Source organism: Panthera onca, chromosome B3 (genome assembly GCF_046562875.1).
Source record: "Panthera onca isolate mPanOnc1 chromosome B3, mPanOnc1 haplotype 2, whole genome shotgun sequence".
NCBI classification, from domain to species: domain Eukaryota; kingdom Metazoa; phylum Chordata; class Mammalia; order Carnivora; family Felidae; genus Panthera; species Panthera onca.
Genome location: NC_138344.1, coordinates 119,686,461 through 120,263,176, shown reverse-complemented (window position 1 = coordinate 120,263,176; position 576,716 = coordinate 119,686,461). Strand labels below are relative to the sequence as shown.

At 44.8% G+C, this 576,716-nt stretch overlaps 6 protein-coding genes, 2 long non-coding RNA genes and 1 pseudogene across 35 annotated transcripts; 5 read left to right on the top strand and 4 right to left on the bottom strand.

The window, feature by feature from the left end:
• Window positions 1-11,339: 11,339 nt before the first annotated feature.
• Window positions 11,340-93,598, bottom strand: IFT43 (intraflagellar transport 43). The gene is made up of 9 exons (XM_078447983.2): window positions 93,516-93,598; window positions 92,318-92,410; window positions 64,362-64,426; window positions 34,793-34,825; window positions 34,091-34,137; window positions 12,744-12,816; window positions 12,391-12,466; window positions 11,823-11,885; window positions 11,340-11,655 (listed from the first exon to the last, which is right to left on the bottom strand). The coding sequence occupies exons 1-9, from the start codon at window positions 93,567-93,569 to the stop codon at window positions 11,536-11,538; spliced, it is 624 nt and encodes a 207-aa protein (XP_078304109.1). The 5' UTR covers window positions 93,570-93,598; the 3' UTR covers window positions 11,340-11,535.
• Window positions 93,599-97,872: 4,274 nt separating this feature from the next.
• Window positions 97,873-120,415, top strand: TGFB3 (transforming growth factor beta 3). Its single transcript, XM_060620334.3, has 7 exons — window positions 97,873-99,382; window positions 106,923-107,086; window positions 107,392-107,521; window positions 112,998-113,105; window positions 115,714-115,885; window positions 118,215-118,368; window positions 119,247-120,415. The coding sequence occupies exons 1-7, from the start codon at window positions 99,031-99,033 to the stop codon at window positions 119,403-119,405; spliced, it is 1,239 nt and encodes a 412-aa protein (XP_060476317.1). The 5' UTR covers window positions 97,873-99,030; the 3' UTR covers window positions 119,406-120,415.
• A 1,433-nt stretch (window positions 120,416-121,848) lies between these two features.
• On the bottom strand, window positions 121,849-408,737 carry TTLL5 (tubulin tyrosine ligase like 5). 19 transcript variants are annotated; one of them, XR_013556016.2, is made up of 35 exons: window positions 408,400-408,732; window positions 406,887-407,056; window positions 401,031-401,137; window positions 389,437-389,519; window positions 387,524-387,630; window positions 379,809-379,939; window positions 374,992-375,074; window positions 366,985-367,054; window positions 366,400-366,484; window positions 353,673-353,774; window positions 351,782-351,873; window positions 350,595-350,702; window positions 340,119-340,200; window positions 338,490-338,551; window positions 337,249-337,343; window positions 334,729-334,770; window positions 326,727-326,840; window positions 326,357-326,448; window positions 318,855-318,917; window positions 313,683-313,721; window positions 306,134-306,301; window positions 304,894-305,226; window positions 300,262-300,382; window positions 297,340-297,486; window positions 295,896-295,999; window positions 292,893-293,020; window positions 290,279-290,359; window positions 289,283-289,684; window positions 279,666-279,853; window positions 259,877-260,031; window positions 213,510-213,705; window positions 191,752-191,969; window positions 173,313-173,392; window positions 123,731-123,834; window positions 121,849-123,018 (listed from the first exon to the last, which is right to left on the bottom strand). XR_013556016.2 is itself a non-coding variant. In XM_078447992.2 (35 exons), the coding sequence occupies exons 2-34, from the start codon at window positions 406,958-406,960 to the stop codon at window positions 169,085-169,087; spliced, it is 4,074 nt and encodes a 1,357-aa protein (XP_078304118.2). In that variant the 5' UTR covers window positions 406,961-407,056; window positions 408,400-408,733; the 3' UTR covers window positions 123,184-123,834; window position 169,084. The 19 variants fall into 19 exon arrangements, 17 of the variants coding, with proteins under 17 accessions (XP_078304118.2, XP_078304122.2, XP_078304120.2 ...); XM_078447992.2 differs by lacking the exon at window positions 121,849-123,018 and adding an exon at window positions 169,084-169,206 and having other exon boundaries at window positions 123,184-123,834; window positions 408,400-408,733; XR_013556017.2 differs by lacking the exon at window positions 173,313-173,392.
• LOC144616489 (small ribosomal subunit protein uS5 pseudogene) lies at window positions 242,398-243,289 on the top strand (annotated as a pseudogene).
• Window positions 408,738-408,909: 172 nt separating the features above from the next.
• On the top strand, window positions 408,910-421,047 carry ERG28 (ergosterol biosynthesis 28 homolog). 8 transcript variants are annotated; one of them, XM_078448003.2, is made up of 7 exons: window positions 408,925-409,040; window positions 410,978-411,114; window positions 411,873-412,036; window positions 414,604-414,698; window positions 417,134-417,277; window positions 417,631-417,749; window positions 417,878-418,632. In XM_078448003.2, exons 3-7 carry the CDS (start codon window positions 411,904-411,906, stop codon window positions 418,320-418,322), a joined length of 936 nt encoding a protein of 311 aa, XP_078304129.1. In that variant the 5' UTR covers window positions 408,925-409,040; window positions 410,978-411,114; window positions 411,873-411,903; the 3' UTR covers window positions 418,323-418,632. The 8 variants fall into 8 exon arrangements, with proteins under 8 accessions (XP_078304130.1, XP_078304132.1, XP_078304128.1 ...); XM_078448004.2 differs by lacking the exons at window positions 410,978-411,114; window positions 417,878-418,632 and adding an exon at window positions 420,374-421,047 and having other exon boundaries at window positions 408,910-409,040; XM_078448006.2 differs by lacking the exons at window positions 410,978-411,114; window positions 417,878-418,632 and adding an exon at window positions 419,973-420,362 and having other exon boundaries at window positions 408,912-409,040.
• A 324-nt stretch (window positions 421,048-421,371) lies between these two features.
• Window positions 421,372-476,878, bottom strand: FLVCR2 (FLVCR choline and putative heme transporter 2). 3 transcript variants are annotated; one of them, XM_060620323.3, is made up of 10 exons: window positions 475,565-476,878; window positions 447,018-447,159; window positions 443,738-443,878; window positions 433,449-433,516; window positions 432,133-432,236; window positions 428,677-428,787; window positions 427,434-427,539; window positions 427,172-427,283; window positions 426,528-426,583; window positions 421,372-422,678 (listed from the first exon to the last, which is right to left on the bottom strand). In XM_060620323.3, the coding sequence occupies exons 1-10, from the start codon at window positions 476,267-476,269 to the stop codon at window positions 422,610-422,612; spliced, it is 1,614 nt and encodes a 537-aa protein (XP_060476306.1). In that variant the 5' UTR covers window positions 476,270-476,878; the 3' UTR covers window positions 421,372-422,609. The 3 variants fall into 3 exon arrangements, with proteins under 3 accessions (XP_060476306.1, XP_060476305.1, XP_081652098.1); XM_060620322.3 differs by having other exon boundaries at window positions 421,372-422,690; window positions 475,565-476,876; XM_081795972.1 differs by lacking the exon at window positions 421,372-422,678 and adding an exon at window positions 426,158-426,274.
• Window positions 475,947-484,851, top strand: LOC145715574 (uncharacterized). Its single transcript, XR_014137841.1, has 3 exons — window positions 475,947-476,035; window positions 479,159-479,269; window positions 480,672-484,851. It is a non-coding gene; the product is annotated as an uncharacterized LOC145715574 (long non-coding RNA).
• A 22,668-nt stretch (window positions 484,852-507,519) lies between these two features.
• BATF (basic leucine zipper ATF-like transcription factor) lies at window positions 507,520-530,757 on the bottom strand. Its single transcript, XM_060620331.3, has 3 exons — window positions 530,451-530,757; window positions 527,441-527,545; window positions 507,520-508,075 (listed from the first exon to the last, which is right to left on the bottom strand). The coding sequence occupies exons 1-3, from the start codon at window positions 530,511-530,513 to the stop codon at window positions 507,866-507,868; spliced, it is 378 nt and encodes a 125-aa protein (XP_060476314.1). The 5' UTR covers window positions 530,514-530,757; the 3' UTR covers window positions 507,520-507,865.
• On the top strand, window positions 508,085-511,598 carry LOC132670114 (uncharacterized). The gene is made up of 3 exons (XR_009606435.3): window positions 508,085-508,961; window positions 509,530-509,568; window positions 509,919-511,598. It is a non-coding gene; the product is annotated as an uncharacterized LOC132670114 (long non-coding RNA).
• Window positions 530,758-576,716: the final 45,959 nt, after the last annotated feature.

Here is a 576,716-nt window from a genome sequence, read left to right as displayed (position 1 = left end):
GAGGAGGCAGCGACAGAACGCTGATGAGGCACAACATAGGAATGGACACTACTGCCCTCATTGGGTGCCTCATGAGCACAGAATGAGAAAGGCCTGGGTTCAAGCCTCAGTTTCTCTTACTACTGAAGTGGGCAGGATTTAGTACCCACCTCCTGGGAGTTGAGAAGATTGAGGGAGATGATGTACGCAAAGCATCTGGTACACTGCCTGAGATCTGGTAAGGGCATCCTAACCATTAGATATTACTATTACTGGAGGCAGGGTGACAGGAACAAGGGCACACGGGTGACATGGACAATGCAGGGACTTAGCTCTTATTGAAACCAGGTACGAACTGTCACGGTGACAGGCACTGATACCATGTCTGGCCACAGAGCACTCACCAGTGTTTTAAAAACAAATGAGGGGCGCCTGGGTGGCTCAGTCGGTGAGGCATCGGACTCTTGATTTGGGCTCAGGTCATGATCTCACGGTTCTGGAGATCGAGCCCTGTGTCAGGCTCTGAGCTGACGGCGTGAAGCCTGCTTGGGATTGTGTCTCTCCTTCTCCCTTTGCCTCTCCCCTGCGTGCTCTCTCGGTCTCTCTCAAAAGTGTGTATTATGCTAAGCAAAATAAGTCAGTCAGAGAAAGATAAATATCATATGGTTTCACTCACATGTGGAATTTAAGGAACAAAACAGATGGGCATAGGGGAAGGGAAGAAAAAATAAGATAAAAACCGAGAGGGAGGCAAACCATAAGAGACTCTTAAAGACAGAGAACAAACTGAGGGTTGCTGGAGGGGTGTTGGGTGTGGGGGGGGGGATGGGCTGGATGGGCGACGGGCATTGAGGAGGGCACTTGTTGGGATGAGCACTGGGTGTTGTCTGTAAGTGATGAATCACTAAATTCTACTCCTGAAACCGTTACTACACTGGATATTAACTAGCTTGGATTTAAATAAAATAAAAAAAAAAAAAAACCAACAAAACAAAACAAAAGGAATGAGGAAGAGAGAGGGAAGTTCTGCAATAGGTATTCTTAAGTAGAAGAAGCAAAATGTAGGCCATACTTGCAGAATGGTCCCAGTTACATAAATAAAACCAGGGTCTAGGTCTCTGTACATCCACGTGGAGATAAACACACCGAGACATTTGGCAGAATACCCCTTCGGCACCTGGGGGGAGGTCCGCGGAATGGATGGGGCAGGGCAGAGTGAAAAGGAATATTCGCTATATTTAGCTATATAGTTTTTAATTTCGTGAACGTATCTTCATTGTAGAAGATAATATTCTAAAATCGTGTTGGTAAACTTTTAAAGGAAAAAACACTTTTTTTTTTTAAAGACCTGGCATCAAAGTTTTTCTATCCCTGCTCATCTCCCAGGTCAAAAGAACTACTGAATGCAGAAGAGGGCACGGCCTGCTCTCCCTGGGGTCAGATCTCCTTTAAACCATCTTGGGTTTTCAAGATTCTCTGTGTCCTTCCTTAGTCTGGGCTCAGCAAACCCACGCTTCTGTTAGACTGTCAAAACTGATTCCCGGATGCCTGTGTTTTCCTTCAAATTGGACCATCTGCTGTCCCCAGTAGTCAAATTTACTGGGTTTTCCTTTCATGGAAAATCAAAGTGCAGATAGGACGTAAAAGCTCGCTCTGGACTCTGAACAGTCCCCTGGTCGGGGGGCTCAGGGGCTAAGGTGGTCTCTCCTTCCTGGCCTGGTTCTCAGGGACGACCACAGCCCAGGGGTCGCTGCAAAAATCCGTCAGATGCTGTGGGACAAACAGAAACTCTGCCAACTCGTGTTCTTAGATGGTGTGGAGTGACAGGGAGAATTTTTAAAGTCACGCTTACTGAGGTATAACTTATATACAATAAAAACCACCCTTTTCAGAGTGGATAGTTGATGAGTTCTACAAACACAAACAGACATGTAACCACCACCACAGTCAAGCTAGGGAACATTTCCAGCAGCCCCAGAAGTTCCCTCCTGTCCTCTGCCACCAAACCCCACCCGCCCTGCCCCACCCAGGTTTTGGTTTTGAGTTTGTTTTAGTCTGTTCCCTATTCAAAGAGCTAACCTATTTTTTTTTTCTCTTTACTTAGCCTTCCCTACTAAGTATTATCGCTGTCGTCTATGCCCTGTGAGGCATCTTTTCCGTCAGGTCTTTGTTTCATTGTCTTTGTCCTTGAAACTGCAAGAACACCTCGGCCGGCCCTGCGCCACCCACTCGGCTTCCAGAGTGACAGCCTGGCCCTTCGCAAGCCCGCAGCAGCCTCCCCTCTGCCAGCAGAGAACGCGTCACCCGTACCGCCATACGGCAGAGGGGGCTTGGCCACCCGGCCCCGCGCTGTCGAGGTCTGGGGTACAGTTGCCCAAACTCCATCTCTTTTCCCACCTTCAGCGGGGATGCCGCCAGATCCCGACGGGCGACATGTAGTTCTCTAGAGGGCACAGCCTCGTCTCCTAGGAGGCCTGGTATGCCATGACATCCCTGTTCTCTGCCTCTAAAGCCACCAACAGAGGCCCTTCCTGCCTGCCCTCAGCAAAACAAAAAGGGGTGGGGGGAGCTGTTTCCTTTCCCTGCTGCAAGGAAACCGAATTCTTTTGGCCAAGTGCCTGCCAGGCTTACCCAGGTGGATTAGTTTCCAAGTTGGCACTTGCACGAGTGACAGAGGACCCTACCTCTGGCCAACCTTCTATCCCTCTGCGGGATCCCATCCTCCAGCTGACCCGCTGGGGCCCATGAGGCATGTGGCTTTGGAGGAGAAGCCATACTCCTTAGGAGCTGCCACCTCTCCGCCCTGCCCAGGAGTCTGCCCGCCCCGTCTAGCGGGACCACCCCAGGCCCACTGTTTGGATCCTCAAGGAAGCAGGCGCCAGGTCATTAATGCCTGTGAGAGATACAGGGTGGGGGAGGAGGAGCAGGAGGAATAAGAAAACCTACAGTGGGTGGTGAAGGTGTGTCACCAGTGGGATGAGAGGCGGAAGGAAGGAGGGCCGGGTAGTGAGAGTCGCAGACCATGGTGCAGCTCTGAGAAAGTCCTAGCCAGCCCCAGGGAGAGTTCTGGAGGAAGGACGGCCCGAGAGGAGTGTTCTGCCGGCCAGGAATGGCTTTGCCGCCACGGGCTTTAGTAACTGGCTGGGTGCTGCCTGGACACTGGGGCAGACCCTGAAGGCTGCATCGCTGGAGGCTGTCCGCCACGTCCTCTCTCTTGAAGGGTGAGCTGAAGGGTGTGCCCTCGGGGTTGTCCCCCCTCCCGAGCACCGCACGGAGACCCTCCTGGCTGACTGATGTGGGCGCCCTCCTGCCCGACACGCGATCTGCGCCCTCAGCTGCCCACGTCCTCCTAACGCCTCAGCGGGGTGCTTGAGGCGCTGGTGGCTGCTATAGAAAGAAGGCACACACCTTCTCCCTTTCTTGACTGCCGAGCTGGACCCTCTTCTGGAGCAGACACCATTAGCTCCAGGGCAGAGTTGAACCGGTTCAGGAGAGGGCAAATGGCTAACCAGGTACTGGCCCAGGAAATATCCCAGGACTCTGCTCAAACTCGAGTCAGAGCCATGCTGGACACAGGGTCAGGATTCCTGCTCAGAGGGGAATAAGCTCACGACAGGCAAACTGGGTCTTCTCTGGAACGTACGTGATTTTAGGTCACACGTCAGCCAGAGGGTCCTGGTTACCGACAAAGGACACGGCCTGCAAGTCAGGACTCAGGTTCCAGTCTTAGAACATGACCTTGTGCAAGGGCTCTTGAGGAACAGAATTCTCATTGGTGAGGGGGAGGGTCGGGCAGGGGTCTTCACAGTCAATGCCTGTAGCGGCCGGTTCGAAATGTCAGTGGGGGGCCATGCTGAACAGCCCCAACCTAGAGGAGCTGTCGTCTCTTTGCTCAAGCCAATCACCCCCATAGGAGCCGTGGCTCCAGATCCCCTAATTTCCTCAGAGAAGCCGGAAATCTGGGTATAATGTGAAACCAACCTTCCTCCTTCCTTCCTTCCTTCCTTCCTTCCTTTTTTTTTTTTTAATGTTTATTTTTGAGAGAGAGAGAGAGAGTCAGAGTGCAAACAGGGGAGGGGCAGACAGAGAGGGAGACACAGAATCTGAAACAGGCTCCAGGCTCTGAGCTGTCAGCACAGAGCCCGAAGCGGGCTCGAACGCACAAACCGTGAGGTCACGACCTGAGCCGAAGTCAGACGCTTAACCGGCTGAGCCACCCAGGCGCCCGAAACCTTTCCATTTTTAATGCTGATAATTAACTAAACAATTTAAGAAGTGTGTAGGCCAAATCAAATGTCCTACGGCTCAAGGTCAGCCGAGAGGCCTCCAGTTCATGACTTTGGGGGAGATGCCCGCGTAGGTCCTCTCAGTGACTTCCTGTCAGGGACAACAAGTCACCACTGACTGTCCCTAGGTGTGATCAGAACTAACCTTCATTGAGTGCTCATTTCTTGCCAGACACCTGACGTGTAGCAGGTCGTTTGCTCAGCCCAGCCGATGAGGCTGTAGTCACTTTCTACCTCACTCTACAGATGAGGAAACCATCGCACAGAGAGGTGTGGGAATGTGCAGGTACAGCATGGGAGAGCAGAAATGCGAACGCGGCATCGTCTGCATTCTTAGCCCCCGTGTCCTCTGCCCTGCTTCCTCTCGGGTGATCACGGACTCCCGAGGGACACTTTGCAGGCAGCAGCCCCAACAGCATCCAGGGGGATTCCGCGACTGGTACTTAGGAGGGTGTCCCAAGATCTCTGCCTTGTGTCCACCCAGGGCTGTGGCTCCCCCTGGCCCTGCTTCACCAGATGTGCTCCCTTACATCGGACCTCCATCCGGCTGGCAGGTGGAATCTGCCGCAGCCAAGGTCTGGAAGAGATGGTTTTGCAGGACTCTCACTGGTCTTTTCTCAGCCCCTTCGCAGCCAGGTGCTTTCTTGCGGAGGGGACCCCCTCCTCCCCAGGGCAGTGCTGCCTGCTGCAGCTGTAGCAGATGTTTCTGGGCGTGCTGGCCAGCCACCGTTCTGCGGGAGCCAAGAGCCCCAGCAGCCTGGGAATTCTGGGCTAATGCTCAGCCCTGGCATGGTCCCCTCTCTCGCTGACCCCTCCGGTCCAGGCCACCACGACAGATGCCGGGAACATATGCCGGGAATTAATTCACTGCGTCACAGCCGCAAGAGGGACGGCCACTTCCTCCGTCTGGTTCCACCACCCCTGCTTTCTGATTTCTACCTCGCCAGAAGAAAAGTCCGACTTTTCTGCCCTCGCTTGCTCCTAAGTCCCCTCCACCAGGCTTTCTCTTCAGTACTCTGAGCCCACTGCCAAAGGTATTCGACTCCTGGAGAAGCCCCTCCTTGCCCGCATCTCAAAGAGCATCAGAGGACCGAGAAGAAGCCCAGAGTCCCTCTTTCCAGCTTTTTGTCTCCAGATAGCTTATGTCTCAGCTGTGCTGGAACTGATGAGTGCCGTCTTCCCCTTTTCTGAAGGGAGGTTCGTCTCTCTCTTTCAGGAGCCAGAATCTCGCCACCCGACCGGTCTTCCCTTACATCTAACTCAAATCACTGTTACTACAATTGGTTTTCTGCATAGCACCACGCAGCTGAACTTTGGGAGCATGTGGGTGTTGTTATTTGTCGTGTTCATTCTGTCCTCTAAGGAGGGGTTGGCAGGCTTTTTCTGTAAAGAGCCAGACAGTAAATATTTCAGGCTCTGTGGGCCACATGGTGTCTGTCGCAACTAAGTTCTGCGATCGTGGCACAGAGGCAGCCATGGACAATATGTAAACGAAAGAGCATGGCTGTGCTCCAGGAAAACTTTTATAGGAACAGTGGCAGCTGGATTTGGCCCGTGGGCTGCGGTTTGCGGACCCTGCTCTAAGCAAACCAACCCCACCTCTGTACTTCTCGGTGGACATACGAAGCTCCCTCTGTCCCCATTTTCATCTGCGCTTTGCAATGGATGGCTTGGGGTTCTTCCACTCTTCTGGAGAGCCTCTGTGGTTTTCAGAGGCAGTGCTTTGAAAACACAGATGCAACCTATCTATTTCTCTACTAGTTTGTGAGCCCCTCGGGTCGGGACCACGTCTTATTTGACGTGGAACTCTTGGAATGCGCGAGGGGCTCTATAGAAACTCAAACAACACCCCTTCTTATCCTGAAGAAGCTTACAGGCTGGTGGGGGAAACAGACAGATGAGCTCTTCACTCTCAAAACCGAGATAAGTTCAATGACAGGAAGGAAGGAAGGAAGGAAGGAAGGAAGGAAGGATGGAAGGAGCAGATTGCACCTCCTATAAACTGAACTACCACCTTTGAAAAACTTAAGGGGTCCCTGGGTGGCTCAGCCAGCTAAGTGTCCCACTTTGGCTCAGGTCATGAACTCATGGTTTGTGAATTCGAGTCCCATGTCAGGCTCTGTGCTGACAGTTCAGAGCCTGGAGCCTGCTTTGAATTCTGTGTCTCCCTCTCTCTCTGCCCCTCCCTTGCTCACACTCTGTCTCTCTCACTCAAAAATAAAAACACACTAAAAAAATTTTTTTTTAAAAACTTAAGGAAAAATTACAAGAAAAAAATTGAGTACTTTATTAATCCTGATACCCTAAAGCACTGAAAAACAAACAAAACAAAACTGTTGCCCTGAAATCCAGTTTGGCAGTTTCTTAAAAAGTTAAACGTAAATAATTCTGAAACTATTTTGTTTGCCCTTTCACATTTTTTGAAATTTTACATAAAGTATGTAAAGAAACAGAAAAAAAAAAAAAAGTTAAACACAGCATAGACCCCGTAATTTTGCTCCTAGGAATCTACCTAAGAGAAATGAAACCAGGGGTCCACACAAAGACATGTACTTGGATGTCCACAGGGGCATCATTGATCATAGCCCCAAACTGGAAACAGGACAAAAGCCCATCAACTGCTGAATGGATAAGAACAGTGTGGTGTGAACCTGTCCAATGGGACACTGTTCAACAATCAAAAGAACAAACCAGTGACACGTGCTATGACGTGGATAGACCGTGAAAACCTGTGAAGTGAAAGCAGCGCCATCATATCCATTTAAATGCAATTTCCAGAAACGACAAATTGACAGGGTCAGAAAGCAGACGAGTGGTTGCCTTAGGGCTGGGAGCGGGAGCAGGGATGTACCATAAACAGACAGGAGGGAACGTTGTAGGGGGATGAACGTCAGGACGATGGTGATGGCAGCACCGCTTTGTAAATTTACTAAAATCAATGGGTTGTGTGCTTTCAGTGGGTGACTTTTAAGGCGTGCATATTGTACCTTAATAAAGTTGCTACAAAAACAAAAGACCCTGGTGGCAAACCATTCTGGTAGCAGGAGAGGAAATGAAGGTGATATCCCCTAGCAAAATGCACTGTCGTTGCAATAAAACATCCAATGCGACTTAACCTATGTTCATGAACCATGAGATCATGACCTGAACCGAGATCAAGAGTCAGATGGTCAACTATGCTCCCAAGCGCCCCTACCTATGTTCACTCTTTGAGCCCGTCCAGTTCTAAACTCGAAGAGTAGTCAGCTTTAACTGGGCAATCACAATCCTAGGAGGACAGTGCTAGCATCACGCCCATTTTACAGATGAGAAAACAGGATCAGGATAGGAAAGCACCTCACTCAAGGACCCACAGCCACCAGTGGGAGAGCTGGGACTGGAACCCAGGCTGATTCCGGAAGCTGTGTCCTTTGCTCCTGTGCCCTATCCCTTCCCCCACCCCGCCCCCGCCCCTCCCCAGCTAGTCACACCCCCAATGGCTCTTTGGCCCTAGGAGAGAAGCACAGCACTGCTTGGACAAGCCGAGCCAGGATGCTCACCTTCCTCAGCTCACTGTAGCAAACACTACCTTTCATTCAGGTCTGCAGGGTCAACGCTGCGAGGAGCCGCCCTCACCACTAAGCAAGAAAGGCCCTGATTTACGGAAGCCACACATTTCGGTCAGGCAACACTGAGCAGGCACCAGCATCAGTTTCTGTCTGCAGCACATGGTTCCTAAAGCCTGTCTGGAGTGCGTTGGGGTTCAGCAAATGCGAGCCAACAATCAGGGACAGAGATGACCTCAGGTTCAGCGACAGGCCTGCCCACGTGGATTTCTTGCTTGGACTTTTCATCGGCACTGCAAGTTTCCAGGGCGTGTTCCACGCAGGGGTCCGTGCCGTGGGGTCCACTCCCTCCAGTGACACGAGCATTCCCAGGCCTCCTCGGCCTCGGTCCATGGCAGCAGGGCTCATGGTTTCCCTCTCTCTCAATGTAGCAAGAACTGTCCTGCTTTTTCCAGGCAGAGGCACCAACAGGCCACACAGCAGCTTGAGTTTCCCAAAGGCTGCCCGGCGAGGCCGAGGAGACCTGGAAATGCTCGTGTCACTGGAGGGAGTGGACCCCACGCCCCCTGATGCCCTCTCTGCAATACGCCCAGGCTCCCGGTGCAGCCAGACAGAACATCTGCTCTCCCCTTACCCCCCCCCACCCCATGCACGCTGACCTGCCAGCGTCTGGTCTGCACGTACTGTCCTCTCTGCTCAGAACGCTGTGCAGTCTTGTCATCCACTTACCAGTCTTGTCATCCCTTCGCCTTCTTCAGGTCTTTGTTCAAAATGTCACCTTCTCAGTGAGGCTTCCCCTAACTACTCCATTTAAAATGTATAACTCCTGGGGCACCTGGGTGGCTCAGTCGGTTGAGCATCCGACCCGACTTCAGCGCCGGTCATGATCTCACGGCTCGTGAGCTCGAGACCCACATCAGGCTCTGTGCTGAGAGCTCAGAGCCTGGAGCCTGCTTCAGATTCTGTGTCTCCCTCTCTCTCTCCCTCCTCTGCTCGCACTCTGTCTCCCTCTCTCTCTCTCTCAAAAGTAAACATTAAAAAATTAAAAAAAAAAATCGTAACTCCTGATTCCAGCTTTAATTTTCTGCATCTATCACCATCTGACATGCCATGTGTTTGACTTATTTGTCCATCCCCCCCCCCCCCCCCAGCAGAGGGAAGGGAGTGTGGCTTACCTAGTTCTCTGGCTGGAGCACCTACGACAGAGCCTGGCTAAACAGCAATCCAGATCTCACGAAGGAACAAACTCCCCCACCAGGGCCCGGCCCACGAATAGCATCTCTGCAGCTACCACCCAATGCCAAAGATGCCACGGGAGATTTTGTCAGAGACCAGCTGGCGCTTCTCAGCAGCTCGGGGGGTGACGGGAGCCCGCCGAGGTGCCCCATGAAGGAGGCAGCGTCCCTAGGACCCGTTCCGCGCCTCCCCGACGCGCATGCAGAAAACCACACCGTGGGTACCTGTAGACGCTTGTCCGTTCTGTCACACCTGTCGAGCCCTCTTCTAGGGAGGCTGGGCTGGGCGACACTGCTGGTTGGAACATAAGGAAGATATCTCAGAAGTCAGGTAAGAACTAGGTCGTTTCCCAGGACCCCTGAAATGCTGTGTAAAGGACGAAGCCGACAGGTGACAGGAGACTTGGCCACGTGTGGCCTGACCGTGACTCTCAGCCGGGCTCAGCTCATATGACTTAGAGCTGTTCCCCACCCAGGTCATCTGTACCTTCCTGGGGCCGGGACTCTGCAGCTCAGCCGTGTTGAGAGGCTTCGCCCCCCCCAGGCCGGACAGAAGCCCTCTGCCCTGTGCTCACTCCACCGAAAGAAGGGATGCCTGGCGTGGGGGGCGGGGCTTGGTCAGCACGCTGCGAATTCGGCCTGCTGGAAATTCGAGGACGTTCCCAAGCTGGAGGCGGCAGAAGATTCGTTTTAACACAAGTGTTAAAAGTACAGAGGTGTCAGAGAACTTGGTTTTGAGTTCCAGCACCGCCACTAAGTAGCTGGATTATCTTGGGCAATCAATCTCTTTACCTCTCTGAGCCTCGGTTTCCTTATCTGTAAAATGGGATAACAAACATTCTGTGCTTCACTGGGTGGTTGTCGGGATTAAGCTAGATGATTCGTACGTGCTGAACCCCGTGCCTGGCACGTGGTGAGGGCTCATGACGCGTTAGACCTTGCTGCCACTGCAATCGTAAAATAAAGGGAGGAAGGATGTCGACCCCTAGCCACTTGCTCAGGCTGGCCACAGACCTCCAAGGTTATCAGAGTCCCGAGGCGGCTGAATTTGCTAGTAATTAAGGTACTAGAAAGACCTTTCTCCTTTGGGTTTCAGAATGGTGCTCAAGAAAAACAAGCTTGGACACAAAGTTCTCAGTGACCATGGGAATTATTCCAAAGAGGGGCTGGCCGGGCTAACCGTGTGACTCTGGAAGAGGAGGAAAAGGGGCCCCAAAGCCACTAAATCCCTGAGTTTATAATTAACAGCCACACAGTCTCTTTGCTGGCTCTGGAGCCCTCATGGCTCACTGGGGAAGGGCACTAGTAGTCATACAAAAATAACCCCCCAGTGGGTTTTTGAAGTGTTGAGCCTCTTTGTTTTACTGAATTTTAATGAAGGGCTTTCCAGGCTGGATGAGAGCAGCACTCGAGCTCCCCGTGGCCGTGGCCGAGGAGCGGGGCTTAGTCAGCAGCTGCCAGCCTGCATGGGCCTGATCCAAGGTGGCATCTAGGGGAGGCGGGCAGGGAGACGTCCCTGTCCTCAGATGAGAGGTCTTGGGGGAGAAAGAGAGAAAAACAAAAACAAAAGAGGTCTCTGTTTAGAAAGAGGGCTGGGCTCTGCTCCAGACGTCGGCATGGTTTGCAAACAGGCAGCGATGATGCTTCGGGGGGCAGTGGAGACGAGCGGCTAGTATCTGAAAGGTCAGAGGGGGTCCCAGGCTCCCCGAGAGAGAGCATTCTGTGGGATGCTCGGAGCGGGCAAGCCGGCCGCTTCTAATGAGAGCTAGCATCGAGGCTCTGGGAGCCCGTGGCGGAAAGGAAGGGCATGCCTGGGGAGCCCTGGTCATGGGCTGCAAGAAGAAAGGAGAAAGGGGGTGCTGTGAGAATAGCTCCCAAGTCCCGCTGTGAGGAATGGGTCGCCTTAGCGCGCCCACTTTTTGCCGTCTCCTCAGCTAAGCTGCCCGACAGCATGAAGGAGACAGTAAAATTTCACTAACGTAACTGAACGTCCGCAGTAAGAAAGGCGTCCTGCCAGGCCCCCCCCACCCCGGATCCCGGCAGGTAGCGGCTTGCAGCCTCCCATACCCCTGCTTCCAGGTGCTTCCAAGTAGACAGGTGCTCCCGGGAAATGCTGTGGCCTCTGTGAACCGAACACTTTCTAGAAGGGGCGCCATTCCTCTCCCCCTGAGTCTAGCTTTCCCTCATGCTCTTCAACAGCGGGGAGCAAACCCGTCAGACTGTTTAAAAGCTGCCCTCCTTCACTCTTGACGAATCTTTCCAAGAGGCTGCTGGAAAGAAAAGGAAGAGATGGCCACAGCATAAAGCAATTTATTACACCTGAATGATCCAACATGGTCTACTGAAAATAAGCATTTTTATTACAAAATATTCCATACAAAAATGCTAAGCTACCGGCAAGCTTCTTCAGCTGTAGGCTTATCGCGTTTTTTCAAGTCCGAAGCAGAAATTACTCTGTACGGGGACAGGAGTCTGCCGACCGCCAAGGGCTCAGGTGTGCGTGGGCTGTCCCACGGGGTCCTCCTTCTCCGCCTGCAGCAGGTCCCATTCGGTGAGGAGCTCTGAGGACACCTCGGTGTACAGACGGTCCCAGTCCCAGCTGACGTCATCCTGCCCGGAGAGGCGGCGCTGGATAAGATGAAGGCAGAAGGCCTTTCCCCGCGGTCACAGCCGACCTCCCCCACCCTTCGGCCTCGGGGAGGCAGAGCTCACGCTGGGGAGCCGGCTGGTCGCGGGGATGACGCAGCCCACCGGAAGGAGCTTCTGCTGCTACTGACCTCTCGGACTTCGTGCTCTGGCGCCAGGACTTTGGTGAGGAGCTTCAGGTCAATCTCTCCATCCTGTGGATGCAAGGATGCAAACAAATGAGCAAGCAAACAAACCAGCTTGTGTTTCCCCGGGGTGGGGGTGGGGGGGTGCTCTGGACACCTATGTCTTGCAAAGTGAGGAGGGTCAGGTTGTGTGTGGTGGAACTTCCCAAACCGAGACCTGCAGAAATGCCTTAAAAAGAGGAAAACTGTGAGTGGACCTCGTAGCCACTGAGGAATGAGGGCATGCCACAGCATCCTACAGGTTGGACATTCTTTGCAGGAAGGTCAGCACCAAGTGGGCAGGGCGTGACAGCGCCGGATCTATAGGGCTATGGTACCTCCTGAGGCCGGGGGGCCCCATGGAAGCAGGTGGGAGCCTGGCCCCGGGACACACTGGGACAGGTGGGGCCCAGGGATGCCGTAATACCCGAGGGGAATGCCTCCGGCAAAGGGACTGTCGCCAGGAGGCCCCAGAGACCCGCGGAGGAGATGAGGCCCGGAGCCCCCCCCTCTGCACAAGAGCTGCCGCACTCACCAAGGTCTGAAAGGCTGAGTACTTCATGAGGTCATTGTCCAGGTCACGGTAGGTCATCACCCGGTTGACCTGGATGCTGCAGGAAAGAGAGAAGGTGAGGAGGAATCCCAGGCAGGACGGGTTCCAGGCGGGCTGCCGGGCCACCATCCCCAGAGCCTCCTGGGCAGCGAGGAAGGACCAAAGTGGGAAGAATATGCCTAGTAACACGGGAACCCGGGCAGGAACCCATCACCAGCAACTTCCCGTCTCCACTGGGGGGGTGGGGGGAGCAGCCCCGCTGTACGCGGTATTCGGCATGTGTTCAATTCACATGCTCTCCGCCTCCCGCCAACTCCACACCTAATGTAACGTACCTGGGGGGGGCTGCCACCTGCAAAGCGAAGTCTTCTTCCTGTACTTCTTCCAGATCCGGAATAACAGGAATATCTGCAACGAGAGGAGGAGAAAGCACTGTCGGCAGCGTGAGTAGGGAGGGATCTCGCCCGCTTCTCCGTGTATTTACCACCTTCAACGTGCCAGCGGGGGGGTAGGACAGATACTCAGACACAGTCTCTGGCCTCCGGGGTCCCCATCTAGGGCTGCGGTACTGAACTAGAGGTGTGCCTGAAACCAAAGGTGGGCTGCAACCGTTTCCGAATCCCAGGCGTTACCCCAGCCACCTGCTGGATTAGAACCTCCTGGGCGGGGCTCAGGATTCTGTACTTTTTCCTAAGATTTCTTTGGTGATCCAAAGAAACCTGTATGCTCCAGGTTAGGAGCCCTTGGAGTGGCCCTCCCAATGAGAAATGTAAAGAAATGGGAAGAGAGTCCCCGACTGTACTTGGGGAAGTTTACATTGGAGGAGCCGGTGAACGAGCCACCTCATGACCGAGGTCCACCCGTGCATTAGCTCGTCGTAATCCCTGCAATCATCACGGCCGTCATGGCCCTGAGCCTGACTCTGAAGGACATTTCACACCTAATGAGATGAAGTGGTTCCCCAGCGGTGTCCCTGGGCTCAGTCTTGCCAGGTCTGATATAATAAAGAATGCCGATTTTAAAGATGACACGTCTCTTGCTGGGTCATGGAGATTTCCCTTCTTCAAACTGTACATGTGAGACAGACATCCAGACACAGGAGGGGACATCTCGTTCATTAGTCCAACAGAGTCACGTGAGCAGAGAGGCCGAGAGAAGCAGAGAAGCAAGTGGTGACTTCCCCAAAACAGCCCCTCTTGTCACGGGGACAACCTAACGCCCTAAAGAAGTATTTCCTTTTCCAAATGAGCATCACTGACTGGTTGAGGGGTTTTCTTTGTTTCAACCGGTCAGAGTAAAAAAAGAGAGGGGGCAGAAAAAAAGGCCAAGTGGAGAGAAAGCATCCTAGAATTCCCAATCCAACCACAAACATCAGGAGGAAAAGCCCAGTGAAGACTGAATAGTGAAGAAACTCTTTGTTTTTGCTTCCATGGACTAAATTCAATTTTATTTCGTTAAAAAAATTTTTTTTAATGTTTATTTATTGTTGAGAGAGACAGAGCATGAGTTGGGAAGGGGCAGAGAGAGAGGGAGACACAGAATCCGAAGCAGGCTCCAGGCTCCGAGCTGTCAGAGCAGAGCCCGACGAGGGGCTCGAACCCACGATCTGTGAGATCACGACCTGAGCTGAAGTCGGACACTTACCGACCGAGCCACCCAGGCGCCCCCAATTTAATCTTTAAAAGACATGCAGAGTCATTCCAAGAACAGCTGGGAAGACCCTTCTGCCACTTTCAGACTATTCATTATTCAGACTTTGCAACTGCTCTGGTCCAGCTAAGCCTCAGTATATAAATGTCAACTCCGAGCCTGGTGTCTTTATTACGGCCTCCGACCGCAGAGCTACAGATGCCGTACCTGGAAAGAGAGGGAGGAGGTAGGCAAGGGAGAGACGGAGACACAGAAAATGAGACCGAGAGTTAAAGGCAGTGATTAAAAGAATCAAAAGGGCTTAAGAAAAGGAATGGCTGAGAGGGGAAATAAAGAACACTCGCACACCACCCCCAAAATAACGATCCACATCCGGCAAGTCCTCTGTCCAGAAAGCAGCTGTGGAGGGCTTAGATTCTGTCTCTCCGTCCTGCTGAAGAATTAGACGTGGAGTCCTCTAAGATTCTACCTCTTATGCTAATAGGAATTTTGCCTTCTTGTTCACTCTCGCTCTGCGTGATTAATGCCGTCCACGGTGAGAGCCGCTGACAGCACCGTCCCTGAGCCCGGGCCGAGCGGCGGGGCAGGGAGGAAGCTGGCTGTGCCACGCGCCATCAGCACTGTGACAGTGTTGGAGCGAGCCAGTTAGCTGCCCCCGGCTCGCCTCGGTGTGGAGTCCAGCCTGAGATGAATATTCAGAAGGTGGCAAGAGAAGGCCCCACGCTGGGCTTAGGGCTCAGGACGGGGTCTTCCCCGAGTCCCCTCTCCCTCCACAGCGTTAGCATTTGGGTCCTGTCAACTCCGCCCCGCTCCTCCCGGCTCTGAGGAACTGCACTTCTGCCCAATGTCCACTCCGACTCCTCACGGGCTTCCCTCCTCGTCCCCGCCCCCCTCCTCCAAATGCGCACAAAGGAGTGTGGGGCTGGCCCATCTGTGACAGATCAGAGGTCAGCCCGGGCCTTGGCAAAGGGGCCTCTCAGAGTGGCACTGGTGAGGCCGGCCACACAGTGGGATTTCTCTCTAATTGGAAGCCCGGTGCCCAACAGAACCCGGTGAACCGCCTGAGTGGGACAGAGCCAGCGATGACAGCCAGGCTGAGGCAAGCTGGACCATTCCGGTGCGGTGACAGCTTGAGCCATCGCAGCAGAGTCGGGCCGTCCAACTCCCGGCCCCCGTGGAACAGGTGGCCGTGGAGCCGGTTTGGGGCAAACTTCAAAGAACTTCACAGTTTTACAGTTCCTGATTTACTCTCACAGACAAGCTTTCATGTATACGTAACTTGTTCGGCCTTGCTCCTTCCCACCTCGTCTTCCCCTAGAAGGTTTCAGAAAACGGACTTGTGAAATCCGCTTCATCACAAAAGTATATACCGGGAATGCTCGGTTATGGCCGCTTGGCCTGCACGTCTGGACCGGTGACCCAGTCTGGTTCAGGACCCCAAGCGTGACTCTCGGAACGTTACTAATGTAACATTGTATGTCAACTGTGCTCAAATAGAAAACAAATTTTTTTTTTTAATTTTTTTTTTTAATTTTTTTTTTTTCAACGTTTTTTATTTATTTTTGGGACAGAGAGAGACAGAGCATGAACGGGGGAGGGGCAGAGAGAGAGGGAGACACAGAATCGGAAACAGGCTCCAGGCTCCGAGCCATCAGCCCAGAGCCTGACGTGGGGCTCGAACTCACGGACCGCGAGATCGTGACCTGGCTGAAGTCAGACGCTTAACCGACTGCGCCACCCAGGCGCCCCAGAAAACAAATTTCTAATAAAATGAAATAGAAAGCGCGTGATTTTTAACAGAGACGGTAAGAGGAATACAGGGGGTCTGCTCTAGCGCTGCTGAAAAGCTACCGCTATTTTGAAAAAATGTAATGGTTCTATTGACTTTATTCTCCTGTTCTTCTGCGCTGCTAAAAGCAAGAAGAACGTGAACAGAAACAGTGAGTGGGTTAAGTATATGGGCAGGACGTCCATCCCGTGGTTAAGACGCAGGCTCCGGAGGCAGGATGGGTGGCTTCCAATCCTGGCTTCCCCACCTACCAGCTGTGTGACTATCCTCTCCGTGCCTCAGTGGTTTCATCTGTAAAAGGGGGAATTTCACCTACCGCATACGGTTGTTACAAGCATTAAATGGCATCATCTTTACAAAATACTAACCATACAAAATGCCAAACTCTGCTCCGTGCATAATAAAGATTCTAGAGCTATTCTTATTCACTTAACAGATAAAGTGTTGAGCCTGCAGAGAAACTATATGCTCTACCTTCAGCATCTCATTTGCTCTTGCCCATTTTGCAGGCGAGAACAGTGAGGCTCAGCAAGATTCAGCAGCTGGCGTGAGCTGAGATCATCAACAACGGACAGCGCCAGGTTTCCGGCTCTGTCCGACTGCAACCCATGAGCTCATCCTCGCCCACTCGTGCTCTCTTTGCAAATGAACAGTGCCCTCAAAGGCACTCGTAGAGCGGAGTCTGGACAGCTTTTACTCTAAAGATTCAACGACCTCTGTTCTGGTATTTCTCCTGATTCCCATCACCACAAATAAGCTAAGTCTCTCCCTCGCCATATGCCCCAACTCACCACTGCCTCAGCAAGGCCAAATGGAACAGAATGGAAAGAGCGCAGTGACACCGGAGGCCTGGGGACTCCTCCCTGTGGCCCGTGTCTTACTAAACTGGCCCCATGGAGGCGACTGAGCACCTCAAACAGTCTCAGAAAAGGGGAGCAAGGCAGGAGGGCTATGACCTCACACGGACCGCCACCCGGACACAGGCCACCATCATGTGCTTCTCTTTCCCAGCTCCGACTCCTTCGACCGAACGGGTTCTCTTTGCTCTTTGCCCTTGCTCCCCACCTCTTCTGTTAGCCATCTCTCCTGCCTGTTCAACCTGCTGGTCTCCCTACGTGTCACCTGGTTAGCCGCACGTGGGGAAACTGCATTTGCTTGTTTATTCGTTCATTCATCCAAGGAACACTGAGCATCTGAAAGGTGCAATGCCACGCGGTGCCAGTAACAACAGCAAATAAAAGACAGTCCTTGTCTTCGTGGAGCGCCGGAAAGTACCAGGGCCGAAACAACGAATTGTCTTATTCTTCGAATGTAAAATATCACATGTGGTAACAATTCAAATGCTCCAGAAAAGGTTAAAATGAAAAACTTCCTATTCTTATGTGAGCCCCAGTCTGTCTCCCTAGAGGTGCTATTAACAATTTCTTGTATTTACTGAAAAGAATGTGTACCTACCGCAACACGTATGTCCTTTAAAAAATGTTTGTGAACGGGATCACTTTACACATGCATGGTTCTGCAATTTGCTTTCTCTCCCCTTGTCAATAAATGTACTGTAAATCTTATTCTTTTAAATGGCCACCTAGGATTCTATTGAATGGGTGCTCCATAATGCATTTAATCTGGTTCAGAGATCTCATTTAGAACTTTGGAAGGTGGGGTGGGGAGTTGGGGAAGGTCTCTAAATGAGGGACGACGCAGCTCAAAGCCGAAGGACAGACAGGATTAAAGCAGGCAGGGACGGCAGGTGCAAAGGCGCTGTGAGGTGAGAAGTATCTCCCAGCACTGAAGAAACTGGAAAAAGGCCAATGTCGGCGGCCCAGGGGCCAGGGGAGAGTGATGGGGCGGGGGTGGGGGGGGTGGGGGAGGAGAGAGGGTGCCTGGTGGCAGGTGAGGAAGGACCTGCATCGGCCAGCCAGGAAACATGGACTGGGTGTCTGCTATACACAAGACCTTCTAGGGCACATGACAGGAAAACCAAGATTGATGAAGCATGGCAAAGTGGCAGAGGGAGGGACCACACCTTAAAAAAAATAGTAATACAAGCAGAATCAGGAAAATGTAAAATCCTTTCTTTTGTGACTCACCTTGGAATCCAACAGGTAGCGGCCACTGTGTGGGCAGAGTACAGGAAATTTGCCCTGGGTCTGCCCCCTAGATGCCCCGCTAGCAGAGGGCAGAGAGCAGTTCCCAGTCACTTCTGCATTCCCAAGGACTAGCAAACCAAGTGACAACCGAACAGAACCCAATCAATAGATTCTCCTCCCATCTGAAAGTCACACACAGGGACGAGCCACGTTGATCTGTTTCGTTCCAATTATGCTATAAGTGCTACCGAGTCCATAGTTGTCTATACACAACACGGACACAATCCTTGGATACTTCCTGGATTCGATAACATCCTAGCAAAGGTTCTGCCTCACTTGACAGCTGCAAGGCCTGCCTGGGAAGGACCTGTGTCTGCACAGGAAACAACGGATAAGTGGGCACAAAGTTACAGAGGAAGACTCACTCATATTTTGGCAGTATGGACCACAGGGCTCCCATCCCGAGGCTGGGTCACACTGCTCTTCACTAACCCGTGTTTCTTTCTGTTTGGACTTCTGGAGTGCTCCCCTGTATCGCTCCACCTTCTGGAAGCCCCCAGTAAAGGTCTGTCAGTGCATAGCAACAATCGTAAGAAGTTACTTCAAAGAGACAGACTGCCAAATGGGCAACTCATTACGATCCAGAACACCCGTCTGCCAACAGATCTACCCAACAAACCAACTACCGGATGAAACCACAGAAACGAGGGGTGCTTAAATAAATAATAGAAACATGTAGGAACACCAGCAGGATCGATTGCAACTGGTTTCAAAGATGTGAGAAGCTGCCATTTGCCCCGAAATACATTCGTTATGGGTAATATCATCACACGCACACACTAAAAAGCTAACTACCCAGTGAAGTCCCAGAGGGCTCCTTTTCAGCCCCTGTGGCCTGACAGTAAGAAGGCAGCCTGCCTCGTCCAATAAAGCTGGCTCCAGATCTCTGCGATGCATTGTGTGCGAGATGGCCCGCGTTCAAACCCCGGTGTCGTTGGCCTGTTTTGGTACTAGAACAGAAAGTGATTTTCGAAGACTGGACTCAGCACGCAGCATACACCCTGAGCGTGACTCCGACTCTTAACCTGGGATATAAAGCTAAGTCCTGCAAGAAGAAGAGAACAAAGGGGGCCCCCTAATCCAGACCCTGGGTCCCACCCTGGAGCCCCTGTTCTCTGTATCCCTTGAGGTTTTTGCCGATTTCCTTGTTTGGAGATTTCCGAATGGGATTTCCTGGTCGCATCCACAGGCGTTTCTGGAGAGCTCCATTAAAGTCTCTTCTACACTCTAGCACCTTCTCATCTTGACATCTTAGTAAATGATATAAGTGGTTGGCCTACCTTGCCAGGTTCCGCCGGGTGCCTTCTGATGACATCCGTCCCTCTCGGCCATCCACTAACTGAGCTCCCTCTGGCAAAGGCCCTGCTTGGTTACGTGCAATCTCTTCCCCGAGCTGCTCTCCCACTCGGCGCACTGGCCACCACAGAGCACCCAAAGGCTCTTCATGGCTCACGTCCACCGTCCATAGCCAACCTCAATATCTAATCCACACGAGGGGGATCTGGACATAATGCTTAAGGACACCGCAGAGACAGTGGTCCACACAGCCCCTAATTCTGTGCCCAAAGTCAAAAGACCTCAGCAGAGCTCTTAAGTGAAACAATGCCCATGTTTTCGGGAGATGGCAACTTGAAGCCAGAGATCATTATAATTTTTCTCTGCAGCTGCAAAACTTTGTTTTACTGAATGCTGTTACCTTCTGCATCACGTATGGGGAATTTTAAACAGGCAAATGGAAGAAGGTCTGATTGAAGATGAAGTTAAGTGAAAGAAATTGGTCTCATTTAGCACATGACAGGATTCATCTGTGTTCCCAAGTCCACTGAGGTGGCATCATGGGCGTTCCATATTCATGAGCTGCTGCGACACTGTGTCCCCTCATTTACAAAGAGCCGTGTTCAGCAAATTCTGTCCCTGTGGACACTCTGTGCATTTCATGGTCTTGTCAGAGAGACATCAAACGCTCCAGTAACCAAATACCAGAAAATGGCTTTAATTAGTGGATCTCAATCGTATAAATAATTTTTTTCTAAGTGAAAAAATGGGGAATTTTTTAAAAGGGAGAAGAAAAGGGGAAAGCAGTAGGCAACAGGCTTCAAACACCAGAAGGAACAAGAGAAAGAGACGGTCTCAGAGGAGCTCCTGAGCGAGCCTGGGCCCTGCAACCGTCGGTGCCCCGCACTCCCCAACTCAGGGTTCGAGGGACAAAAACAGGTCTGCGGGTCCCCACAGGTCCGCTTTATGAAGACCTTTCCCCTGTGACTTCATCTGATCGAAGCTGGCCCGGCCCGGACTCGTTACTGGCAGGGGAGGAGAGAGGCAATGGACACGGCAGACAAGAGTCGGGAGACTGGGACGTTCGCTAGAGACCCACACCTAAAACGCCGAGAAATACACGGCAGAGCCAATGTCTACTCTGGCGCTGTGCACGAGCAGGTCCCCGGGGAAGCGTGTGATGGAGCCTGAGGTCCTGAGGTGCTGAGGTCCTGAAATGCCTCCACGTTCCTGCCAAACCGCATCTCTCTTCATGTCGCCGGGCAAGGAGATCACAGACCTCACGAAGATCAAAATAGCCGATTGTTCCTCACGGCCCCCCAAGCTGTGGTGGCTCTCCCGGCGGACGACGGTTTGACGACGAAGGCTGGGACTGACTTTAGTTTCCAAGAGAAACCGGGCCCCAGCTTGCCGTGGTGCTGGCCGGATCGCGGGCAGAGGGGGCGCTTCGCTAAGAGTGGCAACGCGGCTCGTGGTACGTCGTGGTGTGTGAGGGCCGGACCTCTGGAGCTGTGTTCCGGTACCCACAGCGGGATGGTTGCACATTTCGCAAGGAGCCATGAACGCAACACCCCAGAATGAGATTGGCCGCATCCCCCCACCCAAGTCCATGGTGTGCTTACAAGATCGAGTCTTCCCAGCAATTCAAAGGTAGCGCTCGTGAGCACAAGAGTTCTCTAGGGAGAAAGATACCATTCAGCCCAGGAGCCCGACACGGGGAGGACCCCGCTGCCACCTGCCGAGGTGGCCTCCAGGGAACATCACACCCACCGGTCACTGACAGTTGAAGGAAACGGAGGACGATGAACAGGAACGCTCCCTGCCACTCTGTTAGCTTTCGGAGGTCGCTGGCGCTTCCAGCTTTGATCTGTAGAGATGTGCTAAGGACAAGGAGGGGTAAAGGACTTTAAAAGCGACGAGGAAAAAGTGGCTGGAAGGAATGGAAACTGAGGAACTTTCCACTCTCTTCAGTAAGGCCCAAGATGAGTGATACAGTGTTAACGTGACACAGAGCGCCTTCTCAGAGCCGCCCGTGGAAGTAGGGACGTTAGAAACCAGGCATATCTGATTCTATTTCATCCTCTTCGTGTTACATTGAAAAAAACAAGACAAACTACACTGCTTTTATTCTAAATCCTTAGGTTTTGTGTTTTTCCTTATATATATTTATTAAAAAAATGCCACTTTGATCGGTGCCACCCGTGACACTCCCACATACGGAACGCTTCTGAGCGGTTCCCTCCGCGCGAGGCCACTGCTGGTGACAGCCAGCTGGTTTTGATCACAGCCATTCCGAATCGGATTTTCATAAGATAGATGAGGAGTCTTAGTGCTGCTCTCTCTCTTATCAGATGAGAAACAGAGGGGGAGGGGGAGAACGGGTCCTGAGGGAACAGCGCAACAATCAAGGGCTGCGTGGTTCTTTCTCTGTCCCTCCGCTGCTGCAATTTTCAAAGGCGTTTGCCTCGGGCACTTTTAAATGATGGTGTCTCAATTCTGTAATCATCTTTCAAGAGCTTTCTCTTAAAGGGTCTTTTAGGTAAACCTAGTCCGTCAACCACACTTATGGACTCAGGAATCACATTCCCAGTGTGTGTCCTCCTGTGTGTGTATATATAGACGAATAGACACACACACACACACACACACACACACACACACCCCAACATCTGTGAACTTTGAGAAAACTGGCAGAACATAAAGCTACAGAGTAAGATCTACCATTTGGCCATATCAGGTTCATCTCTTACTGGGGTAAGAGAGTCAGGCCCCCGTTACCTTTCCCCTAGATTTCTACTATACCTAATCCTTCTATTTTTTTTTTAGTTTTTTTTTTAACATTTATTTATTTTTGAGACAGAGAGCATGAACAGGGGAGGGTCAGAGAAAGAGGGAGACACAGAATCTGAAACAGGCTCCAGGCTCTGAGCCGTCAGCACAGAGCCCGACGCGGGGCTCGAACTCACAGACCGCGAGATCATGACCTGAGCCGAAGTCGGACGCCCAACTGACTGAGCCACCCAGGTGCCCCTACCTAATCCTTCTTTAGAAACACATTTCCATGTGTGATACGTCAGAAAGAAAAGACTTCTCCAGCTGAGGGCTAAGAGGGGAGCTAAGTCCAACCTCCGAGCATAAACATGCCTGTCCCTTCCCATCTCCCCTAAGCAACACCTGGCTGTCAGGTCTGCACCCTGGCCATCTCTCTGGGAGAACAGTCTACAGCTATCCCAGGGCGCAACTTGCTGTGTTTGGGTCACAAAGACGGTCTGGAACAACTCCACGACTCTACCTGTCTTTGTACATGCAGGGAACATGATGCCTATGTATACAGTCCCATCTTTTGAGACAGACCTCCTAGAAAACTGAGCCTCTATTTCTTTCTAGTCAAATAAAAATCTGAGCTGTCTACAAGCTCCCTCCGGCAGTAGTTCTCAGCAACACGGCCTGTCTGCTGCATTCGGGCCCTTTGATTCCTTATTTGTCCGCTCCCCTCACAATTGCGTGAAGTCCCCATGCCCCTCCCCGAAAGCTGGAACACTGCTTGCCGACACTTCTCCCACGGTCTCACAAAACTAAATGCGATTAGTTTTGTCCTATCCCGATCCTGTCTCCTGTATTCAACCGGGACAGAATCCAAGGAGCTACAGAATAAATACCTTGATCTCTATAATGATTTCAGGGAGATTTAGCTCTCTTTTACTTTTGTCAGTGGTTGACGTTGGATGATTTATTATTAATCACATTCCCCTAAACTGACTATAGCATGACAGAGTGCTGACGGAGCTTTCTCTCCGTGGGTGTTCCTGGAGGAAGGTTAATACAATGCGCCTCATATAAAGCACGTGTGCACGCATGGCACCAGGCTTTCGCTTCCATTCTCCTATTCTGCCTCTTCAGATGGGCACATGGAAGCAGGCTGTGCACAGGAACAGAGGAAATAGAACCCAGAAAAGTCACTGTCAGCCACGTTTCAGGTAAAGACATCCGTGACTGTAAGTCTGGAAAGTCTGGTGAGACCTAGAGATTTTAGGGCACCACGCGTGGCGTAAAGCACCCGGTCCCAGCTCTGCCAACAGAGCAAGAGGTCCGGTCAAGACACTGGGCTCTGCTTTGCAGCTGGATGGGGGGTAAGGTATTACGTAACCGAGCTGACAAACAGAACTAAGATCTGCGGAAAGCTCAACTTGGTTCTCACAGACGCCCCTGCCTTTTGGGGATGCCAGAAGAATATAGCCAAACCAGTCTCTCCCATGTTTGTGGAGTCAATTTGTAGACGCCTACTCTATGGTAGTGCATACTTTGCTTAGGGTAGGGTCATGGGACCTTGAATCACCTCCTGCAAATAAATAAATAAGTAAGTAAGTAAGTAAGTAAAAGCAACTTCTCTGGCTACATTGAAGAAATTTCTGGCAAGTTCCATGTGACCCCCTCTGGTGTCTCACTCACTCTGAGGACCAGCACTGGCCATACCCACATTGGAGAATACAGAAGTTAACCCTGTGGCCTCTAGAGTCTGTATCTACTAATGCCCCTTTTTCTTTTGCTGCCAAGAACGTGACTTTAACTGCCTATCAAGGAAGAACTGAATTCCCAGATTTCTGGTCCGCAGAGTTGTACTGCAGGGTGTGCCCGATTAGAAACCAGGAAACATGGGTCCCAGATCTGCCCCAATTTGCTGAACTCAGGCAATTACTTATCAACTCTGGTCCTAGGTTTCCTTATCAACGAAGAAGGACTATTCTATCTCTAAGACAATCTTATTCTGGGGTGTCCATTACGATGTATCTCATGGGGGCACCTGGGTGGCTCAGTTGGTGACGCATCCAACTTCAGCTCAGGTCATGATTTCACCGTTCGTGAGTTTGAGCCCCATGTCGGGCTCTGTGCTGACAGCTTAGAGTCTGGAACCTGCTTCGGATTCTGTGTCTCCCTTTCCGTCCCTCCCCCACTCATGCTCTGTCTCTGTCTCTCAAAAATAAATAAATGTTAAAAAAAAAAAAGAAACAAAATAAGTAAATGTTAGAAAAGGAAAAAAGGAATATATCTCACGATATGTATACATGTATATGTATATGTATATGTATATGTATATGTACATATATGTATATATATTGCCCAACCAACTCTTTCTGTCACATTTGGTTACAGAGGAGTCTTTTCAAATGTTCCAGCCATAGTTGTGGCCTACTGGTAGAGCACAGCAAATCTTTTGTTTAGAATCACTGTAATAAAATTCATTTTCCATAATGCAATTAACCTGCACAGATTCCACCTGCAGCCCCATTATGCCCTCAGCCCACACCATGATTCAGCACCCTTGGCTGGGGCTCCCCCACGTCCCATGCAGTCTTTCAAGTGTCCATGTCTCTGAGGTGTCAGTCTGTCTCCTCTGCTATACCTCAAAGGGGCAGGTTGGTGTGAAAACTACAAACATGGCCCTTCAGCCCCAGGAGGAGCCCTGTGGAGCCTTGGTTCTCACAAACGTCCCAAACACCCGATACACCTGCTGCCACCCACCGAAGCCCGGGGAAACCTCCAAAGCAGGTTCTCCTCTCTGGAAGACTCAGCACGGGCACAAGAAATCATCATCTAAAAGTGATTTCCACGGATTTGATAAAAAACGAAGCATAACAAGAGAGGAACAGTCAAACCTAAAGATTCTGTTTCATGTCACGGAGCTGCACGAGCCTGGTCTCTTCGGCTTATGCCTGTCAGCCGGGCCACTCCTGTAGGCGAAACCTGAGGGTGGGAGGGTCGGCAGAGCCGAGGACACAGGCCGGCAGGCTAGTCTGAGAACCGGGGTGGGAAGGGATCTGCAACAGGGGGCTAGAAAAATGAGTGGAGACTAGCTTCCTCAATAAGCAGGGTTGAGACACCAACCCGATGCTTCAACAAGGACGAGGACGGCTGTGACAGCAGAGTGCTCGGGAGTCCCGAAGACCACGTCTGCAATCCAGCTCCACTGCCTACGAGCTAGCGGGGGTGTGCCGGAGCAGCTCATACTGGCCTGTAAGAGCCAAGAGCTAAATTATTAGGAATACTGCCTGCAAGCTGTTACACGTAAACATCATTAAGGACTAAGCTATACACCCTCATAACCAGATAAATTATATTAAAAACAAAGGCAATCAACAGTCAAAACTCAGCACTTCCTAAATTTTACATTTCACTTTATCCATGCTCCTGTGATAATTTCTCCCTTCTCTACCTGTAGGGTAGAACTAGGATCTACTCGTGTGCTCCTGCCCATGTCTTCCCAGCTCTGTGGTCAGTGATGTCCTTCTGGGAGCCCGAGACCAGTCACGGTGGGGATACTGACGCCACAGAAATCGGCAAACACTAACCCGCGAGGACTTTGCTCCCCTGGACAGCCAGTGGTCAAAACAGTAACCAGCACATCGCTGCGAAACAGCCATGTGACTTCTCTGAACGGCTTCACGTGCCAAGGCTTCCATTTCCTCCTCTGTACAGGGGTGATAATCAGTGTCTCCTCCGAGAGCCGCTGTGAGGGCCACGGCAGGTAAAACCACAGGGCCTGGCTCGCAGTGAGCGCAAACACGAATTACCAATGCCGTTTCCCACGAGAATGACTTTTCTCTTGGGGTGCCGGGGGGGCTCCATTGGTTGAGCATCCCATTGTCGATTTTGGTTCAGGTCATGACCCTGAGGTTGTGGGATCAAGCCCTGCACTGGGCTCTGTGTTGAGCATGGAGCCTGCTTAAGGCTCTCTCTCTTTCTCTCTCAAAAATACAAAAAAATTTAAAGAGGAGGCTCTTGGGTGGCTCAGTTGGTAAAGCGTCCAACTCTTAATCTGGTTCAGGTCATGATCTCGTCGTTCGTGAGGTTGAGCCCTGCACTGGGCTCTGTGAGGAGCCTGCTTGGGATTCTCACCCTCTCCCTGTCTTTCTGCCTCTCCCCCACTTGCTTGTGTGTGCTCTCTCTCTCTCTCTCAAAATAAATAAACTTAAAAAAAAAAAAAAAAAGAATGGCTCCTTTTCCAAATTTGTTACCTCATATACAGAGACCAAAGCGGAGACACAACAGACATGACAGCCAGCCCTTGCACCAGCGAGTATCCCCCCCCCCCCCACTCCCCCCACAGGCCCCACCCCTGTGATGCAAATGTTCAGCTAAAGGAGTCCTTGCTTGGGTGTCAGGGAAGGGTGGGCAGGCGTGAGTTCAGGAAAACCTTAGCGCCCACTTCTACTGACTCTGAACTTAGAAAAAACAAATAGATTTTAAGGAACGTTATTTAATCAAAAAATTAGTGCTGACTGTAATAGTTTAAAAAGATTAGGGAGGCAAAGGAAGTAGGTTTGGGAACCAACTAAGAAGTCCCGTATGCTGAACGCTGCCCTAATGGAACGTTCTTACTAAGCAAGGGAAAGGAATTGAGATGTCAGGGTTCTAATTTATCTGTACTTAATTCTTTCCACTTTCTCTTTCTCCACATTGAAGCTGTGCAGGCTCATAGCGGCTCTGCTGTTTGCAGAAGGGACACAGAGTAGGCGGGGAAGATTAAGCAAGGAGCGAGAAGCAGCCCAAAAGAGAGATGGGAAGCCCAGGGTAGGCGATGAATGGGGAGAGGGGAAGACAGGGGTGAGGGCGCGCCAGCCCCCTACAGATGGCATTTTTCTAATTCCACTGACAGTCTAGCATCTCACATCTCATCCAGCCTCATTGCTTGGCTGTGTTCAGCCACTTTTACCTATTTTCCCTGTTGACATGGCCAGAAAATTGAGCAATTACCCTTAAACTCAGAGCTCTCAGATCATCCAGATTGCTACACTTACAGAATTAAGTCCCCAATTGCCCCTGGCTAGAAGTGGCTCAACCCGGCTGGTCCTTTAGGAATTAAACACTTTTTGGTCGGCCATAAGGATTTATTATTCCCAAGGTTTGGAGGTATTCGATTCTGTCAAAACTGAATCCGAGTTGCAAAGAGCACAGCCCTCTCCAGTGGGGATGAGATGGTGGGAAGAGGCAGTGAGAATTCTGCCCACGGTCCTGGATCATGCCAAGTTGCAGTGGTGAAATGTGAGAAAGAGCTAATCCTTTCTTTTAAAGCTCCTGTTTTTAGAGACTTTCTACTTGTGAAAGACATCTTTGGGGGCTCACAGGTTCCTTCCTAACTTGACCTTAACTCTGAGACAAACTATTTGAAATTTGAGTCTGTGTCTAATTGTACTTTCAGAAGTCGTTTCACCCTGAATATTATCCATCTTTTAAGGACAAGAAAATGCTCTTCCCCATCTCTGTGCTTCTCAAAGTTCGTCTTCAAAGCTTCACACTCTATCCAGAGTTCCCTTTCTGAGAGCTGTGTTTTGGAGCTGGAAACCCTTCTGGAGTTGGGAGAGGTGACAAGACTTTGCACCTGCAGTCTCCTCTACCAGGGTCCCCCCAGCCCCCCGCTCGCACCCTCCCTCCTGGAAACTTCACTCTTCCTTCTGGTTGAAGTGTAAAAACCACTGCTTCAGGGTGGCCTTCCCTCATCACCCAATCCAAGTCAGGTTTTTGCACTTTTCTCTCTCATGGCGCTCTGAGCTCTGCCTTTAGTGAGCTCAATCATCACTTGTCCTTACTTATCTAGTTGTGTGACCATTTGCGTAGTTCCCGTTTCCCTGACCAAGCTCTAAACAGTAGGAGGCCAAGGACCGCACGTTTTCTTCAACACCATAGCCCCAGAGCCCAGCCCTGAGTACCGCAGAGTAGGTACTCAACAAATGGTGGTTGAATGAATGACTCACCCAAAGTCACTTGTAGAGCCTGGGTTCGATCCTATTCCAGATCTGATGTTCTTTCTTCTAACACCACACAACCTTCCATGACAGAAGAAGTCCGAACGCCTTAGTGTAAACCAGAAACTTGATTCCAAGGATCGGGATGGATAATCGTGCCACTAAAGGATGGCCATCTAAATAAGAAAGGTAAGTGTGGCCATCCTACAATTTGGGGACCCTGGGGTCATTTGGGGGCTCTGGCTGTCCATCATTCTCAGCTATTCTCATACTCATGACTCCCAACTTCCCTGAAACATTGTGTCAACTCTTGTGAGTGATTCCACTTGGAATCAGCAAATTAGATGAATGGCAATCTCCGAACTTCATTAAAGGCAGTTTATATGGGACACTGAAAATCTGTAGCTGAGAACGGACCAGAATCAGGGCTTTGCTCTGTAGAACCAGCTCATCTTGCCAGGCCTCACCAGGAAGGCCCTTCGCACTCTTCTCCTCCTTCAAATCCTGCCTGGCCTTCAGGACCTACTGCTCATTCTTCCTTCCTCCTGAAGCATCCTCAGCCCACAGGGATTTCTTTGTCGCCTGAACTGTGGCCCTAATGGAAATCACGAACACAGCAACCACCACTGGCTGCCTCTGCCATCCAGTATACTGCTGCTGTCTTAGTTCCATAACGCTTCTCATCTCTTCTGTTTCGTCTTCCCAACAAAGTTCTGTGTTCCCGTTGAGCACAGCCATACAAAGTCTGATGATACGTTCGCAGATCACTTGCCAAAGGCCTAATCCAACTTGCAGGTGCATTTTGTTCTGTTAATGAAGTGATTTCGAAAATTCTTTGTCATTTTCTGAAATATGAATTTGAACTTTCAGGCTATGCCATCTCCTCTCTAGGTTTACCACAGGCCCCCCTATCCTTTACTGTCTCACATGTGTGCTGTTTCATGTGTGTATGGTATCTGTCTGGCCCCTCAGGGTATGCAAGCTTGTGGTCCACCATGGCCTTGCAAACAGTCCTGTGCAGGACATTCTAGCTAACCAGCAGACTCTAAACCACCTCCAAACGTCACTCACTCCTGTTTCTCATTCTAAAAACAAATCTTATCCTAAAAGCCCCTTTCTTCTTCTATTTTCCTGCTCTCTTCCTTGGAAGTCTGACACATCGATGGAAGAAGCATTTCTCTTCCCTCCCTGGGCATCTTCCCCAGGGAAGAAGGAGAACACGTGCCCAGAGCTTGGGAGGCTAAATGCTGAGACACAGATCTCAGAAACATGGCTCCTGGAAATTTCCTAGACAAGACAGGGAGGGAACGGAGGGGGCATTTCTCACTACATCAGAATCTCTCGGAGGGCAAGGGCTGCCTTACTCGCCACTATCTCTGGCATCAGGGCAGTCCTGGCCACAGGAGGCATTGTACGAACACCTGCTGCCTTTCTTCAATAAAGTCTAACCTCTAAGACTGGTAGTGGAATGAGACCGCCTGCTTGGATCGAAGACCTTGGATCCTTGTATCTACTCCCTAAGATTCAGTCTCCTTTGGGATTGCTGGCCAATTGTCACCCCTACCAAGTACAAGGAAACTAGCAGCCTCTTCCCAGGTGACAAAGCTCCTCGCACCAATGACCTTGAAGAACCTGGGTGTGATTTTATTATGGGGACCAGTAGGTTCCCTCATAAGGCACCCAAAGATCTGCTTAATGGCATTGCTGAATGAGCATCCATGGATGGTTCAGGGCAATCATTCATGGAGTGTCCCCACCCACTGGCTATTCTAAGTTCAAAGGAACAGCCTTCACTAGCCAACCAAGTAATTCTCTGAGCAAAGATAATTCTAAAAACTAGTTATAGGTAACATATGATTCCTACTGCAAAATGGATTCTAAACATTCACATACAGTCAAATAGACGAAGTCGAGTGTGAAGTGTAACATATGAACTGATTTTCCATTAAAGGACTCAGGCATAACTGCATGGAAAACAGATTTATGCCGGGGAAGAGGCATCCCTCCTAGAAGGTAAAATCAAGTACACTGTGACAAGGAAGGGGGTTTTACGTGTTAAACCTCCAGAGCCAAAATAAAGGCCAAATCACTAATTTCACACTTCAAGTTTATGAAAGGGAAAAAGAAATACTAGGAGTATTCTCTGAAAATAGATTTCTTTCTTCTCTCCTTCCTTCATGGAATTGTATTAAGCATCCTATCAGTCACGCTAGGCACTCTACATTACAAACGTGGGAGCTGACATGAATACAACCCACCTGTGGAAGGAGACACCAACATAGCTGAGGGTCACACCATCTGTGACAGCCCAGAGGCCAGGAGCAAGGACTCTGGGGTCAAGATCTGTATTCAAATCCTGGTGCTGGGCTGTGTAGTGTTGGTGGTATAGAGGTGAGCACAGCCGCCTTCCAAGTGTCATCACTTACTAGTTGTGTGACCTTTGGCAAGGATGTTTCTCTTTGCCTTAGTCAGCTCATCTTTAATATGGAGATTGCAAGCAATCCAAAATGTCCACTGCCAGGTGAACAGATAACCAAAATGTGGTATGTCCATACACCGGAATAGTACTCATCAATAAACGTAACAGGCTAACGATATATACAACAACCTGGATAAACTCAAAATCGTCGCAATGAGCGAAAAAAGCCAGACACAACAGCATATGTACTTATGATTCAACTTACATAAAACTCCAGAAAATGCGAACCGCCCTAGAGTGACAAAAAACGAATCAGTAGTCGCCTGGAGACAGGGGCAGAGGAAGGATGGACTGGAAAGGGGCATGAGAAATTCTGGAGGGGCAAATGTTCCATATTTGATTACGGAAGCGGTTTCATGGGGTGTATACACCTGTCACAACTCAACTGGTGCATTTTAAGTGGATTCAGTTTCTTGTATGTACATTAGACCTCAATGAAGGTGATTTTTAAAGACTTTCTCATAGATTTGTCTTGAGAATTAAAGGAGTTTGGTGATGAGTGGTGATGGCAGTGATACTGGTGGATAAGCGCTAGGAGAGCGAGCGTTCTTTTGTGAGTCAGAAGACCAGAGTCCCTCTCAGAACCCTATTTTGTATGATGATCTCTAAGCTTTGGTGCTGTCACATGTGAAATGACAGGCTGGGACGAGATGGCCTGCAGAGGTGCTCAAAGCTGAAATCCTTTACTTCCAATGTGACGACGTCACAACGGCAGCCAGCACAACCTTCTAATAACACACGTTTATGATGTGTGTTAACTTCAGCATTCAGAGGTAATGAGTGCTGTAATGTTGAACAGTTATTCCTTGAAATGTAGCATTTTCACACATCGCAAAAAATGGAGAAAGAAGGATTTCAGAAGTCCTTTGAAGGGAGTTAGAAAGAGGTTTAAGGTTTAGGGTAGGAGGAGGCCGGGAAAAGATACCAGTTGAGTAAACCTTCTGTAGACCATGAGTTTAATGAGCACCTCAGAGTTAGCAGCATCGTAATGTCCACACTCACTGCTGCTTAACCACCTAACAGCCTTGTCAATGTCCAGGAGGGCCCCTGTCTCCCTGAGTTCTTTGGCCCATCGTCCTGGATGATCACCCTGCCATCCTGTGCAATCAACGTCCGGAGAGACAATCTGTGAGGACAGGCAGATCAAAAGTGTGGCCAGCAGCCACCAATCACGGAGCCACCACATCTGGCACTGACACGAGACAACCCAGGTACACGTGTTGGGAAAGAGACTTGGGAACAGAAACGCGGGATCCCTCATTTAACAGGGGCTCATTTAACTGGGAATCATTAGTGGGTGGACGAGTTTGCCAGCGACAAGGAGTTGAGTGAGTAGAGCTAAGGAAGAAGATCTGGTGAAAAAAAAATGACCTTGTCGATAAGAGATAATAGAAAAAGAAGAGTCAAATACTTAAGAACGATGAAGCCGTGCTCAGGAGCTCTCTCTAAATCTCAGAGCGGAAGCTGAATTCCTGACCTCCTATGACTACGTTTTTACCTTAAAACCCCTTTGGCGTGAAATAAGGCAGAAGTACCTTTTCATACTTCCTGTCCATTCCTGTCCTCAATCCTGACTTTTGAGGCATTACAGCAGGCCTGACACACTTCGGTGTGCAAAATATTCGTCCAGGGAGTGTATTTACATTAATACAGATCTCTGGGCCCCAACTCCAGCTTCTGATTGCTGGGCCTGGGAATCTATATTTCGACCATTATCCCAGTATGGTTCACACGTCTCACATGTCCCCAGTCCTGTGAGGCAGCCGAAACACAGGTAATCTAAGCTTTCTAGATTTAATGCTCCATTTCACTTTGTGGTCACATGCAAAGGTTAGTTACTGAAAGCTTTGGGGCTCCACCTGCAGCCATGACAGAGTAACCAGCACCGGGAATACCTTCCTGCAGGGGACACTTAGGAACCTGGAAATAACACAGACACAACTGTGTGCAGACTGCAGGCAGTAGGAAGTGCAGGACAGTGATCCCTGAGAGAAGGGAAATGAGTGAGACCTTACCATCCGCCCTGGCTTCCTGCCTGGGTGTACACCTCCTGGACTCTGGCCCAGGGAGGGGGAACGCCAAGTGGATCATGGAGATCTCGTGGAGTTGAGGAGACAGAGGTCAAAATTTAGGTAGGCGACGGTGGCTGGAACCAGAGAAGCAGAGGATGAGAGAGAGGACCTATGTAGCAGACGGGCCGCAGAAATCTAGACTGATTGCACTCTAAGCTGTGTGTGTATAGGGTCAAGTTCCACATGGATGGACGACGAATTACTACCAAGAAAGAACAATCCCCACAGCTTACAGAGAACTGGAAGATGCTCAGCTCCACCCAGGCAGAGTGGAGAGTCCTGTGAACCACCAGGCAGGGATGCCTGGGGATCTTAATGTTTAAAGTTAACTCTATGGGAAAAAAGAGGGGGGGGGGGGGAAGGGGGAGAGGGAGGGAATATTCTGGTTCTTTTTCTTCTCCATGTAAACCTTAGAATTAGTTTGTCAATATCCAGAAACTTGCTGGGAGTCTGATTAGGATTATACTGCATCTATAGTTGTTAAGAACTGACATTTTGCTAATACTGTCTCTAATAAACTTTTTAAAGTATGAAAACAATAAAGTTAGCTCTAGACTTGCCCTAATAAAGCTTAAAAACAAAATGACCAAGTTGACTAACAAATTCGTTAACTGTCCCCTAAAACAGATATAATTGCCTACTAAAACAGAAACAAGGTCCAGACACTCAACAGAGCAGCTTTCACAATGACCAGCATCCAATAAAAAACTACCAATCGCGCGAAGAGGCAGAAAAATATGTCTTGTAACCAGAAGAAAAATCAGTCAGTAGAAGAAAACACAGAGATGATAGAATTAGCAGGAAAGGACTTTAAAACAGCTACTATAAAGGCTACCGTCAACGATGAAGCAAAACATAATCAAATTATGGAAGACACAAAACTGAATGGAGCTTCTAGAGGTGAAAAATACAATTATCTGAAAGAACAAATTCACCGAATGGCCTTAATGGCAGATTAGACACCATAGAAGAAAAGAGTAGCTACGTAGCAGTGGAAACCATCCTCACTGGACCACAGAGTTTAAAACGAACTGGAAAGAAGACTTACTTAATGTCTCTGTATGTTAGTTTCCTCATCTGTAAAATGGGGAGAATAGCGCCATCTCATGGGGTCGTTGTGATGACTAAACGCTTTAACACATATAAACTGGTAGAATAGCGCCCGGCAGAATAAACACCCAATAAACATTAGCTATTATAACTCAAGTTTGCCCAGCACGCTGCGGGAGCACAGGGGAGAAACTTCTGAGTCAGAGAGGCAGTGGTGTGGTGACGGGGGGGACACGTGAGAGCAGGTGATGCTTCCGCAGAGTTGCGAAGGACAAGTAGGGCTGGAGGATAACCCCGGAGGCGAGGTGCTCCAGGCAGAGGAAGCAGCGCTCCCCCGAGGCACGGAGACATGACAGGATGCGGCCACTGCAGCCCGGTAAGGCTGTGGCAAACAGTGCCTTCGCTGCAACCCAGGAAATGCTCTGGGGGCCGTGGAGCCTCTCTGGAAGCTTTTTTGATTTCCTCCAAAGGTATCTTACCTCCTCCGTCATCTGATCCATCCAAGCTCTGCTGTCTGAGGCGGTGACTGCCCCCAAAAAGAAGGAAAGGAAAGAGGAAAATCAACTTCAGACACAGAAAGAAACCGCCCAAATTGTCACTGTGGGTATCCTTTCTCCTAGATGAAACTGTCTCTGGACCCACTTTCCTCCATCAGCTTGGTCAGACCTAATTAGGCAACCAGGTCTGCCATATACGGTGGCACAAGCTGTGCGGGGGACCGTTCCACAGACTATGACACGGATGCTCCTCTCACCCCCAGGGGGACTGGCGTCCAGTGGCTCTGCCTTTACACTCTATCTTTGCCTAGAAACCTTCTTTCTCTCTCTTTGATGTAAGTCTTAGGAGAAGGCTGGGTTTAGAAAGCCGGTGCTGCTTCTTCCCATCTGTACCAATAAGCAGAACCCATGGGTCAGCACTCTGATACCTGGACGTCCAATTCTAAAAACCACAGGGTGGGAGAGGGACGGGGACATCAGTGCCAGGGTCCAGACCGCCGGCTGAGGAAGCAGCATTAACTGAACTCTTGATTCAACGTGCATAACTAAAGGGACAGATTGCGGTCAGATGTGTTCCATTTTCTAATGTTAAGTCCAACAGAGGCTGAACGGATGATGCCCGCGAAGCCTGCACGGCTAGCAAAGGTCCCCAGAGGATGCCATAAGAATATGCTGGGAACATACTCTTCTATTTCTTCAGAAGCCCTCCTTCCTGACCTGAAAAACAGAAAAACAGGGTTTGTGAGAACCCACTAGACTCATGTCTATGGAGGAGAGGGGGTTTCAAAAGTGAGGGCAAATTAGCATATTCCAAGTGCTTTATTTATCTGTATTTCTCTTTCTAGACCAAGGCCCATAACCCACATGAGAGAATTACAGACGCTGCCGTGTTTCTCTATTTTATTTTATTTTATTTGTATTTATTTTTGAAAGAGAGAGAGCGTGCAAGCAAGCACGGGGGAGGGGCAGAGAGAGAGGGAAAGAGAGAGAATCCTAAGCAGGCTCCGCACTGTCAGCGCAGAGTCCGACATGGGGTTCGAACCCACAAACCACAAGACTGACCGAGCCAAAATCAAGAGGCAGACGCTCAACTGAGCCACACAGGTGCCCCTGTAATGCCTAGGCTTATTTCAGTATAACTCCCAACTGAAATCGTTGAGTTTAAGGGCAGACTAGGAAGTTCAAAACGCAAAAGGATAGAGACGATACGGTGCCCTCCTTTCAACGATTAACAGACTAATTTATAGAACACTTTCTTAGGATTGAGGCCTTGAGTCTTAGTTGGAGCTTTAGTTGTTAGCATGTGTAGCTTCCCAGGAGCAAAAATGGATGAACCAGCCATACAGATCGAGCTGCAGGTTCTGGGCCTTTCTGTAGCCTCCACCTGAAGAATCAGAAGACCCTGTGAGTGATGTTGGGCAAGTAGTGCCCTTAAGACATTCCATGAGAACAGGAAGCCTAATTATACAGACATTTATCTAAGGCTGTGGTTCTCAAACTTCAACGTGCATAAGAACCATCTCAAGGGACGCCTGGGTGGTTCAGTCAGTTAAGCACCTGACTCTTGATTTTGGCTCAGGTCATGATTTCACAGTTCATGGGATTGAGCCCCGCGTCGGACTCTGTGCTGACAGTTCGGAGCCTGCTTGGGATTCTCTCTCTCTCTGCCCCTCCCTTGCGTGCACACTCTCTCTCCAAATAAAGAAATAAACTTTTTTTTTATTTTTTTTTTATTTTTTTTTTTGATTTGTTTATTCTTTTTTTTTTTTTTTTTTTTTAATATATGAAATTTACTGTCAAATTGGTTTCCATACAACACCCAGTGCTCATCCCAAAAGGTGCCCTCCTCAATACCCATCACCCACCCTGCCCTCCCTCCCACCCCCCATCAACCCTCAGTTTGTTCTCAGTTTTTAACAGTCTCTAATGCTTTGGCTCTCTCCCACTCTAACCTCTTTTTTTTTTTTTTTTTCCTTCCCCTCCCCCATGGGTTTCTGTTATGTTTCTCAGGATCCACATAAGAGTGAAACCATATGGTATCTGTCTTTCTCTGTATGGCTTATTTCACTTAGCATCACACTCTCCAGTTCCATCCATGTTGCTACAAAAGGCCATATTTCATTTTTTCTCATTGCCACGTAGTATTCCATTGTGTATATAAACCACAATTTCTTTATCCATTCATCAGTTGATGGACATTTAGGCTCTTTCCATAATTTGGCTATTGTTGAGAGTGCCGCTATAAACATTGGGGTACAGGTGCCCCTATGCATCAGTACTCCTGTATCCCTTGGATAAATTCCTAGCAGTGCTATTGCTGGGTCATAGGGTAGGTCTATTTTTAATTTTCTGAGGAACCTCCACACTGCTTTCCAGAGCGGCTGCACCAATTTGCATTCCCACCAACAGTGCAAGAGGGTTCCTGTTTCTCCACATCCTCTCCAGCATCTATAGTCTCCTGATTTCTTCATTTTGGCCACTCTGACTGGCGTGAGGTGGTATCTGAGTGTGGTTTTGATTTGTATTTCCCTGATAAGGAGCGACGTTGAACATCTTTTCATGTGCCTGTTGGCCATCCGGATGTCTTCTTTAGAGAAGTGTCTATTCATGTTTTCTGCCCATTTCTTCACTGGGTTATTTGTTTTTCGGGTGTGGAGTTTGATGAGCTCTTTATAGATTTTGGATACTAGCCCTTTGTCCGATGTGTCATTTGCAAATATCTTTTCCCATTCCGTTGGTTGCCTTTTAGTTTTGTTGGTTGTTTCCTTTGCTGTGCAGAAGCTTTTTATCTTCATAAGGTCCCAGTAATTCACTTTTGCTTTTAATTCCCTTGCCTTTGGGGATGTGCCGAGTAAGAGATTGCTACGGCTGAGGTCAGAGAGGTCTTTTCCTGCTTTCTCCTCTAAGGTTTTGATGGTTTCCTGTCTCACATTCAGGTCCTTTATCCATTTTGAGTTTATTTTTGTGAATGGTGTGAGAAAGTGGTCTAGTTTCAACCTTCTGCATGTTGCTGTCCAGTTCTCCCAGCACCATTTGTTAAAGAGACTGTCTTTTTTCCATTGGATGTTCTTTCCTGCTTTGTCAAAGATGAGTTGGCCATACGTTTGTGGGTCTAGTTCTGGGGTTTCTAGTCTATTCCATTGGTCTATGTGTCTGTTTTTATGCCAATACCATGCTGTCTTGATGATGACAGCTTTGTAGTAGAGGCTAAAGTCTGGGATTGTGATGCCTCCTGCTTTGGTCTTCTTCTTCAAAGAACTATCTGGGAAGCTTATTAGACATGCAGATCACTGGACCTGGCAGAGAGAACTTTCTGGATCAGTTGCTCTGGGAAAAGGGGAGCTCGAGGATATGCATTTTAAACAAATCCCCAGATAATCCTAATGTAAGTTGATCACTACTGACACTGTGAGAAACACTGATCTAAAGTCTTCTAAATGAGACTGACAAAATGTTGACAATTATTAAAGCTGGGTATTGGGTACATGTTGATTACTTTTCTGTATGTCCGAAAATTTCCACAGTAACAAAGGTTTTGTGTGTGTGTGTGTGTGTGTGTGTGTGTGTGTGTGTGTGTATGTGTGTGTGTGTGTGTGGTGTGTGTTTTAATGAATTCTTGCAAGTCAGAAATCAACCACCATGATGAACATGGGCACAGGGTGGTGGCAATGTCATAATGGCCAAGAGCCAGGATGCATGAGAAGGCCTTCGACAGTGCTGGGCCCACTAGCCTTGCCAGTGGAGCTACATGGGAACCAACCCACAATTCCCTTAGAATCCAAACAACCCCCACCCCCATCCTGAGTGTAATTAGAAATTAAGCCCAACTTTAAATAGGTTAGTTTCCATGAAATTCGGACCACATCAACTGCGCTGTTAAGGAAGAGGGGGAGGGGGGGAGAGTTTTGGCTGCTGCTGGGAAGAAGAGAATGGGTAAGAACTGGATGGAACAACTCTAAGCGGATCTCTCAGGCTGTAGTTTTTGACTCTTAAAGAGAAAGTAAAGAGACTAAGCAAGCAGGGAGGGCCAGGAGGGCACGGGGGACAGAAAACGTGGAAGGGAGGTACCACAGGTAAACTGCAGACGGGTGCCCAAGGCATCACCACCATGTTGTTGCTGGAGGATATTTGTTTTCAATACTCATCTGAGTCAAGAAAATCCTAAACATAGAGCACCTAGCAGCCACCAAAGCCACCTGTTTGTGTGGGAGGATAGAAGGCTCTACTCTCAGCTCATGTACGTTCCCCAGGACCACTGCCTCTAATTGTCCTGGTGAAATTGAACTTTACAACCCACCATCCAAATGCCTCAGGAATACATCACCGACAACAGAAGGGCTTGGCTGAATACAGGGTCAGAGAAGAACAACGTGATTAAAGAGGCCAGGCGGGCCGGACAGCACCTGCATTTTGTACATCAAGACATAGCATCTGTGATTACCCCGAAGAGTTGTGATTATATCGTTCCTTCCTAAGCAACGTGCCATGGCCAAAGTAGCAGTGATTTTGTCTGAAGGAAGCAATAATGGTACCACTAATCTTCAGGGGAAGGCTGATTAGCTGCCATTTATCCACTCCACATCCAAACGGGAAGGAGTTTCACATTCAGCATAACTGCTGCTGAGTTCACATCCTACTCTCACTCCAGGGTGGCCCAAGGACTCCTTCAAAATTTCATTTCACCCCATGAGGAGGAACAAGATCAAAATGGAGCCCTTGGGGTGCCTGGGTGGCTCAGTCGGTTAAGCGTCCGACTTCGGCTCAGGTCATGATCTCATGGCTCGTGGGTTCGAGCCCCGCATCGAGCTCAGTGCTGACAGCTCAGAGCCTGGAGCCTGCTTCGGATTCTGTGTCTCCCTCTCTCTCTGCTCCGTACCCCTAGTGCTCTGTCTTTCAAAAATAAATAAACCTTTAAAAAAAATAATAAAAATAAGAATGGAGCCCTCAAGAACAGAGAGTGGGGATGCCCTCGGGTGGCATGTTCTCTCGTTCTCTCTCATTTTGTTTTTTTCCCTCTCTCTCTCTCACTCTCTCTGCCTGAAATAGCAGATTCTGGGCAAGCCTTCTGCTCAGGATAGATGGAAAGGCCAGTGGGAACTTGGGCAAGGCCCTGGAGAACGGACCAGGGAGTGCCTTGCCTTTGATAAAGCTGAGCGCTTTCTGGCCTTACCTAGGAGCGTGTCAGTTTGTCTGGACCACACTGGTGTTCATTTTTGTGTTGGTTTCAACATGAATTTGTTGCCCAAACTGGGAGATTTTGCACAAAAATCCAGATTTCTGAGTTCTTCAGAGACAAAGCCTGCGAGGCCGGGCCTGCATTCCCTTACGGAAAACTCAAGTGAAGTGTGGCTGTGACGAGCCTGAACCCCCAGCCCTTCCCAGCACAGGGTTGGGGCGGGTGGTCAGGAGGAGTGTCTTTGTCATTCAGTCCGCACTGCTGGCTCTCTTAGAGTAGGAATTAAGAAGCAAGAGAAGCATTTCCCGGAGCTTCGCAGCTACCAAAAGCCAGAAAGCAAAAGGAAGGCTAAGTGGGAAGAACGTCTCAGAAGTGACAGCGTACGTGTCTTTACGGAAATGCGAACACGCAACTAATCCGTACGTGCACCTCAGTAACAGAATTTAAGGTGCCGTTTTGATATACGACCCTACCCACTTCACAGATCTACTTTACCTGCCTGGTCCCCAAAGGCACCTCCAGTCACACACTGACAGAGTCCCGCACAAGGACACAGATTCAAGCACAGTGATCTTCCAACTACAGGTCATGACCCACCGTGAGTCATAAAATCAATTTAGTGGATCATCACCAGCCTTTCTGGTCTTTTCCTTTTTCTTTTTTAACAGCATAGAGTAGAACAGAAAAGAGAGTAGCCTGCAAATAGTAAGGGAATGTATTACATAAACATCCCCCCCCCAGTTTTATAAACAGACAAACCCAGTCATGACGTAAAGTGTATTTTTAAGTTGTCGGTAACAGGTTAAAGAGAAAAAAACCCAACAAAACCCAAACACCGTGGTTTATCCCAGCGCCATAGGGTGGGGTAACTAGAGAAGGATCTGGGCTCCCACAGACTGTGGGGAGGTGGAGGCTGAGGTAGGGGACGGAGGGTTCCGGGGCATCTCCTCCTTACAGACGTACTTCTGAGGAAACAGCGTGACCGGGCCCAGCCTCAGCGTAGACCGTCCACAGGGCTGTAGTCGGCTGTGCCCTGGGCATCTGGTCTCTTGCTGCACCCCCGGCCCACGAGCCTTCTGTCCCAGAAGTGGCTCCTGAGGGGGAGGCCGGGGGGGGGGGGGGTGGGAGCCCGACCACCTTCCACAGGAGGAGTGTCCCTCGGTGTTCTTCACCTCGCGCTCTGCCAACACTAATGCCAGCTCAGCCCGGCTCTGGGGATGAGCTCGAGCGAGTTTCAGAGACGCTATGTGACAGAGGCGTGCGCTCCGTCCAAGTCATGGGGCGAGTCAGTCACGAGGCTGACGCAAGAAACCCCATCTCCTGACTTGCACCCTAGATTCCAAACACTCCGGCCCGGGCCTTTTCAAAAGCGGGTACCCGCTGGCTTTCAGACGCCCCTCGGGCCCCCGGACACCTGTGTGCGTTTACCGTGCAGACCATCCATTCCTGACTTGCCACACTTGCGGGAGGCATAGGAGGATACAGAGAACTAGAAAGAATCCTTTACCACGACAGCTCTCAACCAGCGGTGCACAAGAGAATCACTGAGTTTTTTTTGTTGTTTTCCCCAGTGTCTATGTGCTGGGCCTCACCCCAGGCCCCCCGAGGAAGTAATTTCCAGAGACGGGACCCGGTCACACGTATGAGAATCAGTGCCCTGAAGCTCACTTCAGCTAGTGTGCTGAACGACAGGTACCGAGCAGCAAAACGGAAACCCTGTCGCCTTATGCTGTTGGGTTGCCCGCTGTCTTCTAACACCAGTGTCAATGAACTCTGCCTTGACCTGAAGGCTGAGGGGAGGCAGGAAAAGCCTTCATAGCTGAAGCCTCTGCTCCTGAGGGATCCTGAGCTAGCTCTCCCGAAATTCAGACAAGATTCCATGGTGCCCGTGAAACCTGAGCAGGCACTCTTCGTCCCGGCAGGCCCAGAAGCGGTTCAGATCCGATTAGAGATGCTTGTTCAATATTCAAAATGTAGAACACAGAGGTTGCTGAACCAGCGCTTTGAAAAGTTAATTAAATGCCAGGTTTCTTTTGAAGAGCTACTCCATCACTTGCTGATTGCTTTGGCCATTTTGCAGAATGAAGCTTTAGCTCTGGACAATGACAGGAATGTTCTCCTTCACCTCCCACCTTGTGAAGACAGGGCGACAGGAGTAAGGGCACTCTGGCTTCCTGCTCTCCCGCGAGTGACACAGACATACCTGGTCGGTATCCCTACCTACATTTAAAGCCTCGTCTTCAGCCCGACCCTCAACCAATCCCTCCTGGTTACTGCCCTGCTTCCCTCGGACTCACACCAGGTTTCCTCTCCTCGGCTCCACACAGAGACCTTCACCCCTCACGAGGAGGCCCATTCCCAGGCCCCGCTCCCGCGAGCCTGTCACAGGAAGGCTGGCCAGACTGATGATATCAACAGTTAACATTTCCTGAGCTTGTTGGGTGCTGCACACTGCTATTATACTATCCTTACATATATTACTTTCCTAGAATACTATATATTCTCTCTATGTAGTACGATACAACATTATTGAACTATCACATTATCTCTTTTGATTTGCTCCATTTTACAAATGAGACAAGTCCAGAGAAGTAAAGCAGCTCGCCTAAGGCCACCCAGCTAGAAAGCTGTTGGGCCGGGATACAAGCTCTGGGGCAGCTGGCACCGAAGCCCAGTTCTGAGCCCCCCCACGATAGAAACACGCGGGTAGTTCTACACGACAATGGGAACACGCAGGTAGTTCTACACGACAATGGGGACACGCAGGTAGTTCTACACGATGGGGAATGCTTGTCCCATAGACTGTGCTTCAAATCCAGTGACTATGTCCCACCACAAGGACACACTTGCAACCACAGCAGGACCGCATTTTGGCCTGACGATCTGGTAGTTAACGCCGCCTTAACTCTTCTGTGAGACTTATCGTGTATGTTTTCTTTACAACAGGACAGCCTCCACGTGCCAAAAAAGGAGACCCCACGCAGCTAAGTCACCTTTCCCTCCACACACGCTCCTTTCCTGAGTTCTTTTGCTCAAATACGGTTCTTTTCTCTCGGCATTCACAGACCACGCTGCCATTCGATGGGCGTGACTCGGGCAGCTGAGGACCGGCTGGATGGCACTGCCCGTCCTGTGACCGCGGCCACGCGGGACCACTACTGAACCCTGGGGCCTTAGTTTCCTTCTGGGGCTCCGTGGTGAGGAAACGCTGCCACGTAAAAAGCCTCCTGCCTGCAGTCCGTCTCCTCTGTCCTCCCCGCTGCGGCAGAGAGAAGGCCTCAGCTGCTGCTTACACAGGTTACGTGCTGAAGGGTGAAAGGCAGCCCTAATGTAGACATCATCTCAGTTAAAATGTTTCTCTCGAGTTTAATGGAATACTGCAGAGATCTAAATGGAGATAAAGTACCACGGCTCAGAGAACAGCCCGGATGCTATCTTTATGCAGCATGACAATGTTCAGTGGTTAATTAGACACCGTTAACCTATTTTAGCAGGGGACATAACTGGGATAAATGGGGGGAAGTGTCCTTGAAGTCTCTTAATAACCACAGCACACATTGGACCCTAGACTCACCTTCCTGCTGCAAGACAGAACAGGCTTAAAATAGACCAAAGTGCCAGGAATCTGGAGGCCCGACTGTCCCAGGGAAAGGCCCTCTGCTAGCCTAGTCCCCGAGGGCCGCGGCCTCTGATCCGGATGTGAAGGCTTCGGACAAATGGTTCACTAGTGCAACTTGTTGCCTGGGAGAAAAAAGTTAAAGCCACGGTGTGTAGCCCACAGGGTTCCCATGACGAAAAGAAGAAAGTCTGTAGCCAGGGGCTAAATTCATAAACGCTTGGCAAGGGGAAGAGCAAGAATGAGACACCAGCTGAAATGGAGCCAAAGCTACCTTACATTTTCAAAAAGTATCACTCTTCCGGAGGAAAAGAAGCCAAAGTACCATTTTCTTGTGAGGTTTTCTGTTTTCATAATTTTTAAATTTTTAAAAATTTATTTCTGAAAGAGAGAGAGCACGAGTCGGGGAGGGACAGAGAAAGAGGGGGGCAGAAGATCTGAGGTGGGCTCGGTGCTGAGAGCAGTGAGCCCGATGAGGGGCTCAAACTCGCAAACCACGAGATCACAACCCGAGCCAAAGTCAGGCACTCGACCGACTGAGCCTCCCGGGCGCCCCTCTACTTTCATAATTTTTCACTGTCCAGTAGAAATCTCACAATGCCTCCAAACTTCACTGAGGTCAATTCCACCAAGGCATGAGAAAAGGGAGGTAATTTGTCCCAGATCACATACATCACTAGCACATCAGAAACTGAGGCTCTATTTTATGAACCCCGTGACCCACAAAAAGAGCCTTCACAGGGGAAACCCAAATCTGGGCACAGGAGACATTGCCACTGTAATCACGGCCACCGTGTCTGTTCAGTATCAGGCTGTCGACTGGCCAGCTGGGGTTCCTCTGCTCTAAGATGTCCCTGGCACCTATAACACTTACTGGAAGTCAGATATCTGTCATGCAATTTTGCTTCGCCACAAGGTTTTTCCTCATCAAAATCACTCCTGAAAGTTAAAGCCCCCACTGTTTTTCCCCTCGGTTCCTAGTTCTTGCCATTCGTGTGTCTGGAGTCCGGCATATATTTGTAGGTATTGTATTTCGCCCTTGTTTTAAAGACAAGCAAGAATTCCTCAGCACTCAAATGTTGGCACTCTGGGGCTTTAGGTCATATTATATCATATTTAGCTTCTGCTGGTATAGTCCACAAGGTGTTCAGTAGAAAGATGAAAACGGATGTCCATGGACTACCAAGCCTTATCAAATTGAACGCATAGTGAATTACAAGGCAATTCCTGGGTGAAGTTTGCCCCCTGCTGGTCAGATTCAAAATAACATCTTTGTTCTGATTCAAATTCTAAAGGAGCATTTATCAGGAGGGAAAAAGGTTGAAAGTTGTAATAGCGAAAAATAATTGTGGGAACATACAAAATGTATGTAAATGCCTGATATCAATATGTTAAAGAATGGAAGAATTGAGAACTCCGTATCTTTGGTGTCTCAAACAAACATTATTTTATTGGGACACTTTACCAGGTAACTTTTGGCATGACTAGGTGTTGAGATTTGGGGATCTTTTGCTCAGGATTTGACAATCTGGCTGGAGAAAAGAACATTCTAGAAATAACAGTAATACCTCCAGAAGACACATGCGGCAGGGCCTGAAAAACTACCACCGCCCTCCCTGTGCACCTCCTACGGGAGGAAACGGAGACAAGGAGTTAGTTATTAGAGCAACCGAAGTTCCAGCCCTGGGACTAGCCGGACACAGAGCTGGCGCCAGAAACCAAAGTTCCCACTCCTCATCAACTGCCGGTCCCAGTTTACTGGGACAAGTGAGGTAGACGGAAGCAAAATGTCACGGTGGCACCAGTGATGGAACTAGCCACGCCAGTTCCAAGAGTCAGGGGAGACTTTCCAGAGGGCTTGCCCGCTGAAAGATGAGCAGGCTTGCGGCAGGTGGAAAAGCCCCAGGCAGGCTTCTCCTGCCGGAGGACACAATTCGAATAGAGGAAGGAGGGAGGAGGGAGGAGGGAGGAGGGAGGAGGGAGGAGGGAGGAGGGGGGAGGGAGGAAAGGGCCAGGTGTGTTCGGGAGACAGCAGGGGATCTGGGGTGGCCAACATGCAGACGTGTTGGTACTGACGCTATAAATATGTGCACGGGCACCAGTCAGGCATCAGGAGGGAATCATGGGCCCGGACATATGCATTTTTGCCGGGTTCCTTTTGTCCCTCCAAGTTATCCAAGCCCAGAATTTAAAGAGAGGGGAGGTGGCAATGAAGTGCGGCTCACCTCACACCCTGCGTGGCACGGGGGCACACGAAGGGGTTAGGGGCGTGAGGCTGTGTTCGCCCTCCGGCTACGGCAGCAGGTCGCGGAGAAGTGTGGCTGCACAGGCTTCCCAACAGGCTGTCATTTCCAAATGCCACCTTCGTGGGTTGTGCGACAGCCGTGCGTTTTCTGTGCCTGCTTCATATTTTAAGTTGGCTCCTTACTTTTACTTTCATAAACTTATTTTTGAAAAAGCTTTCCATCCTCAATGGAAAGCTACCATTACCAGCCAGACAGAAGGCTAGCCGCGAAAAACAAGAGTTTTTTTAACATCGCAGAGTTTATTTTATCGTAGCTGGGTATCGCCGTCTGCCAAAAGTCTGACCTACAGCGCATTCTTTCTCTGTTAGGTGGGCAGATTAGCAGGGTTAGAAAGGTGCTAACGATATAAGAGCTGCAAACAGGGACTTTCACTGACCTGACCGGAGGGACCGGAGGCTAGTGGCAAAGAGTGACTGTGCAGCCGCACGCAGTGCCTGGGAGGTGGGACTGGGAGGGCGGAGAGCAAAACGGCACAGGGCGCGGGGGGCTGAAACAAGAGGCAATCATGGGTCCACAAGTCGAGGGCAAAATTTACCGGTGTTTCTGGAAATCTGGATTTCAGCCCATTTTAAATCACTGAATGGGCTGCGTCTTTTGCTTCTCCTGGAGAGAATTTTCCGCTCTGTAATGGAGCGACCTTTAAACATTCCCTTCCAGCCACTTACCCACTGTTTTCTCTGCCCCTCTGTTATATCCCGTGATCCCCAAAGCCCCATGAATACATTCAGACTCAGCCAAGTGATGAGGTGCTCCAAGAGAAGGTGACACGTGCCATTACAGGGGACCCTCTTCCAGCTGGCCATCGGTATGCCAGGCCATCGAGGCAGTGCAGGGCCACCGTGTGGGGCGGCTTCCGGGAAGGCTCAGCACCCACCCTGGTGCCCTCCTGTTATAGGTGAGCCAAGAACACCCTGGCGCTTCTAAACATGGCCTCTCCAACGAAACCAGGAGAGCCCAGTATGGCCACTGGTGACCAGCTGTGGTGAGAGAAGAATGGGTCAGAAAGCAAAATCCCTGGCACACACAACAGACCAGGAAAAAACTAGATTGTGTGAGGGGGTTGTACTCCGTGCATATATTCATACCCACGGATGCCCAAGCTGCTGCTTCTGTACCAAGACTGTTCTTGGTTGTTTCTCCACAAAGAACTGAAAAGAAAAGGGAAGGGCTACGTATGACATTCACACATGCACTTCATTTTTGAGAGACTGAATCCATGACAGGGAGGACAAGGAGATCACTTCATTGATGTCAGGGGAATTTTAACCAGTGCCTGGCGTCCCTAGTCACCTCCTCCTGGCGTTTCCCTGCTCGAGCTGCAGAGCTGCGGGTGCCCCTCAGGGGACTGGCTGGCTTGGGGTCCATAACTTTTTTCTCTGAAAGTTTTTCTGTTCAATCGGATTGTTTCATACAATCAACACTGCATTTTTGTAAGGGTCCCAGAGGATTGCGGCAAAGGCAATTTCATGCTAACAGAGTTATTGCACAAATACTATAGTGCATGGCCTTTTCGTGAACTTGATAAATGCATGCACGGGAGCTTTGTGGACGGGCATGGCTGTAGAATGAGAGGCACCTCCTATTACACTAATTAGCTGTATGACCTTGGGCAGCAGGCCAAGGTGACATGTAAGGGCTTCTCTAACTCTGAGATTTTACACCTGAGTCGCTTCACCAACCCCAGGCCTCACTGTCTCCATCTGTAACGTGAAGGGGCCATGACTTCTCAGGTCCCTCCCTGGCTCTGTGAATGACACTGACCCTGCCTCTCCCCGTCCTGGCCCCACCCTCCCTGTTCCCCATTTACATCATTCGTTCCCTAGTCTGACCACCTTCCCTGGAACTGGCTTATCGGGTCCCCAAATTTCAATTACTGGGATGTGCTGGTGTGCAGATCCCAATGTCAACATGGCAAGAAAAAAATAAAACAGGAAGGAAGGAAGGAAGGAAGGAAGGAAGGAAGGAAGGAAGGGAGGGAGGAAGGAAGGAAGAAAGGGAGGGAGGGAGGGAGAAAGGGATGAAAGAAGGGAAAATCTCTTTCTTTTAGTCAATCATTTTCAGGGACAATAGACACAAGCTCCCTTCCTACTTCAGAACTTAGTACATTTCCCACTGCAGTCTTCCCTTAGGGGTTGTCAAAGCAGCCACTACTTTTCCAATCACACAGGGCAGTTTTACTTTCCCTTTACCCCCCTCTTCTGAACAGTTAACCCCCTCTTAACATTCCCGTTGGTTTCTTCCTGCTCACTGACTCCTTTCTACTTCCTTTCCCTCCAAGCAGCTGGAAAGAGGTATCTGCCGGCTCGGCTCATATTGAACTCTCCAAACCTCCAAATCGGGCTTCTCAGAAAGTAGCCCTTTGTTCTCCGGGTCCCAGGGGACTCGCAGCCCTGGGCTCAACCACCTGGGACCCAGCCAGCCAGCCTACGTGTGGGTGCAGAGCTCTGATCTGGGGCCCTGATTTGAACACTGGCTTAAAGCCAGTGGCTGAGCAGGGCTCTGGAGTCCGGGGGCTCAAAGCAGAGTTTTACCATTCACTAGGTGTGTGCCCTTACGCCAGCCACTAAAAACCCACAAAATTGGTAACACCACATTCTGCTTCACAGGGTTGTTCTTAAGAATCAAATGAGCTTATAATCCATGCCAAGCATTTAGTGTAGCACATGGCACACGGGAAGTACTCTCAACAGTGGCTGCTGCCCCCATTACTATCGTGACTACTGTTATTATGACTGTTATTATTCTGACCCCAGTCTCTACTCCCTATGCTGCCCATGCTCGACATGTTGTCCTTCTCCTCCTTGGTCCTACCCGCTGAACCCCAGCCCCGAGGTGGGTGCTGGCTGGCTGCCCAGCTGAGTTGCTTCAGGCTTTTTGCTTCTAGATCCCTTGTTGCCCCTGCACCTGCTACCCCTTGCTGACTCGCCTGGAGCCCTAAGCGGACACACCCAGCGGCCCTCCCTCACTGCCTGGCCTGGTACCTCCCACCTCCACACGGGAAACATTTTGCCTGGCTCCCAGGCCTGTCCGCCAGCTGGACACTGCCCGCTACAACGACATTAACTTCGCCTCCAGTGTCAGCCTCCAGGCTTTTCAGCAGGCACCCTTCTCATGTTTCCTGTTTCTTGCTTTACTTTCTCTGCGTCTTGGTTCCCTTCCTTCATTATCCCTGTCTAAAATGCAACTTTTGCTGGCTTTCAAATCCTTTTGAAGGGATTCTCCACTGCTGGGGAGCTTCTAGAATTAGGTGAAATTGTTTCTATGCTCCTTAGCACACTTGACCCTCTATATCCCACAGTACATTCTTAGGGCTCCTGGGTGGCTCAGTTGGTTAAGTGGCTGACTTCGGCTCAGATCACGATCTTGTGGTTAATGAGTTCAAGCCCCACACTGGGCTTTGTGCTGACAGTTCAGAGTCCGGAGCCTCCTTCAGATTCTGTGTCTCCCTTTCTCTCTGCCCCTACCCTGCTCATGCTCTGTCTGTCTCTCTCTCTCTCTCAAAAATAAATAAACATTAAAAAAATTCATATCGCACAATACATTCCTTATGGTAGGACAGTCTCACCCAGTGACTTCTGTAGCTCCATTTGATGGGGTTGACCACAGAAAATAAGTCCTTTCCTCTGGATTCAAACCCCAATTTTGTTTGGGGCAGCAATGAGCCCAACTAAAGACATTCAATTCCCTAGCCTACTCCACACTGAGGGGTGGGCATACACCACATTTCTGACCAATGAGAAAGATGAGGCCATCCCTGGAAAGCAGGTCCTATTTCCTTTCCTCCAAAAGACAAATTCCCACTAAGAAAGAGCCCTCACCTCCTTCACCCTTCACCAGCCTTCACCCTCACCTCCATGTCATTCTCTCCTCTTCCTACCTGGAAAACAGACGTGAGGGCTGGAGATACAGCAGCCATCATACAACCATGAGGCATGAACACAATGACGAAGGCCCACGTGTGAAGGATGGTGGGCAGGACGATGGAAAGGGTTCCGTCCATGTCGTTACCACCGAACTGCCACACCAGCCCAGGACTGTGAAGCCTGGACCTCTTGTTTTCTGAGACAAACTGCTTTCTGTTTAAGCCTCTGCTAGTGGGGTTCCCTGTGGCTTGCAGATAAAAATGCAGCCTCAACAAACACAGCACATCCAGTGGCAAATGAGAAGTCATCCTAATTGAGAAGGAACACAGATCCGGTGGAAAAACCAACCTCACACAATCAGATTTAGTTAAGTTCTCTTAAGAGAAAGCAAGCATTTGAGTCAGATACAAGAATAATGCACTCTCAGAATAGGAAGGAGCAATGTCCCCAAAGTCTGCTGGGGAAAAAAAGCCATCAAACTTGGGGAGAAAAGGTGAGTAGACTCTCTCTACAGCTTTGTCTGGTCTAAAAAGACAACATTCTGCCATCGAGAATGGAGCTAAGACAACCTTTAAGAAGATGACTCCGCATAGGGAGAAATGGGTGTCTTTTTACCCCTGCAAATACCCCAAGCTCATACCACATCAAAAAGGCATTCAGAAGAGGTGTGATGTGTCCCTCGCACCACTGGTCACATACCTGTCAACACTTCAGCGGCTCCCTGTTCTCCCATGTGCTGGAGCTCAAGGTCCTGTGCTCCAGCCCATTTTCTACCTCACCGTCTGCTGCCATCTCCTCTAGGCAAACCCTGGGCTGTCGCCAGCCAGTTCTGTTCACTCCAGACCGATTGTGGACATTCAGTCCCCTTACACCCGGCCCCTGTGCCTGGAAGGCCTGCCCCCGCCTCCGTGCTTGTTAGCGGTTTCATTTCAAGGCAATGATTCCCAAACTAAAAGGTTTCAAGTAGCCATCTAGAAAGCAGATTTCAGAAGTTTAAACATACTTTCTGAGTTCTGGAGGGCCCGGGAGACCACTCTGTTTTAATGCTGAAGAGACAGGGCCCCAGCGTGCTGAGCTAGTGGGACAGGCTTACGCTAGCCCTCTCCTCCTTGCTCTCAGCTCAGGGCTCAGTGAGGAGAAATCTCGTACATGCCAAGGCTTATCTATTTGGGATTTCCTAGAATCAAACTCCAGTGCTGAAAAGGGAATTCTGGGATCATGTAGTTCAAACCCCTCAGGGGAGCCTCCGCCCCAAGAGTCCACACGACTGGCCTTAGGCTGACATGGCGAGTGGGTGGCAGAAGGGGACCAGGACACAGGCAGAGGTCCCGACTCCTAACAGGCGCACGGCGAAAGGGTGGCCCTAAGAAAGGAGGGTGACCAGAATGAGCTCAGGAAATGGCCACCAAGGCAGACACCTGACCGTATTTGACGTGTCCTTGGAGCACCCTGCTCTGGGCTGAAGGCCTCCTAGATTACTCTGCCCTCAGCCTCGAAGGGGAGTCACAGGCCCGACACCAGGGGCGGGGCTGCTGGGCGCACCGGTAACTAGAGCCGGCTCTCGAGCTGGCTGCCTGGGAATGGATCCAGTTCTTGGAGGGCACTGCAGGGTTAGAAGGAACGATCATTTCCAATGCCTAATTGAACTTAATGACCAGCCTAATTAGGCCTTTTAATGGCAGGACTGGCACGGCCTTGGCTCGTGCCCCTAAGTGCAGGCTGCATCCTCCGTACTCACCTTCCCAGGGCCAGGCGGCTGGCTGGAGCTCCGCTCTGCACACAGGTAGGCCAGAGGAGGTTAAGGGCAAGCATTCGCTCCCTGCCATTCTTCCCACGGGCTGAACATGCTGGAGCTATGTCCAAACAGCCCTCGGGGAACGTCTGCTGGGGGTCTACCACATGCAAAGGCACGGTATCAGGAGCCAAGGGCATAAAAATGGAAGGAAGCGAGACACAGAGAACAAGAGCATGACCCCGCAGTCAGACTCACCTGGGTTCAAGTCCTGGCTGGTTCCTTACGAGCCATGTGACTTTGAGCAAGTTATTTAACTTTTCTGAACTTCTATTTCCTCATCTGTAAGCTAGGATAATAATAGTACCAGCTCCTGAGGTTGTTTTGAAGATAAAGCAAAACAACTATGCTTAGGACAGTGCCCAGGACAAAAGCCACAATAAATAGTGTGTGTGTATCTCATCCATTCAACAAGGAGGATGGGCAAGATATGTGGGCTACCCATACACGGGTTCTGCAGTGGGGTCCCGGAAGGCAGAATCCGGATCACAGGGTGAGGCTACAAATTTCCTAAAGACAAGTTGTTGACAAGAAATCAGGGGGTTGGAGCGCCTGGGTGGCTCAGTCGGTTGAGCATCCAACTTCAGTTCAGGTCATGATCTCACGGTTTGTGAGTTCGAGCCTCGAGCTGGGCTCTGTGCTGACAGGTCAGAGCCTGGAGCCTGCTTCGGATTCTGGGTCTCCCTCTCTCTCTGCCCCCCCCCCACCCCCGTGCTCTGTCTCTGTCTCTCAAAAATAAATAAATGTTAAAAATAAATTAAAAAAAAAGAAATCAGGGGGTTGATAATGGCATATAAATTAGAAACAACCTAAATGCCCACCAACAGAGGAATAGTGCGTCCATACCACAGGATAGTAATGTAGCAGTTAGAAAAATAAAGAAAATCTACCTGGACTAAAAGATTTCCAGATGTGCTGTTAGGTGAAAAATGAAAAAAATTTAGGAGCAGAACACCCTTAGCATGATCCTACTTATGTTAAAAAAAATACACACACACACACACACACACACACACACACACAAGCATATCTATTGTATACAATTATATATTGAATATCTGTTATTGGTAAAAAATAACCAAGGAACTGTTACCAGTAGCTACTTCCAGAGAGACGACTAGGCTTGGACAAGATAGCGGCTTCAGGCAAATTTAGCTTTATCTGTCTTGTTTGACTTTTTACGTCATTAAAGTGCTTTTGGCTTGCTCGCACGATTTAAAAAGTCTTTGTAAAAACATATGTTTCCATTGAGTTCCCCACCAATGGAGGGGTTCACACAGACCCTGCACCAACACTGCTAGAGATGCTAGAATTTGGGGCACCTGGGTAGCTCGGTCGGTTGAGCGTCCAACTTCAGCTCAGGTCATGATCTCCCAGTTCCTGAGTTCGAGCCCCACGTTGGGCTTTGCACAGACACCACGGAGCCTGCTTCAGATCCTCTGTCCCCTTCTCTCTCCGCCCCTCCCTGGCTTGTGCTCTCTCAACAAATAAATTAAAAAAAAGAAGAGGCACTAGAATTTGACAGGAGATGGGATGAAACTGGCTCTAACCTTCTAGCTTCAAACCTCTGCACTAGGTGATAATCCAGAGAGACAAAGGAATACTCCACAGGACGCTGTGGGTGTTTGGGCTGTTGTTATCTAAGGGATACTCCTGTGGGCCTATCATTTCTTTCGTGACCGTCAGAGACCCTTCTGCTTTACAATCCTATCCCCAGCTCTACGAAATGAACAGCTCTAGTCACAGGAGAACTTGTACTTCTGGAAAATGAGAAATGACAAAGAGCCACAAGTCAAAGCCTTCACTCACAGGACATGTGAAGAACCCACTCTAGAACCACTCCTGGTTTTCAGTTACGAAAATAAAATTCAGCAGTAGCTGGACTTGTTAAGAAAAGCTGAGGGCTTGAAAGGAAGCTGAGAGCAGCTTCAGGGGAGGTGGGGGTCAGGGCCTGGACTTTGTAGTCTTTTGGGAGGGCTCCCTACAGGCCACCACACCACACAAGCCTCCCTAGAGGTCGCCACACAGGCCGCCACACAGGCCTCCCTACAGGCCGTCACACAGGCAACTGGGAAGCAGTTCCGTTGACCCAAGCCCTTGGAAACAGCCATTGGATGCTGTCTCTCCCCTGGTGCACAAACGTGGGCAACAGGTTTACCTCAAGTCACCGCACGTGCTCCTCCCCTCCTCCCTGGGTGCCAGGTACTCACTTCTGCTCCAGGGAGAGGACGGACTAGGGCCACGTGTCAGGGAGACTGCTCCACTTTTCACAGTGGGGAGTGAGGTGGCCAAATGCTACTCCACGTGGGGCTTACAGGAACAGACTGCTATCACCTTCGATTGGGAGGCACTTGACAGAATTGCAAGATTCCAATTATTTCATATTTAGTCATTTGCATAAGTAAATTGGTTTTGCGACACCAGACGAGCCATCCAGGGCTCTAACCTTTAGCGACTATCACTCAGAACATCTCTGCTTGCTCTGAACGGAACATCACTGGATCAGCCTAAGTGGAAGTGCACGAAAATGCGCCCCCCCCAGAACCTCAAAGAGGAAAAGGCTGATCCATGCTTCGTATCTCTTCCTTAGCCCACGGGGTCTATACGAACCTTGCCTCCAGGCTTTATGAGACTTTCCAAAGGGTCATGTGATGGCTAGTACATGAATCAACGTCGGAAGTCTGCTTTCCACCTGGGAAAATATCACCCTATTGGCGGCTTATGATTGCTTTTACTGAGATAGGAAACTTTGGAGTACTACGTAGCCCTTAAAAGTGAGGCAGTTCTATTCTGTATTGAGATTCTTAAGGTCACCAAGAAATACTGTCATATGATAAGAGAAAAACGCAGAGGAGATAGGTTACCATTTATGTGAGGGGATAAGAAGATATATTAATCTATATTTTTCGTAAATGCACAGAGTATCTTTGGGAGGATACTGGGGAACAGTCAGTGGCTGCCTCCAGGAAGGGAAACTGAGTGCCTGGGGGCAGGGAAAGTGAGATGTAGCTTCCTACCATTCTTCCTTACCCTTCTGTGCTAGGCATGTCTCTAATGTATTTAAAATAAATATAATTAAGACTCACTAGGAGTTCTAATGTCTCAAAAGATGACACGGGGTTATATAAGGAACTCAGACGCAGGAATGTGTGAAGGGGGACGTTAGTAAGGACCTCACTGCTGTGTGCTGCAGGGCCGAGTGGGAAAGAGCAGCTCTGCTAAGTCCTGTCATATCTGCCCATTATTCTTGCTCCTTTCCACCTATCGGCCACCAAGGCAAATGCAATCTACCAAAACGGTACAAGTGTGTGAAGACAGGAAAGGCCTAAGGATAGAATGAGCTCGGCACAGTCCACACTTTCCACTACTTCAGGGAGGAGACTTCTTTTTGGTGAGTTATTTCAACGAACACGGTCCAGGTGTTCTTTCCTCTTCAGATCCTACTGAACATACTGGATTTCTAGCAACAAACAATGCAATTAAATTCTAATTAAAAAAAAAAACAAAAACAGGGGCGCCCGAGTGGCTTGGTCGGTTAAGCAGCCAACTTCGGCTCGGGTCATGATCTCGCGGTTTGTGGGTTCGAGCCCCGCGTCGGGCTCTGTGCTGACAGCTCAGAGCCTGGAGCCTGTTTCGGATTCTGTGTCTCCCTCTCTCTCTCTGCCCCTCCCCTGCTCATGCTCTGTCTTTCAAAAAATGAAAAAAATGCTAAAAACATTAAAACAAACAAACAACAACAACTGTGAATACTCCAAGTTCAGTTACAATGGAAATGTATGCAGACCTTCCTTTATCAGCTCTCTGTCCAGGCTCTGAATGTAAGTGGAGAGCAAAGCCAGCAATGACTCTTCGGGGAGCCTACACAGAACAAGCAAATGTGCGGTGTACATTTAAGCCATCTGTTGTTGCTGAGCCCCGAGGCTAACTTTTCCGAATCTGCTGTATCTTGCAGGCCCTACAGAGGAGACGTGTAAATGTAGAAGAAAGCACGTGATAGAAAGTTGTGACAACTATGCAGGGGGCTCTTGTGGGCATCTCCAGGGACAAGGCACCTGAGCCCTGGATACAGCCGCTGGAAATGGGTGCACGATTCGCTACTGAGGACTTTCCCTTCTTACCACCTCACATGCGACGGCCTCATCCGATTTCACCCAATCGTAGACATTCTTCTCTAATGGCTGACCTCACTGAGAACCAAGTAACTGTTCACCCACGGTGCCCAGGACCCCTGGTCCAGCCATACCGATTCTGGGTTTGCTGTGACTGAGGACCGCAGGTGGAAAATAAATTCTCCGTACTTCTAATCCGTTTTATTTGTCTTGAAAAACTAAATAAACAATATTATGTTTACTGATGAAATCTGAAGGTCAAGGATTAAGATCTTTTACTTCGGTGGACCGAGGGATACTTGGTCTCTTTTTAATTACTGTCTAAAACTCACTCACCGATCAACTGCGTACTGAGCACCTGAATGTGCCAGGCACTACAGACTCAGAAGCAAAAAATATGGGCAAAAGTCTCTTGTAAAGTAACTGTTTACTAGTTACTACTAATGCGAAGGCAGAGGCAGCTGCAGCTCTCTCACAGTTCAGGAAAAGAGAAAAACTCAAAATAAACAGAGAATGAGAAAGAGCCATGGGGGGTAAAACATTACCCGGCAAGGTGTTTGATGTACTACCCTTCCAACTTTCCTACAGGTTTCAAACTTTTTGAAATAAAGATTGGAGGGAGCAAGGAGGCAGGATTATAAACTGTATTTCAGGCAGCCAGATAATCGGCAAGAGAAAGTTCTTTATACAAGAAGTTTTGTTAAGGGGAAATTGGAGAATCACCACTTGACATCCTTCAATTGAAATCATGGCTCTAGGCAACGATCCCCAATGGACACTGTGGCCTCTAGGTAGGAGTCTGGTGGGCAATGTGAAATGGGGGGCACGCCCCTGACCCCGCTGATCAATTGCAGCCTCGTGTCACGTGGACCGCCCGCACACCTGCTCCTCTCATGCCTGCCCGTGCCTTCGGATGTGATGTCGCAGTGTGGGCACAGCACCACTTGCCAAGTATTCCTGCCAAAACAGTGAGCCTGGATGTAACCTGCAGTTAATCTAGATCTAACTATCAGCTTCACAAGGAACATGAAGGACAGAGGAGCAAGCTAAACACCATGAGCAGGAAGCAATGAGCCAAATCCTGAAGGTGGGACATTCTATGAGACAAGTCTCCCCCCACCCCCACAAAAAAAAAAAAAAAATCAATGGCATGGGGGATAAAAGGGAGGTGGGGGGCATGTTGCAGAATGCAAGGAAGACTAAAGACATCTGGTAACTAGATATAAGGTGTAGACCTTGATTTGCCTTCTTACAATCCAACTGTAAAACAACATCTTTGAGACAATGGAAATATCTGAGTATATGAGATGGCATTAAGGAATCATTTTTAATTTCGGAAAATATGATAATGGGATGGCAGTTAATAAACAAAAACAGTCCTTATCAGTTAATAAAAATTACCTGCAGCCGGAGAGGAAGGAGGGAGGGGAAACAATGACATTCTTTCTATGTTGTCAAGCTTCTCTAATCATCCTTGACCTCGTAGACGATAAAAGATTTTTCACACCCATATGTGTACCTTCTTAAGACTAAATAACTACATCATATATACATCCATGTACGTATATCGACATAAAACCCAGTACTATATATATATGTGTGTGTGTGTGTGTGTACGTAGATATACATACATATATATATATTTCCTTCATCTTTCTCAAAACTTAAAATACTTAAAACTCGGGGTGCCTGGGTGGCTCAGTCCGTTAAGCATCTGACTTTGGCTCAGGTCATGATCTCATGGTTTGTGGGTTCCAGCCCTGCATCAGGCTCGCTGCTGTCAGCACAGAGCCTGCTTTGGATCCTCTGTCCCCCGCCCCTCCCTCCCTCTCAAAAATAAACATTAAAAAAAAAAACCACTTAAAACTGTCATTTTAGTGGAAACCTGAGGTGACAGACAAGACTGCTCATGGTTACACGCGACCAGCCTCGAGGCCCTGGCAACTCTGGGTCTGGCCCAGAGGCAGAGCACAAGCATCTGGGCACACCTGTGCTCCCAGTGCAGCCCAGGGCACACCAGTGGTGAAATTCCAGCTAACCTACCCTCCAGGCTAAGAAACTGACTTCTGTGGGACTAGAAAGCCTGTTACGATGCTGGTGTGAGAGGACAAAACGTGTTTGCAACTGTGCTTATAGACCTAGGTGCCCGGCAGCTCTGAGTTTTTGCCTTTCACACTTTTGTAGCCTAATAAGAATGAACTATTCCCTGCTAACACCAAGGTAGAGAGACTCCGGTATGGCAATGACACAGAGAGAGAGAGGACAGAAGCCCTTTAGTATTCTTGGAACATCTATGCCATTAAAAAGAGAGAGAGAGAGAGAGAGAGAGGGAGAGAGGGAGGGAGAGAGAGAGAGAGAGGGAGGGAGGGAAGGAGGAGGGAAGGGGGCAACCTCAGGACCAGCACTCGGCTGTTCTCCCGCCATCTTGATGTCCTTGACGCGTGCAGATGGTGTGGAAGGGCTGGCACCAGAACAGCCCAGGAGAAGGAATGAGCGGCCAATGGAGATTTATGTGAGGAGAGTGAGATGGACAAGGTAAAATTGTCAGGAGGAGTTGTTAGAAAGTAAAATATATTGTGACAATTCCACTCCTGCCGTTCATCAATAAACTGACAGATCATTTAGTGTCAATTAGGAGTGATAGATGGACAAGTCCCCATGATCCTGGGCCAAAATTAATGGCTGGGAGGGAGAGGGTGATTGAAAATGACGGCTGACATTGAGAGCAAAGTCCTGAAAGTCCCTGAGGGGCCATTACTTGCCTCATTCCCTTGCAGATCAATGCAGGGACAAACCCAAAAACAGACACTTTGAGACAAAACTTAATCACTCTACCTTTCCTTCCTCTCTTTACCAAGTCCAGTTGCCTCTCGTTCAGCTCTGTTCTTCATGGCCAAGTCAGCGACCCACAGGCCATGAGGGCCCCACCTCAGGCAACTTCAGAGCCCAGGACAGCCTGGCTCCAAGATGGAATCTTCGGCACGGCTGTGACTGTGGTGCCGGGAGAAGGGAAAGGTAGTGATCCCAGGTCCCGTGGAATTCCTGAATACAGCCCTTTCCTGTGGCTCAGGAGTGAGCACATGAGTTCCGGCACCAACATCTCTAGCCAGTGTGGTGGTTGACGCACGCTCTGCTCTCTACCTTGGGCGGTGTTGACGTAAATAAAATAATCCCAGAAATTCGTATCCCTTGACTATGAGCTCCCGGATCGTATCTGGAAATAGGTCTTCTACTTCCCACTGGCAACAACAGAGCTGTAGACCTCTGTCAGCCTCACTTTCCACCTCCTTCCCTTGTAGAGGGATATCTACCTTAGAGAATGGAACCTACCCAAGAGAGTTGGTGTAATGCACATATGAGGGGCAGCTATGGACTGAATGTTTGTGTCCCCCCACAAATTCACATGTTGAAACCCTAATCTCTATTGTGACAGTGTTTGAAGGTGGGGCTTTTGGGAGCTAATCAGAGTCAGATGAAGTCATGAGGGTAGAGCCCCCAGGATGGGATTGGTACTCTTATAAAATGAGGAGAAACACAAGACCTGCCTCTCTCTGTGTGCACACAGCGAGGAAGGCCACGTAAGGATATATCCAGAAACAGGGCCCTCAGTGAGGACCAGACCATGCTGGCAACTTGATCTCAGACTTCTAGCCTCCAGAACTAGAAATAAACGTGAGAAATAAACGTGTGCTGTTTAAGCCACCCGGTCAAGGGCATTCTGTTCTAGCAGCCTGAACTGAATCCATGCCATTATTATTATCCTTTCAGAAGAACTTAAGTCGAGTATTTCCAGTGTGAATTTTCTACTCTAAGCAGACTGACAGTAAGGTTACTGCCCCCCCAACACTTCTGCCTACATGTCCTTGAACTACAGTGCTCTCCTCCTGATCCTCTTTGTGCGTGAGAATCCACCCAGTGAGACCCCCATCTCCTCTGCAAGGGACCCTAACCACTGTGATTACTCTCTTCTCTGAGGTCACATCACCAGTGTTAGCCAGTCTGTTTCTCACTTGCGATGTGCTCCTTTCACCATTTTTGTGAATGAAAATGCCTGACCCTGCAATTTGAACGGAAACTCTTGCAGGGCAGGGGGCACTCTATACTGTGCCCTGTAGGAGCAGGAGCCCCTGTTTTCCGACCCGAACAGGCAGCTCCTCAATGTAGCCCAAGAACGGCCTCTCTCACCCTTAGTCAGTGCCCATCCTCTTCCTGCCTCACATCTACTCCGCCTGCCTCCTGAGACCAGCTCTCCTTTGCTCCAGTGAACTCAACAGTGTACCTTTCTACTTTGAAAAAAGAAGAAAACCAAGAGGCCAATCCAAAATGAACTTCCCCCAATTCCCTACTCCCTGAATTCTTCTTGATCACTTACCCAACTTGTCCAAGCTCCCTATCTTGGAGGAAAAACGTCCTCGCCTCCTTCTGTCCAAGGTTAATTAATCTCTCTTGGAAGGTCCTATCCTTCCAAGGATCTGCTTGGTCAAATCCCTATTTCACCTGCAGTCACTCTTTCCCCACGTATTACACACATCGTTCTCAACACAAACCACTCCCAAATACCGTCCCATTATCTCCTTTCTTTCTCAGGGAAGGAGACCAGATCACCATTTCCCGCCTCCATTCCTTTTCAGCCCATCATCTGGCTTCTGCCCCAGTGCAAATCACAGTACCACTTTTTCAAAGGTCCCTAGTAACCTCCAAATAGCCAAATCCAAGGCTCCATCCTTGACTTCTATTTGCGTAGATGATCCAAGTTGCACCTCTCCTTTGACGTCCCTTCCAGCCTCCCAAACTGTGGAAATTATCTATGTGGACCACCACCAGCCTACGAATCAGGTTTCTCCTGCATTCCCTATCTGACGGCACCACTACCCAACCAGCCATCAAAGCGAGGCGCCTTGTGGTGACCCTCCCCTCCTCCCTCCTTTGCCCTACCTCCGACCAATGGCACGTCCGTGAACTCTATCTCCGAAACGTCTCCAAAGCTCCTCTCCTCTCCGTGCTCACACCAGTGCCCTAGTTCAGCTCTTATCTTCCTTCATACAGACTAGTACCTTCCCCAAAGTGGCTCCAACCTTTCAGACCTCCACTTTCCACACTGATAGCAGAGTGGCTCGATCTGATAGCAAAAACACTGATGCGATCACTCATATGTTCAATAAACAGTCACTGAGCACTTACTATGGACCAGCACTATTCGAGGTACTGGGCATAGGTAAATCAGAGTATGTCTCCTCTCAAGAAGTTTATATCACAGTAGAGAGAAAAAGGTAACATATCCACGTGTACACAAACACACACACGCACATGTATGCATATATGTCACATGCTGGCACATAAAGCAAGAGATGGGAACACAGAGTGACCAGGGTGCTACTTTATATAAAGTGAGGTCAGGTAGAGCCTTGTAAGCCATGGTAAAAGCTTTGTGATGTACTTTGACTATGGGGAATACCACTGGAGAGTTCTCAACAGACGTGAAATGATCTCACTTATGCTTTAAAAAAGTCACTCTGCCTCCGTAGAGATAAGACGGAGGGAGGCAAGGATGAAGGGAGGAGACCAGTCAGGACGTTCTCACTTGAGTCAATGCTAAAAATGACGGTGACTGTAGCCAAGCACTGGCAGGACACACAGCAGATGTATTTCATCTGTAGACCTGAGCCAGTTTGCTGACAGACTGAACATGAGTTGAGACCAAGAGAAGGGTCCAAGAGGATTCCAAAGTTTATGGCCTGGGAAATGGGGAAGAGAAGAGTCACCATTTACGGAGATGTGAGGGAAACTCTGGGAGGTACAGGTTAGGGGATGGGATGGAAGGGGCGGCACTGAAGAGGACTGATTCAGACGTGCTATGACCGAGTTGTGTCTTCAAGTAGAAACATCACGTGGATAACTGGATGTTCAGGGAAAGGCCTGGAGGGATATATATTTTGAAGTCGTCACTGTGAAGGTGATAGTAAAACTCCCGAGACTGGGTTGAGATCGTGCAAGAGTGAGGGTTGACGCCGAAGAGAGGAGGTTCGAGGAGGAGGCCTGGGCCCCCCAGCAGCTTCAGGACTAGGCCACAGACCAAGGAGCCACGCAAGACAATACACTGAGAAGTAACATACGAAATGGAAAAGCATCTTTTTCCAAGAGCAAGCTGATCTGATCTGGAACAATCTTTAATACGTACACTGATACATTCACTTAATAGATCCATTTTTGAGATTCTCTTTTGTTCTCTAAGGAGCAGATACAGGATTTGTCTCATCTCCATACTTCAAAATAAATTCCAGCTATTACAAGCACTAAAATCCCCTAATAGCTTAGAAAAATGGGGCTACTCTCTAAGACTCTCACTAATACTGCAGCGTTACCTTCTTGTTCTCGGTTAGCACTGAAAAGTAGTGCTGTGTTCCATAACGCAAAGAGCGTGGCATCTACTGGCGTACGGACAGACAGAAAGTCCACCGGAACAGAGTAACAGGTCCAAAAGGAGACTCAGGTACAAAGACGGAGACTATGATAAAGATGGGTTCTAAATTCCCTGGAGAAAGATGCATTTTTAAATAAACGGCGGGCGTGGGCAATAGCCACTTCAAAAAAGATTAAAACTGAATCCATGCTTTATATGGTAGGCTAGAATTAATTCCAAACAGATAAGAGATCTGAATTTTTAAAATGAAAGGGTGTGGCTGTGTTCTGATAAGACATGATCTATGAAAACTGGCAGCTAGCCTGTGGGTCAAAGTTTGCTGAATCCTAATGTATAGAAACAAAGAAGAATAAATTAAAATTGCATATGTATGTGTTTAATTCTGCAAAAGCAAGAAAAAGACAAGATAGGAAGGACAGACCAGAAACTAATACAGAGGTTACTGGATGGGATGGATGGGAATGAGGAGGAGGGAATAAGGATGGGAGTGAGGCATCTCTGAGTACGTGTTTCTATGCCACTTTGATATGATAAGAAGTATACAAAATCACCTGTTCTTGCCCGAAACCTACAATTTGAACCTAAGCATGAGGAACCAATCAGAGAAAACCAGAATGTATGACATTCTGTAAGACAACTGGCCTGGACTCCTCAAAAAAGTCTGGGAGAGCGGGGGAGGAATTGGAATTATTTCAGATCAAGAGAGAGATTTTAGAGAAGATAAATTTATCTTTAACTGCACTTATCCGGATAGATTTAAATAAAAATGATTTTAGATAAAGAGGTAGAACGACTCAACACAATGTGTGAACTCTGACAGGATCCTGGAGCCATAAAAGACATTTGGGGACAACTGGGTAAATTTAAATATAAACTATATACTAACTGTTAATTCATTATGAAATTACTTGGATATGATAATCATACTGTGATTATCTGGAGAATGTCCTTAATCTTGAGAGATGCATGCTGAAGTATTTAGAGGTGAAATGTCATGATGTCTGCAACTTGTTTTCAAATGATTCAGAGGGGGAAACGTGTGTGTGTGTGTGTGTGTGTGTGTGTGTGTGTGTGTGTGTAAATGAAGGGAGGAAAAGAATTAGAAAAATATATACTTTGAAGGCAATAAGTGCTGAAGGAAATTTCTCAACAAGAGTAACATCTGGGGGGCCTGGGGTGCTCAGTCAGTTAAGCAACTGGCTCTTGATTTTGGTTCTGGTCACGATCTTACAGTTTGTGACATCCAGCCCCACATTGGGCTCTGTGCTGACGGCACAGAGCCTGCTTGGGATTCTCTGTCTCCCTCTCTCTCTGCCCCTCCTGCGTTCTCTCTCTCTCCCTCTCAAAAATAAATAAATAACCTTAAAAAAAAAAAAAGAGTCATGTCTGTGTTTCAAGAAAAAGAAATTCCTTTTCCAAGTATAAATCAAATAGTTAAACTTGAAAGCTGGCCATCCTGCTGGTGTAGTAAATATTTTTTTTCTGGTTTACTTCCCATCAAAGACTTAGTGCAAGGAATTAGAGACCAAAGTAGTTTGTAATCCTGCAATTACTAACCAGCCATTCCATTCTGTTTAGAAAGTTACTTTAAGAACACAGAACGAGGGTCAAAAGGTACAAACTTCCAGTTATATAATGACTTAAGTCATGAAGATGGAATGTAAGCGTGGTGACTACAGTTAATAACACTGTATTGCAGGGGGCGCCTGGGTAGTTAAACGTCCAACTTCGGCTCAGGTCATGATCTCACAGTCTATGGGTTCGAGCCCCGCGTGGGGCTCTGTGCTGATGGCTCAGAGCCTGGAGCCCGCTTCGGATTCTGTGTCTCGCTCTCTCTGTGCCCCTCCCCTGCTCACATGGTGTGTGTGTCTCTCTCTCTCAAAAGTAAATAAACATTAAAATATATATACTGTATTGTATATTTGAAAGTTGCCAAGAGAGTGGATCTTAAAAGTTTTCAGCACGAGAAAAAAAATTTTTGTAACTACGTGTGGTGACGAATGTTAACTTGTACATTGTGGTGATCATGTAGCAATAGATACAAATATCGAATCATTATGTTGTTTACATGAAACCAATATAATGTGTGTCGATTATACCTCCATTTAAAAAAATTTTTTTTTAATGTTTTATCTATTTTTGAGAGACAGCGTAAGCAGGGGAAGGACAGCAAGAGAGGGAGACGGAGGATCTGAGGCCGGCTCTGTGCTGATAGCAGCTAGCAACTCACGAACTGCGAGATCGTGACCTGAGCTGAACTCAGATGCTCAACCGACTGAGCCGCCCAGGCGCCCCCCTCCATTTTTTAAGAAAAGAACACAGAGGGGCGCCTGGGCGGCTCAGTCGGTTGAGCATCCGACTTCGGCTCGGGTCATGCTCTTGCGGCTCGTGAGTTCGAGCCCCGCGTCGGGCTCTGTGCTACCGGCTCAGAGCCTGGAGCCTGCTTCAGATTCTGTCTCCCTCTCTCTCTGTCCCTCCCCCGCTCTCTCACTCTCTCAAAAATAAATAAACATTTAAAACAAAACAAATGAAATAAAACAAAAAGAACACAGAATGCCACATATGGATGAACTTTGAAAACGTCAAGCCAAGTGAAAAGTCAGTCACAGAGGACCACATGAGGTACGATTCCATTTATGCAAAATGTCCAGAACAGGCAAGTCACAGAGATAGAAAGCAGAATGGTGGCTGCCTAGGGTTGGGGATGTTGGGGGGCGGAGGGCATGGGAAATAACTCTAATGGGTACCAGGTTTCTTTAAAGGGGTAGGTGATGAAAATGTTCTAAAACTGACAGAGGTGCTGGTAGCACAACTCTGTTAAAGGCACCAGGAAGGACTGAACTGTCCATTTTAAATGGCGAATTACACGGAATTGGAATTACACCTCAATCAAGTTGTTATAAAAACTGAAAGAAAAAAACCCACAAGAGCAAAATGCCCACCTCCACCCTCACGAGCTGCCGCACTTACTTTGAAGCCTTCGTGGAATCATCGGCCCAGCCTCCTTGCCTGCGCGGCGGCTTGGGAGGGGGAGCCTAAAAGGGAAGGAGAAGCCACAATAACAGTCGCTCACCATTGACATTCAAGCATGCAGTGGATGAGGTTAAGGCCACCTAAACCAATATTCTGCCTATCGAAATCTTTCAAATAAAAATACAGTAGCCTTTCTAATTTACTTTCAAAATCTGGGTGCTTTCATGCCCTTCTGTGGGTATATAAAAAAGCAAGATCTATAGGGCAATTTGGCAAAGCTTACTGAAAGCCTTAGAAATACTTCATACTTTTTAAGCCAGTGATTCTAATCCAAGGAATTTATCCCAAAGAAAGAATCAGAGAGAGAGAGAGAGAGAGAGAGAGAGAGAGAGAGAGAGACCTAGTGTCATTTCTGAATCGTAAAAAATTCAAAACCAAAACAGACAGTAATAAGAAATGAAGTAAATCATGGAATACACACATGAAGATACTATGTAATAATGAAGAACATGGTAAAAAAAGGATACTTCATGATATGACAATATTCAGTATATATTAACTTTTAAAAAACATGTTGCAGGGGCGCTTGGGTGGCTCAGTCGGTTAAGTGTCCGATTTTGGCTCAGGTCATGATCTCACGGTTGGTGGGTTCGAGCCTTGCGTCGGGCTCTGTGCTGACAGCTCGGAGCCTGGAACCTGCTTCGGATTCTGTGCCTCCCTCTCTCTCTGCCCCTCCCCTGCTAGAACTCTGTCTCTCTCTCAAAAAGAAATAAACCTTAAAAAAATTAAAAACAAACAAACAAACATGTTGCAGAACAGTACATATATGCTTTCAATTTGGTGAAAAAACTGTTAATACGTAATATCAAGTGTCTAATGAGCTATATAATACACGAGTGAGAGAGGACCCCAGTGACAGAATTATGGACAATTTTTAATTTCCTTCTTTGTGTTGTTGTCCATTTTCTAACTTTTTTTTTCTTTACAATCACTTTATCTTTTATAAATTGAAAGGTAATAAAAAAAGATGTAAAACAGGTTTGCTTAAAAAACATAAACTAAACTGGCAGGATAAAAATCTACTCAGCTTATTTGGGGAAGAAGGATTAACCTGCAAAGGATGCATTCAGGAACCCAAGTGTGGGCATTCTGGTTCAGTACATCTCAACTGGAAACACCAAGGGAACATCAAGCAATCCACTGAGTCAATCAAGGTGGATAAAACAGCAATGAGAACATTTCCTATTTTCAATTGCCCAGCATTCTCCTAGGATTGTGTTTTGAAATATCAACTTCCTTTTTCTAAGAACTGCATATACTTATAACGGTTGCTCTCAGTCTAAGGAGATACTTTGATGAATGACTAAAAACACAGGTTGGCCAACTTTTTCAATATTTCTCATTCTGCGGGCCACACGGTCTCTGTTGCAGCTATTCGATTCTGGCACTGTAGGGCAATAAACAGCCACAGACAATAAGTAAGCAAACAGGTGTCACTGTGTTCCAATAAAACTTTATAAAAACAAGCAGCAGTCAAATTTAGCAGGAAGGATGTGGTTTGTAGAACCTCAGACTAAAATGTGCCATTGCAACATCCTTTAAATTTATCACTTAAAGCCTAGCTTGTAACTTAAAAAAATTTCTTTTTAATGTTTGTTTATTTTTGAGAGAGAGGGGCAGAGCACGATCAGGAGAGGGGCAGAGAGAGGGAGACAGAATCTGAAGCAGGCTATAGGCTCTGAGCTGTCAGCACAGAGCCCGACATGGGGCTTGAGCTGAAATCAGATGGTCAACTGACTGAGCCACCCAGGCTCCCCCTAACTTGTAACTTTTTAAGAAAACATCTCTCAATGTGCCAAAATACCTTTATACTTTTGATGTTTTATTTTGCACCAAGATATACTTTCTTTCTGGCTTTTCTAGTAGCACCCCAGCCTGCCAAGGACATGCTCCATCTAGATACCAGGGTGAGCCAGAACCTTCCGGAAATGACTGAGAAGAAACCAAGCCCTAAAATGCCTCTATCCAACTCAGCTCCCAGGACATACTAGGTGCCACGTTAGAGAAAACGAACTTGACTTTTCTAAGCTAGAGGCAGGTAATGGAGCTATCTGGGGGACTCTGTTACAAATGACCAAAATGCAGAAGTGGAAAACAAGCTACTGTCTGTCTCTATCAGGGGGGAAATCCCAATCCAAAGAAGATGTACCAAGGAGACGCCCACCGCTGCTCCCCAGTCCACACATCCTTGTCTGGTGTCCCTGCCACCCACACCCACCCACCCGTGGGCCAGAAGGGGAAGCCTCTACTCCACAACCCTACTTCCCTCAGACACTGGATGAACCAGGGGACCAATCGATTCCTCTGTCCCAGGAATCCAGAACTGAAGCTCAGAGGTTAAGTTGTTTCGAAAGCAGGAGCTGTCGAAGGACCAGCTACTTGGAAGCGGAATAGCCCCAAACTACCACAAACCAAACTTGCATATAAGCAGAAACCAACAACCCTGTCTGGCTGAGCTTCTACTGTGTGTAAGGCACTGTGCTGGGGACACTTGAAATGTTAAAGAGAACCAGACTGAACCACAGGGGGCCCCCTTGAGGATGTTTTAAACGAGTCTGGCCTACAGGCCGTCTTCCCTGTACTTCTGCAGGTAACATTCCCTACTTCCTTACCCAAGGACAGGACCATCTTGTGAGAATGAACATTCCTGAATTTGGAGGTGACAGACCCATAGCCACATGTTGTGTTTTGCCAGACAGTGGGTTTTTTTGTGTGTTTTGGTTTGTAAATTTAAATTAATATTTAAAAAACTGGAAGATCTGCACACACAATCCGGCTTCTCCTGAAAAACTCGAAGATCCAGTAGCTCTGGGGCTGAGATAATAGTTGCCCCTGTGGACAAGACCGGCGCATTCCAGTTGGCCACAGTCCCCACCCGCCCTCTCTGTCTCCTTCCTGCTAAAGTCAAGTGCAGCTGCCCTCTGGTACTACTGCTCTTGTGCTGTTGTTCCTCTTGCAGTGCAGAATCCTCTCTCTGTTCCTACGTCTAATGGAAAATGAAAGCCAGGTCAGGTGTTTTGAGAAAGACGGGCCTGAGCGTATCTCTCGGCTGGAAGTGTGAGCTTATCTTACAAGTTCCGGATGCGCACCGAAGGAGTGCCCGTATCTTACCCCTAGCCCCACTTCACTCAGCGAGAACACCTGCCCGGCCCACGCTGTCACGAGTGCAAGTGACCCCGGAGCTACGGCCTCAGAGCTGGCAACCTCTGCTCTCTTCTCTTCGCTCTAGATGTTGGGAAGCACAGAATGAACCAAGTCAGATCCAGGGCGCCACAAGGTCGGGGTGCCTGAGTCCCCCTGGCACTCTCCCAGTGCCATGAGATGCTGAGAGTGGGCGAGAAGGGAGAGAACTTGGGTCGCACTGGCAGGGTTCCGCCACTTGTCTCCTGGTCCCGGCGGTTTTCCACTGTGGGGTGACAACGGTGACAGAGGGAGCAGAGACTGAACTGGGAAGGGGCTCTGGGAGATCAGACGGCTCGGAAAAGGGGCACCAGCAGCCTATACTTCCGTCAAAATGCGCTCCTTTGAGTAACTGCTGAACGGCCAGACTAAATCAGGGGCTGCACGGTCAGCGCTTAGAGCAGTGCCCGCCACGCCAGCACTCTGTCTTCCCCTGTGATCATCACTGGCGGCGTTACTAATGTCAGTATGTGAAAGGTTAGACCGCGGGCAGTAAAATATACCACCATTAGGGGAAAAAAAAAAAAAAAAAAAAAGAGAAAAAAATTGAGCCCGGCCTGAGCCGTCACTTTGACTACTAAGGGACATTGTGTGGTTAATAAAGTTCCCTAAGATTCTGAAAACCAAAACGACCTGCTTTATCTCCTTTAACCACAAATCCCAGGAAGCCACGGCTGTCAGGAGGCTGATGCGAGCCCTTTCCAGCCGGCCAGCGGTAGCACAAAGACGCATTTTCTCTCACGCTCCTCCCGTTAGGAAAGCGTACCAGCTGCTACATTAGGACCGCAGCATCAAAACAAAAAGATCACCACGTAAGAGTCATACCTCCGCATCCAACAGACTGAAAACCTAGTTCCAAAATCGAAGGGTTTTTTTTCACAAGTGACTAAAGACTTCAAGAGTTGACATAAGGCTGTAAAAACTGTGTAAGCTACCTTCCCCTTAGATGCACAGGGTGGGGCAGAGGCTGCGACTGTCCTCCCCACTCCCCACCAGGAGCCTCGCAGACCTCGACCTTGGGAGAGAGTGCAGAGGAAGAGGGGAGACCAGAAGGGCAGGCAGAACCCGCTCCCCACAAGCTGGGGCTTGGCACGAAGCGGGAGCTGTCTCCCTCCTCATGGAAAATCCTTAGTTTCGGTCTCATACCCTGGGTCCCAGGGTATGAAAAAAAACTTTTTTGTAATACTCCCTACTGTAAGTCTTGTTATGGCCACACACAAATATCCTGTCTAGATGAAACAGACTTAATTAACCCCTATTAAGTTACAAAGGCAGTACCCCCAGAATCCAACTTGGTTCCCTCTGTGGGGAGCTGGGCACTGTCCTATGTGCACTGGGTAAGATTAAAAAACAACAACAAAAAACAGATGGCACCTTTGTCCTCAAATGTTACCCCTGTTCAGTGAGGTAGAGAAGAGGCCAAATTCAGAGTGTTATCAGGTCTGTATGAAATCTACGTGATGGGACATCTGGCTTACTCTGAAACTGAAGAGGCCACACTGGAGGTGGGAAGCAGGCATCAGGGGTGGAGGGAAAGGGTTATTCCAGGGACAGGCTGCATCCATGGTCCCAAGGCGAAGCTGAGGAGGGATCCCCTCCGCCATGGGATAGTTCCACCGAATTCTGCAGTTTTCTTGCCACCTCCGGTGGTTTTACTGGAACCACTTTCCCCTGGCGCATCGTTAAGACAGAACTGTGACAGGAGTGCATAAGCTGGTAGTACACAACTGAAGATTCAACAGAACTGTGCAAGCCAGGAAGTGCTGTGGACAAGGAGGGGGCGAGGAAGCTTCATGGGGAAAGTGGAGCTTGCCCTGGAGTTGAAATATACATGGAGATGAAAAGGAAAAGTGTTCCTGAAGCAACCAGATGCAAGGGACAGGGATTCCAGGAGAGCACATAAATAACACTTGGGCTGCAGCAAACGCTATTCATTGATCAGTCGGCATATTGGTAGGAGTCCCTGGGAGAACTCTCTGGGGGGTCTGAGCAGCTTGGCACCTGTTACTTTCCAATGCAGGCTGTTAAGTGGAAGCTGCTGCAACTTGTCCATGAGGCAGCGGTTTGACATTAAGTGCAAGCGATCTGTCTGAAATGTAAGTGGCTCACTGGCTTTTAGCAATATAATTTAAAAGGTCTGGCGGGTCCTTTGAATGGACAGTCCAGCCCGTGAGGGTCTGGCTTCGCTTCCTACGAGCTATGAAGACACCTAGATACCTGATAGGCCCTGTTTCAAAAAGAGTGTCGCAGCTTTCTCACAGAGTGATCTCATAGGAAACACACTTACAGGCCACACCCTTCCTGTTGTCCTTTTAGGACCAGCTGCCGGGAACGCAGCTTCCAGTTTCCCTGGGTGACAGATGAAATGCTGGGGGGCGGGGGGGGGGGGGGTGCTTTAGAGACATGCACGTGCTCCCAAGCTTGACTTCCAGAGCTCCAGTCCCTGCCTGGTGTGGTGAGAAGTTGTAACCCTTTGGTTACAAACCTTTCGATTGGGGCCAGGGGTCCTTCCCTCTCCTGCCCATCAGGTCTGGGCAGGACAAGAGCACATGAACATGTGATTTATCTGCTCTCAAATATTATGGGTCTGAGTTCTCTGTATAATGGCCCGGGTATTTAAAGGAAAAGGAATTAGCTCTTGCTCCATCCTGTAAACTAGAAACTTACTCTAATAAGGCTAGACAGGCTAAGACAGTCAGCTGGGGCCCTTGTTTCTTTTTTTTTCCATGGAGCCCACCAAGTCCAGAATCCTCCCTAGTCAAGCACTCAGGAAGACATCACCAATCTGTTTGAATCAAGACTTTGGAAGAAGTCTGTTTGCTACCCCTGTGTTAGGAGAAGGGAAAACAAACAAAACAAACAAACAAACAAACAAAACCCTGGAGGGGAAAAGAGGGGAAAACTCAAGTGATCTTAAAAGCGAAAAAGAAGACCTGATTCTAGAATTCAAAAGGTCCTGGTTTCTTCTTTTCATTGTTCTGCCTCTGAAATTCAGAAGCACAGCCTCAAAACATCTGCTGGGAAAACCATTTCCAATTTGGGCAGATTTACTGCCAGGTAACATTATCCAAATGTGCTTTAAGAAGGAGAGTCTTAAAACATGCAACAGCACGAGGGCCAGAAATAGGATCGGGCGACGGGAGCCCTTAGGCGGCGCATCCCTCGTGTTCTCTCTTGAAAGCTGGAGTCACGTCTCTGAGTGTGGGAAATGAGCACAGCCTGCTGGGGCTGCCGCCTGATGGACGGAGGGGGCAGGACCCCGCATAGCTCCTGGAGAGAAGCAAAAATGTGCTCTCTCCAAAAATAAACAGGGGGCAGGAAAGACTGAGAGTGAAGAGTTGAAAGCACATGACTGGCGGTTGCGGTCCTGAAATACCAGCTTTCTACAAAAAGGAGCCTGTGAGAGACAGAGAGCGGGAAATTCAGGAAGCGGCCTCTTTATATGGTCTCATCCGAATGGGCCAAGATTCAACTAACTGGAATTACTATGTCACAGGGAGCCTTTAGGGCCAGACTTGTTTCTGATCTTTATATGGTTCCCCCAGATTCTTAAGATGCCGAAATAGAAAAGATGCTGCAGTGCCAAAAAAGGAGCCTTTTGAGTTTAGAAACTTCTCACACACTCTCGAAAGTCCCAGAGAAACCCCACAATGTGAGTCACTCCCAAATCCAAACTGCAACCTGTTTCAAAAATGCAGTCCAAACACACGCATGGATTCCCAACAGAAGAGACATTGGTTAAGCAAGATCCCTCGCAAACTTCACACCCACCCATCTCCCAGCTTCTAGGGGCAACACAGCTCTGGTGTTCAACGCGATTATGGGCTGAGAGCAAATTTCCCCACCTTTCTCTAAGAACCGGACAGAAGATCCAAGACAGGTGTTCTTACATGCTTGATGAGAGAGAAGACTAACACTGATAAAGATGTGAATTCAACACAGGGGCTGGTGTGTGCTCCTTAAACCTGTGTCCAGTTCCATCTCTGTCCCCTTCTTCCTCCAGCCTCGGCCCTGGGTGTGACAACTAATTCACCACAGACCTCAGTTTCTCCCTCACGGAATTAAGGTCATGAAGGTAATGGACCATCCAAACTTGTAAATCGACCCCTGTGAGTACGCATAGCTCTTTCAAGACGGAAATGGACATAACAAAATGCAAAATCTGCTTTAAGTGTAGGAATAAAACTTGATGGTCACTAGATGTTAAAGCTCTTAGGTGAAAGACTGACTGACGGGGAACCAGACATTCTCACGGTGCCAAGGAATCGCCCCATATATCACATGCAGGCACAAGGGAGAAAATGTTCCTTCACAACAGAGATACTACCCTGACCCTAACTCAGTGGTCAGACTTAGCAGCACTATCAGTGGGAGGTAAGGTGCTTCACCTGAAGCACGCACCATCACCCAGGAAAAACTCCTGTTGCCAATGTCCATCGAGCCCTCCAAGATGTTTCCAGCTTGTTGCAAGAGTAAGAGTGAGAGCAGGAAGGAAGGCTCAGACAAATCCGGTGTGGGGGAATCTCTATAGGACAACTGGCCCAAAAAGTCAACACCATTAAAAAGGTAGACCATTCTAAATTCAGAGAGACTTAAGAGGAATGTAATGGATTGGTTCTGGATTGGATCCTGCTGTGAAAAAATAGCCATAAAATGCATTTGGATGATAACGGGGGGCAATGCATATGGACCAAGTATGGATGATGTCAGGGAACTGCTAATACTGTGAGGTGTGGAATTGTGGATTTCTAGGAAAACATCCCCATTTTTCTAGAGATACACGCTGAAGTATTAAAGTGACACGTCATTAGGTCTGCTTTGAGATAATTGAGCAAAATGTATAAATATGAAACACTTATGCATAGAATTAACAGATAGTTTACAAATTATCATTTAAGGAAAGACAAATTATCATTGATGTTGATAACAGTTGAAGCTAGGTGGTGGGCATATGCTATTCATTGGACTACTGTGTTTATTGTGTCTACTTTTCTGGATGTTTCTGATTTTAATGTGAAGTTAAGAAATGAAAGAAACCAGACGCATAAAGTTCAGGTTAACAAAGGAGGCCAAAGGCAGGGTTGATGAAGAGGAGGGGCACCAACATGGGGGTTGTTCATGGATCTATCTGCTCAGTGAAGAACTGGGCTGGATGTGACAATCACTTTCCACCTGGCGGCTGGGAATTCCTGACACCGATGCCCTGAGGACCAGAAAACAACTCTTCACCCAAAACCTCCAGTCTTGACATCCCCGCCACAATTACAAGTGACAGGAGAGAGCCTTTTACACAAGGTGCCTCCTCACACCCTCACCCACTTCAATTGACCGTGGATTCTATTGTAGTTGTGTGTACATATGGGTATGTGAAAGGTGGGTAAGGAAAAAACATGGCGGAAAGAACATTAGACTGGACACCAGGTAATCCAGGCTCTCGTCCTGATTCTACCACTGACTGGCTCCATGATTCTGGATTTTCAGTCAAGCCAGAGGGGATTCCCTTTGGTTCTACAATTTTGTGATTCTAAGAGTCTATGAATTATAGTATTTTCAATTCTGGGAGAGGGTATCTGGGCAAGGAGATGTAAACGATGATATGTGACACTCATCATCAGTTTGAGCCGGTATGAAGGAGATGGAGACAGAGAGAGAAGAAAAGGTACAGAGAAAAATGAGAATAAGCAAAAAAGACTTCACCCATGGTGAATAAGCCAATCTACACAATGACAAAGAATATCCTCGCTAATTCCTAACGAATGATAATAGTATTAGCCATCATCCCTTGAGGATTTGCTATACGCCAAAGCTTTAGCAGAATCGCTATGCAGAATCCTCGTGCCCCAGTGAAGGACAATACCACCCGCCAAGTTTACCAACAAGGAAACTGAAACTTAGAGGCTAACTCCCCTAAAATCATCCTGTTCTAAGTCACAGAGCAAGGATTCCAGTCCAAGTCTCTGACGCCAAAGCTTTGCACTGAACCAGGTGATAGGTGAGTTCCTAGACACTAGATGCATGCCAGCTGGAACAGGTTTGAAACGACAGAGAAACTACAAAAAGAACATGTCTAGGCTAAAAAAAAAACAAAAAAAAAAACAAAAAAAAAAATTGCCCAATAACAAGAGAGACTAGAATGACAAGGGAAAGATTTGGGAAGGCCAAACCAAAGGACCATTTCCTTCCTTCACTTTCTAGGCACAGAGTAAATACATCTGCTCAAGAGACAGGTGTGTTCAATACGATGGGAGGACCAAAAAAGAACTCAGCCTAACCCTTAACCTCTGTAGTGCGGTCAGCCAACGGATGGGTTAAGGGTCAAGTCAGGGTCAAAAAGTGATGCCAACAATATACCGTTAGTGAGCATTGTGCCAAAGCATATTAAGAGGAATTCAACATAAGTCTCTGGCCTTGGAAAGTGGCTGTCTTTGCCTCATGTCACAAGATGTGCTCTTCATACCGACAGAACAGCAGTTTGAAGAAGGGGTGACTAAATGCGGGGAGAAGAGCATCTGCCATAAAGAAGGAAAGGGGAAAAGCCATGATTTTAAAGGAGGGATGGAGGGACAGATTGAAGGAGAGGAGAGAGAGTCCTGGGTTCAAATCCTAGGACCGCCACTTTCCAGCTGTGTAGCCTTGGGCTAGTCGTGTCTTCGCTAAGCTCCTTTTCCTCGTGGGAAGAACAACAGTGGTCCCAAGTCTCTTGCAGATCCACTGTGAACACTGGAGACCATCTCTGGCACAGAGCACACAGTAAACAGTGGTGACGGTGGCGGTTATACTATTTACCAGAAATCACGATAGTACTAAACCACACACCCTGGCGGCAAGACCTGGAATGCCTAGGGCTGCAACAATAGGAAGTTTCCGGCAGGCGAACACTGCAGGGACCTGTATGTGGGGCTGCCTCGCCCAAGTGTCGTTCCAGGGGGCCAACTCTTACCTATTCCTGCTGCCCCGAAGATACACAAATCCTTTAAAGTTGCCTTAACCAAGAAGAGGAAACCACAGTTCCGCTGCTCACTGACAACTAACCGTGATGCTCAGGATGACCACAGTGTCTGCCAGTTACTCTGGCGGGGTCACACTTCCCCAAATATTCCCACGTACCCCATAATAAAAGACCCATATCCTGTATCTCAATGTGCGGCCATCAAACTGCCCACTTCAAAGGACTCATGGGATGAGGCTGCCGGCAGTTTGCTGAAGTAGCTGATCCAAAGAGAACAGATTTCAGCCTCAAAAGTCATTCTTAAAATTTGTCCTGGATTTTTCCACCCTGGATGGCATCCTCTGAATCTCAGCTCTACCCCTCTGGGTCCTGCTAAATCAGCTCTCCCCTCTCCTTAGGTCTATACCTCCCAGACATTTACAAAGAAATGCCCTGTTCCCCCATACTTTTTGCAGTTCAGCTAAAATAAACATTCCTTCCAACTTTCATCATAAATTAAAACCGATACATTTCTGTCATTCTCTTAACTCCTTTCAGTTTGCTAAAAATCCACCCGGCACATGTGGAGCCAGAAACGTGTACAACACTGAGGGTGTAAATTCCCAGAACTCCGAGAGGCTAGCCCTTCCTGGCACCTGTGAGTTTGTATAAGCACGGTCTAGACTTGCTCCCTCAACCAAATCCAGAGCGGGATAAGTTGGAGGAAGCTGAGAGCAGAGGAGTGAGCTGTGACCTTGATGCTTTAAGAAGCCTGATCTCTCACAAGACTCCTCAAGGGTGATGACGGAAAAGAAATGGAGGGAGCCCGAAGGAAGTATTCAACCATGGGCTGGCGGCCCCTGTCACGTGACCTAGAGAGCGCGATGGCGGGCTCCACTCCTCTCTTCGCTGCGGTGAGATGCCACACACCACAGGTCTCCCGCTGCAGCCCGACTTTGTCCTGACTCACTTGTGGAAGCAAGGGGAGAAGGTGCTAGCACACCACAAGGTCATGGCTGGCGGGCTAGCACCCACTCCACTTTGCCCCCCAACGTTTCAAGGAACTCAGTAATCCCAAAATCTAAAAAAATTCTACAACCGTGTTTACCAAGCTTCTAAATTTCATGGACTGTTAATATTTCAAAAAACTGATTTGTGGGGAGTAGGAAGTGGTTGGCAGTTCAGAGTTCACAATTTTTAATTTTGTTAGGGCTCTTTTTTTAAAAAAACACCATTTCTGGGGTACCTGGGTGGCTCAGTTGGTTAAGCCTTGGACTCTTGATTTAGGCTCAGGTCATGATCTCACAGTTTGTGGGTTTGAGCCCCATGTTGGGCTCTGCATGGTCAGCATGGGGCCTGCTTGGGATTCTCTCTCTCCTTCTCTCTCTGCCCCTTCCCTGCTTGCCTTCTCTCTTGCTCTCAAAATAAATAAACTTAAACACACACACACACACACACACACACACACACACACACACACACACACCCCATTTCCTCTCATGATCATTTCACTAAAGAAGGGACCTTTTCAATCTCCCCAGATTAGGAAGGACACAAATCAGGATAAAGAATGTTCCTTTTTTTTGTTTTTAATTTTTAAAAATGTTTATTTTTGAAAGAAAGACAGAGACAGAGGGTGAGCAGGGGAGGGGCAGAGAGAGAGGGAGACCCAGAACTCAAAGCAGGCTCCGGGCTCCAGAGCCTGAGCTGTCAGCACAGAGCCCGATGCAGTGCTTGAACTCACATGCTGTGAGATCATGACCTGGGCCCAAGTCGGATACGTAACCCACTGAGCCACCCAGGCACCCCAAGAATGTTCCTTTAATTTGAACCGCTTATGAAAAACTTACTACACTGTTCTTGGTTTTCTCGTGTTGGTAAAAACTTCCTCCTAGACCAGGGTTAAAACACGCTACGTTCTCTGTCTTTTCTCAGCCTCTCAGTCCAAGCCCAAGGTTGATTTCTCAGGCTCTCATCCCACCCTTCCTCGAACAAGAACGGCAGAAGGCCAGCCACTCTACTCCTCCCAGGTGACGATGCTCTGACACGAAAGGCATGACCTAGGTGCAGTCCCTTAATCTAGAAATTCTGCTACTCAGTTTAAAGTTGTACGGGAAGACCTCCCACCCTTCAAATCATCCACTGCCAACTTCTCCAACTCTAGAGGCCTTTCTAGATTAACTTTTCAGAGTGCTCAGCACAGCGTGTGCCTGAATGGGTACTGACATCCTAGTGTCTGCATCACAGGTCTCTGGGTCTCTTTCGTGCCCGTGTTTCTGATCATTACTTCCGAGGGCACCACTGATGTCAGAACGCTTCCTGCCTGAATAGCTAATGTACCTGTACACCCCGACAGTTACCCTGAGAGAAAATCGACACACTCTGTCTCTGAAACAACCACTCTCATTCTTTTCTTGGCAACAGTATCACTTGAAAAAAACCACAGTGACTCTGAAACAATCCAAAAGCAACTGGCAGGTTCTGGATTCAGTAATGGGCGAGTAGTTTGTATTCGGCTAACCTCCACACAGATAACAACTATCAACTCTGGATGAAATACGTAAAACAACTATTCGAAGGCACCGGAGGGCAAACAAAAGCAGGCAGAAACTGGAAGGGACTTGACCCTTGAAAGAAAAAAGAAAAACTGTACTGGCCAAAAATCCATGTTAAAATGGATTTTCCCCTTGAGTGCACTCTCCAGTCTGGGCAGCAACTGAGCAGCACAGAACTAAAGCAGAAAGCTGCAGTTGTATTGGCTTGAGGACAAATTTGGGGGCTGCCAGAGTCACTAAACATAGAAAGGGAGAAATTCTGGGGCGCCTGGATGGCTCAGTTGGTTGAGCGTCCGACTTTGGCTCAGGTCATGATCTCACGGTTCGTGGGTTCGAGCCCCGCGTCGGGCTCTGTGCTGAGAGCTCAGAGCCTGGAGCCTGCTTCAGAGTCTTTGTCTCCCTCTCTCTCTGCCCCTCCCCCGCTCATGCTCTGTCTTTCTCTCTCTGTCAAAAATAAATAAACATTTTAAAAAATTAAAAAAAAAAAAAAAAAAAAAGGGAGAAATCCTGGGAAGAAAGGAGCCCCAGATCTGCATTTGAACTCCCCTAAAATCCTTTAGGCTTACCTGAGCTGCATCATGAAACCCAGTGAAAAGCAACTGCTGAAGAGATAAAAAGAAAAAAACAAAAACATAAACAACAACAAAAAAACATCCCCGAACCACTGAGTGGAGATGAGATTTCAGCTGCTGCTCCCTGCAGGGGAAAGACATTGGTTTGAGTTCCAGCAACTTAGAGGTACTTGGTACATTCCTTGAGTGTGCCAGTGAAATCCCAAGTGAATCACACATTAGGAGTGAAGTTCATGTCCCAGGACTATGGGATTCGCTCTACGACTAAAGGGAAAACCAAAATAGACCTGACCTAACAGAGCCTCAAACCAAGTCTTGATAAATTCAAGGTGCTCTGCAAAGAATGAAACTGCCTACTAAAACAGAAACAACACTTTTCAGAAGAGAGTGACATAATCCAGAGTTTCCACAATGTACTGTCCACAAGGTCCTGTGTATAAATAAAGATGACTGGACATGTGAAGAAACATGAAAATGTGACCCAAAGGCAAAAGAAAAAAAAACAACAAAAACTGACCCCAAGATGACCCAAATAACGGAATTAACAGATAAGGGTTTTAAAGCAGCTACTATAAATATGTTCAAGGACTTTAAAAGAAAAGATGGTCGTAATAAATGCACAAACGGGGAATCTAACAGAAGCGACGTAAAAAGGAAAGAAAAACAAATGGAAATTTAGAACTTAAAAGTTCAGTAGCTGCAGTGAAAAGTGTAGCTGGAAGACAGCAGAAGAAATTATCAGTGAAAATAGAAAATATCCAGTTTGAAGGGGGAAAAAAAGATAAAAGATAGGAAAAAATTACCAATGTTTTAGGACCAAAAAACACATGACAAACTAATGGGACAATATGAAACAGTTTAACACATATTGCAATTGGAGTCCGAGGGATAAGGAGAGAGAAAATGGAGCAAAGAGAATTGAAGAAATAATGGCCTAAAGTTTCCCAAATTCGGCTATAAATACTGACTTACTGATCTCAGAACCTCGGCGAATACAAAGAAAATCACAGCTAGCCAGTCATAGTCACACTGCTGAAAACCAAAGAAGATAAAAAGGAAATCTTTAAAGCAGCAAAGAGAGGAAAAAAGATTTATATATAAAACCCATCCTCAGAAACAATGAAGGCGAGAGGTCAAAGGAAAGAGGATCTTTAGAGCGCTGAAAAGAAAAAAATTCTCAGCCCAGAACTCTAGGTGGACAGAACATATCCTTCATAAATGAGGGTAAAATAAAACTATCTTCAGATCAAGCAAGCAAGTAGGGAGCAGTTCTCTGCAAATCCGTACTATGAGACATGCTAAGGAAAGTTCTTCACGGTAAAGAGAAATGATGCCCAATGGAAACCTGGACCTACAGGGAGAAAGGAAGAACAGAAATGGTAAACATGTGGGTGAAATACAAGAGTCTCTTTTTCTCTTGATTTCTCCAAATGACAACTATTTAAAGTGAAATGACAAATGGTACCGTGGAGTTTCTGAAGTAGGTTGTTTTAAAGTATGTGACGTCACCAGCACAAAGGAGAGAGGGGGTCAGATGCACTCACGCTGCTGCAAGGCTCTCGCATGTTACGTGAAGGGGTATTATAGTCACTCCACATAGCCAGGGAGGAGTTAAAGATGTATATTCTAATCCCTGGGACCAAAAAAAAAAAAAAAAAAAATGTATAAAAAAAACTATACCTGAGGGGCCCCTGGGTGGCTCAGTCGGTTGAGCGTCCGACTTCAGCTCAGGTCATGGTCTTGCGGTTCGTGAGTTCGAGCCCTGCATCAGGCTCTGGGCTAACAAACAGCTCAGAGCCTGGAGCCTGTTTCAGATTCTGTATCTCTCTCTCTCCCCCTCCCCTGCTCATGCTCTGCCTTTCTCTGTCTCTCAAAAATAAATAAATGTTAAAAAAAAATTAGCAAAAAAACCCTATACCTGAAAAGCCAATGGAGGGATTAGAATGGAATATAAAAAGCAATCAGCTAGTAACTGACATAATTCTGTTATATGGGGTAAAGGCACGTGACCAGAAATGTTTCCGTCTATCACCAGTGACATTCAACACCAGTCAGTACCCTTTTCCTGTAAAATATCATTCTGAAAAGAATATTTTACTATCATTCCGCTCCTTCTCAGTAATTATCGCCATGCTACATAATGAGAAGAAATCTAGCCTGGCTAATGACTTCAATGAGGCTCTCTGATCAGTCTCCTGGTTCCTAACCGACTAGATATTCTCTGTTCACAGCACACCCTCTCCCGAATCCTGGCGTTCCCCCGTGGACGCCATTTCTCTGGCAGTTCTTTCAAATAGAGCCTGTTCGTTGTTTAAAACTGCACAAAACAGGGTCCCAAGTGAGGCTCACTCCCCCAAAGTTCCTTGAGACGATTATTCTTCTAAATTATCATGGAACACTTCTCTTGAAACTTGTACTGTTCAGCTACATCGCCTCTCCTTCCTTCTTCATGTCTGTCACTAACAATGCATGAGCACAGACTGATGAGACGCTAGGGCATGACTGCTCCCCAACCTGCCCCACCATTCTGAGCAAAGTCCATTCTCACATCAACAGTTCATCTAATGCTTAGCTAAGAGGTCCCTGACTCTTTAAATACCAATGACCTTGCTACTTTTTCCAACATGTCATAACCTGGAACTGCTCCATCCCTGAAATATCTAATCCCCTCCCTCCTTCCTTATCTAAGAACTTCTTCCTTGGTTTCACTTCCTTCTCCATCAACCCAGCTCACCCCCAAGGTCCATCACGCTATGCCTCCCTCCCTTGCCTCTTTAGCACATTTCCCCGAAAACTACCCCAAAACTGGATCAAGGCACCCATATACCTCCACTCTGTCAATACCCACCTGCTGAGGGCTGTTGGGAACCTGCACAATCATGCAAAGTAAGGCCTACCAGGCTCGTGTTCTGCCTTCTTTTGGCTGGATCCTACCTGGTCTCCCTGCATCGGCCTTACTTTCCTTCAACCTGTACTCCTTACCTGGATGGGCCCCTGGGAATTACGGAGAGTTCTACACAGGAAAGGGATGCTAGGTCTCAATCAGGAGGCATTTTCGGCGTAAGCATTGCTGGTACACTGCCTAACAAGCTCTCTGAAGAAAGGCATCTGAATACCCAGGGCTCTTGTAACTATGAGCTATGATTTCTTTCCTCATTATAAATAGGTATTCACTTTCATAGCTCATTTTGAACACATAACTTTGAATTATTTTTCCTAAAGAAGGCCTCCAAACTGTGTAAGCTTGGGGCCCACAAAACCTGGAAGTATCCCTGACCACTGACTGCCAAAGCGCTCCTTCTAAAACGCAAATTTGATCATAGCTCTTCTCTGCTTAAAACTCACACACTGGCACCTGGAGATCATGAATGGTCTGTAAGCTACCCAAAGGAATCAGAAGTTTTTCTTATATGTTCCTCTTAGAAACCCCAGAATATATAATGATGACTCCTACATCTGTTATCACTAGTTTTCAACTTTCCCTCTTAAGCTCCAGACCAAAACTTTCAACCGTTTACCTGACATACCTCTTTGAAAATCCTGAGGGTAACTCAAATTCAACATGCCCCAAACTGAAATAATGATCTCTTCTTGCTCCCCTCAGCTGAGGCTCTGAAATCCTCAGTCTCGGGGGCGCCTGAGTGGCTCAGTCGGTTAAGCGGCTGACTCTTGGTTTTAGCTCAGGTCATGATCTCACGGTCCGTGGGTTCGAGCCCCGTGTCGGGCTCTACGCTGACAGCTGCAGATACTGCTTGAGATTCTGTCTCCCTCTCTCTGTGCCCCTCCGCCCTCCTCTTTCTCAAAATAAAGAAACATTAAAAAAAGAGAAATGAGTCTCTTCTAAATTCCTAAAAACTGTAAATAAAATGAATTGAATTTAAAAAAATCATCAGTCTCAAAAATATCAATATTTATTCAGTCATGTTAGCTACACGTGGGATAAACTCCAGACTGTCCTTCTTCCTACCTCCAACAGCCAGTCTGCTACCACATCTTATCTATCTTTCCTTCAAAATGTCTATGGGTTGGGGCGGCACCTGGGTGGCAGTGGGTTAAGCATCTCACTCTTGGTTCCGGCTCAGGTCATAATCTCACAGTCATAAGACTGAGCCCCACAACAGGGTCCATGCTGAGTGAGAAGCCTGCTTAAGATGTTCTCTCTCTCTCCCTCTCTCCTACTGAGGTGTGCACTCTCTCTCTAACATAAAAGTTTAAAAAAAAAAATGCCTATGGGCACTGACCTCTCTTCTTCACCCCCTTAGCCAGGCTTTAGTCTGCTGTTCCCCACAGTAAGGTACATATGCCACCATAAGCAAGACAACTAGAGGTGGTCTGCTGATATGCCTTCTAAAAACAGTCGTGCATTTTAATGTGAAACCTCAGACACCCCCGTACCGCTAAATCCAACAGACCCTGCTCCCGCCCTCCTAGTGGCATCAAGCACTCTCGACCCCTCCCTCTTTCTTGACACTCTCTTGCCTTGGCTTCTGGATGCCACATGCCTGTGTTTCCCCTCCCTTCACTGGCCCGTCCTCAATTTCCTTTTGCGAGACATTCTTCGGCTGTGTGTTCCTTCCACATGGATGTTCCCCAGGTTCTGTCCAAGGGCCTCTTCTCTTATTACACAGACTCTCCCTTACAGAGCTAGGCTTCCATTTACCACCTCAATACTAATGACTTCCAAATCTCCAGTTCCAGCTCAGGGCCCCGTCCCGAGCAGGTGTACCACACAACAAAGCTTCCTGGATGTGTCCAGCTAGGGGTGTCAGAGGCATCTCAAGCTAACCTGCCCCTAAAGTGAATGCATCATCCCTCCCACACCCACTTCACCTTCACTGGACAAGTGACTTACTGAGGACCTACAAAGTGACAGGCTCAGGCACTACTTCTGGAGCTTGCAATTAGTGAGGGACAAGGACCTAAATAATGACACAGTTACAAACTGTGGATAAGATGAAAGAAAAAGTTAAAAAAAAAAAAAAAAGCTAAAGACAATGTAATAAAGGGAGGTAATTTAAATAAAAGGGTAATATTCTCATTTAAGAAGGAGTGATAGGGGCACCTGGGTGGCTCAGTCGGTTGAGCATCTGACTCCGGCTCAGGTCATGATTCTCACAGTCTATGGGTTCAAGCCCCGGGTAGGGCTCCATGCGGACAACTCAGAGCCTGGAGCCTGCTTCGGATTATGTGTCTCCCTCTGTCTCTGCCCTTCCTCTACTTATGCTCTCTCTCTCTGCCTCTCAAAAATGAATAAATGTTAAAAAAAAAAAAATTTAAAAAGGAGTGATATTCACATTGAACACAGTGGAAAAGAGAAGTCGGAGTCAGCCCAGCAAAGAGGAGGCATGAACATTCTAGGGATCCACTCCAGTCCAGTCCATTCTGTAGTATTCTAGGAAACTAGAATAAGTAGGGGACTTCTAAGCAAAGTGAAGCTCGTTCCATATGGGACAACAACCAGGTGGCAGGCGTGAAATGAATCTGCGGATGCAGGCAGGCACCAAATCACACAGGTTCAAGGTAAGGACTTAGGGTTTCTTTTAGCCTAAGTGCAAGGGGTGTCTAGTAAAGGGTCCCGAGTACGAAGTGAACGAGGCACCTCTGTATAAGCCCACTCTAGCTGAACTGCAGGAGGGCAGAAGTACAAAAGATGAGTCCAGGGATAAGGTGGCTGCCACAGTTCAGGTAAGTTAACAGTGGCTTAAGCCATTTCGCCAATTCTTGATAATTTTTTTTTCCTAACAGAATGGCATTGATGGTCATAGATTTTGCTTAGTCTTTGCTCTGGGAACCTTGCCTGAATATGAGTCAATTCTCATTACGACAAAAGTATCATGATCGTGAAAATTTTCACATACAAAAAAAAAAAGATTTCCGAGCACATGCCAGTATTCTACTTATTTCAAACAGGAGTCACGTCAAATTCTAATGTTACAACAGAATCTGAAGTCTTTTGAATTGGGTCGTAAGCAGATATGACCTGGGTTGTTAAATTACATGTATGTTCTTTAATGCAAATTAGGGATGCTGAGCTGAGGGTTGTCTTCCCTGAGGCTATGCAACAGTCATGCGTCACGGACACCAACTTGACTTGTGTCACCGATTCCTGTACACATATTTTTATTAAGCATCTAGCATATTCTTGTCATAGCAGAGTTCTGAATACTTAGTCTCTTATTTTGTGAAATTAAAGGACATTTTCTAAATCCTAGCAGATGGCGACTAATTCGGTGTTACGTCCATTATGGACAGATTTCTCTCCAGGGTCACCAGGATCTATGCTCAGAGGAATCCACAGAGAAAGCTAAGAACTTTCAGGACATAAATGAAGGGTGAACGCTGTAAACCGCTGGACTACGAGGCGCCCCCTCATAAAGGATGAGCCCGGAGAGTGACAAGGCAGGGGTACTGCACTTGAGCACATCTCTGAGATTTTCCTGACCGGCCAACACAAACGCCTGCAGTGAAGTGTAATGGCTGCACGGAAGATGCATCAGTGAAATGCTAGAAAAACGTGGAAAGGTCAGTCTTACCTTCACAATATTACCAGTTACTTCAGGGTCATATAAGAAACACTGGCCTCATGTGGTTCTTTGTTAAAAAAGACGACGGGACGGGTTTGGGATGATCTGAAAACCATCTCTTTGCTGGCAAAAGTCCCTCCCAACCATTACTCCCTCGCTGGTAGGGTCAATGGCCGCACTAACAAAGCCAGCAGGCCACGCTCTCTCCCTCACCTCCAGGACTGGCACATGCTCATCCCTCTGCTTGGGAGTATTTTCTCCTCCGCCCCTTCCCTGGGCTAACATCTACTCACTCTTCCAAGTCTCAGCTCAGATGTGATTTTTCCCTAGACAACCGTTCTGGATGTCCTCAGGGCTCAAAGGGGCGCAACGTAGGTATTCCTGTATTTTGCTGTGTTCACCCCTGCCTGGCACTTAATTCTCTGCAGCCCCCGGATCAAAGTTCTGAGAGGACAGGGAGCATGTCCGGTTTCTCACTGGGTTGCCAGCTCTAAGCACAATGCCTGGCACGTAGAAAATCCTCAGTTTAGTTTCACAAGTGAATGAATGAATAAATGAATAGATATTACCTTCTACTCCAAGGTCACTGGGGGTCACCAAGGTCACTCTTGCCCTCCGCACTTTCTACCCACATTTCTCCAGAATGACAGAATGATATATGTCAGCAATTAAAGATGATTCTTTGGGGCGCCTGGGTGGCTCAGTCGGTTAAGCAGCCGACTTCGGCTCAGGTCATCATCTCGCGGTTCGTGAGTTCAAGCCCCGCGTCGGGCTCTGTGCTGACAGCTCAGAGCCTGGAGCCAGTTTCAGATTCTGTGTCTCCCTCTCTCTCTGACCCTCCCCCATTCATGCTCTGTCTCTCTCTGTCTCAAAAATAAATAAAAAAAATAAAAAATAAAAAATAAAAAATAAAGATGATTCTTTGGAAAGACCACCAACCTCTAGACAGAGGGTTGGGTTTTGAGAAGGAGATGGAAAGAGACTAGCGGATAACTGGTCTGTGGCACAGGCAGAAAGGCCACTAAAGGAGACCAATAAAATAGCTCTCAAGTGGCACCAAGAATTCTCATCAAAAGGCTCCTTCCTCATCCACATGTTTCTGGTCCTAAGGGCCAGTTAGTACTGTGAAATATAAATATCTCCGTATCTTAACCAGAAATGCAATTGAAGATATATGGACAATACCTCCTAATTCTCATCTAACGTGGATGACAATAACGGCTGGCGTGTGCCAGGCACTAGGCCAAGAGCTTTGTATGTGCTCGTATTTAATCCTCCAACAACTGCTAACAGAGAACTACTACTGTTATCTCCATATGATCTATTGAGATGAGAAGCCAGGCTTAGGGCATTAAGGAACTTTCCCAGGATATTCACCTCATAATTGGCAGAGCGGGGATTAAAGACGAAATGATAATCCTGTCCACTTGTCAGGTTGTGCAGATCACGAGAACGACAGCTAACTTAGTGGGGCCCTGGGCTAAACTCTTTACACTTATTTCGCATTTAGCCCTGCCCACAGGTGCCTAAGAGAACCTTCGAGTGGCATTCAAGCACTATCTTTCACCCCGAGAGCCGCAGGAAGTCAGCGAGAGCGGTTCCCTCTGGCTTTCCAGATAGCAAAATGAGTCACGAGTTATTAAAGTGTGTCGTGCGGGGACAATGAAAGAGCCTGAGCCGGCGCTGGAGGAGAATCTCAAGATGCTATTTCTAATGGCGGCCTCTACCCTCAGTTGACATTCCCTCCCACACAGTGGTGGCCCCAGGGATGGTGAGCGACGGGCATCGCCCACCCTGAAGGAGAGTTCAAAACTGAAGCATGCGAAGCATGACACAAACATGAAGTGTGGAAAACGCATTCCTCGCGAACGGTTCCCCGTCAAATTCCCCGCATCCCTCTTCGACGACGTTATCAGGAGCATCGTTCAACCCGGCCCATTGGAGCGCGCCTACGAAAAAGGCTGAAAAATGTGACCAATCAGGAAAGTTATTTTTGTGAGAAAGAAGAAAAATGTCACCAAAAAGGGTCAGGAGATAACCCTCCTGGGCCGAAAATAACTGCCCGGCTGGCAGAGCCGTCAGGGAACAGGCGGAGGACGAGAGACGTAATGCAGAGCGCTGAGGGAGCTCCAGTGGAGTGAAGCGGCCGAGGGATGAGGAAATTGGCCTAATTTGGGAACATGAGCCCAACGGCATTGCTCAGATTCCTGCGAGAGAATCTGGCTAACTTTCAGTTCTGCGTCCTAGGAGGAACACTGAAGGGATGGGGGGGTGGAGAGAAAGGGAACAGCTGTGACTCAAACATTTCTCCAGACAAGTGGATGAATAAGGGTCGTCAAGTGAGAACCAACCCCCGCTCCAGAAGGATTCCCGGGGAGTAACCCAAAAGCCACTCTCTGCTGGGAGCTCTGTGCGCCGACCTGTCCGGCAGGTAGAAGAGGTCAGGTGGTGGAGAAGCACCTGGCTGGAGTCACAGAGACGAGACTAGAGTCGGAGATGAACTGAATGACTCTGGACCAGTCACCCAACCTCTCAAAGTCTCAGTGTCTTCAAAGTAAGATGAGGTCAGTGGAGCACCCAGTTCAAGAGCTCCCGTGAGGCTTACGTAGGACATTGTGTGCAATTAACAGAGAGGAGGCAGCTGTTCCAATGCAAACCAAACTTATTATTAAAAGGACAATCTGCAAGCCAAAAGTTAAGCCGCAAAGAGGTCTAGACTCAAGTGAGAAGTGTTCATCCAAAAGACAGGCCAGCCCTGGGCAGGTTTTGCCCAAGATTACTTTCCGCCAACAGCATCGTCCGGTAATGTAACATCATGGTAGAGAGCGCCCTGGTCTTTTCTTGAAGGAGCTGCGTAAGAGCAGAATCATTTGAATCAACAGAAGGTGAAAGGTCAAACAGAGAAATCCAGTTCAATTCTCAGAGCTGCCCTGACAGGAGGAAGTTAGACACTGCAGGCAGGAAGACACTCACCATGGAATCATCTTCCAGTACAATTCTCAGCAACCGTAATTGTTCAGCACCCATACCAAATACCAAACCAATAGCAAACTGCCAGCTGAACTAGGCATCTATGATCCACACCTGATTTGTGACAGGTGGCCCCATAACCCCCAAAAAGAGAAGAGTGCAGTCATAAACTTTCTTGGTGCTTACTGTTTTTTGAGAGATTCCCGTGCGTCGGGTACTGGGCTAAGCACGTTATGTTCGTTACCTAATTTCGTCTAAAGCAGGAACTAGAACTCTAACCAACTCCGAGCTAGTAAAACTTCACCAAGAGCTCATCCTTCAGGTGACTCAGTACAACTAGACAGTTGACGTTCTTTGAAATTATCTGAAATTTCCAGAATGACTAAGCAAATAAAGAGACATTCCCTCTCGTCTCAGAGAGGGAGGAAGCATTTAACAACCTGGACTGCGCCGCCGGGATCCTAGAGGCAGAAAGGCCCAAATGGTTACAGAGAAAATGGGCAGAAGGAAAAGATCCACAAGAGCTGACAAAGGCAACTCAGGCAGGTATCCTGGGATTTCAGGGCATCTAATCTTCCACCGAACTCTACACAACTTTAAATTAGAAATCTGGAGAGGAATGTGGATTTGTTGTTGTTATTACTAAAAATAATTTTTTCCTGTCATACCCAAATCTCTGAATAAAACCTTTGTATGAATTGTTTTTTGAAAGAATGATGACACATTGGTTGCAAATGGCCCACTCAACAGCCCTTCTCCTCTTCTCCCTAACTCCAAACCCCAGTGTTATGGCTGTGGCAACATGCCTGGTTGAAAAGTCCCTTGAAATTTACGGTGGTTTTTAAGAGCCAGTTCTGACCAATGAAACGTAACTAGAAGTCTACTTGGTGAGGTCTGTGGCTACTGTTTTCCTCATAAGAAGGAACAAACTTAGCTGGCATGCACCTTGAACTCTTCTACTATGGCCCCTCCTCCTACCTAGAATGCAGATCTGATGCCCGGGGAACCACCAGCCAGCTCACAACCATAACAGTGAGAACAAGCCTCGAGCCACAGGTGGCAGAGTCAGAAGCCAGGAGGCCCCGGGGTAATGCAGGATATTGCCCAGTCACTGCACCTGCCCTGTTCTGCCCTCCACTGGACTTCCTGCTATTAGAAGACTCATGCCTGCTTGATTCAAAAACTGGGGTCAAGTTTCTGATCCATGTAGCCGAATTCAATACTGAGAGATACACAAGGGTACCTGAAAATCAATCCGTCCTGAAAGACCAGGAGTTTTAAACTTCAATGGAAGTAGCACACGGCAGACGAAACGTGAGTAAATCTGAGCAGGTGTATGAAAGGAAGGAGTGGCAAACTGGACAAGGGAGGCCGCATGTAAGCAAGCACCGGTATCGGTGCCAGCCAGCTCCGGCCAGCTGTCGCCATGGGGGGACGCCGGCCCAGCACTCCCACTGTGCCAGAACTTCTGATTTTAAAGAGAAGCCCAGAATCTGGATTTTCACGTGAAGTTTCCTAATTCATAAACAACCCAATGAAAACATTTTAAACGCTGTGCGGATCAAACAAGACCTGACCGTATGCCACATTCAACCCAAAGGTTCCCAGGTTTTAATCTTAATAGAAGGGGTTAAGGCAAAATAAAAAGAACATCTAAGTTGCAGAGAGATAATAATGATTAGTAACAAACTGCGAGCCATGTGCCAGATTGTGTGAAGGGCTTGCATCTATTATCTCATGTTTTCTTTTCAGCCGCCCTGTGGAGGATGTGAAATGATTATCCCCGGCTTATCGATGAGGGAACTGAGGCTGAAAGAGGTTAAATAACTTGCCCGGAGTCCTAGGCTTCATGGGTGGCCGAGCCAGGATTTCAACCCAGGCCCGTATGACCCTGAGGCCGGCGCTCTTCCTCACTCTTCCTAAGGCATGCCCGCACACCCAGGAAGCACAAACACTGCTTTGGATCACTACTAGTTTACCTGTGGATAAATCAGTCAGAGCCCTCGAAGGGACTTCCAAGTCAGTTTGACAAGAGACCCAGGCTCACATCCTCCTACGTCGCTGTCCTTTAATAGAAATGGCAAAGCATTGGCCAGTGCCCGTCTATTTGCTAGTTTACCGAGCGAACGCACATGTGTGTAGTGCTGTTCAGTTTACCAAAGCACGGTCGAATGCATCCCTCTCGTAATCCCCGCAGCAACCTGGTGGTATTGTTACCACCACCTGCCAGATAATGAAATGGGAGATTAGAGAGAGGAGTGGACTTGTTCAAGATCCAGGCCATTAGCAGAGCCGGGTCTCAGGCTCTGGTCTGTCCAAGCCGTGTGTTCTCTCTACTCTGGTAGGATGCGCCTCTTCTTCCTCCACCAGAGCGTCCAACTCCACCACCCTGCTTCAAAATCATCATTCCTACTTAACTCTACAGGAACTGCAGCTGTCTGACCGCCCCCAGGTACCATTAAGTACGTTTTCATGGATAGCTTCATCCTAGAATATAGTCAGCGAGAGGGCAAAGAAAAATATATCAAGTCATACACTCTGAATCGGAATGTAAATGGGCACACACACAAGTCTCAGGATCTAATTTTAGAAAGAAACAGCCAAAATGTCCCACACAGCACAGTGAGCATCTGGCCCTGAGGGAGGCTGCCCACACAGCCCAGGGAGACCAGGAATGCTGCATTTCTGATGTGCATGTCACAGCCAGGCATCGGTTGGGTGAAGAACAGGATGACTTTTCATCACGTTCTCCCAGAAAAATGCTAAGGCCCAGAGGTAGGTATCCCTGGGGAAATCAGTAGGTATTCCAGAGAGGCTGAAACCCTGAAAAGTTCATCCCAGTCTGCAACTTTGAAGTTAGGTACTCACAGGACTGACTCTCAGCTGGGAGCCAAGGGGAAGGCGATGGGCGGCTGAACGATGCCTACCGACCCCAGCCTAGAAGCTGATTTGGTGTGGGGGTGACACAGAGCCTCAAGGCCGTCAGGTCATTCCAGGACATCCTTCCTGGCCCACCACCTAACCATGACGGGCGGCTAGAATCTCCTTCACAGTTAAGTAGTTAAGCAGACGTGTGATTAGTCCTTCTGGCTGCCAGTGATCATGGGAATAGAAGTTCCATGATGGCAGGAGATTCTGTCCCTTTTTATCACTGAGATATGAGAACCCTGTAAAATGGTACCTGGCACACAGTAAACTTCAATAAATATTTGTTGGACAAAGGAATAAATGATTTGCTGTTGAGATGCATCCTTGTAGACCCACAGTCTAAAGCGGCCAGAGGCCAAGAGGAGACTTCCATTAACCTAGTCACGTGCTTGCCCAGTTCTCTTTAAAGACATCCACGACTGCTGTTCGAGTCGCAGTATGGACCGCAGTTCCATACCCAGTGTTGGGTATATGTGTTCTCTCACCGTCTTCCTAGATTCTACCACGGCTCCCCTGAGCTGTGCTTCCAGTGCGCCACCCCAACCCCCACCCTGCAACACTCCTTCTCAGCTTCTAAGGGCCCCATCGCACACGGTGTACTTCACCCCGAGTCTTTGCACTGTCAACGGCATGCCTGTTCCACGCTGGGCACTGTGATCAACAAAGGGGTACAATGGTAAAGCACAAACTGACTTCCAAAAGCTCACATCTTGTGAGGGAGCCAGGCAGGTAAACAATTAGAATACAACATAAGAAGCGCCATAATGTAGGTGCCGTGGCCAAAATCACAAACTGACAACCCTCAGGCCCAATCTGGTCCATATGACGAGTTGTCATAATTGGTTGCTAACCTGTAAAAATGTGTTGCTTTCTCACCACATTTTAGATGGCCAGCATCTCTTGGAAAATCAGAGGATCCGGCAATACCGGGTATTCTCCAGTATCACTAGCTTTCGCTAGGCAGTGATACAGGGGACATGTGCCACAAACAGCCACCACCCCCCCCTTCCCACAACCTTCCCACAACCCCTTTCTATAGTAAGTGAGAAAGGGAATGATAAACTGAAAGGGCCATGTACAGAAATGCTGGAGAACTTGCTTCCTAGAAGGGTGAAGAACATCCCAACACATGTGATATGTAAGTAGCTGTGTCTGTGTCTTGTCCCCAGCATGCTTTGCTCATACACCTGCCGAGCCCATTATAACGGCTTTGCCGCGTAGATCCCTTCATCTATCTTATACCTGCTAGGGCCAACGAGCTGGATAACTGAGAAGCCAGGTTTCCTGCTGCTTGGGAACTGTCTCGTGGGGCAAACAGATCCATAAAAAGAAAATGAGCACACGACGTGAGAACATATACGCGTTCTATAATAGGTACCACGGGCACCAAGAAGAAGGAGCCCTAAGATGGCCTGGAGGAGTTAGGAAGAACTGACGGAGGGATTACCCTGAAACTGACTCTTGAAAAGGGCAAAGTTTGCTCAAATGAACAGAGGAAAGTGCAAAGGGGCTCTGCGTAAACTTCCAAAAATAGCACCCTGGCATTAAAAGTGTTGCTCATCAGGATTACCCACCCTCCACAGAGCAGCTGGATAAATTCCCACAATTCCAGGGCACTCGGAGAAGTTTCCAGGAAAGTAAGGCCAGTACTAATCCCCTTCCTGCCTGAAAACTGTAGAAAGTGCAGGTCACCGCTGAGAGCAAACGTCCAGTTGTGTAATCCAACCTTACGTCATCAGCATGCCTCACTGGCATTTATTCGGTAGAAATAAAAACCTGGATTTCTCCGGGATTTTCAGACTTCCCAGTTACCCCTGTCTCAGCAAGCTGAAGAACATTCTCCACTGAGAATATAAAGCAATGCAGAAACTACTCTGGCATCAAAGAAAAACGTTCTTCTGTCATTTCCTGCAAATAGGACAAATGCCAAGGAAGGGAATCCCCAAATCAAGACAGGAGGAAGGGCTGGTGTCAACGAGAAGCCATATGGAATACCAAATCCTTGCTGATTAAGTAATTACTAACTCTGGGGCACCTGGTGGCTCAATCAGTTAAGCGACCGACTCTTGATTTCAGCTCAGGTCATGATCTCACGGTTTGTGCTGTTAGCACGGAGCCTGCTTGGGATTCTCTCTTTCTCTCTCTCTTTCTCTCTCTCTCTCTCAAAATAAATAAACTTGCAAAAAAAAAAAAAAAAAGCAATTACTAACTCTTAGCATTTTTTTGTAACACCCACCTCTCCAGTCAGAATCGAAGAGGAGTTCTTGTTACTGAGATGATTGTCCACTTGAGCTGACTCCTGCTGAGCTCGGCGACCCATCTTGGGCCCCTGTAAGGAGAGATGGGGAGCGCTGCTGACCCAAACATCTTTGAGCCACTATGAGGACAAGAATTCTGGGAAGGTAAGCAAGGACAAGATGTATGAAGACGTGGTGGAGGATGGGATTTGAGTAACTTGAATATATTTCTCAAAAATGCTCCAAACCCTGAAAACAAAGCACCTGACATCATTTCTATTTAATAGGAAAATATGAAATTCCTGGATTAACGATCACAAGTTTCTCTCTTAACTACCAGAGATCTTTCCTACCCACAGAAATGCAGCTAGACTTTCCTCTAGAAGGAACAGAGATCTCATGTCAGGCACTGGATTAAATGCTTCCCATGCGTTATTCCATTTCATTTTCACTGCAGCACTTTGAAGTAGATATCAACGTCTCCATTCTAGAGACAAGGAAACCGAGGTTCGGGAGGGTTCACTTGTTTTAATTAAAAAAAAATTTTATTATAATTGACACACAATGTTAGCTTTTTTTTTTTTTTTTTTAACCCAGTAAGCAGCTTCATACTCCATTTGACCTCAGCTCCTAGCCATTCCTCCGTGTTAGAAATCCGAGTCTTGATTTCCTAAATCATAAAACTGAAGTAACGCCCACCTCCTCGTGGGAACTCCGGTCAAGAAAAGGCCACTCCAGCCTGCCTGCCTTCTTTTCAGGCGTTAAAACACTGCGGTTTTTACCATGAACTTCTGGCAGGTGAAGTCCCACGGAAAAAGCCCTAGGGTAGGTGCAAGTGCGACCCTGACCAGGATCTCCCCCCCACCTCGCCCCAATCACCCTTCAGATATGTCCTTTCTAGGGGAGTTAGCACTCGGGGCTCCAGAAAGCGCAGACTGGCTGGGAAATTTCCCACCGGTTCCGGAGGCCTGCAGGCGCAGGATCTGTTTTCTGCTTTTGGAGAATTTTAAAGAAAGCACACCCCAGGCCGGGGGCGGGGCAGCTGAGGCCGCCTCTTCCTCGGCCTCACCCCTGCGCGGCTCTGGGCCCGGCCGCTGGGGACAGGCCAGGCCGAGGCGCCTCAGGGACGCCGAGCCGGCTAGGTCGCTCCTCCCCACCCGCCAAATCCTAGCCCCAAATCCCCAAGTCAATCCTCACGGAGGTGGCCGAGCCGCGGCGTCGCTCCTCGCCTAAGTCCAGCACGTCCTCCATCTCCGCGGCCGCCTGACGTCACTTCCTGGAAACCAAGTGGCCCAGTCGCGTCCCTGACAATGGCTCCGCCCCTTCATCTCAATATTTAAAGGATCCGTGGCATCATTCCTGGATTCCGTGTGCCACCTTTGAATTTAAACCAAAACTTCCCTAAACTTCCTCGCTTGACAGTTCTGGAAGAAACCTCCAGATATTAAATCCCGCTAAGGCTGGTCCTGTGGGACAGTGAAAAAATGTTAGTCTTTAGGAACTGTCTACACTTGTAGATCTGTTTAAATATTATTCAGTGCAGGGTTGTCTCGGTGGCTTAGTCGGTTGAGCGTCCAACTTTGGCTCAGGCCCTTTTTCTCACAGTTTGTGAGTTCGAGGTCTGCATGGGGCTCTGTGCTGACAGCCTGGAGCCTGCTTTGGATTTTGTGTCTCCCTCTCCCTCTGCCCCTCCCCCACTTGTGCTCTGTCTCAAAAATAAACATTAAAAAAAATTTTAATTTAAATATTAAGTGCAAAGCATTAGCTAATAGTAGTAATTAAATTGATCCTTCCTATTTAGCTTCCTATATAGCCCTTGCAATGTACAAACGACCTTCACAGTTATTAGCTCACATGAAGGGCATAATAACCGTATGTGGAAAAACAAGATGAGTTGTATTGTTTCCATTGGACAGTAAAGAAAACAGGCTTACAGGTGGGGGAGTGGGGGGGGGGGTGTCAGGTGCAAATAGTTTCTAATAGAAAATGCAATATATACAATCTCTGCCTTCAAGAACTTTACGAAGAGGCTGAACAAAGATGTCAAATACCTTAGTAGTAATAACATTCAAAAGCATAAGTAATCTCTCCAACAGCCCCACAAAGTGAGCACCAGTGATATCTGCATTCAACAATTGAGGATATACGAAGGTGCAAAGATGTGGCTTGAGGGAAATCATCTGAGTGCTAAGCAGCAGAGCCAGTTCCTTTTTTTTTTTTTTTTAAGTTTATTTACTTATTTTGAGACAGTGACAAAGAATGCACATGTGGGAGGGGCAGAGAGAGGGAGAGACAGAATCCCAAGCAGGCCACATGCTGTCAGCACAAAGCCCAACGATGTGGGGTCAAACTCACAAACCATGAGATATCAAGAGTCCAAGAGTCGGAGGCTTAACCAACTGAGCCACCCAGGTGCCCCTGCCAGGTGCCTTTGTGATACCAGATCTTACAAGATACTTTTCTCCTGCACATATTACTGGGTACCAGCCATTCTCCTAGGCTAACCGAGGAAGATATCCCTCCAATTCCCAGCCTAATGGGGCAAGCAAGTTGAGTCTTCATTGATTCTTCATGTAAGATCCCCAGGTCAACACCACTGGCCAGGTCCCTGGTCCTGATCAGCTGGAACCCCCAGAGAGATGGTCTCATGGTCCTGAAAGTGAGCAAGATATCACTGGGCATAAGGTCAAAAAAGTGAGCAAGATATCATGCTGGGCATAAGGTCAAGATGACCACTGCTAAAACGTGAGGACTTGAGAGTGGAAGTGGCACCCCTTAAAAGTGGATTGCAAGCATTTCTTCAATACCCAATAAATTACTCAATTCAACTGGGCATCCACACATGTTTACTGGTTAGGGCCGTGTGTTCACATGCCTTGTGACAGCAACAGCACTGCTTGGATGTCAGAAGATTTGAGGTCTTATCCTGGCTCTGCTGATAACTACCTGTGTGGCCAGGCAGAGCCCTCTGGACCTGTCTCCTCCCTTGTAATTGCTCTTAGAGATTACCCTAAGATCTGATTCTCAATGAAAATACCCTGTTAGATTTTAACCTGAAGAAACATCCATTGCCAAAATCTGAGACAGATGAAATATAGGCTCCGATGAATCCTTTGTTTTCTTCTTCCTTGGTACCAGATGAGGAAGAAGGGCTTACTCTTTGGATTTTTCCAAAATCCATAACCTACTTCCCTGCTTTGTGTGAGCTCATAGCTACACTGCCACCACCTTAAAGCCAGTTTTCAAACCTTTACTCTCATTTCTTCCCTGCCTTGCTGAAAGCGAAAGGTGCCTGGTGCTCACTCTGGGCAGAAAGAAAAGCTCTGGAATGGTGGCTTCCAGACCTTGCTGAGCACCTGAATCACCTGTGAGGTTTATTATACTACTCTTTTTTTTTTTTTTTTTTTTTAGTTTATTTATTTTGAGAGAGAGAGAGAGAGAGAGCAGAGGAGGGGCAGAGAGAGAGGGAGAGCGAGAAAATCCCAAGCAGGTCCTGAGCTGTCAGCAGAGCAGGACGCGGGGCTCGAACCCATGAACCCATGAGATCATGACCTTAGCCGAAACCAAGAGTCGGATGCTCCACCTACTGAGCCACCCAGGCGCCCCACCTGTGAGGTTTATTAAAAACACATGTGCCAGGGCCCCACCCCTGGAGGGTGATTTGGTAGAGGTGGAGTCCAGAAGGATATAATTTTAATTTTCCTCCCATCTTGCAAGTGTTTGCTTAAATGCCTCAGTAACACAGCAACAAGCTGTGTTGCTGTCACCCTATTTCAAGTTTCAGCAGTCCCAACCCAGGCACTCCATATTCTACCTCCCTGCTTTATTTTCTGCCATGGCACTTCTCTTTTATCATAATACATAAATTACTTGGTTTATGGCCTTTCCCATGCACCTACCCACCCCCTGTGTAAGTTCCGTTAAGGGCAAGGGCTTTGTTTATTAGTTTGTTTTGTTCACTGCTGCGTCCACAGAGCCTAGAACAGGGCCCGGCACACAGTGAATGTCATAAATATTTCTCGAATGATGGCTGAATTTCAGAGGCAGTATTGCATGGGACGTGCATAGACTCTGGCAAGAGACTTCCTGCCTCCAGATCTCAAGGTTGGCACCTACTGGCTATATACTGTAGGTAAATTACTTTTAAGCTTTCTACACCTAGATTTCCTCTCATTACTCAAATGACAACAATGCCTACCCAAACTAGAGGGGCTGAGTGAACTATCACCTCCGCCACCCATAAGCGTGTGGCCTTTAAAAAAAAAAAAAATTGCTCTGTGCCTCAGTTTCCTCAACAGTAGCCTGTCCAGTTTCCTCAACAGTAGACTGCCTCAGTTTCCTCAACAGTAGACTGGAATTCTGTGAACATCCCAGCGGCCTAGGAGCCAGGAGCAGGGAACTGACCTCACAGGAAGGGTCCAGGAAGGCTGGGTGAGGTGGGGTGGGGTGGCTGGAAGCAGCACTGATTCCCAGGAGTGATCGGGAGGCTGTGTTGCTGGGAAGCAACGCGCCTTGCCTTCTCTGAGCTTCTCGTGGGAAAAGACCCAGAAGCTTAGTTGGAGAAGAGGAACGAGAGCGAGCGGAGGGAAAACTTCCCCTCACCCATCTGGGAAATGGGCCGGGGCCAACTGCTGACTTTGCGCTCGCTGGCGCGGCTCCCTGCGGAACCCTCGGCGGGGAGGGAGGCTGCGAACATCTGGAGGACATTTCTGCGAGAGCGGCTGCCGAACGGGGCCGGGAGAAGAGAGAGGTGCACTTGTGCGCACGTCGGGCGGAGAGGGAGGCCGTCCCCGCAGGCTCCGGTCCCGCGGCCCTCGCCCTCCCCCGCGGCCCCTTTTCTCCAGCGCCCCCCCCCTCCAGTCCCTCCCCCACCCCGCCCCAGCCCTGCCCGCCGTCCGGGCCCCGGCCCGCCGCGCTCCTTCACTGGCGGCCTCGCCTCGCCAGAGGGCACCCTCGATCTGCCGGAAAACGCCACCATTTTCAATGGCCCTGGAGCATCTCCAAGCTTCAGCCCGCCGCCCGACTCCAGGCTTGTCAGTGAAGAATCGGGGCCAGGATCGCCGCGGAGCTGAGCCCATCTCCAACCCCGCTCCCCGGCCGGGCGTCGCCCCCCACCCTCGAGGGTGGGCACGGCCGCCCCAGAGCGGGCCCCGCGCGCGCCCCTGCCCCAGTCCCTGCCCCTGCCCCTTGTCCCGCCGGGCGCGGGGGCGGCCTGGGGGCCTGGGGGCCAGGGCCGGAGCGAGAGACGGGCCCCGAGGCGAGAGGACGGACTGACAGCTGGCGAGAGGGCGAAGGAGCTGGGGGAGAAGGAGGGAAGGGATTCGTCGGAGTAACTTTCCAGAAAAACAGTCAACGTGTAGCAGGAGTGACTCCAAGAGGGGAAAAAAAGTTCAGTTACCACGTCGAGCGAGAGGACTCGCAAAGTATTTTTCAAATGGGCTCGGCTTTTCCTGTGCCTGTTTAAAACATTAAAATCGTGCTGCAAAAGAGGCTGCGTGCGCTGGTCCCTCCCTCCCCCACCCGGGCCAGAGACGTCATGGGAGGGAGGTATAAAATTTCAGCAGAGAGAAATAGAGAAAGCAGTGTGTGTGCATGTGTGTGTGAGAGAGGGAGAGGGAGAGGAGCGAGAGGGAGCGAGGGAGAGGGAGAGAGAGAGAGGGAGAAGGAGAGGGAGAAGCAGCAGGGAGAGGAAGGGAGGGAAGCAGAAAGCCAAGGCCAAGGGAATGAGCAAGCGAGGGGAGAGATAGGGGAAGAAGCCTGAGAAAGAAGGAATAACAGCTTTCCGGAGCAGGCGTGCAGTGAACTGGCTTCTATTTTCTCTTTCTTTGCCTTTTTATTTTTTAAAGAGAAGCAGGGAACAGAAGCAATGGCCGAGGGAGAAGACAAGCCGAGGTGCTGGTGACCCTGGGCGTCCAAGTGGATTATTGTTCCTGGGGCCTGTTCTCCCTGCCTTCCAATTGCACATACCCCCACTTCCCAGCCAATGAAGAGGAGAGGCAGCGTGAACAAAGTCATTTAGAAAGCCCCCGAGGAAGTGTAAACAAAAGAGAAAGCATGAATGGTGTGCCCGAGAGACAAGTGTGTCGGGCTGCCCCCACCTTGAGCTGGGCCAGCGCGGCCCAGCCCTGCCTCTCCCCACCTACTCACTGGTGATCTGACTTTTTTTTTTTTTAAACAATTTTTTTTTTCCTTTTCTTTTCCATTCTCTTTTCTTACCCTCCTTCAGGGCAAGGCAAGGATTTTGATTTTGGGACCCAGCCACGGTCCTTCTGCTCCTTCTTTAAAATACCCACTTTCTCCCCATCGCCAAGCGGCATTTGGCAATATCAGATATCCGCTCTATTTATTTTTACCTAAGGAAAAACTCCAGCTCCCTTCCCACTCCCAGCTGCCTCGCCACCCCTCCCAGCCCTCTGCTTGCCCTCCACCTGGCCTGCTGGGAGTCAGAGCCCAGCAGAACCTGTTTAGACACATGGAGAAGAAACCCAGAGCTACAAGGCACACAGTCGGCTTCTTCGCGCTCAGGGTTGCCAGCGCTTCCTGGAAGTCCTGAAGCTCTCGCAGTGCAGTGAGTTCATGCACCTTCTTGCCAAGCCTCAGTCTTCGGGATCTAGGGAGGCCGCCTGGTTTTCCTCCCTCCTTCTGCACGACTGCTGGGGTCTCCTCCTCGCCAGGCCTCGCAGCCCCCCTGGCCTCTCTCCCCAGCTTGCGCATGAAGATGCACTTGCACAGGGCTCTGGTGGTCCTGGCCCTGCTGAACTTTGCCACGGTCAGCCTCTCTCTGTCCACTTGCACCACCTTGGACTTTGGCCACATCAAGAAGAAGAGGGTGGAAGCCATTAGGGGACAGATCTTGAGCAAGCTCAGGCTCACCAGTCCCCCCGAGCCATCGGTGATGACCCACGTCCCCTACCAGGTCCTGGCCCTTTACAACAGCACCCGGGAGCTGCTGGAGGAGATGCAGGGGGAGAGGGAGGACAGCTGCACTCAGGAAAACACCGAGTCGGAGTACTATGCCAAAGAAATCCATAAATTCGACATGATCCAGGGGCTGGCGGAGCACAGTAAGTCCACGTTCTCGCTGGGGTGTCTGCTCTAGAGGGTCTGAGCAGGAGTGGGGAGTTCCTGGGGGGGGGGCCTAGCGGGGGGCCTCACAGCAGGGTGCCCCGGGATCACCCACACCAAGGCTCAGGAGGCGTGATGCACAGTTGGGGCCGGGTGGGTGGCTGGGGAGGGAGACCGGGCCATTGTGGGAAGAGCCGGGGGCTTCTGGGAGGCCAGGCGCCCTGGAGTTGAGTGGCTTGCTGAACTCACATCACATCCTCGACTGATTTTACTTTGGAATTACACCGTGCCGTCCTGTTCACATCTGTGCTCTGGCCCATGTGATGGGATAGGCGACTGCGAGCATACAGATGCCATAGAGGGACAGGGCTGGGTCTCTTGAAAGCCCTTATAGCTCCCTGAGTCTGGAGACCTCGGTCTTCTCCCTTGTTTTCGCCACTCATTGTGACGCGTCTTTGGTTTAGTTTTTCCAGTCCTTGGGAAGAAGGGTACACTTGCCCTAGATTAATGTCTGTCAAGCTTTTTGAAGCCCAGGCAAGATCCAGCTGCTTGCTGTCTAGGCCCTTCGGTCTATGCCACACACATGACCCACGTGAGCTGTGAGCGTGGTTGAAAGGTACGCACCCACGTTCACACGTACAAGTGCTTCAGGGTGATGTGTAGTCTGGCTTTGTACAGTAGACAGATTCATGTGCTCAAAATGGGCGTCTTCCAGGCCTGTGGACACGGGGAGAGCAGGGTTGTGGCTCTGGACGTGTACATGATTGCTGGCCGCCCTTTTGTGTCTGCGTGTCACGGGAAGAGTGGGTGGGAGGTGTGGCCGTGGGTGCAGAGAGGACATATGTCTGGGAGTGTGTCCTCCCAGGAGGCTCCCGTCTGTGCTGAGAGGCTGGGAGGCTTCTGGGTGAGACGTCTGCGTGTGTGTGTTTGTACACGTGTGGAAGTCATGTGTGTTTACTGAACGGACCTTTAAAAAACCTCAATACAAGAGAGAGAGATTTGGCAGATGTTGAGAAACTGACAGCCCGAGAAGGAGGAATGTGAGCCGCGCTGGGCCAGGGACCCTGGGAGTAGCTCTGTTTGCTTTTCCTACCAGCAGGTGTCCTCACCACCCGGACTACCTCTTCCAGGCCCACCTGGCAGTGGGGAGTGGGAGTGGGAGGGAGCAGGCAGGGTGAGGGGGGTCAGTGGGGGAACTTGGGAAGTTGAAAGGAACCTGGCTGCAGAGGAGGACGAGGAGTAGGTGGCTGGTGGGTGGAGCAGCTCCAGCTGAAGGTGCAAAAGGCCCTACTGGGAGCCGGCCCATGCCAGGTCCAGGAGCCTGTGGTTACTGGCGAGGGGTTCCCGCTCCCGTTTCCTGTGGCCGCCTGGAGCGCCTTGCCTTAGGATGTGGCTACTGTGCGGGGCGGAAGCCGAAGTAAGAGGCAGGGCTAGTGCATCCTGCCCAGGGTCCTCCCGTGGGTCTGGCTCAGCCTCTGCCAGGGGCCCACGGTTCCCAGAGGCACCAGCACCTGGATGGCTGAACCCCCAACCCCCTGGGCAACCACCAAGTCCGGAGATAGTGGCCACGAGGGTGGAAAACTGAGGCCTGCAGGAGAGGTCTGAAGAGAGCCCAGGGTGAGAGAGAAGGGCTCGGACCTTACGATCCGGGTCAGGAGGTGGAGTCCCAGGGAGGAGGGATTCTGAGTCACAAGGGCGCATCCAGCCTGGAATCCAGAGCCGAGAATGAATGGGCCAGATGCATGCGAGGGCATATGGGTGCCAGTGGATGTGGATTTTGTACAGAGACTCAGGACACAGGTAGCGAGCAGTCTTGGGGAGAACCAGGGCAAGGGCCCACGGACGCTGGGCAGCTTGGCCTGCAGCAGCAGAACCCTAGCAGGTAGGGGCGACCTTCGGGCCACAGAGCCTGGTCAGGCTGGGAGCAAGCCCGGCACAGGGAGCAAGATACTATTTGGGATATTGTGGAGGGGCCAGGGCACAGCGGGACACGGGCGATGCCGTGGAGGCTTGCAGGTGCAAACAGGAAGCAGGCCCAGACTCTCTGCAGCTGTTGGAGGTGACACAGAGGCTGAGCAGACGCGGCTTGGGCCCGCCCTGCAGCTGGTCAGGTGCCGAGCCAGCCCCAGAGAGGCAGGCGCAGAAGGCACACTAATTATAAAGGAGGCAGCGGGGCAGATGCTGAGAAGAAGCAGAAGGCCATCCTCAGAGGCTTGGGGTGAGGGAAGCCCGTCCTGAGCTCACGAGGGCTGTGTCCTAGAGTGGCACTGGGTCCGTGGCGGGACCCTAGCAGGGTCTGGGTGCCAGAGCTTCTGGGGGGAAGTGATGAGATCGCATTCGCTTCCACGTTTCATCATTCCCAGCCTGCTCCTGTACCCAGTGGAGGGGCACTTAGAGGGAAGTGACAGCAGGAGCTGGCGTAAGGACATAGGGGAGGCTGGAGAGCAAAGTATGGCAAGGAATCGTTTCCCGTGTGCAGGAGAAAGGGCACCACGGTGAGCACAGAGGAGAGGGCCCATCTTCTGGCTCTGCCCTGTCAGAGAGGAACCCCGATTCTCTGCCTTACGGATGAGGACACAGAAACGTGCATCAGTTAAGTAATGTGCCTCAAAGAGCAGGGGCTCTAACCTAGACGTTGTTCTGCCTGCAGAATGCATGCTGTTAGGCACTAACCCAAGTGTGTAAAATAAACATTTTAAGCCCCACCTTTAACCTCAAGGCTCCAATAGCACTTTGATTTACAACATGAGCAAATCACCTATCGGACCAAGCAGGAGCGGGTAGGAGCTATTTGTAACCCTGGTGGCAGACCGCACAGGGACCATTGGGTGTGTTCTTTCTTAGCTCTGCCTATCGTTATCGCCAGGAGATTGATATCGTCACAGACGTTCTCCCAGATTCAACGGAAGGGCGTTCTTTAACGAAGAGCCTCAAGCTGGTTAAGCAACCACACCAGATGGCATTAGTCAGGTCACCTCTCTGAGCCTCAGTTTTCTCATCTGTAAAGTCAGAGATCATCTCTAAGCTCTCTCGCAGCTGAAGCAATTTTATGCATACATCTGGGATGATTCAACAGCCTCAGCAGTGAAGGCAAGACTCTGGAAATCCTTTTATAATTCACCAGGAGTTGGCTCTGTGGAGGCTGTCTCTGCCCCACGTGGTGGGGAAAGACACAGGCTTTTCCATTCCTTTGTCATCCTTGTTATCAAGATATCACCAGTGTAGGTGTTGTTTTAACTTCTGGCTTGTAATTATCTGTGTCTGGCGGGAGACCCTTGTTTTCATCCAGCAGTGGCTCTTAGACAGCCGGCAAACCCGGAGTTCCTGAGCAAAGAGAAAACTTGATATTTTAGCCTTTCTTTCCTGGATGCTACTTTTGGATTTGGATTTTTCATTCTGAAAATTAAAAGATATTTTGTATCACAAGAACTCATTTGTGTTAAGGGCCAGTGCCCTCTGCACGCTGGGTCAGTGTTTCTCCTAGAAGGGCTAGGTAAATGTAAAAAATGTGGATTCCCAGGCCCAAGCCCACCCTTACAGAATCAGAAGCTGGGCGTGGGGTCCTGGGGAATCTGTATTTCCGAAAAGCAATCTGTATTGATCCTTAAGCTCACTGAGGCTTAAGACTCAGTGAACTGTAGGGCAAAACCTCTCCTTAAGGAGCTGAAAACACAAGTGCCCAGCTGATATGAAGGATCTGGAAGAAAAGCCAACACCATGACGGCGGACCCAGGACACTTGGCCTCAGGGTCGAGGAGAGAATAGGGTGTGCAAGGGGCTGAAGGGGCGGGGGGAGCTGGAAGCGCCCACGCCCTGTTAAAAGAGGGTACCCGCTGCTCAGTCCCTGCTGATTTCTGCTTTTAGGAATGTGGGTCCAGCTTGCCTCGACCTTGCCGTTAACCCAGAAGAGCAGAAAATCTGGATCTTTTTGTGAAATTTGCCAACTTGTAACAGGGGCTTAACATGTTGATGGGCTTCTGATTCAAAAATTTTTCAAATGATGCATTGGTCCAACTGCATGTCTAATACGTTTAAAGGTTAACCCGTTTAATGGTGAAATCATTGGAGTGTGGTTTCTCATACTTCTAGAACATCTGGAAGCCATGGTACCCTTTGCAGAGCACTATAAACTGTGGCCCTCAACTCTGGCTACACATCAGAATCATCTGGAGATCTTTAAGAAAGAGAAAGAGAAAGAAAGAAAGAAAGAAAGAAAGAAAGAAAGAAAGAAAGAGAAAGAAAGGAAAAGAAAAGAAAAAAAGAAAAGAAAAGAAAAGAAAAGAAAAGAAAAGAAAAAAGAAAAGGAAAACAACTCCGGACCCACCCACTCCAAGGTAGTCAGCATGTCAGCATCTCTGGCGAGTGGGGCCAGGCATCGTGTATTTTCAAGGCTTTCCAGGTGATCCTAACGTGTAGCCAGAAGAAGCTTGGCCACACTGAAATATGCATGCTGTCATTGGAACCCGCAGGGTTTTACATGCAGAAATGATGTATATAAGCAAAGGCACATCTAGGAGCCCCGGTGTCTGAAAACATTTTAAAAGGCATGGTCGAAACACGGTCAGCTGTTTCCACGTTTTTGTGTGAAAACTCTACATGAATATTCTTTGCTTATTTTTCTCTCCTCATAGGAAAAAAGGGGGGGAAAGGGCCTCCACCAATATATGTATTTCTCGCGCAGTGGAAAAAGTTGGTCATACTGTAGTTTGAAAGGTGGATCCTCTAGTCCAGCTCCCAATAATACCAGCATCCTGCAGAAGCACGGCTTACCCACAGAACTGAGCGGGGCTTGGCTGTTGCTTAGGCCTAAGTTGGCACTCTGGGCCCACTTCAGGGAAGCCTTCATTTTGTTGGTGAAACTGTGCCTCCACTAGATCTCTCTGGGCCCCCCAACTTCCAGATTCCCCACTTCAATAAAAGAGGTATGGTCCAAAGACCTGGGTTCAAATGCCACCTGTGCTACCCGCTAAATTTCCTGACACTCAATTTTCTCATTTGCAATTTTAAAAATTTGATTTGAAAGAGAGAGAGAGAGAGGGAGACAGGAGGATCCAAAGCGGGCTCTGCTCCGACAGCAGGGAGCCCGACGTGGGGCTCGAACTCATGAACATGAGATCGTGACCCGAACCGAGGTCAGGCGCTCCACCGACCGAGCCACCCGGGCGCCGCTCTCATTTGTAACATGGCCAATTTGACTTCTCGTTCTCCTCGAGGATTGTTCGAGGGTCAGATATCACAGTTGATTTACAGTCTCATTCCACAAATTACTTAAAACGGCATCATTCTTCAGTGGGTTTAATTGCCAAGATTATATTTACGTTTTCTTTTCTCTCCTAGGCAGTTCTTTTGTAATCCCCAACGGTTCTGTCTGAGCTTTACTGATAGGGTCAATTTCCTTGTGTCAACCAAGGAACCGCCCCCCCCCCCCCCCCCGCCCCGCCCCAGCGTCTGTTCTACTTCTGCTAGAAACCTGTAGATCCCAGTGATAAAAAATGACCCTTCCACCTCCTTCTCGAAATCTCCTTGAAGTTCCCACCAAGAGGAGTCCGTCGTAGGGAACAGATATCTGATTGATGGGCTGGAAGAAGCAAAGGAGGGATGGTTACAAGGGTGTGCTAAAGACCCTCTTAGCTCATCGCTGCCCGCGTGTCCTGGCTTCCTGCTGTCTTGACCCGCCTCTGACTCTCCTCACTGGCATGCGCCATCTTCTGTTCCATCTTCTTTTCCACAGCAGTGTGCACGTCGTGTGGACATACGCTTTATGCCCCCTTTCAGCAGCTGCTGGAGGTGCTATTATAACTGAAGCCACACTGATGACAGGTCCTTCAGGAGCCAAGCGTGCGAGTACTTGAGAGGGTGGCCAGTCTGAGGAACCTACCCACGTCCAGAGGGTTTCAAACGGGCAAACTTAAAAATTAAACTGCTCACGCTGGTGCCTCTTTCTGGTTCTATCTGCAATAATTTAGGGAATAGTTGGCAATATTTGTTCTCTCGAAGCCAGTTATTAAGCAGGGCTTCATTAGCCGGCATTCACACATTTGTTTTCCTAACATCTGTTCCATTAATTTTCTAAGAACCAGTGTCAGGCCCACCAGATGGCAATTTCCAGAAACACTCGCTCATCCTTTCCTCAAGATCAGTAGCGCATTTGCTTGTTTCCAAGCCTCTGATCCTTCCCGCCTTGTCCGTGACTTCCTACACCACCCCTCGGGGTGATTATGAGCTCATTCCAGCCATGTCCATTATGTGTGGAATCTGGGTCTATGAGCTTGAATTTCAAGTTCTGGCTATTATTACCGTTTGGGTAGAAAGTTTTTCTCTGGGTGTTAATGCTGCTCCGACCTTGAGGTTGTAAAGCGTGCAGAAGAGACAGGATCTTTCTCTTCTCTTCATCTGGCTCCGAGGTGTGGGGAAAGAGCATCTGCTGCCTCGTGTCTTCTGGACAGGGACGGAGAGGCCAGCACGGTGACAGAGGCTGGCAGAGCACGTGCTGTCAAAGTCAGAAATCCTTAGAAAGGAGTCAGTGGGGATGGCCCAGCTCTGTCTGAAGAAACATCTGTGGGTCTGCCAGACTTGAGATGTGGGCTCTTTGCCATACCGATGCTGCCTCATTGGGTCTAAAACACAGTGTTAATTAAGTCACTGCACTGCTCTTCTAACACCTTCCATGGCTCCCTACTGCTAACGCGATAAAATGCAGCCTCTCGGGCTGATACTTCAGCCTCCCTAGCCTGCCGTGCTGACCTTGTCTCGCGGGCCCTCCCCTGGCTGCTTCCTCTTACTCACATCTCCTCCTGTCCCTGCTTTGTTTCCAGCAGTCCTTCATGGAAAATCCCTTCCTCTCCATCCTCAAACCCTTTCCTCCTGCAGGACCCAGATCACATGGTACCTCTTCCATCAGGTGCTCCCTGCTGTCTCCCTACTCTGGTCCCTCCCAACTCCTGGGCTTCTCCAAAGGCCCTCAACACTTTTCCGCTCGTCCCATTATGTGGGCCCTTGTATTAAGATCCTCCCCCCCACCCCGACATGACTCTCCTTGAAGGCAGGGGCACGTCTGTTCATTTTTGCTTCCCAGTGTCAGCGCTGCGCTTGGCACATAGTATGTGCTCAGTGCACGAGTAATACATGAATGAACGCCCAAAGGAACGAATACATGCATGGGGCAGGTAGCTGTGAGATGGTTAAACCGCCAGGGGGTTTGCTGAGATCTTTTGAGGACGTGTGTTTTCTAAAAGAGTAGCCAAGCAGGCTGGAGAGCCTGCCACAGTTGGGATATCGAGGCTGTGGGAGGAGTGGCGATTGCCTTTGACCGGCCAGTCATTAGTGCCGGTCCCGGGACTCACGGGGCTCCTTGCTCCTGACTCGGGCCTTCACCAAGATCTTCCTCCCATCTCCGCCTTCAGGCCTGGGGCCTCACGCCTCTAGGGAGGTCATGGGTGGGACCCTGGCCACCTGGCGGGTGTCTGTGGGCCGCACACTGCTCCTGCGGGGTCTCACTCACACACTTACTGCACCTCTCCTGCTTGCTTGATCTCCTAGATGAGCTGGCCGTCTGCCCCAAAGGGATCACCTCCAAGGTCTTCCGCTTCAACGTGTCCTCAGTGGAGAAAAATGGAACCAACCTGTTCCGAGCGGAATTCCGGGTCTTGCGGGTGCCCAACCCCAGCTCTAAGCGCAGTGAGCAGAGGATCGAGCTCTTCCAGGTGAGCCCCTCCCAGAACAGAAGCCACACGGACAGGGACGGATGGGGAAAGCCGGCTCCCCTGCCCCTGCAGGCCTCTGCTCTGTGCGCAGTTCAGAAGGCCTGGGTGTGAATCCTACCTTCTTGGAGTCTTGCTTTCTGTACGTGCGTCTGTCGCTGAGAGGATTAAGCATTAGCTAAGCGTTTGAAGGAGCGTTCGGGAATTTTCAGTTTCCTGTTGCTCGCCTCACGTGCCCCTCTGCATTGTGACATGTGCTGCCGTCCTTGTCCCGGCCTGGGCCGCTTACTCCTTTCTCCGCCCTCTAGATACTCCGGCCCGATGAGCACATCGCCAAACAGCGCTATATCGGTGGCAAAAATCTGCCCACACGGGGCACCGCCGAATGGCTGTCTTTCGACGTCACTGACACCGTGCGGGAATGGCTCTTGCGAAGAGGTAGGTTGACTCTTAGCCTGAGCATTTGGGAAGGATCCCTCAGGTCCCTTGGTCATTTCCGAAACAGAAGGAAGAGGACAAAACCAGAAGAGTCGCAGATCTGGGTTCGAATGCTAGCTCTGCCATTGATTCGCTGTGTTCTTCATCTGTTCACGCAACCGATACTTACGAAGAAAATTAAGTATGGCTTACTGTGGATGCAGCCGGGAACAAGGCCGGTGAGGTCCCTATCCCATCGGGCTTCTTTCCTCGTGGGAGAGACACACACTATACAAGGCAACATATCGATGAATAGGAATCTCAGTGATGAGTGCCATGAAACATAGAGGGCACTGTGATGATGACAGGGCGCAGTCTGACATGAGATGCTCAGGGAGGGTCTCTGTGACAAGGAGTGTGTGCACCGAGGCCTGAGTGATGAAAAGGTTTCAATAGGGATATGCTGGGCGAAGGAGGTAGTGAGGCCCAGGCCCCCGAGCAGGAGCAGGCTTGGTTTGTTCTGGCAGCACACGGACCGATGTGGCTGGAACGGAGTGAGCTGGGGGGCCAGAGGTCGCCGGAGCCATTTAATTTGGGACCTGTGAGGCCATGGTCAGGTTTTAGGACTCATTCCACATGTGGTGAGAAGCCCTGGAGTATTCCAAGCAGGGCTGGGATGTGGACTGAGGTGATTTTATATCTTTTCCATCTTTAAAAGGTCCCTCTGGTTGCCATGAAGTCAAAGGAAGGAGTAGGAAAACCAGTTTGGGGGGTGCCTGGGTGGCTCGGTCAGTTAAGCGGCTGACTTCGGCTCAGGTTGTGATCTCACGATTTGTGAGTTTGAGCCCCGCATCGGGCTCGCTGCTGTCAGTGCAGAGCCTGCTTCAGATCCTCTGTCTCCCTCTCTCTGCCCCTCCCCTCCGCGCATGCTCTCTCTCAAAAATAATAAACAAAACGACCATGTAGGGGCCCCTGCAGCAGCCCGGATGAGGGCAAAAGGGGCTTTGGCTAGGGTGGTGGCCATGGGCGTGGAGAGGATACAGATTTGTCGTATATTTTGGGCCGGCTGGTGAGGCATGGGGTGTGAAGACAGTAGAACGCCTTCTCTGATTGTGGACGGAACCCCCCGGGTGGCTAACACTTACTGACACGGGGAAGGCGGGGAGAAGAGCAGATACGGGGGCAGGTTCTGCTGGGGCCAACTAAGCTCGAAAAGCGTGGTAGTCATCCAAGGAGAGCTGTCCTATCACCGTATCAAACTTCACCCATCCCAAATTTCTCACCCACTTGCTCTGTTCCCTCACCTGGAAAATCAGGTACTGGTCCCTTCCCTGCATGCCTCACGGGCTGTGTTAAGGATACAGTGTATGTGAGAGAACCTCACGGCTTTCAGCCTGTTACACAAGAGTGAGTTTTCATTAGGTCAGACGAGGACACTGGGGCCCAGAGAGGTTAAGTGACTTGACCAGGGTTATCCAGCCTGGATCAGAACCAGAGTGTCCTGACTGGCAGTTGTGGTGCCTCGTAACATCACGCTGTGCTGTTTCTCCCCTTCTTTACCTGGTGGTACTGTCTGGATGATGCTCAGTGGGGAGCAGGTGCCTACGGCGGGCTCGTCTGTTCCTTCTCCCCCTCTTGCCAAGAGTTTCCTTCCATCATCACTGCCACAGAGGCACAGTCCATCCACGTCCTGATGTCCAGCGTCCCTGGAGCTGGTGGGTCCTTCCCTGTACTTGATGTTTTGGGAAACCAGGGGTTAACGCCCTAAGGCTCGGCCTACGTAATGTTGTAAATTAAATAATGGCCCGCAGTTTTGTTTTGTTTTGTTTTGTTTTTTAAGTCAGGAGATTTCACATAAAACCTGGACTTCTGGATTTTCTAGAAAAGTGGGAAGATTTCCTGGTAACGATCCATGGGAGAGGAGTAGTGGCCACCTCTTGAGGTGGGGCACACATTCTTCACACCCCTGTAGGCCCTCCCGGTCCCCACTGTTCCCCCCCGCCCCCCGAGTGAGGCCGGCAGTCCCCATTAAGCATGATACGCTGGCTATCTTCGCACACTTATGTCACCTGCCTGGGCTCCGTACGCGTCCGAATTTGTAGGTCCTCATCGAAGGGGCATCACCTGATGGCTGAGCTGGCTGATCGCGGGCTGGAGGTCCTGCCTCACCCCCAGGGGTACCTGGGAGCTCCATCCTATCTCCCCTACTGAGCACAAAGCCAGAAGCCTAGGAGCACCCACGGGACAGGGATCTGCCCTGGGCAGCACAGTTGGGAATTCTGACTCAGACGGCACTCCACCTAGAGCCTGACATGGCTGCAGAAAGGAGAGGCCGGGGAAATTAATCTCTTAGCTTCCCTGTCTGATTTTGATCAGCTCCACCTGGATTTCTTTGAAGCCCTGGGCACTTGAAGGAGTTCTTATTTTCCCAGCTGCAGAGCTCAATGAGAAGTTTGCGCGGAGAATGATTTCCATCCTCCTTGAGACATCAAAAAGATAATTTCGTAATAAAACCTGTGGGTCCCCCACCCACCATCCCCACTGCTGCCAATTCTGAGGTTAGGCCTTCATTGGAACCTTCAGTTCCCACTTAGGCAGATGCTTCCCGCCCCTCGTACAGGGGAATCACACACAGACCTTTACTTATGCAGAGCTCAGGAGTCTTTTCAGAGTTCGTGGCCCCAAACAAGGCAGCAGATGGGCTCCAAATGGAACAACTGGTGGTGCGGACTGATGAGGAAGCCGAGTCACATATAGGGTCTTGTATTCACTCAGCCAACATCCAAGAGCCTACCGTGCGCTAGGTTCCCAGGCTGCCTTCTAGGTCCCGGAGCCGGCTGGAGCCCTATCCAGAGTTAGGGGCCTGGGTCCTCAGACCCTTGGGCTATTTATTGCTCTACAAGGTCTGCAGTTTCTCCAGGTGCAGAGTCAGGCATCCCCCAGCAGCCCTGTCGGGGAGCACAGCCAGCCTCATAGCTTAGGATGGGGGCAGGTGGGGGGCGGATGCTGGAAAAACACAGGCATCTTCCTTTGGTAGTCTCTATTGCCCCACTTTTTATCCCTCCTTGTCTCAAACAATTAGGATGGTTCCAGCATCAGGTGATGGCATCTTGGCTCTACTGCTTACTGCTTGGGCATCTTGGGCAAGCCATTTAATTTCTCTAAGCCTCAGGGTCCTCATCTATGTAATGGGGGGTAGTAGTAGTCTCTACTTTGTAGGATTATTTTAAATTTTTTTTTTCAACGTTTTTTATTTATTTTTGGGACAGAGAGAGACAGAGCATGAACGGGGGAGGGGCAGAGAGAGAGGGAGACACACAGAATTGGAAACAGGCTCCAGGCTCCGAGCCATCAGCCCAGAGCCTGACGCGGGGCTCGAACTCACAGACCGCGAGATCGTGACCTGGCTGAAGTCGGACGCTTAACCGACTGCGCCACCCAGGCGCCCCTGTAGGATTATTTTAAAGATTGAATGAATTAACGCATGTAAAGTCTTAAAGCGGCGTTTGACATAGAATGCCCAACAAATGTTGGTAATTGTTATCATCACGGTGAGTTTTCTACACAGACAGAGCCTGTTGGCCAAGCCAGGCCACCATCTCTGACACTAAGGCCTAACTATCCCCACACATCTGTCTGCACCTTGACTTTCTAATTCACAGAATCACAGAACTCGTCCACTCCAGGTCTCTCTTGGCCTTGGCCCCTTCTGAGTACTAGGAAATACACTCTGTATCCCATTTCAACCTCCCTAGCTCCTTCCCTCAATGGCCTTAAACCAGGAAGAAAACACAGCTACGGCTCCGTCTCTGTTCACTCCCTGTTCTCTGGCTGGGCCTCAGCTTCCTTGTTATATTAGTCCCATCCCTCCCACCAGAGCTAACCTTCTGGAATAGAAGTCTTCAAGCTCAGCAAGGGTCAGTATGTCCTAGAGGCTGCCCTGGCTTGGAGCAGGACAGATGAGACTGGGTTCTGGAGTTTATGGAAAAAGGGATCCAGGCCTGCCTAACAGTGACCAGAACCTCTGAAGTTGGGCCATTCTGTGCATGAGAAGGGTGCTGAGCTGGTTTGGGCTCTGGGGTTTTCCCTGGTGACACCAGATATCGGGAAGACCACAGGTTGGTCCCAAGGCTGGATGCTCACACAGAACTGCTGCCCCCCTACAGCTCGGGATGCAGTAAATCAATCAGCTTGCTGAGATGCTGACCCTGAATGCAGAAGGGTCCATTCCTCATGACCTTTCCTACACCACAGCTTGCTGCTGTCTCCGGGTTAACAGAACTTCCCTAGTTGAGTCTTACCCTGCAGAACTGATATGACACCGATCCTTCCTGGTTTCCCTGCACAGAATTCCTGGATCCAGTTCAAATGTTTTGAACTCTTTTTATTCTTCCTTTTTTTCCCCCCTCCACTTTACCCAACCCCTTTTACTAATTTCCTCGATTCCCCAATTTTAGTAACCAAAACACCTCGATCCCACAACTAATAGGAGTAAGGGCTACAGCTGGTAGTCTTACACCGAGTTTCAGTCCACAAACCCTGGCACCTCCAGATTTCCTCCTGCTGGTTCTCTCTGAGCTCATATCATCTGGGCCGTTGGCCTTGGCCATTGGCCATCTTCTGTGGCCTGTGCTCTGATTTCACAATTGTCTTCCTGAGCTGTTCGTTTTCCCTCAGCAGCCATCCACATCTCCAGCTTCGCTGTTAAGCGAACAAGGATTCCCAGAGAAGAAACTTCCAAGTAACTTTGACCCAGTTATGTCCTTATCCCTTCAAGAAAATATGGCCAAGGGTAACTGTGATTTTCATCTTATCTCCTCTGGAATCTACCAGTCCATTTACACCCACAATCATGGCCCTGGTAGAAAGGCTGGCGTCTTCTACCTAGACTGATACCGCTGCTTGTGTGCAGGTGACCTTGCCTCTAGCGTTGCTTCCTGACTTAATCCTATGGCCCAGACTGTCCCATCTTCCTCCCGTCTGGTGGACTTTGTGGCCTTTTGAATCACTGCCTCTCTGCTCTAAAGTTCTTCAGCGAGCCTCTTTCCCTGGCCTCTCCTAGTCCCCCTGCCTCTTACTTTATCTTTCCTCAGTAGGTTGGCTCGAATATCCCCTCTTGCAACAAACACCTAGGGGGTGTGATGGCTGTTTTTCTTCCTCTTATGTCCTCATTCTTCCCCCCCAAGGAGGTGGGTGACAGTTTTTCCCACTACCATCCTTTGAAAATAGATGACCTTGAAAATTCTCCTTCCCATTAATTTCCCTTTATGCCTTTATTTGGTTGTTCCTGACATAACAGAAACACGTGCAGTGCGGCAACGCATGTGTGGAGGTCCACTGTAGCTTTCGCAGCACTTTCTGTCCTCGGGGACCCTCGGTATTACTCAGCTCCCGTGACTGCCTGTGGGAGCAGAGCCCTGGCCCACAGGCACGGTGATGGGCACACTTCCGCATCACATAAAGAATTTTCTCACTGACTCCATGTCTTATTTTGCAGAGTCCAACTTAGGTCTGGAAATCAGCATTCACTGTCCGTGTCACACATTTCAGCCCAATGGAGACATCTTGGAAAACATTCATGAGGTGATGGAAATCAAATTCAAAGGTAACAAAATGGATGTGTATAGTGGGGGTGGGGGCAGTTGATGAGATGGGATAGAACAGGAGACGCCTACCAGACCCCAAGAGAAGCAACCAAGCTCCCTCACAGAGATGGCCAACTGTTTTTGCCCCAAAGACAACGGGCGTGACTTTCAGTTTATAGATAGAAGATGTTAACATCTGGAAGACAGTATTACATTGGGAAGAGGGGTATAGTCATGGATGCCAACGGGTCCGCCTCTCTGAGTTCAGTCAGTAAAATGGAGCTGAGAATGCTTCTTTCATAGGGTTATCACACAAATTAAACGAGATAACAAATGTCAAACCCAGTACCGCAAACACTCAACAAATCGCTGTTGTCTTTCCCTTCCCTAAAAGAAATGAACTGTGGTGATCTGACTACTGAACTTTCCAGATGTTACAGAGACACCCTGATTCCCACCCAGAAGTCATCTGGGTGTGAATGATCGCTTTGGGGCTCAGGGTGTTTGTATTGAGATAGAGAAATAGTTAAGAGTCTTCTGTGGACTTCCAATATGTTTCTAAGGCGTGCAATCTGTGGACAATCTCTGGATGTCAGCGAAGTTCTCTTTTCCTTTCATAGTCCCATTTTGGATAATTGAGGCTTGCCTGAAGCCAGGTGGTTCCTCAAGGTCAAACCAACCAAGCCAGAGCCTGAGATCAGAGTCTTGTCTGGGAAAAGGTGCAGGCCTCTCTTGGCTCCCAGCCCTGGGCTTTTACCCTTCATGGGCTCTATTTCAGAGCCTACTTTTATTATTTTTTATTTTTTACAGTTTATTTTGAGGGGGGGGGGGACAGAGAGAGAGGGGGAGAGAGAGAATCCCAAGCAGGCTCCGTGCTCTGCATGGAGTCTGATGCAGGGTTGGATCTCATGACCGGGAGATCATGACCTGAGCTTCTGAAACAAGAGTTGGACTTTTAATCGACTGAGCCGCCCATGTGCCGCAGAAAAGGGAATTTTATTTTTTACTAAAAAAATTTTTTTTTATAATTTATTGTCAAGTTAGCTAACGTACAGTGCATAAAGTGCTCTTGGCTTCGGGAGTAGATTCCCATGATTCATCGCTTACATACAACAACCCAGTGCCCATCCCAACAAGCACCCTCCTCAAGGCCCATCACCCATTTTCCCCTCTCCCCCATCCCCCTATCCACCTTCAATTTGTTCTCTGTATTTAAGAGTCTCTTGTGGTTTTCCTCCCTCCCTGTTTGAAACTACTTTCTCCCCTTCCCTTCCCCTATGGTCTTCTGTTAAGTTTCTGAAGTTCCACATATGAGTGAAAAGATCCGATCTCTGTCTTTCTCTGACTGACTTACTTCACTTAGCACAATACCCTCCAGTTCCGTCCACGTTGTTGCAAATGGCAGGATTTCATTCTTTCTCGTCGCCAAGTAGTATTCCATTGTACAGATATACCACATCTTCTTTATCCATTCATCACTTGATGGACATTTGGGTCCTTCCATAACTTTGGCTATTGTTGAAAGTGCTGCTATAAACACTGGGGTCCATGTGCCCCTATGGATCAGCACTCCTGTGTCCTTTGGATAAATTCCTAGTAGTGCTATTGCTGGGTCTTAGGGTAGTTCCATTTTTAATTTTTTGAGGAACCTTCACACTGTTTTCCAGAGCGGCTGCAACCAGTTTGCATTCCCACCAACAGTGCAAGAGGGTTCCCACTTCTCCACATCCTCGCCAGCATCTGTTGTTTCCTGAGTCATTAATTTTAGCCACTCTGACCGGTGTGAGGTGGTTTCTCAATGTGGACAAAAGGGAATTTTAGATCCAGGCCTCCCATTCTTCTTATGGTCCTAGTGCCCCTTTGTGGGGTCCAGGGTCCCTTCCGTCACCGTGTAAATTAAGCTCCTCGTGTTCCTGTCCTTGGTGGAGATGAACAGCTGGCAGCTGCCTGTCACAAAATGGATCTCCTTTTAGTTGAGACTAATTCAGTCCTCAGTCTTCTCCTTTTTAGATGAAATAGCAGGTCCCCCCAGCCTGAGAGTTTATTTGCTAATCTGTGTGTCATATACTTCATTATCTCACCTGAGCGTGATAGTGAGAACTCTGTGAAGCAACTAGTGCACGTGCAAGTTTAATGATGATTCAGTCTCATTCCTCTGGCTCCCGTTAAAGCTACCTTCAACGGAGACACCTTACCTTATGGGTAGGACTTCTGTGCGGTCTTGACCGATTCAGATGATAAGAGGAAACTCACACCCCAAGATTCTAAGTCTCAGAATCTACACCGACAGCACAAAGCAATGTGTCTGGGATTCTCTACGGAAGCTTCATGGATCCCTGAGATACCAGGAAGCCTCTTGGAAGGGCTGTCTGCATTCTGAAAGATTTACACACAGGAGTCATGAGGGGATCCGACCACGGGTGTCTTGGGAGTTCCTGTGCGACCAGCCCCTCCACCCGGTCCTCCCCTTCCTGCAGCTGGATGTTAGCATGAAGCCGTGCTTCTCCCGACACCTTCCGCAGAGATTGCACTGCCCCTCCTCCGGGGCGGAGATGGGATGGGGTGAGAACACAGCCTCCACTCTGCCTTCCTTAGACAGGAGACTGTCATCCTGTTTCCCTTCTGCAGGTGTGGACAGCGAGGATGATCATGGCCGTGGGGATCTCGGGCGCCTCAAGAAGCAGAAGGACCACCACAACCCTCACCTCATCCTCATGATGATTCCCCCGCACCGGCTGGACAACCCGGGCCAGGGCGGGCAGAGGAAGAAGCGGGCCCTGGACACCAACTACTGCTTCCGGTGAGCTGGGGCCCTCTCACGACCCGGGACTCCTGAGACGTTTACGGTGCACCTGCTGTGGCTCAGTCCCTAGGCTTAAGCGGTGCTAACCCGGGGGTCCTGGATGCGATTCACAAACCCTCTTACAGAGGTGTTCTTGTTTTTCTGGGAGCCCTACTGTTTCTCCACAGCCCAGCTCTGTGAGGGCCCAGGTGAAGGAAATGAGGAGTGTGGTTCAGACAGTTTGGATCGGAGATACCTGGCCAAAGCATCCCCGCAGTTTTTGTGTTTTAAAGGACTTGTAGGGGGTGTTTGTGCATGGGGGAGATGAGTGGAGAACTTCCCACGAAAGAAGTGCTCTGTTCCCTATGAGCTGCTCAAGGATGCTCCTGGGTGAGGGGAGTAGGGCAGCCTCCCCTTTCCGGGGGAATTTGAGCTGGAGAAATTAATGAACTAACTCAGAAGGACTACGTAGCCCCTGGGAAGAGAGGAAAAGAAAGAGCTTCTTCTCTGATCTAGTTTAGCTCTTCATTCATAAGGGAGGGGATGATAAAGCACACACAGCAATTACTGAAAGGTAGAAAATGCCCACATCCATGAGAAGGTCTGAAAGATCGAGTGCCTGAAGAATTTGGAGCAAGAAGTTGTGGATGCAGGAAAGGCTTCGGAAGGGTGTGGAATTTGAGCCTCCGTGGGTGAGTGAGGCTTGGACCTGTAGGGATATGGGCGGAGGAAGGAAGGAGCACGCATGGGTCAGTCTGGCTGGAGAGGGGGATGCCTGAATGGAGCTGGGGGAGAATGAATTAGGAAATTTTTCAGATCTACGACCACGTCTTACGAGGAACAACTGAGTGAACTCAGGCTGTTGAGCTTGAAGGTGTAACAGAAGCAGTGACGTTGCGCCGACTGTCTGAAGGCTGGCGTGTAGATTTGTTCTGTGTGGCTCTTAATCAGTTAGGAATGGATGCTCTTGGCTGCAAGTAACAGTGGCCTAAACCCCAAAGGATTTCTTGTTCACAATAGGCCCACAGCAGCAGGCTCAGGGCTGGGCTGGCTGCCTAATTATGCCATCGGGAATATGGGCTTTCTCTCTCTGCAGGCCACCATGATTACTATGTTGGTTTGCTTTTCATCTTCTTGTTTATGGTTGCAGGGAGTGCTAAAGCTCCAGGTATCTTGTCCAGGCTCAAGACAAGAAAGAAGGGGGAAGAGGCAGAGCCAGAAGCTCTCCTCTCCCATCTGTGACTTTTATAAAGAATCAAAATGTTTTTGCCAGAATTTGCCCTTACCCTCTGCATACTTCTCCTTATGTCTGATTGGTCATTGCAGGGTCACATGACCACCCCTACCTGCAAGAGAGGCCAGGAAAATGGTGCTCTCGACTCTTGTGATGGGAGGAGGCAAGGGAGAAGGGAGGTAGGGATGGCTACTGAATAGATAACCAAGAGTGTCTGCCATGGTTCACCCTCGGAACCCACAAGAAGCCAGATTTTGGAAGTGGTAAGTCTTAAGTCTCAGCAGACATTGAAGAACAGGCTAGATGCCCACTTGGCAAGAGTTACTGCCAAATGGATTTCTGCAGGGAACAGAATTGAAATGGCCTGATAATCGCACTTGGGGTGAATCATGAGTCTAATGGAAGGATACCCTTCATTTTTTTTTTTTAATTTTTTTTCAACGTTTTTTATTGATTTTTGGGACAGAGAGAGACAGAGCATGAATGGGGGAGGGGCAGAGAGAGAGGGAGACACAGAATCGGAAACAGGCTCCAGGCTCCGAGCCATCAGCCCAGAGCCCGACGTGGGGCTCGAACTCACGGACCGCGAGATCGTGACCTGGCTGAAGTCGGACACTTAACCGACTGCGCCACCCAGGCGCCCCTACCCTTCATTTTTTATGTGATGGCCCCTGGGTTTAGTCTGAGCAGTCTCAGGTTGTATGTGAGCGGCATGAGCTTAGAGTTCACGTCTGGTTGGGTGCACATTAGGAAGGGAACAATGACACCAACCTCAAGAAAACTGAGCTGGCTAAGAGCATTCAGTGCTTGGTTCTATGTGAAGCAGTTTAAGGCTCTGCTTTGATCCATCGTGAAAAAGGGCGCAGGTCCACTTTTGCCTTTTTTCTCTTCCTCATGCATCATCTGTATCTGCCTGTTGTGTCCTTGGGACCAAGAAAATGCCTTTATGGTATATACTGCTCAATGCACTTGAACCTGGGATTCCATCGATTAGGACCACCTCTTAGGATGACCTGGAAGGACTCCAGGTACAAATACGAGGGCCGTTGGTGAAGTTCTTTCATATGGGTGGTTTCCTTTAGGTTGATTGTCTCTAAATGTTTTTCGTTGTAGCAATTTGGAGGAGAACTGCTGTGTGCGCCCTCTCTACATTGACTTCCGACAAGATCTGGGCTGGAAATGGGTCCACGAACCTAAGGGCTACTATGCCAACTTCTGCTCAGGCCCCTGCCCCTACCTCCGCAGTGCGGACACAACCCACAGCACGGTACGGGGCGGGGCTCATGCCAGGCGGGGCGCTGGGGCGGAGCCGCCCGGCCACTGGTTCAACTGAATGCGTGAAGGACTGAATGTGGAATGAGCGAATGATGATCCAGGGCGAGTAAAATCCCTTTGTGAAGGTTCTGATCTTGGCACCCTGGCCCGACTCTACTTCGTCACATTGTGCCCTTTAAAATTTCTTCCATGGTTTCCACCAGACTTTAAAATTAGTTCTAAAGCTCTTGTACCATTCTGGAAATTAACGGTCACACCCCACCCTGTATGTCAAAGATGTCTGCACACAGCTAGCGGGGAGTGTGGGGGAAAAGAGGCTTCTACCATCCGTTCAAACACTCTGATAATTCCAGCCTCTTGGATGCAGAAAAGTTACTTTGAAAGATAATGCAAAGCACACAGAAGAAGCTAATATGCAACAGTGGGAAGAGAAAGGGAGAAACTAGCTGCTGGCCTTTCTTTCCCTCAAGGGGAATCAAAGCTAGGGCAGTAATTTGTGGAACGTGTTTCCCGATAGCTCATGATTACTGCATCCGGTCTGGGGCCCCACACTCTGGTGCTTACTGAATGGCCCAACGCGGCGTTTAGTGAGATCACTTCTCACCAAAGTGGCCAGTCGCAGCTAGGAACACCGATATAGGAGCGTTTCTTAACAGCAAAGAAAATCTCATTATCCCGTCAAAGTCGCCCGATAATTGTTACAAGCTTAACCTGATAATGCTCAAACCGGTACAGATGTTCCCCCAAACCGAAATAGCCTGGCTGGCCAGTCTACCGCTCGCCCCGTCTCTGGAGCGGCCCCCAGAACTGGCGGAGGGCTCTCGGCCCGGGGCCTGGCTTGCCAACCTCTAAATGACGTGTCCTCCCCAGGTGCTGGGACTGTACAACACCCTGAATCCCGAAGCCTCTGCCTCACCTTGCTGTGTGCCCCAGGACTTGGAGCCCCTGACCATCCTGTACTATGTCGGGAGGACCCCCAAGGTGGAACAGCTCTCTAACATGGTGGTCAAGTCCTGTAAGTGTAGCTGAGAGCCCGCCTGCGACAGAGAGAGAGGAAAGAGAACCGCCACTGCCTGACTGCCTGCTCCTCGGGAAACACAAAAGCAACACTCCTCACCTAGAGGCCTGGAGCCCGCAACCTTCAGCTCCAGGCAAATGGCTGAGACGGATGTTCCCTTTTGGGACATTTCTCCTTCTTGCTGGCTCTGAGAATCACTGTGGTAAAGAAAGTGTGGGTTTGGTTAGGGGAAGGCCCAACTCTTCAGAATACACAGATTTTCTGTGACCTAGACAGACGTGGTGGGGACGGAGGAAGAGGGATGGCGAGTCGGCACCTGACACATGGTGTGGCAATGGATCTGGGAAACCCTAGGGAGGAGGAAGGGCAGAGAACGGCCGGGACAGGGCCAGGCTGGAAGACGCTTCTGAGGTCAGATTGGCTCATCGCTGCCCCACATCTGCTCTAGGGAGCCTGGATCACTTTAGACAAGGCAAGCATTTTCCTTCAGGCAGGTTACCTAGACAGTGTCCCAGATTTGTAGCTCATACTCCCTGGGATTAAGGATGAATCTGCTTTTTGCAAATGGTCCTCTCGACATCAGTCAGCACCGAGGGTCATTACAGGGAGAAAATCCAGGTAATGTCGTTCCCGGGCCATCAACTGGATTGGGCCGTATGGACACGCCGAACTCAGAAGCGGAGGGTGGGATGAACGCTCTCCTGCCCGCCCTCTGGGCCCCTCCTCTCGCCTTCTTCCTCGACCGTATTTCCCCTTGGACATCTGGCTAGACACCGTCCAGGTCAGGGTGCACGTATCTGGATTATGGTCTGTGCAGTCTTGGGGCATTATGGGTTCCCCTCTATCCCCCAAGACCCTGTGTTCATCTGGTGTTCCTGGAAGCAGGTGCTAGAACGGGTGAGGCATGCGGGGAAGCAGCAAATGTGCCACACGACTTGGCCCCAGACACATAGACTGAGGTATAAAGACAAATACAAATATTACTCTCAAAATCTTTGTATAAATAAATATTTTTGGGGAATCTTGGATCATTTCCATCTTCTGGAAGATTGTTTCTAGAACAGTAAAAAGCCTTTTCTAAGGTGGAAGTCTGACTGGATGAATATCCTTAATCACTCTTTTCTTAATTCCCTGTTCATATCCACTAACTAGAGGGAACGGGAGCCCGGGGCAGGGAATCTCGAGCACACTGCTTAGTGTGAGTCCCCTGGACACCGGTAAACTGCACTGCCTCTGCCATCGGAGGGAGAAGACTCAACTGTCATTGGTGTTCCTTCCTTTCCTTCTGGTGAAGTAGTTTGCTCTCAGACACACACAGAGGCAGTGGCAGTGGCTCAGATGGGCAGAAAGTGTAACTGTGGGCCAAAATCACTTGGGGTGAGCCCTTGTACGCGGAAGTGTGTCGGTTTGTACATCCACTATCCACGAAGGACATCATTTTTGAAAATCTGATCTCACCCGCCACATCAGTGGAGAATGAGAGAACCTGTCTGGCAAATGGCCTAAGAAGACGAGGCTAATTCTGTTATCAGGCTAAGCTCGCCAGGAAACCCTTTACAGACAGAGGGCCTCTTGTCAATGATTTAGGGATGGGAGAGGGCGGGGAAAGAACAATCCCACAGTTCTGTTTCGAGGTCCCAGATCCCAGAGCAATGCAGAATTCCACTGTGGCGTTGACGTCCACCTGAAGCAACCATCTGCAATGAGTGAGGAACCACCTAGCAGCTCCCCAAAAACATGTTCCGCTATTGAAATCACCGTGCCATTGGTGAAAAAGTCTATCTGAAGCTAAAATTTGCAGGTCGAAGGGTCTGTGTGGTATGTGTGTGTGTACGGAGATGTATCTTGCTCCTTCTGGAGTTCTCCCGGATTGAACTCCCGACTTTGGTCACTAAGTCTTTCTTTCTCGCTTTGTCCATGCTCAACCAGTCCTAAGAGCTTCTCTAAGGCTTTGTCCCCTGCGGTCTTGATCCCGTTGTACTTTGGGGGCTGTGTCCCTGCCCTAAATTCATGGCTCCTGGGATTGTGGTCCATCCTACCCAGGGAAGCCAGTGGGCCTAGAGAGGGGCCAGCCCCGTGGCCATGGGCCATTGCTATCCCAAGCTTCAGAGTCTACTCACTCGTGGCAGCTGTTCTCAAGTTTCAGCGGGCAGGAGAAGCACCCAAGGGTTTACTAAAAATGTGCAACTTCAGGCTGCAGCTCTGGAGGTGTCTTTAGGCCTGGGGGAAGGTCCAGGCTGCCTAAAAGCTCCATTTTGAGCAGCTTATACCTGACATCATTGGTCCTTACTTAAGGCTTAAGGAAGAAAGGAGTACTCTTTCTGACCCCGGAATAAACCTTCCTTCTTATCCAACCTCATAGGACATCACAAAAATGTTGGCCTGTGGCTCATCCTAATGAACCGAGGCAATGAGATATGTTTCTTGAAGTATCCCAAAGAAAACAGAACACACTGTGATTCCAAATGTTCTTTTTATATTAGAGCTCTATTCTTATCTTTACCAGCAGATACAAATATGGACGGGGGTCTGAAGTCCAGTCTCTGCATTCCACATGCCACTTATAGGCACTGCAGAAACTTGAACCATTGTCTGTCTGTCTTAAAAAAAAATACACGCTTGTTTTGGGGGAGGGGAGGTAGGGACACTGGAAATGACACGGTTGTTGGAGGTGGGGGGGCGGATCGTATGATCTGTTTTGTTTATTACCAAGACTTGGACTTGCCACGAGAAGTCCGGTACAGGAGAGATGATGTGAAAAGTACTTGGTTAAATGAAGGAGAGATCTGGAGTCCGGTCTCACACCGGATAAGCAAGTGGTGAGTGCAGTAAGAAATCAGGTTGAGGGCTCAATTCTGACCGTTACCTAGGGCAATTCCAAGCGGTCTAGTAGGTCTCAAAGGTTTTTTGTTTTTTTGGTTTTTAAACTGGGCTCATACCCTCTTATCCTCTCCCACAAGATCCATATGCTGAGTCTCCCCAAACATCTCATTTCCTGGTTCTACACATCACTTAGGGAATCATGAAGGAACTCCGATTTGTCTCCCGTTAACCAATTCACAACCAAATTAGCAAACGGTTAAGATGGACCTCAAGCTACTAACCAGAAATCCCATGAATACGTTCTCTCTTCTCCCGCAAAGTGACGGTCTTCATCCCTCACACGCAAACAAGACGCTTCAATGTGCTCAAACCTGTTTTCGTTTGCTAAGAAGTCAATAAAGTCCCTTTTCTCTCTTCCTTGTTGGGTGTCATTCTTCCTTTGGGGTTTCCATGCTGAGTCTACAGCACCCTGTTGTAGAAACCCCAGACTCTGGATCCTCGCCCAGTACTCCCCAGGGCAGCTAAGTCAGTCCTTCGGTGGGCTCTGTAGCCCACCTTTCAACCTCTTCTTCAGCAGAAGCCAGAGAGAGGGCCGGGGAAAGGTGAGGGGGCAAGGGAGCAGAGGTCAAGTGGAAAGCCATCAGGGGCTGTGCGGCCTCCTTCTGACGAACTGTTTACGGGTGCAGATCCACTGGCCACTAGAGGACCTGTCTGCTGTGGGCTGACAACGGACACATTTGCACATACGAGCTTCCCAGGTACAGGAGCTGCCCGCGGGGAGCGGCCTGGGCCCGCCATCTGCTGAAACCAAATGGAAGAATAAAACCTCTCTTTCCGAGTTCGCATTTCTAAAACAGAGTTTCAAAACTTGCCCAGCAAGGGCATAAAACACCAAGTTGGCCCCATTTCAGGCTTGTGTGTGAGTACTGATTGTTGGGGGAAATTAGTAAATGGAAAAAAAGAAAATAAAAATAGAATTACTTTATTAATTTTAGAAATCAGTAATTCCAAAGGGTGCCCTTACCATGGCTCATGTGGTCAGCAGCACACCGACTTTTCTCCGCTCTCTGGGAAACTTGTGATGTATGCTTCCCCCTTCCCCCAAACCCTCAGAAAAGGGAAGAACAACTTTGGTAGATACTGTTGTTGGGGTTTTAGGCTTGTAGGAAGTAAAGCTTAATACTGCAATCTGGAAAAGAAGAGGAAGCAAAATGCAAATAGCCAAAGAGCCTCTTTTATATCATCTCTGTGTGGTAGCAGGAGAGGGACAGAGAAGACCTAAGCAGGTTGGGGGAGGAGGTAAAAGGGGTAAAAGATACATGTGTGCTCTGATGGGGTACATAACGTATCAGTGGAACGTCCCCACTGCCAAGTTCAATCAAAACCCAGCCGATGTGTTTTCCTGTTGTCTCAGTAAAAGTCTGGAGTGGCTGAATGGCAACGATCTACTGCCACCACCGCTTGAAGGCTCTGGGGACTGAGGCAGCAAGAAAAAAAAAAAAAAAAAAAATACCATGGACCCCTTGCAGCGCCTCCGACACACCCATGGCAGTAGTGGGACAGCAAATAGGTTCTTCCTCAGTGCGGTTGTGGCTCATCGTTTAGCGTGAGCAGGATCTGAAACAAAGAACCAACCGCTAAGTGACCTAAATGAGGACATGGGGTTTCACTTCCTTACAATAACGTCTGGTTTAGTCAGCATTACGGAAGACTAAGGAAGTTGTGGCCAAATAAATGAAGTTCACCTTGAACCTGAAGACCTGTCATTTTAACCACTTTTGTTGGAAACCTTTCTAACACACTCCGGTTCTGCTGCTGCTTTTTTTGTGTGCTGCTTAGTTTCTTCCCCCTTCTCCCCCCCCCCCCCCCCCCACCGCCCCGTAAGAACATTTTATCCCTTTTGCTTCTTAAACAGAAGATGCTAAAATATGTGAATCCTTGCGAGAAGTGTAGGGCCAGCACAATTAGCATTCAGTATCGAACTGCGTGGAAACACTGCTCTATGCACACCTCTGAGCGTGTTTAAAACTCTGCCGAACAGCAGGTTGTCAGAATACACTCTGCCTTGTACCCCTGTCCCTATCCCCCATATATGCACCTACATCCTGTCACCAGGTTTAAGACAAAGACATTACCATTACCCCGAGTCCCCTGTGAGGCCCTCCCATTGCCTGCCCATTTCCACCATCCTCAATTTTGTGTTTATCCTTCCCGTTTGTTTTTTAAAAACAGGTTTATTCACCACATATACTCATATCCCTAAATATATGTCGTTTCGTTTTATGTGGTTTTCAATTTCCCAGTGCTGCTATAACTATTATTACATGTGATCTCAGCACACAGCTGGGAGAATTTCTTCAGTTATATACTTAGGAGCGTAACCGCTGGGTCATCGACACTTGCCTCTTCAACTCTCTAAAAAACGAAGCCGTATTACATTCCAGAGCGGTTGCGCCAGTTCACCCCCTACCCCCACAGCACTGGATGGGCTTCTCCTGCTTCTCTGCCTCACCTACCGGTGGAGAAGGGGTGTTGCCTGAGTTTAAAATATTTGCCAGTCAAGTGTCCTACTGTGGTTCTAATTAGCATTTTCCCTAATTAGGAATGAGGTTGAGGGACGCCTGGGTGGCTCAGTCAGGTTAAGCCTCTGTTGGTTTCTGCTCAGGTCAAGATCTCTCCAGACTTGTGAGATGAGACCCTCCCCGATGCGCGTTCTCTTTCTCTCAAAATAAATAAGCTTAACAAACCAAAAAAAAGGAATGAAGTTGAGCCTCTTTTCAAGTATCTATGGCGTATACATGTTTTTTCTTCTGTGAAATGTCTGGACGTGGCTTTTGCTTATTTTCTTACTGAGTTTACTGTTTATTGATTTAAAAAAAAAACAGCTTCAATGAGCTATAAGCCACATACCACACAATTCACCCATTTAATGTGTATAATCCGGTGGCTTTAGTATATTCAGAGTTGTGCATCTCCCACCACAATCACTTCCAGAACATTTTCATTGAAAGAAGGTGAAACCCCATGCCTCTTAGCCATCACTCTCACACATCTCATCCTCCAGCCCCAGGCAACCACTAATCTTTCCAGTCTCTATAGATCTGCCGATTCGTGACATTTCATATGAGTGGAATCACACAATATGTGGTCTTTTGTGTCTTGGCTCCTTTCACTTAGCGTGATGTTTTCAAGGATCATCATGTTGTAGCATGTAGCAGTACTCTATTCCTTTTTCTTTTTTAAGTTTATTTATTTATTTTGAGAGAAAGCGAGAGTGAGTGAGTGGGGGAGGGGCAGAGAGAGAAGGAGAGAAAGAATCCCAAGCAGGCTCTGCACTGTCAGCAGAGTTCGACGCAGGGCTTGAACTCATGAGATGTGAGATCATGACCTGAGCCGAAGTTGAACGCTTAACCGACTGAGCCACCCAGGCATCCCAAGATGGATAGTTTGTTTAAAAAAATTTTTTTGTTAAATAAAAAAATGTTAGATATACACACATAATAGCATAGTGTAAGACACCTCCACGTTCCATGTTCCCAGCATCTCACTTTGATAATTATCAACATTCTACCATTCTTTTTCTCTCTCCCTCCCCCAGTTTCCTCCCCCTGGAGTACTTCAAAGCAAACCCAAGGTAACACATCATTTCACCTATAAAAACTTCACAATGTATCTCTAATGATATTAAGGGCTTAAAAAAAAAAAAGAAATACAAAATAAAACAAAAAACCTACAATGTCTTTATGGTGTCTTACAAGTTCTCAATTTGAACAAAGTCAAATTTATCAATCTCCATCTTCACAGTCTGCACTTTTTGGGGCTAATGTAAGAAATCTTTTCCCTTACCCCATGGTCATAATGGTATCCTCCTATGATGCTTTATATAAGATGGGACACTTTTTTTTTTTTTTTGCCTGTCATTTTTAAGTCTTTAATCCAACCTAAAATTATCTACAGTGTGAAGCACAGATCTAATTTCATTTTCCCCACACAATAACTAACTATTCTAGTTATTATTGATGGAAAAGTCCATCCTTACCTTCTTTAATGGCAACACCTCTCTGTTATAAACTGTTTTCACATAGGAGACCAGTTTTAGGTTTTCTCTATTCTGTGCCAACACCATGCTCTCTTATTTTATTAAAAAAAAATTTTTTTTTTCTTTTTTAAAAAAAAAATTTTTTTTTAACGTTTATTTATTTTTGAGACAGAGAGAGACAGAGCATGAACAGGGGAGGGGCAGAGAGAGAGGGAGACACAGAATCCGAAACAGGCTCCAGGCTCTGAGCTGTCAGCACAGAGCCCGACGCGGGGCTTGAACTCACAGACCGTGAGATCATGACCTGAGCCGAAGTCGGACGCTTAACCGATCAAGCCACCCAGGCGCCCCTATTAAAAAAAATTTTTTTAAATGTAATCTCTGCCAACGTGGGTCTTGAACTCTCGGCCCCTAGATCAAGAGTCACACGTTCCACCGACTGAGCCAGCCAGGTGCCCCTACGCCATGCTCTCTTAATTACTTTAGTTTGGTAATCATTCTTGGTGTCTAGTAAGACAAGTGACACATGGCCTCTATCTTTCACTCTCATTCTTTTTTTTTTTTAACGTGTATGTATGTATGTATGTATGTATGTATTTAGAGAGAAATGCGTGCACCAGCTGGGGGAGGGGCAGAGAGAGAGGGAGAGAGAGAATTCCAAGCAGACTCCACGATGTCAATGCAGAGTCTGATGTGGGCCTGATACCGCAAACTGTGAGATATGTTTCAAGAGTCAGATGCTCAACTGAATAAGCCACCCAGATGCCCCTCACTCTCATTCTTTAGTAGTACAAGGGTTATTCTTGGCCCTTTTCCCTTCCATGTAAATTTTAAAATCAGCTTGTCAAATTAAAAAAACAACAACTAATACCCTCTTAAATCTATCGATCAATTTTGGGACGAACCGACATCTTTACCAAACTGACTTTTAATCTTGGAACATGTACATCTCTCCATTATTTTGGTTTTTAAAGTGATTTTCACTATGTTTTTATAATTTTTAAAATAATAGGTATCATATTTTTTGTTAAGATTTTTCCCTAGGTACATTATACGTCTTCGTGATTATACTTTTGATACAGAGGGTATCTTTTCCTATAATCACACACTCTATTGCTGATGTACAGAAAGATCATTAAATTCTCTTATAAAGGTAATAATTTATTTGAATACTCTTTTTGGGTATCTGATGAGACAAATATATTATCTGAGAATATGGACAGATTTGCATTTTCCTTTCTGATTCCTGTGTCATTTCCTTTCCTTATTTTACTTTACTGACTAGGACTTCCAGTACAACACTCAGGAGAAGGGATGGGCTTCCCTTGTCTTGCTTCTCATCTTAAAGGGAATCTTTAAAAGTTTTCCAATGAATAGTATGATGGCTATTGCTGTCTATTTGTAGAGATACTTTATAATTAGGCTCCCTTCTATTCTTAGTGACCTGGGAATTTTTTTTTAAAGCGATGAGTATGCTGAATTTTATCAACTGCTTATTCTGTATCCATTGAGAGGAGCATATGATTCTTTTCCCTTTAATCTGTTACTGTAGTAACTACATTAGTCAATTTTTAGACGTTAAATAATCCTTGAATCTCTGGAATAAACCTAACTTGATCATGATTTTTTTTTTTTTTTACATTGCTGGACTCAGTTTGCTAATGTTTTATTCGTAATTTTTTCACATTTATAGCCACAATTAAGAAGATGTTGTGATTTTAGAATTTTTGTGGGAGGGCTGTCCTGGTTAGGTTTTGCTATTAAGATTGTAAGAGCTGGGAAGTGTTCCCTGTTTTCCTCTATTCTGGAATAGTTTGTAGAAGGTTGGTATATCTGATCCTTGGATGTCCAGTAAAACCATAAAAACCGGCTGTTGTATTTGTGGAATCATTTTTGTTCTTGGTTAAATTTCCTAATAATTAAAGAATATTAGGGCTTCATATTTCTTTTTGAGCAAATTCTTCTAAGTTAAATACTAAATGTGTATCCATCTCACCAAAGTTTTAAAAAGGTATCAGTACGAAGTTATTCATAATGTTGTCCCTCTGTTTAACCTCTGAGGCATAAATAATAATGTCCCCATTCATTCCTCTCAATGGTGCTCATTTTCTATTTCATTATTTTCTTCCTTTATCTTTATTATTATGTATTTGTCTTTACTTTTTACTTTCTTTGGACTTATTTTGTTGTGAAATTCTTAGGCCAGGTTCTTAGTACATTAACTTTGAGCCTCTACCCTCTCCCTACTATAAATATAAGTTTTCCTTGAATATTGCTTAGCTACATTCCTCAGGGTTTTGGTGAACGGTATTTTCTAATTATATTATGCTTTTTTTTTTTTTTTTTGGTGAGTTAATTCTTAATTTAATCCAACATGTGAGGATTTTCCAGTTATCTGTTTGTTCCTGCGTTGTGACCAGGAAAGATGGCCTTCGAAATGTGATTCAAAGCCATATCTGCTAGATCAAGCCTCTCAACTGTGTGGTTCAAATTTCCTAAAATATAACTGATTTTCAGACTGCTTGATCTACCAATTATTGAGTTATATTAAATCATTCCAATATGAATGTGGGTTTGTCTATTTCTCTCTGTGGTTCTGTTAATTTTTTTGTCCAATATAGTCTTTACAAATATGCATTTTATTTAATTAAAAAAATCAGTAGATAAGCTAGTGAAACTAAATCAACAAAAAAAGGTTAAATACTTTCTGGTGAATCTTTAGAACTTTTAGCCATAATGTAGTGACCGTCTTTATTTCTTGATATGTTTTTTTTTTTGGTCTTAAAATCTATTTTTCTGATAAATATAGCTATATCCCCTGGCATATCTTTTGCCAAACTTTTTCTTTGATTCTTTTTTATATACTTATGTTTTAGATAGGTCTCTTTCAAGCAGCCTAAAAGTGCAGTTTTGAAAATCTAGGCCAACAATATATCCATCTCTGGTTGACCATTTCCTGCACCCCTCTACTGCTACTACCTTGCCCCTGCCTGGTGCAGTAGCCACAGAGATGCTGTTAAATCCCAAATCAGCTCATGCATGACTCTGCCCAGAACCCCAACTCCCACTTCACTCAGAACGAAGGTGCAAGTCCTTCCGTTGGCCCGCTGGGTCCTTTGTGGTCCGGCCCTCTTCGTCTCCCCAGTCTCATCTACACCCACTCTCCTCTCACCCTACACCGTGGCCCACTGGCCTGCCTGTACTTGCCAAACACGGCAGCCGTGATCCCTCTTCAAGGCACATGCTCATGCTGTTCCCTCAGCCTGGAATTCCCTTCCTTACATCTCCACCGGCTCATTCCCTCACCTCCTTCAGGGCTTTATTCAAATGCTACTCTTCCTGACTGATCGATTTAGAATAGTCACTTTCCCCATTCTCTATCTTTCATGTTTTGTTTTGTTTTGTTTTTTTCACTCTAGAACCCTCACCACTGTCTAATGTACTATTTGGGTTACTGATTTGGTTTGTTGTCTCTCTCTCCAATTAAGGATTTGGGGCTGTTTTGTTCACCGCTCTGTGCTATATGCCTAGTAGTGTTTAGCATATAGTAGATACTCAGTAAATACTGTTGAATGAATCAATCTTCCACTTGCACTGGGACATTAGTGCACTCACACTTCTGTAGTTACAAATACTTTGTTATTTCTACTGTCTTAAGTTGTGCTTCCTATTTGTCCCTACTCTTCTTTGTTTTCTTTTCCTCCTTGAAGTTTTATAATCTCTATTCTTTTAGTTGTTACTCTATTTTTGCATTTGTATATACTGATTATGTAAAGCTGAAAATTAATCATTATCTTCAGCTTTTCACTGTGCAAGATCAAGTTAGACTACTCCAACTCTCATCATACCGCCTGCCTTGATTAACAAGACTGGTGTTGAATATTTTCATCCCCTCGTTTTTAGCCTCCCAAGAACATTATTATTTTATTATTATATCTGCCCATATTTGTAAACATTCTTTGCTTGTAGTTCCTCTTTGCATTTCAGACCTTCGAAATGTGTATTTTCGTGTACCACGAAATGTGGTATTACCTTCCTCTGTTTGAAATATCCATTCTTTATTTTATTTGTTTTTAAATGTAAAGTAAATAAAATAATTTATTTTATGCATTCGATAGTGTATACATTTAGTCAGTTTTTATCTTTTCTAACTCAACATCACAAATTTAATATCAATGACATATTTCAAAAGGAAGTTTCAAGATTAAAATGTTAGCTTCTCTAAACAACAGATGTTTCACAATAAACATAGATTATTCTGAATTTATATAAAATTAGTATTTATTTAGTTTACCAGATACTCAAATCTTTACCTTGTACACTTAAAAAACAGAATTACTACCTCAGATAGTCTAAGATTATTTTAGCCTTTAAGCAACTGATTCTGGTCCCCATGCAGCGCTCTGGTGGATACACAGGGTCCTTTCTATACTCAGTACCTCTACAGGAGCTCCCAAGTAGCCAACATCTCACAATTCAAGTTTAAATACATGATTGTAATGGACATTATTCTCCATCCACACAGAGTTCAACTAATTTCTTTACTACAGGATTGGATTCTGTATTTCTTTGACACTTTGCTTGGTTGCTTAACCACAGTCTGTGACATTTTAATGCTTTTGGATTTTTTGACCAAGTTTTTGGCCATACCCTTGCTCTCACTTTTCTTTGATTACTTTTTTTCATCATTATAAGTGGATTATTTAAGCCCCATCACCTACCTCACCCATCCCTCCGTCCACCTCCTCTCTGGTAACCATCAGTTTATTCTCCATAGTGGAGTCTATTTCTTGATTTGTCTATTTCTCTCTCTTCTTTAATTTTCCTTTGCTCATGAAATATCCATTCTTTAGAATCTTTGCTTTCCTTTTGTGAATTCTTCTGGGTTTTAAATGTTGAAAAATGTCTTCATTTCATTCACATCTTTGAAAGATATTTTTGCTTACACTGTTTTTCTGACTGGCTACTTATTTTCTCTCATCAGTGGCCATAACACTGTAGTTCGGCTTCCACTCTTGCTGTTGAAAAGTATGCTGTCAGTCAAACTGGCATTCCTCTGGAAAGCCTTCTTTTGTCTCCAGGTGCTTTGAACATCTTTTCGTTGTCTTTAGTATTCCAAAGTTTCAGTATGGTGTGTCGAGATGTGGATTTGTTGTGATTCACTGCAACTGGTGTATCTTTTCATTAGTTTTGGAATATTTTTAATTATTACAGGCTCTAAGAGGACACCTCCTCTTTGCCAAAACCTGGGATTGGACCAGTCTAATGCTCTCCCACCTGAGATATTTTGGCTCCAGTTTTGGTATATTTTTAGCCATTATCCCTTCAACTATTGTCCCGGTCCCATTCTTTTTCTTTCTAGAACTCCAATTATCTGGATATCTATCAGGCCTTCTCATGTGATTTTTCATCATTCTGTCCTGCAGTTCACATAATTTCTTTAAATAAATATATCTTTGAGTTCACTAAATATCTTTTCAGCTGGGTCTAACCTGCAGTTAAGCCCAGCCATTGATTTGAAAACTTTAATTACTTATATCTTTGTAATTCTGAAAGTCTACATAGTTCTTTTTCAAATCTGTTTAGTTATAAGTTTAATCTTTTGATTTTACTCATACTTTCTACTCCTTCTTTTAATTTCTCTAAACACATGAGAAAATTTATTTTTTATTGTATATCTGATAATTTCAGTATCTTTGTCTTTGTAGGTCTGATAGTGTCATCTGTTATTTTTGCTGACTTTTGCTTATGGTGCCATGTTTCCTTATTTGTTTTGTGATTTTTAACTGTGATCACAGTTCTTCGGAATTTATTTGAGGGGTGCTTGGGTGGCTCAGTTGGTTGAGCGTCTGACTTCGGCTCAGGTAGTGATCTCACAGCTTATGAGTTTGAGACCCACGTTGGGCTCTGTGCTGACAGCTCGGAGACTGGAGCCTGTTTCAGATTCTGTGTCTCCCTCTCTCTCTGCCCCTCCCCCACTCACCCTCTGTCTCTCTCAAAAATAAACATTAAAAAAAAAAAAAAAAAGAATTTATTTGAGATTTGAATTGAAGGAAGATCCCTCCAGAAAAAACTATGCATTTGATTATATTAGGTGCCTGGGGCCACTATTAGCTTAGGACCACCTTGGATTAAATTCTCAGTTTCAAGTTTTTCAGGGTACCTAGGGAATGTCAACTCACGCCCAAGCTTACATGAGGGCCAGTTTGTGGTTATAAATTTTCACGGAAGAGTCCCCTACTCCATCTCACTCAGCACCAAGGTCCAAGACAGGCAGTTTTCTTCCAGTGCCTGAGATGGTAAAGGTAAAGTGGGAAGGGAGGGTTTATTTCTGGTTGAACTTTACATGGAGAATACAGCCCTTTGGGCTTCCATCTTTAGGTAAAGCGTCTCCAATTAGACTCTCCACCTGTTTTCCCTGACACCTGCCATGATTCTAGTCCAGAGCTGCTGGGATCTCCACTCCTGCCTGCTGACTCGGTTCTGGGCTGATAAGGGCAGGGACAATACCTAGGACAACCATGTTACTGCCCTCCCCCCCACCCCCTCACGTCCTTTGTGGCCACGATCACAGCCGTGCTCTTTTATGGTAGAATTCTGAAAAACCCGTCACTGAAGCTGCCCGTCTTCTTTTTGGCTTTGATATCCTGACCTGGAAATTTTTTGTTTTGTGTATGTGTATGTGAAATGGCTGTGGATCACACTATTTATACACTCACTTGGCATTTATCAAATAAATGAAGTTACAGCAATATTATTAGGTTAGTTTTAAGTCAACAAGAAACATAGACATAAAATATTAGTAGAACTACCCTTAAAAATCTTGAAGCACCTGTAAAATACATTGTGCTGGTTTGGCAACTGAGTCCAACGAACCCAATTTGTCCTCCAGCTACTGTTCTCCCATTAGCATCATATTAAGTAACTGGCTCGAGCTACTGTAATAGCAAATAAAATTATTTTCAGCACCGTGATCCACACCTGCTAAGGTGAAGTGCATGAGAAGCACCTAGGCACGGAGAACTGCTGAGGGCACCGATCATGCTCATGCTAACTTTGACGAGTAAGTTCTCTGAGAGGAATGGTGGACAGACTTTCCTAGACCACCAAATCATTGCTTCTTACACCACTTTTGAGGGCAGGGGTGGGGTTGGGGGGGGGGGGTCTGTGTCTTGCATGTGTGGTTCGTTTCCTGCGATGCACTCTTTGAAGTGCAGAGACCACGTCTTGCAAATCTTCACAGGACCTGAGCGCCCAGCATTTTGCCATGTACATATTTACATGGAGGCTGCTTGGGAAATACTGGATCGACGGATGTGGGAAATGATTGATAGCAGTGCTCCCTATGGGCAGCAAAAGACTTCCAACTAACAATACAAACTTGGCCTCTGAAATACCACAGCCTCGTGTGATAAGCAGCGATCCACGCTCCAGATCAGTGCTCCTACTACCCGTCAGCTGTCTTAAGGAAAGGGAAGTAAATTTTCAATGAGATCATCGGACTCAAGGCTTTTCTAGTTGAGAAAAAACAAAGAATGCACCATGACTTCCAAACCACTAAAGGAGGCCCAGACCTCAAACAACATGAACATATAACTGGAGCTATTTTTCTCCCTCCAAGGTCTCAAGTGAACAGGAGAAGTAAAATTAAAAGCTTTATTTTTTAAATTACCTAAATGCAAAGGCTTTTGTAAATTGTGCCTCTTAGATTTGCCCCTAAGGCCCTTTCCAACTGATCAGAGTGGCCCTGATAGTACCTTCTGGCAACATTCTGGCTTGATGAGAGAGTGAATGAATCCATTTATTTATATCCTGAGTGACATGAGGAGAAAGGGACAGCTGGGAGCGAGGGCCAACCTGCTGTCCCCTCACCTTCCTGGGCACGGCTCCAGCGTGTAGGAATGAACAACACAGGCACAAGAGCATCAGATCCAGTTCGTGAAACCCTGCCTGGTGACACGGAGGCGCCGGGCACAGCTGCACGGGCTTTGTTCAGAGAAAAGGCAGCCCCGAGCAGCTCTGGAGTGCAGCCACAGGGGACAGGGGAGCGAACTGGCTGACCACAGGAGCACCGAGCGCTCATGCCCTCCCAGAACCTTCTCCATTTCTAGTGAGCAACAGGGCACTCAGTTTCACTCTTGGATGTTAAATGCACCCTGGGTCAAGTCTCCATCTGGGGGACATTCTACTTCCAAGTAACTGGAGAACTGAAGTCACATATACAATAAGCTGAATTCTTCCCCCCAAAATGTTCCATAATTTATTTCTGAAAGTATATTTAACTCCTATGAACCTTTAAACCATGTTCCCCTTATTCTGGTTCATTTTCTTATTACAAAAAAAGCAGTAAAATGGGCATGGTAAGGTGACATTGTGGAATAGAAAGAAAGAATGACTTTCAAATGTGACTCAGTGAAAAATGTTTCTTTTTGTAACTCCATTTAGATAGTCAAGGACATACTATTTCACACGTTTGCAGCCTTTTTTTTTGCATAAGAATACTTAATAACTTCCCTTTTATGAAAATTTCAAAATTGCAAGGCTGATCTAAATCAAAGTTCTTGAGATTTAATTCCATGATCTACATACATCTAGTTTTTTTTGTTTTGTGTTTTTAATGTTTAAGAAAGAAAGTGTGCGCAAGGGGAGCTGGGGCAGAGAGGGAGGGAGACAGAGGATCCAAAGGCAAGCTCCGCACAGAAAGCAGCGAGCCCAATGTGGGCTCGAACTCCCGAACTGTGAGATCATGACCTGAGCCGAAATCAGACACTTAACAAACCAACTGAGCCACTCAGGTGCCCGACATCTATCTAGTTTTGAAGCATAATCCATTTAAGCATATCTGGGATGTATGTGTGTGTGTGTGTGTGTGTGTGTGTGTGTGTGCGCGCACGCACATATAACTTTATATATTAGATGTTTATATACAATGTAAATGTATGTGTATATCAATATATATATATTTGTGTATATCAAAAATATATATATATTTTGTGTATATAAATATATATGTATATAATCTGGATTTATAAAACAAACCACTAAATCATTAAAAGGTAAGTGATATATTTCACAAAAAGTGCATTTACTTTCTTAAAAAGATTTAATTTCTTCATAGAAAGTTCTAATAATGAAGAATGGTAGAGTAACACAAGGATATTTGCTTAAATCTGATTTTTTTTCTATTTATTGGCCTTCTAATCTTTGGGATTTAAAAATAATGATTACTGTTTTCTGAGCATAGGACAAATACATGCTCACTGCAGAAAGTCTTTGGTGGGGTCTAAAATAGATTTTTATATAGCTTTGAGTTCAAAAGAATTGATAACACAGAGGCATTTTGTCTATTCTAGAATAATAATTTCTAGCCTGATACAAATTCCATCTCATTCCGCCTAGAGTAGACACAGCATTAATTCAAAAAAGATGCTGGACACTGGTTCTCTGCCTAAAGATCAACATAACAGAGGACTTTCAATTACTTGAGGAAGATAAAGGAAGGGACTCTAGACAACTGACTTTTCAAACTTATTTTTAGTAAAAAAATACATGATATATGAATATACACATAAATATCTTTCTGACCTGAACATAAGTCTCACAAAACAATTCTTACTTTTATCATAGAGGACCCTGGTATTTTTCTTTCTATTCTATCCTGTTCCGTTGCAGGAGGGGTGGAGGGAAGAGAAAGACATGATGGTTATGATCAGGGGTATGCTAGTAAATGTTTACCAACTGGTTCTCTGTGGTAAAACAGAGGCCCCAGCTTTGTGGTGTTTCCACCACAGCCAAGTTCAAGTAACCAACATGAAGTTGGTGAAAGCAGTGTTGGGAAGACATGCACCACTGGCTCTGGGACGCCTGGCTGGGACCCACTGATTGATCTGACGACCAACTCTTTGGTCATGACCCACAGTTCACAAACCACTGCTCTGGAGTCTAGAGAATCAAACTCATTAGTATTTAACAGGAAACTGAGAGGGGTGAGTAGACACGGTCTCCAGGAGGTACTGAGTGACGGCACCTGTACTCAGGATGACAAGCTGCCTGGGCACTGGTCTGAGGGGAACCTACTCTGGTGCCCACTCTGACCTGGCATCATCTGCCTTCAGCTTCCCCAAAATAGATCATCTTGGGGAAATGAGAGGTATCGAGCAATGACTTTAGGAAAATGCCAGTCTTCCTGAGTTTGTTTCTTTCTTGTAATGTGGGAATAATACTAATGATAATAATCTGTGTGCTTTGGCTAAGGGTCACATAAGATAAACTATATGCAAACATTCTGAAAATTATAAAGGACTCTACAGGGCATAGTCACACAAAAATGGTTCAATTTAACAAAATCTTAATCATGGGCAATTTAAAAATATCATCTGAGCTCATCAATCATTCCCGCCCTCTTGACTCTCCCTTCTGTGGGTCTCTGAGAGTCTGAAATATCCAGGTGCCTCTTAAGGCTGCCTCCTTGGATGGTTCCACTGGCTCTTCTTTCTTCTTTGGCTTTGCTTCCAACCCCTTGCTCCCTGACATTCTTTCCCTGAGATAATTTATCCACTCACAGCTTTAATAGGTAAACTCTACATCTGGCTCACATTTCTCCCTAGCTTTTGAGAAGACTTTTCTCGGTTTAATGTGCGGCCATCATGTCAAATTTGACTTAAAAAACATTTTTTTTTTTAAGTTTTTAAATTTATTTTGAGAGAAAGAGCACAAGCAGAGGAGAGGCAGAGAGGATCCCAAGCAGAATCCCTGCTGTCAGTGCAAAGCCCAATGAGATGCTCGATCCCACAAACTGTGAGATCGTGCCCTTAGCCAAATCAATAGTCGGACACTCAACTGAGTGAGCCATCCAGGTGCCCCCAAATTTGACTTTTAAAATACTAACAGTGTTATTTGTCCTACTCACCCACAAAACTAGGTACTCTAATTCTATCAACTGCACTCCTAATAGCCCAATTACCAAGATTTTCTTTTTTTCTTAGAGCCAGCTGCTCAACTGACTGAACTACCCAGGAGCCCCAGCAAGGTTGAATTTAAAGAACTCGCATCCACTTCCCCATTAGCATGGCTGCTATGAAAAGAGAGAGAGAAAGAGAGAGAGAGAGAGAGACAGAGACAGAGAGAGAGAGAAGCAAAGCAAAGAAAAAAGAAAAGAAGAAGTATTAGTGAGGATGTGGAGAAACGGAACTCTTGGGTACTGTTGCTAGGAATGAAAATGGTACAGCTACTATGGAAAAGAATATGGCAGTTCTCCACAAAATTAAAAATAGAATTACCATACAATTCAGCACTTCTACTTCGGGATATACACCCAGAAGAACTGAAAGCAGACTTGAAGAGATAGTTGTACACCCATGTTCACAGCAGCAGTATTCCTAACAGTCAGAAGGTAGAGGCAAATGCAGTATCCATTGTCAGAGGGATTAATAAAACGTGGTACATACGTACAATAGAGTATTATTCAGCCTTACAGGAAGGAAATTCAGATGTGCCACAACATGGCTGAACCTCGAAGACATTATGCTGAGTGAGATAAGCCAGTCACAAAAAGACAAATACTGTGCGATTCCACTTCCACGTGGTATCTAGAATAGTCAAATTCATCGGGACAGAAAAGAGAACAGTGGCTGCCAGGAGATGGGAGAGAGGAGAATGGGGAGTTATTGTTTAATGAGTAGAGTCTTAGTTTTGCAAAATAAAGTTCCGCGTTGGAAAAGAGTTCTAGAGATGGACGGTGGTGATGGTTGCACAAAAATGCATATGTGCTTAATCCACTGAACTGTAACACTTAAAAATGGTTAAAGTGGTAAATTCTGTGTTAAATGTAGTTTGCCACAATTAAAAGAGAGAGAGTCAATAACAGTAGATACTGCTCTATCGCTTCTTCTGCTGCAGGCATCATATGAAGTATTTACTGCACACATTGTCTTATTTACCCCTGATTTGCACAGCTGCAAAGAAGCTAAGGGTTGAAAGTAGGGGAAATCTACGATTTTTATCTGCCTAATATCCCTTCCCATCTGCTGTGGTTTCGGCTCCTCTCACCTCCTTTGGAAAACTGCTCCCCACCTGTTCTATTCCAGTCAGGTGATTACAGCCAGACTATAAATGTCAGTGCAATACCCTCTTTTTTTTTTTTTTTTTTTAAATTCCAGTATAGTTAGCATATAGTGTTCTATTAGTTACAGGCGTACAGTATCGTCATTCAACAATTTCATGCATTATCCAGCGCGCATCACGACAAGTACGCTCCTAAATCCTCTTTACCTATTTCACCCACCTCGTTTCTGGTAACCATCAGTTTGTTCTCTATAATTAAGAGAGCCTCACACCCTCTTGAGCACAAAAGTTGGCAGGCGATCCAGACCTGGCCTAGGGGCCCACCCCCGGGGCCACCGCAACTGCCATAAGAGGTGGTCCTGTCATCCAAGCCAAGCCAATCACAGCCCTTCCTGGGGACCTCTACGTACTAACGTAGAAACACTCTCTTTACTCTGCGGTCATTGAGCTGGAAAGAATAAGGCTGGAGCTGATGAAACTACTCCCCTCCATCTGATCTGCCACATGGAAGAAACCACAGAAAAGAAAGAAGGAAAGAGGGAGGTTAATGAAGTTGTGAAGAGACATGTAAGGAGATGGAGAAAGATGAGGCAGAGAGGGATGGAGAAAAGGAAAGACCTGACCACACCGGAGGTCCTGGAGCCGTCCTAGTTCTCTACAGAAGTCAGCAGACGCACCCCTTCTCTTAGGTGGCTGAGCTGGGATTTGTTACTGTGGTGGCTTCTGGGGGCCACCGACTGGGGCTCACGTGTCAAAATCGTCAGAGTGCAGGTGGAAGCTGAAGTTCTGAGGGTGTGAATGAAAGGACAAGCCCCGAGGAAAGAAACACACACGGAAGAGAAAAACTCAAGGGCAGAACTGACTAACGTGTCCCTCAGAAGAAGGGTCACTCCAGTCTTTGGTGAAGCAAGGTGTTAGATAGGCATGTGGCAGGAAACCGATCTTGGAACTGATCTTCTTGATCTTCTAAACAGCACCCATGGAAGGAATATACAAAGTCTCAGCTAAAAAAGGAGGCAAGAAGAGACATTCCTCATGTGATGGCTGGGATGATTAACTGAGGAAGCTCCACGTAAAAACCCCAGCACTCGGGGCAGAGCAGGTGCTCAATGGAGAGCAGTTCTTGCTCTTATGAGTCTTCAAACTGCAACGACAGGAAGAGAGGACCGGACAATGCAGACGACCACGTGAGAGAACACCACAGGAGTTCAAAGGCTCTTTGTGGTAACTTAAATTTCATCTCTTCAGTGCCTTTCTCTTTAAAACCAGTTGTGTTACATTCACAGTAATCCATGCATTTTCTATACACTAATGATGAAGTAGCAGAATGAGAAATTAAGCAAACCATCCCATTTGTAATTGCACCAAGATCAAGAAGATACGTAGGGATAAATCTAACCAAAGAGGTGAAAGACCTGTACTCTGAAAACTGTAATACGCCGATGAAAGAAACTGAAGACGACACAAAGAAATGGAAAGACATTCCATGTCCATGGGCTGGAAGAACAAATATTGTTAAAATGTCTGTACTACCCAAAGCAATCTACATACTTGAGACAATCACTATTAAAATACCAAGAGCATTTTTGCAGAACTAGGAGAAATAATCTTAAAATTTGTAGGGAACCACAGAAGACCCCGATAGCCAAGGCAATCCTGAAAAAGAAGAACAAAACTGGGAGCATCACAATCCCAGATTTCAAGATTTACTACAAAGCTGAAGCACTCAAACAGTGTGGTACCGGCACAAAACAGACACATAGATCAATAGAAGAGAATAGAGGGCCCAGAAATAAACCCAGGATTATATGGTGAATCAATGAACTTATGACAAAGCGGGCAAGAATATGCCATGGGGGAAAAAAGCTAATCTCTTCAACCAATGGTGCTGGGAAAACTGGACAGCCACATGCAAAAGAATGAAACTGGGCCACTTTTTACACCACATACAAAAAGAAACTCAAAATGGATTAAAGACCTAAATGTAGACCTGATACCATTAAAATCCTAGAAGGGAGCAAAGATAGTAATTTCTCTGACATCGGCTGTAGCAATATTTTTCTAGATGTGTCTCCTCAGGCAAGGGAAACAAAGGCAAAAATAAACTATTGGGCCTACATAAAAATAAAAAGCCTCTGCACAGCAAAGGAAACAATCAAAACAAAAAGACAACCTACTGAGAAGGAAGAGGATGTCTGCATATGATATATCTGATAAAGAGTTAATATCCAAAATATATAAAGAATTTATACAACTCAAGATGAAAAAACCTAAATAATCTAATTAAAAATGGGCATAAGACATGAACAGACATTTCTCCAAAGAAGACATACAGATGGCCAACAGACACATGAAAAGATGCTCAACCTCACTTATCATGAGGGACATGGAAATCAAAACTATGAGCTATTACATCACACCTGTCAGAATCCAAAGCAGGCTCCAGGCTCCGAGCTGTCAGCACAGAGCCCGACATGGGGCTCGAACTCATGAGCCATGAGATCATTACCTGAGCCCAAGTCAGACGCTCAACCGACTGAGCCACCCAGGCACTCCTAAAGGCGTTTTTAAAATAGCTTCCTCACTACAAAACAAAAACAAAAACAGAAACAGAAACAAGAAACGTAGGGGTACCTGGGTGGCTCAGCTGGTTAAGTGCCTGACTCTTGAGTTCAGCTTAGGTCACGACTCAGGGTTCGTGAAAGGGAGCTCCGCTTCATGCTCTGTGCTGACAGCATGGAGCCTGCTTGGGATTCTCTCTTTCCCTCCTCACTGCCCCTCTGCTGCTCCCCACGCTCATGCTCAGTCTCAAAAATAAACATAAAAAAAAATTAATCCATGCACAAATTAAAAAAAAAAAATCAAATGATAACAAGAGATACGGAGTTAAAAGTCTCTTCTACTCCAGACTCACTACTGGTGTGTGTGCCCTTCTCTGAGCAGAGTCCATGCACATACAAATGTATTTTCCTGCTGCCCTTTTTACACAAATGGGAACGTGACCTCCAGTGGGTTTTTCTGGGTATCTTTTATTTAACAATATATCTCAGAAACTGTTCCATACCAGCATAAACATCTACTTCAGGGCAACTCTTAAGTTAATCCATTGAACTATTCAAATCTGAAGGCATCTTTTTAATGAGGATCACCTTGTGAGATCCCTGTACTGTCCCCCTCTGGTTCCACAGCTTTGTGTAAGGAAAACTGAAAGAGACCTAGAATCAGTCTGTCATCTTGTTATCGTGCAACCAGGAGATAACAGGAAACAGCTTCTTCCTCTCTTAAAACAAAGGGCCACCCAAGGGGGAGTTCCGATGAAGCAGGGGCCAAATTATTGAAGCTTAGTATTTGGAGGTATTATTACAAGTGATAGCTCTTTGAATGTTCTGAAAGTTAAAGGGAGAGTTTAACCTCATATTAGCATCATTTAAGAGGCCAAAAAGAGGGTTGTTGGTGAAAAGAAATCTGACCGTGCTTGGGAGTAAGGACAGCTTTGCCACATAGACTCTGATCGTTAGAAAAACATGAGACAATCAAGCTGACAATGCTACTAATTTTAGAGGCTAAAGCTACTGGAATCTCAGCATACTTACTGAGGACTCAGATGTCAGCTCGCTATCACCGCAGAGCAGATGTCCTTTGGATCCTCTGAACTAAAAGCCGGGTTCAACTATCACCCATCCTCCTCTTGTGGAGTTCTTCCTATTGGTTCTGGAAATACTCCTGAAGAGGTCTGTTCCTTTATACTTACCTTCCGGACCAATCCGTAGAGCCCACTAATCATTTTTTGCTCCTTACGAGATTTTCTAAAATGTACCACCTCGCTGGGTATTACAGCTCACTGAATGCCCACCTCTCACCTGCTATTCCTTATCCCCTCTTTGTCTATTAACAATACAAGAAAGATTAGAGCAGTTTTTCAACTCTTTATGACCTATGTTCTATCAGTCAAGAAGATTCTGTTCAGTTTTACTTGCTGTAGTTTGTTTTACTGAAGCTGTTTTTTCTCACTTTTCCTACATAAGATTGTATTATGGTTTGACCATGTTTTTTTATAACTCATGATTATCTCCCCTCCTCTTTCCCTCTCATCCCTTCTTGGTATGCATCCCTGTGTATATTAGACACCGAGGTAAGGATTCACTGCGCCATTTCTCCTCAGTCTTGGCCATCACATGATCCTTTTTTCACCACTAGAAAACCTTTTTTTTCTAAATGTCAACATTTTATATTTTCCAGATCAGAACAATCTTAGCTTCACAGAATGGTAGTATGGCCTATAGATTAGATCAGCCAGGGCGCTCAGGTATTTGATGACGTTGAATCTACCATGTAAAATACGCCAGTTTTTGTCTTTCTCTTAACTTTTAATTTTTGGTTTATTAAAAACAAACCTAAACTAGTGTGGTAGGCAGCCTTTACGATGGCTTCCTGTGACTTCCACTTCCTGGGATCCGGGCCCTTTGTGATCGCTCGAGTATGGACTGACTGGACTTACCGACTCACTTCCAACAAAAAGAACGTAGCTAAAGTTATGGGATCTCACCTCCAAGATGAAGTTATAAAGAGACTGTGGCTTCTGCGTGGGTGCTTCCTCAATTTCTCACGTATTGCTCGCCCGGACGAGGCAGCTGCCATGTTGTAAGGCAGCTGTAGCAGTTTGCTAGGGCTGTCACAACAAAATGCCACAGCCTGGGTGACTTCAAACAACAGAAATTCACCTTCTCATAGTTCAGGAGGCTAGATGTCTAAGGTCAAGGTGTCAGCAGGTTTGGTGGCTCCTGAGGCCTCTCTCCTTGGTTTACGGATGGCCCTCTTTTCCACGTGCCCTCAGAGTCTTCCTCTGCGTAAGGGCATCCCTGGCGTGTCCCATCGTGTCCAACTTTCCTCTTCCTTTAAGGACACCAGTCAGGTTGGAGTAAGGGCCACTCTAAAAGCCTCCTTTACACTTAGTCATCACTTTAAAGGCCCTGTGCCCAAATATAGTCACATTCTGAGGTAACGGGGGTTAAGACTTCAACATATGAATGCGGGGGGTCACATTTCTGCCCATAACAGCAGGCCTGTGAAGAGGCCCCAGTGGAAAGAGGCCTGCCAACAGCCACGTGACTGAATTGGAAGTGGATTTCCCAGATGAGCCTTCAGATGAGCTCCCAGCTCCCACTTGACAGCTTGCCTACAACCTCATCAAGAGACCTTCAACCAGAGGTATGCAGCTAAGCTAGGATGCTTGAGCCACAGAAAGTGTAATGTTAACAAATGTTTTCGGTTTTAAGCCATGAGTTTGGGGGCGAAGTGAGTTATGTGGCAATAGGTAACTACTTCACCACCAGTGACCTCACATAGCAACAAAGAAAAACCCGAATTAACTGGAATACTTGGGCAAAGAATATTGTGGCTACTTGAACTTTCAGTTAAGTGGGGTTAAGGCCAAATTTTTCTTCAAACCTGGCTGCAAAGGAAACCAGCGTACTTTTTTTTTTTTTTTTTTTTTACCAAAATAAGTCTTTGATAACTGGAGATCAAGACTGCTCTGGGTGCCACTTGATAGTAAAAAACATCAACGTTTCCACATGTGGTGTCTTATCTAGTTTTCACGGTGACCTCAAGAGGAAGACACAGCAGCTATTATTCAAAGTCATGTGCCAAGCAAACCACCTGACTTACAGCAGGCATTCAAAAACTATTTCTAAATGAATGTTATTTCCATTTTACAGATGATGAAACTGAGCCTGGAGAAGTTAACCAACTGTTTCAGATCACAGCTCCTCGGCGGCAGGTATGGTAAAAGAACCTGAGTCCATGATTTTTCCTACTGTATTATGTCACCTTACGGATTTGCTATTTGCATCTTTCTTCCTTAAAGTTATGGGTGAAAACATTAAAACAAACAAATAAACAAACAAACAAACAAACAGACAGACCAATAGATCTGTTGTCAATAGAGACTCATCTCCCAACGGTCCTATAAGATCCCTGGCCAATGGTCTCTAATGAGTGCTGATGCCTTTGCAAATAGTACCGATACTAATGATTCAACAGAACCACTAGAAAACCAATTTAATCATAGGGCTGCATGTCCACATTACACAAACCTTTCAAGTTTTCTGCTCCATCCCCTCTGCTCGTCCTCCCCAGCCAAAGATATTCAAGTTTATATTTTTATAGGAAAGGATATTTGTGGAGTATTTTTTTTCTAATAAAAATTTAACTTGAATGATTGCTCTAGTCTGTTGGCTAAGGCCTTTAAAAATTAATGTCCCAGGAGCCTGTGAAAGTAAATCAGAAGGAAGGAGACCTCACTGCCTTTTAGAATTGGAAAGGTCTGGCCCACAGCCCTGTGAGATCAGGAGATGGGATTAAGCTCTCACATTCTAGTAGTGATTTCAGGACTCTGAAAATTCACAAATGATTAAAAAATTTCAACAGACTGGTGCTGAAGAAGAAAGTAAATTTTATTTGCTCAACAGCCCTATGTGATGGTGCTAGGCTAAGCTACCTTGGCCACAACCAGCTACCTGATTAAAAACCCCACCTCTCTCTCTATCATTTCTCTACCTCCTATAACATATAGAAGTGTTTTGTCTTGTTTTTTTTTTTTTTTTTTTTTCCCTTTTCTCAAACCAGAGGAGTCTTTGATAGCATCTTGTCCATTCCCTCATTTTGGGGTGAGTTCGTACGGCCACACTTAAAATATATACAGAACCCCAAAACCAAAGCATGCAGTGAAGAAATGGGCAAAAAACATGAATAGACACTTCTCCAAAGAAGATGTCCAGATGGTTAACAGACACATAAAAAAAACGTGCAACATCATTCATCATCAGGGAAATACAGGGAAATACCAGTCACAATGGCTAAAATTAACAACTCGAGCAACAACAGATGTTGGCGAGGATGGGGAGACAGAGGATCTCTTTTGCATTGCTACTGGTGGGAATGCAAACTGGTGCAGCCACTCTGGAAAACAGTATGGAGGTTCCTCAAAAAATTAAAAATAGAGCTGCCCTATGACCCAGCAAGTGCACTACAAGGTATTTATCCAAGGGATACAGATGTGCTGTTTCAAAGGGACACATGCACCCCAATGTTTACAGTAGCTCTATCGACAATAGCCAAAGTATGGAAAGAGCCCAAATGTCCATCGATGGATGAATGGATAAAGAAGATGTACACACACACACAATGAAGTACTCATCGGCAATCAAAAAGAATGAAATCTTGCCATTTGCAGCTATGTGGATGGAACTAGAGGGTACTATGCTAAGTGAAATTAGAGAAAGACAAATATCATATGACTTCACTCATATGAGGACTTTAAGATACACAACAGATGAACGTAAGGGAAGGGAAGCAAAATTAATACGAAAACAGGGAGGGGGACAAAACATAAGAGACTCTTAAATATAGAGAACAGAGGGTTGCTGGAGGGGTTGTGGGGGGGGATGGGCTAAATGGGTAACGGGCATTAAGGAAGACACTTGCTGGGATGAGCACTGGGTGTTATACATAGGGGATGAATCACTGGAATCTACTAAAATCATTGTTGTACTATATGCTAACTAACTTGGATGTAAATTAAAAATTAATTAATTAATTAAAAATATATAGAACACTGCAGTTTACTGTCTCAACAACACTAGGGCTTGTAAAGGTTATAACAGCTCTGGATTATGCAGGTTGTAAAGTTCACGGAAGATTTCATATTAGGTTTTCATAAGTTAACCTGTACAAATACCTTTTTATTTTATTTGTGTATTCAATTGAAAGGAAAATATCTTAGACTGTAAGTCTGACCTTTTTTTCTGTGGACTGTACAAATAAAAATGTAATTGTAGTATAGATTTTATTTTTTAGAAGTGAAATTTTCTTCTTCTACAATTTGGTAATAGGTTTATTGCATTAAAATAAATGTTGTATTTGGCCATCTCCCAAATCACTTCTTTTATTTCCAGATGGTAGATCCCGGTAGCAGGAGGACACAAAGCGAATTTTAATATTAAACATACACCTGCTATGGGTCTGTGACTCGGCTAAGAAAAGTTGCCTACTTAAAAAAGAAACATCTCAACACATTTCAAAACGCACTATATTTTAATTAGTTGCTGGTTAACGTGACCAGAGCTCTCCTCTCAGATGGTGGGTCATACGATATTTACTCATGGTGATGAGGCCATCGGTTATCGCTTTCCATCAACGTTTTGAAGGTGACTATGAGTTATGATGGGTATAGAAAGCAAAAGCCAGTCTCAGTTTCTCATCATTCAACACTGCTCTGTTCAGTCAGTCAGCACTGCACTGTCCATCTGGACCGCCGCGGCTCACTACTCAAGGGGGACACTGGTTTCTAAGCGGAAGTAGTATCATGGGTGGTGAGGGCGCCAAAAATCACTGTCTAAAAATGCCTACTTCTACTCTCCACCACGAGTAAATGAATTCAGCAGGCCCGGGAAGGGATTTTGAATTGCGCATTTTTGGCAAAAGGTGATTTTTACACGTTTCCACAGTTATGAAGCACCAAGGGAAAATCTAACACTGTTAGGGAATTCTAGAAACAATAATGTTAACATGAGTTTACCAATAAATAGAAACCTACTGAGTATCTGTCTACTGTCCTTTTGTCCTGGCATTCAAGATGCTACTCTAAACAAACAAACTTAAAAGTTTCAGTTAAAAGATGCTTCATTTTACATTTTGATTTTCTAGGGGGGCTGTGTTGGGATCAATGAAAAGTAGGTATAAACAAACAACTACATTCTGAAAATGGTTAATTCATAAAGTAACATACACCTGAGTTTGCTACTGAGTCAATTCCAGAAGTTGTGTATTTAAATCACCTTATTTTTTTAATAGTCAGTAAGCAGTGGATTTAACATCTTTCACTCATTAAAGATAGATATTCAATTATATGCCTGTTTTCACCCCACAAAAGTTTCTTCTTCTTTTTTTTTTAAATAAGCTTTTAATGTTTATTTATTTTTGAGAGAGAGAGAGAGAGAGAGAGAGAGAGAGAGACAGTGTGAGCAGAGAAGGGGCAGCGAAAGAGGGAGACACAGAATCCGAAGCAGGCTCCAGGCTCTGAACTGTCAGCAAGGAGCCCGACGCGGGGCTGGAACCCACTCACCGTGAGATCATGACCTGAGCGGAAGTCAGACGCTTAACCGACTGAGCCACCCAGGTGCTCCCCCCACCCCCAACATAAGTTCCTGAGTGAAGGAAGGCACACAGCCCTTGAACACCAGGGAAAAGTTAACAGCAAAAATGGCATGGAGTTACTGTTTCCTCTGAGAAGTCCAATGGACCCAAAGAAGTATAGAAATAGCTATTAAAAACCGCATAATTTACAGCATATAAACAATGCATACTTGACCCTAACACTAGGCAGAGACTTAGTGAAGGTTAAATCTTACAACAGCAACAGAAACTGACCTTCTGCCCCACATTCACTTACTGAATACCCACCTCATGCCCCACACTGTGAAGAACATTGGTGACAGAGAGGTGAATAACATAATTCCTGATCCCCCCAGGAGCTTATAATCTAGTGGTAGAGGCCAGCAAGTAAAATAAAATAACATATTTTAGCGAATTCTATGACAGAGGAAGGCAAGGGATGCTATAGGAGTTGATGGTAAGAAGTGAAAGGGGGCACTGCGGTCAGTGAAGGATTCTGGAAGTGATGACAAGATCTGGAGGCGGAAGCCTGGGCCAGAGTTAGCCAAGAAGAGATGAGAGTTCCACGAAGAAACAGTGTGTACAACAGCATGGGCGTTGGAGACAACGTGGCAAGAAGTTTAGAAAGACCGGAACTTAAAGGTTCTTATCGGGGGAGTGGTGGAAAATACGCGCAGAGAAGACAGAAGATGATGCAGGGCTTTGGTGACCCACTGCACCTCGAAGGGGTCTTGCGGAGACTTTTTAGTGGGGAAGCATCATAACTGTTTTTACAGATCACGTAAAGAGCAGCGTGGAGCGTAAGCACAGGATGGGACTGATGGTGAAGAGGTCCACATGGAAAACACCGTAGCCATTCAAACAAAAGTGCCACGTGTCTGAATTAAGGCAGTGGCAATGAGTGAGACCGGACATAAGATCTGAGAGGTCGAACGGGAAAAATATAATGATTGAGAACCAGTTAGCCATGTGAGGTGAGGAGACCAGCTAGAAAGATTCTTAGATTTCTGGCTTCACCTCTGATGAAGGTGAATAGGGAGGGACCGCAGGGGGGGTGTGTCCGAGAGGATGAAGAGTTGAGTTTGGGATGTGCTGGGTTTGAGATGACTGGAAGGTATTCGAGAGAGATGTCTAAAGGTGGCTGAAACCTACAGATCCAGAGAGGAGTCTGGGCTGGGGAAGGGCTGCTGCATATGTGTTTGGTGTCTATAGCACCCCCAGAATTGTGTGGTGCACAACCAATCTGGGAAGCCACATGTGACAATCCTGGCTGAAGGTATAGGTCTGGAATTAGTGCAGGTCAAATACAGAGGTCAGCTGAAACTGTGGGACGGTACCAAAGACAGGATTCCAGAGAATGAAAATTCACAAGGAAGCAATGGATGAAGAGCTTTAGAAGAGAGATTGAGGGGGCGCCTGGGTGGCTCAGTCGGTTAAGCGTCCGACTTTGGCTCAGGTCATGATCTCATGGTCTGTGAGTTCGAGCCCCGTGTCGGGCTCTGTGCTGACCGCTCAGAGCCTGGAGCCTGTTTCAGATTCTGTGTCTCCCTCTCTCTGTGACCCTCCCCCATTCATGCTCTGTCTCTGTCTCAAAAATAAATAAACGTTAAAAAAAAAAAATTTTAAAAAAAAAGAAGAGAGATTAAGAAGGGGTTGCCATAGAGGTGAGAAAGGAAAGAGCCAACATTACCAAACACTCACTTTTATTAAAGACTGACACTTTAAATACGTGGACGGGCTGCCTGGGTGGCTCAGTTGGTTAAGCATCCAACTCTTTTTTCGAGAGAGTGAGAGCTCAAGTGGGGAGAGAGAGGGAGAGAGGGTCTGAAGAGGGCTCTGTGCTGACAGGCTGACAGTAGTGAGCTTGGTGTGGGGCTCGAACTCACAAACTGCGAGATCATGACCTGAGCCAAAGTTGGACACTCAACCAACGGAGGTACCCAGGTGCCCCTTAAGTGTCCAACTCTTGATCTTGGCTCAGGTCACGATCTCCCAGTTCTTGAGTCCAAGCCCCACATCAGGCTCTGCACTGATGGTGCGGAGACTGCTTGGGATTCTGTCTCTCCTCTCTGCCCCTCCCCCAGCCAAATACATAGATAACCATAAAAAAATTTTAAATATGTAGATTAAATCACTCTAAACCAAGTGATTAAGTAAACCATCCTTACTTATTCCTTATAAGATGTATTTTAAAAAATGTTTATTTATTTTGAGGGAGAGAGAGTGCATGTGTTGTGCGAGTGGGGCAGGAGCAGAGAGAGGGACAGAGAGAATCCCAAGCAGGCTCCACACTGTCAGCACAGCACCGCACACAGGGCTGGATCTCATGAACCGCGAGGTCATGACCTGAGCAGAAATCAAGAGTCAGATGCTTAGCTGACTAAGTAAGCCACCCAAGCGCCCTATTCCTTACAAGATGAGTTATTAGCCATACTTTTTACTGACATTAGGATTGTCTGGCTAAAATTGATCTTGGTCAGAATTTAATTTCAGCCTTAATATTTCCACCAGGAACTGCTACTTTGTCAAGGTCCTAAAAGTATTTCTTTACCTGATCCTATTTTCACATTTTTTTTCTCTCATAAATCTCCCATTTGACCTCTGATCCGGTTGTTTCTTGAATTTACTGTTTCATGTTTTACTTGCATCACTGCCTTGAATTCCATGTTGTCTCTGCATCTTCTCAGTAGACATCTAATAATATATACTAACATTTCTCAAAATATAAATTTGTAACCATTCTTTGCGCCTCACTTTAACATGTGGAATTGTATTTTTCTCTGCCTATCTGCTTATTCTCTGAATTAAGGTTAGGGAGCTTGTGGTTTATTTAGTTATTCCTTATGAGAACCTAATCGTGTGCTGAGCGTAATTAATCATTTGTAGGAAATTCCTACCTCAGCCCCGATGGCCATAAGCAAATGATAACCATCGGACAGGTGGAAGTGGAAAACAGAAGTTCCACAAAACTTTTTCAAAACTTTAGTCACAACTTTAGTCACAAAACTTTAGTCACAAGCCTGGGGTGGCCTGAATAACTGCTTTGGCTCTTAAGCTCAATTTGTAAAACTAGAAGTCAGCTTACCACACATATGAAATCTGTTTTTCTTTTCCCCACGAATGAGATTTAGGAAAGTTGAAAAGTTATTTTCAACTCAGGTTGGTAAACATGAACGTGACAGATTATAGATTTCTACTTCATTTCTCAGAGCATCAAGATGTTACTCAGCATTATAGGAAGAAGAGTTCGTGTCAGATAAGTTTGAGAAATGCTGGGTGAAAAACAAGTTTCTCTATTGAGGGACTCCTCAGAGGCTTTAATGTACAAATCTGCATTACGGCTCCTGAAAGAAGTGGCATAGCATAAGTGGCATTTCTCAAGTTTATTTGATGATGGAGGCTTGCGTTTTGCAGAGCGCACTCCGGAGAACCCTGCTGTGCTTTTACAGATGAAGGCCTTAACCCCAGGGAGGTTGGTGACTTACCCAAGTTCATACGAACAGCAGCAAAGCTGAGAGGAGACTCAGTTCCTCTGCTGTTTAAATCGGGCCTCTTTCCATGATACCGCTAACTTCCTTTTCATTCCACCCGAGCCCTTCGTGGAGAACAGACACAAAACTGATACAGTACTGACCCACGGAAATTCAGACCTCGGGACTGAGAGGTTCCTGCCGCAACAGTGACAAGATGATCTCTCTGGGAGTCTGTCAGCTGCTCTGTGGCCATGGAATTGACTGTGGGGGTGGGAAGGGCACACGGGAGGAGGAACTCCCTGGGATGCTTTAGGATGCTTAAAAGAAAAATGGACTTATGCCGAGGATAATTCCTGGAACAGATGTGAAACCAAATACTTCATATCACAATCCTGCCCCCACCCTCTCCGAAAGGGAAATGAAATAGCAGGATTAACCTGCTCCTCATCAGATCGTGCTTTGTTTCTTTCAAAAATCCCATGACCGGGGCAGATTCTATTTCCTGTTAGTCCCCTTCCCACAGCAAGAGGGGGGAGAGCCCAGGAGGAAGAAGAGGCTTTCCTTACCCTCTGCAAGCACCAAGAACACGAGGAATGGTGATCAGAGAGGCACGCGTGACAGTCACTCACATGCTACCATGTGCTGTTACCCGCCCCCAATTTTCAGTTGGATTTCTCTGTCCACATGCCATTAGGAAGTAACCTTTTGTAAACAGAATGAACACTTTAGTACACCGATGAATTCTTCAGTTTGGGAAGAGGGAGAAGTTAGAATGAGTTGATTTCTAGGGCTCTATGAAAAAAGCACATACAGACTGAAAAGTGACTCGCTTTTGAAGGGGTATAATACGCAGGGTTTGGGAAAGAGACGAATGAAATTTTAAATAAGCTGTAACATCTTGACCATGCGATGAGGGAGCAAAGCAAAAATAGAGCGTACAATATACATAATTATCACGAAGCCAGCTGTGCCATACTTTAAAGTGATTCACTAACCCAAACACCAGACCGTGAGCTCTTCTGTAAGAACCAAAAAGCACTGGAGGTTTCTCGCTGTCTGCACCTAGCAATGGAATGTCGCTCTCCCCGAGGACCCAGCCAGCTACGCCAGGATCTCAGGGGGAGTCAGTAGCGGGTACCTTCTTTTCAGGGCAGGCTTGACTGGCAAGTGTACTTAGCCGGAGAGCTGTGGTGCCCCGTGGCAATGAACATCAAGAGCGTCCTGGCATGCCAGGGACTGGGTCACTCGAGGTGTCTCTTAAGAATCACCTTTCAAAGCCAAACCACTTGTTCAGTCGTATCACAAGCGGGCAACGTGACAGTGTGAGGGGAGGAGGGCCTGTGGACGGCAGAATCAGGGGGATTAACAATGGGAGAGAAGCAATTGGCGGCATGGCGAGCCCCATTCCCAGCTGCTCTGTTTTGGATTTGGAGCACGAGGTGAAGCTTAAGGCTCTGCAGCTATAGTTAAGGTCCTCCTTGCTCTGTGCTGACTAAAGCAACAGAAATACTCTGGAGCCTGACACCTTTCCAAACGGGGAAAAAAAGCAAGAGAGGCCAGGCCCAGGGACAGCTGTTGTCACCCAGGCACACCACCTTACTTGGGACCGTAAAAAACCCTGGGGCAAAGCTGGGCACGGGCATATGTCACACCCAGTACAAAGGGGGCAGTTACTTGTCTAATTAGTGAACTGGAGGCAATAAATAAGTACTTCTTAAAAATCTGGCTATCTAAGAAGTCAATACGATCTGGTTGCTTACACCGAAGGCTTTTTGTCTTGTTCTTTACTTTTTAGGTATCGACTATTAACTTTTTTAAGATCTGAGATCTATTTCACATACGAGCAACATTCACCCGCTTAAAGTAAACAGCTCAATGGTCTTTAGTGAAACCATCACCACAATCTAATTTTAGAACATTTTCATTACCCCCCAAAAGAAACCCTATGCCTATCCACCAGCCCCCTCTGCCCACCGAGCCCTAGGCAACCACTGATCTACTTTCTGTCTCTATGGGTTTGCCTATTCTGGGCCCGTCACATAAATAGAACCATTCAGTATGCGGTCTTCTGTGACTGGCTCTACATTTTCAAGGTTTAGCCATGCTGTAGCCTGTATCAGTACTTCGTTCTTTTTGATGGCTGAATAGTATTCATTGTATGGATACATCTCATTTTGTTTATCCATTCGTTATCCGATAGACATTTAGGTTGTTTCCACATTTTGGCTATTGAGGAATGCTCCTACGAATGTTTGTGTGCAGTTTTTTGGTTTTTTTATTTTTTTATTTTTTTTTAAGTAGGCTCCGCACTCCAAGTGGGATTTGAACTCATGACCCTGAGATCCAGAGTTGCATGCTTTATTGATTGAGCCAGCCAGGCGTCCCGGCTACAGTTTTCACGTCGACAGCGTTTTCATTTCTCCTGCATATACATTTAGGAGTCACTTGCTGGGTCATAGGGTAACTCTATGTTTAACTGTTTGAGACATTGCCAGGCTCTTTTTCCAAAGCAGTTGCACCCTCTTACATTCTGTCAGCAAAGCACGAGAGTTCCAATCTCTCCGTTCCCTCACCTATACTTGTTAGCTGTCTTCTGATTGCAGCCATTTAGTGGGTGTGGAGTGTGGCATCTCACTGTGGTTCGCATTTGACTTCCCCTAATGCCTAATGACACGGCTTTTCAGGTGCTGCACTGTCAGCGCAGAGCCTGACCTGGGGCCCACGACTCTGGGATCGTGACCCGAGCTGAAATCAAGAGTTGGATGCTCAACCAACTGAGCCGCCCAGGCGCTCCAACCTCCCTCAGTTTTTGAAGCGGCCGTACTGTGAGCTTAGGAAGGCAACGTACGTGAAAAGAATTTAGTATTGTAGTGAAGTTATTAAACTTACAATACAGTTAACCTGCGTAATTTGAGTATACATAATAATTCTGCTACAGAACAATCATTTTTCTCTCCATGGCTCACTTTTTCCATTTTCCTCACTTGCGGGATGACCTCTTGTCCAGGAATATGGGGCTCTCTTGTGTTCTTGAAACCTCCAGGTATCAGGTACGCTCAACTCCCATGTACTAAGAAGCCAGCTCTGGGGTGTACTAGGGTTAAGGAATGGCGTTCCTCTTGGCAGGGTCAAGAAGCTGGTGTAGAGGGGCCGCAGAAAGGTGGTGGGCTCCATCCCACAGGGGAGGAGACTATGGAAAGAAAATGTGTTGTGAAAGAAACCGATGGATGTTTCTCAACACCCCTTCTCCCCTTCTCCTTCGATAAGAGCAGCTCACCCTGTGTGGCGGGGCAGTGTGCCCAGCCCAGAGACCACCTCTCCAGACTTGTCTGTTGCTAGGAGAAGTGGCCATGGGGCCCAGGGCTTTAGGGTTGGTCGAGCAGAAGAGAGAGGGGCCTGGCTCTGAAGAGCTGTGCTAGCTGTGGACTTCCTGTCTCTGAACTTCTTGACAGGTAAGAAAAATAAATCTTACTGATGTAAGCCACTGAAGTTCTGAGTTTCTGTTACCTGCAGGGAATGTTCCCCTGCCCTCCCCCTTTCCCTCCCCCCACCCCCCACACTCTGCCCTCTGCCGCCCAGGTCCCAGGCTTCTTGCTCTGACCCCCCTGAAGCTCCTTCTGCCTATCAAGAACTGCCGCCCCCCAGTGGGGCTTCACGAGGTGTGAAAAGATGACCACCTTCCCCACTCCTCCCCATCGGCGGGAGTGGAGGCTCAGGAGCCACCTTGGTCCTTATCCTCCCCCTTCCCAGGTCTGGCTCTATCCAAACAGGGAATGTTGTTAAAAGGCTGGATTAAAGGCAAGCCCACCTCACCCGCATAAGCCCCCACACTGCCAGGGATCCCCCTGCTGGGTGGCTGCAGATAACCACCGGACACTTGAGAGAGGTTCAGGCCAGAGGGCGGGGCCACCAGCCACCTAGCTCCGTTAGGAAAGGAACCTGGGAAAACGGAATCATCTCGAGGGACCTAGTATTTGGACGCGATGAGGCAGTGCAGCGTGTTCTGGCAATCGAGCGGCCTGGCTTTGGATTCAGCTCCACCACTGACTGCGTGGCTTGGACAAAGTACCTAACTTCTCTCAGCCTTCGTCTGCTCATATGCAAACTAGATAACAAAGCTACCTTCTTTTGCAGGGTTCAAGAAGATGAAATGTGGCAGATCCACAATGCTTAGCATAGCCCCTGGCATGTAACAAGTGCTCGATAAAAGGACCATTGTTGCTGTTGTTACAGTAGTGAAGGGCACCCCGGGTTACGAAGGAGAGTTAACACCGATGCGGTCTAGTGAGGAAGACAGACACTACTGGAAACCCGCAAGGATCTGTAACAAACACCACAAAGGAGCGCTGCGAAGGTCTCTGGAAAACGAGGGCACATCCTGTCAGAGAGGCCGGAGAAAGCAAATGCACCTGAGGGCAGGAGGGGAGCATCAGAGGTGGAACAGCATCTGCAGAAGCTCAGTGGACCCCAGGATGGGGGAAGCTCAGAGGTCAGGCTGCTTAGTGTGGAGAAAGCACGGAGGGAAGGTGGTGTGAGGTCAGGATGAAAGGTAGGCAGGTCGTGTAAGGCCTTTTATCTAGTTTTATCTTGATCTTCAGAGTAAAGGTCAGATTTTCTAAAGGGTTTTAAGTCGTGTGTATACATTTTGGAAAGCTCGGTTCACAGCGATGTGGAGAATGGAGAGGAAGACCAGGATGGCAAGGGCTGATGCTTTGAGAAGCTGGTACAGTAGGTCCAAATGAGACTGTTTGGTGATTCGAGCTTGACTCCTTGCAAATAGGGAGACAGAATCCATGTTTCAAACTAGAGAGTTAAGGGGCGTGTAGGTGACTCAGTCAGTTAAGCCTCTGACCCTTGATTTTGGCTCAGGTCATAATCTCATGGTTTGTGAGTTTGAGTCCCATGCCGGGCTCTGCACTGGCAGTACAGAGCCTGCTTGGGATTCTCTTTCTTTCTCTCTCTCTCTCAAAATAAATAAACAAACCAAAAAAAAAAAAAAAAGCACAAACTAGAGAGTCAAGTCAATATGAGTTTTGGGGTCACTCTGAGCATCCTCTCCAAAAAAAGGCACAGATGCAGCACGCTTGATCCTATAAACAATTTCAGGGGATTCACAGATCAACTAAAGCTACAACCATGGGCCACAGCTCTTAGGTCACACTCCCTGAATTAGACGATAAAGCTTGATAGACTCTTTGACTATATCATGACCCCCTTGTTTTTACTAGTACTTCTTTCCTGAAGGTTATATTCTGCTTGGCACACCTCCTTTCCCTGTTCTCTTATCTCCCTATCCTGACACTAAATGTCCTGAGAGGATGACGCTGAGAGATGAGTCAGTTTTCCTAGTGCCTGATGACCAACAAAACAAGAAAACGGTCTTTGTCCCTTTCATCCGTTAGATCCTTATAAAAAACTCCATCTCTATTCTCATTTATGTAATTGACTCTAGGAGGAAGCAGATGAAAACAGGAGTAAGGAATGGCCTCAGGACTATTTATATCTGGAACCTGTGATGCTCACGGTATTCCTGGATTCAGGCCAGATTTGAGGAGGACGATGGCTTCCCCGACAACAGCAAAGATCAGGTCTCGAGGCTGAAGCACGACATTCACTTAACCCAATATATATATGGCCAGTGTCAGCTGAGAAGGACATCAGCAATGTTTTGTAAGAGTCCTGTAACCCAGGACTATTTAGAGTGGAGTCCCGGATTGGTAATTTGGTAACAGTCTGAGAACTCTTTGTTATTAGTCTACAATGAGACAAATTTAGAATTTGAATGTAGGCAGTTAAAACCTGTTATAGAAAATGGTCAGCAATTTTATGCCTGGTGAATCTAATAATAATGAATTTGAGCTTGTGTGTTAGATGTCCTCTTTTCTTATTTAGTTTCTCTAGTAATTTATTTTTAGTGTATTTTACAAAAGCATCAGTCCATGCTGGCCTGGGCAGGAAAATAACTAGGGCTCCAACACTGAGGGTCTGAAAAGCACAACCGTAGCCAGCTGAAAATTTCCTGATTGTTTCCTCAGCAATACGAATGACTACATGGAAATTTTACTCATTAATACAGAGGACTGGCGATAAGCCCAAATGGACTAGGAGCCACAGAAACATGCGTTTTAGTTCTCAAGGGAATGTCCTCTTCCCAGGCAGCCCATATCTAATGATGAGTCAACATAAAGTATGCATAAAAGCTATATCCTAGCTACCTCACCACAATTCACAACCCTGAAAGGCTGGCTTTATACTCTCTGTGGCACCAGCTGAGGCCTTCCTTGTCACTGAGTCACAGCCCAACTTGTCCCACTGTCCAATCCTGTTTCCTTTCATTCCTTTCCCTTCTATAGGAATCAATCTCGGGAGTACTCCCGAATAAACTTCCTGTACACTAATCTCCATTTTAGCATTTGCTTTCTAGGGGACCTAACTTTTGACATTATTTAACAGTATGTCTTCAAGGATCATAATGGGAACTAATGACACCATGTGCTTTGAACTGTGACAAATAGTAAGAACTATCATTTACTGAGTACCTACCATGTGCCAAACACCATACTGGGTGCATTACGTAATCTATAGTCTTTGTTAAATTGTGGTCAAGTACACGTAACGTAAATGGGATTGAATCAGTAATCAAAAACGTTCCAACACACAGAAGTCCAAAACTAGGCCGCTTCACTGGCGAACTCTACCAAACATTTAAAGAATTAACACCAATCTTTCTCAAACTCTTCCAAAATGTAGAAGAGGAGGGAACACTTTCAAAGTCACTGTACAAGGCCAACATCACCCTGATACCAAAACCAGACGAGGATACCCCAAGAAAAGAAAACCGCAGGCCAATAATATCTCTGATGAATGTAAGTGCAAAAATTCTCAACAAAATAGTAGCAAAGTCAACTCAGCAGCACAGCAAAAGGACCATCCACCTGATCAGGTGGGATTCATTCCACCCACGCAATGGTGCTGCAACACCCACAAATCAATGTGACACCCCACATCAACAAAATGAAGGATAAAAATATGATCATTTCCATTGATGCATAAAAGATTTGACAGTTTCAAAACACATTTATGATAAAAACTCTCAACAAAGTGGGTACAGAGGGAACGCACCTCAACACAATACAGGCTACGTGGGACAAGTCCACAGCCAACATCACACTCAGCAGTAAAAAGCTGACAGCTTGTCCTCTAAGGTCAAGACAAGGATGCCAACTCTCCCCACTTTTATTCAACACAGTACTAGAAGTCCTAGTGACAGCAATACACAAGAAAAAGAAATAAAAGGCATCCAAATCAGAAAAGAAGTAAAATGGTCTCTATTAGTAGGCGACCTGACATTCATATAGAAAAAGTCCTAAAGACTCCACCCAAAAAAACTGTTAAAATAAATGAATTCCACGAAGTTTCACAATACAAAATCAATATACAAAAACCTGTTACTTTTCTTTACACTAACAACAAACTATCAGGAAGAGAAATTAAGAAAATCATTGCATTTTGGGGCACCTGGGTGGCTCAATCGGTTAAGCGCCTGACTTTGTCTCAGGTCATGATCTTGAGGTTCGTGAGTTTGAGCCTGCATCGGGCTCCTCTGCTGTCAGCATGGAGCCTGCTTCAGATCCTCTGTACCATTCTCTCTCTGCCCCTCTCCTTCTTGTGCTCTCTCTCGCAAAAATAAAATAAACATAAAACAAAAAAAAAAAAAAAGAAAATAATTGCATTTACAATTATATCAAAGAGAATAAAATACCCAGGAATAATTTAATCAAGGAGGTTAAAGACTACACTGAATACCTATGAGACACTGATGAAAGAAATTGAAGAAGACATAAATAAATGGAAAAATACTGCATGCTCATGGATTGGAAGAACCGCTTTTGTTAAAATGTCCATACCACCCAAAGCAATCTGCAGATTCAATGCTATGCCTATCAAAATTCCAATGGCATTTTTCACAGAAATAGAACAAACAATTCTAAAGACCACAAAGAATCAAAGCAATCTTGACAAAAAAGAACAAAGCTGGAGGCATTATGCTTTCTGATTTCAAGCTATATTACAAAACTATCATACTCAAAACAGTATGGCATATGGCACTGGCATAAAAACAGACACACAGATCAACAGAATAGAATAGAGAACCCAGAAATAAACCCATGCGTAAATGGTCAGTTAGTGTAGGAAAAAGGAGCCAAGAATATACAATGGGGAAAGGACAGTCTCCAATAAATGATGTTAGGAAAACTGGACAGTGACATATAAAAGAATGAAACTGGACCCCTATCTCACACCATACACAAAAATTAACTCAAAAAGTAGATTAAAGACTTGAACGTAAGACCTAAAACCATAAAACTCCCAGAAGAAAACATAGGTGGTAAGCTCTTTGATGTGGGTCTTGGTGATGATTTTTTGGATTTGACACCAAAAGCAAAGCCAACAAAAGCAAAAATAAACAAGTGGGACTACATCAAACCAAAAAGCTTCTCTACGGTAAAGAAAAAAACAAAATGAAAAGGCAACCTCCCAAATGGGACAAAAATATTTGCAAATCTTGTATATGATAGAGGGTTAATACCCCAAATATATAAAGAACTCATACAACTCAGTGGTAAAAACAAACAATCCAATTAAAAATAGCAGAAGAATGGAATAGGTGTTCCTCCAAAGAAGACATACAAATGCTAACAGGTATATGTAAAGGTGCTCAACACCCCCAATCACCAGGGACATGCAAATCAAAACCACAAGGCGGTATCACTTCACACCTGTTAAGAATGGCTATAATCAAAAAGACAAGAAGTAACACGTGTTGCACTGTTGGTGGGAACGTAAATTGGTATAGCCACTATGTAAAACTAGAGAGGTTCCTCAAAATATTAAAAATATAACTCTCCTATGATCCAGCAATTCCACTTCTAGGTATCTATCCAAAGAAAACAAAAACACTAACTCGTTGCATGTTCACCCTATGTTCATTGCATGATTTACAACAGCCAAAATGTAGAAACAACCTAAGTGTCCGTGGATGGATGAATGAATAAAGAAAATGTGGTGCATATACACACTAGAATATTATTCAGTCATAAAAAGAATGAGATCTTGTCATTGGGCTCAACATGGACGGACCTTGAGGGCATCATGCTAAGTAAAATAAGTCAGACAGGGAAAGGCATATACCATATGATCTCACATGTGAAATCTAAAAGGAAACCAAAAAGCCAAGCTCATAGATACAGAGAACAGATTCACAGTTGCCAGAGGATAGGGGAAAAATTACCCACGTGACCATTTTCAAGTGAAATGGCATTTTAAGTGACCATTTTAAGTGAAATGGCATCCAGTGGCATTAAGCACATTCACGTTGTGCAATCATCCCTGCCATCTACCTGCAGAACTTTTTTCATCTTCAAAACCTGAAGCTCTGTGCCCATTTAAAAAAAACTCCCCATTCTCCCCTCTGGCCAGCATCCAGTAACTACCATTCTGCTTTCTGTCTCTGAATCTGATTGCTCTAGCTCCCTCAATAAGTGGAAATTATACAACATTAGTCTTCCTGTGATTGGCTTCTTGTAGTTAGCATAAATCTTCCAGGTTCATCCATGATGTCACATGTGTCAGGACTTCCTTCCTTTTCAAACGCTGAAGAATATTCCATTGTTGGCACACACCACATTTTGTTTATCCATTCATCCACTGATGGACGCTTGGGATGCTTCCGCCTTTAGGCTATTGTGAATAATGCTGCTATGAACCTGAGTGTACAAATATCCAGTCAAGGCCCTGCTTTCAGTTCTTTTGGGGTATACATCCAGAAGTGGAATTTCTGAATTGTATCGTCTTTCTATTTTTACAGTTTTTAGAAAACACCATACTATGGCACTGAACTTGAAGCAAGAGTAAGGAGGGAAAGTAGGAGACAAGGATTGAGAGAACTTGTTTTGTTTTTGAGAACACTGTACAATATAAGTAACGTATTACATGACTCCAGAACTACGATGATACATCTTACACTACACATAATACTAGACAGATCTCTAAGATCTCTGTGTTGTCCAGTTCAGGTATTACATAATTTAGGAGAAGCCTAAAAAAATCATGGAGAATTCAGAAAGGAATAAAAAAGACAGTTTAGTGTTCAAAAGCAAAACCTGATCGGTGTTATGAGGTCAAAGACTTCCAATGAGTTGATATAGAGGGAAAAACGCTGAAGGAGGATGTTTTTCAAATAAACTAAATCTCATTTTACGGGAACCTTTGCTCCCTTAGAATAAGATCCTTGGATGTGGTCTAACATTTGAATTCTGCATCGTAATTACAAGGTAGGTTTATAGTAAGGTCACGAATGTGTGTAACAGGTTGTAACCTGAAGGACAGCGGTGGCTCCTTCTCTATTTTAGAGGAAGTAGTTTTACAATATTGCAAGAAACAGGCTAGAAATACTGCAGTAGGTAAATTAGAAGGAAGGTTCTTCTGATTTTTCAGATTGCTTAATAATAAAAAAAAAAAAATGCATTATAGGAGCGCCTGGGTGGCTCAGTCAGTTGAGTGTCCGGATCTTGTGGTTCACGGGTTCGAGCCCCATATCGGGCTCTGCACTGACAGCACAGAGCCTGCTTACGACTCTGTTTCCCTCTCTCTCTGCCCCTCCCCCACTTGCTCTCTAGCTCTCTCTCAAAATAAATAAACTTCAAAAAAATAGTAAAAAATAACAAAATGCATTATTTATGAAATTTAAGGTTAATGCATTTTAACTTGAGGTTAAGCATTTTCTTGAAACCAGAAGAACAGGGGATATACGTTATTTTTTCAGAAAAATTTTATGTGTTTTATGTATTCTTTTCTTTAGGGCTGGTATTACAAGGTAATGAGGCATTTTGGATGTTGCTAGGGATTCCAGAAACATACAGAACGTAATCCTGCCCTCACGGAAGTTACAGCCTTATTGGGGACAATTTACCCAAGAAGTAAGTAGGATAAAAGATGACAAAAATACAGTGGAGTGCCAAACTTTGTCATATAAATTGTAAGTGCTGTAGGGATTTTAAAAATGGCAAGATGAATCTAATTATATGAATACAGATTATTGGGCAAATCTTAACTGGAAACTTAGAGGATAAGAAGGATTTGTATATGTGGACAGGTGTTTGCAGAAATATGAAAATTCACTCATTCATCTATTCAATCAGAATTTTCTAAGTCCCTTCTATGGGCTGGGCACTGCGGTAGGTCCCAGAATTTCAGAATCAAATTAGAACTCCTCCTTGCCCTCTAGAGAATTACGGCCCTAGTGGGGGAACCGTCAGGTCATCCAGAAAGATACTAGAGTGTCGTAAATGCCACAGGAGATACAAGTCAGTGCTCAGCGCGGTCAAATACCATCTAGCTCATACTGGGGGTGGGAGTGGGGGAGGGTTGGAAAGGAGAAAGGACAAATAGCAATTAGCCACATTGCGGGGAAGCAGGCAAGAGGAGGCATATGGTGCTTGGGCAGAGGAAACTAGATGTGAAAAAAGGAACGGAGAGTGAACGTGCCATATGATGGGTGAGAAAACCGCTTAGCTCTGCAGTTTTGACGAGATGGTTCCTCTGCCACCTGCTTTCCAAAGCATATCCGCGCATCTTCACGTGTAGATGAGGCGTCTGGGTCCCTGCCCAAGAGCAAGACGAGCCCTTACAAGCAATCAACCGAGAGAAGTTACACTTAGGATTGTCTAAGCCACATGCGATCCATCCAATCCTCTACAGAATCACTGCCTTACCCTTGGGTTTTGTCGGACCAGAAAGAGACTTGGACTGCAACAGTCTTGTCCCTCACAAAATGGTTTTCGTTGACTTGCGCTGATGTGTGTTGACTTCCTGTAGCTCACGCCAAGAAGTAGCCCCATGAAGCACACTGCTGTGTTGGGAGGGCACTCTTACTTCTTTCGGTGTCCTCTCTCTAAAGCATATGAACTACTTCTTGGAGAATAAGAGCCAGGAAAAAGCTTCATTTTCCTCCAGAGTATGGCTTCCTTTTTGAAAATGAGAACTATATATACCCTGATTTTTCTTGTTTCCCTTTTTGTCTCGATGGCTAAGAGACTCAGAACCAAATTTAACCTTGATCACAGTAATTTTATTTGGGCTTATATTTGAAAAATTGGAAATATCTTGACTTTTGGCCCAGATTCTCCTTTTATGTTTTGTTATTTTACTGCATGTGGCTTTCTATTTTAAGACTCTATGGTAGGGATGAAAAGTATGTTGTACCTGCTAGCTACAATGCCACCTCAAGACAGGGGTCAGAAGTGCCGAAGCTGGCCGCTCTGTATATCACGCAGTCATGCGATCCTAGCAGAGGGCTGGCATTTGTCCGCAAGGGGGCATTTGCCACCTTCAGTTCTGCACACCAGGGGCACGTCTTGGAATGAATGAAGGAATGCAGAGTATTCTAATTCTGTCCTCTGGAAGGTGGATGTAACAAGTGGAGAGAGAAACAACCACACGGAGGGAGGTGGAATCTCGAATACGGCAGAGGTGCTGACCTGGAAAACAGTGGAGGCCAGCCACCGAGGGGATAGCGGACGACCTGGTATCAGGGATGGACTAACAGATTTGCTGTTTAGCCACTAAAACTGCTAATTGTCCCAAATAAGGTGGCAGGTTTTTTTTTTTTTTTAATTTTGTTTAACGTTTATTTATTTATTTATTTATTTATTAAAAAAAAGTTTTTTAACGTGTATCATTTTTGAGAGACAGGGAGAGACAGAGCATGAGCAGGGAAGGGGCAGAGAGAAGGAGACACAGAATCCGAAGCAGGCTCCAGGCTCTGAGCCGTCAGTACAGAGCCGGACGCGGGGCTCGAACCCACGAACTGCGAGATCATGACCCAAGCTGAAGTGGGACGCTCAGCCGACTGAGCCACCCAGGCACCCCCAGCGTTTATTTATTTTTGAGAGACAGGGAGAGACAGAGTGCAAGCAGGGGAGGGGCAGAGAGAGAGGGAGACACAGAATCTGAAGCAGGCTCCAGGCTCTGAGCTTTCAGTGGGGCTCAAACTCAGGGACCATAAGATCATGACCTGAGCCGAAGTTGGATGCTTAACTGACTGAACCACCCAAACGCCCCAAGGTTGCAAGTTTTTATGAGGTCCGGCCCCTGAGACTGTTTGCTCCTTATGCTTATGTACAGTAACGTTCCTTAAAGAGGTAAACTGAGGGTGCCTCTCTTTTGATAATCAAAAGGCTATTGCAGATGACTCAAATTCTCCGCGTAAACAGAGGAGGATAAGGATATGTACATACACACAACGGCAATTTACATTGGAGAACAGTAGAAAAGATGACTAAACACCGAAGGCCTGCAAGGGTCATATTTCTAAAAAAGAGCGGCGATGTCAAGATTCCATGTTCCAATCTCTGATCAACTACAAACAATTCACTCATTAAAAAAACAAAACAAAAAAGCTAAACTCTTGTCAAATTCTAAAACATCTTCATTTGGGTTTGTCTCATGAACAAACATGTCTTAATGAGAAGTGAATGGAAGGCGGAAAAAACCTCAGTCACTTTTCAGTCCAGTTGAATATAAAACGCAGTGAATCTTCTTCCTGATAACCACAAACACATAAATAACAGTAAAATAGCAACTTCTAAGCAGCCGACCTCTTTAGTTCATCTCGCCATCTTACAGCCAGGTTGGCTTCCCAAGTTACATCCTTATTTTGTACTGGGGAAACACGCTTTGTTTTCCTTTTTTTTTTTTTTTAAATTTTTTTTTTAACGTTTTTTATTTATTTTTGAGACAGAGAGAGACAGAGCATGAACGGGGGAGGGGCAGATAAAGAGGGAGACACAGAATCGGAAGCAGGCTCCAGGCTCTGAGCCGTCAGCCCAGAGCCCGACACGGGGCTCGAACTCACGGACCATGAGATCGTGACCTGAGTCGAAGTCGGACGCCCAACCGACTGAGCCACCCAGGCGCCCCCATGCTTTGTTTTCTTGATGTAGCTAAGGGGACATTACGCACATTCAAGCAGTACCTCTCTGGTATCAGGTAACCGCTTAGCCGGGATTTAGGTTTTAAGGGAAGAGGGCTCCTGATATCTATGTTAGAGTCCTGTCTGGAAATACTTGGGTGTTCCAAAGAGGAGAATACAAAGAAGTAGGAGACGCTATTGTTCCACTTTTACCAGCGATGCTCTTCATTCGGAGGACAAGAGAATCCGAGTCTTTCTCTTTATAATTTCAAAGAATAAAGCATAAATATCCGCACCAATCATGCCAACGGGGCAATGCACATCAAGTCACCATTCTCCGCGTCCTACGCGTATCCACCCACACACTTTGGGGCCCAGTACATGCTACAGATCAGGCGAGCAGCGTTGTAAATATTTCCATGCACAAAGCTTGCTTTTTCCAAAGGCAGGCATGGCTTAGCATGTCATTTCTTTCTTTAGAACGTTTAGGAGCAATTATGACCTGGGGATATAAGGGTGGTAAAGCAAAGGTATGTGCCTATAACAAGCATTTCATTGAAATTAGCAGCAAGATGTGTGGGTTCACGGGACGGATAACCACAGAGTATAGATTGATAACTTGTAGCGATAAGTATAAAAACTTACAAAGTAAGGCAATGTTATGCCGGTTACCTGCCCAGTTCAGGAATACAAGAATAAACAGGATCTTTTCCCACCCAAAGTGAACGGATATTACACAGGACAATACGAATCTGCAGCAAGAGGCAGTGGTAGGTACAAGCCTCACAATCCAGGGTGCCAAGCATTTTTTCCAGGAGGTGTGTGCGCTTCTGTAACATAAATGTAATTTGAGAAAGGGGCCGCTGTGCTTTCCTTGTCTCTTTCTAACAAAGTAGTAATTGTTAACAATTGAAGAATCATCACTCCTCTCTTGGCAGTTTGCCAGCTCAGCAAGAGACAATATCAATTTTCAGATCTTATCTTTCTTAGTGGTCCACTTCTTAATCCATTTCAGGAATAGAGTTCCCTGGTTTTCTTTAAGGCAAATGAACCCCCTTAGAGGATCTTGGAAGTGTTCCCCTACATCCCCCCAAACTGAAAGCCAGGTTGTTTCCTCCCCCACTTCCAACCAGGTTGTTCTGCTATGCTTGGGTTTTGTTTCTGAATGTAGAAACAGTTACTAAATGAAAAGAAGAGGCCTCGGGACAGGAAAGCATGAAATTTCAATGGCTGACAGCCAGGCGACTTTGCCATGGAGAGGGATCCACATCCTTCATGTGTGGCTGCAGCTAGATTAAGGCTAGCACCACACACACTGTTAAAACACCACTTATACAACACAGCCTATAATGAAGTGAGTGCTGTGACCAGTTGCTTAGAACTTAGTGGTATAAACCTAATTGATGGAGATTTTTTTCCCTGGCTCCTCGCACTGCACAGTAAAGACATCCACTCTGTTGATGTTTGTTCTAAGGGTGTACAAGTTGGGTATGGTATGGATAAGTCAGTGTGGCTCTGGAGGAGATGAGAACAAGGCTTGGCAGGGGCAAGCTGATTATACTCAGCGTCCCAGAGAGAAGGTCACTGCGTGCCACACGGGGTCACAGAGGAAAACACCAGTGTGGTCAGGAGACAGAAGACAGGAGTGAGGAGAAAGCCGAGGCCATAACCTTACTTGGGATTTCCCCGGGAAAGGCAAGGCAGAGCAGGGTAAACAGCTTAAGGCTGGCTCGTTCTAAGGATTCTGGTGGGCTATGGGCTCCAGCAGTGCTCTCTAGTTGTACCTGGCCCTGGAGCAATCTGGGGCAAGGGAAATGTGGGTGTTCCATGTGAGAGTTAGATAAGGAGGCGGTTGGGGATATAAACTTGGGACTGGTTAGCTTCTATTTGAAAGGCATACTCATGGGCAAGTTGTTATGATCTCTAGGAATTAGCTAGCCCTGGGAGGGGCAGTTTCTCTCTGGCTCGGTGAGGCCCCAAATGTCAAAGCATCGAGAATACAGAAAACATAGTTAACTGGCTCTGTGATGAAGGGATGCCAAACAGACAATACAGAATCTAAGAAGATGCAAAATAATGTATCTATTTAAATACGACCCTTGCCTGGGGCAGCATAGTGGGGGTCTTAGAAAGTCCGAGTCCCCAGCATGCTTAAGTGCAGCTCCTTCGTTCTTTGATCAGGACAACTGATGTTTTCTGTCTTAGATAACATGCTATGCAAGCATACTTCAATCTTCGCATCTAACCTGCCTGCCTCCCGAACCCCATATATGAAGAGGCTCTAGGATCATTACAGCTCGTGATAACATTCGTCTGTGACTGTGGTTTAAGGGACCTCTGGCCCGAGCAGTGATCGTGCCTCTACTGCATTCACAGCAAGGAGAAAACAAGCATCTGGGTGATGGGACACGGACGCTGGGGTTCTGCCTCCTCACTTTGTGAACTACGTATTTCTCCTATTCAGGGAGAGGCAGCCCATGGCCATCTGACACCTACCACCTGCCAGGCTGGTGGGCCTGCCTCCGGAGCCTCCCAGCTGGTCGTGCTGCACCATGGCAGCCTGGTCTTCTGAGGCCCCCTGACCCACTCTGCGTCGAGGCCATGCACGCTTGGCATGAGGTCTTACCGCCTCAGCTAACTACAAAGTACAGCATCACCCTCCCTAGCTTATGTGCCGCTCAGGCTCAGCAGGGCTGTGTTTGCAAGAGATTTAAGTGTTGAGAGATGGGCTCTTTCCCAAGGCTTCTCTGCTGATGATCCTACTTTGCCATGTAATGTTCTGGGTGGACTGTAAGGGATACTAATGAAATAGGTTCAAGGAAAGTGATATTACAACGGCGGCAGGGTCCAAGTCTCACAGTCCTGGAAGCCGATGGGACATTAGTGCTTCTTGGCAGGCCATCGGTTTAGTTTGGAGCTTGATGTCGCATTCATTCTCCTGGCTGCCAGTCTCCTCAAGGAAATATTGACCTTCTCGCTTTAGTTTTCTATATTTCATTAGTTGTTCATCATTGGATATCAGAATTAAAGGCCCATTGGCCAAGTATTACCAATAGAACTCGAGTTGTTTTCAGTTTTTCTGGTACATTTTGGTAGATGACCAAGCCATGGATTTGGTGTTCCCTTCTCTCTTCTCATTCCTTTTTGGAAAGAGTTTAGATGGGCTGGGGAAAGATATTTGAAGCTCTCTGATCCAATGTAAATGAATCCTGTGGTGGGTAAATAATTTTCCTCCCTCCTTTGCTCTCCTGGGGTATTTTGATGAATAATGCTTCTCAAATAAGCTTGTAAGTATTCCCCCAGAGGTAAGAAGGGTATTAAGCTCATAGCAGGTGTGCCATTAATGCTTCAGTGTGTAGGGTAGAGCAAAGAGGAAAGGAATCATCAAAACCTTGTGGTTTCAGAGAATTTTCTGGAAAGTTTTGAAGGCCACAGCTGGGAACAAAATACTGTGGGGCAGCGCTGGTGAAGTGTGGGTACAGCCTCACAAGATCAAGTCAGGCCGACCCTTCAAAGTCAGATTTCTACGGATGGGTGGTAGGCTGGGATTTACGGTTTGTTTTGTGGCCAGTTATAGCATATGCTGATCTTAACTCAGACACACAGCATAATTACTCACTCAGCCTCACCCCCCAAAAACTATTTTTTAATTTTCTTCCTTCCTGCCTCCCATTATTTGAAAGTCCAGTTCACAAACTACACGACTCTAGTCTAAAAGCCTTCTTTAAAATAATAAATATCACTGAGAACATTCTCTTTAGAGGCTATTGCGATTTGAACTTCAAATATCATTCTCTCCAATGTATTCTGTTACACTTTACCTGTGATAACTCAATTATAGCTTTAGTTTCTTTCTTTGATTGGCCTCAATGTCCCCATGGTTTTAAACAAAACCCTCCAGAATAGTGAGGAAATTTCTTACTGCCACAGCGCCACCTACTGGCAGGCTATTACAGAAGCAAGCTAGGAGTAGCTTAACTTTGACCCACAGTTTGGAGACTCCTTCTGAGCTCTGGTTTTACAAAACGTCAATTTCCTTGTCATTTTGAGAAACTATCGCTTCTCTTGATAGCTATTAAGCCTCTTGCTGTGGCATAAAGTCAGCAAGTTATAATAAAAAAATATGCTCTTATTCTTACTGTTACCTTAAATTGGCCCTGACTTCACCGACTTTGATTTTCTCTGTCCTATAACTGTAGCAAGGGCTCCAGATTGTGTGGGCAAGGGTTTGGATCTGGCGAAAATAACTTGGGGAGCTTCCAAAGGTCCTGAAAAATGTTAAAAAAAAAAAAAATCCCTACTTAACACTTTATTTGATCTTGGTGAAAGGACAAGAGGTCAAATCTAAAACTAGGTTTTAGGATAGGACAAAAACCAGACAGAAGACTAGCCAGGGACACCAGGCCCAGAAAAACGCCTAATATCTAGCATTAGGTGGCGGGCGACAGAGGGACCAAAGAAGGAAAGAGAAGGCTGAGAAATACATTGAACATAAAGAAAGGAGAAAACACCTATGTGTATTTCAAGAAAACAAAACAAAACAAAACAAAACAAAACAAAACTAGGCTTTAGGGGATCATTGTTTGCCCAGATGCTGATGCTCCATTTCCGGCCAAACACCACACCTGTGCCCTTTGCTTTCTAACACCATAAGAGTACGGAAACCCAAATTCTTATCCCTCTGGCTCTGGGAAGAGAAGAACGTTTTGGGAGTAACAAAGGATGTGAGACACGAGGGCAAGCATCTTAAGAGCTGTATTCATTTTCACTATTCACTTCTTATATTCCAGATCCATCCAGGATCTATAACAACTAGATAACGCTTGGTGAAAAGAATAAGAATCTGATAATAAAAAGAGGTCATTCTGCTGAGAATTGCCCAGCAAATCATTTCGCTTGAAAGTTAAAGTGACTTCTAGATCCTCAGAGTTTAAGGTCCGCTGGGTTTACTTTCTATTAAAGTAAGTTCCTTTGTCTTGTATTACAGGGAGGCAGGGAGGTGGGCGGGCAGAGGCACACTGATGGGCTGCTGCCCCAGCCCCATGCAAACAAGGAGGATAAAGCTAAAATGTATGTTTTATCAAGGCCCCAAATAGCAAATATTTAACAAGGACACTGTTGCTCACTTCTTGTAAATGAAATCCAGCATTGGTGTTCAAAGAATCTTTCCACCAACTCCAGACCAGTAAGTAAGAGCTTTTTAAACAAAACAAAACAAAACAAACAAACTGGGGCGGGGGCAGATAGAGGCCGGGCTCCAGGACAGAAGAGGCGTAGGCAGAAGCTAGGGCCAGGGATGAGGGCAGCTGGTATGGCCTCAGACCCTGCAAGAATGGTAGTTTACGCTATGAAGTCCGCACGAGAGAAATGCCAGTTATCTAATCTGGTACTCTCTGCTATTTTAGTTCCCCATCACCACTTCTAAACTCCAGAACGCCATGGTTATAAAGAACGAAGGCCAATGGCTTTGGCTTTGAGCCAAAGGCCCTCACTCTAGCTTCCTTCTCAAATTTCCAAATTTGCTGACTCTACGTCTTGCCTCCCATAGCAAACTCAGAATATATAGCCTGAGGTAGGGAAGTCAAGGAAAAAGTAACATTCATGGAGCATTCCAGACCTTTTGCTAGCAGCTTTCATGTCCACTACCTCATTTAACATCCACACTTAAAAGACTGTCACTAGGTCACCATCAGTGGGGAAGGATTCTGAGTTGTTTTTCAACAGAGCCCTGGGATGAACCAGTATCTCAGTCAGGCGCCCAAGGAACAAAGTCACACAGCTTTAAGGCCTGGTTGGCTAGACTTGCAGAAGAGTCAAGGGGCCAGGAAACAGACTTTTGCTATATTCGTGGACTCAATAATACCATGTTTAACCAACTGAGTTAACTGGACCAGACAGGGGCTAAATACCTTTTCAAAGTCAGCTTAGCGATTCCTGTAGAGGCACAAACTTCCTATCTCTGAGAGCCATATAACTGACTTATTACAGGGGCTACTCTCCCTTCTTCTGGGTTTAAAGAAAAATGTCTCTAATAGCTACCTAACCTTTTTATAGGACACCCTTCTGAACCCCTAGAATAACACCTTCAAATCTATGTGTCATACAGAAAAACGCATGATTTGTAGCCGAAACACTCAAGTGCCAGGTAGTTACTTACTAGCTGTATAAATGTTTATTGGGAAGTGTGGAAAATGCCTGAGACTCGTGTACCAAGTTCATCAGTGTTTCTTTAACTGAGGATCGGGAACACCAGGAAAATCACAGACTAGAAACAAATTCAAGGCACTTTAGAGGTCCAGAGTCAATGGAGATAAAAGCAGTGAACAGCAGGCTACCTAAGCAAGGCGAAAAAAAATAATGCACTCGTCTTAAGGTAGAAGCAGAGGGAAAAGGGAGATACTAGAATCCAGGGATTCTAATATACAGTATACAGTATACAACCTTTATATAACTAATATACAACTTCTCCCTTTGTTCTGTGGTTTTAGGCTGACACTGCGGTCATTACAATGGTTACAAAATCTCTAACACATAACTTCGGCAGTCGATAAATATTAATTCATAAGCGAGATGCTGAGAGTATGACCCACCTGGCCCCTCAAATTTCCAACTTCCCTGGCCAGAGTCTACGCAGAGCGTTCCGTTTTGTACTTAATACGTTAGTTAGACCTGCAAATGCAGTAGGCAGGTTTCCTGGATCTCCTGTGCTCCGCAAACCTCTCTGGCTGCAGCAGTTTGTGGACAGATATATTCAGCTGTGTGTACAGTGCACAGTTCTCCCGGCCACCCACTTGCCAGGCCGCACCAACTTCCAGGGGGAAATGTTCATTCCTTAAAAATAACTACCGTATCCTAGTCATTCTTTTTGGGGGGAGGGGAGGGCCAAGTAGATACCCATCAACTATTTCTTGAATTCGGGTTCTAAAATATTAAGCAGAGAACAAAGTCTTTATACTCTTATTACCTGATGTGGGTGTGGTTATAGAGCCTTTCTCTATATGTGGCTTCCTTGAACCCCACAGTAAGCCGGAGGTGTGCGTAATTCTCCCTGTGATACAGTCTAACCAGGCTTCTGGGAGATCTGGCATCATGTTAAGGTGTATTATGTCGCACGCACACCCCTCATCCCCTGGCTCTAGACTCCCTGACGGCTTCTTATTGCACTCAGGACCAAGTTCCCTACACGGCTCGCAAACCGGCCCTGCTACCTCCGTGACCTCTCTCTTGCTGCTCCCTGCTCGTGCCCTAGTCCCCCGCCACAGTGGCACACGAGGGCTCCCAGAACACGGGGCATTTTCACCCCGCCCCCGACTGTGCAGTATTGCTCCCTCTTCCTGGCACTCCTTTAGTCCTGCAGCGCCCCCCCACCCCCCCCCCCCAGCAGACGTGTCAACATTCAACCCTCCGCCTGGATGTTTCTTCCTCCAGAAAGCCCTCTCTAATCCCTTAAGAGCCTGGGCCAGGTCGCTCGGGTTCAAATACTGCCCCACCATTTACTAGCTGTGAGATGTTAGATATGTTTCATAATCTGTGCCTTTATTTCTTCAGCTGTAAAACAGGGAACACAGTTCCTATTATATGCCTGTTTTGTGGACAAATGAGTTGTTACATGTGAAGCATTCAGAACTGTGCCGGGCACAGCGGGTGTTCCGCCAACCGTCTATGGTTATTCTCTGCATCCCCAGGACCTGACACTTACCCACCCTGCAGCCCCGCTCCCTGCTGACTCTCCTCTTTTCCTAAGTCTGTAAGTTCCCTGACAGGAGGGATGGCCTGGTCCACCCTTTATGTCCCTCAGCTGACATCTCATTCTCTCCACAGTAGGTATTCAATAATAAGTATTTGTTGAACTGAATCCAAGTGATTTTCTTTTAGTTTTCTGATTACTTATCAGTATATTCTTACGAGTTAGTACTCACAGAAGACTATGCCTGGACCAATGTTGCCTGACTTAGATGTGGATACCTACACGAGAGGTTTTAAAAAGACCTCAGTAAGCACCTGGCAATAGATCAATAGGCCATTACATCAGCATGACAGGGACTATGATCGAAGACCAGAGCTCCATTGTCCTGAAGAGTTAGGGAGAGACACTACCGGTGGGAATATGATATGCACAGTGAAACACCGGTCAAATACCAGCCTAAATGCTGCCAATCTGATAGCATTCTCCCAGACCAAGGAATGTCATCTACCCTGAACTAGTTCTGGAAAACCATTCCATCCTACAGTGCCCATCTGCCAATGCTTCAAAAGCCTGGAGGCTTCCTCGTTCTTTGAACTGCAGGTTTCTTCGGAGGCAGAAGAGAGAATATGCCCAGCCCAGCACCCTCCCTGTCGTCCCGGCCGCGGAAGAGCTGGTGTGTCCACTAACCTGTGGAGCTGGTGATGGGCACAAAGGCTGCAGAGTTAAGGCTGCTCTGGAGTCCATTCAGCTGCCCTTCTGTGGACCCTCTGAAACACAAGCAGCTTGGTTAGATCGGCAGATAGAAAGGTTAGATCAAATGCAGGCCCTCCAATGGCTTTGCCTCTTGCTCTCGGTGTTCTCGGTCATGTGGCTCATTCCCTTGCTTCTTTCAAGACTTGGTACAAATGTCACCTTAGCAGAAAGGACTCCTGTGACCAACTACCCCGTCTTCTGAAATATTACATATATTGGAGTTTGTTGTACATCTCTCTCCACTGGAAGGTAATTGCAAGAAAGCACAGGCTTGGACTACTGCTGTGTCTCCAGTGCCTGGCACCTAATAAGCATTCAACAAATATTTCTTTACTGAATGAATAAATGAAGTTTCCAGTATTGACTTGGATAAATTATAAGTAAAGGCATTAAAAAAAAACCACCAAGGTTCATGTAGACCAGCGGTTCTCATCTGAGGTAGAAAGGAGGGACAGACTTTGTCCTCAACCCCACCCTTCCACAAGGGACGTTTGGCAATGTTGACACATTGTTGTCACAACAGCAAGGTCTACTGGCATCTGGTGGGTAGAGGCCAGGGATGGTGCTAAATATCTCCTAAAGTGCACTGGGAGGTGCCCCCAAAGGATTTTGTAGCCCAAGATGTCAATAGTGCTGAATATGAGGGGCACCCGGGTGGCTGTGTCGGTTAAGCGTCCAACTCTTGATTTCGGCTCAGGTCTCATGATCTCATGGTTCGTGAGGTTCAAGCCCCACATCGGGCTCCACGCAGACAGTGTGGAGCCTGCTTGGGATTCTCTCTTTCTCTCAAAATAAATAAACTTAAAAAAAAAATAGTGCTGAAGTTGAGGAACTGTTATATAGAGGCACCTCCCCTCATGCCAACTTTGACAAGAGACAGGACAGAGTAAATTGGATGCTTTGGGCACAGGTTCCCCAGCCACATGTCTTAGAAATTCTATGGCTAGCTTGATGCCCTACAGACCATGCTGGATCTCATCACTACAGGCTCTTATAGATCTGTAATTCTTTCATTGCATTTACCAAAATTGTAATTACGGGATTGTGTAACTGGTTGCTTAATATCTGTCATCCTTGCTAAAAAGTAAGCTCCGTAAAGGCAGAGATTATATCGGCTCGTTCACTGTTATAGCCATGGCTGTTAACATTGCACTTTGCACAGATCAGGTATCTAATAAATATTTTTTTTAATTTTTTTTTAACATTTATTTATTTTTGAGACAGAGAGAGAGCATGAACAGGGGAGGGTCAGAGAAAGAGGGAGACACAGAATCTGAAACAGGCTCCAGGCTCTGAGCTGTCAGCACAGAGCCCGACGCGGGGCTCGAACCCACAGACCGCGAGATCATGACCTGAGCCGAAGTCGGACGCTCAACCGACTGAGCCACCCAGGCGCCCCTCTAATAAATATTTTAAAAAATAATCTGATCCATTGCCCCACAAATACAAATTACTTGTTGGACCCATCTACCTTGATTTTAGTTGACGTGTAAAAATTTTACTTTGTAAGACTAAAAGTTTCATATGCTCAGTTCTTTATTTCTTGAGCAGCAATCAATCCAACCTTTAGAACCCTTCTCCTGGCACTGTTTTTCCATTTATTCATCCATGCAAAAAGTATTCCATGCTTGGTACTAGTGAAGAGGTAGACATTAGGCAAAGACATAAGGGACAAACTATGTGATAAATGCTAAGGAGAAACAGCATGAAGTGTTTTAAAAAAGAGAATGAAACAAGGGAACCTCATTGAGATGTGACACCGGTGGTCAAGGATGGTCTTTCTGAAACTGTCGTATTTCAGCAAAGTCATGAAGTTAGGAGAAGTAGCTATTGGCCAAGAGTAGGGATCAGGAAAGAGCTTTTCGTGGAGAAGAAATAGAATATACGTATAATGATCCTGAGGCAGAAAGGGGTTTAGAATGTCCGAGGAGCTTTTAAAGACCAGCAAGATGGAGGGATGGTCAAGCAGTGTTTGTCAAATGTCCTTGACAGGAACCACCTGGGGTCACTTGTTAATCACACAGCTCTCCAGGCCCTTCCCTTAGAGATTCTGACTCAGTGGGTCCGGGATAAAGTGTGAGAACCTAGGCTTTTTATAGCTCCCAGGTGTCCAAGTGACTTGTATCAGCAGTGAGGAGAACGTTGACTAGTGGGCAAAGGGGAAGGTGATGCGAAGAGCACTTGGAGACTCTGGCAGACGCTTAGGTGCCCAGGGGGTCCACCCCCACCCCCCCTCACTGATGGAGAGCACACCCCAGCAGTGATGCAAGGATCACACTCTCTTGGACCCCTTCCCCTCCAGCAAGCTGTGATTGCGGCCCCACCCACTCCTTTCCACTTTCATTGGAGGACAAGGGAATGGTAGAGACAAACAGGAGAGAAAGGAACAGAGGGAATTCTCCCTTGTCCCACAAGCCTCAACCTTGAATAGCTACATCGGGAATGCTTATCCATTTTATTTCAGCCCTTTATAGACCCAAAGAACTACCCAAAGCATCTCTAGCTAATATTGGCTCTTCAAGGTCCAAGTGAAAAAGGAAAAGTTCTAGAACCTAGGATGGGCTCTTTCCTCTACAGAGGTTAAAAACCCTTAGGGCCATTTGCCTGTGTTAGGGGCAGCCGCGTCAAGAAAAGCCACGAAGCTGGTCTCAGTATCGCGCAGAACAGCAAAAGGGAACCAGGCAGGCGAAATACCAGAGTCGGTAGAAGAAACAAAAGCAGCAAACAAGGAGCTACCTGAGGGAGAACAGAGTCCCTGGGTGTTTAGAACTAGTGAGTCTGGATCCTTAAACTCCTCCTCCTCTCTTCTCCTCCCTGAAATTCTTTTCCTCTTTTCCCCCCTTCTCTGGAATTCTTATCCCACCCTTCACCTTCATGGGCTGTCTCCTGTTCCTCTCCCTCTGTCCATCCCCTGTCACTCTTCCACCCTGCCTTCTCCATCAACTCCCATCACAGGCCTTGGGAGCCACCGCTGACTCAAACTTTGAACACTTCTAATGAGCCTACTGTTTCTAGCACAGGCGCCCCATTTCCCCCGCGGTGGAGAAACGTGTCCAACAGCCATTCAAGAGGAAATTCAGAGTGGACTTTTCCATGAAAACACTGGTACACAAAGTGGTTTGGGTCTATGTTATTACTACTTCAGGCACATCGTGGGTAAATACGCTTTTGTCGTGCAAGCATCATTTCCCTGGGAAAATACATTCCAGCCTCTGGTCAACCCACTCCTAAGTGAGAACTTTTGAACCACAGCTTACTTAGGGCGCTTGTTGATCTGCTTCTGCGATAATTCTTTGCAGCTTTCCTGGGAGTGCCTGTGTTTTAGGAACTCCTTACGTAGGAAGATGTGTATTCCCCTGCTTGTCTGAGTCAGTTACTGTCCTTTAACATCAAGTTACCACGACCTACCTCATAGGGTTGTTGAGGATTAAAGAAGATGGCGACTGTAAGGCACATCTTAGCACGGTATCTAGTATTATATCAATGGCTAAACAAACATTAACTTTTATTGGAATTGGTATTTTTACTTAGAATTGCTAACCATCTTTGCATTCACTATAAGCTTATCCACATACAGAAATATTAAGTCGGGTGACGCAGTGACTCTGACTGAAAATGGAATGTGGGTGCTAAATAGGAGAATGTCCACAACATACGCAGAACCTGGAAGTTAACAGCAACTTGCTATTAAAGTCAAAAGGTAGTTAATTAGCGGCCTATGAGGCAGAAATCTCATGGTCACAACTACTCTTAAACTCCCTTAGGAAGAGAGGTCTCATTTGAGATTGACAAACTACCTCCCGATAAATCTAATATACACATTTTTCAGCATCAGAACAAACCACTGTTTCTTCAACTGTGCACCAAATGAAGCAGCTGGCTTGTCATAGAACACGTGTCTTTCAGCATGAGAATTACACATGGCACAGAGGATGTCCGTCCTACACAAGAGGCTCATGGGAAATGAGACTGACGGGAGGAACGATGCGTCTCCCAGCTCTCCCCAAGAAGAACAACACACGGAGTCGGCCGCCACTGAAACCATACAGTCTCTTTCTCTCTGAAGAGCCGAATGTGCAAAGCTAAATGTGTGTTTGGTGCAGCTCCGTTAGCTGCTGTTTTCCGATCACGGAACATATGGAATATGAAGACCAAAAGATGAACTCAGGAAAGTGCCTTATAAAAGTCTCGAGTTTTGCAGTGAGGAATACTGAAAAGATGGGACAAGAGAGGTGCCGTTAATTTTACAACATACAAAAGTTAGAGTTTAAACCAAGGAGAGTGCTAGATGTGACCATGCAGTCCCGTAGTGTTCCATAATTGCTCTTCTTGGAAGTGGTATAGGTTCCAGAAGACAGAAGAACAGGAGATATAGCCCAGGTTTGAGAGTTTGAGGCTTCCTACAACCTCAGCTGTGGTGATGGGCTTAGTTCAGACTCTTCTCCACACAACGAACCGTGTTATTATCAAAAGCTGCCGAAGGGCAGGCTTCCCGATTACCGGAGCCACGTCAAAACTGAAACAAGATATGATGTAGCCATGAACAGTAACACGCTAGTCGCAACCAAGAATTCTAATTAGAAGAATTCCATTAATAATGACATGCTTTTTTCAACGAAGGCAGGATCTTTCCTTGGGATGTGTTCATGGCTAGGACCCGAAGAGTTTCCTTACGTATTAAATGTCTACTTTCTAACCCGGGATTCAAGTCACTTGCTCCACTCCCACTTACTCCTTTGATCTCTTGCCTTTTCCTGAAGTCCAAGAAAAGGCCTGACATGGGCATTACTTCTACCCCGAGTAAGGAAGAACAGCCTTCCTGGGCCTCTCAAAGACATTGTTCGGGAATGCATTACAAGTAAATAGTATCCCTACAAGCCGAAATAGTGCCTACATTTATTATTGAAAGATGTCTCCTAATACTGGTCTCTACTTGGGAAATAAATGCCGATCAAACAGCTGGCTAGGAATGCCACTGGCGTCAAGAGCACACCATACAGCCAGCCTATACGACATATCATCGCCAGTCAAGGAGGGTAATAATAAGCAAAATCCCTACTATCCATTTTGCTGGTAAGGCTTCGGACGTGCTTTTTCGTGGATCTTCGTTTCCTTTATTTGTGGTTTCCTCTGTTCTTTTTTTCCCATTATTTTGATCAGTGGAAACTTTTCTGAAAGTGATATCCTTTCTTTAAGATCTGTTTTGTTCATTACTTCACAAGATTGACTGTGGTTTGGTACTATATTGTTTCTCTTCGAGTTCTTTTCAAGGCTTTCCACATCTCTAACACAGAGGTACTAGGTTTCTGTTCCAATGGTTTAAGTGAAAGTTTATCTTGGATTCATGCCACCACATCGGGGATGACCTTTCTATAGAAGGAAGGAGCCACAAAAGAAAAGTGCTCAAGATTTCACAGGAAGAGGAGAGCTCGAAATGCTGACCTTGCCAGGGCTGTGGCAGACAGGCATGGTGGCATCTGTGAAGGTCCTGAAAAGAAACCCTGCACTTGCTCATTTTTATAAAACTTTGGTGACAACCAAACTTCTTTTAACTCCCAAAGGAGAGAAGAAATCTCAAGGCACAAGTTAGGTTATAGAACTGAATTCCAAAAGGGACATGTACTCTTGAGTCTTCTTAGCAAATGTTTACTCACAGATGAAACATCTCACAATGTTCCTTACAACCTACATGCACGCAGGTGTAAGTGTGCTTCCTCTTTTAATCCATCAGTCCAGGGATTATGTATGCATCTCACAAACAGAAGCTAATACACTAATCTTTGGCAAATAACAATTAGAACAGTATTAATTTGGGTCTGAAAACAAGACCAATTCAAGAAGCACTTTGTGAAGTCAACTTTTGTGCAGGAGTGGTGCATAAGGCTCCATTTTATAAATATACTACACATTGTCTAACCCACGATCCATTATATTTGTTGTTTTATTCCTTTTCATTCCTAGTATTATCTATGTGGGTCTTTCCTCTTTTTTAAATTTACCATATTAGTCTTTCCAGATGTGACCCCGTCTACCATTTGTTGTCAGTTTCATTCATTCCTTCACCCAGTATTTAATGAGTATCTACCATGGGCCAAACACTGCTCGAGGCACTGTTCTCTCGTGTTCTCCCATGTGCTGGGCTGTTCTAGGTGATTTCTGTATTTTTATTATTTTATTTTGATTTTGATTAATTTGCTCTTGTTCTTTTTATAGTTTTTCAAGTTAAATGATTAGCTCACTTATTTTCAATCGTTCTTGTCTTTTTAATAAATTCAAAGTTCCAGGTTTACTTTTGAGTGCAGTTTTGGCTATCCCACAAATGTGGTACGTAGCATTTTCCACAGCCATCTACTTCTAAGTGTTTTATGATTTTCATTATGATAACCTAACAGCTGGGTATTATGTACTGAATTTTTTTAAATTTCCAAACACACGAGTCTTTTTTAAACATTACCTTTTGGTTTTTCCTAATTAAAATGTTTTTTACTGTTGAAGAGTGTAAATGGATACAGATTTTTTGAAATGTGTGGAGCCTTCATTTGTGACAGTATGTGTTGAATTTTTGTAAAAATATCCTCGAAGAGAATGTATATTCTCCCTACTGGATGCAGGAGTCTATGCAGAGCTATTAATGTTTTTCAGACTATGACCTGTGGCTCGTAAGGGGGTTGCAAAATCAATTTAGGGGACCCAATCGGCATTTTTCAAATAATAGGAAATGATATTTTGTGAAACTTTTATTTCATATACATAATTTAGATATTTTTACTAGGTTGCATATAAAATGTATTTTTTTTAATATTATAAGTGGTGGTCAGAAAACATGAAAAGTCACTTATCAAAGCAAATTGTTATTCTATATTTCAAATAGTCCAAATCCTCAGAAATTTGTATGAGGCACCTATCAGTTATTGATAGAAGCAGATTTAAATAAATCACCCACTATGATTGATAATTTTCCAACATTTCTTTGTACTGTTATCAGCATTTGATTTATAGATTTTGAATTTATTATGCTAACTGCGTACCAGTGCTTTTCTTCATCCCAGTGAATGCTTCTTGCTTAATTCTATTTTCTCTGTTGCTATACTCATGCCCCTAATTAGTATTGCATGGTTTACCTTCTTCTAATCCTTTGCACTGTGAACTTTTACTGTAGGTATCTCTCTTTTAAGCAGGCTACAACCAAACATGTTAAAAAGTATAATTTCTGGATGCCTGGGTGTCTCAGTTGGTTAAGTGTCCAACTCGATCTCAGCTCAGGTCTTGACCTCATGGTTGTGAGTTCAAGTTCTACTTTGGGCTCCACAGTGGATGTGAAGCCTATTTAAAAAAATGCAATTTCATAATCTATCTTTTAATAGAAGAGTATAATCCTGTTAACATTTAGTGTGATTACTCATATAATTGGATATATTTCTACTATCTTAGTTTTTATTTTCCACTTACCATCCTTTTCCTTTGCCTTTTTTTTCTTTTCCTGCCTTCCACTGGACTCAAAAGTTTCTACATTCTCTTCTCTTTCCTTCTGTGGATTTGAAAGCTACAGAGTATATATCAATTATTTAGCTATTTTTTTCTAAGTATAAAATTTAGTTTATTTTTTCCACTTTTTTCCCTTAATATTTCTGTCTTGCCCTTAGAACTTGACACAGACCTGCTATATTTTTGCCATCCACTGAATCCTCTTGGCCCTCAGTCTTGTCTTTGTTGTCCCAAACGTGTTTTATATTTTTAAAAGACCAACAATTATGTTTACAGTCATTAGCATTTATTATCACTTAATAAAAGTCTGGCCCCTCACTGCTTCATGTTATCCAACACTTCTGTGTTCACTTTTATCTTACCCAGTCTTTGCTAGTTCTTCCAGTGAAGGTCATGTGGTATACTCTTAGACTTTGAATATCTCAAATTACTTTTATTTTGGCTTTTCTCTTGAATGACAGTTTAGCTGTGTATAAAATTCTAGACTGAAAGTTTCTTCACCACAACATTCTGAAGCTGTTAGCTCTTGTTTTCTGCCACCTACTATTTCTAAAAGAAGAATGTGGGATTCTGTGTTCCCTTGTGAATTTTCTCTCAAGTAGCATGTAACTCTTCCCTTTATGCTCAGTGTTCTGCAGTTTCACTATGATATGTCTATATGCATTTATTTTGGTACATGGGATGAATATTTTAGCCGAGGACTCACTTATTTCTTCAATTCCAGAGAAGTCTCAGTTATTATTTCTTAAAGCGTAACCTGTCCACCTCTTCCTCAGGTTTCCCTTCTGATACTCTGATCAGAATCACATGTTGTAAGATAAGCCTACCAGATACCGGACCTAACATGTCTGGCTGTTCAAAAATGTTAATTTCATTTCTAAGGAATTCATGTTCCAGTTGTCAGCTTTGTTGGCAATCCTTCTTAGATTCAGATTTACTCATGTGTTTTGCAACTTTAGTTTGTAGGCTTATTCTGAATAGGAATCATTTCTTCCCTTGTCTCTGTATTTGCTCACCCCTCCCTGGCAGAAGTTTTTATAACTGCTTCCACCTAGGGCCCATCACCCTAGTCCAGAACCAGACTTTCCAGTGGTATTTCAGTGCTCTTGCCTCAGTCATATTTAGAAATCCAGGTGAGTTTTGAAACATGAGCAGGTGCAAGGGTGTGTCATTATCCTCCTGACTCTGTAGGCCCACAGCCTCATATAAAGATGTGGCCTCAGGCAATGGGTCCATGTCAGTTTCATCAGTCTCCCATTAGGAGAGCCCACTGCATTCCAATAGTATCTTGGTGCTACTGACATTTTGGACTGGATAATTCTTTGTTGTGGGGAACTATCAGGTGCTTTTCAGGACGTTTACCAGCATCCCTACACTCGATTCATTAGATGCCAATTGAAACCCCTCGCCCCTGCCCAGCTATGGTAATCAAAAATTACTCCAGGCATTGCCAGATGTCTTCTGGGGCCACATCGTCCCCAGCTGAAAAATTACTGTTTTATTGCCAGTTAATGAGCCTGGCTTCTTCGTCTTTCCTCTTGGGTAGGGAGGGAACTTTTAGGCCCCAACATGCTACAGGGGCTGAACTCTGGGCTGTCACTGCCTGCTCCCAAAGCAGAGTTCAGAAAGCTTGGTGTTTCAGCCTCATTCACTGATCCTCAGTTATTTCTGCACATTTGGGAGCCAAGGAGAGGCTCCCTCGTTCTGAAGGTCAGGTAGGTCCTTTGGGTGTTTTTTATCACTGCAGTGTATTTGAAGCAGAAGGAGAGTATTAAGTGTGAACTTATGGAGACAACTTGACTGGGAGTCAGTGTGTCCAAATCTAATCTTTTGTTTTATTTGAAGCTAAGCCCTTGCTTTCAATAGTCATTAGCATTATTAGCATTCAGGATCTCAGAATGTATTTGAATTTCCATAGCCTTGCCAGATAGAGCCAAATCATACTTACGAGTATCAGCTTACTAACAACAAGAATGCAATTTCTTTTAATAGGGCACAGCGGTGGCAGCAGAAATTATAACTGTACCAGCACACATGCACTGGACACTTGATATATGTCAGGACAATACCTGATCTCATTTAATCCTAAGAACAATCCCTCAACGTAGGTAATATTGTACAGATAATGACACAGAGGCTTAGAGATAGCTCCAAATAACAGTCAATTAAATGAAGGCGCTTGGATTCAAATCTAATATGAAATCCTGGGCTGTTAGCAATTGGGCTTTACTGCTCTACTCTACTCTATGCAGTATAAATAAGTAATGATGGGATAATTGCTATTTGGTTATCCCTGACACATACACCTTGATATGCAAACCACATCACCACCACCGCCCCAACCACCGTCTCTAGCACATCTCTGTCTTTACCACTGTCTCCTCTACCACCATCTCCTGTGACCTTGTCATGAATATAAGCCAGATCAGGGTCCAGGGAATACATTTCTCTCTCCGCTCTTAAAGATAAACTTCATGGAAACCGGGCTTGTGTCTGTCCTGTCCACTGGTGTTATTACCAATACTTAGAGCAATGCCCGGCATAATGGACATTCAGTACCTATGTGATAAAAGGGTAAGGACAAGATATCTGTCCCTAGAGGCTGATGAGAAGAACACATATAAAAAGGAAAATTCGACAAGGAAGTAGACGGTAGAGTTAGCTGAAGCTCTTGGCAAAGCTGCATCAAGGTGGTAAATGAAAACCTGATCTTGAATAAAACACAGGACTTAGATTCAAGAGGGCAAAGGGCATGAGGAAGAGGGGATAACATGAGCATGTAAGAACACTATATGGAAGCACGTGTGTGGAGCACACTGTAAGACTGTATAGAAAAGGCTGCAGACAGGATAGAGGACATTTTGCAGAAGGCTTTCCTGTCAGACTAAGGACTCTCAACTTTACCATGTAGGCACCTGGAAGCCTCCAAAGATTTTGGAAAAAAGGTTCAAAGAACTATTTTAGAGATGATATTTAAAAATTGTTTCCTAGGCCTACTCATGTACCCCATTTCTTTAAGAACCAATTTGGATAGTTTAAGATTGCTACCCTGTTCTACTTGGGTGTTCTTTTTATTCAAGAACCAATCTTGATAGTTCATATTTTTGAAAATATTACCTTTCATTCAGTTTTAAAATTTAGTAGCACACAATTATGCAGGGTTCTCATAATTTTCAGTCTCCCCTATATCTACTTTTAAAACATTTTTCTTATTTTTAATTCTCTTCTTTGTCTGGCAGAGCTATGTTTATTTTATCCTTCTCTGTCCCCATATCCCAAACTAAATAAGGTTTTGAATATAACTTTTTTGCTGCTTTTGACTTTATATTGGTTTTCTTCTTGATTTCCTTTGATTTTTTTTTTTTCTTAGCTTTGTTTTATTGACCCTTTTCTAACTTCAAAAGATGGAAGCTTAGTTCAGGTATGACAAACATTAACCACTCATCCTCCCTGCCTGCAGCAGACATTACTAATCTATCAGAGCACTCTTTCTTGCCAGGCTCAGAGAAGTGCTCATAACTCTTGTCAACAAAACACTCTCGGTAATCAGCCAAAGCCAGTATATCAGTTGAAGCCAATCTGCCATTTGTGTCTTCGTTAATTTCTTTTCAATCTTCCTACATTATAACAATGAAAATAACTAATATTACGAATTTACCTTTGAGTACATCTTTGGTTACATTTCAACTTTAAGTTTTGACATATATACTTCTTTTCATTATTTAAAAAAATATTTCCGCTTTAGGGATGCCTAGGTGGCTCAGTCAGTTAAGTGTCCAACTCTTGATCTCGGCTCAGGTCATGACATCAAGGTTTGTGGGTTTGAGCACCATACCAGACTCTGAGCTGAGCATGGAGCCTGCTTGGGATTCATATTCTCTCTCTCTCATTCCCTCTCTCTCAAAACAAATAAACATTAAAAAAATAAAAAATAAAAACTCCAAAATTATTTGGGCATTTTGTATAGACTTTTATTCTAATATCTCATTTTATTGCAAAGTAGTCTGAGAATGAGTCTGTATGCTTCTATTCTTTGAGGATTCAGTTGAAATGTTCCAGTTTTTTAAATATATTGTTTAATGTTTACTTACTTTTGAAAGGGAGAGACAGAGTGCGAGCCGGGGAAGGGCAGATGGGGGCAGGGGGTGACAGAATCCGAAGCAGGCTCCGGGCTCTGAGCTGTCAGCACAGAGCCCGATGTGGGGCTCGAATTTAGGAACTGCAAGATCATGAGGTGAGCAGAAGCCACACACCCAACCAACTGAGCCACCTAGGTACCCCTGTTCTAGTTTTGAAGAATATTCCATGGGAGCTCTGCAGGGCACAAAACTGTGTACCTATTAATTTAATCTCACAATTATGTTGTTCAAAACCCTCATGCCCTTATGTTGGGTCTATTTTGCCTATAATAATGACTATTACTTCTCTTTCTGGAATTTGTTATTTTAGGTGGAATCTACCTTTTATTTCAATATTTTTACCTTTGTACACTTTTCCTCAGAATTTTGAAAGACTTTTTGAAATCTGTCCTCTATTTTACTAATTAAGTTTTCTACAGTGCCCAATTCACTGTGGTTAACCCAATTTTTCACTTAGGTATTTCTCATATCCTCCCTGACCACAGACTGCTTGCTCTCTACATGAGATAGCTTTTTGAAGCTCTACACATCAATGCACTCTATGCTTAACTTTTGTCAAGAATACACATTAGGGATTTTCTAAAATGTTGTTTTTTTGCTTGCTTTAATGGATTTCAGGGGTTGACAGCTCCCCTAAATCTTCTCCATGGAGCTTTCTTTTAAGCTATAGGCCCCAAGATTTTTAAATATTTGCTCACCCTCTGAGAGGAGAGTCTAAGTTTGCCGTTAAAGGCTCATGATCATGGAAGAACTGATACGGATTCTACAAAATCCATAAGATCCTACCCAAATCTTTTAAAAAGGGATTTTCCTATGCAGATAATAAAGAAAAGTGAGAGGTGGGAAATATCCAGCAGTTAGAGTCCCATTTTAACAACCATTTTAATATCCCAGTGGCAGGGATGAGAAGTAAGATTCTAATTTAAATTACCCAAGTATGAATCACCAAGGGAAGGCACATCATTCCATGACTCTCATGTACTTCTCCTCCCCACTGGACCACACACATACCAGCGGCAACTTTTGGTTAGGTGTGGTTACAAGGACCTAGTTCTTTGACTGATGTCATCATCCATGCCAAAAGCAAACCCTAAGATCTCCTAATGCCACTACTGAGGTCCACATGCTGAGGGCTTGTGGAGGAAAGAGTCTAAGTGGCAGGCTCCTTGACTAGCCCTCCCTTCTCCCACTTCCAGGCCCTGCCCCTTAGAGTGAGAGGGTGTTATCAGTGGGTTCCAAGCCTCTCACCCATTTCCTACACTTCACTCTCATAAGGAAGAGAGTATATAAAAGCCTTTAGTAGTGTTCTTCAATTCAATCCTTTTCATGCTACATTTACCACAAATTCTCTCCACACTTTAGTATGAGTGGTAATAATTCTTCCTCCTTTTGAGTATTTCAGTGGTCACTTAAGTGGTAAAATTGGTGTGGAAACGGAGGGGAGTGAGCTCCTAAGTGCTTACTTTGCATTCTCCCAAAGGCAATTTTTTAGGACGATTAACCTATCATTTGCTATACAGAATGGATGTGAATGGGTTGGTGGGGGTCTTTCAAATCGGTGGTCTACTGGGAAGAGTCTGTGGTTGGCGCACAGTAGGTGACACAGATTCGGCTTTAGCTCTGCCACTGACTAGCTGTGTGCCTTGCTACACTCATAGCCTTGCACTATGCCTGCAATCTTATATCTTTCAGCACTAAAAGCCTATCATTATATATTTTGGAAATGCATAATTTAGAGAATCCTGTATTTAAGGATGGGAACGCCACAGATTCAATCATATTTCTTGAAACTATGCATAAGTAAAAAGGCTAAAAGGCTGATAGAAGACACGACATCTTGTATCCTCACATCAAGAACCTATTTTTGGACCATTATAACTGCTCATCACTTTGCCTCATGTTAATGACTCATATGTTAAAAAGATACAGCAAATAATCCAGTGAAGAAATGGGCAAAAGACATGAATAGACACTTTTCTAAAGAAGACATCCAGATGGCTAACAGATACATGAAAACATGCTCAACATCACCCATCATCAGGGAAATACAAATCAAAGCCACAATGATATACCATCTCACACCTGTCAGAATGGCTAAAATTAACAACTCAGGCAACAACAGATGTTGGCGAGGATGCGGACAAAGAGGAACCCTTTTGCACTGCTGGTGGGAATGCAAACTGGAGCAGCCAGTCTAGAAAACAGTATGGAGGTTCCCTCCAAAATTGAAGACAGAACTACCCTATGACCCAGCAATTGCACTGCTAGGTATTTATCCAAAGGATGTAGGTGTGGCGTTTTGAAGGGGCACATGCATCCCAATATTTACACCAATGCTATCAATGATAGCCAAAGTATGGAAAGAGTCCAATGTCCATCGACAGACGAATGGATAAAGAATATGTATGTATGTATATATATATATATATATATATATATATATATATATATATATACACACACACACACACACACACACACACACACACACACATACATACAATGGAATATTGCTCAGCAATCAAAAAGAATGAAATCTTGCCATTTGCAATAACATGGATGGAACTAGAGTGTATTACACTAAGTGAAATAAGTTAGCCAGAGAAAGACAAATATCATATGACTTCACTCATATGTGGAATTTAAGATACAAAACAGATGAGCATAAAGGAAGGGAAGCAAAAATCATATAAAAATAGGGAGGGAGAAAAACATAAGAGACTCTTAAGTACAGAGGACAAACTGACGGTCGCTAGAGGAGTTGTGGGTGGGGGGACGGGCTAAATGGGCAAGGGGCATTAGGAAGGACACTTACTGGGATGAGCACTAGGTGTTATATGTAGGGGATGAATCGCTGGATTTTACTCCTGAAATCATTATTGCACTATATGTTAACTAACTTGGAAGTAAATGACAAAAAACAAAAACAGAAACAAAAAAAACCAATGACTACAATAAATATTTAAAGTAAATATTCAATAATAAAAAAAAAGATACAGCATATTTTTTAAACCTGACCCTTATTTTTATATGTGTCTGACGTTAATCTCTGAGCATCTTTCATCGTATTGCTAATATCACACATGCTCAGGTCACATGAACTGGTACCGGTCTGCCCACACTGCTGGGCTCCTGGCCTCTCTCCTCCCTTCCTAATGCCCAGTAGCCATTAACAAACACCACTGTCCTGGGTGCTGACACAGAACAAGCAGTTACCTTCAATTTCCACTGAGGTCACCCTGCTGTAGAATATCCTAAAACCTAGGCAAGGAAAGGTAATCTCAGCTATTGAAAGAAAAGCACTTTAGTTAAGCCCTGGTGTTTCTTTCGTAGTTTTTTTCTTCAGAGAAGCCCCAGGTACAACAGCTTTGACTCTGCCCTTCCGAAGTTATCTCTAGTCTGTGAGTTTTGCCCATGACCCTGGCAAATTTTAATCTCCTTAGGTTTCTTTCTCCATGTTCCTGGAGAGTATGAGTCTGGCTCTGAGGAAAAGGTCATTTACAAGGAAGACACAGTTCATATGCATGTAGTTGTTCCTAGGCTGTCATTCCTCTTAGTTCAGCTGACTGTTTGGAAGAAATACCACAAATAGTTTTAAAAGGAGGATCTGAAGTGGGTACTAAATTATGAAGTGTTGCAAACACTAGAGAGGAAAATCAAGAAAGGCTATTGGCACTACGGAAAGGGTAAAAAAAAAAAAAAAAAATCTAAATCCTCCTCTCCACAGAATTGACAAATGAGATTTAGCTAAAGGAAATATAAATATATGAATTTGAGGACTATAACAAAGAACTTGTGGGCCAAGAGGGGATGAGGAAATGGCTGTAAAGCAACAAGATTAAAAAAGAAATGTGCTCATAAAAAGCTTTCAATGGAATAGACAGAAAACCAGTTATTTTGGTTAATTATTCAGTGGGGACAGTGGTTTTGTTTTACAGATGGGAAACTGAAACCTTTAGAGGGAAAGTGACTTCAATATTATCATAAAGAAATAGGACCCCACTGTTCTGATTCTCAACTCCCTTTGCACCAACTCCAAATGACATTCCATCTTTTATGTTCTATTGTTCTCTAAACTCAACCCTCTAGGATGTGGAAACTTTGATGCTCTTGGAAATTGCTTCTATATTTGTCCAATGCCAACTTCTGTGCTAGGAGAAGTTTGAAGTTCAACCCCAAAACACAGGGCTTGGCGCAGTCAAAAGCTCATTACAACTTCTCATTAGTTGTGTCTCTTGGGGCAACTATGGCATTCCCGAGTGTGACTCAGTATCACCACTCATAACTGATGGTTCCTGATTAATCTGAACGGAGCCAGAATAAAGGCCAAAATGAGCTCCTAGCAAATGAAGCAACATATCTTGCAAGACGAAAGTAAAAAGTTATATGAAAATTTCCTGAAATGACATCCCAGTATTAACCTAAATGATAACAGTATAACACCTAACACTTATTTAGCATACATTATGTACCAGGCATGATATTTGTGCTTGACATTAATTCATTTGTTCCTCTTGATAACCCCATGAGGCAAGTACTATTATTACTCCCATTTTAAATAGGAAACGAAGTCACATAAATGTTAAGTAACTTGCTAGGCTGGCTAGGAACATGAATTACTTTAGAACATAAGAATATATCGACTGATACTCAAGGATCTGTGAAAGGTTTCTCTAGATTAACTATAACTTCATCAAGGGGCACCTGGGGGACTCAGTCGGTTAAGCATCCGACTTTGGCTCAGGTCATGATCTCACAGTTCATGGGTTGAGCCTCACGTCGGGCTCTGTGCTGACAGCTCAGAGCCTGGAGCCTGCTTCGGATTCTGTGCCCCCTTCTCTCTCTCTCTCTCTGCTCCTCTACTGCTCGCGCTAGGTATCTCTCTGACTCTCAAAAATGAATAAATGTTAAAAAAAAATAATAATAACTTCATCAATCCAAATAAAGTATGGAGTTTAGTTCTTAATAACGTATCAATGACAGTTTCTCAGGATGGTACCTTCTTCAAATGCACCATGGCAATAAATGATGTTAACAATGGGGAAAATGGGGTGTTTCTATCTTTGTGTGTTCTGTCTTTACAATTTTTCTGTAAATCTAAAATTATTATAAAATAAAAAGGTTAGTTAAAGAAAAAAAAACCTTTATGTGAATACTTCTTAGAGGGAACTTTTCATTGGGTCAGGTCAAATAAGAACAATGCCATTCCTTTTCCTAAAAGTCAGAAGACTATTGAAGACAGTGGGGCTCCCCACGACACTGTACATTATACACGTTAAGTGAAGGAACGTCAAGGTCTCCATTAGTACTAACTTACTTAGCTTCAGAGACTTGTGCTAGAATTTTAAAGGCAAATTGGAAACTATTTCCTGGAACAACGCCTTACAGCATGCCTTTTGATACTTGGATTATATTTCTTAAATTCTGAAGAAATCTTGCTTTTTTTCCCCCCTTCTGTGCATTTTTGGTGCTGAGCTGTTTCCGGTTTTCCCACACTCCTGCCTGTCAGAGAGAAGAAACCACAAAAATGCAGCAAAGTTTGTCCATAGAGCCGCAATTTCATCTCAAAAGGCTGAAGAGTTCTCCTGCCAGCACTGAGTTCAGGGCGGCAAATGGTCCTGCTGCCTGCTGACAAGGCCCCCTCCCTACCAGCAGACGAGCCGGCCCCAGTGGGCCACCACGGGCCAGCTCAGGGTACTGGCAATACTCAGAGGATCCACAAACAAGGCGCATACTGGCAAATTCAACATGCACATCCGGCTCGCTGATTCTCCTACCTGAGGGCTTCCTGAACCCGAGGAAGAGAGCATGATTCTAGAATGTTTATGATGGTAATTAAGGTTCACTGAGTTCCTCTGTGTGCTAGTCTTGCTCTAGATGTTCTACATGCAAAGTATTACATGCATTAACTCTGCTAGTATTTATCAACATTCTGTGAAGCAGATCCTCTTTATTATCTCCGCTTCACAAATGAGGAGACTGAGGCTAACTGATTAAGTAACTTGCAACCGACCAAAGGTCTTCAGTTACTAAACAGTTAGTGCGTGAGGGTGTGAGTACAGGCAGTCTGGCTCCGGAGCTACACCCTTGAGGGCTCACTTCTACTCTTTCCAGGCTGAAGAGCCATACAGCTTCCTTCTCACTGTGCTCTTGGCCTTCAACCACAAACTGCCCCTTCCTAACCCCCTCAATGAAATCCCAATCCAGTGTCTTCCCATTCAAATCCCTAGGAGTGAACAACGAATACAGGTGTATGGGGGGGGGGGGGGCGGGGAAGAGAGGGGGAAGGCATACAGAATTTTAGATGAAATTGAAAAAATCTGACTCTTTAGAAAGACCAGGAAAAAAACACATCAGGAAGAAGTTTGCATTTCCTTTCTCCAAACCCACGGTTCAGCACTGTTACCCAGTGCACTGTCTGATGGTAGCTCCTGCCAGAGGCTGGAAGACTTAGTCACTGGCAGTGACCTTGAACCCCGCCATCAGCGCTCATCACAATCCCCGGAGAACCTAAGAGCAGCACCTGCCCCTCCCACAGGGTACACAGCCCAAACTTCAGCATGGTCCACTAGTTCCCCAGGTGACTCTCAGCCCAGGCTGAGAACCAGAGTTAACTTTCAGTCCCCATCAGGTGTTCTTGTCTTCTGTACAGTACCAACTATTTTGAAGGCCTCATAAACGAAGAGTACTCTTAGCACAGAATGGATACGACTCAGAAGAAACTGAACAGGAGATTAAGGAAAACTTACTTGGAGGCCTTCTGGGAGGTCATCTTCCTGAGGACTTGTTTGTGATTGGCTGGGGGCTTGGGGACCAGCGAGGAGGAAGAACTTGGAGCCAGCACCACTTTTTGCGGCAGAGCGGCTGGCTTCTGGCCACTAGCTGTGGCACTTGAAATTCTGCAAGCTGCACCATTATTTATTGTCCATAAATTGGAGTTAGGTAGTGTCTGGCTGCCAAAGATGGCCTACAAGGAAGAGAAAAAGAAAGGTCGTTGGAGATGTCCTTCATAAGCCATTTGCTATAAATGAGTAACTGGGTTGTAATCCTGAAGTGGGACAAAAGGAAAAGGGAGATTGCTAAAGTAATTTTTTAGGAAAAATTTCTCTAATACTGCCAGTGTAGGTCCAGATTCAGAGAATGGAGAGGTCTGGAAGGAGAGAGTTGAAACGGTCTTGTTGAAAGTACACTGTGCTGGGAATCAGGGCATATGGGTACTATGTATTATCCATCTGTGGAAATTAGAAAAGCGTCTGGTCTCTCTGTCTTCGTTTCCTTCACTGTTAAGTTCAACAGATATTTAATGAATGTCTCCTACTGGGTGTCAAAGTACTAGAAATAAAGCACAGGAACAAAAGTGGCTTGAAGCTTGACTCAATTCCAGCCCACTCAGAGAACTCAGAACTCTTCTAGAAGGTGTGCACATATGAGGAGTGGGTAGAAGCCAGTGTGGCAAGGGCATGTTGAGCAGAGAGGTGGAGACAGGAGGCTGGAACAGAACAGCCAGACCATGTGTGGCCTTGAGGACTCTTTGCAGAATTCTTTAACACCTCATTGACTTAAGGATTAACATAAGACTTTACATTTTAAAATGCTTTCAAAGTAAAATCACTACCTGAATGCTAGTTACTGTATGAATATAAGATCAATACAAATGTGTATTTGCTTAGAGGGTAAGCCTACCGATCAATAAAGACCTAAAAATCACCATCTAAATGTCACAAACACCAACATATGTCTGTAGTTAGGATGTAAAGGTATACTTTCTCAAGTAGATGCTTAAAAAATGCTTATAACTTATTTACCTCATTAGCAATTGGTGTTTCCTTTGGGGGAGGCCACAAATTTTGCTATTGATCATTCCATACTATTAACACTGCTTTCAATATGCATGCGTTACAAAAGCTTTAAATGTGAAATAATATTAAGAGAAAATATACAATTGGCAAAATACAGAAGGTTTTTTTATTAAAAAGATTTCTGGCAATTGATTTCCATCAGAAGACACTGCATTTAAAGAGACATGGAGAAATGTCATTTCCTTCTGGCCAGGCCAAAAGGGTAAGATCAGAAGCTCTTAGGAAGCATTCACCTTAGAGACAGACTTTATTAATATTATTTTTGTCTTTTATGACTTTCATGCTTTAAGATATAAAAAAATATAAATTGGGTAGCTTTAGCAAAATGTTAACCAACCCTTCTACACTCATGCCTTGGAATGTCCCATTTCAGGGAAATATGTCCAAAGGTCCTGGGCTAGGCAGGTCTGAGAGGGATCAGAGACTCTTGTGCAGAGTAAATGTGTTTGGCAGGCTTAACAAAGAACAAAGCAATTTCAGAAGTAGAGGGTTACAGCATTTTCAAATGGACCATTCGGACTGAGATGTTCTTCATCTCTGCAAACCATGCAAAGGGGAACCCGAAGAGCTCTTCCCTCACCTCCAACTCTGAACGGAAGAAGGGGAACAAAGGAAGACCCAAGCCCATGGGCCAAGCCAGGAGGGAGGCGTTGGGGGGTGTATACATGTGGGAAGGTCTTCAGATGGTCCAAGAGGGCCCAGGAACCCTGATTCTGCTCCAGCAAGCCTTCTGAGGACAAGTAACCGTAGGGTACAGCAAGACAGACTCAAAAACAAATCTATTCCTTTCAAACACCATTTCCATATCTGAGGGTCTCAATATCTGTGGGAGAGACTCAACTAAAAGGAAGGAAGGAGGCAGGAGAGGGTTACTGTCAGTTTATTTTCACTACTACATCCCTACACACGACCTTAGATTGAAGAGTGAAAGTTGCCCCTTTCAGAATGGGGAGGAGACTAGAAATCCGAAGCAGGGCTGAAGAGCTCTATAGCAGCCGTCCATGAACAAATTCACTGGATGAGTAGCTGAGAAAGAAAAGCCACTGTTAGCAAAGGGCTCTTGGAAATAAAAATATTCCTTATTGAGCGTGATTTTTCGTGTTGTAAAGGAACTGCCATCAGAAAAAAAAATCCATTCAATACATGTTGCTGTGGTGACAACTTAACCATATTTTCAAGATCACTGAGGTTTTTTTCTTTTGTTAAAAAGTCTTGCTGGGACTTCTAAATACAAACAAAAAATGAATGAAAAGAGCAAGATCAGAACGGTGTGAGTGTAGTAAGCTCCTATTTGTGTAAAAAAGGAAAAAGAATATACACAACCATACACACAGACACACAAAACACACAGAAACACACACACATACACAGAAGGTTGATATGTGCATAGAATAATTCTGAAAGGGTACACAAAAAACTAGGAACCTCCATGGAGAAGAACCGGTTAGCTAGGGGTCCAGGAAAGAGGGAAACTAATTGTTCACTACATATCATTTATAACCTTTTGAATTTTGTACCATCCATACGTAGTTATTTATTACAAAAATTAATCATTCAAGGGTAAAAAAAAAAAAAAAAGTCAAGTTCTCCTAAGACTTAAGCAGGTAACAAAGTTAACTCTGGGTACTAGTCAAAGTATCCAAATGGCGCCCTAGTTTTAACCAGGTGGGTACAGGACTCAGCATTAGACGGGGCTGAAGGAGTTCACTGTTCAACACTTATTATGCCTACAAATCCAGATTTGGTCATCAGTGAAAGGCAGAGACTCAGGTAAGAGAAGAACAGCATGGCTTTGCAGCCAAACGTGCCTGGGCTCAAATGTAGCCTCTGGCAGTTATAAACAGTGACCTTTTCAAGTTAGCGAACTTCTCTGACCTTCAGCTTCCTCACAGGCAATTACAGTTACTTTGCTGGATTATTGGGGGTAAATGAAGATCCCCCATATGTCAATATCACCCAGGCATTCAATAAAGGATTCCTGAAGTAGACCAAATACCAGGCGCATTGTAGACCTTTGGCAAACACTCCATTCCTTCCCAAACTCCCACCTCCATTTGCTGAGGATCCGAAGGATGGGATGGCATGCAGGTCTGCCTCTGTAGGGTCTGTGAATGGCAGCTGGCTGGGCATTTTTCAACATACTTTTCTAGTCTTACGATGATGCTCACTAGCTGTGAAAGCAAACGCTTAAAATGAAAACATATGTTTAGGTTCCCCAGATCATATTTACTCAATTTTCTCTGGCAGGAATAATCTTTTCCTCTTCTGAATGCTTGTAACAATTTATTTGTGTGTGTCTTATCACATTTAGCTCATTCTACCTTGCGTTACAGCCACTGATATGTGTACTTTTCTCTCCTTCTGGACATTGCACACTGCAGATGGCTGAATGACATCTGATTAATTTTTTTTTCATGCACAGTGCCTAGTAGAATGCCTTGTGCATAACAGGCGCTTAATAAATTTTACCCCATGAATGAAAGTAAGAAAACTCGTAACTACTACTCATTTTTATTTTTTTTTTTAGTAACAACCAAATTCCCATGCAAAAAAATAGTCAAGTCTGTGTTTCTACAGAGATGTAATCTTGTAATAGGACCATTGTCTGGACTTTGAATAGTGCCTAGTGTGTTATCTGTGATCAACTTATACTTAGCCACAAAATGTAAGCAAGACTTTCTGTAGATCCCAAACAAAAATAAATTCATCTTCCTAGATGCAAATTTTGTGGCAGGATCTTAGATGCAAATTTTGTGGCAAATTTTGTGGCAGGACACCAACGTTCGTTAGTGATAAGAACAGTTTTTACCTCAAATAACAAAATAGAAGAAATTAAGAGGATTTTTTGCTTAGGAGACTGTCACTTGCCTGGATACTAATACTTCTTTCTTTCTTCCTAATAATACTGCCCCAATTTTTGTTTGGGTAATGATGTGTGTCCACTTAAAAAAAAACCATATTTCCCAATCTCTCCTGTACTTAGAAATAACCATGTGCACCTTCCGGGAAAGCTCTTTAAAGGGGGCAAACTGGGTTAGGACACAATTTTTGCCCTTTACTGTTCTTCCTCCCATCCGGAACATGGATATCCAGCTAGCATCAGGTGGACAGGCCTTGGGTGGAAGTCACTTGCTAAGGATTGTAAAGGATAAAGACAAGAGAAGCATGGGCTCATGACAGTACCATAGAGTTCAGGAGAGCCTAACTCTAGATTTCTGATTATATGGGGGAAAAGAAAAATTCTAATTTGTTAAGCTATGGTGGCATAGGGCAGAAGGGAGGGTCTGCTAAATGCAGCGAAACGGACGCCTGAACTGAGATATAATCCTCAATCTACCAATAAGTCCAGCTTGTTTAAGCCTTAATATAATGCAAATGTACTGCATCTCAAAAAAGCAGACACTCTTCCCAAATACAGTAAAGCAGCTTCTAGGTTCTCAGCTATTTAGTCATCACACTCTAATATACCAAATGGACAATGAAATCACAATTCTGTACTGTCCAAACTTCCCAAGAGTCAGTAATGTAGACAAGTTCCCAGGTATTTCACCAAAGCCAAGGCTAAGTGTAATGAGATTAAAGCAATCAAATTTGATAAAGAAACCCACAAAAATACTCAGGCAATGTTAAAAAGCAGATATATAAATGAATTCATTAGACTATTGGCAGAAATCAGCCTCTCATACCATGTATTGGCTCCAGTCCTACAACTCCATCAACAATAGATTATGTGAATTGTTTTGTCCTGATATTCATTCATAAATGGATAGAAGAATAGATAAAGTTCTCTCCACATAAATTCTAAGAAATGTGAGTCTGGATATACAATGTTAGCACTCTGCACTTGCGGGTTAACAGCCCAGGGAATGGGCTACACCGTCATCAGTCAATGTCTTGGGAATGTGAGAGCTGTGTAAGCACTGGCCTCCACTCAAGACCTGGTCAACATATACAAGACTTTTGCTTCTTTATTGGGTGTGGGAAACAGCCATGCTTCAGTAAGGAGACTCAGAGAAAACCACAGTTTGAGGGTTGGCTTGGCCCCAGGCCAAAGATTGGAAAGGCCCTCCTTCTCCCACAACAGAAGGGTACTCGTGGGTGGGAAGGAGGAATTTCTGATAGACAGAACACAGACTGCAACTTGGAAGGTTATGGGGAAGCAAGATCTGGGCTCTCTTACTAGAAAGATAATACTGTTCAGAGATTAAATTCTGGGAGGTTTTTTTTTTTTTTTTTTTTAAATTCCATCCAGTAAAACACTTCTTTTTGTCTTTACTTGGGCTTATTGGTGATGGAGTGGAGCTAGATAGCTCTTTGTAGTGAAGTAACTCTCTACATTCACTTTTCTTTTAATTAAGGGAGATAAAGTTGGGAAATGTTAACCTTAACCTCAATGGGTTAGTGTCTTTTTGTACCCCTTTTACTTTGGTTCCATAAAAGCAAACATTTTTATGCATTAGTCTCCCCACCGAGTTTCATCCCAACTTGGATTAAGTTCCCATTACATAGTACACAAAACTGCTTCTAGAATGTTGCTCTCTGGCGGCTCAAGTACTGGGATGGTGTATCTTCCTGAGCATGTAAGATGCTGATCACTCACCTGACCACAACCAGTCAAGAGCTGTTCAAGGCAAAGAACACACTGTGTCATTTGTGCAATCATGTGATGTTGTAAAAAGCTGGGGGCCAAGGTGAGGGTGAGGGTAGCTGTTTCTATTTTAGCAAAAGCAAGCTTCCAAAAAGCCTTTGTCTCACATTGTATGGAGTTCTTGGCTGTCTTCCATTCACAGTGTTTGTCAGCTGGGACAAGACCGGGGGCCAAGCAAGAGGAGCCGAGCAAGAGGAACAGAGTACAACATCTGGTACTGCTGAGAAGGCAGGGGGCAGTGCTGTATGTAACCCTCACAGGGATGGGGCAGAAACCAGAAGATGCTACTGTTCATACGGAGAGAGGCTGGCGACACAAATACCCGAGATCGAGCTTCGTACCTGAGATCGAGCTTTGAGTGGCCAAAGGTACTGGACAGCCTCTGGAATTTCCTCATTTCTTAAATCAATAAAGAGGCTCTGTTTCCTTTAGCAATTAAGACAGAAGGCTCTTACTAATTCAAATGATCTACTCTCAAGGATGTGTCTACAGCTGCTTACCTGGACAGAACAATTTATTCACCAACCGACAAAAACCATTGTGTTTCAGGCAATTTCTAAGTCAACTGTACTTGCACATGTGGGAAACCATGCTGGTCCTTAACAGATACTTAGATATACTCTCTGTCATCCAATAAAACCAAAGATTCTAGCAGTAGTCTCTGAGTTGGCGTTTCAATAGAATCAAGACAAGTGAACAGATCTTGGGTGAGGTGTGTGTTACGACGAAGAAGTCCGACCATGAGGCAGCTGGTTAAGGCCAGGGATGCGGTCCATGACTAGAAAACCCAGTGAAATTAAATAAATTAAGTAGCCTTAAGACATCACACAGATAACCTTCTCTCACTAGCAGCCCCCCACTTCCACTCTAACCACAGAACCCATTAGTCCTACATTGGTAGAGGCTCATATTCTGATGGCAAATTTAGACTCGTGGCTGTGGATTCTGCTTTGCTTTCTATTTTTTTCTCCTTCAATGCCCAGCAATATTTGAACACTGGTCACACACACTCACAGAAGGTTGGCAGCCGAAGGGTTTTTGTCTTTTTTTTTTTGAAACATATTAATTTATTTTTTCTTAAATGTTTTTTTTATTTATTTTTGAGAGAGACGGCGTGCAAGCAGGGAAGGCACGGGACGATGGGGTGCAGGGGGGGTGGGGCGGACAGAGGATCTGAGTGGGCTCTGCACTGACAGCAAAGAGCACGACGTGGGGCTCGAACTCAGGAACCGTGAGATTGTGACCTGCGCCAAAGTTGGACATTCAACTGACTAAGCTACCTAGCTACCCCCCGTGTTAATTTCCTTAATACATGTTCATTAGAAAAAGGAAAACATTTTGAAAGTCATTTCAAATTCCACTCTCAGAGATAACCTCTGGTAACATTTATACTTTTTTTCTGTGTATATATGAAGTTATTTTACACACACACACACACACACACACACGTGCGCGCGTATTTCTGTGGGCTTGCAAAAATAGGATTATACGGTACCTGATGTTTTGGAGACCTTTTTTTTCATTCAAATATCTAACTTGAGCATATCTTCATATCTACGAGGGTAGATTTCAATCACTGTTTTAAATGGCTGCATATTTTCTATGATAGTTTATCATAATTACTTAACCACCCAACAGTAGACTACTATAAACTGACACAGTGTAATACAAACCTATATTTGTGTTCATAAGAGAGATCTAAGTGGGGGGAAAAGTAGGCCCCCCAAAATGTTACACTTCTGTTTTGAAACTACACACACATACACCTATGCAGGTTGTCACCAGTCTGTTCTGTTCTGCTATTTAAGAACGGTGCTCTGACAAACATCATGTCATTTGTATCTTTTTGCATGTGCTGGATCATTTCCTTAAAATAATTTCCTTGAAGTAGAATAGCTAGCTCAGAAGGCTGCTGTTTCTGTTTTAAATCTTTTTTATGTATATTTTCAAACTACCCCCTGGTAAGACTGTGCCAATTATATTTCCATCAGTCTGTTTGAGAGGATGATAATTTCCTTATCTTTCCTTGATTACTGGGAAGAAACAGCATGTGTCCCATGAAAAGGTGGCTCATAATTTGATCCTAATGCTGTTCTTTTTCTTTCTTTTTAGAAGATATTTATGCCTTCAGACAAATATGCTAAAAATCTACACAGATATCATTCTCTTTTAAAAATTAAAAAAAAATTTTAATGTTTATTTATTTTTGAGAGATAGAGAGAGACAGAGGGTGAGTGGGGAAGGGGCAGAGAGAGGGAGAGACAGAATCTGAAGCAGGCTCCAGGCTCTGAGCTGTCAGCACAGAGCCTGATGTGGGGCTCGAACCCATGAGCCATGAGATCATGACCTGAGCTGAAGTCAGATGCTCAGCCAGCTGAGCCATCCAAGCGCCCCTCATTCTTTTAAAAAAATTTTTTAAAACATTTATTTATTTCTGAGAGACAGAGCACAAGCTGGGGAGGCACAGAGAGAGAGGGAGACACAGAATTCGAAGCAGGCTCCAACCTACAACCCATGAGATCATGACCTAAACTGAAGTCAGATGCTCAATGGACTGAGCCACCGAGGCACCCCCCCCCCCCCGTATCATTCTTTTCGTCATCTTATCATGGTATTAATCATCCTTTCTGTATTCTTCTCACATCTCTCTCTAGCAATTGTGAACAAATTCATATGCATTTATTTTCAATTGTCCAAATAAATAAATTTAAGTTAAAAAAAATCATGTAGCCAATTAATATTTTCTGAGCCTTGAACTTCTAAAACAACTAAAGATCATTTTAACCAATTCTGCTTCCAGCATGGGGGCAGGGAGTAACTAAAGCCCCCAGGTTGAAATTATAACGCTGTGTATATTTAAGGTTAAAAATAATACATAATAGAAGAGATATCTGCACACCTATGTTCACTGAGGCATTATTCACAACAGTTAAGATGTGGAAGCATTCTAAATGCCCCTCAATAGATGAATGGATAAAGATAATGTATATACATATCGTAGAATGTCATTCAGTCTTCAAAAAAGAAAGAAATCCTGTAATATACTACAACATGGATGAACCTTCAGAATATTCTGCTAAGTGAAATAAGCCAGTCACGAAAAAGATGAGTACTATATGATCCCACTTATATGAGGTATCTAAGTAATAACACTCATAGAAACACAAAGTAGAATGGTGGTTGCCAGGAGTCAGGGGGAGGGGAACACAGGGAGTTGTTCAATGAATACAGAGTTTCAACCCAAGATGAAAAAGTGTCATTCATCTGTTATACAACAATGTTCATACAGTGTCAACAATACTGTACTATACACTTAAAATTGTTAAGAGGGTAAATTCGTGCTATGTGTTTTTACCATAATGAAAAACTAGTTATGGATTTCTACTGAGCTTTTACCATGGGTCAACATCGTCCTAAACACTTTACATGCAATTATCACATTTAATCCTCCCAAACCATTGAGGTGGCTCCCATCGTCATCTCCATATACAGAGGAAGAAACCAAGGCACAAAAGGTTCCATAATTTGTCCATGATGGCACAGCTACTAAGTAGTCAGCTGGGGGTCCATGCCCATGGAAGAGGATGATTTCAGAGCTCATTATACAATGCTGCCTTCCTTATTTATGCTATGCTGACTCCCCTTTAAAGCAAATCCGCTGAAATCATATTTCCCTTCCAGAGCAAATCTAAAGCAAACTTAGCAATGTGTCCAATTTTCATCAGATGCATTTGAAAGACCCAGATTTCACTAGCTTTACTCTAAGAAAGAAAGCTTGAAAAAAAAATGTCTACAAGCAAATTTTTCTTACTTATTTTAAGAGTTAACATAAGTTTGTATATATGTATGTATGTATATAAGTAAAGATATGTATATATGTATGTATGTATGTATGTATATAAGTAAAGATAATCTCAAATGATCAGCAATGACCCCAGATCAAGAGTTCAATTGGTTAAAAAAGGATAATTCACAGCATCATTTTCAACTGTCCCTTATCTTTTATTGGCTAGCAATTTTAGGGAATTCTTCTATATCAGGGCTCTTGTTCTCCTGATAATGTGTCTGTGTCTGACATCTGATGAGTAAAATGAAATAATCAGGTAAGGCAATCTCTAAGTTCCCTTACAACTTTAAATTCAGAATTCATAAATATCTAATCTGTCTCTGCCTTCAAACGTACGGTTTGTTTTATTTGGCTCAGAATCTCACATGGTTGACCTACTGTGCATCTTGCCCAGGACTTGCTGTCATCCACGCTTCTTCCTGCGCGGCATCCTTTTCAGATGGGTGGGGTTCTGTATCTTTAGGAATGAGGTTTTTCATCAGCTCACACAGTTACTGCTGTGAGTCCCCCATATGCCCACAGACAAACACAAACAAAGCATAGGTGACAGAGTAAGGGCGGGGAATGAAACTGGTCACCAGGCAACTGGAGTAAAAACACATTTAAGGTCATACAACAAACAAGGCCGATTCCAAGCAGCTGGTAGGTGAACAGTTGCCTTTTAACATTCTCACAACCAAGCACAGTTCTGTACTTTGATTCATTATGTTGAGCCTTTCTTTCAGATTTTGTGTGTTTGGGTCTATAGTAGCAGCAACAACAATAAATTTGGAATGTCTTAACTGACTCATGATACATGTGTAAAACAAGAAGAAAACGAAGGGTCACTTCTCTCAAGAGGGAGAGAGGTAGGTAGAGTGGAAAAGAGCTTTGGAAGTCTTCTGACCTGGTTTGAATATTATCTCTGCAATTAGCTAGCTATGCAACCTTGTCTAACATGCTTAAACTCTTTGAATTCCCTCCTCAGTAGGATAGAGATAATGCTACATTGAGCACACAGGAGGCACTCACTCTGCGTCCACTTCCCTGCCCCTCACCTTCCTCCCTCCAAGATCGCAGAGGGATACTACTCTAGCAACAGCTTAGAAAACTGCCCGGTGGTTTTCAGGGGACTTCTATTACCAGTAGTGATGAATCAGCTTAATGAACTGATATCTATATTATAATAATGCACTAAGAATCAGATTTATATGGAGTTGAAAAAGGAAGCGTAATATTAATCATGCAAAAGTATCATCTACGGTAGTCACATTTGTAGACACCTGTCATGTGTCCTAGCAGTCTTCTCAAAAACACCAGCATAGAAATAAAATTAAAATACTATGACCAGTGACAATAACAGGGTGGAAAGGACAAAGTGATAACTGGAGAGGTAATTCCCATGTTATTAATAACAGCCCACACAAGTGCTCCATATCTTCAAACTTCTAGAACATATTTCAGGATACCGCACAACTCAGTAGTCCCTAACCCTATTACTAACTAATAAAAGCACAAAGAAGGTAAATTATGGGCATTTCCAAGAGTTTTCCGCCCAGGAACACCTTCTTAAGACATTTAAGAATCTGAGATAACTGAGATAATGTCTAGATCCGAGTTTAAATATGTTTACAAAGCAGACCTTCCTCTCTTATGACAGTGTATGTGAACAGCAGCAGACTAGTTCCAATAGCTGAAGATAACTTTTCAAGCACGGTTTTATAGGTGCCAATAAGTACACTTGTTCTAAGTACACTGCTACTTAACAGTTCATGTAATAATACATATAGATCAATATATACAAAATATATGAATGCTTTAATATATTGTGAGGGTGGTGCCATATAGCATGTCGGTCCAGAGGCTGGATGCTACACCTGCCTGCATACCTGGGTTAAAGCCCAGTCCTTCCATTTATTGTTTACGTGACCCTGAGAAAGTCACATAAGTGATGCTCTGTTTTGTCTGTTAAAATAGGACTAATAAGAGGGCAACTGTGAGGATTCAATGCAATAATACAAATATAACTCCTGGTTCAGTGCTTGGCACATGATAACATCCTGAGAAATACAATCCTCATGATAACCCACGTCTATATAGTATCATCTCCATATTAGAGATAAACAAACCGAGGTCCCAAGAAGTTTGAATAACCTGTCCCAGTCATAGGCTAGACAGAACCAAGATTATGTTATTTATTTTGAGAGAGAGAGAAAGAGAAAGCGAGTACAGGGGAGGGGAAGAGGGAGAGAGAGGGAGAGAGAGAACCCCAAGCTGGCTCCACGCTGTCAGCACTGAGCCTGGTGTAGGGCTCAATCCCATGAACTGTGAGATCATGACCTGAGCTGAAATCGAGACTTGGAAGCTTGACTGACTTGTCTGAGCCACCCAGACACCCCAAAGGACAGAACCAAGATTTAAACTGAAGATTATCTGACTCTAAAGTCCGTTCAGAGGATCTATTTCCAAAACAGTTAAATGTAGTTTTACATGTATCGTTTCACATATTTTCAACGTATTTTTATTAGACAAGAAGAAAAGAGTTTGGCTTGGCAAAATCTACTAAATCAAATGGTTCTAGGAAAACCAATCAATCAATCATCATCATCATCTACATCATCATCATCATCATCTAGAAACTAAGTGTTGTATGAGTTCCTGATAAAAGTCAGAAGGATAAACAAAATGGAACCAAAACCCCCCAAAAACAAAACAGTAGATTATGCCATACAGGCCAACATGCTCCAGAAACCTAAGCACACGTGCACACATTCTTCCCCCTAAATACCCCTAGTCCACCCCTCCTCCTGGATACTGTTAGAAGGACGTGGAAAGACTCCCCCTGCACAGTCAGCCTGTTTGCCTGCTCTCTTCGTGCCATGCTGAGGAGCGAGGGTGTTATTGCTGGCTTCCTGGAAAAGCCCGGGTGCCTGCTGAATTTCTCTTTCTTTCCCCTCCCCCACAAAACAAACACACAGCAGCTGAAGGTAATGGAGAAACACTATTCATTCCTGCAGGGGAGAGCAGAATTTTTCTAGACACATGCCATGGACTTTCAGGAGCAGTGTAACAAGACTTGGCTGGGCTTCTATGGGAATCCTTTCCACACCTGTGAGGTGATGCATGCACACATATACCGTCAGCAAAGGGCTCATGACACACGGCACCCAAGGTGTTATTAGCATACTGAAAGACCCCTCGGTATGCCCCCAGAGCTGCCCACCCCTTCCCCCCACAACTTGTTATAGGAACAGTAGCTTCCGCCGGCCCCTACTGCATCTAGGGGAGTCTGGCAAGACAGAGTCTGGTGGGAAAGGGGAAGTCAAGGACAGATGGAGGGGAAGGGTGACAGGAATTCAGGATGCACCATTTTCTCGTACCTTGAGTTAGCCTCACTATGTTCAAAATCAAGTCTACTAAAAATGGAAGGGCTTTGGAACAAGAACGGAACCAGTGAAAAATCCAGATGTATTTAAAATCCCCCCTTTCGTCCCTCTGTCGTTCAAAGAAGTTTCAGCAATTCTGCCTTGGCCATCAAAATGTCCTTAAGTTTTCTGCTTTTTGGGCTTTTTTCAGTCTGGATGAGGCAGAGAAGAGAGTGGGAGGGAAGGAGAAGGGGGCTGGGAGCAGAAGTTTAACAAAGGATCACTTTAACAGAAACTACTGAGTAATCGCTCTGTCCTGGGCCAAGAATAACATCAGCTCAATGTCGGCAATTAGAATCAGGCCAGTTGGGCCTCACAGCCGGTGCGGCCCTCCTCACAGCCCCCAGCACCGAGGGCTACTCATGCTGATGTCACCAGCAGTCGCTGCTGCCCCAGAAAGTCCCCCGACTCAGCTGAAAGAAAAGTTTTTTATCCTTCTCCTTCAGAGGCAGGAAGCCAGAATGAGGAGGAGGTGGGAAGCAACGAGGGCAGACTAGAGAGAAGACACAGTGGGGCCCAGATCAGCACGTAACAGACTCATGTGGCCATCCCGAGACTCCCAGGATTCCGTCACTTCTCCAACCACCCTGAAGTGCACGTTAAATGAATCAATATACGTAAAGCACCTGGAATAGTGCTTGGGCCGCAGGAAGTGCTGACTGAGTATTGGCTATTATGAGGAAAAACAAAGAGGGAGGAATCTGTCCCATTACTTATCTCTCGTCCCCCATAAAATGTGAATCCTGGGAGCAGAGACTGCTGAGCAGAATGTACCCTGATAAGAAAAATGCGCAAGAAGGCTTTCAAGTTTGGAAAACGTATTTATGAGGAGACTGGCAGATGGAGCGAAAAAGATGGAAACAAAGTTCCTATAAAACAATAATTGCCTGAAATTTTATAAGGGCAACACCAAGTCTTAACATATTCCATCTCCCTGCCAAAGGACAGAAAACAAATAACTGGGAAGGAGACATTTCCCATCTCTTTCCCTGTAGCTCAATGGCTCTCAATGCGTGGTCCCCCCAGGCATCACCAGGGGGACCTGTTAGAAATGGAAATAACTGAGCCCCATTTCCAAATTTACTGACTCAGAAATGGGGTGGGGTTAGCGATCAGTGTTTTAAAAACAGGCCCTCCAGGTGGTCCCACTGCTCAAAACTGGGGGTCTACAAACTACGGCTTATAAGACAAGTCCTGCCTGCCCCTCGTTTTTATAAATAAAGTTTCACTGGAAAACAGCCACACTCATTCACTTAAATGTTGTCTATGGCTGTTTTCATTCTACCCTGGCAAAGTGGAGGAGTGGCCATGCAGATGCTGGCCTACAGAGCCTGAAGTATTTACTATCTGGCCATTTACAGAAAAAGTTTGTTGACCCCTGCTCCGACTTAGAATGATTTCTTTTTTCTGTTTAAATTTTTATTTGCCTTAACTTTTTTCCTTATTATTTTTGAGAAAGGCAGAGAAAGCGTGAGCAGGGGAGGGGAAGAGAGAGAGGGAGGATCTCAAGAAGGTTCCGTGCTGTCAGTGCAGAGCCCGATATGGGGCTCAAACTCACAAAACCATGAGATCATGACCTGAGCTGAAATCAAGAATCAGACGCTTAATGCCTGAGCCACCCGGGCGCCCCAGAATGGTTTCTTTTTTACAACTGCTGGTTTTACTCATCAGTGTGTAAAAGTGCATGTTTTCCATTTTGTCTTACTTTGTTTATCACGGTCTCTATCCAATGGACCGGATCACACCTACTTCCTTGCACCTCAGTCCCTGGAAACCCTGCCAGTGGCTCCAGGTGACTTCCTCTTCCACGTCCAGGTTACAGGACCAGGTTTTTGTTGAGGTGGATTCAGTGCATGACAATTTCTCAGTTCATGAGTGCGGAGATAGACAGAGATGAAGATCAAAGCTTCCTCGGCATGAATGTTAGAGATGTCATTTCCAAACATACCCTGAATCAGAGTTTGCCTTCTTGAAATCAATACCTTCAATAAGCTGGCCACCTAAGTGCAGAAAAGGATGGAGAACCTCCTCTGCATGTAATGCAAGAAAGGTTGCATGATCTTAACCAAAACGTTTTTAGGGAATCACTATGAGAGGCACAGACCACGCACATAATCAGTGCAAATCGGTACGACAGAGTGCAATCCAATGTAAAGGCCTCCTTTAACAGCCTGTTCCATAGACAGGTATCTTTTGTGAACGTGCTAAGCAAATTAGATTTCAATTCTACCCACTACTCTCAAATAGACAATTAATCAAATTGTTAGTTATGTCAGTGGCTACGTACACTTTAGAAAAATGAATTCAAAGCATAAGGAGTTCGTCAAAGAAACCATCTAATAGGTTAACCCAAGGATAGAAACACAGCACATACTGAGAATGCAAACCATGTTTCCATCAACAATGTGGTGATAATTATAATGGTCAAGCCTCACACAGCCATAAGCTGGGCTACAAGAAGAGGCTTAAAATCTAGAAGGGCTTTGCTTCTTCTGTGGAGTGTTCTTCATGTCCTCTGAAATGATGTACTCTAAATTACTAAATATCCTTCATGTGAGAACATTTAATATCTTATTTGCTATCTTCTTAGTTATAAACTCTTTAAGCTAAGAACTTAGTTTCTTGAGATCTCCCCACAGTCCCAGAACTTCATCCTGACTCATTTTTCCCTAAATCAACTATGGATTAGAAGAACAGGGGGAAGAAATAAATGATGTTATAAACATATATAAAATTATGATGAATGATTTTCTGTTCCCTCTCCAGGAGACACAAGATAACTCCCTTCTTGGGAGTTCTGACTCCTCCCTAAGACAGATATTCTGACAGATTCTAAAAAACATGTTTTTCCATATACTTCATAGTTCAGTGAAACTAAACCAGTGTAATCCTCACTGGAAAAAAAAATCCACACAAAAATAGCAGTACTCTGAATTTTCAAAGGAATGTGAGTTGTTGGAAGCTAATCAAAAGAATGAGAAGGGCTATTAAATGAAGCAGTTTCTAAAAGTGAAAATCAGTAAAAACTGTCTCTCATCCCTTCAAACTTCAATGCCCTACAATCCCCCCCTCCTCTCCCTTTTTAAACATTATCACCATGTCAAGGCATGGAAGCATCAAAAGGGACCGAGTGTCTATATTTGTTAGCTCATTGATTATACTCCCATAAGAGAAATAAAGCTATTTTCGATGCCTCCCCTCTCCAGCATCTGATTAAGCTGGCATTCTCAAGTATCTGAATGATGGGGAGTTCAGATGTTTAAGAGTTTTAAGAAATGCACATAGATTTAAAAAAAAATCTAAGATACACATTTCTATCTACAATTGTGAAAATGCAAACTGTCTATCCCAAAGACTTTCTAAAGGAGGGAATTTCTACATGACGGAGGGCAACACGGTGATCAAAATGAGATGCTACACTCCATGCTTTCCAGGTAAGAAGGCTGGGTTTTCCTCTAGAAAAACAGACCTACAGAACTACTTCCCAAGTGCTTAGAGTTACAATTTCTCAATTACATTGAGTTAATATAATACATAGAGTACATGAGCATAGAAAAAGATGAGCAAGTGATGAATGAAATCAAAATAATAAAATGTCTGGACCTGGATGATAGTTAGAAAGATTAAGATAGCTCACAACGCTAGGAAACTTGAAATCAACCACAAGAAAAAAATCGGAAAGGTAACAAATACTTGGAGACTGAAGAACATCCTACGAAAGAATGAATGGGCTTGGGAATGCAAACTGGTGTGGCCACTATGGAAAACAGTATGGAAGTCCCTCAAAAAATTCAAAGTAGAAATACCATATGATCCAATACTAAACACTAAGTTGAAAAGATATATGTATCCTTATATTTATTGCAGCATAATTTACAACAATAATGATATGGAAGCAACCTAAAGGTGTCCATCAATAGATGAATGGATAAGGAAGCTGTGGTACACACACATGTACATATATACAGTGGAGTATTATGTAGCCATAAAAAAGGATGAGATCATGCCATTTGTGACAACATTGATGGACCTGGAAGATATTATGCTAAGTGAAATAAGTCATAGAAAGAGAAATATCATATGACTTCATTCATATGTGGAATCTAAGAAAAACAAATGAATAAACAGAAAGCAGAACCAGACCTATAAACACGGAACAAACTGATGATTGCCAGAGAGAAGGAAGATGGGGCGTCAGGGCAAAATAGGTGAAGGGGTGTGAGAGATACAGGCTTCCGGTTATGGAATGAGTAAGTCACAGGAATAAAAGGTAGAGTTAAGGAATACAGTGAATGAAATCATGATGCATTATACAGTGACAGATGGTAGATTCATTTGTGATCAGCACAGCATAATGTATAAACTTATTGAATCACTATGTTGTACATCTGAAACTAACGTAATATTGAGTGTCCTCTATACTCATTTAATAAAGTTTAAACTCCAGGAAAAAAAAAAAGAATGAATGGGCTAACCACGCAGTTAAAGAGGAAATTAAAAAGTATATGGAAGTCAATGAAAATGATAACACCACAACCCAAAACCTCTGGGACGCAGCAAAGGCGGTCATAAGAGGAAAGCATATAGCAATCCAGACCTTCCTAAAGAAGGAAGAAAGATCTCAGAAACACTCCCTAACCTTACGCCTTAAGGAGATAGAAGAAGAACAGCAAATAAAACCCAAAACCAGCAGAAGACAGGAAATAACAAAGATTAGAGCAGAAATTAATCCTATCGAAACAAAAAAACAGTAGAACAGATCAATGAAACCAGAAGCTGGTTCTTTGAAAGAATTAACAAAATTGATAAACCACTAGCCAGTTTGATCAAGAAGAAAAAAGAAAGGGCCCAGATAAATAAAATCAAGGATGAAAGAGGAGAGATCACAACCAACACAATAGAAATAAAAACAATAAGAGAATATTATGAGCAATTATATACCAATAAAATGGGTAATCTGGAAGAAATGGACAAATTCCTAGAAACATATACACTACCAAAACTGAAATAGGAAGAAATAGAAAATTTGAACAGACCCATAACCAGTAAGGAAATCAAATTAGTAATCAAAATCTGCCAAAAAACAAGAGTCCAGGGCCAGATGGCTTTCCGGGGGAATTCTACCAAACATTTAAGGAAGAGTTAACACCTATTCTCTTGAAACTGTTCCAAAAAATAGAAATGGAAGGGAAACTTCCAAACTCTTTCTATGAAGCCAGCTTTACCTTGATTCCAAAACCAAACAGAGACCCCACTAAAAAGGAGAACTATAGACCAATTTCCCTGATGAACATGGATGCAAAAATCCTCAACAAGATATTAGCCAACCAGATCCAACAATACATTAAAAAAATTATTCACCACGACCAAGTGGGATTTATACCTGGGATGCAGGGCTGGTTCAATATCTGCAAAACAATTAATGTGATTCATCACATCAATAAAAGAAAGGACAAGAACCATATGATCCTCTCAACAGACGCAGAGAAGCATTTGACAAAATAGAGCATCCTTTCTTGATAAAAACCCTCAGGAAAGTAGGGATAGAAGGAGCGTACCTCGAGATCATAAAAGCCATATATGAACCACCCAACGCTAATATCATCCTCAATGGGGAAAAACTAAGAGCTTTCCCCCTAAAGTCAGGAACAAGACAGGGATGTCCACTCTCGCCACTGTTATTCAACATAGTATTGGAAGTCTTAGCCTCTGCAATCAGACAACACAAAGAAATAAAAGGCATCCAAATCGGTCAGGAGGAGGTCAAATTTTCACTCTTCGCAGATGACATGATACTCTATATGGAAAAGCCAAAAGATTCCACCAAAAAACTGCCAGAATTGATTTATGAATTCAGCAGTTACAGGATATAAAATCAACGCACAGAAATCGGTTGCATTCCTATACACTAACAATGAAGCGACAGAAAGAGAAATCAAGGAATCGATCCCATTTACAGTTGCACAAAAAACCATAAAATACCTAGGAATAAATCTAACCAAAGAGGTGAAAAATCTATACATGAAAACTATAGAAAGCTTATGAAACAAATTGAAGAAGACACAAAAAAATGGAAGAAGATTCCATACTCCTGGATAGGAAGAACAAATATTGTTAAAATGTTGATAGTACCCAAAGCAGTCTACATATTCAATGCCATCCCTATCAAAGTAACACCAGCATTCTTCACAGAGCTAGAAAAAATAATCCTAAAATTTGTATGGAACCAGAAAAGACCCCAAATGGCCAAAACAATCTGAAAAAGAAAACCAAAGCAGGAGGTATCACAATCCCAGACTTCAAGCTATACTACAAAGCTGTCATCATCAAGACAGTATGGTACTGGCACAAGAACAGACACTCAGATCAATGAAACAGAATAGAGAACCCAGAAATGGACTCACAAACGTATGGCCAACTAATCTTTGACAAAGCAGGAAAGAATATCCAATAGAATAAACACAGTCTCTTCAGCAAGTGGTGCTGGGAAAACTGGACAGCGACATGCAGAAGAATGAACCTGGACCACTTTCTTGCACCATACACAAAAATAAACTCAAAACGGATGAAAGACCTAAATGTAAGACAGGAAACCATCAAAATCCTCAAGGAGAAAGCAGGCAAAAACCTCTTTGATCTTGGCCACAGCAACTTCTTACTCAACACATCTCCAGAGACAAGGGAAACTAAAGCAAAAATGAACTACTGGGACCTCATCAAAATAAAAAGCTTCTGCACAGAGAAGGAAACAATCAGCAAAACTAAAAGGCAACCGATGGAATGGGAGAAGATATTTGCAAATGACAGATCAGATAAAGGGTTAGTATCCAAAATCTATAAAGAACTTATCAAACTCAACACCCAAAAAACAAATAATCCAGTGAAGAAACGGGCAAAAGACATGAATAGACACTTCTCCAAAGAAGACATCCAGATGGCCACCCGACACATGAAAAAAATGCTCAACATCACTCATCATCAGGGAAATGCAAATCAAAACCACAATGAGATACCACATCACACCTGTCAGAATGGCTAAGATTAACAACTCAGGCAACAACAGATGTTGGTGAGGATGCGGAGAAAGAGGATCTCTTTTGCATTGTTGGTGGGAATGCAAGCTGGTGCAGCCACTCTGGAAAACAGTATGGAGGTTCCTCAAAAAACTAAAAATAGAACTACCTTATGACCCAGCAATGGCACTAGTAGGCATTTATCCAAGGGATACAGGTGTGCTGTTTCGAAGGGACACATGCACCCCCATGTTTATAGCAGCACTATCAACAATGGCCAAAGTATGGAAAGAGCCCAAATGTCCATCGATGGACGAATGGATAAAGAAAAATGTAGTATACGTATATACAATGGAGTACTACTCGGCAATCAAAAATAATGAAATCTTGCCATTTGCTACTACATGGATGGAACTGGAGGGTATTATGCTAAGCGAAATTAGTCAGTCAAAGAAAGACAAAAATCATATGGCTTCACTCATATGAGGACTTTAAGAGACAAAACAGATGAGCATAAGGGAAGGGAAACAAAAATAATACAAAAACAGGGAGGGGGACAAAACAGAAGAGACTCATAAATATGGAGAACAAACTGAGGGTTACAGGAGGGGTTGTGGGAGGAGGGATGGGCTAAATGGGGAAGGGACACTAAGGAATCTACTCCTGAAATCTTTGTTGCACTACATGCTAACTAATTTGGATGTAGATTTTAAAAACTGAAAAACAAAATTAAAAAAAAATTAAGATAGAGAGCATCATGATGATTGTTTTATTTAGAGGGGGGGAAAACTTTGGAAAATGGTGCTTTTGTCTTTAAGTGAATATTAATTTTGCACAAACTAACGCACACTATGTACTACATTTTTATAAGAGCAAATAACAAGAGATCAAACTGATATATTTCTTCACATAGCCAAATAAAAGAGAAGCTCATGGAATCAGTGCTGAGATAGCCCAACACAACATGCAGAACACAGTAACAGATTCTAAAGATGGCCCTGAAATGATCAAGAGAAACTTAACTCCAGATGGTCTTTCCCTGTAGTTTGGGCCATACTAACACACCAGCACAATTCAGTTACAGTTCACTTACACAGCTCTCTCACGCATATACTCGGGAGTGTCTGCCATTCTACAGATAGAAGGAAAATGGTATTTCACTAGAGCATAAAGGCCAAGACAACGAGGATTTTTGTGTATACCGTTACATTTTTGCGGGTACGTTGTTTTGTGTACCGTCAAGCCAGAAGACCAACAGCTTAACTTACGACTCCTTCCTGTGAAAAGAACTGGAAACATTATTTACACCTTGAAAATCTTGGTAAGTTATGAAGGATTAATGTGTGCTTATGTATACCAAGGGTGTACCAAAGAAATAGTACATTTAGGAAAAAAGTTGCTTCAAATGCTAGCTTTTAGGTATGTGGAAATTAGACCCGCTGGGAGCTTACTGAACGACCATCAGGCAACAGAAAGGGGCAATGCTACAACAGAGATTTTTGTAGAGAAATATCCAAGTGGAAGAAAATGTCACACCTGGTTCAGTGTCACCTCCTGCCAAAGCCAACATCAAGGCTTCAGCACGTTTCTTCCCTTGGAGTAGGTTCTCCAAGAGCCACGCGAGCCATACTGGTGTAGGTAAACTTTTGGGAAACTATTCCTACCTTTCCCATTGACCTTCTTCCACCCCTGTAGAAGAAAGATACTAGCATATGGAAAAGCCTTATCTGAATTACCTGATGCCGGGCTCGACTCTGGTCCAGAAGCTGCCGGGACTGAAGTTTTTGTTGTTCAAGTTGCTGCAGGGCAAAATGGAGTTGGTAACTGCCCGCTGTGGGGTGATACTTGTGCTGAGGGACAACCCCTGTAGCCTTGCTATATGCGTTGTTCTCTACCTCTCCCTCCCAGGCAAAGCCACCTGTTTGAAGGCTCCTGAAGAGAAAAGAAAGCAGAGCTCTTAGAGTGGTTGTGTGAACAACCTAAAGGAAGAGAGAGAAATATCACAGGTATTTTTCCTTTACAGGGCTAACATAGCTTGGAATTTACAAATCTGTTTGTGTGAGAAATCATCTGACTCGCCCACTAAACCACAGCTCCATGAGGACAAAGACAGGGCCCGCTCTGTTCTCCACTCTCTTCGTAGCACTTATCCTGAGGCCGGGGCACATGGTCAGTCTACAGTATCTGTTGAAGGTTAAGTAATTAAAATAGTAATTTCAGTCCCCTGTGACGGCCACAAGGTCTTCCAAGGTGGGCCCAGGAAGCTTCAAATGCAGGACGGCTGGTTGAATCTAAGGTAGGAACAGAGGCACAATCATCTTCTAAACCATCAACTTTAAAAGAACAGGGGTTAATTATACAGAAGTCATGGTTTTTCTTAACCACCTATTAGTGAGCTTACGTGTGCATCATGAGATAAGATAACTGGTCTGAGAAGACAGGTTTTTCATTATTCTAAATTTACCTCAGTAGGGTCCCCAGCCAAGCAGATGTTTGGCCTGTCAGACACATGAGGAAGGAGGAGGGCTGGTGGCCTTTGGAACTGTTCAGTACCCATGCTATGCTGTCCGTTAAGAACTCTGACCTTCTTCCTTGCCCAGATCCCCACATTTTAGATTCTGGTGACCATGTCTGTATATATCCCAGTTGAAGTCTTCATAACTACAGGCCTCTGCTTGCCCTCTCGGTCTGTTTCTTCCAGGTAGAAAAGTCCCCATTTATACCACTTCATGCTAATTAGGAGGGTGATTATTAAAAATGAAACCAAATACATGGAAAAAAACCAAGCGCTGGCCAGCATGAGGAAACACCGGAACTCTCGTGCATTGCTGGTGGGAACGTGAAATGATGTAGCTCCTGTGGAAAACATTCTGGCAGTTCCTCAAAAAGCCAAACACAGAATTACCATGTGATTCAGTGATTCCACCCCTAGGCATAACCCCCCCCCCCCCCCCCACCAATTGAAAACAGGGCCTACTTGTACACCAAAGTTCCCAGCAGCATTATTTCCAGTAGCCAAACGGTGAAAACATCAACAGATGAATGGATAAACAAATGTGGTCTATACCTCCAACGAAATATTAGTCTGCCTTAAAAAGGAAGTAGATTCTGACACAAGAGACAACACGGATGAACCCTGGGGACGTTATACTAAGTGAAAGAAGTCTGTCACAAAAGGACCAATATTGCAGGATTTCACTTATACGAGGTCCCTAGAAGAGTCAAATTCATAGAGACAGAAAGTGGAACAGTGGTTGCTGGGGCTGGGGAGATGGGAGAATCGGGACTTACTGTTTAATGGGTACTGAGTTACAGCTTGGGATGATGAGAAAGTTCTGGAGACAGACGGTGGTGATGGTTGCACAAATTGTGAATGTACGAGATGCCACTGAATCGTAGCACAGAAATGGTACATTTTAGGATATATATATTGCCCCACATTTTTAAAAAAGGTCCCCTTTAAAAAAGTTTTTACAACAGTCTTTTATCTGGCAGCCCTTTTCACTCACTTCTGGTTCTTCTCTGGACCTTCTTTAATTACCCTGTGGTTTTTTTTTTTTTGTTTTTTCCTTTTTGAAGTATAGTGACCAGAAAATTGCACACAGAAGAAACATGAAGAATCTCGTTGTGAACAACCTTACCCCAAACCTGATTAACGGGGCTTTAGGAAAGGAAACAGTGCCTAACTGAAGAGAAATATTCACAGTGACTTAAATCATCACGCTGTTATTTCCTCTGCAAATTTCCTTTGGCATTAATGGTCATTTTGATGGCAGAGTCACAGCAACGCTGGGGTAAGGTTATGCCGACCTTCCTGAGGCCTGACCTATGGGCCACCTAGTTATTTATAACCTGATTCCTAGTGACCCCAACGGAACCCTGGGGGAGGGGACAGAGCGGAATGTCTGCTGAATCCAGAAGCCCAGGCTCCTCTCTTGTCTGTGTTCTCCCTCACAGCTTCCTCATTTCAGGGGGCTGCTTTGGAGTCTCTGCCTCTCTCAAAGAGATTTCCAAATACCTAGTTAAGGGAAAGTCTGCATAATGTATCCCGAAGCCCATGGATGAAAGGTTTTCTACTCACATAATCTCACCTCTGATATGTCACATCCCTTGCTCATCTCCTCCCACAGTTTGGCTCCCACAGTTCAGTTCCACAATTACACGCTTTTGGCTAATCTTCTTGGAGAAAAGTACCCAAATGCTCAGGGCTTATTTATGAATTTTTCCGAGTATGACATCTGATCTTCAGTGACCCCTCGGTGTGTGTGCTACTCTACATAGTTCAAACGACGCGGTCTTTCCCAAGGGGCTTCCAGAGGTATGGAGAAGTGTGGCGGCCAATGACTGACGAGAAAGGAGTCGTACCTAAATACGCAGATAGAATGTTCACGTTGTTCACAAAGTGAAATGCTGAATGGGAGTCAAACAGGAGTTAAGGGGTGAGGAAAGGAGGGGCCAGAGGCATGTGTCATCTCCTTTCTCATTAGTGAGGGGAGAGGAAAGCTTAGTGAAGAAAACGTGGGGAGGTGCACGGGCTCTGAATGGAAGGAATGGTGGGTGGAGAAAGGCCTCCAGGTAGAAAGGAAGAGAAGGGTGGGGGCAAGGGTGGGTTGATCCAGTGAACAAAGGAACACGGGAAGATACAGATGAAACAGCAGGAACTGCCTGGCTGGATTAACCTTCAGATTTCTGTATCAATTAGGGCAGATATTCAAATTTAGAAGGAAACTACTGTTTATGGTAACTGCACCAAAAGTCAAAAAATACACCAATTGTGATTCTCCTTCCACTCTGGCTTGCTGGTTCTAGAAGTTTCTGGCCACGAGCAGCAACCTAGACTCGGGAATTAGGTATTAAAGGATTTTTGTAACTACGTTATAACTATTAAGTCAGAAATCATCTCACTGGCAGGCTAGGTTGGTTTTATTTTCTGAAAGCTTCTTTAACAACAAATATTCCTAGGAGGCATTTACTTTAACGCCTGCTTGTTGTGCATCAAAAATCAGAATCTGTAACAGGGCCCTCTTCCATGGAGACCACCAGGGACTGTGAGTGTTAGGGGTAGGACAGCAGGCAAGAGGAGATCACGTAAGAGTAAGACTGAGGATGAGAGGAGGTTTGCTCATCCAACTGCAAACTGTGAACAGACTGCAACGTCATAAACTTTCACAGCAGAAGCTGCTTTTAATCTCCTCAGTACCATAAATCCACTCTCCAAATCACAAAAGAAACTTTCTCAAGCAAGGAGGAACTTTTAGCCAAGAGGCAGGAATTTTTACAGTGCACCACTGGGTGGGGACCGGAGCGCTGAGCCGTGGAGGGCGACGTGGTGATGCCGGGTGAAGCTCGCTTGCTTGGAGCGCCAGTGGGTGGTACTCAGGCCGCTGTATCTTCCAACTAAAGCACAAGTGTGTGGGGTCTGTAGGCCGCAGGTTGTACAATGGCTGACTTGGAGGAGGCCAGGTGCACTCTCTTCTGGGCCTTCCCTGAGATTCCGTTATCTGTATATTCCTTTATGTGGCATCTAATAGTTTCTGTTCCCATCCAAAATTCCATCCCATTTTCCTGAACCTCAATTCATTGTAGTCTACTAGTAATATATTTTCTACTCCCATCAAAATTTTGAGATTCAATTGTTCTCTCTAGTTTTTATATTATTCTTTGCTCAATACTAAAATATAATAGTGCAAAGAGTCCCTGAAAATAACTTCTAAGAGTTTCATGTTATCTGTACAGCCAAGAAAGTTAGCTGTGGAAAAGCTCAGAATGTCTAACATTGGACTCAAATTCAAAGATTCAGAGTCAACTATGCTGTATTTCCCTTTACTAGATATGTAGCTAATAGGCAACAATATGGCAAATTTTTCTCAACATCACCCTCTCTTATTAGCCAATTTACTTAGAACTTCATCTCACTTTCTATGTTGCACTGTGGCATATGAGGGCTAAATGTTTCCCCATAACTGTCCTCCTGCAGAACGCCCCCCCAACCTCTAGCCAATATACATTGAAGGGCTAGACTTTCCCCTTTGCTTTAATAGCTGTTCCAAAGAATGGATGTTGGTTCTAAGGAACTTGGAGGTGATCTATCAAACACACTGGTTGTTTTTTTTTTTTTTTTTTTTTTTAACATTTTTTATTTTTATTTTTGGGACAGAGAGAGACAGAGCATGAACGGGGGAGGGGCAGAGAGAGAGGGAGACACAGAATCGGAAACAGGCTCCAGGCTCCGAGCCATCAGCCCAGAGCCTGACGCGGGGCTCGAACTCACGGACCGCGAGATCGTGACCTGGCTGAAGTCGGACGCTTAACCGACTGCACCACCCAGGCGCCCCTCAAACACACTGGTTTTTAGCAAAGCAGATCTCCTCACCAGGCAATTACACTCTCCATGAAGATAGGCTTTCAGCGTCAAGATTTTCTGAGAATCATGTGATGTCACAAGACTGTAGGGGAAGAATGGGGCACAGAAATGTGACAGTCATACAGAGAGTGTGACCCCCACAGCCCACTTCCCCGGGCTCCTTCACCCAATCGCAGCAAAACTTGAGCTATCATGTACAGGTAAGGATGCCCCTGTCTTTCTTGAGGGTTGGGAAGTGTGTGGGTGTGCTTTTAAAGGCCATAATAATGGGGGTGGGGGATTGCTGACATTCAATAGGCGGGGGGGGGGGGGGTGGGGGGGGCGGGGGGAGAGTGTCAAGGGTGCTAAACGTCTAAAAACGCAGGGAAGAGTCGTGTACTAGGAAGAATATGTCTGCTCAGAATGCCACCAATGCTTCTAATGAGAAACACTGTAGAGCCATGAAGGAAGTGCTTTCTGGGGAGAATCTTACTGTTTCTTCACAAGAAAGAATATCCATCTACTTCTATGGCACTTTACAGAATGTGTAGATGTTAAAGACAGCAGAGGTTACATTCTCTTTGTACATTCTCAGTCCCAAACAAAGTAGTCATAGCACACAGTACATGTGTGGTAAATGCTGAAGATCCTACAGGGAAGGGTGGGGCTCCCACGAGCAGTACAAAGCAGTGCTGGCCGGAATAAGAAGCGGCTACCTTGGACTGTGACTCAGTCACACAAGCGCCCTTCCTTGAGACGACTATCACACAGGGCCCTGGAGAACTTTATGTGTGCATCCTATTTCATCAGGCAGAACATTAAAAAGATATGTAATCCAGAGCTGAGATTTAATAATTATTACTGCTTAACAAGGATTTTCTTAAGTAGCACTGGCATTACTCTTGTAACTACAAATACTTTGGTGGTAAAGATTACAATGGTTGCTACTATACTTTGGTGCCACAGCCTTAATTTCTGCTAAGGCATGAAGAGTTTTACAAAAACACCATTGTTTTTGCAACATGTGTAAATGTCAACGTGGTGAAAAAGGCAAAAAAATGTCTTAGCATTACTGTGAAAAACCTTTTGATCCTACTGGCTTCCTCAAAGGGTCTTGAGGATCCCCCCTGGACCCCCAGATCCATGAACTACACTTTGTGAACCACAGACCTGTTGCGATACAGCCTGGGGACAGGTGAGAAGAGAGCACGACCGGAAAAGGACTCTTCAGTTACCCAAAAAGCTGACATACAGGATGAAAAGCAGACACCTCTCACAGTTCAGAAAGCTGGCTACATGACTGTAAAGCATAAAAGGATCTCTAGAATCTTAACTGGTGCTCCCATCCGGCTCTCCAAACATCTGAAGCCAGAGATGAACTGGAATCTAACAAAGGCTGTGACAAAGTCCAGACCCAGCTTAATTATCAATTAGATTGGCTCACCCCCTTCTCCTCCCACCCCTCTCCCACACACTAGCAACCGGAGAAAAGGATAAGCATGTCTTTTTGGGAGAGGGGGGAAGGTAAATAATATTTACTTAAGACTCTGATTTTACAGAAAATGCCTAGCATACAACTAATAATTGTAAAAGACACGCAGAAGCAAGAAAATGTGACCCAGGAGAGAAAACAGTCAATAGAAGGGCACTGACAAGACGGCACAGATGTTGGACTTACCAAAGATGGATTTCAAAATAACCATGAGAAATATGTATGAGGGTCAAGTATAAAAGGTGGGCAACATATTTGAACAAATGGGGGAATTTCAATAGAGAGATGAAATTTACTTAAAAAAAAAAAAACCATACAAGAATTCTAGAAGTGAAAAAATATACAATCTGAAAGGAAGAATTCATTCCAAATGCTTAACAACAGACTGAATGCAATAGAGGAGAGTATGTAACATATATAAAATTGGAATCCCAGAAGGCAGAGGAGAGAGAATGAGGTAGAAGAAATCTATAAAGGGATAAAGGCTGAGAATTTCCAATGCTGATGGAAGACATTAACCTACAGACCTAAGTAGCTCAGCAAATCCTAAGCAGGGTCAAGTACAAAGAAATCTACACCCAGGCACATGATAGTCAAATTGCTGAAAACTAAAAACCAGGAACAAAAACTTCAAAGCAGCCAGGGTGGTGGGGTGCTGGTTGGCGCTGGTAGAAATATTATCCACAAGTGAACAACAATGCTAATGGTAGGCTGACTTATCATTAGAAAACAAAGGCCCGAAAACAATGAACAGGTATTTTAAAGTGCTGGGAAAAAAAACCAAAACCAAACAAAAACCCTGCCAGTATAGACTTAAACATTTAAACAACACTCTCCACCCACTCAGTCAATTTGACAATTATGTGAAACTATATCCAGTAACTTCAGAATACACATTCTTTTCAAGTGAACACGGAACATTCATGAAGATAGTCCAAATGCTGGGCCATAAAATAAGTCTCAATAAAAATCAAAGGAACCTCAAAAAATAAATGGTAATTACCTTTAAAAAAAAATCAAAGGACTAAAATCCAGAGTGTACACTGATTAGAATATTAAATTATAAATCAGTAATAAGATATCTAGAAAATTCCAAAATATTTGGAAATTTAACAACACACTTCTACATAATCTATGAGTCAAGGAAGAAATCACAGGAAAAATTTAAAAATGTATTCAACTGAGTGGTAATGAAAACACAATTGAACAAAACCTAAAAGAGTACTTAATTAGAAACTTATAATATTTAATGTCTTTATTAGAAAAGAAATGCGTGAAAATTAACAACCTAAGCTTTCACCTTAAGAAGCTAGAAAAATAAGAGCAAGGTAAACACACAGTAAGTAGAATAAAAAATAGAATAATAAAAGCAGAAGTCAACAAGGAGGCCATTAGACTGAGGTGGCTCTAATGCCTTGGCAGCCTTTATAAGCAAACCAAAACTTAAGCCAGCATCAGTGCACTCAAGTCTGAGAAAATGAAATTAAGAACAACCAATCACAAACAGCCTAGTAGGCTTTCCCAAATAAGGCAACTGCTTCAGCTATAGTCAATCAGGTAATCAAATAATTTCCTTGCTTTATTTAGGAGTCTGCTCTATTAAAAAAAAAAAAGGGGGGGCGGGGGGGGGGTGCGTGCCTGGGTGGCTCAGTCGGGTAAGTGTCCAACTTCAGCTCAGGTCATGATCCCATGGTTCGTGGGTTCAAGCCCCACATCGGGCTCTGTGCTGACAGCTCAGAGCCTGAAGCCTGCTTCGGATTCTGTCTCCCTCTCTCTCTCTGCCCCTATCCTGCTCACTCTCTGTCTCTTTCTGTCTCTCAGAAATAAATAAACATTAAAAAAAAAAAAGAAAGCCTTTCCCTTAGTTCCCCCTGATAGATTGCTCCTAACCATTTTCAGTTTGTCACTGCCCAGTTAAAAATCAATGTTTGCTCCAATGAGCTCTTCAAAATTTTAATACACTTCAGTTTATCTTTTAGCACAGTGAAATAGAAAATAGGCAAACAGAGCATATCAACAAAATCAAAGGTGGCTATTTGGAAGATTTTAAAAGTTGATGAATTCCAAACAAGCTGATCTTAAAGAATAAAAGGACATAAAAAATTAATGAAGAATATCATAGAGTCTATAGACAACAAAAACAGAAAGTAATATTATGAACAACTCTATGCCAAAAATTCAGTGAATAAATCCTTGGAAATACAACTTATTAAAAGTGACACAATGAGAGAAAGTCTAAATTGCTCTCTTTACATAAATAGGTATATAAAGAAATTTAACTTATAATCAAAAACCATCTTACAAAGAAAACTTTAAGCTCAGATGGTTTTAGTGAAGTCTATCAAACATTTAAAGAAATAATTCCAATCTTTCACAAAATCTTTCAGAACAAAAGAGAGAAGGGAAAATTTCCCAACTCATTTTATGATGTTAACATATCTCTGACACAAAAAACATGAGAAAGACATTACAAGAAAATTACAGGCCAATAGGCCTCAAGAATATACACAAAAAGACTCTGATGAAATATTAGCAAATAAAATCAATCAACCTATATCTATCTCCTTTATAAAAAAAAAACTACCCCCGGGGCACCTGGGTAGCTCAGTCGGTTGACTGCCCAAATCTTGATTTCAGCTCAGGTCATAATCCAAGGGTCGTGGGATCTAGCTCTGTGTGGAGCCTGCTTGAGATTCTCTCTCTCTCTCCTTCTGGCCCTCTCCCCTACTCATGCTCTCTAAATTAAAAGAAAAAAAAATATCTCCTATAAAAAATAAGATCGTATCATGACCAAGTGATATTTACCATGGGAATGGTTTAAGATGTAAAAATCAATCATGTATTCACTGCATTAAAAGAATAAAGAAGAAAAATCATATTAGAATATTATTAGATGAAATACCACATTGGACAAAATGCAACACCCATTCATGACAGAAACTCTCAGTAAACTAGGAACAAAAGAAAGTTCCTAACCTAATAAAGTATCTCTATAAAAAAATCTATGGTTAACATCATACTTATTGGTGAAACACTGAACTCTTTTCCTTTAAGAACAGGAATAAAGGAAGGATGTTTTTTCTCACTACTTCAATTAAAAATTAGTAATGGAAGGGGTGCATGGGTTACTCAGTCGGTTAAGTGTCCAACTTCAGCTCAGGTCATGATCTCACAGTTTGTGAGTTTGAGCCCCATATCAGGCTCTGTACTGACAGCTCAGAGCCTGGAGTCTGTTTCGGATTCTGTGTCTCCCTCTCTCTACCCTTCCCCTACTTGCGTGCACTCTCTCTCTCTCTCAAAAATAAACATTAAAAAAAAAACTTTTATAAAAAAATTAGTAATGGAAGACATAGCCAATGTCATAAGGAAAAAAAAAAAAACTGCCAGTATTCACAGATGTGATTGTTTACGCAGAAAACCTTATGAATTTTATAAAAATATTGGTAGCACAGGAATCAAGGTCCATAAACAAAATGCAATTATATTTTTAACAATTCTCTTTTTTTTTAAGTTTATTTATTTATTTTGAAATAGAGAGCAAGCAGGGGAGGGGCAGAGAGAGAGAAGAGAGAGAATCCCAAGCAGGCTCTGTGCTGTCAGTGCAGAGTCTGATATGGGGCTTGATCTCACAAACTGTGAGATCATGACATGAGCCAAAATCAAGAGTCAGATGGTTAACTTCTATTGGTAGACTCAATATTGTTAAGATGTTTATTCTACATTTCAAATGTTGCTTTCCTAGTTCCACAGTTTCTATCTGGAAATCTGGCTTGAGATTTCCTATCTTTGATTCATTGAAGCATATTTTCCTATACATCTTGGTTCATAGTTATAATAGCCACTTTAAAATCCTTGTGTATTAATTCCATCATCTGAGCCTTCTTAAGACTGGTCTCTGTTGATTATCTTTCATTCTAAGAATGGGTCATGTTTTCCTGTTTTTTCATATGTTGAAGAATTTCACATTGTATCCTGGACACTGTGAAATGTTATAGATAATGGATTGTATTATATTGCTCCAAAGACCACGCGCGTGCGTGTGCGTGTGCGTGCGTGTGTGTGTGTGTGTTTTAAGCAGGCAGCTAATTTGGCTAAACTCCACCTGCAATTCTTTCTTCCCTTCCATGGGCCATGGCTCTATGTTCAGTTCTTTTAGATTTAACTGTATAGTTTGCAGTAGATGGTTGCCTCGTTTCCAGGGTTTTCCTCTCATTCTTCCAGCAGGTGGCTGTTCTAAACCTCAGCCTCCAGTTTGTTAAGCCAGTTAATTTGGATTGCCATGTAAGTTCTAATTGCAAACCATGGCCTGCCCTCAGGTCAAAAGGTAATAACTGAAAAACAAAGAGAAAGCTCACCTCTTGCAGTTCCCTTCCTCCAAATTTCCATTCCTTCTTCCAAATACTGGCTTCTGTTTACCCTCCACTGCCTTCAGGTTGTTGTACTTTGTGTTTCATCCAGTGGGCTGATTGGATAAAAACTCACTCAGCCACAACCGGAACTGGAAACCACCCCCAACTGATCTATAGATCCAATGCCATCACAATAAGAATCCCAGCAGGCTTTGCTGTTATTGAAGAAACTGACCAGTTGATATTAAAATTTATATAGAGAAGTCAAAGAATCTAGAATAGTCAAAACAATTTTGAAAAGGGAGACTTACATTACCTGATTTCAAGGCCACTATATAAAAATCACAATCAAGAAAGTGAAGCATAGGCATAATAGTAAATAAACAGGTCAGTGAAACAGAATAAAGAGTTCAGAAATGGACCCATAAATATATGGTCAACTAATTTTTGACCAAGGTGCCAAAGTGAATTCAATGGGGAAAATAATTTTTTTTTAGCAAATACTGCTAAAACAACTGGATATCCATACGAAAAAAAAAAAATGAACATCAACCTTTACTTCATTCCACAGATAAACATAAATTTGAGTTGGATTACAGACCCCTAAACTTAAAAGCCTCTAGAAGAAAATATGATGTTTTTGTAAACTTGTCATAGGCAAAGATTTTTTTAAAAAAATTTTTGATGTCTTTTCATTTTTTGAGAGAGAGACAGACAGACAGAGACAGAGAGCAAGTGGGGGAGGGGCATAGGGGGAGGGAGACACAGAAACTGAAGCAGGCTCCAGGCTCTGAGCTCTCAGCACAGAGCCCAATGTGGGGCTCGAAGCTATGAACCGCAAGATCATGACCTGAGCCGAAGTCAGACCCTTAACCAACTGAGGTACCCAGGCATCACATCATAGGTAAAGATTTCTTAGGACACAAAGAGCTCTAATCATAAGCGAAAACATCTGAGGGGCACCTGGCTGGCTTAACCGGTGGAGCATGTGACTCTTGATGTGGGGGTTGTAAGTTTGTGTCCCATGTTGGGTGTAGAGATTACTGGAAATAAAATCTTTTAAAAATTTTGATAAATTAGGCTTTATTATTTCTGCTCATCAAAAGCTATCACTAAGAAAATGAACAGGCAAGCCATGCCCTGAAGAAAAATATTTACAATACGTACATGTAAGAAAGGATTCTTAATTGATAACATATAAAAAAGTCCTATCGTTAACTGTTGACTTCAACAGTAAAATGACAACCTAATTTTAAAATGTATAACACATTTTAATAGATACTTTACAAAAATATACATATGAATGGCCAATAAAACATTAAAAAGCACATAAAAGGTTCTCAGTATCAGTAGTCATCAGGAAAATGAAAATAGCACTTTATGTCTATTAAAATGACCAAAATCAGGGGCGCCTGGGTGGCTTAGTTGGTTGAGTGTCGGACTTCGGCTCAGGTCAAATCTCACAGCTAGTGGGTTTGAGCCCCACATTGGGTTTTGCACTGATAGCATGGAGGCTGCTTCAGGTTCTCTCTCTTCCTCTCCCTCTGCCTCTCTCCAGCTCATGCTCTCTCTCTCCCTCAAAAATAAGCATCAAAAAAAAAAAAAAAAAAAAACAAAAAAAAAAAACAACCCACAAAACAAAACAAAATAAAATGACTAAAATCAAACACAACAATACCAAATGCTGGTGAACATGTGCGTTACTAGAATTCTCACACGTTGCTGATGGGAGTGTAAAATGATACAATAGTTTCAGGAAACCATTTGTCAGTTTCTTATAAATTAAAAAATATTTATATGACTCAACAGTTCTATTCCTAAGTAGATACCCCCCCCCAAACATATGGTTATGAAAAAAAGAGTTATATAATAATTCTCATTGAGTGTGTATTCGTAATAGTAAAAAACTTAGACCAATCTTAATGCCCATCAGTAAGAAAATGGATAAACAAATTGTGGGAATATTCGTATAGAACACTACACTCAACAATACAAAACACCGAACCACTGATATAAGCAACAATATAGATGAATCTCTAAAACACTTTGCTGAAAGAAGCCAGATACAAAAGAATATTGTAGGATTCCACTTATAAGAAGTCCAACACTAGGCAAAACTGTATTTATACACCCATGCTCAGAAGCACAATAGCTAAAATGTGGGAGAAACCCACGTGTCCATCAAGGATGAATGGATAAACAAAATGTGGTACACCATTCAGTGAAATGTTATTCAGCCTTAAAAAGGAAGGGAATTCTGCATGTGCTACCACGTGAATGGACCTTGAGGGCATTATGCTAAGTATAAGATACCAGTCACAAAAGGACAAATACTATATGATTCCGCTTATATGAGGTACTTAAGAGTGGTCAAAATCATAGAGACAGGAAGTATAACAGGTGCTTGCCAGGGACTGGGGGAAGGTGAGAATGGGGAGTTACTGTGTGGTCCGGTTTTCAGTTCTACAAGATGTAGAGTCATGGCGCTAGATGGTGGTGATGGTTGGACAAGAATGAGAATGGATTTAATCCCACTCTACTGTACAGTTAAAAATGGTTTGTAAATTCTATGTCATGTGTATTTTACTGCAATAAAGAACCGTGAAAAAAAGAATAGGCAACCTACTGTATCATAAGAGAAGTCAATAGTGTGATTAGTGAGGGAGGAGGAGTACTGACTGGGAAGAGACACAGGGGGATTTTCAGTGTGACAGAGATGTTCCTCATCTTGTGTTGAGTGGGGGTTACGTGGATATATATAAAATGGCCAAAACTCATCAAGCTCAACACTTGGGATCCGTGCACATTATGTAAATTTTTACCTCAGCTGGAAAAAAGACAATTTCTTTTATCTTTCATAAAAAAAAACTAATTATTAGGGGCTCCTGGGTGGCTCAGTCAGTTAAGCATCTGACTTAGGCTTAGGTCACGATCTCGCAGTTCGTGGGTTCGAGCCCTGCGTCGGGCTCTGTGCTGACAGCTCAGAGCCTGGAGCCTGCTTCAGATTCTGTGTCTCCTTCTCTCTCTGTTCCTCCCCTGCTCACGCTCTGTCCCTCTCTCTCAAAAATAAGCAAAGATTTAAAAAAATTTAAAAAAAAACTAGTATTTCCTATTCTGTGTATATGTTACATCTCTAGCTGACTTCCCTGATTTTTGCAGCAAAATTATTCTTTTCATCCCGCATTTTGCAATGCTGGGACCCCATATAAAGGTACATATCTAAGTAGTTCTCTTATTTCCACAGCATTCGATTCACATAAATAAATAACCCACGAAATAAATCCAACCCATTTATTGGACACTGTTCGTAGGCACTAGTAAGAAGAAAAAGATGAGCTTCTGCTCTCAAAGAGCTCCAGATCTGGAGGAAGTACATTTGTTAAGGTGAGTCCACAGGGAAGATGGGGGCGGGGGTGGAAAAAAAGGCAGGGATGGCAGGACTGTGGAAGAGGTGGCATCCCCACAGGTGTCCAAAACCGAGGAGGAACAGTGCAGGGGGGCAGAGTCCAGGGAGCTAGCGACATGGTAATGTGAGTGAGGAGGAAAATCACATGAGCCCCTGAAGGATCAAACAGGCTGGCAGAAGGTCTGGGGAAGTAAGGGGAATGTAAGCAGAGAGGCAATAATAATGGTAAATGAACAGTCTGGACAAAAGGCAGAAAAGAAATGCTGGCTCGGAAAAACTGAGCCTGAAAGATATATTATAAGATTAAAAGTAATATGTACTTAGAAGGGAGTCAAGGGGTCAGGGACGGTTAAGTTTAGCATTAAATTGCATGGTGTGGGCTCCGAGAAAAAAGTCTGCTTACTAAAGGTATCCAGTGAATGACTGAGGACTTCTTTCATTAGTGAAAGGATAAAAGTCGAATTGCATTTAGATACAAGTGTAATAAGCAACACTAACAAGTCTTAAGGCTTGCTGTGGCGGACCCGGAACAGTGACAGCTAGCCAAACGGAATTCGTTCGTGCCTAAAATTATTTAAGTGCAATGAGTTCGACCCGCCAAGAGATTTTATGCTCATGGTGACAGGTGCCTTGATTCTGAGAGAGTCTTTGTGTTGGAATATTATTTTAAAAGGACCTCTGAAAACACAGGTGCTAAAGACTAAAATTTATTTTTCCCTTTTGAGTTTGCTCCTTGAGATAAGACTAGATAGAACACTTTGACCTTTCTGTTTTGAATCTGTGGAGTCCTACGGAAATGGTAATTCTGCACAAAAACCTGAAGTACAACCGGGTGGTATTAGAGACATAGAAAAGCTCAGAAATTATGTGAAAAAGTGGTAAACTTTTGATGATCTATATGCTAGGTCAAGAGCACAGAACTATATAAAATTATAGATGCAAGCTGATCTTCCTGCTTGAGAACAGGGTGAAAGGGCTTAAAAACCTTTAAATATTTTGTTTATTTGAGAGGATGAAAGGCCCTTGGGAGAGGATTAAAGAAATAATCCAAGAAAGAAGGCAAAAAGAAATGAAAGGTTTCAGACGCTGGAAAGGAACCAAAACCAATCCAAGAGTTGGGTTAGTGAGAGAATTCTGGAGGGAGAGCAGAGGCCCCATGCCCCTGGATCCACACCCCGGGTTCTGAACTGGATGACCCCGAGAACAGGAAGCAGCATAGCTTAGTGACCAGGCCTGTGCTCTAGAACAAGACAGCTGGGTTCAAATCCTGGCTCTACCAGTCACTTAGGCTCTCTGTGCCTTGCTTTCCTCAGCTGTGAAATGGGAATAAAAATCAACCTCATCTGTCAGAGAGAGGGCTGGCCCAAGAATTAAATGGGATCATTCACGGAAAGCATTTAGCATGATGTTTGGCACACATAATAGATGGGAGTTCCTATTATTAACATTTGTCCCATGGAAGGTGAATCCAAACCTTGGGGAAAATGAACAGTAAGGGCACTAAGGAACAGGTGTGAGCCAGTCCGATCGAAGAGAAGTAAAGCAGTACTTACAATCTCCTTCCAAGTACCGTGCCCGTGTGGGTTAACTGGGTGATGATGGGGGTGCCAACCTAGTGGACCTGATAAAGGACTCAGGAGTGGCTCAGCGTGTGTGAGCAGGGGAGCCCAGGCCACCTGCCAGTTCCCCCCACCAGAGCCGGCGGGGGCTCATGACGGGGGCCCGCTGCTCCAAGCCAGCCCAGACAGAGAGTGCTGTAACCTTGTGCAAGGCGCTGGCCCCTGTGTGGAAGTGGGGGTTTACCAATCATGCTGATTAGCAGGGAGGGGCAGCTGTTCAGGCAGTGGATGCGAGCGTGATGAATGAGGGAGAATCACAGTCTTCCCCCCGCACCCCCAATCCTGTTGGCCAAAGCCTCAGCTGCTAGCAGAGCCCACATCTCCTTACATCTTTTCAAAATGAAACACAAGTAATTTTTTTAAGGAACAAAAATATTCTCAATGCCATAAACATGACAAATGCAAAAAGACAGGGTCATCTGAGATCCAACTAACAAAGATGGCTACTATGAACACTTTGTCAACATTTTGCTGTATATTCTTCCTCTGTGTGTATTTCCCTCCCACAGAGTGATTCTGCACTATCTGCTTCGCAGTCGGCTTTTTTCATCTGGCAGAGTGTGCTGTGAAAATTTTCTCACATGGCAGCACCGGGTTTTGGCAGTTCTCTCTACACTGTTAACTTCTATTATACTTAAGGCCAACCTGAACCCTTAAGCCTTCTTCGCACTTGAATTTCCGAAGCCACGTGAAGAGCTTTATGTTCTTCCTTACGAAGTTCTAAATTCCATGGGCCAGACGCATCACTCTGGCCTGACCAGATCATCGTTAATACCGATCGTCATCCCAGATATTCAGTATCGCATCCTACTTTGTGTCATCTGGAAATGGGATCGGTACGTCTTCTAGCTATGTAGGGGCCTGGTATACAGTAGGCACCTAAATGAATATGAATGGGTGAATGAATTCATTGATAAAAAGGGTGAATTAAGGGGCCAATGACAAACCAGACACTTAATTCTCAAACTTACATTGACGTATTGTTTGAGTAGAGTGGCCTATTTAGAAACCAGATATTCCTAATGACAGCATTCTCTTGTTCACACTTCCCTTTGGTGCTCACAAGATTTCATTAGGCTGTGCTGAAACCCAGTTATGATAATTCTTTCCTAGTCCCCTGATCTTCTCTTACTAAAGAAATTCTACCATGAAGGGAAATGAGGCTAGTGTAGCATGGCTTTTATTTTTTTCCTCTCATGAATCAATGCTGGGCTTAAGTAATTCCCCTTGCCTTCTCTAAGGGCTTGCCAAGTCATTGCTTTGCTAACCTGTTCAATTTGGGCCTGAAACTGACATCTCAGTTACTAGTTTACATATTCAGTATCCAATTTATTTCTATCTCTTCCCTTCCTTTCCCAGTGTATAAGCCTCTTTGCACATTAAATCACACATTGAATCACAAGGGCTAAAACCATAAATCATGAATTAGTAATCATAAGAACTGCTCCTTCTTTGGAGATAGTAATTCAATTATTAGGTAGAGAGAATACGATTGATTCAATACCATGATTCTTGTGAATTTCATTTACCTTGAAGAGAACAGGATTTGGATAGGGGAAGACGCACCCTGAAAACTAAGACCCTAAATAAGGAAGAGACTGTATATCAACTGGTACCCTCAAAATAAATCAGTCACCTATTGTTTACTACCCTTCTTTTAATAGAAAAGCCAAGAGTAAAAGTAGGACAACATGCTAAAAATCAACAGAAGCTCCCCCCACCAAAAAAAGGCAAGAATGAAAAGAGACTAAAATGTGAGAGCCGGGGCAGGGTGGTGGGGGGCTAGGTGGCTCAGTTGGTTAAGCATCCAACTTTGGCTCAGATCATGATCTCACAGCTCATGGGTTCAAGCCCCGCGTTGGGCTCTGTGCTGACAGCTCAGAGCCTGGAGCCTGCTTCAGATTCTGTGTCTCCTTCTCTCTCTGCCTCCCCCCGGCTCTCTCTCTCTCTCTCTCAAAAATAAATAAACATTTAAAAAATGAAAAAAAAAATGTGAGAGCAGGGTCCAAATAAGATATATAACTTGAAATACAGAACTGCAAGCAATTAAGAAGGGAGGTTTCTGATTATTCAATAGGCAGAGATCTAGAAAAGGAAAAGGAAGCAGTAGTGATAGCTGGAAGATGTCTAAGGGAGATACTTTGACTACTTTTATTTTGAGTTTATTAAATACGGTATGACAACGATATAAATTTGGGAGGAACACGCTGAGGTATCGTGTCAAAAAGCTAAGCGTTGAGATGCCTGTCCTTTAAAAGTACAGTGAGGCCCCAGCCAGCTGGACTTGACAATGGATACAGAATGTGAACCAGACTTTTGCCGTCTCCACGCTTGTACCACTCCATGATTGATGGAATGATCCCCAGGAGGAGGAAATAAGGACAAAGTTAGGATTTCTCAGTACATCTGGCAGAGAAGCTGGGGGCAAGCTTTATGGAACACAAAGCTGGATATAAAACCTAACCATTCAAAGGTTAAGTTCACAGCACTGTTCTAGAAGGCAACTTAGGATTCTGGCAGTCAGCAAGCTATATAGACGGAGACTCCCTTGTCCTTTATCTATTAGCAGTCTGGATCTGAAAAGACAGATTGATCCTTAGCCTTATTAACAAGAAATGTCTTTGATCCAGCTCTTTACTTTGGCATAACCGGCATACCGCATGAAGCCTGAAAAATGTAGCTGTGAACTAAAAAAGAAGTGAGCAAAGAGTGACCTTTAAGAAAGCCAAAAGAGAACTCCCTGACACCAGTTCATTCAACAATGAAGACTTGAGTCCAGCTCAGCGGGATTTTCATCAGATGAAGGGAAAAGTCTGATGCCTTTGTGACAACAAGGCAGGTACACACGAGCACAGCTGGCCTTGGTAAAACTGGCCCACCGTCACCCAGCTTTCACACCCTGCAAAGACAAGCCAGGAAAAGTTTTCAAAGTGAAAGTTAATGTGCAGATTGTCTAGGGCAGCTGACATGCCAGTTTCCAAGAACTTCTACACTGAATTGTAGCTGGGTTCAAACTCAGTGCACACAAACAGTTTGCAAAGTGTCACAAATTTAGAATTCCTGCCTCATCGCATCAGTTAGGCTCCTTTCGTTCCTCCTCTTTTCCCCAGGAAGCAAAACAGCAGGGAACTTGAAAGGGTCAAGCCTACAGCCTGGGCTTCAGCAACCTGTCTCTGCCCCCTTTCTTCAAGTGGCCAAGGGAAATGGGGGACAACTAAAAAAAAAGGAAAAAAAACCCAAAAACTCTACCTTTTTCTTTTCTTAAACTTTTTACCTTCTCCACCAGCCCTGTTTTCTTTTCTTTATAAAGTTGTTTTCATAAAATAGGGAAAATACTGGGGAAATCACAAGAAAGGAGTTTTTTTTTTTTGTTTTTTGTTTTTTGGTTTTTTTTTTTAAAGGTATAGGACCAAAGGGAAGGAAATAAATGTGTACTCATGGTCAGGTCTTTTTTTCTTACTGCAGGGGTGTGTGTGTGTGTGTGTGTGTGTGCACGCGTGGGTGTGTGCGTGTGCGTGTGTGTTGCTTCTAGGAGCCCATTCCCAAGCTACCTTCAACATAGAATCTATAGAAACAATCCTTCACCACACTAGAAACTGGCCTCTTATTCATCAAGTCCATAACATGGCAACCACGGCACATGATTCCGTTATGTCAAGACAAGTCTACTGAAATGTGCTGTCCCCGAGATTTACTGGAGGGGCGTAGTCCAAGGTCACAGCTAGTGCAAGCTGCAGGCACCTGCCTCTGACAGGATACCCCTGAAAACTCATTATTCTGGTCCTCAGCTGCTTGCACTGAACACCAATTCATTACCAGTGCCAGCGCAGTGATTCTCAACGTGTGGTCCCCTGAACCAATCGCGCAGCAGCAACTAGAAACTTGTTAAAAGTGAAAATAATTGAGCCTTACCCCCAGACCTACTGGAACCAGAAGCTCTGGATTTGGGCCCAGCAATCTGTTTGAACAAGCCCTTCAGGTGATTCGGACACACACCATTGAGAATCCCTCGGAGAGTGGTTAAGAGCTTGGATTCTGTGACCACTTGCTTGGGTTTGAATCCTGGCTGCCATTCACCAATGCCTATCTTGGGCAAACTGCTTCATTTCTCTGTGGTTAGTTTTTTCATCTGTACAATGGGAATGATAACAGTACTTCTCTTAAAAAGTAGCTGCAAGCACTAAATAAGTTAACACACGTAGAGTTTTGAGAACAGTTGCTAGCACATAGTAGAAGCTTTTAAATGAGTTAAGGTACATAAAGCATTTAGTGTGTGGCATACCATAAGCCCTGCATGTTACTATTGGCTACTATTAGTTCTTATATATGATCTTATTTTTGAGGGTCAATGGGACATAACCTGATTTCTCAGTGATCAACAGGCAATCCATATTCTTATATGGTAAAATGGGTCCTCTTCGTATAGAGAAGCTCACCAGTTTTGCTTTGAATATGATAAAAATAGGAATATGGAATTTGTATTCTAGGGATTGAGTCAAACAAAAACTCTTTACTTCTAGAGCTCTAAATTCAGACATTACACTTGCTGATGAAGAAATGTGGGCTTTCTCTTTGTGTCTGTCTATGGCCTGGTTCCATACCCACTAGGTCCATAAATGGCCTGGAAGCTAAAAGGGACATCTTTCATTATTTCTTTTTGTTTACATCCTTTCCAGGATATCATGGTTCTCTTCTAAAATACCATATCATTGCTATTGAATAATATGTTCGTTAAACAATGGCTAAAATGATAAATCATATTTATAAGATTTGTTGACCAGCACTTGTATGATGAGGCCACTGTAAGAAACCAAGAAGACTAAAGTAGTCATCCCAATCTGCCTGAACTGCTTGTTCGAATCTGTGAAAGAAATTAAGTTATAGCCAGAAAGGCAGCAGACAAAGCAAACAGAAATTTAATCCAAATTCTAAATATAAGCCATATACTTATAGTTAGCTCTTCAGGCTAGTGATGTTTTTCTGCCCACACACAAAGCATGATATTAGTGTCCAGCGAAAGTGAAAAATTGTACAAAGTCACAGATGATGGTAAAGATATTTATAATGCCAAACTGTTTCAGCTTCTAACAGAATTGTTCTCCACTTCTGTTCACAGGTTGTTTCTTATATTCCACAAATGATAGTTTATTTTCAGAAATATTTCGGCCTCTCTTTTGCACATTATCATCATTAATAACTAGGTCTTAGACTAGTCGAGGATGCCAATGTGAAAATGCCAGTACTGATTTTCCTCTAAAAGGAGGAAAATTAAAGTAGTAAAAACAGCACAAACTTTCATACCGGAAAGAGCTGGACACCAACACTGTTGAAATGTCCATCCTACTCAAAGCAATCTACAGATTCAATGTAATCCCTACCAAATATGGTATTTTTCACAGAACTAGAACAAACAGTCCTAAAATTCAAACGGAACCACACATGATCCCAAATAGCTACAGCAATCAAGAAAGAACAAAGCTGGAAGTATCACAGTCCCAGATTTCAAAATATACTACAAAGCTATAGTAATAAAAAAATCTGGTACTGGCACAAAACAGATACATAGATCAAGGGAACAAGATAGCCCAGAAATAAACCCATGCTTATATGGCCCATTAATCTTTGAACAAAGGAGGCAAGAATGTACAACGGGGGACAGATAGTCTCTTCAATAAATGGTGTTGGGAAAACTGGACAGCCACATGCAAAAGAATGACACTGAACTGCTTTCTCACACCATATACAAAAATAAACTCAAAACAGATTAAAGACCTAAATGTGAAACCTGAAACCATAAAACTCCTAAACAAAAACACAGCAGTAATCTCTTGGACATTGGCCTCGGCAACATTTTTCTAGATATGCCTCCCAGGCAAGGGAAACAAAAGAAAAAATAAACTATCGAGACTACACCAAAATAAAAAGCTTCTGCACGGCAAAGGAAACTATCAACAGAACGACAAGGTAACCTACTAAATAGAAGAAGGTATCTTCAGCTATGTCCAATAAAAGGCTAATATCCAGCATATATAAAAAATTTACACAACTCAGTATCAAAGAGCCTCACAAATAATCTGAATTTAAAATGGGCAGAGGACCTGAATAGACATTTTCCCAAAGACGATGTACAAATGGCCAAAGATACATGAAAAGATGCTCATCGTCACTTATCATCTGGAAAATGCAAATCAAAAACACAATGAGATACCACCTCACACCAGTCAGAATGGCTAGTATCAAAAAGACAAGAAACAACAAATGTTGGTGAGGACGTGGGAAAAAAGGAACACTCGTGCACTGTTGGTAGGAACGTAAATTGGAGCAGCCACTGTGGAAAACGGTATGGAGGTTCCTCAAAAAGTTAAAAATAGAAATACCATAGGATCCAGTAATTCCAGTGCTGGGCATTTACCCAAAGAAAATGAAAACACTAAGTCCAAAAAATATATGCACCCCTGTGTTTACTGCAGCATTATTTACAACAGCCACGATACAGAAGCAACCCACGTGTCCATCAACAGAAGAATGGATAAAGAAGATGTGGTGTTCACACACACACACACACACACACACACACACACACACACACACGCAGAATATTACTCAGCCATAAAAAAGAATGGGATTTTGTCATACGTGACAACATGGATACATCTAGAGGGTATTACGCTAAGTGAAATAAGTCAGAGAAAGCCAGATACTATATGATTTCACTCCCAAGTGGAATCTAAAGACAAAACAAAAACCAAAAGCAGATTTGTAAACACAGAGAACTAGCAGTTGCCAGAGGGGAGGTGGTGGGGGGATAGGCAAAATCGGTGGAAGAGATTAAGAGGTACTGCATTTTTTTTTAAAGAGGTACTATATTTAACAATAAAAAAGAAAAAGAAAAAAGAAAGAGCTAGACTTAAATGGTAACATTTCTTTTCTTTTTTTTTAATGTTTATTTTTGAGAGAGAAGTGGGGGAGGGTGTAGAGAGGAGACATAGCATTCAAAGCAGGCTCCAGGCTCTGAGCTGTCAGCACAGAGCCCGACGCGGGGCTCGAACCCGCGAACTGTGAGATCGTGACCCAAGCCGAAGTTGATGCTTGACTGACTTGAGCCACCCAGGTGTCCCTCAAATGGTAACATTTCCACAGCTATTCATCATCTGTACTTGAGGGTAAAAATGCTCATGTTTTCAGGAATAAATAGGATGAATTGCAAAAGTACAGGATCTGGCATGAACTGGGCACTCAATAAATGTTAGCTCTTTTTTTCCTCCCTTTCTTTCGTTCCCCTCTTTAACAAATATTAAGTATTCCTAAAACAAAGGCCTATAGCAATAATTGTTTATTAGAAAATCTTTAGCAATGCTATGTTAGGTTCTAATTTTCTCTACTTCAATATACCTTTGGAATCCTATAGATTTAAGTTCAAAAGCACAAGAAGAATCTTATTGTTTGACGGCGCCTGGGTGGCTCCATCGGTTAAGCATCTGACTCTGGATTTCGGCTCAGGTCATGATCTCGTGGTTCGTGAGTTCGAGCTCACATCAGGCTCTGTGCTGACAGTGTGGAGCCTGCTTGGGATTCTGTCTCCCTCTTTGTCTGCCTCTCCCCGGCTCTTGCTCGCTCTCTCTCAAAATAAATAAATAAACTTAAAAAAAAAAAAAGAATCTTATTGTTTCAAATAAGAGCATTTCTGAATTAATAAACTGTAAGGCACATTGAAGAACATAAAAGTCAATTTAAAAATTAATACATGCTGACTATGAAAATGTCCAAGAACTGAAAAGTGTAACTAAGCAGACCAAAATGTCACCCATAATCCTATTCTGCAATCATGGTACTCTGGTGCATATCATTCATATTATTCCAGCACACTGTGATTATATTATCTTGTTTTTATCATTTAATGTTAACAGGAACACATAGGGATGTATCTTATGTATTCATGTATCATAAAGAATATGTGTATATTTTTTCAAATTAAGAAAGAACAACTCCTGTGACTCCCCAAACTCTGGGTGCCACCGTGCTGGAAATAGGACACTAGCTTTAGAAAACAAGAGGAAGAGAGCAACTTCCTATGGGGGAAATCGAGAAAGGCTTCCAAGTAGAAATGATCTCAGAAGACGACCAGGAATTTGACAACAGGAAGGGACATTCCAGGTAGAAGGAGGAGCACATAAACGAGCAGGGAAGAACAGGAACTCCAGTGTGGCTAAATGGTGGGGGTGGTGACGGGTAGAGAGATACTGTCATTAAAGCTGGTAAGACGGCAATCTCGCGTATACTGTGTTCGGAAATAGAAATGTGACTGGTCAAAAGTGTCATCCAAGGAAAGCACAGCACAGCAGCTTTCATTGGGATCACTCATGCACGCGTGAAGACACTATGATGGAAAGGCTAAAGACAGCTAAGCTTTGGGGAAGGCAAGGAGCGTGAGTAAGCGTGGCTTAGGATGGATGGCCAGGCAGGTGACTCTCATCACCGCTACTACCATTAGAGCGAGGACTCTCTACGCGCCTGATTTCAAGCTGAGCCCCTTATACGCCTCACCGTGCTTAGTCCTGACAGCAACCCACTGTGACAGGTCAGTATTCTGTATTAAGACGAGGACACCAAGGCTTACACTGAGTAACAGGTCAACCCGCACATACAGAGGAAGTGAAAGAGCTGCTTTGAACCTAAATCTGTAGGATATCAAAGGTATGTTGAAGAACAGAAAATTAGAACCTAACATAGCATTTGCTGAAGATTTTCTAATAAACAGTTATTGCTATAGGCCTTTGTTTTAGGAATACTTAAAATCATCCAAACTCAGGGTCTCTGGCTGGTTCAGTCAGTGAAGCATGTGACTCTTGATCTCAGGGTTGTGAGTTCAAGCCCCATGATGGGTATAGAGCCTACTTAAAAAGAAAAAAAAAAAATTAAAGACTCACTACTGAAAATACAATATTTAAAGTAAAGTCAAATCAAATCAAATCATCCAAGACCCACACAAATATGCTCAATTGATTTTTGACAAAGCTAGAAAAACCAACCCGATGGAGGAAGGATCACCATTTTAAAGCCATCTGCTTGCTAACAAACGGTGCTGCAGCGATGGCATGTCAATAAGCAAAAAATGAACCACAACGGGGGCGCCTGGGTGGCTCAGTCGGTTAAGCATTTGGTTTCGGCTCAGGTCATGATCTCACGGTTTGTGAGTTCGAGCCCCGCGTCGGGCTCTGTGCTGACAGCTTGGAGCCTGGAGCCTGGAGCCTGCTTCGGATTCTGTGTCTCCCCTCTCTCTCCGCCCCTCCCCCACTCGCATTCTCTCTCTGTCTCTCAAAAAATAAATAAACATTAAAAAATAAAATTAAATTAAAAAAAATAAACCACAACATAAACCTCACACTTCAGACAAAGAGGGACTCAAAATAGATCACAGACTTAAATGTGAAATGTAAAACTATAAAACCCCCCCAAGATGTCTTTTAAAAACATCTGAAACAAAACGGATACTTCACTTTTAGCTGTGAGCGATACGAGAATGACGAAGACGGGGAGAGGTAGATGCCAGGCAGCGTGCTCCCTGCTCTCCTTGCTTTAACTCACTTAAACCTTGAACGTTCCGAGCAGGCGGACACTCTTCCGCCTCATGTTACGGATGAGGCAACTGAGGCTTGGGGAGCTCCAGCAGCCCGCCCAGCTGACCACCGGGTCTGAGCACTCGTCTGCTGCCTGCCCTATCGCTACCACTGCCCTACATTTGGGGGCTGCCTCTCTAAAATGGTAAATATTCGACATAAAAAACAAGGCTTCCTTCTTTCTTATACAAGATGGACTTTTTTTTTTTTTGGACTTTTAAAAATTTTATTTATTTTTGAGAGAGAGTGAGCGAGCGAGGGAGGGGCACAGAAAGGGAGACACAGAATCCGAAGCAGGTTCCAGGCTCTGAGTTGTCAGCACAGAGCCTGATGTGGGGCTCGAACCCACAAACCGTGAGATCGTGACCTGAGATGAAGTCGGACGCTTAACCGACTGAGCCATCCAGGCGCCCCTACGAGATGGACTTTTAAAAGTGCCTAAACAAAGTTTGAACCCAGATGGAAGTGAAGAGCCACCTGAAGCAGGATCTCCGTCCCTTCGCCCTTTCCCTTCTCCCTCCACAGATAAACGGCTAGGCTGACAGGCCTGTCCCTGACCACCTGGAAGTCATAAGTCAGGGAGTGCCCTTCAGCTCTGAACAGTCTTTACATGTCAATCCCACAGAGGCATGAGAAGACTTCCAAGAGAAACAGAGGCCCGAGCCTTCAGACAAGTGCACATACTTGGCACCCAAGAGGACTTGAGCCTCCACGTCGGGGGTGGGGGGGGGGGGACGCCTTCATGCAGTGGGGTTATTACTGATGGAGAGAGCGTGCCTGTCTGTTCCTTGGGACCTCAGCTCTGGCTAAGTCCCCTTTTACACAGCAAAGGGAGATGATCTCGTCGCTCACGACCGGTGAGCTCTTGGTCAAGCAGGCTGCTCTTTGCCTGAGATTATGAAAGCCCGGCACAGAGAGAGAGATTCCGACACAGAGGGAGGGGTTTCAGCAGGCAGGTGGCCACTCATTGTTCTACCACTCGCCTCCACCTTCCTTCTTTCGTCACGGTGGCAGGAGGGGAACAGAAATTCTCCACGTACCAGGACCTCTTCCAAGTGGATCCCGCCCCCGAAAAGCTGCCTGGAAGGAGCTGTGCAGGTAGGGAAGGGTTAAGGCGTGCCCTGTGCTGCTGGCTCTTCGTTATTATCACTTTGAAAAGCCGCAGGGCCCAGCCAACATTTGGTTCCCATTACCGTGAATAATCTTTCTCCCCCTCCCTTCCCCAACCCCCACCCTTCCTCTGCTTTTTCCACATTTTATATTAAAAGTACATCAAACACTTTTCTTCCTTTTTAATATTTTCCTTAAGCTTCCTGCACTCAGTGCTGGGCTCTGTGACTTTTCTGGTTATTCATTACTTCAGGAGGGGGGAAGGGTCAGGCTCCTTGGATGAAATCAGTCAAAAACAAAAGCAGGAGAGAAAAGCACCTAAGCAGTGTGGCGGAAAGAAGCTGACTCACAGAGATTCTTTCCGGTCTTAGTTGACATTATGAAAAGAAAGAGACCACTGAGAACCCTTTATCTTCCCCATCCGGGCCCGATCTCAGTTGTGGTCGTCCCCTAAAACAAAACGTCCCTGATATATCCAAAGATAGATTCTATTCTAATCTCAGGGTCAGTAAAAATGGGAGGGAGCTTATGAAAAAGATGTGACAGTTCAGAAGATCAACGGTGTAATGCTGGCAAAAGTGTGGAGAAAGGGCATGCTTCTGAACTCCAGACTGGAGGCTATACTGGTAAAGCCTTTCGAGAGGCCAATTCGACAGTAACTATAAAAAATTCCAAGTATACATAGCATTTGACCCAACAAATTCCACTTGGAACATACCCTATAGAAATACTTGCACAAGCGCACACAGATATATGTACAAGGTGCTCACCGCAGATACCTAAATTGGATACAACTTACTCTTTACTAGGAGAGTGGTATAATAAATTAGAGCACATATTCAAACTTTGGAAAACTGCATAGTAGCTGAAAATATTTAAGTAGGTTTATATAAATAGACCAAAAAAAAAAAAAAAAAAAAAACCATGGAGACATTAGGAAGGAAAAAAAGCCTCAGAAAAACACAAAATACACAAATTAATTTTTTAACTGTGACTATCTCTGAGGAGAGGGCTGTTCATCTCCTCACAATCTGTATATATTTGTGTGATTGTTTCATGGTGTGGCTACATGTATGTATTATTTTGTCCAACTAATTAAGTGCAGAAATATTTAAGTCTGTAGAAAATTAGAAAACACATAGTTATATGTATTGTATATTTTATATTATATTAATTACAATGCATGTGTGCGTGTGTGTATACACACATATATTCCCCTCACCTCCCACCATGGGTTTGCGGCAATGTGTGAACTGTCTTGAACTGAAAGAAATTTGAAACTCAGAACATTTCTTCATTTCACAACATGTACCGAGTTGGATGTAGGTAAACAGATAGTAAAAGGCATTATTAAGAGAATCCCTCAGAAATTCAGCCAACAGAGAAATGGATAAATAGGAGAGAAGAAATGAGGACCCTAAGAGGCCCAGAAGTTTCTGAAGGAATAGTTATGATAATGAAAACAGTGAACACTGATTGAACAACACATGATATTATTGTATAGGGCAAGGATGGGAGGAAGGGAAGTGTGTGTGCGTGTGGTGGGGGTTATGCCGGGGGGGGGGGGGGGGCGGGGGTAGTATGAGAATGCTAAACTTCCATCTCCTGATAGGAAGTTAATAAATAATACATAAAATGCAAAGCCAGAAATGGCAGACTTAGAAATATGAAGGTAAATAACAGAAGAAAGTGCTTAAAAGAAATAACTGAAAGCAAGCATCTCTGAGGTGTGGAGATTAAGATTGTAGCAGTAGGGAAAGAAAGAACAAACGATTCCCATTGTCACTCTAAATCTTACAGAATTACTCAACTTTTTTTTAAGTAGGCTCCATGCCCAGTGTGGATCGCAACACGGGGTTTGAACTCATAACCTGAGGTCAAAACCTGAGCTGAGATCAAGAGCTGGAGGCTTAACAGACTGAGCCACCCAAGTGCCCCTAGAATTGCTTAACTTTAAAAACAAGATACCTGAATTATTGTGGGTGTCAACTCTCCAGATGGCCTCCAGCGTCCCCCAGTCCCTGCTGTTCCTATCCCAGCACCATGGATGCAGCAAACATAGTGTGCTTGAAGGACCTGAATGTTAAGAGCTAAAATGATATGACTCTTAGAAGAAAACAAAGAGCAAAAGCTTCATGACATTGGATTTGACAAGGCCCTCCTGGACACCAAAGGCACAGGCAATGAAAAAAAATGGAAATATTGTACTTCATCAAAATGATAAACTTCTGCATCTCAAAGGACATCATCAACAGAATAAAAAGGCAACCTACGAAATGGGAAAAAATATTTGCAAATCATATCTGATCAAGGACTAATACAGAAAATACATAGAGAACTCCTCAAATTCAGAAAAACAAAAAACCGAACTACTCTATTAAAATCTTGAATAGGCATTTCTCGAAAGAAGATATACAAATAAATGGCCAACAGGCATATGAAAGGATGCTCAGCATCACTAATCACTAGGGAAATGCAAATCAAAACCACAGTGATACCACCTCCCAACCATTAGGATGGCTACTATCAAAAGAAAGAAAGAAAGAAAGAAAGAAAGAAAGAAAGAAAGAAAGAAAGAAAGAAAGAAAGAAAGAAGGAAGGAAGGAAAGAAAGAAGGAAGGAAAGAAAGAAAATGCCAAGTGTGGGTGAAGATTGTAAAATGTTGCGGTGGCTGTGTAAAACAGGATGATGGTTCTTCGAAACATTAAAAATAGAATTGCCCTTCTCCTCCAAGAAAACACCAAATGGCAGAGGATGCGTGCGTGTGCTGTAGGAAACCTGGAAGCAGCGACTTCCAGAGGTCTGGGCAACAGCTTCTGGAGCTGCAGGTGTCTTGAGCCACAGAGCTCACTGAGGCAAGGCCAAGGACAAGTGTGGTTCCCTGTCACCAAGCTGGGCCACCTGGTCAAGGACATGATTGCTGAGTCCCTGGAGGAAATCTATCTCTTCCCCCTGCCCATCAAGGAGCCTAAGGGGTCATGGACTTTTTCCTAGAGATGACCTTTAAGGGTGAGCTTAAGGATTATGCCTGTGCAAAAACAGATCCCGGCTGGCCAGTGAACCAGGTTCAAGGCATTGTTGCCATCGGGGGCCACATGAGCCACGTCAATCTGGGTAAATGCTCTCAGAAGGCAGCCGCTGCCATTCGCGGCACCATCACTTTGGCCAGGCTCTCCACTGTCGCTGTGCGGCGAGGGTACTCAGAAGCAAGACTCAATCACAGGCCCCACACCACCCCTTGCAAGCTGACCAGCTGCAGAAGCTCCGTGCCAGTATGCCTCATTCCCTAGCCTGAGAGGCACTGGCATTATCTCAGCTACTCTGCCCAAAAAGCTGCTGCTGATGGCTGCTATCAATGACTGCTATACCTTGTCCAGGGGAAGCACTGCCACTCTGGGCATCATTGCCAAGGCTACCTTTGATGCCGTCTCCAAGACCTCCAGCTATGTCACCCAACCTCTAGGAAGAGACTGTGTTAACCAAGCCTATAAAGTTATCACTGAGCATCAAGCATCCAGTAAAGAGCTACACCAGAGTCTCCATGTGGAGGGGCCAGACTCCATCCATGGCCACTACGTAGTATGTTCATACAAGAAAAATAAAGTGGATCCATTTAGCCTGGAAAAAACAGAATTATCATGTGATCCGGCAATTCCACACCGGATATATACTCGAAATGAAAGCAGGGACACGAACAAGTATTTGTACGCCCACGTTAAGAGCAGCATTATTTACAACAGCCAAAATGGGGAAGCATTCCAAGTATCCACTGACAAATAAATGGATAAACAAAATGTAGTATATACATACCACAGAATATTATCAGCCATAAAGAGGAAAATTCTGACAGATGTCACAATATGCATGGACTTAGAGGATATTACCCTGCATGAATTAAGTCCATCACAAAAGGACAAATAGTGTATGATTCCACTTATATGGGGTACCTAGCATAGTCCCAATTCATAGAGACAAAAAGTGGACTAGTGACTGCCAGCAGCTGGGGGGAGAGAGAAGGGGAAGTTAGTGTTTAATGGCTACAGAGTTTCAGTTTTGCAAGATGGAAGAGTTCTGGAAGTGATGGTGGCGGTGGTTGCACAATAATGTCATGTACTTAATGCTACTGAGCTGTGCACTTAAAAACAGTTAGAAATGGTAAATTTTATGTTATGTGTATTTTGCCACAATTAAAACAATTTTTTTAAACGATGGTGTAGGACTTCTGAGGCTGGGTCATAAAAGCCTTCTGAGGCTGGGTCATAAGAGACATTGGCTGCAGTCTTTCTCTTGAGTCATTCGCTCTGGGGGAAGCCAGCTGCCATGTCATGAGGAGGAAGCCAGCTGCCATGTCATGAGGACATGCAGGCAGCCCTGTGGAGAAGTCCATGTGGTGAGGAAGTGAGGCCTCCTGCCAATAGCCAGCATGATCTCATCATCCATGTGAGAGTGAGCCATCATGGAAGTGGATCCTCCAGCCCCAGGCAAGCCTTCAGATGACTGCAGCCCGCTCGGCGGCCATCTTAACTACACCCTCATGAAAGAGCCTGAGCCAGAACTGAGCAGTTAAACTGCTCCTTAATTCCTGACCCACAGAAACTGAGATAATAATGTTTGTTGTTTTAAGCTGCTAACCTGGGAGATAATTTGTTATGTAGTTACTTGGGTAACACATTTTAAAAGGAAAAGAAAACTTAGCTTGAAGGTACTATCCTAGTGGAGTGGCCTGCCATCCTACCATAGCACGCATCGGGGTACATCATTGTGATGGTCTGCTGTTGAATTACAATGCCTCTCTTCACTAAAGCCTTAAGAGAGATTCTCCACTCTTCCGTGCTGAGGCAACTCCACAAATGTGGAAGTTTGATCAGTATGTAACATATATTTAACTACACATGTGAATACCGTGTTACAGCTCCGTCTGTCAGAAGACCGCTGAGCTGTTTGGATCCCTGTGGCAGGGTGCAGACCAGGGTATATTTGCAAAAAGTAAGAGAGAAAATGTGACATGAAGCTGGTACCAAATATAGATTGTGTGTTTATTAGAATGTGAAGAAACTTTTCCTTGTGAGTGTAGCCGAGGTTAGTCAGGGCTGTAAGTAAACAGTGCTACTCAAACAGCCACACAGTCCTTGAAAAAAGGCCAGGTGAGGACAATAACCGTAGACAGCTTAGTGAACACTGTGAGACACTGCTCCGCTTTAATATGGATTCCACTGGGTGGAAGTCACTGGGCTGAGTACTGTTTTCAGTCGTCTAATCCCTTCGAGTGTGCGGCGCACGGCTCTAGTAGGTGGGAGTGCGCTGCAAAAAGGTCTTCGTGCCACAGTAGGGTTTTGAGCAGCTCAGGGCCGCCTTACTGGCGGACGCTGAAGCTCAGATCCTACAGATGGAAACATGTTGAGTTACGGCATTCACGTTCCTTCAGTTATGTTAGTGGCTACTGCGTGTCAGACGTCGCGGTGAGGGACAGGAGTACACAGATGTTCAGGTCTTCGCTTTAAAGGAGGTGGCAGAAGACGTGAAATTGAACTACAACACAAGGTGGAGGCCACGGGTAAGAAGGCCACCTCTGCGAGATGAGCGCAGAAGGCGCACAGGGTAACGGTTAGCGCTGGGCCTCATCCAGAATGACTGGAAGAGTTTGCCAGATATGAATGGGGAAGAGACAGTAGAAACATGAGGTAAAAAGACGGAGCAGGGGCGCCTGGGTGGCTCATCGGTTAAGCGTCCGACTTCAGCTCAGGTCACGATCTCACAGTCCGTGAGTTCGAGCCCCGCGTCGGGCTCTGTGCTGACAGCTCAGAGCCTGGAGCCTGCTTCGGATTCTGTGTCTCCCTCTCTCTCTGCCTCTCCCCTGCTCATGCTCTGTCTCTCTCTGTCTCAAAAATAAATAAAAACATTTAAAAAAATTAAAAAAAAAAAAAAGACAGAGCAATGTTAAAACACACACACCTGCCCCTGGTTCCTTCAGGCGACATTAATGAACTGGGCAGATACCAGGATAAACTCTCCTCAGAATGGTGCACTTAACTTTCCCTCCTCAACCCGAACCATCCCCTACTTGCACGCCACGCTCTCACAACCATGTTCTCCCACACTTCTCTGCCTTCACGCAAGTCTCTGCCGTTTTCACCTGGTAAAAAAATAATAATCTATCCCCTGCAAAGCCTACTCTGGTTTTCTTCTGATACAGCTTATTCCTCAAGGCTCCAAGATGCCTTTTATTGGTATGTTTTTTTTGGACTGTGACTGTTCTTTTTTTTTTTTTTTGCTGTCATTTTATTTATTTTTTAAATGTGTTTGAACCCAAGGTAGTTAATGTATAGTGTAATAATAGTTTCAGGAGCAGCGTGCTGTGACTTTTCTTCACAGTGACTGTTTCTTACCCGCTGGGACCAACCTTGGCGGCACTGCATTCATCATTCTGGTCTTTGTCCACCCAGAGCCTGGCAACATCACAGTCATGCAATGTTTGCTGAATGAACATATGCATGAGGAAACGAACATTCCTCTCTCTGGGGTGGTCTTATGTTCCGCCCAAAGAAACGAAACTAGAATGAGCCTTTGGAGGAGTTAGAAGGATTGAATCAAAAATTCATCAGGAAGAGAACCTGAAGCCCTGGGTTCAAGTCCTTACTTTACCACCAGGCAGGGGTAAGAATTTACAAAACCAGCTAACTTCCATTTTTTCTTAATGTTTATTTATTTGTGTGTGTGTGTGTGAGAGAGAGAGAGAGAGAGAGAGAGAGAGAGAGAGAGAGAGAGAGTCACAGCACAAGCCGGGGAGGGGGAGAGAGAGGGAGACACAGAATCCAAGCTGTCAGCACAGAGCCCACCAGGGGGCCCGAACCCACGAACCGAGAGATCATGACCCGAGTCGAACTCAGATGCTCAAAGGATTGAGCTACCCAGGCACCCCCTAACTCCAGTTTTTGATACTCACAAGACAGGGTATGGACAAGTGGCCTGGAAACGTTTATAGTAATTCCCATTTACTGAGCACTTACTGTATGGCAGGCACCGTGTGAAAGTGCTTTTCTTATGTCGTTTAATTTTCATTTGCTCCTCAGCATATCCCTACAAGGTAGGCATTTTGCCTTCATTTAGATATAATAACATTAGCTTCAAAGAGCTTGCCCTGAGTGACATAGCTAGTAAGTGGCTAAAACAAGGAGGGATCCAAATTGGTCTGCCTCTAAAATGCATGCTCTCAAATACCAGGCCATCACATTTAAATGTGAGACCTTCAAGAATGTAATATAAAGGAATTTGGACCTTCTCAAGCCATGTGATAGCCATAAAGAATGGCAGTGCCTGCCCGTCTACTAAAGGTGATGGGGACCGGGTGACAGGTGATACACCAAACTTCAGAGTCTTGAAAAGGGGAGTAGTCTTCCCAGATGAAAAGTCTGAGCCCAGAAGAAGGAAGCAAATGCGCGAAGAGATGTCATGGAAGGCAGGACTGAAGGGACAGCCTGGCAGAGAAGCGAGGGCAGGGACAGGAAAATGGGGAGGGTCCCGAGCGGGCTGCTGCTGAAAGCACGGGGCTGGGCGGAGGGAGAATGACGAGGGGCCAGCGCTGCTGTGGGCAGAGCTGCGGGAGGTCCTCTGGGATGGCCAATCCAACCTCAAATGGGAAAGGACATGGGTGAACCTTGCTTCGCTAAGAACAGATGGGCTGAAAGAGAAAACTCAGCCAGGGCCTGAGGGGAGAAGCAGGAAGAGACTAGGAAGAAAAATAATGACCCCACAGGTCTGAAAAAGAAGAACCTGCAGACTGAAAGAGAGGTGATGACAGAGAGGGCCCGGAATAGCCCATTTTGTGCTTTAAACCCGTGCCAAGCTGAGTAATGCAGGACGGAGCTGGTGATCTACCTCAGCTCTGGGGGAGGTCAGACTGTGTATCATCAGCAGGATAAACATCGCTATTCTACAGTGATAAGTGTTATTAATACTGAAGAGACCTACTCATGTGCAGTACTTTATAGTTTACAAAGCACATTCACATATATGAGTTCATCAGACCGTCAAGACAACCCAGGCATCATCATTTCCCACACGGCAAAGTGAGGCTTTTTGTCAAACGATTTAGCCCAAGTCAGGAAGTTCCAGGTCCATGTTCCTGGTCCCAGGTTCTTGGTGTAGGAAGAAAATCTAGCCTTTGTCTTTTAAAGACTTACACATCAGGAGATAAAGAACAAAGGCATAAAAATAAATCAATAATTACGCAGAGGAGCAGATACTATACTCCAGAAGAGGGAGGAGTCAGAGTCCAGAGGAAGGAGCAAGTTTGGGGGCAGCTGGAACAGGCTGGAGGTGACCGCAGACTGGACGGGAGGAGGAGATTATTAAGCAAGCAAGCGAGGAATCGGGGAGAGCTCTGAGTGTGGGCTTCGGAGGGCACCCTGCCTGTCTCGTCCCTCCACCCGGCACAGCAGTCGCAGGGCAATCATGTTTAATAACCATGTGCTGTTGACGCTGTGCTAAGTGCTGAAGGTCCAGTGGCGAACAAGGGGTGCGCTCAAGAAATGTACTCCAAGACCAAGAGTCAGGGTTGCTCGCTGGGGGCTCCCTTTTGGAAAAGGGAGATGCTCTATTCCCAGAATGATAACCCATTCCATCAGAGGAATGTGGGACCTCCAGTTTTTCAAAACTTAACTACTTTCCCAAAATAGAAGAGGGCTCTGTGTGTCTCCCCTTTGGCAGGTGGTCAGAGAGGGTCGGAGCTGAGAAGGGAAAAGGGAGCATTCAAGTAGCTATCTCACAGCAGTCACGTAAAAAGAAAAGGCAAGAGGGTTGTGTTTAACAACTTACTGCACAGTTTTGTATTTACCCTCCCGACATTCAAGCTCCCATTGTGTATGCGATGCACATATAGGAAAGAAAAAATGCGATATGGGAACAGGGTGAGAGAGCCTGCAAAGTGCTGAAATAGCATACCTGGCAGCTGCTAAAACAAAACTTCAAAGATCTGGCTTCTTTGAAAAGCCATCAGGCAGGACCCCACCCACTCCCCCTGCTAGCCACAGCTTCCCTGGGAGCTAGTACACGTAACCACTTCCGCATGTTTGGCTCCGTTCCCCAGGGCTATAGCAGCTCTATAAGCCAAGTCAGAACTGCCAGCCAAGCAGGTGGGGGCCGGGGGGCTGGGTCAGCGTGGGCAAGCAAGACCTCTCCCCAGTATTTAGCCACGGGCAGAAAATAAAACGCTAACACTGGGATCGGCTTAAAAAGCCCCTTCCTCTCGGTCAGCCCAGCTCTGATTGGTTAGACACTAGTAATACAGAAGCTCTGGGCTTTAGAGATTCCCAAGGCATTAGAATATGCCCCTCCCAGCACCACAAATTAGTTCAAGAACAGCATCTGTGGTAAATCTCTAGCTCTAAACAAAAGAGGCTTGACATCTACAGAAGGGCCTAGGAGGAAAATCAAGACTATGCCTTTCTTGGAAAACTCATTCCTTTTTATTTTTTTAATCCACTGACCAAGTTTGGGTCCTCCTCACATCTTCCGGGGCAACCGTCTCGTCCTGTGCTATTTAATAAGGTAGCCACGAGCCATACATGGCTTTTGAGCATGAGAAATAGAGCTAATATGACCGAGGAGCTGGTGTTTTCACTTGATTTCACAAGCAGCCACACCTGGCTTGTGGCACCCACACGGGACAGCTTGTTCACCAAACTGCTTGTTCACCAAATATAGCTGCTTGTTCACCAAACATTTACTGAGGACTTTGTGCAGGGTACTGTACAGACGTAAAAACGTGTAAGACTTGATGTCTGCCCTCAAAAAGCTCACAATCTAGTACGACAGGTGAGACAAATACACAAAGAACCAGACTATAAGGAGGAATGGGAAGGGTCATAACAGAGGTAAGGAGATGATATTTGAACAGGGAATAGGGACATGGTGGCCTGACATTATGCCTCTGCCATATCAACCACTCAGGTAGGGGATGCCAGTAAGTCTATCAAATGAAGGGCAGTGAGGAGACAGAACTACTATAAAGAACACCAAAAAGCTGAACACCATAAAAACACACATTTAGCAAACTCTAGAACTCATTAGGCAATCAAGGTGAAAAGGCTGGAGTAAAGAGATAGCTTAAGCCCATCCTGGGCTGTCCAAGATGGTGGATGACCTTCCACTCCAACCATCTTCAGGATTGGCTCGTAAGGCTCCTTCCTATAGTTTAGGTGGGGTGGGGAGAAGGATACGGGGAAAAAGTTGTCCGCCGTTTCCTCTTCCATACCTGCCTCTACCCCCCAGATTAAGGAAGGCCTCTTGCTTGTGGGGCACTTGTGATTTTGGATAACATGAAAGAACTGAATAGCGTCCAAAGGAGAAGCAGTAAAGACCCGATGACTTGGGAAGGGCGGGGGGGGGCAGGGGTGTTGTGAGCTTTAGGCTCAATGGAGGATCTAGGGTCTTTTTTTCCTAGTGTTCAGTTCACTAGGACAGGAAGGGCCCCAAATGTCCATTCTCTAGGGATTTAACATTGTGCGCTTAGCCTGAGCTTCCTTTGAGGTATAGCTCTTAGGAACATGAGTCCAGTGGGTGAGGAGGGAAGAGAAGGAAGAGAAATGCTAACGGCATCTGCGCCAGGAACAGGGAGGACTGCAGAAAGGCTGGCCTGAGCTGAGCTCTGTAGGACACCAGGGTGTGGACGTGTGCAGATGCAGGTGAGGGGCAGGATGTCCATCCACTCACTCCTTTACACGTAAAGTCCTTAAATAGTCATTTAATATGTGTTCCTATTTCCATGTGCCTACTGCTTACCAAGGCACCGGGACACAACAGTGAACAAGACAACTTACACTTCCGTGAAGGAGTGACAGTGAGTAGAGAGTAAACTAATAGGGTCAAGGCTATCGGGCGGTATATGCAAGGAAGTCCTAGGGCAAATATACCAGGCTTATTTCTGATCCATTGAGTTTGGCTGGAACTGAACTGTGAGGAGAAATAAAACTAGAAATGTAGTTTGGGACCAGCGGCAGGTGTGTGTTTTGGAAATCGGGCCAAGTTTTTGTTTGTTTTTCTTTTCTTTTTTTAAGACTGTGGTGCATTAGGTCTTTTTACTTCTTCCTTAAAAATTTTAATGATCAGAGAAAATATCAACAAGAAAATCTTTAAGTAAAAGGTTAACAATATAAATAAAACGAGTCAGAAAGACTTAGACTTGAGAGGTAGAAGCCAAATTGTGCCACATTCATAGGCTACCTTCTCCGATTTATCCTTATCAGTAATAAAGCCAGTGTTTTGCTCTCGCTCTCTGATTTTTTCCTGTAACTTCTGATTTACCTGTGAACTGGAAGGCAGCAGAAAGTATGATCAATGATATTTCCAAAGCTTCCAACACCAACTTAGACTTTTTATCTCTACGAACTAAAAAATCTGTACAGCTACAGCCAGCTTGATTTCAGTTTCTATCACCTGAAACTCACTAAGTGTTTTGACCAATGCTTGGTATTTTGAACAGAAATACTCTGCTTCAGCCCGACTACTTCCCGTTCCCTGTCCCTTTAAAATGCTTACAAACACTTTGGCCATTACCTGTCTTCCCCCGCCTCTCCTGTCCTTCACCTGCCCGTAGCCTACACACAGTCTAGGACCGAATTTACTCCCTACCCTAAACCCTTCCTCTGCAGAGCCTTCTCTTTCCGCCTGTCTTTGGTACCTGTTCTGAATTGTGACTCCTACGAACCTATATGCCCTCTTTTAATCACTCGCTTTGCATTTTAGGTACATAAAGTAAACAAACATTTAGGTAGTATTCTTTAGACCACCCTGCTGAACTTAGTAGGAGTGTGAATCACATTACTTTGATCCTTGAATAGTGTTGAGTACAAAGTAAATGTGCAATTATCTCTTAATTTGTTAGTATTAGCCTCTGCCCATCCACGCCCCACCTGCCCTTCCAGATCCAGCTCACGTGTCTTTCCTTTCCGTGGACCTTTTGCCAGCTTCTCTATCAGTGATCAATTTCTCCTCTGAACTCGTACCACCTACAGGATAATCCTCTTCTTCAACAATCAAGTACAAATTATTTCACAGTACTTGCATTAATAGGACTATTCATTTTCCTCCTTGAGAACAGAGACCCTGTCCAATACCTCCTTCCGAGCTCAGCTCGGTATCTTGCATTTAGGAAATTGTCAGTAAATGCGTGTTAACTTTTCTGGGATGACATTGTTTTAACAACTACCAGATGAAGCCACTTCCTAGCTGGAACACCACTTAATGGCCAGTTCCACCTTTTCTCTTATTCATGTATTTCAATACACTAATAATTTGGTGAAGAAAGTAACAAAACTTTTCTTTCGGGGGCTGGTATTTCAAATGTGTTGGGTTCACGTAGCTAAGCATGATATTTGAGAACACTAATGATATATAGGCAGATTCTTTCATCTACTCAATTTTCCTTGGTGCAAAGTTTCAGAAAAACAAGAATTGATTTCCTCTAGACTTTAAGTACATCCCATTTATTAACCCCTTTATGGTTTCCTTACCTGCTATGCCAGAAAGCCTGCTTTTCTCATCTAAATCCTCCTAGATTGTAGTCACATTACTGAGATGCAACCATATTTCATTTTCATCACAGAAAGATAGTAAAACTTGTTTTTAAAAACCAGGCCAAACGTGGTATTGATTATTGGCTTTGAAGACAAACTAATACAAGTCTTACTTAGCCCGATAATTCCTGAAAGCCAAAAACACCCCTTTGTGGCCTCTGAGGCAGAAGAATAGGGCAGTTAAGACAAGAGTTCTACTGTTGCTTATTATGAACCCCAGGGGCCTCGCATATGATGCGACATTTTGAATTCCTAGGCGCACATATACTGCCTCTCTCTCTCCTCCGGCTTTCCTTGCATCCACCAAAGAATACTTGACTCCACATTTAGGCATGCCTGGGTGGCTCAGTCGGTTAAGCGTCCGACTTTGGCTCACGTCACGATCTCACGGTTTGTGAGTTCAAGCCCCACGTCGGGCTCTGTGTTGACAGCTCGGAGCCTGGAGCCTCCTTTGGATTCTGTGTCTCCCTCTCTCTCTACCCCTCCCCCACTCATGCTGTCTCTATCTCTCATAAACAAATAAACATATAAAAATAAATAAATAAAAAGCTAAAAGCTTCTCTTAGGTATCTTTCTCTAGGAGCATTTTCTCGCTTTGTAATCAAAATTTTAACTTCCGGATACTAACTTCACAATAAAAATACATTACGTAAACCTCAGTGTTACGATTAGGTATACCTGTTTTCCCTACCATGTATCTAACGTAAGCATTAAACAAAGTGGTGTAGGACTACCGTGTTCTCAGTGAGTCTAATTTTACATTTCTCTCTTTTCTACAAAAGGAACTAAGAGTCATCAAGAACCAAGGCAAAACCAGAACCCACACCGGAACCTTCCTTCTCAAAGCAATTGCGAGGGAAGAGAGGCTCTTTACTCCTTTTCGGACGCTATCAGTCTATTGTTTTCTTTTATTAAAATATAGGTACAGGGAGTTTTTCCTTTTTCCTCTTAAATCCTAGGAACTAAAGAAAAGCAACGACTTCTTAGTTGTACTAGGTTGGTAACATGCTGACAGGCTTAACAGAAAGAAGAGTGGAGGAGGAGATAGGACGGGATCTTCAGCTAAAGGCTCAGGGAAGCCGGCTGGTCTTCCTTCTAAAAATTCACTGAGTCAACACTAAGTACTGCTTTACAACTGGATCATCAAGGTCTCCCTACAGGAGCCAGAAAGAAAGATAGTGGTTTTTTTTTTTTTTTTTTTACTACTGCCATTCTTTCCAAGCTCTTTCAAGGTTGGTAAACAGAGTGAACTTGGCCAGATGGAAGATAATAGAAAAACCAGGTGAGAATTAAACTGAATTATGAATTGAGTCACTGATCGAATTTCTTAATTCGAGAAAAGGAGCCTCATCCAGCTTCATATGCGAATTTTTGTCATTCAGGCCTGTTAAAACCACCATAATCACCAACTGTGGATAGATCTAAAATTATAAAGCGAACAATCACATAAGATACAGTCTTGCCTCCGACGACGACTCTGTGTGGCTGGTGGTTCTCCTGCGTGCTAATCCTAAGGAAATGCGAGGTGGTTTCTCTTTGATACTTTGGAGGGGAGGGGAGGGGAGGGGTGGAGGCCGACTAAAGAAACGCTGCACTGGCACACACATACCACACGGCAACCTGCATTTTGGCTCGCAGATAAGGAAAGACCTACTTCTTTCACTCCTGGTACTAGGCCCAAACATTCCCAAACGCACTTTGCCCAGGCCTTGCTATGATGTCTAGCCAGCTATCTCTCACACATTTCCTAGGTTTACCAGCATTCCTTCAACAGGCAGAGGCCCAATCATTCTGGCCTTGGCACAAACACCTATGATACTCGGCTCTCCCGGTGAATGAGGAACTGTAGAATCTGTCACAGAGCTTGAACCGACACAGAGCATAACCCTGGAGAGGTTCTGTGTCTGGCTGAGTGAGAAAAGCAGCAGGGGAATTTTAGATAGAAGCACAGGCCTTTATCCTTCATGTGCTGAAGAAACATGTTCCTCAAGGGGAAGAGACTGGTAAGAACTAAGATTCCGCAGGAGGAAGGCCAGGTTAACTTTATTTTGTGGGAAAGAAGGAAGGAGAATAAGAAGTGAAATATCACTTCTACAGAACTCTGAGCATAAAAGAGTTTCTTTCTTCTTCTTCTTCTTCTTTTTTTTTAGGCCCCCCTAAAAGTGGTTTCTTTTTGTGATTGTGCTCTTTGGCTAGAGAGTGTTGTTTATATAACAGTATAAAGTACAAAATTATAAGCTCCAAACTCCTCCAGAGAAAAGCTCTCCCAAAGCTCGACCCCCAGGATAGATGGAAAATATGAGTGTTTACTGGCTGGAACATCGAGCTGCAGTGGAAACTTCAACATTCAGAAGAAGATAGCAGAGAGGAAGGGCCTGTTGAGTAGGCAGAAGTCACCCTTCAACAAAGGGGTCAGAGGAAAAGGAAGAGTCTCCAGTTGGCTGCACTCTGATGCCTTCCCTTCCTCAGCGGGAAAGGCCACATCTCTGTAATCCAGCCCCGGGAGCACACCATACATGGGTGATGGCCAGTTTCTCCCATACTAGATATAAAAGCAAGTGGGTAGCAATATCAGACCCCATCAAGTCCAGTTTTAACTTTCATTTTTTTCTGGGAAGGAAACTAAATATTATCAACAACCTACCACTAAAATCAGGCGCTGAACTGGCTTTCACGTACATAACTCAATTAAATCTTATAACAACTTCATGTGGTAGCCATCATTTGCATATCTAAGCAGAGGGGGAAATTGTGGCCCAGAGAAGCCAAGTAACTTGCCCAAGGTCGCATACCTAGTGAGGCACACCCAGGTCTTTCCAACTCAACAGTCCCTTCTCTTTCTATCACATCATGCCACCTTCCTCAGACAGGTCAACGGCCCCCTTTCCTATAAAGTTAACATGCTCTTAAAGAAATAGAAGCATTTAAAGGACTAGGCTCAGAATAAGTCCCCGTACAGACAAGCAGAGGATAGGAGCAAAACGTTGCCATTTTAATCACTAAGTAAAATGAGTGCGCAACTACGGGGTTTTCTTTTAAATCCTTACGATACTCCTTTGTAGTACAGTAAAAAACACCTAACTTTGAATTTACTACCTAACGATTTCTGTGTGTATAGTTCACTGATATTAAGTATATTCACACTGTTCTGCAACTGATCTCTAGAACTTTTTCATCTTGCAAAACTGGAAAGCTGTAGCTACTAAATACTAATACCCCTCTCCTCTTCCCGAAGTCCCTGGCAACCACCTTTCCACTTCCTGTTTCTAGGACTCCTTTAGACACTTCATGTGGATGGAATGATACAGTACTTGCCCTTTCGTGACGGGCTTATTTCACGTAACGTAATGGCCTCAAGGTTCACCCACATGGCAGCGACCAGATTAAATCCTTCCACACTCTTCTTGATATCTTTTCTTCTAATTGCCTGGGCCAGAAAATTTAAATCTTTGTTATGTGCCATTTGACACGACTCTGCAATTTTTTTCCCCTTCTCTGCCAGATGGTGACTTCTTTGTGATCAAAAACCATGTTTTCCAAATCTTTTAGACCGTACCCAGCGCCTGGGATGATGCTGAGAACATGAAAGATACATCATGGACAGTAAGCTCCGTGAGATCAGGCACTCTTCTGTTTTATTTATCATGACTTCCCGGCACCTGACCTAATGCCTGGCATATGGAAAATGAATAAGATGTTTTTTTTTTTTTAAATACCAAACTCGATATTTCTGAGGACCGATTAAGCACGAAACGATGGGAAGTCAGAGACCTGACTCTACAGCAACATTTATAAGAAACAATCTGAAGGAAGGGAGAAAAGTATTAGCTTAAACTAGAATCAAAATCTTTGAAAAACTTGTTCCTAAAAATTATGTGAAGTAGGGCATCGGACTCTTTATAATTTAATTTTTGGAGAGTAAGAGGGTGAAGGGACAGAGTGACATGACATCTAGCCCAGGTTTCCCAGATTTGGTGCTTCATTGTACCCCATTTCCCCATACAGAACTTAAAGTTCTGACACACAGCTATTCTCGAGAGCGGGGGCCATCAGGGCGAGCACCCCAGGCCCACGATGTCTTGCCCTGTCACAAAAAGGAGGAACAAACCCGTGGCTGTGCTTTCCAACTCCCCCACCTTTAATATCGAGGAACAGACAAATCCCCAGGTTGCATGTGTGAAAAAGCCAGAGATGGATAAAAATAATTCAATGACAAATGCTGGAAAAACATACAAAGGGGCAGAAGCCAGACATTCGTGGGATTCCCTGACAGCTCGATCCACAAGGAAGGGTTGGACTGGAAAAAAACAGGGCCTCAGGTTCCTGCCAAGCCGTCTGAGGCCCTGTCCTTCCCAAATCATTCCAAGCAGCAGCCAAGACTTTACAGTAACCCTTCCAGGTCTCACAAAGAAAGATGCACTGTGAACCCGCTGAGTGCTCGTCACCTAGAAAATGCCCCTCCCTGACATGATCCGACACCAGGCAAGGCTGGCAGTGCTGAGATGCCTCTGCTTTATCACCTCAGGCCCCTAACCATGTCCCCATGTGCCCAGAAAATGTGTAGTTAAAAGGCAGCCGAAAAATCCCACCCATCTCATTGGCTAAAGAAAAGCTTAACTCCCCAGCTATCAGCATCTAGAGACCGAAACCGATCCCTTTAAGAAAAAAGAGGTCATGAACACTTGGTACCTGCACCCTGGAGGCCCTATTGTCTAATTCTAAATCGGCCTTGCTTGGAGGTACACCTCACTCAGGCTTCTAAACATGTGACTGATCTTGGCCCCGACTACTTTCTCTTCTGGAGAATGGCCTGCAATTAATCTCACTTATTACCTCTGAAAAGTAACAACAGAGGAATGGCTGGCCAAGTCCAGCTCCAGAGTGTCTAGGGAACTGCAAGCTACATGGCCAGGCCTCAGACTGTCTGGGCAAGTCGTGGGCTCTCTGCCTTCCTCTCCCACAACAAAGCTTGAGCAGGGACTCCAGACAGACCAGAGGAACCAAGGGATTTGAGGAGCTGGGCTGAGCTCACACTGACCCAATGGGAGACGACAGCCCTGAGGCTATGTTTGGGGTGGTTTCAAAACAGCGGGGGGAAGAACAAGGTTGTCTGGTGAAAACTTGTGTGATCCATAAAATCGAGAACAATAGCAACACCACAGGGAAATGAAAAATAACACTATTTGCAGAGTTCTCGTGAGTCACCAGTTTTCATTCCTGTGGCTACCAAGTCACTGAGTCCTCCAATATGCACATGAGGAGCACAGCCAGCGATGGATTCTCTTTACATCTTGTTACTGTTTACGGGACAGCGCCTGGCTTAGTGAATTGTCAGAGTTTCTCTGCGCTGGAATCCGCTGCTGCTTCGTAGATTAACCAGCAGGCGTACCTCTTATTTACTTAGCGTCCACTTCCAGGGAGGGCAAAGTACTGTAAGGACATTCTAAAAGCTCTCAAAACAGCCCAATAAAAAGATTAAATAAGTAGGTTAGGGTCCCTCAGTGTCAAAACCAGTAATAAAACTCACATCTCTAAGCTACTGATCCCATATTCATGGAACTCAGTCACCCTTACTACTAAGAGAGGGACAAGGGACTCAAGAGCCACGAGAACGGTGACTGAACCGGGCGAAAATGGAAACCAGGGCCCGTTACGGCATGGAATGCCTGCTGGCAGTGTCTGGCTGGGGCCTGCGACACCGCCAGGTCTGGAAGGAGCTTGGGGAACTCAGTTAGCACTGCGTTAGGGTGGGCACCTCTGGGAGCTCCACGCGGAACTGGAATCCCCAAGCCGAACCTCCGGGCTGTTCTGGCCACCAGAGGTTACCTGAGGGCAGAGGAGGATTCCCCAGGGCCACCCCACACTGAAATGGGACCTGAAAACTGGTCCTTAAGCTTGAAGAGCAGGTGACAAGAGGGCGGCTTTGGGTACAACTAACCCAAAAAGGAAAAGGCCAGGGGACTCTGCGGGAGCTGCTTTCTGAGGCCAGTGGCTCAGTCGGCGGTATAATGTGCTATTTTCCTGTAGCTCACAAGCACGGTCTGGCTAGGAAAAGACCACGCACAGTGCTGGACGGATTCCCACATCTTTCTGTGTCTCAGCTCTGACAAACAGGTGCTACGAAAAGAAGGCTCGAAACCCAGCCACAACTTTTATTAAAAAAAAAATTTTTCCTCGTTCCATCTACAAGTCTACTTCTCCAAAATATGTAGTTTTGACATTTTGTTTATAGTACGGAAAATGGTTACAGTCTTGTCATATAGATAGAAAATATACCCCAGATTGCAGGGAAAATGTTTTCCACAGAAACAAGGCTCTGATTATAAAATGAAAATGGAATATTTGGAAATATTTTATATGGAAAATAGAGCTCTATGGTATAAACAGAATTTCTCTTTTACGACCTATGTTTTAGGAATGTGGTTATTCTGTGGACTGTAAATCACCAAACGACAGACTTCTGTGAAGAGAACTTTGTGGGAGGATGTCCTCTCTCAAACAGGCCTGTCTCCTGGTCTTCGACTCTTTATGATTCTCAGTTAGGATGATTCTTTTCACCCTTGACTGCAAGGATTACTGGTACGAACGACACTGGATTCGAGCGTGACGTAATGTGCTTATGTTTATGTTGTTTCCTGGGCAGAGTCTCTGCTTCCCAAATGAGTTCCTTCAGTAATGATTCTAACACCAACAGATACTTTGACAAATAGCAATTTCCTTTATGCCCAAGTCTTAGGTCACCCTCCCACCCTCAGAGGCCGGAAGTGCTGGGGCAGGGGTGGGGACTCAGTGGGGCACCTGGGCCAGAGCTTCCTTATTTAGAGGGGACAATATCTTTATTTGGAGGGAACAGAATACTTGATCGGAACGGTCACATTCCTCTCTAGCTCACTTCACTCAGGGACAGATGCAATTAAACCCATATTTAATAGCCACAAAGGCAAGGTGTACTAGGAATCCATTTCTTACATTTTTGTTTTTTAATAGGGGACTTCAAATATGGATTGAGACTAGAATTCAATACAGTGGTTCTTCTTTTAATTCGGAAGTTGCTTACTCTATGGCCAGAATCTATTTGGATTTTATCCTCTGCCACTTTGCTCAACTACATAAAGGACATTTCCTTCCCACTTCCCAAATGAACATTGTCCAGGGAGGCTGTTTGAGTTTAATTACATAACCTAGATGAAAACATAAAAAACAAATATGTCCCTCAAAAAAAAAAAAAAAAAAAGAGAATCCAAAGTTACTGAAATGCAATGTAGCACAAGTATGAGGAGACAGGGAGAAAATGTCAGAGGTCAAAACACGAAAATGTTGACGACGGGCAAGGATTAAACATAGTTTAAATTCTTCCTCTTTCACCCCCAAGTGAGCTCACTGAACTGTATCAGAAACTTCCTTTGCCTTTGATTTGTCCACAAACTGTCTTACAGATAAAACGAGGCCCTCAATTCAAGTGCCAGACTACTGGGACACGTGGGGAAAGGCGCAGACCACGGGAGTCTGTGCAGGGAGTTCAAGGTAGGAACGGCTCACTTAGGACCCAGGCTGTCTCGGTGACTCAAGCACTAGCTCCAGGACCCTTCACATACCTGCTTCCAGGAGGGGTGGGGTGGCTCTCAGGAGCTTGAAGGTCTGACTGTAGGGACCATGTCGGGCCATTAGGACTGATCACGGGCCGAAGGGTGGGGGACGTTGAAGCGCTGCTTCTGCTTATGGCGCCACTTGCCAAATTCAGGTTTGTTACCTAGAAGCGAAGTGAGGGAAATAACATGATTTCACGGCATTTTAGAAAAGTATCATTAAGAACATGTGGAGGAAATCAAGTAAAGTCCAGGAGATGCTGATTCATCTGAGCTAAAACAGGGGCTGTGACAAAGGCACCCATTAGAGGCTGGCTTCTGTGCCCATCAAAGAGTTCAGAGAAGCGAGGGTGGCTGGTGTCAACGTAAGTTACCAACTATGTATTCTGCTCGTATCGTGTGCAAAGTACTGTACTGTGCCAGGCGCTGTGAAATACAAAGATCAATAACCACAACAGCAAGAGTTTACTGTGTATTTACTCTGTGCCAGACAAGGGTCTAAGACACGAGGCAAGATATTCAGCCTTTCTGACCCTTGTTCTCTCATCTACAAGTTCTAAAGGCACAATAAATTTTAGTTACACATAATAATAATTACTGTCACATACAAAGAACTCACTCATTTAGACAAAAGATGCACAGGCAAAAGAAAAATGGGCACCGACCCCAATAAACAATTTACAAAAAAGGAATATAATTAACCAACTAAACATTTAAAACTAGTCATTTCCACTGGAAAATCAAAGGAAATGTAAATGTAAATGTAAGAGGCTATTTTCGTATATACATCGATACCTAACAACAAAAAACATTATATTAGATATGTACCTCTAGTATTTATGTGACTATAAATTGGTAGAATCTTTCTAGAATTTGGCAATCGATTATTACAGGTATCAGGGTATTTGTACACTTTGATGCTATCATCTAACTTCTAGCAACTGTGCTAAAAACTAATTGCACATGATTAATGAGGGTGACTGTCGTGATAGCAGTTACTATTTAGCAGAACTGAGAACGTGCAAAGCTCTGCGTAAATGAGTACATTACACGCATCTCATTTACACTGTCATAATTCTGTCGGTAAGTGCCTTTATGATCCCCATTTACAAAGAATCAAACTGAGGCCTATGAACAATTGGTCAGACCAGGATCTGGACCCCGGTCTTTGGAGCTCCAAAGCCCATCTTCTTACTCACTACACTATATTGTGAACAGATTTTGAAAACAGGCATTGATTTTAATATTGAAAAAGGGAAAGATCAGAATGACTAACAGTGTTGTTTGGTAAATTTTGCTCTGTCTATATAAGGGAACGCTATGCATTTGGTAGTTTTTTGAAAAATTCATAATAATATAGGAACATGTTAATATCTCAGGTTAAAGAAAAAAAATCACACTATGAAACTGTACAAAAAGCAGATCCAAATTTCCTTAAACACACACACACACACACACACACACACACACACACACACACACACACACAGACACACACACACACACACAGATACAAACTCCTAAAGGGCATGGAGTACTTTTATCATCCAAAAGAGAAAATGTAAATTATTATGAGAAATACAGACACGAGGTGGTAAGCTTAAAACCTGTGTGATGAGGATGAAATCAGAAAAGAAAGGATGGTTTGAGAAGTGTTTCAAAATCAGTTGCACAGGGAGGGGATGATGAAAGGCGGGAGGGCACAAAGCTGAATGCTGGGTGCTGAGCGTGAGGCACAGGAGATGGAAATTCCAGGAAAAGCATCCTCCTCAAAAATGTCCTAACAGCCTAGCAATTTTGACATTTACAAACAGAAGAATTCTGGAGCGTTGTCTTTTTTTTTTTTTTTTTTCTTTAATTCTGAAAATTCTGAAAGAAACAGAAATCATTTCTAGCCACCGTATAGTACTTCATCCCTAGTTAAAGAACTCAGTACGCGAAACAGCCCAGGACTAGGCCTTCACACCAAAGGACTCAAATAGTTTTCTTGGGAAGAAAGCATTTTCCATAGGTCAGGAGTGTCTGTGGAGGCTGGGGTACGGGACACTCAGGCTGCACCCTTCAGTGTGGACCTGTCTTTAGAAGAAGCTTCAGAAGCCAACCTTGGCTCATCATTTCTGACCCCCTTGAGAAGACACACGCAGATGAAAGGGTAGGGAGGGAATATACTGGGGCAGGTTATGGTAGTATTCTCTGGCCCCTAGAGCCTTCAAGGAGCCATGCCTTCTTCCTACACCACAGAGGCAACATAGGTCAGGTTCTCAGACAATAGATAAAATAAAAAGACCGAACTCACCCCTGCCCCACACTGAGCCCTCTTCCTTCCTGCCCTGCTCCCTGGCCTTAAACATCAGGCCTTTCAAATTAGACATGAGCTCGCAGCTTGTAAAAACACTATAGAGTGAGAAAGGTCTTTATGATAACTAGCAGCTTCTCCTATTGCTGCCTCAGGCAGCATGCCAAAACCCTAATACAAGAGGCTTATTAATAATTTATAGTGGAACAGCAATAAAATAAACAAAATGTACACACTTTACCATGTTTAGTATAAACTGTATAGTTTGGCGATTAGTGGATGGGAAAGAGAAGAAATATCAGATTTCTTCAATCTTCTCTCTTTCGGCAAGGCTACCCCTAATTTAAACACCGTCATTTTCACGCTAATACCTAAGTTATTGAATGCTCACCATGTGCCATGTATTAGATGTCCTTGCATTGTCTTTGATATGCATTAGCTCACCCTGAGCGAGCCCTCTGAAGTAGGTTCTATTGTTACCCCCATTTTATAAAAGAGGAAACTAAAATCAATTTGATAATTCTGACGGTAAGCAATTAGACAAAAGTCACATACCTGCTAAGTGCAGGGCCACGGTTAGACAGAAAATGTTCTCCTCCAAGTGCATGTGGTATACTTTCCCCAAACATGGTTTAACATTTGAATAGTAATGTCAGGCACCTGGAAGTGAGCTTTTAGATCTCACTTACTCCTTACCCATCACTCACGGAAGCAGACACTGTTACGCTCCCTTTCAGAGATGGAGACACTAAGGCTCAGAGTTCACCGTAACTAATTTGCTCAAGGTCACGTAACAGTTGCAGAACTGGTACTCTTGTTTTAGAATCCATTTTCTAGTTTTAAAACTAGTAGGAAACAGTCCTCGTTATCCTTAATTCTTAGAGATTTTTGAAAATATAATTAGCTATCTCAAATTCTGACAACAGTGATTATACAGGCATTGAATACACTTTGCCTTAAATATTATTCCCCATGTTACCCTTCACCAGAGGATATTAAAGAAGTGGGTGGGGGGGGGGGAACCCAACATCCCATCAATCGGTTTGGTTTCTTAGCAGGTATAGTAAAAGGAGGCATGAACATGAAACGAATTTTAGATTCTTGGTGGTTCTTTGTGGGTTTTGTTTTTTCATGTAACACTGATTCCTCATTTCATGCATAAACCAAAAAATGGTAGCTATTGTGATTTGCTTCTACACAAAAACAAAATATCGTCATTATTTTGAAGTAGCAAAGGGACCACTCTTAAATGAGAGGTTATATAAAGAATAACAAAACTTTTAAAGCTTCTCATTTTTAGTTTTTAATGTTTATTTATTTTTGAGTGAGCGAAACAGAGTGTGAGCAGGGGGAGGGGCAGAGAGAGAGGGAGACACAGAGTCTGAAGCAGGCTCCAGGCTTTGAGCTGTCAGTACAGAGCCCGATGAGGGGCCTGAACTCACGAACCAGAAGATCGTGACCTGAGCCGAAGTCAGAGGCTTAAGCGACGGAGCCACCCAGGTGCCCCTCATCTTTCTTTACAAAGGACTCCTGCTAAAAATGTAACCTGTCTCTTTAAATAATAACTGATCCTCTATTTTAAATATTCTATTCTTACTTCTAAGGTTTTGTCTAGAAGACACCCAGGACCTATGTCACAACTATCCCTACCTGACCCGGCTCTGTCTTCCTGGAACATACGTTGCCAGTAAATAATCAAACAACTTGGGGCTCACTTAGATATGGCCTCAGAAACTTCTTTACACAGTCCTCCAGACAGCCAATACAAATCAGTCAGAAGTGACAAACAATCCCTGTTCTAGAATAGCCCTATGCAACAGAATGTATTGGGATGATGTCAATGTTCTATAATCTGCACTGCCCAATACAGTGGCCACAAGCCATATGTGGCTATTATGCATTTGCAACGTGTCTGGTATGACTAAGGAACTGGAATTTAAACTTTATATAACTTAAATTTTAAAAGCCACATGCACCTACCTCGTGGCTACCTAATCAGATAGCATAGCTCAGAAGCCTCAACCAGATCTAGCTGAATCTTATGTGTACAAACTTACGTCTTGCTAGAGTCGGTCCAAGCTAATCATTCCTAGACTATGTGACTTAAAACAGCTTCTGGTTCTTCCTTTCAGTTTCCCAGTTTTTTCCAGGATGGGCAGAAGGAGATGCCGAACTAAAATGGACCCAAGCATCATTGTTGCCCCAATGGCACCTTGTCTTGACTAGGGAATATCTAAGGGCAGGGCAAATCTCCCTGCGTTGGGCCGGGCCTTAATAAACTCTACACGTCAATCAGGGTTCACACGTGGAGGTTCCACCCTAACAGGAAGAAGGATGATAAATATGGCTGCCACCAGGCTACATCTGACACTCTGTCCATCTGTTTCTCCAGGTAAACAAAGCCTCATCAGATGAAGAGAAAGTGGACAATTTCATACATATATCTGATTTTCAGTAATGATGAACATTCCACGCTGAAGCATTTTCAAGAAGGACAGGCTTAATAGCACATAAAGACATAGAGTACTAGTAACAAAAGAGACAGCTCATGATTTTTGTGAGGAGTATTAGGCTATCAAGGTAGAGGTTGTAGCCATTGGGCCAGGTGGCTTTCCTGGGCCAATAATCAGAGTCTGTGCTACTAAATCTAGGCTGGCCAACTCATGAATTCATCCCATTGGTCACGTAGTGTCTGGAAGATAGATGGGACAGTTTAAAACCCATTTTAATTACTGAAACTATGACACAAATAACATGCCTTGCTGACAATGGATATCAACATCTTTATGTGCAAAAGATAGCACACGTACGTAAAAACCTTGTAAGTCTGTGGACTTCTAAAACAGTCTACCTTAATTTTTATGCAAATACAAAAACTTTCAGGTTCACAACAGTAACAATAAAGTCATGTTTAGCTAACGATAGCTAAATTTAATGAACACTTAATTTTTGCCAGGCATTGTCCTCTGTGTGTGTGTGTGTGTGTGTGTGTGTGTGTGTGTGTGTGTATGTATTTATATATAAATTTATTTAGTCTTCAAGACAACTCTGTTAGGTAGGATTATTGCCTTCACTTATAGATGGGAAAATTGAGGTTGAGAGTTGAAATAACTTGCTCAAGAATAATTGTTACATTTCAGCCCCTAGTTTCAATTCCTGGTCTGCCTGATGCTTGTAGTTTCTAAGCACTGTGTTACTCTCACTGCCTTGTACCAGAACCTGGAACTTACAGGTCCATCTGTGACCAGCAGCATCTGCAATCCCTGGGAGCTTGATAAGGAGGCAGACTCTCAGCCAGCCTCAGCCCCAGTGCAGGAAATGTGCATCTGACAAGAGCCACACACAGGTAATTCACGTGCCTGGTAATGTCAGGGAAGCACTTTTACAGGAGATGGTGGAAAAGGAAACGGGGGCCATAGAAAGGTTCTCCTCCAGAAAGCTCCGGGAATTTCCCAAAAACCAGCAGAAATGCCTGGACGGGGTGAAGAGCACGATACAAAACACCCAAGGGGAAGGAGTAGAGAAAATAATTCTATCAGAACTTCAAGATTTTACTATTTCTCAGTGTTGTTTGGATGCTCAAACGTTAACTAAGTAATCATTCAGTATGACAAGGATGCAAATGTGAATAAAATGGTTTAAAACAAGGGTCAGAAAATTCCAAGTCTACTTGTTTTGCTGCCATGAGAAACAGTGGCCATTAAAAATAACCAAGACATTGGGGTCCCTGGGTTGCTCAGTTGGTTAAGCGTCTGACTTCGGCTCAGATCACGATCTTGCAGTTTGTGAGTTCGAGCTCCGCATCGGGCTTCGCGCTGACAGCTCAGGGCCTGGAGCCTGCTTTGGACTCTGTCTCAGGCTCTCTCTGCCCCTTCCCCACTCTGTCTCTCTCCTCTCTTAAAAATCATTAAAAGGGAAAAAAATAAATAACCAAGACATTTAAGCCTAAAAATTAAACTTGGTAAATATTCCTCCACCCCAGCCTTTCTCTAGCTGGTCAGCTAAGTGAATGATTGCCTGCGGGGAGATCTAGTCACAGGATCCCACCCACCGCTGCCTAGGCCTTAGGCAGATGCTTCACCCCTTGCTCCTCCCCCTCCTCTGCTCCACTCTCCCGGGGCTGCTCTTCCAGAGGTTCCACTCCCATTCCCTTCTTCATGTCCATTGCCACAGTGACCTCGGTGCATTTTTTCTTGTAATACCAAAACGCTGTTTATTTTAGAGCCAGCCTTCCGAATCAGGCAGGTGAGCAAATATCTGAATGTGTGGGGTAGGGACACATTGTGCGCATTCCATCTAGACAGGTGTTTAAATTACAGCAGGAATAAATACAGGTGATGGATTGTAAAGGGGGTAGGTGAAACACAGAGAGGGAGGCCAATTTCCGGCTGCTGGCCCGCCCAAGTGTTACTGCTTGTTACTGCTGTTTGCTGTTTGCTGCCAGTGTTATAATGAAAATATGATGGCATTGCCCTGATGGCTTCCCAGAATATACCCACCACCCACCCAGATACATAACCTTTTGGTATCCAAAGAGGATCCAGGGCCAGGCCTAACTAGATCACTGTTGCTGTAGTTGCCATGCTCTAGAAATGCTGCACACCTGAACGCTCAAAAGAAGTCCAAACCTGCTTCATATAAGCAAGGTCTTGGGTCAAATCTTAGGGGTATACACAGATTAAAATGTGGCCCATTAAAACGTTACCCATGAAGGAACTGGTAATCTAGCGAGACAAGACACATAGAAACAGAGAACAATATTCAAGGCCTCTAGGATGTGATAACTGCCACAATAAAAATGCTAAGGAAATTCAAAGACATCTGAGCTAGGCCTAAAAGGATAGGCAGTAGGATTGCTGTGGGGGTGGTGGGATGGTGGTGGTTCCTAGAGGGAAAAAGCGTTAAGTCAAAATGCAGAAACAGATAGGCAGGAAGAATGTCTGAGAAATAGGAAGCAGTCTAATTTGGCTAAATCTCAGAGCAATAAAAGATAGGAACAGAAAGAAAAAATGGCTTGGGGAGATCACTGAATGCCAGACTAAACATTTTGCTCTTAATCTAAGAGGTAACAGTAAGCTTGCTGAAGGGTTCTGATAGAGTAGTGCTATGTCAGAATCGTGGTGTGGGTAGAAAAATCTAGTGCTGTTTCATGGGCTGGGGAGAAAGGAGCTATTAAGGAAAACTAAGATTCGTCGAGAGCCACGGTAGTCAGGCAAGAGGTACGGAGGTCGGGATGCAGGACACGCCATTGCTGGCCTCTACTCACTTCCCTCCTAGGCTCAGGAGTGCTGGACCACGGAGCTAGAGACCTGCTTTGTAATCTGCCGATAAACACTCTTAAATTCATGTGTTCATTGTTCGTGGTTTCTTCTTGGATCAGCCCTCTTTTGGATACATCTTCCCACAGCTGGCAAAGCAAGATGGTGCTGCCTGGCATTTTAAGAAGGGATGGTCAAAGAGTGGGCCTTAGTGCAAGTATGCCTGTCCTTAGATTATCTTGCCATGCCTCTCTTCAACAGTAGAATGGTTTGATGATCAAGATTAGGGTGTGGGCCTTGGGGGGAAAGGTCTGACTAGATGGCTTGGGTCTAGGCCTGAGGCCTGGTGGGCAAAAGAAGTCATTGGATCATACACTATGTAGCCCAAGTCACCAAAGCTAGGAATTCCAGTCAGGAGTCTGGAACCAAAAATAGTAATAAGAGGTGGCTCTGGCCTGAAGGATACTCTCTGGGCATCTTCTTCTGAACCTCAAGGTGGTGACTATGGAATCCTAGATTCCAGCCACACTTTGCCCTAAATCAGTGTTTAATGACCACATGGGTAGTATTTTCCAGCTCCACCATGGAACAACAAAATCAAACAGACTGATATTTAAGAATGGTGAAGTTTTAGTAGATATTTGGAAAGACAACACAGGTTAATGAAAAAAACCAAAGATGCCGGCATCCAGCATGAGCCCTCGAGCCCATCAATCATCAACTGGTATCTGCCTCTGTGTATGCATATGCCATCAGTCCCTTAAGGACAAGACAATCTCCGTGCATAGCAGACCACATTCTCCATTTCTATAGATGCTCTCTATAGATACGATTTATCTACAAATGCAGCCTTCTGCTAACTGGGGCTGGTGGATTGTCACGTGGCTTTTACCTTTCTTAACACAGTTCCAAGGTTTATCATTGCTGCTTAGAAAAACACAACCAGCAAATCTAGAGAGGGCTATGCCAGGAGGCAGGGATTACCCCCAACATGCAAACCGAAAGATCAGTTTATATGGTGTTTCATCACTGGCTCTAAGAAGGTCCTTCAAACCACTTTAGCGCAGCAGGATCCCGAAATCTAGTTGCTACCATCTTGCATTTTACTTCCCAATGTCAACTTTATTTTTCATAAACAATCTCCCTTAGCTGCAAAGGATCCTTGTCACTAAACTGCTTCAAGAGCCTAGAGGTAGGGCTGAAAGAACTTCATGCCATGATTTGTACTGTATTATAATTGTAGGCTTATTTGCCTATCTTGGCCCACAAATTACTATATCTCATTCACTGTTGTATCCTCCGAGCTTAGCCCAGCAGGCACAAAAGCATTTATATACTGAATGAAGTGGGTCTCATCTACTCACAAGTGCGCGCGTGTGCGCGCGCGTGCACACACACACACACACACACACACACACACACAGCCTCTAGCTAGAAGCTAGAATCACCAGTGAGTGGAAAAGTGATTACTGTCACTGGAAGGCTAGCTTCGGAATAATGGGAAATAAAATAATCAGTGATTAGAGAGAGGCAAGTGTTGCTCTTGCTAGTGCCCTGCATAATTTTAGAGACACGTTCTTCCTGGTCTTGAAGCCTTGGGCAAGGTTCTCAAATGTGGGAAATAAGAGCTGTGCGTACAGATTTTGCTCCTTGTCTGCACAACGTCTCTGCTGTTATGTTTCTTCTTAGCAGTGAAACTGCAAACGGCTGACACTCCATTTGAGATCGGGTTGCATACATTCTCTAATGTTTCTCCAGTGATGAAAATCATGTAGTAAGTATGGATCTGGCACTTTGGGTTTTCCCTTTCTTTTATCTTGCGTGAAACAGATCTTGAACCTCAGGTTCACTAGGCTGTTTGCAAATGTCATGTATCTTTTTTATCAAAATGGAGGTTGGGAATTCAACGTGAAACACCAAATAATAGCTACCACGTGAGCAAACTGGTGGCCTAGCGCTCCCAACGCAACTTACAATCTTGGCATAGCTCAGGCGAAGTCTAGAGACGGGGCTTCAGAAGATCGTATCATTAATCCAACAAATATTTATCAGCTACTCGGTGGAATTCTTCTCAGCATGGAGTGAACAGTGAAAACAAAACAAAACTCCTTGCTTCCATCAAGATTATACCCTAGTCGGGGGATATCACTGAAATAATATAAAGAATGTGTGAAGCAAAGATGATCATAGATCTGGAGTGGTCATTTTTGGCCAAATTATCAATATTACTGGCCATATGCTACCTTAAAGTTTTCAGAGGTTCTTAACGTGGAGACCGTGGGTCCCTGGTTGTACCAAGAAGGAGCCTCATTGGAAAGTATCTGTGAAGACTTTGAAATTAATGCAAATTTCTAAGTCTGAGTACACATTTAAAAAAAAAATTTTTTTTTTAACGTTTATTTATTTTTGAGACAGAGAGAGACAGAGCATGAATGGGGGAGGGTCAGAGAGAGAGGGAGACACAGAATCTGAAATAGGCTCCAGGCTCTGAGCTGTCAGCACAGAGCCGGACGCGGGGCTCAAACTCACGGATGGCGAGATCACGACCTGAGCCGAAGTCGGACGCTCAACCGACTGAGCCACCCAGGCGCCCCGCACATTTTTTTTTTTTTTCAGAACAAGATAGCCTTCATTCAATTCTCAAAGGGATCTCTGACTCAAAAAGGGTTAAGAATCACTCAGAATGTTACGAAGATTAATTTGTCTAAATCTGCATTCATAATGTCCTCAGAACTACACCATTATCATCTTGAGAACAATGCTCTCTATGTTATTCACATGCAAAGGCTCATCAGAATATGACTAAATCAATTGAGCATGCTACCGAAACTTTCATTCTCCTGACCATGGGGCTCCGAATGATTTGGAACAGGGGCAATGAAGTGGCAAGTCCTTCCTGACTTGTTCTAGTGTATGTAGCTAGAACAAAAGGCAGGCCTTGAATAGGAAACACCAGTGGACCAGAATCCACTTCACTCAGGAGAAAAGGAAAACCAAAAGTGCCAGATCTACACTTATTACATCATTCTCATCACTAGAGAAATTTTAGAGCATACATTCAATCAAGAACATGAAACAAAATCATCCTTACACAGTTACCTTTCTAACCATTCTTTTAAGGCCACTTCCTGAGAATTTATAAAATCATCAGCCACAACAACCAACGTGTTTTAAGACAGCTTCAACTCCTGTGTCAACTCCTGGATCCCAATAAAATGAGCCTCAAGGGATTTACACTCTGATCACCGGGAGACACGAGTCAGAACATTAATCGAAATCTAAACGGGGCTAGGAAAAGCTGGGAATCTCTGCAGCCCCAGTACATCGGCACTAAGTTCTCTTGTCATGCACCCCCCTCTCTGTTGAACACTGTCATTTACACGATACACATATACATATCGACATTCAGTGCTCCAAAATCTGGAAAGAGTTCCAGATTAAGATTTGAGACATTCCTGGGAAACCTTACAAAACCACCAAATCACTTTGTAGTGTTTCCAGTTTATACATTTGGTTTTTATGAGTCGATGGGGGCTGCCACCACCAGTGATAAATAGATCTTTTTGCATCACTGCAAATTAAGAAGGCCGAATTTTGCCTGCTCAAAAGATTAGGCAAATTTATGATTTCACCATAAAATAATCTGATGAAGTGTTCGCTCAACAAGTAACTGATCATCTAGACAGACCCGCACATTTCTCAACCTGCTTTGGAGCGTGGAGAAGCACTTCTCATCATGAACTCAGGAAGTTCAATTTGTTTCTCTCTTGTAGGCTCAATCATTGGCTTTGCTATAACTGCAGCAGTGTTCAGCTGACGCAAGGTTAGAGTCCTGAATCAAACAGGAGGAGGTAGGAAAACACTAAAGGAAAGAGCATGGCATCACACAGACTTGGGTTTGAGTCCTGATTCAGCCATCTGCCATTTGTGTGACCTTAGCACAGTCATCTTTCCTTCCAGCTTCTATTTGCTTCATCTGTAAAAAATAAGTATCCACATCGTAGGGTTAAAGAAATAATGCTTATAAAGTTCTTAGCACAGTGCCTGGTGCAAAATAGACATTCAGTTAATGTCAGCTGCTTTATTCTGAAGGGCAGTGTGGTACTCCCAATAAAAATGAAACATGGGGGGCGCCTGGGTGGCTCAGTCGGTTAAGCGGCCGACTTCGGCTCAGGTCATGATCTCGCGGTCCGTGAGTTCAAGCCCCGCGTCGGGCTCTGTGCTGACAGCTCAGAGCCCGGAGCCTGTTTCAGATTCTGTGTCTCCCTTTCTCTGACCCTCCCCCGTTCATGCTCTGTCTCTCTGTCTCAAAAATAAATAAACGTTAAAAAAAAAAATGAAACATGGAAGAGCAGGAGTTTCAAAAAGAATATAAAAAAACTGGGACGCTTGGGTGGCTCATTCGGTTAAGCGTCCAACTCTCGATTTTGGCTCAGGTCACTATCTCAAGGTTCATGAGGTCTAGCATACACTGTCAGCACAGAGCCTGCTTGGGATTCTCTCTCTCTGCCCCTCTTCCGCTCACCTGTGTGCACTCTCTCAAATAAATAAACATTTAAAAAATAAATATTTAAAAATAAAACAATGTAGAAACCAACAAAATACAGAAGAGAAATTCTTTTCAACTTAGCAGGGATGTGATAAGTACCTAGCTAGTGTGAGGGTGCTGAATTAGCTGATGGATTAGAAAGAACTGCCATCACATAGATTATAACTCAATAAGAAATAAGAGATGAAACATCACTATAATGGGTTTACTCTACAGAGAGACTAATAAGGGGCTAAAGGAGCACGGAGAATGGAAAGATGACTTCTGGCTGGGGCAGCAGTGGGTTCTGCATTCATTTCTTTATTCAAAAACGTACTGAGTGCACACCATATACCAAGCCAAAAACAAAATGGGTGAAAACATGGACACAGTCCCCATCCTTAACCAAGAAACTTCCAGTCCAATAGCATGAGCACATTTCCTGAGTACTACCCATGAGTCAGGTTCTGAGGCAGCAGAGGACACTGCCCCCAAAGGGCCCACCATCTGTCGAAGGAGACAGCTATCTGGACATGCACAGTGTGATGAGTGAAGTGGCATGTATATGAGTGAAGGGGCACCTATTTGGAAACGTCATGAGAAAGACGTGGCCGCCACCTGACCTGTGAGCTGGCTCCGGGAACTCAGAAGCTTCTCAGCCCCTCCTCCCCTGTCCTTGGAATGTGGGCTCCACTTGCTGTTAGCATTTCTAGAGGCTGCTCCAGGGACATGGCCTTGAGATGATGATGTTGTGTTGAAAACACCTGCATGGTATATATAGCTGAGCCCAGTTAGCGACTCTTTATAAGCTTATAAGATCTGGTGGGCAGGTGTGGGGAGCCATTCGTCTTGCTGCCCAAAACAAGCCTCCTATGTAAGTTCCCTCTGCTATTATTAAAATTGCCACCTACCAACCTCGAGTGGTCTGCCTCCTTCTTTAGTCTCTCCCTGCCCTCTGAGTACAGGGGCTGCTTTCAGATTATACCAGGAAAGGCGTGAGAACCAACAGCAACTATGTGGAGCCTGGACAAATGCATAAGGTTAGACATGGTAACAGGGGAACATTTCCCGTGAGAAGATAGCAAAACTTAAGGCGTGGAGACTAACAAATTCTGAGTGACTTGCACAAGAACATGTGTGATGGGCGAGGACAGGCCGGGGAAGTAGCCCGGAGCCAGATTCTAAATAAAGGCTTTGAATAACACTTAATAGCTTGGGCTCCACACTGTAGATAACAGAAAGCCCCCTCAAGATTCTTGGGCAAAGGAGTATTATCATCAGACTTGTGATTCCAGAAGATTCCTTTACAGCCAAGACCAGGGTGGGCAGGGGACCCTTTGGGAGGTAACTGCAGTTGTCCAGTTGAGATAATTAAGGTCTTAAGCAGGACAGCAGATGTGAAAGTGAAACAGAGAAGACATATATGAGACATTGTGGAGTCAGAATCAGCAAGAATTGGCAATTGCCTGGATGTACAGAGAATCAAGACGCAAACAGAGACAGTGATAAATCAAAGGCTCCATACCTAAATGCCAAGAAATGCAGTGTCACCAATACAGAGAGAAAAAAGGGAAAGAACAAATAGGTTTTTGAGTACTGAATACTTCTTTGAATATTTTCAAAATATGTTTACAATACGTTGAGTATTTTGGGTGCTGGTAGGTGTTGTATGGAAACCAATTTGTCAATAAATTATATTTAAAAAAAAACACATGTTGCAAATGGAATCTAGTTTTCAGGGGAAAGAGGAGGATGAGCTCTTAGAGGAAGAACTAAAGGGCTGGAGAAGCTAAGAAAAGTTTTCAGGTAGGAGGTGGTCAATAATAGTACCACATGCTGAGGGAGAAGAAGGATTAAAAATAGGTGACCAAGATTGGCAATCCAAGGTCATCAGCAATCTCTGAGAGCTGGACAAAATGTAAGAGATAAGGTCAGACTGTAAGAGTAAGTGTGGAGGGGAAGGGGTCGGGGACCTGGGCAGCAAGGGCATGTTACTAAAAAAAAATTTTTTTAATGTTTATTTATTTTTGAGAGAGAGAGAGAGAGAGAGCGAGAGAGAGAGCTGGGGAGGATCAGAGAGAAGGAGACACAGAATCCAAAGCAGGCTTGAGGCTCTGAGCTGTCAGCAGAGAGCCCGACATGGGGCTCAAACTCACAAATCGCGAGGTGATGACCTGAGCCAAAGCCAGATACTTAACCGACTGAGCCACCCAGATGCCCCAAGGGCATGTTATTTTAAAACAAGATGGCAGTACAGGGAAGACAAGAGCTTGTGGGGGTTGGGGGTGGCAGGGTGAAAGAAAGGTTACTAGAACAAGAGACCACAGAATAGGCTAAGGAACTAAGGAAAACTGGGGCTGAAAGCCTTGAGAGACAGAGGAGCTAGGGAATTAAATAGGATCAGTTGGAACTAGGTCCTAGAGCCGGGAGGCACAGGGATCGAGGAGGAGAATTAGTCTCAATACTAAAATTACCCCATTTTACAGAAAAGGAAATCAAGGCACAGGGATGTTAAGTAACTCGTCCAAGGTCTCACTGACTCAAGAACTCCTGCTTTTTCTATTTATCCTTTTCTGTTTCTAGAAATGGGAAAGACTAATGTACACGATACAAAAAAGTGCAACTTTTTCTACCCAGAAAGAATACAGAACAAAAGGAGCTAGACTTGGAAAACAACCACCCAATCAGAACCCAAATGTACAGCAGTTCAAACGTGTCCAGGCACGCTAAGGAGGCAGGGGGAGAGTGCCCAGTGCCCAGCGCCCAACCTTGTGATAAACTGGGTGCCATCCGCCTCGGTTCTGGAGAACATTCGTCATCATTTCAGAAATTTAGCTCTCTCTCTGCCAATTTCACCTTCAAATTTGAAATTTTGAAATTAAGATTCATTCAAGGTCTACTGTGGCAGCTGCTGAAGCAGAAGAAATGATAGAGAATTCCTTGATACATGAGTGACTGAGAGGAACGAGTAGCCAGTGGAAACCAAACATTCCACACCTCGGCATACACCCTTCTCCAGAACTGCTCTAGAAAAGTATCAGGGTCAGGAGCAAAAAATGAAAGAAACGGAATTGGTTTCTTTTCCACTCTCCATCTTCATGAAAAATGTGAGAAGCAGAAAGTGTCTCCTCCCTCCTATGTATCTGTCAGCACATTTCCAGGAGGCCTGGCCACATCCCGGGCACCGGCTGGCTGGGGAACAGAGACTGACACAGCACATTCGTTCGCCCTGGAGCCCTCGCCTGGGTGGTCTGCTCTTATTCCTTTGATTAAACTCCCAGGCTGGAGGAGCTGGAGCTGCTCCTAATGATAGCTGGTCCTGAAATCTCACACTCGCCCGCACAGAGAGGGCCAGCGCTCCCTCTGAGTCGCAGCCTCCCACTCCTCACCACAGAGCCGGGCTCCTTCGCCACATTCTTCTGCTCACGAACAGCCGTAACCACAAAGGGCAACGTGGGCGCAGAGTGCTGCAGGGCTAACGCACATGTCTCCCAGCACTGAGTGAGGTGGAGAAAGGGAGACTCAAGATCTCCTCCAGCGCCCTGTCAGCTACCGCAGCGCTCCCCCCACCCAGCAGGTGAAAGATGCTCCTAGAAAACCCTGCTTTCAGGGATGTACACTCTGGCTTCTAAAGAATCCCATCCCCCAAAGATAATCAGCCTCTCAGGTGTCAAGGGAAAGAACTAAATTTGACCTGCTCTCTGCTCAGATGCGTAAGGTACTTGCTGAATAACCATACGCTAAGGACACGTTATCTCTTTCCAGCATATTGAAAGCATACACATGCTGGCAAGCATTCTGAAGTGGCTACTGTGGCCACTTCGTGGGGCAAGGAAAAGTCTGAGGTTCTTAGGTGTTCCTAGCTATAAATAAGGTTAAATCATAACAGAGGTAGTGAAAGTTGTTACAAGCTAATAAATAAGGGTTCTGTTTCTAGCCATGCAAATCCATAAGAATTTAGCCTCTGATGTAAATCCTTGGTGCTGCAGAGTTTTATGATCAAATTCTGGGGTTGTCGGAGTACTTTGCTTCTCTACTTTTGGCTAGCTCACTTTTCCTCGGCGTGGTCACCAGTGAGCAGGAAGGAAAAGGGGTGATGCTGCCCCGCCCTCCGATCTGCCCTCCTCCAGCTACCCGAGCTGTCCAGCTGAAAGGCAAAGCCGACTGGGTCTCTATGGCCCGTCACCTGTGAGATATAGAGAAGTTCCTTCACAGAGAAAGCTCTCCTTTAAATCAGCCCTTGTCTTCTCTTCCAGCTTCCATCCTAGCTGCTCTCTGCTGATTCCCTATCGTCCAATACCACTAACCAGCCTGCTGTTATACATACATGCATACATATATACATGCATGCACGCTAGCTTGTGTTCTGAAACCTGTCCTCACCCTTCTTCTTCCACCCACATGTCCACCGTTAAGATTCAGTTTCAACACAATCTCTTCCAAGAAGGCTGCTCTGGCCTTCTCACTCCCATACACAGGCTGGGTTAGGTGTCACCTCTTTCGGTCGTACTGTTTATCCCCTAGAAATATCTCTGTTGTGCATTTTCCATGCTAGAACTCTCATGTGTTTATGTGGCTGTCACCCCTACCAGATTGTGAGTTTTTTCATGCCAAGGACTATGTCTTATATCATCCCCGTGGCTCAGTACCAAAGTCCGGAACATTCCTAACAGCTTAATAAAATGTTTTTGAATGAATAAATTTAAAAAACCACATTTGAATTAAAAGTTTTATGAAGAATGCCACTAAAAGCTTTAATGGACTAGGTAGTTGAAATTACAGACAAAATAAAATGATTTTTCAAAAATGGACCCAAGGATTTCAATTTTTTATACTTATCTTCCAAAACACAAATAATTTAACATCGGTGTTCCTTATTTAGTAGTAGGTCTCTTAATACCTTACCCAAAAGAGCAAGGTAAAGATACATCAGCTTATGGGAAATAATGAAAGTGACACTTGGGAGGAAAATTCACAGCTTTCAATATAGTGACAAACAAGAGGGAATGAAAATAAGTACCCAACTCAAGAAATTGGGAGGAAATAAAGCTAGAAAAAGCAGAAGGAAGAAAATTAGTAAAGACAAAACAAAACAATCAGAAAACATTAAGAAAGTATCAATCCTACTGGATAAAAAAAGAAAGAAAAAAGAAAAAAAGAAAAAAAAAAACCACAAACACAAAATAGGAACTGGAAACAATCACAGGTAAAAAGCACTTACAGTGATTACCGAACACAAAGCTGCTTCTGCTGAAGCAGCGTTGAAGGTTTCATGGTCCAAGTTGAGAGAGAAGGGCAGAGCTGCCCCCACTTTGGGTCTGCACACCCCCCCCCCGCCCCCCAGTAAACACAAGAGCCAGAGCCCATACGAAGCCACTCTAATAAGTTATTATTTACTAGAAGAAGAATAAAAGAATTTTCCAAATTCCAAATTAAGGAATTGCTTTCTCTGAGGGGAAGGAGCCAGATAACATAATTGAGCTTTTCAATAACAAAGTTCATTTTGGTAACAGTACATTTTATCCAAAAACTTAACTTTTTGAAATCAAATTAAAAATCATTTATTCTTGGGGCGCCTGGGTGGCTCAGTCGGTTAAGCATGCGACTTCTACTTAGGTCATGATCTCACAGCTTGTGAGTTCAAGCCCCACGTCGGGCTCTGTGCTGACAGCTCAGAGCCTGGAGCCTGCTTCAGATTCTATGTCTCTGTCTCTCTCTCTGCCCCTCCCTGGCTCGTGCTCTGTATGTCTGTCTCTCTCTCTTTCAAAAATAAACATTAAAAAAAAATTTTTTTAAGTAATTTATTACTTGAAGCCTTTTATGGCTGAAATACCAGGATTTCCCAAATACATGGCATTTAGACTTTACAAAGAAGTTTTTGCATACTATCCTCAGGACCCTGTTACATTTTCCCCAACAAATAAAGACCCTGAGGTTGAGAGAAGCTGAGTCAACTGTCCGAGGTCACACAGCTAGTCAGTGGCAGAAGACAGATCTTCAGCTGGCTAGTCTAGTTCGCCTTCTACCACCCTACCCTGCTTATTACATACTACGGCCCCTCCCTCAGTACTGTACCAAGCACCAACTACCCTCTTACCAGACTTTAAAAGTTAAGACTGACATCTAATGGCAAGTTCAGATTCCTACGAATAGGAGTCTGATGGACTTTGAATTCACTGGCACTGAAGTTCTCCTTAGATAAGAAAGATGGACTGAAGGAAATTATTTTCCAATTAGGATACAATCACCCTGGAGTCCACAGGATCAGAATCTTGCCATTTTGCAAGCTTCGTAGCTTACCCAATGACAGAAGTTGAAAATATGTAAACACTAATATTGGCTATGTTTCTTACTGTGACTGCAAAGAAAATTCCCTAATGCCTGGGTGCTTCTAGCTGCTCATTTATAAACTAGAAACATACACTCTTGTCAATGACCCGGTGAAAAAACGTGTAGCGGATCATTGGCCCTCTCCCTTCCTCATAGCCACTTCACGTTTCAAAGTTCCTTCCCATTCGACCATGGTCATGACATTCTAGTCCCTCTTCCCAGCGTTCCAACACTAAAATCTAACTCGCCAGCCCGTCAAATCTCCGCACTGCCCTCGTAGGATCCTGTGTTCCTATTTCAAATCGGGCCTCCTCATCTGATCCCTTCAAACGAGTAGGGATTTTTAGAAGAAAATTCAGTACAGCCTCACACACTGGGATGAGGCTGAAGTAAAGCTAAACCTGACCTTTAATTTTGGTTCTCAATTTTATACAGAGAAACAGGGCGCCACCAGGGAGCAGTGTGTTGCCTACTTTTAACATGTGGTGGAAGTAATTTTCAGCTTCACTTTGTTCTAGACTTGATTATCATTACAGAGTTGCCACTAATTAAGACTCGGATGCAACAGAGAGATAGCAAAATATTACCGTGGAGTTAAATCATAATAATTTCTTTGGAGGACTTTGATACCGTTTTGCATTAAGGAAAGGGAGAAGATATGGCTTCCACTTCTGGTTAAATACCATGGGAATAATCAGCGAGGAGGGCAAAAACACTCCCAAAGTTCCTGTGCAAGTTTCATCTAACTTTATTGTGTTATAAGCTTATTATCATACATATAGCTTAAGGTCAAAATTCTGGTATCTACTTCCATTTATTCAGCTTTCTGAATGATCTTGATTATATTACTTCTTCCAGCCTCAGTTTCCCCCATCTGTAAAATGGGGCAAATGATATGTGTTGACTAAAGGTGTGCTGGAATACTTTATTAACCAGTGCCCAGAACATGTCCTGAGATCATGAGATGAAAGGTGGTACAGTTGGAAAAAAAAAAAAAAAAGAAAGAAAAAAAGTAAAAGGTAATGTTACGGCATTCTGGTAAAAAGATTTACAAGACTAGAACTCACTGGAAAATCATACCAAAGAAAGAAGTTATTTTTAAAGATCCTTTAAATGTGTATTTGACAGCTGAACGTTCAAGTCTGTTTATCCATGAAATGAGGACATCAGAGCTAGCAGCAGACTTAACTGTGGAATACCTGTAACAGAAGCTTATTTTCTTTACAGATGAAGAGAACACTTTCACTCTTCAGCTCACACCAACGCATCCTCCTTCAACAGGCATCAGCATATGGGAGACGAGCAAAGACAGGGAAGGACAGAGCGCCCTGTTGTTGATACAATCCTCGGAACCAAAGAGCTCTTCGGTCCCCCAACTGTCCGTACCTGCTGGGTGAGGAGACTGATGTGGGTGGATGGGGAATACTGTCTGGCCGCCTGCTTCTCAGCCAGCCGCTGGAGCTCGGCCGTAACCATACTTGGGTTGTACCGTTTGCTGGATGGAGAATCATCTTCTCCCTCTTTTTGTGTTTTAGCCACTCCCAAATGCAGCTTGTTTGGATGGCATGACCCTGCTAAAAAAAAAAAAAAAAAAAAAAAAAAAAAGAGAGAGAGAGAGAGAAAGAGAGAGAAAAGTTTTTACCCACTTCGGACAAAAGCCCTGAAAAACTTAGGGTGATGACAAACAAATGTCAGCCAACAGATACTTGACTGAATCCCAAGGATCCTGACAACTTAAAGAGCAATAAACTATCTTTGAATGCTCACACGAATAAAACTAAATCCTTACCATGCGCAAGAAACTCTTCTTACCGCCAAGTTGTTACAAGCATTTATTAACTATGTTTTTGTTTATTATGAAAGCTTCACACACACGAGATTTCATCACGGGCAGTGGGGAACAACCACTCCTAGAATTTACTAATCATAATGAATAAAAAATGTAGTTTTAAAACTCATTATTTCTTGTTATGTGACTCTTCTGGTCAGTTGTCTGTAACAGCTACTGCCAAATTAGCCACAGTCCTTCTTACCAAGCTCAAAAGGGAAAACAGAAAAAAGCAAAACAGTGTATTTAGATATAAAAACAGCAATACTCTTAGATTTCCAAGTGACTCATTTTCCTTTCAGATTTAAATGCTCTTTTTCCAACTGTAATATCACAGAGTTCTATTATCTGGGGGCACTGAAATTCTGGTAAAAAGAAATTATTTAACATAAAATCAAGGTTCATACTTTCTCTATGATGGAAGTCACACATCTCACCGGAAAAATTTTTAAACCCAGGAAAGTAGGAACACTACAATGTGTTTCCTTTCTGTCCTTATATAACTGGGATCACTTGGTATACACAATCTGCTTTAAAAAATCTGTAACTTTTCCATGTTGACTTTATTGTGAGATACATAGAAAATATTATTTATAACAGATGTGTTGTTATAAAGAATACTATAATGAATGCTGTGAACTTACTATCCAACTCAAAACCACATTACCAATTAATGTGCAACAAGCCTGTGCTCCCTTGAGACATCCCTTACCTCCCTCCCCTTACCATTCATTCCCTTCCTTTTTAGAAGTATCTCTAATTATGTATTTGTGGGGTTTGTGTATGCATACTTAAATAAAATACTAGATAATTTTGCTTGGTTTTGTGCTCTACGAAAGTGGTATCTTGCTATCGTAGTTTCCTAGGATTTGCTCTTGTCATTTAATACCATACTTTCAAGATTCCTCTTTGCGAGGTATAGCTAACATTCCTTAACTTATCTGCTGCTTGGCAATCCATTTTGCAAACACACCACAACTTCTTTTTCTATTTCCCATCAATGGGTATTTTGGTTATTTCAAGCTCATTGCTATTATTTGCTATTTGCTATTATCAGTGCAGCGATGATCACTCTTGAAAACATTTCCTGGTGCACATGTGGAAGAACCTCTTTTATGCATATGCCTAAGAATGGGATTGTTGAATCACAGAGTATGTACATTTCCAAATTTATGTGATCATGCCAAAGTGGCATTTTTTACATTCCCACAAACAAAATATGAGAGTTCCTATTGATCCACATCCCTTCGACACTTAGTATTATGAAATATCTTAATTCTTCCCACTTCCAAGGGGGTGAAAAATCTCTCACTGTAGTCTCCACTTACATTCACTGATTAATAATGATGCCAAGCATGTGTTACCTCTTTTCTGATCCCACTGATCATTTTTCCATTTGGGTTCTCTATTTCTTATTAATTTATGGGAGTTTTATGTTTTCACTTGTTTCGTATCATACGATCTTAAAGATGGGTCTCCTTTATTTTGTCCTAGAAGTTTTAAGTTTCGCATCTGAAATTGATTTTACACATAGTATGACTCAGTGACCTAATTTCATTTTTTTCCTGTATTATTAACCAATTATCCCAGCACCACATATTGAGAAACCCCTCCCTTTCCCCATGTACAATGCCATCTTGGTCATGTATCAAAAGTTCCATCTATCTGTGTGACTGTCTCTAACTTCCTATTCTGTTCCGTTAGTCCATCCCCTATACCTTTGCCAATACTACATTGTTTTAATTATCAGATCTTTATATAAGTCATAATAAGGTGTTCCTCCACCTTATTTTTCTTCCTTCATAGGTTCTCTCTATTCTTGCCGTTGAGAATGGGCTTGTCAAGTATACCAACACACCTGTCGCGGTTTGGGTTGGAATTGTATTGAATCTAGGAACCAATCTGATGAGAATGGAAACATTTAGGACACTGACTCTTTCCATCCATGCACATAGTCTATTTAATCTATTTTATTTAGGTTTTCTCTAATGTCTCACAAAAAGCCTTACGAAATTTCCTTTCTTTCCGAAATGTATCCCTAAATGTATTGTTGTCTTGGTGGTGACAATTACACAACAATGTGAATGTATTTAATGCCACTGAACCGTATACTTAAAAATAGTCAAAAGGGAGGACATGTGGGTGGCTCAGTCAGTTAAGTGTCTGTCTTTAGCTCAGTCATGATCTCATGGTTCATGAGTTCAAGCCCCATGTTGGGCTCTGTGCTGACAGCTCAGAGCCTGGAGCCTGCTTCGGATTTTGTGTCTCCCTCTCTCTCTGCCCCTCCCCTGCTCGTTCTCGTGTTCTCTCTCTCTCTCTCTCTCTCTCTCTCTCTCGGTCTCAAAAATAAAGAAACATTTATGGGGCGCCTGGGTGGCTCAGTCAGTTAAGCGTCCGACTTCAGCCCGGGTCACGATCTCGCGGTCCGTGAGTTCGAGCCCCGCGTCGGGCTCTGGGCTGATGGCTCAGAGCCTGGAGCCTGCTTCCGATTCTGTGTCTCCCTCTCTCTCTCTGCCCCTCCCCTGTTCATGCTCTGTCTCTCTCTGTCTCAAAAATAAATAAACATTAAAAAAAAAAATAAAAAAAAAATAAACATTTAAAAAATATTAAAAAATAGTTAAAATGGTAAATTATATATACATTTAACCACAATACAAAAAGATTTGCTTTTTTAAAAAATTTTCCTTTAGAGAGTGGGAGAAGGGAAAGGGAGAGAGGGAGAGATGGGGAGAGAGGGAGAGGGAGAGGGAGAGAGAATGAATGAGAATCTTAAGCAGGCTCCACACTCAGTGCAAAACCCCAACGCAGAGGTCGATCCCACAACCCTGGGATCATGACCTGGGCTGAAATCAAGAGTCAGAGTCTCAACTGACTGAGCCACCCAGGCACCCCTCAAAAACATGCTTTCTAGCTCTTTGTTGCTAATATATAGATAAAGCTATTGATTTTTAATATTGATCTTATAGCCATCATACTGCTAAAATAATTATTTCTTTTTTTTTTTTTTTTTTTTTAAATTTTTTTTTAACGTTTATTTATTTTGAGACAGAGAGAGAGCATGAATGGGGGAGGGGCAGAGAGAGAGGGAGACACAGAATCAGAAACAGGCTCCAGGCTCTGAGCCATCAGCCCAGAGCCTGACGCGGGGCTCGAACTCACCGACCGCGAGATCGTGACCTGAGCCGAAGTCGGACGCTTAACCGACTGAGCCACCCAGGCGCCCCTAAAATAATTATTTCTAAAATGTATCTGTTGATTATTTTCCACTTCCTATGTAGACATAGACTAGTTTGCAAATAAACAAACTTTATTTCCTCCTTTTTGATCCTTATGCTTTTCATTTCTTTTCCTTATCTTACTATGCTGGTTCTGGTAAACCATTAAATAGAAGCAATGTTGGTGGGCATCCTTTTATGGCTCTTAACACTAAAAAAAATTCTTTCAACATTTTCCCATTTACGCTGATACCTTTTTTTTTTTTTTTTTTTTTTTACGAGCGCACACATGAGCAGAGCAGAGGGAGAAAGAGAATCCCAAGCAGGCTCCATGCTCAGCACAAAGCCCGATGTGGGGCTTGATCCTACGACCCTGGGATCATGATCCTAGCTGAAACTAAGAGTCAGATGCTCAACCGACTGAGCCACCCATGCACCCCTATACTGATACCTCTTGTAGAGTTTTGGCAGATAGCCTTTTTCAGCTCAAGAGAGTTTTCTTCCCTTCCTAGTATGCTGAGAGTTTTATCACAAATGAGTGGAGAATTTTATCAAATTCTTTTTCTGCATCTACTAAGATGAATATGGTTCTCCTCCTTTAATTTGTTGATGCAAATGTCATTTATAGATTTTCTACTGCGGTTCTTATAGATTTTCCTGTTGTTCCTTGGCTAAGCTTGTTTATGGTGTCCTGTCTCTTTCGTATGTTGCTGGATTTGGCTAGCTTACATTTTGATTAGAATTTTTGCATGTATGTTCATAAATGAAGCTTGTCTACAATTTCCCTCTCTACTACCATCCTCAACTGGTTTTTGTTATTAAGATTAAACTAGGCATACAGAATGAACTGAGGATGACTGTTTCTTTTCTCATTCTCGAGAAGAGCTGAAGACTGGAATTATCTGCCCCTTGAAAGATTATTAGAACTTACTTACGAAATTACCTGGGCCTCAAATTTTCTTTGTGAGAATTTTTTTAACTATTGTTTCAATTATCTTGATACTTACAGGGCTGTTGAGGCTTTCTTCATTTTTTAGTCAATTTTACGTAAGTTACATCTTTGTGTTTGTCCATTTTGTATGTTTTCAATTTTATTGGAATAAAACAGTATTCTTTTTGTCACCAATGAAATATATGTACATTCTGTCGTTTTTCCATTCCTTATATTATTTATCCATGTCTTCTCTCTTTTCTTTATCAATCTCACCAGAAGTCTGTCCATCTTCTTAAGGTTTCAAAGAACTTTTGGCTTCGATATTCTCTACTGTGCTTTATTTCTGAATTCTGTGATTTTTGCCCTTATCTTTATTATTTTTTATTTAGATTTATGATGTTGTCTTTATAATGTCTAAAATTAAATATTTAGCACATTAATTTTCAGCCTTTCTTCTTTTCAAACATAAGTTTTAAGGCAGTAAATTTCCCTCTAAATACTGCCTCTCGTTGCCCTCCACAAATATGGACACACAATTTTTGGATTACCATTCAGTTCTAATACTTTTACATTTACCTCCACTATGATTTCTTCTTTGACACTTTTAATTTTTTTTTTTTAAGTTTTTATGTTAACTCCAGTTAACTAAACTCCAGTTCAGGTATACAATATATTGATTCAACACTTCCATGCAATACCTGGTGTTTGACTCTTAAATTTGAGGATTTGTTATATATTGTATCTTTTTGTTATCACCATTCAATTTGACGGCAATGTAGACAGAGAATGTGGCTCTGTGATACCAATTCTGTGAATTTTGCCTTATTTTATAATGTAGGACATGACTGGCTTTATGAATATATTATATGTTCTTTAGAAGGTGTTTTCTCTAATTATTGGGTACACAGTCCTATGTATGATCAATTGATAAAGTTTATCAACTTGTTTAAATGCTTTTCAAAATCAAATGCTGATTTAAAAAAATCTGTTTAGTCTATTAGTAACTGATAGAAGCACGGAAATCTCCCACTGAGACAAGGGGATTTGTAGATTCCTCATGTATCAATCTTTTTAATATATTTAGATGTTATTTTATTAAGGGCATTTAGAACTGTTTTGCCTTTCAGCTGAACTAAATAAACCTTTGCCTTCTGTCTTATGTAACTACTCTCTGTATCTATAAGAAAATTGTATATCTTTTTTTAAAATGTTTATTTTGAAGGGCGCCTTGGTGGCTCAGTCGGTTAAGCGACTAACTTCAGCGCAGGTCATGACTCGCATTTTGTGAGCTCGAGCCCCACGTTAGTCTCTGTGCTGACAGCTCGGAGCCTGGAGCCTGCTTCCGATTCTGTGTCTTCCTCTCTCTCTGCCCCTCCCCTGCTCGTGCTCTGTCTGTCTTTCTCTCTCTCAAAAATAAACATTTAAAAAATAAAATAATATAAAATAAAATGTTTCTTTTGGGAGAGAGGCAGAAAGAGGGGAGAGGGAGATTCCCAAGCAGGCTCCGTGCTGTCAGTGCAGAGCCCGTCATGGGGCTCAAACTCACAAACCAGGAGATCATGATCTGAGCCGAAATCAAGAGTCAGATGCTTAACCGACTGAGACACCCAGGTGCCCCAAGAAAATTTTTATCTTAAAGTCTATTTTAGCATATATAATATAGCTACACCACGTTTCTTCTGGTTGGTATTTACGTGGCATTTTGTTCTTCATCCTTTTACTTTCAACCATTCCTTGTTCTTCTTATCTTTAAAGTGTATCTTTCTGGTAAACAGAATATAGTTGGATTTTTAGAAAATTCAATATTTTCTCTTCTAACTCTTCTAACAAGTCCAACCCATTTATATTTATTTGATTCTTGACATATTGGGACTTGGTTTACCATCTTTTAAGTTTCATTTCTCTTGCTTTTTCTAAGCTGCTTGCTCAATCCATTTTTCTTCTTCCCATAGGTTTAGAATTTCCATAGTGTTACTCTTTTAGTGGTGACCTTTGAAATTTCATACTGTATATTTATCTTTAAAAAGACTAAAGTTAAATAATGTCTTAATCTCATTCCCAAACTATTCAATAACCACAGAAAAATGTAACTCGAATCACTTCCAGGCTGTTATTGTCATTTACTATATTGTTGTCTACTACTACTTTAAGTCATTCAGAATGTTCTCTGACCACTGTGGAAATAAGCTAAAAGCCAATTACAAGAAGTAGAGAATGCCAACTATCTGAAAATTAAACAATATACTTATAAACAATCCATGAGTCAAAGTATAAATCACAACAGAAATTGAAAAATATTTTTGAACTGACTAGCTCCTTCTGTTCCCTATCCCTCTCTGGGAAAAGTGTAAAAAAGGAAGGTTTTTTTTGTTTGTTTTTGTTTTTTAAGTTTTGATAATACAGAGTATTGGAGACACTAATTTTGCTGAATTTCTCTCAAATGGGAGAAAAAAGTTCAAACCAGACATTATTATTACTATTATTATTGATCTTAGAAGATTAAATCACAAGAATAACCACTCAGAATTAGCACAGACACACATACATGCATATATTCATAATTATGACTTAGTAAAGTAGACATTTAATCTCTGATTCAAGCTGCATATTACAATATCCATTTCATTTGAAATCAGATACTAATTAAGAAATACAAATTGACTACTTGCAAAACATAGCTTAGCTGTAACTCATATTAACATGGATATTTAACTAAAGTGTTTAAAAACTTGACCAATAGTAAGGTATTTCCCAAACTAATCTACAGATTCAACACAATCCTATCCAAATCCCATCTGCTTATTTTTGCAGAAATTGACAAGCTGATCCTAAAGTTCACATGAAAATGCAAGGGATCCAGAATAGTCTAAACAATATGGAAGAAAGCAACAAAGTTGGAAGAATCACTCTTGTTGATTTCAAAACTGACTACAATGCTACATAAACAAGGCAATCTGGTACTGGCATAAGACAGACATATAGAGCAGTGTAATAGAACTGGGACACCAGAGAGAAACCCTTACATTTACTATTAAATGACTTCTGACAAGAATGTCAAGGCAATTCAAAGGGAAATAACACTCTGTTTCAACAAACGGTGCTGGGACAACTGAATGTACATAGGCAAAAGAATACAGTTAGACCCTTATGCTGCATCATACACAAAAAATTAAAGAAGACCTAAATGAAAAAAGACCTAAATGAAAGAGTCTAAACTATAAAATTCTTAGAAAAAAACCATACATATAAAACTTTGTGACCTTAGTTTAGGCAATAGTTTTTCAGATATGATACCAAAACATAAGCACAAAAGAAAAATAGGTGTATTAGACTTCATCAAAATTAAAAACTTTTGTGCTTCAAAGCAATGAAAGGATGACCAACAGAATGGGAGAAAATATTTCAAAACCATGTATCTGACAAAGGACTTGTATCCAGAATACATAAAGAACATAACAATAAAAAACAAATGCCCCAATTTAAAAATGGGCAAAGAATTTGAATAGTTAGTTATCCAAAGAATACTGATGGCCCATAGGCCCATGAAAAGATGTTCATCATCACTTCATTAGTCATTAGGGAAATGCAAATGATAACCATAAATATGAGACACTACTTACTTCAAACCAACTAGAATAGTGGGTCAAAAAAGACAGACAATAGTTTTAGTGATAGCAAGGAGGGGGAGAAATTGGAACTTTCCTGCACTGCTGGCAGCAAGATAGTGTAGTCACTTTGAAAAGTTTGGTAGTTCCTCAATAAAAGGAAGCATAAAGTCACCGTATGACCCAGTGATTCCACTACACACCCAAGAGAAATGAAAACATGGGTTCACACAAAAACTTGTACACAAACGTTCACGGCAGCAATATTCATAATAGCCCATAAGGGAAAACAACCCAGACGCCCATCAACTGATAAATAAATGAACAAGGTAAGGTATATCCGCCCGATGGAATACTCTTCAGCCTACATTTCTACAAAGCAACGAAGTATTGATACATGCTACAACGTGAATGAACCCTGAAAACATTATAAGTGAAATAAGTCATTCACAAAACACCACTAACTGTACGATTCCACTTCTATAAAATGCCCAGAATAGGCAAATCCATAGAGACAGAAAGTAGTTCAGTGGTTGCCAGGGCTGGGGGGAGGAGGAAACGGGCAGAGACTGCAAATAGGTAGGGGATCTCTTTGGGGATAATGAAAATGTTCTAAAACAAGACAGTGGTGTTGGCTGCACAACTATGTAAATATACTAAAAGCCACTGAGTTGCACACTTTCAAGTGGTGAATTTTATAGTACATGAATTATATCTCAACGAAACTATTATTAAAAATGGGGGGAAAACTTGACTGGTAATATGAGTCTACCTACTTCATTTAGAGTTAGATACCTTATTTTAAGAATTCTTTGGTTATTTTATTCCGGTCACACTTGACTTTAAATACACTGAAAAGGGGTGCCTGGGTGGCTCAGTTGGTTAAGCATCCGACTTTGACTTAGGTCATGATCTGGCAGTTCGTGAGTTCGAGCCCCGCGTCGGGCTCTGTGCTGACAGCTCAGAGCCTGGAGCCTGCTTCAAATTCTGTCTCCCCCTCTCTCTGCCCCTCCCATGCTCATGCTCTGTCTCTCTCTGTCTCTCGATAATCAATAAATGTTAAAAAAAAATTTAATACACTGAAAAATAACTATCTGAATCAGAAAGAATGCATATAGCACACTTGCAGGTCTATGATGATCTGGGATGGAAAATCTCCTGACTAGACTATAAGCTGCTGCTATATAGAACAGTCTTATTCATCTCTGTATCCCCAGCACCTCAAAGAAGCCCTGTTTCATTTTGTATCTGAATGAACACTACTGGACCAAATGCAAGACTTCCTCAGTCTCATCAGAACAGTGTGTGTGTCTTTTGAAAGGCAAAGGGAAGAGAATGCATTGTTTTTGTTTTTGTTGTTTTTCCTTATTGGGGCTGGGGAGGAGCTAACATTGCGCGCTGCCTTTCATTTTCTCACTCACCTGCCTTTGCTGAAGAGGGACGAGACAGTTTCTGGCTATAGTTGTGTGCAGCACTTTGGAAAGAGGAAAAGGGGCCAATGGTGTAACTGCCTGATCGACAGCGGGGCAGGCCAGCCGGGCTTGGTACGTTCTGTGTCCCAGGATGCACGAAGGGAGAAGCATTGTCAGGGACTGTGCTCAGTACAATTGTTGGCTGGTGAGACATGCTGGGGATAGCTGGAGGAATCTGACATAAAGAAGAATGATGGCCGGGCCCCGGTGAGAGGTCAGAAGTTGTAACAATACATGACAAGTGGGTATTGGGAATTTTCTGCAGAAGAGTAGCAGCAGGACCAGAGAAAGAAGCAGAGGAAGAATTGGTATAGACTAATTTAGCCTCTTGTTCTGCTGAAGTGGTAAATCCTATTAAAACAAAAACAAAACAAAACAGATCATTTTAGGAAAAACTGACATAACCTCTATACAACGTGAAGTAAGCATTTTTAAACATCAGAATAATCTTAGTGTGAAACAGAAATCATGAAAGATAGAGACTTTAATGAGTGTTCATCATGAACTTAGTGAATTTTGCCTACCGAGACAACCTGGCAACAGAAACAGTTTATTTTTAGTCCTTTCGAAAAGCTGGAGTCGAGACCGCCTCCATCAACCAGAGCAGGCATTTTGCACATGCTAGGGCATTAGGACAAAGTTTCTGGTAGTGACAGCTAACTCCTCTCCCTCTGCTTTTCACCCTTCAGGGGCGGGGAGGGGGGTGCGGGCGGGGAGGGAGTGCTCCGAATTTCTAAACATTAAGAAAATGAAAAGTTCTTCAGAAGGAAAACGGGTTATCAACAAATACGAGGACATTCTAATGGAAGAGAAAGAACGCACAAAAGAACTTCTGTGGGGTAATGCCTCATGCTTTAGCCTCATTAGCTATCTGACGACTCTTTTTCTCCTCTTTTAGGGATTGATCAGAGAGCGGCAAATCTATGTAGGTTTGAAGTCACTCACGAGATAATTTATCAGAGTGAATTTCTGTTGCCTGCTGTTTGGGTTGCTTTATTTTCACTTCTTCCATTGTCTCATGGTGATCTGAAACAGAAAATAAATCCTGATCAAATGCTTTCTATATAACTGTGTTTCCGAAATATAACACAACTAAATAATCAATCCCAGGGAAAACTGCACATGTCGCCACACTTTCCCAAAGCCGGCCACATCCATAGTCCTGCTGAGGGGGCAACCGACCAAAAGATTCCCAACCATCCCCAACCCCAAGCTCCAGCTAACCAAACCAGGGAAAGATACCAGGGCAGCCATCCTTGGATGCTAACAAGCTAGGACATGCCTTCGGGGGGGCGGGCGGGGGAGGCAGAGGGGGCGGGGAAGGTATGAGCAGTCAGATGCCTCTGCCAGGAATTCAAACTAGGGAAACTAAGAAACCAAGCTGGCTGGCGGTACGCACTGGAGCAAAGAAGTCCTCATACATACGGAGCAGGGCAACTACCAAGAGACAGAAAGAACAGCCCCCATATCCGTGGGCATGATACCTGGAAACTACAATAGCTCTGTATCTTAAAGAAAACTCCTTGGTTTTACTTGAGCAAGCTGAGTGAGCTCACCTGAGATAGAGTGATCAGTATATTCAATGACAGAATCACTCTAATAAAATAAATCTCCACTCTAATAAACCTTTTTTTTTTTTTTTCTACCATAGAATTTTGAAACAGGACAGCTGGAGCTAACCATATACTTGGGGAAATATTCCAAAATCTTTCTCAAGGGCTAATTCATATAAAAGCTTAAGAGAGGCCATTTTGCAGATCATCTTTCAGAATGAAAGAATAAGGACATATGAATTATTTGCTGCCTATCACCACCAGCAGCGGTAACACTGTCACACGTGTGTTTGCTCATGTTTGTAATCAGTCTGGATACTATCAGATGTCATCATGTTGTTTCCTTGATGGAGGCCTTCCTACTGCCTCTCTTGTTATTCTTGATAGGGACAGATCTCCTTATGTAGAGACAGTCCTTAACACATGAACCCCAGAATTTCCAGGGGCCCATTTGTACAAACAGACACCATTGAGAACATGCTGTTAGGGCTTCCCCACTACTGTCAGGGGAGAAGTGACTACTGAATGCCAGTGTAGGCCCTCAGCTCCCCAGGTTAACACACTTTTCTCTACTCCAACTCATTACAAGGACTCCTCGGTCTCTTCAGGCTCCCTTTCTCAACATTGTTCTAGGAGGAGCTTTTCAAAGCTTCCACCAGCCTTCTTTCTACATGTACTCACCCAACTCCATCCACTAGACAATAAACCTTATGAAGTCAACGTACCATGGCAGTCTGATCACTGGACAGACACCTAGCAACTAACACAATGTCTGACACACAGCAGGTGGTCGGGAAAAATGTGTAGAAGGAATGAAGAACAGATGAGTAAACTAGCTTTAGAACTTAGATAAGCTAGGAAAGCTCAAAGAAGAGGGCTGGGCTGGGGACTTCTAGAAATATCGTTCCATTATACAGTGAGCTCAATATAAATAGGCTTTTGCAGACTAGCCTCTGAACCAAAATAGTTTTTAAAACATTAACACTGTTTCTTTGGGAACACTCACTCTACATTAGAAATGACCGATTATCCCGGCTATTTCCACCGTAGACTGTGGTAGTCTTAACAGCAGGGAACGAGTCTCTGTCTTTTAATCTAGTGCTTAGCACTGACAGGAATTGGTGTAGATTTCCTTCGTCTTACATTTCCATCTAGATTTTAAATGGATCTTACTTTAAGGTGCAGAGCTTTATTTATAACAGAACATCATTGCTATTTTTTTTTTCTTTATCACATGACACGAGCTAGATAGTTCGGTCCACATTAATTCCAAAATCCCCAATCATGGAATTCCCTAGCAGTGAGCTCTTTTAGAAATGGATGGGAACATTCTGGGTTATCACAGTGACTGAAGAAAGCCAATAGCATTTAGGATGTGGGATTAAGGTTATTAGACATCCCACCAGGTACAGAACAGTCGCACACGACAAAAAATTCTTCGATCTCAAATGCCATTGCTGATGAGCTAGAGGAAGCAAAAAGTGTAACAAGAGTGGGAAATAACCATTAGGAAAGACAGAAGAGCAGATTAAGAGCACAAGCTTTCAGCTGGGCAGATAAAAGTTCAAATTCTTGTCCCACTGCACCGTAAAAGGTACCTTTAAGCAAGTTACGCAGTCTCTTTCAGCTTCTGTTTTCTCATTTGTCAAGAAGTTGAAAAATAGCACCCACTCCATAATGGTTTTTTGAAAATAAAAGTCAGATCACATCCAACAGATTATAGTAATATGAGCGCTCACTAAATGTTAGCAATTATTAGAAGTTTGTCTTGAAAAGCTCTCTGCTGTTAATTTTCATGAAAAAAAAAAAAAAAATCAGACCAGGTCCCTCTTCTGCTTTGAGGACAAAAATGCAATGCCTCCTCACCCCCCATTCCCACACTGCAAAATTTCACCATCTTGGAGTCTGTCAGTGTTTAGGCAGCACATTTATTCTTGGCTCTCCTTTGCAGATCTCATTTTTTCACTCGTTCTTCTTATTTTTCATTAATTAACCATCATACTTACCACCCTTTGCCCTGCTATCAGAATAACTGTTGCTGTTTTTAGAACTTTTTGAGTGAGTCCCCAGGAAGACACTTGCAGACTTGTTTTTTTGGGTATAAAAAGTCAACACCTCCTCCAGCTCAGCCTCACTGAAACGAGGAGAGAAAGTATGGTCAGAACAGGAAGCTCTTCTGGAAAATCTTTCCACCAGATTTTATTATGGAAATGGGAGTCAGCTGGAGAAGGGGAAAATAATAAGTATGAGCAGAAAACTCCCTATTAATAGATGGTTAAATTGGAATACAAACAAAGCAATCTAAAAAATTTAAAGCATGATAAGGCTTTATTCATTCCAAAGTGAATTTTCTAGACGCGCCGTCCAATATGGTAGCCACTAGGCATATAGGACTATTTAAATTTAAATGAATTAAAAGTAAGTACATTGAAAAATTCTTCTCAGACCAGCTGCATTTCACATACTCAGTAGCTACAACACAGAAGGTTCTACTGGCAGCCATGTTCTCTATCAGAGGTCAACAAACTACACACTACAAACAACAGGGGGGGTCAAACCCGAGGAGCAACCTGTTTTTGTACGGTTCCTCACTAAAAATGTTTTTGTATTTTTAAAGAAGACTGCTATAATGACCACATATATCCCACAAAGTCTGAAATATTATCTGGTCCTTCACGGTTTGCCCACCGCACTTCCAGATAACTGAAGTGTATTCACTAAAGGAGTCACTTGTCATTTTAATTATCTACGTCAGAAATAAGACCTACCAGCATAACCATGGAAGAGTTCCCTAACCATCTAGTCCGTGAAGGAAACTGAAGTACATGGTTCTAGGTCACTTCAAATATTGAAATTACCTGTCCTTTATGAACATCCACAAAATGGAAAGTATAAGGAATTTGATGAGGGCCCACGGGATTCTCCCAGTAAACATATTAGACATGGATTTTTAACACCTGTGGCAGCTTCTCAACGGCCCTTTGTATTTTTTTCCTGGAGCCTGGCTATGTTCCAGATAAGTGGTCTTTAAATAGGCAAACTATTCCAGCATTATCACAAGGAACCTATATCCCATCTTCAGAATACATTGTAATGACCTAGGAAACCTAGGAACCCATTTCTACGAATCTCAGAGTAAACCCCAAGGTCTCAAAGTGGAGAAGGTGAAGGGCCACAAGGCAAGTACCTCAGTAACTATGACAGATCTACCGCTGAAGTTACAAATGGGGCGAACGCCTCTGTATGTCCATGTGCTTTCTTTGGCCCTTCACAGAAAGGGGAAGGGGAAGGGGAAGGGGAAGGGGCAGGTTAAGGCTGATCAAAACACAAACTGCTTAATATCGCCTCTCTTACCCTTTGCTCACTTCATAATTTATGTTTCCTTGCCTGACTCCTGCAGGTATCTGGATTTATCAACCTTGACAAAGGTATCCATGTACCACCCCAAACATAGTAAAAAACTGATGATTGAACATGTTTCCAAAAATCGACATTTAATGTGCGATGACAGTTAACAAATATGTTCCAGCATATTTTACCTCTAACTCTGTATCACTAGTTTTAGTATATATAATTCATTTCCAGCAAACAGTTAGGCCTGGTAGGGGGATACATGTCTCTTTTCAAAAAAGGTGGCTTTTCTTTTCTTTTTTTATATTGTAGGGATCTTGAAGATCCTAAAGAGGAACTAAATATTAATCTTTTAACTCTGTTTTTTTTTTAATTTTTTTTGAATGTTTTATTTTTATTTTTTTTTAAGAGAGAGAGAGAGAGAGACAGAGAGAGACAGAGCATGAGCAGGGGAGGGGCAGAGAGAGAGGGAGACACAGAATCCGAAGCAGGCTCCAGGCTCTGATCTGTCAGCACAGAGCCTGACGCGGGGCTCGAACCCACGAGCTGTGAGATCATGACCCGAGCTGAAGTCGGACACTCAACCGACTGAGCCACCCAGGCGCCCCTAATTTTTTAACTTTAAATGTAGAGCCGTTTTCTGAACATAACCTCATTTTTGTTCTTTCCTGTTTTTATCATGCTGATGTGAGAAACCGTGTCTTGCTTTGTTTCTGTAACTTTATTATCAATCTGTAACTCAAGACTCAAGAATGTCAACAAAATAACATGACAGTTTTGAACTCCTACAAAATGATAGACTTGTTTGCTGTATTAGTTTAAGCACAAGATAGTGAGGCTATACTTAGGTCTGTACAAGGTATTAAACACAGATCAGATTATGCTGGTGACTGATAAACCACCACCTGATTTAGCTTTATAAACCAACAAAGAATGGACTTTCTCCTGCTTTTCACTCCACAGTGACTTTGATGGTTGAAGACGAACAGGGTCACACAGATGTTTTATCCTTTATTTGAGTGGTTTTGTATGACTTTCTGTTTTGGAAAAAGTTCCCCCAGTAGGAGTCTCACAAAATTTTAAATGAAATGTTTTGTCACCTTTTCCTTTGGAAACATATTGTAAATGGACAAAATGGCCTGACTGATTTGTATCACGATAGAGCCGAATGCTGAGATTTTCAATCCTCAAAGCCAAATCTATGCATGGAGGACTGGTTCTATTTTGTCCACATTAGGTGTAACCCTCACGGTGTTGAGAAACTGCCAATTCCTCAACCCACTCAACATAGGCAAAATTTGGTCATCACCACGGCATCAGTAGGTCAGGGATAAATTCAGATTCAGTCGACACTGGAAGCCTCTGACTTCAACTTTCCAAAGGGCTCTCTCTCAGCACTTCAAGTGGTGTGTACTTTGAAGGCTGTCTAGAAATACAGCCCAGATACCTAGCAGCAGTGTTTTGATAACTGAAACCATGAGGACAACAACATGATTGGCTGAGATATGGAGAGGCCAAGCCTATGAAATGCTTTCTTTCATCCTGAGAGGGATTTTACTCACATTCCTACGTTAGAATCAAGGAAATATTGAGAACTGATATGGGGCAGTATGGAAGAGAGAATAAGATAGTTTTTCTTAATAAAGAGGATCTTCTACCTTGCTTGTCTGATGAACTCCTGAAAGTTTTCTGTGTTCACCCCATCTTCCTCCTCTTCCTCAAGTTTCTTCTTTGATTTCTTTTCAGCCATCTGTTCTGTTTCCTACCCAGTCCCCAACCCACAAAGGAAAACAGTAAGATAAAACTGGCTCCTGATAAGTGCACACTTCATCATCTGCTTTCATTACCATTGGGTTAATTTGTCTTTACAGTAAAGACATAATCCCTCCAGGTACTTTTGCCACCTATACATTTGATATATTACTCTCTGCCACTGTTTCATAAAACATTTTGGAATTCCCAAATAAAGGTTGCAGAGTAAATGTAAATCCTTATCATCTTTTTGCTTTCTGCCCACAAAGCCCCTTCAGGGAAGAACTTTTCATAGCAGCTTAGTAACATCTGTGCTCACACTTGTAGCTTCACCGGTATGACCACAGAGATGCTGCATTTTGTTACAATTAGGGAAAGGAAAGATCGGTCTTGGAACCTACTCCTATACCAGCATCCAAACTGAGTAAATTCTTCACTTATATAAGACATACCAAAATTCTCAACAGGTCTGGAGTAAATTGCAGCCATGGATTTTTTTATATTGCTGTTCTACTAACCATTCCACACATCTATACTAGCATCACTTAAATTTCCAGGCCTCCGTTTTCCCTTTTGCAAAATGACCATACGTTTTTCTCCCAAATACTGATATTTCCAAAGCATTCTAAGACCCTTGGATATCAGATGCTTTGTAAAATATTCTAACTGAATAGTATATTTCCTGGTCTTGGTTGTAAAATGATGTCACTGTCTACAATGTTCTCAAGAGCAAAGTATAACTCTCTCAGGAAAGAAGATTATGTCATTCTATTAAATCCACAGTTCATTTGCTCTCAAACCGTCTATTTACCACTATCTACAGGCATAATGACAATGCAAATTCACATAGCCTGTGATTCATCTCAGATACACAACCCTCAAAGGGAATTTGCCTTTTTTAAAAAAATGTTTATTTATTTATTTTTGAGGGGGAGAGAGAGAGAGAGAGAGAGCGAGCACAAACAGGGGAGGGCAGAGAGGGAGTCGGAGAATCTGTCTGACCACACTGTCAACACAGAGCCTGATGAAGTGCTCAAACTCATGAACCGTGAGACCATGAGTGAGCCAAAACCAGGAGTTGGGGACTTAATCGACTAAGCCACCCAGGCGCCCTGGGAATTTGCCTTTTGATAAGCGTTAACTATGGCCACTGGGCTTTCAGAAGTAATGAGCAGCTTTTCAGATCAGCTGAGTTAAGGAGCAAGGTCTAGCTCCCTGCAACAGTTACACACAAGGGATGACGATGATAGAAAAGAGAAGGACCTCTCCACCCAGCTGGACAGTGGCTTCTAGCCTTTGCTAACAGTGCGTGGCAATCTAACACACACAAGTAACAGATGAACCACCTACCTTGTTGTACACAAGAATAAAGTCACCCAGTTGGTGGGCCAAGATTCTTCTGCGTTCCAGAAGTGCCAATCGTCGACTGGGTAATACCATCCTCATTGAGTGCTGGAGGTTACTTGATGCTCGTTTAAGGAAGCGAACCACTAGCTCCTATTAAGAGTCGTGAGGGAAAGAAAGCAGGGATTATGGGAAGCAACAGAAGATAAGGTATGAAGGATTTGCCCAACAGAGATACAAGAAGAGGTATACTATACATTTCAACAAAAAAGACCCAGAGCAAAAACATTAGGTACAGTAAGGATACAGAAAGACAAAGCAAAAGAAACTTATTCTCTCCCCTCAAAAAGCTGGCAATCAGAAAGGCAAAATAAATACATATACAAATTAACTACGTATTAAAGAAGTAACCGCAAAAGTATCACAACCCACATGCAAATAGTACTATCATAATTCAAAGTGTAGATACCACTTCTACCAGGGCGATCAGAGAAAGCTTAAGCTTAAGGGAAAGTAGCTTTCACGGACAGCGGAAATTAAAACCATGGGAGCAGATGAAATCATCAAAGGTGAGACGGAAGAGAAAGAACAGAAATATTCATAGGAAAGAGGAGGAAGAATCAGAAACGAAAGCAAAAAACCCCATGGTAGAAACACCAGACATTTACAAACAAACAAACAAACAAACAAAACAAAACAAGGAGAAAATAGTGTCATGGAGGTCAAGGGGGTTAAAAGCCCCATGTCAAAAGCTTCCAAGAGGCTGGTGCTGAAAAGGACCAAGGCCAAGACAAGGCCCGGGATCCGGCCATTGTGAGATGATTTCAAGACAATGCTTCCAGTAGAGGAAAGGGAATAGAAGGAAGAGGCTAAGAAGTGCATGGGTAATGAAGAACAGAAACCACAATTTCAAAAGTTTAGTGCTAAAGAAAAAGAAAGAACAGCTACTCTATGCTTGAGAGGTGATGGCTTCTTTTTTCCTTTCCCAAGACGAAGGGGGCTGCCTGGGGGGTAGTGCACAGGGGAAAGTCATTAAAGGGGACAAAGGGCACATCTCACTTGGCATGGGGCAAGGGATTTTGAAATCTGAACAGATACCAATCAGATCATTCACAATATCACAAATGCTTCAAAGGGACATTTTGTGAGACCAGGGGCCTTAAAGATCATTGTTCCTTCCCTCTCCACCACCCCCCACAACATGAAAAAATTGCCTTAAGATGATAGATTTGGGGACCTTCTATTAATGCACCTCCTGTGAGCTGTGATAAAGAATCTCTAACCCTCACCTGGAGCAGACAGAGCAATTCTACCCCTACCTTCCTCATCAACAAGCCCACCGCCACAATCATCAGGGAATGGGTTAGGGTTTGCTCTCTAGATATACTTTCACACAGGAACGCACAGAACTGGTATTCGGTTTTGCAGTGATGATCCTAAGCATTCTTGTAACAAATCCCATTGAAATCCTGTGTGAATTCCAAGCCAGCACTTACAGCGGTTACCCTCTTCTGAGCTATTTTTTTATCCCTTGCATTTGATTTCCGTTCATTGTCCTTTGGTGCTCATTTCCTCCAGCATAAAGGATAACCAGAGGGTTGGATCGTACGGTTCTACTCTGCTATCTCTACTATAGGGTGGTTTAAGCTGTTATATTAAAATATTATTTTTTCACAGTGGAGCAGACAAACTGACTCTCAAAAAGGCAGCCTCAATTTTCCACTTGGAAAGAGGAGAGCTAACATTTTCCACTGACAGTTGAAGGATTATTCACAATGCACAAGGTTTTATCTCTGGGCTGTATTGGCTACTTTACTTTCACAAGTTGTTTTCTGGGATATCCATCATGTTTTCATAATAAGCCTGGCATATCACATGCCTCTTGTATGTGGAGAACTGAACATTATGGTAGGGTCACCACCGAGACGGACAAAGGATGCAGACTTCTCAGCCTTAAAAGTCACTCTCTTTGCAGTGACAGATCCCTGTGGTTAAAAGGCAAAGAAGGGCTATGGCTTCTTCTATAAGCGTTGGTCTTACCAAAGAGCGTGACGTTCCTGATCCTTCCAATTCAAAAAGAAAACCAAACCTTGCTAGAATATTAAATTCTAGGCATGTTCAAATGACTGACACACAGCAAAAATTATGACACAGTTTGTTTCCAGTCATCTCAGAATTTTATAAAATTTTAACTAGTAGAGAAATAAAGTTAACATGGAGGATGGTACATTTTTAGAGGGCCTATGACAAAGCATTGATTTTTCAGAGTGAACGTGACCCCTTAGGACACAAAACGAATGCCTTGTGATGCACAGAAATGATAGGAAACGAAGTAACGTACAACTGTAACATCAGGGCTCAAGTTCCAGTCTCACCACACACAAGCTGTGGGACCACAGGCAAATTACCTCCCTGCTCCAGGCCTTTGTTTCTGCATCTACAAAATGGGGATGACAGTGCCTACATCAAAGAGTTCAGACAACGTGAAGTTGCTTGAGAAAGGGCTCTAGGTTGTTATTCTTTTGGGGGGCTTTGCACAGGGCCTGACATGTAATGAGCAATCAGTTTCCATTTCCAGAATGAAATAAACTGATGCCCTCAACACACAGTGTGATGAACATGGCCCCAGATCAAGGAGCCAGTTCACATTAAAGTAAGAGAAATCCATCAACTATAGTGAAGAACAATTCTTTCACCGGAAGAATATAATGCTCTTCACCCTTGGGGGGAAAAAATAGGGGAAAAAAAGAAGAAGAAGGAGAAGGAGAAAGGAGAAGGAGAAGGAGAAGGAGAAGAAGGAGGAGGAGGAGGAGGAGGAGGAGGAGGAGGAGAAGAGGAGGAGGAGGAGGAGAAGCGGAGGAGGAGGAGGAGGAGGAGGAAAGAAAAGAAACAGGGCAAGTAAAAAGGTTCCAACAAGAAGAGCCTCACCATCTGTTCATCCTCTTTGGCAGCCCAACTGGCACTGAACGTTTGACCTCCACTGTCCTTCATCAGGCGAATCTGAACATGCTGGAGATAGGCAGAGAACGCTCTTCGGGCCTGCACCTTGCTATAGAAATCCAAAACAACATACCGTTACGAGACAGAATGCTAAGCCTACCAAATGTGTACCTGCCTCATTCAAAGCGGGCTCTGAGGATCCTCCGATTGGGAAGGCTAAAAAAAATGAAGTCCATCATGCAGTCATTGAATAAAGATTCCTTCTACACAGTGCATGAGGTGTTCTTTTTTCCTATTAACAGAATCAAAGATGGAGAATCCTATTTATTTTCTCATTATTAACAGAGGGGAAAAAATCAAACAGGAATAGGAAATCAGGTTTCCTATTCTTACACCTTATCTCTGAACTTTTTAACAACTTTCCTGGGGGAGATGGGCAGGCAAAGTATTGAATCTTCACAAGAACCTTTGCATTCATGTGGAAAGGTTTTCCTGCCTTGGAGGCCCTAAAGTATATACTTATCAGTTGGTGCGAAAGTATGCTTTTGCTATGGCAACTAATATTTCTGGTGTGCAAAAGCCTCCAAAGCAGGAAATCGATAAATCCTACAAAGGAACTTTTGAGACCAAATCTTAAAGTCCTGCTTTTCTCAACTACAAGACAGGAATGGCTGGAGCCCAGAACAAATGAGTGAGGTCCAACAGAGTTTGGCGTAGATGAACTGACAGGCTGGGACGAGCCCAGATGTTCAGTGGGAAAACAAAATCTTTACATGTAGTAAAAAAAAAAAGCACCTCAGGGACATCACTGGAGAACTCAGCTGATTTCTGCTTGGTGGTCTAGGCTGGAAACAAGGAAATCTGTTGAAGCTACAGTTTAGAAGACAGAAAGGCCAGAGACACACTGATGATTTTCACTTCAGCTGCTAATTGTAGCGGATCTGTTTTCCTTCAGGAGAGATTTTGGTTACTTCAGCTGATCGGCCTTCTGACACTCCAGCCAGAATTACATCAGCGAAGATTAGGGCCCAGCACAAACTTTGTTTACAATCCTCACACATGCAATCACTGAATGCTTTCTATTCACTGTTCCTCCAAAGTTAGGATGAAGGACTTGACCAGAGTAAACTGGACATCCTAACAGGGTCTAGGTCTAACCTCTGCGTATGTGCTGGAGGGACCGAAGAGGAGGGGAGTCAGGTTGGAAGCAGATTTGCTCTTGAGAGTTTAATATAGAAGATCTCCAAAGCATAAAATACAAGTAAGGCTACATGTTTCTAACTAATGGGGATAGTTTATGGAAGCACAGTTATGATTCTGAAAAAACAAATTTCTATTTTCAAATGTTTCTCAACAAGGACACTTATATTCTTGTTCACCTGGAGACCACTTTCCCCTCAACCATTTACCTCCACAACAAACTATTTGCAAGACAAAACAAATGAAACAAATTCTTAATTTTCATCCACAAATTCACTTGCTACCTAATGAGGTAGAAATGGCATGTTTCACATATCTCCCAAGTAGAATACCTCATTTTATTAATCATTCCTCTAATGCTGAAACGTGAAGGTCTGTTGGATAAGGGAGATGTCACTTCGAAGTTGAGATTTCAATCATTATTTTGTTGTAAGTCATTGCCACAAATCAAATGAACAAGTGTGGAGGTTGCCATTTCTATAAACCTTATTGAAGGGACCCCTGGGTTGTTAATTCTGAGACTGCCCCCAAGATACTTGGACACACTGGTTGGCTAGGCATTTTCAACATACCAAAAAAGATTAAAGAATGAAAACTAGAAATGATTTATACCAGTGAAACTTGGTTTTAAAACCATAAAAGCTTATATGGATCCTCAGTATAAAAAATACGCAACTAAAGGCTAGGGCCTGGAGTCTCGAATCCTTGCCACGACCTCCCTGAGACCCCTCAGTAGCCACTGAGGTGTCCCACAGAATCATGGGTAGCTACAGGGAACAGAGTCTGAAAACCACTCATTTGCATTAACACACCAGGCAACTACAACAGTTTACTCAGTGAAAGTCAGATCCATAAGATTTATGAAGAAATCATTTATTTCTACAACAGCTAAGTAGAATGTTATTGCTGGAAAGGGCCTCAGAATATAATCCAGTGGTTTTCAAATGTTCTATTTCAACTCAGTGGAATCTTTTTTCCCCCTCAGAAAGCACAGTCCGAAAAACATTTGTCTAACCTTATACCTTGGCCTGAAAGAAAAGGAAACTGAGGCACGGAGCTCTCTGGCTGGCCGCCATGATCACACAGCCAGCTGGGAATCACTAAAAAGCGAAGAGAGAGTCCAGGTCTTCCAACAGTTCAGTGAGCTCTCAACTAACAGACTCTTCCAAACCTTAACTCCATCTGCATACCTCCCCAAACCCCGACGTCACCCGCCACCCGTGCAATATAAGAACTGCCCTCTAACTTGGAAAATAAAGGCCATCGTGCATAAATACGTAAACTCCTTTCCTCTTTAACTTCTAACTACTACACTCAGCCCATAGTGCTTTCTTTCTGACTTAACAGGAAGAGAGACCCCTCCAGTGGCCTCTTTTGCCTTCCTTTGGGGCCCTTCTCTATCAATATATCCATTTCTGTATCTCTGGTCTTCTTACCATCAAATCCTTCCCCTTGTCTATAAATAAGCTTCAGAATCCCCATCGTTGGGAAAAAAAAAAAAATCCTTTTCTCTTAGCTCACTCCTCACTCTCTCTGATGTGCTCTCATCTTCTTTTCATTGCCAAATCCTCTGAAAAAGTTAGCTTGCACTTGCTTTCTTATTTCTCAACTCGTAATTTCTCACAACTCAGAGGCTGGCCCTATGTCAGAAATGCAGGAGTCTCTTCTCACTCTTCATGCTCTCTCGGGCCGTCTGAAGCATGCTACAGCTTGGAACTCTCATTCTGGAGAGTTCTACCACACTCCCACCTCCTACGCTGATGCTTACCTCTCTAGCTGCTAGTTCCTATCTCTTTACTATTAAACACCAGTTTTCCCCAGGGCTCAATTCTCCTCCTTTTCTCCAGTCTATGCTTGCTGGACTAAATGAATTGGACAAGTTCACTCACTCTGAAGTTCTTAACTATCAACTGCCCGATCCTGTTCAACTCTTACCCTCAAAGTGATATCTTCACCTATCCGCTGAGCAACTTCATCCCAGAGCCCTCCCTCCGCCTCACCGTGCCCCAACTGAAACATCATTTTTATCCTGAAACCAACTCCTATGCTCCTTATGTGGACTGATGGCATCGCCAAGTTGCTACGTTTGGAAAAATCCAGCCTCTCTGGAGTTCTTACATCTACAGAGACCAAGCCCTGCCAATTTTAACCTGCAAATTTCATCCGGTCCACCCCATTCCCTCCATTCCTATAGTCGTGGCTCTGGTCAAGGCCTTCATCTTTCTGGCTCTGGACTACTGTGACAGCCCCTAACTCACCTTTCTGCCATTAGTTCTCCTCTTATCAATCACTGCCCCACAATGCACCTAGAATTTACTTTCTAAATCAAGGTCTGACCATAGCATTCATCTGCTTAAAAATTATCCGTTTAGAAAATACAGTCCCAGTTCCTCTTAAACCCCTTTGTGATCAAACGACATCCGATTATTTAGTCGTATCTCTTACCGCACACTTCTCTCCGTGTAACTCCACTACGCTAACCCAGGTTTCTCAAACTCGCCAAGCTCATTCCAGTTTCAGGGCCTTCAGACTTGCTTGTCTGCCTGGAACATTCTGCCCCCTGATACTCCATGACTTGGCTCCTTCTCATCATTCAGGACTCACCTCAAAGGTTACCTCTTCATGCCCGAACACGACAATCTAAAGAAACCCTCCACCCAATTACACTCTAACACTACAACCTGTTCTTTCTGCATTGCACTACTTACTCCCTGAAACTACCTTGTTTCTTTGTTTACCGTCAGTACACCCCCCAAGACCGTAAGCCCCACGAGCCTGTCTCGGTTTCTACTGTAACACTACCATAGCCTGGCCCATTCCCGCACAGGGCGGGTGCTCGATAAACTTCTGTTGAAGGGCTGAATGAATGACTAGACTATCACATCTCTCTGCCTTTATTTCCTCTCCTGGCACTTCCACACTTAGCTGTCACCTCTCGGCCCTCGTGGCATCCTACTCATCCGCCAAAGCCTGATTCAAATATTGCCACCTCCCTAATGTCTCTCTGGGCCTCCCAGGCAAGATCAGTCACTCTGTTTTCTGTATTTAAGATACAGAGCACTTTGTCCATACTGGCGCCCCCGCTCTTTAAGGATCCCTACCCAAAACCGTGAGCTGCTTGAACTCTGTGCTTTTAGTGACTGACACTCCAGCCCAACAAATATTTGTTGGGCCAGTGAGACCTGGGAATGGATTGCAGCGCTACACCTTGGACAAGTAACTCCTCTTGACAATTATTAATATTCAAAACAACATCAAAAGTAATGACATTCTTCCTTAGTAACAATAATAACAAAATCAGAGTCATTACTTCCCAGGACCACTGTCAGAAAAGGAAAATGGCTGTAGAGCCATCAGCCCAGGACCTGGTACACAATACAAGTCATTGGTTTTACGATTACAACTACAAAAGGTACATACCTAAGATTGCCGTTATCTTGCAGAATCTGCATCAGGTTAAATTTAGGCTCTGGCTCCTGAGTCTCAATTTTGCAGCACTGTTCACCTTTATTGTTCCATTCAGAAACTTTCGCGGCATTTTCTTTGGGTGAATTTTCTACCATAACAGTCAGTGAGGGGGTGTATTTGGCTTGACTTTCTCCGAGGGACCCTGCAGACTCCTCCTGGGAAGCCTCCTGTTCTTCATCTTCGTCGTCTAATGCAACTTCTTCCTCCTCTTCACTCTCTGTCTCGGTTTTAACATTCATTTCAGCTGGTTGAGTGATCACTAAATGCGAAGAATCACTAATGTTGCTGAAAAAAGATTAAATTTTCCTCTCTCCCAATACCTTCCTTTTATCTTTTTAATAAAATCCCATTTCCAAATCAGACCACAATAGAGGCACAACATCAACAGCACACACATGCCACTATACAGTCTTACATATTTCAAAAGCCTGCAACGACCTCCACTAGAGTTCACGTTCCTCACCATAATACCAATGGCTCTCTCTCAACGTCAGGCAAACATCTTGGGTACAGTAATCTCTACAGTGTGTTGGAGGTTTCCAGAAGGGCACAAGGAGCAGGGGAACATCGTTCTATCCTATGTTTATTCATTACCTTTCTCTTTCACCAACTTGGAAGGTCTGTGAGGACAAGGACTATACCTTTTTTATTCACCAATGAAACCCTAGTGACCAACATGCCTGATACAGGTGCTCAACAAAGGAGGGAAGGAGCGGGCGGGCAGGTGGGGGGAAGGAAGTCAGTCCATCAATCATGACAAACAGACCTATGACATGGGAGCATCTTGGAGAGAGACACATTCCTCTTTGTTCATGTTTAAAATATTTATATGATTTGGCAATGTCAAGGGATGAACCAGCTTTAACACCTAATTATGAAAAACCTGAACAACAATGTTCAGGGTTCCATTAAACTTCAGCTAAAGTGTTTCTTTCTACTGATTTATCTCTACATCTCAAGCATTTAGCCATGGGCCAAAACGTATGTGCTTCAGTTATTCCCCAGCACAAATACTATAGACTGGAAGATTTAGAAACTTCCAACCCTTTTGAAATTAAGTTTCAGAGAAAAAGACTACGCAGAAAAATTAAATGTATATGATGAGGAAGGTTCTGATTCATTAAGTATGAAGTAAGAAGCTGATCAACTGGGCCTGGCAGGACCCGGACAGTGGAGTTTGGCGTAAGCTCACCAGCAGGTACCTGGGTATTTTGGCCTCATTGCCCTCAATCTGCCATTCCGTCGTCGACGTTTCCGCACCTCCAAAGACAGGAGCTTCCTCTCATAGAGGGCAGCGTGCAGTTTGGCCTTGGAGTTCATACTCTCCACCTTCAATTCCGGTGCTCCGTCAGCAGCCAGTCTATGGAAAAAAAAAACAATATGGTTGCTACAGGCTTCAGAAAGCTCTCCTTTATTCCAAGGCTAAGCTTGACAGAATTCTGTAACCACAACAGGTTGGGCATGGTATGTCTACTGAATTCTAAAAAGTTTGACAGAAAAATGGGAATACTGGAATTGGAATCTACATTAAAACTTCCCTAAGGGCCTGTCTGAATTTAGTAAATATTCTGAACAAAAACATATCTGAAAACAATGTTTAAGTGTTTTTAAAGTATTCAGTCAGGCTGGCTGACGGTTTACCGCAAAGACCATAAAGTGCCACCCAATACCTTATACCTAGGGATGACTGGGAGATACTGGCAACGCTTTCATTCTTAAGCTGGGTGGTGGCTAGAGGTGTTTGTTTTATTGTTACTCATTATAGTTTACTCAGACTTATACAAATATTCTTCTAATGTATACGCTATTTAATAAACACAAATTTAGCAGAAGTTGAGACAAGGGGAGGAACATTTGATAGCCTGTGAATATGGTAGCCCAGAGCGAAGACTTAAGGGGGAAAGTCTCAGTCAAAAGTTACCAAGACCCCGAGGCACACCAAGTCCCAAACATTCCAACAAAAGGAACTCTCCTCCCTAAGAGTCTACTTAGTTACAGGAGGAGATAGGGGGAGGTGGTAGGGACTCTCCAGCTGGTGATTACAGGTCAGGAGTTAGTGTCAGAGGCACAGACAAGGGAAGGCAGCAGATGGTGGACAAAGCCAAGTTCAATCAGGTCATGAACGGGAAATGGGGTGGACAGAGGATGGCAGCAGCTACATTAGGCATTAAAGTACGATAAATCATAAGTTAGGGAAGTGACTGGTATCAGGCCCAATCCAAACAAGGACCGGGAAAAGTACTGGGCAGGCAGAGCTAGGTCAGCAAAGACAGAGAGGGATCTTGGTCATTGGGTCAGAAAAGAAGTGCCCATGTCAGTGTCTAAACCAGGCAGCTAACTCTGAATACTCAGAATGCAAGATCTAACTGGTTGGCTCTGAATTCTCTCTCTTGAACTCCCTGGAACTCAAATTGTATTCCCTTTGAGGTCAAGGGACCTCAATTCTCTGAGAGTTTTCAATCTCTAAGCATGATGGAAAGACTGTGTCTTTTGGTCTATTGAGGTGTTTTAGGGATTTCTGAGTAGATAAACTGGACAGTAAATCTTCTAGAATCTTTCTCTCTAGAGCAGGAAATTGAGCCAAGAATAGAGATGGTCCTGACACATGGGGGCAGACACCAGAAGCAAATTAATAAACTTTAAAAATAGCTCCAAGTTCAAAGCCAGCTTACCATAGTCCCAAAAACTGAACACTGCACCCCCCTCACACACGCACGTAGTTGTGAAAATAGATTTTTAGCCAGTTAAAGAAAATGAAACAAAACTAACATTTTAAAATAACAACTATGAGCTTCTAAGAAACCCTGAATAGACCAATAAGTTCTAAGTATTACAAGGGATGGAGGTAGGGAACGATGGAGAAACTATGAATCTGATAAACAGAATTAATAGTTCTATACGGGTAAAGACCAGGCTTGCGTGTCAGTCACTGGATCAGAGATGGTCCTGAGACTGCCCAGCACATAGCCGACATACCATTAATTTTTTTTTTTTTTAACGTTTATTTATTTTTGAGACAGAGAGAGACAGAGCATGAACAGGGGAGGGGCAGAGAGAGAGGGAGACACAGAATCTGAAACAGGCTCCAGGCTCTGAGCAGTCAGCCCAGAGCCTGACGCGGGGCTCGAACTCACGGACCGCGAGATCATGACCTGAGCCGAAGTCGGACGCTTAACCGACCGAGCCACCCAGGCGCCCCCATTAATATTTTTAAATAAACAACTGAATTCCCTATAAGTAAATTATAACACCTTTTAGCTACATCTACCTCATTTTATTTTTCTAACATTGTATTCTGAAAATATTTACACAAACAGAATAAGAACTGTACAGCAGACAGTCATGTACCCATTGCCTAGTTTCTGAAATAAATATATTGCTGTATTTGTTTCAGCACATATATATCCAACCATCCCTTCTTCTATTCATCCACCAATCCATTTAATTTTTAAAGCATTTCAAAGTTACACACAGATGTCAGTGCACTTTGCACCCAAATGCTTTAACATGCACATCGTTAGTAGCTAGAATTCAGTATTTGTTTTATGGGTATTTGTTTTTGGTGTTTTGGTTTATTGTTTCTGCTCAGTTTGTTGGTGAGCTAAACACCATATACAGTGAAATACCCAAATACTATAATGCCCATTTGTGAGTTCTGACAAATGCCTAGAACTATGTAACCCGAGCTCTAACATTACCACCCCCTCAGAAAGTTCTCATGAAGCTTCCCAGTCAATCCCTCCCTCACACTCCTAAAGGAGACCACTGTCCTAAGTTGTTTCGTTACGTATTAGGTTTGCCTACTCTAGAACTTCTTAAAAATGGAATTGCACAGTATGAACTCTTATAAGTTTCCTTTCATTCTGCCTGTTTTTGAGATTCATCCATGTGATGTGTATCCATACTTATGCCTTTGTACGGCTCAGGATTAGTCCACTCTATGAATAATCCACAGTTCACCTACTCTCTGGTTATCGGACCCCTAGGTTGTTTCCAGTTTGGGAATATTATGAATGAAGCTGCTATGGACATTTTTGTACAAGTCGTTTTGTGGTTACGTTTTTCATTCCTTCTGGGCAGAGATCTCAGCACGGAGCTTTCAAGGCTAGCAAACTGCCAGACCCCTCCTAAGGAACTTGTACCAGTTTCTGCTGCCAATGACAATGCACCAGAGCTCCATTAGCTCCACACCATCTGATGCTGTCGGTCATTTTCAGGTTGTTCCCAGCTTTACTGAGCAGTCGCTGACAAATAAAATTGTAATGTATTTAAAGTGTACAACACAATGACATAACGCGAGCCATTCTGCTGGATTTCAGTGGTATCTCATGGTTTAACTTGCAATTCTCTGATAACTAATGGTGTTAAGCACATTTTCATGAGCATACTGGCCACTCACATACCTTCTTTTTGAAGTGTCTGTCCAAATATTTTACCCATTTGTAAGAGGGCTGTCTTCTAATTTTTCAGTTATAGGAGTCTGTCATACTCTCTAGGCACCAGACCTTTGTTTGATGAATATCTTCACCCGGTTTATGGCCTGCCTGGTCACTTTCCGAACAGTATGGGATGATGATAATTTTGAGGAAATCTAGCTTATCATTTTTTCTTTTTTGGGTACCACTTTCTGCGTCATGTTTAAAACTTTTGCCAAGCCCAAAGTCCCAAAGACACTGTCCTAGATTTTCCTCAAGAAATTTTATCGTAAGAGCTTTTCTGTTTATGTCTCTGAATCATCACTAATTTTTCTGGGAGACAGGGGCTGAGGTTCACTTTTAAAAGTACGATATCCAGTTCCAGTCCTATTTGTTAAGAAGTTTCTTTTCCCCAGTGGATTACTTTGGGCCTTTTGATGCAAGTCAAATGACCACATAAATATAGGTCTGTTTCTGGACTCTCTTTTCTGTTCAACTTGCCACAGTTTTGATTACTATAACATTGTAGTATTTCTTTAAGTAAGGTACCCTAAGTCTTTTTCAAGATGACTTTGGATACTCTAAGTCCTTTGTATCTCCACATACAAAAAAAAAAAAAAATTTAAAGTCAATTTCTGCTTTGGTGAAGAAAAATATAGTGGATTTCTACAAAATATATATATATATATATATATATATATATACACACACATATATACTGGAATTATTATATATATACACACACACATATATATACGTATATATATAATACATATATATATATACGTATATATACACAATATATATACGTATATATATACTGGAATAATGTATCAGATCTTTAGATCAATTTGGGGAGAACAGACACTTTTTGCAATATTCAGTCTTCTAATCCATGAACATCACATATCTCCCCACTTATTTAGATCTTCTTTCATTTATTTCAGTAATATTTACTGAATATTTAGCTTTTACTGTATAGGTATTAAACATATTTTATAAAATTTACCCTTGAGAATTTCGTATTTTCAAATGCTACCAAAAGCAAAATTTAATTTCATTTTCAAATTATTTACTACTAGTATTTAAAACTACAATACATTTTAGTATATTGACCTTATGTTCAAAGACCTTGCTAAATGCAATGATATGTTCTTGTAGTTATTCTGTAGATGTTTTAAGATTTCCTATTAACTTGGGGTGCCTGGGTGGCTCAGTCAGTTAAGCGTCTAATTTTGGCTCAGGTCATGATCTCATGGTTCATGAGTTTGAGCCCTGCGTCAGGCTCTGTGCCGTCAGCTCAGAGCCTGTGGCCTGCTTCGGATTCTGTGTCTCCCTCTCTCTCTGCCCCACCCCTGTTTGCCCCTTCTCAAAAATGAATAAACGTTAAGAAAAAAAAAAAAAAAAGATTTCCTATTAACTAGCTCAGATCATCCAAGATGAAAGACATTTGATTTCTTCACTTCCAATCTGTATGCCTTTTCTTCCCCAACCCTTGCTTCATTGTACTGCTTGGGACTTCTAGTATAAAGTGACTACAAATGGTGAAAATGGACATCTTGATATCTTATGATTCATGGAAGGAAGCCTTCAATATTTTACCATTAGGTATGATGATAGCAATAGATATTTTATAGATGGCATTTACCAAATGAAGAAATTCCTTCTATTCCTTATTTACTAAGAGTTTTTATCATAAATGTGTTGAATTTCATCAGATGCTTTTTTTTTTTTTTTGGATCTAATAAAATGATCATCGGGTTTTTTCCCTTTGTATATGGTAAATTATACTGATGAATTTTCAAATGTCAAACCAACATTGCATTACTAGGAAAAACCTCTCTTAGTCATATGTATTACCCTTTTTTTTATACTGGTAGATTCAATTTGCTACTATTCTTTGAAGAAATTTTGTGTCTCTGTTCATGAAGATATTAGCCTGTAATGTTCTTTTTTTTTTTTTTTTATTTAAATTTTTTTTTTCAACGTTTTTTATTTATTTTTGGGACAGAGAGAGACAGAGCATGAACGGGGGAGGGGCAGAGAGAGAGGGAGACACAGAATCGGAAACAGGCTCCAGGCTCCGAGCCATCAGCCCAGAGCCATCAGCCCAGAGCCCGACGCGGGGCTCGAACTCACGGACCACGAGATCGTGACCTGGCTGAAGTCGGACGCTTAACCGACTGCGCCACCCAGGCGCCCCATGTAATGTTCTTTTTTAATGTATACTTATTTGAGAGAGAGAGAGAGAGAGAGCACATGCGCGAGACAGGGGAGGGGCAGAGAGAGAATCCCAAGCAGGCTCTTTGCTGATAGCAGAACCATGAAATCATGATCTGAGCCAAAATCCAAAGTCAGACACTTAACCAACTAAGCCACCCAGGCACCTCCCCTACCTTTTTAAAAATGTCTTTGTCAAGCTTTGGTGTCGTAATTAATGTTGGCGTCATAAAATGAATTGGGACGTGTCTCTTCCTATAGTTTTAAAAGAATTTATGTAAGATTGGTGCTGTTCTTCCTCAAATGCTTGATAGAATTCACAAGCGAAACTACTGGGCTTGGGGTTTTCTTTGCAGAAAAACTTTTGATTACAAATTCAATATTCTGAATAGATATGGGACTATTCAAAATTTCTATTTCAGCTTGTGTCATTTTTGTCAAGTATTCCCTCCCAAGGAATTCAGACATTTCCTCTAGGTTGTCAAAGCAATGGAATAAGGTTATTAATAATACTCCCTTAACGTCCTTTTGATTTCTGTAGGATCTATAAATTACTTCCTTCTTTCCTATCTGATATTGGTAATTCTTGTTCTTTCTTCTTACTAGATCAGTCTACGTAAGAGTTTATGAATTCTATCTTACCAGTGAACAATTTTAGATTTTACTGGTTTTCTTTATTGTTTGTCTTTCATTTAATTGATTCCCACCCTTTATTATGTCCGTTCTTCAATTTACACGGGTTACTCTTCTTTATCTAGTTTCACAAAATGGAATGTTAGATCAGTGATTTAGTCCTCTGTTTTCTAATACAAGCATTTAAGAAGCTGTAAGTTGCCCCCAAAACATGACATGAGCTGCATCCCACACATTTTAATGTTACATTTTTATCATCATTCAGTTTGAAATACTTTCCAATTTCCCTCATGATTTCTTTCTTGACCCATGCACTATTTTGAGGTGTTAATTTCCAAGTATTAGGAGATTTTCTATTGTTACTGCTTTCGAATTCCACTGTGTTCAAAGACCATACTGTTTATGATTTTAATCGTTTTAAATGTATGAAGATGTATTTCGTACAACAGCACATGATCTATTATATGCCAGCTTTCATTTGCTTATGCCTCTATACCACCAAAAAACTCCTGATGGCAATATAAGTGCCAAAAATGAAGGCCAGAACCAACTGAATTTTAAATACTTATTGTTTAAGATTTTTTTCTTCTGTTTGATTTTTTCTAATCGCCAAATTGATAGCAATACACTCTAGGAGGCATATTCTTTGACGAGAAACTGGAGGAAACTTATGAATTAACTGTGGCTTTCATTTGGAAGCAAGTTACAAATTCGACCTCTCCCAGTTTTCCCTTAATTCAACGGCAAGCATACGTTTTCCTTCTTTAAAGAAAAATTAGATTTAGGCTTCAAGGGGTTTCAACAAGAAACCAGGTTTATCCTCACTAATCCTTAAATGTGAAACTAACAGCTAGATACAGGATGTTTCTTTCTATGTTTCTATTGTTGACATTTTGTTTTCTCAAGAGGCAGAGCACAAAGGGGATGTATGTAAGGTCTCAAACCAGGGGGGTATGTGCTTAGGTTTAAGAGTTTTTGTTGTGGTTGCGGTCTTCGGTTGGGCAAGGCCATCCCAGCCCTTCCTCCAAGACCCTTCTCTTCTCCACCAAAGTGAAGAGCCACAGGTATTTTGAGTGCTTTCAGTTCTGTGGCAAACTGGAAGCAGTTATGCTCAGTCCCATACGGCATAGCGTTATAGGCTCCAAGTATATCAAGGCCAAACATAACCACTTATTTGACTCTATCATGACAGGAGTCTTGAAATCTCCTTTATACTTTGGTGTCTCTCACACAGCCAAGCAAGAACACTATTATTATCAGTTCAAATGATATACCTGTAGTTATAAAAAAAAGTAAATCTCAAATTTAGTTTGTAAAAAGTTGCCACAGAAGAGTGTTTCAACAGAAACATTTTTTATGTTACTATTCAAGCTGAGCCACCAAAAATGGCTATATAAAATACCATGCTTAGCCCGTGCATGGTCACACATGGTGCACATGGAAAGAATTTCTCAACTTTTAAAAATCAGTTACCGTGTTCTTCCTGTCAATAAGCTTCTTCTTGGGTTTCCCCTACAGAAGTAGAAAGGACAACTGGGTTAGAGGACTGTTCAGATATTCTCTCCTGAGTTCACATGCACACACACACACTCCTGAGATAATACAGAATTATGCCAGGGAAGTCATCTTTGGGGAGAAGCAGAGAAATATATTGAGAAAAGAAAAGAGTCCCATAAGCATGGGGGAAGATCAATTAAAAAACCACAGGGAAAGGACAGATGACTTCTAGGGAAGAATCGTAACAATGACTTGTATTTGTGTATTTAGTCAGCAATCAAATCACACTTCTTCTTCACCACCACCATGTGAAGAAGGTTATTATCAACCCCGTTTATAAAAAGAAGGAGGATATGATCGTTTCGTGACATCCCCGAGGTTGAAGCTTAGTGGGTTCAGATTTGAACCCAGGAGTTAGGTCTCAGACGCCCACGCTCTTTATACTTTCACTGAACTGTATTTAGTAAAGGAAACCAATCTCAGTTTTCATGGAGTTTAAAAAGGATGCTCAGAAGAAATATTTTTCACAATTAAAAAAAAAAATCCCTTTAAAAAAAGAGCTGCTCTCCATTGTCTCTGAACTAGAGTTTGGCCTCTCACCGCAAGAAGTGAATGCCATTTATGTTTAAATTAGCTTTTGTTTTTCCTCTAAAACATTCTTTCCACATTCAATTTCCTTTCATTTAACACATACTCTATCTCTTTCTTAATTTCTTCATTTTTATTTGTATTCATTTGTGAATGTGTATATTTAGCTCAGTACAATTTTATCACTACATAGATTCACGTACACGTCACCGCCGAGATACTGCACAATTTCATGACCAAAAGGATCCCCTGTGTCATCCTTTTATAACCACACAGCTTTTACCTACCTAACCCCTGGTTTCCTTTAATCTGTTCTACATTTAAAAATTTTATCATTTTGAAAATTTTATATAAATGAGAACCTGTGGGGTTGGTTTATAAAAAAGAGACACATGCAATCTAGGTCAAGATTTTCTAGTTAGAGAAAACCAAGTAAAAGTAAGTCTTCACCAGAATGTTTTGTCTTTCCCGTCCGATGTCTTCTATTCATGCCAATGTCCTAACATTGTCATCTTACCATCAGAAAGCCTCAAGATGACTCTTTCATCCGATAATGTTTTGTCTCGGTAATATGCAATCATAGTTTCGCATTACAATCACCTCAGCAGCTTTTAGGAAGTACCAATGCTTCAGTCTGGGGCTGGGGCCAGGGCATAAACATGATTTACAAAATCCACGGGTGTTACTAATATGCAGCCAGGGTTAAAATTACCCTCATACTAGAAGACAGTAGGTAAGATACTGTTTGCCAAGGCAGGGAGGTAGGTGGGGGGTGAGTGGGAGAGGGCAAGAAAAAGGAAGACAAAATTAACCTAAAAGAAACGATGAGGGAATTAGTTTGAAAGGAATTCGGACACGAATACAACAGGATTTTTGAGAGAAAAAAACATCAATTCAAATCGAAGAGAAGAGACTTACCGGAGATGTGAGGGCTTGCAACAAATGCAATTTCATTTTTTCGGTCCATGTTTGTGTGTGTGTGCCTACCATGTGGTACGCTCTAGATATGGACAAAGATGAACATAACAAAGTACTACTCTTAAAAGCCCACTTGTAAAGTAGGCAGGCTAGTAAGTAAACAAGCAATTCTCATACGAGGAGGGAACCTGAATCACACCGAGGGACTGGCAGGGCCGACAGAACCTCCTCCTAGTCTGGGTAAGAGGATGAAGGACACAGCTAGAAGAATTCAGGGACGAACTGAAGGCCGTGCCAAGGGGTGGCGAGTATGTAAGAAGGAGGAGGCATGAAAGAGGAAGCTGATACAGAGATACTGGCCATGGTTGGATATGGAAAAGTAGAGACGAGGCTAAAAGGGTAGGCAAGAGTAGATCATGAGGTCTTTCTTTGCTAAACACGGGCATTCATGTTTTTATTTTATTTCTTATTAATGTTTATTTTTGAGAGAGAGACAGAGAGACCACGCTCACGAGTGGGGGAGGGGCGGGGGACAGAGTTTTCCAAAGCAGGTTCTGCGCTGACAGCAGAGAGCCTGATGCAGAGCCTGAACTCACAAAACATGAGATCATGACCTGAACTGAGGTTGGACACTTAACTGACTGAGCCACCCAGGTACCCTGAAATTCATATTTCTAGAATGCTTTGTAAACAGGTGTTGTTTCTGGGACTCGAAGAAAGAATTCAGGGAGTATACCAACTTAGATGGAGAAAAAATTAATCCTCCCTCCAACTGAAATTTAGCATTTCCTTCATATACATGTTGGAAACCGTCTACAACAGTGTTAGTATGAGTTTGTTACCAAAAGAAAATAATACATCCTTTTTTTCATATTAGAGATATTACAGGTATCTCCAAATCTTGCCAACATGTAGCACACTTTTGAAATTCTGGCGGTTATTAGACCCACTGGTAGCCTTCTTATTGGATTGTTAATAAAGAAACACATATATTAATACATCTCAAATCTTTTTATTGTTCTACTCCCCCTAGGAGAATGCTTCCTAATTTGGCCGGAGGTTCTCAGATTGCCCTTTCCTTCTCCCTCATGGGAACGCCAAGGTTGGAAAGACTGGGCCTCAAGCATAGAGTCTATGTCAGTTGAGACAGATATAATCTGTGAGGAAACTCATGCAAACTTCCCATCCTCAGCAAAAGGTCCACTACTTACCAAAACAACTGGACAATCAAAGATCACCAAATATATGAGGAAATATAATAATACAAACCAGAAAGAATGAGATGAGCCAACAGAACTAATCTAGAAGAATTAAATATAATGCAAAAAACAGAAAGGAACTTTCAACAAACTAATCAAAATAGTCAAAGAGATGTGAAAAAAGATTTGTGATCTTGTGATTTATAGTAAGAAATATACATTTGGTCTTCATCCCCATTTCTAGCACAGAGCTCCTAAATCCCCTGGAACTTCTTAAGCGATGAGCATGGTAAAGGTCTTTGGTCATGCCAGTGAGGTGACTTTGGGAATGCCCTGGATCCCCGTCAGGATGGGGGCTGGTCACCAGAAGAACCAACCATGTGATCAAAGAACTGGAACTTTCAGCCCCACGCCTCTGACCAACATGGAGGGGAGAGGGCCAGCAGAGGGAGTTCAATCACCAACAACCGATGATTTAATCAATCATGCCTCTGTAATGATGCCTCCCTCGAAACTCAAAAGGAGAGGTGTGAGGCTGGTGAACACGTGATCTGGGGAGGGCATGGAAGTCCTGCTCCCTTTCCCCATACCCTGCCCTGTGCCTCTCTTCCATCTGGCTATTCCTGAGTTATATTCTTTTAAAATAAACCAACGATCTAGTAAGTGAAATGTTTCTTGGAGTCTTGTGGGCCACTCTAGCAAATTAATCAAACCCGAGGAAGAAGAGAGTCGTGGGAACCTCTGGTTTATAGCCAGTCAGTCAGAAGTACAGGTGACAACCTGGACTTGCAACTGGTGTCTGAATCGAAGTCCAAGGAGAGGGACGTCGGAACCTCTGATATGTAGCTGCTCAGTCAGAAGCAAAGGTGACAGCCTGGCCTTGAGACTGGCATCCAAAGTAGGGCAAAGGCGGAGGAGGTGGCGAATGACTCCTTGTAGGACTGAACCCTTCAACTGTGGAATCCAATGCTAAGCTCCAGGTAGACAGTGTCAGAATTGAGTTGAGTTCTCAGATGCCAACAGGGGGCAACTGCTTGGTGCTATGGGGGAACCTGTCGGCCACACTGGAATTGGTACCCGAAGCATTTTAATATTACATCCATGAACTTTAAAAACTCTTCAGAAACCAAAAATAGTTCTTGGATATTAAAATTGTACTTGCCAAAATCAAAAAGGTAAACTGAACAACCTCTCCTGTGCTGGTACTGAATAATTAAATAGATAAGGCTGCAGATCAATTTAAAATTTTAGAAGAAAAAGTTCAAGAAACCTCCCAGAATTTAACTAAAAAAAACAATGAGATAAAAAAAGAGTGAGAAAAAGTAAAAAAAACAAACAAAAAACAAAACATGGAACATACAGCAAAAGATCTCAAATTCATCTAAAAGAAGTTCCACAAGGAGAGAAAAGAGAGGATGACAGTTGGAAAACTTAAATCTTCAGTCTGAAACAACCCACCCACTGCAAAACCAAAATAATGAAAAGTAACACACCAGAACATATCTTGGTAAAATATCTGAACTCTAAAGATAAAGGAGCCTTGTAAAAGTTTCCAGGGTGGTGGGGGAGGAGAGAAAAAACCAGGTTATATATAGAGAGGACTGAGATTCTGTCTTCTAAGTAAATCTGAAGGTCTCTTTCATTAGAAGCTATACAGTATAATTACTTTATCAGTGGTAATAACTACAAATTTACAGAGAGAAATGGCAAATCCCATATATTTCCTGATAACAGATCATGAAATTGTAGGAAATGGCTAAAATCTGGGGATCTATTTTAAGAATCCTGCAAAAAAGCACACATAACCTTGAAAATAATATACGTTTCTCTAAATAACTAAGGTTCTTTATTTTGAGAGTCAGTTACTGAACTTTACCGTAATACAATTATGTCTTACGGGCAACAAAAGTTATGTGGAGCTAAGTAGTCCCTGATTGCTGTGCTATCTGAATTCCAATGTCTGCTTTCCATCATTTCCCCCTATTTCCCCTTGTATTGAGGTTATCAGTTGTCATTTTTTACAACTCTTAGTGTATTTATTTTTTGAATTACCACCCCTCTCTACCTTTCCTAATCTGATCATTCTAATCTCTTCTAGTCTAGAAAAAGAGATGATCATGCCTTGTTAAAATTGTGTCTAACGTTAAAAAGGGACTGAGTAAAGGCCTTCCTCTAAGAAGAATAAAGTCTAGGGCATCTGTTAAGATTGTTTAAAGATCGTTACAGTTTAATTTGTGGCTTCTGGAAACAGTACAAAATACTGAGAGTTAATGAATTCTGGAACAACAAGGTTTTATGTTGTGTTTTCTGCAAGGCCTTTTCTATCAGAGATTTTACAAAAGACTTTTATAAAGCCTCTTTTCTTCTTTTGTGTGTATTTTATCATCAAATGATCTAGTGATGGTTTCAGATTAGCAAATTTACAAGATTAACAAATCCCTACCTGTCCGGGAAGAGACGTGTTGCCAGCATATAGTTCATGGAAGTCTTGTGTTCGAGGTAGGACCTGAAAGACAAAGAAAGAAACTGGCTATTTCTTAGGTTTGGCTGAAGGGACAGAATATGGAAATAAAGCCATGAATCAAGCACAGAAGTGACAGGGTACTTATACAGTGTTTCTAAAGTAACATACTGTTCTCTAAAATGACAAAGTAAGAGAAAGTTGCTCAAATTAAAATTATAAAATATCAGAGTTGCAGCAGATAAAATAAAATGAAAAGAATAAATGGCGGAGTTAATTTAGAATGTAAAAAGAAAGAAATGGCAGGATTTCTTGGATTAATAAAAAGTGACACACTAAAATCAGAAAATAAAACTGTAAGGTAAAAACGAAACCACTGAGGTGCCTGTGGCTCAGTGGGTTGTGCCCAGCTCTTGATTTGGGCCCAGGTCATGACCCCAGGGTCATGGGATGGAGCCCACTTGAGATTCTGTCTCCATCCCTGTGCCCACCCTCCTGCCCCAGCTCATGAGCACATGTGCATTCTTTCTCTAAAATCATTTTTTTTTTTAATGTTAAGAGAAGAATGCTTAAAAAAAAAAAAAAACCACAACTAAAATTCGTATATAACTAAGAGAGAGGTCAAAAGAAGCCAGGAATGGGAGATGCATAAAGGGCGTGAAAATGTAGACAGATGGTTTCAACCATGTTATTTCTCAAGAGCTTTCAATGGCTCCTTGATGGCTACTGCAGGAGGCATACACTCTCTTCCAAGCTTTCCAAAGTTGGATAATCTATACCACCAATTCCTTCACACGTTGTCCAGAAAGTTCCTCTCAACAGTGATCATGCCATATAGCCAGACCGAGGCCCCTCACAATCCTCTCACACCACCCCTCGTATTGATCCTTTTGCCTTGGTCTGGATACCTCCTCACACTCCATCCACTTACCATAATCTACCCTTCAAGAAGCAGCTCAAGTCTTCCCTGCTGCAAGAAGCCTTCCCTGATAACGACTGCTCCAAGTCTACAGAAGCGCCCTTGTCTGAGCTACCTTGCCCTTTACTGTATGCTCGACGGACCTGCCATACACTGTCTCACCGAGGAAAAGTTTTCTTCTCCGAAAGCAGCATGTGGTAGCAGGAAAAAAGTTAAGATCCAGATTCAGAATACCTGAATCAGGTCCCCCTGTGTGATCATGGACGAGTCACATTACTTTACTAAGCCTTACTTTCTGTATCATTAAAATGGGGATAACAATGATGTCCATGAAGTACATTATAATTATGAAGAACTATACAAATGAGCTATTTTTATTATATGCATAAATAATGTCTCCATAGTCACGCTGGTAACTCTCAAAGGGCAGGGGTTCCATCTAATATTGGTTTTATACTCCAAAGCACCAAACCACCAAACACAGTGCTAGACACTTGGCTGATACCCAATAAATATATATATATAGGCATATATATATAGGCACATATATATAGGTATATATATAAAGGCATATTTGTGACATCTTCCCCACTCTAAATGAAGGCAGCGCAATTAGTTTAATATTCTTGGCCTTGCTCTGCTTTTCTCAGAGGCCCCAGGAGAGGTAGAGTGACTTACCAGATTGGTAATTTAGAAAGAACAAACAGAAATGCTTCATCGAGCAGCTCCCTTTTTTCTCTTGGGGGACAATCTCCCGTTAGGAGGTATGTATCTTCTGCTGGTCTGATGGGGTCAGGTGCTCCCCACACACAGCCCAGTCTAACTTTGCCCAGAAATGGGCATGTACATCTGTCCAAACTGGAAATTCAACAAAAAGTGTGCCTGCCTGCAGATAGATATAATCAAGTCTCCCAACCTAGACTTTATCAGTAAAATAGGAGATATTTTGGCCTCCTCTCTCCTTAGTCTTTGTCTTATTTCTCCGTTGGTTCAGAACCAAACCAGTAAAGAAAGGTATCATTACTGGACTCCATAAGAGACCCCAACATTACCTGTAACTGATTCCTTCAAATTTTCCTAAAGGCACTTAAATTAAGGTCCTACTTCTTAAAATACTCAAGAGTGTAGATTTCCACTTTCATTAGTTAAAAGGTATGTTTTCTAGGAACTGCAAACATTTTAATTCTTCAAAAACATAACAAAAGAAAACACAAACAATATCTTTCTGTTGCATTCCTAGGTCTCTGTAAGGTATAATTACATCGATAGAATATTTTGTAAGATGAAAGGAAGATTTCTCTATGAACAGCTGGGTTTTCAAGACAAAACAAAACAAACACAAAATGGGTACCTTCTTTTATTCCTCTAAGTTCTAGCTCTATACTTAGAACCACTAATATCCCAACTAGATCAAAAGCCACTCACCAAAGAAAAAGAAATGTGTTACCTATAAATAAGTACAAAGATTCTCAACCTTATTGTAATCAGAGAATAATCATCACAAGGGATTTTTGAGTCTTTGGGTAAATACAAATCTGCTCAGACATAGGGTGAAAGTCCACAGGGCTGGGCAAAGAGGAAGGGGCAGGGTAAAGAACATTAAAAAGAAAGCATAAGCTGAATACTTTGCAGAACTCACCCAGGGCTATAAATTGATTGGTTCCCAGAATGGATAAATCTCACTGAACATGGGCTCATTTAACAGATAACTCCAAAGAGTCTTTAATAGTAAAACTTTCCTAGACCTAAACAAAAGCTATCCTAAACAAACCATAAAAAATTTTTACATGATCTAAGTAATGTTGAATCACTACATCACACATCTGAAACTAACATAACACTATATGTTAATTATACTGAAACTTAAAAAAAAAAAAAGTTTTTAAATGAGCCTGAAAAAGATTAAGCTAGACTACAAGTAACTTAACTGTTGGACTCCCCCCTGCCAAAAAAAACCAAAAACAACTTTCAACAGCATTCAAAGAAGGCAATAAAACCAACCCACTCAACTATACATTTATAATGTCCAGCATCCAATTTTTAAAAATCACTGTGCATGTGAAGAAAAAGGAAAAATGTAACCCATAAGAGGAAAATCAGTCGGTAGAAATAAACTCAGAAATGATAGAGATAACAGGGTAATAATTTAAAAATAGCTACTATACATATTATAATATATGCACAAGGATCTAAAAAAATCATGAAAATAATGGAAAAAACCAAAAAGTTCTAAAGATGAAAAATAAAGTATCTGAAATGAACATTTCACTGGATGGAATGAATAGAAGATGTGACACCGCAGATAAAAAGATGAATGAATTTAGAAAGAGAAATAGAAAACCATCCAAAATAAAGAAAAAGTCTAAAAAAATGAACAGAGCCAGACTTGTAGTATAATATCAGCCAATTTTAACATGTAGCCAAAGTTCCAAAAGGAGAAAGGAGAGGAAGGAAATAGAAAAAAAAAATTTTTTTTTAATGGCCAAAAGCTTTCCATTTATGATGAAAACTATAAGCCCATGGACCAAGAAGTTCAACAAATCCCAAGTAGAAGAAACATGAAGAAAATGACACAAGGCATATATCATAATCAAACTGCTAAAAATCAGCCAGAAAGAAATAATCTTAAACGTAGGCTGAGGGAAAAAAAGACATGTTATGCACAGAAAAACAAAAATAATAATTACTGTATGCCTCTTATCAGAAAAATGCAAGCCAAAGATAATGGAGCAACATTTAAAAAAATATATTTTTAATGTTTATTTATTTTTGTGAGAGAAAGGGCGACCAAGCAGGGGAGGGGCAAAGAGAGGGAGACAGAGGATCCAAAGTGGGCTCTGGGCTAACAACAGAGAGCCCAATGTGGGGCTCGACCTCACGAACCGCGAGATCATGACCTAAGACGAAGTCAGGCACTTAACCAACTGAACCACCCTTGTGCCCAATGGAACAACCATTTTTAAAGAGCTAGGAAAAAAGGACTTATATCCAGAATGCATAAAGAACTCTCACAGCTCAACTATGAGAAAATAACCTCATTTAAAAATGGGCAATCATTGGGGCACCTGGGTGGCTCAGTCGGTTTAGCGGCCGACTTCGGCTCAGGTCATGATCTCGCGGTCCGTGAGTTCGAGCCCCACACCAGGCTCTGTGCTGACCGCCTAGAGCCTGGAGCCTGTTTCGGATTCTGTGTCTCCCTCTCTCTCTGACCCTCCCCCGTTCATGCTCGCTCTCTCTCTCTGTCTCAAAAATAAATAAACGTTAAAAAAAAAATAAAATAAAAAAAAATAAATAAAAATGGGCAATCATTAAGGAAGTGCAAATAAAACCATAATGAGATAGCACTACACACCTCCTAAGGAGATAAATTAAATTGACCGTACCAATTGTTGGTGACAATGTGGAGGAACTGGAACTCTCATACACTTATTATGGGATTGTAAAATGGTGCAACCACTTTAGAAAACTGTATGGCAGTTTCTTACAACATGATCCAGTCATTTCATAAGTAGAATTTACCCAAAAGAAATGAAAGCATGCATATATTTGTAATAACCAAAACCTTGAAACCAAAATGTCCAACAGATGAAAGCATAAACAAATTCTGGCATATGCCTATAATATTACTCAACAATAGAAAGGAATTAAACCAATGATAGATGATACAACGTGTATGAATATAAAAATAATTCTGCCAAATAGAAAAAAAAGACCCAACAAATAAGAAAACAACCTGTAGAATTCTATTATATGAAATTCCAGGGAATGCAGATTAATCTTTAGTAACAGAAAGCAGATCATAGCTCCCTGGGGACAGGGATGGGCAGGGAAGGAAAGGGAGGAGCAAGAGAGAAGAACTACAAAGAGGCACAAGGAAACTTCTAGCTAGAGGTCATGTATTTGTTCATTAGGTTGCCTATGTGCAGGTTTCACAGATATATACATATATTAAAACTTACCAAACTGTACACTTTAAATATATTTATAACTCAATAAAGTTGTTTAAAAAATAACATTTACAATACCATTCAAAAACATGAAACACCAAGTCATAAATTTTAAAAAATATGTGCAAGGCCTTTACATTGAAAACTAGAAAATATTGCTAAGAGAAATAAAAGAAAACCTAAATATGTACTTGTGATCATCACCAGGTGATATATGGAACCAGGTGATGTATGGAATGGTTGACTCACTATATTGTACACCTGAAACCAATATAATGTTGTATGTTGACTGGAATTAAAATAAAAACAAGAAGAGGGGCTCCTGGGTGGCTCAGTCAGTTAAGTGTCTAACTTTGGCTCAGGTTGTGATCTCACAGTTTGTGAGTTTGAGCCCCTTGTCAGGCTCTGTGCTGACAGCTCAGACCCTGGAGTCTGCTTCAGATTCAGTGTCTCCCTTTCTCCTTGCCACTCTTTCCCATTTGTGCTCTGTCTCTCTCAAAAATAAATATACATTAAAAAAAAAAAACAAGAAGAAGAAAAGGAGGAGGAAGGAAGGGAGGAAGAGAGGGAGGGAGGGAGGAAGGAGGAGGAGGGGGAAGGGGAGAAGGAGGAGGGGGAGAGGGGGAGGGGAGAAGGAGGAGGGTGGGAGAGGGGGAGGGGAGAAGGAGGAGGTGGGAGAGAGGGAGGGGAGAAGGAGGAGGGTGGGAGATGGGGAGGAGGGAGGGGAAGGGAGGGAGGAGGAGGAGGAGAACAACTAAATAAATGGAGAGATATATCACGTTCATGGATTAGAAAATTCAATATTGTTAAAATGTTCACTCTCAAAATTTATATGCTCAATGCAATGCCAAATCAAAAGCCAGCAGGCTTCTGTGTAGAAATTGACAAAGAAATTTTAAAATGTCTTGAGAAATACAGACGACACAAAATAGTCAAAATACTTAAAAAAGAACAACAAAGTTGGAAGACACACTATCAAATTTTAAGACTTAGTATAAAGCTATGGTAATCGAGACAAACACATTAATCAGTGAAACTGAATAAAGTCCAGAAACAGACCCCCACATATATTTGAATTAATTTTCAGAAAAGATGCCAATGGAATTCAGTGGGGCAATTTCAACAAATGGTGCTGGAACAAATGTACATCATATGAAAAGAAATGAACCCCAACCCTTACCTCACATCATACACAAAAATTAAATCAATACATATCATAGACCTAAATATAAAAGCTAAAATTGTAAAGCTTCTAGAAGAAAGCATAAGAGAATAAGCTTTGTGAAAATTGGGGTTGCCAAAGATTTCTTAGACAGGAAACACAAAATTTATAAATCTTCTAAAAATGTTGTCAATGGGATTTCATTGAAATTTAAAATTTCTGTTCTTTAAAGCCACTGTTAAGGAAATGAAAAAGCTACTCACACACTTGGAGAACATATTCACAATATAAATATCTCGAGAAAGGACTTGTATCAGCAGTCCTTTATAGCACAGTAACAACAACAACAACAAAATCCTAAATTTAAAATAGAAAAAAAAAGACACACAAATAGCCAATAGCACATGAATGCTCAGGATCACTATTCATCAGAGAAAAGCAAATTAAAACCACAGAGATATATTACACACCCACTATAATACCTCAAATTAAAAACCCTGACAATACCAAGTGTTGACAAAGATGAACAGCAACCAGAACTCTCATACACTGGTACTATACCTTACGCCCTATCATATGACTCACCTATTCTACTCCTCGGTATTAACCTAAGAGAAATGAAATCACATATTCACATACTACATAAGTGTTCATAACAGCTTTCTTCACAACAGTTCCAAACTGGACACAACGCCAATGTTCTACAACAGGTGAATGGATAAATACACTGTGGTATATTCATACAATAAATTAGTAGGTAACAATAAGGAACGAACTACTACTTCACACAACATGGATAATTCTCAAAAACGTCATGCCAAACAAAGACTCCAGACACAGGAGTATATATATTGTATGATTCTACTTATAGAAGATTCTAGAAAAATGATAATGACATAAAGCAGATCGGTAGACATCTGTGGCTCAGGATAATGAGGGCAAATAACTGTAAAGGGGAATGAAGGGACTTCTGAAGGTTACAGAAACATTCTACATCTTGATTGTGGTGATGGCAGTGGTTAAATTGGTGTTAATATTTGTCAAGACTTATCATCAAACCATACACTTAAAATAAATCCATTTTGATGTATGTTAGCTAGATCTAAATGATGATTAAAAATAATATATTGTTTAGGCACAATATAGATGATAAAACAGTTTTTTTTCAAACCAAGGTAATGATGACTATAAAATTTTTTTACAAGTATGTAACCCTGGGTTAGGGGGCTATTAGGAAGGAGGTGGGGGATTTTTTTTTTTTCAAAAGGAAGAATAATGCACAGGTAGATTACATTAATGTTAATGCTTAGGTTGGATAATAGTCACACTACTATAAGTAAATATGCAAAATAAGAAAGACCCACATGGAAAGCAATGACAACACTGTGTCACAATTAATCCAATGCTGTGGACCTGAGGCACAGATTAAAAAAAAAAAAAAAGGTAGTCACCTCACCCATATATTTCCCATGTCTCTGATGTAGGGAATATGCGAATAAATCCACCTCTCCGATCATTTTCTTCCTTCACTCTCCGTAAAACTTTGATCTACATAAAGAGAAAATAAAATGAGTACTGATTTTGGAAACCGTAATCCAAAAGATTACAGAGCAGAGAAAGAGGGTTATGACCCACAAATATGAAAGAAGCATGAAGGGAGAAATTAACTCCATATAAGATGGAATTTTCTGAGAATAAGTTCCTCCCATCTTGAATCTTTCTCCTTCCAATGTAAGAATGAGTTGGTCATAAACATATGAATCGCTTACTAATGTTTATTGAACCCTGTGTTAACCCACAAAGGCCTGAAATAGAGTTATCTTTACCTCCTCCATTGACAGACCAAGCACAGAACCACCTAACTTCCCCGGCACCTTCTCTCGGGCTGAGCCCACAAGGTTTTTCATTTCCGCATCACTGGCAGAGAGGGGACGGGAACGCTATGGAGAAGGACAAACAGAAACAAAATGTTTTCCTCACCTTTCGTCATTTCCCTCTATTCAGTCCCTCAACATCATTGTCTTTCCTAATATGGATAAGCTCAACTCCAAAGCCCATTTTCTGTAATTACTCTCTTAGCCTGAAACCCTGGGAAATAAATGAAAGCCAGTAGACTCAAAGGCAAGAAGAGAAAACAGAATAGAAGGAAAATGCTATGTGTTGAGAGGGAAACAACAGAAAAACAGGAGCTATGTCCATGTGATCTTCTAATCCAGTACTTACTCCTACTCTTGGTCTTAAAGTTCATCCAATATTTTTAAAGATATGGGAAAACATCTGAAAATAACCATGGAGGATTGAATGTGCATTAATTTTGCTAAATAACACTATTCTTTTCAGCAGCGGACAAGGAGAGTTAGGAGAAGTGAGATGTAAGACAGAAAACCAAGGAACAATTTATTATGTCACAGGTGAAAGTTGGTCCGTGGGATGGTTTAGAACTGGGGTGGGGGGTGGGGGGAGGAAATACTGAGATGACAGTCACCAGTGACACAGAAAAGAACTATGACCAAAAGACACACTGCGACTGCTGGACTTCAAGAGACCTTGATCAAGGATGACTGCCTCGGGCACTTCAAGGAGGAAGCCAAATGCGCCATGCTCCTCACAGCCTTCTGAAGGATGATCACAAAGGTCATCTGAGAATGGAAGTTTTAAGTCATTTCGATGTTAGGCGAGCAGAAAAATATCAAGGTAACAAAGCAAGTCGGATGGTATGAAGCATGTCAACACACTATTATTGAAACCGAAAAAGTGACTGATAAAATAAGACAAGTACATCTGCCAAGTTCAGAGATTAATAAATAATTCAAGAAACGTGGACACAAATTATCATTCTAGATTCCTAGAAGTGACTCTGACCAGAAAGAAGCAGTCCTATTGTGAAGGGCTTAGTTTTCTCTTTGGGTAGACTACCTATGGAAAGGCTTTTGGTAACTAACCTTTGACCTTCTCAACAACACTCACTGCTACAGACTAAAGGTTTGGGTCCTCCTACAAATTCATTTGTTGAAGACCTAACCCCCGGTGTGATGGTATTTAAAAACAGGGCTTCTGGGAGGTAATTTGGATTACATGAGGTCAGGAGGGTGAAACCCTGGCCCGATGAGATTAATGCCCTTAAAAGAAGAGGCATCAGACAGCTCGTACTCTGTCTGCCCAAGCATGTTAAAAAGAGGTCATGTGAGCACAGAGTGACACGGCATTCATCTACAAGCTAAGAGTAGAGGCCTCAGAGTGAACCCTGCTTTGCTGGCTCTTTGGTCTTGGACTTCTCAGCCTCCAGAAGTGTGAGAAATAAATTTCTGTGGTTGAAATCACCAAGTCCATGGTACTTGGTTATGGCCACCCAAGCGGACTAATAGTACACACCTGTACTATTATGAATAGTATATATATATGAATAGTATATATATATGTATATATATATAATATATATATCATGAATGCTTTTACCTTTGACACAAGGGAGGCCAATACATACTAATCTTCAAAGCTAGCATGGGAGTTATAAAAGATAGATTTTCTAATAGGTAACTCCACAATGACATAACTTTATGAAGAATAACCATGAAATCAGCAGATATAAACAATATGTGAAGGCAGGGTCTTTTGTCTAAACAGCTTTTCCAGTGATATCTTCAGTACCCAGAATAGTACATGGCATGGAGTAGGAGATCAATAAGTATTTGTTGAACAAAGAAATAAATGTCCTGACACATAGATTAATCATGGTTAGAACTAAATTTTGCAGAGGATTCTGGGGAAAATTTTAATTCCCTTGCAATCTCTGGGAATAAATTAAACAGTGTATGTTGGCATGAGAGGGGAGTCAACAGGAAAGTTTAAAGACTGAGGAAAGTAAACATATAAGTAAGTTCATCTTTTCAAAAATTTTAAAAGTATGAATGCTTACTTAGCATGTAAAGCCAAAATATTAACTGGATGCTTTAAGGACTCTTCTCATTTTATCATTGGCTAAAAACACTTATCGTTCACTAAAAATACTTTTTCACATGTGATGATGTGGCTCTGATCAGAAAGCCACTGGCAGTCAAGTGCCTTATCCAAGGTCAAGTTGCCTTATCACTCAGACTATTTAAGAGTACCTTAAGTTCTCTAAAATTATTGTAAGAGTGAGTACGGACTAAGCACTCATTTAGATGACATAAGAAAGGGCCCCTGGGTGGCTCAGTCGGTTAAGCATCCGACATCAGCTCAGGGCATGATCTCAAGGTTCATGACTTCAACTCCCACATCAGACTCTCCGCTGTCAGCGTGGAGCCTTCTTTGGATCCTCTATCCCCTTCTCTTTGCCCCTCCCCAGTGCATGTGCTCGTGCTCGCTTTCTCTCCAGCATAAACATTTAAAAAAATGATATAGCCAAAAAAAAAAAAAGATTAAGCATTTTAGAATAGAAAAATTTATTTAAAAATGATAAATTGAAATATGTACTGAAGATTAATAATAAAAATATTTTAAGAAATAGTTATTAGCTGTCAGAATAGTTTTAAGAAATGCGTGGTTGTAGGGGCACCTAGGCGGCTCAGTTGGTTAAGCGCCTGACTCTTGATTTTGGCTCAGGTCATGATCTCACCATTCATGAGACTAAGCCCCACATCAGGCTCTGTTCTGACAGCACGGAGCCTGCTTGGGATTCTCTCTCTCCCTCTCTCTCTCTCTCTCTTTGCCCCTTCCACGCACACACGTGTGCATGTGTCTTCTCTCTCTCTACCAAAATAAATAAATATTGAGAGACAGAGAGAGAGAGAGCACATACACATGCACAAGCAAGTGGGTGAGGGGCAGAGAGGGGGACAGAGGATCCAAAGCGGGCTCTGCACTGACAGCAGCGAGCCCCATGTGGGACTTGGACTCACAAACTGCTAGACCACGACCTGAGCCGAAGTCAGACACTCAACTGACTAAGTTACCCAGGTGCTCCAACAAATAAACATTAAAAAGAAAAGAAATGCATGGTTTTATAAGAACATGGATCAAATCACTACTGAATAACATCTAATCAGCACCCTCAATTTTTAAAAAATTTTTTTGCTTTTTGTCCTTGTTTTGTTTTTATTGCTCATTTCTTGTCTGTTTTTTTTTTTTATTATTGTCTTTGTAAATTTTTAATTTTTATTTTTGATCTTTTTTTTCTTTTTCAGGAAATCAGGAAATTTAGGAAACTAGGAAATATTCCAAAATGGAATAATATTACTGCTTCCAGAGACTGAGATTATAATGATGCTGCAACCTTCCTCTACGAATCTAAACCTGCTCTGGGAAACAGTGCACTGGTGCTCCAAAATTCTCAATCTTCTCTCCTGGTCACTTTCAAAGAGTTGTCTCCCATGCACATTCAGAAACACTCCTTTGCTCCCCAGAATCCACAGTTCCAACTCGAGCTATTTGTGCATGTATGTGGGTTGTCTGAGTGAGGTGTGGAGGAATTCAGGAGATGCTCCTGGCTGGGGTCTTTGGGGGGTTGAAAATGGAAGGGGCTTAATGGTGTTTGTCAGATGCACGCTCTAGCTGTGAACTCCCATAAGCTGATGGCTATTACTCTTTTATCGCCACAAATATCACCAGGCTACAAATAAAAAGGCCAACGCTACTCCAAGAGGACAACAATGTGGCTAGATACTCCTTTAATCTCTTCACCTATTTATTTCAAACTAAACTATTAACCAGCCTGAGAGGGAAAGAAATATGAAAAGTTGTAGCTACTGAAGTTTAAGTATCTCAAATACCTCTCTAAAATCCCCCAGGTCTCCTGTGTCTTCGGGGAAGATGCTGGAAAATATGAGACTAGAAAGTCAGAAGTATTTTTCCCATCTCAGCTTTTCAATAAATTTGAGATTAAAGAGAATTTTCTTTATCAGCACAATATCTGTTGTACTGGTCTACAGAGACATGTGTTTACATAGGTACAACAGAGCATTAAAATCCCAGACCACTGGCTGAATTCTACCAGTATTTGTTAATGAAACAAACGATTAAGAAAGGTGACCTGAATTATAGACACAGGTGAGAGAAAAGGCAGAGAAAAAGAAGAAGAAAAGGTAACAGAGAAAAAAAAAAGACAGAAATGCTTCTGAATGCCAAGAAGACATACCTGGAGATTAAGAGCAAAGCAAAAAAAAGAAGAAAAGAAAAAAAAAAAAAAAAAAGGAATCAGACTGACTTGCCAAAAACAAGAGCAAAACCGTCCAAATGCAAGCCCTTCTGTGGTTCTGACCTTGTACATTTCAGCGCAGCTACATTCCCTGGGTGGTAGAACAAATCCACATGTTCCAGGGGAACACGAAGGAAATAAAGCTCTTCTGAATTTAGAGAGAACCAATGCCTCTGTCTAGATGACACAGGATTTTAACTACTGGGTATTCAGATGTTAAACTGCCAAACCACTGCCTGGGTAAGAATTCTGCCATGCAACATGCATCAAAGATGTAAAATTATCATTAGTACAACTTATGAATCAGAAATATACCCAGAGAAGAACCTTTACATGTCTAACCTTTATCGGGAGGGAAGAACTGAGAATGTGAAATCATGGAGACAAGGAACCACCTGTCTCCACTCTAAGTAGTAAAAAAACAGATGTTGAATCATAAAAAGGATTCCCGACCTAAAGTAAGCAGGCAAGTACCAGCAATGAGAAGGGCTGAACAAAACACAGAACATGAAAAGGGCCAGGTATCATAAAAGATACCATAATTGAGGAGCAAAAATAAAACCTGTCTGTCAGAGAACACATACAAAGAATAAAAATGTCCCAAAGCAGTTTTACAAACTTTGCAATTCTGTGTTAGAAACAAATGAACTAGAAATAGCTTGATTTACATGTGACACATCTTGCCACCTAGGAAAGGTAAACTCAAGTTTAAAAAGCAAAACGAATTAATGCTACCAAATGAAATAAAAGGAACAAAAAGGACCACATATGAATAAATCTGGGAGGGAAATAAACAAAAAATGGTTAATAGAGAAAGTTTAAGTGTAATTCACAACCAGAAGTATACTTTGAAATGAGGGGAGGGGGGAAAAAAACAGAAAGTAAGTAGACTTGTGTTACAGTCAAAAAGAGATATGCAACATCCGGAAATCTGGAATAAATATAAGTCAGCAGGTCTGAGAGACATGCATCTTGTTATTAAGGGAACTGGTTTAAAAAACAAAAAAACAAAAAACTTACCAAAACCACTTACAATTATGTTTGAAAAATCATGAAGAACTGAGGAGGTACCAGAGGATTAGAAAAAAACAAATGAGGTACCAATCTTCAAAAATGTAAGAAGTGTGCTCCTGGTGATTACCACCTGGTAAGTCTAACTTGAATCCCTAGTAAAATAACGGAACAAACATTAAAAGAAAAAAAATCCATAAACATTTAGAGTTTAATGGGCTCATGAAGAGTAAGTATGGAAACTGCTTTATTTATTTTAAAATATGCTTTAAAATGTTTATTTTTTGGACAAAATTACAAAAACGGGGGAATATAGCAAGTATATTTAAATGTCCTTGGGTTTTACAAAAGCATTTGTACAAATTTCATAAAATTTTTATTTGAAGTTATACTTCTAATCTAGACTTAGTGTCATGGTATAATGAATAAAATACACCAACAAAAACTGCAAAGAGTTAAAAGATGTGATGTAGGATAAACAGTACTGAATCAACTTAGGAAGTGATTTTCAGAATCCGTATTGACTAAGCATTCCTTAGAATCTTCACTGATGTCTGGGAGGATGGATAAATAAACAAATATAAAGTAATTTGCATTTGTGGATGACAGCAAATGTGAAAAGAATGGCTACAGAAAGAATATCAAAGTAATACCAGATACTACCTATCAAATGGGCGAAAGTAAAATCAATAGACTGAAAAGTGTGAAGGGGTCTATGTGTCCAAGGTAAAGTATGTGTCCAGAACTCTCCCAAATATTTTCCCAATGTTTTATCATTTCTTTCACGCCATACCTCCATGTATGTATTATGATCCTCATCTGACAGACGTGGGCACTAAGCCTCAGAGATGTAAGGGAACTTGCCCAAGGTCTAACAGCTAGTTGGTATGAACCGGAGTCTATCCGACTCTAAAGTCCATGTCTTTTCCACAAAACCATGCCATCTGCCTTGGAACAGTGAAATGTAGTTTCTGGTGAATGGAAAATTTGAACCACAGGCATTCAAGGGAAGGAAGAAATGTAGAAAGAGACAATGGATTAAAAAGGAATAGTCAGACAACAGGCAAAGAACGGTGACTTCGCAATCTGACAGCAACAGAAAAAGAAAACTTAACAAAGTGTACGTGGCCAGAGCAGGGAACTTGTGTTCGTTTTTCCCTTGGCTCTGTCAGAACTACTGTGGAGCTGAGATGGCTTCATTAACAGAAAGACAGTGACAAAATAGAACACTGCAAAGAACGAGAAGAGTCCAAGATTTCAACATGTATCAGGCTGAGTAAAGCTAGAGAGGCTTTGTGTCAGGCGAGCAGTGTTCAAACACACAATCCTGAGGGAAGAGGCCTCACTCGCTTGCTTGCTCGGACACAGGCTATTGCAACCTACAAGGGTTCAAGCAACCGAGCCAGACAGAAGAGAATTAAAATGGTGAAGGGAAATTAAGGTTAGAATAAACATACCAAAGACACTTCTTTGGAGTCAAATGCAGAAGATTATGAATTAAGCATTTTTAAAGTTCTCCTTAAATTGATTAGATATCCCTAAAAGGTATTGGAATGTAAACTCTTTGAAGTCAACAGCTTTGGAGACTTTTTGTTGTTGTTGTTTTTCTATTTGTTTGCCATGGAGAGCAGCTAACACACTCAGGTGGCTGCTAAACACAAGACACTAAACATCACCAAATTTTAAATCCTACCAACTGAACACAAAATTCATACTATGGAACCACATTAACCAGTTACCAAACACTAGACAAGACAACCGTTAAGTCTTTTTGTCACTTCTTGGATTCATATAAACCATGGAGAGAAAGCGCTTTGTCAAAAGCAGAAGCTTATGCAAGTTACAGATTAAGCTCCCAAGCTGTCCAGAAACTGCATCAGAGAGGACAAAAGCCAAAATAAATACCCTGGAGCTCTTTGCTGAAGGACTACTAGTTCCAAGTGGCACGCTTACGTAGGAAACATCGACAGCGCTCATTTCAAAACATCAAATAGCAGGAGCGGCCACCCCCACTGCTACCCAATCACTTCAAAAAGATGTGTAAAAGAAAAAAAAGATCTTCACAGAAGAAAATGACAGCTAATCTCAAATATCGCTAACAAGGACAGTAAGAGAGCAAATACTATTATTCATTAAGAGTTGGAGACACAATGTTTTGTCTGTATTTTTAAAGGCAGCATCTCAGACACTAATTATGGCAGTTTCTAGGATTAATGAAACTGCAAATCACCACATAAAAGAAATAGGTACAATCAAATGCAGCCCGATACCCAATGTGAAAATGATTCTAATATTAAGCTACCAACAACGGTACATTTCATAAGACATCTGAAGAAAAGAAAGAGTGTTTGTGAACAATATTTCCTTTCCGGAATATTCTGTTCATCATTTAAACCTGACTGCCTCCATCACACCACAATCACTGTCAGGAAAAGAGGATTCATAAATTCCTGCAGCCTCTACTCTTGTATCCTATATCTGGAAAGACCTCTGTACGTTCATTAGCACTTAATTCTATCTTATTCAAGGTCAAAAAGCAGGTGCACAAAACATGTACTGTGAAAGCACAAAGCTAAAAGGCTTTCCGGTTGGGGACTGGAAATAAGAATCTGAATGAAGTCTCCAAACGATCCAGAACTTACCTGTTTGGCGTTTGAGGACTGAAACTGTGCAGACACTGGACGCTATAAAAGACAGAAAAACGGAATAAAGCCTCATCTTCTCCTAACGTACCTAGGTTTTCCAATTCCTACATCTATGATCTCACAAATGAGAAAACAATCTCTAAGCAGGCACCAAAGGCAAGAGCTCTACACTTCGTGCTTGTTAGACTAGAGCATTTATTGTATTTCCCACCACTTTCTCCTCTGGTGTATCCACTACAGTCTCATCTCCGCAGCACCGAGAGCACAATCCTACGGTCGCATCCTGAAGTTAACTACTCCACCTGATAAACTGGTTCCAGAGTACCTATAATGCACCTACGGTTTCTTCCCCCTTTAAATAAGCGTCCTGCAGGCTGCTTATGGATGAAGTCATGCCATGACCTACCAGTTAGGCAAATAGATTCTCTACGATTTGCAAAGAGTGGCCAATAGAAGCTGAGCGGCAAGCTAAGAAAAGGGGTCAATTCATCCAAGACTGACATACAACTGTGCCTAGAGTAAAATCGGCAGAAACTCTGCAAGGCCGCACAGAAACATTCGCAATCCTTTACACAAGACTCTGTGGCTCTTGCCACTGATACGCCGGGAGACGGTCTGCAAAGGACACCTCGGTTAATCTTCTACTTTTTCTTATTAAACACCAAAGAAAACAATCTTCTACTTTTTCTTAATAGAAACTAAATGACATCTGTGATTTAAAACCTTGTTGCCTGGAGCACCTGGGTGGCTCGCTTGGTTGAGCGTCCAACTTCGGCTCAGGTCATGAGCCTGCGGTTCTTGAGTTCAAGCCCCGCGTCGGGCTCTGTGCTGACAGCTCAGAGCCTGGGGCCTGCTTTGGATTCTGTGTCTCCCTGTCTGCCCCTCCCTGCTCGCATTCTGTCTCTCTGTCTCTCTCTCAAAAATAAGCATTAAAAACAAAATTTTAAAACCTTGTTGCCTGGTTTCCCTTCTAATGCAAGTTGACACTACCCCTTGAAATTCAGTACGCCCTGTCCCACATCGCAACTCTGATACTAACAAGGGATAATCCTAGAGCAGATGGTCACAGGCAGGCAGCCCACAGACTGAATCCAACTCAAAGACATGCTATGTTTGGTCCGCAAAGTGTTTCTTCTTTAATTGGACTATATTTTAAAATAAGATTTCTGATTCCTCTTGACAGTAGGAAGGTCTGACAACACGCGGCCCACACTCATGCATGGCAACGATCAGCTAGAGCACATCAGTAAGACAGCTGCCCCCTTTTCACCTGGGGCACACACTCCAGTCTACCACTGTCATGCCCCTCTCAGCTGTATTGTACACCTGGCCCTCTTATTCATGTACACTGTCTGCCTGCAGCCCCTAACGGCATTTGAGTGTGCAGACCTTGTTCTAATGAAAAGTTAGAGGTATAACTGTTTAGTAGGAGTGATGAGCTTGGCAAACACAAACAGCACTACTTGAAATGAGACCAGCAAGCGAAAGAAAAAAAAGGAGAAAGAGGAGTGGGAGGAGAAGGGAGAAGAAAAGGGAGAAGTGGAGGAGAAATAAATGGGGGGGGGGGGGGTGGCGGGGGGAGAAAAGGAGAGGGGAAGGGAGGGGGAAGAAGCAGCTATTTCTGCCTTCAAAGAGCTTACAATCTAGCAGAGGAGCACCGGACAATTTAAAAGCAACAAACTGATGAATGCCACACCATGCAATAGACAACAAGTAAATAATACTGAAATAAAAAACAGAGGTCTTGACTGAGTGGGATGGGTTTAATAAGAAGAAACAATCTCTAAGCTTCTTGGCAGGCAAGGTAATCAATCCAGATGGGAAGAGAGGAGGAAGGTAGACCTTTTAGATAAGAAGAAATGTTAAAGGCAAAGAACAGAAGTGGAAACTAGCCAGGTCTAGACAGGCAGCTATGGGTTCGATGACAGACAGAACGATGAGCTGATTGGCTTAACTGAAACACAAATGCAGAGGACACAAAGCCTGGAGCGATGCCCCGATCAAGTGATGTTTTCAGACAGACAGGCACAGCGGATGGTAGGCATTTATCTCATTTAACCTCAATTAACACCTCAGGATCACTGAGGCTCCTTTTGAAGAGAATCACTTGTAGAGAAGACGTTATTTCAATCGAGCATCTTCTTTACAAAGCTAGCCTGAAGATCAAAAAGAATGTAGCAGAATAATGACTAGGAATCTGTAGGCTCCCTCTCTGCGCCTTGTTTATGAGCCTATCAGTTGGGTGAAAAAAGCAGGGGATTCTTAAAAAGAAAAAGAAAAAAGGAGAGATACTGAAAAAAGAAGGCGAAAGAAAAGAACAAAAAGCAGAGAAGAAGTTGGTTTAAAAGCATATGCTATTAGCCACAGCTGAATCTAACAGCCTCCTGTCTGGAATGATTCCCAAATTTTCGTGCTCTTAAGTGACCTCATCCCCATAGTGCTTCGGCTCACTCGTTTACTTCAGCTACCACTTTCCAATAGGCCTTGACTGGGCTCCCTGCTGCTGAATTTGCTTACCTGAGGTTTCTGGAAAGGGTTCCGCCTGGAAGACTCAAAGGTGGGATAAATTGGCCGGGTTGATGCCCGCTGGGCAGGGTCCTGGCACACAAATCCTGAATGGGGAATGGGAAACATTAAAACCCGCCATTTTCCACGAAATTAGCAGGTTTAACTGCACCTTTTCTTTAGCTATACAAACTCAGTTGCACTGTCATAAATCCTCAGGAGGAACAGGCATGGCTCTCTCATACACACACTCCACTTGAACTCCAAACCACCGAAACTGGACAGGACAAGAATGGAAAATATGCAGATAAATCAACCTTCCTTGTTGGGGAGCTGAATCTGATTGAAAAAATAGATGTGGATTGCTGATGTGCTTCAGAGTAAAAGTGCAAACCACCATTTAAAAACACACAGTTGCTTATAAAAACAAATTATTTTAGAGTAGCTTCCTAGAGGGTGACTGGAAAATAATGTTGTTTTTACTGGGAGAATCCAGAAGCAAGTGAGGATTCCTGTCCTATTACAAGATCTACTTCTGGAACTGCCAAAGGTGGTCTATTGGCACCTTTCCAAAGTAGGCTTCTTAGATTATCTATGATAGGCTTAAGAAATTAGGTGTGAGCTCCTTTCACTTCCTAAAAAGAAGCCGATTCCCATCCCAGGAGTCTAGAGTAGCTAAGGTTTACTGCATTTGCTGGTACACCAAGTACTAGTTCATTTCAGATATATTTTGTCAGGCCCTTTTAGAGCACTTCAAAAACAACAAACCCACAATATACCCACCTGACAGCCCACCTCCATTTCAAAGTTTTGACTTATCTACTCAAAAAGGGATTTCTTCCCCGGGCTGCCTTCAGTTCTAAGTACTACAGAAGGGAGCATGTGGACACCAGCAGAGGCCGTCTAATGGAAATATAGCCAGTCTCCTTTGTAACAAGCTTCTTCAGTGAGTTGCACTCCCCTCGGCTCGGAGAAAAATAGACTTTCTCCAGACCTTCGCTTAACTCTCTTCCTTGGCCCAGAATTCCTGTTCCCCAGGAATTAGGTCTCAGCCCTAGTTGCGGTTCAGCCTCAGGACAGGATGGAGCCAGGGGGAGCAGGAACATAGAAGCGCCTGCCTGAAAATATAATTTTTTAGTACAAAACATTCAGCATGGCTTAGGAACTGCCAGTCATTAACACCTAGGAGGCTTGACAAAAATGGATGCTCTGGTTAACTTTTATGGGAGCCTTCAGAAAACGCTACTACTCACCTACAACAGTGAACATGTCTGAAATCATACTGGCTTTAATCTTTAGGTCCAGAGGTGCGTCACTGATAGAACAGAGAAAGAAAGGGCAATCGATGTTATAGACGAACAGAATAGCTCCTCCTCATGGGCCCCAATAGAGCAGAGTTTCCAAATGTCGATGAGAAGCAACACAATAAAGCACATCAAATCCAGGGAAAAAGAAAAAGAAGTCTGGGCAAAAATACTAGAAAGAAAAGCCCACTGCTACCCTCATCCCCTGTAAGGCAGGTCCAGCAGCAAAGCTGGTTCCCTGACACGCAATCTTTTTATCCCAGCAGGTCTTGTGCAAATCAAATTGTGAACAAGTCAAGAATACTGCTTCATTATCACTGTGGATTTTAGAGATTTAGCCTTTTAATATGTTCTTTTATAAGTATGCCCATCATTCAAATTATTTTTTACTGCTGCAATAGTCAAATCACATTCACAAGCAAGAGAAGAAACTGGGGTAATCTTTGTACTTTTTTTAAGCCTTCATTTTCTGTTCTAAATCAATCTTTTTAAGCTTGTAGGCTTGCAAACGAGGGCAGAAAAATACCAGTTATACCAAAATATCACCAGATGATGCAGCAGGAACCCACATGGAAACAGAAACAATATGAACTAAAAGCTGGAAGCCTCCCTGTGGCAGCGACTGCCACGCTGGCTTTGGTGTTGAGGTGTTCCTCCATGAACCGGATTACTTTGGCTGCTGGACCAGTGCATCATTCTGGGGATCTCTAACATTGTATGATGCACCTTGCTGGGCAATCTGCAAAGAGGTGATTTAACATAAGAGGAGCCCAACATCTGAATCATCTGTAACATCTAGTTCTATACCTTACTATTGGGGTTAAGCCAAATTCCCACCCCATGAAGTAGTCAATCTGTCTTTATTTGATTACTTGGCATTTTGCCAACATCTTTCATCCTTAAAAATGCAGCCACTGGGTGGTCTCCAGCATAAATCTCTAGGGTTCTCTAGCTGTTTAGAGAAGCGTACAGCTGACAGAAACTCTGGCTACTGCTGCAGATACAAGCACAATCTTCTCTGGTTTTAAAAAATAGGTTTCTTTCCTTCTTTTAAACAACAGGTAGGTTACAAAAATTATAAGATTGTTTGAAGTTTTTTTGAGTCTAATCTTAGATGAATACCAGAACACAGATGATAAAAGAACCAAATATCATACCCCCTACCCTAGACCCAGCTCTATACCTTTATCAAACCTGTAGCAATAAAGGAAATATAATACCTCATGCATTTCTTTAGCCTTAGCAGAACACCTACAACGTTTTAAAACAAGAGAGAGAGGGCGAGAGAGGGAGAACTGGAAATAAAAAGGTTCACAAGAAGCATCCGTTGGAAGCTCAAGAAGACAGTAAACATAGATCACAAATCGACTATAGTAAGATAGGGATTCATGTTGCCATCTGGACTTTAACCATGTGTCACAAATCCCTCAAATTTAGAAATTCTAGTCATTTCTATCTAATAAATAGGGTTAAAAAAAAAAAGTCTTGTGCCAAGAGAAATGACCAAAAAAAAAAAAGTATTTTAGTGTTACTCATTGAAGGTCTGTCCTTTTCTAGTTGATGGAACAGACTACTTACCAGGCCAAAGAAGGAGAGAGATTTACTTCCAACAACCATGGCTTCAGAGTAGAATCTATGAGCACATCAAAGCCATAGAGTTCTAGAAATACAACATAACACAATACACCAGATCATTTTCTATGTCACAACTGAATAAAGATCCTAGAAGACCGAATCCAATCAACCCCCACCAGAGGCCTAGAAATTTGGTGAGTATAAGTAATGAGTGGAAGTAGGAGCAGAGAATCTTTCAAGTTCCAGAGAAATTAATCAAGCTCTAGAGATGAGACAATGTCATAAAATTCCACTTTTTATCATCCACTCTATTGACATTCCTGAGCTCTACACAGAAAGTGACCTGACCTCTAAAAGTTAGCAAGCATGATTCTGCTGTGCTTACGGGTTAAAAAAAAAAAAAAGTGTTGGGAGCAGGAATGTAACAAGTGCATCGAACATCAATGATACTTTAGGTTTGTTCTGGATTATCCTCCCGTCATATTCTGAAAACAGAAAAATCTACTGAAGGACTCTCTCTAGGGCCCTTCCAATGCATTTTCCTACACCAAGATCTTGCTTTGGCAGCCTAGATTAAGAAGAAATCTGAGTGTAAAATACATTTATTCTTCCCCTCTCCTATGGTTTCAATTTCCCTTTGAAGACAGAAAATACACTGGCTCAACACAGAAAGACAGAAGACTGTGACGAGCCACCCTGCACCACTAATATTATTAAAAAAGGGAGGGAGCCAGAGACCAAATTTCCATGGTTTCTGGTTCTTTACTGATTCTTTCCCTAACTCCTCATCTGTTGCAAAGAGCAAAGCAAGAACCTTTTCTCCCAGGATGCAGGGATAATATGACACTAACTATGGAAACTCAGCTAGCAGCCTTTACTATTATTATTACTATTATTATTATTAATATTATTATTATTATTATTAATGAGACCCTCTCCACAGTCCTCTTTGGTATACATATATGAAATATATCTGACTTTCAGAAGATCCACTCATTCTCGAACTTCCTACTCCGTGTCCCTCAAATAATCTACATCTTCCTTCCAAGAGAAAAGATGAGCTTCCTTACAGTTCAGTCAGAGGTCACAGGCTCACATCTGTAGCTCACATCTACAGAACACATCCAGGTATCTTCCAGAAACTCATTTTGAAACAAACGTCTTTACTTCAAAAAGGATTCTCCCATTCCTCAATACTCTCAATAACATAGAAAAATAAATGTAAATTTCTAAAAAAAGACGGTGCCACAGATGGTCTTTTGAACACAGAAAATCTGCTATGGGACCACGAATCCTAGAAGGGGAATCTGGAGACCTGGATCCTTCTCAGGACTCTACCATTTATTCACTGAGGAACTTGGAGAAGTCATTTCTCTCTCTGATATTTCTTTCACATTGTTTCACCCCTCGGATCTTCTCTATTAATAACCATCTCTCAATACCTGTGTGCTCTATACACCTATATCCAGAATCCCTATTTATGCAGTACAGATTCAGGTAGACATCACATTTGAATTTTTCTCTCGGGAAAAGTTGCCATTCTTCTGAATATTTTACCTAATCTTCAATCATCCCACAGAATATTCCCCTTTCAATCTGAAAAAAAGAGTCTTTTGTGATACAGCACTAAATAAGGCACTGAAAAAGGAAGACTTAATTGCAAAATCCACAAGTCCATGTTAACATTACACAAGCAGTAGCACAGGATTCAACTATTTCATAAAATGCTAATATTATTAATAATAATGGCACGAGGAACAGGGTAAGAATGCCTGAAGCACATGTTGACCAGCTCTGCAGAATGAACCACAGATTTGCAGAATGAACCACAAATGAAGGAAAACTGAAATCCGAATGAGAATCAATGAGACCCGTTATTTAGACACCTTGCATTAAACAGCCAGCACATTTACTTAACTATTTCCTGAATTAAGAGGCAAATTCCAAGAATCCCAGCAGAAAGGCTGAGAACCAACATTCTGGAAAGTAAGAAAAAATAAAATGAAATAACCCAAAGAGAGACAACACCCATTTACTGGGCATGCTAAATTTTTACCCAGGTGAATGAAACCCATCAGGGCTAAACAATCGCAAAATCAGTTTTGGATCTAACGGCACCTGTACACGCACGAGGCTTGGATCTACTCCCATTTCAAAGTGGGTGAGTATGTGGTGGCATTAGGACACAGTGCAAAGCCCAGCTCACCTGAGGAGCTGGAAGTGGGAGGGTCGGGTAAGGGTGGTAAATGGAGTGAAAAGAGGGCATTTGTATCAGGTTGACCTCTTCCAATAATCAACTCAGCTTAAGAAAAATAATTTTGGTTTTTGGCAGGCTACAAAAGTCCTCATAATGACCCTTTTAACTTATGATCGGTCTTTTCTATGGACATGAAAGATTTTAAAAGGTAAGAAGTATGCTGTCCTGAGAATATTAAACTTCCCCTTTTAATACTGTGTGTTTTAGCGACAGGGTCTAGAATTTCAAAAACTCAGTGTCCAGGATGAGATACACCAAGTGTTCCTGTCACTAAAGGGTGTGGGCAAGCTAGGCTTTGCCCACTCTGAGAACTACGTTCTTTGTTCTTCTGTGTGGTCCCCATCATAACAGAAAAGCAAGTATTTTCAAAGGACTGGTGCTACCATCTTGATCAACAATGTTTCCTTAGGAAAATTTCCTTTCATGAGACGTATTTCCTTCAGCCCCCAGCCAAATCCAAACAAACTTGAGAATTATATGCTTGACTAGTAAGAAGCAGCTTGACTCCATCACCACTTCACATTCGGGTCCTTATCTCCCCACTTCTTGAATGCAGCTTCCTGAAGAAGCAATCTACACTTAGCTGCCTTAACCTTCTTAATGCCTGTTCGTTCTCCAAGCCATAAGAATTTGCTTTTGCTCCCGCTGTCTAAAACAGTAACTGTTCTCACTGTGATCAACAAAGACCACCTTACTGCTAAGCCCAAACATCTGAAACTGTTGACCACCCCTTACTTATTGGAACTTTCTTCTCCCTTGGTTCCGGGACACTGCTCTCTTCTGATTCTCCTCCTCTTTTCACTCCTTCTCTTCTGCCCAGCTATTCACTGGCAGGTTTGCTCAGGGTGGCATCCTCAGGGCTCTTTCCTTCTCAATTCTACTTCTCTTCGATCTCATGTATTCTCATGGCTGCAATTAACATTATGATGATGACATTCAAATCTATATCTTTAGTCAAGTGTCTCCTGAACACCAAATCCATAACTCCACAACTGCCTTCTACACAACTTCACTAGGATATCCCAGGAGTATTCAACACTCAACAAAATATAACTCGTTGTATTTCCCCAAACCTGTTTGGCTTCCCATTATTCTTCACCTTGGAAAATGGTGGCCTGATCCACCAGTCTCCAAAGCTAGAAACACTCTCTTCACCACCTCCCAAAACCTACACATTACCAGACCTCTTCTCTATTTCTCTTTAATCCAGGCTTCTACATTCTCTTTTGAGATGTAATTTACATATAATGAAAGAGACAGATCTTAAGTGTACAACTTGATGAGGCTTGATAACTGGATACATCCACGTAATCCACACTCATATCAACCCACAGAGAACATTTCCATCATCCCAGAAAGATCCCTCATGCCCCTTCCTGGTAAATACCCTGCTTCCCCTCATCGTACCCCTGGATAACCACTATTCTTATTTCTTTCACCATAGATTCATTGTCCGTTCTAGAATGGCATATAAATGGGAGCATACAGTATATACTTTTTTGAGTCTGGCTTCTTTCAATCAGCATTTTTGAAGTTCATCCACCTATGACTGTTTCTTGTTTTAAAACAAGTTTGTGAAAATAAAATTATTGTATCACTTACATACAACAAAATTCACCCTTTTAAATTATAGTTCGATGAGTTTTGACAAACGTATGTAGTCATGTAACCACCACCACAATTAAGATATGGAACAATTCTACCACAGACACGCCAGTGCCCCTCTTTCCAGTCAATTCTCACTCCCCATCCCCCCAGCGACTACTGATCTGATCTCTGCCTTTTCCAGAAAGTCAAATAAAGGAAATCATTCAGATGAACCTTTGAGAGCAGCTTCTTTCACTTAGAAGTGTGCTTTTGAGATTTATCTATGTTTTTATGTATCAACAGTGTAGTTCATTCCTTTTACTGCTGTGTAGGATTCTATGTTATGGATATACCACAACTTGTTTATCCATTCAACAGTTCACAGACATTTGGGCCGCTTCCAATTTTTGGTGGCTATGAACAAAGGTGCTATAAACCTTCATATCCAGGTATCTGTGTGAACACGTAACATTATTTGTCTTGGGGAAACACCTACAAGTGGGACTGCTGAATCACGTGGTTAAGTGTACATTATCACCACAGACTTCTTACTTCCCATTCGTTTCCCTAGGACTAGTCTCTCCCCACTGCAGTCCATTCTCCACATGCCCGTCGGAATTTCTAAGACATAAATCTAATAGTCAGATTGAGAGGCTGTGAACTGGCCCAACAACAGATACTTGACGTCAGGTGGTACTTGAAGGGTTTTAAATTCATCACTTCTAGTCATGGTATACAGTATTCCCTTTGTTGTTACTCTGTCATCCAAAGCTTTGGGTCAAATCATGATAAAAGTTAAAGAGAGTAATAACAATCTTATTGCCCTCCCGCTCAAAACACTCCAGTCGCTGCCTGCTGTCTCCAGGAGGAATTTACACATCAGTCCTCTAGAACGGGGCTCCAACCTGCTTCCGTGACCTCAGCTCCTGCCACCCCAACCTATGCAGGCTGCATCCAGTCACACTAAGCTTCGATTTCACAAACTGCCATATTCTGCCTTGACACGACGCTGTGCATGTTGTATTCCTTCTGGTAGACGTGGCTTTCCCTGGCTTCCCCTAGGCATTGCGGATAGCTCTTGTGTGTTCCTAGAGCACCTGAGTCACTCTACTACCCGTACCGCTTTTGTGATCTCCTGCCTGTTCCTCCCCACCACCTGAGGGCAGGGCCATGTCTTACCCATCGTTATACTACAAGCAGCCTGCACCATAAAAGGCACCTAGGAAGCAATCAAGAAATACTAAAAGAAAGATAAAGAAAAGATAAGAAGAAAGAGGAAAAAAGAAGTAAGTGAAAAGCATTTGACAATTAAATTTTTTATTTTTTATTTTTTTTAATTTTTAAAAATGTTTTCATTTATTTTTGAGACAGAAAAAGACAGAGCATGAGCAGGAGAGGGGCAGAGAGAGAGGGAGACACAGAATCTGAAGCAGGCTCCAGGCTCTGAGCTGTCAGCACAGAGCCCGACGCAGGGCTCAAACCCACAAACCGTGAGATCATGACCTGAGCTGAAGTCAGATGCTTCACCCACTGAGCCACCCAGGCGCCCCTATTTTTTTATTTAAATTCAGTTAGTTAACATACAGTGTAGTCTTGGCTTCAGGAGTAGAAATTTTTCAAAAAGACAAGTAATTTGCAGTTACTCCCCCAAAATAACCCTGGCCACAAGACTTGAAATATTCATAATAAAGCTTACCAACCACAAGGACAATAAGAGACATTCCTATTAAGGTTTTTACATATTAAGACATATTAAGAAAAAACTTGATAAAAGGTGGTCTAGGAAGGGAGGAAGAAAAAAGATTTGATAGAGAAAATAATAACGCATCCAAGGGCTAACAGATGACTAAACATGGCACACCACTAATTGTGAAATCAATCCACTAACCCTCCCCAGAAATAAAGTCCCAGCTGGAGCTGTAATCCTGAGGCAGTGGAAAGTGCTGACATTAGCCAGTCCACACTGCCAGTCAAATGCTATTGTATAAAGGAAATTCTTTTTACCTTGGCTTTGGATTTGAGTTGCAAACCTAAGGAGGAAGTCTTTATCTGGGGTCCAGAAGGAGAATTTGGAAAAAAACAGATCAAGATCCCACAGGAAAATGAACTAAATAAAAGAAAAAGCCCAGAGCCAATTTGTTAACTAGTCCAATAAATCAATATGGTATCTGGCTACCATATGTAAAGGTAGATTTGAAAGGAGTATCTAGGATTCAGGACTGCTGATTAGAGCCGAAGAGTGCCTTTTTCAGGCCTGATCTGCTAGAAAGAATGATATCATTTTTCCTGAGATCTAGTTACAGGAGAGCAGAAGGAGAATCCAGGATATGGGGCATGCCAAAAGTGGCTGGGCTTATCAGAACTTGTCTTTATGTGAGTGGAGAAAGGGCCAAAGAGACCTGGATCCCAAACCTGGCTTGGCCATTTGTTAACTGCACAACCTAGCATAAATTATTTGACCTTTCCAGATCTTTTTTCCTTGCTATAAAACATGGGTAATAAATACCAACAAAACTCTGTTAACAGGGCTAAAGGGAATAACCAAGGAAAAGTGCTTAACAACCAGTAGGTACTTTCTCCCGAGTTACTTTCTACGGTAACTTCTCTTCCCACCTGAACAGGAGCATGGACTAAACCACAAAGTGAACTGTTTGCCGACTTTCACTACGATGTTGTTGGTGGTGGTCAAGTAGTTTACGTAACTGAGGAATGTATGCTGCCCACTTTCCTCCCTTCAACAAATATTTATGGACACCCACCCTTTGAGAATGTCGGCTTACCCCGCAAAATGGTCTAGAACAACAGCAATGAAAAGCCAAACCAGCGCTCATTCAACAAAGAGGTGTACTGAGCATGGACTGTCCCGAGCAAAGATGCTACCGGTCTCTGCCCTAAACAAAGCCAGCCTTGCCAGCTCTACAAGTGGCACGGACAGCTGGCCCAGAGGATCCCAGGCTGGAGAGGGCCGGGGTCTTAGCCTGTCACTTCAGCCATCCTCACACACATAGATAAAACTGCCGTCAGCAGCAGCATCTGTAAAGGACAGCTAACATCCTGTTGCTTTGGGCTGTTTTTCTCCAACTGGTCAAAAAAGCCATTCTCCTTGCCAGTTATGTCACAGTGCCAATTTCCTAAGCACGTTTAAAGGGTGGCTGTTTACGCATATATTTCACATGGTACCGTATTTTTACAATCTTGAGGGCAGTAAAAATTAGATTGTCAGCAATCTATTTTATTGGGAGGGGCATCAAAAACTCTGTAAATCAAGAGTACAAGGAATGATCAAGGTGACCTGTCTGCCAACCATCTTGTGGGCCCCTGCCCTCCAGGCCAGGTCTCTTTCACGTGGGCTCTTCTACTCGTGAGCCCTGGAACCAAGGGCAAGGCTCTTAGTTTCTCAGGCCCCAACTTCTTTATATGGACTAATTGTTCTCTGGGGTCCTTTCCAGATGTACAAATCTATGAGAAGGCATTACATGGCTAATTTTCAAGTAGTTTATGAAGGTTACTAAGTCTACATTGAAATGACAATAATATAATGCAGGTGTGTGTGTGTGTGTATACATACATGTGTGTATATATATCATCCCATGTAAAATCTGGTTTGAGAGGAATAATTGCTTATAATCTATGCCTTGCACAGAGCAGGGACTGAAAATAAGTTAAATGCATAAATAAACAAATGAATGGGAATATTAGAAGTACCTAAAAGCACAGTTGGGCATCACAGATGGTGGAGCAGGAAAGAAATCATGAGACAGAAACACTTAGATAGTACTGGAATGCTCCTGGCCAACATTCATAATGTGTAAGGGCGAAACAACTAAAAGAATATAGTGAACCCCATCACTGGACTACTGGCTTCCTCTAAAAGCACCAATGCTCTGTGTAAGCCAAATTCTTCTGGGAAGCTCTCAATTCCTGTTTACTCTAAAACAAATAAGAAAGAAAGAAAAAAAAACGAACAAAACAGTTTTATTCCTTGTAACTCAAATCCCAAGGGAAGTTAGTAGGAGTAAGTGGGAGCCAGAGAGACTCACACAAATATACGCACACATACAAAATCATACCTGATGGGGGGTAGGTTAACGAAGCACACAAAATCCCAGGGCCGACAGGAAGTGGAATTAGAACCACAAAAACCAAGAAGACAGTCAACAACTTAAAAAACTCCAGATGCACTCACTTTATTAAAACGGAATAAAAGCAAAGAGGAGGAAAGGAGACCCACAGATGATGAAATGGACTTAGGGGTATTTCACTGAGTCAGGGAAAGTCACTGCTTATTTCATATTGGAATCTCTACTGCCATTAAGTTCCGGAAATTCTCAAAGAGAATTTGTTCAAAAAGAACAAAGATTTTTATATGAAGAAATTAAGCTTCGTATAAGAGCCAAGTACATGTGGAAAAGAAACCTTAGTTTTTTAATCCAATGAGGTTTTTGAAGTTGGAAGATAAGTTCTATGCACCCCTTCTTCAAGCAGTTTATAATTAATGCTAAGAGCTCTAGGCCCTTACCAAACCAGATCTACTAAGAAGCTTACTATGAGGCCACCAAAAGGCAATTAAAGCAAGTACCAATGTTCAATAAACATTTCTTGAACATCTCCTAAGAGCAAAAAAACCACTATGCACAAGAGAAGCAGAAACTAGGGAGACGGTGCTGCTGTCTACAAGGAGCTTCCAGTCCAGGAGGGGAGACAGACACATAAATGGGTACCAGATGACAATCAGGTACCACTGCAGATTATGCATGGGAAGCTGTGGGTAGAGGGGGCTAACTCAGACTGGAACACTTAGGAAAAACTTCACCACAGAAATGATACTTGACTTCATCTTGAAAAGATGGCGGTGATCTATTAAGTAAAGGAACATGAGGAAAAGATTTCAGATGCAGGATAAAGCAGGTGCAAAGGGCAGAGGTGAAGGGAAGGACCTGGCAGGTCCAGGGAGTCAGTGTAAGGTGTGGTTTGGCCACAAGAGGATGAGAGGGGAAGGGGGGACAGAGAGAGACTACTGACAATCGAGAAGTTAAGCTCGGAGACTATCAGGGAAGCACATGTGTAAGCAAAACGTCACAATATGAGAGGAAAAGAACACAACAGAACAGCATGAGAGAGGAGGCACAACAGGGCATTTTATTAAGCAAGGGTTCCTAGAAGAGACAATGTCAAGCTTAGTCTGAGAATATGAACAGGAGTGTGCCAGGCAGACAGGACCGAAGAATTTATACCGAGGCACAAAGGCATGGAGTGCTCGGTGGTAGAGCTGGATTATAAGGTGTAAGAGGAGAAATTGAATTCTAGAAAATTCAGCTGTGGTCCGGTACTTAGAAGCCTGGAAGTCCTATCAAGTTTCTATTGACTAGTTAACCCTAAAGAGCCATGTAGGGTTTTAGAGGACATGAACACGTCTATACTTAGAAAATGTACCACAACCTCTCCTTTTCTTATATAATTTCAGGTCTTGGTTTGTCTACGGTCTTCTGTTCCTGGTCTCAACACCTCCCTTTGTTTACTGCCTCTCAAGTACAGACTGTTATGATAATCCGTGAAAGAGATCAAGAATTACTCATTCTAGTTATAAAAACAGCAAAGAAATAATTTCTATTGAGTGCAAATTGAGGATCAGACATTGGGCCAAGTGCTTGGCATACATCATCTCATTTGATCTTCCTGGTATCCTTGGGAGATCGGTACCGTCATCAGTACAATTTTATAATGGAGGAAACAGGACTGGCGTAACTTGCTGAAAATAAGAAAGCAAGTAAGGGGTGCAAATGGCTTTTACACTAATTCCATCCGTCAGGCTCTAAAGTCCGTGTTCTTCACGTTCCTGCTACCCTGACTCCCGAGCGAGCCATGACTCTGATATCCTTACTACTGTATTACTTTCATTATCCCCCCAGCAACAACCCTAGTGTGTTTTACTAACAAAGCCTAACACCTGCTGAAAGCCTAGTTGACTTTACAGACACACTGGCAATCACTACACAGTTCACATCCACACAGAAAGCAAAGTGCGCAGGTGTCCTCGGTGCCAGTCATAGCCAGTGGGTCAGTAGGCAACAGGCTTCCTGATCCAGGAGTTGTGAACTGTTTCTTACTCTTCTCTGTGCAATCAGGGAGTTAAGGGTGGGAGAAGAGGGGAGGGAGGGAGGAAGAGGAGGGGAAAAAAAGGGGGGGGGGCAGAAACCCACTAGAAAGAAGACTAAAACAAAAAGGAGGAGTCATTGGAAACTGGGAGAAAGCACACACTGGTACCAGCCAGAGCTTCTTGGAACGGTTCCCAGTCTGGCTGCCAAGGGGCTCTGGAATATATTTGTTAGAGCTGGATTCCTGTACAGTCCATTGCAGGCTTTTTCTGATTGCACTCTGACAGAGAGACCCACACTTTAGTTCCAATCCCTGCTTCCCGCACAGAAAGCCTGTGAGTCCTCAGGGGACCTCCAACTAAGCTCACCACTGGCCTCTTAGTAGGGCCCTCATATGCCACCTGAGCTTAGAAAGAAAAACCCGCCACACACACACATTCTTACTTCTGTAGAATCACAGAGCCTCTCTACCCCAGGATCCCATCCCAACTTCCCAAGCCCCTTTTCACACAACATATTAAGCTTCGTGAGTCTCCTTACCAAAACAACTGCTGCGGTGAGGAACAAAGGTTTTACAGGCTGTAGCAATAGCTAGTTCAGCGGAGATTATAGTCTTAATAATCAGGTCTTCCACATGGGCCATCAATGCTACAAAAAAGAAAAAAAGAAGAAGAAGAAGAAGAAGAAGAAGAAGAAGAAGAAGAAGAAGAAGAAGAAGGAAGAGACACTATAATGTACAGAGTAGAAAAACTGGGTTCTGGAACACGGTGTGATTGTAAAAGCACATGTGCTCATTCCAAAAAGTCTCCGGGTGGCGGTCTTGCAAATAGGTACTCCAGGAGAAGGCATTATCTATGAATAAGGTGACACGGTCAAGAATGTGGGTGCAGGGGTTGTACTGAAGTGGCATCCTATGACAAAAGACAGACATGGAATGGAAAAGAAGCCTTACTTCCCCCTTCTCAGGCTTCTCCATCGCCCTTCCCCTTTGTGGACTGAGCTAAGCCTTCTTGCACACTGTTTCCCATTCTGCTCAAGGCTCAGCCAGTAGTGTCCATTTTGATTCCAAGCCCTGTACTCAGACTTGACACTGCTCATTCCCCAATTCAACATGAGTGAGGCAGATTAACTTTGAAAAATTTGAACTCAGGGCCAATATGAAGACAGTACTTCAGTCTGCAGCTCAACATTCAAGAAGGATAAATTCACTAAAGGTTAAAGGACAAAGTGATGCCTTCCAAACTAGAAACAAGAAAAGGGATTGGGGGGGGGGGGGTGGCGTCACAGAAAGCCTGTTTTCCATCTTCTATAGGGCAGGAAAAATCAACATCAAGAACAACGACCCTGGGGTGCCTGAATGGCTCAGTCGGTTGAGCGTCCAACTTCGGCTCAGGTCATGATCTCGCGGTCTGTGAGTTCGAGCCCCAAGTCAGGCTCTGTGCTGACAGCTCTCAGAGCCTGGAGCCTGCTTCCGATTCTGTGTCTCCCTCTCTCTCTGCCCCTCCCCGCTCATGCTCTGTCTCTCTCTCTCTCTCTCTCTCTCTCTGTCAAAAATAAATGAACATTAAAAAAAAAAATTTAAAAACAAAACAACAAAAAGAACGACGACCCTGTCAGAAGTCTCAGAGACACTACCAGAATTAGAGAGAATGATGCATGCTGAGAGGCACAGGGAGGTTATACAGAAGAGAGAGATCACAAAGTTTTGAAAAAGGCCTGGTACTCACCAGTTGTATCTCTGCCTTCTTGTTTCAGATACCTAAGCATGGCACTCATGCTCCATTTGTTCCCATAATCCTCCACTTCTGGATCATCACAACTAAAACAAAGGAATGGACCGAAGTCACACGTGCAAATAGGCCTGGCTGTAGAAACCAGATTTTTTTTTTTTTTTTTTTTTTGCAAATACTTGTCCTTTTAATCTTTAGGAAAACATTCCCTTTGCGGACCTCCACTCAGCACCTATTCTTAGTCCCTTTGTCATATATCCCTTTCTACCACTGATTTATTTTTTAATGAAAATGCATATAGCTTCTCTTATGGGGGGGGGGGCAGGGGAAAAGGCAGCAAATTCTTCCTTAAGCAAACAATTATTATGTATCACAAGTGGAAGCAATGTGTGAAAGGATGTAAACAATTTAAGAGTGGCCACAATACATGAACAGAATGACACGTTTGGGGATGCTAACCTAGTCTTTGAGATGAAAGTCATATGAGCCCACAAAACAACTTCTAATGCCATTTTGAGACCAGAACTGAGTCTTGGTTGGCTAGTGAACTAATGTAGTATAATATTCTAATGAGCTAACCTAGCATGGAACTGCTTCAGCATCTGAAGCAGGCTCTCTCCTCTCTAGTGGTAGCTCTCCACACAGCTTTTCTGGATACCCTCCGAGGTACCGCTGAAGGGAGAATCCGTGAGAGCGACAATAAAATCAGTGAAGTGCCCCACCACCAGAGCAGCAGACTGCCAAACGGGGTACACTGTCATGACTACTGGAAAGGTCTTGCGATCTGGAAACTGTGTTTTGCAGATGCCCCCTCATTCCCTACCACCACCCCACCACCCACCAGTTGGGTGCATGTCTGCTCATCTTCCAGGGTGAACGACAGGGTATCGTCAATTCCAAACACTGGTCACAGGACACTCCGTGAAATCTACACAGCCTTGGCAACTATGCCATCGCTTCCAGAGTCTTTTTCTCTCTTTCCTTGGACTTTCTAGACACCTATTTTTAGTCTGAGTAGAAAGTGACTGTTTGGGTTTCTTTTTTATTTTTCCACTTTCTGGCAAAATTATCAGGATGAAAGAAAACAGAGCAGAAGGGATGTTTCCACACAGCTGTGCTGGTACTCCCTTCCACTGAATCGTTCTCTGAGATGGCCTCATTTCTTTCTTCATTTAATTTATTCCTAACTTTTCTTCCCTCTGATCATACAAGCATTTATTTTAGAAAATTTTAGGATGTACATGAAAGTGCAGAGAAGAAAACAGAAGTCACCCACCCATAATCTCATCCACTATAGTTAAGCGCTGTTGCCATTTTGGTATATATCCTCCTAGTTTACATTTTCTCTCCCTCAGCAAAAATAAACAGCTTTAGTTATCTTATAGACTCAAAAAAGAACTTAAACTGCAAGTAGTGTCTGGTAACCTGCTTTTTCCACCTGACAATGTACAGTCATGAACATTCTTCTCTCTGATCTTGTGCGTACATCTCGTGTTATTTCTTAAGGTTAAGTTCCTAGAAATGGAAATGCTGGGTCAAAGGATACCAATATTTTTTAAGCGTTTGATACATTTTGCCAAGTGCTGAAATGACCTCATTTCTTGTCTTCTAAAAAGTTCCATATGCCTATTAAATTCCCACCCCTAAGTCAAGTGAGGAAAGACAGTGAAGACGAAATGTGGGAAGGCCTATTTTGGTAGAGAAAGGGGACGCCGTAACTGGGCAAGTAACGGAGAAGCAATAGCAGATATGCCTCAAAACTACGTTAAACGACAGCTTCCTGTAAGTTCCATGGAGATAAATGGAGTGCAACAAGTTGACTTTCCACATTTCCGGCACCTGCACGTGAAACTGATTTCCTGGCGCCCGGCTCGCATGCAGCCAGTACCTCACATAGTCTCCACTCTTCTTATTCACACTGTAGTTTGTCAGGTGCATGAACTGGTTCCGAATGTTCTTGGCTCCTTGATCATATCGCACGGTTGCAAATCTGATAGAAAAGACACAAGTTACATGCCAGGAACAGGGGTTCAAGGAAATACAGGCTTGAACTCAGGATCAGTGTGATACTAATAAAAGGAGGGTGACGTCATTAACAGTGAGTGCTTAATAAATGCCCACTCCCATGGTGTTTCATATATAATATGTAATTCGTTCCTTAAAGCAATTCTCTGAAGTGGGTAATATTATATCTGATTTTTAGAGTAGACATAAAAACTAAAATGTAACCTGGAAAGATTAAGTAACTTGTCCAAAATCACTTGTCCAAATGGATGTACTACATCCATTCTTGATACAAACCCTCAACAAAGTAGGTTTAGAGGGAACATACCTCAACATAATAAAGGCGGTATACGAAAGACCCACAGCTAATAAACATCCTCAATGGGGAAAAACAGAGCTTTTCCTCTATAGTCAGGAATAAGACAGAGATGTCTGCTCTTACCACTTTTTCTTCAACCTAGTACTGGAAGTCCTAGCCTCAGCAATCAGACAACACAAAGAAATAAAAGGCATCCAAATCAGCAAGGAAGAAGTCAAACTTCTGCTATTTGCAAATGACATGATACTATATATAGAAAACCCAAAAGACTCCACCCCAAAACTCCTAGAACCGATCAACGAATTCAGTAAAGTCTCAGGATACAAAATCAACAAACAGAAATCTGTCGCAAAGAATTCTACGTACCAATGATGAAGCAGCAAAGAGAAATTAAGGAATCAATCCCATTTACAATTACACCAAAAACAATAAGATACCTAGGAATAAACCTAATCAGAGAGGTGAAAGACCTATATTCTGAAAACGATAAAACACTGATGAAAGAATTGAAAAGCATCCCATGCTCATGGACTGGAAGACAAATAGTGTTAAAATATCTCTACTACCCAAAGCAACCTACACATTTAATGCCATCCCTATCAAAATACCACCAGCAGTTTTCACAAAGCTGGAACAAACAATTCTAAAATTTGTATGGAGCCACAAAAGCTCCCAAGTAGCCAAAGTAATCCTGAGAAAGAAAAGCAAAGCTGGAGGCATCACAATTTCAGACTTCAAGCTGTATTACAAAGCTGTAATCATCAAAAACAGTATAATACTGGCCCAAAAGCAGACACATAGGTCGATGGATCAGAATACAAAACCCAGAAATGAACCCACAATAGCACGGTCAACTCATCTTTGACAAAGCAGGAAAGAATATCCAATGGAAATAAGTCTCTTAAACAAACGGTGTTTGGGAAAACTGGGCGGCAACATGGTGAATGACACAGGGCCACCTTCTTACACCATACACAAAAAAGAAACTCAAAATGGATGAAAGACCTAAATGTGAAACCCGAAACCATCAAAATCCTAGAAGAGAACACAGGCACTAACTTCTTCGACATCAGCCATAGCAACTTCTAGATACATCTCCTGAGGCAAGGGAAACAAAAGCAAAAATAAACTAGTGGGACTTCATCAAAACAAAAGGCTTCTGTACAGGTAAGGGGAAAAAAAGAGAGAGAGAGAGAGATTAAGGAGTGCACTTGTGATGAGCACCAGGTGATTATGGAAGTGTTGAATCACTATATTGTCCACCTGGAACTAATATTACACTGTACGTTAATTAACCGGAATTTAAATTAAAACTTAAAAAAAAAAAAAAAAAGGAAACAGCATGGCCAGTAACAAAATCAAGGCTGTCCAATTCAAAACGCATGCTCTTAGTCACAATGTTGTTGTCTCTTATACATCTGGTTAAATGTTGAAACAATCATTTCTCCCTAAATTGAATTATTTTCTCACCCACAATATTGCTGTTTGCAAATCTGGCTGTTGTAATAATGTGTTGCATTTCCATACGTAATGTTAAGTTCAAAGAAAACAACTTTAATAAATATATAAATTCCAACCCCCCCCCCCCCCGCCCCCCCGCCCATCACACTGACTCCACAACACATGTTCTTAACCACAAGATGCTGTTTCTCTGATAGAACCTTAGACAAACAGGAAGGATGAAAAACGAAAACAGAGTTACCCATGCCTGGGAAATTGTGTACACGACACTGTGGATGACAGAGCATTTGCTGGTCAAGACACCTATGGGGTGCCTATACGGTGCTGGCACCATAGCATTCTTTGGAAACTATTAAGCAAAAAGAATAAAATGACAGCAGAATGGTCGATTTAAAATACACGGCTGTAGAAATAACAGAACTGACCTATAAAGTTCCTTTTAGGAAAACAATAATGGCAACATTAACAGCACACAAAACCTAGGTCTGCAGGACAACATGACTATGAGCACAGCGTAGGAGACTAATTCCTGAATTTGGAATGAAGGCAAAAGACAGAGGGATTAAACATGGAACCCACTGAAAACAGAGCAGCAATTTGATATCCTGGACTACTGTCAAAAGAAGACCAAAGTATAAAATATACGTGCCTCTGAAGGAAGTAACCAGGGAAAGAGAAAACTTTCCAGTGATGCTCAACATCAACAAAAGGACACTCGAGTCGAATGGTTATGGTAAATATCAAGCCCTGTTTACATACCACTATAACCATATCACCCCTCACTAAAGTGGTTTTCCCAAGAGGCATATCCAAGTGTGTGAAAAAAAATCCTGGACGGCCACAAGTTTATTTTCATATGATTTACAAATTATTTACATATGCTTACTCAGACTATGAAGTCAACATGAATTTTTACCACATTAAAGGGCAGCATTTAAAAATTTTCCTCTTCTCTATTTCTTCTCACCCACCCACTATCTCTTCCTAATTCCCTGTACTAGAAATATACAAAAGCCAGAGAAAGAGAAGTGAAAAACAACCCCCGCCAAAAACCCAAAATTAAAATAAACAAACATGAGGACAGGAAGAAGGATGTGGACAAAGAGAAAATGTTGACCAGGCATGTACGGCTAAAGGACAAGGGCTTGATGACAATTATATCTGTGTGTGAGAAGGACCTGTGATTTTTCTCAGAAACTTCCACTAGTTATCACCTAACTTCTAACCATGCCACTCCATGATGAGTAAACCTTGCCTGTGCCTTCCAATCTTGCTTCTGTAGACATTCTCCAATCAAGCAGGAGACCATCATTCTCTGAATCCTTCTGAAATGCACAGAGGACCCACGGGGCCCCACAGAGGCTGCCTGCCTCATCCAGACATTACCTCACAGTGACATACCTCCTGCCATCCTCTCCCCTAGAAGAATAATGATTGAGAGGGAGGGAAAGGGTTCTGCTTCAGAGAAAGAGGGTTTTCATCTCTTCTCAATAAGAGTATCTGATCTAACCTGGTCAACAAGAAAAGCCTGGCAAAAGCCTGGCGGTTGAGCAACCTGGTATTCCACACATCTGTCATTTTTACACCTTTTTTTTTTTCAATAGAACTGCATCTCTAAAAAGTAAGTTTTCTTCCTCCTAATCATCCTTCTCACTGAGGAATTTATATTCTCAACTCCAGCAAGGACAAGATCATTAGTGTCACAGAGTGGGTCTCTAAAGAGCGTAAGAAGCAAGAATTAGAGAAACACAAAAAAACTTAAGCTCAATGGAAAGTTATCAAAAGAGCCAAAAACTACACTATTTCCTTAGCCTGACGGAGAACGTGGAAGACCACGTAGGTGTGTGTGCTCATCTTTCCTGCTAAGCCAGGAAGATACCACGCTTCTCACCAAAGTCCCTATTAAACATACCACTTCCATCTCTGGTCACCATCTTCCAACATTTCCTTCGTATCGTCTAGACCAAAGTTCCCACTGGCCTACTAATCAAGTTCTGATTAACCCACAAACTTAAAAAAAAAAACTTGAATGACTTGGCCAACATTTAAAAATCAGACCTTCCTTCCTGCAGCCAGCGCTTACATAAGGAAGATGGACAGGACAGGAAGGCAGCCCACAGGCAGTCCAAGGAGGTTATCCGTGTAGCGTGGCGGCCTCACAGGGGTAAAAATCCACACAAGGAGGGCATCTGACGGGGGGCGGTGGCCAAGGTGGTTGAGAGATTGGCTACACAAAAGGGAACTGAGTATATAAATATGTTAGAGATAATGGGAGTCAGATTTCTCACTGTTGAAGAAGAGAGACTAAAAACAAGGAAAGAGAAAAACTAGAATGAACCCTGTAGTTTTGAAGAATTGGGAGGTATTAGAATAAATTCTTGCTTTTCAATGTATGGAAACATTTTACGAAAGTAAATATGGATGTCAGTGTGTATATGTGTACATGAACACATAACAAACGTAGATTTCTGAGGTGTGCCCATTTCAAGGACCTGGAGCAGAGACACCCCAGAGCAATGAGCTTATCTAGCTCTCACATCTTGATTCCTAAATACTCTTCTCCATTAAAAGCAATCAATGCCCCTTGGAGAAAATGGTTGATTCCAGAGCTGGGACAGAGAAAGAACAAGATGAGCCTGAAACATCTGGTGCCCAAAGAAATGACAGGACACAAAAGCCAGCTTACAGGGGCTCCTGTTGGCCAAATCTGAGACACTATGACATTAAAATAAATCCTGACAGCAAAGCATCATAACCCATTAAGTAAAATAGGAATCCTTACTGGTATAAATAAATAAATGAATAAATAAATGGGAAGAAGAGACAGCTCTGCCTTGGAGCAAAATGCCAAATAATAAAAGAAAAAAGGAATGATGGAATTAGAAAATCATCATTTAACAACTGTCATAGTAATAATTCAGGCAAGAAACATCAATGGATATTAAAATCACTGGGTAAAAAATAGACACTCAGATCAATGGAACAGAATATAGAATCCAGAAATGGACCCACAAACGTATGGCCAACTAATTTTTGACAAAGCAGGAAAGAATATCCAATGGAATAAAGACAGTCTCTTCAGCAAGTGGTGCTGGGAAAACTGGACAACAACATGCAGAAGAATGAACCTGGACCACTTTCTGACACCATACACAAAAATAAACTGAAAATGGATGAAAGACCTAAACGTAAAACAGGAAGCCATCGAAATCCTCAAGGAGAAAGCAGGCAAAAACCTCTTTGACCTTGGCCACAGCAACTTCTTACTCAACACGTCTCTGGAGGCAAGGGAAACAAAAGCAAAAATGAACTACTGGGACCTCATCAAAATAAAAAGCTTCTGCACAGCAGAGGAAACAATCAGCAAAACTAAAAGGCAACCGATGGAATGGGAGAAGATATTTGCAAACGACATATCAGATAAAAGGTTAGTATCCGAAATCTATAAAGAACTTATCAAACTCAACACCCAAAAAACAAATAATCCAGTGGAGAAATGGGCAAAAGACATGAATAGGCATTTCTCCAAAGAAGACATCCAGATGGCCAACTGACACATGAAAAAATGCTCAACATCACTCATCATCAGGGAAATACAAATCAAAACCACAATGAGATACCACCTCACACCTGTCAGAATTGCTAACATTAACAACTCAGGCAACAACAGATGTTGGAGAGGATGTGGAGAAAGAGGATCTCTTTCGCACTGCTGGTGGGAATACAAACTGGTGCAGCCACTCTGGAAAACAGTATGGAGGTTCCTCAAAAAATTAAAAATAGAACCACCCTACGACCACCAATGGCACTACTAGGTATTTATTCAAGGGATACAGGAATGCTGTTCTGAAGGGACACATGCACCCCAATGTTTACAGCAATATTATTATGCTAAGTGAAATTAGTCAGAGAAAGATAAAAATCATATGACTTCACTCATGTAAGGACTTTAAGAGACAAAACAGATGAACATAAGGGAAGGGAAACAAAAATAATATAAAAACAGGCAAGGGGACAACACAGAAGAGACTCATAAATATGGAGAACAAACAGGGTTACTGGAGGGGTTGTGGGAGGGGGGATGGGCTAACTGGGTAAGGGGCATTAAGGATTGTTGCACTATATGCTAACTAACTTGAATGTAAATTAAAAAAATAAATTAAAAAATTAAAAAATTAAAAATAAAATATAATAAATAATAAATAATAAAAAACAAACAAATAAATAAATAATAAAAAATAAAATAAAAAAATAAAAAAAATAAAATAAAACTGGGTAAAAACTAGATGTGGAATGAGAGTCTACATGGTCTCAAAGTATCTCCCCTTAAGATACTTATTAATTACACAGGGAAAAACAAAGTAACTTTATAGTGGAGAAATCTGGCAGATACCCCCTTAATCAAGTGGTCAAACACCACTAAATAGGGGTGCCTGGGTGGCTCAGTTGGTGAAATGTCGGACTTCGGCTCAGACCATGATCTCACGGTCCACGAGTTTGAGCCCCACATCAGGCTCTGTGCTGACAGCTCAGAGACTGGAGCCTGCTTCGGATTCTGTCTCTCCCTCTTTCTCTGCCCCTCCCCTGGCTTATACTCTGTCTCTCTCCGTCTCTCTATCTCTCTCTCTCTCAAAAATAAACAAACATTAATAAAACTTTTTTTAATTAAAAAAAAAAACCACTAAATAGTTATCATGGGCCACCAGATATAATGCAGTGACAACACAGCATCACTTCTGTGCTATTCTGGCCAAAAATAATGAACCTGGGTCTAAGCATGAAAAAAATATCAGGTAAATTCAACTGAGGGACATTCTAAAAAATGACTGGCCTGTGATCTTCACAAATGCAAAGGTTATAAAAGTCATGGGAAGACTATGGGAACTGTTCCACACTAAAGAAAACTAAAGAGACATGACAACTAAATATAACATGTGATCTTGGATCAGATCCTTTTGTTATAGAGAACATTATTAGGATAACTGGCCAAAACTGAATGGGGTCTCTCCATGAAAGGTAAAAGGTAACTCTGCGCTATTTTTATAGCTTTTCTAGAAGTCTGAAATGGTTTTAAAATTAAAACAGAAGTAAGTTTCTCAGTAAAAACCTAGATTTTCAGCCAACCTTAAAAAACCAAAAGATCTGGAATACCACCTTGTCTGAGTCTATTTGGGCCGCTGTAACAAAATTCCATAAACTGGGTAGCTTATAAGCAACAGAAATAGATTTCTGACAGTTCTGGAGGCTGGGAAGTCCAGGATCAGGATACAGGCAGACAGACTGCAGCTTCCGGCTGTGTGTTCACATGGTGAAAGGAGCCAGGAAACTCTCTGTGCCCTCTTTTATAAAAGGGCACTAATCACATTCATGAGGGCTTCACCTTCATGACATAATCACCTCCCAAGGACCTAACCTCCTAATACCATCACCTTGGGCGGGGAGAGGGGGGGGATTTCAACATATGAATGGGGGGGGGGATACAAACATTCAGACCACAGCACCACCACATATCAACGCGTTGCAGGCACTGAATAGTAAATGCCATTAAGTGGCACATGTGATCTCCAGCTTCCACCAGGGCAACTTTTTCAGTGAATGTCCTTGTGAGCCTTTAGGTTTGTGACCTCCTGATTTAGACCTTCACATATCAAATTTCAACCTGTTTAGGTCAGAAAGCATCAACACAAATTCTTTATTAGCCACAATCTTAAAGAGGTTAATTCCCTACTAGCCACCCCAGGACCAAGTTTGCAAATACTGCTCCTAACACATACTGAAATCTACATGATGCACTGAGTCTTGAACTTCCCTCTTAATGAAATCAAGATTTATAAAAAGCTCTAATGACAGAAAAAAAAAAGGCGGGGGGGGATGGGGAGCCTCTACTTCTTCGCCAAATCTGAAATTCTGGGTAGTATTTCATAGCCTACCGATGAAGAGAGAAGCATATGCTTTTTTTTTTTAACCACACTGAAACATATATAGATCAACTTTATTCTGACAATGAATTCTTAAGTCAGAAGCCACACTTCTAATGCTTCTCAGTGAGAATGGAGACAATGGTAACAACCTGTCTAAAACTCGAGTGTCTGTGTAAAGGCAGGGTTCCCGTGTTAGACACATAGAAGGTACTGGATAACATGAACTGAAGCTGCACCTGAGCTGCTTGTCCCAGGAACTTCACCAGTAAGGAAGCAAAGCAGGAAGGAAAGCACAGAATTCATGGAATCCTCTAAACTCTCCTCCTCCATTCAAAAACTGTTTTGTTCTTCAAAGATACCGCACCATAGCCAGAGTCATGGCTAATCTGGATGTAGGACACTTGGTCCCTCCCCTCTGATAGTCACATAATCTAACACACATTCAGTCCAAATGCACAAAGGAAAGAGGAGGCCGGTCCTGAGGAGATCCTGGCTGTGGCACAGGAGTTATCTTTCAGCAGGTGTAGCCATTCCGAGCCAGAGAGGCCTGGAGGACGAAGAGACAGCACCTCAGGCAGCCTTGCCAGGAGCCACTGGGTTTCATCCTGGCCTGACCCAGAAAAATCTTATGGAAGAGAACAAGAGGCCCGAGAGCTCTCTGATCTGCTGTCAACCAGCTGCAGCCGAGAGAGAGACTGCCAAAGTGGGGCAGTGACTGGGCAGCGCCCCACAGAGCCGTCTGGGAGGGGATTACCAGCCTGATCCCCTGTCTTCAGAGCCAGAAATGACTCAAACTTCACAAACAGCAAGGGCCTGCCAGGGAGGGTGACAATGAGCACTGGAGAGGGTTTTCTTCCCCTTGTTGCTGTCTCTACACCCCCCCCCCAACCCCCCTCGCTGCTGTGGCAGAGATTCTGGACAGTGTGCAGCCTGTGAGGTAATCTGAATTCCTTGGCAACCAGCAAGTACCTGAATTCTTTCAAAACCGCAGGAATCCAGCAGAGAAAAGGTAAATATCCCTGCGGAGCCAGTGTTAATTAGCAAGGAAGGCTACTGAAGAAGGAACTGGGGGTGGGGAGGAAGGCAAAGGCATTACTAATACTTTTGGGGTCTTTTCTGAATTTCCACTGAATAACACGGCCGAGGCAGAGAAAAGGCAGATCCTGAGTGGGGCCTGCTCAGGGACCTCTCCCCCCACCTCCAGTGAGGATGGGAGTCTCCGGTCCCTGGCTGGGCACCTTCACTTCCCCACGTGGCGAGTGCTACCTATCTTTGGGTCTCTGACAGCGTATTTGCTTTTCAAGTCCATTCTGTTCTAACTTCTTTTAACTTTTTATTTTTCCTGTTTCAGTGAAAATTTGGCTATTAGCTCCGGCTCAAAAAGGGCCTTGTCAGATCGTTTAGACCACATACTGGATCCACGGAAAACTGTAAAATCCAGGACAAAGTCTTTTTGGATTCCACCTCTGACAAGAAAGAGAATCTACACCATTTTGATAGAGAATGGAGCCCCTCTCTGGAAACTGAGTGTCCCCTGCTGGTGCAAAGCAAGAACATACTCGTCAAACTCAAAAGTAGGGTGGACCTTTTGGGGCAAAATGCTGGGCCCAACTACAATTTTTTTCTAAACATCTCAATATTTTGCCCAGGTGTAAGAAAATAATGACAGTTTTCCTGTGTTAATAAAACAACAAGGACACCTGGAAATTATGACTCTAAAAAGAAACTATTTCTGGTCTTTTTTCTTAAGTTTAAAAAGGTCAAGAATTAACACAAAATATTTACTTCACAAAACAGTCTTGTGAAATGAATTTAATCTTTATGTCGCCTAAGCATTAATTCGAGGCCCAAAACAAGTGTTACGGGATAAGACCCTTCCTTTCTAACGAGGAAGCCAATTATATCTGCTGCCAGGACTGTCTCTTTAGGAAAAATTACGGTTTTCCTTGTTGAGCCTCGAAGTAAAATGGCCTAGTGATCTCATCCCAAACTGCTTATCTTCAGTAACATCTACATAAAACACACGTGACTCAAAATTACTAGAGGCTGCAGATCCAGAGAAGCTACAGACTATTGCTGGATGTGGTGACACAGTTGAGCGGATTCCGAGGATTAAAAAGTAGATGAAAGCCAAGATACACAGTGAGTTAAGACACAGGAACCTGAGGGGCGCCCGGGTGGCTCACGGTTAAGCGTCCAACTTCGGCTCAGGTCATGATCTCCGGTCGGGGAGTTCGAGCCCCGCGTCGGGCTCTGTGCTGACAGCTCAGAGCCTGGAGCCTGCTTCGGATTCTGTGTCTCCCTCTCTCTGCCCCTCCCCTGCTCACACTGTCCCTCTCTCTCTCTCTGTCTCTCAAAATAATAAACACTTAAAAAACTTTTTTTAAAAAGATACAGGAACTTGGGCACCTGGAAGTTATGGTGCAGAGCAACATGCCTGGCAAGACTTGCTAAGAGCCTGACATACTGCACCGTCCTTGTGTCAAGCTTTTATATTCACCAATGCTTTTAGCTTAACTGTGACAAAGTCCTGAAAAGTCCTATTATTTGCTTCAGTTCGGACTAAGTTTTTAAAAAGCTGTCTTCTAAATTATTCTGGGGGAAAAAAAAAAGCATCCACTAAAAGACAGTACACACACACCCACACATACATACATTCAGTTCCTGCTGGAGGCAAGAGAAGACAGTTATTCGATTCAGTGGATTCTGACTTCCAACACACACCCAGTAGCCAAAGCACTGGCATATCGGTAGTAAATTCTATCATAAACATTGGTATTGCTCTCATTTCATATCTGAGCCACTGAGGCCTTAAAGCTATGCCAAATTTTACCAATAGAAAGGGCTATTAATACGGTGAATGCGGGGCGCCTGAGTGGCTCCGTTGGTTGAGCATCTGACTTCGGCTCAGGTCATGATCTCGCGTTCCATGGGTTCGAGCCCCGCATCGGGCTCTGTGCTGACATCTCAGAGCCTGGAGCCTGCTTTGGATTCTTTGTCTCCCTCTCTGTCTGCCCCTCCCCCCACTTGTGTTCCATGTCTCTCTCTCTCTCTCTCTCTCTCTCCTCAAAAATAAAAATAAATATAAAAAAATACTGTGAATGCAATGTCTTGGGAGCAATATGCCAAACATGCTGGTACGATATCCTTGAGAACCAGTGGGTATACCTTGAGGTCTTTTCCCTACTCAAGAAGTTCAAATTGTGGCAGAACACAATGAGCCCCTGAGAAGGGCACAAGAGGCAAGATGAGGTGACGACAGAGGGAGGGAAGGGAGTGGAGACGCTCACGCTACAAAAGGACAGCTCAGATCATCTTAACTTACAAAATGGAAAACCCTCAGCACCTTGTTCACCTGAGCAGAAGGAAGGGTATATATTCCCTTCTTTTTAATCTAGAGAGGATGGGGACTCAGCTTTGAAACCTGTGCTTCAAAGTAGGAGAACACACGTGCCTCTAAACACCACAGAAAACTTCCTGCCTGTGAAAATCTGATCAGAGCTAGGAGTCAGTTGGCACTCAGATGCTGGTTCAGCCCTTTACCTAAAAACTGAGAAATGTTAGTGTCCCCCTCCTCGATATTCGAGGAACAGGAGTCCAGAACCATGGAGCTTCAGTAGCCTCCAGTGTTCCTCAGGCTCCAACTCAGACACCTTAACTTAGAAGAGGACAATGTTTACGAATGCTGTCGCTGCCACCTAGAGGTGAAAGGAAGGCACGGCTCAGCCAGCTACAAGCTGGTTAACCGAGCTCACCCTCCGATTCTAGTCACAGGATGCATCGAAGAATTTAGGTACATGATGTAATTAAAAAAGTATTCTAAAATAACAGTTTCCAGAGTACAATAGCATGTGTCAAAGTAACTAAACTTAAATAGGCAGCCTTCTTTTACACCATGAGATTTCCCATCTTCCAAGTGCATTTTCTAAAATACACAAACACACACAGGCCATGCTTTTTAGCTTGTCATGGCTGACCGTGGGTACAAAGCACCCCCCCCCCCCCCCCCCCGCCGAACTGCTGTGCCCTACAAGGCCCCTCACATAAAAGGAACTTCACGGTAAGCGAGCTAGTAAATATATATTATACGGTGCAAATGCTAGTTTTGTGGGGGAAAGGAACACAAGCACAGCAAAGTTATGTATTTATTTTAAACAATGTAAAGGGCCTATGAAAATATTATTACTTGTAAAATTCTGTGGCTGTGGGGGAAATTTTTCAGATTATTACAACTTGAACTCAATTTTATAATAAGTAAGTCACATTACCTTAAAACCTAAAAAGTACCTCAAGAGAAACAAAATAATGTATAAACAATCACTGTGAAGCATATTACTTGCTGGAGGGGGGTGGGGTGGGGTGCAGCTAATGCCCCCAAAATACAAGAGGCATGAAACAGCTCAGGCCATGAGCTCTGGAGTCAGATCCGTGAGTTCAAATCCCACTCCACCACCATCTGGCTGGAAGCGCTCCAAAAAGTGACCAAGTTCCCTTGTCCCAACTGCAAAACTGCATCAACTGTAAGGCTGTTGTGAGCATTGAAATGAATGTTTGGTATGTAACAGGTAACAAATGTGGGATTTTTTTTTTCTAGTTGAGTTGTATAGAACAATGACAAATTATCTTAATGCCCCAGGGTCACCATAACAATTGCCACTGCATGAAAATGTACAATGTGATCCTACAGCCCGGTTGGCAAAGGTGTGTGTTTACATACAGATGGTTATTCCCACCTGCGGATATACAAGTGCAGCTTAAAGTAACATGACTGATTTTCTGTAATCTGAAATCCATCTGGGTACGCTCTATTTTTCTGAGTTGAACACAAAAGGAAGAAACAGCCTGATCTTAACACACTCTTTAATGGATTCACTCTGATAAACACCCCTCCTCCCCCAAAAGTCTCTTACCTAGCCAGCCCTTCTTCATAGAGATAGATGACAAGGGGATCGTAGGAAGTCACAAGCACATAGAGGCGCACATCAAACTTGAAATCTAGAAAAAAAATTGGGGTTCACAGGAAAAATGCAGGTCATTTGTTTTCTGTTGTAAGACGAACAAGACAATGTAACAAAGAAATATGAAAGAAAGACTAATCTCCCAACAAAACACATACTGCCTGCAGCACACCTTGCCTTCTGAGAATAATTATATATTTCATATATATGTGTGTATATATATATGTGTATATATGTATACATATATATGTGTGTATATATATATACACACACACAAAATGTGAAAGAGAGCTTACACATACGTACCACACAGTCTTCACATATATGTGCTATAAAGCATTTGCTTTTCTATTCATTTCTATTTCACTGTCAAAATAATCCCACAAGGTACAGAAGGCACCAGCCTCATCTCTGGGGCCACAGCTGCCAAGAACTTCACACTAGCTTCATAAAGGCTTACTAGAGAAGACTGTGAAAATATGTTTTAAAATTAGCAAGATCTAGCCCAGTCCAGCCAACAGCCTAATCTCAACTCACCATCTATGAGCAGGGGGTTGTTAATGTAACGGGAGACCAGGATGTTCTCTTCCAGGGAAATCTGGTTCGGCTATGGAGTAAAGACAAAGAATAAAAGGACAGAAATGCAAAGGAATCCTAATTTACAATAAGGGAGCAGAGTTCTTGACCTTTTAGAAATGATAAAATGGCAAACTAAAACTCTAAGACAAGTTTCCCTACAAGCTACCTCTATATTCAACTGGCCACATAACACTTAGAAACACTACGGATATCCAATTACAGTAGGGGTGAAAAATAAATTTACACAGCACTTGTCACATAATAAATAGAGCCATAACAGCTTTAAAGATTTATATACATGACATTAAATAGTTACATGCCAAGACAATAAAAGCTACTTAAAAAATAAATAAAAATGTGTTTTCTCCCAAGTGTAAAGGGTGATGGAAATTTTAAAATACTACCATTATTCTTTTTTTTTTAAATGTTTATTTATTTTTGAGACAGAGAGAGACAGAGCATGAACAGGGGAGGGGCAGAGAGAGAGGGAGACACGGAATCTGAAGCAGGCTCCAGGCTCTGAGCCGTCAGCACAGAGCCCGATGCGGGGCTTGAACTCACAGACTGTGAGATCATGACCTGAGCCGAAGTCGGACGCTTAACCGACGGAGCCACCCAGGCGCCCCTAAATACTACCATTATTCTTAAGTGAAGACTTTCATTAAGTTGCTTAGAAAACTTACAGATCTTTCCACAATGGATCCTGGCATTTGGGAAATGGGATGGATGTTTCATGGGCTCATCAGTTGTACGTCCTATGCCACTATGTGTCAAGAATGAACTAGCCCTTTTAAAGAGTTTTTCCATGAAAAAAGAGTTGTTTCTACAACAAATAATCATGAGTATTTGGATACTGTATAAGGTACTTAGGATACAGTGATGAACAAAACACACACAATCTCTGCCCTCAGAGCCTAATCCCTACTTCTGAAGAGTTTAATATTTAGGTAAAGGGACAGCAAAATATAGAGTTGTTTTGTTTTTTTTTTTAATGTTTGTTTATTTGCGAGAGAATGCAAACAAGGGAAGGGCAGAGAGAGGGAAACAGGATCAGAAGCAGGCTCTGCGCTGACAGCAGTGAGCCCGATGTGGGGCTCAAACTCACGATCTACAAGATCATGACCTGGGCCAAGGTCGGACGCTCAGCCAAAGGCGCCCCCAAAATATATAGTTTGAAAGAACACAAACCAGCATATCTGCAAGCACAAGACATGAGACTGCAAAATACAAGTGCAGATGAGTTAGTGGGATGATCAGTCAGGGAAGGCCTTTCCTGGAAGAGTAGGTGCAGAAGTGAGTGTTGAAAGCTATTGAGCACATGGTAGAAAGGAAAGGAAGCTGCCGTGGAAAGATGGCAGCACAAAGCTCAGGAGAAAGGAGAGGAGACAGATTCACTGACCTGGGGCTAAAAGACAGACCTGGGGAATAATGAAAAGGTATGGTTAGAATATTAGGAGACCCCGCTGGCAAAGGGATTCGAACCCCCAACAAGGCTTAAGTTGGCCTGAACATGGTGGGGAGCAGGAAATTATTATGGATTCTTGATTAAGTAAATAGTAAGGTTAAAATATAGGGAATAGCACAACTCTGTGTGGGATTATATTAAGGCAGAAAAACGAGCTGGAAGCCACCACAATCTATCCAGGACAAAAGGAGTCCAAAAGGGAAGTGGCTATAGTAATAACTGCAATGATAACAGCTACGGTAGTGGCAACAGAAGTAACGATTAAAATTTGCAGAAAAAAATAAAATTTAACAAATGCACTGAATGAACATTTGCTGTGTGTCTAGCGCTGTTCTAGTTTTTCACAAGTATTATTTCACTTAATCCTCCCCCAACCCTACGAGGCAGGTATATCACCATCTAAATATTACAGATGTCACACAGTGACAGAGCAGCATTTGAACTCAGGCAGTCTGCCTCGGAGGCTTAACTCTTAGGTACTATTCACATCTTTTCCCAAAGTCCTGACCTAAAATACTGTCCCCCAATTTCAAAAGACTGTCTTTATAGCAGTGCATTTGCTACCCCCAAATACTACATAAAATAAGGATAATTTTGTGGCCCATAACATCAAACACGATGAGCAACCCCAGGGGCAAGAGAAAGAGACTCCCCTCTCATTTCCCACTGTTGCTGTCCCACACTCAGAACACAACTTTCACAACCCATCTCCCTGCATCACATGGACATGGCAACAATCACTGCTGATTCATACTCATGGACTTGAGCACCCACACCATTTCCAGACTCCCTTACTTTTCGTGATCACTTTCTCACAAGTGCTATCTCCATTTGGAGTCGAGTTAGTGCGTAAGAACTGATGAATCATAGCACAAAGGAGCAAGCCTCAAGTCTGTGTTCCAAACCTAAAATAAAGTTGCAGACCTCTTCCCACTGAGTAACACCTACAGGTTGCAACAGATATCGACCACCCAACTTTCCTCTGAACCAGAGACTACACTGGTAATCGTCTTCATTCCATAACACATCTACTGTCCTTGCCCATTTCCTCTCTTCCCTCCCTCGTCATACGCATTTGTCCCCTGGGTTATGCATAACATAATCTCGCACATTATTTAGGTAACTTTAATATTTGTTCAATGGTCTGAACCTCTCATCTCTACCTGCACCAGGAATTCAACTGTAACCTCAACGAAGAAGAGAAGGGTCTGGGTATAGTTTTTTTGTGTAGTGTTACATACTACATGAGTTACATGAGTTGCTAAGAAGCAACTAACGAAAGCCTTTTGATATTTTCAAGCCTGTTTCCTTTTCATCCATCCCCAACTGACTCATTTCAAATGAGTTCAAGTCCAAGCTCCAAATGCCCTCCAAAGTATGCTAAAGCAAGATCTAGACTGTTGGGAAAGTTGGAAATACATCCATTTTTCTAAATGGACTTTAAGACTAAATCTCATGGTATCTGTTAAGTTGTTGTAAGGTAGAGTGGTACAGTGGTTAAGAGTGTTATGCTCTGGAATCAGCTAGACCTGAATTATAATTTTGACTCTACCACTTACCAAGGAAATAACAGTAAACTACCTCATGGGGTTCTTCTAAAGACTACCTGAGTCTGTATTTGGAAGGTACAGGGGTAGGCACACATTAAATGCGCAAGAAATATCAGTTATTACTCTTAGTGCAAACTCCGTAGCACCTCTAGGGTTCTACGAAGTTCCACAACCCAACAGCCTGCATCATCATCATAGCACTCCACATGCCCCTCCGCTCAGAGCCGTGCACCGAGTTATAACGAAGATACGTTAGCTTAGTATCAGTGTTAGCATTAAGAGATAATCCCTACTCCTCAAAAGGTTTTAAGGAGCGGCAGCACCTGGCACACAGCAAGGACTCCCTAAATATTTCTTGAACAATGAAGAAAAAAATAAGAGAGTGCTTAAGATAACAACATATAAACAAATAGAAACAAGAGAGCTATACGGAATTATGTTCACAGAGTAAATAGAGTAAACCAAATACCCCCCCTGCTACTTCAAAATCTCAAAGAAAACATTAATATGAGATAATGACAAAGAAGAATGATCTGACTTCCATAATCAAAGTCACACCTTAATCAGAAAATGCCGGCGCTTTCCCTCCTCGACTTGAATATACTACATGGGGAAAATAGGGCACTTAGTCACGGAGGGAGATGGAGCAAACAGAGCTCTGCTCCTCTGGGCTGTATTTCTAGAGTTAATAGAGCACATCATAAGAGAGGAAGGTAGCTGACTGGCCAAGATAACTTCTGTCTGCAGGAGCTCATACTTCTCTCTTCAGTATTTCATAAAAGTAACGCTTTTTCTATCCTTTATCCCGTTCTTGTAATGGTAAAAGTTGCCGTTTGCAGATATTTTCCAAAAGGTTATGACTATTATTGGGAATTTTTAGTGAGAACCCCTCTCCAGTGGGGAAGACAGGGAAAGATATTTTTATTTGGCCTTCACACCTAACTCCACCCGCCCCCCAAGTCCCGCACCCGCTCACTTCAGTTCAGCTCACAGACCCTCTCTGCCTGAGCACTCCGGCCCCCTCCCCCTCAAATCTGAAAGGAAAGCAGGCAGCAGCCTTGGAAAGAGTTACTTCATCCAGTTGGCTAATGGGTCACATATTCCATGGGAAAAGATCCAGGTATGGAAAAGAGGGGATGGTGAGGCCTTGTGCATAAGCAGAGAGAGAAGAGTATTAACTACATGGTTTGTAGGCCTGCGTAAAAGGTGATAAAATTCCAGTTTGGGGAGTGAAATGGGAATATTTTCCCATCATGTCCACATGTTGCCCGCCCCCCCCCCCCCCAACCCCGCGCCTGCTGGCATCTTCCCAGGCTTCTGTCTGGCACCTCCACCAAATGCCTCAAAGAATCAGACTCATTCCAAAGCCTCACTGAGGAGGAGGAGGGAGGCAAAGGGTCCTGCCAAGTACTTTGATCTACGCAGGGGGTCTCTAGGGATTCAGCCCAGGGAGAGGTGGGAGGGAGAAAGAGAGCCTGCCAAATGCATTCTCTAAAGACTTGTCACCCTCCTTAGGAGACTCCATCCAGGGAAGAGTCAGGGCACTGGGTTCTCAGCCCCACTGAGGAAAGTTTAACTTTTCTATCCTTTATGATGTTGGTTTCAAAATAACAAATCACCAGGGCAAAAGAGCATTCCAAAAGAAAAAAAGCCCCAGATGAGCTGGAAATAGATCCTATTCTTTTTGACTCATGTCTAAGAAAATAAAAAGCAAACTTGTACCACAGTTGACTTTCAATAGCAATTCCATTTGGCAGCTAAAACCCAGACCCAAACCAGTGCCGTCTATGAGATTCAAACAACACTGGAGCCCCTGGCGCGGAGCTGAAGGAAAAGCTGTCCGACAGGAGCCTTCGCGCCAAGGTCAGAACAGAAACGAGAAAAGAGAGATCCAAAGCATGTGACCAGGGCCTTCTGTCACAAGACACTCCAGGGAAAAGGGCCTCCAGAGTGACCCGGGGCCAGGTAACAGCACTTGTAGCCTGGGGCTCAGGCTGGAGTAGCTGCTGTACCAGAACCAGATCCTGTATTTCTGTAGCACATAAGATCTGCTATTATTGCTATTATTGCTCAGTTTTCAGTCCAGACTGAATTTAAGGACTTTTCAATGTGAAAGACCTCTCAGAAAGTTAGTTTCTGTGCGTGTAGGAAATAGCTCAGACCATGTAAAAAGAGAATTGGGGAATTTAAAACAGAGTACTTGACCTCCCCCTGCCCCCCCCCCCACACACACTCCCTTTCTTCCCTTCCAGAGTCCCACTGGAAGGACAGTGAAGAGGTTTTTAAAAGAATGAAATAATAACAAAGCTAGAAAACATTTAAAGGAGCCAATAAGAGACCAAAAGTTTAAGGAAACCCTGAAAGATAGAAAGCAGATGGGATCAGGTTGAGAAAACAGAGCAGAAGAAGGAAAATAACAGAGGTGAGGGTGATCTCAAGGAGCCTCTGAGAAATTCCAAGCTGGCAGTGAACAAACATGGCCCAGGAGTGGGCCGAGGAACAAGAACCAGGTAATTAATTCTTAATTAAGTGAGTGGCCCTCCTCCAACACCCAAAGCTTGGCCCTCAGAATAGAACCTAACGATGATACTCTGGGGAGGACGTCTTGTGTCGGTAGAGAAATCAGACAGAGGAGTGGAATTTGAGGCCACTCTATCCCTACAACAGACACACAGGAAAAGACAGGAAAGGTAGTGCTGACCAGGGGCGAAATCACCAAAATCTTCCTCTGTATTCAGAATAAGGCCTGCTCTATTTTGGCAGGGGTGGACAGAAAGAAACACACTCCTCACTCCCGTCCACTCCCAGCCTGTGAGTCAACACAGTTTGCCCTTGCACAAAACTGAGTTAGCCTCCTGTCCAGGGAGAAACTACTAGGGAATTAGTCCTACAGGACAGTACGGGAAACCTAGGTCAGCTGTCAATTTCAATCAGTCTAGTCTTTTGTTCACAAATACAACTCAACATCTAAGGTCACTGAAACTGAGAAAGCCCAACAGCATGGGAGGGAAAAGGCAATCCCAAGAAAATACACAAGACAGAAGAGAACTTTTAAAAAACTTTCAACTGATACCCTTACTAAGGCCAACCGGCAAACTGTATCCATTAAACCATTAAGCAACTACAGGCTGTTATTAAAGAAAACAAAAAGGCAAATCAGAAAATGAAAGTTTCTACAAACTATGATAGCCAATACGTAAATACAGTAGATAAAATGAACATTAAAATGCATAAAGCTCAAACTGGTGATCCAGAAAGATCAAGATGGGGGAAAATCAAGAATGTAAAATCAGAGACAAGTTGACAAAAAAAGAAAGACCAAGAATGCCTCAAAAAAGAGTTCTAGTAGCAGAGACAAAGATAAAAAAATGGATAATTTCTCCTGAAACAAAGAAAAACACTAGTTTCCAGACTAAAAGGGTTGACCAAATGTCCAGCAGTAAGAATGAGAAAAGACCCAGAATGAAATGCTGGTGAAATTTCAGAATTCAATGCTGTGAAGTTTCTACTCGTTTAATTAAATTTTTTACTCAACTTAAAGATAAAGCAGAGAAATGGAATCACAGTTATTGAAGATAACATAATTGTATAAACCCTGAAATATAAAAGGTAATCAGTAATGGAATGTGGAAGGGAGGGTAGATGGCGATGTGAGGGTGAAGCATATCAAAATGGGAATTAAACACATTGTAAAGTTAAGAAAAGAAACATAAATCAACTATATTAGGTTAAAAACTACCGTTAAAAGTCTAGGAAGTGAGGGGCGCCTGGGTGGCTCAGTCGATTGAGCATCAGACTTCGGCTCACATCATGATCTCACAGCGAGTTCAAGCCCCGCGTCGGGCTCTATGCTGACAGCTCAGAGCCTGGAGCCTGCTTTAGATTGTGTGTCTCCCTCTGTCTCTGCCTCTTCCCACTCTCATGCTATGTCTCTCTCTCTCTCTCTCAAAAATAAATAAACTTCAAAAAAAAAAAAGTCTAGGAAGTGAGGCTGGGGTTGACATTTTATTTACTCTGTATATGTACTCGACTTAACAAACAACTTTGAATGAGGATTTGGCAAAGAATCAAGATACTGATGACTTTTGAAAAACAGAAGAGGATAAGGCAGAAGGAGGAGGAGAGAGGGAGATACAGAAATAGCGTCAAGAATTCCATACCACACCAAGGTTAATTTCCTCGATGACCTTGAGGGCAGGAACCCACAGTTCTGCTCACAAGAGAAACTAAATGTGTGTCCTACCAATGAATGCTTAGTGCTGAGGAATATGACAATATGCTAAAAGTAGAAAAGGAACCTCTTTTCTGCTGACCCCAAAGGCTGCTCTTCCTCAACATGTGATCAAGTGACTTTTTAGCCATAAGGTAACTGTTGGCACAGGAAGAGGTTACTGACAGTAAGGTGAATAGTAGCCAACTCACACCCAACCTCACCTCACACTTCTGAATGCAGATTTCAGAAAGGAACACCTACTCTCAATGAAAAAAAAAAAAATCGTATCAGGAGGAGGGTGAAGCAGGGAAAAGCCAATAAGAAGAGAGGGTGCCAGGGCACCTGCCTGGATCAGTCGGTGGAGCGTGTGACTCTCGATCTTGTAGTTGTGAGTTCAAGCCCCATGTTTGGGTATGGACTTACTTTAAAAAAAAAAAAAAAAAAAAAGGGGGCGCCTGGGTGGCTCAGTCGGTGGAGCGTACGACTTCGGCTCAGGTCATGATCTCACGGTCCGTGAGTTCGAGCCCCGCGTCGGGCTCTGTGCTGACGGCTCAGAGCCTGGAGCCTGCTTCGGGTTCTGTGTCCCCCTCTCTCTCTGACCCTCCCCCGTTCATGCTCTCTCTCTGTCTCAAAAAAAAAAACAAACATTAAATAAATAAATAAATAAATAAATAAATAAAAATAAAAATAAGAAAAGCAGCAGCAGCAGCAGAGGGTGCCACCTGCTGCATACTTACATTGTTGATCAGGTAGACACCCCGCCCCCTAGAAGAGGCCACTGGTTTTACTATCCAAGGTCCCCGGTCCTTTGAGTATGAATCTGCTCAAAATATTGGGAGATTAAAAGGGAGAGAGAGAAACAAAGAGAAAGAAAGGACAAGAGTTTGTCATCTTAAATTTCAACAATGGCTAACTAGATACCCGAAGCGTTCTCCAGGTTTGTAAGTGAAGGGCAGCACAGCTAAAATAACCTGTATTTGTAAACCAGCTTCAAAAATGCGCACAAAAACAGAGCAGGGGTGGGGAGGGAAAAGGAGGAGGAGGAGGCAGCAAAATTACATATTTTTCCCACCATTTCCCCTCTTTCTTGAATGAGAGAGTGAAAGCAAAATAAGGCAACTAACTATCTGATGTTGGTTTATCACTGTCACAAAACAGCCTTCACGAATCTTGAGATTCTCGCCTCCATTAACCCGAGGGCGTCCAGAAGCTCACACTGCAGAGTGCCAATATGAGTCCAACACTACGTCGCCTGAAATGACTAATTTCCTTAAGTGATCTCTCTTAGCTTGTAAGAAAAAAAAATCATCTTAAATCAAACCATGTGCAAGCGGCGCAGGAGGACAATAATTTACAAGTGATTAAAAGGTGCCCTTTACCTTTTTATACACACAATATAGTGATTCAACGTTTATATACGTAACGAAGTAACACAATGGGGGTAGTTACCCTCTGTCACCACACACAGTCATTGCAATATTATTGACCATATTCCTACAGTGTACTTTTCATCCCTGTGACTTATTCACTTTAAAACTGGAAGCCTGTGCACCTGTGAATCCCCTACACCCGTTTCGCCCACCCTTCCCACCCACCTCCCCTCTGGCAGCCACCAGTTTGTTCTCCACATTGATGAGTCTTTTTCTGTTTTTTTTTGTTTAAGATCCCACATATAAGTGAAATCATATGGTGTTTGTCTTTCTCTGTCTAATTTATTTCACGTAATACAATACCCTCTCGGTCCATCCATGTTGTCATGAATGGCAAGATTTCATTCTTTCTTTGCCTGAGTAATATTCCATTGTGCACACGTATCAATCATATCTTTATCTGTCATCTGTGGATGGACCCTTAGGTTGCTTCCATATTTTGGCTATTGTAAATAATGAAGCAATAAACACAGAAGTGCATATATCTTTTTGAATTAGTGCTTTCATTTTCTCCTGTAAATACTGAGAAGTAGAATTGCCGGGTCATATATTTCTATTTGAATTTTTTCAGGAACCTCCACGCCAATTTCCAAAGCAGCTGCCCCAACTTACATGCCCACCAACCATGCACACGGGCTCCCTTTTCTCCACGTCCTTGCCAATACTTGCTATTTCTTGTCTTTTTAACACTAGCCATTCTGACAGGTGTGAGGCGACATCTCCTCGTGGTTTTGATTTGCATTTCCCTGATGATGAGTGATGTTGAGCATCTTTCCACGTGTCTGTTCTTGATTTAACCCTCTCCTGGCTCCTCTGGGACCCCATTCCTTAGCTCCTATCTTCAAGCTCTCTCTCCTCTCTGGGTGCTTCTTCTCTTTTTCTCTCCCTTATGATCACATCTACCTCCATACCTGCGATTTCCAGAATCTATTGCCAGAACTCAACTCTGCCTTTACAACTGCCTGCAAATCACCACATGGAAGCCTCTAGGCATCTCAAATCCACACTTGCTCCCAAATTTCACACTCCTCATCCCTTTTAATAGCTCTTCTTTTACAGTTCTGGTTACACTCCCTGGTTAAAAACATGCTTCTTAGCAGGGCGCCTGGGTGGCTCAGTCAGTTAAGCGGCTGACTTCGGCTCAGGTCATGATCTCATTGTCTGTGAGTTGGCTCTGTGCTGACGGCTCGGAGCCTGGAGCCTGTTTCAGGTTCTGTGTCTCCCTCTCTCTTTGCCCCTCCCCTGCTCACACTCTGTCTCTCTCACTCTCGAAAATGAGTAAATGTTTAAAAAAAGCAAAAAACATTAAAAAAGTGTGCTTCTAAGCTTCTTAACTTCCCAGATTCACACCTCTAGAGCCATCTTTGACCCTGGCCTCACTACTTAAAGCCAGCTGGTACACTCTGTTTATTCTATCGCTCTTTCCACTCCCTCTTTTCCATTCCAGCTACCTGGTTCGGTTCAACTGCACTTCTTCTCTGGATTGCTGCAATTAACCTTCCAAGTGACCACTGCGTTCCTCCCCTTGCTCCCTCCAATTCATTTCACACAATTATTTTTCTAAAGGCTAACCTGCGTTCCTTTCCTTCTCAAAAATCTCCTATTGCTCACACTCGAGTGGGCAATGGAGGGCAGGAACATAAGCCATGGAGAAAATGGAATTTCTGGGCTATCATATGGCGGGTGGACACCAAAGGAAGAGAAGAACTTAAAATAGCCTTTATGGAGAAGAGGAATGTCTTTCTGAAAGAAGAAGTGGTACAAATAGGTGTGTTTCTCCCCTAATATGTAACCTTAGCAACGCAACTAACCCAACGATGTTGGATCTCCCCCAAATGAATTTTAGCTTAGAGGTCATGGACTCTGGACAACTGGCAAAGAATGAATGGCATCCTGGCAAGACTGAAATCAAGACGACTCCTCTTGACTATCATGTCTTCCCTCTCCCCCCTTTTCCACAAACATGGTGGGTCCCTGCTGTGGTCTTTGGTGATGACATCATTAAGTGATTTGTTTGGGGGACTGAAGAACACCATTTGCCTACAGTAACTGTCCTGGGGCTAAACATGGTGGCCCTGAGTTACGGCTGTATTAATTCTGTGTGTTCTATTGACCTTTTGAATTCATTTTTGTTAAAAAGTAGAGCACATACGAGTTTGAATAATACGCTAAAGAAGCAATCCTACTGAAAGACAGGTCACGCTTGAACTGATGGAGGAATCCTAACTCTATCCAGTCATCTGAATGAGCATCCCCACCCCTGAACCTGCCTCCAAAGGGAAAACAACAGGATAAGAAATAGCAGAGAGAGGACAAAGGGAATTTTCATTTCAGATTCCTGTAGACTTTAATAGGGAATTATTGTACACTTTAACAGGAGCAGTTTTCACACCTGGGCCATGTTGCTAACATGTTAGTTGAAGTATTTTTATGCTATCGTGTTGGCTTGTCGCATGATCTTTTATTATGTAACAATACATCTCAAAGTCACTTGAAAAAGGGAATAACATTGAACACTTATTCAACACCTATCAGGTGCCATTCCAAGTGCTTTCCATGTATTAACCTACTTAAACATCCCAATAACACTATAAGGTCAGTACTAGTAATAAGCCCACTTTACAGAGGAGGAAGCTAAGGCACAGAGCAGTTTAAGTAACGTGGCTAAAGTCACATAATAAAAATTCTAAGCTGTAAGTTTTCGGCTTTGAGTCCAACAGAGCTCTTCTGACCCATTCCAGAGCCTTCTGTGGGCAAACACTGAACCGTCAAGCGTCCCCGCTGGAATAGGTGCTATCAGAGAAACGGCCTCACCAGGGTGGAAGCAGGAGATCCTGATGACGGAAGTCCCAGAGGATGAACCCCGCACTGGGCAACCAGACTGTTAAGTCTTACAGGTTAAGAAAATCAAGGGTCAGGAAGTCTAGAGAGAACTTTCTCTTCTCTCCATGCCTCCTCTACCCATAAGACAGGAATAGTCTCTCTCTTGGACTTACCGAGAAGAAAGATATCTATGTGTCTGTCCTCCCCTCGTGTCCTCCTTGATCCTCTCTCACCGGTGTTACCGGGAAGTGGACACTGTGGGCACACTGCCCAGTGTCTTTATGCAACAAGGCCCGGTGGTGAAGAGTGCGGCCTCTAAAACCAAACCACGAAGTGTGAACCTGACGGCACCGTTTGCAACCTGCATGACTTTCGGAAAGCTCCCGACTTCTCCGTGCCTGCCTTCATCTCTTCATCTGTAAACCTGGCATAACAGCGGTGCCTACCTCACAGTAGAAATGCCACTTGGAAGAGGGCTTTACAGAAAGGAAACACTTGTTCCGTATTGGCTCATATTACAACTACTGTGCGGACTCTCACAAAAGACCTGCCTCACACCTTCTCTGTACTCGCACCTCTTCTGTGCACCAAGCCCACTGACTCGGGCTCTGTCCCCAGGGAGGAAAGCCTGAAGCAGCCCATTTCACCTGCTGGGACCTGGGAAGACCGTTCACTTCGAGGCAAAAGAAGTAAGGAGCCCACTGGGAATGGGCTGCAGGCCACAGGTCCCCATCTAGCTTTACCAACCACACAGCTGACATTTGGTTCCCCATTTGGCTAACACATGTATTCTTCAATTCTCCTGAACTCCAACAAGACTGTGACTAACTGGTACCTCTAAACCCTCACACTAAAAAATGCGTGATCATTGAACCTCAAAGGACATTAAGTCACACAAGTCCAGACGTTAAGGTGACAGGAATATTCCCCTAAATGGCAAGAGGAAAACAGACACTCAAAAGGAAGCATATATAGTTCAAATCCAGAAGCATATACTTTCTCACATAGGCACGAAGTCTTGCCAATAAAGAGACTTTTTGTACCTGACAGGGGCATGTGTGCAGGGCACCAATGTGTCCTTCCAGAAATGACAGTGAGGAGCTTACTAAAAATACACATACAGGTACATAATCAGAATAAAAAGAGTCTTAAAATTATTTCCCTGTTTTAGTAAAGAAGCACAACTTTTTAAGGATGTGAAAAGCCCTCATTAGTTACTGACTCGAGGTAGCTAGCCCTTGGGGTAAGTCTGCCCCAAGTTCAGGGGCCAAGGATCGGGGCCTTCCCAGCCAGGCACTTACTACAGAATTCTGCATACTCAGCTGGCAGAAGAAAGGTCTGAGGGAGGATGTGAAAAGCCTTGAATCCATGCGTATGCTGCATTCGAATGATGTTTTTGTACAGTCGGTCCTTCCGGGTTAGTTCATATGACCTAAAAATTGTAAAAGTTTTTCCATTTCAGTCATCTGTGAAAGGTTTTCCCGTGTTATCACATACTAAAGAGTTTATAGTTCACAGTTCGGAAGCAGTCATTGAGGACAGTATTACATCTCAAATCTATCACTTTGTCACCTCCAAAGATTTATTAATCATTTTCATAAAATGGATTTCTCTGGTCAGATTTATTCATCAAGGTATAACTTGCATACAGTAAAATCTACCCTTTTTAAGAAGTGTATAATTTAAAAAAAATTTTTTTTAATGTTTGTTTATTTTTGAAAGAGAGACAGAGTGTGAGTGGGGGAGGAGCAGGGAGAGAGGGAGACACAGAATCTGAAGCAGGCCCTGGGCTCTGAGCTGTCAGCACAGAGCCCAATGCGGGGCTCGAACTCATGAACCACGAGATCATGACCTGAGCTAAAGTCGAACGCTTACTGACTGAACCACCCAGGTGCCCCAAGAAGTGTATAATTCTAAGAGTTTGAACAAACAAATGCAATTATGTAACCACCACCACAAACAATTCCAACATCCCAAAAAGTCACCCCAAGTCCCTCTGTAGTGACCCCAAGAGCCTTCCAATCACCTCCAGGCCCTGGCAAGCATTCATCTGTTTTCTGTCCCTATAATTTTGCCCTTTTTCGGAAAGCCAAGGACATGGAATGATATAGCATGCGTCCTTCTGAGACTGGCTTCTTTCGTTGCAACTGGCAACAACTGAGACGTATCCTTGTGGCTGCATGCATCAGAATTTCATTCCTTTTAATGACTCGGTAGTAGTCTACCGCTTGGGTGTACCGCAGTTTCTTTATCCATTCACTAGCTGAAGGACATGAGAGCCATTTCCAGTTTTTGAAGATACGGATAAAGTCCCTACAAGCATTTACGTACGGACTTTTGTAAGAATGTAAGCTTTTGCGTGGACGTAAGTTTTCATCTCTCTAGGAATGAGATGGCCGGGTTTAATAAGAGTGTTTGGTAAGTTCTATTAGCTGTCTACTGCTGCATAATAAAATTACCTCCAAAACCTTACAGATGAAAACCGTAACAAAAATTTCTGTGGGTCAGGAGTGTGAGGGGAGCAGGACTGGGCAGTTCTGTCCGGGGCTCCCTCATGAGATGTCAATCACGATGTTGACCAGAGCTACAGCCATCAGGCTTGACTAGGGCTGAAGGACCCACTTTACAAACAGCTCCCCATGTGAATTTTTCTGTAAGGCTAACAGAGTGTCTTTGTGACATGACAGCTGGTTCCTCCTACATCAGGTGACGTGAGAAGGAAAGAGACAAGAACAAGGCTACAATGACTTTAATGACCTAGTCTCAGAAGTGACACCATGTCACTTCTGCCACATACTGCTCATTAGAAGTCACAAAGTCCAGGGGCGCCTGCGTGGCTCAGTCAGTTAAGTAAGCATCTGACTCTTGGTTCCAGCTCTGGTCATGATCTCACGGTCCGTAAGCTCAAGCCCTGCGTCGGGGTCCGCACTAACAGTGCAGACCTGCTTGGGATTCTCTCTCTCTCTCTGCCCCTCCCCCCCACCTTGAAACTAAATCAACTTAAAAATAAAAACAAGAAGTTACAAAGTCCAGCTCACACCCAAGAACAGAAAAATTAGCTCAACCATTTGAAGGCAAGGTCAAGGAATTTGCGGACACGTTTTAAAACCAACACGTGTGTATGTATTTAACTTTATAAGAAACTGCCAGACTGTTCTCCAAAGTGGCTGTACTATTTTGCCTTTCCCACTGGCAAAGTTTCAGTGTTGCAGTTGTGCTGTATTCTGACAAGCACTTGGTGTTGTCTGGTGTTTCTTCTTTGTTTTTAGCCATTCCAACAGGCAGTTAGTAGTACCTCGTGTGTGTGTGGTTTTTTTCAGTTTGTTTATTTCTGAGAGACAGAAAGTATAAGCGGGGAGGGGCAGAGAGAGAGGAAGAGAGAGAGAGAATTCTAGGCAGGCTCCATACTGTCAGCAGAGCCCAATGTGAAGCTTGAACCCACAAACCGTGAGATCATCACCTGAACTGAAATCAAGAGTTGGATGCTTAACCGACTGAGCCACCCAGGTGCCCCACCTTGTGTGGTTTTAACTAACATTCCATTAGTGACTATTGATGAGGAACATCTTTTCATGTCTATCTTCCTTGATGAGTATCTGTTCACATATTTTTAGCCCATTTAAAAAAAAAAAATCCTGTTTATTATTGAGTTTTCAGAGTTTATTATACATTCTTAGATACGAATTCTGTATCAGATATATGTTTTGCAAATATTTTCTCCCAGTTTGTGGCTTACCTTTTCATTTTCTTAACAGTGTCTCTCAAAGAGCAGACATTTTAAATTTCCAGGAAGCCCACTTTATCAACATTTTTCGCTTATGGATCGTGCATTTACTGTTAGAGCTAAGAAATCTTTACCAAATCCAAGTGCATGAAGATTTTCTCCTGTGTTTTATTCTAGAAGTTTTACAGTTTTAGCTTTTACATTTAAATCTGATTCTTTTTGCCAAATGTGTTTTGGTGGGATTTATAAGTATTAAATTTATTCTAACACACTTTAAATATAAATAAACAAAAAAGACTGTGTTCTAAGTTCGACTTTTGATAAATATATTCAAATTTTCAGGGTCCAGAAGCCAAATGCATCAAATAAATTCTAGCTTCATAAAGCTTCATCAGCCGCCTGTGACTATTCACTGCTAAAAATCATTATGAAACATTTTAGGTGTTTTATGTTAATTGAATCATAATTCTTTAATAGTACAAAAAAAAATCTAGATTACCCAAATAATGAAAAAACACTAGTAACCAACTAACAAGTACCAAGCCCAAAGCATTCTGGGAATTTTTACACAAAGATACCTAGAGGGTGTGACCTTCTGAGAAACATGGCCTGAAAAAAGGTTAGCAGACTTGAAAATAGGACCGGTGAGGAAAACAGAAGATGTGGCTACCTTTCCCACATTTATAGGCCTAATGCCACAGCAATAACTGTCCAGCCTCTTCTATAACTACATGGAACTTGCATCACCATTAGTAAAACAAGTACCTGCGGGTCGGATATGTTTCTCCTACACAGTGACCAAGATAGACCTTAATGTTAGACTACAATGATCCTATTGTAGTAAAGTACCAGATCACTAGGTTAAGAATCCCACTGACAACTTAGTTTACATCATTAAAAGATGGATGTGCAAGAGATAAAATTTTAAAGAAAAGCAAGGTAATGATCACCACAAACTTCAGGCAATAATTGCCACCTATCAGGAAGTATATTCCAGAGCACTTCAGTTAGCCTCAACTGGACTCACGAGTTCCACCACTGGCTTCCACTCATGGTTTGCTCCACTATTTAAAAACCATCCAAGAATCTTTACTATAACCACTAAAACTTAATGTTTCTCAGTTCAAATTTTTCAATATAATTTCTTAAAATCAAAGGGGACTTTGCCAAGTCCAGGTATCACAAACACTTCTTTCTTACCCATCATCCTCTTCATAAATGTAAAGCAGAGGTCCTTAAATTTTAGATAAGAATCATCCAGAAAGTTTCTTTAAAATTATTGTTTGTAAGTCCCACATCTCAAAATTCTGGGATAAAGTCTAGGATTCTGCATTTTCTACAAGTGTCCCAGGTGATTTGGGTACAGATGGTCCACATTACAATATTGACTTAGCCTAGAACAGTAATTTCCAAATTTTCCAGATATAAATCACCTCGCTGCCTTCTTTTTTTTTTTAAGTTAATTTATTTTGAGAGAGACAGAGTGTGAGCAAGGGAGAGGCAGAGAAAGAGGGAGAATCTGAACCAGGCTCCATGCTGTCAGCACTGAGCCTTTGTGGGGCTCAAACTCACAAAACTGCGAGATCATGACCTGAGCGGAAATCAAGAGTCAGACGCTTAACCAACTGAGCCACCCAGGCGCCCTATCCTCACTGTTTTCTAAATATATGGTTTCTAGGTATATACTTACCTAGAAAGATTAAGCACCTAGAAGGTACTTTTTTTTTTTTTTAATGTTTTTTATTTATTTTTGAGACAGAGAGAGAGACAGAGCATGAGCAGGGGAGGGGCAGAGAGAGAGGGAGGCACAGAATCGGAAGCAGGCTCCAGGCTCTGAGCTGTCAGCACAGAGCCTGACATGGGGCTCGAACTCACGAACTGTGAGATCATGACCTGAGCCGAAGTCGGATGCTCAACCAACTGAGCCACCCAGGAGCCCCTAGAAGGTACTTTTTAAATATACATCTTCCCTGGGTATGGTGATTCCACGAATCTACAACGGGACCTGTGAGTGCATATTTTTAAATAGTCTCCCCAGTGACGTTTATCATCAGTTAGAAACATTGATGAGAGGATAAGAAAAAGAATGCATTCTCCTACAGATGCCCAATCCTAGAGGTCTCCAAATCCTTTTGCTTGATACCCCCCATACAAATTTTAGGAAACTATATATCCTTTAGTCGGCATCTAAGATTTTTCATCAAAAAAAATCTGGTTACCAAGGTCGCTCAGCCCATCATCCCAAATGGGCCAACGAATGGTAAATCTTATTTTAAAACAAAATTCTAATGCTACCCTTTTAAGTATACTCAAGGGAATCAAAATAACATCAGGATTCAAAGGCCCCTGTACATTTAAAAAATAGTATCGAAGAAAAAGCTCTTTTTCTGTCAGTATATTTTTCGCTTTTTAAAATATACTTTTTACTGAAGGTAATATATATACAGAGAAGCATACAAATCACAAATGCAGAGCGTGATGAGTTTTGGTCACCTGTGTGAGCACCACTGAGACTAAATACAGAACATTCCCAGCACCCCAGAAGCCTCCTTCACACTCCCAACCCAGGCGTGATCCCTCAATCACTCTTGTTTTTACTTCTTCCGTGACGCTTCCCCCAAAGAAGGGGTTAGCCTAATAGAACATACTTCATGCTTGCAACTCGTATATCATCATACCTTCTCTATAACAAAATATGCATATGAGTTAATATGCATTATTTTCAAATTTCATCTGATCATTAGGCTATAAACTGATTATCACGGCAACTACTGTAGTACACAATATATCAAAACACCATAAGTATTACGAATTTTTATTAAAATGTACAGTATACCAAGGTTAATGTCTCCATTTTGATAATTTTGCCACTGTTATAATGGATATTAATGTTAGAAAAACTGAGTAAAGGATACAGAGTAACTATATTATTTTTGCAACTTTTCTAGAAGTCTAAAATTATTTAAAATTAAAAGTTAAAAATTATATTAAGAAAATTCAGGGGCGCCTGGGTGGCTTGGTCGGTTAAGCGTCCGACTTCGGCTCAGGTCATGATCTCACGGTCCGTGGGCTCGAGCCCCGCGTCAGGCTCTGCGCTGACAGCTCAGAGCCTGGGGCCTGTTTCAGATTCTGTGTCTCCCTCTCTCTCTGCCCCTCCCCTGTTCATGCTCTGTCTCTCTCTGTCTCAAAAATAAATAAACGTTAAAAAAAAAATTTTTTTTTTAAGAAAGTTCACAATAATATTGGAAACATTAAAAAAAATTTTTTTAATGTTTATTTTTGACAGAGAGCAAGAGAGAGTGAGAGAATGAGTGGGGGGAGGGGCAGAGAGAGAGGGAGACCCAGAATCTAAAGCAGGATCCAGGCTCTGAGCTGTCAGCACAGAGCCCGACGTGGGGCTCGAGCTCACAGACTGAGAGATCATGACCTGAGCCGAAGTCAGACACTTAACCAACTGAGCCATGCAGGTGCCCTGGAAACATTTTAAGTGCCTGAATGCCTCTTACACTTGAGTTCAGGTGTCTGGATTGAAACCATGCGAGACAGAGCAGCAGAAGCCACGAAGCATGGTGCATTTAGATGATGGGTTATCAGTGTGTTCGAACATACAACATTCGAACACCACATTCAAGGAATACTCCAGAAAATACAGGTTCAAATTTATTAACGCTGACTGTTTAATTCTAAACTGAGACAGAATTCCTATACATCTACAAGAGTACTTCAAAAACCATTAAAATAAATAATATACTAGTTAACATGAACTGGAACGCAGACTCCAGTGTAGGCTATTTCAAGGACTCTTTAAATGCCTACTTAAGATAGACCGTATCTGATTCACTTCAACCATCCAGTCACACATTTAGAATACCAAATCCACATCTTCTAGACATGAAGGAAGAAAAATAAGGCTTAAGTTACTTTTGCAAATGAAGCAGAGACATAAAACTGAAACTTGTTATGAACTCAAAATTCACATTTAAGCAAGATTATGAGGAAATTACTTGACTTGGGCCAGGTATTTACACACAGTGACGAGATATAAGAGAATTGAAAAATTAAGAAACTTCATTAGATAAAAATGAGAAAAGCATATGAAAATAAAACTTGTGAGCATAAGTAACTAGGACTTAAGTCCTAGAACTAAATAAAATAAAATAAAATAAAATGTAACCACAGTCCAAATAAAAAAGTTGTACTGGATTTCCTTCTCTTCATGAGATGAGATTTGTTTCCCTCTTGTCTATAAGGTCATCTATCTGTCTCTCCGTGGTTGAGTATGACTGCCAGAATAAGGTAGGGTTTCAGCATCAATTTTATTCCTATTTTCTTCTTCACAGATGAAAACACTAGGAAACTCTGGTCACAAAAATAACAGCTAACACTTCTGTAGTGTTTACTATGTAACGAGCGAGCACTGTTCTAAATAGTTTAGATCTGGACACATTAAATCCTCACAACAGTCCCGTGAAGTGTGGATCATTAGCAACATCTTTTTACCAGTGAGGAAAATGATGTTCAGAAAGGTCTTGTTACCAAGGTCGCTCAGCAGAACTGGTATCTGGGCCCAGGCACTTGGTTAGAAGAGCCTATGCTCCTGGTCACTAGGCAGTATTGCCTCTCTAGGCTGCCATTAAAAATGCAACTGGAAGGAGTTTTCTCTACCAGTGACACTCAATTCTTTCAACTTCCTAATTCTGTGTCAAAAATCGCAAGATGATCTACCATTACAAATTAAAATTAATGGCCTATCAGCTGACAACTTGACTATGTCAAGTTTTATGCTTTGAATTCTATTAAAAGCAAAGAAATTGAAATCACTATCACGGAAAAATAATTTGTCATTACCAGAATTCAATTCAACACCATTTTTTGGAGGGGGGAGGGGGTTTTGTCTGGAACCCTGGAAATGTTTGCACCCAAGGACAATGCACCATGTTAACATTCTAAGAGGGCCATTGTTTTACAAAAGGGAAGAATAGTAACTGAAAAAGGAGGTGAGAGAGGGAGAACACTTCCACACAAAGGGCTCTCAAACTGCTCAATCTTAGGAAAGAGAACCTATGGGATTTACAATCCAGAAACAGTCTCCTTTAGAACCATCCGTGTCTACACAGTCCTTGGAGAGGCTTCATATAATATATGCTTACAGAGATGAACACCTCGGTTTGATTTGCAGACTGCTGCCCCGTATCACAGACTTCTTTTTTTAAGGACATTAATTATCTCTCTTGGCCACATGCCCAGTGTCAAGTACCTTTAAATGGAGCAAAGTAGCTACAAGAGCATTACCTGGGAAAGTGATTAACCTTTTGTGCTTCAGAAAGGGTGCGAAGTAAGAAGGGCTTCAGGTGGGATCCTGTCCACATTAGGTTATAGTCAGTGCTGCTTGGGTGAACCTGAGGGCAGATAAAAAGATACAAAAACATCAGAGATAGCCTCTCTCCAGGGAGATGGCAAGAAAGGCCATAGAAATTTTTCATCTACAGAGCAGAGTGAGTGCCCAGTTAGTATTTAAACCTAGGAAAATAAAAGCTGAGTATGAAAAGCTGTAAAGGATGGGACAGGTGGGCAAATCCCAGGTACAAAAAGTGGAATAAATGAATCCTTCTATAGAAGTCTGTGATGTCTCTTAACATTCTTACACATCAAAGCATGAGAAGAGGGCTCAAACCCACAACTCTCAGTCTCAGTGTCCTTGGGTCCTTACAGATGCTGGATATAAAGCACTGATCAGGACTAAAACCTTGTCATGGCAAACCAACTCAGGATATCATTCATTCACTCATAAGAATGATTTTGTCTATTCATTTGTCTGTTCAGTCAACAATTATGTACCCTGTGCCTATGATGTGAGAGGTACCAGTGAGGCCCCAGAGATAAAACACCAAGACAGGATATAGACTAGTATCAGAACTTTCACAAAATGTCTACCTCAGACCTCAACCTAAGATAAGGAGCTAGGAACCAGACTATTATCAATCTTCTCAAAATATCTACAGTGTAAATCAGTCCAGCATTTTTGCCTGTCCCTTTTAATATCAATATCCCAATTTTCCTAATTTTCTTTGGGAATGACATACCATTTGGTTTTAAAAGACTGCCAGTCGGGGCGCCTGGGTAGCTTAGTCGGTTAAGCGGCCGACTTCAGCTCGGGTCATGATCTCGCGGTCTGTGAGTTCGAGCCCCGCGTCAGGCTCTGTGCTGACAGCTCAGAGCCTGGAGCCTGTTTCAGATTCTGTGTCTCCCTCTCTCTGACCCTCCCCCGTTCATGCTCTGTCTCTCTCTGTCTTAAAAATAATAAACGTTTAAAAAAAAAAAAAAAGACTGCCAGTCACCCCCTGACCCCCTGCAAGGAGCACTTCCATGGCCCAAGCTGGACTAGTCATACTATCTCCAGTCTTCAGTGGAGAAAGGCACAATGACAATGAATGGAGTTGAGTCACTTCTATGGCAGTGCCTCGAAGAGACAGTCCCTAAGATTCCTATTCCCAGATCCCTGGAGCTTTTCTAGTCTCTTTCCTTACAAAGGCCTGCCTTTTCACCTCTTCCTCTGATTCTGCTACGCATCCTGTGTATAACTTACCCACAAATCCTTTATTTATTTATTTTTTTAACGTTTATTTATTTTTGAGAGAGACAGAGACAGAGCACTAGCAGGGGAGGGGCAGAGAGAGAGGGAGACACAGAATCCAAAGCAGGCTCCAGGCTCTGAGCTGTCAGCACAGAGCCCGACATGGGCTCAATCCCACAGACCATGAGATCATGACCTGAGCTGAAGTCAGACGTTTATCCGACCGAGCCACCCAGGGGGCCCTCTTTGGGTTGAAATTAGGCAGAATCTACTTCTGTTGCTTGCCATCAAAGAATCTTAATTCAGTATCAGACCATTCCCTATGGGCAGCTCTGTCTCTACCCCAAGCCTAATCATAGCAAGAAAAACGTTTGGGGTTTTTAGTTTAAAAAAAGAGAGAGAGAAGGGAGGAAGGGGGGGCGGGGGGGAAGGAATCTTGTGAAAATGTTTTCCATGCATTTCAAGGAGAAACTGGTAAATCCACTCAGAAATTCAACATAAGCTCTGCATCATCACTAAGCATAGATTCCCAAGTACCCTCTAGAGCTGCCCTATTAACTGGTTGTCAGGTTGGATCTCTAGGATTTTCAGTTTTAGAGCAGATCAGGTGAGGTAGTAAAAATGAGCTTACTTCATGAAATCCATGGGCTGTCAGAATGCTGCGTACCAGGCGACTATCTGTTCGCACAATCTTGTAAGACAAATGATAACGTTCTAGAGAAAAACACAGAATCAAATTCAGTAACCAAAAAGTTAAGTGTAGAGACAAAAATAAAACTGTGAGATTGTGGCTTGCTTAACTGTACTCGGTAACATTGTACTACTACCCTTACGCTATTATTTTTTTTTTTAATTTTTTTTTTTTTTTAACGTTTATTTATTTTTGAGACAGAGAGAGATAGAGCATGAACGGGGGAGGGTCAGAGAGAGAGGGAGCCACAGAATCTGAAACAGGCTCCAGGCTCTGAGCTGTCCACACAGAGCCCGATGCGGGGCTCGAACCCACGAACCGTGAGATCGTGACCTGAGCTGAAGTCGGACGCTCAGCCGACTGAGCCACCCAGGCGCCCCCCTTACGCTATTATTAAGTAGGCTACTATTATTGTGGACCAAGGGTTCTTAACCTGACATTTGCTGCGGGTTATTAAAAATAGATGGAAGACAAAATGGCATCTTTGTTCTCACTACTAGTTGAAATTTAACATTATCTTCAATTACAAATGTAGGCACAAAACGGAGTGTTAGCAATACCCGTGACCTTGCCACCTATAGGTACCAGGTGTTTTAATATTACTGTACAATTGTTACAGTTATCTGAAAATGTCATTTCTCACAATATATAAAAATTATGGCAGTTAACAAACCTCCTAGCAGACCATGTTATTTAATGCACTAATAAAAATGCATATATGTCACAAATTTACCTTTTATACAATATTTTGATAATTACATTTCAATACAATTGATTTTGTTTAGACTCCCATATATTTTCTATACGCTTCAGAACCATTATGCTGAGAAGAGGCCCACAGGCTTCCTTACACTGCCATTGCACATTTGGTCCACTGCACAAAAAGGTTAAGAACCCCTGCTCTAGACAGTCCTCTGTGTGCAATAATGCTGATTACCAGTATATCTTAGACCAGAGGTTATAAACTGGCAATCCAGGGCCAAAACCAATCTGCAGACATTGTTTGTTAACTTCTCATTGTGCTTTAAAAACAAATTGAGCCTGGGTCTCTCCGTCGGTAGAGCATCAGACTTGTAATCTGAGGGTCCGGGGCTCATATCCCTGTTCAGGCGCCAGATGCACCCTGAGGCGCCTGGGGAGCTTAGTCAGTTAAGCGTCCGACTCCTGATTTCCGCTCAGGTCATAATCTCATGGTTCATGAGATTGAGCCCCACATCAGGCTCTGCACAGACAGGGCAGAGCCTGCTTGGGATTCTCTTTGTCTCTCTCTCTCTCTGCCCTGTCCCCACCCATGTGCGCACGCTCTTGCTCCCTCTCTCTCAAAATAAATAAACATTAAAAAAAAAAAAAAAAAAAGACTTTCAAACACCTAAATTAAAAAATAAGAATAATAAATAAAAATAAATTGAATTATTGAGGCGCCTGGGTGGTTCAGTCGGTTAAGCGTCCAACTCTCAATTTCAGCTCAGGTGGTGATCTTACGGTCATGAGACTGAGCCAGGAGTCCTTGACACGTTACGTGAACCGTCACAGAAGGTAACCAAGAATAAAGCAACAATGGAACAGAGCCCACCACGGGACTGGTTGCCTCTCTCGCGGTATCAGCGTGAGGACCCCACCTCAGGAGGCTCCGAGCCAGGCTTTCTGCAGGAGGCACAAAGGCCCAGTGAACTGCCAAGTAGATACTATGCTCCATGATGAGTGCAGAGCCTGCTTAAGATTCTCTCTCTCTCTCTCTCTCTCTCTCTCATCACTCTCTGTCCCTCTCCCCCCACCACAAAAAAAAAAAAAAAAAAAGAAAGAAAAAAGAGAAGAACGAAAAACAAATTGAATTACTAACCTTCTGAAATTGGAGGAATTCATTTAAAAATCTCGAATTCTGGGCTCTCTTGAAAACCCTGGCAACCCTGGGCTTGCTCTCTCTACCACGGTGAGTCCACTGAGGAAGGGTGAGTGCTCCCTTCAGGACAGGTTCACAGGGTCTAGTTCAGCACAGTCCCCTCATGGTCCCTTCACTCATTCACATTACCTGCCAGGCCCCATACCCATTCTGTGCTTTTGACCCCTAAGACTAAAGTCTGTAACCATGTGAGATTTCTACACATCTCCAAAGACTAACTTTTACTCGGGCCCACTAAATGCCATCTCTTTCTACGCACCACCACAAAGTGTTTGAAAAAATTAGCTAAGAATTCTACAGCACAATTAAAAAATTTTTTATTTTTCTTTTTTAAAGTTTTTATTTATTTTGAGAGAGAGAGAGTGAGCGAGCGAGCATGAGAGAGGAGGGGCCGAAAGAGAAGGAGAGAGAGTGAATCACAAGCAGGCTCCACACCGGTCAGTGCAGAGCCCAACGTGGGGCTCAATCTCACAAACCATGAGATCATGACCTGAGCCAAAGTCAAGAGTCAGACACTTAACTGACTGAGCCACCCACGTGCCTCTCCTAAATTATTTTTTTCTTAAGCAATCTCTATGCCCAAGGTGAGGCTCAAACTCACGACCCTGAAATGAAGAGTCACACGCTCCACCAACTGAGCCAGCCAGGCACCACATCTATAGAATCATTTTTCGAAAAAGACTGCACAGTGAACAATTTCTGAATGAGTGTAATACAGAAACTTATAGACAGACCTTAGAACCAAATTCAGCCTCTCCAGTCAAAGATAAGCCTATCTTTTTATGAATTTATGTGAAAATATCCATAAATCCCTGCTGCTACTTGCCCAGCCCTGGCAAGAACACCATGCAGAGCAGACGCAGGAAGACGGGAATGAAAAGACCAGACACTCCATACTTCTCATTCTTGTGGCAAACTTCTAAAGCCCAGTCACAGGATTTTCCCAATGATCAATCACTATTATGTTGTCTTTGCAATATGGTTATAAGAAAAACACTTCAGAGTCATGTCTTCACTCCAGCGCAGAGAATAATTTAAGAAACAGTACAGTGCACTGCTTAAGAGTTTGTCTTCTGATTCCAAGTTGGCGAGGGAAAGCACAAGATAGGCCTGGAATATCTTGTTATGCCCAAAGAGAGGAAAGTGCTCAAAAACTGACTGGGAACATGTCACAAGGATCTCAATGGATCCCAATGGATCCCAAGGATCTCAATGGCCAAATTTAAGACAATTTGAAAATAAAAATGAATTATGACAGAGATAGAGTATAATCCACTTATATTAAAAAAAAAAAAAAAAAAAGAACCCATGAGTCCACACTGGTAAGAAGGTATACTGGTTTTCCGTTGCTGCTCCTGTAATAAACTACCACCCACTTGATGGCTTTACCAGCACAAATTTGTTGTCTGATATTTCTTATGTCAGAAGTCTGACACAGATGTCATCAAGGCAAGAGGGGGGCTGCATTCCTTTCTACAGACTCTTTCTATAGGCTCATTTCTTTTCCTTCTCCAGCTTCTAGAGGCTTCCCCCATTCCATGGCTTTTGGTGCCCTTCCTCTATCTTCAAAGCCAGCAATGAAGGGTCTGGTCCTTCTCACGCAGCGTCAATCTGACTCCTCTTCTGCCTCCTTCTTCCACTTTAAAGGACCCTTGTGATGAAGGTCAGTTGATTAGCAACCTTAAATCCACCTACAAGTTCAATTTTCTTTTGCTATGTCAGGTAATATTTTCATAGGTTCTGGGATTAGGGGGTGGACATCTTTGGGCGGGACCATTATTCTGCCTATCAGAGGAGGGAAAGTTCTTTACAGAAAATCCAGCTAATAAATGTAAAAGGAAAGAAACAGAATATTAGTATTTCACAAAAACTGTAAGAGGAAGAGGTTCAGACTAAAATCAGTGGAAACCAATGGGTGAGAGACTTGGGAAACAGGATATTCATGCATCTCAAAATATCATTCCAGAGAATGCTTGTAACAAAGCAAACAAAACAACAAAACAAAACTTCTAATGAAGTAATCTGGTGAACACTATTCTCAACCAAATGATGAGGGGCACCCTGGGTGGCTCAGTAGGTTAAGTGTCCGACTTCGGCTCAGGGCAGGAGCTCGCAGTTCGTGAGTTCCAGCCCCACACTGGGTCCTGTGCTGACAGCTCAGAGCCTAGAGCCTGCTTCAGATTCTGTGTTTCCCTCTCTCTCTTTCCCTCCCCCACTCACGCCCTCTCTCTCTCTCCCTCTCAAAGATAAATAAATATTTTTTAAAAAATGATGAAACTTGCCACCACCAACAAGGCAATACAATTATATCACATGCTTCCTAACGTAATACACTGAGGAAGATACACTATGTGATAGTCCTACAAAACTTTAAACCTGAATCTAAACATGGAGAAACAATCAGACAATCCCAAACGTAAGGACATCTGCAAAGCAACTAGTCTGGAATCTCTAAAACTGTCAATGCCATGAAAGACAAAAAAAAAAAAAAAAAAAGCCCGGGAGGTTAAAGGAGAAATATGAAAAGTAAATACAATCTTTGACTTCATCCTAGACTTTAGAAAAAAAAAGTAGTATAAAGGTCTAAATTGGGGCGCCTGGGTGGCTCAGTCGGTTAAGCATCTGACTTCGGCTCAGGTCGTGATCTCACGGTCCGTGAGTTCGAGCCCCGCGTCGGGCTCTGTGCTGACAGCTCAGAGCCTGGAGCCTGTTTCAGATTCTGTTGTCTCCCTCTCTCTCTGACCCTCCCCCGTTCATACTCTGTCTCTCTCTGTCTCAAAAATAAATAAACATTAAAAAAAAAATTAAAAATAAATAAATAAATAAATAGAGGTCTAAATGGGAACAACTAGGGAAATGTGCATTAGCACTGTATATTAGATAAAAGTACTTCACCAGTGACAGATTTCCTGAATGTCACCTCAGTACTGTGGTTATACCGAGGACGCCCTGCCCTTAGGGATACATTGCTAAACAAGATATTATGGCATAAAGTACTTGAACCAATTCTCAAATGGTACAGGGAGACAAAATGTTAATAGTTGGTGAGCACGGGGAAACACTATACATGCATTCAATGTACTGTTCTTACAGCTGGTTGAGAGGTTTCTAATTTTTCTAGGTTGAATGTTTAGAAAGTGAAAGAAAATCTGGTCTCTTCATTATAACTGTGATCCCCAACATCTCCATTTCTGCGCATGCAAAAGCCAAAGGATCGTCAACGCCAGAGACCAGAAGCGCACCTGATGCCGCACCGGTTTGGCACTGCGGGCCTCACGGTGCCAGACCATGGGGAGGGCAGTCAGGAAGGTGTGCGGAAAAACGGAGAATGACCACCTGGGCACTGGGGAAGGAGGAGGAGCAATAAGAGAAAGAGTCTGTCTCTGCAGTGTAACTGCCAAGGGTTCAAATCCTGGCTTTACCACTTCCTGCCTGCAATCATGAACAAATGATTTCTCCATGGTCAGTTTCCCCACTTGTAAAATGGGGTCGGTAATAAAGGTACTTACCTCACGGGGTAGTTCAGTTAACACACACAAAGCTTTTATAACACTCGTTGCTACACAGCAGCATAAATTTTTACCAAGTAAAAATTTTTATAGAGTAAAAAAGTAAATATGTAGCAAAGTAGCTATTAACACATAGTATTACATAATAAATTATGCATTTTATGCAGCAAATTTAAAAATAAAAATGCGGGGCGCCTGGGTGGCTCATTCGGTTGAACATCCGGCTTCGGCTCAAGTCATGATCTCACAGCTCGTGAGTTCGAGCCCAGCGTCAGGCTTTGTGCTGACAGCTCGGAGCCTGGAGCCTGCTTCAGATTCTGTGTCTCCCTCTCTCTCTCTGCCCCAACCCACTCGCATTCTGTCTCTGTCTCTCTCAAAAATAAACAAACATCAAAAAAAAAATTTTTTTTTAATTAAAATGCTATTTATACTCTTTCTCCCACTTTTCCTAACACGGAAGAAAAATGCCATTATCACTACACTCAGTGACCGCTCACAGTATGTAAGTAGTAAGCAGTGACCAACTTCCTCTAATCTATACCAGCTAACTATAAGCCAACTCCAATACTTTGCACATGCTCCGAAAGGGGAGTGCAAGAAAGATAGGGTGCAAGTGTGACTGCCGGGGATTTTAACTCACATTCATGTTCTGTGTCCAATGATGCTGATTACCAGTGTATTTTAGACCAGAGGTTATATTTTGGTGACCCAAGGGCCAAACCCATCCAGCCTGCAGACATGGTTCGTTCATTCTTTGTGGTGTTTTAAACATAAAACTGAATTAGTCACTAACCTTTTAAAACAGAAAAGAATTCATATAAAAATCTAGATTTCTGGGCTTCGTTTGAAAAACCTGGCAACCCAGGGCTCTGCTCCCATGGCAAAAGTCAAACGGAGGCTTGCAACTATAAACTGAGCCAGCCCCCAACTGTCCAAGAAACAACTCCCTTATCCATATTTCCTTTCACATAAAAAGAAGCAGGGCGTGATATGATCCTACTAGCAAACTGCCTAACATCTGATATCTGAGCCTCTAAGCATGCACCATAAGACCGTGGAATTTTCCTCTTCTCCAACCACTCACGTGTGTATCAGGGGCAACCCACAGTGCCAGGCCTCCTGGCAAATTCCAGGACTGACAGACAGCAGCGCAGCAAACTAAAACAAGGAACCAATAATCTAACTGTCAGTACAGAAGCACCCAGGGAGTGAGGACATGCCCTAAGAAGTTTGGTCAAAAATAGCCTGGGAAACTAGAAGGAAGATAAAACTGACGTTCTTTACTTCTAGAATTGAAGAGTAATCCTCTCAATGGCAACACAGTGTAGCTTTGCCTTACTGTCACAAAATGAGCTCTACACTTGTACTGTTGAACATGGTATAGCCGCTAGCCACGTATGACTACTGGGCACGTGAAATATAACTAGTGTGACCTTTTGAAACTGAATTTTCAACGTTATTTAACTTTATTAATCTAAATTGGAAAACTGATATCTGATTCAATTACTGGAAAACGTGTTTGGAACTTGAACATATGAATTTACTTTTTCAATTATAATGTGTGTAAAATCTAACCACAGACTAAATATTTGTGATGAAATATATTTTGCACCACACTGAGATGCACTCTAAGTGTAAAATACATACTACGTGTCAAATATCTTTTTCTTTTTTTTAATGTTTATTTATTTTTGAGAGAGAGAGAGAGACAAAGGACAAGCTGGGGAGGGGCAAAAAGCCAGGGAGACACAGAATCCAAACCAGGCTCCAAGCTCCAAACTGTCAGCACAGAGCCCGACATGGGGCTCAAACTCACAGACTGCGAGATCATGACCTGAGCCAAAGTCGGATGCTTAACTGACTGAGTCACCCAGGTGTCCCATACATGTCAAATATCTTAATGATTTTTCTATATTGAGTAAATGTGGAAATGACAATTTGTATTAAATAAAATATATATATTTTAAAGTTTATTTTGAGAGAGAGCACACTTGCACATGAGCAGAGGAGGGGCAGAGAGGGAGGGAGAGAGAATCCTAAGCAGGTTCCATGCTGTCAGTGCAGAGCACAACGTGGGGCTTGATCTCACGAACCATGAGATCATGACCTGAGCAAAAATCAAGAGTCGGACACTTAGCCAACTGAGCCACCCAGATGCCCCAAAATAAAATATATTATTAAAACTAATTTCACCTATTTCTATTTTTTTTTTAATAAGGCCACTGGAAAACTTACATATCTAGCTTGCATCATATTTCTATTGGACAGTGCTAGTCTACACAAATGCAAACTGACATTTTGCAAACTGAGGAACCTGACAAATTCAGAGACAAATTATAAAACGATGCTGGGGCGCCTGGGCGGCTCAGTCAATTAAGCGTCTGACTTCGGCTCAGGTCACGATCTTGTGATTTGTGAGTTCGAGCCTCGTGTTGGGCTCTATGCTGACAGCTTGGAGCCTGATGCCTGCTTGGGATTCTGTGTCTTCCTATCTCTCTGCTCCTCCCCCCATCATGCTCTGTCTCTCTCAAAAAAAAAATAAAATAAATTAATTAGTTAAATTAAAAAAAAAATGATGCTTCCTTCTAGGAATGGATTACCTTAAACTGCAAATATCTCTATTGTCTCTAAAATGCAATCCATTCACATGTTCAAAGTATATACAATTTTGAAAAAAAATGGATATAGTAAGGAAAAAATATATTTCTGGAATATAGCAATATTGTACAAAAAGTATTAACAATAAATACAATGAAACATTTAACAGATAACAGAAAAAAATAAGACTGGCATCTAACACTTTAAGATCAACAGAAGATAACTAATCCCCCAGAAACTTCTCAAGGGGATTTAAACACAGGATTATGATCTGAGCAGATCTATGTCAGCTATTTAAGAAAGAAAAAAAAAAAGGACCCAGAGAATTTAACAATTCAGAAATCTGAGGCAGCAACTAGAAAACTCATTCAAATTGTTCTTTTCATAAAGGACTGTGCAAAAAATCATGATATCTCAAAGAATTGGGAAGATACAGAAAATTCGAAAACAAAGTTTGAGAAAAAAGTTTAGTGGCCTTTTCTTTAATCACAAGTATGTGGAAAGGGAGAAAAAAGACATATACATTCTAAAAACGCAGGGACTGGTTGAATAATGGAATGACAACACTGATGGATACTAATTCCCAGTAAACCCTGGATACTCTAAAAAAGGAAGGGTCTGCCTATTGCCATGGCATACAGAGATGCATGTATGTGACAAGCAGACCAAAAGAAGTATGTTTGGGGGAGATTATTTACTTCTGTTGTTTGTACCCGCCTTTGATGTTTTAACTCCAATCATGATGACAGGGAGTTTCTTTGCAAATGTTAGCAAATCTTTAGTTCTTCCAAATTCAGAAAACATGAATGAACCATATCCCTTTAAGTGGTAACCTAGCAACTTGCTGAAGGGATTAGAACAAGACCCTTGGGGAGGGAGGAGGATTCAAATCCCAGAAGCAGGTGTTCACTGTCCTCTGAACTCCTAGCTTATTATGGTGCAAGGACAGACCTTAAAGTCATTTCAAACTAGAACAGATCCTGTTCAACAAGTGAAATTAAGTAGCACAAGTTTTGAGTGCCTACTATGTGCCAAATATTAAATGATCTCATCAATTCTTACAATGCCTGCAAGGTAGCTATGATCTCCACTTCACTAATAATAAAACAGGTCAAGAGAGTTTAAGTGATTTGCCCCAGACTCACAGCTAGTAAATACCAAAGCTGGGATTTGAACCAGTAACTACGAACCCATGTACAGATTCTTTCCACTATATCACACAACAGTTCTGATCCATGGTACTGTAACCTCTAAAGACAAGCTACAGGCTAACCCAGGAGTCAGAGCACTACTGAAAATCAAAGAAGAGTGGAGAATAGAAAAACAATAGAGAAAGTAAGCAAAATTAAAAGTTGGCTCTTTAAAATGATCAAAATTGACAAACCTCTAGCTAGCTTGAAAAAACAGATTCTAATTACTAAAAGCAGAAATGAAATGGGGACATTACTATTGACCTTACAGAAATAAAAAGGATTATAGAATACTATGAAATAAATAAATAAATACATACATACATACTATGAATATTCGTATGCCAACAAATAAGAAACTAAATGGACAAAAACTAAAAACACATGAACTACCAAAACTGACTCAATACAAAATACAGAATATGAATACATACATAACAAGTAGAGGCTGAATCAGGAATAACCCTCCCAATAAAGAAAAGCCCAGACTAGATGGATTCTCTCTCTCCCTCTTTCTCTCTCTCAAAATAAATAAATAAAAATGGGGCACCTGAGTAGCTCAGTCAGTTAAGCCTCTGACTCTTGCTTTCGGCTCAGGTCATGATCTCACGGTTAGTAGGTTCGAGTCCCGTGTCAGGCTTCGCGCTGACAGTGCAGAGCCTGCTTGGGATTCTCTCTCCCCCCCTCTCTCTTCCCCTCCCTCACCTGCTCTCTGTCTTCCTGTCTCTCTCTCAAAATAAATGAATAAACTTGAAAGAAAGAAAGAAAGAAAGAAAGAAAGAAAGAAAGAAAGAAAGAAAGAAAGAAAGAAAAGTCATCCAGGTTGGAAAGACGAAGTGAAATTAGCATGGTATGTTACATTGATTGACTTTTGTATGTTGAACCATCCTTGTATTCCTGAGAGAAATCCCACTTGGTCACGGTATAGTCCTTTTAATATGCTGCTTGATTTGCTTTGCTGGTATTCTGTTGAGGATATTTGCATGTGTATTCATAAGGGATTTTGACTGTAGTTTTGTTTTCTTGTGATGTCTTATTCTGGATTTGGTATCAGAGTAATGCTGGCCTCATATAATGAGTTCCTTCCTCTTCCTTGGAAGAGTTTGAGAAGGATTGGTGGTGTTGATTCTTTAAATGTTTGATAGAATTCACTAGCGAATCCATCTAGCAGAAGAATTTGGGAATTGTGTATCTGATAAGGGTCTAGTATCTAGAATGTTTAAGAACTCATAACTCAACAACAAAAAGTCGAGCAACCCAAATCAAAAATAGGCAAAGTCTTTGAATAGACGTTTCTCTAAAGAAGATATACAAATGGCCAAGAAGCACATGAAAAGATGCTCAATGTCATTAGTCATTAGGGATATAAAAATCAAAACCGCAGTAAGATACCACTTCACCCCCACTAATACAGCTATCATCTAAAAAACAGAAAACAACAATTGTCAGTGAGGATGTGGAGAAAATGGAACCCTCCTACATCACTGATGCAGAACTGTGTAGACACTATGGAATCTCCTTTGGCAGTTCTTTAAGAAGTGAAACATAGAATTACCCTAAGATCAAGCAATTCCATTCCTAGCTATAGACCCAGAAGAATTGAAAACAGGTGTCCAAACAAAAACTCATACATGAATCTTCAGAGCAGCACTGTTCACAAGAGCCAAAAGGTGGAAACAACCACCAACTGATCCATCAACTGATGAATGGATAAACAAAATATGGCATTTCATGAAAAGGGATGAGGTACAGATACATGCTTCAACATGGATGAACCTTAAAAACACTATGCTAAGTGAAAAAAGCCAGACACAGAAGACTACATCCTGTCTGAGCAGATTTGTACGAAATGTCCGGAACAAGCAAATCGCTAGAGACAGAAAGCAGATGAGCAGTTACTAGTTGCTGGGGTAAGGGGTAATAGGGAGTGACTGCTTAATGGATACAGGGTTTACTTTAGGATGATGAAAAATGTTCTGGAACTAGATCGTGGTGAGGGTTGTACAATAGTGTGAGTGTACTAAACGCCACTGAATTGTACACTCTGAAATGGTTAGAAGGGTACATTTTGTTTTGTATATTTTACCACAAAGAATAACAATAACGCACATACGCATAATTCTGAAGACAAAGTTCAAAGAAGAAAAGCAACTTAAAATGCAGAAAATTTAAGAAATTACAAATAATCCTTTCGAGCATAAAAAAAAAAAAAAAAACTGCTACATTTTTCTTGTGACCAAGGCCCTTTTCCTACTTACATGTGATATCAACTTCTGCAAGACAAGGGTACAGGGGCCATGCCCAGCCCTGCCCTCTGTGGGGGGACGTCATACCTACCGCCAATTACTCGAATATTGTTGTCCTTTGTCAGAATAGCCTCAGCATGGAATACCAAAACTGGAATTCTCCTGCAGCCTCCGGTCCACATGATACACGGATGATCCCTACAGCCGTAACAAAAGGTTTTCATTAACTGACAGCTCCAAGTCTGAATTAACCACTGACGCAGATCGCTGTGGTTTGCTGCTTAGCAACTTTCCCTCTGCCTGGAACAAGAACCCCAAATGCCCTATGGGAAACCATTCATCTCCCATTCTTAGCCATGTGTTCTATTTACGACTAACTCCCTCCCTGCTCCAGGGACAGGCTTTGATTGGCCTCAGCCATTCAGGGCCTTCACCCCTCAGTTCTAGTTACTGGATCGGGGATGAGCACATAAACCCACTGGAGCCGGTGAGTGTCAGAAGATATGTTGTGAGACCCTCTAGAAGAAAGCTGCTTCCTTTCTCTTCTACAGCAGCTGCAGGAGAGATGGCTTCTTCCCCTTGATGGTGTAAGAGAATGAGGTCTCCAAGTACAACTGTCATTTTGTGTCCTTGAGAGAAGAGCCTGGAGCTGTCAGTAAAGGAGGAAGTCAGTGAAAACCTCATTTGAGGAATGAGAGACGCGAAATCCTGAGAAGCAAATGGGGAGCTGCAGAATCAAGTCTTTCCCGAATATGGGTTAATAAATTCCCTTTATGGGGGAGAGCGGGAAAAAAAATTTTTTAATAAAAAAATAAATTCCCTTTTTTAAGACAATTTATGTTTTAATCCCCAGCATACATAAAGAATCCTAACTAATATACAGCATTCACAATAATTTATATACCCTTTTATACTCTACAGTCCCTTTTTAAGCCAATTTGATGACGCATCCTAAGATTCTGAGCCAGGAACCCAAAATTAATACAAGCGCTCCAATTAAAATCACGTATTTTAAAGCAAGCCTATACAAAATGGAGTAATATTTCTCTCCAGAAAAGGATCTCTGACTTTACTCTCTTCCTCTATCCTCAGGAAATCTCTGTTTAATCAATCTCAGACAGATGTACATTTACTCAAAGATTAGGAAAATCTTCAACCTCCTTTGTGCAAGGAGTTAGGAGGGAAAGAAATGACCGAGTCCCTACTATGTGCCAGGAATAAGAGCTTTCATATGCTATCTCACTTAATCCTCTTACCCACACTAGGAACTGGGGGGGAAAAAAGGGTGTCTCAGAGAGGGTAAGTGATTTGCTGAAGGCCACACAGCTGGTTAAGTAAGAGAAGACGTACCTGAACTCAAGTGTCTGCCTGGGCTCTTTCCCTGTTTCCATCTCCCTAATCACATTTCAGTGATGTTTCGTATATGGAACAACTTAAACCTAACAGTTTGGGAACCTAAACTAATCAATTCCTTAAACAGAATAAGATCCATTTAGCCAAAATTTGGGCCGCTCTCAAAAACTTACATGACCACACCTCTTTAAGAAAGGTCACACTACAGATCTCAGAGCCAAGTCAGACCCTCCCAACCCACGTTTAAAAAGATGCCCATTTTGAATGCACAGGCTGCCAGGCAGACTTGAGACTTTGGATGAGCTGCCAAAGTGTTTTAGCAAAAAAGCAAAGAACACCGTACCTAGTTCATTTCCTGTTTTCTAGAAATGGAATGTGGATGCTTACTGCTCCTACTTTTTGACTTGGGTGCAGTGCCCATTTGTAAGAAAAGGTATTTATCAGGGGCACTTTTTAGCAAGAAGGATTTTTTTGTGGTTTGCTTGCTTTTTAATCTTAAACACCTGTAAAAGGTGGGCACGGGGCCAGATGATTCCTAGGATCTCTTCCAACTGTAATTTTTCTACTATATTTCTAAGTCGGAGGAGAGAGAAAAACTAGGCAGCCTAAACAGCAAAGTCTTGGACAGAAACTCTGGAAATGATGCAAAGTTCCTTGTGAATCTAGCACTAGCTACAAACTGGCACCACTCTGCCTTCCCGCTTACAAACAATGGATCACTGCTCCAAGTTAAAACGCGTGACAAGAGTCAGGAACTCAAGAAACACATACAAGGCTAAGAACAGCCAACGCCCTAACTATGCTGTTTGTGGAAAACCAAATCCCTGATGGAGAAATCCTTCCACTCACAACCTATGAAAAGAGAAAAGAGGTGGCAGACACGTAATGAATTCAGCAGGTCAACTAAAACACACTTAAGGCAGACGCTATGTCGTCTTTAAAAGCATGCTCCCGCCAGGTGGTGCTAAAGGCAAAAGATTCAAAACGGTTAGGAAACTGAAAATCGGGACTTTAAATTTTCATTCACACCAGAAAAAGGTATACATTAAGAAAATACGCTCTTAGAGACATGAACGAACACAAGACTTGGATGATTACCGAAGCAGAAGGTTTGAAGGTTCACTTTACTGAAAGCTTAACAACGTCTTGGTTCTTAAAAAACAATTTCATGAGGCATATATACTATTTACTCCTGGGATCTAGCCTAGATAATTCAAAGCTTCTATGCCTTATTCATACCAGTGCCCCTGCTGGAAATGCCTTCGTCATTTCTGTTCATTTAGCCCTACCCTTAAGGCCCAGTTCATCTCACCATCTCCATAAAGCCTTTCCCACCTCCTCCAGCCCCACAGTGACGCCTTCTCGGAATTCCTATAGTACTCACTGTATAATCATCTGTCAATGACCTTTTTTTCCCCACGTGTATGTCGACGAACTGATATAAAGCTGGCTTTTATGATAGGAATTAAAATTATTTTTTTAGTGCCTTAAGAAACCTTGTATCTAACCCTTCCACATCTACAGTTTAATCTAGCAAAATACAGAAAAAGAGCCCCTTTAAATTCACTATTTGAAATAATGCAAAACAAGGACTGCCTGGACAGTTTCTAGCCCTGAGGTCCAGGACTGCCAGGCATGAACTCTTTAACACAGCCTTGGGATCTGAGCACATCGACGAGATGGCCATGGAGAATGGAGATACATCTTTGGATTAAATCAACGCCCTTAGATGATTTATGGCCTTATAACTTCCAAAACTTTAAAAATGAAAGCGTATCACTCCAAGTGTGAACAAGACTGGCTTAAGATTCCTAAAGTATAAAATGTCTGATAGTTAGACATGAGCTGCTGGAACATTAACAGTCAAAAGTCAACAGGAGTTTGAAAGGAAGAAGAGCAAAAAATCCATGAAATTGGATTGGGATGGGGAATGACACCTGTATTTTCACTACCTTCTACTAGAAACTTAACCTTTCTCAACTATGAAGGTGGGCAACCTAGCCCAGTGGTACGAGCATCATCTGTGTCTTTGAGTCTGTCTGAAATTAGAGATTTTTTCTACCGTATCGCACAGGGGTTGCAGATACCTAAAAATATCATTTACATTTATCACTTAAAGTAGTTATTAACCTTGCCACGAGATCACCTGTGGTCAGTCTTCCTCATCCGACATGAAGCTGGACAACAATTTGGTAGGTCCCACAAAGCAATCAGTCAGCTGCCAAATGGTGACACATCACAGTGGTGGTCCAGACAAACAAGATGCTTCCCAATATTCCCCACTTATAAATGCTAACAAAGACTACCCGACAGAGTGATGAGCTCGTGCAAACTGAGCAAAAACGGTCTTCACACTGCGGTCTTTGGAAAATGGAATTTAACTTACCCACGTTTCAGATGAATAATCTTGTTATTTAATGCATCGGTGAAAAAGCACATATCACTACATTGTGTCACAAGTTTGGGTTTTTTAATCTTAATAACTGCCTTCAATGTAATTGGTACTATTTTTAATGATATATATTTTAAGCACCTAAAAATATTATTCTGATAAGGGATACATGGCATAGAAAAAAGTTAAGAACCCCTGATCCAAGGTGATCTAAAGCATAAAGTCTCCATTTATTCCTTCATTCAGTCACTCAGTCAACAAGTATTTACTGAGTACCTACTATAATATTAGGTTGAACCATCTGAAACTGTCAATATTTTACTGTTTTTGATCTGTCAAAACAGCAATTTCATAGAGTTCAATCTAATACTCATCAGGCCCAACCCTTAAGCCCACTAATAAAAGAAACAGTCATGAAGTAAAAGAATGATCTTGAGGGGTGCCTGGGTGGCTCAGTCGGTTGAGCGTCCGACTTCGGCTCAGGTCATGATCTCACGGTTTGTGGGTTCGAGCCCCGTATCCAGCTCTGTGCTGAGAGCTCAGAGCCTGGAGCCTGTTTTGGATTCTGTGTCTCCCTCTCTGCCCCTCCCCCACTCGCACTCTGTCTCATTCTGTCTCTCAAAAATAAATAAATGTAAAAACAAAATTTTTTTATATGATCTTGAAATCAGAAAGACTGATGCTTGCAGCAAAAGTTAAATTTTGTGAAACAGGTAAGCAACAGCACACAGAAAGCAAAAAGTCACAAGAAGCTAAAGTGACTAGAGGGAATTATCCATTTAATTATCCTGAATAAGACTGACCCAAATATAATGTTAAATCTCTATTTTTTCTATGACCTAACAGTGATGAGAAGCCTCTCTCCAAAGCTCTATGAATGCTTCAGTAATTTTTTGTAGTCATATTAAATAATGTAACCTTCTACTTTATAGTAAGAAATCGACTTTAAATTCAATATTAAAGCCAGTACAAATAATGCCTTAACATTTGTATGGCACTTCATCATTTATAAAGTAGTTTCCTACATATCATTCTATTCGGTTCTAATCATACCTCTACAAAATAGCCGGGGAGATATTATCCCCACTTTCCAGGTTACATAGCATACAAGTACCCAAGGAGACTCACAGAGAATCTTTAAAAACGAATCTTAACTTCGAGTCGCACTCTCTCTTTGTCCTCTGTGCCAAATAATAATGTTAAAGGAGGCAAAACAGCATAGTGCCTCAAAATCCTGGAAAACTAGGTCTGAATCTCAATCCATCACTTACTCCCCCTGAATCCCTGAAAAAGTTCTTTGATATTTGCATGGCTGAGCTTCATCAAGTGGGAATAATAACATGTTCGGATTAAATGAGATACATCAGTTAAAGCCCTTACCGTCATCTATGCTAAATGATAAGCTGCACTTATCACCATCGTTCATTATTATTATTATGAGAATCCATCAGTCAAAAACTTGACTCTTACCTAAAAGAACTCAGGAAAGCAGTATGGTTCAATGGACACAGCACAGGTTACAGAATTCTAATGTACTGCCCCACAGTTACTCTGGTAAGTTACTTGACCTCTCTATATACTATCATTCTATGGTTGTAAAAGCTTTTGAGAAAATAATAGAACCTATCTCACAGAGTTTGGAGGCCTACTTTGCTTTAATGTCTACAAATATCAAAATCTCCTATGTTACAAGCTCCAATCAAGAGTATACAAAGAGCAACATCTAGAGCCAATGTTCACTCCTGAGCCCAGAAACAAAGCCTTATCTCATTTCAGATAGCTAAGGGTAACCAACTAATAAAATCTTGAATTAGATTATGGTTAGAATAAGAGACTCTTAAATACAAAGGACAAACTGAGGGTTGATGGGGGGGTGGGGGGGGAGAGAGGGGAAAATGGGTGATGGGCATTGAGGAGGGCACTTGTTGGGATGAGCACCGGGTGTTGTATGTAAGCGATGAACCATGAGAATCTACACCCAAAACCAAGAGCACACTGTCTCCTGTATGTTAGCCAATTTGACAATAAGTTATTAAAAAAAAAAAAAAAAAAAAAAAAAAAGGAAAAAAAAATCATGGTCAGAAACTAAAACCAGAGTCAGGCTATACCGAAAGAAGGACTAGGTAAAAGAAGGTATAAGTAAAAGAGAATTATTTTCCACCCTAAAGGCAAAGGGTCAAAAGCAAGCTTGCTCTTACTTACTCTTGGCTTACCACCTCCTCATCCTCTGAGGATGATGCTGTCTCCTCCAGGTCCCGGGCCATCACGACTGGCATTTCCTTTAGGGTTTGTCATGCAGTCAGCAGACGGGGGGCCTCAGAGACCTTTACTTGCAGATTCACTGGATCAAACAATTTAGGTGGCAGTGATTCCTGCAAGAAAGCCAAATGATTCGAAACACAACAGGGTTGTCTATTTGTTGGTTATTGCTATTAATCTTCCAAGTCTAAAAAAACGAATATTTACCTAAATGGTGCCCAACCTCTGGAAGCTTACCTTCTCTCACAGTGCCCCACTAATGCCACAAAAATCAAAATTTTTTTCCAAACATACTGTCTGTCCTCTGTGCATTTAGAGAGCTGCTATTAAAAAATAATAATAAAATAAAATAAAGAGCTCTTATTAAGTTTGAGCTTCTCATTTTTCTTTTACATACTAAATCTAATAAGACTTAGCTCTTAGAAAAGTCTGAAATAGGTAGTCGATTGCCTAAAACAGACTCCTTGCTTAGAAAAACCTGTCTGGGTTAAAAATAAAAACTCAAGATTTACGATCCTTGAAATTATTTCTTTAGACTCTATGACAAGCACACAGGTAAAATGCCCTCATGTTTCCACTAAAACAAACTCAACCACTAAACTAAAAGATTAATATATTCTCCTGAATCAAGGTCATAAATAGCTGGGAGAAAAAAAAAAAAAAACACTGTCCTTTCAAACACTCAAAAATTATTCTCCCTTACTAAAAATCACAAACTATGATCTGAATCTCGAAAAGGCATTAAAATTAGGATATTTCTAACTTAAAATATGTTTTCATAGTAAAAAGTACGTTTGTTGGGTGTTTAGGGCTGAAATGGAAATTACAGATATAGAAAATGAAAATGTTTAAATGACCATAACCCTATCACTCAGAGATAATCATGTGATGTCGATCTTTGCAAATCTTATTTTTCTATGCATTCATATACACATATAAGATCGTAAACAGGACAAAAAACCGTGGATCCCGATAATGATCCCTACAGATCTTCAGCGGAATGGGCACGATCTAATAACTTCAAAGGCGTTCTTCGGGGGATTCCCAACGGGATTTCCCGATCTTTCCCAAAATGTTGGGAAGTCCTTTAAATTAAAACGAAACAAACAAGACCTCCAAGCGAGGAACGGATGCCAAACCTGTCGCAGGCTGCCAGCAGAGTAGAGAGAGACACGGAGATCGGAAGAAGATTAAGGACAACTCGCTCAAGAAGCGTCCTCGCCCTAAAGGGATCAGCCCCTCAGCCCCACCCCCGGCTCACCCCAATCCCAGGTAGGTCCTCAGATGCTCCCCACGGAAAGGACAGGGGCGACTCCGCCGCAGCGATTCAGCCTAGCGCGCCCGGAAGCCAACAGCTGCTCCCAGACTTCAAGAGGGAAGTGCAGCAGCTGGCGCCCGCCCAGACCCGGGAGCTCACCTCCCTCCGGTAGGGAAGCGCGCCGGCGCAGGCGTTTACCTGTCTCATCTTCCCATGGCTCGGAGCCGGCGGGCGGGGACCGCGCTCTGCGCCTACCACCCTCTCCTCCTTCCCCAGGCGGGCTCACGGCCGCCGCCGACGGCTGCTTCCCCCGTTACTACAACAACCAACAAGCAACCGCCCGCTGGGAGCCACTGCGCAGGCGCCCGCCACCCCGCGCTGAAAACGCTCGACTTCGGGCGCGAAGGAATTTCGTCACCGCGGCGCAGCGCGGGCGCAGAGCTTTGCCCTCAACAGAAGTCTTGAGTTGTTTTTTCCGCTCTTTTCCCCTCCACTACTAAGGGGTTGACTCCAGCCGCGAAGTTCTTCCGCCACGCTCAAGAAGAGGGCTCACTGCGTGAGCAGCGGTACAGAGGGGCGGGGGTGGGAGGGGAGGTGCCTTGAGAAGCGGCACCCGCTGATTGGCAGTAAAGGGGTTCACGCCCCATCTCCTGCTCGAGCAAAGCAGGAGCAGCCAATCAGAGCGAAGACTGACGGAAACGACCCAATCCTGGAGCCGGGCTGTGGGCGGGGGCGAGGACAAATGGCTCAGGTGGACTCCTCGCTGGAGCTGTTTTGGATCTTTGCTGCTGCTGCTCTTCCTGCTGCCGCCGCTGCTCAGCTGGGGTTCCGGTCACCAGGTAGGCGCAACATGGGGAGAAAAGAGAGGGAGGCATTTTTGTGCCATCTGATTGAGAGGATCCGGAGAGTCTGGAAAAATGGAGGTGGGGTGGAAGGAAGATCCCTGGGAGGCAACCTTCTGGGGGACAAGGGGTTCGAGAGACCTTGAGAAGGAGGAGCTAGGACTATGAAGAGGAAGGCATGGTAGGTTCAGGAAACCACTGAAGGAATGAGCAGGCACTATGAGCCTAGCCCAGGGCAAGGACCCTTCACTTTCTCATGTAATTCTCACAATAACCCTTGCGATAGGTGTTTTTTAAGCTCCATTTTGCAGATTTCTCACCCAGGGTCACACAGGTGCTGAATGATCGGGGCAGGATAGGAACCTCTCTCTCTCTCTCCTGACTAGTTTTAACACCAAACCTTTGCCGGGCCGGGCCAGGAGAAAATTTGAGAATAGATGCTGGATGCTTTAGGAGGCCCTAAAGCTTTAGGGAATTTGGGGGAGAGGGATGGGTGGAGCAGTTCGGAAGAGTGCTGAGGTTCTGCGCTCATCAGCTATCGTGGGGATTTCTAAGAGCTTCCGTGAGATGGGCAGAAGTTCTCTCAAAGATGGGGCCTTCCATCAGGCTTTTCTGACCCTGGGAGGTGAAAGCGCAAGTCTCCTACTGAGGAATGGTGAGAAAATAAGGAGGCGGGGGGGCGGGGGGGGGCGGGGGGAGGGTGATATCTTGAAAGATGAGGGAATCTTGGCCCATGCTGTGACGCCTGTGATCTCCAGTAAAGCTCTATTCTCTCTGGACTTCAACTAGGTCCACTGTTGTGATCTACCATTCCCTGAGGGATTTGTGCTTCCTCCTCTAGAGCTTTTCTTTTCTTTCCTTTTCTTTTCTTGTCTTGTCTTGTCTTGTCTTGTCTTGTCTTTTCTTGTCTTTTCTTTTCTTTTCTTTTCTTTTCTTTTCTTTTCTTTTCAGTGCTTCACACTGTCAGGCCATTGCTGACTTTAATATCTATTTCAACTGTGTAGCCTAAGACACTGAAACTTCTGCCAGAGTGACCAAAAAAAGCCTGATAGTTTATCACCACTTCAGGCCCAAGGAGTTAACCTGACAAAAGATAAACTGTGGGGAAAGCAAAAAAGCAGCCAAAAACAAAACAAAACAAAACCACAGTGAAGATGAGAAGTAGTTCTATTACTAAATTCTTAACGGGAGTTTTATTTAAACCAAGTAGATTGAAATCATTGCTCCTCAAGAGTTCATTTTTTTTTTAAACAAAAAGTATACCATGTGAGGACTTTGTATACAGCTTCGAGACAGAAGTGGATATAGTGTGTTTGTCTCCCTTAAAAATGGAAATTTCGGGGCGCCTGGGTGGCGCAGTCTGTTAAGCGTCCGACTTCTGCCAGGTCACGATCTCACGGTCCGTGAGTTCGAGCCCCGCGTCGGGCTCTGGGCTGATGGCTCGGAGCCTGGAGCCTGTTTCCGATTCTGTGTCTCCCTCTCTCTCTGCCCCTCCCCCGTTCATGCTCTGTCTCTCTCTGTCCCAAAAATAAATTAAAAACGTTGAAAAAAAAAATTTAAAAATGGAAATTTCATTAAAAAAAAAAAAACTTCATCAAACTATTCTCAGGGAGGCAGTATTGCAGTGTGAGTCCAACAGATCATGGTTTGTATCTCCACTCTGCCATATGTTAGCTGTGTAACCAAGCAAATCCCTTAATGTCTCTGTGCCAGCCCTCATCTGTAAAATGGAAATAGGACCTTGTTTAAGGATTGATTAAATGAGATAATGTATGTTAGGTGTTTGGCAAAGTGCACGGCCTATCCAAGTGCCCAATAACTGTTAGCTGTTACTCTTTCTCTTACAACCCAACACCAACATTGCTGTTTCGTTCTCTGTGTAATTTTCCTGCTAGTTCTCAAGTCACGGCAGCTTATTTATTTTTAACTTTTAGATCATTTAGCTTATGGAGCCCGATGTACCTGAGAACCAGAGTGGAAAAAAATCTGAGAGTGTAAATATTGCCCGTACTCCACAGGTTCCACGCTAATATATAAGGCTTGGAAGGATCTGTCATCAGTAGCCCGGCAGGTAACCATTGGTAGATTTACAGTCACCTTTGAGCCACTTACCTTAAAAAGAATGACATAAAAAAACTAGGCTAGGAGTAAAGATAGCAAAAGACTGATTCCAACCAAGAGAAAAGGCTAACATTGTGGAGAAGTTGCTTAGACAAAAATAAGTACTGTGTCACTTATTGCAAAGTATACTGTTGATTCACCACTATTAGTCTAACTAAATATTGAGACCGGTTTCTATAAGTCTTACTCAGAAGTCCATTTTATCACTGGGCATATGGGTGGCTCAGTTGGCTAAGCATCCGACTCTTGATTTCCACTCAGGTCATGATCTCACGGTGTGTGAGATCAAGCCCCAAGTTCATGAGATTCTCTCTCTCTCTCCCTCCCTCTCTAAATAAATAAACTTTAAAGAAAAAAGAGACCATTTTATTAATTTATAGTAAAATTTGTACACCTCCTTTTCATCCGTTCCTTCCCCCCCCCCCCCTTTTTTTTTTTGGCTAGGTTTACCATTTCCAGCCCCAGGCATTATTTAGCCTTTTTCACTCTAGGTAAAGGTTAGCACCCTTTGGTTTTGGGTGAAGTAACAATATGTCAAGATAACTGAGGGTAGATGAGCCTCAGAGACTTAGAAAGCAGTTCACAAAGTGATTGCCCAGATAAACTTAGTACAGCCTTCATGAGTGGGATACAGGTTAACTACACAAGTCAGAGAGCTCATAGTTGAAGTAGACTAATTGTCTCACGTTTTTTGCCTTTGTTTCCAAGGCAAAGAGCCCTCTCGGGTTGGCCGGAAGTCATGAGCCGTTTCTTGAACGTGTTACGAAGCTGGCTGGTGATGGTGTCCATCATAGCCATGGGAAACACGCTGCAGAGCTTCCGAGACCACACCTTTCTCTATGAAAAGCTCTACACCGGCAAGCCAGACCTCGGTAAGAAGTCAAGAGAATTGCCTCCTTTGCGGGAGCTGCCTAAATTGTGGTTCCTAGGCCAGGCCGTCCATGAGAACCACCTAGGAAATTTAAAAACGAACAAACAGCACAGCTGCCTGTTTTCTTCTCCAAACTTATTTCCTGAAACTTTTGCCCCACCCCTGAATGGGACCCAAAGGTGTAGTTTTTCCTAACTTTCCAGGTGATTCTGATGCTGGCTAACCTAACCTTTGGCAGCCAGTGGAACAATAGACTTTGTGGATAGCACTTGGCCCTCTTCCCCCCAAGCTTGTCTGAATACCTTTTCATTCATTTTATACTGCCCTATACGTTTTACAGGCAATACAAAGTATTACAAGGGCAAGTGAGGAAATCGAATTATTTGGTGACTCTGGGATTCCCCACTAGAAAGCTATAAAGAAGCTTTTCATATTATCTCAGCCCTCTTCAGAAACTAGGTTGTGCCCCAAATGGTTTATATTCTGTGTTGCAAATGGGAAGTTATAAAACCAAAGTCTTCCCAAACCGTGACGAGCCCCTGAGATGATACCCGACATTCCTCTGAGCTGGTGTCCCAAAGTGAAGCTTAGAAGGCCTCTGGTGGCCTGTCCCAGCTTCCTGAGCCTCTCTGCTGAGACCATTTTCACATTTCAGCTTGCGCTTCCTTGCACCGATGTGTGGGGTAGTGGTGTTTGAGCTGCAGGATCATTTCACGCAGCTGACAATTCTGTGTCACATTTATAGCTAACCCAGATTTGGGCCCTGACCTAGCTCATTTTTCTGCAACGTCTCCACATAAAGTGAATCTAAGTAGGCTAAGGCTCATTTTGAACAAAACTCAAGTACAGTAGGAGTAAAGAACCTGGAAGAGTGGGTGGGACAGTTCACTTTTTCACCCTCAAACACTGCCTTCTGATGACTGTAGATGCACAGGATTGCAGAAATTACCTGGTCTGGTCCTTTTTTTTTTTTTTTGAGAGAGAGAGCACGTACAAGTGAGGGAGAGGGAGGGAAAGAATGTTAAGCAGCTCCACACTCAGCACAGAGCCCGACGTGGGACCGTGAGATCATGACCTGAGCCGAAATCAAGAGTCAGACACTTAACCAGCTGAGTCACCCAGGCACCCTTGGTCTGACCCTTTAAGTATAAATTGAGAGAGAAAAGTCCAGGGGTCATGTGATTCACTCAAGGGCATATAGCTGTGCAAAAGAACTGTGGGTGGGTAGGTGGGTGTCTTATCTCCAGCCCAGAAGCAGAGACTGTCTTCCCCCCCCTCCTAATCTGGGGCTGTCATGGTACTCTGCTGATAACCACAGTATTCTGGAGCATCCCGTAGAATGTCACTTGGGGCCTAGTGTGGTTAGGGCTGATGAGATACTCCACTTTTGTATCTCACTAACTAGAGATATTTCCTCAATCTTTTCATCAGAAAAGCTATCAAACTTGTTTATAAAAATTACAGCTTTCCAGGGCCGCCCACTAGATATTTGGCATATGGGATTTTTTTCCCACCTTACTACCACGTAAAGGCCTTCAGGGTTATGAAATTGGTATCACTGTCTGGTTTTCCAAAGGATGGAAAATCCTTAAAGCCCAAATAAACATTAGTAGACCTTTCAGTTATCAGTCTTGTCCCTTACAATTTCTCTTGCTCAGTAGACCAGCAAAGGAAAACTTTCACTGTTGTGGCATTCCTGGCCACAGGATGCCTTAGATAAATGGCTGTACATTGCAGTCAACCCAGAGAGAGATTTTTAGAAAATACTTCATGCCCAGGGCCTGCCTTCAGAGAATATGATTTAATTGGTCTCGTTCCCAGGTCTTGAGAAATGGATAAAGCTTCTGTAGTTGACTCTAATAAACACCCAGGGTCAAGAACAGCTGCTATGGAGGACTATGATCAATACTTTCAGGACAAGATACTTAGTACAGCGGTATCAGAACAAAGCCACCAAGAGCAGGGTGGCCGCAGCAAACACCAAACAAGCAGTGTTTTGTTCCAGTACAAAGTGCACAGGAAAGCAGCTCGGTTTGGCCTTTGTTCAAATAATACAGATCTGGATCCAAGAGAAGACTTCGGTCTCTTCAAAACCAGACTGAGCATCTAGATAAGCCCCCGGATTTCTGAGTCCTCTCCTGCCTCAGCCTTGAAAGCTTACACCGCCTAGACATCTTGTATTGACAGACCACTATGTGCAACATTCCCCCAAACGTGCGCTGACCCACGCTTGCTGGACTTCACCAGCACCTGAGTGGCTTCCAAAGCAGAGGCATAAACGTCTGCATTCAGGAGTTATTGCCTAAGTGGGCCCTTCGTTGGGTTTCTCCTCTTGAAATTCCCCCACCCAACTGTAGACATGTGAAGAGGAGCTAAGCCGTTCTCATTCTGGAATTCCTTCCATTCCTTCTAGTTCCCATGTGTAGCACCAGAGCCTCCCGTCTGCCCAGCCAAAGAGAGTTCAGGCTTAGCAGCCTGCCTCCCATGAACCACCAGTGAGGTGAGAGGAGTTTGGAGGGAACCTCACCCCTGACTCTCTCAACACTCTTGCTTTTTCCTACTATACAGTGAATGGCCTCCAAGCTCGGACCTTTGGGATCTGGACCCTACTCTCATCAGTGATTCGCTGCCTCTGTGCCATCGACATCCACAACAAGACGTATGTAAGGGAAGAAAGAGCTTAAGCATCCCTTGTTGGAAATCAGGTGCCAGGCATATCCAGTGTGCCCCTCCCCTTGGAGACCTGCTGATGTTCATACATTAGCCTAGAACATGGATAATAAAACGTTAATGGGTTCTATTCTTTCCAAGCCAAAAAAACATAATAGGCCTAACAGGTCTTTGAAGTTTGAAAATTCTTTGGAAGTCGGTAGCAACTGGCTATTACCATTGATCCAGTGGCCTACAGCACATCCCTCCACTCCTTTACTAAAGAATCAGCCTTTCTCTGCTCCAGAAGTAGAGTAGTGTGCTCTTTTTAGAGCAGCCACCCACATATACCTTATTCTCACATTCCTCAAGAAGTAGGAATGACCAAAAATCACAATCCATGCGAAAAGGAACCCACAAGTAAACTGCTGTGCGCCTATGCAGAGTCCACATGTGAGGGTGAAAGAGAGCCCAGGACTCCTAACATTCTGCCTCTAGGGTCGTCACACTGCCTCGGACCATTTGCAGAGGGCCATAGCTTCCTGTCTACATAATGCTGTAACCGGTGCTGACCACTGGAGGGGGCTTGAGCTTCCTTTCCAACCGTCCTCACCACAACCAAAGTGGAAAGTTTGCTCCAGTCAGTGGCTAAGGCCACCAAAATACCAACCTCACACTAAAATGTTTTTCTGTCATATCCAAGCTCTCAGCATTTGGGAAAAGAGGAGGTGATGATATTTACCGAACACCTCTGATTAATGCCAGGAGCTTTTATCCACATGACCTTGATTAAGTCTCCTAGCAGCCCTGGGAGATAATGGTTTTCATTCCTGATTTTGCAGATCTGCATATTAGGAGACCCAATTAATTTGAACTGAGGAAGGCCAACTCAAGTGGGATTTGAAGCAATGCTATTAACCCTGCGATCTCTCCCAACTTTTAAAATTTTTTTTTTTATTTTTATTTTTTGGAACTTGAAACTATAGTTTGACTTGTTCTAGATGGACATGTATTTTTGGAAGCAGTGTGGTTTAGTGGAAACAGCCTGGGGCCCAAGAATGAAAACAAGAAAATGGTTTCTTGTCTCAGTTCTCCTGGTAACTATTTTTGTAGCTGCAAGTTCATTATACGGTTGACCCTTGAACAACATGGGGATTAGGAACAGTGGCTCCCTATAGTTGAAAATCCACATCTAACTTTTGACGCCCCCCAGAACTTAACTACTAATGGCCTACTACTGACCAGAAGCCTTACTGATAAGAAAGTCGATTAGTACATATTTTGTACATTATCTGTGTTATATATTGTGTTCTTACAATAAAATAAGCCAGAGAAAAGGTTCTTAAGAAAATCATAAGGAAGAAAAAATACAGTACTGTACTGTATTTATCTAAAAATCCACATGTAGGGGCACATGGGTCACTCGGTCAGTTAAGCATCCAACTCTTGATTTCAGCTCAGGTCAAGATCTCACAGTTCGTGAGATGAGCCCCCTACTGGACCCTGAGCTAACAGGGCAGAGCCTGCTTGGGATTCTGTCTCCCTGTCTCTGCCCTTCCCCTGCTTTCTCTCTCTGTCTCGAATTAAGTATTTAAAAATCCACATATCACATAAAAGTGGACCCTTGCTGCTCAAACCCATTTTGTTCAAGGACCAGTTCACTTTCTTCGGCATCTTGGTCTCTTTATGTATAAGATGAAACCAGTATATCTGTTGTACCTCTCAAGGTGACTGGGAGGAAGAACTGACTAATTCCTTTAAAGACCTTTATGTGATAAAGAATTGCCGATAGGTATAAGAGGTGTATCTTTCATTTGCTGTGCTTTTGGAATGAGACTTACCTCATCATCCCCCATTCCTTTCCCCTTCTTCCAACACAGGATAGCCACAAATGCCGACTTCTGTTTCTAGCCTTTTTTAGCCTGGGACGCTGGTCCATGTTCTTCTGATCTACACTGGGATTCGATTTCCTTCCTAACCAGAAATTCAAATTCAGCACCCAAACATACGTATTTACTGACTGTATAAAAACATACACAGGAATGATAAAATTCAAATTTAACATATCAGTTCCTTCTGGGGAGGGAGGGAGGGGGGCTCGGGAAGGGGGTCCAGGTGGGATTAGGATACACAGAATGCTTTAACTGATTACCTGTAATATTTTGTTTCTTAGAAAAAGTATCTGAAGCAAAAATGTCAAAACATCCAGATTTGCTGGAGCAGGGTATTGGTTGCATACAGGTTCATTAGAATATTCTCTTATCAACAATGTTTTGTATGTTTAAAGTATTTCGTAATTTTAAATTTTTCACAGTTAAAAAAAGATATCTCCAATCCATGTGGTCAGTCGTCCTATAACTATACTATCTCTTTTCCACCTCTTGGTCAAAACGGAGGAAAGAGTTCTCTTCCCATGAGATTATCACTGTGTCCTCCACCATTTTCCTAGGCTAAGATACTAAATAACCAGCCCACGTTGCAAGAGCGTCTAAAAGCCTCACAGAGGTCCTTGCTGCTCATGCCCCATTCAGGCCCTTCACTCTGTGGCATCCCTCGTATACACCTGCCAGGTGGGCGTGGACTACAGAGCCAAGTGAGTAGAATATGTAAGCGTGATTGATCCGAAACTGTCTATACTGCTAGGATTGCCATAACCCAGACTCGCTTTGCTGTAGCTGGCTTCACCACCTTGCCACAACTCAGAGACCCACTCTGGATGCCTGAACCGCACTCTCAGTCTAGCAGTGGAAACCTTCCGTTTTGTCCTAGTAGAGGATAAATCGATGTGGTCGAGCAGACAGGTCTTTCTCTGGCCCAAGTCTCCTCTCCCTTTAGCCATAGTCGCCTCCCTGGGTTGGCTTCTGTGTGTGTGGAGCCAGACCTCTACTCTTCCTCTGCGCCCCACAAGCATCGCCTCTGTTCTCACGTCTGTCTGCTCCCTTGCAGGCTGTACCACATCACACTCTGGACCTTCCTCCTCGCCCTGGGCCACTTCCTCTCCGAGCTGTTTGTCTTTGGGACCGCAGCTCCCACGATTGGCGTCCTGGCACCCCTGATGGTGGCAAGTAAGCATCCGAGCACCCCAGACCTCCCGCAGGAACTGCACCCTCGGGCTGGGGCAGAGGGCAGACACACAAGGGTGTAAGAAAGTGCCGTGCCTGTGTCAGCCACGAACCTTTTCTCTGTGTTGAAGGTTTCTCGATCCTGGGTATGCTAGTTGGGCTTCGGTACCTAGAAGTAGAACCAGTATCCAGACAGAAGAAGAGAAACTGAGGCCAACGTTACCAGCTCCAAGACTCCATCCTCCACCTTTGCTGTCCCCTACCTTTATCCTCCCTCCTTTTAGTTCTTCTTTTCTGCACCATCCTGAGCCCTCTGACCCCCTGCTAGCCTTTTACGTTTGGGGTTTTTCTTTAATTATGTTTACGATACCGTATAACTTTCATACAGAAAAGTATATGATGTGTACGAACAATTTAAAGAATCATTTTAAGGTGGATACCCCATACCTTCCCCCAGACCAAGAAATTGCCAGCACCTTCGAAACCCACTGTGTGCCCTTCCTCCACCAGCAGCCTCTTCCAGGACCCTTTTCCAGCCTTCTGCTTTTTCCCTTTTATTTTCATCCCTTCATCTGACTTGCGTGGTGGGAACACGTGAACTGTGAAACTTAACAGCTGCTGCCTTGCCCAGAGCAGCAGCCTCCAAGGGCTGCTTCGGGGTTGCCCTCCCAGGTCGGGCTCCTCTCTGCTGCTGGACCCGAGACTCTGAACCATCCGAGAAATGGGCAGTTCTTCTAAGAAGGGCTCCCCTGTGAGTGAGCATGGCTCATATCCTTGTGTCTACAAGTGGATCGGGGTTGGAAGAGTCTGGGCTGTTTTTAGACCTTCTGGTCAGCTGTATTTGTGTAACGAATTTTGTAGTAAATAGAAAAACCCTGTGCTTGGATCAGTCCTTGTACTTTGACCTTCCCTAAGCCAGGAGCGCTCCTGCTCTCCTCTGAGCTGTAGCAGAGGAGAATCGCAGCATTTTGTGGATCAAATACACTATAATGAGTAGGACAGCTCAAGGACCCAGGCACACCTGGCTGCCGCTGGCACGTCTGGTCACTTGTTCATTTCTCCTGAAGTCCAGTCTGCCTCTCCTTCCCCACCTTCAAGATTCTGAGTTCACAACTGAACGGTCAGGAGGACCCTTTCTTGTTTTCTTGCTAAGGAGGAGACAGCTTCTTGAGAAAGCAGAGGCAGAAAATAGCACGGAAGGAACAGCTGCCTAACCATGGAAAGGAGAGCTTGAAACCCCAATGATAATGGGCTCGAGCAGGTAGTTGCCCTCCAAACAGAATTCTGAGGGGCTCCTCACTGGCGGGGCCCACACGCAGTGTGTAGACTGAAGAACCCATTCATTACATCAACAAAGTATTTATTGAACATTTAACTCCAGGCCAGACACTTGAGAAAGAGAAATGATGTCCCAGGCAATGTCCCTGTTCCTGTGGCCCTTGCAGTGAAGTCAAGGTAATGGACAATAAAGCAACACACAAAAACAACTTCAGACGCTAAGAACTCTAGAATACAAGGTTTTAGGGCGCTGGGTGGCTCAGTCGGTTAAGCGGCCGAGTTCAGCTCAGGTCATGATCTCACAGTTTGTGGGTTCGAGCCCCACATCGGGCTCTGTGCTGACAGCTCAGAGCCTGGAGCCTGCTTCCGATTCTGTGTTTCCCTCTCTCCCTCTGCCCCTCCCCAGCTCGCACTCCGTCTCTGTCTCTCTCAAAAATAAAATAAACGTTAAAAAAAAAATTTAGAATACAAAGTTTTATGATCAAGAAGGTAGGGGGTGCACAGTTCAGATTATCAGGAAAGGACTCCCTGAGGGGATGGGATTTGAGCTGAGCCTTGAATGCCCAGGCATTAGATGTCTTCATATAGGAGGCAGACATTTAGGGCAGAGGGAACAGCATCTGGAAGGTAGGAACCATCTTGTTGAAGGAGTAAGAACCAAGTAGAGAAGTTGGGAAGAGAAAGGTGAGCAGTCAGGGAGGCAGGGGACTTGCAAAGGCAGGATAGGAAGCTTAACGTTAAATACTTTAAGCTTAATAAATACTTAAATGCACTGGGAATTCTCTATCAGTTAAGGCTTTTTAGGTGAAAAGAACAAAACTGTCTTAAACTAGCTTAAACAATAAAGATAACATTGGCTCGCAAAATTGAAAAGTTCAGTGGATTATAGGCTTCAGGAATGGTTTGATCTGACTCTGCTCTGCCCTCCTGTGTTGGTTTCATCCTCAGGCTGGCTTCCTTTATGGTGCCAAAAGTGGCTGCAGCAATACCAGGCCTCACATGCCAACACTACGTCTAGAAAAATAGCTCAGGGATACAGACTATCCCTCCCTCACCAACTACTGTTAAGGAGATAGTAAAAGCAATGATTTTGCAGAGTTTGCATGTAAGTGTAGATCCACATGGAGCCCACCTAAGAAAGTGAATTGAAAACATGCATGAGTTGGATGCGGATCCTCTGAGCATACATCCTAGAAATGTGATTCCTGATGAGCAAAGACAAGATCCCAAAGGATCCAAAGAGACGATTTAGAGTAGTTGGAAGATATTATGAATATTCTATTTCTTTAACCGCCAGTCTTGGCTCCCTTCCGAGATGATTTAAAGTAGAATCCGTAATGTCTCTCCAGCTCAGAACTGCTAACAGATAATGGTCCCAGAATGCCACAGACACAGTGCAATTTCCAGGAAAGAGATGCACAGAAAGCCGATAGCAGCATGTCCAGATCACAGTACGGGGTGAACGCACCTGGGAAGGGAGAAGTGGCAGTTGGCCGGACAGATCAGAAGAGAAGTGGCAGCACCACAGCAGATGCCAAAAAGCGTGGACTCTGGCCAGGGCAGGATGGTACAGTCCTAGAACAAATACTTCGGCCACGCTTTGAGGCAGAGCCAGAAACCACAGTGGGCTATCAGCGGTTACCCCGAGTGGACCGTCTGCAAATACACACAGCACAGAAGGCGGTCAGGGTCACGTGCTGGGCGCCGAGTTGCCAGGCACCACGTAGGCCAATGTTCACTTTTACTGCCTTGTCTTTAAAAAGTAACCCACTGGGATGGTAACATCTGTGTAAACAGAGGACCCACCTCCGCAGAAGGCCACAGGAGCTGCTCCTCTAGCCCCAGCCCCTCCCGCACCTGAAATGGGCAAGACTCTCATTCTTGTGCCAAAAGGCACCTCCGCCCCCACCTGATGACAAGGCAGACCACTCGGAGAATCTTTTATTGCCTTAAAACATCTGGCATTACAAACAGAAAATACAAATTATGTTCTTAAAATAAAGGAACAAATGGATCTGGTAAACATTCTGTTAAAAAGTTTGAAGGAGCTGAAGAGTAAGCACCTTTCTCCTTATCAAAAGTAAGACACGCTTTCTCTCCACTTCGCTTCCACCCCCAATCACTCCCCCCACCAGAAGTGTGAACTTCTTCTATTACCCGGAATGTACAGAATGTACGTACACACACACACACACACACACACACACACACACCTGGTTCCCCTCAGGCAGTGGCCCGGGCACCCCGGCACTGCTGCCAACCGACCCAGGCTGCTCCCGTTTGCCAAGGCCGGGGCAGTGGCCACAGCCAAACAGCACCATGGTCATGATCACAGCTGTTCACCACGCAGGAGAAATTACTGAAATGTCTTATTTTCAGGGGACACCACCCAAGGCCATGAGTAGAGCCAGACAGCAGGCTAGGCAGGAGAGGAAGTCACCTTGGGTTGGTTTAAAGGGACTCCCTTTAAATTCACAATATCTGATTTAAAAAAAGATTACTGCTGGAAGAGGGCAGGAAGAGGGGGTGAGTGTAAGAATACTGTCCCCTCCGGAGGCAGGTGCACTTAATTCAAGCAGACTCACTTCCCATTTCAAGGGCCAGCTTTCCTTCTGCCCCTTTCCTCTCATCTCGCAGAAACAGCTGTGGATTTCTCAGCGTGGGATGAATCAAGGTTAGCTCTCAGTAAAGGTTACAGGAAGTTGGCTGGGATTTCCCTCCCTTCAGAGAAAGCAAGTGCAGAGGCTGATGGAGTTTCTCAAGGTAGTGTCCACATGAAGGCATCAGAGGTGACTGTGACCCACACGGAAGTCCCTGGGCAGAGACTCTGTAGAAAAGAACTTAGTCCCAAATCAAGCCACCACGGTCCCCAACTGCCTTCACAGGTGCCCTCACACACCTAGGCAGCTCACTCTCCCAAATGGGTTTCTTCTTCATGGCCACAGCAAAATTTCTGTCAAGTTTATTGATGTTTGGTTTGATCAGCTCTTAGGAAAGGGTTTGGAAGCAGACCCCAACCTCAGGCCAGGAGAAACGAGGCCGAGTCCTGATGGCTTCGTTCTGATGCAGTTTTTTTTCTGATGGTGCTTTTTCCCACAGGAGTCAGCAGCCGGGCTGGTGACCCCCAAATTCCCCTCATCCGGAGCAGCTGCCTCTCCTTAGGACTGGGCTTCTAAGGGTCTTAAGACACTAGAAAAAGTTAATATCCTGAATAAGCTTCCTTTCCGCGATAATTTTGCAGGCTCTTTCTTTGCAGGATGGAGGGGAAGGGGGAAGACAGGGCAGCACCGTTCTCCACCAAACTCTCCCAACACCAGCTCCCATAACCCACGAGGGGGAGGGGGCGGGAATGGAGTGTGCATTTGGTGAAAGGTGCCATCGTCCCCAACCAGACCATGCAAGCTCTTGAATGGGTTCCAGGAGGCAGAGGCACCGCCATCCAAGCCACAGATATTCCAGCCGGTTCCCTCCAAAAGCTGCTCCAGTGAAGACCTGTGTGCTGGCAGTGAATGCTGACCAAAGAGGCGGGGGGGGGGGGGGGGGGGGTGCCGTCGGTGTTCCCTGAGTCGCCACCACCTTCTTCTCTCAGAAGTGCTCCTCAGACACAATGGTGGGTACTTTGTTGGCATTGCTCTCCTCCTCCTCCTCCCCCTCCTCCTGGAGTTTCTGCAAGGCAAAACAAGCAGGCAACCCTGTGGGTGAAGAGGGGCAAGACTCCACCTGGGCCGGAACGACTGCCTGTTAGTGACCATAATCAGTGGCAAAGTGGGAAAACCAAGAGCCAGAGGCCCCTCGGCGGCCCCAAGAGTAAACAAAGGGAAGAAAAGCAACCAGTCCTTGCCAGTGTGCCCTTTAAACACACACACCATCACAGCATCCTCAAAGAAAAAAAGCCAAGAAAGCCATCTCTGATGCCACAGCGACCACAAACCATCCTGTTCCAAGTGCCATTCCAGGCTCCCTCTCAGGAATGAAATAGCAGAGCCTGCTCTCCCTCCCCATTCTGACAGCCTAAAACTCATCTGGACTGGCCACCAAGGAGCTATCCAAAGTGCCGGGTCTGCAACTCCCACAGAATTTCTGACTACCTTCCTTTGGAGGCAGCCCCCAGGACGAGGAGTATTAGGATAATGTGCAGGGAATGGATGCATCAAAGAGAATCTGTATAAAGACACGATGCATATAAACTCACTGGCTAAAAATATCTCTATACCCTTTATACCTAGAGAAGAAGACTTGGGGTCAGTGTGGCTTTGACTTTCTCGGGGAAAGGATGTGAGGTGGGGTTGGAACTAAGTATGGCCTGGAAGTCATCCTGTGGGGTCCCTAAGTCCATGCGGTGCCTTGCTTCTTACCTCGAGTGTGCATCCAGTTAGTGAGAAGACCTTGGCACAGGCCCAGCCCTGCCCCCACCACCATTCAAGAGCCAGAGGAACATCTACAGGCCCAGCTAGAGTCCAGTGCCAATTGGACAAATGGTGCTTCTCCCCCAGGGACTGTCTCGAGGCTAACGTACATCAAAAGCTGTAGAAACCCAACCTCCCCATTCTCACTCTTGCTAATTTTTTGGCCCCAGGTCAACCTCAGCCATGAGTAGCCTTCGTTCAGGCAACCAGCAGCCTGCTTAAGTCAACCAGGCAGCCTCTCTCCTCTCGCGGACACACATGTGTGTGCCCACACATGCCTGCCCTCTCCAAAGCTGGCACTTTGAAATCACAACCAGAAACCCAGCTTAGTGGGGACAGAAGTACAGCCACCGTCTCTTGGCTGAGAACTACCAACTGAAAGAAAAATGGAAACCCAAACCAAGATTTTCATCATCGAGGTTAGTCACTAGCCCCAAGCCAGTTCTGTCTCTTTTTTCCAAAACTGTTCATCTCATAGATTAGAAAGAGCAGCTCTGGCCACATCTGCCAGGCGCCCTGTCTTTTTACCTGGCTCTGATGATGAATTCATGTGGTGGTGGCCGGGTCTCACCCTGACTGCCGTGGGGTTTTAGTGTTGGGCTCCAGTGGAGGGATGCTCTGTAACAGCCCTGGCTTCCCTGGGTGTCAACCCACCATGACTCTGACCTTCCCATACCAATAAGCCTCCTCAGGTGCAAGTGAGGTCCAAAGATGCATGGTAAGTTATCCAGGGACACAGACGGTTGAGCACGATCCCCAGATTTGTCTCCTCTTCCTACTCAGTGCTATTTCCAATACCTCATCCAGAAGGTGAGTAAGCCAACAACTCCAACCTTGATTAACAAACCTGGTCTATGTGCACCAAGATGCCGCTGCAAGAATAATGAAATAGTGGAGCAACCTAAGTATTAAACAAGAGGAAATGGAAATAGAGAGTTGTAGGATGTAACTGGGGAAAAGCTGACAAGCTAACATTAAGTAAACAATCAGTTTGGGAAACCAATATGCACAAGCAAACCCAAAGAAAACAACTTTAATGACGGACTATAATGTTATTAGGTTATCTCCGGGTGCTAGGATTAACAGGTGACCTTTTCTTTCCTCGTGTTTGCCCATGTCTGCCAACATAAACACAGATTACAGAGTAAACAAAATCTCTTATCACTTGACACAATATGTCACATTCCAAATTAAAACCTTCTCCCAAGAAATCTCTCCTGTTTTGTTACCGGCTCTCCTTTTTTATTACCCAGGCTCACTATATATTCACCAAAATGTTCCAAACCATCGTTTCCTTTACATGGGCACAGGTGAAAGCCCATCTCCGCCGTGGCAATGCCACAGCCCTCACGCCAGTCTGGAGAATGGCATTTCTGCTCCGAGGCTTTCCCTGCCTCCCCACTGAATTTACTGCTCCCTGCTGCAGCCTGCCAACTCTACAGCGTGATATCAGAAGACAAATAATAGAGAACTAAAGGTTATCATCTATCTGCCAACACATATCCTTACAACGCTAACTATACCTCTTTCAGGTACCATTTTTTGCCTTGGAAAATTGGCAAAGTTTTCCAAAACGATATATCCTCAACATTGGTACTCATACACTGCTATAGCAATACAAATTAATAGTTTTGATAGTACCTTTCTAGACACCAGTTTGGCAACACGTATCAAGGTCTTTAAAATGTGTGTGACCACGGATCCATTTCTCAAGGAAACACTGTGCTTAAGAACACGCGCAAAGATTCAGCCTCCGGGACGTTACTCACGATATTGTTTATAACAATGACTGAAAACAACCTTAATGTCCACAGACAGGAAAACTGTTAAATCATGGTTTACCCATGTGCACTCATTTAAACACTGTGCAGTCATTTAAAGCATGTTATAGGGGCGCCTGGCTGGCTCAGTCGATCGAGCGTCTGACTCTTGGTTTTGGCTCAGGTCATGACCTCACAGTGAGTCTGAGCCCTGTGTTGGGCTCTGCGCTGACAACATGGGCCCTGCTTGGGATTCTCTGTCTCCCTCTCTCTCTGCCCCTTCCCTGCTTGGGCATGCACTTTCTCTCTCTCAAAAATAAACATTAAAGAAAAAGAAACTTAAAGACAAAAAAAAGTATATTGTAAAAGAATAATGACCTGATAAAGCGTTCACAACAAGTAAAAAAAAGCGATAGAAGATTCCATTTTTCTTTTAAAAATATTCACATATCCATATATAAATATAAAATATATACACATACATATTCTATGTAGATACAGACATTTAAGTAATTGTAAAACAACCAGCATTTCATCTCTAGGTGATGATACAGGATGATTTTAAAATTTTGTATACGCTTCTGTATTTTTTAGTTTTTCTACTAAGAACATGTATTACTTCTGTAATAGGTTTTGGGTGTTTATTTGTTTTTTAAGTAATATCCCACTTTTACTCCTCAGATTTGAAATCGCTTTCATCCTGGCTCAAATGTGATACCTAACATTTTGGCTAAAATAGTTCCCAGCTGATTAAAGCAGTTGGGAAACCCTCTTCTGTTCTAGATCATACTCTCAGTCCTCCCCCTATATCACCATCAGCTCTTGCTTCCTGACTTCTGTTAGAGCCTTACTGGAAGTCCACTGGTGCAGGTCCCTTCATCCCCATGGCACTGCCTAAGGGGCTGTAACCTGCCAGGAGAGCCACTGATTTGAGTCCACCACCACTGTGGTCGAGGTAGGCTCCCACCTTTCCTCTCCAGCCACTGACCCCAAGGCTGAAAGCAGTGGAGCCAGGGTCTCAGGACTTGTCTCAGGATCCAAGGAGTGGGCGCTGCTCAGCAGACTGTGACAACAGTGACGTGCTCTGGGGACCACAGCAGGGAGGCCAGGAGAAGGGAAGGAAGCAGAAGAAGAGTCCAGGAAAGAACAGCACAAAAACCGTGCTGAAACACCCACCAAGGAAACTCTTGGGCACCATGTTTATGCGAGCTGAGCTGATCTCACATCATCCAGAGAACTAGCCCACTCTGGGAGCCCCTTGGGCCCACCCATGCTGCCACATCCTCAAACAAAGCTTGGGACCCAGCTCTCAGCAAAGCAAGCTCCCACATACTCACATTCTCAGGAGTTTCTTTGTTTGCTTTCTGCCTCCGGAGATCTGCCCTAATGAATGCTGAGGTCAAGGGATTGAAAAAGAACAACAACAGAGACACAAGAGTTATTAAGGAGACCAATGGACAAGTTCACTCAAGAAAGGGAGCCCTCATTTTCCTAAGGGTCACCTACTTCAGATATTCCAGGGAAATGGGGGTTCCACCTGCCAACTTGATAAAGCCTGGGGATCACTGATGTCCCTGACAGGCAGAAGCCAATGATGAAATTGGCCTTCATTTATAGATCACTAATATTTGTCAGGGAGTTTGCACACATTGCTCTAATCTTCACAACAACCCCCATTTTATAGATTAGGAAAGTGAGCCTTCCAGAAGTTGGTCCACTTGCCCACAGTCAAACAGCTATGGAGGTTAGTGTCATAGTCTGGGATGCAAACAAGGGTCTTTTGGTACCAAAACCCAGGCTCATTCCACTAAAAACATGCTACCGCCTCTCAAACACATTTCCTAACAAGCCTTCCCTTCTGCCCCTCTGCATGTGTATCCCTCAATCTGTATGATCAGTCAAAACACTGAGGTCTCAAATTGCCAACAGCCTAAGCCCATGAGCAGCCTGAGCATCATCCTGTCCTGAGGCCCCAACTCACCAGTGAGGACTGCTCCAAGGGTGAGGAACACACACAGAAAGATGTTCCCAGGCATGGTTCCATAGTTGTCAATAATTTGACCCTGGGAGATGGTGAAGATGATCCCGAATACCTGGAAAGGCACCAAGAAGACTGGAAACAAGGGCCCAGCCAACTAGCCCACAGAAGAACTGAGCCGCCATGATGCAATGCCTGTGCCAGCCAAGTCAGGTAGGGAACAAAGAGCCATTGCTTTGGGGCCGCCACCAAATAAGAGCCCTACCTGGGCAGACACGTTAAGGAGGCCAGACGACATGCCTTCTGATTCTGGGTATGTCAGCTCCACAGCAAACTCAAATCCCAGGGGGAGATAGCCGGTCATGAAGAAGCTGAAGGCCGATCACAGAAACAAGGTGATGGAGAACTTCAAGAACAAGGAGGATAAGGAGCCCACCTCCTCCCTTAGAACTCCTTTTCCTGTTTTGTTTCTTGCCATCAAGACTTTCCAGGCCTTTGAATAATCAGGCCATCCCCCAGGTGGTCATACCAAGGAAAGAGATACCCCTGTAGATCAGGAAGAAGTTCATATGTAGGCTTCATGCTCCTGAGGCTCCTGGGGTCCCCTGCTTCCTCTAGTTCCAGCCATCAGTTAAAGACAAGGTCAATGTTTACAGAAGGGATGGGGATGCCTGCAGTGTTCAGCCCTCAGCTGAGAAATTCTGTGTCAAAGGTCCATAAGCCCTGTGCTGGGAGTGGGAAGTCCCTGGACACTGAACAGCATCTCCATGGCTCTTTGAGACCTAGAAGGAGGAGCTCAAAATCCTCCTTTATCCCTCTGGAGAGTCGCCTGCTGAGAAAGACTGGGTGTCTGTCTCTGCTCTCTCTCTCTCACACACACACACACACACACACACACACACACACACACACACACACAGGAAAATATCTGGGATGTGAGGCTAAGCAGAGATCCCTGTGGAAGGTGTGCTGTTTCCTAGGCTTCCTCATATAGCAGGTCCGGAAAATTCCAATTCTAATTTCTTACACCTGCACCACACTTCATGCTGCTTTCACATCTATTTCTCTCTTGCTCCTTGCAACAACTCTACAAGACAGGCCACTCTCATCTTCTTTTAAAGATGCAGAAACTGAGGCTCAGAGCAGTTCAGTGATGTACCTGTCATCAGTCAGCAGCAGAACTGAGACAAGGACCCGGGCTTTCTGATCCCTAGCCCTGTGTACTTTCTATGACTCCACATTGTCCCAGGCAGAGCTAAAAGAGACTCCGAACATTTCCTAGCCTCTGTGAGGTCTGTGAAGGACAAACTCCATCCCAATAGCATGGAAGCCCTATTAGACAGCCTTTTGCAGCACTACACATAAACAAGGCCTCTGGGCAAGATTTCCACATCTCCAGAGGTCAATGAGAAGTCAGCAAAGAGATCAATGTTGCTTCCAAGATGTCGGCAGCTCTAGGAGCCATGGGATGCTGCTTCCCAGTTAAACAGTTTAGAGGTGAAACTTACCCCATTGTGCCAGCAGTGATGAACACTACCCATAGGTGTCCCAGGTTCAAGGTCAATGTGTACACCACCATGCCAACCACAGTCATGATGTAGACCACCAGGGTTGTCTCCCTACAAGCAGAGGCAAAGAAATGGAGTCATACACTTCTGACCTTAACAGGATCATTCATTCATTTACTCATTGTACAAGTAGCAACTGGGGACCTGCTGTGTGTCAAGCCCTCTGCTGTGTGCTGGGACATCTGCTCTCGCAGAACTTTGTCCATGAGGTTGATGGACACTGAACCGGTGATCACACAAATAGTCACTTAATTACACCATGGCCACTGCTACAAAGGGTAAGACCAGAAGAGTATGAAGCCACCTTGCTGCATGTGTGTTCTCCGCCTGCAGAACCTGCTCAACAAGATCAAGCTGCCCCACAAGCAAGAAGGACACAACCCTTTCCTTTCCTCATCCTTCACCAAAACTACGGAACAAACATCAGCAGTGGTCAGGCAGCAGTGGCGTGCAGGACTATCCCCAGACGCTACCCAACTCCGCTTATCCGCTTTGCCCCAAGACCCCATCACAATGCTGGGCAGCGATCTGCCGTTTAGAGTCTGTCTGTCATCTCGAAGTTCTTCCTGTTGCCACTCGCTTGTCTGAACTAAGTGCTTGTCTCCAAAGTCAGAGTGAGAAAGCTCTGCCCACTCCCCATTTCCCTTTGTCAGTCCCCCCAGAAGGACCATTGGCAACCTGCCGCTGCTTCTTTAGGGCTCACCCTGCTTGTGTCCCTCCCACACTTTTTCTCCCATGATGCCCACTCACGACTCTGTAGCAGCCCTGACTCCTGCAGCTGGACCCGCGTTCCTCTCCCTGTCCTGCTTCTGCACATCCCTCTGCCTCCTGACACGAAAATGAGGACTCAAGACAATGAAAGCTTACAGCCTTCACTCGTCTCCCCTGAAGCCAGAAACACGGTGGGGATGCCAGCAGATGTATGCTACAGTCATACCAAACTAATGCTGCATTTATTGGGTGCCAGGAATTCTGCTCAGCACTTCACCTGCATTTATTATTTCACTCAAGCCTTACAGAAGCCCCGCAGGAAATGTAGGACTATCCCTAATTTTACAAATGAGGACACTGAGGCTCCGACCAGTTAAGTTAGTTATTCGAAGTCACCCCCTGAGTAAATGCAGAGCTGGCATTTGGACCCAGCACTTGGATTTGAAACCTATGCCCTTTCTACTGAAAGAAACTATTACACAAATACACTCGAATACACCACAGGGTTACCTCTTGGGAAAAGCTCAAGGCCAGAGGGTGCAAAGGACACCCCTCCTACTTGGGGCTTCAAAGCAGCCGCTGAGGGGGCGCCTGGGTGGCTCAGTAGGTTAAGCGTCCGACTTTGGCTCAGGTCGTGATCTCGCAATTTGTGGGTTCAAGCCCCGCATCAGGCTCTGTGCTGACAGCTTGCTCAGAGCCTGGAGGCTGCTCCAGATCTGTCTCCCTTTCTCTCTGCCCCTCCCCCATTCACACTCTGTCTCGTCTCTCTCAGAAATAAATAAACATTAAAAAAAAAAAAAAAGCGGGGCGCCTGGGTGGCTCAGTCGGTTAAGCATCCGACTTCAGCTCAGGTCACCATCTCACGGTCCGTGAGTTCGAGCCCCGCATTGAGCTCTGGGCTGATGGCTCAGAGCCTGGAGCCTGCTTCCGATTCTGTGTCTCCCTCTCTCTCTGCCCCTCCCCCATTCATGCTCTGTCTCTCTCGGTCTCAAAAATAAATAAACGTTAAAAAAAAAAAAAAAAAAAAGCAGTCGCTGGGGACAGAGGAGCTGCCTCGTCCTCCACCCTGCACCCTCATCTAGTCCCCCCCACTCCCCACCCCGCAGAAGGCAACTTCATGGATACCAGTTTAGCTCCTCTTCTGCCATATTTGCTTAACCATAGCTTCGTTTTAAAGCACTGACCCCTTTAGAAAACCTATATGTAGTCCCAGCCTGAAATAAAGGGATCTGACCACCCAATTTCCAGCCTCCAAACCAAATGGGACAAATCCGGGCGCCTCAGGGAGAAGAGAACTGGCACCAAAAGGAGCAGGTCACAGAGCTCTCACCCCTTCTCTGCCCGGGTCAGAGCGCAGGGGGAGAACGTGTCCCACTGACTGCAGGAGTCAGACATCAGCGACCCTAGGCAAGGGTGGCGTCTGCGCCCTGAAGTGTTCCCCCAGCCCTTCCACTGTATTTTTTAGTTCTTCTCAATCATCTGGCTGCCCACATTGCAGCCTAGCTGACGCTCCACTCCCTCCCTCTCCTGCCACAGAGCAAGCCCTGGATAAAGGGACACTGCTGTTCGCCGGTTCGCGGGAGGGCCAGACCTCACTGCTCTCATGTCTGGTCGAAGCAAGCAATTGACAGATGGCAGAGACGAGGTGGCGGCCAAGCTCCACCAGCAGTCATTAAGCCAAGCCAGGCTCCACGTCGTGTCCAGCCAGGCGGCCACATCCCCAGGGATGGCCTCAACTGGCCTTTGTGTAGGGCAGCCAGAGTGAGACCTGGTCTGACCAGAGCCTCACAGAAGCGGGTTTGTGTGGCAGAGAACAGGTCTGCCACCGTCTGTCGCCTCCAGGCACTGGGAACTTTGGAGGCCTCAACACAGCAGCCGCCCTGCCCCAGTGCGGGGACAACCCTGGCAGCTAAGCAGCCGACCAGCACCCAGTGGGTGCAGAGCACTGGACAGAAGCACCAAGGAGGGAAGGATGTTGGGTCTCCTGTTCTCCACAGCCTTTTCTCCAAGCCCGGCTGTGGCATTGAGGCACCCAGGGTGGGTTGCTTTTTACAAATGCAGATTCCCCTACTGAATTAGCATCCACGAGGGCGGGGCCCAGGAATCTATTTTTAATAAGTGTCCTGGATTAGCCTGGCATACACTAAAATCTTAGAAACACTGTTCTGGGCTCCTGGAAACATGCTGGGCATTCAGGCCCAAAGCACATCACAGAACTTACCAAGGAGGTATAAGCAATCGCAAAACGATACAATGTAAATCAGAGGAAGCTCAGATGCCCTGCTTTACCCCCTGGGATCCGCCAGGGAGCCAAGGGAACGGGCAGTGGCACCACCTCCTCGTCATCGCTCTTTGGGGCTTCCATAAACTTTCTAGCTGCTGGCATCTTTCCACGTTCCTTTTCATTTCTCCCTCATCTGCCCCTTTTGCAAACCACACGGAGGGATAGGGAAAAGTACCGTGCGAGGCCTCATGTCCATCTCTAACCTTGCCAAGATCCCCATAGATGGGGACTGTTTCCCTCATTTTATAAATGAGGAAACTGAGGCTCAGAGAAGATAAATGTGAACCACTTGACCACTGAGACCCCCCAGTTGCACCCAAACCTTTGGAGCCATGTGGCTGATGAATATGTCATTTCGAAACACGGGCCCCCAATTCTCAGTCCAAGAGGAGGTCACTTACTTGTAGGTTTTGGACCTATCCAGCCAGATGCCTGAGATCACAGCCCCAAGCATTCCTGCAATGACGATGGTCAGGCCGATTCTTCCAGCATTCACTTCTTCCCCCTGGGAAAACCACAGCCCCCGTAATCACCCAGTAATGGGATGAGACATCAGACAGAGCACAGTCACCATGAGGTGAAGGGGCAAGGGCAAGCAACTCTCTCAGCAGGGTGAGATGGCCTTTAAGAAGCTGCCGGTGGGGAGAGAATCCCAGAATAGTTGCTCCTTCCAACCGAATATAACCCTGCATGTGTGTGCATGATCCTGGATGCTGAGGTGAACCAAACTGTCCTTACACCTACTTTGCAGCAGATTTTTAACCGTTTAATCCTTACAGCAATCCTTTTATCTTATTTATCATTATTCCCATTTCACAGATGGGGAAACTAAAATACATATATATTCAAATATTCCATACTTAGTTTTTGTGAGCTATTAGTGCCAAAAGGGATAGGAAGGTAGCAGTTATATAATCTCATTTACTTCTGAAAATTCCCACCATAAGGTTAGGAATCAATATTCCCCACTTGACAGATGAAAAAAACCAAGGCACAGTGAGATTAACCTACTCAGTCCAAGGTCATGAGACATTTATTAAGTGCAGAGCTAGGATCTGAATTCAGACCTGTCAGACTCCAAAACAGGAACACTTTAGCCACAGTGGCCTCCCACGTCTGCAAGTGTGAGACCTTTGTCCTTTCAAAAGCGGGCTGGACTCTAGGACACTCAGTATCCCATTCCCAGGATCCAGCCCTTGCTGGTTCTGGCAACATTTAGGAAATGCTTTCAGATGAGCAACTAAGAGTTCAATATTACACTCTGCCCCGATTTTACAAATTAAATATTTCATATGTGGTCTATATGTATGTATGTTTACCTACTATATTGCCAGGCACCATGCCATGTGCTTTACATACATATAATAGATATGAATGTATATATGAATACACACACACACACACACACACACACACACACACACGCAGTATTATTTACTTTCTAATCCTAAAAATACTCTTCCAATAAGCAATTATGTTTCTTTTGTAGAGAGGAGAACAAGAGCTCAGAGAGGCTAACCAGCTTGTCACACAATTTAGTGCCACCAGAGCTAGGGATGAGACCCAGGGCTGTCTCTCTCCAAATCCCATAAGCATACCACCGTACCATGCTGCCTGGAACTGGGGGAAACTAGGGTTAACCACTGCCCCAGCTCCTGCTGAGCCGGACAGAAATCTCACTCTCTACAGATCCAGCATACTGAGGGAACTCCCTTACCGGGTAGTGCAAGATCACCATGCGATTCAGCAGAGTTGACAAGGCATAAAAAGCACCAGCATTCAGACCTGAAAGAGGGAGGGAGAAACAACATTAGGGACAGCCTTCTGCCGGGGCCGGGGCTAACTTCTCCCTCCAGCAGTTAAGGAGGTCAGAAACTCTTATCCCTGTTGCCATTGTGACTGGTATCCTCAGAAAGTATAAGGCTACTCTGCAGTTTCTGTCAAAGAAATTCTCCAAAGCAACCAAAAGTAACCATTTAAACCATTTCTTAGCCACACGCCACTGCCCTCGGATCCTTTTAACCCTGGCCTGGAGACACAGGCTCTAGAAAGCATTACTCCCAAGCCAGAGCAGAATACATTCCTCTTAAGCGCTGACCTATTGACCTGTGGGATCATCAGAACCACTGGACATCTTCATCTCTCTTGATGACCTGTCCCGTCTCCAGATTGCTCCAGACTTTGATCCCTGACGCCACTCTTTCCGCAGGTGCTTTCTCTTTCCCCATTCCTCCTTCAACTTTCTTCTTGGATTCAATGTCACACAAAATCTTATGTTTGAAACCAGAAAGGACCCTAAAGAGCACTTAGCTGACTCTCCTAATTCATCGACTCACCCAACAAATAAATGAAGCACCTGGAATATAATGTAAGAATCCGTGTCCTTGAAGAACGAGGCCGTTTGTCCAAATCTATACAATGAGTTAGTAGCTAAGAAGCGACTGGAACTGACCCAAAGGAGAAAGGGCCTCCTGCCCTCCCTTCATAATAACAACAATGGCAGTGATGATGACGGTGACGATGACGGTGAGGATGGTGATGGGGAGGAGGAGAAGGATGGTGAGGAGACAGTGAGGAGGAGAATGGCAGGAGCACACCGTTCTCAATACCTTACAATCCTCATGCCAAGGTAGGTAATGTTCTCATCCCCATTTTATAGATGAGAAAAATGCACAGAGTTTCAAAACAAATACGGAAATCACTTTATAATACCCACCAGGAATCTTTTTCATTGTAACTACTTCTGAGGCTCACAAGACTCTCACACTTAACATAAGACACACTTAGAAGAGTGGAAGTAACAGGACACGGCTCATGGGGAGGGGGCAGCCTCAGGAGGTTCCTCTTCAATGGAACCAGTCTATAGAACACCAGACCATGGAGCTGTCCGTAAGCATACCTTCTAGGGCCCCACAGAGGACAGGCCAGTGGCAAGAGTCGCCATGCTCAGAGTGGCACAAAGAAGGCCTCCGATCAAATATGAAAAGGTCCCCCACTCCAGATAGTCATTTTTTAAATTTTTATTTAAATCCAAGTTAATATATAGTGTAATAATGGTTTCGGGAGTACCAGATGGTCATTTTTATCACAGGAGGTCATTTTTATCATACGCGATGTTGCCTAAATGTAGTTGATTGACTCCCTTTATCAGGTTCCCAGAGGAAGGAGACACAAAGTTAAGTGAAGGTCAAATTCGCATGCAAAATGAGAAAGGGAGTTTGTCTGCCATTCCCACACTCACACAGGTAGTAAGAGGAGAGGCAGGGCTGGATGTGAACCAGACTCTGTGGCTCCAGGGTCACCAGTCTTAATCATTCTACTTTCCATCCTCACAAAACTGGTTGTCAAAGATTTCCCCAGCTCTGGTTACTGACAACTTCATGTCCCAGCAGGTCCCTGCAGGTCACCTGAGGAACACTGCAAGGTTTGGCTCAGTGCCACCTCCTGAGCGGTACAGAGCCACAGTGAGCTAGAGAATCCAGAAGTGTCACCAAATGTCACTACAACTGCCAAAATGCTTGATTACGAGAACTTTGGGGCTCTTAGCAACTTCTAAACCCAAGCATACCTGCCTAACCTTTATGCCACACACATCCAGCCACTCGGAGATTCCATTCCTGAATCAAGGAGACACATTCCTGGAAAGAAGGGTGCGGTGGGGTGTGGGCAGGGAGAAGGATGAAAATGCCCCCTTCCTGCCTGTCACACTTCTCTCAGCCCCTGGTCCCAGTCTAATACAGTAACGGGCAAGGGGACACTCCTAGCCACGCTCAGCTTCAGTGGTCATCTGCTCTCAGTATGGGGTCCAACTGGGATGAACAAGGCCAGTAGAATCCATAGGAAACAGAGGGAAATGATCCAAGAGGACTGGGAGCCAACCTCCAACCCCAAACACCATCACTTTTGTGACCCTGAGAAAGGCAGAGACATCCAGTCCCAAGTAGGCTGACCCGCGCTATTAAAGCTGAGGGGTTTCTCTCTCTGGGGCTCAATGGTTTAGAGGAATCTGTCCCAGAGTGTAGTCCGTGGTCTATCAGCACCACCTGGAAGCTTGTTAGAAATGCAAATTCCTGACCCCACCCCAGACCCACTGCTGTAGAAACTCTGTGAGTGGTGCTGGGAAATCTGTATTTGAACAAACCCCCCAGGTAATTCTGATAATGCTCAAGTTTCAGACCCAGTGGCTCAGCCAGACTACCAATAGCCATCCCCCACTCCCCCCCAGGCTGGAGACTGAATCAGGGCTAAAGCTAGAAAGGGGTCAAGGGGAGAGGAGCAGGAGTTCACCCTGGAAGGCTGCTGCCATTCTTTCCAACCGTTTCTACAGTCCAACGCTAGAGGAATTAGGAGTTTTTGCACAGTTTCTGAATCAATCTTTAATCTAGGTGTCCCTCCCCATATTGTCAGAGGTTGCCAGACACAGTTAAACAGCACAAGTTCACTCCACTGTCCAAACCAAGGGGTTCGACGTCCACATTGAAGGGCAGGAATGAAACGCATGCTCTGCCCTCGGTGTGAATTTCCTTTGTACGAATAAAGGTTCCTGAGTGATATTCAGGTCTGATTATCCACAGCAAGGTAAGTCTGTCAGATCAGGGCCACACTCTCTTCCCTGAAAGGCCTGGTCATGGCTGGTATCAGTCACCTGGGAGAAGTCCCTGTCACTGAGGAGGTGGGATTTAGGAAGGAGGAAAGGATGTGTCATCACTTTCTCTTCTTTGTCAAACTGTTTTTCAAACTGTGGTCCAGAGACCACTGGCATTAGAAGGCTTTAGAGTTTAAAAATGCACATTCCTAGACTCCACCCTGAATCTACTAAATCTGATCCTCCTGGAATGGAGCTAGGAATCTGCAATTTTAAAATAACAACAACAACAACAACAAAAACAGACAAACAAACAAACAAACCTGGGCATTTCTTAGACTCACTAGAGCTCAGGAATAAATGGCCTTGGGAATACAGAAGATCAAAGACCAGGCCCATGCTCCCAGGTGCTGGGGTTAACATGGTGGCAGCTGGGATGGGAAGGGACTTCGTGACCATGAGAATGACCCATAACACACCTACTTTAGAGGTCCTCAACCCTGCTGCAAACGAGAATCACCTGGAATGCTTTTTAAGAGCAAATTCCCAGGCCCTCACCCAGACTTTCGGGAGTCTGAATGTCCAGAAGAAAGGCAAGGAAATCTAGGCACACACTCAAACAAACACCCCAGGGGATTCTATCATCAGGCAAGCTTGAGAAACACTGATCCCAGATTCTATCTCTAGGTTCCGGATACTGTGTGTTCATTCCCCTTCTGTCCTTCCTTAACTTGTAGTCAACCCTCATTATAAAGGGCCAGCCTGACCTCAGCAAAGCTCCAGGGAATCATGAGAAGGCTATTATTCCCACTCTTAAGCAGGATCTTAGTGGGGGCCATAAAGCACCTATGGAGGTGGGGACAGTGGTAAAGCCCTTGAGAGCCCCAAGGGAAGGTGTCTTTGAAGCTCTGAGTTTGGGTGCCCAACACTGAAAGATTATTCAGAAGCATCGCTGAAGGCAAGGCTGGGAGATAACATGGAAAAGTAGTCCCTTTGAGGACATTCTCTAGAAGAGGAGCCTTTTCAACAACTTTTTTCAGCATGGCAGTTGTTACGCCATTGATGATAAGACAGCAGAGGAGGCCATGTGAAAGCAAGGCCTAGGGACCCTAGGAGAAGGTAGCCAAAGAAAGGTTCTTTTCTTCACTCCCACCACACCCTCTGTTGATACACATCTGAAGACCCACCCTGACCCCAGACTCTGGCAGATCTGTGGAGAATCTGGTTCCAGCCCTGCGTCTTCCTGCATTGCCAACCTTGGAGAAGGGATTTCTCCCTTTTACTAGAGGAGGACACGGTCTCTTATTCCTGTGATATTTCAGCAACATCAAACACAACCCCATCTCTGCTCCCCTCCCCTCTAAGTTGGGCTGCCAGATTTAGAAAAAACAAAAACAAGGGTGCCTGGGTGGTTCAATCGTTGAGCATCTGTCTGCCTCTTGATTTCAGCTCAGGTCATATCTTGTGGTTCCTGGGATCAAGCCCACAGTCGGGCTCTGCACTGGAGCCAGCTTGGGATTCCCTCTCTCTGCCCCTCCCCTGCTTGCACTCTTCCTCTCTCAAAACAAATTAACATTTAAAAAAACACAATACATCCAAATACATTTGAACTTCAGATAACAATTTTTTTAGCATAAATATGTCCCAAATACTGAATGAGACCTGTTTATGTTTATGCTGAAAAGAATGTGCTGTTTATCTGAAATTCAAATTTAGCCAGATAGCCTTTATTTTATCTCTCAAACCTCCCTCTAAGGGTCTGACCAGAGGCCTACAGGAAAAAGCCCCTGGAATCCCTCCAAAGCCTTCACTGGGTCTGCTCTGGGCAGCTGACTCAGCAGCTTGGAGAGGCACTTGGAAAGCCACTATGAAGACAATACTGGACATCCCGCCATCTACACAGGAGTTACTCCCTACTTGGTGAAATCCAGTTCAGACCAATGAAAGTATGTAGGACATCAGCAAATTTACCAACACAACAGCAGTATGGATTCATGCAGCGTCTATTTGCAATTGCTTTAAAAGCTTTCATTTCCACTCCTATGGGAAGCAAATTTGATTCCTATTTTCCAAGAGGAGGATAACTAGAGAGACAAAGGATGGGCACAGGATGGGTGAAGGAGGTACTCTCAGTAATTGGCAGAGCTGACATCAAAACTCAGACTCCTCATTCCTTATGTGCCAACTCTAAACTCACCATTCCAGCACCTGAGGCTCTTACTCTAAGATATGTCCACCCACGTCCAGCAAATGTGCCCATGAAATGCTATCATCTGCTCAATTCTAGCTGCATGCTCTTAAGTGCATATAATTCAGAGAACAGAACATCAAATGTACAGTATAAAAAGTATGAACCATCTTCTTCTTCAAAGCCCAACCTGAAACTGCAAGAAGGGTGGGGGGAATTCTGGAGGGCTTCAAAGCATCTAGTTGAATTTATAGAGGGTTTTGTTTTGTTTTGTTCATAATTTGGAGCACTGATTTAATCTGGAAGAGAACAGAGATTCTTGGGTGGCTTCAGTGCCCAACACTGCCTTTACATGACCTATAAACCTCAGACAGATACACTAAGGCCAACACCCCGTCACTTCCAAATCCCAAAGATGGCTGGTCAATGTAAGTTGGTCCTGCTTCAAAAACCCCAGAACTCTAGATCTGCAACTTAGAAGAAGACAACCCCCTGGCAACTGGTCTGGAGAACTGAATGTGAGGAAGGACATACTCCCCTAGTTAGACCCAAAGACCACTCAGGCAAGTGGGACTAAAAGAACTCTGGCTCTGTTTCTAAGATGCTCCTTTCTGCATGGGGAGGCAAAATGGCATGGTGGTTACGAAAATGGGCTTTGGTGTCAGACAGAAATTTAAATCCCAGCTCTGTTGCAGGGTGACTGGTGGCTCCGTCGGTTGAGCATCCAACTTTGGCTCAGGTCCTGATCTCACGCTTCATGAGCTTGAGCCCTAAATTGGGCTTCCTGCTGTCAACACACCCGCTTCAGATTCTCTGTCCCCCTCTCTCTCTGCCCCTCCCCTGCTCATGCGCTCTCTCTCTCTCTCTAAAATAAACATTAAAAAAAAAAAAACACAAAACCCCAAGCTCTGTTGCTTGCTAGGTGTCCATTTATGGGCAAAGAACTAAACAGAGCCTCAGTTTCCTCATGTATAAAAATGCAATGGACTTAAGAACCTATGTCATGGGTTTGTTTTGAAGATAAAATGTGATAATCCATGTAAAGCACTTAACATGGTGCCTTGACACACAATAATAGCTCAATAAAACTTTTTCCAAATCTGTGACTAAGCCTAAGAATCATTTCCTTGTTGGCCAAGAGCCTTGCTGCCAAGTCCAATTATCTACATGGAAAAAAGGCTTGCGGTTTTCTGACTATAATGAAATGGGCATATATGCAAACATCCAGATTAGTTTCACTCCCTCTCACTGGAATAACCCTAGGCCTTTGATTCAAAAAGTTAATAAATTCTATGGATACACCATGGAATCAAATGCTCCCAAAGACTCAGAAATGAATTGGGGTTTTTGGGCTAGCATGATCTCAATTTCAATGACAATTTACTCCCACCCTTTCTCTCCTAGCCTCCTGGGACTCCCAATATGCATATGTTGGTTTGCTTGATGGTTTCCCACAGGTCTCAGGGTCTCTGCTCATTTTTCCTTATTCTTCATTCCTTCTGTTCCTCAAACAGGATAATTTCATTTGATCTGTCTTCAAGTTCACTGATTTTTTTTTTCTGCTGCCAGCTCAGATCTGATTTTGAGCTCTCCAGTGAATATTTCATTTTAGTTAGTGTATTCTCAATTCCAGAATTTCTATGTGGTTCCTTTTTGCCCCTGTCTTTATTTATATTTTTACTTAGTAAGACACTATTCTCTACTTTTCTTTCATTCTTTAGGCATGGTTTCCTTTAGTTCTTTGAGTGTATTTATATTGTTGATTTACAATCTGTATTATGTTCAACATCTGGGCTTCCTCAGGAACAGTTTCTTTTAACTGTTTTTTTCCTTTTCCCCTTTGTGTATGGGCCATACTCGTATGTCTCACAATCTTTAGGTGAAGCTGGACATTTTAAATACCATATCAACTCTGGAAATGAGATTCTCCTCCCTCGCCAGGATCTGTTGCTGTTGCTGCTGTTTGGTGAGCTAATGTTTAGACAGAGATTTCTTTAAATGCCTTAAACTAATCAGTCTCCACCTTTGCTCAGGACATCCTCTGTGTGGGGGCTGGGCCTCTCCTTCCAGGCTCCAGCAGGCACATGACAACTCTGCCTTAGCCTTCACTTCCTCCTTGCGTAGAGCCTCAAGGTGGGCCAGAGGTGAGAGTTTAGGGCTTTCTCAGATCTTCCCTGGGCAGGTGCATGTGGACTTCTAGATTCCTAACAATATGTCAGAGGTTTCCAAAGCCCCTCTGAACGTCTCAGTCTCTAGATTTCCCTTGCAAGATTTTTGGCCAGCCTCCTGTTTACCCCCAACTGGTATTATTCCCTTAGGCAGCTATGATGTTAAACAGGGGTTGTTTTCAACAAATGCCCTGGAAATAGTGCTTTTCCCACAGAGCAAGCTCTGAGTCAAGTTAAATAAAGGCAAGTCCTCTGAATGGGGTTCTTCTAAGGAACCGTCGGATATCAAATAATCACCTAGGGATGGGGCTTTTGGGAGAGCTCCAAAATTGTTTTTGCCCCATCCGGTGGTTGTGAGGCTGCTGGTTCTAAGTTCTCACAACTACCACGGCTGCGAGGCTGCTGGTTGTCAAGGCTACCACAGAGACTGGGAGAGGCGGATTGGAATAGGGCAACTTAAAACACAAAGCTCACTGTTCTTACCATTATTCAGCCATTTTTTCTTAAATAAATGTCCCTTGGGCTGTTGCAAGCCTTTGTTTCAGAGTTCTGAAAATTTGATTTTGACAATGTTTGCCGGTTGTACTTTTTGCTTTATGATAGATTATCCAAGGTCCTCACCCCACCATTCCAGAAGTGCCTCCCTATCTATTTCCTGTGTGATCATTTAACCCAATAGATGAGTGTCCAGAAGTTTAAAACCACTCTGCCAAATTAAAGACCACATCAGCAAACAGCCATGCAAGAGGGAAAGAGGAGGAGTTGCTTTGCTCCCCTGCCTCTAGAATGAGATCATTGCCCAGTTATCACCACCATCATCATTCTCTTCCATAGGAAATATTTATTAAGCACTCATCTGCCTCAGAATCCCAAGGGAGGCCCCAAAAACCCTGTTATCAGATGCAATAAGGTTTATGGTCATCAAAGGTCAACACACTTGAGATGTTTAACTCGAGGAAAAGCGAAAGTTCTTGGAACCATGGAATCCTCAGTAAGAAAGGGATCCCAAAGGTCATCTGGTTTTATTGTCCATCTATACAGCCCGATACTCTCTACAATATCCCCACTAAGTGACTGGTCCCATCTACACTTGAATACTTTCCAGTGATGGGCAACTCATATAACTTCTTTAGTTGGGCATCTTAAATATTGGAAATTTTGTCTTTATATTGTGGTTGAATGCAGAGACGTATTCAGAACTGAAAAGCTGGAGAGAATGAGAAATGGAGACCCGAGACCTTGAAGACCCATCTAGCACTTTTCTAGGTGAGAGGTCGCTTATTTTTTGCGAATGACTGAAAAACAGGTGTGTGCCTCTACTGGGGATGATACTACCTCTTACCTAGTGTCTCAGCAGATAAACACTTTAATTTAGATAAAGTGCATGATAAGCCTAACAGGAAACTCTGACACAATTCTAGAAATGGGTATAGGTATTAAGCATGTAGACTTTGCAGTTAGATAAACCTGTCTTTGCATCCTGACTCTGACAATCCGAAGCTGTGTGTTCTTGAGCTACTTACCTAATCTGTCTTGAGTCTCAGCTTTCTCATCTGTTAAATGGGGATGTGACGGGAGTCCAATAAAATCATACATGAAAGGTCTTGGCACATAGTAAATGCTGTTGTTGCTTTAAAATTCAAGGTTTGCGACCCATCAGAAAACGTAAGGTTATCGCCAACTGGGATTTCACCAAACATAAGTTATGTCAAACCAATCTTATTTCTTTTTTTCTTATGGTTACTAAGCATGTTACACACTTATTGACTCTTGATTTTAATCAAACTAACTACTAGATTAAATGGCCAAATGGAGGCTGGACAGCCGTATAGCTGAATGGGTCTGTAAAGACCCTCTTTAATGGAATGCCACGAAGCTCCGCCCTTGCCCCTGTCTGGTCCTCCATTCTTAGTAAAGGTTGGAAAGGAGCCACACAAAACACCATGTTGGAAAGGCAAGCCGGGGCATCTGGGTGCCTCAGTCGGTTAAGCATCTGACTCTTGATTTTGGCTCAGGTCATGATCTTGCCATTTGTGAGACTGAACCCTGCGTCAGGCTCTGGGCCGACAGAACGGAGCCTGCTTGGGATTCTCTCTCCCTCTCTTTCTGCCTCTCAGTCTCTCAAAATAAATAAATAAACTTAAAGGAAAAAAAAAAAAGGAAAGCCAATACACCAGCATAAATGTGCAAATGTATCTTACCAAAAGCCAAGAAAGTAAAATGAAACAGGGATATTGTCTTGCATTCAGGTAAAAAAGGAGTCAGTGTTACAAGATGAAGGAGGGTTGGTTGAGGAGTAGTTCCTGTGGCAAAATTCATGTATGCACTCATTCATTCTTCATTCATTCATTCATTCACTCACTCAACAATTGTTAGAGTATCCCCACCAGGATGGCCACTGCTAAGGAACTATAAAGATGAAAAGCCATAAATCCCCACTCCTAGGGTGTTCACAGTCTAGTGGGAAGACAGACCTGGAAATGTTCTTTTTAATATTTTTTTATTATTTGAGAGACAGAGAGAGAGAAGTGGGGGAGAGGCAAAGGGGGAGGGGGGAGGGGGGAGAGAGAGAGGGAGAGAGAATATCTTAAGCAGGCTTCATACTCAGCACAGAGCCCAATGCAGTGCTTGATCCCATGACCCTGGGATCATGACCTGAGCCAAATTAAGAGTCAGACTCCCAACTGACTGAGCCATCCAGGCCCCCTGGAAGTGTTTTTTGTTTTGTTTTGTTTTTAATGTTGAGTGTTAAGATGTACCAGGAACAGCACAATAAAAGAGGTAAAGGTCACCTAATACTGCTTTATAGCAGTGATACTCAGGTGAGACTTGGAGAATCAGCAGGCATTTTTGCCAGACAACCTGACGTGGGAAGGAATGGTTTTCTAGAAGAACTTTACAGAACAGGCAAAGGCCCTGAGGCACAGCTGACTCCCTTGGTTGAGCCAAAGCAATGACTTTACACACACATTTGGGATTTGGAAAGAGTAACACACACAGACACATTGGGCCTCTGGCCTTACATTCTCAGTTTAAGGACGTTCCTGGACACACGTGCACCTTACCGTAGGTAATGACAAGCAGCACAAAGTTGAGGTTTCTGAAGAGCCGGACAATGGAACTTAAGTACGAAGCATCAGGGGACGCCAGGGCGTAGCTCAGGGATTGGGCCCTGCTGGGGGGATGTTTAGGCTTCTCCTTGAATACTGAAAGGAAAGAAACAGAGATCACTGCAAATCCTTGTAGCCCCACCCCTGCAGAGACAACACATGGACAGGAGCTGGCTCCCTCATCTGAGAATCAGCTAAAACGCAAAAAGGCAATATTAAATCTTCCATTAAATCCTTCAGCCCCCACTCTCTTGAAGCTGTTTCTCACTGCCTGTGGCTGAGTGAGTGGTCCTTTGATGACTTTTTGTTTTTCTTAATGGCCTCTGGATGGTGCACTCGCTGGGCCTCCCAGGCAGTGTTCGAGGATCAAGGAGTCCCCAAATAAGCAGCAAATAACACACAGCAGAGCGCTGAAAATAACAGACTAGTAGTACACGGGTAGAAAGGAAGTGAGAGCTGAGGCTTTGGGATTAGTGAGCCCAGTGAGTAGCTTAGCACCGCAGCCCCTCCTGGGGGGGAACGGACTGTGTTGCCCGTGCTTAGCCCAGAGCCTGGCACACGGCAGCCAATAAATACTTCCTGAATAAGTGAAAAGATCTTCTTGTACTGAAAAAACCTCAAGTCCATTCCTAGTTTGTCGGAGTCTGAGTCTGATATGTGCCTCATGAAGAGGCAAGAGGATTAATACACATACCCCTGCAGGAGTGGTCACCGTGACAGGAAGGACTGGGGAGCGACAGTGGGGAAGTCATTCATTTTATGTTCGATTTTCAGCACAGCTGGTATAATCGATTTGACGGCCCTGATCGCTGTTCAGTTCTCTGGGGGCAGATAACTTTAATCAGCTGTTTGGCTAAATTGCCCCCCCGCCCCAGTTGCACCCAGGTAAGCTGCATGTAGCCTCCCCCACATGCCATGAGAATGCCCCTAACTCCAGTTAGAGGAAGCTCTGGAACTGAGGCTTACTCCCTTGAAGATCAAAGAGATCTTCACCCCGCCCAGAAAACTTTCCAGCCCTAACTTCAGAGCCCTGCTTCTTCCTTCTCCAGAAATAGTCCTGGATAACTTCCTGCCATTAGAAACCATTCATCCATTGTCTTGCCTGTTCACCTCCCCTTGCAGCAGGGGAAAGAAAGCAAGGCAAGAAGTTATGCCTTCTCCGCAACAGCAAGTATTTGTTCAAGGACCTAGCAGCCACGAACCAGAATCCAGATGAGATTTTTCAATTCCTGACTCAACGGGCCACTATCTGGCTTGATAGTAAAAATGCGAGAATGTAGAAATGTCCTGCCTCCAAGGACTTCAAAGGCAAAGCCCCAGGCCCTCATCTGCTACAAACACAAGCATCCGAAGTTGGGCACATTGCAGTTTGAAACTCAAAGTCTGGTTGAGTAAGAGGGGCCCAGACCGGACTGTTCTTTCTGTTCTGTGGCTTTCACCCACAGCCATATAGCTTCTCACCCTCCCAGAAACAGCAAGTCGTCTGCCCAAGATACCCCACCAGCTTTGAAAGGCCATCAGACATCAGACTTTCTCATCTTGGACCCCGGGGAGAGAATGCCTCAAAGAGAACATGGGAATGAGCCACAGGATTGTAAAACTGTGTTCACTTTGACGGTGACAATGGCAGGGAAGAGCGAAACCTTCATCCCGTGAGATGGAATGTTAGCCGGTTAACCTTTAAAGACTAATGACTAACTGACAATGAAAGCCTCTGCTACGCTCTTTCTGAATTTATCACAGCACATGTAATATCACTCAGATGATAAAAGAGATTATAAAACGTATTAACCAATACAGCCATGATTAAATGCACAGGCACATAAAACTAGTAATAGTTATCTGAGGTTGGTAGTTGTGATTAACTAGTACGGGTTAAGTTAATAGTTAGTCTTTTTTAATTTTAATTATTTTATTCATTTAAAACAAAAGTTTTAATGTTTATTTTATTTTTGAGAGAGAGAGTGCACGAGAGCGCATGGGGGAGGGGCAGAGAGAGAGGGAAACACAGAATCCAAAGCAGGCTCCAAGCTCTGAGCTGTCAGCACAGAGCCTGATGTGGGGCTCGAACCCACAAACCATGAGATCACGACCTGAGCTGAAGTCAGACACTTAGCCAATTGAGCCACCCAGGCGCCCCTATTTTACTATTATTTTTTAAGTAAGTCGACCTACCACGTGGGGCTTGAACTCATGACCCTGAAGGGGGTGCTTAGCTGGCTCAGTCAGTAGAACAGAGGACTTTTTTTTTTTTTTTTTAATTTTTAAAAAAAGTTTATTTAGTTTTGAGAGAGAGAAAGAGCACACAAGGGTGGGGGATGGGGCAGAGAGAGTGGAGGACAGAGGATGTGATGTAGCTCTGCACTGACAGCAGCGAGCTCGATGCAGGGCTCAAACTCACAAACCATGAGACCCTGACCTGAGCAGAAGTTAGACACTTAACCAACTGGGCCGCCCAGCCGCCCAGAACATATGACTCTTGATCTAGGGGTCATGAGTTAAACCCCGAGATCAAGAGTCTCATGTTCTACCAATTGAGCCAGCCAGGCACCCTGGTTATTCTTTTCTTTATGCTTTTTTTGTATTGTCTAGATAGTTCCCTAATGAGCATGTAGTCCTCTTATAAGTTTTTTTAAAGCCTCAAAAAACATGGTCCCCAGGCATTCTCACGTGAATCTACGAGACTCTTAGTGTTTGCAGATCAATTCTGTTTTATTTTGTTTTGTTTCAGAAATTTAAAGTATAGAGTTAGACATAGACAAGGTTAGGCTTGAATCCAATCTCTGCCACTTACTAGCTATCTAATCTTGAATTTTTTACTTACCTCGCCTTAAGTCTCCTTTTCCTCTTTGTTCAATGGGACTGATAAGGGTACCTTCACTCATAGGGCTGTTGAAGATTCAAGGAAATCAGGCATGCTTAGCACAGTGTCTGTGATATATATCATAAGGACTCACTGGGGTTTCATCAAGAGGGTCAGCAGCCTGCCCGTTAATTCTGGTGAGGTTTTATTGGGGAACTGGTTAATTACAGTTACACCTTTACTGAGCAGCTAATAAAGTACACGGGACCAGCTAGCACTGTATGGGCTAAGATATCTGAAGACCATTAGAAGCCTGACCTCCAGTTTCTATAAATGTCCATGGCATTCTAGGGCCATGTTCACAAGGCCCCCACCCAAGTCAGCAGAACCTCCCTGCCTCCTGTCCCCCCATCAGTGTACTAATGACCTTACCGATGATGACAAGGATGAAAAGCAGAGTGGCCACGCCTCCTATTATGTAAAACATGATGCTGATGTGGTAGGCAAGCTTGTCCTGGTCTTCGATGTTGGGTACCAAAACAGGAGGGACCAAGAACCCAATTGCAATTCCAAGCTATAGAAGACAGAGACAATCAATCACAGTTTCCAACAGCCAAGAGGTGACAGCACAAATTTAAGGAGACTCCTGATAAGAAACATAAACCCTAACTTCCAGTCCTTCTTAAAACCCAAACAGGGATTGTTTCCCCCTCTCAAAATACCAGAGAGATCTTTCTTTTGATTGACAACTCAACTCTTTTTGTTGATTGACAACATACCCCTGACCATCCCAATTAGCAATACCTACTGAAAAAAAAAACCATAGTTGGGGTTCTCAATACAGGCTGGCTCTTCTCTAGCTACCGACTAATGAACAATCGTTCCAATACTTCCATCTTTATAGTAGACCAAAAACAATGCTGATTTTTTTTTTTTCACTGAATTTTCATTTCACTGATCTGTCAACCTAGAGCTGAGAGACAGGTTGAGGGAAAAATTCTACATCCTACAACCCCAAGAACTTGCAATCGGTAGGAGATGACAGCCTAAAGTTGTTACCACATTCACAAATGTGAAAGCTTAAGTTCACTGGGTAAATAACTTATAATTTACAAAGCATCTGTAGTGTGAAGTCACATGCCACTGCGTAAAAATATACACACAGGACACAGGGACTTGAACACTGGCTATAAACACACATATACACACACACCAACAAATTAACATATCTCATACCTGTCTTAGAGTTCAAACTCCAGTGACCTGACAGATAACACGACTTGGGTGTTTCGAAGGTCAGAAATGCCTTGATTCAGTAGTGAATACAGGTGGCACAACTCCCGAAAGCCCTTCTGACACACATAATACCAAGGCAGGAATTGGAAAATAGCCTGAGAACTCAGGCAAGCCTCAAATTCCAAGAGTGAAGGAAGATAAGGAAATCTTTTGTCTTAAGGTCCCACTTGTCTGTTAGTGTACTTGAAAGGAACTGCAGGTAGAAAGCAAGATGCTTTCATGCCACGCTATAACACCATTCACCGGCTTCCGATCTGCTGACCACCTTGATTGGTTTTCCAGCCTGTCAGTTACAACCGCTTGGGATGGTGGTTCTCAGTTCCGGCATTGTTGCAAAAGTCATCATCAACAGGCTCAGAGTAGGGGTCTTCCAAGTATGCCAATATATAATCAAGAAATCAAACAGATCTTTAAAGCATCTACTATGTGAAAAAGTACTCTGCTAGATATTTTACCAAGGTACCAAGGTACCAAGGTACCAAGGTATGTGACAGGGTTCACACCTTCAAAGAGCTTTATAATCTAGTCGGGCAGGGAGTTTAAAACAGAGACACAAAAGATAATACAAATGGTGATATTTGTGGATTGAAATGACACAATAGTATTGTTTGAAAGTTCCTTTGTCATCCTCTAGTACAACCTGATTATTAAAGGGCCAAGTGGCGGCTGAGTGAGGTTAAGTTCTGGAAGGTAAGTGATTCATTCAGGGCCACAGGACTTCTAGCAGACTTGGGATGAGAAAACACATCTCCTGGCCTCTCAGGCCAGGGCCTCCTCCACTGGGCCTGGCACGGCCCTCCAGGGCTAAGAGCCTTGAGAAAGGGCCACATGAGCAGGCTTTTCCAGAAGAGAAGATATTTGATATCCTTGGAGCCTCATCTGATCCTTGGTCACAATGATTTGCCAGAGTTGAATCTAGCTTCTTAAGTGCTTATCTCCAAGACTTCAAGGGGTAAAAGCCAGCCCTAGACAAAGGAACAAATACAACTGCCACAGCTCAGAAACAGGGCCCCTGCAGGTCATAGCTGGCCTCCTACACACTTCAGCATTGGAGACTTAGACATGGAACAGAACCCCGGAAGGTCCCTCTTGCAAGAATGAGAGAAGATATGAGATATCATTCAAGGCTCTGTGATTCTTTCATTCCCAAAAGGACCCTGATACAAGCTAACCAAGCCTCAGTAATCTTCTGCTTTGAGAAGTAAGTTCTCCCAGTTGGCTCCACACTACACACCTGATCCCTCAGAGACTGGACTCCATTCTCAGTCTATACACTAGGCCTGAGTGAGTGTTATTCTACCCCCAAATCCAGCACGGACACCTTCTCCAGCCAGCAGGACACAGCAACACGCTGTAGGGGCCTGTGGTGACCCAGCCAGATAGCAACACTGCCTCGGTACCCTTTCTCCAGGAGGGAACTGGCTTTGGACATACTTTCATGGGCATTGTGGCAAGCAAAAACATAGGGACTGGATTGTCAACTGCTGCGTCTTTTGTTTTTTCAAGACATATTTATTCCTTCTTCTTGAGAGTTGGGTTCAGTGAGAGGGTACAGCTCTACTCGGCTCCCACTTCTCAAGTCTATCCCCTGGTAGGTGCTCAGTCATGTTGGCTAGTTGGACAGATGGACGGATGAATGGACAGATGCTGGAAAACTCTCATCTGCACAAAGCTGTCAGTATCACACAGGTCTGCCCATTAGGGTCCATGTTCTTTCTACAAACCACATTGGACTCAGAGTGGTAAGGAAATAAATATGTACGGGGGAGAGGAGGGAGGATGGCTGTTCATTTCTTGAGCATCTACGGTGCACTGGGTATCTAACAGAACTTATCCTTTTTATTTAACCCAAGAAACTTTACAAAGAAGACAACAATGAGAAACAGTGATGGTCCACACCCTGCCTAGGGTCACACAGGCAGCCAGTGGAAGAGCTGGCCTCCTAAACCAGTTCTGACTCCAGAACCTGACCTCACCTTCCATCTCCCATGACACGTTGGTATGATACTAGCCAACACAGAAGTCTGTATTTTCACCCATTCAACTTCTGTCATGAATTTTCAAGGACACCTCAAGAGTAAAACTCAGAGACCTGCAGCCCAAGTCAATATGAGATTAAATCAAAGAGATGGGAGGGTGCTACCCAGGCACCTCTCCTGCACTCACAAAACCCAGACCCAGGCCATGAATGTAAATGATGAAAAGTCATCGTTAACCGGTTTGACTTGGTTTATGTCCTAGTTTTATCATCCTCAGCAAAATATTAAGTCATGGGCAAAATACACAATGGACAGTCAAACCAGTCTCAGTCTTAGCTCTTCAAGAGCTGACTCTTTAAAAATTGCTTTTAAAGCAGGGTTCGAAAAATAAATACAATACGATAAAAGTGGAGTTAGGTTCTCTTCATTTCTACAGAACCTATAGCAACATTTCCCAATGTCACCTGAAAAGGTCTCCAGCCCAACCCCATTGTGATCCTTCAGGTCTGGGGTTTGTCCTGAGTACTTGTAATTTGCATATGTAGGCAATCCTTAATCACCCATCAAGGAAGCTTGGGTGACAGTTTGGGCGTGGGTCTCCCAATGGCTTCCATGGGGCTCTGCTCCCGGATGTTTTCCCGCTCTGCAGCCAGTGTTATTTGCAAAAAGTGATTGGATTATGTCCTTCCTCTGCTTAAAGTCCTGCAGTAACTTCCCCTTGTTTTTAAATTAGGTAAAAATCTAAACACACCCACAGGCAAAGTTCTGCACATAGGGTCATTTGGTCCTGGTCTGCAATTTGCTCCCTGGGACTCTATCACACCGGCCTCCTTTCTGTCTTTCAAATGTCCAAAGCATTTTGGACATGCCCAAGGATTTTACACCAGCTCCTCTGGCCAGACTAGAATGCCCTCCCGCTCCATTTCACCGGGTAAATGCAGACATCCCTCAGGCCTGAGCTCAAGCCGCACTTGTTCAGGGAAGCTTTCTCTGATGTCTCATCCGAGGTCAGGCCCCACACAGGTAGTTTTATATTTGTATGATTATTCAATTAACATCTGTCTCCCCAATCAGACTATAAGTTCCACAAGGGCAGGGCTCACATTTATCTCTAGAACCTAGCAAACTAATCAGTAAAATATGGAGCTTTTCACAGAGTATCTCAATCCTCAAAATAAGCCCAGAAAGAGGGGTGTGTGACATTAACCCAATTTTATGGACGATGAAACTGAGGCACAGAAAAGTGAAGCGACTTGCCCAAAGTCACACAGCTCTAGGTGGCAGAGCTTGAGTGAGCCTGTGAGTCTAATCACTATGGTTCACTTCACCCCAAAGAAGGTGTTTAACAAAAATGCAATGAATCAAAGGATGAAAAGGTAGGCTGGGATGCTCAGTGTTCATTTTCTATTTATTTCTGCCCTTTCTGCAAACCCAAGGGTGATATCTAAACACCACTGCCATGTCACTGGCATGAGTACCTCCAGAGCAAAGGTCACAGTCAAAAAAACACATCTGTGCGGCCTGAGGGGTCTGGGTAACAGCAAAAGGCCATACTCCGTGTAATGCGTTACTTGTCATTCTTGCTTATTACACATTTGACAGATCATAAATAAACCCAGAAATCCGCCAGGCGGCATCGAAGAGGCTAAGATTTCCACACTTAATCCACTGCATAATACAACACGTGCTATGTTGCCTCTGAGATCCACGGAACCACTGTCCCCATCACCAACCACAATGGGGCATTCAACAAAGCCCCAAGTCACCACTGAGTCAGAACACAAAGCTTGCCCTCCCAAATGCTGTGTGGTCATGAATATGCCCAGACCATTAAAGGAGAACCCTGGGGCTTCCACAAAAGGCAGGAAGCTCTGTGTCAACACTATGGTGAGGTCTTTGGTCCTAACGGAATAGAGACAGACCACTGGTCCCCATCTGAGCCCTGTGCTAGGGTCCCAGGCACCTCACCCTCCTGACCCAGGCCATTGATGAGGTGGATGCTGTCCTTCTCGGTAGGAGGCAACCATCTCAACAAACAGGTTCTCACTTGCCCAACCTCCTTCTCCGCCCATTCCTCCCTGGAGCACACCCGCCATTCAGACAAAGATGGACCCGCTCTCGGTGCCAGAGCTGGGCCATTCCTGGGCCATTGTCTCATTTCCCCTGGGCACAGTCACCAGGTCAGGGCTGGGCATGTCTCTGGGATTTCAGGGCTCCCAGGAGCCGGCTCCCTGGTGCCAAGGGTAAAAAATGTCCCCTAACTGGGTGGGCAGCTTTCCCTGCCACAGAGCCCCTGGGCTTGAAGTCTTACTTCAAACGTGGTCTCCTGATGACCTCATGGGGAGCTCACCTTGCTCCTCGAGAAATTCACACCTATGTTGTGTACAATTTAAAAATGAGGGGCGCCTGGGTGGCCAGTAGGTTAAGTGTCTGACTCTTGATTTCAGCTCAGGTCATGATCTCAGGGTTCGTGAGATCGAGCCCCGCACTGTCAGTGCAAAGCCTGCTTAAGATTCCTCTCTCCGTCTCTCTCTCCCCCCTCCCCCTCACGTACTCTCTCAAAATAAAGAAATAAACATTGAAAACAAAATAAAATAAAAACAAACCCCTCACCCTTCTTCCTTTCTGCCTCAACAGCCCTGGGAGACATCATCACTCTAACACAGTGGTTAAGGGCTCGGGCTCTGGGGTCAGAAAGACCTGAGTTTGAATCCCAGCTCTACCAGTTACTAGATGTCTGACCGTGAGAAGAGGATTTACCTCCTTGTTCCTGTTCCATCCATAACTAGATACCATTATCTAGTTATACTACCTAGCTCTCGGGGTTATTCTGAGCTCCTTCGAACAGACTGTGCAGCAGATAGGTAGGGGGTGCCGTAGGCCCAGCCCTCCCCCTGCACCCTCTCACAGCAATGGCGGACATGAGAAGCTACCAGGCCTAGGAGGCATGGTCTGTTTAGGGCAGCCAGACAAACCACCTCCCCGGTTCTCATCTTCCCTCCCCAGCTCCTTCCTCCTCACTGCTCTTTCTCAGTTCTCTCAGTCACCCTTGATCTTGCCCTCCCACACCCACTCTGTCCCCAACCCTCCCAGGCCCTCCTTGGAGCCCACTTTGAATGGGCAACTGCGAGCTCCCTTCCATTGCCATGTGCCATGTACTCAGGTGTGCATTCTTCAGCGCTGCACTGGCCACGAGGTCCCTGCTCGGGGACCACAAGGAGTCAGCCCTCTCAGAGGGAGGAAGGAGGTCCAAACCCCTCAGCCTGCTGTTCTGGGTTTTCTTCACTTAGTTTCAACTACCTCTCTAGTCCCATCTCTGCCTACTTCCCGCTGTATCCCTGGTACTCCGGCCAGATCAGATGAGTCACGATTCCAATCTCCCCATGGTCTAGTTTCTATCTTTATGCAAGCAGCTTCCTTGCTTGGAAAGGGCTCCCTCTTTTAATCTTTCAGAGCCCATCTCAACGTCAGCTCCTTCCCTGGGTTTCCCTTGATTATCCTAGCGAGGAGAGATCTCCCTGCCCTAAACTCCTCTAATCCTTTGGTGTTCTGCCATTTTTCTGACATGAGTCTGGTGCCCGGTAAACTGAACAGGGGCTTACTCAATAAATGGGTGTTGAATGCACGGGGTTCAGCTAGCTGGTCTGTCAGGAACACATCACTCCCCTTCCAGATTAGCTGTGAGCCCAGACCTAGGGAAAGATGCGGCCGGAACTGTAAATCCAGACAAAGTCCGCAGGGAAAGTTTGGTGTCTAACTTCTGAGGCTGCATGGCTTGACATCAGTGTCACAGGCATGGCCACCATTAGGGACGCCACCACTGATGCTTTGTCTCCCAGGACCACGTACATGTAGGGAATTATGTGCAACACTCGGAAGTGACTTCAACACTCATTGCCCATCCCCGGCGGGTACCGGTGTGGGCATTTAAACACCCCAAAAATGGCGCTGTTAAAGCATATACATTTGCACACTCTCATACGGCACTTAGACATGTTTACCCCTACGTCTGGTTAAAATGATGCAAACAGAGGCTCCGGGGTCCCAAATGCAAGGGAGTAGGCCAGAGTGAAGGCACTCTGCAGGAGAGGCACCTTCGGACCGGTAGAGGAGGCTCAGAGGGACATCCGGGCACTGAGTCTGTGGATGCCTCCAGAAAGAAGCACGGAGAATGGGGTGGGTGCCGGGGCACTGAAACACTGAAGCTGAACAAACAGTTTAATTGTGGAAGTGAGCCCCCAGCCACCTAGGAGCTCCAGGCAGCTCCTACGAAATGCCACGGTAAGCAACAATGTGCACGCAAAGCCCTCTCATATGACTGTGTTTTGGAAATCCCCAAATCCAAGCCCTTGGCTTCTTTTGAAAAGGCCAACTCGGGATTAAGGAGGTAGCAGAACTTTATCAGGAACAAAAACAATCCCATTGATTTGGGAGGCCATAACTCACAAGGGGGTTTATGGATTTAAAAGGCTAAGCTGAGGTCTCCAAGAAGTTAGGAAGCAGGGTCACAGGGGACAGTCATCACACCTCATCAACTCAATAGGAGCTCAGCACTGTCAGTGTGGAGCCTGCTTGGAATTCTCTCTCGCTCGCTCTCGCTCTCGCTCTTTCTCTCTGCCCTTCCCCCACTTGCTGGCTCTTGCTCTCTCTCTCTCTCTTTCTCTCTCTCAAAATAAATAAATAACCTTAAAAAAAAAAAAAAAAAAGACTCCCAGGGTGCCTGAGTTAAGCATCAGACTTCGGCTCAGGTCATGATCTCACGGTTCGTGAGTTCGAGCTGCGCATCGGGTGAGCTCCAGCCCTGCTTCAGGTGAGCACCACTTCTCTCTCTTTCTCTCTCTCCCCTCTCTGCCCATTGTGGTTCTCTCTCTCTCTCTCTCCCTCCCTCTCTCTTTCTCCCAGCCCCTTGCTCACTTGCGCCTCTCTCTTCTCTCAAAAAAAAAAAAAAAAAAAAAAAAAAAAGACTTAGGACTCCCTCCCCATTCACAGGGTTTGCCCTCAAATCTAGGACTATCCTGGGGACCTCTTCTACCCGGCCACTCTTGGACTTCTTCAGCCCTTTGGGGGAAAAGAGGTTAGGGAAATGCAGGAAGCGGCAGCTACTGAAATTAGGAAAGCTTCCAACTGATTCTTAAAGACAACAACAGTATAACAGCTGATACGTGGAGCTCACCATGCCAAAGTCACCATTCTAAGAACTACTAAGCCGCACACACACACACACACACACACACACTACACACACACAATCTTTTAATCCCTATTTTTAAAAAAAATTTTTTAATGTTTATTTATTTTTGACAGAGAGAGAGAGCACACGCACGCATGAGTCGGGGGAGGGGCAGAGAGAGAGGGAGACACAGAATCCGAAGCAGGCTCCACGCTCCGAGCTGTCAGCACAGAGCCCGACGCGGGGCTCAAACTCACGGACCGTGAGACCATGACCTGAGCCGAAGTTGGATGCTCAGCCAACTGAGCCACCCAGGCGCCCCTTTTAATCCCTATTTTAAAATTGAGGAAATGGCATTTGAAGCAGCTTACCCAAGGTCACATAATGATACGTGATAAGGCTAGACTTCAAGCTCAGGCCATCTGTACTGGTCTGTACTCCTAACCATTAGGTTAAATGATGAGGTGCTGACTATTAGCCAAACTAAAAGGAAAAGAACTAATGCAAAACGATCGCCTCCTATGTGCTAGGCAGTGTGCCAAATGATTTCTCACACGTTAGCGCATTTAATCCCTATGAAAACCCCGTAAAGTTGGCATCATCGTGTCTAGTTTGGTTTTTTGGTTTTTTTTTTTAATTTTTTTTAACGTTTATTTATTTTTGAGACAGAGAGAGAGCATGAACGGGGGAGGGTCAGAGAGAGGGAGACACAGAATCTGAAACAGGCTCCAGGCTCTGAGCTGTCAGCACAGAGCCGGACGCGGGGCTTGAACCCACGGACTGCGAGATCATGACCTGAGCCGAAGTCGGCCGCTTAACCGACTGAGCCACCCAGGCGCCCCTAGTTTGGTTTTTATAGATGAGAAAACATCTCTGATTTGCCCAAGGTCACTCAGCTTCTAACAGCAGGACTAAGAGTCAAACACATGACTAGCTGACTCCAAATCCAATAAGCAGGGTGAAATTCACGGAAGAGACGGCCCTCAAACACCCGGTAATTCCTCCAGTCTTAAATGTTCCATTCCGTAATCCAAGCACCTCCTCCTAGGTCTAGCTGTTGGAGGGGAAGAGGTATCTCCAGCCATAGTCTACTTGGTTTACTCCTTAGTTACACCCCATGGGATTTCTTATTCTCATGTAGTGCTGAGTTTTGTTTGGGTTTTGTTGTTGCTGTTTTGTTTTTTCCGCAAGCGGTGGTTGTTGTCTCCCCAGCTAGGTTGTCAGCACCTGGAGGACAGAGTCACCGTTTAACATCACCTCGTGTGACTCCTCCCCACAATGCACCCAGCACAAGGCCAAGGGCAGCGATGACTCTTGGGAAATATCTTCTAAACAAAGAGATAACTCTTAGAATTATGTAGCTCAGACCTAACTCAAGTATTTACAGTCTCCTCGATGGCAACCAGGTTGGGCACAGTAGCAATTAGCTGTGTTCTGAGAGTTTACCACCAAAAGAACGCAGACGTGAGGTGGAACGAGACAGAGAAGACCTCAGATTTAGGGCTCTCAAGATTAGATACGGAGGCCACTGGAACATGGGCCAATCAACTTCCCACCCTCAAACCTACACTCAGGGGGCACCCGGGTGGTTCAGTCGGTGGAGCATCCGACTTCGGCTCAGGTCATGATCTCACGGTTCATGAGTTCAAGCCTGGCATCCGACTCTCTGGTGTCAGCTCAGAGCCCACTTCAGATCCTCTGTCCCCCCCTCTCTCTGCCCCTCCCCCGCTCACCGTCTCTCTCAAAAATAAACATTTAAAAAAAAAAAATCTATACCTGGTATTTATTGAGCACCAACTGGTAGTACTAAAAAGTAAGGGAGGGGGCACATGGTTAGTTCAGATTATGTTCTCATGGTTTTTGAGTTCGAGCCCCGCGCTGGGCCTTGTGCTGACAGCTCAGATCCTGGAGACTGCTTCGGATTCTGTGTCTCCCTCTCTCTCTCTGCCCCTTCCCTGCTCGCTCCCACTCTGTCTCTGTCTCTCTCTCTCTCTCTCAAAAATAAATAAACATTTAAAAAAAGATTAAAAAGTCAGGGAGGAGACAAAGAGCTCCTATCACCAAGCTTATAAGCTATCTAATATACCTTGATCTTGACCTACAGCCTTGGTGCTGGGTTTCCTCCTCATCTTTGGGGGGGGGGGGAGGGGTGCAAAGTAGCTGAAGAGCAGAAGCACCCTAGGCTGTAAACAGAGAAGATGCTACGTTTAGGGGAAGGGTCTGAGTTCTACAGGGAAATAGATATATATTTTTTTTTCTTAAAAAAAGCCAGGGAAGGGAGATGCTGACAAAAGGCTTTATTTCTGTTTTTTAGCTGAGCCTCCTATCTGTGCCTTTCAGTCATCCACCCACAAGCCTCTGGGTACACACACTCCTCTTTTTCAGGGGTGGGGTTCCTCTTGAAATTGTCCTCCTGATGAGATCTGTCAAGGGTCAGTTGAGTTCTATGTGAGGGCAGACATGAAGCCTCCTCTGCTTCCCTTTTTACTAAGAGCCCGGGTCGCTACTGTCCTCACCACTCAAAGGTCCCTTTGTTGACAGCACTGATGGCCAAAGACCACAGGCTTACAGACCTTCCCCATGACTCAGCTGCAAAAGAGAAAAAGCGAGGGGGCATCTCGCAAACCCCCAGGTCACCCAAAGTGGCAGAGCACAGACCTCGCTTTCTCCCAGTGTCTCACATGTGAAGTAGACAACGTGCAAAGCTCTATTCAAATGCTCGGTCATGTCGCACCAACTCTGTCCCAGACGTCCCCACACAGCAGCCGACGGACACATCCTACTGTCCTGTGTGCAGATGGTGGTAGAACAGCCCAAAGCACATGCGATGTCACACGCTGTCACCCCTAAAAGTAGTTCCTGTGATAATAAAGGTTTCTAACCCTCCCGGATTTTCTCCTAAGTCAGATTGGACTTTCTTAGTGACAGCCCTCCCCTTCTGATTTTCAGGGGTGAAACTCAGACCCAGGTGATTACTCACAGGCAGGCCCTAGAAAAGTTATTGTTTTGTGAGTTGCCATGAAAGATCCAGCTCCTTTCCTCAGGGTGTGCCTCCAGAAACAGACAGGCTGGGTCCATGCAGTCAACTTCCTAAGTGAACTAACCCTGCCTCGTGATGCCAAGGAGAAATCTAGAAAGAGAAAGAAATCTAAGCCTTGCAGCAGGAAAACTATTAGCCACCCATATGGAACACCACCCCAAGAGAGCAGCATCATCAGATCCGACCCTGTAATTTAGGGAGTTACTCAGGGACCTACTTACACAAAAACATCTCCCAATATCCTGCTCTGAAGTCACCTCCCTCCCACTTGGCCTGACATTTCCACTATTACTCACTCCATCAGTTACTCCCTTAGAACTCCATCCCTCCTCCCTTAAATCTCTCCTTCATCCTCAGCGCTCAGAATGGCACCTAGAGCAAAGTAGATGCTCAATAAACATGCGTTCAATAAAAACAATAAAGGTTGTGCTGCACTGTCTCAAAAACCCCATAGCTCCCAAGAGTCGGCTGTGTAGGTAAGAGTGCTGAGCCCCTATAAACGGAGCGTGTGGCCACTAACCCAAGACATGCCAAGAGGATGCGCGCCTTCATCCACTGGCCCTCATGGGTCACAACACCTGCTGTCAACTGGGGACCCGTGTGGATGCAATCCAGAACAAGCAGAATTCAAAAAGACAAAAACAGGATGGCCGGGAGCGTGTGCGGGTTACTCGCAAGGGACAGAGATCTGGCCCAGGGTGGGGACACTGTAGGAAAGGCCATGGATTTTTGTGGAGCAGCAGGAAAATACAGGGCTAGCCACTCCTGGGACAGACAACGGGGTACCCTCTACCCTCAGGGGACGGAGGAACTTTGGAGACAGAAAAGGCGACATCTTCGACATCTTTGCAAGAACTGCCCAAGCCCCAACAGTCTCTGTTGCCACTGATCACTGCCACGAGCTAACTGTAAGGAGCCTGGGAGGAAATGTGGTAAGGCCAAGACCACCGGGCTCTCAGAAGAAAGCTTCTCACTCTGGGCCCTGTCTCCTGATGGCGTGAACCAAATGGGCTCTGTGCGGTGCCAGGGATGAGGGAGCCAAAGGCAAGCAGAGGACAAAGCAGGAGCTAACAACCCCCTCCCCCCAGATGGGAGACTGTGACATTCCTCAGGCATTCCTGGCTGCCCCAGAACAAAAGGAAAGGGAAAAACAAGTGGTTAACCGATAAAGATCAGAGTCAGGCCGGAAGTGAGTCTCCATCAGCTGGCAACTATCTTAATGATTTACAAGAAAAAAAGGCAACCTCCAGAAACCTATAGACTCGATTTCTCAGAGTCCTGACATCACCCTCCTCTCCACAGGATAGAAAATTTCATATAATCAGTCACTCTTCACAACCTCGGTGCAACTCTTTCTGCCCACTGAGCCTGTCCCCGTGCTTGAGTAAAATCACCTTTTTCTGCGCCTAAGACAGCTCAAGAATTCTTTCTTGGCCATCATCTCTGGACCCCCACCCCCATCACTCCAAAATCACATCACCACCCCTGCTATTCACCTGCACTGAAGAAAGGAGTCATGCTAGGTACACGCAGACTGAAAAGCTGCTTTGGGCCAACCCTCGACAAAAGCCCCTTCTTGGAATCAAAAGGAATCAGGATGCTCTTCATGACTCCTGGAGCCGCAGAATGTCTCAGCTCAAGAGGTTCAAGTTAGTAGAAATGCTCCAGAAAGGGGGAAGTTCTGGAGAAGCTCTTACAGCCAGAATGACCAGAGCTTATTCTGAAATGAAGAGCTGGCTCTAAAGGCAAGAATGCCAAGCTCTGGGTACAAATGGAGGCTGTGGTCTTCAAGCCACGTACAGTCCAACAACATGGCGCCTGACAAAAGAGAGAGCACCTGATTTGTGCCCAGGAAAGCCATTTTATTCCTCGAGGGTCATGGGGCAAGTCCAGAGTCTTTTTTTCTTAGAGGCAGTTAAAAGCCAATGTGTGCACGATGTTTCAGTGTTCAAGGCACCTCCACATCCAGCACATAATCTAAGCAGCGAGGCAACCCAGTGAGGTCAATGGTAGGGAACCCAAAATGCAGGTGAAGCCCTATAGTGGCACGTTGTGTTCTCCGTTTCCTGGATTTAAGCAACTGGCCGAAGTCACAGAGCAGTGAGGTAAACATTGGGATGTCTGATGCCCCCATCCCCAGCCCTGGTCTCTTCCCATAGAACCCCGCTGAGCCTCTACAAGGCACCAAACAGCTACACGTCCCAGGAAGACGCAGTCTGAGACTCCAGATGACCCAGGGCCTGACGGGATCATCTGCAGTGAGTTTGTTTTATGACTGAGGCACGTGTTTGGGACATCATAAAACGGCTAACACGCTTACTCTGTACCTCTTAGCAAAGTTCCTTCTGGACAGTGAATCAGAAGGCAGTCCACTGGGAAGAGAGAATATCAATGTCTCCTTAAGTCCCTCTAAACAGACCAGCCGATGATCTGGGCTCTGGGAATACAACTTCATCTCCCCCCACAACAGCCTGCGAAACCAAACACTAGCAAGGAGGACGGTCTTACTCCACAAATAGAGCGAGAGTTACCAACCGTGCCTGCCTGAAGGCCACCCAGCAGACCAGAGGCTGAGATTGTCTCTTGGTGACAGGGCCAGGGACACTCCTGCGACACTTGGGAAGCAGGGTGGTGAACGGTTAGAGGACAGGAAGTCACTCCAGAAGCCAGAGAGCCCTGATCTTCACCCGTCACGCCCCCCCTCAGCCAGCCTCACGCCCCCCTCAGCCAGCCCGGAAGAGAGAGGCTTTAACCACCCGCTGTTCTTTCTGAGGACCTGCTTCAAAGGTTCAGGAACTGAGGATACGAGTGGAGGGGATTTTCTCAGGGGGCCTAGTCACACATAAAAGGTGGAAAAGATTAGTAAGAGGGTTAAGTCAAGCTGCATTCTTCACTCACCCCCACCCCCACCCTCCTGAGGCCACGGCTGACGTGTCAATAGACGATAAGCCCGGAAAGCCCTCTGGAATCTTCCTTCAGCAAGGTGAAGATAACGTCCAACAGCTAAAGTGTAAAATCAGAGCCCCAGACTTCCATCTTCCCATCTAGATATCTTCAGTTGCTGCTGTGCACCAGGCATGGCCTCTTCTGGCCCGTGTGCTCTGAGCTAGGTCTTGTGGGGGCTGACCTCTATGCAGGAGGGGGGTGACGCTGGCCCCAACCAGCTCACCGGCTGAGAGAGTGGACCCAGGCGGGGCTGCTGAAGTTCCCCACGTATGACACCAGGGAGGCGGACCTGCGGGCAAAAACTTCAGGGATGGCAGCAGAGATGAGGAAAGTGGCTGTCATCTAAAGATGCCTCAGACGGTGCTGCAGAGGCCAAGTGTGATAGGGAGAGAGAGGATAGGTGTGGGCTCAGTCACATGTATGGAGGGCTTGTTTGATTCCAAGGGCTTTCACATACACCCTCCCTCACATAACTCTGGTAGCAACCCTGTGAGGCAGGTTTTCTTGCCATAGATAACCACGCTGATGCCCACAGAGGGCAGGTGCCCTGCTGGAGACCCCAAACGCAGCGTCCAGCAGGGCTCTGGGGTCCGGGTTCCATGGCTTCCACACCACGAGCTCTCACACTTGAGTGGGCAGCAGAATCCCCGACAGAGAATCAAGAACACAGATTCCTGAGCCCCACCCAGAGAGGCTAATTCCTTGGGTCTGCCCTGGTGCCCAGGAATCTGCATTCTCAACAAACACCCCGGGTGGTTCTGGTGCTAAGGTTCATGGCCCACACACTTCATGGTGGATCTCCGCTGCCCTCAAGGAAAGAAGTCAAGAGACCGTGCTCAGCTGCTGTCTTCCTTAGGTGTCCTAGGCAGGACTGGCAAGAGAGAGAGAGATCTGTATTCCTGCCAAGCTCCTTGGTAGAGGAGAAATGTTCCTCTGAATGAACTCATCGAGTGGTTCCACCAACATGTCCAGCACTGAACTGGAAGCCCAGGGCAAAGGTCTGAGGAGGCACAGATTGCTTAAGGGGCAGTCACCACCCCAAACAAACAGTCCATTGGAATACGCCCTGACTTAACACGATGGCTCACAGCTGCTCGTTTCCACATTTCTGAGTAGATGGACACAACAAATAGCCTCATGGACGGACAGCTGCCTCCAGAGCCATCAAAGCAGCCCAAGCCATGCCAACAGTCATTTTAGGCAGAAAGCAGGAATTTCCAGGGGAGGGGAGAAGGGCGGGGGGAGGAAAAAACCCCCAACTGTGCTTCACCTTCATGCCCCCCCTCTGGAGCCAGCAGAGCCGTCTAATCAAAATCGGTCTCCAGGAAATGAAAGGAACTTGTGTTTACCTCCTCCGTAGAGAAGGAGCAGACAAGAGCCAAAGCAAACACTGCTCCATTATGAGGTTCTGAGACACACTGTCTAATTCCAAGAAGATGGTAAGCAAACAAAGCCCAGGCCTGCCTCCCGTCTCCCCTGAGGCACACACAGATGGCACTATTATCTGCCCGCAGGCCCGAGCAAGGCCTCATCTTGAACCGTGTGGGGCTGAGAAGCTGAGCTAATGTTTTCGCACAGCACAAAAAGAGGAAAGATGCCTGGAACGAGGTCAGAGAGCAGAAGAATCGAGATGGACCACCGGAGCCCTGCAGGAAGCCCTCCCACCTCTGAACGACTCAGTTAAAGAAAAAGGCTTTTAGTCCCGCAGAATCGAGAGAAGGGAGTGCTTCACTGGGTTAAGGTCAGGGACTGAGCTGCAGAGAAGTCAGGAGACAGGGAACAAAGAAAGAAGAGGAAACATCAGCTTTCACATTAACCATACGGTTCTTTATCCTCCCTGAGGGGGTTCCAACCCTTATCCTGAAATTCACATGGGGCTGTTTGATGTTGGGGGTTGGGGGGAGCTGAAGTCAAGGAGAGGACATCCTGTTAACAGCACGGCTGGAAAAAGATCAAGAACCAGGCAGTAGAAAACAGCTGCGTCTACCTGAGAAGCCTGAACATCCAACTTCTTTCAGTAGAACCTTAAGTTTGTGAGACTGAGGACTGATTGTGCGGGTAGGGGTTGGCCCCTATCCCGGTCACCCCAGAGACTCCAAAGTGTTCATCACAGACAACAGGTGTCATCACCACATGCTGGGAAAATAACACCACCTCCCAACACCTATATACAGTTTTAGTTTGAGCAGCTCTCAAGTGGGACAAGTCTCCATCACAATACTGCCTGGAAACTTCCTGGAATGGCCCACCCTCCCTAGTCACCCAACTCCTCGTCACTCCACTCATTAAGAATCAGCTCCTAGGGGCGCCCGGGGGGCTCAGTCGGTTAAGCATCCAACTCTGGATTTTGGCTAGGGTCATGATCTCACCATTCATGAGTTTGAGCCCTATGTTAGGCTCCATGCTGACAGTGTGGAGCCTGCTTGGGATTCTCTCTCTCTCTCGCTCTCGCTCTCGCTCTCGCTCTCTGCCCATCCCACCCCACAAAATAAATAAATAAGTAAACCACAAGAAAAAAAAAAAAAGAATCAGCTCTTAAAAATGGCCTTTACTGATGTCAATACTGATAATATCTCTTCTTCATTTAGCACTTCTTATCTGAAAAATTCTGCTAGCTAAGAGCCCTCCATTTGCCTCATTTAATCCCTTCCTTTACCTTCTGCAGTAGCCAATATTATCTCCAGCTTAAAAAAGAAGTCAAAGCGTAGAAAACTGAAGGGATTTGTCCAAGGGTATACAGCAGAGCTAAACACGGTGTTCTCAACCACACTGGGTCTGGCACAGTTCAAGGGACATAGTAAGGACTTCATAGCTCTTTCCATTGAAGGACTAAGATTGAATCACATCAGAAAGACAAATCCAGGTATGACAGTCTCTTCCTCCAATGACCTGAGCTCTCAACTGAGTAGTCACCTTAATCCCTGTGTATTAATTTGTCCATCCATTTGTAGGCACCTGTTAGGCCTGGAGCACTGCTCTGAGACACAGGAGAGGTGTGTTAGCCAAATTTCCAGTCCTCTGACAAGTTTCCCATTTAGCCAAAAGAGGAGGAGGAGAAAGAAGGGAAAAGGACAGGAGAAGAGATAAGGAAGAGGAGGAAACACAAACCTCCAGAAAACAAAGGCCAGTATCCCAGTGATCTTAGCAAGCACACACAAGGCCCAGAATGCACTCCTCCAAGCACAGAGACTGATGAGTTGATGGTAGGAGGTGAGCAGGTACCCAGCCAGAAGGAAACACCTCACAAGCAGTGGATTTTTTTTTTTCTGGTAAAATGCACATAGCATAAAATTTACCGTTTTAACCACTTCCCTCCCTCCCTCCTTCCTTTCTTCTCTCTTTTCTTTCTCTTTCTTTCTTTTTTCTTTTTCTTTCCTTCTTTCTTTCTTTCTTTCTTTCTTTCTTTCTTTCTTTCTTTCAGTAGTCTTCATGCCTGGCATGGAACCCAACCCGGGTCTTGAACTCATGACCCTGAGATCAAGACCTGAGCCGAGATCAAGAGTTGGGTGCTTGACTGCGCCACCCAGATGCCCCATTTTAACCACTGTTATTATTTTTATTTTGAGAAAGAGAGCACGAGCAGGGGAGGGGCAGAGAGAGGCGAAAGAGAATCCCAAGCAGGCCCTGTACTGTCAGCGCAGAGCCTAACATGGGGCTCAAACTCACAAACCATGAGATCATGACCTGAGCCAAAGTCAGGCGTTAGACCTTTAACCGAGGGAGCCACCAAGGCACCCCCCCCCATTTTAACCATTTTTTTTTAACTGTATGGTTCAGTGACATTAAGTACATTCATATGGCTGTACAACCATCACCTCCAGAACATTTTTCATCTTCCCAAACTGAAACTCTGTGCCCATCAAACACTAACTCTCCATTCCCTCCTCCCCTAGCCCCTGGCAACCACCATCCTGCTTTCTATGAAATTGAGCACTCCCTGTACTTGTGGTAGAATCAAAATAGATTTAATCTTTGTCCCTGGCTCCTGTCACAAAGCTCTAAAAGCCCTTGGAATTTCCTGAGTGAAAGGAGTATCTTTTGTTCCTCGTAAGGAACGCCTTTCCATCACACCTGAATTTCTGCTATCGAGGTGCCTTAGAGTAAGGCCTTTGGATGGCTTTAGGATGAGATAATCTCCAGAAAAATGTGGGATTAGAGTTTGGGAACTTTCAGCCCCATCCTCCCCCCACCCGACCTCTGAAGTGGGGAAGGGAGCTGGAATTTGAGCTCTATAAAAACACATGAACGAGGAAATTCTGCAAGCTTCCTGGTCAGTGAACACGTCACACCAGTACTGGGAGGGTGGCATGCCTAGAGAGGCCCCCACATCTTTTCCATCTGGCTGTTCCTGAGTTGGGTCCTTTATAATAAACAAATAAAGTAAGTCACTTACTTTACCAGTAAGTGAAGTGTTTACCTGAGTTCTGTGAGCCATTCTAGCAAATTATAGAACTGGAGTAGGGGTCATGGGAACCCTCAGTTTCTAACGGGTCAGTCACAAATATGGCTGCCACCACCAGGACTTGCCAATGGCATCTCAAGTGGAGGCGGTCTTGTGGAACTGAGGCCTTTGCTGGTGGAGTTGGTCAGCATTAACTCCAAGTAGTTGGTGTCAGAATTACATGGAATTGTAGGACACCCAGCTGGTGGTAGAAAATTGGAGAACTGGCTGGCATCAGAAAAAAGAGGCACATCAATACCTCATATAAGCGGAATCGTATAGTACCTCTCCTTCGGTGGACTACCTTATTTCACTTAACATTTTCCAGGTTCATCCATGTGTGACATGTGTCAGAATTTCCTCTCCTTTCAAGGCTGAATAATATTTCATTTTATGTGTATATCACGTAACACATGTGTAGATGGACACTCAGGTTGCTTTCACTTTTTGGCTATTGTGAATGATGTTGCTATAAACAGGGGCATACAGATAACTGTTTAAACTTCTGCTTTCCATTCTTGTGGGTAAACACCCAAAAGCAGAATTGCTGGATCACACGGTAATTCTATTTTTAATTTTTTAAGGAACTACCATTGTGTCTTCCATACGACTACACCATTTTATATCCCGTCAGCAATGCACGAGGGCTCCAATTTCTCCACACCCTGGCCTACACTTGCTTCCTTCTTTTTTCTTTCTTCGTAGCCATCCTCCTGAGTGTGAGATGGTATCTTGTTGTGCTGTTGATTCGCCTTTCCCTGATGATGGGCATCTTTTTATGTGCTTATTGACTATTTGTATGTCTTTTTTTTTTTTTTTTTTTTTTGGAGAAATATTTATTCAAGTCCTTTGCTCATTTTTAAGTGAGATTTGTTTCTTTTATTGTTCAACTGTAGGAGTTCTTTATATATTCTGGGTATCAACCCCTTATCAGATACATGATTTGGAAATATTTTCTCCCTTTGCATGCGTTACTTTTTCACTCTATTGATAGTGTCCTCTGGTGCAAAGAAGTGTTCTATTTCGATGTCGTCCACTGAATCTATTTTTTTTCTTTTGTTGCCCATGCTTTTAGTATGACAACCAAGAAATCATTGCCATCATCACCAAACCCAACATCAGTAAGCTTTTTCCCAACGCTTTCTTCTAATGGTCTTAACAGTTTTCCCAGCACCATTTGTTGAAAAGGCTAGTGATAATGATGTGTCAATGTAAGTTCATCAATTGTAACAAATGTGCCACGGTGGCTTATAGTTTTCTCAACACTGTTTATTGAAAAGACTGGTGATTATGATGTGTCAATGTAGGCTCAACAATTCTAACAAATATACGGCTCTGGTGGGAGATGTTGAGAATGGGGGAGGCTATGCATGGTGGAGGTGGACGGTAGGGAGTATATGGGAAATCTCCGTACCTTCTACTTAATTTTGCTGAAAACCTAAAAGTGCTCTAAAAAAATAGTATGGGGGGGGGGGGGGGGGGCGCCTGGGTGCCCAGCTCAGTTGATTAAGCTTTGGACTTCGGCTCAGGTCATGATCTCAATGGTTTGAGGGTTCGAGCCCTGTGTCGGGCTCTGTGCTGACAGCTTGGAGCCTGGAGCCTGCTTCAGATTCTCTGTCTCCCTCTTTCTCTGCCCCTCCCCTGCCCACACTCTGTCTCTCTGTCTCTCTGTCTGTCTGTCTCTCTCAAAAATAAATAAACATTTAAAAAAAGTCTTTTTTTTTTTTTTTTTTTTTAAGTAAATGGTTTCCATTGGCCTTAGCATCCTTGTTGAAATCATTTGACCACATATGTGAGGGTTTATTTCTGGGCTCTCTATTCCATCAGTCTGTATGTTTGTCTTCTGCCAATACTGTACTGTCATGATTAGTACAGCTTTGTTATTAGTTTTAAAATCAAGAAATGTGACACCTCCAATTTTGTTGTCCTTTTCCAAGATTGTTTTAGCTATTCAGTGTCCCTTAAATTTCCACATGAATTTTAGAAGCCATTTTTCTATCTCTGCAAATAACATCATTGGGATTCTAATGTGGAACTCATGGACTCTGGAGATTTGTTTTTGGTAGTATTTCCATCTTAACAATATTAAGTCTTCCAGCAGTCTTGGGCGAATTTATCCCTAGGTGTTCTGTTTTTGATGCTCCTGTAAGTGGAATTGTCTTCTTAATTTGCTTTTTGGATTGTTCATTGTTAGTGCACAAAAATACAATTAGGTTACAGTGTTGCAAAGTCAGTTTGCAGAAAGGAACTAGTCCTTGGGAGCACAGCATGGGGAAAGGGGGAGAGGGAGGGAAAATGTATGCAAAGAGGCCATGAAATGTCCTACCAGTTTGAATGTGGCTTTATCTTGGTCCGGTGTTTGCCTGGTTGCTATCTTTGACGAACCTCCAGAATTCCCATAAAGAAATTATTTTAGCTGGTTTCTAGTTTATTTAACATTTCTGTGGGGGAGCCAGGGTCTGAAGCTTCCTGACCCACCATCTCGTTGATGTCACTCTCCCAGGCATAAGGCTTATTCTCCAAGCAGTGAGTGTATCTCCAAGGAGAGAATTAAGGAGCCACACTGGTCACAGCAGACAGACCAGACTGGGAGGGAACAAGAGACAAGCTGGACAGGAATGGGGAGGAGTAGGGGTCTTAGCGTGCTAACCCGAAGACTTAGACTTGATTCCACGGACTTGCCAGGCTCCTGCGACAATGCCACCAAGGCAACAAAGACAAGATATAAGTCAGACCAGGCCAACCTGAACCTTCTCCAGTGCCCTGAACCGAAGGTCAAGGAAACAAAAGGAACAGGGTGCATCAGCCAGGTTCCACCTCACATTCCACCAGAGCCTGCCCTCAACCCCCACCCCCATCCCCCACCCCCCCGCCCCGGGTTGGAGTATATGTTCAAAACCTTAAATGAATCCGAATTACGAGCCCCACCCCCCAGCCCCAGTCTCTTCCCTCAATCTGAAGGATGGGCAGCTGAGCTCCGCTGCTCCCACCTGCACACCAGACCGCATACAGCAAGCACATAATCATTCTACCCTGACAAGACCGTGGCTGCGAGCAAGAGGCTGCCTTCCCATGGCCTGCTGTTCCTCTCTCCTGGCGATTTCAAAAACTGATCGGTAGTGTCACGTGGGAAGCCAGGTGAAAAGACAGGAGCCCGGGCCCTGCCCCTAAAGAGTCCAGTTAAGGAAGTCCTCATAGGGGCCCAGGCCTCTGGATTTTTATCCAGCCCCTTGGGTGAGGTGCAATCACCATTTTTGGCTTGGAGCACTGGTCTGGTTTCCTCCCCAGAGCTGCTAGACTCCAAGTTCATTTCTGCCAGCCCATATGTTTGGTGCGGACTTTCCGACTGGGAGGAAAACTACAATCCACTTCCACTTTACCTTCCCTAGAAGTCTCCAACTGGAAGTTTGGTGGTTTTGTTGTTTTTTGTTTTTTTTAATGTTTATTTCTTTTTGAGAGAGAGCGCGCGCGCGCTCGAGAGAGGGGCAGAGAGAGACACACAGAATCCGAAGCAGGCTCCAGGCTCTGAACTGTCAGCACAGAGCCCGACGTGGGGGTTCAAACTCACAAACCATGAGATGGTGACCTGAGCCGAAGTCAGATGCTCAACCGACCGAGCCACCCAGGCGCCAAACTGTAAGTTTTATCTGATCCACAGTTTCAAAAGATAGAATATAATTAAACACACACGCATTAGTTATCAGCATTAAAAAAAAAAAATAGACTTCATAAGCCAGACACAAAAAGATAAATATTGTCTGATTCCACTTATATGAGGTCCCTAGCAGAGGCAAATGCATAGAGACAGAGAGCAGAAGAGAGGTCACTCCGGGCTGGAGGGAGGGGGATTGGAGGAGTTACTTGATGGGTGCAGAGTTGTTGAGGGAGATGAAAAGGTTTTGGGTATAGAGCGCGGTAATGCTTACACCGTGAAAGCGTTTAAGGCCACCGAATTGTACCCTCGCGAAGAGTTAAAATGATACACATGATGTCTCTTTTACCAGAATAAAAACAAATAAACCAACAAAACAGACTTCACCTAAAAATCTGGATATCTTGTTTCTCCTTCAACAACCACCACCCCCAAATGAGATCTGGTAACACTGGGTCCTGCTTTGTCTGTCAACAGTCGGAGGGAGGGAAGCAGCTGCTCTCCGGGGGGGGGGGGGGGGGGGGGGGGGGGGGGGGGGACTCTCACGCTGTGACCCCACCACACCCTAATTTCATCTCGACTCTATCACATCTCTAAGACCTGGCTGGCCCCCAGGAGCATTTGAGGGTTGGCACCAGCCCCACCCCATCAGTCATCACTGACTCACCCAAGTCAGTCACCACTTGTCTCTGTCTGTCTTCCCGGCCCTGGTCTATTCCTGTCTTCCGGTGCATGAGGGGAGGCCCAGAAGTGGTCAGCCGTGAGGGCAGGCTCTCCACGTGCTTTAAGTAACAAGAGCAAACGCGAGCGGAGAACAAGAGTTTGCCTTCACCTCCCCCAGCTTCACTCAGACCGTGAAACGCCTCTGACGTTAGAAAACCCAGAGTGGGGGCGCCTGGGTGGCTCAGTCGGCTAAGTGTCCAACTCTCGATTTCGGCTCAGGTCATGATCTCATGGTCCTTGAGTTCGAGCTCCGCATCAGGGCAGAGCTGCTTGGGATTCTCTCTCTCCCCACTGACCCTACCCTGCTGGTGCGCTCTCGCTCTCTCTCTCTCTCTCTCTCTCTCTCGCTCTCTCTCTCCAAATGAATGAACTTTTTTTAAAAAAATTAAAAAAAAGAAGAAAAAGAAAATCCTGAGTGATAAGCCTAGACTTTAACACACCCCAATGACCATGATTTTGCAACAGGAGTAGGCTGACTACCCACCTCATGACCCTGAGTCAGAGGGACCAGGACCCGGTGTCAGACACCCGGCCTCTCGGAATATTACCACACCTTTAGCCAGTCCCGCAAATACCACTTCCTCGAGGCTGGCCTCAGTTTCCTAGACCCCATCTTTATCTGCTAGAATCTGATTTCCAGTATTGAAATATTGAAACATGATGTGGTTCAGGACAGAGTCCTCTAAATTCTGGCACCTGGAATGTTTTGCGCTGAAGGAGTTTGAGGAAACAGAAGCAGGAAGGTCACTCTGACCTCCTCCTCCTCGCCCTTCTTCCCTGGAAGAGGCCTTAAAAACCTCCTGTGAGAGTTACCACTCCCATACCAGGCAAAGGAGCACCCTTACCCCTGAAGACAAAGGGATGCCAAGGAGAACCCTGACAAGCAGGCCGTGCTCAGCTCCCCCAGTTCACCACGTTAACTTCGTACTCCTGACCTGGCATTTCCCTCCGCCATGGTGCACTTTTCACCAAACCTCGCATAAATGTACACAGCACTGTTTCTTCCTTTCCTCGGGGAGGCTCCCATGTCATGGAATACTTATCATACATTCGGATGGAGGCGCCTGGCTGGCTCAGTCAGTTGAGCATCTGACTCTTGGCTTCAGCTCAGGTCATGATCTCACGGTTCGTGAGTTCGAGCCCCGCGTCGGGCTCTGTGCTGACAGCTCGGAGCCTGGAGCCTGCTTCGGATTCGGTGTCTCCCTCTCTCTCTCTCTGCCCCTCCCCTGCTCACACTCTGTCTCTCTCTCTCTCAAAAAAAATAAACATTAAAAAAAATTTTTTTAAACAAACGTGGATGATGTTCTCCTGATAATCTGTCTTCATCGGTTTAATTTTGAGACCCTAAAAGGGTCAAGGAAAACTGCCCCCTCTCACCCCCTAAATAGCATCATTGCTCCAGATCTGCAAGTCCAACCTGTCTATGGAACACGTCTCATCATTCCTGGGAAATGTGGCTGGGCTACAAGGGTGAAATACGTGCCTATTTTCAAAGGGTGTGAAAAAGGAATGTAAAACAACTTATTAGTGATTTTATCATATTGATTATATGTTGAAAGAATATTTTGGATATATCGGGTTAAAGAAAACAGAGTACTAAAACTAGTTTCACCTGCTCTTTCCACTTTTTCTTTCTTTCTTTTTTTTTGACAGAGAGAGAGAGAGAGAGAGAGAGAGAGAGAGGGCTGGGGAGGGGCCGAAAGAGAGGGAGACAGAGGATCCGAAGCAGGCTCCGCACTGACAGCAGAGAGCCCGCGGGGCTGAAACCCACGACCTGTGAGATCGTGACCTGAGCCAAAGTCTGGCACTCGACTGAATGCGCCACCCAGGTGCCCTTGCTCTTTCTACTTTTTAAAAAATGTACATTTCACCGATTTTAAGCCACCCCCACTGGATGCCGGACACCACAGCCGGTCCTGAACCCTATACACGCCACGTTTTTTTCTACACATTATCTACCTATGATAAAGTTTAATTTGTAAATGAGGCGCAGGACGAGATTAGCAACAGCTAGTAATAAAATTGAGCCACTCTAACAATATGCTGTAATAAAAGTTATGTGAGTGACGCCTCTCTCTCTCTCAAAATACCTTCTTGTACCGTACTCGCCCTTCTTACGATGATGTGAGTTGATAAAACGCCTAGTGATGAGACAAAGTGAGGTGGATGATGTGGCACTGTGACACAGTATTAGGTGACGGGTGACTTTCTGTAAGTCAGAAGGAGGCCCATCCGTTTCCAGGCTGACCACAGGTGACTGAAACCACGGAAAGTGAAGCCACAGATAAGGGGAGACTACTGCACCCTAACTCAAAAAGCAAACATTCTCTCCTACTCCGCTTCTGGGTGACACTGTGCTCTCGGCTGTCCAAGGGCCCTTGAGGAAGGCCCTTCCCATCTTAGTGCTATAGGCTCATCGGGGCTGGAGCTCATTTGGTCTCTTCCGGCCTCCACATCTCTCTTCCAATGCCACCAAGCTAGCACCAGACTCCAAGACAGGGCTCTTGCCCAACCCTTCCGCTGTAACGTTATCCACATGACTCAAAACCCCACGTGGATCATTTCCCTGGAAGCCCTGGAACAAGTGTTGCTACATGCCAGGCTGTTACCCCTGTGCCAGTGGCCAGAGCCAAAGGGAAGAGGCTCGGTTGCAATTCTAAGACTCCTTCCCTCTCTCACCCCAGCTGAGGCTTCACTGGTTTCTTCTCCCCTAAAGACCGGAGCCCCACCTTCTTGTGCCTCCCGCTAGGCTCAAAGGGGCAGAATAGGGTGGGTGGGAAGGCGATGCTAATGCCAAGCACTCCAAAACCGAAAACAGGTTCGAGGCTCTGATCCTGGAGAAAACTGCTGGATACTTTATCACCACCAACAATCAGACACAAGGGGCAAGATTTGAACCTCACAATCCTGCCCGGCCCCCTTTAAAAAAATACACGCTTTAGGGGCGCCTGGGTGGTTCAGTCCGTTAAGTGACCGATTTTGGCTCAGGCCATGATCTCTCGGTTGGTGAGTTCGAGTCCTGCGTCAGGCTCTGTGCTGACAGCTCCGAGCCTGGAGCCTGTTTCGGATTCTGTGTCTCCCTCTCTCTCTGCCCCTCCCCGACTTGCGCGCACTCGCTCTCTCATTCTCTCTCTCTTTCAAAAATAAACATTAAAAAAAATTTTTTTAAATATATGCTTTATCCACATGACAAGTTGGTAGTGGCCTACTGACACGGGCTTTTGGAGGTGGAGTTGCGTTCAAATCTTCTACCACTTAGTAGCTGTGGGACCTCGATAAGCTTGCTCCATCTTTCTGGGTCTCAATTTCCTCACCTGTAACAACGGGGACGATTCCACCTACCTCGCAGAATTGAAAAATTAAATAATAGATGAGAAAGTGCCTTTCCTTCCCCTTCAATTGTTCCTAAGCATTTAGGCAAAGAAGATATTAAAAACCCCATGGAGGGGCGCCTGGGTGGCTCAGTCGGTTGAGCGTCCGACTTCAGCTCAGGTCACGATCTCACGGTCCGTGAGTTCGAGCCCCGCGTCGGGCTCTGGGCTGATGGCTCAGAGCCTGGAGCCTGCTTCCGATTCTGTGCCTCCCTCTCTCTCTGCCCCTCCCCCGTTCATGCTCTGTCTCTCTCTGTCTCAAAAATAAATAAACGTTAAAAAAAAAAATTAAAAAAAAAAAACCCCATGGAGAATGAAAATAAGTCCTTTATGCGTAGGTCTGTCCGGGTGTTTGTTTGTTTGTTCATTTGTTTATGGGAATCTTAGTGCCTGGCGCAATTTTTTTTTTTTTTTTTTTTTTTCCTGGCGCAATTTTAAAATCTGGTACAGGAACTTTGCAAAGGCAGGGATTATCTTTACAGCCCTAGCACAGTGTCGGGCACAAGGCAGGTACCAGATGAATGCTTGTTGAATGAATGAATGAATGAATGAACAAATGTGATGCAAACAGAGAGTTACCAGGGCACGGGTATTTGCTGACCAGTGTGAGGTTTGCAAGCCACAAAGAATTCTTCTGTGGAATAGCATTTAAAATCTGTTTAGACAGGAGCGCCTGGGTGGCTCAGCCAATTAAGCGTCCGACTTTGTCTCAGGTCATAATCTCACAGTTTGTGAGTTCGAGCCCCACATCGGGCTCTGTGCTGACAGCTCAGAGCCTGGAGCCTGCTTTGGATTCTGTGTCTCCCTCTCTCTCTGCTCCTCCCCGACTCATGCTCTGTCTCCCTCTCTCCTTCAAAAATAAATAAAAACATTAAAAAAATTTTTAAATCTGTTTAGACAAATTTGTGGAGCCTTTTTTCCTACGCAGCAAAGCTCAAGTTACTCTAATAATATTTCTCCTCCATTCAGCCTGCTTTCCTCAAAAAGACAGGTAAAAACACACTCCAAGAACCAGACACGGTCATCTCTACATGAGGAAGCATAAACAATTCAGTTTTTCATAATTTTTTTTAGGGTGAAACCTAAAAGATCAAATGAAACACATGCCTCCGTGATACAAATATATGCTGTCAGAGTGTTTTTGAATGCAAAATTCTTCGCATTTCCTGACCTCGGTGGGGAGTGCGCGTGGGGAATGAATAAACAGTTTCATTAAATTTTAAAGATATATCTGGTATTAAGTTCCCTCACAGGTGTGTGAGAAGGCACCTGAAAACCTGTTCATTTATGCTTTATGGTTTACAAAAAAATTCTGGATTCTCTGATCTCGCCAGGCGACCTGAGGTCTTCTCCCAGTTAGCAATCCTGCCCTCCCCAAACAATGGGTTTGAGATTGCAGTGACCTTGTCTGAATCGTGTTCTGTTGCTAACAGGGAGATTTCACCCTTGGGAGGCTTCAAAGGTCATGACCTTCATCCCCCAGCTTTACCCTCCTGTAAGGGAAAAATCCTATAAGAACTAGGGGTTACTGGTCACAGCCACAATTGCGTCCGCCTGAGAAGAAGTGAGACCCAGAGGCAAAGGTCCAGATAAAGCAGGATCCCAACTTTTGGGATCATAACCTCAACTGAGACACAAAGAATTTGAGATCCTCCTTCTACAAAGAAGGTGAGAGAAGGGATTGAGATATGAGCTCTCCACACCTTTCCCAAAAGGTTTTCTAGGCCTTAGAAATTCAGAGAAAGATTTCTACTCCACCCTGCTGGGTTTGGCTTTAACCCCCAGGGAAGGAGTTTGGCCCAAAGCATCGTTCCCACTGTTCTGGCTTCAGCTGTGTATAAATGAAGGTAAAAACAGTGCCAAACAACCGTCAGGGCAGCATTCTGGGAGAGCCTGTGTGCTACAGGAGATACCGCACTCTAGGAAAGTTGGTTCGTCAGGCTAAAAACATCTGCCAATTCTGGTGATACCAGAATAATCTGACACCCATGGGCTGCTCCCTGAGAAAGAACAGCTTTCCTGAAATCACAGGTCTAAGCTGGTGGACTGGCAGGGTCAGGAAGGCGTATGTTCCAGAAGCATGCTTTCGGCTGGGGGAGGAGAAATTGTTGGTGAAAGAAAAGGTCCCCTCCTTTTCTGTTTCCCTGCACTTCTCTCACGCAGCCATCCAGTCACAATCACTCACTCCCACCGTCGGTCACACCCAGCCACGAAGTCACCCAGAGTCACAAACACTGCTGAAGTCAGAAAATGACAGTCTCCCGCAGGCTCAGGTGCAGTCAGGTATACTCTTAACACACTGAGCCTCACACAATGATATGACGCCCGTTCCTCTGAACGCGGGCCAACAACTCAACCCACCTGATTGCCGAAGACAGCTATGGAACAGGCTGTTGATACCTCATTGGCCCCGAACCAGACTGAAGCGATGCGGGAGGGCATGCCCAGGATGAAGACCTGGGCCACAGAGCAGATGATCTGGCCCAGCACGGTGACCGGGAAGAGATGCGGCTTCAGGCTACCCAACTTCACCCAGGCCCCCAGGCAGTTGAGAGCGGACCCGGTGAGGGCGATGGTGCGCAGGCCGAATTTCTCCAGCAGCCAGGCCACGGGCAGCAGCAGAGGGATGTAGGTCAGCATGTAGCACATGGACAGCCAGTCGATGGCAAAGGCGCTGACCCCGTAGAAGTGCATGAAGATGTTATTGATGGAGCCGTACTGGATCCACTGGAAGGCGTTGCACATAGAGTAGCAGCTAAACAGCAGGACCACCACCCAACGGCGCTTGCTCACCTTGATCACACTAAGGTCCTCGGGGCACGAGCTACTGGGGTGAGCCAAGCCACCGGACTGGGCCAGCATACTGGGGTGGGCCGAACTGCTCGGGCGGGCCGACACGGCGGGGTGGATGGAGACACTGGGGTGGGCCGACACGCTCCGGTGCATCGACGCGCTCGGGTGCGTGGACACACTCTGGTGCCCCGAGGCGCTGTGGTCCACCCGGAGTGCGGGGTCCTGCGCGGGCATGCCATTTTGCTCCTGTTGGTTGGGATCTTCATTCACCATGACCACAGCCCCTGCTGAAGCCCTAGACAGGTGCTGAGGACTCCAGCACTCTTAAGGGACAGTGGCCTCGGCTGCTGCCTTCGAGCTGAGCTGTCGGGGCACTTGCCCTGGCCCACCCCGGAATAAACGGAGACCAGAGCCTTCGTAAAAGCTGCGAGCAGAGCTCTTCCTGCACTCACCCCCAGGCTTCTGCTCCCACTTTTCCTGGGTGTCTTCAGCCCCCGACCGCTGTCCCAGGCTGGCCGCGGACACCTCAGCCCGGTCCTGGCTACGGGTGCCTCGAGTCCTCCCGAGGGGTTCAGGTCAAGGTCAGCCCCTCAAATCTCGGGGGAAAAGTTCGCGCCTTGCACGGAGCCTCTAGGTGGAACTCGGTTCCGCTTGGGGCCCCGCCCCCTCGGGCGCACGTGACCGCCCCACCCCCGTCCAGCCCGGCTTCCCCCACCCTCCTGCCCCCCCACTCCCTCCAGCCTTCTCCAGCCGGGCTAGTCCGGCTGAGCAGTTGTTTCGACACAGCTTGCGGGGTGCATTCCTCCCCCACGCCCCGGGTGCCATGGAAACCGCCGGGTTAACCCCCACCCCCCCACCCCCCGCACTGCCCCTCAAATGCATTTGCGCCTCCCAGGGGAGCCCGCAGGAAAACAAACACCGACTCTGCGAAGGTGACCCCACAGACAGAGTCTCCTCCGCGCCTGTCCCCTTTCCCTGCGCGCGGGCACCGATGCCCGGCGCCTCCAAAGTGTTCTGGGGAATCGAAGAGGGATTCCGGACTTTTTCCCACTTGGCTGAGCTCCCAGATCCTTGCTGAACTTTCCGGTGTAAAGAGATTTGTAGATTTCCCAGTCTGGTTGCGCTCCTGGGGTAAACGGGAATTGCAGGAAACTCGTTTTGCTGGCTGCTTTTCCCTGAGGACCTGGTCCTTTATTGCGGAACTCAGATTTGAACCTGTGAGGTAGGGCTCTTCTTTCCTGGGGGGGGGGGGGGGGGGTCCCTGGGCAGCCCCCTAGGCGAGCACCTGAGGGTGGAGGGTAGACGGGAGTTTGGAGATTCTTTAGAGCTGCGGTGTTGTGGGGCACAGCGCTGGCTCTGGACGTGGTCTTTAGGTAGCCCTGGGCTGCCACCTGTTGATCCCAGCCCGTGATAGAGGGTAATGCCTCGAGTCATCGCCTCCCGAAAGTCAGACCTGCAGGGCAGAAATGCCTTCTCGCAGTGTCCATTTTAGCCCCGGGAGGGATAAGAGCCCAGATTCTCCCTGGGTTCAAACACCAGCCTAGCTGCTCCTAGGTGTGTAATGTAAATTAAGATGCACCACCTCTCTGTGCCTCAGTTTCTTCATCCGTAAAATAGGGAGGATGAAATGATAGTACCCATCTCACAGTGTTGTTTTGAGGCTTGAATGATGTAAGACGTGAAAGTATTTCGAAAATTCCTGGCAGATCCTAAGCATTCCATGAGTGTTGGCTATCCTAACTATTCAAAGGCTAGCATTTGTTGTATCGTGTTAAACATATTTAGTACGTTATGTCATTAAAGCATCACAGGAATTCTATGATGTAGTTACTACTGCTCGCCTGCGTTTAAGATCAGAAAACTGAGGGGGTGCCTGGGTGGCCCAGTCAGATAAGCATCTGACTTCACCTGGGGTCATGATCTCAACATTCATGGGTTCGAGCCCCATGTCGCCCCGTGCTGACAGTTCAGAGCCTGGAGCCTGCTTGGGATTCTGTGTCTCCCTCTCTCTCTGTCCTTCTCCGCTTGCACTCGTTCTCTCTTTGCCTCTCAAAAACTAAATAAATAAACATTAAAAAAAAAAAAAGATCAGAAAACTGAGGCTTAAAAAGTGAAGTAACCTCTTACTATGACCCCAGCTGGCTTGAAGGGACATAGTTCTCATGCCAGTCTGATTTCATTCAAGCTGCAGCCTACCTGCTCAAGTGCCAGTCTGGGGACACAGTGTGGGTATCACCTGGGAGCTTGTTACAAGGGCAGAAGCCCAGCCCCACACGTGACCTCCTAAATTAAAGCTTTATTTTATTTTATTTTATTTTTTATTTTATAGTATTTTTTATTTTTTTTAATTTTTTTATTTTTGAGAGAGAGAGACAGAGACAGAGCATGAACGGGGGAGGGGCAGAGAGAGAGGGAGACACAGAATCGGAAGCAGGCTCCAGGCTCTGAGCCATCAGCCCAGAGTCCGACGCGGGGCTCGAACTCATGGACCGCGAGATCGTGACCTGAGTCGAAGTCGGACCTTTAACCGACTGAGCCACCCAGGCGCCCCTTTATAGTATTTTTTAAATGTTTATTTTATTTATTTTATTTTTTTGAGAGAGTGACAAAGAGAGAGGGTGGGAGGGGCAGAGAGACAGAGACAGAGACAGAAAATCCCAAGCAGGTTCCTAGCTGTCAGCAGAGAGCCAGATACAGGGCTCAAACTCTCGAACTGTGAGATCATGACCTGAGCTGAAATCAAGAGTCAGAGGCTTAACCCACAGTCATTTATTTTCAGGATTTTTAAAAAGATTTTTAAAATTTTTTTTTTAATGTTTATTTATTCTTGAGAGAGAGAGAGCATGAGTTGGGGCGGGGGGGGGGGGGGCAGAGTGAGAGAAGGACACAGAATCCGAAGCAGGTTCCAGGCTCTGAGCTGTCAACACAGAGCCCCACGTGGGGCTCACACTCATCAGCCGTGAGATCATGACCTGAGCCAAAGTCAGATGCTTAACCCACTGAGCCACTCAGGGGCCCCCTAAAGAGTTTATTTTTTAAGTATTCTCTACACCCAACGTGGGGCTCAAACTCACAACCCCAAGATCAACAGTCACATGCCCCAACAACTGAGCCAGCCGGGTGCCCCAAATAATTTAATTTTCCTTATTTTTTTAAATGTAGGCTCCACGCCCAACATGAAGCTCAAATTCACCACGCTGAGATCAGGAGTCACATGCTCTACCACGGAGCCAGCCAGGAGCCTCTGGAGGCTACATTTTAGAAGCTCTCCAGGTGATTCGTTTGTTTGCACATTAGAGTTTGCGAGCCGCTGAGTGCTACTGCTTTCCTTTTGTTTTCTTTTAAAATTTTCAGACCAAAAAATGAATTCAAAGCTCTGGGCAGTGGTTCTCAGCTTGGGTTGCATGTTAGAGTCGCATGGGGAACTCTTAACATTCCCTTGCCTTGGCCACACCCCAAATCAGGTTCTTTAGGAGCAGACCCCTGGCTTCTGGCTGGCATCTGCACGTTTAAAGCTCCCCGGGGGATCTCAGCAGGTAGCCAAGTTTGAGCAACCCTGGTGGGGCCAGAGTCACTGGTTCTCAGGAGGAGGAACATTGCTTGGAGGAACTCACTTTTTGGCAGGAAGTATGGGTCTTGAATTATAATGGAATGTTTGAAGAGAGAACTCATGCCCACGAAGAATTTCTGCACGAATTTAACATTCCCCATTCTCAAAATTCCAGCAGTGTTTTCCATCATTCTGCAAAGAGCACAGAACATCCATTCTCTTGGAAAGCCTTCCAGTACCTCTCACTGATTCTTATTCCTAGATCATCATGGACTTCTCTCCAGACTCTTTACAATGTATTCTTTTCTTTTGTAAGGAAATTGATTTATTAATTTTTTTTAAGCAATCTCTACACCCAATGTGGGGCTCAAACTCACAACCCCAAGGTCAAGAGTCAGATGCTCTACTGACTGAGTCAGCCAGACGCCCCTTTACAATGTATTCTTTTTTTTTTTCTTTGTTTAATGTTTATTTATTTTTGAGAGAGGGACAGAGTATGAGCTGGGGAGGGGCAGAGAGAGCGAGACACAGAATCCGAAGCAGGCTCCAGGCACTGAGCTGTCAGCACAGAACCCGATGCGGGGCTCGAACCCACGAACTGCGAGATCATGCCCTGAGATTTGCCCCGGAGGAGCAAATGCTTCAGTTTGGTGACAAATCCCAAACGGTCTAACCTGTCATTCAAGCGATTGAAGGGGTTGCCTTTTGTGGTAGCATGAGTTGCATCTAATGTGAGGTCTGGATTCAGTCTACTAACCTCTCTATCCTTCAGTTTCTGGTCTATAAAATGAGGATTAAAAATACCTGCCTCGGGGCGCCCGGGTGGCTCAGTCGGTTAAGCATCCGACTCTTGGTCTCTGCTCAGGTCATGATCTCACGGTTTGTGGGATCGAGCCCCGCATTGGGCTCTGCACTGACAGTGTGGAGCCTCCTTTGGACTCTCTCTCTCTCTCTCTCTCTCTCTCTCTCGGCTGATTCCCACCAGGGACGGACAGCTATGTAAATGTTGGTAGATAGTACATAGAAGTATTCTGTGCTCATTCATTGAAAAAAATAAAAAAACCATTTACTAAGCAGCTGACTATGTGTTATATCTATTGATGGATAGGTATGTTCTGTCTATAGGTACGCTTTGAAGGGGAAGAAGAAATACATTTTAGAGATTGCTTCCTGGAAGGAAGGCCTGGTTCCTGGTTCTCTCCCAGCTTGAGGAAATCTCTGGCCTTGAACTCTCTAGCTCTCCCGGCCCTCTGCAGAATAGTAGCAAAGTCTGCCCCCTAGAGGCTGACAACTACTCCTGGCAATAAAAACGGTCCTTGAAGTCAAATGTCCCACAGGTTCAGGAGGGGCTGTGGATGCGCCAGGCGTGGTTTGTTGAGTGTAGGAAGGCTGAAATTCTAGTGAAATGAATCAGATTGAGACTCTGGATTAGTCCCTCTTAAAAAAATACCGACACTTGGGATGCCTGGGTGGCTCAGTCGGTTGAGCGTCCTTCTCTTGATTTTGGCTCAGGTCATGATTTCGTGGTTTGTGAAATCGAGTGTGGATTGGGGCTCTGTCTGGGCTGACAGCACAGATCTTGCCTGGGATCTCTCCCTCTCTCTCTGTCCCACCCCCGCTCATGCTCGTTCTCTCGCGCGCTCTCTCTCTCTCTCTCTCTCTCCCTCTCTCAAAATGAATGTGAAAAAGAGAAAAATACCTACACTTGGAATTTGTGAAAATGTTGCTTTTATAAATCTTATACGTGCAATAATGCATCCCCATCAATGTCCTGTTTTACTTTATCTCCCACACTCCCGTTCATTCCCAGCTCCTTAAGAACGTGTGTATATCTTTGTGAGCCTTTAGTGGGAGAATTTACACAGCACATGCTCTCAATACTTGTTGGTAGAATAGAGCTGAATTACACATTACTATGAAATCTCAGAAAAGTGGGACAAAGAGAGCTCCAAGACGTTTTCAGAGATTTAAAAAAAACAAACAGGTTTTATACACTGTTTTCCAAAAAAGCAGATATAGAATTCCCTCAGAGTTATCAAGCCTGGAAACCAGAAGTCAGTGGAATAATGCCTTCTGAAGGAAAATCGTTTCCTGCCTAGAATTCTGTATCCAAAACTACCAAAAGAAAACAAGTATGATAAGAGAACTGGGCATTTCTCAGACATGCAGAGTTTTCCTCTCTCTCAGGAAGCTGCTGAAGGAGGTGCTCCACCAAAAGAAGGGAGGGAGCCTGGAGAGTAAGATGTCAGATAAAAGAAATGGGGACTCTTGGGGCGCCTGGGTGGCTCAGTCAGTCGAGCATCTGACTTCGGCTCAGGTCATGATCTCACGGCTCGTGAGTTCCAGCCCCACGTTTGGCTCTGTGCTGACAGCTCAGAGCCTGGAGCCTGCTTTGGATTCTGGGTCTCACTCTATTTCTGCCCCTTCTCTGCTCATGCTCTCTCTCCTTCAAAAATGAATAAACATTAAAAGAAAGAAAGAAAGAAAAAAGAAATGGGGACTCTAACACAAGAGGGAGACAATAGGAATCACCAAGATCATGATAAAAGAAAACCCCAGGTGGACCGTCACGTGCCAGGCATAGAAAGCACCTGTGCAGACTGAAGCTTGTCAAAAAACTCCAGGAAATATTTATTCAAGGAGATGACACTGATAGGATCGTGTTTGAAACTATTGAGCAGGGGTTTACACAATCGGGGGTGATTGGGGGGGACTAGAGATGGGACTAGTGATAAGTACCACAAATATAACTAGAGAAATGGTGGGGGCAATTATTAATTCCAGTGAAATATAAAAAGCTATGGAGAGAAGGGGGGGGGGCGGAAATCATGGTTACCATGATTAGGTGACCCAGTTGTGAATAGCATGAACACAGTCGTAACAATGTAAAGACTGGAAGTTGATACAAGCAAGTATGACATAACTATATTGGGAGATTGGGGGAATGGGAAGTGAGCACGTGTCTGTTCTCGTGAACACAAGAGAGGAGGGTGGAGTAAACAGAGCTAAATCTTTGACGGCCATATTGGAAAGTCCGTGCATAATGCCTAACGTGGGTAAGATCAGAAAGTATCAACATGCCATCTTATTTAGAGCTATGGAGATAAACGCCAAAAAACCCCTCTAACAAAAGTTAAAAATAGTTGCATCAGGGCAGTGGGCAAGGAGGTTAAGCAACTGATTTTTTTTTTTAATCTTTTTAAATTTTTGTTTATTTTGAGAGAGAGAGACACAGAGAGAGAGAGAGTCAGAGCGCTATCAGGGGAGGGGCAGAGAGAGAGGGAGACACAGAATCCGAGGCAGGCTCCAGGCTCTGAGTGGTCAGCACAGAGCCCAACGCGGGGCTCAAACTCATGAGCCGTGAGATCATGACCTGAGCCGAAGTCGGACGCTCCACCGACTGAGCCACCCACTCGCCCCATGCAACTGATATTTTTGATACATGACTATTTGATTTGTTAAACTTTGTATAATTCTGGCTTAAAAAATAAACCCTAAACTTTAAGAATTGCATCAAACTGAATGGAGATTGAAGTTCTTCACTGAGGCCCACAGTGATGTGGGCGTGGTCAGTCCCACCACGGATTTTATAATGTTGGTGCTAAACTGGACACCCAAGACTCTAACCCGGGAACCTCAGGGATGCCTCCTTAGCTGAGTTGCGTCCTCCCAAGATGGGCCAGGGTGTCAGCTCAGACAATGGAGTGTATGGTCAGAGGCCTCATTGCCTGCACCCTAGTCTTGCTTGACCCTTCCCTGACGACCTTACAGCTCCCGGTGACTTTTACGCTTGTGGATTCTGTGGCGGATCTTATCTACTTATGACTCCTGCTTACGATTCAACTTCTGTCCCATCATCCAAAAAGACCGCACCAAGGTCTGCTTCTCCTCTGGAATTCTGTCTGTCGGTGAATGGCACTGGCAGCTCCCGGTCAACCAGAGAAGTACCTTGAGAATTACCCAGAACACCCTTTTCCCTCACGCTCAGTGTCCCCTGGCTGCCCATCTCCTTACCACCTTCCCTTCCCTCCTTTCTCTTTGGCGCCACCTTAGTTCAGCCTCTTGTGGCTCTTTACCTTGATCCTGTGACCCCTTCCCTATTGGGCTGACGCTCTCAGTTCACCACCGTGCTGCCTCACAGATTTCCAATGCTCTTTGGGCCTCTCCCCTGCCTTGAGCCCTCCAGCAGCCACCCCTACATTGCAGAAGGGTCCCACTCCTCCGCTTAGCACATGAGGCCTTTGTGAGACCGCTCCGGTCACATCCCTGACCACGACCACTCTGCCTGGCGCGCCGGGCAGGTGGAACGAAGCGTTATGAACGCATCACGCCTCGCACACGCCAGCTGTCACCATGCAGGGCAAGTGCCGCCTCCTCCAGGACGCATTCCCCAGCACCCTCAGTATGACTCAGAGGCTTCCTTCACACCCTGCACGCACACCGTTGTGGCAGCTCCTGCCACACTCTGTCATACGTGTTTGCTTGGCTCTTTAAGCCATCCGCTTGCCTTGAGTTTCCCAAGTTACCACGGCCTATTCGTAGCCAATCCCCCATCTCTAGCCTGATGTCTGGCCCACAGAAAGGAAAACTCCCAGAACGAGTTCCACCTCCAGGTGGCCCAAAAACACGAATGAAAGTATGTCCAGCTTGTCCGGAATGCTCATGTCTCTGTTGTTTATTTTATTTGTCTTTTTTTTCCCCCTGAGGTGTCCCCCCCTCCATGGGATTGGGAGTCCCGCCACCACCTCTCACAGAGTCCATAGGGCGGGACAGCCGGGAGGGCGATCCTGTGGCATAGGGTTCTGGGTTCTTTCCCCTCGAGGGTCCTCTCACTTCTCAGTTCAGAGAGTCTCTGAGTCTGTCCTTGAAGGGAATGTGTTCAGGGCCTACTAAGGTCTAAGAGAACGGGGAGACCACACTCCTTAGGAGAGAGTACAGAATGAAAGCCTCCTGCCTGGCTGTGTAGAGACCAGGCTTTGTCCGGACATATGGTTTTAAATGAATTTTTCAGTTCCCTGGGAATATATGGCTGTATCTGGAGAGGCCTCAAATGATAGTAGTCATTCTCTCAAAGAAAAGGCCTGTGGGGGTCCCTGGGTGGCTCAGTCGGTGAAGCGGCCGACTGCGGCTCAGGTCATGATCTCGCAGTTCATGAGTTCGAGCCCCGTGTCGGGCTCTGTGCTGACACCTCGGAGCCTGGAACCTGCTTCCGATTCTGTGTCTCCCTCCCTCCCTGCCCTGCCCCCCGCCGACTCGTGCTCTGTCTCTGTCTCTCAAGAATAAATGAACATTAAAATTTTTTTTGAAAAAGGGCTGTGTACATGGGTCACATTGTATTTCCTCGACTGTACGTGTTTTGATGTGCTCCCGGTGTTCATTTTGTTATTCTTCATACTTCATACCTTTTTATAAACGTTAAATGCTTCTTAATAATTAGAAAGCGGAGTTCCTCCATAAACATGAGAAAGCCCTAACTAAACATGAGTCAAAGAGGAAGGAGGTATTAAAATGGGGTGTTTTTTTTGCATAATCTATAGAAAGCTCAGAGGTGTGAGGCTTTGTTTGCATAATGAAATACAGGAAGTGTGGAAGAGGTGAGATGTATTGATTGCCAGAGCAACAGTTAAAGGTCCGTGGGGTAACAAACCAGAGGGGCACTGACCGAGCAGGGTTATGTGATATTGAAACCATAGTGTTAGAGAAAGGATAGACAGAATCGTCTGGTTAAGCCCCTTGGTTTATGAGGAACGACACCCAGGCCCAGGGAGCTCTCTTAATAGAGTCATTCCTTCATTCCCACATTGGTCTACGGCAGGCCAAACACTGTGCTGGGCGTCAGGGAAACCAAACACAACCAAGACAGTGGTCTTACCCTCCGTGATAATGAGAGAGATTAATAAGCAAGTCATTATCGGGTGGTAAAGTAAATGTACGGTGAAGGTCCATGCTGGCTCATGGATTAACAAAGCAGGAAGCTAGGGAGGGCGTCTCAGAGAGATGTCCCTCAGAGAGGGACAGGTAAGACTCAGCCAGGACCTGTGACCGGTGTTGGGGATCCTCTGGTGAGCAAAACAGACATAGCCCTTTCCTGCCCTCATGGTGCTTATGATTAGTTGGGAGGACAACCACCCATCAAAACTCACACACACACACACACACACACACACACACACACACAAGAAAAATGGTTACAAGTGCTCCTACAGTTGTTTGTAAGAATTTGTAAAGGACGACAGATGAGCTAGATCTCAAGCCAGCTCTTAAGAAAGTGGGAAACCTAACTAGGTGAAAGAGAGGGGAAGGACATTCCAGGCAGAGCGAATAGTGTGTGCAAAGGCCCTGAGGCAGGAAGGAGTTGAACATCAGTGTGGCTAGGCAGAGTGAGGGTGAGGGCAGCCGGAGACAAAGGCAGCAGCTATTTGGTGCAGGCATCATGAAGGGATTTTTACTTCCTAAGAGCAAAGGGGAGCCATTGAGAGGTCTTAAGCAGATGAAGGGACATTGTCAGATTTGTCACTTGGAGAGTGCTGGCTGCTCTGGGAAAACCCAGCTGGGGTGGGGGTGAGCATGGGGACAGAGGGACCTCTCGGCAGGCATTGTGGTCACCCAGGCGAGAAGAGATTTTGGAAACTGAGAGTGGCAGCAGTGGGAGGATGGGGAGGAGCTGTAGGCGAAAGGGAGTGGTGGCCAGGACTGGCTGGGGGGTGGGGGAGAGGGGAGGAGCAAGGGAGGAATCAGGATAATGCCTTCCGGAGGGAGGGTAATAACTTCCTTGTAGCCAAGTAAACCTTGCAGAGAGAGAGAAGAGAAATAGTATCAGCACCCCCTGCCTTCAGTTCTCTGTCCTTCTGCCTTTGTTGGGCCCCCGCCCCTTCAGATCTCAGCCACCGCAAAAAGGCCAGAGAAGCTGCTTTCAATTCCAAGCATAAATGCCCACGAAAATCCAATCATCAAATTTTATGGGCAGTCATCTTTCGCTCTTCGGCATCGCGCCCCTCAGGGCTTCAGGGCAGGACCCTTGGCTCAGATTCCCCTTAATTCTGTGAACAAATAGAATAGCTAGAAAGAAACAAGTCCAAAGCGAAACCCAAGTAATTATGGTTTCCCTTTAAGTTTTCCAAAGTAACCGCTGTGTGAAGTCCCTGCTGGTGATGCCATCGGCTCCCTGGCACTCCGAGTGGTCTTTTTTTTTTTTTTTTTTTTTAACGTTTATTTATTTTTGAGACCGAGAGAGACAGAGCATGAATGGGGGAAGGTCAGAGAGAGAGGGAGACACAGAACCTGAAGCAGGCTCCAGGCTCTGAGCCATCAGCCCAGAGCCCGACGCGGGGCTCGAACTCACGGACCGCGAGATCGTGACTTGAGCTGAAGTTGGACGCTTAACCGACTGAGCCACCCAGGCACCCCAACTCCGAGGAGTCTTGAAAGTGCTTCCTGCTGTCTCTAATGGAGCAACCAAGAGTACCCACCGTACCCCAATTTTTTCAATAACCTTTTCTTTTCATTGTTTCATTGATTGCTACATTGGTGCCCAACTTGAACGGGCTGAGGCTCAAAAAGAAGGTGTTTTCAAGAACACTGGGCATGTTCACAGACTTCACCTGTGTAGGAGTTGACCAGTCAAGTGGTAGAAAGGGCAGAGTGTGGCTGAAGTCTTGGGATCGGCCAGAACCACTGTGCTCAGGGCGCCTTAGTTCTGCCTGTGTCTCAGTCCGTTTGGGCTGCAATAATGAAAGTACCTTGTAAATGACAGAAATGTTATTTCTTACCATCCTAGAGGCTGGGAGAGCCCACAGTCTGGGTATCAGCAGATGTGGTATCTGGGAGGCCCCCTCCCTGGTTCATAGACGGCATCTTCTTGCTGGGACTTCATAGGGTGGAAGGGGTGAGGAACTCTCTGGAATCTTTTCATAAGGTCACTGATCTCATTCATGAGGGCTCCACCCACCTGACCTAACCACCTATGCCTATTCCTAGACCCACCAACCATGACCATAGGGGCAGCTCCCAAGGGGGCTATATTGGAATGGAGGAGGGGCAATTTCCAGAAAGAGAATGGCCATTAACCAAGCAGATAAAATGATCAGTGCCAGACAACCCACTGAATCAGAGAAAATATTCACAAAAGACATATCTGATAAAAGGTTAGTATGCAAAATATACAAAGCACTATACAACCCAACCCCCAAAACACAAATAATCCATTTAAAAAATGGGCAGAAGACACGAACAGACGTTTTTCCAAAGAAGGCATACAGATGGCTAACAGACACATGAAAAGATGCTCAACGTCACTCATCACCAGGGAAATGCTCATCAAAACCACAATGAGATATCACCTCACAATGAGATAGCCACCTCCGAATGGCTAAAGTCAAAAACGCAAGAAACAACAGTTGTTGGCAGGGATGTGGAGAAAAGGGAATCTTTGTGCACTGTTGGCAGGAATGTGAACTGGTGCGGCCCCTGTGGAAGCTCCTCAAAAAATCAGACATAAAATTATCAGCTGATCCAGCAACTCCACTATTGGGTATTTACCTGAAGACTATGAAAACACTAACTCAAAAAGATATATGCACCTCTATGGTTGCTGCAGCATTATTTACAGTAGCCAAATTATGCAAACAACCCAAGTGCCCATTGATAGATGAATGGATGAAGATGTATATATATGCAATGGACTATTACTCAGCCATAAAAAAAGAATGGAGTCTTGCCATTTGCAACGACATGGATGGATCTAGAGGGTATTAGTGAAGTCAGTCAGTCAAAGAAAGGCATAGCATATGATTTCACTCATATGTGGAATTTAGGAAAAAAAACAAATGGACGTTAAAAAAAAGAAGATACAAACGAAAAACCAGACTCTTAACTATAGAGAACGAACTGGTGGTTACCAGGGGGGTGGCAAGGGATTGGGTGAAATAGGTGAAGGGGACTAAGATTACACTTGCTGTGATGAGCACTGACTAATGTCCAGAGTTGTTGAATTACTATATTGTACACCTGAAACTAATATAACACTATATGTTAATTATACTGGAATTAAAAAAAAAAGGTCAGTGCCTTCCATGGCCATTAACTCATATGTGCTGCGAATCACATGACTTTAGAAGTGAGGTACCTAGCTCCCTACGGTCTTGGTGCTGGGAAGGATCTTCATTTTCTTAATAAGGACCCTGTCGTGTTTGCCAGAGTAATGACCCGGGAGCACAGTCACATTCAAGGGCTGTCTGTGCCCATTTAATTTCTCATGCACAATAATTTGTGTGCTTCTGCAGAAGATTCTAGAATCCAAATCCGCCACCGCTTTGTGTCTTCGCAGGATTATTTCTTGCTATGACAGATCTCTGACAACTTACCTTTCTGGTCTTCCCCATCTTATTTCTTCCTCTTTGACATTCTCCTTAGTCCCCCGTGCTCCCAAGAACTCTTTTGTCCGCCCAGCAGGAGAGCACATTTCTGACCTTCTGAACCACGGAGTCCTGGGAGCCACTCCTTTAGAGTAGGGGCCCCTTCCAGTGAATGTGAGACGATTCCAGATGGCAGGTGAACAACACAAGGGCCTCTGCCCAGCAGAGATGACACAGTCACTATCCCATCCCAGGACGACAGCCTGATTTATCTGGGAGGTGGGGGCACACAACCAGGCGCCTCCCTTCAAGTCCATTTGGCTTAGGTCCCTGGGATCCCACCTCACACCCCCTCCATCTCAGCTGTCTCCTCTGCACCCCCGGCCCTCCTCCCCTTAACTCTTTCAGGTCGATCCTCATTGTGCCCAACGCCTCAGCAACCCCTTCTCTAAACCACACCCTGCTTTTGTCTCAACCTATGCTCCCTGAAGTCCCTCTTCCCCCTTGTCCTGCCCTCCTGCCCTTAGTCTCAAGGCTCTGCTCCCCCATGTCCCCCACCGATGGCACCTCAGAGTCAATCTCCACGAGACTCCCAGGGACCTGCAGGCTCCCCTCCTCCTACTTTCTTCTTTCCTCTGCTCACCCCTTGGGACCTGACTCACACACCCAGCCCCCTCCTGCCTTCACCTGTCCTCCATCTCTGTGAGCAGTCCTCCCTTTGGGGCCGGATCTCTCTGGCTGCTCACATCTTTCCTTTTGGTCTCTCTGATCTGCTAGCTTTTTTTTTTTTTTAATATATGTATTCAAGTAATAAGAGTGAGTTGATTTAGAAAACGAGGTCATTAGCAGTGCAGGTGACTCGTGGATGCAGCAGAAATAGCGGTGGTTGCATGTGGGTAACTCACGTTTGGGAAATAGTGAGTTAGAAGAACGGGTATAATAAACTCAGATGAAAAACAGCTACCAGACTCACGCAATGACAACGGTCGTGTGTCACCTAATTTTATCTGTTGATACGGGCTCGCTCTGTCTGTGAATCAGGTAACCACAATACAAAACTACTGACACAACCTGTTTCCATCCTCCACAGCCTCTGTGGCTCATAAGCCAAGACTTAGTCTCCCCTCTGTGCCTGGACCCAGGTACCTTTAAGGAGTTTGTTACCCTCTGAATCCCAGACACTCACTCATTTTGGGAGCTCATATATCCCTCCCATCTCCATGGCTACCAAAAGAATGTTTCTGGCCAGTGTGTTGAGAGTTTGGGAGATCAGAAGGAATCTATGGGGTCTTGACATTGAGTATTCCCTTTTTTCTCTTTGCCAAAGTTAGTAAGAGGTTAGGACAAAGCAGGGATGAAAGGTGGTGGGGAGGTGAGGGTAGCCATTAGCTCATTTATTTATTCAACAAACATTGTTGAGCCCTGATTACATGCCCAGCACTGCTCTAAGCACAGGAAATACAATGGTGAACTCGCTACAATTTCCCAAACCTTTGAAAGTTTACAATCCCAAGGAGAAGATAGCCAATGGATAAATAACTAACGATATCATGAGAGATAGCAAGATAGTGAGGTGGTGTTCAGGGAAGGCCTCACTAAGGTGACATTTGAGCGTAAGTGAGGAAATGGGCCACATGGACATGTAGAGCCAAGGGTGCCCCAGGCAAGTGCAAAGTCTCTGAGGCAGGAACATGCTTGGTATATTCAAGGTACAGCAGTTGCAATAGGGAGAGTATGGGGAGAAGAGGTCAGATAGGTAGATGAGGGCCAGATCCGGTGGGGTCTGATGGGCTCTGGAGAGGGCTTGAGCTTTGGTTGAGGTAAGAAGCTCCAAGAAGGCTTTTTTTTTTTTTTTAGTTTATTTATTTATTTTAGAAAGAAAGAGAACAAGTGGGAGAGTGGCAGAGAGAGAGAGAGAGAGAGAGAGAGGGACAGAGGATCCAAACAGGCTCTGTGCTGACAGAAGAGAGCCCAACATGCGGGTCAAACCCACAAACCGCAAGATCATGACCTGAGCTGAAGTTGAACGCTTAATCGACTGAGCCACCAAGGTGCCCCGAGCTCCAAGAAGGTTTGGAGCAGAGGAGTGATGTAGTTGACTTGCACTGTGAAAGGATCACCCTGACTGCCATACGGGGAGCAGACACGGGAGTGAGGGTAGAAGCGGGGGAACAGTTAGGAGACTTTGGTGGGGAAAACTTGCTAGAACTAATACATGAACAGCAAAGTCACAGGATATAAACTCCACGTGCAGAAATCAGTTGCATTTCTATACACCAGCAATGAAGCAGCAGAAAGAGAAATCAAGGAATCGATCCCATTGACAACTGCACCAAAAACACTAAGATACCTAGGAATAAACCCAATCAAAGTGGTAAAAGATCTGTTCTCTGAAAATTATAGAACACAAAGACCTAGAAGAACATTCCATGCTCCTGGATAGGAAGAACAAATATTGTTAAAATGTCTATACTACCCAAAAGCAATCTATACTTTTAATTCAACCCCTATCAAAATACCACCAGCAGTTTTCACAGAGATAGAACAAATAATCCTAAAATTTGTATGGAACCACAAAAGACCCCAAATCCTAAAATTTCTGTGGAACCACAAAAGACCCCAAATAGCCAAAGCAACCCTGAAAAAAAAATGCCAAATTGGAAGCATCACAATACCAGACTTTAAGCTATATTATAAAGCTGTAATCATTAAGGCAGTATGGTACTGGCACAAAAACAGACACATGAGTCAATGGAATAGAATAGAAAACCCACAAGTATATGGTCAACTGATCTTTGACAAAGCAGGAAAGAATATCCGATAGAAACAAGACATTCTCTTCAACAAATAGTATCGGGAAAACTAGACAGCAACATGCCAGAAGAATGAAACTGGACCACTTCCTTACACCATACAAAAAAATAAATTCGAAATGGATGAAAGGCCTAAATGTGAGACAGGAAACCATCAAAATCCTAGAGGAGAACACAGGTAGCAACCTCTTTGACCTTGGCCGCAGCAACTTCTTACTCAACACGTCTCTGGAGGCAAGGGAAACAAAAGCAAAAATGAACTATTGGGACCTCATGAAGATAAAGAGCTTCTGCACAGTGAAGGAAACAATCAACAAAACTAAAAGCAGCCTACGGAATGGGAGAAGATATTTGCGAATGACCTATCTGATAAAGGGTTAGCATCCAAAATCTATAAAGAACTTATCAAACTCAACACCCCCAAAATAAATAATCCAGTTAAGAAATGGGCTGAAGACATAGACATTTTTGTAAAAAACACGCATAGATGGTTAACAGACATAGGAACAGATGCTCAGCATCAGTCACCATTAGGGAAATACAAATGAAAGTCATGATGAGATCCCACCTCCCACCTGTCAGAATGGCTAAAATTCACAATATAGGAAACAACAGATGCTGGCGAGGATGTGGAGAAAGGAGAACCCTCTTGTACTGTTGGTGGGAATGCAAACTGGTGCAGCTGCTCTGGAAAACAGTGTGGAGGTTCCTCGAAAGATTAAAAATAAAACTACCCTACGATCTAGCAATAACACTGCTAGGAATTTATCCAAAGGATACAGGAGTGCTGATCCAAAGGGGCACATGTACCCTGATGTTTATAGCAGAGCTTTCAACAATAGCCAAATTATGGAAAGTGCCTAAATGTCCATCAACTGATGAATGGATAAAGAAGATGTGGTTTATATATACAATGGAATACTACTTGGCAATGAGAAAGAATGAAATTCTGCCATTTGCAGCAACGTGGATGGAACTGGAGGGTATTATGCCAAGCAAAATAAGTCAGTCAGAGAAAGACGGATATCCTATAATTTCACTAATATGTGGAACTTGAGAAACTTAACAGAAGACCATGAGGGAAGAGGAGGGGAAGAATAGTTATGGAGAGGGAGGGTGGCAAGCCATAAGAGACTCTTAAATACAGAGAACAGACTGAGGGTTGATGGGGGGTGGGGGAGAGGGGAAAGTGGGTGATGGGCATAAAGGAGGGCACTTGTTGGGATGAACCCTGGGTATTATATGTAAGTGATGAATCACTGAATTCTGTACCTGAAACCAATTTTACCATATGTGTTAACTAACGAGAATTTAGATAAAAACTTGAAAAAAAAAAAAAAAGGGTGGCTTCCGTGGGGGATAAAGAAGAGGAACAGAAATGTCTACCCCAGGGTGAGAAGCATGAATGTGCTGACAGGTGGGCTGGTCAGGCCATGTTGTTCCCAACTGTGAAAGATGGGGGATCCCTCTGTGGAAATGTAACTCAGCACCAGTACTTCTGGAGGCAGGGAAGTTAGGAATTGATAGGGCCATCTCTCCAGTGCTTGGACACCTCAAGCCGAGATACGGCCTCTCAGTATCATCTCAGAACACGCTGGGCACATACTGTTCCTACTACCTACAGCACACTTCCCCTTCTTCATCTACTTGACATTGTTCACCGTCCAGTCTTCAGTTGAAATATCGCTTTCTCAGGCTGGCTTCCCAGACCTCCCTCCCTCCAGGGAATAGGTCAGGTCCTCAGGGTACGCTTTCCTAGTCCTCTGTGCTTATGGCGCTGAGCACGTATCAGCACTGTCATTCATTAATTAGTACAATCAGTTCTTCGGTGTCTATTTCCCCCACCAGACTGTAGGCTCCGTGCGGGCAGGGATGGGTCTGCTTTATTCATCTCTCCATCCTTAGTCTCTAGCTGTCTGCCTGACACGAGTGCTCAATATACTTTTGTTGAATGAATGAAGGAATCAACAAGTGCATGGTCAGTAGAGCAGGTACCAGAGACGCGACAGGGAGGAGAGTTGGTTCTTAAGGGGGAGATGCAAATAGGGACAGGGTTTGTGTCAACTTAAAAGTCAAAGGACTCACAAACACCTAGTGTGGAAAGCATGAGAACTCTGTCCTGGACTTGCAGACAGACCCAGCCTCGTAGACAGGCCCACACATGCAGATACACACACACACACACACACACACACACACACACACACACACCTGGCGGTCACAGCGGTAGCTCCTATTATGAAGGATAAGGATGGGTTGACAACATAAAATCTCAACTCAGCAAACTTACTGAGGTGGGAGCAGAAACCAGGACTAACATTCTGATGGCCAGATTTGTTCTTGAGGCAAAGGATTCAATCAACTCAATCAATGGAGTCTCAACCGAAACCAGATCAATCTTGATGGAAATCAGGACATGATCAATTTGGTTTCAGTACCTCCAGCTCCCAGCCTCCAAGTCCTCTTCCACATCCCTTCTCCCAGTCTCTAGCATTCTTATGCCCTTTCCACCCTTCTATGAATCAAAAGAAGACCTTCAGAGAAAGAGCAGGCAAAAATTCTGTCTACAGTGTAAAAGGCTGATAAGACAAAGTATTACTCTTACCAAGAGCTTTTGCACTTTGGTTGAAATAGATACCTTAAGCCACAGGAACAAAGTTTAGTGTTCTTATGCCCTTGTGACTTTGTTCCATGGACAGCCAGTTGTCTCACAAACGTTCTGATCTTTCACTCACTGCCCTTGGAAGGCACTGTGCATGGTTGTTTTAGCAGAAGAGCATTTTGTCAAAGGGACATTTTTATGTATTATTGTCGAAAACCATTAAAGTTCCAACTATTGAAAAATCACCGAGTAATGTTCCTAACGTACATCCTCATTTCATCCCTGAACCTTATCCCGTCCTCATGCCCCTCCTTCTCACCACTGATGACACGTTGTATCAGAGTTGTCCAATCTGAATGGCCTTTGAGTCAAACATTCTGCTTCATGTCAAGTGGGTTTACTTCTTGCAAACATGAAAATCTCCTGGCTCACTAAATTATGACAACTGATGAGAACTTCTGACTTCCAATTTAGCGCGGCATGCTATGGACCACACTCTCTACTGGCAGATGCGTTTCTTGAGTTTTGGGTACTTGCTGTGTTGACTGATGAAAGGTTTTTACCTTGGGGGTCTACGAATGCATTTCAAGAGTCCATGAATCCCTGAAATCATATCATCCAAATTTGATGAGTATGTATATATTTCGTAAAGGAAAGGGGGGTGCGGTCCATGGTTTTAATCAGATCCTCAAAGCAGTCTGATCACCGGCTTAGATGGGTAATCTAGATAGTTCAGGTAAAAACAATCTATTTCGTTGGATGTCGCTAGCTTAGTATCTGCCCTCACTAGATACATCGTGTTCTGTTATGTTTATTTCATCACTGGGCAACCGGTTTATGTAGCACGTCATCTCAAGTGGATTTCCTGACACAAATGATGCACCTTGGAGACAACCTTTGAGGACTAAACAGAGAAGTTTCTGGATTAACTTTGAGCAAAGTGAAGCACCTGTTTGGTGAGAACATCCTGCCTTCTAGAAGGCGACCCTCTATTCTCTCTCCATTTTCAGTGAGATTCCAAGAACTGGCCCTAAAAGGAAAAATGTGGCTTCTGGTTTCCATGTTGCCGGGGACCTTACATTGGGAAGAAAACCCAGTAAAGAGCGGCCGAGCACAGGGAGCGGGGGTTGCTTCTGCTCATCTGCCTGCGTAGTGTGTCCTATTCTGTGCAGGGGAGGGAGGATTCTTCCTCTACCCTTCAAGGTCTTCCAGCTGGACTAAGAATTCAATTTACATGAGAAAGATTAACAGGAAGAAAGAACAAAGTTTTCTTATGCGCGCCCAGAGACCCAATAATGAAATTGAGAGCCAAAGATGTGACCAAGGCAGGCAGTCTTTAATACATTTTAGACAAAGAGACAATACATTTGCGAAGAATTTACAGACTAAGGAAAACGGGTGTTTGGGAGCTTTGATTAAATTCTAAGCAAAATTTGGGCTGAGGTAGCAGATTACTAAAAAAGTAACAAGGTTTATTTCTGCAGCTTTCTGGCCTTTAAAGTACCTATCTCCGGTGATAAGGATATCTTTGTACTTCTTAGTACGGGGAGGGTATTTTTCATATGGGAGATTTATTTCCTGCTTTCAGGGGGACAGAGGAGGGTCTGAGTGTCCTTGTACTGGCTGTGTCTGAGATAGCTTCTATTCAAAGTAATCAGTGTGCACTTTGGGGCAGCCTGCCCTGGGCCCCTGAATATGGCTGAGACTAAAATCACTCCCCAGCCACACGTTTCAGATTGAGGTAACTCCTCGCTGCCTTAAAGGTCAGGAAAGCCGCTGTGCTGACACAGGCCCTTCGCCCCATGACAATCTGCCCCACATCGACTCTTGAGTCATCACATCTGGATGACTCGGCTGACAAAAACAAGGTTTCTTGGGATGAGTTGAATTGGTGGCAAGGCAGTATGGTGGAGCAGGAAGCGCTGTGCACTTGGATGCTGAGGATCTGGGTTCGAGTCTTACGAACTTGGGCGTGCTGCACTGATCCCTTTGGGTCTCGGATGAAATTCAACAACGCGAGTCAAACTGCTTCACATGGTGCGAAGGACCTAGGAGGTGCTCAGTGAAAGGGATCGTGCAGGGCCCACACCAAAACAGAAGTCCTGGCCGTAGACCAGGTTGTTGTCAACCCTGATCTGTACGGCGGTGTCTTCAGAAGCTTATCTACGGAGACCGGGTAGATCCTCAGACCTGTAGAGATTTGCACCCCTGGTCGTTCACTAATTCAACAAATGTTCCTTCACACCTATGCTCTGGGATATTGTCCGAACACATAATGCCTGGCTGCCGGAGGTAGAACTCAAACTGCCTGCCTCTCTCCTAACTGGGAAGTTGGGACAGAGCCAGGACGCGAAAGGAAAGAGGCGGTTTGTCTCCACAGCTCTCTGCCTAGCCACTAGGTGGCAGCACCAACTTAGGGCTGCCGTCCCCACATTCTTGGCAGTAACTTGGGACTTCAGACACTCCCCTACGCGCACTCCGGCTTGGTATACAGCTCCAGCTCTGGAGGCAACAAAGGCCGGTTTGAACCCCATCTCCACACTTGGCTGTGCGACCTTGAACAAACCGTTTAACCTTTCTTTCTTTTCAAGATTTTGGTTTCTGGGGCGCCTGGGTGACTCGGTTAAGTGCCCGACTTTGGCTCGGGTCATGATCTCCCAGTTTGGTTTGTGAGTTCGAGCCCCGTGTCTGGCTCCGTGCTGACAGCCTGGAGCCTGCTTTGGATGCTGTGTCTCCCTCTCTCTCTGCCTCTCCCCTGCTTGTGTTCTGTCTCTCCCTCTCAAACATAAGTAAACATTACAAAAATTAAACACAAAAAACAATTTTAGTTTTAAGTAATCTCCACACCCAATGCGGGGCTTGAACCCACAACCCTGAGGTTGAGAGGGGCATGCTCCACCCAGCCAGGTGCCCCCGTTTAACCTATGTTGAGTCTGTTTCTTTATCTGTTAAGTGGGGATAACAATCGTTCCTGAAACAATAGAGTGAACAGAAAATGAGGCAAATGTTTGGTAAATGGCAGCTAATATCACCCTTGCTCCCAAGAGATTAGAGAGCATGGTCCTCTTACTCTTTCGTGCATCACCCTTATTCTGCACCTTTTTTCCTCTTTTAAGGGTGCCCCTGATGCTTCTTTAAAGTGAGCACGCAGATAAACACTTCAGGGTGGGGAGGGGGAAGGTAGGGGGAGGGTCCACAGAGTGATTTTTCTAGAACAGACCTGACTTTCTCCCTTCCTTCCCTTCTCCACCTCTTCTCTTCCTGTTCATTTTCTTTCTTCTACCTTGGGATTTTTACGTCAGGGCGGGGGACGGAGGGGATTTTTACTTGTTTAAAGTGAGAAGTAACCGCTGCTCTGTGTGAAGCCCTTGGCCAGGCAGGGACAAGTGGGGGGCAAAGGTTGAGGAGAACAGAGTTACAAACGTAGGAGAGAGTCTGCCCTCGGAGGTACTTACAGTCCTGAAGGTGCTGAACTGATACTCAGCTGGCATGCACCCAAATGTAACTAAAATGATCTTTAAGATATTAAAATATTTACGTTCCGGCTGCTCAGTGGCCTCTGCCCTAGTGCCCCTCTGTGCTGCAGTGCGGGCACGCCCTGACCCCGCTTCAGTGCCAGCTCCAGCACCCATTCTGGTTGGTCAGGACCCGGCCTGCCAGTTTGAATACCACCCCTGAGCAGGTTGACTGGGCTCCATACACAAAGGACCAGTGGGAGTGGAGAGTGCCGTCTGGAGACTAAGCTATGACTCCCTGTGATGGTTTTCCAGTTACAGCCTGGGGAGCTTGCCAGAAGCAGCAATGGGTCACATCCAGGTCAGGCATGCCAGAGGCTGGTGCAATCCTGGCTGAATGTCCAGCTTCTGATGGAGCACAGGGCATCCCAGAACCCTCTTGGAAAACAGTCTACTCCTGCTGTCCCCTGAGATTAGGATCCAGTGCCCCCCCACTTCCTGGGAAACCCTGGTATGATTCATCATCCGTGAGTTTTGGGTTTCTTAATAGAGAAGCTTACTCTGGCCGGGATGGCTTAAGCAGGAAGCGAACTTGCTGGGAGAATATTGTGTGGCTCCCAGAATCCAAAGAAACGGCTGGAGAACAAGGCTCGGAATAAGGCAGGAACTAGGACAGTTTTCCACCAGAGGAATTCTCTGGCCAGAGCTTCCTAGTTGGAGGGGAGGGCTCCCACAAGCTTTTGGGTCTTCCGTTTGCTGCGTTCAAGAGTCAAATTCCCAACCTGATAACAGCAAAATGGATTGCGTTTAGTCTAGTAACAATGTGTGATAACACTTCACTTATTTGGGTTTGCATTATTTTTGGTACTGGCTTAAAGATAATGACTTTTTACTATATAATTTTATTGTAATTGTAATGACTTTTGACCTGTACTAATCCCATCATTAAACTAGAAATGTGAGTAAACAGGGGTGCCTGGGTGGCTCAGGCGGTTAAGCGTCTGACTTGAGCTCAGGTCACGATCTCACCATTCCCGAGTTTGAGCCCCACCATCGGGCTCTATGCTGACAGCTCGGAGCCTGGAACCTGCTTCAGATTCTGTGTCTCCCTCCCTGTCCCTGCCCCTCCCCTGCTCGTGTTCTGTCTGTCTTTCTCTCTCAAAAATAAATGTTAAAAAATTAAAAAAAAAAAAAAGAAATGTGAGTAAATAAAAACTTTTATAAATTCCATTTAAAAAAAAAAACAAAAAACGTCAAATTCTCCGGAATGAAGCTGTTTGGCCCAGCCCGGGTCACATGATTGCACCTTGGCCAGATAAGACAAAGCACCTGTCTGATAGCTCTACCCACTGAAACAGAAATCAGAGTGCTTCACCGAGAGAAGGAGACATAGATTCTGAGTGGCAAAAAAAAAAAAAGATCCCTCTAATCACCTGCATGCTAGTTCCAAGTGACAGTTCAGAAACACCTGTCTCTGGCCTCCAGGGGTTAGACCCAGACAGAAGTAGACCGTCATCCTAGCACTATATATAGCCTCCTTGGAGGCTACCAGATCAACCCATAAGGTTCTCTGAGTGCAGGGATTACAGAGGTTTTGCTCACGTTTGAATTCTCAGCCCCATGCACAGTAGCACAGAACCAGCCACACAGCAGGAATTTAGTAACTATTTGTTGACTGCATGAAAGAAAGACGGATGAATGGACGAAGGAATGAATGGGTCACAGTGCCTGCCTTCTAGGAATGTATAATCCGAGACAATTCTTATTCTGACAATGGAATATGAGTAACAAGATAAAACTTTGCCCAACATACAGACAGTAAGCATCAATCAGATCTTTTAAAAGCAGGAATCAAGGGAAGGGACTCCTTCCCATGGAGGTGGTAGAGATTGGGGCAGGACTCCAGGTGGGGCCAGAGGAGGCTAGGGTAGCAAGCTGTGTCTCTTGAGTCACATGGTCATCTAGGTTTTAGTCTTGTGTCTAGATGTCACCAATCAGACAGAGGCAAGGATCAGAATCAAAGTAAAAGCAAGGTGGAGTCCTGAGCAGGGTTCTGGAAAAAGAGATTTGCCTCTCTCTACCCTCTCAACCTCTGTCCTATTCCTCAAAGTCCTGCTTCCCTGATAATGTACAATAGAAGTTGGCCTGCCTGTCTGTCTAGCTTTCTCTCTCTCTCTCTCTCTCTCTCTCTCTCTCTCTCCATGAACCAATCCTCTGACCCAGAGAGGAAAGAGACACATTCCTAAGCAGCCTCTCCAACTGGAGCTTCACTATGACAACCATGTTGGGTTCTCCCAAGACCATTGAGAGACAGTGATAAAGACAAGACATCCACCCGTATCATGGACAAAACCAGCAATGGTGATTAATGGTGGCCAGTCAAATGACAGTAAATAGGCCATTCACTAATCCATGAGCAAAGGTAGAGATTGCTTCTGTCTTGATTATTTCTATATCCCTGGTGCCCAGCACAGCAGACTCTTAATATTTGTTGGTTTGATAAAGGAAGGAAGGAAAGAAGGAATGAGTAAAGTTTCTCTTATATTCTCAAGGCTTGTGTGTTTCAGGTTAAAGTTATCTATGGCTCCCTCAGAGCTTCGTGTACCATATTTCTTCTATTAAACAAATAACCACACAGTTAAAGGTGGAATTTCAGTGTGTTAATGGCTGTGAAAGAAGGGTACTTAGTGTTCTGAAACCATGTGATAGTGGGGATCTGATCTAGTCTGGGAATCGGACAAAACTTCCCTACACTGATATTTGAAGAAGAGGTGGGAGTTAACTAGATGGGGGTGGGGGGAGTACAGGATAAAGAGCAGGTCAGTTGAGACTGAATGCATGAACAAGATTCTGAAGGGCGAGGGAGTGCAGAGAATGAAGGGAAGGGACAGAAGCCAGCACGGAGGAAATGAGAGTTGCATAAGGTGAGCTGAGGGGCAGAGGGCGTAAGATTTCTGGGGTCCCAGCCAGGGTTTAGGTGTTCACTTCAGTAGTCACCTTAAGTAACTCTTAAACCCAAATCGTGCATGCTGCGTGCCAGCAGGCCATTGATAAGCTTGGCGAAGATGTGCTAATGGCGGGCGAGGTGGGGGGGGGGGGCGGTGCGGGGAGGCCGACCGGTACTGATGTGACTTTCAACCTGACTTTACTGCTCGGATGTCACAGCAATGAAGAACTGATCTCCAGGAATGGGGACCTTTGTCTCTGCACATTGCAAGATGGTTTGGAAAGTTTAGTGTCAGTTTCTTAAAATGCCGCAAGATAGGGAAATGAGATATGATGCTTTTCACTTTTCAGAACTAGATGTTCTCTAGAGAAAACAAAAGGGGGAAATTTCAGGGATGCTCCTGGGCTTCCAAACTGTAGTATTTATACCCTGTATTTGTTAGGCTTTAAAAATCTAAGCATATGTATTTTTAAACAAAAGAAGACTGATCCTCATTTTGGCCAGCATGGAGGTTTTATTCATATCTTTTTTACACCCCTCCTTCCTTGTCTTCTATGCACATTAAAAAGCAACAAGGTAGAAAACCAAGCAAATATTTACATACTGTGTCCATTAACAAAAGTAATGTTTCCTAAATGAAGCAGCTTTTAGCATGTTTCTTTTTTAAATTTTTTCTAATGTTTATTTTTGAGAGAGAGAGACAAAGTGTGAGCGGGGGAAGGGCAGAGAGAGAGGGAGACACAGAATCCGAAGCAGGCTCCAGGCTCTAAGCTGTCAGCACAGAGCCCGATGTGGGGCTCGAACCCACAAACGGTGAGATCATGACCTGAGCCGAAGTCAGCCCCTTAACCGACTGAGCCACCCAGGCACCTCAGCACATGTTTCTTTTAGCCAATTCACTTTTTCACGTAAGTAAATTTATCTGTAAAGGAACATATATCATTATGATAAATGGAAAACCACCAGATTTGTTAGGATAAATATGTACTGATGGAAGAAAATCTGTTTTAACCAAGTGTCACCTAAAGTCACCCTGCATTCCAGGCACTGTGGCAATTAAGATGGATTTTATTTTATTTATTATTAAAAAACTTTTTTAATGTTTATTCATTTTTGAGAGACAGAGCTCAAGTGAGGGAGGAGCAGAGAGAGGGGGAGACCCAGAATCTGAAACAGGCTCCAGGCTCTGAGCCATCAGCACAGAGCCCGACACGGGGCTCGAACCCATGAACAGTGAGATCATGACCTGAGCCAAAGTTGGATGCTTAACCGACTGAGCCACCCAGGCGCCCCTGAGATGGATTTTAGAAAGTGGGTAGAATTTCGAAAAACAACTGTGGCTTAATCAAGCCATTCGTTCATGCCACTGAGATCAGAACCACCGGCGAATCTTACTAAAAATCAAGAAGATTCCCGGGCCCCATCTCCAGAACCCGTGAAAACATGACAGAGCGATTCTAGGCAGAGAAAAATAGCACAGAGGAAGAGCAAAGTAGCGAAAGGAAAGTGCCAGACACAGACCCCAACATGAACTTTTCAGCCTGGCCACTTCATGGGGTTTGTTCCCAAGAGAGGAGGGGGTGATAAGGGTGCCAGGACAGGGGAGCAGGCTAAAGTCTAGTGGTCTAGAAGCAACTGGGGCTACCTGCTGGGTTTCTCAGCCTCCGTGCTGCTGACCCTGGGGCTGGACAGTTGTTCGTTGTGGAGTTTGTCCTGTGCGCGTAGCAACTTTAGCAGCACCCTGGCCTCTGTTCATCACCTGTCTCCCAAACTGTAACAGCCAAACATGTCTCCAGACATTGCCAAATGGCCCCTGAGGGACAAAATCACCCCCAGTTGAGAACCACTGAGCGCGGGGAGGGGGGGGGGCGGGGAACGGTTTAAATTCCTTGTTTGGTTGTTAAATTCCTTGGCTCCCACATGAGACAGAATTAGACGCTCGCCCCACTGAGCCACCCAGGCGCCCTGAGATAGGCCCACCTTTTATAGAGCTTTCCCTTAAGCCCAATCAGCAACTTCTGCTTCTATCTCACTGGTCTGGGTCACATGACCATGCCTAGCTGCCAGGGAGTCTGGGAAATGCAATCTTTCTAGCTGGGGACGTCACCATCCTGGGCAAAATGAGAATTCTGGAGAAAGGAAAAAGGGAAGGGGGAATGGCTTTGAGAGGTCGATTTTCAGGCCTTGCTACTGCTCCTAATCTTCCTTTCTATGTAGAGAGACAAGCTCAGCAGTCTCTCCCCAGTAATCTTCCAGAAGGAGCCGGACACACCTCCCAGGCAGCCATGGAATTCATCTGTGAAAATTGCCCTAGAAAAGTCCTCCAAAAGGGAGCTTCTTATCTCTGCCTGCTGGTAGAGTCTTCAAACCAAGATCAAGTTTTTAGTCTCTTTTCCTCGAAATAGATTGGCTCCATGATACGTGGGAGCAGTTGGGAAACAAGCTTTTTAGGAGGGATGTCTTAGTTCTTATCCTCACTTCCTGTTTCCCTGGGACCCACACGAGGTCAGTGCAGTACGGGGTCATCCACATGGCAACAATTCCATTCAATTGTCTGCCCTACACACTTGCTCCAAAGCCTAAGATGCCACCATTAGGCACTCCCTCCTTTGGGTCAGGCATTCTTCTTTTAGGTGCCTCTTAAAATGTCAGTCCTCTCTGACAGGGGTAAAAGAGTATTTAATCCACCACCTTAGCGTGGGTCTGAGCTCACTAGCCCTTTTCCTCCTCCCTTGGAATTCCTGCCCAGGAGGCACTTGGGGGCACTGAAACCTGCGAGGGGGAAGGTGGCTGGGGGTGGGGCAGGGGGCAGAGAGGGACAGCGTGTCTGTCCTGGAAAGGAGGGGGGCACGCAGCTGGCTCACCTCCTTTACTGTAAAGCTGTAGCCGCACTGGTACTTTGGTTGGAGGTATTAATAAACCCTGCTGGTAAGTTTGGGTCCAGCAGATGGCAACCCCATGACCTTTGAGTTGACTTTGCCTCCCTTTCTCTCCCCACCCACACTTCTCAACCTGAAGACTAAAAATCTGGCTTTCCTGTAACTTGCGTTGACTCTAACTCAGGGAATAACACTGCTAGTAAGAGACGAACACAGAGGGTGGCGGGCGGGGAAGTCAGCATTCCCCAGGAAGCCTCGCGTCAAAGTCACAGATAACGATGACGCGGTCACGCGTCCATTTCTTGCTGCACGGAGCCTTCCTTTAGCCTGGGCTTTCCAGGGAGACATCGTTGGCCAAGAGAGACGGCAAACCTCTCCAGTGCCACCTCAGACCCGGGCAGAAGAGGTCCCTATTCCGGACCGCCAGGAACGGGCTCTGGGCCTCCAGCTAGACTCTTTCTCACGGGGCAAAGAGTTCTTAGACCCAACAGGTCATGCCCACCCAAGGCCCTCTGTCCCCTTGTAAACCATGCTCCGATCGCTTCTCGGCCTTCTGGCTGAGATCAAGTGTAGTAAACCATGCTCCGAATACCAGGACACCGGAATCCCCCACCTGAGTGGCCCTGAGCTGGCTTCCAGGAGTTGCAGCCCTCTTCCCGGCTACTTCTTCTTCGGGATAGACCACACCACTGGCATATGCACCTTTGGACCCGAGGGATGGCCAAGGGAGGGCTGTCTGCGCGAGAGCGGTGTGGGTGGAACCCAGTCTTGCAGGCTGGTATGCACACCAACATGAGTGTGGGGCCGCTGAGGGGGAGCCAGGGGAGGGACAGGAAGAGGACAGGCTGCTGTCTTGGGGCCGTTTGTTCGGGGGCCACCTGGTGCTAATACAAAATTCTGAAACACCCAAGAATTCGAAATTCAAACCTCGCCTTCCAGGTTGGTATGCAGGAGAAGAGAACATATTTTGCTTACCATATTTCATATATTTTGTAAGCCTGATTTATAATGTGTAAATACTTAGACATACGCTATGTGGCCTCTGTTTGTACTTTGGCCCCAGGCCCTGCAAATAGTAGGGGCCAGCCTGTTCCTCAAACATATTTTACTCGGGCTGCAGGGCGTTTTGAAAATTGAGAGGTTTCGGGGCATCTGAGTTGTTCCATCGGTTGAGCATCCCACTTCAGCTCAGGTCATGATCTCACAGTCTGCGAGTTCGAGCCCCGCATGGGGCTCTGTGCTGACAGCTCAGAGCCTGGAGCCTGCTTTGGAGTCTCTGTCCCCCTCTCTCTCTGCTCTTCCCCTGCTCATGCTCTCTTTCTCTCAAAAATAAATAAGCAAAAAAAATAAAATAAAATAAAATTGGCAGATTTCACGTATAAATTCTGATTTGGGCTTTTCTTGACACGTTGCAAGATATGGCAACACTGGGCCTGAACTCCCACAGGGCAGTGTGGGATAGAACCAAAGGGCAGCTGCCTGCTCTAGGCAGACAGGCACTCCCTCCTCAGTTTGCCACACTCCCCACTACTCCCAGCTGCCCTACATGGGCTGAGCTTCATGTATCTGCATTGCTTGCCTGAGCCAAGTGTGGGTCTGTGGCCCACCAGCCGGAGGGAGCGGTCCCTGTTGGGTAGGAGGCTGGGACAGAGCTGGGGGGTGGGATCCATGGTCAGAGAGCTCTGCAAGTTCAAATTTATTCATAGCCTCTCCTCCAGTGGTCCTGTGAGATGAAGTCAGCACTTCATAACTCCCCCAGGCTCAGCCTGATGCTTCCTTGACCAGACTGATCAGAAAGGAGAAGCGGAACTGCCTGGGGTCATTAGAAAGTACAGAATGAAAGAGGAAGAGTAGGTCTCATCAAGAGATGGGAACCGTGCACGTGAGCTCTGCATTTCTAGTTGGGGCCCTGAATGTCACTCAGTAGATGTTCGGCACAGGTCATGTGCTTTCTGTGGGGGTTTCTGGGGGGAAATCACAATGCTAGAGAGGAGTGGGGAGGAAAATCTCTGATTGGAAGGAAGCCTGCCCCAACCTCCCATGAGAGGCCGGGACTTGGTGGAGCCGGCCGTAAAGAAAGCAGGGCCTAAAGTTCTGCTTCCTAAGAACGTGAAAGAAAAATGAATTCTATACGATGCAGGTAATGTCTGCAGTCACCATTGGCTTCTTCGCCCTGCCCGGGCCGAGAGGAAACTGATGAGAGGGATCCTCGTTGCCGCGGCCCCTCATCACATAACCCTTAGTCCACGCGGAGTCCAGGAAGAAGAAGCCCCACTTACCAAGTTTTGTTAGGCGACCAAAGGTGAAAATGTCAGACTCTGCTACTAGCTGGGGAAGGTCTTCTGTCTCCAGCAGGCTCTGAGCACTCTGGGCATCGGCGGGCACTCTGCCACTCTGGGCATCGGCGGGCAACAGCTTCAGGGTTGAGGGGCCCGATAGTGGCAATGTGGCTTCAGAGGCCCTTGGGTTAGACCCCCCCACCCCGTAGACAGGCCACAAGGAGGTCAGGTGACCACGTGCCGGGATGCTGCGTTTCCAGACCTCTGCAGAGTTCGGCAGTCACGGTAAACCAACACCAGCATGATCCCAGTGGGGCAGGAGAGACGGGGCGGGGGAGGCCCAGCGCTGAGGCCTTGCATCAAACCAGCCAGATCTGTGGGCCAGCAGGTTAGGAGGCACTGCTCCTCTCTTTTCCTTGGGGTCACCATCCCAAGATGGTGGGTTCAAGGGACTCGCCATCCCAAGATGGGTGCTGACAGGGAGACCACGGGCAGTGGTAGTCCCTCTGAAGGACCAAGGGGTGAGTTTGAGGTGGCTGCGGAAGAGGCTGAACCAGACACATCCCGTGGCGATCCCTGTCACTATTGCCCCCAGCTGACTCAACAGAAGCTGCGTGTGGGGGCAGTCCCCACCGTTGGATAAGGCTGCGGCGTGCAGGCCAGTGGGCACTCGACCTGGGGACCTATGAGAGCAGGGGACCCGGAACATACTGGTTTCAGGCTCTGCCCAAACTAGAGAATTTGAAGACCTGAAGATAACCCTGTGTCAGTGAGGCACTTACTGCCCTCAAACTGTGCTCAAAATGGCGGCCTGTGGCGCCCAATGGAGACAGGCAAAGCCGTGTGTGCTTTATCGCAGCTTCTCAAGGGAGGTGGGGTCTTTAACAGGACGTGTAGGTCCATTGGCAGGAAACTCCCCAAGGACCTAAGCCACATGCTGCCCCTTGAGAGCACGAGGCAGCACTTTCCCCGTGTTGCCCTTGTGTTCCTAGAACACCTTGCACGGAGCCTGGCATGCAGCATCACCCAAGGCTGGCTTTCTGGGAGGAGCAGAGAAAGTATAGTTGTAAAGGTGAGAGTATCAACCTGAACGACCATTCCTCTGAATGGCATCTTGCACTGGTCCTTCTCCCTGTCTGGAAAATGGCCCGCTGACAATCCAGGAAGCGTGAGGCAGTGAGGAATGGAAGGTGGGAAGGTCATGGTGAGGTAACTGAGGGGGGAGGGGGGAACCAAGAAGATGCCTACAGGGAGGATTGAAGATGCTTTGAAAAAACCCAGCTCGGGGCTCCTGGGTGGCTCCGTAGGTTGAGTGCCCGACCTCAGTCCGGGTCACGATCTCATGGTTCATGGGTTCGAGCCCCGCGTCGGGCTCTGTGCTGACAGCCTGGGGCCTGCTTCGGGGTCTGTGTCTCCCTCTCCCTCTGCCCCCCTTCCCGTTCATAGTCTGTCTCCAACATAAACATTAAGAAAATAAAAAATAAAAAAAACACCCAGCTTCCCAAGTAGGTCAACCAAACCATGGAAAAGAAGAGATTAGCAGAGTCCCCAGAGCTGAGACCAAGAGCAAAAGAAGGCCCCCACCCCCGCAGAACCTAGGCTTTCAAGGGACTACGTGAAAGAAGAGAACCTCTTGCCAGACCGGTTGCTTTTAAGAAATTTATTTAGAAAAATAACCCTACCCTGCCCTCCTCCCTCTGTGCCATGGGACTTGGGCATCATGTCGGATTTGACTCTGGATTGGGCCTCCTGTCCTCACGGGGGCCCAGCACATGCTGACAGGCGGCCACGCCGCTGGGTGACCTCACACCCTCTCGGCCGGTACAGTCCTGCGCTCGATCCTTGTCCGGGCCTCTGCCTCCGGGTCTCCGGAGGGAGAGAGGGCCCTGAGGAGCGAGGGCGGCCTGGCCACAGTCTGTGTGCCCCTCCCGAGGCCGGCCAGGGCAGCTGGGGGCGGGGGGCTCCGTCCGCCCCCCACCGCCTCTCAGAGCTCAGGGCTGGAAGCGAGGCGAGCTGACGTGAGGCTGGTGGAAGGCATGGGCGCTGTATACCACGTCGGGGGGCGAGGGCGTGCTGGCCGCCAGCACCGAGCACAGGGGCTCATGGCTGCTTAGCACCGACGTGAAATACTTCATCTCTTCCGTGAGCTGCTTGATCTCCTTGCGCAGAGCCGCGTTCTGTTTCTCCAGGTCTTCACTCTCCTGTGGGGAGACAGGTCAGCATCTGAGACTAGCGTCAAGGAAAGCACAGGATCGGGGGAGGGGGGACCGGAGGAGTCCAGACTAGGTTCTCACCGGCACAGCCGTGGGGACGGGCGTCGGTGAATTTTTCTGCACGTGTGGGTGCACGTGTGCACATGTGTTTGCGTGTGTCATATGTGAGTGCCCGTGCATCTCTGCACGCCTGTGTATGCATGGATGCCAGGTCGAGCCTATGAAACTGCTGGAATTTGTCTGTTTTGACCTATAAAGATGGCGGTTCCACATGGTCCCACCCAACAGGCGCACACAGGAATGCATGTGGGCACGCTCCTTGGTGTGGGTGCGTGTGTACATGGGTCTCCGTGAGTGTGTACGTGGGTTGAGAGTGGCAAGGGTAGGTGAGGGGAAGCTGGTTGGCAGGTTAGAACCTGAAGAAACGGCAGAGAGTTTCTCTAGTTCTGTTTGATACAGGTCAGCATTTCCCAAGCTTGCCATAGCAGTAGAATTTAAGGGCTTGTCACACAGTTCCAGGCTCTTCGTGAAATCTAGAGATTTGAACTGAATGGGTTTGGGATGTGGGGTGAATTCTGGGAATTCACGGAATTTTTATAAAAATGTTTATTTACTTTTTCTTTTTTTTTTTTTTTTTGAGAGAGAGAGAGAGAGAGAGCACAAGAAGAGAGGGAGGCACAGAATCTGAAGCAGGCTCCAGGCTCTGAGCTGTCAGCACAGAGCCCGACGCGGGGCTCAGAACTCGCAAACGTCAAGATCAGGCCCTGAGCCGAAGGTGGACACTTCACCCGCTGAGCCACCCAGACGCCCTGGGAATTTGCTGAATTTTATCGAGTGCTCCAGGTCATTCCAATGATCGGGCAAGTTTGCAAACGTGAGTTAAATGCAACCTTAGACTTGTTTTAGTTAGTCAAGCACTAATGAAGTGCCTAAATGTTAGGTGCCTGAACACAGACCATGAACTCAAATGTCCGTTGATTGGCTGGCTGATGACATTAATTGCTGGCCTAGAAGTTGACTCAAAACTACCGTGGGCAGTGGGCAGATATAAGATAACCTACCACGTAAAAGGCACCTTACATAACCCATCAGGAGCATAAGCAGCAATGAGATATCCAGGTTTGCTGCTAACGGCCTTCATCCATGAGCCCAGGGTTTCTTTTTTAAGTGGTGGAGGGGTGTACGACCGGCCTTACCCATCAAGCCAGCTCCCATCTGTCTGTGAAGGACAGATGCAGGCAGGCTCAGCCCCAGCCTGGCATTTCCTGTATGTGGCGTTGAGCTAGAAAATGTGGCTAGGTCGGTACAAAAGAAACCCCTATCTCTAACATGGGGTGGGGGTGGGTGGGATACTCAGACCCACGATGGTGGGGTCAGAGGCACTGGCTTCTTCGGCAAGGTACGGCTGGCTCTCACTAATCTCACCACTTGGCTGTTTCCAGGCACATCCCGGAGGCAGGGCATCCCCTCTTTACCGAAAGGTAAGAGAAAGCAACACATGAGACTGGGTGGGGGGTGGTTGGTAAGACGGGAACTGGGGGCCGGGAGTCCTGGCCCCTTCCTCTAGCCCTTTTCCTCGCCCCCTCTGAGAGTTTCCACTGGTGACAACGTTTACTGTAAATTCTGTGCTCTGAAGAGCCTGGGCAAACCCCGAGGCAGAAGGGAGGGGTAGGGTGGGCGGGCCACAGGGACCAACCGCGCTCTGACCTTCTCCCCGCCTAGAGGCAGGCCCAGCTTTCGGGAAGTGACAGCAGGTTCTTCCTCCCCGAGCAAGCTCTGCTGAGCTCTCTCTAGTTTTCTCTCCCTGCCCCCCGCCCCCCCTGCCTTGCAGATCCCAGAGCTCTAGGATGGGGCTTCACGACTGCCGCTGCCTCTAACCAGAAAACAACCCCCTGTGACAAGAAACTCATCTTTACCTCGGGAAGCAAGACTGCTTCCTGCTAGGGCCCCAGAGAAACCAGCACTGCCAGCCCAGCAGTCTCACTGCCAGCCCGGGGGCCACGCAGCCAGCCAGACACTGGCAAGAGGAAGAGTTTGACTTCCCTTGTAGAAGGAAGTGGCTGATCTGGGGCCTCCTCCCAACATGTCCCCACCTGCCAACGTTTGGTCCACTCTGACCCTCCCTGGGGCAGTCATGCCCCGGAAGGGACTCACACGGGGACAGCTGGCAAAGGCCGTTAACTCGGAGGAGCAAGGATCACATCCCCCGACTTCCCTTAACTTCCCAGTGGCAGCTAGCAATCTAGGACTCAGTGAGGGGGGACGGGAGCAGAATGTTTGGGAAGGAAATGTCAGCCTCTCACATGCATGTCTTCTGCTGCAGTCAGGGAGCAGTGAGCTGGCTCACAGTGAGTTTGGGCTTCCCTGGAAGCTGCTTTCCACTTTTTGGAATTCACTTGGGGCCCTCAGGCTCCTCACAGGAACCCCGAGATGGACACGCTGAGGCCAGCTGGCTACCATTATTCCCACTTCTCAGATGAGGCCAACTGAGACCCTGGGACAAACCTACCCCAAACACCCCCTCCAAATGATTACAGGCTGGTGGCAGCAGCCGCTACGAGGAAAGGCTTTGGAATTTGACTCAAGACACTCGTTTTCTCAGAGGTTCAGACACTTTAGCGATTGACCCAAAGCCCCATAACCATACAGGGTTATGCAGAGCAGGGATCGGCTGGAGGCTTCCCCGCCCTCAGCCCCATTCTTCTAGCATACCCAGTGCTTCCCCCAAGAGACTGGTAACTTACGTGACCAAAGGTCTTTGGAGATCACTAAGAAGTCTTCAACTGCCCTACAGTCTCCCAAGAGAAAACAAGGTCTTGATTTGGGTGATCTTTAGACACTGCACTGGAAGCCTGAGTTAGTCATACTTTCCAGTCACAGAGCTGATCATCTGCCTCCTGCCCAGAGTTGGGAGGGAATCATCCATCCAGCTATGCTTTGAGAGGGCTCCCTCAAGGCCAGACCTTCGTCCACATGCACAGTGAGGTCCAGAACATACAACAACAGTGGGCTCCATCCGCAGTAACTGGGGACCGGGGTCCTGGCTGGGTGAGCCCATGACTCTCTTTTCCCTCTCTGAGCCCCAGTTCCTGTTAGAACGGGAAGACTGGACCTCAACAGTGGTTCTCAACCTTGGCCACACATTGAGATCAGTGGGATCCCTGGAGAACCTTACCAATACCAGTGCCTGATTCTGGTTTAAGCAGTCTCGGGTACAGCCTGGGCATTTGGGTTGTTAAAGGCTCCCAGGGGATCCTAATGTGCCGTGAACACTGCCAACCATGAGAAGGAACCATTAGCTTAGAAGCTCTCCAAGCCCTCTTCACCTCTGGAATATCTCAGAGTCCGAACTGACTGAGCATATTAACCTCCAACCCCCACTTGTTGGGAAGGGGTGTGCGTGAGTGTCAGGGAGAAGGCTGTTGGGAGCGGAGGGATGTAGACTCAATTTATATGAGAAAAATGAGTGGAAATCGATTTTGTAAAAGAATAATCTAGCTTGGCGTAATAATTTTTATTGAATGCTGCCACGTATCAATCACTTTTCAAAGTATTTTAGTTATCATCATATTTAATCTTTGCCACAACCCTATCGGGTAGATAATGTTATCAGACACATTTTACAGAAGAGGATGACCTAAGGTACAGAGAGGTTAAGTAATTCGCTCAAGGTCGCACGGCTCGTAAGTTGCAGCAGCAGGACTAGAATGAGGCAGTCTGGCCTCAGAGTCTGTGCCCACCATTTTCTCTTGCCTTTGACATCTGTTTAAATCGTATGACGTTTGGTAATTATCCTGTGAGGCCTTGGCCCTGTTGGCTTTGCCATTTCATCTTCCCTCTTTTCCTATTTCTTGCAAGTCTGGGAGATAAGGTTCACAATTCACCCTCACCTGTGAAGCTGCCTGATGCCAACCCTGTCATGAACTACGAGCTGCTCGGGGGTGGTTAATGAAGAGGCTTCATGGGGGTGTGGGAACATTCTGGGAAATTCCCTACTGGAGGGGCCGAAAGAGGGTCACTCAAAGAGCTCTCAAATGATGGGGAATCCCCAGGCAGTTCCCTTACCCACAGGGAAGCCAGTGAGGACCAAGGCCAAGGACAGGCTCTGGCCCAAGGCTCTGGCAGGGACTCTCCAGGCATTCTGAGCGGGCCTTGGTCCTCCTTCCTGCCAGCTCTGGTTTACTTCTCTTTGAATCACAATTTCCAGAAGAGTGAAAATAGTCCCGGGTGTTCCTCCTCAAGAGAACATGTATTCGTTTATCGATTGGGTGACCTTTCAGCCCCCACCTACACTTAAGCAGGAGAGTAGTGTGTGAAGCTTATCCCTCGCACCCAGCTATGTTCAGCCTCCTGCAGTTACCAATCCCCGTCCACAAAATGCAGATACAGAGTGGAACCAGCCATTGCTGGAGAAATCTGCGAACTGACAGGTAGGACATTTCCGAAGCCATGGTAGGACGTATGCCTACCCCTCCAACCAATCTGGGGGAATTAGCCCCAACTTCTGGTCCTCACCCGATGAAGAGAGAAGAGGAAACACTAAACCACAGGCCTTTGCACTGAATAATGTACAAGTCTGATTCTGGAGAAATTTTTACTTTCTTGCCATCCTAAACTCCTCCCTCTTGCTTTCTAGAGAGGCTAGAAAACAAATTCACCAAAATGCTCAGCTTCCCTTGCAGCTAGGCATGACCATGTGACAGATTCTGACCAATAAGGTGTAAGCAGAAGTACCTGGGGGTGGGGCTTCCCTTTTAACTGAAAAAGCAAAGCCTCCAGGACAAAAGCCACCCTCCCTCAACACAGATTGATGCCTGGAGGTCCAGCAGCTACCTTGCAGCCTTGAAGATGAAAGCCACATACTGAGCATACCTGCACAGAGACAGAAGTAGCTCGGGTCTTTGATGACATTCCTGCCTTAGCCCTGGTCTGTCCAATTCGAATTCCTTGTGAGAGGACTCCTTCTATTACTCATAGCTAAATGCAATCCTGGCTGATATCTCAAGTTAGAAAGTTTATCACTAGCAAGCCCAATTCCAAAAAACAACTGATAATTGCCATGAACACAAAGGTTTGAATTAAGTTTTGTTTTGTTTTGTTTTTTAAACCTGCCAGGCCTCTGGGACAGTGTCTGGGTATAAAACCCCTACAACTGTACTAAACTCACTCCACACATTCTACCTCATGCACCTGATGGGCTTCAAATGTCACTGCTCCCCAGGTCTCAACCCTGGCTGCATACTGAAGTCACCTGAAGAGCTTCAGAAAATCTTAATTCCTGGACCTCACTCCTGTGAGAGGTTCCAATTTGATCGTCCTGGAATGGGTCTCAAGCGTCAAGACTTTTTAAAAATGCTCCCCAGGGACACCTGGGTGGCTCCATCGTTTAAGCATCTGACTCTTGATTTCAGCTCAGGTCATGATCTCCCAGTTTTTTGGGTTCGAGCCCCGCGTTGGACTCTGAGCACTGACCACGTGAAACCTGCCTGGGATTCTCTCTCCCTCTCTCTCTATCCCTCCCCCCCACTTGCACTCTCTTTGTCTCTCTCAAAATAAATAAGCTTAAAAAATTGTTTCCCAGGTGAGCTTAATGAGCAATTAGCTTGGGACTCATGTTCGTAGCTGATTCCTCTTTTTAAAAATGTAAGAATATAGGGGCGCCTGGGTGGCGCAGTCGGTTAAGCGTCCGACTTCAGCCAGGTCACGATCTCGCGGTCCGTGAGTTCGAGCCCCGCGTCAGGCTCTGGGCTGATGGCTCGGAGCCTGGAGCCTATTTCCGATTCTGTGTCTCCCTCTCTCTCTGCCCCTCCCCCGTTCATGCTCTGTCTCTCTCTGTCCCAAAAATAAATAAAAAACGTTGGGAAAAAATTTAAAAAAAAAAAAAAATGTAAGAATATAAATATGGGCAGTGTTTACTTTTATTAAAATGTATTTTATATATTTAGATTTGTATTAAATATTTTTATTTTATAATATATAGTAAAAATAGCATAATACAAATAACTTTAGAGAGATGGGAGGATGTTTCTAAGTCAAAAGTATTTTCTGAAAGTAAATGCCTATTTAAGGCAAAGGCCTTACTATCCCAATTGCTATTATATTTGGCGAAAACAATTTCAAGTAGCCCAGAACAGTTCATTTTTATGACAGAAGAGCCAGAGGTAGGACATCTATTCGAATCTCATTAATGATAACTTGATCAAACCAGGTACCCTTTAAATTGTGGAGCTCTATGAGGGTCTATCACTGCCTTCACTGCTTTGCCATCATTGATTAGGACAGTGCGTGGCACATAGTAAGTGTTCAATAAAATCATCTTGCTTGACTGCCAGCTTGAACTCTCTAATAATTTACCAAACCCTGCTTATGAAGAGTCTACTAAGTAAATTTATGATATCCGTGACATTTCCAAGGGAGTGTTTAACTAAGCATTTACTAGCTTTTATAGCTTCTATTTTATAACAAGGATAGTTGCAAATGAGTGGAAGAGATTCACTTTTTTAAAAAGGCCCAGGTCAAATCCCTACTCAGCAACACTTTTGTTCCGCAAACTGAACCTATGCGTGGGAGTAGCAGAATGAGCACCATTTTAGGAACTCTGCATATAATTTCCTTAGCTGGAACCTGGCTTTCCCCATCCATTCCACACGAAGGAGACTTGAAAAGCCAGGCCCGTGCTCTTAACTTTTTACAAACTGGAAAGTATTATTATATGTGAAGTCATATTATTATATATGAAGTCATATATGACTTCATATATAATAATACATGTGATATCTCCACCTGATTGATTTGTAGGAACATGCCAAGCGCTCTGCGTTAAACAAATGAACAAATATAACCTTCTCAATGCAAAACAAAACAGAACAAATGCAATATTGTTCTGCTTTTATATTTACTCTGTCATTTAACTATCGAACAACCCAGGGAGGCGCTATTGCTTCCCATTTTGTAGATCAGAAGTTAGGTTCAGATATATTCCCCAGGCAGATCTGAATTAGTTTTGTTGACTCTCCCCACCCTACTCCCCGCCCCTACCCCTACCCCTACCCCACCCCCAGCGGGCTCCTGCTCCCTGCCACAGGCTCCTTCCTGAGTTCCTTCTCCTGGTCTCAGAGGCCTGGGCCCACAAGGCATATTTTCCGACTCTTGGCCCTTTTCCAACACACAGTTTGGCCTCAAGGCTCTGCTGAGCACACCTTTTCCTCAGGTCCTCCCAGTCTCCTTCTACGACTAAGATCTGTCAGGGCTTCAGACAGACCTTCCTTTGCTCACTGTCCCCACCCTGTCTGTCCATTAGTTACATTCAACATTGCACTATTTGATTTTCACTGAAGTACTCTTCACTTTATGTGTTGAGCCTGTTTGTCATTTATTTGCCTGTTTTGTTTCTTTTTAAAAAAAAATTTTTTTAACGTTTATTTATTTTTGAGAGAAAGAGAGCATGAGTGGGAAGGAGACACAGAATCCGAAGCAGGCTCCAGGCTCTGAGCTGTCAGCACAGAGCCTGACGTGGGGCTCAAACTCACGATGAGATCATGAGCTGAGCCGAAGTCAGATGCTCAACCAACTGAGCCACCCAGGTGCCCCTACTTGCCTGTTTTCTAGTGTGACTTCCAGTTGAATGCAAGGTCCATGAAATCAGGGACTCTGTCTTGTCCCTGCTGTGCTCTCAATGCCTAGAACAAGCCAAGCCATACCTGGCACCGAGGGGGCTAATACATACTTGTTGGGCGGATGAATCATTTCTGCTAACATTGGATCTAGTCCTGGGAATATGGCCTTTGCTTTTATAATTTTCTGGATCACTCTACCCCTTTAGCAGGAAGGCATGTTCTCATACCAGCCGAGGACCCAGAAAATACTTTGGTTAGAGGATCCTCTGTTGCAGGAAATTGCATTTTGGCCCCAGGAATCCAGTCCACTCTGCGTGGCCCTGAACTTTATCTTCCTTTTGAATTTTGATAAGAGCTCAGGTCACCTTCCTTGGTTTCCTGAAACCAAGAGTGATGAGTCGTGTGCTGGGACAGTTCCGGTACATACCTGTTGTCCTGGTGTTAATTCTTACTAGTGCTGTTTTTGCTTCCAAAAGTGTTCCCGTTTGGAGGATAAGTGGTAAGATTTACTAAAACTTGACCCCCACATTCTAGCTCAGTGATATCATCTTTGTCCTTGTCCTCACTGTTCTCCGGAGTTCACTCAGATCTCTATTTGCCCATTTTCGTATGTTTGTAAATAAAAAAATATGCAGTATAACTACCTTTAAAATATTTTTAAAAAATCATACCCACCCATGATTCTAGTACTCTTAACACAAGTGTTTCCATTTGCACATGTTGCCCTCTTGCCCTTTTTAAGAAACACAAACACTCATTTGTATGAAATCTCAATCGTTGTACAGAATACAATTTGTATTTCGCTTTGTCTTGACTTTGTCACCTCTCCATAATCACCATAATTACCATTTTTATCGGCTCTGTCATCAAATGGAAGATCCGCAATTTACCTCAAATGGTTTTGTAATGTTGGACATTTAGGCTGCTCTCAAAATGTTGCTATTGTAAGTAATACCACAGTGAACATCTTGGTGCATTCTGGGTTTTGTTTGGTTATGTCCTAGGATAAATTTGTAGGAGTGAGATTAGCAGAGCAAAGGGCACAACCAGTCTTCCAGTTCAGGGCCATATTGCAGTAAAAGGGTTATGTAAAATATACAATGTTACCAGCAGTGAATACATGTGTCAATTTCACTCTAACCCCATTGGCATTTAGGCACTATAATTTTAAATAATTTATTTGGCCAATTAGCCTTTTGAGGGTTTCTTAATTTCGTTGTAATGTGACAAGTTATTGACAACGAAGGAGGAAGAATTTTCTATGGGTCTGTTGCCTAGAACAGCATTCTCAACCAGGGACAATTTTGCCTCCCAGGGAACATTGGACAAGGTCTGGAAATATTTTTCCTCATCACAGCTCAGGGGTGAGGTGCTGCTACTGGAATGTAGGGGTTAGATTTTACATTTTACAGTGCACGGGATCCCCCTCCCCCAACAAAGAATTATGCAACTCAAAATGTTAGTGGTGCCGAGGCTGAGAAGCCCTTAGTGTGTATCATTTTCACAATCAGAATAGAAAATTGGGTTATTTTCATTTTGGTAGGAAAAATGTTACGTAAGTTTTCTGTTCATAGCTTCTGCCCACTTACCTATTGGAGTCTGGATGTTTTTCTTAAAAAGGACGTTCTTTCTATGGTATAAATATGACATCTGCATTTATTTCTTTTGATGCAAGTATTTTCCCCAATGTATTACTGTCCTTTTCATTTTGTATTGCAACTTTAAGACCTTTTTAACATAAAGGAACGTTTAAACTTCAGGCCCTCTCAACCCGGGACTCTCTTTCTCATCACTTGCTGTATATGCTTGGGCTATATTGCTCAAGATTGGCTAGGTCATTCAAGCCTTCTGGTTAATGGTTTACTTCTTAGCTTACCCTTTGCAAAAGGACGTGTAGGAGCAACACCCTCTGAATAATAAAGTCCTATTCAACAAAGTGGTACAAATCAAAAGCAAATGGTGGGCAGGCAAGAGGTTTAGGTTTTTGGGCATCCTTGAGAAAGACCTCAGTGTCCCCATTGGTTACATGGCAGGTTGGTTTGCAGCATCTCTGAGTTATCTTTTAATTCTGTGATTCTATATAGAAGGGAATATGACCATAATTATTGTTATACCCCCCCGCCCCCTCCCCCAACCACACTACCACATGGACCCATAATGATGCTCTCTACATAATGATATCCCACAATCTGAAGGGGACTTTGTCCTGCGGAACCACTCTATGCCCCCTAGGAAGCAGGGTGCCAGACTGAGTACTACGGAGGAAACTAAGAAAATCCCCAAGCAGTTTGGGAAAGGACTTTTTGGTGAGATGCTCCCATTCTTTTCAAGAGAGAGAAGTTTGGGTGCTGCTCGCTGAGGACAGCTTCATGGAGACATCTGCTTGAATGGGCACCATCAATTTGTGACCTGCGACCTGTAATCTCATTTGAACAGAAATTCTTCATAAACATCAAGACTGGTATGGAGCTGGCCTCCTTCCAAATATGCCTCCCAAACTTAACCACACGGACCCATCATCAGTGGTACAAGCATTCAGGGGTGGTAGATTGCCTTGACATGCTTTTCTTTCCCAAATGAAAATAGTCTACATTGTTGTTCTGATTTTTAACATGGTACACATTCATCACAATAAAAAAAAAAATACAGGGGCGCCTGGGTGGCTCAGTCGGTTAAGCGTCCGACTTCGGCTCAGGTCACGATCTCGCAGTCCGTGAGTTCGAGCCCCGCGTCAGGCTCTGTGCTGACTGCTCAGAGCCTGGAGCCTGTTTCACATTCTGTGGCTCCCTCTCTCTGACCCTCCCCCGTTCATGCTCTGTCTCTCTCTGTCTCAAAAATAAATAAACGTTAAAAAAAAAAAATTTTTTTTTAAATACAGAAAAATACTAGGGTAAGATAAGCTACTCAAAACTCATGACTCAGGAATAACTGTATTAGCATTTTGGAGAACATCTTTCCAGATATCTGTATGTATGCAAACATGCCCCAAACCCACAGATTTTACATCAACAGGATTGTATTCTGCATACCGTTTGTAACTTGCTGTTCTCCCCTCATTGCTATGTCATATGTATCTTTCTGTAATACAGACATACATAGTCATTTTTAGTGGTAGCATAAAATTCTAGTGTCTGCATGTGTCATAATATGCTTAATCCCCTATTGTTGGGCATCTGTCCAATTTTATAGTATTGATAAAGTGTTTACTGGTCATGATGAACGAAGCATCTTTGTGCATTTTTTTCTTCAAACATTTGTAAGTGGAATTGCTGTGCCGGAGTATTCTTATGTGAGATGTTAATATTTATTGCTGCACAGCCTTCTTTAAAAAGGGTTTCAATGGACATGTTGATATATTGCATCGAGACTTTACTTTCTTGACTAGGCCTAATAATGGAGGAGGAAAAAGTGTGAATTTTGGAGGTTGTTGCTTAAAGAACACAAAAGTAAAGTTAGGAAGAGACCGAAGGAGGATATCAGAGAAGGTGAATATAACTTCGTGAGAGTCCGAAGGAAACAGGCAGTATAGCATCATGGCTAGGGAGATGGGCTCTAAAGTCAGGCAGACCTCGTTACAAGCTGTATGATCTTGAACGAATTACTTAACCTAAGAATTATGAAATAAGGCTTTTGTGCAGATTAAATGAGATACTACAGGTAGAGCCATTAACACCCAGCGCCTGGTACATAGTCATGTATTTAATTAATGTTTTCAATTAAAGGAAATTCATAGCAATAGAGGACCAAGAGAAGTGACTATTTTCCACAAATGGCTCACTGATTTTCGCAGAATTTTTTAAGGGCAGAACTAGCCAGACATTCCTTCTGTGTTTTGTTTTTGTTTTTGACCTATGCCTTCTCTATGCAAATAAGCCTTATGGCACCGTCTTCCAGAGAGAAAAGTGAGAACTCCAGGAGTGAAAAAGAACCACAAGCAGCTTTCTCTTCCAGTCCTCCCCAGACGACCAAGAACAATAGTGTCATTCTAAGGAGGCCCAGGGGGTTGACATCTTTGCTCAACTGTTTTTCCTCCATTACTCAATCTTCCTCCGATTGTAAGTAACTTAATTCTCACAGCATCAGTTCAAAGCTTCACTTCACGCATAATTTACACTCAGGACATTTGTTATATGTGGCATTAAAGATATCTCCTGGAACCTGGAACCCTTTTTCTTTTTTTAGACTAGTATAAGACTCCTTTAGGAGCCAGCCCCAGGAAAGCACCTTTCCCACCCCCAGCTAAGGGAGTACTCACAGTTCCAGCTTTCAGATTTGGCCCTGTTCCTCCACCTTGCTTCCAGTTCCATTCTGGAGGCCAGATCTGACTTGTCAAAGGCATAGCTCTGGGCTAATATTACTGTCTCCCCATCATCTCTTCTACTTTTCGCCTTTTCATGAACAAAGCTTCTCAATTGATCTCAACTTTTCTTTTCCACTGACCCAGGACACTGACTCAAAATCCTTCAAGCCACTACAATCAACCAGGATGGCCACACAAGGGACACTGATCTGCCATTCCTTATAGTGGTTTGTCCAGTACTGTAGAAGTTAGGGTCACTCATGACAAATCCCAACTTATAGTTGATTCTCCCAAAGGACTGAGATATTTATGTCAGATGCTCAAGAGATAAAATGTCACAGAGGAAGACTATTCAGTGTTTGAAATCAAAATTAAAAAAGAAATCATCCTGGGGCGCCTGGGTGGCTCAGTCGGTTGAGCGTCTGACTTCGGCTCAGGTCATGATCTCGCAGTTTGTGAGTTCGAGCCCCATGTGGGGCTCTGTGCTGACAGCTCAGAGCCTGGAGCCTGCTTCGGATTCTGTGTATCCCCCTCTCTCTGCCCCTCCTCTGCTCATGCTCTGTCTCTCTCTGTCTCAAAAATAAATGAAAACATTTAAAAAAATTTTTTTAAAAAGAAATCATCCTAATGCATATGTAGTAATGACTGATGTCGAGAATGTAAATATGTACATTATAAACATAAAAGCACATGATAAAAACAGCCAAGCTGTATAAAAAAAGGGGAAAAGGCAAAGTATCTCTCTTTTGCTTTAGACCTTTCATCCTATTTTTCAGAAATAAATATTAACTTTGGGGGAAAACCCATGTGAAAAATTTTAAGTTCATACACATATGCACATGTATGTTTTTCTTTTTATTAAAAGCATACATGGGAGTAAACTAGGTACCATATTCACCCCCTTTTTAACGTAAGTGTGTAGAAGCTTGATAATCTTTCCAGATTAACACATTCGATGTAACATTTTGACAACTTCATAGTATCCCATTGAATGGACAACTATAGTTTATTTCGTTACTTCCTCACCCATGAATATTTAGCTTGTTTCCAGTCTTCACTATAACAAACAATGCAGCAATGAGTGTCTTCACGTGCACATAATTGTGTAATCTGTGCGCATGTTTGTAAATAGACTCCCAGATGTAAAATTGCTGATATTTTACACCTGAGTAAAATGAGTTACAGGGTATGTGCACTTGTAATTTGGATGGGCTTTTTTTTTTTAATTTTATTTTATTTTTACATTTATTTATTTTTTATTTTTTTTATTTTTTAAAAAAAATTTTTTTTTCCAACGTTTTTTATTTATTTTTGGGACAGAGAGAGACAGAGCATGAACGGGGGAGGGGCAGAGAGAGAGGGAGACACAGAATCGGAAACAGGCTCCAGGCTCATATTTATTTATTTTTGATAGAGACAGAGCACAAGTAGGTTAGGGGCAGAGAGAGAGGGATACAGAATAGGAAGCAGGCTCCAGGCTCTGAGCTGTCGGCCCAGAACCCGATGCGGGGCTCGAACCCACAAACCATGAGATCGTGACCCCAGCCGAAGTCGGACGCCCAACCGACTGAGCCACCCAGGTGCCCCTGGATGGACTTCTAATGGAGTTGTACTGACATATTCCTACTAAGTAGTATGTGGTGGTGCCTGCTTCTCCGTAGCCTTGGCAACGTCACATATTAGCAACATTTTTTGTCTTTGCCAGTCTGGCAGGGAACCTTCCGGTTGCTTTAATTGTCATTTCTCTACGTGAGGTCTAGAATCTTTTCCATATTTATTTGCTATCTCTTTCTCTCTTTCTGTAAATTGCCCATTTATAATCATCGCTCATTTTTCTTTTGGGTTGTTAATCATTTTCTTATTCATATGAGCTCTCGTGTGAAGTAAATATGCCTTTTTTTGGTCATGTGTATTACAGATATTTTCCCCAATCTGTGATTTGCCTTTGATTTTGCATAGAATATTTTGAGCTGTATAGAAATTTTTATTTTTTATGTATAAGGGTAACATATATCAGTTTTTGCCTTTACGGTTTCAGGGTTTTGTACTTTATCTGGAAAAGTCTTCATTCCAAAATAATTTTTCAATGTTCTTTTTTTTCCCCCAAGTTTCTTTAGTGGTTTGTTTTTTGTTTTTTTACATTTAATCTGTGTGCATGTTGTATGAGAAATGAAGACTCTAGCTTTCTTCCTCCCAAAATGGCTAGCCAGTTGTCCCAATTCTATTTATTGAATAATGCAGCTTTCTTTCACTGGTTTGAAAAGCTATCATCATCATTTTGCATTTGCTCTGGTGTCTAGATTTTAGGAACTGACATATGTATTTGGGTCTTAAATTTCAGTTTGTTTTGGGGTCTCTTTCTATATTCTGTTCTGCCCAATGTTCTGCCTTTTCCACATTGTTTTGATTTCTATATTTATAATTCAGCTAATCTTCTTTAATTACCCTCCTCTAAAATTTTCCTAAAAGCTGTCACATGGTTGTTTTTCACCAAGAACTTAGATTAGCTATTCTAACTGCCAGAAAGTCCTATTGGGTTTTTATTGGGATCACATTAGGTTAAATTGATAGATTTATTTCAGGAAAATTGCTATCTTTACATAAGGCATATCTTTCCACTTATTGGAATGGGTTTTTTTTTTTAATCACTTAGAATAATTCTAAAGTTTTAAAAAATTGAGCCCTGCATATTTTTTGTTAAATATATTCCTTCCTTCCATTTGCCATTATTGGTATTATATATGTATAAGGAAAAGTATATATATTTTTAAATATATATATATATAAATGTTTTTTAATGTTTATTTTTTTAACATTTATTTATTTTGAGAGAGAGTGTGAGCAGGGGAGGGGCAGAGAGAGAGGGAGAAAGAATACCAAGCAGGCTCTGTGCTGACAGCACAGAACCCGACCCGGGGCTCAGTCTTACAAATTGTGAGATCAGGGCCTGAGCTGAAACCAAGAGTTGGACACATAACCAACTGAGCCACCCAGGCGCCCTCATTGTTGGTATTATAAATGGAATCTTTCCTCCCATTAAATTTTCTAATTGGTTGTGGTTTACATATAGGAAAGTTTTTACTTTTTGTGTTAACTTCGAAAGCTGACTGGATTTTCTTATCACTTTTAATAGTTTTCAGCTGAAAATTGATCCACTTACTGGATCCACTTATTAGCTACTGATGTCTTTTGGAGATGAACTGGTCCAGTATGTAAATGAACTGGAATTTAAAAAAAATTTTTAATGTTTTATTCATTTTTGAGAGACGGAGAGAGACAGAGCATGAGCGGGGAAGGGCAGAGAGAGAGAGGGAGATACAGAATCCGAAGCAGGCTCCAGGCTCTAAGCTGTCAGCACAGGGTCCCACACGGGGCTCGAACTCACAAACTGTGAGATCATGACCTGAGCCGAAGTCGGACCCTCAACCGACTGAGCCACCCAGGCACCCCTAAATGAACTAGAATTTAAATAAAAACTTAAAAAAAATTAATTAAAAAACATTAAAAAGGAAATGAACTGGTCAAGATGTGCCTTTCTCATTTCTCACCAATGCATCTACTATGCCTAACAGATTCCATGGTTGTCTGCAGGAGGAAAGGAAATAAGTGTGGTAAGGGCTTGTGTGAAACATCCAACAGAAGAGAATTAAAATGGAATGTCGACTTTGTTTGTTGATATCACAATTATGAAAAGAAGCACCTGATCCAGTTTACATGAGGGGTACTCAATGCCAGGGATGGTATAAAACTAGCATAAGATTAAACCGTTGTGGAAAGAGGCTCCTTCCCTACTCTATTTTAAAAGCAATCAGTATACAGCATGTTGGTATAAGCCACTTATAGGCTAGATACTGAAAATGCTAAATAATAAGTAACCCACACTCTCACTGCAGAAATGAAGTAACGCTTTTGGTATTTTAAGAGAGATAATAGTGGCAAAGCTGAAACTGAGAAAATGACATTACCCCAGTATATGAGGCTAGCACAGTAATGCAAGCATGGCCTGATGGTACTCTCAGTCGCTGGTCTTTACAATATTGGTAGATGGATCTACGGCTATGTCTGAAGGCCAGAGAATGGTTCCAGAACTTCAACATGTGGAGCCAAGCATGAACTCAAGAGTAAACCAAGCCCTTGACCTTAAGGATGCTAGTGGTAAAACAGAAGATTTTTCTACCTGGATCACAAACATAATTAAGAGGATAATGGATAGAGAAGATAGGTGATTACTTCTAAGAGGAAATGACCATTTCAGACCACAGCCAAACCCTCTGCTTGAAGGTGGCGGACGTATATCATGTGGCTGCCAAAAGCTTTTACCTGAAGTCAAGAAACAAGCTGCACTGGCTGTAACCCCCAGGCTAGCTACGCAAACGTATGTGACCCACTCACTGGGCAAAAAGTGAACCTGACCACTGTGGTGCTCAAAGGAAAGGAACGAGGAGGAGTTTGTCCCCAGATGTGGGGAGGCTAGGAAGGAACATTCTAGAGACTGCGGTTGGAGGTGTGGGTGTGGACGTGGTGACTGCATGACTTGGGGTCTCCATGCATCCCAAACCCAGAGATTCTCTCACTCTAGCCATGGCCAGTATAATCAAGATGGGCCAAGTCTTCTGGTTCTGAGTCTTGTCTTACAGAGAAAGAGAGAGAGAGAGAGAGAGAGAGAGAGAGAGAGAGAGAGACAGAGACAGACAGACAGACAGCTGCGTCCATTGAAAACTTTGCCATAGCAAAGAAAATATATGTCCCCCTCACTGATGTGTCTCTGGGCTTGAATGAAGACCAGTGGGTTGAATTTACAGGGAAACAGTGGTGCAGCTCAAGATAGGGAGGACTCTTCTGCTCAGGTTAGGAGGGAAGGAGTTCTCCGACAGAAGTGAGCAGGCGTACGTTGGGGACCATTTCAGCGGGGTGTGTGTGTGTGTGTGTGTGTGTGTGTGTGTGTGTGTGTGGTGGGGGGGGAGGGGGGCGCATGTAGAGGAATCTTAAGCATCAAAAGTGTGTCTGAACTTGCCAGCCCTTAAGAAATCTCTCAGCCCTGAGATTCTGCAATGTATGTATATATAATCTTGTGATAATTTAGCTTGCTTCTATAAGAATAACTATTATTAATATTACTCTTATTATACTTAAAATTTTTGAGTATTATATGCCAAGCAGTGTGTTCAGCTTTTTAGATGCACTATCTCTATGAGGTAGTTACTGTCATTTCCCATTCTATAGATAGGAAAATTGAGTCTAAGGGAGGTTACCAACATTTCTAAGGTCAATCACAGATAGCAGGTGGCAGAGCTGGGATTCAAACCCTGTGCTTCTGACTGCACAGTCACTGAGATATACTTAATTCACACTTTTTTTTTCTTTTTGTTTTACTTTTGCAAACTTATAAAGCTTATGGCAGTTTTACAGTCTCAGGACATTGTCTACTTACACAAAAAGCAAGGCTTTATCCTTTCCCATTTTTTTGATGTTTATTTTTTTTAAGAGAGACGGAGCGTGAGAGGGACAGAGGAAGAGGGAGACACAGAATCCGAAGCGGGCTCGAGGCTCTGAGCTGTCAGCACAGAGCCCAATGCAGGGCTCGAACTCGCCAACTATGAGATCACAACCTGAGCCGAAGTCGGACGCTCAACCGACTGAGCCACCCAGGCGCCTCTATCCTGTTTAATTTTCATTTGTTTGTTTGCTTGCTCTAAAGAATATTGAATTAGAATCGGAATCTGATAGAGACAAGTGCATGATCATAGATTTTCAAGCTTAAAATAGTAAATTGGAGTGTGGGAAGGGCCTAAGCCATAATGAAATCACAGAGGATATAGAAGTACCAGGGTCACCAACAACTTAACATTTAGACGGCTGGTCAGCATTATCAAAGGGAAGAAAGAATTTGGTGTTCATTCATTTATTCTTTTTTCCATTCGACAAATATTTATGACCTTAAAACTATGTTGGGATGCAACAGAAGATATGCTGAATACACTTCTTGTTTTTTTTTAATTTTTTTTTAACGTTTATTTATTTTTGGGACAGAGAAAGACAGAGCATGAACGGGGGAGGGGCAGAGAGAGAGAGGGAGACACAGAATCGGAAGCAGGCTCCAGGCTCTGAGCCATCAGCCCAGAGCCCGACGCGGGGCTCGAACTCACGGACCGTGAGATCGTGACCTGAGCTGAAGTCAGACGCTCAACCGACTGAGCCACCCAGGCGCCCCTGAATACACTTCTTATAAAACACAAGCACCCGTTCAGAGATGTTGGTGCAGACTATTCTCGGCTTCCCTGCCAAGCTAAAAGAAGCATCTGTTTTCCCCCCTAAAACTACATCTTACTCTTTCTTGAGAGCATTAAAACAACTATTCCAACTGGTTGATTGCCACGGTAATCTTTCAAATAAACACAAAGCATACTTCTTGCCCTTTGTACCAATTGCCCTTTTTACCATTGAAAGACATTACGAGGATGCTCGAGGTTCAGGAATGGTTCAGGAGGAAGGAGAGGAAGGCTGAGCTGCTAGAGGAAGGGATGAAGGGATGGAAGAGGAAGGAGCCAGTGAAGAAAGAGCTGGCAGACTAAGGGACCAAGGAAGGGGCAGAATGAAGAGAGGGAAGGCGGTCAGGTATGGGTGACAAGGAGGAAACACTGCTCTGGCACACGGCCAGAATCCAGAAACGTTGATCAGAGCCCTGCTCCGCCAGTAGCATTGCAGCTCAGCACCACCCGAGGCTCTTGCTCAAGCCAGGGGTCAGGACCTTCTCTAGAAAGTTCCAGGCTAGAGGCAACTCAATCAGGACAGTGACCGTCCCAGATAAGTGTACTTGAAACTGCCTCTTTCACAGATCCCTTGGGATGTCATGAAAGATATTTCGAAATAAAACTCAATGATGTTCAGGAAGGTGAAGTAATAAGGCGTGGCCCCCTATGGAGGCCTAGCCCCAGATGCAAGGACCAGGGTGGCTGTCAACTGGCCTCCTAGGGGATGGGACCGTATGTGATCCTAACGCTGGGCTCCTGGGTTCCCCCAAAGTGCTTCGCACCGTGTAAATTCCTCCCAAAGACAGTCCTGCCTTCCTTCTGCAGAGGCACAAGCTCTCTCTGCCTCCTCCATCTCCAAGCAGGCCGTTCTGGTTCCACCCAGCCCTCCTCTGGGCCTCAGGTGATCAACTCATTTATACTTCATGCCCTCTTGGGGGTCAGGAAGAAGGGCTCACTTCTCTATCAGCCCCATGGCTCATGTTCTGCTACAAATTTTTCTCAATACAACCATGGGAGAGCCTCTCCTCCACACGTCACCCCACAGCCCTACCCTGCCACTCTCCCGCGCCCTTCCCCACATACACATGCCCACGCAGACAGGCTCAAAGCTGTGGTCCAAGCACCCATAAGTGGTGGGGAGCAAAGCCCAAGGCTCAAGAGAATGAAGGAAGTCCTGAACACTCACCAAGTGCAAGGTGTCAGCCTTCTGTGTCTGCCTCTGTCGGCTCTTCTGGGCAGCAATGCGATTTTTCTCCCTTCTCTGAACTTTTCTCACATCATCAGATGAGTCCTGGGAAGCAGACAAGATGGGAATGGGGTGAGTGTGCTCCTCCCTTCTGAGTTAAAACAGGTTCTCCTGCCGTTCGGTATCTGTCTGTCCATCCGTGTGCATCTTTTCATTAGCCCATTCACTCCCTCCTTACCTAAAGGCTGGGCCCGAAAGAGAACCTTCCCCACACTCTGTCACGCTCTCTTACATCTATATAGGTATGCTGGCCAAAAGCTACAGGAAGAAGAAAAAGACCCTGGGGCCTAGATAGGGCTGTATTTGGAAAAAATTGGTTAAGGCGATGAAGTGTGTTTTATCACCTCTCCAGCCCTCTAGGGCTGCTCCACCCTTACTCTTTTCGGCCTAGAATTTTCTTGCTGTTGTTTTTTTTTTTTTTTTTTTTTTTTTTTTCAAAACTTTGTTGACACCAGCTATGTGACGACTTCTGTGAAAATGCTTTTTCAGAGGTGCTCTTGCTTTTTTAAAAAAAAAATTTTTTTAATGTTTATTTATTTTTGAGAGAGACAGAGAGAGGGTGGGAGAGAGAGAGAGTGGGAGAGTGAGGGAAAGGCAGAGAGAGAGGGAGACACAGGATCCAAAGCAGGCTCCAGGCTCTGAGCTGTCAGCCCAGAGCCCAATGCGGGGTTCGAACCCACAAACCGTGAGATCATGACCTGAGCCCCCCAGGCACCCCAGAGGTGCTCTTGCTTAATTCCTCAAATCTGTGAAGTTGATAGTATCGTTTCTATCTTATATGTGAGGAAACTGAGGCTCAAAGGGCTTGCCCGAGAGTTCACAGTAAGCCAGGACTTACATCTTCTGCTGCTAAGTCTGATGCCTTTCCAAGCCACTCCCCACCCCTCACTGGTTTGTACCCATGTGTCTTCTGCCACATCGCTGGGCTCAGGTCCCATCCCAGATCAGTCTCTCTTTCCCCCTGCATTCCCTTCATTATGCTCAGTGACCCTGACATTCCCCGTGGCTCTGAGCACAATGCCTAATACAAACTAGAGACTAAGAACAGCTCTAACGGTGGAGATTACCTGGCTGTGGCAGGTTGCTGATGGGTGCTTAGGAGGACAAGAGGACCTCTGGTGTCCTCTAAGTATATCCCACAGATGGACGTGTCCTCTACGTGGGCAGAGAGGTTAGCTCCAGCTGTCCCCCTAACACTGCAGGATAGGTGTAGGAGCCTGAGTAAAACTCTTCCACCACCCCTACCCTGTTCCCTCTCAGGTCCACACGGGACACAGGGGCACTGTTCCTGGGGCAAGACCCTGTGCTCTCCAAGCGTGTCTCACCAGCATGCCCAACACTTCCAGGCCATCGCAGTAGGAGGGCATCGGGTCAGATGGGAAGGAAGTGCTTTTCTCTAAGGGGCTGGGAACCCAGATTACCATGGAAGCCATGAGTAATTTCCTTCCTAAGAAGAGTACAGACTTCCAGGCAGCCCAAGCCACCCTGATACCATCTGGAGCAGAGGACTGGATTGTTTGCCCTCTAGAGGTCTCTGCTATGACGTCTCCCCACCTGGTGCTCTTCTGTGCGGTATTCATGACAGATGCTGTCTTATATGTTTATATACTTTTATTTTGGCTGCAGCATCTTGAAAGCCCTCTTGGATGTCTATGCTAAGCAAAGAATGTGGTTTTTAAACCACAGAGTTGGGGAAGACATTTTAATCTCTTGATGTATTAGGTGAGAATGCAGAAGCCTTTCTATAGGGAGGGATGTCAAGGAAGGTGGTGAAGAGAAGTCTCCAAAGGTTTGGGGTCAGGGTGCCTGGGGGGCTCAGCTGGTTAAACGGCAGACTCTCGGTTTTGGCTCGGGTGGTGATCCTGCAGTTCGTGGGATTGAGACCCGCGTCAGGTTCCGCGCTGACGCTGTGCCCAGCCAGCTTCCGATTCTCTCTCTCCCCCTCTCTCTGCCTCTCCCCAGCTCATGGTCACTCTCCCTCAAAATAAGTTAAACTTTTAAAACATTTAAAATAAAATAAAATAAAATAAAATAAAATAAAATAAAATAAAATAAAGCAATAAAATAAAATAAAATAAAATAAAATAAGCTTCGGGGCTGGCAAGGGGCCCCTCCTGTTGGCACCCCTCAAGCTGAAAACTTTTGACTCCGAAGTCACCATCTAGATTCCAAAACGCCCCCAGACTCTCTACCTCGACCGCTCTGCTTTCCCCGGAACTGAGCCGAGCTGAGCTAGAAGTCAGTGCGTCCGTCAGGTTCTAGTACTGCCTTCCGATTGACCCTTTCCTCCTGTCCAGCGGCCACAGGGGAAAGAAAGAGGCTTCGAGGCTTCGCGACAGCGCCCCAGCATCGCTCTCCGCTGGCCGTGCTGGCGGCAGGGGCAGGGCCCCTGTAGGTCCTCCTGCGCCCCCTTCCCCCTCCGTCTAACTTGCTCTTTTTTCTTCTTCGCTCTTCCCCGTTGCCTCTCCCTCTCCCTCTCCCTCTCTCTCTCTTGCCCTGCTGGCTGCCTCCACCCCCCCCCCCCCCCCGCGACCCCACGCGCCGGGGCCGGGGGTGCCAGCGGCCTCTGTGATGCTGTGCCCCTCGGGTTTCTCCCGCCTTGCAGACAGGTGGACCCTCTCTCCTTGGAGAGGCCGGGGTTCTCTGATGCACATGCCCCTCCTGGCTTCCTAGAAAGCTTCGCGGGGTGAGGACCCGGCTGAGGCGGGGGCGGTGGGCCCCGTCTGGAACCGAGAGGAGAAGGGGCCCTGGTGGAATGGGTGCGGGACGACGGTCCGCGCCGACAGGCGGCTGAATTGCAACCACCGTCGTAAGTCTGACGGGGTGTTCCTGCCACCAGCCACTTCCTCGCGCCCCGGGGCTCCCTGGGCAGCCCAAGGAGGCCTGGCCCTCCCGCTGCCCGCCCCCTCGGAGACGCAGAAGGTGGGTTGCAGGGAAAGGGGGACCCTACCTGCTTGCCCGGGGGAGGAGAGCGGCTGAAGCTGGAGTCGCTGCTGTCCGAGCTGTGAGGCATGGCTGCAGTCTTCCGGGCTCTCCACCCAGCCCCCGACGCGCCCGCGGGCTCTCTTGTCACCAGCTGGCCTCCCTTCCTGGCTGCTCCCGGGCCGCCAGCCCACCCCCCTGCACAGGTCCCTCCTCTGCCCGCCCTGCAGCCACCTCTGACCCCCGCGTCCTCCTCGCTCTGGGGTGCAGAGGCACTGCTCCCCACAGGGACATGTCGCTCGCTTTGGGGCTCGTGCGCGCGCGCTCTCTCTCTCTTGTGGTTTCTGGTAACTCACACTGGAAGTCACATGGGCGGAAACTTAAACAAGGTAGAAGTTAATTTGAGAGAAAATACATATCTGGGAAAAGACCCACAGAATTATATGAAAGGAAGACCAAAAAAAAAAAAAAAAAAAAAATACACAAAACCCCAGATACCTTCTGACTGTTTGAAAGGCAGAACAGCTCTCCTCAGTTGATGGAGATAAAAGAGAAAAACAGCCCAGGCAGGGAAAAACCCCAGCCAGAATTAGCAAGTCCGTCTCCTGTCAACAGGGCAGAAAGGAGAGGGAAAGAGTTTCCATTGTCAGCCGACTTGATTTTTCAACCAAAATAAAGCAACGAGACTGGGATTTCTCTCTGGTTTTTACCCGAAAGCGGCGACGCATCCGTCCTGTGACAGGCCTCCCTCACCCCCCATGCAGCCTGGTCCTTCCCTGACTGCCCAACAGAAGAGGCCCGGCGAGCTCTGGAAGCCACCGGCGCGGGCTCTAGAGTTGATGTCCCAAATGTCTAGGCGTCACCTTAGCAGCCGGTTGACTGAAGGGAAGAGATGCCTCTCGTGTTCAGAGTCTGAAAGACTCAAGCTCGGGACGGGCTTTGACTCTTAAGGATCCAAGGAGGTCACCGGGTCAAAGCCCAGAATGGAGGAATAGTAAGAAATCTCGAAATGAGCACCGCACTTGGAGTCGCCTTCTGGCGTTAGCAGGATGCCTGTGGCCCCGGGGGTAGCTCCCCTGGACTCTGTGCCCCTCATCATCTCCATCTGTAAACGGAGAGCGGTAAAACCCGCCCTGCCCACCTCTCTGGGGGGGGGGGCTGTTTCCAGAAGCAAATGATAGCAGGGATTAGAATGCCCCTGGCCGACTGTAAAAATATACGCTGTGAAGACAGGTGTTACTTGTAGTGTTCTTAGCCTTGCTGGGAGCACGTTTGCAGAGTTCTCGGTGAGCAATCTGACATTCACCTGGGCATTGTGGCTTTTTTAAAAGCCCTTGCTTTCTTCCCCGCACGGCTGGAAGCCAAATGCTTGCCTTGCCTCCTCAGGATTAACAGGAAGAATGCCCCCCCCACACCCCCCGAAGGATTTTGCATCCACCGGCTGGATTTCTGTCCTAAGACAATATTGTCCTCAGGCTAAACTGAGCAAAACAAAATTCCCTCCCTCCTGGAAGTTACATCTGAGTGGAGGAGGCAGGCGGTAAACGAAGAAGAAGCTAATATACAACACATCATCAGAAGGTGACAGGTGCTGTGGAGAAAAATAAAGCAGGTGGGGGGTAGGGAATTCTGGGGGTCAGTGGGTTGCTGTTTCTACAGGGTGGTAAGAAAGGTCTTACTGAAAGGGGGGGGCATCTGACCAGTGACTTGAAGGAAGGGAAGGAAGGGAGGGAACATTCCAGCAAGGACCCAAGGTGTGAGTGTTTGGTGTGTTAGAGGAGTAGCAAAGAAGCAGTGAGTGGCAGAAGATGATGTCAGCGGGTATCGGGGCGAGGTCATGTAGGGCCTTGGAGGCCACTGTGAAGATTGGGGCTTTTATCCGGAAACAAATGGGGAGTCTCAGGAACACCACTTTCCCACCTCCACTCTGTGATTCTCTCCCGTAGCCACTATTTGTGTCCTCGGCAGCACTTACAAAATTTTGTCATCGTTTTACTAGTTTACTTAGGTTTTTTGTTTCCCTGTTTCCCTCATTAGAGTGTTAGCTCCATTTATGAAGTTAATTCAACAAATGTTCATTGAGCACCTACCATGTACCAGGCAATGTTCTAAGTACCGGAGATACAGTTAATACTTTCTCTGAACCAGATGGTGAGTTGGTTTGCTTTTGCTACCCAGCAAGCCACAGAAAAATCCAATGGCTTAAAACAACAACCATCTATTTAGCTCATGAGTCTCTGGGTCCTCTGGAAGGCTCTTCTGGTAGAGGCTGGGCGAGGCTGATCTTAGCTGGGCTCTGTCGGTGTCCTCAGATAGCTGGTGGGCTGGCTGCTAATCCGATGGCCTTGCCTGGGCCGGCTCTGCTCCACATGATCTCTCATGGCCCCAGCAGGCTTGTTCATCAAGCTGTTGCAGGATTCCAAGAGTAAGGGCAGAGGCGTTCAAACCTCCTGAGTCCTGGGCTCAGAACCGGCACAGCCTTCCTTCCGCCACATTCTACTGGACAAAGAAAGTCACAAGGCCGGCCCAACTCGGCGGGTTGAGAAACAGACTTCACCTCTCAACGAGAGGGATTTAAAGAATTGTGGCCATTTCTGCAATCTCCCACAGGTGAGGAACCATTGGAGGTTTCAAAGCAGAGTGATGAGCCCTAACGTGGGTGGAGATCTTTGCTCTTCCTCTAACACACCGAACGAGATCTTTCTGGATGCAGTTGAGAGTTTGCCGTCGGGGAGCAAAGCGGAAGGAGGGAGACCAGTCAGGATCCCGGTATTGGATTATCATTACTATTATTATTATTCGTTATTGTTATTGTTGCAACAATCCAAGTAAAAGGTGTCGGTGGCATACATAGACCAGTGAAGCAGTGATGAGGGTGATAGGAAGGGAGCCATGTAAAAACCAGTGACTGTGTCTCTCTTGTTTATAATCACACGCCCAGTGATAGTAGGTGCCTGATCAATAGTCGTCAAGTAATGTATGAACGAATCCCCTTAGAACTTTGCTCGTACTTGGGGCACTTATCACAACCTGCATTGTCCTAGATCTTTTCTCACCCTTGTGTACAGAAAGCTCTATAAGGATAAAAATCATCATATTCATGTTTCATTCTGTTTAATTTAACATTTATAAATACCTAGTATGTAACAGGAATCATAAATAGGAATACCACAGAGGCCCTGCCCTCGTAGAAAGAAGGGCAAGTAGTGAACCACACAATGTTCAGATGAAGTTCTTTGCTCTTTGAACATTCTATCGTTCAATAGTAAATACTTGCTGAATGAATGATTGCTTGACTCTGTGGTTCCAAATCAATACACTGAGTTAATATTTATTTAAAAAACATTTTTTTAACGTTTATTCATTTTTAAGAGACAGAGGGAACAGAGTGTGAGCAGGGGAGGGGCAGAGAGAGAGGGGGACAGAATCCCAAGCAGGCTCTGGGCTCCGAGCTGTCAGCACAGAGCCCGACGTGGGGCTCGAACTCCCTGACCTCGAGATCATGACCTGAGCAGAAGTCAGACACTCAACGAACTGAGCCACCCAGGTGCTCCAATATACTGAGTTAATATTTAACGGAGCCTATATACAAGGAAAAAATAGAAAATTAGTTCTTATGTAGAAAGGCAGTCTCTTCAACAGTATTGATTTATAAATTATTTTTACATATTTAAGATCAAAGAATAGACACTTGTGTATCCACCATTAAGCTTAAGAAATAAGTTCTGAATAGAGCTGAAGTCCCCTGTATATCCCTTCCTAACCTCCTTCCCTCTCCACCCAGCTAACTATTTTTCAGAATATGGTCTTAATATTCCCATACATTTCTCTATACTTGAACCATATCTATACATACACCTGAAGCAATACATAGTGTTGCGTGCATGATTTTAAGCTTTTTATATTGTTAATATTTTTACATTTAATTTTTATGTTTTATTACACAGTATCTGAAAGATCATGGCAAGGCTTGGGATACAGGCACCCCCCTGAGATTATTCTGGAGAACTCCACAAAGCCACCAAGTAACAGCTGTACCACAGCCAGTGTCCTCTCAGTTAATATCAGCCCAAAGCCTCTGGACAATGCTAAGGTAGCATTTAGGAGACAGTTAAATCCCTTATGTTGACAGCTAACACATATCAGGACAGTTGGTGGCTCATGCGTGGTACAATTTAGAAAACAGTGCCACCTCTTGGTAGGCAATCTCAGGCCAAAGGACATGGACTGGTGAGCCCCTATTTGACTTGCAATGCTGGGGCTCTTTAACAGTGAACAGTTCGGACAACTGTGCTCTGCCGTCCTTGCTATATTCACTTACTATGTGCCCAGACACACAAATGGACTCATTTAATTCTCACAATATTTCCTCCCATTTTATGGATGTGAAATCCTGAGGCACAGAGAAGTTAAGTAACTTTTTCAAGGTCACACATGGCAGCTGACTTCCCTAGCACGATCAATCCGAGAGAGAGAGAGAGAGAGAGAGAGAGAGAGAGAGAGAGAGAGAAGGGAGAGAGAGGAGGAGGAGGGCGTGGCAGTGCCTTTTATGACCCAGTCTCCCAAAGCTTCTGCTTTGTTATATTCGGTGGAGGTGAGACCCTAAGTCCAGCCCACACACGAGGGGAGGCAAAAGAGCCTCCATCTGTTGAAAGGAGGAATATTCCAGAACTTGCAGACATTTCTGAAAACCACCACACTTCCCAAACTGATACTTGAGGGGACATTTAGCTGGATGCAAGCAGCCCGCTGTGAGACCAGGCGGGAGTCAAGGGGGCGTTTGGCTCCTAGCCCTGCCTCCAATTCACTTTATGACTTTAGGAAGGCCCCTCCCCCTCCCCCTCTCCCCTTCCAACCAAAGTTGGTGGAAGGGAATGGAAGAGAGGAGGAAATGCTGGAATCTACTTTGTGAATCTAAGTTTGGCAAAGGAAAAAAAACCCACCTCATTAGCTCATGAATGTCTTTTCTCGGGGTTGAGAGCAGCAGACTGGGGCCAGGCTGGCCTACAAGCTTCTCCACTTAGCAGCTGGTGACCTTGAGGTCGAGTTACTTAACTTGTCTGGGCCTCGATTTCCATATCTATGAAATGGGAGAATATAACATTACTGATCTCATAGGGTTGTTACAAGGAACGGAATAAATTCAAATCAGTAAAGTTCTTAGGACGCTGCCCCAATATGAGTCTTTGTGAAGTTAAACAAACTTGTGTTGCTCTAACTACACATGACGCACGGAAAGCCTTGGAGCAGGCTGCTTTCAGGAGTACGTTCAAATGATTTCTAACCAAGGATAACATAAGTGACAACCTGGACAGCGTGGGCATCTGCCAGTTAGAACAGATCCCAGCAGCAAATATAACCTTTGAGGGGCTGGATCACAGGAGGTGGGAAAGAGGGTGGTCCTGAAGGAGGAGGGGAAAGGGGAAGTGGGGGGAGGGAGAACTCTAAGAATTCAGGGCAGCGGCTATTTGCCAATCTCTATGTCAGTGTTTCTTTTTTTTTTTTTAAGGTTTTTTTTTTTTAATGTTTATTTATTTTTGAGACAGAGAGAGACAGAACATGAACGGGGGAGGGTCAGGGAGAGAGGGAGACACAGAATCGGAAGCAGGCTCCAGGCTCTGAGCCATCAGCCCAGAGCCCGACGCGGGGCTCGAACTCACCAGCCCACGAGATCATGACCTGAGCTGAAATCAAACGCCTAACTGATTGAACCACCCAGGTGCCCCTTTCTTATGATCTTTTAAATAACACTTTCTTTTCTCTAGCTTACTTTATTGCAAGAATACAGCATATGATATAAGTAGCATATCAAAATGGGTGTTAATAGACTGTTTATCTCTAAGGCTTCTGGTCAACAGCATGCTATTAGTGGTTAAGTTTCGGGGGAGTCAAGTTACATGTGGATTTTTGACTGGGCAGGAAGACAGCACCCCTAACCCCAAAGTTATTCAACGGTCAATTCAACTTCAGTCCAATACCTGCTGACTCAGCTCATTTCCAAGACTTTGAGACCTAATTGGCCTGTGTTTTACCAGAGCGGGCATGCTGTGACCAAATCATGAAGGAAATGGGTTGAAATGGAGGACCCAGGCAGTGCAGAAACCTCCTGAGTGTCTGCGGTGTGCCTCCCCCTGTGGGGTGGGGGGCTGCCTGTAGAACTAGGTACTTTTCCATCAGGAGAGTCATTTCAGAAATCAGGCTTCCCTCCCTGGAAGGGGGTGCAAAATCTCCCAAGGCCAAAAAGAAGGAAGGAAACACTCGCTTGGGACCTACCCTCAGATATTCTGATCTAACTGGTCTGAGCATGGGTATTTTTAAAAAGCTCCCCAACGTCGTTCTCAGGCAGCTTTTTGAGTCGGGGAAATCTGGGAGTGCATTTCTCCAGGAATCCGGGTAGGCTTCCAGACCCAGGAGGAGGAGACGCCGCTGGCTCCCTCCTCTCTGTTCACTCTCTCAGCTGCCCAGTAACGCGCAGACACCAACCCGGATTCCAGCGCCCTGAAGTTAACCGGTTCCAAATCTGTTCTCATCATCTGCCTTGAGCTGGTGCTTAACCTGTCTAAGCCACCTCCCAGAGTCCGGTCCACCAAAGTGTGCAGTGCAAGACGGGGGGGCCCTGAGGGAGACTCCGGGTCAGGAAGTGTTAGCAGCCCTCCCCTGTCCTGGCGGCCTCTCAGTGTACTTGGCCATGGGGGCCTGGCTGCATTTTGTCCCTGTGCCTTTTCCACTGAGAGGCAGTTCGCTCTGCGAGGGTGTTCAGTCTTACATTCTCTAGTTAGTAAAGACTAGACCCTAGGAGAAGAAAGAAAAGAAAAGAATCTCCTGAGAGTGCAAGCAAAGGTCCCCAGGCTCCCCAAGGGGGAGGAGTGGGCGGCCTTTCCCGTCAGTCAGCCGCTGCCCACCCCTCAGGCTGCCCCCACCCCTGCCCAGGTCACGGCTCCCAGGTTATCACCGGTCTAGACCATGAATGCATTAATACTAAACCCACTCTTCCCGCCCCCAGTTCCATCTGATGCCATCGTGAGGGCCAGTTGGTGGATGTGTCACCTTTGAAATCTGAAGGGTTGACTGCCACTTTTATTTATTTGACTTAAATAATAAAAATCCCCTAGCTGTCTTAATTTTGTTTTGTTTTGTTTTTTTGGCACTGTGCAGTACATCTTTGCTGCTCACAAGAGGGCAAAAGGGGATTTTTCTTGAAGTTTCCCAAACATGGAGGGAAAACATTTACCTGAGGGCAGAGCTCTCCAACAAAGGGCCCGGAGGGGGTGGCCAGGTGAAGGCAGGGAAATTCCCCGGGGGCATGGCCTGCAGTCCAAACCTCTCCAGCTTCAAGCCCAGATAAGAACTCCTAGAAGCTTCAGGAGGGTGTGGCCCCCCTGCTCCCAGTGACCCCTAAGGGTTGAAGCAGGGTTTCTCAACCTCAGCACTTCGGGCAGATGATCCCTTGTGGTGGGGGCTGTCCTGTGTATTGTGGGGTGCTTGAGAGCATCACTGGTCTCTACCCAGTAGATGCCAGTGAACCCCCCACACTTGTGAAAATCACAAATGTTTCCAGACCTGGCCAGATGTCCTCTGGGGAGGACTTTGCCCCAGATGAAAACCACCAATGTGAAGACCAAACACCCAAAAGCGATGGTTCTCCTGGTCAATCTGGACCTCGTAGCTTCTTCACAAATCTCCTCAAAGCTCAGGAAACCTCCCGGCGCTTTGCTCCGTGCAACCTGTGAGTCCCCCAGGTTTTCGATTTACTTTAGCCTGTGCGCGCGGCCATGCTGACAGCACGGCCTCTGGTTGCTTCTGGCACATTCCCCTCTTCCCTGCTTCCTTGAGACGGGAGGGAGCAACCCCTCTCAAAGGTTGAGAGAGCCTACTCCACTTTTTAGTTTTCCACCAGATGAAAAGCAAAGATCTGTCAAAATGAGGTAACAAAAATTACGGTATATTTAAAAAGCAATGTACTTGGGTTAGAACCAGGTGGTTATGGGATTTATGTAGTTTATTAATTCGCGGCTCGCTGGGGGTGGGAAGGAATCCTCCCTTCTCTCACGCCTGGCCGAGAGTCTCCGACGGGATATATGACCTCACTGGGAATGTGAGGCCTGAACCAAATCACTTCCGGGCACGTCTCCCTCACCCACCCAACCCCTGAGAGGATGTGGAGAGAGCTGTGGTCAGGGAAGGAGGTGAGAAAAAGGGAAATGGCTTATTAGCTTTAGGGTTGAATATGAAATCGAATGTTCTGGCTCTGCCACTTAGTAACGTGATCTTGGGCAGAGCCCTTAAAACTCTGTGCCCCAATTTCCTCTTCTCTGCAGCGGGGATAACGGTGTCCACCTCATGGTATTGGACGTATTTGAAGTGCTCAGCACCTGTGCCTCGTAAGCATACAGCGCCTGCAGCCATTACCCCCATTCTTTTCAGTTCGCCCAGATAAACCTGGGCTATCCCAGTACCGTGTCTCATCCAAAAGACACCTTGAGAAGAGGGAATCACATCCCATACCGACTTTCTGAAAATCCTCTCGACACGTTTTTTTCCCCAACGCCACCCTCCTCGTGGTTATTGCACCAGCCTTTCCTTTCTCTTCTGAGGGCTTTCTCTGCTCCTGCTTCCCGGGCCTCACACCCCTGTCAGACCCACCCCTCTCCCACTGGACAACCCTGGTCTCTACCTCCCAATCAAGTGTCCTCTGTTCCTCAGCTGGACATCTCCAGGCCAGGTTAGTATCGCTTGCCTTTTATTTCCATTGGCTTCCTCTCCCCGCTCCCAGTCCAGCAAAGGGCAACCTGTTTTCTACTCACCTATCGTTGGACATTTGAGCGGCCTTCAGATTTTGATTATTATAAAATGGCCACGCGTTCTCATGTATCAAAATTTGGGGGGCCATATGCTTTCATTTCTCTTGGATGGATACCTAGAAGAAAATACCTGTACCCTTCCTGTAGTCATTTATTAGTTCCCGTAGCTTTTACGTAGATTCCTCAGTATTTTCTCAGATGATTACATTGTCTGGGAATGAAGATGGTTTTACTCTTTCTCTTCCAACACCTTTGACTTTTTCTCCCTGCTTTATTGCATTTCTCTTTTTGTACAGTGCAATGTGGAATAAAGGCATTGAGAGTAAACATCCTTGCCTTGTTTCTGATCTTAAGGGACAAGCATTCAGTCTTCTATCGTTAATTCTACTGTAAGCTTTTTATAGGTTTATTTTTATAGGTTCTGGTTTATCAGGTTGAGGAAATTCCCTTCTATTTCTAGGTTGCCGATAGCCCTCATCTTGAATGTGTTTTCAATTTTGTCAAATACCTTTTCTAAATTTATGGATACAATTTCATGGTTGCCCCCTTTATTCCAGTCCCCCTTTATTCCATAACGGATGAATGACATCGATTGATTCTTGAATGTTAAACCAAGTTTGCATTCCCAGGATGCAACCCTCTACTTGCTCATACTTCTTAGCATATTTTTTAATTGAGATATAATTCACGCACCAAGAAATTTACGTTCTTAAAATGCACAATAGAGTGGGTTTTAGTCATTCACAGAGCTGTGCAACTGCCACCACTGTCTAATTTCAGAACATTTTTATTGCCCCCAAAAGAAACTCTGTACTCTCTATTCTCTTCTCCTCCCAGCCCCTGAACATTTCAAATCAATGGAATTGCACAATATGTGGCCTTTTGTGACTGGCTCCTTTCACTTGACATAACGTTTCCTATGTCGTAGCACATGTCAGAACTTCTTTCCTTTTGATAACACAGCAATATTTGGTTGTAGAGACATACTACATTTTGTTTGTCCATTTACCAGTTGATGGGCATACGGGCTGTTTCTACATTTTGGCTATTATGCATAATGCCGCTCCAAACATTTGTGCACACGTTTTGGCCTGGACAAATATTTTCAATTCTCTTGGGCGTACAACTAGGAATGGCATTGCTGGGTCCCATGTCACTCTATGGTTAACTTTTGAGAAACTACCAGATGGGTTTCCTTAGCAGCTGCCTCATTTTACATTCCCCAGCCTTCTATGAAGATATCTACTTCTCCACATCTTCATTAACATTTGTTACCCACCTTTTTGATTACAGTTGTCCTACTGGGTGTGAAGTGGCATCTCATTGTGGTTTTGACTTGCATTGAGAGGGAGTCACAGAATCTGAAGATGCCCCAGGCTCTGAGCTGTCAGCACAGAGCCTGATGCGGGGCTCGAACTCATGAACCTCGAGATCATGATCTGTACCAAAGTTGGACGCTTAACCAACTGAGCCACCCAGGTGCCCCAGATACTAGATCTTTATTATATATATTATTTATAAATATTTTCTATGGGTTGCCTTTCACTTTTTTTTTTTAATTTATGCTATATTCTGTTACAAATTTGGGGTATAGGGTATTTTACCTGATTGATGTACTGTAATCTAGACTGGTTTTTTAGTGAGGTTTTTGGGATTGTTGAGCATGGTATAATCATTTTATCATAGCTGGGGCAAGATTTTGGAATAATTTGGAATGAGTGGTTTTAATCACACATCTGTAGGGAGATGAATTGGACTCTTCTTCCAAGTTTAATTATAACTACTGCTGTGCTCTTGCTGAAATTAGTTAAACCTGAGCTTGATGACTTACAGTTTTCTTGAAATCTCTTTCACTTTCTTTATATTGTTCTTTTAAACACAAACACTTTTAATTATAATGAAGTCTAAGTTATGTATTTTTTCCCTTGGTTGCTTTCGCCTTTGGTGTTGTATCTAAGAAATAATTGCCAAAACCAAAGTCACAAAGATTTGCTTCTACATTTTCTTCTAAGAGTTTTGTAGTTTTAAATCTCATATTTAGGTTTTTGATCCATCTTGAGTTAATTTTTGTATGTTATGTGATAGAGATCCAAACGTTCTTTTGCATATGAATATCCAATTACTCTAAGGCTATTTTTTGAAAAGACTTTTCTTACTTCATTGAATGGTTTTGGCACATTTGCCAAAAATCAATTAACTGTAAACGTGGGTTTGTTTCTGGACTCTAAAATCTCTTCTGTTGATTTATGTGTCTATCTTTATGCCAGTACCACCCTGTCTTGTATTAAGTTTTGAAACTGAGAAGTATGAGTCTCCAGTTTTATTATTTTTTTCAAGATTTTTTTTTTTTTTGAGAGAGAAAGGAGGCATAAGTGAGAGAGGGACAGAGAGAGAATCCTAGGAGGGGCAAAGGGAGAGAGAGAGAGAGAGAGAGAGAGAGAGAGAGAATCCTAGGAGGGGCAAAGGGAGAGAGAGAGAGAGAGAGAGAGAGAGAGAGGAGAGCTCACCCAAAGTGGGGCTTGTGTTTTTACCCAAAGCGAGGGTCATGCTCAAGAGATGTGGGGCTCATGCTCACCCGAAGTGGGGCTCAAGCTCACCCAAAGTGGGACTCACAGTCACGAACCATGAGATCATGACCTGAGCTGAAGTCAGATGTTTAATGACTGAGCCACCAAGGCACCCTGTTTTTCAAGATTTTTTAGGCTTTTCTAGAACTCTGGTAATACCATATACATTATAGTACAAGCTTGTCAATTTCTGTAAAAAATGCAGCTGGAAAATGATATGGATTGCATCAAATCTGCAGATCAATTTGGAAGGCATTGGCCTCTTAACAATATTAAATCTTCCAATCCATGAACATGGGATGTCTTTTCACTTTTCTGGGACTTCTTTGATTTCTTTCGGTGATATTTTATAGTTTTTAATGTATAAGGTTTATACTTTTTTGATTAAATTTAATTAAATGAAAGTATTTTATTCTTGGGGTGCCTGGGTGGCTCAGTCAGCTGAGCACCCAACTTTGGCTCAGGTCATGATCTCACAGTTTGTGGGTTTGAGCCCCGTGTCGGGCTCTGTGCTAACAGCTCAGAGCCCGGAGTCCGCCTCCGAATCTGTGTTTTCCTCTCTCTCTGCCCCTCTCCTACCCATCCTCTGTCTCCTCTCTCCCTCTCAAAAATAAATAAGCATTAAAAAAAAGTATTTTATTTTTTTGATGCTTCTATAAATAGAATTGTTTTCTCCATTTTATTTTTGGACCACTTGTTGCTAGTATATAGCAATAGAATTTATTTTCGTATATTGGTCTTATGTTCTGCAATCTTGTTGAACTTCTGTATTAGCTCTAACAATTGTGTGTGTTTTCCTTATTCCTTAGGATTTTCTCTATATAAGATCTTGTCATCTGTAGAGATGCTTTTACTTTATTTCTTTCTAATCTGGATGTTTTTATTTCCTATTCTTGCCTATCTTCTCTGGTTAAAAATTCCAGGACAATGTTGAATAGAAGTTCTGAGAGTGGATATCCTTTTTTTTTTTTTTTGGTTCTTGATCTTAGTGGGAAAACTTCTGGTCAGGCTTTCACTATTAAGCATAATGTTAGCTGTGGGTTTTTCATCGACATTCTTTATTATGTTGGGGAAGTTCTTTTACTTCAGGTTTGTTGAGGTTATCATGAAAAGCTGCTAGGTTTATCAAATGTTTTTCTCCACCTATTGAGATGATCATGTGGGTTTTGTTCTTTATCCTAATATTTAAAAAAATTTAATGTTTACTTATTATTTTTGAGAAAGAGACAGAGGGCAAGTGAGGGAAGGGCAGATAGAGAGGGAAACACAGAATCGGAAGCAGGCTCCAGGCTCTGAGCTGTCAGCACAGAGCCCGATGTTGGGCTCACACCCACAAACTGCGAGACCATGACCTGAGCTGGTGAGATGCTTAACCAACTGAGACACCCAGGCACCCTCATTCTTTATGCTATTAATGTGGTGTATTACATTGATTTATTTTTATACGTTGAACCAATTTTGCATTCCTGAGATAAATTCCCACTACTCATGGTGTACAATCCTTTTTATATGTTGTTGGACCCAATTTGCTAACATTTTGTTGAGGATGTTTGCATCTATCTTCATACGGATAGTGGTCTTTAGTTTTCTTTTCCTATGATTTATTTCTCTAGCTTAGGTATCAGGGTAATATTAACCTCATAGAATGAGTTGAGAAATATCCTCTCTTCTAATTTTCTGCAAGAATTTGAGAAAGATTGGTGGTGTTAATTATTCTTTAAACATTTGGTAGAATTCACCAGTGAAACCATTTGGTCCTAGGCTTTCCTTTGTGACAAGTTCTTGACTAGTAATTCAGTCTCTTTATTTTTTTTCAGTCTATTTAGATTTTCACTTTCTTCTTGACTAAGTCTCAGAAGTTTGTATTTCTAGGAATTTTTCCATTTTATCTAGGTTATCCAATTTGTTTGCATACAATTGTTCATAGTATTCTTTTATAATCCTAATCCTTTTTATTTCTATAAGAGCAAAAGTATGTCCCTCTCTCATTTCTGATTTTAGTAATTTGAGTCTTCTTTCTCTCTCTCTTTCTCTTTTTCTCAGTCAGACCAGCTAAAGGGTTTTCAACTATGTTGATCTTTTCAAAGGACCAACTTTCAGTTTCATTGACTTTTTCTTTTTTTTTTTTTTTTCTATTCTCTATTTCATTTAGGTCTGCTCTAATCATTTTTATTCCTTTCCTTCTGCCTCCTTCAGGTAACTTTGCTCTTCTTTTTCTAGTTTCTTAAGATGGAGGTTTAGGCTATTGATTTGAGATCTTTCTTCTTTTCTAATATAGGCATGTACAGCTATAAATTTCCCTTTAGGTATGGCTTTAGCTGCATCTTATAAGTTTTGGGTTGTTATGTTTTTGTTTTCATTCACCTGAAAGTATTTTCTAATTTCCCTTGTGATTTCTTCTTTGATACATTGATAATTAAGGAGTATGTTATTTAGTATCCACATATTTGTGAATTTCCAAAATTATTTTTTCTGTTACTGATTTCTAATTTCATTTCATTGTGGTTGGAGAACGCACTTTGTATGATTTCTATCTTTACAACTTTACTGAGACTTTCTTTGTGGCTCAAAAAGTGGTCTATTCTGGAAAATGTTCCATCATGCACCTAAGAAGAATGTGTATTCTGCAAAATTTTGTTGGGTGGAATGTTCTAGTGATGTCTGGTTTGTTAGTTTAGGGTGTTCAAGTTTTCTATTTTTTTCCTTAATCTTATGTCTCATTGTTCTATCTATTAATGAAAGTATAGTACTGGAGTCTTCAGCTATTTTTTTGAACTATTTCTCCCTTCAATTTTGTCAGTTTTTGCTTCCTGTATTTTAAGGCTTTGTTGTTAATGCATAAATGTTTATAATTATGTCTTCTTAATGGATTGACTCTTTTGTTATCATAAAATGTCCTTAGCCACAGTAGTGATAGTTTTCCTCAAGTCTATTTTGTCTGATATTACTGTAGCCATCCATCTTTCTTTTAGCTACTGTTTTCATAGTATATGTTTTCTGATCCTATTGTATTCACTTTATTTTTGTCTTTGAATCTAGTGTGTTTCTTAGAGAAGCATGTGGTTGATTCTATATTTTTTAAATCCATGTTGCCAATCATTACCTTTTGACTGGAATGTTTAACACATTCAAATTTAATGTAATTTCCAATAAGGTAGGATTTATGTCTGCCATTTTGCTACTTGTTTTCTACATGCCTGATATCTTTTTTTGTGTGTCTCTATTTCTTCATTGCTTCCTGCTTTTGTGTTAAATAGATATTTCCTAGTATACAATTTTAATTTCCTTATTTTCTTTGTATAATGCCTTTTGAGTTATTTTCTTAGTGGCTGCCCTAAAGATTACAGTTAACATTTTATAGCAACCTAGTTTGGGTTAATACAAACTTTTTTTTTTTAAGTTTTATTTATTTATTTTTGAGAGAGACAGAGACAGTGTGAGCAGGGGAGGGGCAGAGAGAGAGAGAGGGAGAGAGAGAGAGAATCCCAAGCAGGCTCTGCATAGCCAACACAGAGCCCGATGTGGGGCTCAAACCCAAAAAACCATGAGATCGTGACCTGAGCCAAAACCCAGAGTCAGATGTTCAACCAACTGAGCCACTCAGGTGCCCCTGGGTTACTACAAACTTAACTGCAATAATATACAAATAAAAATTTTCCTATAAACTCCATTCCTCCCTACTTTGTGGTAATATTGTCATACAAATTACTACTTTATACATTATATGCCTATCAACACAGATTTACAATTATTGCTTTATGCAGCTATTTTTTTAAATAAGATTGGAGACGAAAGTGTTATAAACAAAATACACATTTATATTGTCTTTTTACCTCTAGAGTTATCATTGCCAGTTCTCTTTATTTCTTCATATGGATTCAAGTTGTTGTCTGGCATTATTTCTTTTTTTTTTTTTTAGCATTCTTTCATTTCAACCTGAATGATTGACTCCCTTTAAATATTTCTTGTGGGGTAAGTCTGCTAGTAATAAATTTTCTCAATTTTTGTTTATCTGGAAATGTATTAAATTCTCCTTTATTTTTTAATAGTGTTTTAAGAAAAACTTTTGTTTTTTAAGAAAAAAGCCAATGTCTCTTGTAGGTATGTAGTATGTAAAAGTAGGGGTTCTCCAGAGAAATAGAACCAATAGGACATGTGTGTGTGTGTGTGTGTGTGTGTGTGTGTGTGTGTGTGTTTAGAGAAAGAGAGTGGGAGAAAGAGGGATAAATTTTTTATAAGGAATTGACTCAACAAGTTCCAAGATCGACAGTCAGCAAGTTAGAGACCCAGGAGAGCTCATGTATAGATCCAATCCAAGTTGGAAGGCCAGAGAAATGGGAGAGCCAACAGTGTAACTCCAGTCCAAAGGCAGTAAGCGTGAGACCCAGGAAGGATTGATAGTTCAATTTGAGTCTGAAGGCAGGAAAAAACAATGTCCTAGCTTGTGGATAAAAGGAATCTCCTCATATCTGAGAGAGTGTCCTTTTTGTTTTATTCTGGCCCTTTTGTTTTATTCTGGCCTTCAACTGATTGGATGAAGCCCACCACATTACTGCTGTGTCAGGACTTTGTAAAATTAACATTTGTTAACTGAAGCTCGGGGTGTGGAATGGTGAGCCCTGGTCCAACAAATGGCCACAAGAGAAATTGAAATAGAAAAGTTTATTACTCACAAGTCCTGGAGGAAATACACAGTACACCTCAAGGGATCACATTGGGGGGCCAAGACAGGGTGTAAGCAGACAGAGTGATAGGGCCTGTGGCATATGCCTTTATTAGAGTCTGTAGGTAAAGTGTTTTAGGGTTCCCTGAAGGAAGCCAGATTGGTCCATTTAAACCAAGAAGAGCAGGGTTTGGGCAAGACCCACGGGGGTCATATCTAAGGATTACACAAAGGGAAGACCCTGGGAGGTGGCGGGAGGGCTGTTGATGACAAACACTGTTGGGGGAATCACATCAGGAACTTATGTTTGCTTGTGACCCTGTGGACTGTTATCTAGGGCATGTGCTCGCGTGAGAGGCTAGTGTTGGCTTTAAGCCCCTACAGCCTGCTTGGCCAAACAAAATGAATGCCAAAGCAGCAATACCATGAAGTAATTTAGCTAAACTCTCGACAGGAGGGCAATCCGCTTTATTAAGTCCATTAATGTAAATGTTAAACTCATCCAGAAACACCCTCACAAAAACAGTAAGAATAATGTTTGACCAAATATTTGGACCCCTCATGGCCTAATCAAGTTGATACAGAAAATTAACCCTTATAGCAACATTCAATAGAATATTAAATAATTGAACAAAAAGGCTATACAAAGAGGCAAGGCCGCTAAGATTGAACTGCTTTCTGGCTGGGAGAACCACCAAATATCCCCTTCTTCCTCGATCCCCATTGAAATGACAGCAAAGTGCAGTAAGGAGTTGATTCATAGCAAAACTGATCATGGAAGGAGAGGACATTGGAGACCAGAGGCTCTGATGTGTTTGTGGAAGACTGAAAAAAAAAAAAAAAAAGAAGTTGGAAATGGGCATGTTGTAGCTGCTGAGCACAAATCCAATTTAGTACATGAAAGGGTACGGTCCAGAGAGACAATGGTCTAACAGAACACTATGCCCCCATGACAAATAATGTTACAAAAGAGTGTTGAATGAAAAAATTAGTGACACACAAAGATGTTTGCAACATTCAAAATCAAAAGCTGGCTTAAAAACATTATGTTTAGCATGTTCCTATTGTTCGTAAGAAAATATATATATACGTATTGAATCAGGAGACCATACACTATCTGTTAACAACGCTAACAATGACCACCTCACAATTTTCTCAAGCAAACATGTATCCTATAATGATAATAAAAGTGACTTTCAACTATTGCATACCTACAAGAGCCTGAGATTTTAGAACATCTCCACGCATTTCTAAGACTGTTACTATTGTGGGGACAATGGTAATATCTGGGCAGATGGGTGGTTTGTGTAGCTCGACAAAATAGATGAAGTCACCCAAGATTGGCCACCCTCCTCTTCGTGAGCCTCAGGTATCCACCTGCCAAGTTTCCCAATTCATGTCACATAAAACTCTCTCATCATTCTGGTTCCTCAGCGAACAGAGTGTGATTTGTCTTCACTCACAGAGTCTCCATGTTCAGACATACATGTTCCCTGTGATCTTCCAACTTTCCTGTAATCTAGTCTCCCCCACGGTGGAGGTAATCATCCTCAGGAACCTAGGTGACAAGATTAATGGCCAGGCCCATGTAGCTTCTTACTAAGTGCCACTCAGGGTAGGAAGGACTCGTCTTCCCTGTAAGTCCTTCCTCTAAACAGAGAGGAATTCACATAATGAGAAATCTCTCATGAGTATATTATAAACCGAATCTGAGTTAACGGTGGAATTAATTCAGGAGACGTTTGATTTGTGTTACTTCTCTGGAAGTAGGTGGAATACAGTACGTAACAGCCCCTGTATGCCCACTATCACCCTCAAAGTATATCTAAGAGGATATAAGATTCTCAAAGTATATCTAAGAGGATATAAGATTCTTATTCCTCTCTCTTTCTACTGGTCAGTGTAGCTTCCTTGGATCCATGGAGATACATGGTAGGGTTAGGGTTAGGGGCTGAGAAAACAGATGTATGAGTGGGTTTTCCAATTTTATTATTATCTAAAGATTACCTTTAAAACTACATCAGACCCCTGATTTAAGATGGATTGAGAACCTGTGCCTGACAGGAAAATCCCACTGAAATGACTTGCAAATGACTTACATACCATGAGCAAGAGATACTGTGAAAAAGGACAGACCAAGAAATGCAGATTTAATTAAATTGTTACCTAAAGCGATCACGATTATCAATAGGCTAAAAATAAAAATATAAGTAACAATTGGGAGGGGAGAAAATGAGGTGAAATATAACTGAGTTTAATTCCTCTATTTTCAGAGTGGGAGGGGGCCTTTAAATAACATCTAAAGGAGATAAGTTGAAAAAGAGAGGTACAAATGCATTGTAGAATTCTGGGTATAACCACCACAAGCACAAACACCAGAAGGGATTTTAAACATTTACTTCTAGAGAGTAGGTCTAGAGGTACAGGCCTGGAGATGCAGAAAACTTTCACATTTTCTTTATCTTTTTTATAACTGCTTTGAAATTTTAGCACCACGTACATGAGCCATTTTCATAGTAGGTAACAACAATAGCAACAACAATAAAACTCTAGTAATCTCATGGAAGAACTTTCTCCTTTTACCTCCATCCAACAGGTGAACCGATCCCATGGCTTCTCCCACCTCATTGGAAGGCCCTGCCAGGGAAGCAGACAGTGACCAGGCTTCTATGGTGCCCTACAGCATCATTTAAAAATGGATCTATTACACTTAACTTTGTATTTGAGCAGAAAATGAGATGGTGATTGTCAGGGTGTGGGAAGAGGGGAAAGGGGAGTTAGCTGTTTAGCGGGTATAAAGTTAACCGTTGTACAGGATGAATAAGTTCTAGAGATATGCTGTACCACACAGTGCCTATAATTAACAATACGGTGCTGTGCACTTAAAAACCTATTGAGGGGGCGCTTGACTGGCTCAGTCAGTGGAGCATGTGACTCTTGATCCAGGGTTGTGGGTTCAAGCCTCACAATGGGTGTAGAGATTACTTAAAAATAAAACCTTTATGAAAAAAAACACTTGCTGAGAGGGTATTTTTCATGTTGACTGTTCTTAGCGCGCACACACACACACACATAGAGCAAAAGGACACAAGGAGTTCTTTGGAGGTGCTAGATATGTTTATTATCTTGATTGTGACGATGATATCATGGGTGTATGCATATATCCAAACTCATCAAAATGTATACGTTAATTGCATGCATTTTTTGTATATCAACGATACCTCAACAAGGCTGTAATTTTTAATTTTTTTTTTTACCATTTAAAATATTCATTTATGTAACCATTTTATGCCCTACAGTCCTGAGTAAATGCCATCAGGCCACTCTCTTTTCATTTGGCTTGTTCCAGTCCTGGCTTGGTGAGCAGAACCCAAGAGAACAGCAGCTTACAAAGGCATGGCGACAGAGGCTGGGGATCCAAAACCTGGCCCTTGGAGCTTCCTCCTGTGGGGTGGGCAGCCGGGGTCTGGGGTTGGGAATCCTGAGTATCTGGGGTCTGCACTGACCGGACTCCTAAGTGACAGGCTCATTTCCTGTCCATAGAGTGGGGATCCTAGGAGAAGCACTGCCCCCCCAATGGGTTTGCTGGTGGATTTCGATGGCTATAAAGAACTTAGCATGAGGTACACGGTGGTCACTCCACCCATGTCAGTTGTATTGGTGTCATTGGACTGCAATTCAAAACTCAGGAAGATGCCCTCTGCAAGCCCTTGCTACACATTTCATCAGGGAGGAGCTCAGCCCCAAGGACAGAAGGAAGCTCGGGTCCTTTGTCTTGGGCCAGAGGCAAAGAAAGACCACAGACTTGGTGAATTCTACACTTTTCTGTTGACCACCCTCAAGCCATGAGGTCCAAGTTTCAGTTAACTTTCTAGAAAAGGAAAAAGAAGAAAGAGCCATCACAGAGGTATATGCACATCCAGAAATTCAGACTGGGAATCACCAGGCCCGGGGCTCTCTAGAAGTCTGAGCTGAGACAACAGAGCCTGTTGCTCCTGAGGTTTCCCGGTCTGAATCACCCAGCACAGGGACTGTCAGCTGTGGCTATGACAGCTCAAGCCGCAGCTACACGTTTAGCCGATGCTGAGGAGGAAATGGTGCCCCAGACTCTGCAGGCGATCCTGGTCACGTCTGCAGGGCAGTTCTCCACCTGCGCTGTGGGGTGGGGAGAACACTGGAGAAGTTTCCTGTGCATTTTCATCCAAAACAAAAAACAATAAGAAAATGAAGCTTACCATCCTATTTAACACATTAGTGTAAGAGCCAGTGTCTGTTTTGTAAATAACTATACACATACTGCTTTGTCGACGTGTACGTTGTGCGCCTGTGTTATGAACGCACGCACGCGTTTCTTGCGCGCTCCAAAAAAATGTGACAGACGGCACGCACAGAACGGTTTGGAGAGTGCCGCTCTGCACCTCAGCCTTCTTTCTGGCAAGCTCTCGGGCCCAAACCTGGAGACTTCACGCTCGAGCTGCTTCAGCCGCTTGTACTTCTCAGAAGCCACCATCGTGTTTCTCGACACTGCTCTTCTATTCTTGCCGTTTCCTCCGGATTGTCCCTTTCCCTCTCCGGCCTGGCCGACCCCCGCTCACCCCGCGGGCCTCCGCTCCGTTGTCACCCGGGCTAGGAAACCTTCTCTGACCCACCGGGCGTGGGGGGGGGGGGGTGGATATTCTTTGGGGACCTCCCTTGTTGGTGCGCTGCTTTCTCGTGACGTCTACACCTCGGGGCTGTGCAATTGTGTCCCCGTGTCTGTCTCCCTCCCTCCCTGCGAGGCAGGAAGGTCTTATCTCACCTCTGTTCTGCAGTATGTAGCAGAGTGACCACTGGGGCTTCTCCTCTCCCGTTCATGCTGCTATCGTGAAGACGGCTGACTAAAAATCTTCACCACCATGACAACAAAGAGATTAACATCTTCTCTGAAGTCCCATTGCTTCTGGAGTCTGGGTCGAATTGTGACCAGCAGGCCTAGGGTCTCCTTCAAGAAAGAGCAGAAAGTTCCCCTTCGACAACATGCCCCGTTTCCGGACTGTGGTTCCTCCGGCATAAAGCATAACCAAGGACTTCCCCTAATGGCTCTGTCAGAGACCTGGCTGAGTTGGCTCCTTCTGCAGAAACTTGATAACATCAGACTATGGTAAGGGTTCCAGGCAACAGACTCTCCTCGTGTGACTGGAGGAGGGGCCTCCAAGAGAGAGGTGAAGGCCTCCTCTGGGCAGGGCGCCCCCCGCCCCCGCCCCCAGGCACGAAGCAGTTAGCTTCTCAGGGTTTCTCTTGGGGTCTCAGGGCTTCTCTTTGCCACCCTCCCTCAGCACGTTTCGTCTCCCTCCTTCCCTGCACTGGCCTCCTTCGTGCCTGCAGATGGACGGCTCCGTGTTCCTGAGCTAACACCACCTCGGCGTAAAGCATCAGAGGAGACTGAGGAGCCCCTCAAGTCACAGTTCCAAATTGAGAGAGAGGCTTTCATGGGTCCAGTTTGAGTCAGGAACCCACCCCTGTACCCCTCAGCCACTCATGGAGGGTCAGGGATTGGTCTTACAAACATGGCTGCCGGGAGCCGGACAGTTCTCACACAGAGACTGTGTGTTCTGAGAGAGAGTTCTCAGGGAGTGTGGCACACAGCCTCCAGAGTATCAACCGTAGGAAGGAAGGAAGGAAGCAGAAAGGAAATACTGGCTGAGTTTGTTGGCTACCAAGTTCATCAACAAATATCTTAAAGCAAAGGAGTCAGATCTCAGAGAGGATGTGAAGAACCGAATCTCATCCACTTCTCCAACCGTCCTTTGTGCAGGACCCACACCAGGAGCTCTGAAATGGGGCAGAAAGTGGAAGGGATGAATGCATGCCTACCATGGGGGAGTCAACGATTCAGTTAGGAAAGCCACAAAGGAGCCTAAACTGGCATCAGGAAGCCTGGCCCCTCTTTCAAGACCACTCACACCCCTTCCGTCCCTTCAGGCCCCGGTCACCTTCCTCTTCTCAGGGAGGCCTTCCCTCACCACACCTGCTTTGGCAATGTGGTGTAGCAGAGGGAGCCAAGAACTTCGAATCAGTCACCGGGGACCCGGTTCTGCCTCTGCCACCAGCTAGCTGTGTGACCTTGAGGGTGCCATCCGTCAGCTACATCTATGGGCTGCGTAAGCTTGATCTGCAGGGAGACGTTGGTGGAGCCTTAAAACTTGGAGTCTGTGAAAGTTTTCGTCTCCAACTCCTTGGAATTTCTGTAGAATATAAAGTTTGTGCCACACAGTTCTTTTCCCCACCGCCTTGTTGTGAATTGTTTCAAGCTGAAAAATGCAATATGTACATTGGTTGAGAGCGTGAGCTTTGAGGCTGCAACTTGTCCATGCTCGGAGGTCTCTTCTCATTGCAGAATGATCTAGAATGGACTGACCGGCTGTTTCCTATGGCATCACAGGCTTTGCAAAAGGAGAAGGCCTTTGGTCCTTCCCACACCTGGGAGTGTATCAGCTCTGGATGAAGCAAGTAACATCCGTGTTTTCCCAGCTACATCTGGACCCTGACTGGCATTATGGCACAAGGCTCTACAGTTCTGGAAAATTTGAGGCGGCAGCCTCTATTGCTGGTACCAGGACGGTTGCCAAACTTGGAATTCTAATGTTAAATAAATCCCAATAATGATAACACGTTTCTGTTTGGACCATCGTGGGACTGGAAATCTTCCAACTTCCATTACTTTCATGTGCAAAGAAAGAGGAGAACAGAGGTCCTAAGTATTTTCAAATATCTTGAAGAGAAAGAGGGGCGCCGGGGTGGCTCGGTCAGTTAAGCGTTCGACTCTTGATTTCAGCTCAGGTCGTGATCTCGCGGTTTGTGAGCTCGAGCCCCCCCGCATTGGGCTCTGAGCTGGTGGCACGGGGCCTGCTTGGGATTCTCTCCCTCTCCCTCCCTCTCTCTGCCCCTCCCTCTCTCTCTTTCTCTCTCTCTTTCTCTTCCTCTCTCAAAAGAAATAAACTCTAAAAAATAAAGGAGGAAGAGGGGAAGTGGGAAGTGAAGAAGAAGGGGAAGGGACAGGAGGAGAAGAAATAGGAGATAGGGGAGAAGGGAGGTGGGAACGAAGAAGAAAACGACACCGAAGTCGGAGACAAAGAAAGCAATCGCTAACCCGTCTGGACGGAGCAGTGCCTCTAATACGGTACCAAGGCAACCTCACGCACCTGGGCCCTTGAATACTGATGATGTCGCTGCTTTCTGGGCCCCTAGATAAAATCTCAAGGTGTGAAATGTCACACGTCAGCAAACCGGAGGAGCCTTGAAAGTCTACTCAAAGGGGTGCTACCTGATACCCTTGAGCTATCTCTTCTGTCCATCTCTGCACAGACTTAATTTGAAATCGTGTTCAATGAAATCAAGAACGTTTTACTATAACCCCCCAAAAAAACAAGGTGTGGGGGAGGATGTAGATTCAGACAGACAGAATGGAATCACAGCTGTGCCACCCGTGAACTCTGTGACTTTGGGCAAATTAGTTCACGCTTCAGCACCTTTGTCCTGCCCACCTGGAAAGTAAGGATATTACCAGTGTAGACACCTTGCAGCCGATTGGAGGGTTCCGTGAGATTTTGCACTCGGTGCACTCGGAGGCAGGGCAGCTATTGCCACCGGTAACGGAACCACCGGCAACATCCTGTCTCTTTTGTCTGGAATTGACTGGGTGGCCCCAAGGGCAGGGCCCTGTCACGGTCATCACGGCACCCACGAGAGTGCCCGGCACAGTCCTGGCACACAGCATCCACCTGCTGGCCCGAACGGATGGAGCCCTGGACCAAACTGCCCACCCCCCCTTAAGGGCCTCCGATGTAGACTTTGAGGGGGTGAAGAGCAGTTATGTCATGTGATGCGTCCCAAGAGCAAACGTCCAGGGACCTCCCGGTTCCCTCCCCAGAGCCAAGAATGACAGAACTCCACGACTGGTCAGTTTTGCAGGCTGCGTTGCACTAATGGGGGAACTGAGCCCAAGAGAGGAGCCGGGCCTTGTCGGTGTGGACCGTCTTGAGTCTTTTTTTTTTTTTTAATTTTTTTTAACGTTTATTTCTTTTTGAGACAGAGAGAGACAGAGCATGAACGGGGGAGGGGCAGAGAGAGAGGGAGACACAGAATCGGAAGCAGGCTCCAGGCTCTGAGCCATCAGCCCAGAGCCCGACCGCGAGATCGTGACCTGAGCTGAAGTCGGACGCTCAACCGACTGAGCCACCCAGGTGCCCCGTCTTGAGTCTTAAAGTCTATATCGATATATTGTTTTCTTTTTCCCATTAGCCTCCTGGACATGCCTGCTCTCCCGCGGACCTTAGGTAGACAGGAAACGCAATTCAAACACCTGCAACACACATCAATCCTGGGAGACTCTGGCTCCGCGGCAGGCCCACTTTAAATCCGAAAGAGCCCCCAGCAGCCCCTGTTCCAGCTCAGCCTCTCGCCCCTGCAGAGATGCACCCAGCAGCACTTTCCCAACGCCGCCCCTTCTCTGCAGCATGAAATCCTGGTTCGCTTCTCCAAGAGCACAGAGCAAGCGGGCAGCTGCCCTGAGGGTCCCAGAAGCTTTAAGTTTTCCTTCTTAGATGATCACGGCAATGGGGAGAGAAGGTGGCGGAACCCGCATTTGAAGAAAGGCCACCTCAGCGTGTCCTGCCACTGTCCATTCCGGCCAGCAGAGGCCTCCGCTGCAACGAGGCCCCCCTCATGCCCAGCAAAATCTTCCCAGGTGGAAATGAACATGTGGGTGCCCTGTGCCCGCTAGGCGCAGAAGGGAGGGGCACGCGTGCACCTGCTAATGCCAGTCTTTAAGAGCTGATCACATAAGATAGTTCCCTGTGGCCGGACTTCGAGTAAGCAGTTCCAGTTTTCCTTCTCACGTTAACACATACAAAGAGTTGAAAACTGCTAATAGGGCAGAAGTACGTATAATGCAAACCAAAGAGATGCTTCTGGAAATAATAATCGCAGCTACCATTTGCTGAGCGCCTACTGTGTGCCAGGCTCTTTACAGTCATGACCTCATCGCAGGCTCCAGCCACCCCACCAGGCGGGCGCTGACACAATCCTGCCGCCCAGATGAGGAGACCGGAACTTGCTTGACATCACACAATTGTCAAGGAAGAAAAAGAAAGTTAATACCGTGAGTGCAGCAGAACTGTATTCAACGATTAAGACGGGATGGAGGAAGCCCAGAAAAATGAAAGCAGTTGGTTTGATGGGATGGCAAGGTCACGGGGATTTTTTTTCCTCCTTGGCAAACATGTCTGTTGTCTTCGTGAAGGGGCGTGCTGTCCTACGGGGTGGAGAAGTTGATGCGACCATCTCAGACGTGGCCGCGGGGAAGCCTGTGGGAAGGGGCTGTGCACCATCAGCCTGGTGATGAAGGCCCCGGCTGCCCATCACCCCTTCCCTCCAGGCCACCTACCCGCACTTTCTCAGCAGCTTTGTCGATTGCTGAGTCTGTACAGGGACAGTTTGGGGGAAACCCCTTCTCCAGCTCAGATTGGCTTTGGTTCTTTTTCAAACTTACTGCAAATTTGTTCCCTTGGAGCCTGGAACCTAGGGGGGTTTTTCCCTTCCCTTTTATGAATCAGCACAGAATTGGCCTGTGTGGGCCAGAGAAGCTTCTGGAATACAAATCTTGCGGAGGTCCTGGTGCTCTTCGGCCTACAGACTCTCCCTCCTGCCTCGGATTCACTGGCCAGGGGTTGCTTCAGCCAGGCTCCCAGCTGCCTCTGGTCTCCAGAAGCCTGGGCCCAGAGACAAACCTCCCAGGCCCCTGATTCCAGAAGCAACCTGCAAGGTTTCTATTATCCACTTGCATTCTGGCAGCAGGGAAACTGTGATCCTCCTCCCCACAAACTCAGCTTCCCCTGGGGCGTCGTGAGACATACGAGGGCCTTCTCTTCAAGAAGATTCCTGAGCCAAGTGATCCCAAAGTACATCCTCCCTTTCCATCCTCCCCCAGGCTCAAGGCCCCCCACCCCCAGAAGCCCAATGCACTTGCCCTTGTTCAGGTAGCTGATGTAACACATTGCCCCTCTGAGGGTATTTTGTGTCATCGAACTCTCAGAGCCACCCAGGGTATCTGGGTTCAATGAACCCATTTCATAGATGAGCTCATGGAGGCTCAGAACCATAAAGTAATGGGTCAAGGCCACCAGCCAGAGGCGCCAGGCGGGGATTCTTGCCCCATCACCATGCTGGATCATCCCCCTCTGTCTTGTTAAATTGGGTTTTTCATATAAGGGCAGTTGTATTGGGACTGTGGCTTTTGTTCATGGATGCTACCTTCTTCTTAACGCCAGGCTGTGGGAGGGGATTTATAGCACAGAAGAGGATAAGGAATGAGTCCGAGGGGCTGGAGCTGAAAAAGGGTCTGGGAACCCCAAGAAGAGGGGCCATGAGTTAATCACAGCCCCCTCCTCAATTCCCAATCTCCACTGTAGGCCAGCCACTGAGGGACAGTGACGGGGAAAAGACAAAAAAGATCAATATAAAAAATGCCAAATAGCGTCCTAAAATAAAGACTTGGCTTGTAAGGAAGAAACACTCATCTTGTTATTTCCAGAGTTATTGTCAATGATCTGATATCCCCTTGACTTGGTTTCTCTCTGTTACTTAAGTTTCTTTCTCTTACTGTATTCATTTTGTAAGCTACTGCAAAGTTTCTGGAGAAGTGGATAGGATAGAAACAGTAAACAAATGAATGCAATGCATTTTATCGTGATGGTGGTGGTTTGTTTCCTAGGTTCAAAACCAGCCCCTGTAGGGTACACATACTGGAACCGACAGGGAGGAGACGTCTGTGTGGGGTTCTCCTCCGGGGCAGGTGCAGAGACACAGACAACCTGTGACCACACTCAGTGTCTCGGTTCCACTCTTGAAGAACAGACACCCCAACCTCAACCTCAGAGGGCTTTCCAGCCCTGTTCCCGTCCATGGTTCTGAAACTCGGTGGTGACCACTCCCACCCACATCCTCTGCCCCCTCCGCCACTTGCCCCCATGCATCGTCCATTCAACAACCATTGAGCACCTGCCGTGTGCTAGGCTCCGTGTAAAAATTGGGAATTCAGCTGTGATGGACACTGGCCGAATGCAGCCCACAGAATAACGGAAGAACAGAGGAGTTAATAATTCTGTGAAATGAATGCCACACGAGAGGACGTATGGAGGAGGGGCACCCAATCGAGACCTGAGGGGTCAAGATTTCCTACCAGGGGAATCAAAATTTAAACCAAGGCCACAAGAATGTTTAAGACTTAAGTCAGGTGTGGCAGAGACCGGCTGGCAAGGCGTATTTCCCCTGCCTTCAGACATAGGGCAAGACTACATTTCCCAGCCTCCCTTGTGACTGAGCTTATGGTAATGAACTATGGACAGAGTTGATAAGCACCACTTTCAAGCCTGGTTCATGTTCTTTGCTCCCTCACCAGCTTAATGCAGAGGACTCCAAAGCCCCAGGTGAGAACAGAACCACTAGATGGAAGGAACCTGGGTCTCTAAATCACCATGTGGAAGGCCCTCCCACCCAATGGGAAAGCCCTCATGAGTGACCACACACATGAGAAAAAGAAAGTTCTATTGTGGAAAGCCATGGAGTTTGGGGTTTGTGCTACAGCAACTGGTGGTCCCCTAATGTATAATCAAGTAGGAGTGAGAGAGTAGTCTAGAGAAAAATATTCACAAAACCAACCTACTGTTTGGAGATAGCAGTCAACCAAATAGACAGAAAGAACAGAGGCTAGAGCCAAACTGATGGGATTGAACTCATGTTCTGTATTTCCTAGCTGTGTGGTCTTGGGTGAATCACTTAACCTCTCTGAATATCAATGTCCTCAATTGTGAAATGAAGATAATAACACCTTTCTCGAAGGGTTGCAGTGACTACTAAACAGTACCTAGAATGGTTCCTAATACATGGAAGGCTTCACAGATAATAAATCCCTTACTCCTAACTATATGCATTCTTAGAATGACATTTAACTAATAATATGCTTTGGTAGCTGGTAACAGTAACAATAATAATAAACACTTATTGAGAACTAATTATGTTCCAGGAAATGACCTAATCATTCGTATGTATTAATTAATTCCATCCTTACAGCCCTACGAACGAGGCAGTACTTTGCCCCCAATCTTACAAAGGAGGAAACTGAAGCACAGAGATGTTAAGGGATGTGTTCAAGGTTAACAGCTGATAAGTGACAGAGCCTGGTAAATCCAGGCAGACATGGGTACAATTCCCATGCTACGGTTGAGAACAGAGAGGTAACACGATTTGCTTAAAGCCACACAGTCTCAAAGCGTCCCGGGCTGGGGGCCCTAGACACGGTACTTGTGATTCTGGTAGAGAGCAGAGCAGCATTCTCAGACCGTGACAAGCACCTTCCTTTTGCAGGCAGGCTGGTGGCTTTGGTAGTAACGATGTTGACCAAAACCAGACTGCTTCGGTCAACTGTGGGAAAGTAGCAGGTGAGCACACTCCAGAGCCTGTCCAGTGATGATGAAACGCAGGCCCTCCGGCCGTGAAATTAAGGCTGAGGGGCTTTGGTTTTTACCAAAATGACATTTCCACGAGAGCCTTAACGTAAACTGGAGCAAACTTTATTGACTTTAAAAGGATATTCCATCTTGGGGGGGGGGGGGGGGCGGGGAGAGGAGGAACAGTTCTTTTTTTCTTTTAATTTTTTTTTTTTACATTTATCTATTTTTGATAGAGACAGAGCACAAGTGGGGGAGGGGCAGAGAGAGAAGGAGACACCGAATCTGAAGCGGGCTCCAGGCTGTCAGCACAGAGCCCGACGCGGGGCTCGAACTCACCAGCCGTGAGATCGTGACCCGAGGTGAAATTGGATGCCTAACCGACTGAGCCACCCAGGCACCCTGGGAAAGAACAGTTCTAAGAGATGGGACTTCAGAGGGGGCAAACCTAAAGTAGAAGCTAACTGCCCCCCAAGAAGTGGGGTGGGTTGTTGGACTTGCTGAAGTCCCACATGACCACCAGAGGGCAGCAAAGACATTGGTCAGAGAAGGCAGAGGCCCGCGTGAGGCTCTTCCAGTGATAGAAAGATGAGAGGTGAACAGGCGAAATGAGAAAGGGCGCCCTCATCACTCAAGGAGCATTTCCTAGACTCGGGATCCTCGCCATTTAAAGTAGAACCGGCTTTGAATTTGCTCTTCAGATCAGCTAACTAACGCAAGGTAATTGTAGAAAAATCAGAAAATACAGAAACATAGTCCAGCAAACCACTATAATGCCACCACCCAGAGAAAACTGCTGTGGCTTAACATTTTAATGACTATACTTCTGGATAGGTGTAGAAATCGATGTAGGTTTAGATGCAGAACAACCTATAGATTGACATTTTAAAAATTTTTTTAAATTTTTTTAAATTTTATTTTTGAGAATGCATACACACACACACACACACACACACACACACAGAGGCATGAGTGGGGGAGAGGCAGAGAGACAGGGAGACAGAATCTGAAGCAGGCTCCAGGCACAGAGCCCGACGTGGGGCTCGAACTCAGGGACCATGATGAGATCATGACCTGAGCCAAAGTCAGATGCTTAACTGACTGAGTCACCCAGGCGCCCAGATTTACATATTTTTTGACTTCATGAAATTGATAGCAGTCAGTATATACATATTGGCGGCCCTTTTAAAAAAATTCAACAACAACAGCAGCAAAAATATGTGTGGCCATATATGTATGGCATTCTTTCACCCAGCGTCTCTCACTCGCTCCAAGGCCAGTTCCCCTGCACCTACACAGGGGTCAGGGGATGGGCCCAGTGAGGGCTGGCTGGGCAGGAGCAGTGTGCTCTGAGGTCCACCGGCCCGTCTGCTAGGTCTTTCACAGCCCTGAAATCTTGGGGGAAGGGAGTTGTGGAGTTTTCTAGCTAAAAAAGCCTCCGTTCAGGGAGCAGGTGCTCAGAGTTCGTTGAATTTCATCAAAATGAGTCACACTGAAGGTGTGAAGGAGTGAGGTTTAAGGAGCTATCGCTTCCTGCTTCCACACCGCGCTTCATCACTTGCCCCAGACGGAGACACCGTGGTGGTGGGAGTCCAGGCAGGAGCCAGGGACATGTCTGTTCCCTCCGCATGCAAAGCCTCTACACCATTTCTTTGTCTTCGGGTGTGGTCACTCTCTCCGAAGAAAATCATCGCCTCCTTGCTCTGCAACCCCCTTGATCATTGTTAAACCGGCTTCACACCTGAGAAACCCACTGAAAGTGCAGTGGTGCTTGAATTGAGTCTTAAGGAAGACACAGGTGTTCCCCAGGTGAAGCGGGCGGGGGCCGGAAACTGCACCAGCTGGATTTATAAGCCACACTTTCATAATTCACAACGCTAGATGGGACACCACTGATCCCCTGAGGGAATTCTCTTGGCATGTGCTTTGGAGTGAGACAAATCTAGTTTTGAATCGGCTTCATCACTTCCTACTTGTGTGTCCTTGAGCAAGTCACAGACCCTGGTTATTCTAGGGTACGGTCAAGGTGGTAGCGCTGGGCCCGTTGCGGAGGAAGCGCCACCGTTCAGCCTGGCCGGCGTGTAGGACGAGCTGGCAGAGCCGGAGGGGACCCGGAGGCCTGGCTTCAAGGAGGGAGCCTCGAATGCCGCACCAGGATTAAGTAAGGGTTAAATCATGCAATGCTATGACATGCGATCCGTTGTAACTGATCTCACAAGGGTGACGGAAAAAAGCAACAAAATGAATTTGAGTGAAGTCTTTGTCAACTGGAAATGTACGTCACTGGCATCGTTCTCTTGTATCTCGCTGACCGTGAAGGGCTCTCAGGTGCAGCCTGGAGGGTTTCCCACATGCCTCTTCATCCTGGTCATGCCCAAGCAGCACTCCCCGTGAGCAGCACTCTCAGCTCCACTGTGGTCACACTCGCAGCTCAAAGGGTGTTTCTTTTTTTTTTTTATTTTTTATTTTTAGCATTTATTTTTGAGAGACAGAGACAGAGCGTGAGCAGGGGAGGGGCAGAGAGAGAGAGGGAGACACAGAATGAGAAGCCGGCTCCAGGCTCCGAGCTGTCCGAACAGAGCCCGACGCGAGGCTTGAACCCACAAATCGGGAGATCATGACCTGAGCCCAAGTCGGACGCTTAACCACTGAGCCACCCAGGTACCCCTCAAAGGTGTTTCTTAACCTCTTTCTGGCGCGACTAAGAACAGCCACGCTGGGGCGGGGTGCAGAAGATAGACCAGTAGGAGGAAAGATGACCTTCGTCCCGGAAGGTGGGGACATCCCGGTGCTGAGTAGGGAGACAGTGATCAGAGGCCAAATCTCCCCCGACCTCAGTGCACCCAGACACTCACCTGCTCGGTCCGTGTTGACCACTGAGCCGGAGCGTTTTGCTCACGCCTCTGCCGCAGTGGATGGTCCATCTGGCTTCCGTGCTAGTGTTGGGAGACAGCACGCACGACATGTGGGTTGCACACTGAATCCTGCCCCCGTCCCCAGCCAGTTCATCACGGTGGGCAAGCGATGTCAACATTCTGCGTCTCAGTGGCCTTGCCTGGAAGTGAAAATAATCTTATTTACTAATCCTTAGTTCATTAAGAGACTTAAACGAGATAAACAAGCACTTCCTACAGCTAAGCTCGAATTACTGTTACTAATAATAATTGTTTCCCTTTATATCTCTTCCACTGGATTCCTTAGGGGACCAGAATTCTATCATATTCCACATCCTATGATAAGCACATGGACAGTGCCTGGGGTTCATGATACTTTTTGGAGGCCATGAAAATATTTTAATTTCTTTGAAGATCCGAAGGAAAACTGAACATAACCCGGCCTGGGTTATAGTTGTCTTTATATCAATACACTTGTAAAAATATAATTAAAAAAATTTTTTTAATCTTTATTTATTTTTGAGAGAGAGAGAGAGAGAGACTGAGCGCACGCAGGAGAGGAATAGAGAGAGAGGGACACACAGAATCCGAAACAGGCTCCAGGCTCCGAGCTGTCAGCACAGAGCCCGACGCGGGGTTCGAACTCATGAACCGTGAGATCATGACCTGAGCTGAAGTTGGATGCTTAACTGACTGAGCCACCCAGGCGCCCCTAAATTTTGAATCTATATTTGTAATGGGAGAAGGAACCACAAAGGCAAAATGCTTCGGGCCCTGCTGAGTCTCCACGCGGCCCTGAGCACAGGGGCTGGAAGTGAGGCAGATCCGGTGTGAGTTTCGGCCGCACCACTCGGCTAAGATCTTGGCCTAGAGAACGGTGCTTCATTTCCCTGAGCCTGACTTCTCCATCTGAAGAAAGGGCTATCTGATAAATCCTACCTCCTAGGTCATTGAATTCCACCCTCCCCTCCCTGTTTTTAATCACTCACTACATCTCTAATTAGGTATTCAATGCCTGTCTTTTCCCACTAAGCTGTCCGTTCCACAAGGGCAGGAATTGTATCTAACTTCGAGGTTCCTACACATAACCTCAACGATGTTTTAACTGTGTGCCCTCCGTTGTTCTAAATGCTTTCAGTGTGCGACATCAGTTATGAAGGGTGTGAAGGGTGTTAGCCCCATTTCACAGATGAAGAAACTAAGGCAAAGCGGTTACATGAGTGGCCCCAAATCACACAGTAGGAAGTGTGTGCGTATGTTGTGGGGGGAGGTGTCAGGATTTGTACACCAGGCCCCGAGGAAGACGCCCTTCACTGTGGTTCTGATAAACCGAAATGAAGATTTATGTCTGAGTAGGTGGCTGCGAAATTGAGGAGGCGAGGGTCATTAGGGAGAAGCCTTCCCAGCAGACAAACATTTCCCATTCGTGAAGGGGGGAAAGTTAAGGTGGATTATCTGACCATATCAAGCACAACAGTGATTCTCCCCTACAACTGATGAAAGGCTCAGTCACCCTGGGAAGTCCGGTCAAGTCAGCTCCGTTCTCTCTAAAGTAGGGAAAATAACAAGCCCAGAGAGGGCTCCCCAGAGTTCAAGCTTTGTCCAGCCTCTTGCCGAATGGAACAGATGCCTCTCAACTCCCTGCCTGCTTGCTCTGTGCAGCTCTCACGCAGACAAAGGAATCGGGTTTTTATAACAATGTTTATATTATCCTCATAATGATTACTTTTATTTTTATTATATTTATCTTTTCTGATGACAAAATAAAAAACATCTTCATCTCAGAAAAATTGGAAAATTCTAATTCATAGGCACACAAAATAAGTGAAAGGCACTGATCACCTCACAACACAGGAATAATCTTATTTCATATTTTGACCTATTTGGGGCACCTGGGTGGCTCAGTCGGCTAAGAGTCTGACTCTTGGTTTTGGCTCAGGTCACGATCTCACAGTTCGTGAGATCGAGCCCCATGTTGGGGTCTGTGCAGACAACGTGGAGCCTGCTTGGGATTCTCTCTCTCCCCCCTCTCTCTCTCTCTCTGACCCTCTTGCGCTCACACTCTCTCTCTCTTTCTCTCAAAATAAATAAACACTAAAAAAATATTTCGATATATTTCTTCCTGGTCTTTTTTTCATTGTGTATGAATGCATATTTCCCCCTGCAATATTGATATCATATATAATGCATGTTTTGTAAACATTTTGGTAAAAGCTTTAAGAAAAATAATCAATAAAATAATGACAAGTATTGTTACTATAATTAAAACATGTGAAATAAAACGTAAATTTGGGGTTAGCATTCCTTACTTCCTTCTAGATATCCACGGCTGTCGTCATGCACACGAAACAGGCAACAGGTTGTCCAAAGTGAGACCTTTGGCTCTTATTCTGTCTCAGGAATTTACAGACTTGATCTTGGTTGCTGCCACGTGGGAGAAGAATCCCAGAAGTTCCATGGTGTAGCAGACACAAGTTAGCGGCTCAGCACACCCTTTTCCCTTTCCTTCTGCTGCCATAACTCGACTCTATTTCCCAGCCTCTCCATGATTAGTGTGACCACGGGACCGAATTCTGGCCAACGAAATGCAGGTGGAAAGGTGTATTAAGTATCTATTGCCGTGTAACAAATGATCCCAAAGGTTAACAGTTTAAAACCACGAACAATTATTATCTCACACAGCTTCTGAGAGTCGGGAACCCAGGAGGGGCTTCCCTAGACGGTTCCGGCTCAGGGTCTCTCTCTTACAAGGTTGCAGTCAGTCTATTGCTGGGGCTATAGTCTCTGAAGATCTGACTGACCTGGAGATTCTCCAGTGACTGCTGGCAGGGTGCTCTGGTTCGTCACCACTTGGGCTCCTTCACAGGCCTGCTGAAGACATGGCTTCCCTCAGACTGAAGGATCAGAGAGACAGAGAGACACAGAGAGAGAGAGACAGCACCTAGACGGAAGCTGTGTGGACTTTTTACAACCGAATGGTGAATCTGCCCATCACTTCTACATTCTATTTGTCAGAAGTGAGTAACCAAGTCCAGCCCACGTTCAAAAGGAAGAGAATTAGGCTCTACTTCTTTCTTTGGCGGGGGAGGGGGGAGTGGGCAGAGAGAGGAAGACACAGCATCTGAAGCAGGCTCCAGGCTCTGAGCTGTCAGGACAGAGCCTGATGTGGGGCTTGAACCCAAGAACTGTGAGATCATGATCCTGAGCCGAAGGGGGACGCTCAACGGACTGAGCCACCCTGGTGCCCCAAGGCTCTACATATTGATACCAAAGAATCTGTGGATATCTCTCAAAACCACCATAATCTGCTACACATCACTTGTGGCATCAAAACCCCTGTGCGGTGCTCCCCTCTCTCTCTCTTTCCCCATCTGCTGGCTGAATGGGAAGGCCTCTAAAATCCTAGAGGAGGAGAGGGCCACAAAAAAAGAAGGGACCTGGATCCCTAAGTGAGGACACAGAGGAGAGCTCCAGACTCTGCGGCCACAAGGGTTTTAAAAGAGGAGAACTGGGGACGCCCGGGTGGCTCAGTCGGTTAAGCGTCCGACTTCAGCTCAGGTCATGATCTCACGGCTTGTGGGTTTGAGCCCTGCATCAGGCTCTGCACTGACGGTGTGGAGCCTGCTTGGGATTCTCTCTCTCTCTCCCTCTCTCTCTCTCTCTGCCCCTGTCCCACTAGCCTTCTCTCTCTCCCAAAACAAATAAACATTAAAAAAAAATATGAAAGAGGAAAATTGAACTCTTCCTAAATTTAGCCATTGAGATGTGGACATAACCTGTTTGAGCACCTAAGTAGCACCTAATGTAGGAGATTTGTTTTGTTTCCTTAGGCTTTGCCTGTAGGTGTATGTTCAATGAGATAACGGTCTTCTTTCAAAAAAATAGAATCACCTTGGAGAAATGATCCCTTTCACTGTGCAGAGAGCCCTGATCCCAGAGAGTAGTAATCGCATCCTTTGTGGCTTGGAGAGAGACGGTAAGAGACCCAAGGCACGGAAACCCAGGGGACAGTCGGGTACCAGAGCAGGTGCAGAGAAACGAAGAGAAAGACAGTTTAGGAGGTCTGCAGTGAGTACAGCGAAACCCTAATAGGAATGTGAGTGTCTGAGCACAGCGTTACCACGGAGCACGTCCCCACCCTCCTAAAATACATAAAAAAGAAGGCAGGAGAGACAGATCAAGAGCAAAGGGAAGTGATTTGTCCACATCCTCATTTGAGAGAACGTATGCTATGGAAATAAATACACGAATACACAAAGGCACATATATATGAGGTTATTCACTGTGGCCAGGTTTATAATAGCAGGTGAGGGACGGCGGTAGGGGGGCTGGGGACTTAAATACCCATCAGTAGGGGAATGGCTGAAGAGAGGACGTACCATGGTGCGTTGTGCGGGTTCATTCTAGCAGGCCTGGATTTGGCACGAGCTGATTTACCGAAAGAAAAGATGTTCATACGTAGTGCAGACCCCTGGTCAAGGCATCACGGGCGCTGATCAATAGTGTAATTTTATTACCATGGGCCCGAGGAGTTTCGGGATGGTTTTTATCAGCTTGTCAGCTGTGCTTGTTTTTATTTTTACTTTTTTCGGCATTATTTACTGATAACAGTGAAATTAATGATCAGTACCTGGTGTTGGAGAGACCCCTGGAGGTCTCTGCAGCTGGGGCTGGTAACACAGAAAGAAATATGTCCGTATGGCTGGCAGAGAATGAGAAGCCCATGTGGAAACGCCAGGTGGGGCTTCCTAGTTCTAAGGTGTTCTGTGACACATCTGTGACCCAAAAGAGAAGGAGCATCCGTGTGGCTCTTACAGGGGAGGGCAATTGATGCGCATACCTGGCCTGTCTGGGGGCTCCTGAGGTTTTGCTTTACTGCTTGCAAGGATTTTTTTGCAATAAACTGCTGATTTGCAAGCATCGTCAGTTGGGTTCTTGTGAATCTTCTTTGCAATCAAACTCCACCCGAGGGTCACTGGTAGTGCCCATAGGACGTGACGGTAAACAGCCACGGTTTCCAAGAAAGGGTTAGATCTACGGCCTGGAGAGAGGCCCGTAACGTAAAGTGAAATAAGCAAGTTGCAAACTAATATAGGATGTAAAACGTGACTTCATTTTTATTTTTTTAATGTGTGATGTTGTAGCTAGCTACATACCGAAACACGTAGAAATTGAGGGGGAAAAATCAGGAAGCATGCGCACCAGATAATAAACAATGGCTGGGCACCTGGGTGGCTCTGTTGGTTGAGTGTCTGACTCTTGGTTTCAGCTCAGGTCATGATCCCAGGGTCATGGGATCGAGCCCTGCGTCGGGCTCCATGCTGAATATGGAGCCTGCTTGAAATTCTCTCTCTCTCTCCCTCTGCTCCTCTCCCCTGCTCACACACACTCTCTCTCTCTCTCTCTCTCTCTCTCTCTCTCTCTCTCTCAAATAATACATTAATTTATTAAACAATGGTTCCTTATTGGGGATGTGTAGAGTGGGGGAATGAAATGAGCCGTAATGTCTACTTCTTACTTTATGTGATTTTCTTTAAAGGTAGAATTATACACTTTTTAAAATTAATAGACCTTTAAAAAAAACTTTCAAGTATGCAGAAAAGTCGAGCAGAAGGTACAGACTATATTCCCTCTTCCCCCCACGCCATAGCTCCTCCCCAACAGTTTCCACCATTATTAATCTCTCGCATTAGTTTAGTGCATCTATTACAATTGATAAACCAACCTTATTATTATTATTATTTTTAACGTTTATTTATTTTTGAGACAGAGAGAGACAGAGCATGAACGGGGGAGGAGCAGAGAGAGAGGGAGACACAGAATCGGAAGCAGGCTCCAGGCTCCGGGCCATCAGCCCAGAGCCCAATGCAGGGCTCGAACTCACGGACTGTGAGATCGTGACCTGAGCTGAAGTCAGACACTTAACCGACTGAACCACCCAGGCGCCCCCCAACCTTATTATTAATTAAAGTCTGTCACTTACATGAGAGTTCGCCCTGTGTTATACAGAGCTATGGGTTTTGACAAATGTGCAATGTTATCTATGCACCGTTTTCCACCATTTCAGCATCATGAGGATAGTTCCCCACCCTAATAACCCCCTGTGCCCCCACCTCTTCATCCCTCCCTCCCCCCTCCCCTCCCCCCACCCAGGCAACCACTAATTCTTTACTTTTCCTATACTTTTGCCTTTTCCAGAATGTCATATAACGGAAACAACATGCGACCCAGCCTTTGCACACTGGCTTCTTTCACTCAGTGACATGCATTCAAAGTTCCTCCAGGTCTTTTCATGGCTTCACAGCTCATTGCTTTGTGTTGTGAGAAAATATCCCATCATCCGGATGGACCACAATTTGCTTATCCATTTACCCGTTGGAGGACATCTTGGTTACTTTCCATTTTCGGCAGTCGTGAAGAAAGCCGCTATAAACTTTGGGGTGGACATAAGTTTTCAACTCGTTTGGGTAGATATTAAGGAGTGCAGTTGCTGGGTTGTGGGGTATGTTCAGCTTTGTAAGAAACCGTCAAACTCTCTTCCAGAGACTCACCGGTCTGCACTCCCACCAGCAGTGAATGACAGTTCTTGCTCCATATCGCCGTCAGGATTTGGTGGGATCAGTATTTTGGATTTCGGCATCTAATAGACGTGTAGTGGTATCTCAGTGTTTTAAACTGGGATTCCCCAGTGACATACGATGTTGGCATCTTCTATGGTTGTTTGCTATCTGTATATCTTCTTGGATGAGGTGTCAGTTCAAATCTTTTGTCCCTTTAAAAAAAATGTTTTTAATGTTTTATTTATCCTTGAGAGAGAGAGAGAGAGAGAGAGAGGGCATGAGCAGGGGAGAGGCAGAGCAAGAGAGGGACGCAGGATCCAAAATAGGCTCCAGGCTCTGAGCTGTCAGCACAGAGCCCGAAGTGGGGCTTGAACTCACAAGCAGGGAGATCATGACCTGAGCTGAAGTCGGACGCTCAACCGACTGAGCCACCCAGATGCCCCTTGTCCATTTTTAAAATAGTTTTTGTGTGTGTGTTATAGTTGAGTTTTGAGAGTTCTTTGTACATTTTGGATACAAGTCCTTTTTCAGGTATGTGTTTTGCAAATATTTTCTCCCAGTTTGTGGCTTGTCTTTTTGTTCTCTTCAATTATAGATTCTTTAAACACTTTTTTGTGTGTTTTCCAAGTAAATGTTTAAGTAAAGAAGATGAAGGTGAACGGGAATGACTTTAGCCCCCTGGAGTTCTAGGAGTTCTAGTACTAATTCCTAGAGAGGACGAATTGGCCACAAAGTGAAATCCACACCTATGTATTATACAGGAAAGCTTGGTGTGCGAGCATAATTCGTTCCGGAAGCATGCTTGTAATCCAAAGCACTTGTATATCAAAGCATATTTCCCCATAGGAAATAATGGAAACTCAGATGATTCATTCCAAAACCCCAAAACGTTCACATAAAAATGATTATAATACTGTGATATAATACAAAATAATCAAGAAAATACAAAATATACATTAACCTGCACTTACCTTTGAAAACCTTCGTGGCTGGTGCGAGGGAGACGAGAGAGGAGGGTTTTTGTGTAGGACGACTTTCACTATCCCTAACAGAATCACAGCTATCTATTGGCTCAACAGAATCTTCCGCATGGGACCATTTAAAAAAAATTTTTTTTAAGGTTTATCCATTTCTCAGAGACAGAGAGACAGAGCGTGAGCAGGGGAGAGGCAGAGAGAGAGAGGGAGACACAGAATCTGAAACAGGCTCCAGGCTCTGAGCTGTCCGCACAGAACCCGATGCGGGGCTTGAACTCTCGGACCGCGAGATCATGACCTGAGCCGAAGTCGGACGCTTAGCCCACTGAGCCACCCAGGTGCGCCTGCATGGGACCATTTTTACGCTCACATGGATAGTGATTACAGTACAGTATAAATAAACTCTTGTATACTGTACCCGATGTAACTGGCAGTAAGGCAGCAAAGGGTCTAGATCTGCAAGCAACTTGACCTAGAATGAAGCAGGGCTTTCCTAAGCTCACTCTTGTATGGAAAAGCAAAGGACTGTCCCTGGGTGCTTTGAAGTGACTAAAAATACACTAGTGCCAGTTGTGGGCACCTTCCAACGTTCTGAAAAGTCACTGATTTCTGCCAAACACCGTGGCCTGAGACCGAGCATCTGAGCATGGGAGGCCATCACCCACAATCTCTCAGAGAGAGAAAGAGAGGGAGAGAGAAGAACCATTGGCTCAGTTGTGATCATGTGACATTCGGCATCTTGTACTGCTCGCATCGCAAGGCATCACTCGTTTCTCAAGTTGAAATTTGTTAGAAATGTTTCCTCGTCTTGCGGAGCACTCACAGAACAAGTGACTCATAATCCAAGGTCTTGCCATACTTGTAAACAGTTTTCGTACCAATGTAACTCAATTATTAAATCCCATGAATTGTTTATGATGAAAGAAAACCCCATTTCTGTAAGGCCTAGTGAAAGGACAGCAGTCCAGTATGGAGCAGGGGCAGAAACTGTGGACTCCAGGGGACCCGCGTGGGCCATCTGCTCCTCGGTGGGGAGCCCAGTCAGTGATGGAGGCCAACCGCAGGGGGCTGCGGGACCCCCATCTACCTGATGCAGAGTGGGGTACCTGACCGGCGCCGCAGATCTGTGCCCCCAGAAAGTGAAAGTTTTTCGAGATCTTATTTCATGAGACCCACAGCGGTGACCTTGGACTCACCCCCTCCCCCCTTCCCTTTCTAATGAGGGAAGGGAAGTCTCTAGAGCACGGGCCAGGAGCTGCTTCAGAAATGCAAAAGTTCAGCTACTTGAAGGGAATGCGTTTGAAGGAAGTCTCTCCTGTGCCTTCAAAGAGGAGCAGAGCTTTTTCAGAAACCCTGTATAAAGGCGGAGTTCAGAAGCTCTGGGCCCTGGGCCCTGAGGAGGCTTCTTCCCAGGCGGTGTTATGCAAATCCGGCTTAATGGAAGGGTGGACTGAGTCTTTATTTCAAGCAAAGAAAGGCAGAGGAAGGAGAATAATAATACCCTTCATATTTGGGCTATAAATACCACAGTACTAAGGCTGGAAGGGAAGGATGTACGGCCTGCAGGGAGCTTGAATCTGCTGTATTTGTCAGGGTTCCTCGGGGTTTCTTCTCACGGGGAAGAACCATGGAAGCTGGAATTGAGTGCAGTTAATGGGCACCAGTTAGAAAAGCCTCCAAGGGGCGCCTGGGTGGCTCAGTCGGTTAAGCGTCCGACTTCAGCTCCGGTCACGATCTCGCGGCGGGTGAGTTCGAGCCCCGCATCGGGCTCTGGGCTGATGGCTCGGAGCCTGGAGCCTGCTTCCGGTTCTGTGTCTCCTTCTCTCTCTGCCCCTCCCCCGTTCATGCTCTGTCTCTCTCTGTCTCAAAAATAAATAAATGTTAAAAAAAAGAAAAAAAAAAAAAAAAGAAAAGAAAAGCCTCCAAGGACACAGCCACCACCGCAGGGCAGCCCGTTGGCCACCTAAGAGAGGCAATGACAAGATGGCTGAGAAGAAGGCTGCCTGGGTGGCTCAGTCAGTTAAGCGTCAGACTTCGGCTCAGGTCAAGATCTCAGGGTTCATGAGTTTGATCTCTGAGTCAGGCTCTGTGCTGACAGCTCGGAGCCTGGAGCCTGCTTCGGATTCTGTGTCTCCCTCTCTCTCTGCCCCTGTGCTGCTCGTGCTCTGTCTCTCTCTCTCTCTCTCAAAAACAAATAAACATTAAAAAATTTTAAAAAGAATAAAACATTTTTAAAAATTAAAAAAAAAAAAAAGATGGCTGAGAAGAAAGTGCTCATGGACCCTCAGCTTGAGGGTCAGGGTAGCTGTCAGAGATCAAAATACTGACCTGAGAGCTACTTTGGGGGAGGAAAATGATAAGATGGCCATTGAACCTTGGTGTATGCCCGGCCAAAATGGGGTTTTATTTTCCCTCAGGAGGAAAGGGCGCAGCTCGAGGGTCATCCAGACAGAGATGGACTCTCTCTACCTGTTATTCTGTCTCCCCAAGGAACGGGGGCCTCTTTACAGGCCGGGTTTTTGTGTGAGGTCTATATTTGTCTTCCAGCCTGGCTCGGTAAACGTTACTTGGATTGAACCCCGTGGTGCTAACTGCCTCAGTTTCCTCATCAGTAAAACGGGACTTAAAGCTGTAACACCCACGAGAGCACGTATCTCTCCTTTCGTCCATTGGTGAACATGCCATCTGCTACAAGGGTGGAGAGATGTCTATGTATTTATTTATTTTTATCTTTTTTTTTTGAGAGAGAGAGCATGGAGGGCGAGGGGGCAGAGGGAGAAGGAGAGAGAATCTTAAGCAGGCTCCACACTCAGCGCGGAGCCTGACGCAGGACTCGATCCCACGACCCTGGGATCATGACCTGAGCTGAAATCAAGAGTCGGACACTCAACCAACTGAGCTGCCCAGGCATCCCAGCAATGTCTTTTCTACAGCCAAGTCACACGAGTCTGTGAGCCTTTATAATCATTACCTGAGCTTTAACTCAAAAAAAACAACAAAAAAAAACTGTACCGGGATATGAAAATTAAAGTTTTGACTGAAACACCAAAGCACAAGAGACGTGAAGCCACATCGCCACATCAGCATGTTCAGGCTTTAGAAGTTTTCAAGAGTGGGTTCCGTGATGACTGAACCCTTCTCCAGCTGGAGGGCATGAAAAGGGTTCCAGATGTGGAGAGCTGGGGAGAGCATTTACGGCACCATTTCTTTGGCTAGAGGTGTTGGGGTGTGAAGTTCCTCGCCCTCTGCCAGGCAGGAAGGAGGGGACGCTGCCCCGTTCCCTAGGACCAAGTGAGGGGAAGCCGCCATGGGACCCCATGAAGAAGGGGCCGTGCTAGGCCAGGTCTATATGCCCTGAGCGTCTCTGGGGCAGGGCATGACCGGGAGCTTCCCAAGACCGGTGTGGGCTGGTGTAGCTTGCCTGGGTCTGCCAGGTAAGGCCATCTAGAAAACGCTGGGATGTACCAGAAAGAAGCTAGAGGTAAGACAGTCTTCTGGGCCTGAGGAGAGTGCTTCCTACAGAAACATCTGTCCAGGTGGATGGTCATGCGGGGGAGAGGTCCCTGGAGACAGACACCTCGGAAGGACCCAGAAAAGAACTAACGTAAGAATCAGCTTTAAAATTTGCTAGGACTGGCATGCCCAAAGCCAGCTTAGAACTCTAACGGTCCAAGGGCATTAGGCCATTCCCACCCCCTTCAGCACTGCTCCTAACCTCCTGTTCCATCCCCAGGAGGGGCCAGAGACTGGCCAGTCAGCTCAGGGTAGAGGAAGAGAGAAGAGACACCCAGTTCTCCCTCTGGCTGCAGGCTGTCAGCCTGTAGCGGGCCTGTGCTGGCGACGGGAGGAGATGTGAACATCAAAACTTCGGGGTTTTGGTTTTATCTTAGACTGGACCTCCTAATTAACAGATGGAGACTTAGAAGGACACAGGGCCATCTCTTACCAGAGAGGGAACACAAGGGTCCCAGGTCTGCTAGAAGGCAAGGCAAGGTGATCCTCACTGGGTTACATTTCACAGGGACTGTGGGAGATAACACCTAAAATTATATTTTAATTTATTAAATGCACATGGGCTGTGCATTCAAAATAACCAGCACCCGGGGTCCTGGGTGGCTGAGCGTCCGACTTCGGCTCAGGTCATAATCTCGCGGTTCATGGGTTCGAGCCCCACGTCGGGCTGACGGCTCGGAGCCTGGAGCCTGCTTCAGATTCTGTGTCTCCCTCTCTCTCTGCCCCTCCCCAGCTGGCGCTCTGTCTGTCTGTCTCTCTCTCAAAAACAAATAAACATGAAAAACAACAACCACAAAACAGCCAACACCTTACGCACCGTGGAAACCTCTAGCTCCACCGGATGATATGGTGGCAGAGCATATGTTGACCCGGTTCTAGAGGCAGACCAGTTTGTGCCGCGTCTGTACCCACTCAAGACTGGCAGCTTTCCGAGTCACTGAGAAATGCGTTGGAGCAAATATTCCTAAGTGAGTTATAGAGGTTTCCTCCAAGATCCAAAGAGGTTCCCTAGGTCCGGGGCCTCTTTCTCAGTGGTGGGGTGCAAGGTACAGTTACCTGTCCTTTGTCTGGAAGGGGCTGCTTTGGAATGCCCCAGAGCACAGGACCCCTACAAACTCCACCCATGCAGCAGGCACCTGAACCCTCATGGTGTTTTTCTGGTGCTCATGCGCCTCCCTAGGGCATCCAGAGCTCGGGCCACTTCCTGCCCTGCGGGTCTTATGAGCCTCACGCCATCAGTGTCATGTGAGCAGTTGGGTTCTATGGGGAGGCACAAAGATCAAAGCTCTTGAAGATCATCTTCTGAAGGGGAGCTGGAGAGTTGTTATGCCCCCTGGCCAGACAGCAAATGCTCTCTCTGCCTCCCTCGTGGTAAAAGTGAGCTGCTTTTCATTCTCTTTAGCGATGGGAATTCAGAAGAATGCATCTACCAGTTACTAGCTGCTTACCAAACGCCAGGGGGCTGTGTCATCTACTCTAACAACGCTAACACATCAAACGTGGCACGGAGTATCAGTTAAGTTTGCAGTAGCCCCCCACTGTCCCCCACAATCTGTCTGGTCTTCACAGGGACCAGAGAAATGAGTAAATCCCACAGGAATAGGCTAGGGGCCTCGGCCACCACCTTTTGCCCTTTACGTCTTCAAAGATGGCGCGATTCCCTCCAGTGGCTCCTAGGACATAGTGTTATTTCTGATTCACTAACTTGGGGGGGGGGGGGGTGGGACAGTTTCAGGCACTTTCACTCAGCTTTTCCTATCAAAATGCTCTTATCCAGCAGACGCTGGGTAAAGAGCTACAGGGAAGGTCTGTGGGCCCACTGAACCCACTGACAGGCAGACCCTGGCCAGAATACCTTCGATCTCCTGGCCTGACTGAACCCATCTCTAGCCAGAGGAGCATCTAGCATTGCAGATGCTCTGGCATCACTGTCACCGCATACCCGGAGTGCTAATGGGGAAATTGGATGCAACGGGCCTCGAAAGACGTGAGAATTCCCCTTTCCCTACTGACTCGTTACCCTTTAGGAGGGTTCCCGAATGTTTTACTGAGTATGGGTTATGGTGATGCAGGTTTCTCCACAAGGAAACACACCTGCCCTTCAGTCCGTGGATTCCAGCTCTGTGAACTGACTGAGATCTAGAAAGTGGATGAGGAGCCTTGCCGTCCATGATGCCAGCTACTAGCCTTCTGGCTTCTACCATTCTGGAACTCCATAATCCCCACGGATGCTAGGGAGCCCCAGTTCTACGGCAGGATCTCGTCCTGTCAACCCTGACCCATTCAGAGCTTCTCCAGGATGCTAGTGGCCTCGTTGCTCAGGTGAACATTCCTCTGGCCCTCCTGAGGAGCATGGTCAGGTGATGGGGCCTCCAGCCTCACATAACAAACCCATTTGAACATGGCCTCCTCCCCGGACCTTCTGAGCCCTTCCTTAATTCTCTGCCAAGGCCATTTCAGCATCTCTACCTCGCTTACTGTGGGTTCAGGCCGTGAGGAAGCTTCAAGGAGCATGACCGGCAGTGTCCTAAGGAAAACTCCGGGTGTCGGTGTCATGGCTTTGAGCCCGGAGTCACAAGCAAGTGCTCCCCCGGACAACGCTCCCCTTTCCAGACCCACACCCAGGGTTGGTCCACCACCCTCAGGGCGCAATCATTCCCATACGCCTCCGCTGGTGCCTGTGAATCCATTATCAGCCAGGTCCTGTAGTTCCTTCCGCAAATAAGTAAGTAATCTCTTTGTGGAGCGGTGACTAGTTCTCCTACTCAGACTGTCCTGATACGGGATCCTGTCTCTCCGCCTGGTGGTATCGACTGTGGCAGAGGGGGATCCTGACGCTAAACATCGTGCTACAGGGTCCCTGCTTCGGGTGCAACCTCACAGGGTCTCCAAGCACAGGGAGGCTGCTCCACTCTAGGAGGGGCTTCAAGGGTCTCGTGTACTCAGATGCGCCCATTCCAGATCCTTCTTCCCTTTAGGACACTGACTTTGTTTTTCATTATTTATTTATTTCTTTATTTATTTTTAAAAATTTAATGCTTATTTATTTTTGAGAGAGAGAGACAGACAGACAGACAGAGAGACAGGGTGTGAGAGTGGGGGAAAGGCAGAGAGAGAGAGGGAGACACAGGATCCGAAGCAGGCTTCAGGCTCCGAGCTGTCAGCACAGAGCCCGACGCGGGGCTCACACTTGTGAACCACGAGATCATGACCTAAGCCAAAGTCGGACGCTTAACCGACTGAGCCACCCGGGCGCCCCTGACTTTATTTTATTTTCTTAAGTTTATTTATTTATTTTGAGACAGAGAGAGAGCGTGGGAGGGGCAGAGAGAGAATCCCAAGAAGGCTCTGCACGGTGAACGCAGAGCCCGACTGGGGCGGGGCTTGACCTCAGGAACCATAAGATCGTGACCTGAGCCGAAATCAACAGCAGGACACTTAGCCAACTGAGCCACCCAGGCACCCGTCTGCAGGTCACTTCTACAGGTCTTGCTTCATCCTGCAAGACCTTTTGAGGAGCCTCAGGAAACACATCCTAGAACTCTCCGCCTGAAGGATGAGAGGAGAAAGCATCTATCCATTGTCCCCTCCCCCCAACTAGTCAATGGAGACCCTACAGGCATCGACTTCCCTAAGTTTCCACGTTGCATATGTGAATGCCGAGGGGATCACCAGGGATGTCTCCCAGGACAGGAAGTGGGAAGATATACGATGTGACTGTCGGGGAGAGGGGGAAGCGTCCGTTTGTACCTGTGTGAGGTTGTTCACACCTGTTCAGTCCTGGTCATGCGATAGAACTGGAGTCTGAGGATTTTATTTATTTATTTTTAAACA

Bases quoted from the DNA above. Each gene is read 5' to 3' on its own strand.
- IFT43 (XM_078447983.2), bottom strand. From the start codon at position 93,569: ATGGAGGACGTGCTGGACTTAGGCGAGGAGCGACGCCGCGGCTCGGCC. The intron at 34,826-64,361 runs GTAAGTGCGGCA...TCTGTTTTTCAG, and splicing joins GATTCCACGAAGGCTTCAAA to GTCAGGAAGGAGGGCTTCTG. The intron at 34,138-34,792 runs GTATGTTCCCAG...TTTTGGGGGCAG, and splicing joins GCTTCTGAAGAAATAGAAGA to TCACCGCCTCAGACAGCAGA.
- TGFB3 (XM_060620334.3), top strand. From the start codon at position 99,031: ATGAAGATGCACTTGCACAGGGCTCTGGTGGTCCTGGCCCTGCTGAAC. The intron at 113,106-115,713 runs GTAACAAAATGG...TCCCTTCTGCAG, and splicing joins GATGGAAATCAAATTCAAAG to GTGTGGACAGCGAGGATGAT. The intron at 118,369-119,246 runs GTACGGGGCGGG...TGTCCTCCCCAG, and splicing joins CGGACACAACCCACAGCACG to GTGCTGGGACTGTACAACAC.
- TTLL5 (XM_078447984.2), bottom strand. From the start codon at position 406,960: ATGCCAGTCGTGATGGCCCGGGACCTGGAGGAGACAGCATCATCCTCA. The intron at 366,485-366,984 runs GTGAGTTGAGAT...TTTTTTTTCTAG, and splicing joins CAACCCCCTGCTCATAGATG to ATTTCAAGTTTGATGTGCGC. The intron at 313,722-318,854 runs GTAGGGATTTGT...CTACTTCTGTAG, and splicing joins ACACGTCTCTTCCCGGACAG to GGGAAACCCAAGAAGAAGCT.
- ERG28 (XM_078448002.2), top strand. From the start codon at position 411,904: ATGAGCCGTTTCTTGAACGTGTTACGAAGCTGGCTGGTGATGGTGTCC. The intron at 412,037-414,603 runs GTAAGAAGTCAA...CCTACTATACAG, and splicing joins CACCGGCAAGCCAGACCTCG to TGAATGGCCTCCAAGCTCGG. The intron at 417,278-417,630 runs GTGAGTAGAATA...GCTCCCTTGCAG, and splicing joins GGCGTGGACTACAGAGCCAA to GCTGTACCACATCACACTCT.
- FLVCR2 (XM_060620322.3), bottom strand. From the start codon at position 476,269: ATGGTGAATGAAGATCCCAACCAACAGGAGCAAAATGGCATGCCCGCG. The intron at 447,160-475,564 runs GTGGGTTGAGTT...TGTCTTCTATAG, and splicing joins TAGCTGTCTTCGGCAATCAG to CTTGGAATTGCAATTGGGTT. The intron at 428,788-432,132 runs GTAAGTGACCTC...CTCTGCTTGTAG, and splicing joins GATAGGTCCAAAACCTACAA to GGAGACAACCCTGGTGGTCT.
- BATF (XM_060620331.3), bottom strand. From the start codon at position 530,513: ATGCCTCACAGCTCGGACAGCAGCGACTCCAGCTTCAGCCGCTCTCCT. The intron at 527,546-530,450 runs GTAGGGTCCCCC...TCTGCTTCCCAG, and splicing joins CTCCTCCCCCGGGCAAGCAG to GACTCATCTGATGATGTGAG. The intron at 508,076-527,440 runs GTGAGTGTTCAG...GTCTCCCCACAG, and splicing joins AGGCTGACACCTTGCACTTG to GAGAGTGAAGACCTGGAGAA.